This window comes from Acinonyx jubatus, chromosome D1 (assembly GCF_027475565.1).
Source record: "Acinonyx jubatus isolate Ajub_Pintada_27869175 chromosome D1, VMU_Ajub_asm_v1.0, whole genome shotgun sequence".
Lineage (NCBI taxonomy): Eukaryota > Metazoa > Chordata > Mammalia > Carnivora > Felidae > Acinonyx > Acinonyx jubatus.
The window spans coordinates 18247448-18808879 of NC_069390.1; the positions used below are offsets into that span (position 1 = coordinate 18247448).

At 49.3% G+C, this 561432-nt stretch overlaps 5 protein-coding genes and 2 long non-coding RNA genes across 10 annotated transcripts; 2 read left to right on the top strand and 5 right to left on the bottom strand.

Annotated features, from left to right (window-relative positions):
• Nucleotides 1-86912: 86912 nt before the first annotated feature.
• On the top strand, nt 86913-95797 carry LOC128311788 (uncharacterized). 2 transcript variants are annotated; one of them, XR_008290378.1, is made up of 5 exons: nt 86913-87271; nt 90788-90921; nt 91757-91843; nt 92227-92459; nt 95262-95797. It is a non-coding gene; the product is annotated as an uncharacterized LOC128311788 (long non-coding RNA). The 2 variants fall into 2 exon arrangements; XR_008290377.1 differs by lacking the exon at nt 95262-95797 and having other exon boundaries at nt 92227-93292.
• A 102163-nt stretch (nt 95798-197960) lies between these two features.
• ALX4 (ALX homeobox 4) lies at nt 197961-245172 on the top strand. Its single transcript, XM_027072844.2, has 4 exons — nt 197961-198572; nt 231471-231781; nt 237578-237706; nt 240052-245172. Exons 1-4 carry the CDS (start codon nt 198122-198124, stop codon nt 240379-240381), a joined length of 1221 nt encoding a protein of 406 aa, XP_026928645.2. The 5' UTR covers nt 197961-198121; the 3' UTR covers nt 240382-245172.
• A 16309-nt stretch (nt 245173-261481) lies between these two features.
• EXT2 (exostosin glycosyltransferase 2) lies at nt 261482-406290 on the bottom strand. Of its 2 annotated transcripts, none has more exons than XM_027072848.2 (14): nt 406103-406290; nt 395194-395759; nt 393684-393773; nt 387539-387655; nt 378714-378909; nt 376761-376900; nt 373964-374057; nt 335582-335713; nt 307327-307516; nt 297988-298154; nt 272815-272958; nt 270379-270507; nt 268557-268639; nt 261482-262250 (listed from the first exon to the last, which is right to left on the bottom strand). In XM_027072848.2, the coding sequence occupies exons 2-14, from the start codon at nt 395727-395729 to the stop codon at nt 262112-262114; spliced, it is 2157 nt and encodes a 718-aa protein (XP_026928649.1). In that variant the 5' UTR covers nt 395730-395759; nt 406103-406290; the 3' UTR covers nt 261482-262111. The 2 variants fall into 2 exon arrangements, with proteins under 2 accessions (XP_026928649.1, XP_026928647.1); XM_027072846.2 differs by lacking the exon at nt 406103-406290 and adding an exon at nt 396966-397117.
• On the bottom strand, nt 316344-327771 carry LOC128311790 (uncharacterized). Its single transcript, XR_008290379.1, has 2 exons — nt 326770-327771; nt 316344-319495 (listed from the first exon to the last, which is right to left on the bottom strand). It is a non-coding gene; the product is annotated as an uncharacterized LOC128311790 (long non-coding RNA).
• A 7308-nt stretch (nt 406291-413598) lies between the features above and the next one.
• Nucleotides 413599-428950, bottom strand: ACCS (1-aminocyclopropane-1-carboxylate synthase homolog (inactive)). 2 transcript variants are annotated; one of them, XM_027072849.2, is made up of 16 exons: nt 428584-428950; nt 427251-427541; nt 426093-426152; nt 424000-424070; nt 422768-422837; nt 422205-422271; nt 420119-420216; nt 419512-419589; nt 418709-418809; nt 417997-418086; nt 416407-416452; nt 416156-416297; nt 414536-414678; nt 414254-414407; nt 414025-414118; nt 413599-413869 (listed from the first exon to the last, which is right to left on the bottom strand). In XM_027072849.2, exons 2-16 carry the CDS (start codon nt 427539-427541, stop codon nt 413839-413841), a joined length of 1536 nt encoding a protein of 511 aa, XP_026928650.1. In that variant the 5' UTR covers nt 428584-428950; the 3' UTR covers nt 413599-413838. The 2 variants fall into 2 exon arrangements, with proteins under 2 accessions (XP_026928650.1, XP_053059253.1); XM_053203278.1 differs by lacking the exon at nt 419512-419589.
• Nucleotides 428951-432943: 3993 nt separating this feature from the next.
• ACCSL (1-aminocyclopropane-1-carboxylate synthase homolog (inactive) like) lies at nt 432944-445082 on the bottom strand. The gene is made up of 14 exons (XM_015075700.3): nt 444134-445082; nt 442839-442898; nt 442336-442406; nt 441889-441958; nt 441578-441644; nt 440427-440524; nt 440098-440175; nt 439654-439754; nt 438473-438562; nt 437258-437303; nt 437023-437164; nt 435558-435700; nt 435319-435472; nt 432944-434293 (listed from the first exon to the last, which is right to left on the bottom strand). Exons 1-14 carry the CDS (start codon nt 444647-444649, stop codon nt 434211-434213), a joined length of 1719 nt encoding a protein of 572 aa, XP_014931186.3. The 5' UTR covers nt 444650-445082; the 3' UTR covers nt 432944-434210.
• Nucleotides 445083-546737: 101655 nt separating this feature from the next.
• Nucleotides 546738-547941, bottom strand: CD1H11orf96 (chromosome D1 C11orf96 homolog). Its single transcript, XM_027072852.2, has one exon. It carries the CDS (start codon nt 547694-547696, stop codon nt 547325-547327), a length of 372 nt encoding a protein of 123 aa, XP_026928653.1. The 5' UTR covers nt 547697-547941; the 3' UTR covers nt 546738-547324.
• Between the last annotated feature and the right edge of the window lie 13491 nt (nt 547942-561432).

A 561432-nucleotide genomic window follows, 5' to 3' on the forward strand; every position in this document is an offset into this window, starting at 1 on the left:
GAAACAAAAGGGTGGGACCATTCCTGTGGCCCCTCACGTGCCTCCACCCTACTGCACGTACTTTTTTCTCATGTCTGAGAAAGTAACGGACGATTATAAGAGTGTAGCTGGCTCTGGAATGCATTACCACATCTCCCGAGCATGACATGATGTTTCTGAAAAACCTAGAAAAACGGTTGGGTGGTGGACAGACGACCGTCGTCCACCAAGGAGCCCCTGAGCGTCAGGTCGGCACCGGGCATGCCCAGTGGGACAAGCAGACAGACTAATGAATCCATTAGGGGTGGAATGATTAGGCAATTGGTGTTTTCGCTGTTTTATGTTATACAGAAATCCTTCGTAGACTGTTTTGTATGTTTACGTGACATTTGGGGAGTTGGTAGGGAATTCTGGGTGGGTTAGGAATGCATTATTTTTCCTTCTTAGAGAAAAAAGAATGTAGTCGCTCGCTACGCAACATGGACGACCTACCCCTTTGGGCATGGATTAGATTTTTACACTGAAGCGTACCTCTCTCTATAAAATTATAGACCTGGATATAGTGATATTTAATATTATGAGCACTTCCCATGTCCTCGGCACCATGCCAAACCTTTAACATGTACTTTGACACTTGGAACAGGAGAATAGGTAAGATCTGTTTATTGTGATTGATGGTAGGTTACACATGAGGAAAGTGAAGAGAGAGGCTGAGTCATTATCCCAGGGTCACAATTCCTGGCTTGGGTAGAACAGAGACTTGTTTTTAGCATTGTCCTTATAATGAACATACCCATTTTCGTGGTCATTGGTGCGTGTCCTAAATTTCGCCATAAATACAAGTAAAAGAAAATAAAAACAGAGGGACTTCTTCCTAACTCATTCTACGAAGCCAGCATTACCCTAATACCAAAACCAGACAAAGACATTACAAGAGAAGAAAACTACAGAACACATAGACCTATGGAAGAGAATAGAGAGCCCAGAATTAAACCCATGTGTATATGGTCAATTAATTCACAACAAAGGAGCCAAGAATATAAAGTGGGGGGAAGGACAGTCTCTTCAACAAACAGTGCTGGGAAAATTGGACAGCCACATGCAAAAGAAAGAAACCATCTTACATCATACACAAAAATTAACTCAAAATGGATTGAAGCCTTGAAGGTAATCGCTTCTCGGCCTTTTGGCTAAGATCAAGTGAAGACTTGGATGTAAGACCTGAAACCATAAAACTCCTAGAAGAAAACATAGGTGGAGTGCTCCTTGACATCGGTCTTAGCGATGATCTGATACCAAAAGTAAAAGCAACAAAAGCAAACATAAATAAGACCATGTCAAGTTAAAAAAAAAAAACAAAAAAACAAAAAGGGGCGCCTGGGTGGCTCAGTCGGCTAAGCATCCGACTTCGGCTCAGGTTGTGATCTCGCGGTCCATGAGTTCGAGCCCCGTGTCGGGCTCTGTGCTGACAGCTCAGAGCCTGGAGCCTGCTTCTGATTCTGTGTCTCCCTCTCTCTCTGACTCTCCCCCCGTTGATGCTCTGTCTCTCTCTGTCTCAAAAATAAATAAACGTTAAAAAAAAGAATAAGATTAAAAAAAAACCAAAAAAATGAAAAAAACAAAACAAAAAAAGAACCCCCAAAAACAAAAACTGCACAGAGAAGGAAACAGTCAACAAAATGAAAAGACAACCTACCGAATGAGAGAATGTACGTGCAAATCATATAACTTATAAGGGGCTAGTATCCGAAATATATAGAGCTCACAATTTAATAGCAAAAAAAAAAAAAAAAAATTAACTATCTGATTTAAAAATGAGCAGATCTGAATAGACATTTTCCCCAAAAAGACACACAGATGGCCAATAGGTAAATGAAAAGATGCTTACATCATTAATCATCAGGGAAACTCAAAGCAAAACCACAATGAGCTAGCACCCCACACCTGTCAGAATGTCTACAATAAAAAAAAAAAAAACCACAAGGTAACAGAGTGCTGATGAGGATGCGGAGAAAAGGGAGCCCTTGTGCACAGTTGGTGGGGATGCAAACTGGTGCGGCCACCATGGAAAGCAGTATGGGGGTTCCACAAAAATTAAAAACAGAACTACCCTCTAATTCAGTAATTCAACTTCTGGGTATTTATCAGAAGAAAATGAAAACACGAATGCAAAAACATACGTGTACCCCACGTCCAATGCAGCGTGATTTACAATAGTCATGCTGTGGAAACAACCTAAGTGTCCATCGATGGAAGAATGGATAAAGAAACTGTGGTATAGATATACGATGGTATAGTATTCAGTCATAAAAATGAATTAGAATTTGCCATTTCATTTGTGAAAATATAGATGGACCTTGAGGGCATTATGCTGAATAAAATAAGTCAGAGAAAGACAAATACTGTATGATCTCTGTTGTACGTTGGAATCTAAAAACAAACAAAACAAAACAATTTTTTTAAGTTGATTTATTTATTTTGAGAGAGACAGAGAGAGAGCACAAGCGGGGAGGGGCAGAGACAGAGGGGGACAGAGGATCGCAAGTGGGCTCTGGGCTGACAGCAGAGAGCTGATGTGGGGTTCGAACTCACAAACCGTGAGATAATGACCTGAGCCAAAGTGGGACACTTAACTCACAGAGCCACCCAGGTGCCCCCAAACAAACTTTAAATCTGGATCTGAGATTTAAAACTTTAAATATTTTTTTCTGGATCTGAGAGGAATTCGCCTACAGGTCTTTATGGATAGGAACATCGCCATATAATGAACTTTATCCACAATTGCTGTATTTAAAAGAATGTTGTCTGAGTTCTATTTCAAAAATTTCCAGGTGGTACCCTTAAAAGGCCTGAAGAGTGCCTTTTCCTCTGCCCCCTGCTCCTGCTCACTGCGTTCCCACTGGCTAGAATACAGATGTGATGGCTGGAGTTGCAGCAGCCATCTTAGACCTCAAGCTAGTGGCCAAATGTTGAGGGAGCTGAGCAACACAACAGAAGGCACCAGGGTTTCAACTGTGCACTCGGCTGGGCCCACCTACCTGAATATTCACACCAAAGAGAAATCAGCTTTAGCGACAGGATCACTAGGACCATCACGAACACCCACCATCACTGTCACCGGCCACCATCATAGTGTCACCACCGACATCATTGGCGTCACCATCAGCCTCGCCATTCTTACCCATACTGTGACAATCCACTCCACCACCTTCACAGCCACCACTGCCATCTCATCACCTTTATTTTTTTTTAGATTTCTTTTTTTTAAGTGTGTTTATTTATTTTGAGGGGGGAGGGGCAGAGAGAGGGAGAGAGAAAGAATCCCAAGCAGGGTCCACACTGTCAGTGCCTGATGCAGGACTCAGACTCAGGAACCATGAGACCGAGACCTGAGCTGAGATGTTTACCTGATTGAGCCACCCAGGGGCCCCTATTCAACTTTATCATCATCACCATTGTCATCAAATTAGTATTTGAATCCAGGCATTCTGACTCCAGGACCCTTTTAAACCTGATTCCAAGGGTGAGTGAATAGACAAGGCTGCTGATGTCTGACCACCAGCGTTAATATAATAATTCGTATTATTAGAATCCAAACTTTGGATGGACAGAGGCCCCTCTCTCTGGCTACTGGGTGTGCAGAGAAGTGATGTGCACAACTTCTGAGTCATGTCCCCACAGGATATGAGCATGCCTTTCTCACCCCTACTTTCACTGCCCGGAGGGGGGACACAGCTGTGAGAACCGGGACAGCTTTCTTGGGCTGTGAATGGGAAGCTGCATGTTGAGGGTGACGAAGGAATGTGAGGGAAAGTCTGGGTCTCCCTCAACCTTGGACATGCCAGCCTGGCCCGAGACAGAGATAAGTTTCCATCTTACTGATGCCACTGGATTTTGGAGTCTTGCTAGCAGCAGATTATCTGTATCTTTGAAGCTTGTCTTAGAAAGATTCATTCAGTGTCTATGGATTCTGAGAGTGACCTTTTCTCCAAACTCATCTGTAAATTCCAGGACCCCTGACTCAAATCCCCATTGCCAGACCCAAAACCTCTTATTCCATGGCTCGTCCTGAACAAGGTACTTCCCCTGCTCGAGTCTCCCGTCAACCCCATTTGTAAAGTAAAGAGTGTGAGCTCAACATCACCGAGGAATACTACAGATGAGTGAGATCACAGGCGAAAGGCTTTTGGCTTTGCTGGAAGGATGAAATTCAGGAGCTAATCATGATGAGGACAACAGTGATGGTAGTGGCTACAATGGTGGTGATGGGGGGATGATGGTGGTGATGGTGGTGATGATAGGATGGAGGTGATGACTGTAGGGTTACAGTGAGGCTGGCAATGGCATTGGTGGTGTTCATGGTGACACTGGCGGTGATGGGGGGATGATCGTGGTGATGATGGTGATGATAAGGATGGAGGAGATGTCTGTAGGGTTACAGTGAGGCTGGCAATGGCATTGGTGGTGTTCATGATGACACCGGTGGTGATGGGGGGATGATGGTGGTGATGGTGGTGATGATAAGGATGGGGGTGATGACTGTAGGGTTACAGTGAGGCTGGCAATGGCATTGGTGGTGTTCATGGTGACACTGGTGGTGATGATAAGGATGGAGGTGATGACTGTAGGGTTACAGTGAGGCTGGCAATGGCATTGGTGGTGTTCATGATGACACCGGTGGTGATGGGGGGATGATGGTGGTGATGATGGTGATGATAAGGATGGGGGTGATGACTGTAGGGTTACAATGAGGCTGGCAATGGCATTGGTGGTGTTCATGGTGACAGTGGTGGTGATGGGGGGATGATGGTGGTGATGATAAGGATGGAGGTGATGTCTGTAGGGCTACAGTGAGGATGGCAACGGCATTGGTGGTGTTCATGGTGACACTGGTGGTGATGGGGGGATGATGGTGGTGATGATAAGGATGGAGGTGTTGACTGTAGGGTTATAGTGAGGATGGCAATGGCATTGGTGGTGTTCATGGTGACACCGGTGGTGATGGGGGAATGATGGTGGTGATGGTGGTGATGATAAGGATGGAGGTGATGACTGTAGGGTTATAGTGAGGCTGGCAATGGCATTGGTGGTGTTCATGGTGACACTGGGGTGATGGGGGATGATGGTGGTGATGATAAGGATGGAGGTGATGACTGTAGGGTTACATTGAGGATGACTGTAGGTTACATTGGTGGTGTTCATGGTGACACTGGTGGTGATGGGGGGATGATGGTGGTGATGGTGGTGATGATAGAATGGAGGTGATGACTGTAGGGTTACAGTGAGGCTGGCAATGGCATTGGTGGTGTTCATGGTGACACTGGCAGTGATGGGGGGATGATCGTGGTGATGATGGTGATAATAAGGATGGAGGAGATGTCTGTAGGGTTACAATGAGGTTGGCAATGACATTGGTGGTGTTCATGATGACACCGGTGGTGATGGGGGGATGATGGTGGTGATGGTGGTGATGATAAGGATGGAGGTGATGACTGTAGGGTTTCAGTGAGGCTGGCAATGGCATTGGTGGTGTTCATGGTGACACTGGTGGTGATGGGGGGTGATGGTGTAATGGTGATGAAAGCAATTGCACCAGCTATAGTGATTGGGAGGTTGGTGGTATGCTATGAGGTAATGAGGATCATGGTGGTGATGCTGGTGAGGGTGGTAAGAGTGATACATTGCTGTCACTGCTGGTGATAAGAGTGTGATAGAGACAGTCATGGTGATTGACGGCACAGGTGGGGGCAATGGTGACAGAGCTGATTACAGTGATGGTTATAGTAATGCTGATGGGGATGGTTAGGACGGTGGTGTTGCTGGTGGTGTTGATAGTGAAACCGAGAGTGGTGGTGGCCGTGGTGATGATTTTGATGACAGCGGCCGTGGCGGTTATAATTATCATGGTGATGGTGACGAGGAGGATGATGCGATGATGCTGACGGTGGTGGTGATGTTGATGATTGTGGTGGTGATGATGGTGGTAATAGAGATTGTAACTGTTGATGACCTTGATGGCTGTGATACTCACATTACTGCTGATAATGGTCCGGCATTGACATTGGTGGTATTGATAGTGATCTTGATGAGAGTTCGTTTTGCATCCAGACATAGAATTGTGAGCATCTTCTCCCAGCCCATGGCTTGCCCGTTCTCAATGAGATGACACCCAAGTTTATAATTCCAGATCGGATCTGCTCCATCACTCCCCGATTCACGTATCCATGTGTTTATGTCTCTTCTCTTCCTGCACAACCACACGTAGAGCTCTTGTTCTCCTCAGCCTCTTGCTGCACACCCATTCCTCCTGCTTCCTGGTCTCCGCAAATCTCAGCACCGACTGTCCACGGTCCCACCTCTGAAACGCACTCTTGATTCCTCCCTTTCCTGTGTGCCCCTCATTAACAACCCATCAGGAAGCCCAGCCAATTCAACCTCCAAATATATCTGAATCCTTCCATTTCTCTTGATCTCTGCCACGTCCACTCTCCTCCAAGTCACCATTCGTCTCCCCCACCCCCATGAAAATAATCACCTCTTAACTGCTCCTGCTCCTACTACCCTGTAATCTTTTTCTGCTGGGCAGCCGGCGTGCTTGTTTACAAATGCAAATCAAAGCCTGTCCTGCTCCTGCCCCAAACTTTCCTATGGTATCTTGTTGCCCTGGATACAACTCTAAGCTTATTCCCATGTGTGTGATCTGACCCTTGCCGTGCATCTCGGGCCCCCTCCCCTCCCCTGCTTCAGTCACGCTTTTGTTTCTCTAATACCCCAAGCACCTTCTCACCTCGGGGCCTTTGCACTTGCTGCTGCCTCCGCTAGAAACATTCTATTCCCAGATCTGCATAGTCACGTGGCAATATAAGAATTCAGCTGGTCTGGATGTGAAGTCTTTACTTTGAATCACTACAAATATTGCCTCTCTGAGCACAGCCCCATGCTTTATCTGACCCATAACATTTATCACCATCTTCATTTATCTTACTTTTTAGCTTATTGTTGGACTCCCCCCACTATCGTGTAAGCTCTAGGAGAGCAAGACCTTGTATCCTTGTGTCCCCACTCTATCCCCAGCATCTAGAACAATGGCTGACACATAGCGGGTGTTCTATAAATAGTTGTGAATGAATTGATGGCTCAGGAAGCAAACTACAAACATACTCTCTCTCCTCCCAACTAGATGAAAAGCTAAGCTTGTGTCCGCTGGCGAAGATTCCGTGGCGAAGACAGATCACCTTTTCGCCTCTGCCCTCCTGCCCTCTACTCCTGTGGCGACTGCCCCAGTCCAGCCCAGTAACTGATCAGGGCTTCTGGTCCCGAGCCCCGTGCTCCACTCCGGAGGGACACAGAAATTACAACACAAAAATTGAATTGTTCCTCCTCCCTGCTTAAAACCTGTCAATGTCTCCGCATGAGGTACGCGCTGCTTTCCACACTGAGGTTAACAGCTGTCGATGGCTCTTCAGGTGTCCAGAGGAGGTGGGGGATGAGCTGAACAAGCATGGCTCTCTCTGCTCCTCCACTCTGCATCTCTCTCACTCTCAAAATAAATAGATAAAACTTAAAAAAAGAAGAAGAAGAAGAAAGAAATGAGGCTTCTCTGGCTGAAAGGGAGGGGGATATTTCAGCCAAAGAAGCCTCATTTCTTTCTTCTTTTTCTTCTTCTTTTAAGTTTTATCTATTTATTTTGAGAGTGAGAGAGATGCAGAGTGGAGGAGCAGAGAGAGAGGGAGAGAGAGAGAATCCCAAGCAGGCTCTGCACGGTCAGCCTAGAGCCCGATGTGGGGCTTGAACCCACGGACCGTGAGATCATGACCGGAGCCGAAACCAAGAGTCGGATACTTAACGGACTGAGCCACCCAGGCGCCCTAAAGCCTCATTTCTATCAGCTGCACACAGAGGTGGTCTAACACTGAGACGAAGGGCAAGGATCCTAGAGCCAGTCGGCCTGAGTTCAAACCCTGACTCTGCGTCTCTTGAGCTGCGTGACCCTGGCCACGTAACCCGCCGTCTCTGATCACTCGTCTGCAAATGGAGCTAATGATATTATCATGCACGTGACATTATGGGCAGCTAGAAACACATTTACTCTTGCAAAGTGAAGCTGATGATTGTGCCCGCCTCCTAAGGGTTGTCGGGAGAATTGGTTGTTGAATTCAAGCAAAGCACTGAGGACAATGCTTGGCATGTAGCAAATGCTCCCTAAGTGTTGGCTACTATTGCACGTTGCATTTCCATGCAGGATTTCATTTGCTCCGAGGAAAAGGCGAATGCTTGGTTTTCATACTTCGTGTGGTCATTGTGGTTACAGAACAATATTACATGCTGGAAGTTTCTTGAAGGAAACTTCTCTCTAACTTTGGAACACATCACATCTAGACACTTAATGCTATGTTCCCAACACCTCAGGCTGAGCCTGGCAGAGTAAGTCTTCAATAAATATGCACCGAGGGAGGAAGGAAGTGGGAGGGAGGGGCGCGGGCATCTTCCTGGCTTATCTTGGGAACTGGTAGCGGCATGTCAGGCTCACATGTCCCCACCAGGTGTCGCCCTTGTCTCTGAAATGGGGCACCTGGGGGCCCTGAGCTTGTGGTCCAGGCTCACCAAGGGGCAGGTGACCCTGAAGATGACGCTGGCCCAGCAGATGGAGGACCAGGGTGAAGTTTTCCTGCAGTCGGGAGGGCAGAAAAGGCCTTGCCATGGCACGCGCTGTGGAGTCTCAAGGCCTGGGCTCTGCTCCCAGCCGGGAACACCAGGCTGCTGTTTACCTCTTGAAGCCTCAGTTTCCTCATCTGCCACACGGGAGCGGTAATACTACGACAGGACTAGGTAGGTTACCAGGCCCTGCCTGATGGTTGGCAAGTGTTTGATTTGCTTTCTTGTTGCTTGTTCTTCAGCTGGTCTTTCCCCCATATGTGCTGGGCAAGGCTGGGGACAGGGGCAGACCCCCCGCCTTACCAATTCTGGCTCTCTGAGTGGAAATGAAATGAAAAAGTCACCAGCCCGGATTTCTGAGGCAGGAAGGACAAAGAATGAAGAATGAATGAGACAGTCTCCTGGCCCAAAGACGTCAGGAGAGCCAATGGCCCACGTGGGCCATACCTCTGGCTGACTTCTGTGCCTGCGTGAGCCTACCTGGAGAGACTAAAAAACTTACTTGAGGGGAAAACATGCTAGAGTTACAGGCATAAGGGAGGTGGGATTGGTGCTCCTTCCCGCCTCTGTCCCCTCCTTGGCTGTGTGACTCAAGCAAGTCCCCTTCCCCGCTCTGGGCCTCTGTCTCTGTGAAATGGGAGAGGCCTAGCTCAGGGATTCTCAGGCTGACCTTTAGCAGTAGAAGCCTGCTTTAAGCCAAAGCACAGGCCAATTCCTCAAAGTCCCTTCCAAGTGCAAGTCTGATGACTCTGTAAGTCCTCCCACAGCCCAGACGGCCCCCACCCCCAAGGGACTTCCTATCTCTCTAGCTTGTCCCCACGCTCACGGGCTTGGAAGGGGGCCCGTGGAAGGGAGTCCATGGCTGCATCTATTGTCTTTCATAGCTGCGTGGGAAACTGGCCAAGAGGTGAGCCGGGATTAATCCAAGGTCTCCGGGGCCTGAGGGCAGAGCCAGGAATGGAAGCCAGGCCCCCTGACTCCCAGGCTTGAGCTGGGCCCTCTCCACCAACCTGCACCCCACCTCTGCCCCTCACCCTGGGGCCTCTCTTGAGCCTGCTTAAGAGTGGGCCGGATGCCGTGGGTGCTGGCCCGGTGTCGGGCCAGCAGGACGCCAGCCGGCCTCTGAAGGTCACGGACTGCACACGCCCCTTCCAGGGGCTAATTAACTCCAGGCCGCAGCTCCCTGGACGCTCCCGAGTTGGGACCTCGCCCCGACGGGACCATCACTCCCCAGAGCAGAGGGGAGCCCAGCCTCTGGCGCCTGCCCGGGTCACGGCCCAGCGCCACCAGCGCCTGCTTCTCCTCCAGGCCATCTCTCAACACTCCAGACCGCCTCGCCTTCAGCATCCCCTTCATTTGCCGCAGAAAGAGCAGGACACTCTGAGTCAGGGTCACACAGCAAGGCAGAGGCCACTGGATCCCTGCCCCCAGTTCTCAGCCCGGAACGCCACCCTTCCTACCTTCGGAAGGGCAGCCCAGAGGGTGAGTCAAGGCTCTGTTCCTGCTTCTACCACCGCCAGCTGTGTGACCTTGAGAAAATCACTTGCCTTCTCTGATCCTCAGTGTCTGTATCCCTAACAGAGATAATAACCGTTGTTGATGACATGAGGGTTGTTCAGAATGCGAAATGATACGGTGTCTAAGCACCTGACACGTTATATGCTATTCGTAGATTGCTTTACTATTTTTTCCAGGGTCTCCTAGGGAGAGAAATCGAAATTTCACTTCTCAGCATTTCATGCTCTTTGGCCTGGCCCGGGCCGTCTGTCTAAACTTCCCTCCTTTCTTACCACCGTCACTGACCCCACCCCACCCCCGCCTCCCTCTCAGGCCCTGGCCCCTTTGCTCTTCCAGAAAATACCTATGCTGCCTCTGCTGTTCTGCTTGCCCCCACTGTCTCCTGCACATCAAGAGCCTCCTCCTTTCCTCCCCCTTCCTGTCTGCTTGTCTGGTCCCTCCTCGCCCATGCCAGTCTGCTCTGAGGGCCCTCCAAGGTCATTCTGGGGCCTCCCCGATTCCCCATTGGCTGCCCTCTCTGCCAGCACTCACCCTGCTGGGTCGGAACATTCTCTCTGGCTGAGTGATCCCCCCTGTCCCCAGCTCATTTCAGCCATGAAGCTTTTCAAGTAGGGCCTGTCTGTACCTCCGTATCAGGGCCAGGCACAAAGGCGGTGCCTATGTGGCCCACCCCGCCCCTGCCCTCCCTGAGGACAGTCATGCCTTTCTTCATCACACCTTGTCCCGTCTGAACCAAACTCCCTCCCTATTCAATTGCCGAAGAAAGGAATATCAATGGCAACAACATTTATCGCAAATGCTCACGTGTATCGAGGACTGACACGATCCAGGCCCTCTCTCAGGGGCTTTTTGTGGGTCAGCTCATTTAATCTGCCCAGCACCCCTTGAGGTGGATGCTATCATCTGCCCCATTCTACAGATGAGGAAACTGAGGCATGGAGAGACTCAGCGGCTCCGCCAGGGTCGCACGTTTGGTAGACGGCAGAGTCAGGCCACAGCGCCAGCCAGGCCAGCTCAAGCCTGGGCTTTTAGGAGGTGCGGGCTGCTGGGGGCCGGGATCCACGGTAGGCCTGGCCCAGCCCCCACTGAGTGGTTAGCATCACCAGGCGAACCAGAACCTGGACTCCAAGACAGGTTGCCCATTGGACCACCCCAGGGGGCACCATTCACACCGAATGCAGCATGAGGGGTGCTCCTTGGTATTGTAACTGCCGTTGGTCCAGCCCTAGAGTCGCCCTGCCCTGAAGGGGCAGATGTCCCCGTCCCTTGCCTCCCCCACCTTGTTGGCTGGAATTCTGCCATCTTGTGGACACATTAGGAATTCCTGTGCTGTGGGGGGGGGGGGGGGCTCGTCGTCTATTTCCTTACCTTACTCACCCAGCGGGCCTGGCCTCTGAAGGGGGCACAAGGCCCAGCAAGACCCAGCCCCGCCCTTGAGTCACTCAGAACGCCCCCCCAGTACATCTATCTATGGGAGCACAGGTAGGTCCATTCAAAACTTCTATCAACCCTCCCTCGAAACAGATGCCTGATCACCTCCAGCCCATCTGTCCCACCTCCAGCCCAGCCACCAGACCATCTCGCCCTGGAGACTGCCTTCCAGCTTCCCCTGGTGTACCTTCCAGGCCATTCTCAGCCAGCAGCCGGAGCCACCTGTCGAAGGAGATCCCATCTACAACTTGCCGAACGCCTCACCCAGGCTCGCTCTGCTTGCCCTGGGCCCAACTCTCCTCACCCACTGTGACCTAGGCCTCCCACACCCTCACCATGTTCCCTCAGCACTGGCTCTCCATGGCTCTCATGCACCAGGTTGGCACTTGCCCCAGGACTCTTGCACTGACCGTCCTCACAGCCTGCAGCAACCCTCCTCCAGAGTGTCACATCATCCGGGTATCAGCTCAAATGTCTCCTCCAAGAGGCATCTTTAAGGATGTTAACAGGGCCCCGCCCCTCCTAGCCTCACACCACAGGGTCTCTCCCTCACAGCTCTTATCATCTAAAACCATCTCACCCTGTTTCTTGTCTCTCCCCTCATGATCGGGTGTGCACTCTGTGACAGCAGGACTGTGGCCGCCTCCTTCTGCTGGCTGTGAACCCAGAACAGCGCTAGCTACTCAAGAAGTGTGTGTTGCCTTATTGGATGAACGCATGCTTGCACACACAGCTGGCATTTTTTCTAGAGCTGGGAAGTTCTAAGTAGCTCAGGGACCGGACGCTTCGTCAGACTTAAAAATACTAATTTCTGGGCCCCTCCTCACTGAGATTCTGGTCTAGTAGGTTATGAGTGGGGGCCCTGAAATCTGTAGCCTCCCCCACCTTTGTATGGGTTGTAAGTGATCCTGATGCTCAGGTGGCTGAATCTAGTTCAATTTCCCCCTCTTACTGCTGGGGAAACTGAGGCCCAGAGAGGGGGGAGGGGCTGACCTAAATCGTACAGAATAAGAGGCAGAACTGGATTCAGGAGCAGGTGTCACCTCCCCATGCCTACGGCTCTAAAGCATGGAGCCGTGGGAAAGGTGGGGGGCAGTAGTTTCTCTGCCCTGCCTGCAGCTGGGGGACAGGGCCCTAGTTCAAGGGCAGGACTGGGCTGGAGCAAGCCAGACACAGGGAGTGAAATGGGGACCCACCTTGCAAGGAGTACCTCCTTCAACTCTGTGCCCTGCCTCGCCTCACCCTGCTCCCAACCCTGGACCCCTCGCCTCCCCTCCCCCAGTACGGATCCTTCTGGAAAGAGGGCTTTGGGGGTCATCTCCCTACTCTGATGGCCAGCCGAGGGGGGAGCTCAGAACTTTCCTTTCTTTGCCCTCTCCAGCCCTGGAGCCCCTCTGAGCAAGGGTCCGGTGCCCAGCCATATGGGAAGTTACCACCTGGCCTCAGAAACCCCTCACCCCACAAGCCTCTGCAGAGTCTCACCAGGGCAAGCAAGGCCTGCAGGATGGAGGAAAGGGACAAGATTTGGGGGTCCCACCAGTCCAGCTTGGGTGGCCAACTTTCTCATGATTTGCTGGCAGTGGTCTCGTCTTAACACCCGTAAGCTTCAGTTTCCTCTTCTGTAAAATGGGGGAGTAACGGTCTGCCCTTCCGGTGCTACTGTAAGGCTGAACTGAGGAAGAGCACAGACGGGCCTTGCTGGTCAAGGGCTGTCAACCTTACCTGTGCTCACAGGGTCTCTGGAACAGAGAGGGTCTCAGGTGATGTGCTTGGAACTGGACAGTCTGGAAGCTGGCCGTACGGGAAGGTGGGAGATACAACGTCCAGACAGAAACGGGAGGGGAAGACTCCTGGGCATTTGTAGACGTCAAATCATTCCCTGAGCGGCCTTGTGTCCAGCCTAGAAACACGAGGAATCATGAACCTCGAGAGTGGAAAAGAACCCATATTGTCCAGAGGTGAGCTCAATGGAAAGTTGGGATGTGCTCCATGGTGGGCCATCCCTGGAGTTTCACAGGATGACGTTAGAGGGCTGGAAAGACCCAGCACTCGACAGCATGGAGTCACAGACCCAGAGAGTTGTTCCTTTATTCCTTTCTCACCTTCTCATTAAGCCAGTGAGAAGGTCTCAGTCTGCTGTCACCCCCACCCTCAGCCCCCCTTGGATACTCCCCTCCTTCCCTGCTGATAGCAGCCTCCCTGTTACTTCCCTGATCTCAGCTCCTCCTCTTTCCCACAACTCACTCCACACTGGGTTTCTCATGATTATCCAGACACACCAGCACATTCCTGCCACAGGGCCTTTGCACTTGCTGTTTTCGCTCACCTGAATGCTCTTTTCTTAGAGACCTGCACGGCTCAAGCCCTTGCTTCCTTCAGAGCGTTGCTCAGATTCACATCAAGACCTTCCCTGACCCTCCCGGGTAGGGTGGCCACTGGTCCTCAGTTTGCTTTTCTTCAATAGCACGTGTTTGCTACCCCCCCCCCCCCCCCGCCCGGCACTGAAGCTCCAAGCAAGCAGGGACCTTGTCTATTCCTTGTAATTGCTGTATCTCCAGCATCGGAACAGTACCTGGCACGTGGAAGGAGCTCAAGGCACATTTGTTAAGTGAATGAGTAAAACAGAGAAGAGAGCCTTGGGACCGCAGCTTCTGGTGAGGAACAATTTCCAACGACGCTAATAACATTATTTTGTCCTCATTGTATTTATTTTTCTGGTTAGCTGTTATTTCCTATGGCAAACGACACGGAGGTGTTTCATGTGTGGAAGTGATTTAAAATTTCCTTTTAAAATAAGTTCATTTAATTGGAAAAAGTACACTTATTTAAAGCATGATATTCTGTTGATAGAGTTACAGGTGGTAGGTGGGCATGGCAAAAATGGAGGAAGTGGAACAGGGAACAACTCATTCAAGGGGCTGCTGGAGTCCCGGTCTCCCATTTGACAGATAGGGAAGCTGAGGCCCCAGAGGCCGAGACTTCGGTTCAAGGGCACACACACATAGTAAGTTCACGGCAAAGGGAGGGCGTACACCCTGGTCTTTGGATTTCAGGCACGGCTGTTCTATTTCTCTTGTAAGTTCTCTGTTTCATCCATGAGTGGACGCTTACGGGAGGCCCAGGGACAGCCTGAGCTGAAGGTAACAAGAGAGAGGACATTTCCTTCAAGGGTTTTATTTCCATCGCCGGAACGGTGCCAGGCACGAAGGAGGAGCTCAACAAACCCTTGTTAGAAGCGTGAATGGAGCAGACAACAAAGACCTGGAACCCCAAGTCCTGCCCTGACAAGCCCCCAGTGCTGCTGGGGAGAGAGGCCAGGCCCCCGGCAGCAGGGCCAGGCTGTGGGTCACCTGTTGGCGTAAATCCCTGTGACTGGATGTCCCAGGCCAGAGGGACGGCGGAGATGGAAGGTGGGTGCAGGTGGCGGTGCTGAAAATAGGGAGGTCGGCGTGCCCTTGGGGATCTGGAGAGGTGGGGGCCCGCGGGGCTGCAGGGAACAACAAAGGGCAGAAGGCGGAAGTTCGTTCTTCCCTGGGACGCCCATGGCCGCTGGTTCCACGACCAGGGAGTAAAGCCTCAGACCCCTTAACTGACAGCTCTTCTCGGTGCCTCTGCTCATCACCGACACCATGTTCTCCATCATCTTCCTCCCTGTCCAAGGGGATGTTGTCAGGACTACGTGAGAAAGTCTCCAGAGAATGTGTGTTTACCATCTGGGCCACAGACAGAGCTCAGAAATTGCTCATAGCTGGCCCTTTAGGACAGGGGTCAGGTTCAAGGCTAGGCTGAGGGCACTAGAATGTCGGGTGTGCACATTTTTTTGGAAACAACTTTCTAAGGGTGCTGTTTCCATTTGTTTGAGAATCGGTGACACTGAAAGGTCCCGTCCCTTTGGGTCTGGGTTTGGGGCTGGGGAGGCGGGAGGCTGGGAGGCTAAATAAGGAGTCTGGGGAGAGCCCAGAAGTAAAAGGGTGGTGGAAACAGTCTCAGAGGGGTCAGACCCATCTGCTGTGGCTACGTGACCGGCTGGGGGTAGAGCTGGAATTGGAGACCAAGTGTGTGGGGCCCCTACTCTATGGGACCACAGTTCCTGGCTGCTTCCAGACTCAAGAATTAGGAATTCAGTTGCGTTGGCCAGGCCTCTGAGACATTACAGGTCATCCTGGCCTTGTAGTTGAGTTGGCCCCGAGTGACTCAAGTGAACCTGCGCCTCAGTTTACCCCTGTCTGCAGAAAGACGGAAAGGTTTGTCCCGGACTGTCTCACTCAGTGCCTGAAGGCAGAATGAAATTGTTCCTGTTTCCTTTCTAGTCCTCCTCCAACTATTTGGATCATCTGGTGTCTTAGCTGCCCAGGCTCAGCAGCTGGAGGCGGAGGGACCCCGAGGACTCAGCTGACATCCCGCCCACCCGGGAGACTCAGGGAGCAGGGTCTCAGAAGCCAGGCCTCAGGGCCCTGCGGAAGCTCGGGGTGCCCTTTCCCAGGGCCACGCCTGAAAAGGATTTATGGTTTGGCCCACAGTGTGATGAACTGCTAAATATGCAGATTACGGGTACAAATCCGGGGGTGGCAGGGAAGGCAGCCAGGCAGGGTGGGGGGCGTGCTGGAGACCCGGCCGCCGGACCCTGTGTGCGGGTGGGGCCCCGCTGTTCCAGATGGGCCTGCACATGTGCCTGTGCTGAGCGATGGGAGGGGCCGCAGCCCCGGGCCTCCTTCCCACCTCTGCGGCCTCCCCTGGGCCTCCGGGCCAGGCCTCGGAGTTTTTCCCTGGGGCAGTGGCCGCGGGTGCCTCTGAGTCTGGCACAATGGGAGAGGTGGGTGGGACGGACGAGGGACACTTTCGCTGCTCAGATGGGGGAAATCAAGGCACGATAATGCGCAGTTACGTGCCCCACGTCAGTCACAGCAACTCAGTGACCAGATCCGAAACCAAAGGCTGGTCTCCGGGCTCTTGGTCAGGTGGGTCAAGAGGGTGATTCAGACCGTGGGAGCTCATACTCCAAACGACCCAGCGAGCAAGGGGTGGTCATCATTGTCATCCACACACACACAGGGACCGTGAGACACCCTGCCTGAGGGCGCCGGCTTGGGTACCGTAGAGTCGGGCTGTGACCACGGGGCTGGCCGTCGCCATGAGACCGGCGCGACCTTCTCCACAGAACGGGGGCAGGAGGCCTCAGGGAGGACGGCTGAGCACAGGGATGCAGGATGCCTTCCTCAGATTGGCTAGGAATTTCATGGAAAACAAAGCTGCATTGCCAGAGGGAAGAGAAATCAGGACGTCATCTTATTTCAAGGGAAGGGTTAGGGTGATGAAGGTAGAGAAGGTCCTATAGTCCCAAAGTGGGGACTGTGTGAGGAAGTAGTCCTCCCTCCTATTTTTTTCACCCGGGGGACGCAAGGCACAGAGGACGCAAGGCGGTCATTTCACTCACGGAATACAGCAGCTGGGTGGACTAAGAGCAAAGGCATTGGTGTCTTGGTTCCTTCCCGGGTGCCTCGGGGGAAGGAAAGTGGGTCTGAGTGCTGAGGCTTGAAGGCTCCCTTGTCCTTTGCTAAGGTACGACTCTGGCCAAAGTGTCCCCTCTCAGCCTGACCCTGTGGCTCCCTGAGGATGGTGCAGATCAGGGGTGACTGGGGATCACCCTATCTAGCCAACCCACCTCCTTCTTGCCAGGAGTCCCCAGCCGTGGGAGCCCCACCCCATGCAGAAGGAGATGGGCCATGGAACGTGGCTCTCCCCAGCTCCCTGTTTCTGGGTCCGAGACCCCCATGTACGTGGCCTAATGGGGACCAAGGTGGTGGCAGGGGAGCCAGACTATAGACACTCAGAGTGATTGAGGTCAGGACGTCCCGGCGGATCCATCACTACGACGTGAGAATTGGAACTGGAGACCCCGAGGCCCTGGGAAACAGACCCCACTCGGGCGTCTGAGTCAACAAGCTGTTCCCGGAACGCTTGGGTCTTCCCTCAGGGAAAAATGGCAGTGCTCAGCACCTGCCTGGTACAGGCAGGAGCAGAATCTGTCATCATGTACAACAAGGGCTGCCGAGGAAAGGCGACTGCTGGGGGGCTCAGCCCTGACCCTGCTCTCCCTCCCCATCCTCCCTCACGGCAGGATTCTGACCCAAGGGGCTTCCTCTGCTATCCACTCATGGACCCCCACAGTCAGCCTTTCAAGACTCCTTCCCATGCATGGCTTCTGCGGAGACATCCTCAAGGGTGGACTACATTTAGCACGAGCTGAGGGTCTGACAGACCAAGTTTGAATCCGAGTCTCTTTTAGGTGTGTGACCTTAGGCAAGTAACTTAACCGCTCTGAGTCTGTAAGAATAAGGTTGCTGTATGCCTGATGCATAGTAGGTGTTCATTAAAATGACCATCCCTTCCTTTCTTTCTCCTTGAGAGGAAATTCCTGCTGCCTGACTCTTTGCATTACCAATATCCCATAGGCTCCTTCTCCCCCAACTTGCTTCTTCCCTAGTGACAACAGGACTTTAGGGACGTGACTAAGTAGCGTCCGTAGCTATCAGATCCCGTGCTGGCTGTCTGCGTCACTGCCGCAGAAACTGAAACAGAGAGAGGTGAGGATACTTGCTCAAGGCCACACGTCAACAAAGAGGCCAAGGAGACTCAGGTCCAGATCTGTGAGAGCCCAAGGCTTTGTCCTTTAAGCCCACCTTGCTGTTTGCCTCTTCTAGTGAATCATAGACAGACTTCAGACTGAAAAGGTCAATAAGGTGGGGGCGTGGGCACTGGGGCCACGGACATGAGGGCACAGGTGGGTGGGGCCTGAAGAAGGAAGGGGGACTCGGCAGGGCGGGGACGCTGAGGGCAGGCTTTGTCTCTTCACAGTTTTGCAGAAGGGAGGGTCTACACCATGTTCTCGGGTGACTCATAGGCTGGGGGAGTGTAGGGGAGGCTCACCTGGGATGAGTGGGTGGCTGCATAGGCCAGGAAAGGGCCAGAGGTGAGCCCACATCTTGGGCACCCATTGACACGGTTCTTTGCTCCTAGGAGGGCAAGGATCTCTCGGTGGCCTTTGGGGGAAGCTGGGCACCAAACGTCCAACCTGTTCCTGAGTTATCAGAGGAACCTTCCGGCAAAGCTCTGAACTTCAGAAAGTTTCACCGCCCAGCCCCTCAGGCTAGCCACAAGAAGAGGGCTTTTATTCTTGGGGGGGGGGGGGGGGGGCTGCGCAGAGGGGAAAGCATTTTTTCCCCTGTCATTTTATTGAATTCAGTAGTCTTTTATTTCTAATTCAGGAAGTGTCCTGACAATAAAGACATCATCAATTTATTCACTCACTTCTTAAAATTTTCGAGCACATTCTGGAGAGAGACTTTCCAAATGGAAAACAACCCTGCAATAAAGTGAACAGTGTCGTTCCGGCTGTCACTGCTTTTATGGTTGGGCTCTGAGCAGGGAGGGAGTGCTGGGGAGAAGATGACTCAGAACCGATCCAAGCAGCCTGGAAGGGCGAACTCCCACCATGGAGGTGCTCATTCGAGAACTCCTCTGTGACTGGGCATTGCTTTATTTGCATCTCCAAAGACACTATAAGAAGCCATGGCCGTTTGCTAGAGCCCTTGGCCATGATTTAACACTATTTACAACCCCACGGGAAGACATTCTGGCTCATTCTCTAATGTCAGAAGGTCACCAATATCTGTAAACCTTCTATTGCACACAGGGGGGCTGTGTTAGGACTTATTTGCGAGACCTCATTCAATTCGGGCCTCACCGGATGCTCTGGGAGAGGAAGGTCTCTCCCCATTTTACAGGTGAGGAAAGCTGAGGCTTTCAGAAGCAATTGGCTTGTCCAATGTCACAAAGCGAGAAGGCAACAGAGTCAAGATGGTGCCCCAAGTGCTCTGACCCAAAACTCCCTGCCGAGACGAAGGCTCTGGTTCTTGGTGGGTAGTCGAGGGGGGGCCCTCCAGCCTGGTACCCCCGTTTACCTTCAGTGTTAATGGTAGGCTAACTTCTCCTTTGTCGGAAGAAGTAAATTCCTTGGAGTATATACTCATTCATTCATTTATGCAACAGAAATGTATGGAGAATCTTCTAGAAGCCAAGTCTTATGCTGGTGCAGGGACAGAGCAATGAAAACACCACGGCCCTCATCCTTGTAGATGTTCAGGGGTCAGGCCCCTCTCTCCTGCCACCCCTGGGGTCCCTCCTCACTAAAGAAGGGGCTGCTGTAGCCTTGATCTGCCCCAGGTTTCTTCCCCACCCACCACGAACGGCCCGCAGCCAGGCATGGGACCAAGGCCGGTCCCCCCTCACTCCCTCCCCACAGCCCACCCTGGGCCTCTGCCCCAGATGCGTATGGTTTGGGCTCTGCCTGGGACAGGCCAGGGGCAACGGAGCCCCCGGGGAGCCGGGATCAGCAGCCATGAGGGGCAGGGGGAAGCCGGGGGGGAAGCAGAGGTGTGTTTTGAAATCTGCTTCCTTTTGGCCACGCTTGAACTTCCAAGAGGCTGGGTTTGACTGACAGGCGCAGAAAGGGAGCGCTGACTCCCCGTGGAGCCCAGGGCAGAGATGGAGGGGCTCCGTGGGGGCCGGGGCCCCAGGGCCTGCGTCCTCTGCCCTCCCTCCCCTGCTCTCCGTGGGGGGAGCCTGGGGCTTGGGTGGCAGCGAAGGCCAGGGCAGGGGTGGAGGTCTTGGGGTCAGGAAAATCGCAGAATCACAGCACGACTGAGCCCTTCAGAGCCAGCCTGACAACAGCAGCAGTACCAACAAGGATAGTCAGGCTCCCTTGCCATTGGCTTCCTGTTAGCCTTGGCCAGTGGGCAGAACAGGTTGGGGACCCGGGGGTGGGAGCCAGGGTACTTCCACCCCCAACCCCCTGCTTTCACTGCATCTTGGGCAGTAATTGGGTCACTTCCATGGTCCCAGGTCCTGGGGACAGGCCCTTCCTCCAAGTCCCGGCTCCCGTGGGCAGGCCCCCGCACAACTGTGTTTCCAGTGTCCCCCACCGATCCTGGCTCCCGGGCTCTGCTGTCATCACTTCTCCCCTGGTCCTCTGGGGCCCCAGGATGTGGCAGCCTCCTGCCACTGCTTGTCGCTGGGGTACCTGACTGCCGGGCTCAGGCCTTACAGCTCCTCCACATCTTCAGAACGAGTTCCCTGTGTTAGATTCCCTCTGTTGAAATACCTGTTCTGGTTTCCTGACTGCATCTAATAGCACCTCCTACTATTTGCCACGCTCAGGTCTCTGCCTTCATGGAGCTTATAATCTAGCGAGGAAGGAGGGCGTTCATCCGATCATCCCACAAATACATCTATAATTACAGACAGCAGTCACTGCCATGAAGGACAGAGTGTGTGAAGAAATTCTCAATAGAGGGGCTTGAGCTCACCCTGGGGTCAGGCAGGCAACCCCGAGGAAAGGGTGTGTTTTCTAGGCCCCCACTAGATGCTTCCCGCATACGAGTTCCTGTCCTTGCCCCAGTTCTGCAAGGTAAGGGACAGCCTTTTACTGCCAGCAGCATAGCCCTCAGGGGCCTGGGCCAGGACTGGGATCTGAGGCTGCCTGCTCTTTGCCTGGCCACACGCTGCCTGACGTCTGGAACTGACATTCTGCAGAGGCCAGAATAGGCCCAGGGAAGGACAGTGACATCCCCTGGGGTCTCCAAGCTAGGAGAAGTCAGGTCACCTGGCCCCGGCGTCCGCCCTGTGAAATGTCCCACATCACTGCTCAACTGCAGACTCAGCGCTTCCTCTCTGCCCCTCCTCCCCCTTCCCCAGCTCCCCTGCAAGCCCCAGGCAGAGGCAGCATCAGAAACCACGGTTCTGGGCCCAAGGCCAGAGCCTTCCCCTCTGCCACCCCTTCCCACTGTCCCGAGCTTCAGAAATAAGCTCTCTATCTCAGGGGAAAGCTTTTGTAGCCCTCCTGAGGCTGTGTGTGTGTGTGTGTGTGTGTGTGTGCACTTTCCTGGGCCATGTCTCCCCAGGGGAAGAGGTAGAGGGCAAATAGGGCCCTTTCTGAGATTAAGGAACCCCCAGCCCACACTGTGAGTCAAGTCCCTAAAATTAATGACTGCAAGTATAGAAATGACGTCCTCTGCAGGAGGTGGGTGGGAGTTAGGGAATGTGGGGTGCAGGGCGTCCTGGGGGCCCTGGGGCAGAGCAGCCCCTGCAACAGGCACTGGGGGGAGGGGGAAGGGGAGGAGTCAGGGGCTTTCTGGCTAAGAGCCAGCAGGGACAGAGAGCAGGCCCAGAGAGAGCCAAGGAGGCAAGACTCCAGGACATCTGGGCTGGGGGAAGGTGCAAAATATTCATGCAGGAGGTGAAGGCCTGGTTGTGCATGGCCCTGAGGTCTCTGACGGGAAGTTAAGGCCTCAGGGAACAGAGAGCTTGGCTGGGAATGGGCTGGGGGGAGGAGCCTCAGGCTTGGAGAGAAGCGGGCTGACACCTCCAGGCCTCCTCAAGCAGATGGGGACACTGAGGCTGAGGGGCAGATGATGTGCTCCGGGGAGAGACCGGGAAGGGCCTAGCACTCAGTACTTTAGACTTTTCACCCCATCAGTCCTACACTGAAGCCAACCAGGACCCACTTCTTTCAAATCCTGAACACCTTGGTCTAATTTTCCGCGGGACAGGAGAGGCAGCCCTGGGCTACAACCGCCAGCGTGTGCTAAACGCTCACCACGGGTCAGCTCTCGTCTAAACGGTCCGCAGCTGTCACGCCAGGGGTCCTCACCATAACGCCAGAAGGCGGAGGCTGGGTTCGTCCCCATTTTGCAGATGAAGAAACGGAGGATCAGAGAGGATAAACACTAGCTCAAGATCACTCCTACAGCAGGCGGCAGAGCTAGGATTTGATCCAAAGATCTACAGCGCCTTGAACGCTACCCGCCCTCAAGTGCCCTTCTGGCAACTCGTAGCGACTCCCCCATAAGGGAACCTCGAAAGAGGCCTTGTCAGTTCTCTTGAGCATCCTGGGCTCTGCACAGGCTGCTGCTCCTCTGCCTCCATTCATTCATCCATTCGTTGTTCCCTCATCCTCTACCTGCCAGGTGGTGAAGAAGACAGCACAAAACGGCCGTATCTCCACTCGCATGGTGGGAAAGGTAGGAAAGGAAGAAATATGTATCACCACATACACACGCTGCTATTAAGTAATCAAGAAACGGGATGGTGATGGACAGGGTGGGATTTTAAGCCATGGGGGTCAGGGAGAGTCTCTCTGAGGAGGTGACATTTGAGCAGAGCTGTGAGGGAAGTGATTTATCACAGCAGGAGTCAATTATTCTGTCATGGTCTGTCTAATGTCTGTCTTTCCTGCCGGACTGTTGCTCTGTGAAAATCGTCTCGTTCATGACGGTATCCCGATGCTTAGAACAGTGCCTCACGCCTAGTAGGTGCTCAGCACACAGTGCCTTGCACACAGCAGGGGAATGGGTGAACGGGCGAATGGAGGCAGGCCCAATTCTAACCACGCTCCTGTCCCAAAGAGGTCGCAGACCAGTCAATTTCCTCCTCAGAGCCTCCTCTCCCTCCTAAACAGTGAGCGGACGGGATCTTGACGAATCCTTTGGGACAGGTGCTGAGAGGAGTTATACACGGGAGCCAGCGAGAGGCGAGGCCGTGGGGCCGTGGAGGGCGAGGAGGGAAGAAGACTGGAGACGCAACCAGCCTCCATGGCTTCACCCCTCCCAGGCGGCCTCGCTGGGGCATCATCCACCCCCCCACCGGGAAGGCTGGGGTGGTGGGAGAAGGCTGCTTCCTCACCGCTGTGTTGACTCTGGAGCTGCAGGCCTGGACCAGAAGGGGGGTACAGCAGCACCTCCACCCCAGCACGGAGGGGCTGACGGCGGGCAGGAAGTCAGGGCCACTTGGGATCCTCCCGGGCTCAGGAGAGAACAGGGCTGGCTGCCAGCCAGGGGTTTTATCCCACTAAAGGGAACCATCCCTTCCAGAGTGGGGGTGTGTTAGTAAGGGCCCGGGCTTTGGAAGGTTCCTCTCTGTTCCCCAAGTGGAAGGACCAAGAGCCCACACGCAGAGTCCCTGCACTACCTCTCCCCCGTGCCCCCCCCCCCCCCCCGCCCCAGGTTGGCCTTCCTGAGCTTGGGGAGAAAGAGAAACGTCCAACAGCCCTGGTTCAGCCACCTGCTGGCTGTGACCTTGGCAACACGTGCCCCTTCCCTGAGTCTGATTTTTCAGTCTGTGAAATGGGTGATCATAATAATGCCGACCTCACAGGACTGCTCTGAGGACGAACGGGAGACTACACGGGAAGTCAGATTGTCTCGCAAATGCCAACAGTGGGCGTGGGGTGATGCAGTCAGAGAAGAGAAACTTCCGTCCGTGTTGGCTGATATCAGCCCCCCACCGCCGCCCGCCCAGGGCTGGTGCTTCGCTGAGTCGTCTCAAGCACTTGTGTTTTTGGACTCCGACAGATTCAGTCGGAATCACGGCTAAAGATTCTCTGAGCCTCGGTTTCCATGCCTATGAAGCAGATGAGCGCAGTAAACGGCAAAATAGCACTCCCCTCAGCACAGCCACTGGCACGTAGTGAGACCTCAGTGCATGGTGGTTTGGTTCACGTCCCCGAGTAAATGCTGGAGGCGTCAAGACGAAGACAGATGGACTCCCTGCCCTCAAGCTCATGGCCATTCAGGGGTAAATACCCAATGCCCGCGGAAGAGGTTGGCGAGGACCACGAGGGGCAGAACCCTGAGGAGGAAGCCCCACGCCGCCTGCAGGCAGCAGGGGCGTCCCAGGAAGGCTGCCAAGGCTGGACGGGGCTCGTCCAGAACACCCGCCCTCCGGGCAGAGGCCCGAGTGGACGCCTGGAGGCTGGAACCGTAAGGGGTACTGGGGAAGCACAGAGGCAGACTGGCTGGGGACCGGGGGCCATGCGGGGAGTCACCTGGAGGCTGAAGGCCTCAGGGGCCCGCGGACAGAAGGAAGGGGGCCAGGCCTCACGCCCCTCCCTACGTGACCCGTGACCCGAGTCACCGTGGTCCCCGCGGGGCCCGGCCTGCTTTCCCCTCTGCTGCGCGGGGCGGAAATCCAGCAGGGGCAGTCAGGCTGACATCAAACCCTCCCACCGCAGGCCTGGCCTCGGCCCCTCTCCCGGCCTTAACGAAGCCATAAATCCCGGCCGGCGGCGGGCGGAGCGGCGGGAGGGCGCCCCCCTCCCCGTCCTCCCCCCCCCCCCCAAGTCCCGGCGGCCGGACAGAGGCCGGCATCTCGGGCTGGCGGGGACTGAGCGCGCCGACACCCCATCACTCATCCGCCCCCGCCCCGGCCGCAGCCCATCCATCTCCCCCGGCGGCTTTCAAGTCCAGCCTCGGGCCCTCTGCTTAGTGTTAAGATGAGCCCCGGCTCACGCGGACTGTTCTTATTTATCTTCGGGTCCGTCCCCTTGCGGCCATCACTCTGCGGGGCGGCCCCGGTTCTCAGGACAGGCCCCCAGAAGGCGCTCCTCCCCCGGCTTCCTTTCCTGCCCCCACCTGGCGAAGCACAGAGAGGGCCTGCTTCTGGTCCCCCGCAGGCCCCGCTGGCCCCGCATTTTGGCCTCTCTCTCTCGACAGCCTCACCAGGGCCCTTTGAAGCATGAGTGTCTGTGCTGCACCATGGGGGAAACTGAGGCACAGAGCAGGAAGGCGCTCGGCTCAGGGCTCCCCTGGCTTTGCTGCAGGTACCAGGGGCCAGCCTTTGGCCAAATCATGCAAGGACATGTGGGGCCTTCGTATGGCTGCCCTGCGGGTTGGGGCAAATCAATGAGTGTCTGGTGACCCTCGTTAGACAGGGTGGTCCTCCAGGCAAGGCTCAGGGTGCCACGGGACCCCCACCCTCACCCCAATCACGGAATCTTAGCTTCAGGCATGGGAAGGCGGTCAGAGGGGTGGTTCTGGAATCAGGCTCGAGCCCCGCCTCTCCACATCCCAGCTCGTGGCCTTGGAGGGCCACCGATATCTCTTGAATCTTGGTTCCTCCCGTGTAGTATGAAGATAGGTATAGAACCCTTGGGGTAACCTCCTGGAACCACGTGGGGCACAGAGGCTGAGCTCCATGGTGACCCGAGACTCATTTAGCATCACCGTCACCTCTCAGGGGCTTTCAGCCTGGGGTCCCCGGAGGTAGCACTGGGTCCCGACAGTTCCGAGGCCCTTGCAGGCCCCGCTTGGGGATGCCTGGCTGGACAGACAAAGTCCCGTCTTGGGGGTGGCTGGAATTCTGACGGCCCAGTATGGACTTGGCAGTCATCTCAGAGAGCGACCGCAGGCACGTTTGAGGGATAAGAAGGGGGAAATAAATTAATCATTACTTTAAAACCGAGTTTGTTCAAGAGATAAGATCTCTCAAAACACAGGATAGTAAGAGCAGCCTTCCTTGGGGAAAAAGCCAGGAAGCTCTAATTTGGTCCAGCCCAAGCCCCATGCCACTGCCCCGGCTCTGTGCCTGATGCTGTTCTGATTACCTCTCCGGTTGTCCTCTGAGGGTGGGCCCATTCTGCAGGTGAGGACAGCGCATCGTGGAGGTAGCCTGATGTGCTCATGGTCACGCTGGCCGAGGAGCAGCCACTCTCTACTCTGCAGAGGTAGAGGCCTCGGGGAGGAGGAGGTCAGTGCCGCCTCCGAGTCAGGCGGGCCTGGATCCCACGCCTGCTGCTGTGACCGTCTGAGCAAACCGCATCTCCTCATCTGGTACAAGGGTGCGAAACCGTTGGAGTGAGTTACGGAGCGGCTGTGTAGGTCATCTGTGGCTCTTGGGCACATTTCCAGAGATGGGGCCTGGCACTTCCTACTCAAGGTCCCCAGTCCCCTACCCACCCTGTCAACAGCCTCCAACAACGTCCGCTCCCAGAGCCTGGGTAACAGGGTGAGGTGGAGCTTTCCAGAACAGGAGGCTTTGTCCTCTGCTGCGGCCCAGATGTGGCATTCTCCTCGGTCACAGAAGATGGACTAAAGATGCTTGGGTCTTTGATTCTCTGGTTATAATCCCCTTTGACCTCGAGGCACGGGGAAGGTAGGAGAGGGGAGTGGTCGGGGGGGGGGGGGAGAAAACTGACAAGTTCGTTGTCAGGCAGCACGGACACCCAGGCCTCTGATCCTGTAAAATGGGTGAGAAGGCAGGTGATCAGGTGATCGGGTCTCTGCCCAGCTAAGGGCTGGGGGTGCTCCCTCCTGAGGCTGGGGCAGGTGGCAGGCGATTCTGCCCCTCCCACTCATGAGGTCGGAGCCAGGAGAGACTTGAGTGACCACCTCCTTATACAAATGAGACAAAGAGAAGGAAAGGGACTCGCCCAAGGCCATACGGGACGTGCATGGTGAACCCCAGGGAGAACCCAGGTGTCCCGACCCCTTCGGAGGGCTCCTGCGCTATACCTCGCCATGTGCAATACGGAGCCCGGCTGCTGAATGAATGAATGAAAGCTGAGAAACTCCATCCTCCTCCTCCCCTCCCTCCTTCCTTCCTTCATCCTTTCCTTCCTCCTCTCCTTTGTCCTTCCTTCCCTCCCTCCACACATACGAATACCCAACGTCTGCCCTGGACCTGGCCCTGTCCCAGATACTGGGGCCACAAAGCTGACCAGATCCCCGTCCTCTGGTGGCTCTCAGAGAAGTGGGTAAGATCCCCTTTGGAGCCCCTAGAGCGGGACTGCCCCCCCCCCCCCCCAGGAGTCCTTCTTTCCCTGCACACCACGCCCAGGATGGGAAGGGGTTAAAAACCTCAGTGCAGAACAGGCCCCCTCCCGGCCACTCCCCTGCCCAGCCAGCCAGGCTGCTTCTGAGGCTTGCTGTGTTTCTTTTTCTCTTCCTCCTGGCTCCTTTTTTTTTTTTTTTCTTTTTAAGAAACATATGTCACTCGCCATAACTCATGTGCTTATTATAATCATGACCATATGCTTAATGGGATGTAATAAAACCACTGCTAACCTGGCCCCTGCTCGCAAATCTCTCTCCCCACCCCACCCCTACTCTGCTGGCCAGCCCGCCTGCCCCTGAGCTACTCCAACATGTTTCCATGGCAAGACTGACCTGAGGAACCGGGAGAAAAAAGGGAGAGTGAGTGAACTCAGTCCTTCACTTTTTGTTCCTTCGTTCATCCATCCGCTGTTTATTGAATGTTCTCCATATGCCAAGCACGGAAAAGGCACCGGCGAGTGACTGAGGACGGTCATGGCCTCTGTCCTCTGGTAGGAAAGGTAGATGTCTTGGAAACAGGTAATTCAACACTGAATTAATTAGAGCCAATTACAGAGAAGACTGCGTTAGAGGAAGGCCTACCAACACATTGCCTTCAAGAGCAGAACCCTCTGTGTTTGAAGCACCCACTTACTCTGTACTTACTCTGCTCCTGGTAGGTCCTCCATGAATATTTATTCAGTGAGCGAGCCCATGAACGAATGGATGAATGAATGAGTTGCAGATCAGAAAAGGCTTTCCTCGAGAACAAGGGTTGAGCTCTCAACTAACATCTCCAGAGGGAAGTGGACGAGAGGACCCGATGGGGGACATGAAGGAGAGAGCAAAATGTTTTGCTTTTATTTCTCCATCTTAAAAACGAGAAACCGACATTTTCCGTCTGTTTGATATATAGTCTGATGGTACAAGATGTGGTCTATGTATGACATTTATAAATAGCTATACATACGGGGGTGGAGGTATGCTCAGTGGGGGGAGGCCGGTGATCAAGAATGAGGGAGAGCCCTTGTCTCAGTCTGCTCTGGCTGCTGTAACAAAACGCCGTAGACTGGGGGCTTCAACAGCAGACATTTCTTCCCGTTCCGGAGGCTGGGGAGCCCAAGATCCAGGTGCCGGACCATGCGGTTCCTGGTGAGAGCTCTTCCTGGCTTGCAGGGCCTCCTCCCCGCGTCCTCACATGGCCTGGTGTGCACGCGGTGGGCGGGGGAGCAGGGAGGAGAGAGTTTCTCTCTCTTCCTCTTCTTACAAGGCCACCCATCTTATTGGATCAGGGCCCCATCCTCATGACCTCATTTAACCCCAATTACCTCCTCAAAGCCCTGACTCTGAACACAATCACGTTGGCAGTTAGGGCTTCATGGTATGAATCTGGGAAGGGGACACACCCCTGCTCTACAAGATGGAAGGGGGACGCTGTGGGCGAAGGTGCTCATTCTGGAAACAGTGGCCCCGCCACGGGAAGGAGCCTGGGGGAGATGAGGAACAAAATTCCTACCTTTCCCTTCTCCATCCTTTGAAAGGCATTTCTCCCATCTAGTCCAACTTCACGCTGGGGCGAGTCTAACACCTTTTCAGATGCGAGCGAATGTGGGACGTAGAGTCAGAGTGTGAATGGTCTGAGAGTCCAGGCCTCGGTTCCAGGACAGCAGGGTGGCTGAGTGCAGGTACGGATAACACAGAGATGTTGTGTAGGCAGACGGGCCCGGGGCGTGCCCCAGGCAAACACCCAAGGCGTAAGGCTCCATTCTCCATTCTTCTGATGCCAAGACTGCCTCCCCACCCCACTCCTCCTCTTCCTCCCCTCCCTAGTTCAGGCCCCACCTGGGCTGTCCCCTGCATCCCCTCAGCCCTCCCGTTGTTTATCCCATCAGAAGATAGTACACAGAGTAGTCCTTTTAAAATGAGAACATGAGAGTCACTCCCCAGCTGAAACCTCCAGAGGTCTTAGGACACTCAGAATACACCCAAAGTCCCTACTGTGGCTCATGGCTCCTGCATGAATTAGCTTCTGGCCACCTGTCCTGACCTCACTCCTGCCACAAGGGCCTTCTTGTACTTACTAGAACAACTCGCATGTTCCTACCGCAGGGCCTTTGCACTTGCCTCCATGTCATCCTTCCTTCTGTCCTGGGGGTTCACGTCCTCACTTCCCTCTGATCTCTGCCCAAAGAGACCTCCTTGGATCGCCCCATCTGAAATAGCTCCCCTTTCACGCGTTATCCCTTATTCTGCTGTCTTTTTAATAGCACTTACCACCATCCAACATATTATATGTGCTCATTTGTAACAGGGTTATACACGACGATGAGATGGGACGAGGGGGAGGCCCAGACCGCAGAGGTCCTGGGTGACCCTGGCAGGGAGTTTGGATTTTGTACCAATGGCGGTAAACAGCTACTCAAGAACTTAGCATGATTTGGGCTTTTGTTTATTTGTTTGTATTCTGGAGACCACCCCCTCTTAGGCGTGCTGGAGCAGAATAAAAGGGGAGATTTTCTGACCATGGAATTGGAAGAAATTGGAGGCACTCTGGTAGGATTGTGGGAAAGCAACATTTCCAATCTCAGTCTCCTCACCCATCCTCCCAGCTTTGTCCCCCCGAGGATCTCTCTAAGATCTCTTTTTGGTTTAAACACACACACACACACACACACACACACACACACACACACACGCATGCACGCACACGCACAAAAGGATAAATATCAGGGTTGTAAAATCACCGTCTGCCACGTCCAGCCCTCCGGGCATTTCCTATCTGCTCCCTGCGTGTCTTCTCCATTCCTGAGTGTGTGAGAAGAGGGTCCAGCCCTGATTTATGCTGCTGACAGAAACATCTAATGAATTGAAGACATAAAAGCATACGGGGCTCCCTCCCACCCCTCGGGATAAATCCATTCTGGATTCAGGCCTTTGAGAGGGGCACGTGGCCGTGCTGACAGCCCCGGGGTCAGTGATGGATGTGGCCCTGGACGCCCGGCTCGGGGGCACCGAGGATCTCGCTGGGGTTGGTAATGGGAGGAGCTGGTGTAGACTTAGGAGGGCTCTAAAACATCCCAAACTTGTAGCAAAAGGAGCTTAAGGCAAATCCAGAACGGAGATTCCAAGCACGTGTGGGGTGTGTGCAGGGCCAATGCCGCCGCGGGGGGGAGCGGTGCACGGGGAACGAGAGGCGGGGACCGTGGTCTTAGCCCCAGCAGGCACCAATGTCCACGTGTAAAACAAGGCTTCGAACGGGGCAAGGACCGAAAATGTCAGTGCCTGCAGAAGTCCAGGACACGTTCTGCCTAAATGACAGAAGTGACATGGGTAGGAGCTGTAGAAAAACGGAGAACACTTGCCCTGTTTGTGAGAAACAGCCACCGCTCAGCTTCGACCAATGGGACCATTGTCGGAGTCGGTCCCGGGAAGGGGAAGAGGGTGGGGACGGTTCTTCTCCTCATTGAAGGGAAGTCAGGAAGTGGGCTTCGTTCCTCCGTGGAGTCTTCCCCTTTTAAAATACTGACACTGCTTAAAACTGAAAATTTTTAATTATTTTTTAAAGCCTATTTATTTATTTTGAGACAGAGAGAGAGACAGAGCAGGAGCAAGGGAGGGGCAGAGAGGGGGAAGACAGAGAGAATCCCAAGCAGGCTCTGGGGCTCAAACTCACAAACTGTGAGACCGTGACCTGAGCCAAAATCCCGAGTCGGATGCTTAACCGACTGAATCACCCAGATGCACCTTAAAATTGAACTAAAAAAACATTTTAATGTTTGTTTTTGAGACAGAGAGAGAGAGAGAGCACGGGGGTGGGGGGTGGGCAGAGAGAGAGGGAGACACAGAATCTGAAGCAGGCTCCAGCCTCTGAGCTGTCAGCACAGAGCTTGACGTGGGGCTCGAACCCACAACCCGTGAGATCATGAACTGAGCCAAAGTCAGACACTTAACCGACTGAGCCACCCGGGCGCCCCTTAAAATTGAGCTTTAAACGATGCTGGCTGAACCCAACCCGTGCACCGCCTGTCTGAAACCTCGCGATGGGATGACCACTCGGGGTCCCATCTCATTTTAGTTCAATCAATCCAGCGACTGTTTAGCAGGAAGTTCGTATGAGCCAGGTACTGTGCAGACGCTGTGGGGGCCAACAGGACCGACACGGGGCTCAACATTCAACAAGGATTTACTGGGTAAATAGTAGGTACATAGGGTAGGGCAGGGCGAATAACGGCTCAGAGATCTGAGGGCCAGCGGCACAGCTGGAAAACAGTCCAGAGGTGTCAAGAGAAGGGAGGGCCTGGAGCTGAGGCCACAGGCAGGCAGTGGCAGACGTGAAGGGCCCAAGAGGCCTGGCGGTGGCGGGCGACTTTGTCCTATGGGTCGCCGCCCTTGGAAGCCAGGGTGGGAGGATGGGGGTTCCAGGTTAGAGAGCGCCCTCTGCTGGCAACGTGCAGGATGGCTAGAGGAGCAACCAAGGAGGCCCCCCATAGGCGGCGGTCTTAATAACCCAGAGACGGTTGACGTGGCCTTGGGCCCCCCGCAGCGGCAGAGAGGAAGGAAAAGGTGGCACCTCTGAGGGACCAGTGGATTTCTCCCCATATTCGCTGGAGCCTTTCCCCACGGGCTGATGCCAACCACACAGAGCTCCTGGGGGCAAGCGACAGAAGCCAGATGTGGCTACTTTACACGGAGTAGGGCTGGGGAACCAGTCTCGGAGGCCATGCCACGAGAGCCATGCCCTCAACGATGCTGTGCAACCCGGTCCACGGAGACACCGCCACGGTCCCTGAGAAGATCTTGCGCGGCAAACTTCACCGTCACAAGATGCCATGGCGGCCTTTGGACCCCAATTACTGAGAAAGTGGGGATCATAGTTCTTGCTCTGCTGGGACTACTTTGAGGCTCGAAGGCAACCCTTTCTGTAAGGCACTCAGCACAGTACCCCGGGGCCTGGCACACCAGCACTCAGGAAATGGCAGCTGTCACCGTGGTCATCGTCGTGGTTACTTTCGGATGACTCGGCTCGCGAGGCAGTGTGACTTGCTCTTGAGGGCACGTCCCTTAGACCGACCGTCCTCTTGTGTCCTCAGCAACACTGTGCACGTTTTAGAGGCTCTGCACCCCAACGTGTCGTCCGGTGGCTGGTATGAAGTGACTCCTGAGTGGCTCAGTGGATTGAGCGTCCGACTTCCGCTCAGGTCACGATCTCAGGGTTCGTGAGTTCGAGCCCCGCATCGGGCTCTGTGCGGACGGCTCGGAGCCTGGAGCCCGCTTCGGATTCTGTGTCTCCCTCTGTCTCTCTGCCCCTCCCCTGCTTGTGCTCTCTCACTCTCTCTGTCAAAAAGGAAATAAATAAACATTAAAAAAATTGAATAACTGAATGGAAGGGCGCGTGGATGCCGCGGCAGGAGAGCGGACGGCAGACGGAGCAAGTTAAATATGTCAAATGGGTTCTCTTCGGTTGAACGACCACTCTCCTTTTTCATTCACTTTGACCATGCTCCAGACAAAGGGAAAACAGATGTCCCCTTAGTCATACCAAGGATGCCCCGGGATCGGCGAGACACCATCTGTGGCCAGCTCTGTGTCTCCCACTGGGAAACAGGGCTCCCAGATGTTTCTGAGGAGCTGGATGCTCCGCGGAGGGGGAGGGGTGGGCACAGAGGAGAGGTGGGGTCTCTGAATGTCAACTGAGACGCAGATTAAGCCACAGGCAGTGTTTGGGGGCGGGCGCTGGGAAGGTGCTCGCAGCTCGCTGCTCGCGTGGTGCCCCGGCATCCCATCAAGGAGTGTGTCGGAGACAGTTGGAACCCGCCAAATATTCTAGGAGCTCCTCCCTCGCCCAGACTCCCTTGCCGCTGGGATGGGGCCACGGGACTCCTTCGGCCAGGGGACCGCGAATGGAAGACGTGCTGTGCCTTCCAGGCAAAGGCACTAAGAGCCAGCGTGCCCTCCGGGTCTTTCTCTTCCCTGCTCTGGACCTTGGCGGCCACATGTTCCACGTGATGCAGCTAACACGCAGCAGACACCATGTGAGTGAGAAATACATTGTTAATGTGCTAAGCCGTCGAGATGTCAGGGTTTATCAGCCACCAGCATAGCGGAGCCTCTCCTGACTCACAGAGTCACGTTTAAATAAGTCTCCCACATTTTTCACAGATACTCAAGAGCTCCCACTTTTATCAACAGGAGAGCTAATTGCAAAGCCTCTCAGGATCTTCAAGGGCAGCCACCTCCTCTCTCCACGGATGGAGAAACTGAGGCAGGCCCGGAGAGTAGAAGCCACGCGCTTGGTGTTGCAAAAGCATGGTGCATGGGTGAGTCCAAAGCTGGGGTCTCCTCCTCTGCAGCCCCTCGTGCCCACTCTGATCAAATAAAACTTCCCTTTTAAAAAAAATTTTTTTAATGTTTTTATTTATTTTTGCGACAGAGAGAGAGCATGACCAGGGGAGGGGCAGAGAGAGAGGGAGACACAGAATCGGAAGCAGGCTCCAGGCTCTGAGCTGTCAGCACAGAGCCTGATGCGGGGCTCGAACCCACAGACCGTGAGATCATGACCTGAGCCGAAGTCGGACGTTTAACCGACTGAGCCACCCAGGCGCCCCAAAACTTCCCTTTTTTAAAAAAAAAAAATTTTATTATTATGACGTTTAACATTTATTTATTTTTGAGAGACAGAGAGCACGAGCAGGGGAGGGGCAGAGAGCGAGGGAGACACAGAATCCGAAGCAGGCTCCAGGCCCCGAGCTGTCGGCACAGAGCCCGAGGCGGGGCTCGAACCGACGAACTGTGAGATCACGACCTGAGCCAAAGTCGGACACTTGACTGACTGAGCCACCCAGGCGCCCCTCACATAAAACTTTCAGTGGAGAATCAAACGTCCCCTCTTCAGAGAGGGTGCCCCTGACCGCCTTCCTAGTGAGGGTCTTTCCGGCAAAGTTTCCTCTGTCACACCATCTCATTTCCTTTCTTCCCTGCATGTCTCTTGGTCTGGGTAATTTGCTTCTTTGTACGTTTATTTGAGACTCAGTTGTGCTAGAATAGGTGCTTTATAAGATCAGAGAGACCTCGTGGTTCTCCCGCGTCTCCCGAGACTAGAGAGAAACCAACATGCACTACAGGCTTAGTATATGATTATTGACTAACACAAGGAACTAGGGCTAGTTTCTAATTATACCAAGACCGTTGAGGCCCGAGGAGGAAATTGACTTGCCCAAGGCCACATTCAGGCGAAGGACCTGATCCTCCAAGAACCCGGTTGAGACTGTGCCCCCACATTGCAGCAGGGACAGACGCACCTTGGGGGAGACACCACCGGCTCCCTGGCTGCCTCGCTGCCTCCAGGGGCATCTCCGTGACCTCCCGCCAGCCTGGCTCCTGTGACCCCAGAGCACAGTCCCGAAAGGCCTTTGTCCCTCTCCATCCGGCCCAGCACTGCCCTGCCCGGTCTTCCTGGGAAGAGGAGGGGAAAGGCGCCCTTCGGAGGATGGGCCTTGGGCCACATCTGGAATTCAGAGTCGAAAATCCGGCTCAGTGCTGATAAGGCTTTATGGACAGGAGATGAAAGTCCGAGGCCAGTTTGCACTGTTTTACGAGGTGTCATACACTCTGGAACCTTCGAGAGCCCTCCTTCTCCCCTCCTGTCCCCCCGCCTCCACTCACCTCCAGCGGCTCCTCCGGCCCCCTTTCCTGCTCCCGGCCCACACGAGCCACTCCAGGCACCCTTGTCCCGGCTGGGGGCGACTGGTCCTGCCTCAGGAGAGACTGAGCCGGTCCAGGAAGGCCCAGACCCCCGCACCAGATGTCTTACTCTCATCTTGCCCCGTGGGAGCTGGAATCTGGGAGCTGTCAGGGGCCAGGAACATGTCCTGCTCCGGGCTGGGTTAGACATCCAGGAATGGAGGGCAGCCGTCTTGGGGGCCAGGAAATCAAGGGAGGTGGTCCGATGGGGTGAGGGAACAGCAGCAGAGAGGAGGGGAGCAGAGGGAAAGAGCTGTCCCGAGGAAGCCCGTGTGTTAGTTGGCTTTTGCTGCTGTTACAAACTTAGTTACTGAAACAACACAGATTTATTATTTTGCGATTCCGGAGGTCAAGGTGTTGGACAGGGCTGCATTCCCTTGCCCTCTCCAGCCCCTGGAGGCCCCACACTCCTTGGCCCCAGGGCCCCCCTCCATCTTCAAAGGCTGCCGACCTCTCTGTGACTCTGACCATGACTCTCCCCCTCCCTCTTTCACTTACCAGGCTCCCGGTGATTCCTGTGGGTCTACCCGGGTAATCCAGGGTAATCTCCCCTTCAAGGTTATGGACTCACAAACACGAGAATTCCTTCTGCAACCTTGCTATCGACTGAATGTCTGTGTCCCCCAGAACTCATATGTTGAAAGCCTAATGTGATGGCATCTGGAGGTGGGGTCTTTGGGACACCACTAGGTCAAGAGGATGGAGAGTAGTGTTCCTATAAGAAGGGGGAGAGAGCTAGCCCTGTCCCTCACCCCCAGGTGAGATACAGCCAGAAGGTAACTGTCTCCAAGCCGGAAGTGGGAAGCTCTCAGCACAGTGCCAGGCACATGGGAAGTTCTGGTAAGTCGTTGTTATTATTACTGGTATCAGTTTTATTTGGGAGCAATCATTTTATGTTAAAATTTTATTTCAAAGTGTCCACACTAACAATCCAACAGAGACCTGACCCTTCCATGCCCGATCTGCCCGGGGCTCTGATGTCGCACGTCCCAGCCCCCAGAACCCTGAGAAGGAAATCCTCGTTGTCTAAGCTCCCCAGTCTAGGGTACTTTTGTTACAGCCTGAACTAAGACAGGCCTCACTTCTTCCATCATGGAACGTAGCACGGCACAGGTTCTGGGAATTAGGACGTGGACATATGTGGGGGTGGCCATTTTCTGCCATCACAGGGTCAGAGAGAGACCCTCCTGAGTGTGTGTGTGTGTGTGTGTGTGTGTGTAGGGTGGGTCGGTGTGCAGAGAGCTGGACATTCTAGCAGGGACCACCTCACAGCATGAGATGGCCCAATCAGGCAGGTGTAAGTTTTACAGGCCATAAACCCCAGTGTGCAAATACATGAAACCATATTTTCCTGTGATAAACTTTAATTTATCAGGAGCCCTTACTCTACAGATGCGGTAAAGTTTAGTCACACGCACCCATTGACAGCCATGAGTCCCTCAGGCTTTTACTGGCCAGAGGAGCCTGAGGTGGGGATCTGTGCCCCCATTCCCCCCCCCCCACTTCCATCCTGTGACAGCTCTCAGCTTTCAGCTCCTCTCTCCCTGGTACCCTGGAGGCAGCTGCGCCTCCTTCTGGCCTCCCCCTGCCAGCTCCTCCTAGCTCGGGGCTCTCCCAACCTCCCCCTCCTTTCTGTGGCTTAGCCAACATGAGTCCCATGGAGGCAGGGGGGAGGTGTCCCTGGACACCGAACCGGAGGCCCTCGCATCATACTCTGGGCCCAGAGAGATCCCACACACCTAGCTCTGTGCCCCTGCTCCAGGCCCTGATTGCTGGGGGTGGGGGAAGGGGGGGAATGTTGACATGGGCCCCCTCCTGCGGCCATTGTCACATTTGCTGGGACAAAGGGCTGTGCTCCAGGCCTGTGGGCTTACCCTGGGCACCGAGGCACCCCTTCCTTCTGCTTGCCCAGCTCCCAGTGTCAAGGGGACGGTATTCCCACCTTCTGGGGACTCTGCCCCAGGGCTGGCAGCACCCCCGTTCTGAGACAAAGCGTCCTGTGACGTCCCTAAGTTCTGCTGTTCCGGAAACAAACCCTCTTTCCAAATTGCCCAGCTTTTCACCTGAATGACATCAAATTATAGTTGAATTTGGGAATCTTTGCTCTTTTTCATTTGCCTGGGACACCCTCCTGGGGACGGACAATAGCTAAGGGCTACTTAAAGCTAAAGGCGCAATATCCTGGGGTGAGAGGTGGAGAGTGTCAAAGAGTTAAGAAAGTTACAGAGAAACTTATTAAGATGTCACTTCTTCACCTGCCACGATCCCAGCATGATGAGAGCGTGGGCTCCCCTGTCCACCATCGCTGAAGGTCAGTTTCCTTTTCCTTGCCACCTACCTCAGAAGCTTGTGTGAGCGCCGAAGGGGGGGGCCTGTGTGTAAGGGTCTCAGCCCACGGCCTGGCCCCCTACATAGGCTGGGTGCTGGTCCGTGGCTGCTACTCAGGTGACAGGTAAGCTGTATATGGGGACTTCCCATTAATAATATGCGATCTGTATCAGGGATGTTCAAAAGCAGTCTGTTCACGTAGATTCAAACTTTGTTCCAGTCATAGAGCTTTTGTGACATTGCTTATACTCTTTTTTTTTTTTCTAACTTAGAGCTGGCGTAAGGTTGAAGACATGGGGCCCATGTCCCAGTGGGAACATCCCCATCTTGACAAGAATCTCAGGGGTTACCCCAGCTGTTTCCCCCTCTTTCTAAGAGCAGTGACTGTTGCCTTTGGGGGAGAGCCCACAGAGCGTGACCTGTGTCTTTGGGATTCCTCTCCTATTTAAGCCACAGAGCAGACAGCACCCAGGGGGTTCGTGTGCATGTCATCTCATGTGCATGTACTTGTGGGGTGCTTTTTCACGTTACACTCTACCTGCGTGGACTTCACCTTTCAGAGCGTCTCTGTAGAATTACACTGGAGATGCACCCCAATGCCTCATAGCCCCACCTCCATGGACACCGGCCTATTTTGCGGATGTGGACAGTCACAGGTCCAGCTTCTTGAAGGCACTATGCAAGGTGGCCAAGGATGCGGACTCTGGAGCTAGGGACATTCGGGTTTAAATCCCAGTTGTGCCTTTCTTCGTGCTGGGCAAGTGACTTTATCAATACCCGCCTCAGTTTTTCTCAAAGAAATGAATATAGCAATAGCATCTATTGTTGAGGGAGGCACCCCCTACCTTACACTGTTTGAGGGAGGATTAAATGAGGTTATGCACAGATCCATTTTGCAGATGGGTAAAGTGAGGCTCTATCACTAGACCAGAGACTCATCTAAGGTCACACAAGTCCCTAGAGAAGAATGGAGGTAAGAGTCTGGAACTTCATATCATATCAAAACTTGAAAATCTCTGGCAAATAAAACTCTCCTTTTGGAGGCTATGAGCTGGGCAGAGGCCCCCCTCAGCCTTCCATCAGGGCCCTTCCTTGCCCCTTCCCTTTCTTTCTTTTTTTTTTTTTTTAACTTTTTATTTTATTTTTTAAGAGACAGAGAGGGACAGAGCACGAGCAGCGGAGGGGCAGAGAGAGAGAGGGAGACACAGAAACCGAAGCAGGCTCCAGGCTCCGAGCTGTCAGCACAGAGCCCGACGCGGGGCTTGAACTCGTGAACTGTGAGATCATGATGACCTGAGCCAAAGTCACATGCTCAACCGACTGAGCCACCCAGGCGCCCCGCGCCCCTTCCCTTTCTAACGCCGTCCTCCTCCTCGTCATGATGATGGCATCTGATGTCCATGCCTCCCTGGTTCTTCAGCCAAGGTGACCACGCAAAGACTTGAAACAGGGGTGAGGGCTCAGCATGTGCAAAGACCCTTAGCTGGAAGGACTTGGCGTGCTCAGGGAGCACACGGAGCCCGGTGTGAGTGGCGTCCATATCTTCTGAGGCCTCGCAGGCCACGGTAGACTGTGGCAAAATTCTAAGCAGGGGTTACGTGGCCCAGATCGGAATTCTAAAGTTTCCATTTTCTGTGGAGTGTAATATGCCTGTGGGGGAGGGGAGCAGTGCAGGAGAGAAAGCAGGGAACCCGGTTCAGGGGTGCATTGGTTCGCTTGTGGCAACAAGGAAACACAGACCGGGAGGCCCGGACAGCAGAAATGATTGTCTCACTCTTCCCGAGGCTGGAAGTCTGAGATCAAGGTGTCCCCAAGGCTGGTTCCTTCGGAAAACGGGAGGGAGAATGTGTTCCATGCCTGTCCCCCCAACTTCCGGCGGTTTGCGGGCAACCTTTGGCCACCCTGATCTCTGCCTCTTCTTCATGTGGCGCTCTCCCTGTGTCCTTGTCCGTGTCCAGATTTTCCCCTTTATATAAGGACACCAGGCATATTGGATTAGGAGCGCTCCTCCTCCAGGGTGACCTCATCGTAACTAATTACCTCTGCCATGCCCCTCTTCCCAAATAAGGCCACATTCCCAGGTACGGGGGAGCTAGGACTTGCACATAGGAATGGAACACGTTTGAATTTTCAACCCGTAACGGGAGGCTACCGCAACCGTCAGGAGGGACAGAACGTGGCCTGGCTCGGGCCACGTCAGCGGAGGTGGAGGTGGGGGTGGCGAGAGAGGTTAGGCAGGGACATATTTTGAAAGCAGAGCGGGCGGGATGTGCTGACGGGTCGGACGTGTGGGGGAAAGTGGTGGGAGCAGGGAGGGGGGGCCCCATTCCGATTTCAGATTCTGGCTGGGAGAACCGGGGGACGTCGGGTGAGGGGCGGGGGGCGAGAAGTCAAGAGCAAGGTTCTGCAGCCAGCTGTGGCCGACACATCTGGTGTTTGCCCCGGCTTACCACGCGGGTCCACCTTGTCCTGGGCCGGAGGAAGCAGGCCCTAATGAGAGGCAGCTGCGGCCGGGCGGCCGGCTCACATTTGTTCTGCTTTCAGCATCAAAGGCTTGAGAAGAGGTTGTCCAGCCCCAAAGGCCATGGCCATCCATCTTGGAGGCTGCACTGCCAGGAAGCCGGGTCCCCATGGCCAGCGCCTGTTCACTTTGCGCAGAGGTCCCCCACCCTCGGCACAGTTTCCTGGCTGCAGCTCGGGAACCTTCCCCTCCACCCACCCCCACCCCGGGTTTGGCTCATCCCTGCCCGAGAATCGATCACCTGAGATAAAGAGGAGGGCTGTGAAGGCAAAGGGTTCGTGGGGACCCGGCTGACCGTCCCCAAGGCGGCCCCAAACACAGCACGCTCTACTGAACAAAGGAAGGGAGCCGTTTAGCAAGATGGTCAGCAGCCTGCGCTCTGGAGTCGTCCTGCCTGTGTTACAGCCCAGATGTGCCCCTTACCAGCATCCGTCAAGTGAAGGAGAGACGATGCCACGCTCCAAGGTCATTGCAAGCCCTTAACGAAGCGTAATGCATGTGAGGTTCCTAGTGCTCGTCCCATGGTAAGTTCTCATTAAGTTCTTGTTATTTGGGAGTAATCATTTCATATGAAAATTTTACATCCAAACTGTTGACACTAACAAACCAACAAAGGCCCAGACCCTCGACATCGATCTTCTGCTTAAGTTAGAAGTCTGAACAATTACGGTGCGACACATCCTCAAAATTAATAATAAAAATACTTCTATCCACGCCACGCGCTGATATGGACAGTCACCCCCTGTAGTCAGCAGGCTTGAAATTCCAATCTCGGCCCTGCTCTTTGCCAGCTGTGTGACCCTGGGCGAGTCACTCCACCTCTCTGAGGCTCTAAATCAGGGACAGAATGATCAAACTCCTGAGCACTGAAGGTCCTATGTGCAAAGGACGTGACTCAGGACCTGGCTCGCAGTAAATACACAGTGGGTGATCAGTTTTGTGGTAGATCGAAGGCATTAAGGCCTCCTCCCCTCCCCCTACTGCCAAGTTCTTTACCCCTCCCTATACCCTCTGTTCTATACCTGTTTGGTGTCCTTCCTCTCTGACTGTGGCTTGGGCATGTGACTTGCTTTGACCAACCGGATGTTAGCAAATGTGACACAGGCATACACTTTGAGAAGCATCTGCGTGTTTCCACTTCCTCCTCTTGCTCCTCTGCACCTGCCCTTGAGAATAGGTCCGGGCTATCCCGCTGGAGGATGGGACTGGTGTAGCAGAGCTGAGTCAGTCCAGCATCTCAGAAAAGGCCATCCCAGATCAGTTGAGAGCCAGCCAACTCCAGATATGTGTGCAAACCCAGCCAAGATCAGCAGAGCTGCCCAGACAACCCACAGCTGGCCGCGGGGGCACGGGTGAATGCCGCTGACACCAGCCAAGCCCAGCCAAGCCCGCCCCCAATCAGCAGAACCCTACAGACGCTTGAGCCAAATACACGTTTATTGGTGTATGCCTCTGAGTCTCTGTGGCCGTAACTCAGCATTATTGTGGCAACAGATAATGAATAATATTAACATGCCATATTACTAATGCGTGCTTATGAAATACAGACTCTTTTAGATGGCTCTTCGGGGATCTGGGACCCAAAGATATTGACATTTGTAATGAGAGTTCACCCTGGTCCTAATCCCCATAAGATTATTTAACTGTGAACCCATAAATCTCAAAATCTAAAATATAATAAATAAGCTTCATTGTTTTGTTTTGTTTCGTTTGAGGTAAAGAGCCAAGAATAAAAATGCCAGAAACATTAATGATGTCGGCCAGACGGAGGAAGTGAGAGGAGAAAACAGGCCAGGTCATCTTCTCTTTCTAGATCTTCTAACCCAAATTTTTTAGACTTCTTGGCCCCGGAATCATAAACTAAAGACCTCTCCAGAGGACTTTTCTGTTGATTATGTGGATCCGATTCTAAGCATCTTAATACGATGGATGTGGCCTTGTCTTGGATATCGTTGAAACTAACAATCTCCTTGTGGGTCTGGCAGCCAGCTCCCAGCAGCCGACCAGGGAGGGGGTCTGGCATGGGGAGCACGTACCTGGACTTGAATCCCAGCTCCCCTGCTCTCCAATGGTGCAACCTCAAGAAAACCACAGAACATCTGAGAAGCAGCACGTTGGAAGTGCTTAATGATTCGGATCTGTCGTGATGAGCAGGCCCATCACCCCGTCGGAAGAGCAGGTCCGACATGTAGCCTGTATGCCCCAAACGGTCCGGCAGGGGCAGTCCTGGTACCTGAGGGTTGTAATTGATGTATTGCCCCATCCCTCAACTTTCAGATTTATTGAGGCTTCTCTCTCAGTCTCATGCCGAGTTTATTTCTTGGGTTGGATTTTTTCAGGATGATCAGCTGGCCAAGTAAGCACTGACAACTGTCACCAGTTAAGGTACGGTTAGTTGATGATACACAAAGAGTAAATCCCACGATCTCAGTGGCTCGACATACAGAAGTGTATTTCTCATTCACATGAAGTCTGAATGGCAGCGAGATGCCAGCAAGATGCTAGCCCTGTGTATTCAGGGACTCAGGTGGATGGAGGTTCTGCCATCTTCACTCTCTGGGTTCAGATGTCATGCTGGACATCAACATTCGGCCACCGGATGCAAGGGCTGGTATGGAGGAGGGATGGGCATGGGTTGAGCCTGGGAGAGATTCCTCCCTTCTACTCAGATCCCACTGACCAGAACAAGTGCGGGCAGACGCAAGAGGGCTGGCAAATGTGGTCCCTGGCTGGACGCCTGTTTGCCAGCAATGACCCTGCACTCTGGAAGGGCAGCATGGATCTTGGTGGACACAGGGCTGCCTCCGTCTCAACGGCTAATACTCCCTGAGCCCCACGACGTGCCTGGCACCACATGATTGATGCCCTTTACATCTACCCTTTACGGATGCTTGTGACAGCACCATGAGGGAGGATCCTTTTTATCACCCCACCTTCCAGCTGCAGAACAAGGCCCTGAGGATGACCCCTTGCTGCAACTCTGGCTCTCAGAAGCAATAGTTTCTCCTGTGTTCTAATTGCGATGGCAAGGAGGCGGGGGTCTATTCACGGACTCTGGCTCGAAGGCTGTCTTACCAAGGCAACAGTGTCATCCCGTCAGCTTCTGCGTGTCACATTCTCCATCGCCACCCTGTGCAGAGACCCCGGGCTAATCTCTCTGCCCAGGGTCCCTGCCATCGCCACCCCTCAGCTCTCACCGAACCATTAGCCTTTGGACTGGTCAAAATCAACATGGCCTTGCTCTGTTCTCGGTCCCGGCCGAGACCAGACACTAGATTTCAGATCATTAGATTTCAAACCGTAGTGTGTCAAAGAACTATAGGTAGGCTTTCATGCTTGGCTGTCATGAATATGTTGCCTTACATGGCAAAGGGGAATTTGAAGGTGTGGTTAACTTAAGGATTCTGAGACGGGGAGAGAATCCTGGATGAGTGAGGTGGGCTCAATTTGATCATGAGAGTCCTTATAAGAGAAAGACAGGAGGGCCGGAGTCAGAAAAATGTGATGGAAACAGCTTGGAATGATGTGCTTGGAAGATGGCGGAAGGAGGCTGTACTTCCTTTGCTCTAAAGGGGGTCCCTTGGTCCTATGCACTGTTCCGTAGGATCCCGTTGTGTGTGTGAACACACAGCTAGAACCTGCATAACTAGTAGGTATTGGCTAAAGCCCTGTAGGCAGAAAAGACAAGCTCGTTCTCTGAGTTTGTGCCCATCTCAGTTAAGATAGATCTGCTCATTCCTGGATAGAGGGATCCAGCGCCCCGAGTGTCTTTGGTCTCCTCGAGGGAAGGTGCCACATCAGGGGCTCAACATCGGTCTCGTCGCTGGCACGTTGGCTGTTCAGCAGTGGCAATAGCTAGGCCAGCCTTGAGAAGCGGGTCCCTCCCAAGCACAGCCCCCACCCCTGCCACCGTGATTCCTCTGTTCGAGTGCCGGCTGCAGCCGATACCACGTTGGCCGACATCGTCTGGCTGAGTCATTCTCTCTGCTTGGTCATTTAGTGCCTCTTCTGAGGCGGGTGCTCTCTGGCGGGTATTAGCATGTGATGGAAAGATCGTCAACTTTATGCCCTTAAGTCCATCTACATGTTTCTTCCACAGACTTCCTTGTTCCCAGTCTTCCAAATGTGCTCCTTCTGGATAGGCAGTCAAGCCATCCGCCACGGCCCGGGGGTCCGTGTCGATTCCAACCTTGGGCACTTCTCTTTCTGCGCTAAGTGGATTGCCAGGTCACTGCCCAGAACTGCCCAGGGAAGAATTTCCCTCCGCACCGTTTTTCAGTGCTAACCCTGAGTGAGGCCGAATGCAGTGGGGATCTATCTGTCACTTGAACCCAACATCAAGCTATCCCAGCTGTGATTTTTTTTTTTTTTTTCCTCCTCCGTCAGGTGTTTGTAAGGGATCCTACATATGGACACAGGGTGAGAGCTGCGGGTGCCGGTGGAACAAAGGCAGATGATGCTGGTTTATCAGCTTGGACGGTTTACTTGCATCGCCTGGCCCTGTGGGGCCTACGCCAGCTCACGGCTTTGCAATATCGTCTGAACTCCGCTAGTGATGGGCAGCTGTGGCTGCAGGCAGACCTGACGTCCCATGGTCAGGTGCTCTATCGGCACACAGTATCGTTTCCGGGGCTGTTTTTGAAAAGTGTGTAATTCTCCGCTGCGGGTAGCATGACCTTGCCCCAGAACCCTCAAAGGTCTACACTGAGATTCTCCTATTGGGGCTGGCCGTAAAATTTACACAGCACTTTTTCCCCACCATGGAGAGCTCCAACACCACATAGTCTGATGTGCCGTATGGCCCATGCAGCTGGGCTGCTTGCTCTAGAGAGTCTGGATCTGTTACAGACCCATCCTGCTCTGGTCTCTGCTCAAAGCCGGCCGCTTTCCGTATCATCCGGATCACCATCCGTATCATCCGTGTGAAATATGCTGTCTCTAGAACCCGAAGAGGCCTACGGGACGCTGCACTTCTGTTTCAGTGGTGACAGGCATGCGATGCAATAATCTGACCTTTACTTCAGAGGAAACGTCCTGGGATGCTCTAGACCAGGGCCCGACTGGACCCCCAAGCTTCACTAATGTGGCTCGCGAACCTTCGAAAACCACCTCCCACTTGCTGGAGCACATGTTGTACCAAGGTTTCCAGGGTATTTGCCACTTACTGTTGGATCTTGTCTGGTTAACGTTGATGCCGTCCCAGGGAAGGTGGACCGTGGCTTCTACTGAGTGAATGCAAACTGTCCCTGACCCTCCTATTTGATAGAAAATAATACGTTCACCATGTCAAGGGTCATATATCATTTCCTAGAGCCCCCTTTGGTCGGTTCTAGCAAAGAAGCCACATCTGACACGGCTGTGACAGGGGCTTGTCACCCAGTGCGATGTGCAGTAGCACATTGTCATCCTTCTCATCAGGATCTCCCTGGATTTTGTAGGGGACCAGGACTTCAAAAGCAGCACTCATTGCTGTCATCCCTCATCCATCCCTCTCAACCCTGGGAGTCAATATTGTTTATTATTGATCATCTTAATCAGGGTGAGGAGGTCAGTTTCCAAAGTTTACACTTGGGTCTTACTCCATATGCCAAGGACCCAAAGTGTTCTGCCAACTTCCAAGTATGGACATTCCTGTGAGAAATGTGGGGACCAGGAAAATGGTCTGAGTAACACGATGGACCCATGGGCCCACCGTAAGCTGGGCCTGGCTCTCATATGCCTCTCACCACTCTAACATGAAGCCCGTGATGATGCTGAGTCCTTGAGTATCAATGTCAATGCCATGCTCTTGTGCTTCATAGTCCTCAAAATGTTTAGTCTTCAAATCTTTCCTCCAATGTTCAATTACCCAAGCTCATGGTTGTAGGTCCCTTTGGTGGAAGGGCTGGGGAAATCCTTTCTATATCCACCTGCCCTGGGATTACAGTCTCCTTCCTTCTGGAGACCCAGCCTCTTCTTCAGCCAATGGGTTCTAGATGTGAAAACTGACTCAGGATCAGAAATTGGTCAAGGGATCATGGCTTTTTATTTAGGTGGCTTTTCTCAGACTCCTGATTATTTATTCCTTAATTTAATTGTATAGATTAAGAAATACCGTGGTGGTGGCCTATCCAACCCTAGCGATACCATTTTCTCTTAACCAACTCCGGCCGGCTATTTCCTTCAGAGTACGGTGACTTCCTCCTCTCGCAGGTCCCGCACACCTCTGCCTGCCTGAGTTATCTTGTGAATCAGTCCTAGTTATTGGTCTGAAGGTCAGGAGGGAAAGTAAGGGGACATCCTAAGGAAGGCATATATTGCTTTGTAAGTCAGACACCTCTTCACTGCCTGCAAACAATGGTCAGAAGATTCAAGGTCCTCTGGGGACAGAAGATTTTCATGTGTATCAATCCAGATATCCCCACCTCATGTCTCAGGGTTTTACTCCTGCACAAAGCTCTGGCTTTTCATAGCAATTCCTGCCCTGGAGCTCTTCTATTCTTAAGCATAGAAGTCCTGGACCAGATCCTCAGCTTTTCTTGCCTTCTGGCCCTCAGCTGCCAAAGAGGCCCTCTGGCTTTCACAATTAGTTTTTCATTGCTGATTCACCACCCTCAGCCTGGCCTTGTCTATCTCCAGGGTATCTGTTGCCCTAGCAACAGTCATTCAATTCCATTGTCCTTAGAATTCCTTCCCCCATATTTGTCAAACTCCCATGACATTGACTGAGTCATCTTAGTTCACCACTAGTCAAAGACTAGTGATGCCAACGCTCCACAACCCAACAGTGATGGGTCCCCACTGCCGTCAGGCGTCAAATAATCCAGCCCCGAGACCCCACTTTAAAGTCTGCCTTCTTGGGGCACCTGGGTGGCTCAGTCGGTTGAGCATCCGACTTCGGCTCAGGTTATGATCTTGTGGTCCGTGAGTTCAAGCCCCACGTCATGCTCTGTGCTGGCAGCTCAGAGCCTAGAGCCTGCTTCTGATTCTGTGTCTCCCTGTCTCTCTGCTCCTCCCCCACTCATGCTCTGTCTCTCTCAGTCTCAGAAATAAATAAACATTAAACAAAATTAAAAAAGAATAAAGTCTGCCTTCTTGGATCACTCATGGCACCCAACGTCACAGGTCAGGGGCCCTGGGAATCAGGCTCTGAGACAGAGATTTGCTTGGGGGAGGTTTATTGGGAGACGTTCTCCACATCAACGTCGGAAAGGGGTGCAGGAAGCACGTTCGGGCCCAGGAAGAAATGGGCTGCAATGCAGACACAACAGAAGCCTCGGCCCATCCCGCAGGGAGTTCCGGAGCCAGAGCAACCCTGAAGAGTCACCCCAGATTGGGGCTACAAGGTTAGGTCTTCAAGTACCTCCCTTAACCAGTCACTGGACCGCAGGCTGCCCCAGGAGGCCAGCATGACCTTGGGCAAGATGTTCCGTTCCCGCCAAGAGCAATCCCTGGGTGGTTGGGTGGGGCTGGTCACAGCTGTGAGCCCTCAGCCGTCAATCTTCTCAGTAGCTGGAGGGAGCTCTGGGTGACTCACCACAGTGCCCACCACACCACAGCTGTCCCAGCGAAAGATCTGTATTAAGAGCCTAAAAGAGGACGGAGACGTATTCTACACATTTGGCACATTTAAAATGTTTGTTGATCTTGCCAAACTTCTCTCTGAAAAGCTTGAACCAATTTATACGTCCACCAGCAGCGAATGAAAATGCCTGTTTCCCAACCTCTTAGCCAACTCTGAGTATTTGATCTTTGCAAACTGTCAGTGTCATGTGGGGAGGATACATTTCATTGTTCCAATTTTCATTTCCTTTATTATTAGAGAGATTGATCATTTTTTTGAATGCTGTTCAGGCTCCTTGCTTTTTTCTCTGCTCATTGATTTGTAGCAGCTCTTTCTATCTTACGGAGAAGAAATCTACCTCCATATTTTCTCCCAAGTGAAGCTGGTCTTTCAACTTTACTCACAACGTATTTGACTATAAAATCTGTAAAACCTCAAACTGCCTATCTTTTCCATTAAGGCTTCTGGGTCTCATTTGCCACTTTATAAAGGCTTTATCCTCATAAAATATTCTTCCATAGTTTTTTTTTTTTTCTAATACTTTTATGGTGTGGGTTTTTCCATTTCAATTTTATTCCATCTGGAATTTATTCTGGTGAGAGAAGTATGAATCCGTCTTTTTTTTTCCCCCAAATGGTCAGCCAGTTGCCCACATCATCTATGAAATAATACATCTTTCGCCTCTGACTAGAAGTCTCTTCCGGTGTCCTAGGTTTCCATATGAAATGGCACTTTCCGCTCCATTCTACTGACCTGCCTGTTTTCGATCCCGCATCCAAGCATCTGTACTGTTCCATCCTTACAATGTGTTTCAATATCTGCCGGTGCAACTTCTCCCTCTTTTCTCATTTGGCCCCAGACATCTCTTCTCTTCCACCTATTCTTCTGGGTAAAACTCAGGACCGTGCTGTCAGGCTCCAGAAGTAAAAAAAAAAAAAAAAAAAAAACAAAAAAAAAACCATGCTGGAATTTTGGTTAAGATTGGGTTGAGTTTTTTGATACCTTTTAGGAAAATTTGCATGTGTATAATTTTGGGTCCTTCCGGACAGGAACAAGCTACAGTGTGTTTTTATTTTTTCAAGTCCTCATTTCTATGCTTTTGGGGATTTTACATGTATATGTCACAGGTGTTAACATTGTCTTAAGATACCGAAAGAATGGCCAAAAAGAAATAAAAAGAAATAAAATGAATAATGAGTCTATGTGGATGTCAAAATCCCCCCCATGAGCGATGGACATTAGACATGCTGGGCATTAAGCGAGTTGCTTAATGGACCCAGGTGAAGACCCTGGATGCCCCTCAGTGGCCAAGACCCAGATCGTTAACCCGCGTATAATAAATATATAAGCATACATTTCATATAAGCCTACACGTTTTTATGGAATTTATTCCCAACACTTCATTTATTATTGTTATTATTCTTGCCTCTGTGGACAGATTTTTAATTTCCATTATACTGGTTACTGTTGCTCTATAAGAAAGCTACCGAGCTTCGTACACCTATTTTGTAACTAAACATTGTACCAAGCTGTCCTATTGTCTATAACAGATTTTCCATGAATGATCTCGCTCTTTGCAGATGGACAAAAAGAATCTTCTTGCCTCTTGGATCTATGCTTCAGAAAGATTATTCTCTATGCTAGATTGTAGGAGAGGAGGGAGACACAGGGTGGGTCTTAGTCCTAAACGGCCTATCGGGTCGAGTATGTTTTCTTTCTGATGATCTAAGTTAGGACTCTAAACTTTCAGGTCGGCTGACGAGACTCCCGAAGCAGCACCTGCCTGTCGAAAGGGCAATGCGGTAACAGGCATCTTCAGTTGCTTGAGATCTAATTTTATCATGACTTGCTTTAAGATTGTGTTGTGGGAAGCCGATCGGGGCGGATCAAGGATAATATTAAAAGCAAACACTGAAACTGTGGGTAGACACCTTCGCGCTTTGTATGCATTCGCTCATTTCATCTTCAAGGCATCTCTTAGAGGTGGGCACTATTGCTATAGCCCCATTTTACAGGCGGAGAAACAGACACAGAAAGGCTGGGTGAATTACCCACGGTCATTTAGCTTATAGTTGGGGAACCAAGATCTGAATTCAGTGACGCCAGAGGCCATTACCCACAGCCACCATAGTAGTGTGGAAATCTGTTCCTTATTCAAAACCCCAGAATAACCTCCAAATCCCAAGCCCAGATCAACCAGAGTTTGCTGTCTCTTTTTTCTCCATCTCAAAAAGTCAGGGGCTCCCAGCTTTCCAGGCAGCCCCAGGATACCAGACCGGCCAGGCAGAGGCATCCAGGGAGGCTCCACATACGGGGTGAGGAGTTGAGTTATGGATCAGCAACCAGACGCGGAGTTGGTAAAACCAAGCCCTGGAAGATCGCAGTTTTTAAAATGCAAATTTTCTCTGGGTGGCTCTCTCATTTCATTACGTTCCGTCGGTGGTTGGAGTTTTCTCCCTCTTTTGAAAATTGTTGCTAGTTTTGGGCCCTGAGCTCAGCCGCAAGGTGGGGATGGGGCTCCTTGCTTGTGCTAGCCTGTTTCTGGGCCATGTTTCCAGGCCTCTGAGGCAACGGGGTTCAGAGCTTCTCGTAGAGAAACCCTGCAGCTCCTACCAGCAGCTCTGGACCCACTGGTCTGGTTCCAGTTCAACCATAGGGCAGCTAGCCAGGAGACACAGGCACAAAATGCCCTGGGAAATCAGAGCCGGCTTCAGAGAGGAGGTGACATTGGAGGCATTTCCAAATTAATTCAGTATGACCAGTATTGATGTTAGTCCCTCCTTCGGCAAATATTTACTAAGCCCTTATCATGTGTTGGGGATATAGTAATAAGCCAGAGGGGCCCTTGCCCTCAAGGAACTCACCTTCCAGGCAACAGCAAGGAAGCAAATAAATGAATAAGATCGTTTCAAATAGTCAGAAGGGCTACAGGTAAGGCAAAAGGAAAGAACGTGAGGAGTAGGGGGAGTGACTTAAGACAAGTGGTCAGGAGACACTTACCTGAGGAGCTGAAACTTAAGTTATGCTCGATTGTTAGGAAGGATCCAGAGCCGTGAGGATATGAGGGTCACGGTGGCCATGCAGTGGAGAGTGGGTGGTTGGGGAGGTGGGGGGCAAGCCCGAGACCGCTTAGGGGACCATGCAGGGAGCTGAGGGGGTGATGACGGAGAAATGGAAGGAGAGGGATGGGGAAAATGCAGACATGGCGGCAGATTTAGAAAGTGGTGCCATTTGCATGTGGATCAGCCCTGGAGAGTAAAGAAAATGAGCTCTCAAAAAAAAAAAAAAAAAAAAAGAAAAAAGAAAAGAAAAAGACAAAGAAAGAGAAAAAGAAAGCAAAAAGAAAAAGAAAAAGAAAAAAGAAAAGTGAGCTCTCCATGGTGACTCCTAGAAGTTTGGCTTGAAAAATACTAGTTACGTCGGGAGGTTATTTTCCAGATGAGAAATACAGGGGCTGGAACAGGTTGTTGATTCCAGGAAATGAGAGTTCATGGGTGATAATGAGAACAATGGTAACTATAGTTAACTGAACACAATGTGCTTGCTCTTTGCTTATGCTAGTTCCATTAACGTATCAATAATCCTGTGAAATAGATACATTCCCATCCCCCCTTCCCCCGCCCCCCCCATGAGAACAGAATCTGAGAAAGCGGAAGCTGACGCTCAGCTTATGAAGGACAGACCTGGGGTTCAAACCCGAGTCTGTCTGCTCTGAACGGTTACACTCAATAGTGCTTTCATAATTCAACTTTCACAAATAATAAGATTTTTTACAACTGTTGTGTTTAAAAACATTTTTCTATTTTTCAACAACTTTTCAGCACTTGGCTAAATTATTTAACATTTTCTTAAAAAAAAAAAAAACAATACGAAAGAATGGCCAAAAAGAAATAAAATAAATAATGAACCTATGTGGATGTCAAATTCCTCCCATGAGAGATGGACATTAGACACGCTGGGCATTAGGCAAGTTGCCCACTAGGCACATGGACCCCGGTGAAGACCCTGGATGCCCCTCTGTGACCTTTAATATATCTTTCAAAGCCTGGTCTGCCTCTCCCTTCCCTCCTCCATGGTTTTCTAGCCCATCTGCTATGACCTTCCCCCTCATCTCTGTCCTCTCACTAACCAGGACTTCTTTCACTGCCTCCAAATCTCCCTGCCCATCCAAACTGCGATTCTCACTCTTCTGTCTCCTCCCTTGGTTAGTTCCTACTCATGTGACCAAACACAGGCCATGCATCACCTCCTCCAGGAAGCCTTCCCAGACTCCCATCTGGTTCTTTGTTTCAAGGGTCGTAGAATCAAGCTCCTCCTGTCCTCAGCGCTTCCTTGGTTTTAATTCCCACCTATCAGTGTGATTTCTCACCACCTCTTAGCTCAGAGCTGGCCCTGAATAGGAACTCGGTAATTGACTAGTGAATGAATCGTGTTTCTTGGCAGCTTTGAACGGCTCTGCCTCTTGCCTGTGAGTCCTCAGAGGAGATGCGTGGCTCAGACGCAGCTCTGTCCTGGCAAGACCTGGCACCCCCCTCTGGAAGAACTAGCCGGGTCACCACCACGAAGCTAGACCCTTACTCCCAGGTCACCTGCTCTCCACACCGCAGGGCTCCAGGGAGGGGCCACAGTGGTGACTGGCAGAACCAGGAGGGTGGGAGAGGAACAGGGAGGGAGTTATGAGGAAAGGGAAAAGCCTTTTGTTGTCATGGGGAGGGGCCTGGGGTCTTGATGGGGGCGTACCCCACCAGCTCAGCCCTGCTATCTGGAAATCCTGCCCCCTTGGGGCTCCAGACCACCAGCAGCCCTGCTGAGTTGGGGTGGGGAGGGGCATGGGGCTGTGCAGTTACCATTAGGGAAAACGATGATTTCAACAGAGACCTCCCCTTTCTCCGCCTGTAGCCTTGTCCTGGGTCCCTTTCGGAAGGCTTCATTTTGAGGCCCAAGCTGAGGCTGAGTGGGACGAAATGCTCCGCGGTCCAAATATTCGTAAATGGAGCTGTTTTCCCAAGCTTGAGGCTGGGAAGCTGTGACCTGGAGGCTGGCCAGGGATCGCAACGTGGGGTCCCGGCCAGCCGCTTGCTTGTTAGATAAGATAGTTCTATGCTGCCCGGCCAGACCACGAGCAGAGGAGGGCAGGGCCTGCCTCTCACACATACCTAGGTTCCTGGCGCACGCTGAGGCCAGGCACGCGGCAGGGCCTCAGTTGATGTCTCCTAAAAGTCCGCCCGGCCAGTTCCTGGACCAGCTCCCGCTGTCACGTCGGGCAGACCTGGACTGGGCCACGCTCAGTAGCTACACAGCCTTGGCCAATTCCCCTGATGGCTCCGTGCCTTACTTGCCTCCTCTGTGAAACGGGGACGATGAAGTGCCCACCTCGCGGGGTTGTCAGAGGGCTCAAACCGAGCCCTGTGCTTGGCCCCCTGTTGGCTTCTGGAAAATTCTCACTCCTAATGACCCCCAACAATCTGGGGGAGCTGGCAAACACCCGGGGAAATCCTCAGATTGAGAGACACAGCGCCACAGGGGTGACAGCGCGCCGATTCTGTGGATACGAGGAAATGGGCAGGTGACAGTACGAGAGGCAGGGCCCCTAAACGCTGGTGGCCGCAGTGACAACAAGGGGCATTTGTTTTAGAGGCTCAGGCTCGGGGTGTTGGGGGATGCAGAGAGCTGGAGCCTGACGCTTTTCAGACTCTTCTTTTCCATAGAATGTCTTTAAAATTTAAAGTATGTGTGGGGCGCCCGGCGGCTCAGTCGGTTAAGCTCTTGGCTTCCGCTCAGGTCGCTAGCGCACGGTTCACGAGCTCGAGCCCTGCACCGGGCTCTGCACTCTCAGCACGGAGTCTGCTTGGGATCCTTGCTCTCCCTCTCTCTGTCTCTCTGTCTCTGTCCGTCTCTCTCTGCCCCTCGCCAACTCACACCGTTTCTCTCTCCAAATAAATAAAGTATTTTTTTAAAAATAACGAGATAAACGTATGTCTGGGGAGGGGAGGACAGAGGGACACCGGAGGGAGGCTGGACAGGGCCGTGGCCCAGCCGCGGGCTCTGCTGGGCTGCCAGGATTGCACACCCTGGGCCGGGCTCTTCCCATTTGTTACACGGGGGCTTAGAGGGACTGGCGTCCGAGGGATTCCGTGAGTGGGTGCCCATCAATGCCCAGAACGGTGCCGTGCGTGTTGTGGAGGCTTCTGCGTTCGCCTGAAGAGAGCCAGCACGGTGTAACCAAAAGCGCATGGCTTTGGCCTCCGTGTCTGAGCTCAAGTCCAGACTTCTCTCCTGTCAGCCACAGAAGGATGTCGCTGAGTCACTCTGAACGTTGGGCGCATGCTGGGTAAAATGGGAACGATAAGTGATAATAACGGTGGAGATGCTGATGCGAGGAGTCCGCCGTGGCACCCAGCAGGTGGCATGCTCCAGGTGGCTGGGATTACCACGGTCCCAGACTTTCCTGGAGTACGAGGTCGTAGGTGTCAAGAAAAACCGATCTTCAGGCTGGGCTTTCAAGGATCCTGCGGTGGTTAATTGCATGTGCCAACTTGACTGGGCCACGGTGCCCGGATCGTTGGTTAAACCTTATTCCGGAGGTTTCTGTGAGGGTGTTTATGGATGAAATAGGAGTCAATTTGGTGGCGTTTGGGTCAAGCAGACCGCTCTCTATAATGTGGGTGGGCCTCATCTAATCAGTTGAAGGCCTGAATACAAGAAAAGATGGTGGCGTTTGGGTCAAGCAGACCGCTCTCTATAATGTGGGTGGGCCTCATCTAATCAGTTGAAGGCTTGAATACAAGAAAAGATGAATCTTCCCTGAGCAAGAGGAAATTTTGCCACAAGACGGCCTTGGTACTTGAACTGCAAGAATGGCTAGTCCCTGGGTCTCTACCCTGCTGATCGACGCTGCAGATTTTGGATTGCTGCCTCCATAAATGCCTGAACCAGTTCTTTAAAATAAATCTGTCTGTCTCTGTCTCTGTCTCTCATACACACACACATACACACACACACACACACACACACACACACACACACACATACGTCTGATTGATTATGTTTCTCTGGAGAACCCTAATACAGATCCTGTGTTGAGTGATAATAAAAAGTATGCCCAGCACCAGCCACCTCAGAGATGAAAAATGAGAAAGGGGGAGTCCTCAGCAGGATTCTCTCTTTTTTTTCCTTAAGTTTATTTATTTTAAGAAAGATAGCACAGGTCAGGGAGAGGCAGAGAGAGAGAGAGAGAGAGAGAATCCCAAGCAGGCTCCGCCCTGTTGGCATGGCGCCTGATGCGGGGCTCGAAACTACGAACCCAAGAGATCATGACCTGAGCCAAAGTCAGACCAGCTGAGCCACCCAGACACCCCTCAGCAGGGTTCTTTAACATTGAACTGGAAGTATATCCTCAGGAAGTAGACCCTTGGGGCCCCAGACCCTGGGGAGGCCTGGAGTGATGAGCTGGGAGGGCAGACCTGTGTCTTGTTACCCTGTGAAACCACAGCAGATTGAGCAGAAGGCCAGAAAGTTCCTTCCTGGGGAAAACGTCCGGGTAGTGAGTTTGGGGTGATGTCTGAAAGGAGCCTAGACTGTTGTTTTACACCCAAGGACCTACCTTGCAGAGAAACACTGTGGATGGAGGGAAGCCTGGGGTCCTAGCCTAAGTTCCCTTCTACATCCCGGGCCTCAGTCTCCCCATATATAAGGTATAATAAGGGCTCGGGCTCTAAAGTTTCTAAGGCACCCGCCAGGGTGGATGCCCAGGAGGTGCTGGGCGGGACAGTGACCCAGGCAGAGGGTCAGAGAGGACTGGGTAGGAGCAGAGGCAGCTCACAAGCAACAGGCTGGGGTAGGAGCTTAAGGAGAAAAGCTACTTTAAGTCCTGCTGAGTGGATCACTGAGAGAGGGGAAGAGCCCCTCAGGGTCTAGCGATGCCAGAAAGACAAAGCTTTTTTTCCTGGGCTATCAAACGTTTCTATTAAATTCTTCTTCAAAAACATTTTAAAATTATTCAGGCGCCCTCCACTCTAACCATCTAATTTAATGTTTTGTATGCTGTCATTAAAAAATAACTTTGGTGTTTGTTTTTGCTTCTTACGAAAAGAATGCTCATTTGTTATAGAATCTTAAGAAAATTCACACAAGGGGAAGAAAAGAAGATTGCCCGCGCATTAATGAGGGCAGGCCACCTGCTGTTAATAAACAACTCCAAATTTCAGTGGCTTAACATAATAGGTTATTTTTGCTCAAGCAAAAATCCAATGACGGTGTCTCGTACGTGGCCATTTTCTGGATGATTCCAGGACCCAGAATCCTCCTCTCTGTGGCTCCATCATACTCTAGGGCCCTGGGTGCTTTGTCTCTAGCCAGCGGGTGGGAAAAAAGGTTAAAGACTGTGCCGCAGGTTTTATGGGTTCGGCTTGGAAAAGGCAAGCACGATTTCTGCTCACGTTTCATTGGACAGAGTTCAGTCACATGGCCACGTCCGACTGCAATGGAGGGTGGGAAATGGAGTCCTACTATGTGTCGGGAAGAAGAGGGATGGATCCCACGGGGTCCACCACATCCTGAACTTCAGCACTCTGGGAAGCACCATTCGTGCTTTGGGGAATCCCCTTCCATTCTGTTTTCTATGCCATGTACATTTTGTGTAATAAAGCATTTGGCTAACAGGAGTGCCTTTGCTATTCTTGGTGTGCCCATCGGACCAGACCTGATAGTTTAGGCCGACGGGATGACTCAGGGTGGGGGCTGGCCATACCTGAAAGACCAATCGTGTGAGTAGAGGCTCGGGGCTTTGAGCCGCGTGATGTCAGCTCAACTTCCGGGGAGGGGAGAGGGTTAGAGATTGAGCTCAGTCCCTTACGCCAATGTAATGAAGCCTCATTAAGAACCCTGGACGCTGAGGCTCCGGTGGGGCTCCTTGTTGGCAGTATTGTGTCATACACGGATGCCAGGAGGGAAGCATGGTGCTTGGAACCCTCCCAGACTGAGCCCCATGTGTCTCTTCTAATGCGTATCCTTCCGCTATCATACAATGCTAATTGTAACTACAGTGCCTTTCTGAGTTCTATGAGCCTTTCTAGAGACTTAATGAACCCAAAGGGAGTCCATGGGGACCTCCAGTTTGTAGCCAGCTGGTCCGAAGTGAAGGTAGCCCTGGGGACCAGCCAACTGCTGGTTGGAGTGTGAAGAGAGGGCAGTCAGGTGGAGGACTGTGCACTCTTCCTGTGAGGCTTGGCTCCACTCCAGGTCCGTACGGATATAGATACGGATTCGCACGCACAAACACTCATTGAAAGGCGTGTGTTCCCAAAGACGGGATTGCTCTATAAATTCTACTTTGTAAGATGCTCTTTTCCCCCCACGTGACTGTTGTTGCTGATGTCTTTCCAAGGACTTGACCTGAATCCCAGGTCACTCCGGTAACCCAGCCAGAATTCTAGGACTCTTACTTGTTTTCCCAAGTTGGAGACAGATGGAATGGCCCAGCCCAGCCCAGCCTTTCGCCCTTATCTGGCTCAAACCTCGTCCTCGGCATCACCTGGCAGCACCCCTGGAGGACAGCTGGGTGAGCTTAGCACAGCTAAGTGTGGGCAGAGACATCTAGGCCAGCGGCCAGCTCTCCAGAGCCCGCGATGTCCGGTGCCCGGGCCAGAGCTGTGGCATAGGGAAGGGTCTGGAACAGACCAGGACAGTGTGGGCTGAAGCAGGGGCCCCACCCAGGCTCCAATACTTCACTCACTGCCGTCCTGCTGTGGCTGCTGGGATAGCCCTGGCTCCCTGCGTGCCTGGCCTTCCGCCGCTGCCTCTCATCAGGCACAGGGAACTTGGGTGGGGCTGGGGGTGGAGAGGCAGACAGAGAGACAGGTAATGCTCGCTACCTTACCGTCACATGCAGAGCCCGAAATTGACCTCAGACATCCTCCAGGTCAGGACTGTCAAATTCTGCTGCTGTTAGAATCACCCGAGGAATCTGTCACAAGGCAGATTCCCAGGCACCCCCCCCTCCCCCAGACAGGCTTATCCATTGGCGCTGGCGTGAAGATATAAGAACCTACAATTATCACATCACTTACAGGTGACTCTGACCTAAGTGAGCCCTAAGTCACTTTCTGGTACATCCTCCTCGATTACCTGAGGCTCAGAGGGGGTAGGTAATCCTTGAATCTGTGCCCTGATGACCATGATGTGCCTGACGTTGGGGAGGCGCAGAGAGACGGACAGTCACCCGAGGTCGCTTGCCCTCCCTCTTGGGGCCAGAATGAGTGGCGGCTCCAGGCAGACGGCTTTGTTCGCCAAGGTCCCTTGGCCCCCGGGCATCCACAGGGCCCGGGTTCCACAGAAGAAGAGGCTTTGTCAGCCCCCGGGGGTTTTTACATTCTTCTCCATTTGGTGCATGTGGAAACTCATCTCTGGCTTTTCTTTTTAGGAGACAACAAAGCTGGGACTCCTGTCCTGGGGGGTAGTACAGCCTTCACCCCACAGGAATGGTGGTGGGGAGAGCCTTTCTGTACCACCCCCCCCCCCCGCCTTGCTAACCACAACTGTACAGCCCCTGACCTCCCTCCCTCCTTCTCCGGCTGGCGGCCAGCAGGATGGAGGTCCCTGGGAAAACTCCCGTGGCTGAGGAGCCAGCAGACGGTGCCCGGGGCCTTGGCAGGGTCCTGGACTCAGGATGCCTCCTCTGCGGCTCAGCCTCTGGTCTGGATGCGCCGACGGGATGTCTGGTGGCCTGGCGTTGGCACGCAGGGCTGTGCTGTGCAGGTGACGTACGTGCTGCTCCGGGTTTCCAGAAAATTCCGTGCCCACGGATGGGGACGGAGTGGCAGAGACCGCAGAGATGGGGGCCAGGGATGATGCTCCAGACTCAGAAGAGAACCGGACGGAGGCTTTGGCCTCTGCTGCTGTGCCCGCAAGAAGCCGCTGAGTCACGATGTAGCCTCCAAAGGCAGCCACGGGTCTGGTCTGTGGCCACCGGCTCTGTGGCCATCGGCTCCTGGCTTCTCACCCTGTGCCAGACCACCTTCTCTCCTACTCCATCAAACGATGCATATTCATCCCAGCAAAGCTAAACTACAGATAAGAAGAGGAATTCTCACCCCCAACTCACTAGTTAGAGAAAATCACTTTTGACCTTGTATTGCATTTCCTCCCCGTCTTTTATCTAAGATGGGAAGCAGGGCAATTCTAAGTGTGGTCGGCAAACCGTTTCACGAAGAGAAAGTATGAAAAACACGAGTGAGCATGTAGAAACTTCTATCGCAATTTGACGTGGCCAAATCACCGTGTTTGCCAAAAGTATTGGGTTGTAACCAAAGAGAAATCACACAGTGGTCCTTCAAGCATAGGTAGACTGAGAAGCACGAATATCGATATTATTTTAAGAAACATCTGTGGTTTTTTTTTTTTAATGTTTATTTACTTTCGAGAGAGAGAGAGAGACAGAGCGTGAGCAGGGGAGGGGCAGAGAGGGAGGGAGACACAGAATCCGAAGCAGGCTCCAGGCTCCGAGCGGTTCAGCACAGAGCCCGACGCGGGACTCGAACCCACGAACCGTGAGATCGTGAGCTGAGCCGAAGTGGGACGCTCAACCGACTGAGCTACCCAGGCGCCCCAAGAAACATCCGGTTTCGCTCCCTGCTCCGTCTTCATTCTGTGACTCTTGCCTGGCTGTCACGGCATCCTATTCTCCTGGTCTCAGGGGCCTGTTTGGGATGACACGTGACGCAAACTTGGCCAATCAGAACCATTCCCTAGGAGTGTAGGTTGATGCTCTTTTGTGGCGGGGCGGGGGGGGGGGGGGGGACACTGCATTGGGATGGCGGGAGCCCCTCCTCTTTCTGCCCCCACTTCCCAGAGGGACTCCACCTATAGCAGGAAAGAGTGAGGGCAGCCCCCACAGAGAAAAGGGTTGAGTGATGAAAGGTGAGAGAGTCCTGACGTCTTCATTTCCAGGACCTGTTCTAAGCCTGGACTTTGCAGATACACGAGCCAATTAATTCCCCATAGGGATTTACACCAACATGAACTGCATTTCTGTTGTTTGTTCTCAAAGGTGTCATTGACTAATGCAAGGGACAAAAGACGTCAAGGAGGGACAGGTCTCTTCCGCCTGGAACAGTCAGAAGAGGTATCTCGAGGATGTTGACCTTGAACTTGATTTGGGAGGATGTAAATCCTCTAGATAGGAGGGGGTGGAGCATTGCAGGTGGAGGGGATGGTGTGAACAGAGACGGGGAGAGAGGTGTGGAAAAAGTGTAACAGTTAACCAGGGGACGGGGAGTACCTGGAAAGACAGGCTTGGACCATTCTATAGGATGGCCGTGAAAACCAGGGTGAAAGGTTTGGTTGGCAATGGGGAGCCACTGAGGGTGTCTGACCATGGATGACGCAGACAGAGAAGGAATGGTATGGTCTGACTGGTGTTTTAGGAAGATCCCTCTGACAGCAGGTGACAGGTGGGACATGGGGATGAGGGAGAGGGAGGAGCCACCACTGAAGGACTGGGAGCACTGAGCTGCTACCAGTACAACAGAGAAGTGAAAGGGATGTGTTGATTTGGGGACAAGGGGACAGATTGGATCAAGCTGCACTGAGGTTGAGACCCACTATGGATTGAACCGTGACCCCGCAAAATCCATATGTTGAAGCTGTAAGCCCAGCGTGGCTGTATTTGGAGTAGGGAAGTAATTAAGGTTAAATGAGGTCATTAGGGCAGAGCCCTGAACCTATAGGATTAGCGTCATTATAAGAAGATACCAGAGTGCATGCTCCCTCCCTCCCTCTCTCTCTGTGCCACGTGAGGACACCGAGAAGTTCTGCAAGCCAGAGACAGAGTTCTCCCCAGGAATCAAATTGACCAGCACCTTGATCTTGGACTTCTCAGCCTCCAGAACTGTGAGAACACTCCGTGTTCTTTAAGCCCCCAGCCTACCGTATTCGGTTGTGGCCCCCCGCCCAGCTCAGGCAAGGCCACAGGGGGCATGGCCCTCAGGTAGAGACAGAAGTGCACCTGCGTGCACGTCCACCTGGGGGCACTCTTCTTGGTGGCACAGATCTACAAATCTGCCCGGACCTGGGGCCACGTGCCCTGAGGATCAGATGTAACCATCACCTTTTTCATCATCCCAAACAAAACACCCCAGGCCCGTTAAATACAAATTCCCCCTTATATTCCCCGCCCACCGCCCCCCAGCCCCTGGTAACGCCTATTCTATTTTCTGTCTCTCTGAATTTGCTCATTTTAGGCACCTCACGTTAATGGAAGCAAGCGTGCAATAGTTGTCCTTCTGCGTCTGGTTTATTTCACCTAGTGTAACATTTCTCAGGCCCACCCATTTTGTAGCATCTATCAAGATTTCATTTCTTCGGGTGGCCGAATAGTATTTTGCTGTACGAACACACCACATGCTGTTTTACCATTCCTCTGTTGACGGGCACTTGGGTTGTTTCCACCTTTCGGCCGCTGGGAATAAAATCGGTATGAACACAGTGTCAACAGCGATCGCCTCGACCATCAGGCTGAACGGTCGCTTTTTTCTCCCCTGAATCACTGAAGACCATTTTTATCTCCAAAATAGCTGAAAAGAGAAGTCGTGTTTGAGTCGAGGTTTGATTCTCCGACAGTCTCCCCACACCCTGTGGCAGCTCTGCAAACCTGAAACCCTCCCCGATGCTCTGAAAACCCGGGTATGGCCCTGATGTGCAGCTTCCGGTTGAAGGTGGCACTCCCTCGACCCCCACCCCCAACCCCCACCGCAACAAACGGACGTCGTCATCCGGCCACCTGCTCAAGCCCCGAATCTGAATCCTCTGCCTTCTATCTTCTGACATCTTACCTGCCATGGCAGCGCCTGTCGGCTCAACCTTCCAGAATATAGCCTGACTCTGCCCAGCGCTCTCCCTCCCTGGTCCGTGCCATCATCCTCCCCGGCTGGAACTGAAACGGACCCGCGAAGTCTTCCTGATTCCTCCCACTGCTCCTCTATAACCCACTTTCCTCCAGCTGCTAGAGGACTTTGGAAAGCAAAGGCAGATCACACCATGCCTCTCTTCATGGCTCTCTAGTGGCTTCCCATGCCGCTTGGCATTCCCCCCCCTCCCGCCCGCCGAGTTATCTGGCTCCATGTCTACACAGCCACTGCCACCCCGCCAACCCCATCTGGTGCCCCTTCCCCCGTTCACACCAGCCACTCTCCCCTTCCTTGCTTGCTCCTTCCTCGGGGACTTTGCAATTTGATGGGGTGTGTGCTCCAAAGTACCCTTCACCCGATCTTTGCATGGCTGGCTGTTTCTCACCTCTGAGAGATCCGTTCTAATGTCACCTCCTCCAGGAAGCCTCCCTGACCACCCAACTGGAGCAGCTACCCCACACCCAGGCCTGGACATCTCTATCCCATGACCACACTTAAGATCTCTATGCCACTGATTGCTGTATGAAAGTATCTGCTGTCTGTCTTTATCTGCTTCTTCACTGTCTCTTGTCCCCCTCCTAGATGTAAGCTCCAGGAGAGCAGAGGTCCTTCCCAGTTGCCATTCCACCCCACCCCGCCTCCCTGTGCCCAGAACAGGGCCTGATACCAAGGCACTCAAGTGTTAGTAACAAGCAAACCATCAAACGCACAAGTATGTAAGTAAGCCCTGGGGTCTATCTGAAGTTTCCCTGTGCTTTCTGAAGTTTGCGGTGGGATCCAGGCTCTGCCAACACTTCCTTACGGCCCGGGGTCTCGCGTGCATGGTAAAAGCATGCGCTGCCTTCTAACGGCGCTTGCACAAGTCTCGCTTTCTTGTCGCCAACATCAGCTGTGGGAGGAGGGTGCCTTCACCAGAACATGCACCAGCACAGCCGTGGGCCCCCCTCCACGAGGACGCTGGCCCCACGCGCAGGGCTTTGGGGCTCCACCAGGGAAACTGGTCCCCCTGGGGTACAGCCTCTTCTCCCGGCGGTTGCAGGAAACCTCGGGGTCTCCAAACATGCGGTCTTTTCTGCTCCAGGGAGGAGGGCGAAGCTTCAGAGACAGCACCTCCCTGTCTTGCGGTCGGGCTATTCTTGGGCCTCAGAATGCTCTTCTCCTCGGTGCTGACAGCTGCCCGGCCTCTGGAGCCCCACTCGCTGGGTGGCAAGGGCTTCCTCGGGCCCCACGCCCACCTGGGCTCTGGCAGGCATGGTAGGAGGAACTCGGAACATGTGGCACTGGGGGCTCCTCTCGGTGCGGCCCGGCTCTTCCTCCTCCTGCCAAACAAAAGCTTCCTGCTCCGGCAGGGACAAGAGCCCGCTTCTAATTGTGGAACAAACAGACCAAGCCCTTTCACCAACTCCAGGGCCCCTGCCTGATTTGCTTGCTTTTTCCTTCCCCCCACTCCCCCTCCGCTGGCCACGTTCCCTTGTGCCTGGGCTCCTACCCCACTCTCTCCTCTCTGGTCTCCAGACGGACGGTCACTGACCTGTGGCTGCCATTTCCTCTTCCTCCAACACCCAGTTTATCATGTCTGGAGTCTTCTAGAAACTGATAATAGCCCCCTTTTCCTCCTGCATTGTTCACTCGGTCAGCAAGCATTAAATCATCATCACCATCATCACCACATTCAGCCATCACCATGGTTACCGTTTGCTACCTTTAGCCTTATCCCCACGGTTACCACCTACCACCATCACTAGGGTTTGCTACGTGCCCAGCGCCGCGCTGAGAACTTGGTGCGTCTCATTTACTCCTTGTGAAGTAGGCTTTATTCTTCTCTTCATTTCACAGAGGAGGGAACTGAGCTCAGAGACGTTGTGTAGTTTGTCCGGGGTCACACGGCTGGCACCTGAGAGAGCTGGGATGCTAACATGATGCCACTGGTCGGCTCAGCCCTCAGGCTCCACGGCTTCCGGTGGCAGAGGGGTTAGAAACTGAATTCTGAAGCAAGGCAGCCCGGGCTGGTCAAAGCCTGGTGCTAGCCCTGCCCCTTCCTGGCTTTGTGGCTTTTGTCACTATTTGACCTATGCCTCAGCTTGCTTGTCTGTGACATGGGGATGACAGTGATACCTACCCCCCAGGTCGCCATGGGCATTAAAGGAGTTCATAGATGGAGAGCGCGTACATTGTCTTAGCAGGTGACTGGGACAACATAAATGCTCTGGGACACGTGCAGAAGGCGCAGTAAGACACAGCCTCTTCCCTCAGGAGCTTCTGGTCTAATGGGAAAGACCGTCGCATCGTGGGAGGAATTAAGCCACAGAAAGGAACATGGCACGTAGATGGGCAGGGCAGGGCCATATCACAGGGGCCTCCACTCAGGGCCATGCCGAGGCCAGCTTAATCATTTTGTCTGTTTTTTTTAAGAATTCTTTTATTTTGGGGGCGCCTGGGTGGCTTGGTCGGTTAAGCGTCCGACTTCAGCTCAGGTAATGATCTTCATGAGTTCGAGCCCCGCGTCGGGCTCTGTGCTGACCGCTCAGAGCTTGGAGCCTGCTTCCGATTCTGTGTCTCCCTCTCTCTCTGCCCCTCTCCTGCTCATGCTCTGTCTCTGTCTCAAAAATAAATAAACGTTTAAAAAAAATAAAAAAAAAAGAATTCTTTTATTTTGAAATAACTTCAGATGTACAGAAAAGTTGCAAGGGTGTTACAGAGACTTCTCATACACTCTTCCCCCACCTTCCCCTAATATGAACCTCCTACGTAAGCATGCTACCTTTATCAAAACTAAGGAGTTAGCATCGGTGCAATCCTATTCACTAAACTACAGTCTTTGTTTCGATTTCACCCATCTTCCCGATCCAGCACGTACTCCGGGATAACGTGTTGCATTTGGCCAGCTTAGTTTTGAAGGAGGAATAGGAGTTTGCCAGGGCACAGCTCTAGCCATCGGAGCCGCTGGGCACGACAGGCCAGATGGGAGTACAGCTGGGCTTTTAAACACATGCCTGAAGAACGTGCTGTTTCCCCAGAAAGAAGACAAAGGAAACGGGACCACAAAAGAGGTTCGTGATGGTGGCTGTTCCCAGCCACACTCCCTCCAGCTCTAACCCCATGGGAAGGTTATCGGAAGAGGTCAATATGGTGCAGTCAGGCAAAGACCACCTCTGTGGGCCCTTGTCCTACAAGGAGGGCCTGATTTTACAAGGAACCTCAAGAAGCAAATGGAACGGCTCTCCAAACTGGGATCGAGTCCTGGCCCTTTGGGCTCTGCATCTTTGGGCCAAGGTGAGCATGGAACTGATGGCCCCAGGAAGACTCGTGGGGTTGATTTCTTGGCCTTGGGATGCGATTAGCGGTGTTCAGGAGGAAGGTGATGGGATCTACAGAGGGGCAGTGGCAAAGCACGGTCCCCCAGGTTCAGGGAAGCGTCTTCTACGAAACAAACTCCTGCTCTTCTCTTTGACTCACTTTTTCCATCTTGGCCTTTGCTCACCGTGGGAGCGCTAAGCCACAGAGGGCCTGGGTGAGGGGGCAAAAGCGTAGACGGCGGCGGGGGGGGTTGGGGGGGGACGGGTATCCTCGTCTGCTTTGCATCTAGGTCAGCCCCAATCTCTACATGTGTAATTCACTTGGCTTCCAGGGCCTCGTCCTCGGTCTTGGGGCCAAAGCCTTAGCTAGAATAATGTATTACTGGCCTCATCTTCCCTGGCTGGAAACCAGGCCAGGGGATCAGGAAATCTGCATGCATTTGTCTTTTTATGCAACACGGATATATTGAACAGCAGCCCGTAGCCAGGCGCTGTGCTAGGCTTCCCGTGGAGCGCTGTTCTCTCCATAGCCCACCTTCAACAAGGACATAAAATAAAGGGTATAAAACTTTTTGTAGCCCCTAGAGTTTCCTACTGCTACCGTAACAACATAACGACAAACTTAGTGTCTTAACACACCGTAAATCTATTGTCATACAGGTTTGGAGGTCCGAAGTCCAAAACCAATCTCACTGGGCTAAAGTCAAGGTTTCAGGAGGGCTGGTTTCTTTTGGAGGCTCCAGGGGAGAACCTGTCCCCTTGCCTTTGCTGGCTTCCAGAGGCTGCCTGCATTCCGTAGCTCCTGGCCCCTTCCTCCATCCGCAGAGCCAGTGAGGTAGCATCTTCTCTCCTCCCTGACTGTGCCCTTACATCTTTCGCTGTCATAAGAACCCCTAGAATTACATTAGACCCACCTGAATTTTCCAGGAGAATCTCTCCTTCCCTTCTCAAGATCCTTAATCGTATCTGTGAATTCCCCCTTGCGTTGGAAAGTAACGTGTTCCCAGGTTCCAGGGATGAGGACATAGACATCTTTGGAGGGGAGGGGCGTCATTCAGCCCACCACAAGCTCGTTTTTGAAGTGGTTGACAGCCCAGGTTCTAACGTCCACAGACCTGGATTTGCATCCCCACCCTGCCCACACCCTTACTGTGTGACCTTGAGCTACTTAATCGCTCCGTGCCGTAGTTTCTTCCTCTGTAAAATGAGACTAACAAGGGACCTCAAGGGTTGTCGTGAGAAACATATAAGAAATATACAAGCTAGCGTATGAATTCTAGCCGGAGAACCTTAGCTAGAAACAACAGAAGCTGCCTTTCTGCTGCTTCGAGCAGAAAAGCAGCCGCTCGTAAAGTCATCAGGAAGGCTGGAAATCTAGGGCCAGAAAACGTCAGAACAAGGTAGAACTGTGCCAACGAGGCTTCCTGTGTACCTCCCACTGTCCTGTGCACCCAGTGCGTGCTGTTGCCATCTGTGGACCTGCCACAGGACGCTGGTAGCTCTGGGGACAGACCCTCTGCTGCTCCTGGGCTGAAGCAAGTGCTGGGCAGGAGCATGGGATTGGCTGGCCCCGGTCACATGTCCTCTTCTGGGTTGCAAGGGCTTCTTGGAAAGCTAGGATTGGCTTTCTCAGCTTCTGGGCAGAAGGCTGGCTCTCCTCCCCTTCTTGATGCATAGGATGGGGAACTCTTCAAACCCAAAAAGGTGTTCAGCTCTCAAGTCAAGCACTCACGCCCTGCCACTCGTGATGATCGCTGGTCCGGGCTTTCTACCGATGGATGAGGTACAGTTGTACCCGCTCCCCAGAGCCTACTGGTCCCTGTTGAAAGGTGCCCAGATGTGGCCCGAGATCCCAGGCGCTCTCACCCAGATGCCAGCCAAACGCCGAGGGTGACAGCCACTCCCAGGTAGCCATCTGGCCAGAGAGACCCTGCTTGGGCTGGAGAGCTCGCAGCGCTGTCTAACTTCATCCGCTTTTGTTGGAAGGAGAAAAAGAGAAACCGAGAGAGTGAGAATGAGCACGCAGCAAGGCAAAGGCGTCTGAAAGATGTTTTTAATGTGCATCCGATTATGCAGCCAAGCCAGGGGCCTCTGCCCAGCTTCCCGGCACGTTCCTGCCTGAAGACAGCTTGATGATTTGAAGGCAGCCGCGGTCAGATTGTATACCTGTCAACTGCCTCTCGGCGCTCGCTGGGGCACAGGCTCTAATGAGGCCTGACACCTCAGGAATCCAGCAGGATGCAAAACAGCCGCAGAGGGCAGGAGGGGAGGCAGGCGGGGCCTGCTCCGGCCACTCGGCCCGCCTGGAATGCGGCAGAGGAGTACGGGAGGGAGGGAGCCTGATGGGCCCGGCTCCAAGTTGTGCCATGGCCATTGCTGATAGGATAATGGCAAAGCCACATCACCTCTCTGAACCTCAGTTTCCTCATCTATAAAATGGGGTTTAGTATTCTTTCAAAGGTTTACTGGGGAGATCCAGGATAGAGTATACAAAGTGCCTAGCTTACAGCAACACCTAATAAACGATAATAATAAATCTTATCAACCTTGTCAACACCCCCATCAACCTGCACATTCTTGTCTGCTTCACTTACTTGCCTGTTGAGGTGCTGAGAATTCGACCTCTCGGATGTTTATCCTCCATGATATATTTTTCCAGCTTTCTGGAGATGTAATTGACATGTAACGTTGTGTAAGTTTAAGGTGGACAAAATGTTGATTTGATACGCTCGTGTATTGCAAAGCGATTACCACCATAGGGTTAGCTAACGCCCCCAACCCGTCGCGTGAATAACTTTTTTAGAGAGAGAGAGAGAGAGAGAGAGAGCGAGTGCGTGCACGTTCACATGCAAGTTTGGGGGGAAGGGCAGAGAGAGAGACTCTCAAGCAGGCGCCACGCTCAGCACGGAGCGTGACTCGGGGCTCCATCCCACAACCTTGGGATCATGACCTGAGCCGAGTTCAAGGGTCAGACACTTAGCCAACGGAACCACCCACGCGCCCCTTAACTTCTCTTCTTGGAGGTGACAACATGTAAGATGTCTCTTAGCAACTTCCAAATATATAATCCAGTATATTAACTATATATTCACCATGACTCGTTGTTTTACCTCCTTGAGAGCCTGTTGGGAGAACTTTAAGCCTGAGGTGAAATGTTAGAGATGATGTTGGCCAGCTTGTCCATGTCTCTGTTGAGGACATCCGGGCTCAGGGTGGGGAGGTAACTTACCCCAGGAGGGCAGACAGAGCATGAGGCCCCTTCTTCTTGGAGCTCCTGCCATGACTCCAACCGCAGGCATGTTAGGAAGACGCGGAGAAGGGGAACAGCCAGCATTCTGGGGCCACCAACCATCATTCTGGAAAACGCAGGTGGAGCACGTCAGAGCCCTCAGGGAAGGCACAGAGAGGTATAGGCAAGGGCCGAGAGCGCCAGTCCCTGTGCTCTGGTAGAAGGAACAGACACTTGAGCAAGTCGTCCTAGGAACCTGCTGAGAAGAGCAGATTGCAGGCCCAGAGCGGGGGAGACCGACCCTTCCTGGGGTCTGGGTGTTGTCATAGGAGCTGGTGGTGAAGCCGGGCTTCAAGGACTTCCCGAGACGGGATTCAGCAGAAAGGGGGAGCAAAGAATCACATCTGGTTAAGGAATAAAGAGGGGCTTCACGAAGGAGATGAGATTCGCCCTACACTGTGAAGGAGGGATCAGATTTCCAGACAGAGAAAGGTGAAAGAGCAGACCTGGCCGTGGGCACAGCCTGAGCAAAGGCGGAGAGATGAGAAAGCACAGGGAGTGCTTGGAAGTGAGTAGTTCGATCGGACCGGAGAATGAGGGGCGGGAAGCAGAATGGTGGGAGCTAAGGCTGGTACAGCACTTGGGATCAGGCGGGGGTAGCAGGAAACGCCAGGGAAAGGGAAGTTGTGTTTAATTCCAAGGGAAGAGGGAGCCATTGAAGGTTGCAGAGCCCCGCTGCGGCGTGCCTGGGGCTGAGGTGTGATGAGAGGAACTGGCACAGGGAGAAGCAGGGCAAGGTGGACAAGGAGTATAGGTTCTCGCCATCACCAAGATTCACCAACGTACAGCCTCCTGATGATGTTGAATAGCCTCAAACCCAGCAAGTCCACAAGTCCGCTCCTCTTTGCTCAGGGGGTCAAGTCTCATGCCCTTTTGGTGAGCCCGGCTTTCCCAAGGCTTCTGCCTTGAGTGCTGGTTGGGAGGGGGTGGGGAGCCCCTTGCTCGGGCAGCTCCAGCTGAGTACTGACGAGCGATGCTCGGTACCTCGCCTTAATGACAACTAACGTGGTTCTTATTACTTCAGGGCTTTGCTAAGATCACAGCACACAAGGGGCAAGGAGGGGGCTTAGGGGGTGCCTGCCACGTGCTGGGCAAACGTACGCACCTTCGCTTCACTGCATCTGCACCACATCTGTGATTTCACCCAATCCCACAGCAACCTCGTGGGGGAGATGTTAGTACCCCATTTCATAGACGAGAAAACTGAGGCTCAGAGGGACTAAGGAAACTGCTCAAGTTCTCTGGGCTAGACAGTGGCAGAGCCACGGAGCACCCGGGTGGCTCAGTGGGTTAAAGCGTCCGACTTCAGCTCAGATCATGATCTCACAGTTCGTGAGTTTGAGCCCCGCATCGGACTCTCTGCTGTCAGCCCAGAGCCTGCTTCGAATCCTCTGGCTCTCTCTCTCTCTCTCTCTGTCTCTCTCAAAAATAAACTTTAAGGAAAGAAAAAAGAAAGTGGCAGAGCCAGGACTCGAACCCAGATCTGTGTGTCTCCAAACTGATGTTTCCCCCACATCACGCTCCCTCCAGAGAACAGAACCTGGCCTACGAAATGCCACAAAGGACACTCAACCGCCTCCTTGAGGGTAAGGAAGTGCACGGCCAAGGTGAGCCCCAATCCCTCCTCACGAGGGGTCTGGGAACCATTAGCCAGGATAGCCAGAAACCAGTGCGGTCCCAGTCAGGTCCTGGGTGGGTGGCGATGAAGTTGGTGCCACTCGGTCTTCTCTGGAGTGTTCTTGGCTCTTCCCTTCCCTGTAAAGAAACGTCCTCTGCAGCTACCTCAGGAGCACCCTGGGACCGCCCCAGCCGGGCAGTAAAGGCACGCCTCCCAGCTCTCCAGTACTGCCTGGAAGGCCAGCCTTCCCCCGATGCCCTTTCCTCCTGGGGAAGCGCTTCTCTCTCTCCCAGACAAGCACGCCCTCAGTGGCTGCAGCTGGACATGAACGCTGCCCCTTTCCTTCCATGTTGGGACTTCCTGTTTAATACCTCTGTGCCTACTTACTCCCTAGCAAATTTCTATCATGCCCTACCATCCACACTAAGCCCTCCCCAGCCAGGACGTGACCACCCTCTTCTCTGGCACTGGTCCCACCTCGATGCTGCCAATAATGGGTAATGCTTACCCATTAGCACCTCCCGGGACACCCAAGCTCCAGCTCTGTGGCTGCTGCATTAATCAGGTCTCCTGATTGCAAGTGACAGAAACACAGGCTGAATGCATTGTAAGCCAAATGGAATGGGATGGGATGGGATGGGATGGGATGGGATGGGATGGGATGGGATGGAGTGGAATAGAATAGAATAGAATAGAATAGAATAGAATAGAATAGAATAGAATAGATTAGACTAGACTAGAACAGAATAAATAGAATAGAATAGAATAGAATAGAATAGAATAGAATAGAATAGACTAGATTAGACTAGACTAGAACAGAATAAATAGAATAGAATAGAATAGAATAGAATAGAATAGAATAGACTAGAACAGAATAAATAGAATAGAATAGAATAGAATAGAATAGAATAGAATAGAATAGAATAGATTAGACTAGATTAGACTAGACTAGAACAGAATAAATAGAATAGAATAGAATAGAATAGAATAGATTAGACTAGACTAGAACAGAATAAATAGAATAGAATAGAATAGAATAGAATAGAATAGAATAGAAATTGGCCAGTACAACAGGTAGCTGTGGGGATGGGGATAAGACTGAATCTAGAGTTGAAAAATGCTAATAATTGATTTTCTCCCTCCTCTGTCCCCCAACTGTCAGTGTGTGCCTCATTCTTGCCTCTCGCAAGTGGGCTCCTCTACAAGATAAAGAAAGGGCCTCGGATTCCCAAGTCTCCAGCTTCCCAGTGGACCAAGTCCAGTGGGAAGGAAGGCACCTTCTTGCTCTGGTTCCCTTAACAGGGAAGAGCTTTAGTGGACCCCAGGGCCGGAGGGGGGTGGTGGCGTCACTCCGGACCCAATCGCTGGGGCCAGAAGGATGGTGGGATGATTGGCCCAGCCTGGGTCTACTTGTGCTCAGGTCTGAGGCTTGGGGCAGGGAGACTTGTTACCAGAGGGATGGAAATGGGGAGCACACTCAACGGAAAGAATAGTTTCCATATACCAGGGAGCAGTGGTCAGGAGTTTGCCCAGGATGGTTCGAACAAGAAGGGTTTCCCAGTCCTTGGGGCCATCCCAGGAGCTGGGTCCTAACAGGGTGACAGAGCAGTGGTCTTCACAGCAAGCTGGGAGGCGGAGGCCCCCCTCCAGGGAGCTTCCCAGCTGCCCCTGCAGGGAGATGCCAAGAGGCAGAATCCAGAGCGTGAAAAAGACGCAGAGGAATCGGGAACGCGGGGGCTGCTGGGTGGCTCTGCCTGAGAGGCTGGGTGGCGGGCAGGGGTACCCGGCTGCTCACCAGGACAACCCCTTGCCCCCCCACCTGCTCCAGGCGGTGTGGGAAGAGAGCCCTGGCTGGTCAGGACGGGGAGGGTGGCATCCTGCCTGCACCATTAACTGACTGTGTGACCTGGGCCTCAGTTTCCCCACCAGTGAAATGAGAAGGTCGGATGGGAGTGGCCTCCGCCTCCCCCGGAGTCGGCCCCAGCTCCTCCCATCTCCCCAGGAGCGAGCGTGGCCCCCCGAAGGCCCTCCGAACCCAGGAATGTGCCCCGGGCCTCAGCCTCCTCTCAGCTCCTGCCCGAGGAAGCTGGGGGAGCAGTTGGCAGGGCAGCCAAAGGTCCCCTCACCTCCCCCTCTTCTCCCCGAACCATTGCTGCTTCCCCCTTTCTTTCCTCTTTTGGCTGCAAAGCACATACAGATGTGCGGCTGTCGGCCACAATCAGGGGGCTCAGGTGAGGAATGGGGCCTGGCAGCCTTCGGCTTGTACTCGTTTGCCTGAGTGCAATTTCCCCATAATTACACTTCCTAACTTTTCAGCATCTGTGAAAGATCATCTTCTGACACAGCGGAGTCAGGCTCGCGCCGGCCAGGAGGCGAGGCCCTTCGTTCGGAATCATTTTCAACAGGCAGAGAAAACACATTTGCTCTCGCCTTTCCGGCACGAACGACGTCCCCAGGAGACAAACCCAGGGCCTCCTGGTGGCTCCGACCAGCCCGCGTCCCGGCGCCTGCCAACCCGTCACCCGCTCCCGTGCCGACTCTCCACCGCCCGCCTCAGTTCTCGGTGGCTCCTCGTCGGCCACCGCGGGGTTGCCCGCTCACAGGCTCACCCTCCCGCAGCCCCACTGGACGGCTCCGTCAGTCATTCACGGTGACATCTGGAGGGTCGCCTACGCTGTCACCCCCTGCTGACTCGCCACCACTATAGTTCGACCTCCTCAGGCCTTCACCCACCCGTGTTCTCTGCCGTCACCTCGTCGCCCACAGCCACGCGCCACCACACGGTCACCTACAGCGGCACGCCTGCACAGACACCCCTTTCACTGCCCTTTGCCGGCATCCCGGAGCGGCACGGAGTCCGGCCCGAACCCCCCCAACAGGCACCCCACGCGGCACCCAAGCCCGCCACCGCACGGCCTGCAAACCCATTTCCTCTCCCACTCGGGCCAGTGGGGGTCCTGTTCCGGGCAGCACCAAACTGGAGATCGCACGCCGCCTCTCCCGGGACCTCAGATGAAGGTTTGCGTTGACAGGGAGGGGACCGGAAGGAGAGGCAGACAGAACTGAGGGCCGCGGACGCTCTGGGGAGGAAGGAACCGCAAGGGGCCTTGTAAACGCGCTGGGGATGCGGCCAGGCCTCCAGCAACGAGCGACAGCTCAACGGACAGTCACGGATGCAACGTGTGCCAAGGACTGTGTGGGGAAGGGGCCCCAGGTGCTCAGATCTCCCCACCTGGGGCCTGCTGGCCCAGGGCTGGGGACCCAATCCCACCACCTCAGGGTAAACAGACTGTGAGCCACGGAAGGCACTCCCACTTCTGATGGAAACCAAATACCCCGGGGGTGAATCATGCCCAGATCCTCAGACAGGGCCACTCTGTTCTCACTGCTCTGTAGGAAGGATTGCTGCTCCCAAGACCACGAATCTAGCCTGGGGGTGGGGTGTGGTTTCAAGCAAGCTTTTCCTTTTGTGCGTGAGACAGACACGAGGCACATGCCTCCTAGCCGGAGCTCACCGCAGACATCACTAATCAATCATGACACAGAGAGGTTAAGTAATTTGGCAAAGCTCACCCCTCTGATAAGTGAGAAGAGCCAACTTTTGAGCTTGGGCAGTGCGAATTCAGTCCTTGATCTTAACCATTGTGCTTTACTGTCCCATACCAGCTCTGGCCGCTGGCCTCGGAGGCAGCCTGTGCCTCCTGTACAGCTCCCCAGCAGAACAAGAGATGAAAACAAACCCTTCAGAGACGGGGGTAACTGAAAGCAGGGCCAAAGGTGGGGGTCGGTGCAGACATGAATTCAAAGTCAGGCTCTGCTAGGGCGCCTGGGTGGCTCAGTCAGTGGAGCGTCCAACTCTTGATCTCAACTCAGGTCGTGATCCCAGGGTCAGGGGATCGAGCCCCGCCTCGGGCTCTGCCCTGAACACGGAGCCTGCTTAAGATTCTCTCTCTCCCTCCGCCCCTCTTCGCTACTCATGCACACACACACACACACACACACACACACTTTCTCTCAAAATAAAAATATCTATGTTTATGAAAATTATAAATAAAAATACAAAACGAAGTCAGGCTCCCCTGCCTCCTGCCTGTGGGATTCGGGGTGGGTGACATACCCTCTGGGTAACATTTCCTCCACTGTAAAATGGAGACAAGAATAGCCTTTGTAGAAAAGTTCCGAAAGCACCCGGTCGTAAATGAAAACGTGGCACAGTCTTGTGTATCTGAAAAGCAAAGTCCCAGCAGTGTTATTCACAATAGTCAAAGGTGGAAGTGACCCACGTGTCGACAGGTGAACAAAATGCGGAATATCCATACAATGGGATATGATTCAGCTTTAAAAGAAAGGAAATTCTGGGACGCCTGCGTGGCTCGGTCAGTTAAGCATCCGACTCTTGATTTCGGCTCAGGTCGTGATCTCACGGTTCATGAGATCGAGCCCCACCTTGGGCTCTGTGCTGACAAAACGGAGCCTGCTTGGGATTCTCTTCCTCCCTCTGCCTCTGCCCCTCCCCCACTCGTACTTTTTGTTTTCTCTCTCCCTCTCAAAAATAAATAAACTTTAAAAAATCCTTTAAAAAAAAAAGGAAGGAAATTCTTGCACCTGCTACCATGGATTAAACCCTGAGAACATCACGCTTAGTGAAATAAGTCGGTCACAAAAGACAAATACTGTGTGATCCCGCTCATGTGGGGTACCTACAGTAGTTAAAGGGACAGAAGCCGGAATGGTGGGGTGCCAGGGGCTGGGGGGAGGGGAAATGGGGAACTGTTTGATGGGTATAGAGTTCCAGATTTGCAAGAGGAGAAAGTCCTGGAGATCTGTTTTACCACAATGTGAATATATTTTGCAGTAGGGAAGTATACGCTTAAAAATAGTCCATTTTAGGGGCGTCTGGGTGGCTCAGTGGGTTAAGTGTCCAACTCTTGATTTTGGGTCAGGCCATGATCTCACGATTTGTGGGTTCGAGCCCCTTCTTGGGCTCTCTGCTCTGATAGCACAGCCTACCTGAGATTCTTCCTCTCTCTCTCTGCCCCTCCCCTGCTCGCTCGCTCTCTGTTTCTCTCAAAGTAATATTTTTAAAAATGGTCAGTTTTATGGTATGCATATTTTACCACAGTTTAAAGTAAATCCAAGTCCTGCAACGGCCTAATAACTTGTGAGTTGGGGGATGTGAGTGGGGTGGCCTCTGCTGGGGAGGGTTTGAGGACACCTGAAAGGAGCTGGCATCTGAGGTGAGGTTCTGACAAGGCTGCGTGGGATGGGGAAGGTCTGACACAAGGACAATCATCCTCAACTGCCCGAGAAACAGTCCCTCGGTCCCTACCTGCCCCCTGCCCCCGCCCCACGGGGCTCAAAGGAGAGAATGGGCTGCGAGGACATCTTGAGGGGGCAAACAGGGGGGCCATGCTGGAGCGAGGAGGGGCAGCACTGAGGTCTGGCACTCCTTCCCTGGGAGAGCCTGTTCCCAGGGCTCTACTGTGAGCATCTACTCCCAGTTCGTATTCTGTGAGCACCTACTGGGTGTCAAGCCAGGCAGAACATTACAGGGAGGGGGATAGGGGCCAGAGACAGAAGACCTGTCCCAGCCCCCAACACAGCAAGGCTTAAGGGCACGGCGGGTTCCGGAGAACCCCAGGAACACTCGGGGGCGCCGTGCCCAGCACAGAGAGGCTCAGCGTGAGTCTGGGAACGCGCAGCATGCTCGCTCCTGCTCTGCTGTGTTCCGTCCCGGGCCATCCTGCCAGTCCGAAGGAATCTTATCTTTCCTCAGGTCCAGGACAAGGCCTGCACTATCCCATTCATTAGCAAATTAGCGAATTTCCTGCTGGCCTCTGCGTGCCCCACCGCAGGGAGGGGAGTCCCTGACCTCACTGCACCTGCTCACACGGCTGGTCCTGGATCCAAGTCTGGGCTCTGCCACCTGTTAGTTCTGTGGCCTTTTTGTGCCTCAGTTTCCTCGTCTGTAAAAGGGGCGTTATTTAATAGTACCTGATTCATGGGACCGGGAAGCACTTACGGCCATGCCTGGCACATAGTAAGTGCTGTGTAACTCGGAGCTGTTTTTATCTTTGTCATTAGTTCATGCTCTCCTGCCCTCCTTCTCTTGTTCACACCATTCGTCTGATATTCGTCTAAATATTTTACGTTTACTTTGTTCTGTGCGTTAAGGAGGTCCGCTCAGAGCAGGGGCTGAGTTAGATGCTTTCCTCCAGCACGGTCACAGCTAAGTCACATAAGCAGACACGCGGGGCTGAGCTCTCAGGACACCTTCGCCGTCACGATCGTATCTCCCTTTGACATCCTCCTCGGGAGAGGACCCTAGAAACGTGAGCGACTTGCCTAGAGCGGAGCCGGGGCCGGAACCCAGGTCTCCTGACCCCAGACTGCATGCTTTCCCGGCCAGGTGCAGTGACAGCTGTAGGATCTCGGCCGAAGGACAGATAAATGAAGGGGGCTACTCCCTCACTGTCCTGCACTGTGTCCTCCAGGAGCAGAGGCAGCAGCCGGGAGAGAGGGGATGACGGGTGGGGACGTGGCCCCCAAGTGGGTGAGCAGGCAACGAGAGAGGTGTCATCACGTCCATTCACTGCCTGCCCTGCTGCTCAGCCAGAGCTTGTGCAAAGGCGAATAGCTCGCCCTGGGGCTTTGGTGACAGGCCTAACGGCATCATTTTCTCCCACGAAAGAGGGATCGAGGGTCGGGGCAACATCTGGAAAGCACTCTGAAGGGACTCCCTGTCACCGAGGGCTGTGGAGCCTAGGGTTGCCCTGACACGCCCCCGCCATCCCCGGGACACTGGGCACCCCCGCCTCGTTGTGGTGTTTGCTGGGAACAAAGACATCTTGGCAACCCGGCAGGTATCCTGCACGGGACAAATGGGGCTGGGCATCTGTATTTTTACCACATTTCCCACTTGGAAGCTGCCTGATTGGAGGAATTCCAGTCACTTGTTGGGGTGGGGCTAGGGCCGCTCAGTCACCTGGCCAAAAAGTCACTGTCCCAACTTCAGGAGTCGGCATCCGAATCTGGGACGTGCCCCCTCCTGTCACGTACCAACTGGGTTAACTTCAGGCAGGTCTCTCCCTTCTGGGCCTCAGTATACACATCTGTAAAAGGGCAGTTTGGGATTAAGACCCTCCAAGGCTCCTTCCCACTGGGACATTCTCACAGACGAACACCCCACCCCTCGCCAAGGAGACGGAGGGACCCCAAGTGAGAGGCAGCCAGCCACGCAACCCAAGGCCCCGGCTCCAGCTGGATGTGTATCCCAGTTGGCAAGAGGGACAGAAAACCAGGGGCGACAAATGCCAGACAGCAGAAACCACTAGGAGTAAATTAAAGAATGATGTGATACGGGGTCGCCTGGGTGGCTCAGTCAGTTAAGCGTCTGACTCCGGCTCAGGTCGTGATCTCACGGTGCGTGAGTTCGAGCCCCACATCGGGCTCTGTGCTATCAGTGTGGAGCCCGCTTCGAATCTTCTGTTCCTCCCTCTCTCTGCCTCTCCCCCACTCATGTGCTGTCTCTCTCAAAAATAAATAAACATTTAGGGGAAAATGATGTAAAATTTTTTGAAAAAAATTAAAACGTGATGTGATAGAAAGCCAGGAACATCCTGGGGATTCGTGAGACCCAGCAGAAGTATAAATGGAGGTCGCAGCCATTGTTCTCCAGGAAGGCACGTCACCTTGGCCCACGGACTTCACACCTCATGAGCAGGATAGTAGCCAGAGCGGGCCCTCCGCGTCAGGCTCTAAGGCTGGTCCTATAGGTAGCCACGGGGCAGGGTTGCCGATTGGGTTGAGGTGATGAGGGAAGGCCGGGAGAAGGGAGGCTCTGAGCCGAGACCCGATTAAGAAGCGGGCAGCCTGCCAGCTCTGGGAAAAAAAACATTCTGGGCAGTGGGAGCTGCTCCTCCCGCCCTCCCGGCCCTCGGCCCATGCCTCCGGGCCCACCCTCGGCCCCCGCCAGGCGGGGAGGGGCCCCGAGAGGCCACCTGGAAGCAATCTTCCCCAGCCCGCTCCCTGAAAGTGAAAGCCACTGCTTTGATAGTCTCCAAACTGCCTTTCTTTCTCCCTTCCCTCCAGGGAGGGAGGCTGCAGGAGCCCAGGAGGGGAACGAGGGAGGAGATTAGCCGGAAGCACCCGGCCGGCCCCTGGTTCTCTGGCGTTGGCTGAGCAGCCCTCGAAGCCTGTGCGGTTGGCACTGTCCCTCCCTCCCACTTCTCTCTACCCCGAAGCACAGAATCTTGAGACCCAGGCAAGGGTTCTGCCCCTCCAGCCTGGAGCCCTTTCTGACCTTTGAGCGGTCACTTTCTGTCTCTGAGCCTCTGTCCTTCTGCTCCTGAGGAGGAGAGATTAGAGAGATCCGACTTCTAACTTCCTAACCACAGGGCAAGCTTTCATCCTGTTCCTGTCCCCTCCAAGCACGTTTCAGGGACTTCTTTGGTGACCACCCAAATAATATTCAACCGGAACTCATGTGGCCCCGCATTCTCTCGCCTTCGAAAACGTGTCTTCAAATGCTTCCGCATTCTTCCCTTCGAGAGGTGGGGACTGCGGCCCCTCCCCTGGATTCTGGGCCGAGCTTAGTGACTGATTGACCACCAGACTATGGCGGAGGTGGCACTAGGTGACCAAGGGTGGGTCAGAGGGGGCCACGCTGCTACTCCTGGGTTCACCAAACACTTGTGCCGAAGCCCTGGGTCCCGTGCCAGGCGTCCTGCCACAGTGAGGTTGCCCTGAACGTGCAGAGAGCGCTCGGCGAGGCCAGAGATTTCTAGAAGAAACAGATGTCTGGCCAGCTCCCACCTAACTGCTCCAGCCCCTTACCGCTTCAGCTCCAGCCACCATCTGTCCGCAACTAGGCGAGGCCCCAAGCCAGAACCGCCCTGCAAAGCCCTTCCTGGGCTCCAGACCCACAGAAACTGTGAAAGATACTGAACGGAGTGTGTTTGTTTCTGGCCGCGGAGTTTCAGGCAGGTTTGTTTTGCGGTAATGATAACTGAAACAGCCATGGTCCCCTGCACCGCCTGGGCTGGACATCCTCTCTTTGTCCCCCCAGATCCCTGTCCACCCTCCTCCTGTCTTTCTGGCTCCAAGAGGCCACCTCCCCTCCTCCTGTCTTCTGTGTGAACAGCATCACTGGGCTCCCCAGGCTTCTGGCTTCTGGGGGACACTGTACGGGGAGCAGGTTGAGCGAGGCATGTGTTTCCTGACTTCCTCCTTGCCAGGTCCCAGCGGTCACAGAGCCACTCTACCAAAAGGCGACAGCTCCTGTCAGGCTACCCTCACCGGACGACTTGCTTTCTGGGTTCCAGTAACTGCCCCCTCCCTTAGCTCTGCAGGCCTGGGGGGTAACGCCCTCCTCTTCCCCATCCCTGTACCGTTCCCTTAACACTGCTGGGCCTTTATAAGGAGCCCTTTGTTAAGCTCCCCTCTATTAACCTGCCCAAGTATGTCCTCTGATTCCCACCAGGGCCTCACCCGATGGCTGATGCCAGCCGTAATCGTAGCTCTGCTCCATCACCCACCCCACCACACAGTTCGACACCATCCTGATTGGAGGCCGCATATCCGTGTCTGCACATTCATTTATTCGACAAACATTTCTTCACCACCTGCCAGGCAATCAAGGGGTCAAGGATACGGCAGTAAACAGGGCAGGCTATATGCTAATGTGGGGGGGGGTGGTAGGGGCAGGGGGCACGGGTGGTAAACAAGTGAATAAATGTGAGATAATTTCGACAGTGATGAGTGTGTGAAGAAGATAAAGCCAGGTAACGGATGGGGAAAGACACACAGCCTCAGACACCCTGCATCAGAGACCCATATCTGGGGTGCGGTTCATGCGGAATATCTTCCAGCACTGGAAGAGCTAGGCTCGCAAACTGTATGGCATGATTTTTGGCTACACAACAGCCTTCCACAACCACCTGCGAATTGCTCAGTTGAAAGAACAAAGGAAGAAACAACGCTCACTGTCGTGGACTTCCTGACAGGTTTTCAGAGGTTAAAACCAAGCTGGTGTAACAGGGCCTGTGGCTGGATGGAGCTCCAATATGGATGAAACCAAAATGGCGGAAGTCATCTTGAACACTCCTCCAGAATGCACATCGGACGCCCTCCTGCACCCCTTGCACATCGGCTCTGACTTGGGTTCTGCTTGTCTTGGGAAGATGATGGTGAAGGCCAGAGAGGGGCTCTAGGGAAGTGGCCAAATCTCTGTCAGCAAAGAACAAAGGCGCCAGGCAAGGCCTCTGAGGCCAGAGCTCCCTTCTCTCCTCAGAAGCAGAGGGACAATTCCCATGACACCCGCCCTGGCCTGCACCCCAGCTGGGCACACACAATATAGCCACTTGTTTGAGACCCCGGCGAGGCCATAGGCCTTGCGTGCCCTGAGATGGGCTGGAATGAGCAAAAGATCTGGGCCACTCTCCCCAGCTCTGGGGAGCTTGTTTCCAGCATCTCTGGCCGTGGTTCCTCTACCCACTGACAGTTTCTTGGTCCTATCAGAACTGTTCCAATGCTTCTTCCCACCTGGAATTCTCACCTGCTTCTCTCTGGTGCTTCAAATCCTAGGACGCTATGGTCAGTAAGGATGCCAAGGCAGTCACCACTCTCGCTTTACGGATGGGGAAGATGAGGCCCAGGGAGGAGATTGTGTTGGCCAACCTCACCAAGTTGGTATAAGAACCCTAGTAGAACGCAGGCCACTGTACTCCTCTTTCCGTGATCCCCACCCTCATTTCATGAGGCCGGCCCAAGCCCACCTCCAGGATGTCTGCCCTGACACCCACTCCTCTGCCCTCTCCCCATTCTCCCGAGAGCCTTGGCTGTGCTCTGCTCCGTCTGGCCATCAGCTATGTCCGTCTTATTCTCTTATGCGTGAGTTCAACCCCCAGTGAGAGTGGGACTCCTATTTTCTTTCTCGTCTCCATCAAATTCCCGGCAGAGGCCCGGGTATACACCAGCTCTTGGGTAAATACTTCTGGTTTGGTTAATTCATTAATGGGCAGCGTCTTTGGTTTTCCCCAACTGAACTGTCTCCCCCGACCCAGGAGGAAGGAGAGGATTTTCAACTGTGGAAGTGAAGCAAACACAGAAAAATCTCTGATGTTCCACACTGTGTCCAGCTCATTTCGGTTCCCAGCATTCTGAGTGAGTGAGTGGGTAGGTGGGCGACACAATGTCCTATGTGGCCGGAGGGCTGCTCCAGGGGTCCAAGCTCTTGAAGAAGTGCCTCTGTGGGGGAGCCCCGGGGGGTTGGCTCCAGGGCTGGACTTGGGTAGAGCCCAAGGCCTGAGAGAACCCAGTGCCCATGGCTATAGGATATGAGGCAGCCATATCTAACCCTCCTCCTTTGGCTGGGAGCATGACCCTAGCCCCAGCCTCTCTCTTTCCTAGATGCTGCCACTGACCAGAAGAGAAAGGTGACAAGGGACCACGATTCTTGTCCACAATGAGCTGCCTGAGCCCTCCTGTTTTTCACAGGGCTTTTCTCCTGGGATTTTCAGAGTTTTTTCATTTTTTAGCTTCTTTCTTCGGTTTCTTTCTGGTTGGTTTACAAATGGTAAACACGGTGATGTCAGTCCAGCTTGTCCCAGAAGAGCACCCTCCTTGGTCTTGGCTCCCTTGCCCACTCCCCTGGGTGACCCATTGGCCAGCTGGCCGCTGCCCGGGGAGGGTGGGGGGCAGGGAGGGAGACAAAGGCCCCCTCTTTAGATCAGGCCATGACCTGTGCTCCCTGGAGCTTTCACGCATCTCTGCCATTCCTGCCTTTATCAGATTAGCTTTCATTAGACAAATGAAAATCACATGGGGCAGAGGGACAGGAAGCCCTGTGCTCTCGGGAGTGCCTTTCAGCCAAAGGATGGGGGCTGGGCAGCCACTGGGGAAGGAGATGGACATTTGGCGGGAGGCACCCATCTGTGCGCACGAGAGCACATAAGCGTCTTCCCCAAGCAGGATCCAGGCAGCTACCTGAAAAAGCACGAAGTTCCATCACTAACTTGGAGAAGCTGGAGCATTTTGTGAGTCACAGACGAGACCCCTTTGGAAATCTGCCGAAGGCTCTCAGAGCTGCTATCCGATAGATACTTAATGGGAGCCACGCGTATGAGCCACATATATAATTTACAATTTTTAAGTGGCCACATTAAAAAAATTTTTTTAAGTTATTTTAATAATCATTTTAAATATTTTTAATGTTTATTTATTTAGGAGAGAAAGAGTGTGCATTGGGGAGGGACAGTGAGAGAGAGAGAGAGAGAGAGAGAGAGAGAGAGAGGGAGAGAGAGAATCCCAAGCAGGCACCACGTTGTCAGCACGGAACGCAACACGGGGTTCAAACTCACAAACCTCGGCATCATGACCTGAGCTGAAATCAAGAGCCAGACGCTTAACCGACTGAGCCACCCAGGAGCCCCTGGTTCCTCTTTAAATGGAGAGACTCAGCCTCAGGCTAAGAGAAAGCACCCATTTGCCGAAGATTTTTTTTTTTAACTTTTTGTTTTAAAATTAGAGATTCACAGTAGGTCGCAAAGATAGTCGAGAGAGGTCTCACGTACTTGTCACCCAGTGCATACGTCCTACGTAACTGAAGTACAGAATCAGACCCAGGAGATGGACATTGGTTTTGTGGACAACGTGTGTGTATGGTTTCACACCATTGTATCAGGTTCTGGTAGATTCTGGTAACTACCACCACAATCTAGATCTGCCTAGGTTTTAATGACATGGCTTTGTTTCCTTTGTGTTACTTTTTACCGCTGTAGTCTCTCTATGCAATTGATACTATTTTTCCACTTACAGTAATGGCATAACATTTCCTTTTTAATTAAATTTCCTTCGGTAAAAAAAAAAAAAAAAAAAAAGAAAAGAAAAAAGAAAAAGAGGGGCACCCGGGTGGCTCAGTCAGGTGAGCCTCCAACTCCTGCTTTCGGCTCAGGTCACGATCTCACAGTTTGTGAGTTTGAGCCCCGCATCGGGCTCTGCGCTGACAATGTGGAGCCTGCTTGGGATTCTCTGTCTCCCTCTCTCTGCCTCTCTTTCTCTCTCACAAATAAATAAATAAACATTAAAGAAAGAAAAGAAAAAGAAATGGATTTGAGGAAGTATATCAAGCAAACAAGGACACGGGTTGTGCTCAGGAGTGACAAAGTGGCAAAGTGTTGCCTAAATAGCAACTTATATGGACTGTTTACAACGTCCCAGGTACTGTTTTAAATGTTTTATATGTATCATGCCATTTAAGCTACCCAACAGGCCTTTGAGGTCAGCTCTACTATTATCCCATTTTACAGATGAGGAAAGTTAAGACACATTTTAAAAGTTCAGAAGCATTGATCTAGACTTTTTTACACAAATACAGCATCACTCATGGTTTAAAAACATGTAGATATACTGCACATAACTTTTAAAACCCAAATGAGACTAAACAAAACAAACGAGAACCCAATAAGCAATGTTACTGTTTAGGGGGCCTCAAGATCACGGTTAGGTCAAGGCATCCAGGCGAGGCCCTTACAGAACTGCATTGCTGGACCTCGCAAGCTCTGCTTTGGCTGAGGGAGGGACCATCATGCTCTGGCTGTCCTGGTTCAGAGGGCACAAGCTCCCATCCTTGGGAAGAATGGGCAGATGTAAAGAAGAGAAAGTTCTTTGGCCTGGAGCCGTGGGTCCAAGGTCTCCCCAGGGTCTACTCTCAGTCCCCTAATAGCCCAAGAAGCTAAAGGATTACAAGGTGATCCTGGTTCATCGGCTACACCCTGCTTGAATCGTAAGGTGTTTGAGCTGGAAGGGACTGCAGACTCTCCTCTCCTTTGATGGAGGGCAGCAGAGTGGCCAAGGTCATTGTACAGGTGAGGGTGGAGGCAGACGCTACCTACCCACGTGGAAGCAAAGGGTGGCTTCCCCTGTCCACGGTCAAGGCCGGATTTCAGCAAGGGTTTGTTGAGTGAGGAAATGGACAATCTAGGTGTCTGACCTAGCTCTCACTTCCCCACCATTACCCTCTGCCTCTTCCTAAAGCAGAGGATGCAAAATGTTAGCTGCATCAAGGGCTAATAACCGCGCAGTCCTGGGGCCACCTTCGGAGATTCTGAATCAAGAGGTTAGAGAGGAGCCTGGGAATTTGAATTTGAGACAATGCTTCCACTCTTCCCAGCTCACTCGTTTCTGGGTAGATACAAAGGTGATGCCCACGCAGGCGTTTTGACGGGTGATTTTCCTCTGTATCTCCTTCCCCTGCCCTGGCTGCACAGCACCCCCTGGCTGAGAGTCCTGGCATTGTTCAGAAACATGTGGACTCTGCCCCTCCTTTGGGACCCTTTACCCAGCTAGAGGGTTGCACAGACGGGCGGGCCTGGCTCCCCTTCGCCTCTCGCCCCCAGGGCCCACCAGGCTTAGTCTGGGAGAGCTGATGAATGTCCATTACCACAGCAGGCCCCATAAAAAGGATTATGGGGTGTTGCTGAGTTTACAAGCCTGTTCTTGTAAAGCTGCCAGACTTGGGGTGGCCATAGCCCTTATGGAAGAAGGACGAGAAGAAATTTTCCCTCCGTCTAGTGCCACATACCCAGTCACTTTCATGGGAACCGCGGTGGCCTCATTGCAAGAACAGCAGGCCGTGAATTGGAAGACCCTGATCAAGGGGAGGGACTGCAGCTCACAGCTGACCCACTGGACCTTTCTGGGCTTCCACTTACCCATCTGTGAAGTGGGCCTTTCCCCCACCTCCCAGAGGTGGTTGTGAGGATGATGCAGCTAAGCCTGTGGCGTTACAGAGCTGTCAAAGGGTCCCCATCAGAGAATCTGAGCGGTGAGGGTGTCTCTCTGGGGCGAAGTTGGGGAAGAGAGGTGTGCTGATGCCCTCTGTTCCCATCACTGCTCCGGCCCCTGTGGGTGAAGAGTGTGGCCTCAGAGGCAGGGGCCAGCGTGGCTGCTGTAGAGGAGGGAGGTCCAGGGACAGTCCCGGAGATCCCCAGCCTCTGTGGCACCGGGCAGGCTGGCTTCCTGGCTGCCCTCACCCGTTCCCAGGCCTGGTTTGTGTCTGGTGAGAAGCGCCAGGCTGGTGCGGGCTGCTGGCCCTGCTCTGGGCCGGGCCAGGGTCCCAGGAGTGCTCTGTCGATGCTTGATCTTCGGCACGCTTTCCCCTGTTGGCCTCCAGACCTGGATGGTCTGTGTCAAGGCCTTTCAACATGATCAAACACAGCATCCAGCACTGGGGACAGCTTGGCAAGCGTGAGGTGCAAGGGGTGTTTCACATGAGCACTTAAGCCGCCAATAACCAGGCGGCCCCAGAGCAGGGGAACCCAGCCGCCACTCCCGGAGAGCTCCATTAACATTTCCGACCCATGCACGCAGCCGGGGGTTTGAATCTTGTTGGCAAAAGACCAGAGAGGCAGGCGGCTAGTGGTGCCAGCGAGGGGGTGGCGACAGGGGCCAGAGCCTCGAAAAGGGTACCATCAGGGCCATGGTGACTGCGGCCTAGGTCACCGGGACCCTAAGACGAATGGTAGCAATAAAGAGCCAACACGGTGCTGAGTGAGCGCTCTGCCCCGTTCTCTACAACAGACCACAACTGTGCGGACCCTTCCACGGATGAGGCTCAGGCTGACCGACCTACCCAACGGCACAGAGCTGGCAAGTGGGGAAGCCAGGAGTCAAACCTGGCATTGAGGTATTTTAGGAACAAGCCCCCAATGAGGGAGCAGATCCCGAGTGAGGAGCAGACCAAAGGAGAAAACCAGAATGCCTTCCGTGTGTTTTTGCCCCCATGCCAACTTCTGTTCCTGGCATGTGTGGGCCATTCTGCCCATCCCCAAGCTTCTCTCCGTCCCTCCACCTCCACCCGGGACGTCCGTGGGCACATCTGGGCAAGATCAGTTGTGCACCAACTTACACACACACACACACACACACACCCCAAAACTGTTTTTAGTAAATATAAAATAAAATAATTGCTTTCAAAACAGGCTTTGGCTCGAAACATATGCTTTGCACGCTCTTGGGCAAATGGCTTCACCACTCTGAGTGCCTTGGCTTGTCCCTCTGCAAAAATGGGTTAACGGTGGCTCCTACCACATGGGCTCACACTGTGGAAGCCCTGAGCCTGGCACTTAGGCAGCAGGCCATAAATGTGTGAGCTTTCATTGTAGTCCTAGGCAGGCAAGGTGCAGTGTGGGCAGACCGGGGTACCAGAAGCATCTTGGAGCCCAGCAATGATGAAGCCACGGGGTTTCCCAGTGATAAAGCCACAGAACCTTGCCTCTGTGAGAACTACCCATCGCTCGGTGGCCAGGATAATGGGGGACTCTGGTCAGATACCCTGCTGGGGGAGCAGAGGTTTGCCAGAGGAGGCTGGGGTCAGGCAGGGTCCCACCTTAGGAGGAGCCTGAGTGAGGAGCACGGTGCCCAGGCAGAAGTACCACGGGCTAGAGCCCCACTTACGGCAACGCTGGCATCTTCTCTCCTCCCTCACCTCAAGTGGTGTCAGGGGCCTCACTTGTCCCCAGGCCCCTCAAGCTGAGGGGGCCAAAGCCCCTAGAAGGCCTCATGCTGCTCACAGTCATCCAGAGGCTGCAGAGGAGGTGGCGATGGGCCTAGCCCAGGTCCCCTGTGCTCGGCGGTGTGCTGGACCCACACCAACTCATACAAACCTGTTCCAACTTGTGAACCTCCCCAACATGTTTTCAGGAATTTCACCCTTAAAAATTCAATGATATGAACACACTGTTAAATACATTATATTAAAACAAAGGTAACAAATAATCAAAACTCATCGCTTCCTGGGGACTCGGTTGAGCGTCCAACTTCTGCTCAGGTCGTGATCTCATGGCTCGAGGGCTGGAGCCTGGCATTGGGCTTTGCACTGACAGCACAGAGCCTGCTTCAGGTTCTCTGTCTCCCTCTCTCTCTGCCCCTCCCCTGCTGGCGCTCTCCAGTACATATATTTACTATCACGAATGCCACGAGATCACTTGTATCTATGGCATGTGCAGGAAGTACCCCACCATGGTGCACCGATGCAGACCTCTTCCCAGCTCTGCCTTCTGGGATATTGCCTTGGGAGCCTGAAATTGGCCTCGGGGAGTTTTCCATTTGGGCGATCAGCAAACCCTCCAGGCCAGGGTCAGGCAAACCCTCCAGGCCAGGGCTGACCCTCTCCGGAGCAGGTTAAACATTTAGAAGCACACCAACACCCGCGGGCCGCTGGGGCGCTGCGATGGGTACTCGGGGCCAGAGCCCAACCTCCCTAACGGAGGGAGGCGAGGCTGTTCTTCTCTACTGGGATTTACTTCCACCCCAGACCTCCAAGACTTATTTTAGAACAAGTGAGGAGGCTCCGGAATTGATTGGACCCATTGTTCCCCATCCCGCCGGTGGACCCCGCCCCCCATTGTCCACGGCCCCTCCCAGCGGCTCAGAGGCTCCTCCAAGACCGGAGCTGGGAGGGGCCTCGCGGTCGGAGCCTTGGACCGCAGCCCCGCGCCTATTGTGAGCTCCCCATCTGAGGATCTCGGGGTTTCCTTGTCCCTGGGCCTCAGAACCCACTGGGGAGCGGCCTGTTTATGGCAAATGATGCCTGTTTGCTTTGATTTCTAGTTCAGACCCTGGGGCCACTACTGTGTCCCCATAAATTAAAGGCTGCGTGTATTTGAGGGAATTAAGCAAGACTGTGAAGGCCTGGGAACGTCGGGGCCTTCGGAGAGGGCAGGCATGGCGTGTATCATGTCCACATCAAGGCCGGTGTCTCTGGACTTGGGGTGACACCATGTCTGCTCTAGACCCACATCCTGGGTAGGAAGAGAAACAACAAGGCTCCGTGACCTCTTGTTCTTCCCTTTTCCAGTCTTTGCTCAAACTTTGCTCCTGTCCAGGAGGTGCTCCCCCCCCACCCCGGCCCCCATCACACACCCCAAACTGAGGGAGGGTCTCAATCTTTCTTTCAGGGTCCCGCCCAGGATAAGCATAAGAATGTCCAGGATGTGCCTAGTCTCACTCTTCCATGCTTAATTTTTTTTTTTTTAATTTTTAATGTTTATTTTTGAGAGACAGAGCGTGAGCAGGGAAGCCGCAACGACAGAGGACCCGAAACGGGCTGTATGCGGACAGGCTGACAGCAGTGAGCCCCATGCGGGGCTCGAACTCACGAACCCACGAGATCATGGCCTGCACCGAGGCTGAGCCTCAACCGACTGAGCCACCCAGGCGCCCTGATATTTTTTCTTTTTTTTCATTGTGTTAAAATGCATGCAACATAAAGTTTACCACCTAACCGTTTATTAGTGTGCGGTTCAGTGGCATTAACTACATTCACGGTGCTGTGTGGTTATGCCCACCATCCGTCCCCCTAACGCGTTCCATCTCGTCAGTCTGAGACTCTATTTACCCAAACTCCCCGTTCTCCCTTCTTCCCAGTGCCTGACAACCATCATTCCACTTTTGGGCTTTTTGATTTTGACCCCTCTAAGCACCGCATGTAGGTGGAATTATACAATATTTTTGAGACTGGTTTATTTCACTGAACATATTGTCCTCCAGGATCATCCGTGTTGTAGCATATTGCAGAATTTCCTTCCTTTTTAAGGCTGAATAATATTCCATTGTACGTGTGTACGCTCATTAGTAATCCCATTCATCAGTCGGTAGACACTTGGGTTGCGTCCACGTTTTAGCTGCTGTGAATAATGCTGCTATGAACATGGGTGGGCAAATACTTCTTTGAGACCCTTCTTTCGGTTCTTTCGGGTATACACTCAAAAGTAGAATTGCTGGCCCATATGGTAATTCGATTTTTAATTTTTTGAGGAACCTGCAGACTGTTTTCTACAGCAGCCATACCCTTTAACATTCCCACCAACAATGCACGAGGGTTCCGATTTCTCCACATCTTCGCCAGCACTTGAGTTCTGTTTTTGGGCGTTTTTGTTTTTGTTGGTGACCGCAGCCATTGTGATGGGTGCGAGGTGGTTTTGATTTGCATTTCCCTGACGATGAGTGACACTGAGCATCTTTTCATGTGTTTATTGGCCATTGGTATATCCTCTTTGAAGAACTGTCTCTTCAAGTCCTTTGCCCATTTTTGAATGTTTATTCCTTTGCTGCGTTTAGGAGTTTCCTCTATATTCTGCATATGAAGCCTTTATCAGATGGATGATTTGCAGGTGTTTTCTCCCATTCTGTGGGGGTGCCTTATCGCGCTACGGATGGTGTCTTACGAGGCACAAAATTTCCAGTTTTCATGAAATCTAGTTTGTCTGGTTTTGCTCTTGCTGCCTGTGCCTTTGGCGTCACATCCGAGACATCATCGCCAAATCCAGTGCCATGAAGCTTTGTCCTCTGATTTCTTTCAAGAGTTGAACCATTTCAGGTCTTATGTGTAGGTTCTCAGTCCATTTTGAGTTACCGTTTATATACGGTGTGAGGTAAGGGTCCGGTTCTGTCCTTTCACATGAGGATATCCGGTTTTCCCAGCACCATTCCTTGGAAAAACTGTCCTCTCCCCATGAAATGGTCTCAGCACCTTTGTCAAAAATCATTTGACTGTATGTGCAAGGGTTCATTTCTGGGCCCTCTATTCTATTCCATTGGTCTATATGTCTGTCTTTATGCCAACACCACAGTGTTTTAATTGCTGTAACTTAATAGCAGGTTTTGAAACCAGGAAGTGTGAGCCCTCCACTTTCATTCTTTTTCAAGATTGTTTCCACCATCCAGGGTCCGGTCCTGTGCTTGATTTTATTACACATGTTATTCAACAAATACCTGGTAAGTCCTCACTCTTCACTGTGTTCTAGGCCGTGGGGATTGGACGTGTCTAGCCCTAAGCTCTGGTGTGGTGGAGTTATGCCGTGGGGCAATGTCTGAGATAGGGCCCACAGCACGGCATTCCCATTTCACAGATCAGCACACGGAGGTTCAGCAAAGTAAAGCAACTTAGCCGCGAAGTCACAATGCTGGGGCGAATGGAGTCTGAAATTTCCAGCTTTCTGTCTCCCTCCCCCACCCCAACCAGCTTCTCTGGTCCTCTGTCCCCAGATAGCGGTGAAAGGAGGAGGGAGAGAACTAGGTAGGGCTGCCACTCCCTGGGACTCCGAGAGGGCCGTCTGAATGTCTAGAGGGGGTCTTCAGGCAGTTTGCTGTCCATGAGTGATAGAAGTTCCCTTCCAGCTCAAGGGACCTTTGACAAAGACTAAGTAACATCATTGTGTAAGATTTGGTGGCCGCAGCTCAGAATTCCCTTGCCACTTTCACTCTATCCCTTCCTCACAACCTCTATCACTTATTTTCTTGGATTATGGAGATTTGTGGGCAAGACTTGACATCCTGGTTGCTCTTGTGCTCCCTGGAGGCGGCATCCCTGACATACTGTCTGTACCTTGCATGAGCCCAGCGCAGGGCCCAGCACACGTAGGAACTCCAAAAAGTTCGTGTACAAAAGAAATGAGCACCATCCTCCTGTGTCCAAAAGTGGCCTGGGCTGCCTCCATCAGACGGAGGCAACTTCTCCCCAGTGACCTGGTAGGGTTAGAAGATCTCAGGGCTGGCTGTGAATTTGAAGAGTACGGGCATATAACCTTTCAGGCTCCAGTTGAAAGGGGAGCACAGAGACCTTCTTCAAAAGAAAACTGCCCACGTCCATCCCTGATGCCCGGGCACTCCCGAGAGCTGCAGGTCAAGGGGCTTCAGGTCTCGGGGGCACCCATCAGTGGGGACAATCCATGCAGAGGGGACTGACACATACACCCCCCAGCATAGGGGGAAACCAAGGCCCAGAGAAGGGGAGTCACTTGGCTGAAGTTTAACCTTCATTTATCGCCTCTCTGAGGCAAGCACTTTACATTCTTTTTTTTTTTTTTTAATATTTATTCACTTTTGAGAGAGAGAGAGAGAGAGAGAGAGAGAAACAGAGTACGAGCAGGGGAGGGCAGAGACACAGAATCTATTTGAAGCAGGCTCCAAGCTCTGAGCTGTCAGCACAGAGCCCGACACGGGGCTCGAACCCATGGACTGCGAGATCATGACCCAAGCTGAAGCCCAACGCTCAACCCACCGAGCCACCCAGGCGCCCCTACATTCTTGATAGTGTTTATCATGTACACATGGATGTACGACTCTCTCTTGGAAGCCCTGTTGTCAACTCTGTTGGGTATATACCCAAAGGAGAATCATTGGATCATACAGTAATTCTATTTTTTATTTTATGGGTAACCACCGTATGGTTTCCATAGGGTTTATACCACTTGACATTCCCTCCAGCAGTGGCTCATTGTGTCCCTCTGAGGTCAGCTCTGTCATCATTCTCTGTCACAGGTGTGCAGACTGAGACCTACCTGCCCAAGCTTGGAGGCTGGCTGCAGACCTGGTCTCCCACCCCTCCCGCCATGCTGCCTGCTCTGCACTGGGGATGGCGAGTCCTGCTTCATGGGCTTACCAGCGGAGTTAAGGTGAGAGAGCCTGTGGAGCCCTGTCACACCATGCCAGGCCCAGGGTGATGCCCAATCAAGAGCCCTTTCTCCACAGGGAAGTAGCATCACAGAGTGCTTTCCAGGTTTTATTTTTGTATTTGTTTTATATCAAATTTAATTTAATGTCACATTGGCTTCCATACAACACCCAGGGCTCATCCCAACAGGTGCCGTCCTCCGTGCCCATCACCCACTTTCCCCTCCCCCGCCACTCCCCATCAACCCTCAGTTGGTTCTCAGTGTTTCAGAGCCTCTTATGGTCAACACTCAGATCCCAATGATGGCCGAATCCTTTTGCTGTTCCAAAGTTTCGGTGACCCATAGCGTACATGAAGCAAAGTCTTAAGTGCGCAGCTCAGTGAATATTTGTTTGTATGCATTGGGATATCCATCCTTCAGATCAAGAAATAGACTTTTTCCAGCACCCCAGAGAGTTCTCTCTGCCCCCTCCCCATTAACGCTCTCACAAAATGCTCTCAGTCATCAGCTGACAAGTATATACATACATCCACTCAGTAGGTGCCGGTTGCTATCGGTGGTGTTGTTATCGTCCTTAGCCCAATTGCCAGGACCTTCTGCCAGCTCAAGGCCACACACCGAGAGGCGGTGCCTAGGGCTGGTTCCATAAGTCAGTGAGGCACGTAATCCTACGTGGGGGACCTTGAAAGGCTACCATCAGCACCTTCAGCTCTTATTTTGGGACTTGAAGGATTTCCGGTCTTTGGAGTGTTCCCCGGGGAGACGCCTGCACCTGGGAAGGGACAGACTGTCCACTTTTGTGAGTGAAGCTCTTTCATTCATTCCCATTTTTCAGATTAAGAAACTGAGGCTATCTTGGAGTCCGTGAAGGCACCAGTTGCTGTGGCCCTTGGAGCCTGGTCTGAAACCAAAGTCCCCGAAGGTACCAGCTGCTTGACGGTCCCTGGGAGCTGTTGCCAGTAGGTCTATCTGTCTCATTTGGGTCAGAACAGTGCCCTGTGTGGACAGAGCACCACCCCTGGCCCCCTCCCGAGATCACCATTCCAGGGAGTAGCGGGAGGCAAGGCCATTCTGCCAGGACACCCTTAGCTCCACACGGCTTGCCCTCTCTGCCACTCCAAAGGGCCTCACCCTCCCTGTTTCCCATCAACGCTTCAGCACGCATGAAATATTAGGAAAATAGGGTTGAGTATTAGGTAATGACTGTCCAATTTATTCTGACAGCAAGAACCAGAGGGAGGAAATTGACATTGGTGATTTTACTTAGGCCCTGACAACCTTAATTAATCTTTACTCCTTTCCCAGAAAGCAAGGGCCTGCTATGGCGGTGTGAGCACAGGCGGAGTCCTCGAATGTGCTGACCACCCTTGGCGCGGACAAGGCCGCCAACTTGCGGAGCCCAGAAGGACCCAGCGTGGCTCCCAAACAGACCAGGAGCTCCTCCTGGGTCCCTCTAGCCGAGGCCAGCCTCTGCGTCCTCCTTAGCTCCTCCAAGGGAGGCAGAAAAAGCCAGAGAGCCTCTACCCACTGCTCAGAAGGTAAAACTGAGGCGTGGAGAGGGGCCTCGTCTTGCCAGAAGCCCACTGTGAACCAGCCCCACAGTCCTCTAGCAACCCAGAGGGCACCACGCCTCAGCAGCAAGGTTGGCCATGTCCTGTCAGTGGCCTTCAGCGGACGCATCGAGGAGAGGGCAACCCAGGATCATTTGAAACCCTGGGCTTCTGGTGCCATCCCAGAGACCCCTGCATGAGAGTGTGGGAGTGCAGGCCAGTTCTGCCAGGCCATGAAGGCAGGGCTGAGGCTCCCCCGCCAGCATCCCCATCCCGACTGCCCCACTGGGGAGCCCCCCACTCCATCCCTCGATCATGCAACAAAAGCTTCACTTTCAGGGCCCCCCAAATGGGGTTACGAGATTCTCTCACTTCTCAAACCAGCCCTGGGCACCACCCTTCAGTGTGTGTCTTTGAGCCGGCAGAAGGTTCTGGACATTGGCCCAAGGATGGTAACAGCAATGACAATAACAGCCAGTCCATATTGAGCGTATCCGTGTGCTAAACCCCTTATTACCGTGTAAGCCAGACAGTATTTGGGGTCCTTCATCACCTCTGTGAAGAGTGTACCGTTATTAACCCTTTCCTCAGAAGTGGCCGCTGAGATTCGGTGAGGGTCGGTCAGTCCGCCAAGGTCCCCCAGCTGGTGTGGCAGAACTGGATCTCAAGCCCACTTCTGTCTGTTTTCCCAAGCTGACCGTCCTCCCACGCGGTCCCAGGGCAGGTGACACAAAGATGGCGACCCTCCCTGACCTCATCCGAGCCTCTCCAGTCACTTTGCTTCCCAGCTCCCTGCACTTGGGCCTGGACTCTGTCAAGCACTGAGGAGGCTGAGCCCGCAGGGCCCTGCATACCTGTGGGCAATTGGGGAAGTCCCCTAGGGGTGGGTGACTCATCCCCCAGCTACGTGGGGGCGCTTCAGGGAGGCCAAGGGGGGGTGCCTCCTGCCTGTCCTCTCTAGTGGTACTCTCCAAAGCCCCACGGTTCCCAGGCTTGGCATGGTTCCAGGACAGGAACCACGGAGAGGAGAGAATTGGACATTGCACCGGCCCATGCTACCCACGCTCTTTCCCTGTTGGGTCCCTTTACTGGTCTTATGAGCCACAGTGTCACCCCATCCCCCATAAAATGGGGACATTTGCGCCGTCCCCATGGGAAATGTCTGGAGGCTCCAACCACGGGACCATGCGGTGTGCTATGTGCCCCAGGTACTCACGATAGCTTCGCTAACAAAAGTAGGTCATGTTTCCATCAATAGCCTTAACTAGAGAGGTTTCTGGATGTAACAAGAACAAAAACAAACAAACAAACAAAAAACTTTGGACGCAAAAGGCGCGCGTTTGCATTGGGCCGTGCCCCTCACGGTCTCGGTGTTTCTTAGGCTCCAGACTCAGTTTCTTCATCTGTAAAATGGGCTTAATGATCTCTGCCTTGCCAGATTGTTCTGATCCCATGAAATCATAATATATGCAATCTGTTTCAATACAACAACATTCTTTAATGAAACAGTAGCAAGAAAGTCAAGTGGCTTGTCCCGGGTCACACAGCCGGCGAACTGGCTGAGTCAGAATTTGACCCCAGAGCCCAGGCTGTTCCAGCCTCTGGCGGGGAAGATGCCAGGGTGCCGGAGGTAGAAAGAAGTGGGAGCCCCCCGGGCCCCCTCCCGTCCCCCCCTCTGCCTTCCCCGCCCGGGGCCGCCCGGGGCCCCAGCATCCAGTGAAGGGCGCCAGCACCAGCCCTGGCGCCACATGAAAGGTCCCAAGCTGCTCTGGGAGCCGGCTTCACACTCAGAGCCGCCTTCCCACAGAAACGTGTCAAAAAGTCAGTTTGATCCCCGTCTGCTCTGTGTGTTCCCACAGCCCTTCCCGCACCCCGCCCCCCACCCCGCCCCTGAGGTCTGCGGCCTCCCAGTGGCTCCAGAGGCGGGGACATCATTCCAGCATTTTCCATGGATTCATTTCCAGCAAACGGAGAGGCCTCACCTCCCCACCTCAGCCGGCTGCCGCGGTTGCAAGGGGCGGCCTGTCACAGGCCTCCCCTCTCCTTACCTTTCAGAGAGGTGACGGTCCAGTTTGGGAGGAGTTACAGCTTCGCTCCTGGTCCCACAGCATCGTCTCCTGGGGCTACGGCTAGCTGACCCCTGGTGGAAGTCCGCTGCCTAAATTCACCCCGGTAGCCGGGACCCAAGGGCGACTCTCCCCCCTGTCCAGTCGGAAGAATTGAGGGAAGAGAGTCTCTGGGAGCCACCGTGGGTATTTTCCACTGGGCAGATTTGCCCGGAGGGTGTGTTTACTTATGAAGATCCCGAGAACAGTGCTTCCCGGTGGGGGAAATTGTTCTGGGCGGACCAGTGAGGCCTCAGGGCTTTCCACAGTGAACACAGCAAGGGTACCCAGAGGGAAAGAGGCAGAAAAAACAACCCCAGTTGCCACTTCTCGGGCATTTGCTACGCTCACCTCCCTCCTTGCCTGCGTGGTCTTGTTCAGTCACCCTGCACCCATTTTACAGATGAAGAAGCTGAGGTTTGCCGCACCAACACAGGGGCTGTAGCTGCTAAACTTCCCGGGTTCCATGGAATCCAGTGTGACTGCAGCCCCCTGGGCTTGAACAATACACTGTGGTGTAAGGATCTGAACCCCATGCCCGGCTCAAACTCAGAGAATTTAACCAGTGCCCTCCACTAGCAGCAGCCAGCAGGGCCAGGGTGATGCATAGACCAGTTCTCGCATGAGCAAGTAGCTACTTGCCAGTCCTTATTATGTGTTTCCCGCCCTTCCTACCTGTGCTCAGGGCCTGGAGAGAGACGGACAGCCCGGAGGAAACCAGCTTCACTCAGGAGATGGGGAGGCCCTCCCAGTTCTGAGGGGTGTTGGCCATTAGCAACCTGGCCGGGGTCATCTTCCCCAGAACGTTCCGTTTCTTCCAAGACGGCAAGGCTCTAGCAGCTGAGCACGGAGAGAGGCAGCGGGGCCAGAACCCCTCACGGACTCCTTCTCCAGGGGCCAAATGGGAGCCTCTGGGGGAGAAACGTTACTGAGGACCTGTTGGGTGTCGTCAACCCTTCCAGCAACTGGGAATTTGTTCGTACCTCCTTTTTGAAGAGACTGGGCCTTGTTTCTTGCTCCAAATCACATAGTCATTAAATGGCAGCGTTGGGACCCGTACTCTGCAACATCTGAGTAAAGTTCATGCTCTTGCCAACTCTCCAGGGCTTCCTAAGGGCAGGGCATGACATGGGGCCTCCCACCACCATGGGGGTGCTCGAGGACACCGCCCGTAAGTGTCCCGGCACCCCGTGAGACAGTAAATCCCCAGTTACAAAGTGCATCGACAACTAGTTGCAATTCTATTAAAACAACAATATTGGTGCCTGTCACGGATTGGGTGCTTCCTATGTGCTAGGCAGTGTTTTAAGCAAGTTATATCGTAAACTAATCTACTATTATCCCCACGTGAGAGATCAAGTGATTGAGGTTCGGAGAGTTCAAGCAACTTGCCCAAGGTCACACAAGTGGAATTTGAGGAAGGACTAGGCAACGTGAGTGTTTGCTTTCTCGATCAGGGTGGCTGGGGCTCTCTCTGGACCTCGCTGTCTCATTCATTTCCCCAACGTTCATGGGAGTCTACTCTGTGTCCCCCAAGGGGAGCAAGAGGCACCTCAGCCCTCAAGGGCAGCTCTGGGTACTGGTGGCAGTCTGGGAATTGTCCCCTTACCTGCTCTTCCCTTTCTCGTGGTAATATAATTGTAACTAGACCCATGGCTTCACGTCCCAGACTCCTGTGCAACTCAGTCTGACCGTGTGGCTGTGTTCTGGCCAATAAGATGCAACCAAAGTACCAAGTGTGTTTCCAAGTCTTGCCCTTAAAATGCTGGGTCCGTGGATCCTGCCCTCTTCCCTCCCTCTGCCTGTTGGGTGGGGACGTGGCTGGAATTAGAGCAGTCACGTGAGAGCCACCTATTAAAGATGATGACGCTGCCCCATCAGCCTTGACTGCTATGTGAGAAAAGAATGCAATGGCAGGTTCTTTAGGCCACTGTATTTGGGGGGCTCTTTGTTACAGCTGTTGACCATACCCTCACCAGTCCACTGCTGCGAGGGTCTCATTGTCTGCTCCTGCCCCCTCGTTGGTCATTCCTTCAGTCCACAAACATTTGTTAAGCAACTGCCATGGGCCAGGCATCTTTGCAGCCCCTGGAGATACAGGAGTAGACAAGACTTACCAGAGAGAGCCCTGTGCTCATGGATCTGCATTCCAGTGGGGGGAGGCGGGCAATAAACAAAACAAAACAACGACCAAATGGAGAGGATCCTTTCCACTGGTAATAACGATGGAAACAAAACAGGCTAGGTTGGGGGGGCGTGTCTGTCAATGGATGGGTCAGTGAGAGCCTCTCTGGAACACGGGCATCGAGCTGACACCTGGAAGTTCCAGAAGGAGCCAAGGAGGTGAAGGGGGAAGAAGGTTCCGGCAAATGAGCCTGTGGGTTTGAGGGGCAGAGAGAAGGGGAGTGCCTGGATGGGGATGAGGGTCAGGGAGAGGGGATGCGGTCCAGGGGAAGGCAGCGACCAGCTTTTATTACCCAGTGCCACGGCGAGGTGTTTGGGTTGTACCCAAGTGTGACGACAAGCGATGGAAGGTCTGGCCGAGAGGAGACGTGATCTGAGTTACATCTTACAGTGACTGTTTTGGCTGCTTCGTGGAGACTTGGTTTGAGGATGGGAGGGTGGGGACAGTGGAAAGAGGGAGACCAGCAGTGAGCGCAGCTGGAAAGGAGGGAGACCTGTGGACCCAGGAGGGAGCACTAGAGGAGAGAGACGCACAGATACAGGACACGTTTGCAGATGGCACCTTGTGTTGTCCCCTCCCCCCCCCGCCCCAACCCCCCAAGGGTATTTGGAAAGGCAATCCTCAAGAAACATATGAGAGGCAGAATTCAAATCCAAGGCTGTAGACCTTGAAGTTCAAGGCTCATGTTTCCCAAATGCCAAGAATGTCCCCGTTAGAGATTCCTTTCCCTTAGGCTCACTCACTCTCTGCAGAGATGTGCAAAGGGCCAAACCCCTCAGTGTGCACCGAGACCATCAGAAATGTTCCCTGTAAAACTCCTTACTTCCACATCCACTTGTTTATCCAGAATGGTGCTCCCCATGAACACTCCCAGTGGACACCAGGTGCCTTCACTGGTCAGAACAGCAGGACCAGCGGGAGCCCTGGCTAACAAAATGTGCAGGAAAGAAGGAAGGCGCACAGGCAAACTCAGGACCACGGGCCTGGCCTCTAGATAATTTACTCCAGGAGTAAATCAGCAGTCAACAGAAGGAAGAAGAAACTGAAAAGAACAGAGCCACACACTGAGCCCTTGTTCTGTGCAAAACATCACACATGTTGTTTCTTACTTAATCTCATCAACCACATGATTGGATGCTACAATTATCCCCACCTAATAGATGAGCAGGAGCTGGTCCTCGTCTGGGCTTTGCACTTTCTCCTCAAGAGATGTCATTCCCCTGTGCTTAGACGCCCATGTGCTTGGGCGGGACCCCTGTGGCGTCTCTTAAAGAACTTGTAGGGTTTTTTTTGCCACCAATGGCTTAAACAAAAGGAAACCAATGCCTTGTCTGTACTCATTCATTCACTCATTCATTCATGTGCCGATCGTTCCCAAGTACCTCCTGTGTTTCAGCTACTGTACTAGGCACTGGGGATCCAATGGTGAAAGCAAACAGATATGGACCCCGCCTTCTGGATCACGTTGTCCGGTGGGAGAGAGAGAAGTCCATGAAATTGTCACACACAGAAATGTAGAATGAGTCCTGGGTCAGTGCTTCTGAGGGGAGGGTGAGTAAAGGGAAGGGTTGACTCAGCGCGGGATGGCTTCCCTGAGGAAGCAAAGACTGAGCTGACCACGGAGGGCACAGTGATGAAAAGCATCCAGGCCAGAGAAACAGCACATGCAACGAGGCTGGAGAGGCACAGGGGGCATGCAGGAATGGAGAGACGGATGGCTAGCGGGGAGCAGGTGTGCTTCAGGAAGCAGTGGCAGAGGTGGGCAGAGGCCAGGCCATGCAGGGACTCCAGGTCACAAGGAGGGTTGCAGAGTTTATCCTCTGAGCGACAGGGAGTCGCTGAGGGGTTTAAACACAGTGGGGTGGCGCCATCCAGTTTTGGTTTCCAGATCATTCCGGCAGCCAGGCAGAGAACAGATCTGCGGTACAAGACTGCGTAGGAGGAGGCCCGTGGGGAAAGGGCCTTGTCAGTAGCTGCCACTCTCCTGTGAGTAAACCCCTCACGCGTCCCTTGACTTCACGGAGTTAAGGACGTTTGAAAGATCCGGGAAGGTAACTAGTGAGGAACGGGATTGGACCCCAGGTGTCCTGCGTCCAGTCCAGGGCTCTCTGCCCTCTCTCTCGGGTGAACGGTGGCCCGCACGACGGGACCCTTGCAACAGAAAAGAGTTTTGCCGCCGCCCCCACTTTACTTGTGCTCATTCCTTATGCAAAGGGGTGACAGGACTTGGTAAAATGTCATGAGCCCTCGCTGGGCTGAAACCAAGTTGTTTTTTTCCCCTTGTTTTCCAAATTAATTCAACATTCCAAATGAATCCAGAGAGACTTCGTGGGAGCCCTTTCATGTGGATTGAAACTCATAAATTGCAATTTGCTGAGTTGCAGGAAGGCAGAGAATTGCGCCCCACCTCCTCCCACATGGCACCACCCTGTAGGGTCTGGAAGAGAGAAAAAGTTGGGGACCGCTCTCAAGTAGCTGTGGGCTTCATGCCTCAGACTTGGTGAAGGACAGTAGGGAGGGAAAACAGAATCTGGAAGCAGGGAGGATGGCCAGAGGTAGCTGTGGCTGATCCCGTGGGGGACAAAGCTAAGTGAACCCCAAGACAGCAGGACTGAGTTGCTGGGGAGCCCTTTAGGCTCAAGAAACTAAGAATATGGGGAGGACCTTTCCCAACGTGCTTCACCAAGGAGCTCTTTGAGAATGTGCCTTGGAGGAAAGGAGCCTTTCCAGCAAAGAAAAAACACTTCATGTCTGGATCAGAGGAGTTGCTCCTTATAGATGAACTCATTGTCACCAAGAAGGTGTAGAGAAAGTACACAGAGAGCCAAGGACTCCATTTAAAGAGGAAACATGCTGAGGTCTGAGGGTTGGCTCCTATAGGTTTAGTATTGCAGTTATGGGTTAGCCCTCCGGCACACTCCCCGTGCAAGCTGGCTTGGGGGCAATGCGTGGCATGGACCCCAGATTAATCCAGAGCTAGTGTTCTATCCTTCGTGTCTATTCCTGAATCCGGAATGATTTGGAAGACCCTTCAGGCAAGCAACGTTATGGAGACAGAGGTGTTTGTACACTATGGGGTTGCCAGAGCATGGGCCGTGATCTGAAGGAAGGAGCATGAAGGCCCGCCCTCACGGGGGCTCTTCACTCATGGTGGCTATGAACAGCCCCATGAGTGCGTGGGGACAGGAACTCACACGCCTCTAGATCACTCTTTAGCCATCCTGATTATTTCCCCTATCCAGCTGTTATGGACCACGTGTGTCCCCCATAGCTTATATGTTGAGGCTCTAACAGCCCCCATGTGACTGTATTCAGTGACAGAGCCTTACAGAGGCAATTAAGACAAAATGAGGCCCAAGTGTGGGGCCTTAATCCAATATGAACCGTGCCCTTCTAAGAAGAAGAGACTCCTGAGGTGTGTGCCCACAGAGAAGAGGCCATGGCGGGAAGATGGTCATCTGCAAGCTGAGGAGAGAGACCTCAGAGAAAACCAACCCTACCAGCACCTAGATCTTGGACCTCCAGCCTCCAGAACTTAGAAAATAAATTTCTGTTGTTTAAGCCACCCAGTCTCTGGTATTTTGTTATGACAGCAAAATACCGCCATAGATACACCGGGTCTGGCTCTCATGATGTGAACCTCTCTTTCCTTCTGTCACCTATTCCTACAAAGAGTAGCAACCTTTGCTTACCCCCAAATACTTGGAGTGACTCCAAGTTTTCTAGCCTTCTCCCCTCCTGGGGACAAGCAGTCAAGGAATATCAAGAGCCCTCAGTCAGTCCAGTGAGTTGAAAATAGCCTTTCTGAGCAGAGGTGATATCCCAGATGTTCACGGTGATTCTGTATGAGAAATTGTCTTGGGAAGAATTTGTTTGAAGCTTTCGTGAAACCGCTGCTAAGAAATTTGCACTGAGAATCATCAGGAAATGCTAAAACTCGCATGTGCAAATCTGCAGTTTAATAGGATATATACATCATCCCAACGTATCTTACCTCAATCACTTACTAATTACAAGCAGAGAAGCAGTAACTTTATACTGGAGAAAACTGGCCAACACCCTCTTACTCAAGAGGATAAAGTCAACCTCCACAACAAGGAGATGCACAAGACATCATGTGCCTCCAGATATGATACACTGAGGAGGACACAACAGCATCGCTTTGGTGATATTCCTGTCAAACATGCACAGCCCACACCTACACGCAAAGAAGCACCAGGCAAACCGAAATTGGAGAACATTCTACAAATAACTTATCTGCTCTGGAAAAATGTCAATGACTGAGGCACTGTTCCAGATTCAATGAGACCAAAGAAACGTTACAACTAAATGTAATGTGTGAGTCTGCGTTGGAATCTGGATGAGGAATGATTTCTGCAATGCATTCTCGAAGGGTTTGGAAAACTAATAAGTGTACATTATAAAGAGAGGCCGATAGGGGTACCCAGATGGCTCAGTCGGTTGAGCCTCTGACTTCGGCTCAGGTCATGATCTCGCAGTCTGAGTTTGAGCCCCGCGTTGGGCTCTGTGCTGACAGCTCGGAGCCTGGAGCCTGCTTCGTAGTCTGTGTCTCCCTCTCTCTCTGCCCCTCCCCCACTCATGCTCTGTCTCTCTCTCTCTGTCAAAAATAAACAAAACATTAAAAAAATTAAAGAGAGGCTGAGAAAGCAAATGAGACAGATATTAACAAGGGTAGATGTGCATGAAGGGCATACAGGGGTTCTTTGTTCTATTTTTGCAACTTTTCTATAACTTTCTGATTATTTCAAAATAAAAAGTGTTACAAAAACTCACTCACTCTACAGTACTCTTCATAAAATGAGCCATGGGACAACTTTAATTTCCTTGGGATGTCAGACTTTTTCCTTAGCACAAAATGTCAGCACAATTCCTTCCAACAGATGATGAAAAGTGCATACCCCATCTCTTTCCATTTTCGCCTTGACTGCTAGGGAGCTCTCTTAGGATACATGTAGGCATCAACTTGGTCACAGACTGTGGGAATAGAAAGAACAGCAATAGCTTTAGAGCCAGACTTCCTGAAATTCACATTCTAGCCCTGCCAACTCGGTCGCTTTGTACGTGTTTGATCCAGAAAGGACTCGGTTGTGTTGCAGTAACAAATATCCCCGAGACTCAGGGGTTTGCGACAAGGTCCATCTCTCACTCAAGCTACATGTCCCCTGCAAGCTGGTGGGAGGCAGGCGCGGCTCCCACGATATCCTCCCTCCAGAACTAAGACTGTCAAGGGTCTCCAGCATCTGAAATGCCCCCACTTGCCTGGGCAGTGGAAGGGGACACGGCACTCCCATTCACTGGCTAAAGCAAATACCTGGCCACAGGTTAATTCCAAAGGAAGAACAATCCTACCGTGTGCCACGGAGGTCAACCAAACACATTTGGTGAGCCACACGCATGACGAGGCACGATCCCCTCGGACGAGACTATATCCTGAGAGTCAGCTTCCTGCCTGCAGAAGGAGGGAGAATAATCGGACCCTACATCTCAGACAGGTGTGACGACTGAATGAAAAAAAGCCAGAAAAAGCGCGCGGAGTAACCTGGGTCAGAAACATAACAGCTGCACATGATAGGAAACCATAGTCTTGCCCTCCTCCCCCCCCCCGGTGTCCCGAAGGAGAAACACTATCCTCCTTGCAGATCTAGATGGATGGACGGACAGACAGACAGACAGCCAGGTAGATAGATATCCCGCGATTACTTTTTAGGAAGAGTGAAAGCCAAGAAGACCACAGGGAGAGAGACAATTTGTCTCGTAGGTAACGAGTATAGACTCCAAGGATGTTTCCCTCTGGGCCCCACCGAGTTTCAAGATCAGTCTCCGAACAGGATTGCACTGACGAAAGTTTTTATTTATTCGTCCCCACAAAGTGCCAACGCCTGCGTGAAAGGCCTGCAGGGCTCCGACCCCATGAGAGCTACAGAGGCTTGGAGGAGGATGCTAAATGTGTGAATAAACTCACCCACCAGAGGTGGCAAAGAGACAGAGCAGCAGCACTAGGTGGGAGGGGAGAGAGTTTGCACGAGCCCCTGGGGCTTACACGGAACGCCTGGGGCAGGGACGGGGAAACGGGATGATGCCCCACCTTGTCTGCCACTGACGTTGGACTTGGGCAGCCTGGAGCCACGGAGCCAAAGGCATCCGCGTCCAGGCCAGGTTCTGAATGTGTTTTCCAGGTCCCCGAGGAAGCGCCATCCTTGGGCCCGGGCTCGGCTCCCCCCGGAAGGCTATCCCAGCCGGTGGCACAAGCCCCTCCCCGTGGGGTGGGGGAGAACTTCAGCTTTTCTTTTCTGGCTTACCTCAATTGCCCAGTTTTTCTCCGGTTAATACGCAGCACTATTCCTCATCATTTAAAAAAGACAATTGGGGGCGGTGGAGGTGGGGGAGGGCTGGGTGGCTCGTGGGTTGAGCATCCAACTCTTGAGCTCAGGGTCATGAGTTCGGACCGTGCATCAGACACCCAGTGGGGGACCTACTTAAAAAAAAAATTTTTTTAACACTTCTGGAAGTTTTGGATTCCCTTTCACCAGTGTTTCACAAACTCCAGTCATGTAACCACATTGACAATTTCACCATGCATACTCTCTAATTAGAATTTAATTTGAATTCGTCCCCCATGAAGCTTCTGATTTTTTTTTTTTCAACTCATGTACCTCCTTTGGCCTCATTTTATGCAGTAACATTTCTGAAATAATAGGCTCACTGTGTGGATTACATTTTTCGACTAAACGTTGAAGTAAATAAGGATTAAAAATTTTTAAATCATCCCCAGTGGAGTGGGAACCAAGCATTAAAAACAACAACAACAACAACAACAAACCACTGCTTGGGGGCGCCTGGTTGGCTCAGTGGGTTGAGCGTCCGACTTCGGCTCAGGTCATGATCTCACAGCTCATGGGTTCAAGCCCCGTGTCGAGCCCTGTGCTGACAGCTCAGACAGAGCCTGGAGCCTGCTTTGAATTCTGGGTCTCCCTCTCTCTCTCTCTGCCCCTCCCCTCCTTGCGCTGTCTTTCTCTCAAAAATAAATGAACGTTAAAAAAAATTTAAAAATAATAAACACCGCTTGGGCCACATGTGAAGAGCAGACTGCTCTGGGGGAAAAGAACAGAAGAAGCCCTGTAATAAATGAGTTTTGCAGCCTTGGAAAAACTGGAAAATCTCCCCAGGCTTTGGTTTCCTCATCTGCAAAGTGACTGAACAGCAATCTGCAGCTTTTAAGGTGTGTAGGATGCCCATAGAGCATCTATCAGGGGGCTGGCTGTTGTTTCTCTCTCTGGTTCACCCCACAAGCATCAGTGAAGCCCTTGCGTTCAGTGCTGTGGAGACTTTGGAAATGAGTAAGACACAATCCAAACCATCCCGGGACTTTACGACCCGGTGTTCCTGTAGAAGCACACCTAGAACACGGAGCAGGAGAGTCTTAAATGTCTAGAGCGATGCAGGGAAAATGCAATCAGAGTTTGAAGGAGGGACAAAGCACCTCCACCCCCACCCCCACTGGGAGATCTGGGAAGGCTTCCTGGAGGAGGTGCCATTCAAGCTGGGCACTGACCAATGGGCCAGGGGCGAGCATACACATCTTCAGAGCAGGCCTTCTAAGGGGAAAGGGAGGACTGAAGTGGGAACAGAGGTGGGAAAACGGAGAGCACCCTTAGCCTCCGGACCCCCCTCCCACCTGTAAACAGAAGCCTCCCTTCCTTCCCTGCCGTCTCTCCATATTGGCTAAGGGCTTCTGTTGACATGGGCCGCCAACGTTCTCTTGGATCTTTAAATTATCTCACGGATCCATCCCTGCTCACCGATGTCACTCTACCCTGTCTTGCCTGTCATTTTCCCCTTCTGGTTATTCTCGGCCCCCTGGGAACCCCTGAATGCAGGAATCAGCACTGGGGACGGGTTCAGGAAGAAAGGCCTAGAAAAGGAGGGCTTGTGGAAACGTGATCACCCCCTTCCTGTACCTGCCTGGGGGAGCAGAGATTAGGCTCTCCCTGTGAGGCCCCGGGGGCAGAAGTAGGATGCCTGAAGGGGCTTCGGAGGCCCTGCTCTCTCACTGCGCTCTGTGCTGCCCTCTGGGGGTGGCTGTCTCCCCTCCCCTAAGGTAAGGAGGGCATTCAGGAGGGTTTTTGAGGGACTTCGCGCACTGGAGAGGAATCGGGGCGGCCAGTTTTGCCTTTAAGATTCTGGAAGAATCACTAAAAAAAGGCAACAGAAAATCGATGCCTGCCACCTGGTTTCCTGTTGGCCCCTGTGGTCTTTTTTTTTTTTTTTTAAGTCAACCTGTGGTCTTTTTTCAGCTTATCTCAGCTGCTTTTAGCATGGCAGCGACAGAAAGGGCTCCCGAGACTGTCTCCTCCAAAATCCTGGGGGTCTGGGACACGGGTTTTTCATTCCCGTCCACAGACCCTGATGTGGAGCTGGGACCCTGGCGGACGCTGAGCACAGATCTGCTGATCTGCGGAGAGAACCGTGTTCTACGGGCAAGTGAGACCCAGCAGGGGCCAGTGGCCGGCCTCCGTCATGCAGCTCAGGAGAGCCAGAAGTAGGACAGGCCCTGGGCTCAGCCCCCGGACCACTGCTCTGTCACCATCTCTCCGGCCTACTTTACCCCAGGCAGGGACCCCGTCTACACGTTTCTCACGTGTGAGGTCTGCAAAGAATAAATGTCAAGCTCAGAAGTGGAGCAAGGCCTGACTGGAGACAGCCTCTCTTCCTGGGTCCAGCAGAAGGTCGCCCAGGGCTAGGCTGGGCGGATGAAGGGACAGCCGTTGTGCCCCTGGTAGGAAACTTACCCGGGTCCCCAGCCTCAGACGGGAGGCACAATAAAAAAGCCCCAAACAAAGAACACACATCAAATGCTGTGCACACGTGTTCCGAGGGGAGAAAATTCTTGGTATTTCATTAGTAGGGGCTGCAGCCAAGAAGCGAATTTTCAGTCACAGCGTCTTCTGAGGGTCACAACGTCTGTCTTTTCGTTTTTGATCTAAAGAAGAAAAAATAAAAAGAAAGAAAGGAAGAAAAGAAGGGAGAGGAAGAGGGGGGAAGAAAGGAGAAAGCCTCCCCGCTGTAATTGAATTACTGAGCTGGCCTCTGGGGCTGGGGCTGGAATTCAAGAGGCCTTTGTGCAATGAGGGGGACCCCGGACAGCAGCAGGGATTTCAAAGGGGAAGAGGAAGAGCTGGGGCATCCGGGAAGCTAACAGGGGTGGGATGGGCCGGGGGAGGGATGGGGGAGTCGCAGAAATGGAAAGCTCCAGGCCCTGCCCTGACCTAAGGCCGTTGCCCCTCACCAGAAACCCAGGCAGAGGGGGGGTGGCGGGAAGCAGTCCGCTCACCCAGAGGGCCGAGGCTTCCCCAGGGACCGTGCCCACCCCGGGACGAGGGGGGGAGGAATGAACACCCCCAGAGCACTTCCCGCCGGCCAGACGGGCAACATTGCCCCCGCTTGAGAACCACTGGCCTATGGGACAAGCCCAGACACTGGTGCCGCTCACGCTGCTGCCTTGTGTCCCATCTATCCACTCAACATACCCACGCTCCAATCAAACCACATAGTCATGCACCCGCACGCCCCTTGCTCTGGGGTGCCTCAGTGCCTTTGCCTATGCTGTCCCCATGCCTGGAATGCCCTTCGGGCTCCCATGCAATTGTGGTTTGCCTGCAGCCTTCCCAGCCTTCGCTTCATTCCCCGCCCCTCCTCCCAAACCCATACCGTGTGATAGAACCCCTTCCCTTCTGATCCCGTAACACCCAGAGCATTCCTCCAGTGCACGGCTTCGCCGGTTGTCTCTCTTTGTGTCAGTCTGGATTCGTGGACTCTCAGCCCCCTGAGGGCGAGGAACGAGAATGTCACATGCCTGATACACAGTAGGTGCTTAACAAAGTATTTGCTGAACGAATACACGTAACGTGTTCTTTTCAAACTGCCTCGCCTAGTAACAAAAGCAGTTGATCGTAACTTGGGCAGCCCCTGTATGTATTCAGTGAATACTTCTCAGACACTTACTAGGTGAACAAGACAAACCCAGTCCCTGCTTGTACGGAGCTCGGACACTAGTGGAGGTGGCCGTTACACAACTGATGAACTCCCTGATCCATTAACGCACACTATCGATCGACTGACTGGGACGGAGGGTATTCATGACAGAGGCTTTGACAATGTCATAGAGGGCAGGGTGGCCATGTCCAGCATAGAGGCCCTAACGTACCTGGGAGTAGCCAAGGATGTCCTCCCTGAGGAAGTGACATTTAAGAGGGGACCTGAAGGGTGAGCAGACATTGACCGTATCGACAGAAGGAAGGGTGTTCCAGGCAGAGGGAACTGTGTGTGCCAAGGTCACGAAGCAGGAAGGAGCACGATCAAAAGACACACCTGAAAAGCCAGTGTGGCAAAAGCATGGTGAGCATGGGGAGGAGGGCGTCCTCACCGGTAAAGCTTTGGCCATGACCGTAGGTGCAAGAAAGAGACCCGCGAAAGCTTTCTGCCCCAGCTGCTGAATGTGCTGTGGGTGGGCTCTCTCCTCCCCATATCTGCAGGCAGCGACCTCCCTGAACTTCTCCTGCCCCCCCCCCTCCCCCAACACGAAGCCACACAGAGTCTGATCCGCCAAGACCCAGCTGGCCTTGGGGAGAAGGAGCACGTGATAGAGAATGGGAACGCTGGGCAGGTGACAAGCAAGGACGGGCGTTTTGGTGGCCAAAGGCTTTGCTCCTTGTTTAGACTTGGCCTGAAATGACCATGACTGAGGTGGTGAAGGGGAGGGTCCAGGAGGCGAGCCAGGTCGCCTTCTCCACTCAGAGGTAGGGAACTGGTCAACATGACGGTCACAGACTGGGCACCAGGCACCGAGACTTTACCTGTGTTGTGTAAGGAGTGACAGGGACGTTCTTTCCCCATTATATGGATGAGAAAACAGGGGTGAGAGAAGAAGGGTGTTTGCCCACGTTCACACGGCCGACAGTGGCAGCTGTGGGAAATGAACTCAGGCCCACGGGACTCCGTGGCCTGAGCTCTCAACCACCGCAGCACGCGACTCTGGGGTGAGGCAGAGGCCCAGAGAAGAAAAGTAATGGCAACAGCTACCCTTTACCGGGTGCTCACTATGTACTCCCGCCCATCCTCTGTGCTTCACAGCCCCCCAGGGAGATAAAGCCTATTGACGGGCCCCTTCTTAACACGAGAACACCCAGTTCAGAAAACTAGCAAGGAGCAGAGCTAGGATATAAACTCCGGCAGCCTGACTCCAAAACCTGTTTTCTTAATCCTTACATACCAAGCTCCCTCAGAGAGAGCTGGGACTAAACCCTCCTAATTTCCCTCTCATGCCCAGGATGAATTTACAGAAGCAGTGAAGCCTATTCACCCCCGGTGACAATGGAGACTTCCACAAATAACCCAGAGAGGTGACGTACTTCCTGAAATTCATACTATAGTGTCGATGACTGCCCTGGAATCCTTCCCCCAGAGGAAGTTTTATCAGGTGTTATGAGGGGGGAAAAGGGAAGCATGAGGGTGCCTGGGATGGGGGAGGGCAGAATTTAGTACAAACACATTGGTTGGAAGCAGGTCTCAGGCCTCTCTGAGAGCTGGTTCTGGGGGGCAGGCTTCTGGGTGGGAGTGATATGACTCCTCCCAAGATTCTGGTGACACCTTTAGAAGACAGTTTCCCGTGTCACCCATCCCTCCATCCTGCTCCTGCCCCATGCCAGCCCTGTTCAGGGTGCCAGGACCACAGCATCGAACAGAACACTGATATTCTAAGGGGGGGAGGGGTGCGGACCTAAGAAACAAACAAACAGGAAAGAGGTGTTAGGGACAGAGTAGCGAACCGAGGATCAGAGTCAAGCCGACAGGCCCCCTCCGTCAGTCAGTGGCAGCTACTGTGGCTGGTGGGGCCTCTGGGGTCCCAGGCGCTGTGCCAGATGTGGGGGCACCCGACCAGCCGGACCTGTCTCTGCCCTCAAGGAGCTCAGGGTAGCCCGTGGTCCAGTGAGGCGGGCGACGTGTGTCCCTCATGGGCCCAGCGCTGCTCCCTAGAGAAACAACCCCAAAGCGCCTCACACGGGTCCCCCGAAAGGCTCACTGTTGTGGCTATTTTAAGCCATCATCATCACTCGAAGTGACTAACACTGATTAAGGTTTTACGAGAAATGAGAAAATTCCTCCCCGGCCCCTCCACGGTGGTTCCAAACCACCTCAGAGCCACTTGATTAACTCACCCAGCCTGGAACCAGGCTTGTCTGGCACGACGTGGATTTATTTTTCCATTGGGTCGCGGCTCTGTGCTGGCTTCTGTCTAATAACCCGCCCGCCGGCCCGGCCACCACAGACAGGCCCGTCCCTGGGAGCCGGCTCCTTTCCCCACGCTGGGACGGCTGGGCCTTTGCAACCGCAGGAATGAGGGCCACCTGGCTGTGACGTGGGCACAGCTGGCCAGAGGTCTTCGCTCGTCAGGGACACGCAGTAGCAGTAGTCGGCATGCGCCCCACCCCCTTCCGGCCACCTTGTCCCCGTGGCACACGCTTCCTTCCAATTCCCCGCCCCCCGCCGCCCCCTCCGGCACACACGCACCTGCTTCGTGCACACGTTCACCGAGCCTCCTTGCACAGGGATCCGAGCACCTGCTGGATGCCAGCCCTGCAGGACGCTGGGGACCCGGCGAGGAATCGGACACAGGCCATCCAGTGGGGCTAAAGATCCAGTAACTGGGTTCCAGGGTAAAAGGACTTCGGTGGTAAAGCGAGATGTGAGCAATGTGCTTTGGCGTACATATGAGCGGTCGCTTCGTTCAGTGACAAGATCACGGAAGTCTCCGTGGAGGAGGCGGCTTTGAAACCAGGAGCCCTGCACTCTTAGCTGAGACCCCCGTGCTGCCTCAGATGCAGGAAAGGGGACCGGCGGGAACTCATCCGGTGCGTTTCTCCCCAACTCTGCTTCCAACCATGTCACGTGGGTAGCTTCAAGTCGGCCACGGTGACTATATTTGCCCCACAGGAATTGTCAGTGTTACAAATCAGGGCTTTTTTTTTTTTTTAATTTTATTTATTCCAGAGAGCCGGCTGGGCAACAGGCCGCTTGCAGAGGAGAAGGCCCGCGGGGGCGCCTGGCTGGCTGAGTCGGGGGAGCGTGCGACTCTTGATCTCAGGGTCATGAGTTTGAGCCCCACGTCGGGCCTGGAGCTTACTTAGGAAAAAAAGAAGCCATAGCCAAGGCATGAGTACCTGTGGTAATAAGCTGGAGCACAGAGCACTGGAGACAGAATACAACGGAGGAGGAGGCTGAAAAGACCATCGAGAGGCAAAGCAAAGAAGCTTGAACTTGACCCCAAAGGCACAGGGGAACCACAGAAAGTGGTTGAGCAGGGACGGGTCTTGGTCAGACCACTCTGAGGATGGATGAGGTGGGGGCAGGGGGGCGAGACTGTTGAGACAGAAGGCTGTTGGAAGGCATAACTGTTTCCCGGGGCATTAGGACTTCCGGAACTCGTCTCCCGGAGAGGGAAGGTAGCCAGCCCAGGGAGAAGCCCGTGGCATCACAGCAGATCCAGAAGGCCCTCAGACATCTCCTCTCGACCATGTGAAGCAAGCTCCTAAATTCCGGTGCCTTCTGGGGGAGACGGAGCCCAAAGTGCAGTGTCCCAAGCGTCACATCATGGTTCTCACCGCCTCCCCCCGCCCGTCCCCCCTCCGTGCTGCCTGACCTAGGATAACAACCAGGGCCACCCTTTTCCATCCTTATAACCCCCCAGAACACAGTAATGACTTTGGTGATGGATGGACGGGAGGACAGACGGATGGACGGACGGATGGCTACAAGAAGGCAAAAAGAAATGAGAGAGCGGAGGCGTTCCCTGTCCCCGTGGAGCTCCTGGGAGGGGGGGCAGGAGGTCCCAGGGGGCTTGAGAGCCTTGGCAAAGCCAGCAGATTAATGGCCGAGAGGTGAGGGGGGTGTGGGGGGGATGCAGAAGAGTGACCTCGAGAGAACACAGTCTTCCAGGGGCCCAGGAGGAGCGGGTTTATGAGCCTGTGTCTCCTGTCGCGTCAGCTCGTAAACCTACTTGGTTTCCTCTTTGTCTTGAGGCCGGCGAAACCCAGGGAGGAGAATGTCCTTGTCATAACGTGGGGGCGTGTGGCTGCCGTTGTGGCGGGCAAGTGGGCTGGCACGGGGACGAGCCTGACGTGTCTTGGTTAACCACGAGGGTGTCTCCCCTTCGGGTCAGTCTCCCTCGTCCATGCCTCCTCCCCCCACACACACTGGGAAGGGTTCGAGGCTCCTCAGGCTCTTTGGCGGCGAGGGCAAACCCTCCTGACGTGTGAGCACTTAGCAAACCGCTTGACTTCTCTGGGACTCAGTTTCTCAGCTATGAAACGGAGAGAGTACATGACTCCCCTCCCTTCCCTTAGAAAGGAGTTTCTGATCAGGTGGGACAAAAGAGGCCAGGGGACCCTACAAACTGTAAAGTGCGGCTTCCATGGGGGGGTGGGAAGCGTATCAAGATAACCACCATTATTCTATCTCCTCCTGGACTCCCAAGGCTTCAGGGAGTGATGGAGAGGACTGAGGGAGAATGAGAGGGACAGAAAGGTGATCGGGGACCATCGGACCATGGCCACCAAAATCCCTGCTCTCCTCCCTGGGGCTCCCAGCCCTCTTTCAACAGCAGCGCAGGCAAAGATTCAGTCACCGAAATCATCACAGACTTCGACTGCTGTCCAGCTAAAGCTCCATTTTCTTAACTCGAGCTCTTAAGGCCTGTGGTGATCAGCCACCATTGGCCTTGAGCCTTCCTACTCACCACCTCCCTGACCTCAAAGCCAATAAAACCACAGCCACCGTTGACTTTTTATGTGCCAGGCAAGATGTTTTCCAAACCTATCTCATTTAAACTCTCCTCCTTCCTCACCCTTGAGTAACTGCTTTTCTTTTCGTTTTTCTTTTTTTTAAAGTGTATTTATTTAGTTTGAGTCGGGGGCAGAGAGAGAGGGAGAGAGAGAATCCCAAGCAGGCTCTGCGCTGTCAGCTCAGAGCCTGACTCAGGGTTCGCTTTCACGAACCGTGAGATCACGACCTGAGCCGAAATCAAGAGTCGGACGCTTAACTCACTGAGCCACCCAGGCACCCCTTGACTGCTTTTCTTTTTGAGCCTTGGCTTAACTGTCCCCTTCCCAGAGATGCTACCTAACCGAGCCGAACTAAGTTCTGCGTGTCAGCCCTCCAGCAGCACCCTGTTCGTTTCTCACTTGGTCTGTGTCACAACCTGCTGTGCTGTTATGAGTTTCCTTGTGCCCTTGTGACCTTTCCCCAATTGGAACATAAGCTCCAGTGAGCTGTCTTGCTCGTGGCCCCGGGCCTGGCTCCCGGAGGAGCTCAACACTTGCTTGTTGATTGTGTGAGCGTCATCTCTTTGATATAAATGCTATTACCATCATTCCCACTTCTCAGATTATAAAAAGAACTGAGGCTCAAAGAACTCAGGCCCCTTGCCCAAGGTCACATGGCTAATAAGTAGCAGATCTACTAGATGACATCCTCTGCTGGTGGTTCGTTCTCCGGAGAGAACGGGGTGGCATTTCAAGTAGGGTGAGCTGGACTCTACCAGCACCAAGAACACAGTCTGAAGTCCTTCCAGTGGCCTGGAAGGCTCTGGCAGCCTCTCCCCTCTCTTTGCTCACCACTCTCTCCTTCTCACTCTGCTCCAGCCACACTGCCTCCTTGCTCTTCCTCAAATGCACCAAGCACACTTCTGTCTCAGGGCCTTTGCACCTGCTGTTCTTTCTCCCAGGAACGCTCGCCCAGACACCCACAGGGGTATAATCAGCTGCTATGTTTATCAAAGGCCTCCCCAGACCATGTGTATAAAGCAGCAGCCTTTCTCTTGACACCCTTAAATCCTGCTTTATCTTCTTCATAGCACTTCTCAGCACCTGACAATTTATTATATATTTATTTGCTCATATTTATCCATAGGCCTATACTCCAAGAAGGCAGGGACTTTGTTTTTCCATTTTGTGCACTGCCAAATATTCGCTGTCTTGTGAGTGTTTAGCAAATATGCAACGAATGAATCAGTGAGTGAATGAGCAGACTCAGAAGCAGGTGGTCAAACAAGACCGAGTTCATGGAGGATGCAGGGAGAGGCTAGGAGACAGTGTGTGGGACAGACAAGAGTGGGGACAGTGTGTGGGACAAGAGGGCAGAGCTGTAGAAGCCAGCAGAATTGCAGCCAACAGAACATGGGGGGCAGAATCTATCCAATGCCTCTGGGCAATGCCTTCCTCTCCTCAGCCTGGCAGGTGCCTGGTGGGCAGGTGGTGGTAGGAGATTAAAAGGCTGGAGATGCAAGAAAACCACCGGGGCACCCCCTTCTGGGGAGTGCCCAGGCCCAGACACTTGTGGCCACACTGTCAGTCTGCGCCAAACTCTAGAACGGCAGAGAACATCTTCCAGGGAGAGAGCAGAGGATGCCAGCCAATCAGAGGTCTGCAAACCAGACTCCGTATCTAGGAATCCGTGTGGGGTGTTAAAGTGCCTTATTCAAATAGCTGTTAAAACTCAGCTCTGTGAGGCCCTGAGTGGTATTCAGGTTGGACTGTTGACATGCATGGATACATTGAAGGTCATCAGAGCTGTACCTCTGCCTATGTGCAAAACTCCACTAAGAAGCACTTAAGGAATAATTCTTGTGGTAGACACACCCTAAGATGACTACTCCTACCTCGCCCACACCAAGTTCTGTCTTTTGTAATCCCCTCCCCTTGAGCGTAGGATAGAACCTGTGACTCGCTTCTAACCAACACAATGTGGCAATGGTGACGGGATGCCATTTTCATGGTTATGTTTCATTATAAAAGACCCCAGATGAGAAAGACACTCCCTTGCAAGCTGTGAAGATGTAAACTGCCATGTTGTTGTTGAGCAAAGACCATGAGGAGGGAACTATGGGTGGCCTCTAGAAGCTGCCAGCAGCTGCCAGCCTCCAGCCAACCAGAATATGGGGACTTCAGTCCTAAAGCCACAAGAAGGTGAATTCTGCCAACATCCCGAGTGCACCTGCAAGTGGATCTTTCCCTGGTCGAGCTTCTGATAAGACTGCAGCCCCCACCAACACCTGGATTGAAGCCTGAGTAGAGGATTTGGCTACGTTGTGCTCAGACTCCTGACTCACAGAAACTGAGGTGATAAATGCGTGTGTTGTTTTAAGTGTGTGGTCATTTGTTATGCAGCAATAGAAAACCAATAGAGTTCTTCTTTAAAAGGTGTCTAAGGAAGGCAACCCCACACATTGCCCTTCCGTTCCCACACCTCCCCAGTATTGTAGCCTATACACAATTCCACAAGTACTCATTCCACTATGAGGCAAAAATCCCACTGGATTTTTACCTATAAATGTCCATGTCAAAAATTAAAAATTCAGATTTTACATCTAGGCAACTTTGATTTAATTTAAATAGATAGAGGATAGATACATAAATTGGTGATAGGTAGATAGATAATAGAAGATGGATGGATAGATAGATAGATAGATAGATAGATAGATAAAAGGAAGTATGCTGGTATCTTTGGGGAAAGTTTTTCTTCCTCTGATAAGAGCCAGGTTTGCAAGAAGAAAGATTCTTGCATCCTTGGTTTTGAATGCATTCATGATGCAGATGAAGGAGAATCTGAGATTTTAAGTGGAGACCTTGGTTCATTGGCCACCCCAGGCTCCCTTGTATAACAAGGCTCCCTACAACAGAAGGGCTCCCTCCGCCATTTTGGATTAGGAGCCCAGCTCATGCCAAGGGGTGATGCCTCCGCCCACAGATTTATTTTTTCCAGCTGCAAGAGTTGTTCTGCTTAATAGCTTCCCATCCAGCTTCCCACCGTGATTGAACTTGAGAGAGCGTGTTTGTTTAACACCCATAGTGTTCCAGCTCCCATAAAACATGGAAAGAACCCAAGCCCTACTCTGGGGGATCTTGCTCGCTCCTGAAATTGAGCTGGACAATCATAATTTTGGCTTAGCCAAAAGAACCACAGATTTCTCTCTCCCCATCAAACACCATCCAAGGCCTCACATCTCTGGATCACCTTCCAGGCCCTCACCCTGGGCAGCTCTCCGGGGTGTGCTGGGTTTCGCTTCTCAGCTCCCATCTTCGGGCCTGCAGTTACAGGAGGGTAAAGCCCAGTGCCAGGCAGGGCCTCCTTGAGTGGCCCTACTCCTAATCCCTTTATGTTCTCCCCATTCCTGTAGCTTTTCCTCTCCTCCAACTTCCTTTCTCTTCCTCTCTTATCCTGTTTCTGGCTTTCTCTGATCTCTCTCTCTCTCTCTTTCTCCCTGACTCTGTTTCTCATCACTTATTACCTCACCATCTCTCTGTGTGACCATCTTTCTCCATCTTTCTTTTTACATCTCTCTCTCTCTCTCTCTCTCTTTCTCTCTCTCTCATGTTCTCTCCTATGTCTCTGTCTCCCAAGGCTGTGTCCCCAGTCTCTGGCTGTCGCGTGAGACCCCACCTTCCCACAAGAGGTGGTCGTCTTCAATATCCACATTCCACTGATGATAAGTGAGGACTAGAACTCCTCCTCGAGTCACGGCTTTACCGGCATGCGATCTCACCTGCTGTTGGAGAGGCACCTTCTGGAGAATTCTCTGCCATTATTTCCCCAAGGACCTGAGAGCTGTGCTCCTGATACAAGAGTACTGGGTACATCTGTGTGGGCTGAGGAAACAGAACTCCAGCTGTGTGGCTGTGGAGACATGCCAGGCTGTGGGGGCGTCTGTTTCATCATCTGTAAAATGGGAGTAGCTGTCGTGGAGATGAAATGGATCCACACCTCTGCCCAGCCCAGACTTGCTACATAGTGAACACGAGTCAGTAAGCATGAGCTACATTAACCATTGTGATCACTACTGCATCTGTTAGGGATTGAGGAGCAGAGAGGTTCTGGCTCTTTCTCAGGCAGGTTTTTTGCACTCCAGAGCCTCTTGCTTTCTTCACCTGATCTGACAGAAAACTTTCCACTGAGTCCTCACTGCCACCCTGCTCTTCAAGTCACACACCCGGACAACTCTCAGAGGTCCCCTCAGCCCGCCCCACCATGCCCGCTGCCTCTCCCCGACCAGAGGCCAGTTCAAAGGGTTTCCCCACCCTCCCACCGTGGACACAATAGCCCATTCCCCCCGGACCCCGAGCCAGGAGAAGAAAGCACAGGCAGGAGATCAAACGTGGGCTGAATGGAAGACAGAGGAGACAGAATGAGGGGCGAGATGGGGCAGCAAGAATAATGACTTCCATCCAAGTCTCTTCCCATAAACCCACAGCTCTTTGAAGCCTGCTTTCCTTTAATAAAATGCACTATTATTAATGACCCAAGTGGAAGCTTTCTGGGCAGGACAATGCCCGACTCCCTGGGGCCTCCGTGGGGCCTCGTGCATGGGAGAGCGTTCAGTGGCCCCGTGGATGCCAAATGGCAGCCGCCTATCACGGGGGCTCGGGAGCTGACTGCTGGCTGCCCAGATGTCCCCGGGTACCGCCAGTGCTCGGGGCACCGCCATCCCGCTGTTTAACGAGGCCGGGGGCTTGATTTGTTAATTCGACACATATTTACTGAGCACCTACTATGTCCCAGGCTGCATGCAGGGCCAAAAGGGCAAGTCAGGTTCAGCTCCTGCCCCCACAGAGCTTGTAGTTGGGACAGAAGAGATCATTTATAAGAAGACAGGAGTTAAGGCGTCGAAGGGTACGAAGGCCTGATGTTCTAGACTTTTAATTCTCCCTTAGGAAGCTCCACCACTTTCCCTGGTCACTCCTTTATCACAGCGGGGCTTCCCCTCACTGAAGTCTCTGGTGCCACGGTTCAGACCCATCACATTTGGCTCAAAGGCGGGCTCTCCATTCTCACCTCATGTGGGGACCTTGAGAAAAACACTTGTCTTCCTGGAGGCCGCAACCTCCTTTGGTGCAGGGGGGGAGGCGCCTGACCCAGCAAGCAGGGTCAGCTTCTGCTGTTCGGCGGGGGACTCAACAGTCACGCCTGCTCTTCACGAACACAGACCCGGGCGCGTGAGTCCAGTTTGTCCCCAGGTACGGAGGAAGCTGGGGTCCAGAGAGCTCAGGTATCTTGACAGGATCCCGCGGCCGGTGAATGGCCCTTCCGGATCACAGCATGTGATGGGGTGAAGTGGAGAATGAGAGACCTTGGCCACCCCTTGCTGGGGACTCAGGCGGGTTCCTGGACCGCTATGAGCATCCGTTTTACGGTCTGTAAAATGGGAGGGCTGGACAGAGAGCCTGTGGAAAGATGCCAGGGGGTTGGGGTTCCTCCAAACCATGCTGAAAGCTTTGAGCATGTCGTGGGGGGCGGGGGGAGGACTAAGCTTCTGAGAAATGGACCGTAATCTTTATCAGATTCTCCTAGAAGTGCCCAGTGCATGGGGCGCCTGGGTGGCTCCGTCGGTTGAGCGTCCGACTTCAGCTCAGGTCACGATCTCGCGGTCCGTGAGTTCGAGCCCCACGTCGGGCTCTGGGCTGACGGCTCAGAGCCTGGAGCCTGCTTCCGAGTCTGTGTCTCCCTCGCTCTCTGCCCCTCCCCCGTTCATGCTCTGTCTCTCTCTGTCCCCAAAATAAGTAAACATTAAAAAAAAAAATTATAAAAAAGAAGTGCCCGGTGCAAGAGAAGTTAAGGACAATGGAACGGACGGATCTCTAAGGGTCTTTGTCCTTCTGTGATTCCGAGTCCAAGGGCAGTTCCGCCCCTTCCTTCACGCAAACTTTCATCAAACAGTTCGTGTCAGGCCCACAGGGCCCCTCTGGTTCCCACATTCCCAAGATGGCCCTCCAAGTGGGACAACGACATGAACGGGGTGCCCCTGCCTTCCTTCTGGTGAGGGGCCCTCGCACCGGCCTGCCCCCCCCAGGTTCCACGTCAGTCCTTTCTTCTGGGACTCCCCACTGAAGACCTGTCCCTCCAGGGAAACCCTCCCCTCACGCCCCGCCCCTGGCCCTGGCCCCGCCCCCGCCCCCGCGATGGGCTCTCTGCAGGAGGAGCACTGGTATCTATCCTGACCCGCCTGCTCGCAAGTGGCCAGAGACCCCTCCCCAGTGCCTCCGTCCCATGGGAGCTAGGACTTGGGGGGGGGGGGGAAGTGGGGGCCTCGGGGACAGAACAAAGAGATGAGATGAGGAAGCGGAAGGTGGAGTAATGAGGCCCCAGAAGGCTCTGCCGGGCCCCTGATGTCCCGGTGGAGGGTCTGGGTTCCAAGCGGCGGTCAAGGGGTGGACGCCTGCCCGGTACAGCCAGCTCCGGTGAGAGCCAGCAGCCGCCGGCCAACTTTCCATGACATCAGGGTCCGGCCTGGCCCGAGTCCGTTGGGGCAGGGAGGGAGGTCCCTCCACACCCTGCTTCCCTCTGGTCTACTGGGGGCCCCTGTGCCTCACGACGGGATGGCCCTGGGGGTGTGTCCCATGGCAAGCCACCAGGAGCGTTAAGAAGAGCCACCGACTTCCCCCACCATGGAAAGAGCCCAAACCTCCAACAATGGGGGGGGGAGAACGTGCCTAAATAAATTGTTACACATTCATCCACACAATGGAGTATGACACAGGAATTTAAAATGATGTTTTAGAGGGGCGCCTGGGTGGCTCAGTCGGTTAAGCGTCCGCCTTCGCTCAGGTCACGATCTCACGGTTCGTGAGATCGAGCCCTGCGTCGGGCTCTGGGCTGACAGCTCGGAGCCTGGAGCCCGCTTCCGAGTCTGTGTCTCCCTCTCTCTCTGCCCCTCCCCTGCAAACGCTCAAAAATAAATAAAATTGTTAAAAACATAGAAATAAAATGATGTTTTACAGAAGTCAGGCTCCATGTCAAGTGAGAGACAGCAGGGCAGGCAACGGTGGACGCATAAGATCTCTTTTCAGACACGTTTGCCTACAGTTTACGTCCCGTTTGCATGTGAATTGCGTTAAACATCTTCAAGGACACCGCCAAGGCCCTATATAACCTGACCGGGCTGCCCGTCCAGCTCTGCTCACATGGCTCCTCTGTCCCCTGGCTCAGCCGCATCAGCCACAAAGGCCGGTGGTCAGCCACTCAACACACCCAGACCCCTTTCTAGCAGAGTCCTCTCATTTTCTGCCGAAAGCCCTGCCCCATACCGCACCCAAACGTCCTGCAGCCCTGTGCTGGCACCGAACTTTCTCAGAGCGCCCTGTTCTTTATGCTTGTGACGCTCGTCACGACACATCAGTATGACTTCATCGGCATATTATGTGCATCGAGTCTGCCCCCCTCCTTCACCCCCAGAGACCCTGTAACCAGCTCCCAGGCCAGGAAACATGCTTCTTTCGCTCTGTATACCCGCCTCCTCGAATAGTGCTTGGCACACAGTAAGTGCTCAATAAATGTTGAATGATCGAATGAGTTTGGCACTGCAGGGCTAACATTTATTTACTCGGTGTTAACCATGCACCACGTGCTTTGTGTGCCTTATGTCAGGACATCCTTGCAACATTCTCAGAGGCAGGCACTGTGGGTAGGCTACTGCCCCATTTTACGGACTGGAAAACAGAGGAATCAAGGACTTTGCATTAAGTCATGCAGCAGGCAAGAGGCAGAGGCAGGATTTTAATTATGGCTGTCAGTCTGCAAAATCCACAGTCTTAGCCAGTCTCTTCCCCAGCCTCTCCTAAGTGAACAGGGAAGAGGTGGGGGAAAGACCGGAAGGAAATACAGCAGCATGGTACCCGTGACAGCTTCAGGTGATGGGTGGGGGCTTAATGATCGTATCGTTTTCTTTTCTACAATGTGCATGTATTTTATTTACAGTCAGAGAAAACCAACGGTTTGATAGTGACTACTTTTTATAAAATAGTAGTAAGCAGCCCTGATGGAACCCCACAGATTCTCCGAGAACCCCCAACAGCCCCCTAGGCACGAGAATTCGGTGTCCAAGCCCACCCCACCAGTGGGGCTGCCCAAGAGATCCCCATCATCACTGGAAAGGGGGAGCCCTAAGACCGTCTGCATGGCCTGAACCCCCTCACTGTCTACCCCGCCCCACATTTCTTTTTTTTAATGTGTATCTATAAATAAATAAAGAGAGAGAGAGAGAGAGCAAGCAGGGAAGGGGCAGAGAGAGGAGAAAGAGAATTCCAAGCAGGCTCCATGCCGTCAGCCCTCAGGGCTCAATGTCAGGAACCACGAGATCATGACTTGAGCTGAAATCAAGAGTCAGATGCTCAACTGACTGAGCCGCCCAGGAGCCCCAACCCCCCGCCCCCGCCCCACATTTCTTAAATGGAGAGAAAGGAGACAAGCAAGGAGACGAATGTTCTCCCTTACCTCCTCTCTCTCACCAACCCAGCTCCTCCTCCGGCCTCGCCTCATGCCCCCAAGGCCCCCCCGGACACGGGATGAGCAGCACAGCCCATCCCAAAGATCTCACACGTGATTCCATTTTGCTTTATGCATCCCAAATGGTCTGCCCTTTGCTGGCAGGGTTTGCAGCAAATTATTGCTGGTGAAAACAGGAGGCTGGGGTTTGGAAACCAGATGAAGCTTTTACTTTTACTGGCTGTGGGGCCAGGGTGATTCCCAATAGGAAGCATCCTGTACGGCGAGCCCCATCCACTCACTGACATAACGCGTGGTGGTCCCACCCAGTCGCTGTGCCTGCTGGGGAACAGGACAGGGAAGAGTGATACGATCACAGTCCTTGTAGAGCTGCCGCCATGGGCAGAGTAAAAACAAGGTGCTAGATGGAATGGGGGGGCACGGAGAGGGTGGGGGGGGAAGGCCCCCCTCGGAGCAGGAGGTAGCAGCCGGGTGGGAAAGAGGGCACGCCCACTGGGAGATAGCTTTGCCCCCAGTGGCGGAAACACAGCATGTGTTCGACGATCCGAGAGCAGAGTGCGTGGGGGACTCAGTCAGTTAAGCATCCAACTCTTGGTTTCAGCTCAGGTCATGATCTCATGGTTCGTGGGATCGAGCTCCAGGTCAGGCTCTGCACTGACAGTGTGGAACCTGCTTAGGATTCTCTCTCTCCCTCTCTCTCAAAATAAATAAATGAACATTCAAAGAACTGAGAACAACCAAGCCCACAGCCACTTACTCCACTGGCAAACGTTAGTAAGTATGACCCTACCACATAGGGAGAAGGTCACGGACTACTCACGATGAGAGTAGACTTGTATGGGAGCAAGCACTCTGAAAAAGTCTGGCATTACCTCTGAAAGCAGACCATTGAAGCCCGTGAGCCCAAAGGTTCAACTCCTGGTTCCCACCCAAGAGAAAATCCTGTGGCTTGTACGACAGGGCACACAGATGAATGGTTTCAAAGCAGCACTGGTCACAAGAGCAAAACCCTATAAACAACCCAGCGCTCACCGATGGATGGACCAACGTGGCGACTCACAGAATGGAATATTACACAGTTTTCAAAAGGAGGGAGCCAGAGAGAAGGTGCCATAGATTGGAGGAGGCTAAGACGATTTGACAGGCAAATGCAGTGTGGGGTCCTTAGATTAGCTTCTAGAACACACAAACAAAGGATGTTCGGGGAAAATCTGGAGAAATCCAAATCAATGTTGTAGTTTAGTTACTATTTTGTACCAATGTTAATTTCTTGGTTTTGATCATTTCCTATGGTTATGTAAGATGTTATCATCCCGGGAAGCTGGTGGGAACTCTGTACATTTTTGCAACATTTCTGGAAGTCTAAAATTCTTTCAGGGGCACCTGCGTGGCTCAGCTGGTTAAGAGTCTGACTTTGGCTCAGGTCATGGTCTCACTCTTCCGGAGTTCGAGCCCTGCAGCGGGCTCTGTGCTGATAGCTCAGAGCCTGGAGACCCTGGTTCGGAATATGTGTCTCCCTCTCTCTCTGGCCCTCCCTCCCTCCCTCTCTCTCTCTCTCCCTCTCTCTCTCTCAAAAATAAATAAACCTAAAAAAACATAAAAATAAAAAAAGATAAAAGCTGCTCAAATAAAAATGGATGCAGGGCTAGTTCTGTGATGACGACGACTAACCTGCGTGAACTTTGGGCAAGTATCACAGTGTCTCAGCCGGAAAGTGGAGGCGAGGCCCCAGGTCTGCCTTGCTGGGGAGTGATTAACACGGCAGCTTCCCTTTAACAGACTTCCACTCTTCCGGTTCCCGGGATGAGCCAGGGTTCTCTCTGCTCTTGCAAAACATCTGGGTGACAAGGGGGGGCACGTTGGAGGGGAACAGCTGTGGCTAACTTGCCCGTGAACTTCTGCCCCACCACTGAGTCTCAGCTTTTCCAGGAGGCACTTCCGTGGCTGCCACACCTGTTTATGTACCCCCTACATGGGAGCCCCTTTATGGTTTTAGGACTCCCCCCTTTGACCAGCACCTCCGATTTCCTAAGAGGCTGAGGACAGATGGTGCTGGGTGAGGCTTTTCTTCTAGCAAGACTTCTCTATATTAAGCACCCACTATGTGCCAGGCATTAGGTGTTTTACATGTGGTATTTACAGTCCTTCCACTTGGTTATTATTATTCACTCCATTTTAAAGATGAAGAAACTGAGGCGGAGAACGCATGGTGACGATCCTGGTGTGGATGAGAAGCACGGAGTGGGGTTGCTTCCACATCTTTCCCCACGTGTGATGGAGAGTGCACAGCACCAGCAGACAAGAGGCTGTGTTAGAGCCCCTGGTCTGCCAATCGACCACTGGCCATAGGACCTTGGGCAGTTTTTTTCTCTCTCTGGCCTTGGGGGTGTCCGGGGAAAGTAGAGGGTCTGTACTTGTAGCTGTCTACTGCTGCATAACAAATTACCCCTTAAGACATAGCGGCTTAAAACAATCCCCAAAGGATGATGGTGTGTGGAGAATGCCGGCAACAGGCTCGATTTGGGGCAAAGAGGAAAGAAAAGAATGTGGTGCCCGGGTGGTTCGGTCGGTTAGGCATCCAACTTCGGCTGGGATCATGATCTCAAGGTTCGTGGGTTCGGGCCCCACGTTGGGCTCTGTGCTGACAGCTCAGAGTCTGGAGCCTGCTTCGGATTCTGAGTCTCCGGCTCTCTCTGCCCCTTCCCCGCTCGTGCTCTGTCTCTCTCCATCTCAGAAATAAATAAACATTAAAAAACTTGTTTTAAAAATGAAAATGACACATCATTGCATTTAGCCCTCGTGACAGCCCTGAGAATTGGGTACTGAGATTATCCCCATTTTACAGATAAGGAAACTGAGGTTAAGAGAGATGAAGTCACTCGCCCAAGATTGTGAACCTAACAAGGAGCATAAAAAAGATGTGCAGGGTGTGTGTGTGTGTGTGTGTGTGTGTGTGTGTGTGTGTGAGACGCGTGCTACAGGGGTGGTTAATCAACAAAGAGAAACTTAGGTGTGGAGGCTGCATCTCGGGATTCTGTAGCTTCTGAAACCCAGAGATCTTTCTGGACTGTGCCAGCAGCTACTCCGGGAGGGGGAGAGGCACCTTGAGAGACGCTGGGTCCAAACCAGAGGTCTGGCTTCAGGAAGCCTCGGTCAGGTGCCTCAGCACCCCTGCCGTGGCTTGTGACTCAGGGCACCAAACAGAACTGGCAGAACGGGGAAGGAGAACCTGTGCCTCTTTCTCGCCAACGAGCCCCTCCTCTACGTGGCCCGGGGGCGGGAGCCCAGGAAGATGGGAAGGATCTGGAACTCCTGGGGCATCTGCTCTGGGGCACGTGGCCATTGGGGGAGCTGGTGGCCGAGGAGAAGCAGGAGAGGGGCGACGAACAATGTGCCAGCAGACAGCCCTGGGCTGGAGTCCGGCTCTGTCCTTACTGTCAGCGTGACCTTAAAAATATCCCTTAGCTTCTCTATGCTTCAGCGTCCTCAACTGTAAGAACGGGACAAGAGTATTACCTATTGCACAGAGTTCTTGAAAAGTTAAATATATCTTGGCTGCAATGTGTTTTATGCATATTGAATGTATTTTCATTTCCCCGCCCTGAATCACATGAGAATATTCAGAGCATCTTTCAGAAGGTTTAGAAGCTTCCATGGCCCTTGGCCAGGAAAACTACTTGGGGACAGGTTCCTTCGCTGGTCCCTCGGCTGAAAGGCCTCTTGCTGTGAATCAGACATGAGTTCCCCGAGGGTCTGCAAAGCGACCCCTTGTCACGGGTCTCAGTTTCCCTCCTATACTCAACATCAGGGTCACCAGGCCTCCTCAACCCCACCTGGGTTGGTTTGCGTCCCTGTGCTGCTCCAGGTTCCCAGGCAGTGAGAGGGCAGCTGGCCTGGGGCACAGGGTCAGGGCACAACCCGTGTGAGTGCTGAGAGGCTCTGTATAGACGCGTCCCCTTCCTCCTTCCCAGCTCGGAGGTGGGGCGTTGGCACAGGGCCCCGCTTTCCTCCAGCTCATAATGCCCAGCAGCCCAGCAGCTCTAAGGCAAGGCTGGTGGGCCGGGTGGGGTGCGGGAAGGGGTCCCTGAGGTGTCGCCCTGGCCTCCCGCCAGGCCCGGGTGCCACAGAATGACAGCGGCTCCTGCCCCTGCTCCTCTGGGGAGCAGGAAGCCCGGTGTCCCTGCTGCTCCCGGCCTGCCTGCGTGTGGTAAACGCTTGTGCAACTTGGCAAGGCGGCCCCAGCCAGCGAGGTTCCCAGGGTGGGATCTGACTCTTGGAAAGGACGAACCCCCCTGCCAAGAAAGTGAGCTTTGCAGTGCAGCCTGGGCAAAAGCAGGAGGTCGGGGAGGCGCCGTGCTCCATCCAGGGAGTGCTCCCCACCCATGGTTGGTCCTGGAACACCAGCACCGTGGAGAGGGGGCTTTCAGCCAGTCGGGGCCACGGCACCACCCGCCCCTCCCCGCCCGCCCGGATGGGATTTCAAAGCCAAGACCCAAGAGAGGGGTCCAGGGCGGGGGACTCGCGCCTTCCATCAGGATTGCCTCATTCGTGGTTTTGCATTGTTAGAAGTCGCTTCACTGGAGGCCCGGATTGCAACAACATGAAGCTTTAATCTGGGCTGGGCATGGGGACTTGTGGCCAGGAACCCCAAAAGGAGAACAATTAACATCACCAAAGCCGGTCCTTCGCTCAGGCCCCGTTTCCCCTGGAGCCCCCATCAGCTCATGTTCTGGAAGGCTCAGAAAGAGACATTTCTCTCCATTCCTGCCCGTCTCTCTCCTGGCCTCTCCCACATGCAGAATCAGGAGATTTCCATCATGTGCTAAGAACGGGCAGAACCCAAATTTTCTCGCTTGACTGGACCTGGAAACCGTGGCACTAAAATGTGGCCTTTAGCCTGTCAACCCCAGACGGTCCTGTTCCCCACAGAAATCACTGCTCTGGGGCTCGGTTTCCTCAGCTACAAATGAAGGGGTTGGAGTCGTGTGGTTGCTTTTCAGGGATTTTGAGCCATGGATATCTTTACCAGGAGACAACTTACAAGGAGGTTGGACCTAGAGTGGTCAGACCCGTGGGCCAGACCTGTGCCCTCCTGGAAATGCTTCCTCTCCTTAGAAATCACACTACCACCCGGCCCCCGGTTCCCTCCCAAGCCTCACTGGCTACCCCTCCTCAATCTGTGCTTCCCACTTCCTTTCATCCAAATTCATCCCTATCCTGTAGTCTGATGCCTCTAAACCTCTTAAAGCAGTCCAGCTTGTCTTCCAAAAACTGTGCGTCTGATAGTGAACCTGACCTACTTCTGTGGGCTGAATTGTGTTCCCCTAAACTTCACGCGTGAAGCCCTACCCCCCAAGTGATGGTTTGGGAGGTGGGGTCTTTGGGAGGTAATTAGGTTTTGATGAGGTCATGAGTTGGGTCCTTCATGGTGGGATTGGTCCCTTTATGAGATACCAAGAGCTTGCTGCCTTTCCTTCTTTGTCTCCACCACATGAGGTCACAGAGAGAAGGTGGCCATCTGCCAACCAGGAAGAGGCTCCTCACCAGGGAACTGAATCTGCCAACACCTTGATCTTGGACTCCACAGCCTCCAGAACTGTGAGAAATGGCTGTCTATTGTCTAAGCCCCCAGTCAACGGCGTTCTGTTATGATAGCCTGAGCTCAAACTACCTGCTAAGAAAGTTTCAGTGCCACTTTATGGCTCTCTAGACCCCCACCCACCACTTTCCCCTGCACATTCTTGGTCCCAGCTCTGTGGGTATGTGTGCCCCAGCCAAACACCCCAGGCTCTCATCCCAGTTACGGAACGTCCCTCTAAAGCGGCTTCCAGTGATCAGAGGTCACCACCTCCTGGGACTCATGCTCTGTGGAGTCCACACCCCTTGACGATGGGTTGGACCCAGGACCCCTTCTGACCCTCTGGCCAGCAAAAGTGGTGGGTGCCACTTCCAAAATCAGGTAATGAAGACAGTAGCTTTTGTCTTCTGCCCTTACCTGTGCACTCTGATGAAGCCCCCTGCCATGTTGTGAGCTGTCCTGTGAAGATGTCTATGTGGCAAGGAGCCAATAGGGCCAACCACTTGGGAAGAACTGAGACCCTTGGTCCAACATCCCAGGAGGAGGCGAATCCTACAAAAATCCAATTGAGTGAGCTTGGAAACAGATCCGTGCCCAGATGAGCCCTCAGATAACCTCAGCCCCAGCTGATAGCCTGATAGGAGACTAGGAGAGGCCCTGAGCAGAGGACCAGCCTCACCATGATCAGATTCCTGACCCTCAGACAACAGATGTTGTTTTAAACCACTAACTGAAAGGGAGTATTTGTTATGCAGCAATAGCTAACTAATACACCAGACTTTGCACATGATTTCTCCTCTGCCCAAGACACTCCACTCTCCAGCCAGGCTTATCCTCAGTAAGATAGTTTAATCTCCACTGGCCATCAGATGGCACTGTAATCACTACTCTTTCAGTCCCCCAGAGAGTAGTGTCTGTTTTTCTCTCTAAATGTTTACCCTACCTGACTGTAACAGCTCACCCTTTAGATGTAGCTCCTTGAAGACAGGGGCTCTATCTGCCTTGTCTGTCACTGTCTTTCCAGGGTCTTCCACAATGCCAAGCTCATAGTAGATGCTCCATAAACACAAGGGGTATAAATGAGTGAAACATGTTGAAAGAGATGCGCAGAAAGACCCAGAGATACTGATTTGAGGAATTCCCAATAAACACTTGGGTCCCTCTGCAATAACACCACACAAACAGTTATATTATTTCACACAGCTTATCCATGAGCAATCCTTACATCATTATGATCATAAAGGGTTGAATAATGAACATTACCAACAATTGTGATAAATTACCCAAGGAGGAAGGAGGGAAAGGATGCTTTGTGTGTGCATGCACATTTATATGTGTGCATAAAAGTTAAACCATCAGTAGAGGGACTATGGATTATGAATAAAACACAAAAATCAAGAACTTTTAATACAAGCAAATTATGTACAAATATACAAGTAGATTAGCTGCCAAAAGAAGTAAAAATGTTTGCTTCTGAGAAGCAGAAAGGGGGGCAGCAGGAGATTGCTGGGTTTTGATACAAACTTTGACTTTTAAAGCCACATACGTCTTTAATAAAATAGACATTACAACTCAAAAAAGTAAGAAAGAAGGAAGACAATTTCACATTGTCAAATACCATAAAGCAAATACAGTGGCTGAGGGGAGAGACTGGTGTAGGTGGGGATGTTTCCTGAGATGGGGTGGCCATCAACCGACTCTTTGAGTGGGTGATCTTTGAACCTAGCCCTACTTGAAAAGGAGTAGCCACATGAGGTGTGGGGAGAGCATTTCAGGCAGAGGGAACAGCATGTGCAAAGGCTCACTAACAGCCCCTAAGGAGGTTTCATAAATCACTTTCAATTGCAAGTTCATTTTCCTTTTTAAAAGCAATATCCCATATACTATCATTTCACTTACTAGATGAGCAAGTTGAGACCAGAAATACAATTAGAAACACAATTCATTTGCTAATTGTCCAACCTGGCCAAGGGCCTCATCAGCTCTGCTCCCCAGGCCTCAGTCTTCCATGGATCCTGCTCCACTTGTCCACCTCTTGACCTTCTGTGGTTTTGTTAATCTGTACTCTAGAACTCTCCGTCCACCTTCTCAGTGCCCCAGGCACTTAGACGCCTGTTCCCTCTTGCTCCAACGGCAGACTTCCACCTCCTGAGGCTCAAATCCTGGGTTCTCGGGATTTCATGCCCCTCCCACCTAAACCCTAGGCCCAGCATCTGAGTTCTCAGCCATGTCTGAGCTCTGGACACTGCTTCCCAGGCCAGATCAGCCATTTTGATAGAAAGAAGTGGGTTGAGAACATAAGCTGAGAGCCGGGTGTAGCTCCTGCTCCATCACTCTCTGGTTTGGGGAGCTGTGCCTCCTTCCTCTTCACATTTGATCTTGAAGAGCCTATTCCCTGGGACAAGCTGGTATCAGTACCTCGCCTGGGGTTGCCACACAGTAATGGCTCAAAATGTCATCGTAAATGAACGAATAAGAGAGCTTTGTTTTCGTCCTACAGTTAGAAATGGGACACCAAATGGATTTTACACTATGGTGTGAATGACTGATTTGTCAGACACTTTTCTTGTGTTTAGTTTATTCTTTAAGGCCCTGGGTCCACCTCCTCTAGAAAGCCTCTCTTAACCACATCATCCCATGAGGTTTTCTTTTTTCCTCTGAATGCAGGTCTCTTGAGTGAGACAGTGTCTCCAATATTCATAGAATGATTTATTCACACACATCCAAAAAACAGACAACAATAAATAGTATGAAACCAGCCTCATTTTCTCAGCAGTACAGAAATTTCTCAATGGTGGGGATCATATCTTCTGCTCTATAATAATGCCCAGTTTAAAAGTAGGAGACTTAAGTTCAAGTCCCGGCTATGTCTCACACCACTTTGTGACCTTGGGCAAGCTATTTATCCTCCTCTGTGTCTGTTTCCTCATTGATGGAGTGGAGAAGCACCATCAATTTCACGGGCTTTTCTTAGGAATGACCATATAACTGCTTTGTAAACTGTCAAATGCTGAACAGATGTTAATTTACTAATTGTGATGAATACGGCATTCAGGTTGTTCATCATTTTGAACATTTAAATGAAGAACGTCCAACCACCTTAAGGCTGGGATTTCACCATGGGGCCTGCCTTACCCTCCAACTCATTCACACCACCCAAGGAGGGTGGCCCAGAAGGAGGAAAGAGTTGAAGAAACCAAGGCCCCTAGAGAATATGCTGTTCTTGACCATGGGGCGGAGCTCGGAGCTGTACCCAGACAACCAGACTGTGCAGGCGGGGGGCCAGCAGGGAAACTGCTCCTCTGATGTGGCTTGGGGTATTGTTCAGTTCAGGGTTTTTGTTGTTTGGTGTTTTGTATTTTTATTGCTGTTGTTCTCTTTCTAATCCTAATAACAGAGGCAAGAGGAAGCCTGGGCAGAGGGAAGGCATTTTTTGGAAACTCGTTGGGAGCTCTAAAAACCCCACCCCACGACTGGCAGGTCACTCTGACTTCTCTCTGCTGGAGACAGGGATGGAGTCGGGGCCAGATCTTGGCCGGAAGCCCCTGCGGCATAACCAACCCTCTCGCCCACCCAGGAGAGGCTGGCCCGGGAGGTAGCTGTCTCCAGGGGCTTCTCGATCACCAGCGCCTACATTGCCAAGAAGGAAGACACCTTCACCAGCTTCCAGTCCAGCGTTTCCCAAAATGGGGTCTTTGAGAATGAATTATGCTGGATATGAACGTGTGCTGCACAGAAGTAGCATACCAGAGTCAGATGCACTTGAGAAATGCTCATAGTCAAGTGTATTCTTTTGAAGAGCAGGACTTCTCTGAATCTCACATTTGCACGTGTAAGGGGACTATCCAAGAAAGGGCCATAGGAAGTTATTGACCGAAAATGTATTTAATTTGGTTAACATTATCTTTGTGTGTGAGGATCACCCAGTAGCTCTACTCCTCTGGGTGGGGCAAGGATGCCAAGCGTGTGTAGTTTATTTCTCTAAAATTACTCTAAACTCCCTTATGAGCCTGCACCCAGCGGGTAGAAGGGAAGCAGGGAGGAAAGGAAGGAGGGGGTGAGAAAGGGGGAGAGGGAGAGAAGGAAGCTGACTTTCGTTCAGTCTGGTTTAAAACGTCCCAATCCAACTGTCTTAACCGTTCATTGGATCGACGCCTTCTCTTTACTCACTCTTTCTGATTCCTCCCCAGCTCTCCCTACTGCCCCGAAGATGTGGCTGGATGTTTGGGGAAGAGGCTTATAACCTCACGGTAGGTAGGGGTGGACACAGAGCCAGGTCCTCTGGGGGTGGGCCAGCTGATGCCTCCCAAGGTCCTGTCCCACTAAGGGCTTCTCTGGACCTTTTCCGTGGTCAGAGCACCATTTAACAGTCCCTTTGAGTCACCTCACAGTGTATTAACATATGTGCCTCTTTCGACCGTGTCCTAAGCAATAAAATCCTCAAATTGGCAGGTGTGACACATGGGTTATTTTCTCCCGTGACCCGTTTAAATGAATAAACAGCAATTTTCTCAAGATCGCGGGGGTGCCACCCAAAATCATCTCACGAATCACTAGTGGTTCAACCCCCACACTCAGGGCAGCCCTGGTCTGGACCATTCTTGGTAGTCTAGAAATACCAGGCAGATAACAATGGGTCTTCCCGTTCTTTCCACGAGGATTGCCTCTGCAGAAGCACTCGCCCAGACGAACGGCTACTCTGACCTTAACACTCTGTGATGGTTGGTCTGCATTAACTGAAGTTTTTCTGCAGGGGGCCCAGTGGAGGGGAATTACATTGCACAGGGCTGCAGCGAAAGTTACCTAAAATCCTTTCTCTACCTGTCCTTCCCCTGGGCCCTCTTCCTGGCAGGTGTCAAATCACTGGCCCGATTCCACCTCCCCCCCCCCCCACTCCAAAAAAACAAAACTTTTTTTTTTTTTTTTTAATTTTAGAGAGAGACCGTGAGCTGGAGAGGGGCCAGAGGGAGAGAGATAGAGAATCTTAAGCAGGCCCCACGCTCAGCGAGGAGCCTGACGTGGGGTTCTATCCCATGAACCATGAGATCATGACCTAAGCCAAAATCAGGAGTCAAACACTCAACCAACTGAGCCATCTAGGCATCCCCCCAAGCCTTTTTTTTTTTTTTTTTTTTTAATTAAAGCTTTTGAAGACTCTCAGCCACACAGCTGCCCCCAGAGAGCAACCCATCTTCCCCGGACAAAGCATTTTGACCTGTTCTCCTTTTATCCACCTGCCCTTGTGGGGAGCCCAGAGGAAGGGGACCCCTTCCTGGAGCATCAGAAAAGAAAGGAGGATGGTAAAACTCTGCTTTCATTTCAAATCCTCGTCACTCAGAAGACCAAGCTCCAGAGGGCAACTCCAAGGTCGGCCGTGAATCGAAGGCGAAAGGAAGACTAGAGCCCTCCTTGCCTGACTCCAAGTTCGAGACCCTTCCTGCCCCTTCCCTTTTCCCCAGCGGAGACAGCGAGCCGGGTCCCAGGCACGGCAGCGGGGAAAACCGGGGCTTTTCCTCTCCAGGAAATGAAATGACCTTCCTTTCTTTCCCCACCCCGGTCCTTGCCTGAGCCCTGCTCTAAGCCCCCCACCTAAGAAACAGGATTTACAAGCCAGCTGCTATAATCCCTTTAAAATGAGGTTTGGGGACTGTAGGGACTCTTTGGGCGTTTCATTTTTTCAAAACAATATTCCTGGCTCAAAAGCTAAGATTTCACCATTCCCGGGGGAGTCAAGACAAAGGCTGGCCAGGGCAGCTCAGGGCCCCCGGGGCTCCCTTGGGGGGTGAGAGGACACCCCCTGACTTTCTCCCAGGGTTCCCGGGGGCGGGGGCTTTGTAAGAATAGGTGTTACTGCTCCGTGTGAATCCAGACATCTCCTTCCAGCTCCCGCCACCTAATTGCATAAATGTCTCCCCACCAAAATCAAATCACCCCTTTCATTCTTAACCACGAAGCTTCAAGCTTCAAGCTTCAAGCTCCTCGGAAAGGTGGCTACTTGCTGGAATTCTAACTGACTGCTCATCCCTTCTGGAGAGTCAGTCTCCGTGGGCGCGTGGGAGGCCTGAGACCCCAAAATGGTGGGAAAACGCTTAACAAGGAGATGAGGAGAGCGGGGCAGGGAGGAGGGGGGGCGCCGTAAATGTTGTGATGCTGTTCCCTCTGCATCCGAAGAGCTGACCCTGGTGGTTGTGGGACCTGGGGCAAGCCTCTTGGATTGAGCAGGGCTGGGGGTGGGGGGGGGCCCAAGCCCCTGCCCGCCAGGCCACCTCACTGGATAGCGAGTATCATGAGCCACTTCCAGCGACCAGACCACCTCATCCAGGTTTGCGTGGGACTTTCCTGGTTAGTCCCAAGCAAACAGGATGAGTTGTTTGCCCTAAGCAACACCCGCCTCCACGCTGGCCCTGCCCCCTTTTGGCTGTGTTACCCAGGGAGCCCACCAGCTCTGCAGAGCTGGCTCAGCAGGCTTGCGGGGAGGCTCAGGACTGCATTTTTATCAAGTTCCCCTGCCAGGGCGCCTGCGGAAATCCTGACTTGCAAGAGCCTCCGGCAAGACGCTGAACACACACTGCCATTTACCGAGAAACACCACCTGCCCACCTATGTGCCCGGCACCGGGCCGAGTGCTACAATCCCCTGCACAACCCTATGAGGTTATGTGTGGGGAAACTGAGGCTCAGAGAAGTTAAGTGACCTACCCAAGGTCACAGAGCTAGCAAGTGGGGGGGTTCCATCCCAGGGCTTTCTCATTCTGGAACCCAGGTTGTTCTTCTCAGGGATCGGCAAACTTTTTCTACAAAGGACCGAATAGCTCATAGTTCTCAGCCTTGTAGGCCATTGGGGCTTTGTCCCAACTACTCTCTTCGGTTATAGTGTGAAAGTAGGTAACACGTATAGAGTGGACATGACTGTGTCCCAGTAAAACTTTATTGACAAAAACAGGCGGCAGGTGCGATTTGGCCTCTGGGCCATACTTTGCTGATCCCTGAGGAAAGTCTGCCCACACACCATCACCCACCCCCCACCACCAAGGACAAGAACAGGAACACAAAGGTAATTCCAGGTCATCTCGCGGACTTGCCCACCGGAGATAGTCACAGCTGCTCACCACCCCCCTCCTTGCTCCCCGTGGACCCGAAGGTTTCCTTCTTGGGGTGTGTAGATCGGTCCCTGGGTGCAGACATGCAAATCTGAGTCCCTCCGCTGAGGCCTGGGTCCTCAGGTCACAGGCGACTCTCTCCGCCTCTGGAGCACCTCAAGCTCTGCCCCCAGCACATCTCAAACCCAGAGGGACTGCACCCCAAGGAGGCAGAAGCCCAGAAAACACAAAACCCTTCAAAAGCCATCGTCACGACCCAGCGAGGTCTGCGGCTGCTTGCCGGGCATCTCAGAGGTGGAAGACTGAGCCTCAGAAGCCTGCCGCCTTCCCCAGTTCTACCCTGGGCCGCAGCAGCTCGGGGCCTGCGGCCAAGAAGCTGCAATACGGTCTAAGTGACGTAAAAAGTGGTGGAGGCTCTCACCACGACTGTCACCTCAAACTGCCTGCTGACGAGCACGGGTCTAGGGAGCTGCAATCAGCACCCCCTGTTGGGGAGCTGCTGAAGGGAGCATTTGGCCCTCAGGGCCTGGGCCCCGAGCAGGCGAGAGCCCCCTGTCCCGCTGGGACTCCTCCTCCCCCCCCCACCCCCGCCTTACATCTTTAAGGCACCCTGTGACCTGCCCCATGGGCACGAATGCCAACCTGGGTCTGCTGTTCCTCAGGCCCTGGCAGGCACTGGGGCCAGACAAGAACATTGATCGTGCCTGCCACCCACCCCCCTGCCCTCTCCTCCTCTCGCCCCTTCCAAGAGGTCCTGTCAAAAGTCCAGAGGGCATACAGCTGTGTGGAGGTTAGAAGCTGAGGCAAGGGCAGCTGGGCCCGGTGGGACACACTTGTATCTGCACCCGCGTGCAAGTGAGGTGTGTCTGTGCTCCATGGACACGTGTGCCTGTGGATGTAAGTGTGTACGAGCAGCTCGTCCGTGCGTGTCTGCATACGAACGTGTCAAGTGTGTGCGTGCGTGCACGTGTGTGTGTGTGTGTAAGAGAGAGAGAGATGTATCCCTGGGCTCACCCTCTTAGGGGAAGGTTTGAGTCAGCAAAAGCTGTGGCTTTGAAATAAGTGGGTTCTGGCTCCTGACCCAAGGGCATCCGGTCTTATCTTGAGGATTCCCGGTTCGTTCGCGAAGACGGCAGGGAGCACCCTTTCAGCCATCGCCCTTCCGGGCACCCGCATTTCATCCCCCAAACACCGTCTGAGTGCAGCGATCGCATTTGTGGTCCCCGGCTGATGGCCTCCCCAAATCTCTTCCCTTTGCGATGGCTTTGCAGCAACCCCATGCAGAGGTGGGGTCAATCCTATCTCCCCTCGAATCCGGGCTGGCCTGGGGACTCTCACTTTGGCCAACAGAATGTGATAGAAGCGACTCAGTGCCAGTTCAGGCCTAGGCCTCGGGAGGCCCGGCGGTTTCCCCTTGCTCCCAAGGAACTCGGTCACCGCTGGGCACAGAAGCCCGGGCCGGCCCGCTGGAGGGTGGGACGCACCTCTCTGCGCGTGTGGGGTGCCTGTAGTGAGGCGTGTGATGACGGCTGTGACCCAACCACCGGCTCACAGTCAGCTGACCACCGGGGACGGGAGGACCCAGCCAGGATCCGCAGAGTCGCCCCCTCGGCCGCCGCTGACAGTGACACCTGCCGCCGAGACGAGAGTCGTGGCGGGACAGCTTACCAGTGAAGCGGGTGTCGTTATTCTCCCATTTTACAGAGAAGGAAACTGAGGAAAGTAAAAAACTTCCCAAGGTCCTACAGCTTCACGTGTACACGGCGGTAGGATGCGCATCCCCGCCGACTGCTTGCCAGGTCCAGGAGTGTCTTAGCTCAGGCCGCCGTCATAGAAGGTGACAGGCTGGCTGGCGGGCTTAAACAACAGAAATTCATTTTCTCACGGTTACGGGGGCTGGAAAGTCTGAGATCAAGGTGCTGTCGAGGTGGGTTTCGGGGAGGCCTCTTGCCTTGGCTTGCCCACCTTCTCACTCTGTCAGCACACGGCCTTTCCTCTGTGTGGGGGGAGAGAGGGAAGAGAGAGACAGAGACAGAGATACAGAAAGACAGGGAGAGACAGAGACCTCTAATGTCTTCTCCTTTTCTCCTAAGGGCACCGATCCTGCTGCTTGAGTGCCCAACCCTTATAACCTCATTTAACCTTAAGGCCCTGTCTCCAAATTCAGTCACATCAGGGGTCAGGGCTTCAACTTATGAATTTGGGGAGGGGGGGAGAAACACTTCAGTCCATACAAGGAGCTCACCACAATGCCAGACCACCATTACGGCCACGGCACGGGCCACAGGTAGGAATGATGAGATCCACTTTACAAATCGAGGAGGCTAAAGGTTCGAGGGCTGAGCTCCGGGCTCAGGAACACAGTGAGGGGACCTCCAGCCCTCTGCGCTCACAGGGGCCATCTCCTACCACGTGCCCTCCACCCTCCATCCCTGTATCTTTGTGCCTGGAATAGAGAGGGAGGGCATTCTTTGACTCCAGAAACTGCATCCTTCCCTGGGGCATATGTTCTACACAGTTTCCGTAATTAAGCCCCAGTCGCCACAGTGGTGATCATCAGCTGGCTAATGTGCCCTTTACTGAAGCCCTTCCTTTTCTTCTCTTGATTCCCACTCCTCTGCTGGTGCTTCCTGGGATCAGCTTCCACCGACTACTGGCACTGGGTTCTTGTCTGAGGGTCAGCTTCCGGGGAACCTATACTAAGACTCGGAGACCTTCCTCCCTCTCTGGAAAGGAGACTTTTTCTCTCCTGATAGGCTGGCAGGAGCTGGTCCAGACCCTGATGGGTTGGCCGAGTCCCGAGGTGAAGTGGGGGGTGACGAGCACAAACACATCATCTGGGAAGACTGACCTCTGCCTACTGCCTTGACCGAGGTCCAACACTGCCAAGTTGGGGACAGCCTCGTCTTCAACTTGGGTCATTTCTCACAGGGGGATGTCCCCCCGAGGGGTCACGCTCGTGGCCAGAGCATGGCTGGGAACAAGCCGGACCCAGCTGATCGCACCGGCGACCTCACGTCTTAAGACTTTCCTTTGCGTGCACAGCCGCCCCTTTACAGGACCATAAACAGCACCACATCCGGCGAGCCCCTCTCTTGACCCACCAGGTCCTGGTGGGGCCTGGAGTTTCTCTTCTCAAGGGAAAAGGGAGATTTGCAAGTTCCACTTGCTCTTCCGTCCCTTCCAGGACCTTCCTAACCATCACCCAATAAATGAGGACCTTTCTACCTCAGAAAACACTTCCGAATCTGCAAAATGCTCAGAATGTGCTGACCCTGCGCCCACCCGGCTGGGCCCAGCCCTCAGCGGCGTCCGCTCCTGGGAACATCGCCTTTTCTGTGGTGGCCGGATTGTCCCAGCCCTGCCAGGGACAGCCAGTAGGTTTCTTGTAACTTGGTTTCTCAGCCCATGTCCCTTTTTAACATTATAAATTTTTTTAGAAGGTGGGGGGTGGAATAAGAGGCGGGGGGGGGGGCGGGGAACGAGCAACTATAAACAAAACATAAAAGTTGTTTAATGGACGGCATAATGAGGCCCGCCAGGAAACGGCCTGGCATTGATTTTCTCTGACATTTCACCTATTAAATTATGAGCTTCTTAAGGAAGAGCTCAGATTTTTTTTTCTTCTTCAGTCAATTAAGATTCTTTAATGAAGAACAAAGCTGCTATTGTCTGAGCTCTACATGGACCCAAGTTCCTTGACAGGCAAATGGCGGTGCTTGGGGTGGGGGTGCTGGAGGTAAAGACGCCTCCTGAGTTGGGGGACCCCGTGGTGAAGTCCAGGCCAGGACCCGACCCCAGAAGCCTGTCCTCAAGAGTCTGATGGGCCACCTGGTTCTGTCTCTGAAGTCCGGTCTGGGGCTCAGGGATGGTGGGGGAATCCCTCGGGTGGGGTTGCATGAGAACATGGAAATATCTAGAACAATGCAACTGCTCTTTGGAAAGTCTAAGCTGATAGGCCAAAGGGTCTTGAAATATAATTCACGAATTCTCATACTAACCCTATCGAGGAGGCAGAGAATCCCCATTTAATGGATGAAGAAACTGAGGTTCTGAGAGGTTAAGTCACTTGCCGAGGCCAAACACTGTGTTTAAGGGACAAAGTCAGGATTCTCACCTTGTTCTGAATGTTTCCAAAGCTGCCCACATTGACCCAACCCTAGGAAACAGGGAACAGCAGGGCCGTGTGAGTGGCTGGCCCCTTGGGCCAGTGCTGGATGGAGGAGGCAGGCACAGCCTCTCCTTGCTAATGATTCTTCCCACCGGTAGGGCCTGAACCCACCTCCTTTCCTACCCAGTACCCCCTTCTCTCTCTCTCTTTCACTTCCCTTATAAATCTTGTTCTCGGCTCCCTCAGTCGCAAAGAGGTGTCAACAGTTATTAACTGCATAAAGTTGAACCCCTCCCACAAATACTTTTATCTTGAAAAGGATGAAAGTCTAAAACTTAAGGCACATAGGCATGGTAAGGCATTTCAAGCATGTGTAGACTGCAGACAGATAACCTCAGGGCTTATTTGGCTGCTTAAAAACCCAGCACGGGTCCCCTTTGTAGGTCCCCTCCTGCGCCATTCTGGTCCATGTGCCTCTCGGCATGACTTTGACGTGTGACTTGCCACTGGGGCTGGGGTACACATGTTCAAGCCCTCTGGGCGACCTGCTCACCCCACCCCTGCTAAATTGCCTCAATGGTAGGTACAGCAGGTGGGCTAGAGCCATTCAAACATTTTACCCACCCAAATACGGAAAGGGGGTGCTCTCTGACAATCCAGAGGCCAAAGCTTTGCCATTTCTCCCTTAAAAGGCTCTCACCTGGGGCAAGAACCCCCAGAAAGGTAAGACCTGTCATGTATTGAGTGCTGGCCACCTGCCGGCCCCAGTGCTAGGCACGCTGCTTGCTTGAGGACACGATTAGCTTGTAGCTGTTTCTTCTTGACTTATAAATGAGGAAACTGAGTCACAGAGCCGTAAAAGAACTGCCCCAAGGTCACCCAGAGCTAGGATTCATCCCAGTCCTGTGTTGTCTGTAATCCCCAGACCTCTCCGTAAGCAGCAAGAAGGCTGGCTGCATGGGCTCCGCCGACTCTGCCCCTTGAGGCAGGGCTTCAGTCAGGAGAATGTGGATGCCCCGTTGAGGGCACCTGCTGTTTTCAGCAGCCCATCCTATTTCCTCTTGTGGGGATGGCACCCCAGTTCTCCTTAAGGGAACTTCTCAACTTTCAATCCATGTGGAGTAAGCAGAACAGCGTGGGCACATGACCCAGGCCTGGCCAATCAGGAGACTTCATCTTCCCAGGCCACAGTGATTGGTTCAGGGAAGGGCATGTGACTCAATTTGGACCAATGAGAGTCAGGCCTGAAACTTCTGCTGGACATATGGGAAGGCGGCAGGCTTTTCCCATTGGGTTTGCTAAACTGTGGGAAAGAGAGCTTGGAGATCTGGTGGCCACCTTCCCACCACTTGGGAATGAAGCAAAACAGAAGAAAGCAGAGCCAGGAGACAGAGAAAAGACGAATCCTTTCTGGTATAATTAGAGCTCTGGGTAAGCTGCACCCCTGGGATCAGGTTCATCAGCCTGAACCAATGGGATCCTCAGACATAAACCTGCCCCTGACCTACTGTTGCCAGATAAAATATAGGAAACTTGAATTTCAGACAAATAAATAACTTTAGTATAAGAATATCCCAGATATTGTATGAGACATATACTAAAAAAAAGTATTTGTTGGGCCGCCTGGATGGCTGAGTTGGTTGAGTGTCTGACTCTTGATTTCAGTTCAGGCCATGATCTCAGGATCATGGGATTCAGCCCTACATGGGACACTGCACTGAGCATGGATCCTGTTTTAGATTCTCTCTCTTCCTCTGCCCCGCTCCTCTTTCTCTCACTCTCTCTCTCTCTCTCTCTCTCTCTAAAAGGATTATTAATGGTATGAAATGCAAATTTAACTGGGCAGCCTATATTTTTATTTGCTGAATCTCACAAACCCTCCCTGACCCCACAGGTATGGTCTGCGATGGGGGCCCCACACTGTCTATCTCCTGCTAGGTCCATTCCAAGGGCCAGGGCGTGTCTGTGACTTCCGTCCCTCAGCCCCTGTGCCAAACCAGGCTTTGCTGAGCAATGTATCCCCCTTTACAGATGAGGAAACAGGGTCAGAGAGGTTAACTACACTTCACAATGACAGAGTAAGTGGCAACGTCCAAATACAGAGTAAATGCAGAATTCCATCACTGATGCTGAGTGCAGTGGTCTGCCCATTACATCATGGCTACCAGAGATCTTGGTCGAGACCTTGACCACTTTCACCCTAACCCCATTATATTCATCATCCATAGACACCTGAGCTGCAAGAAGAGGCTCCCAACGTCCCCTACGGGCCAGTGACACGATGAGAAGAGCACTGGACCGTGGGTTGACCCTAGGTTGAATTACACTTTGCTTTTTAACACTAGAGGGACACCAGGCCAGTTGCTTCCTGGGTGGGCAGCCTTTATTAATCTGCAGGAGCCCTCTCTTAGGGTGTCCTCACCCCATTCCACAGCTCATGAGAGATCATCTCAGTGTCCTACTTGCTCCCAGATGACAGTGATGGGCACAGGATCTACACCTAGAGACCATGGAATCCCACCTTCTAGCCCACAGTGACTGGTCTGAGAATTGGGGCTAGGCAAGGCAAATCAGGGTCCCTTTGTAAGATTTGGTGTATGGACGTTGGAAGGGATTCACATAGGGACCTCCTTAGGATCCCAAGCTGTCAGCACCATGCGTGCCTCAGGCTTCCAGAAGGTATCTTTACACAGGGAGAAAGCCTGCCTGAGAGGAAAGCAGGGTCATGAGGTGAAGAGAAATAGACACAGAGCCCCTGGATCCAGACACGCCTGAATCCAGTGACCCCTGGAGTTCCCGATTACAGGTAAGCAGGGCAGTGGCTATGTGAGCTTCTGAAACCTAGACCTTAGGAAATCTAAGCCAAAGGCAAGGAGTATCAGGACCTGGCTGTTTTAGGGGAAATGTTCCTTTATTATTATTATTTTGTACAAAACTGTATCTTCTTTATTTTACATATTTTAATTTCAGAGTAGAATTTTTTTTTTAAACCCACAGTACACATCCAAACCCCTGTCAAATATGGGCAAGGATACAGCTTGAGGCCCTTATATGCTGCCTCAGACAAAGGAGATAAAAAAACCACTAGACATCAGCAGAGGAAACCGGGTAAACTGGGGTCACTGAAGGTTGCTGGGGAGCCATGGGGACACCATACAGAGGGCACAAGGTCTACAGGTAGAAACTAATTTACTTCTATGCAAGAGGCATGTTCATCACCCTCAAGGAAGCAGATCTTGTCAGGAACAGCAGCACTGGGTTCCTTTGCTGTCACTTCATCATCTTCTGTCCCTGTCCCCAGGCCTGGCTTGATCGTGCAGTAAATGCGGTTGGAGTGGGTCCGGGGATCCTCAGGTGAGAAGCCAGAAGAAGGCAACACCGTTTCAAACAGCAGCACCTTGACAGCCTGGTCCTTCTTCTCTGCCTCCACCTTCTGCCGTAGCGTCTCCGCAATGGGGTGGTCAGGATTGATCTCCAAGTCTTTTTGGCCATCATATTGCCCGTTGTAGACTTGTCCGCAGGTGCCTGGGTTTTCCCAGCCTGCTGCATCTTGGCTGTCCAGCGTGGGTGCTAGTCACGAGGCAGCGGGGTGAAGCCACTAGCCTGTGGGAAATTGTCGTCTCCTCAACCTTTTTATCCAAGAGGGGAAACACTGAGCATAACAGCTCTGAGCTGTTAGCACAGAGCCCAATGTGGGGCTCGAACTCACAGACTGGGAGATCGTGACCTGAGCCAAAGTCGGACGCTTAACCAACTGAGCCACCCAGGTGCCTGTAGGGAAATGCTCTTTTATTTTCATTTTTTTTTTAATTTATTCATTTTTTGAGAGAGAGAGAGAGAGACAGAGCACAAGTGGGGGAGGGGCAGAAAGAGAGGAAAACAGAGTCCGAAGCAGGCTCCAGGCTCCGAACTGTCAGCACAGAGCCCGACGCGAGGCTCGAACCCACGAACTGTGAGATCGTGCCCGGAGCCGAAGTCGGATGCTTAACCGACGGAGCCATCCAGGCACCCCAGAAAATGCTCTATTAAACAGAACTATGAAGTCTTAACTTTCAAGATGCCAAAATATTTCTTTTTTTGCTTCTCCAAGTAGGAATTTTGTCAAAAGATGGGGTTTTTGTTGACTGTTTCGTGCAGCTGCACTACAGAGAGCACGGAGCTCTTTTGAAAGTCCGACACGGAGGTAGATAGGGGCATGAGGTCTGGAGAGGAAGAAGAGAGCTACCCCAGGAAGAAAGGGGTGCAGTCCCCCGGGGCCTGAAGCAGGCAGGCCAGTGGGGAGCGGGACGCATGAAACACATCCCCCTGGCAGAAGCTGTGCCCTTTACTCGTGACTCCTGGGTGACCAGTGCCCCCTGACGCTCCCTTCAAAACCTTCTCTCAGAAAAGAGTGGATCCCAATTATTTTCACAGTTTGAGTTCAAACAGATCAACTCCGACCCCCTCCTCCCCCAGGTAGCAAATCTGATCTTCAGCTGCAGGAAAAGGGTCCACACAGGCAGGGGAAAGCGATGCCAAGCCTCAGATTTGGACGTGGGATTGTGTTTTTCAGATAAAGAGAACTTTCCTCTGGAATCCTTTGGGCCAGTGTTTCTCAGGGGGTGGCCTGGGGACAACTTAAAGCATAACTACCCAGGGAGGCTTTAACTTTGAAGCAGATTCCTGGGCCCCGCTTCAAACCTAGTGAATCAGAATCTTTCAGGACAGGACCCAGGAATCTGCGTTATAATCAGTGCCCCCCCCCAACCCCCCCCCCCCAATTCTTAGAATATTTTGAGACCTGCTAACAAAAGCCTGGATCAGCCATCTCCCTGCCTGGGTCTACACCCCGGCTGGAAGATGGAGATAAAACCCGGAGTGAGCACATGAGAATATAATGCCTAGGAACCATGAGCCTGTCTTCCCTTCAGGTGTGGAATCGACCCAGTTCTCTCTATAGCCCGGTTTCAAGATCCCAATAGGGAGGGTGCCTGATTGGAAAGATCTAGGAATTCGGAACCCACTCCTGTCAGGCAGGACCTGAGTTTAGTCCCGGCTCTGACACCTGCTGGCTGTGTGGTCCTGGGCAAGTCACTTCCCCTTGCTGGATCTCCGTTTCCGGTTTGTCAAGTGAGGAGCTTGAACAACACCAGGCAAAGTTTCTCAAGCAGCGAAGCCTTCCTTTGCTGTGGTGAAGCCTCACGTGAGCCCCGATGGGTAAAGAAGACTCAGTCGTTGAAGCAGGGCTGGGGGCGGCATCGGACTTCCTGTCCCCGCCTATTTCATCTAACTGCAAGCATCCGGGGCTGATCTGATGGCTCCCGGTCTCCTGTCTCGTTGCTCTACTATCCCAAGCCGGGGGCCCTTGTCTTCATGGTCAAGACGGATTCCCTACCAGCCAGCCCACCAGTGAGGACGAGGGCATGCCCTGCTTTTTCAAGTCATGGCTCATCGTTGTCCACATCCTTTCTACTTACGTCCCCCTTCCTTCTTCCCGGCAGGACCTCATTTTATTAGAAGGACCTCCTGTCTCCTTCCCACAACTCAGAGAGGCACGCCTCATCTCCGGTTCCGAGGGCGTACTCTCACTGCTCTAAGCCAGCCGCTGGAGTTTCAGTCCCCTGTCTGGGATGGGGTTAGACACGGGCCTGTGGCTCTGGCCAACAAGATTGAGGAAAAACCCACGGGGGACGTCCCGTCCAGGAAGGATTTCTTCAAAGATTGACAAAACAGTGACAAACGGGGCAGAGACATCTCTCTTCTTCATTGACCGGTGTCATGTCCACCTCTGGTGCCTGAAATTGCTACAGCCACTTTGACCACCACGAGGAGACTCACCTGCAGGACGCGTAACAGGGAGGTTTCACTCACTCCACTCCAAGCACTATATGACCCCAGGGCATTTGCACACACCGTTCCCTCTACCAAGACCACTTCCCCCAGATCTCATTGCTGTCATTCCTCCAACTCGCTCGGGGGTCTGCTCAAATGCCAGCTCCTTAGAAGGACGCCCCTGACATGGGGCACCTGGGTGGCTCTGTTGGTTAAGTGTCCGACTCTTGATTTCAGCGCATGTCATGATCTCACAGTTCTTGAGATTGAGCCCCGAGTCAGGCTCTGTGCTGACAGCATGGAGCCTGCTTGGGATTCTTCCTCTCCCTCTCTCTCTCTCTCTCTCTCTCTCTCTGTCTCTCTGCCTCTCCCTCTCAAAATAAATAAATGAGCTTTTAAAAATAAAAAAAGGACTTCCCTGACTAGTCTCCCCACTATTACTCTATTTTCTTGTTTGTTTTTTTAATAGCTCTTACTTGGTATCATGTTATTTGTATATGTGCATGTGTACATATAATATACACACTGTGTTAGGTGTATAATACATATACACTATGTATTATTATATAGGTAGTTATAGCTAATATGTGTATGTATTTTATATAAACACATTATATACAGAAAATAATACGTACATTGTGTGGTGGGGGGGCTGGTGTTTACCCTCAGTCTTTCACACAGGACCATAAGTTCCAAGAAAGCAAGGACTTTGCTTTTTCCCCACCGTCACCCCAGGGCTCAGGACGGTGCCTGGCATACAGACAGTGTCCAGTACTGAAGGATGGAGGGAGGAAGGGAGAAGGGAAAGAAGGTGGCCAGTGTTCTTGACCGTGCTGTGGAGCCTCGAAATTAACCAGTCCTCACTACTTGCTGCTGGTGATAGTAAATATTTCTTATTAAGTGGGTTTAAGCCGCTTGATGCGGGGGTTTCTGACACTGGAGGCTGAAACCTCCCTATTTCACGTATCTGTTCAGTTCCCTCGGTCTTGGATGCCCTTCCCTAATGAGTCTCCCTGGTGGCCTCCTCCCCTTCTGCCATTCCATGCCCTTTCCAGAACGCTACAGTGAAGGGACTCAAGGCAGGGGGGGTTGCAGGCAACAACATCAGGGTCAGAGCCCAGCTCAGCCACTCACCAGCTCATCATCCTGTGCCAGTTACTAGGTTCTCTGAGCTTCTGTCCCCTCAGCTGCAAGACGGAGGGACAGTAACAGCAGCTCGCACCTTGTGGACTTACTGTAAGCATTCGGAGAGGTCACGGGGGACCCGAGAGTCACGCGAATTTGGGGCAAAGCCCCTCCCGACCGCTTTCCAGCAGTGTGGCTCGGATCTCCCTCTGTGCCTCACACTTCGCATCAGTCAAATGGGAACAAGAGCGGTGCAGAAGTAACTGAATGAAATGAGGCGATGTGTATCAACTGCTTAGCGCGTGATAAGTGCTAAGTAAAATATCATGAGGTGTGCATAGGTGCACCCATAAGCATTCCCTTTGGAGGATACAGGGACCACAAGACCCAGCCCCTGCCCTCAAGAGGCCACGGGATTTGTGGCTGAAGAGGTAGACAGGGCCAGCTCTTGGGCAGTGTGTCCAGAGTGTCCCCAGGAGACCTGAAGGGGTTCAGTTTGAACTCTTCCCGGGAGAGGTCTGCCTCATCCACTCCAGAGAAGGAGTTTGCTCTGGGAGAGCATCTTACCCAGGCGGGGGCCCAGGTGCCCCACTTGGCACTGACCTTATGAAATTTCAGTCCCAGCTCGGTCCCCTCACCACCCACAGGAAGTAGCAGAGGCCCTTGGCTCATCCCTCCCCCGACTGGTTTTAAACTGAAGGCATTAGGTTCGCTAATCGCCTGTAATCACCTTGTTTGAATTAGCATGGCAAGTGCTTCCGACTAAACGACTAAACGGGTCTGTTATTCCAAATAACCCTTCGTGGTTTTAATTACAGCCCCTGGAATGCGCAGCCTCCCGGCCCTCAGCTTTATTAGGGAAAGGTCCTGTAAACCCAGGATGGGGCGTGATTCCTGACCTCCCCTGCACAGACCCATAATAAAGAGAAGCAGGAGAAGGTATTTTACCCATCCAGATGCGTAATGCTCCCTTAGCGCTATTTTTAAACCCGACACAGGATGGCAGATGACCCCAACGCCTGTCCCCTGCCCTACTCTCGGGTTCCATCTGCTTCCAGCGACCAGCCGAGCCGTGGCCCGGAGACAAGTAGACCATTCCATTCATTTCAACGTGGCTCTGGAACATGCCATCCCATCCTTTTTATCCATACTGGATGTCCGTGCTCCGTTTGGTTTATGCCAAGTCTGGACAGTTGTTATTAATATCGCCTCCACTTACAGTTGAAGAAGGCACAGAGGAGGTATGACTAACTCAAGGCTATGCCATAGGGCAGCGCTCTCAGACTTGGGTGGGCGCACGAACGCGCGGGGATCTTGTTAAAATGCAGCTTTGGGGGCGCCTGGGTGGCTCAGTCAGTTAAGGGTCCGACTTGGGCTCAGGTTATGATCTCGCGGTTCGTGGGTTCGAGCCCCGCGTCGGGCTCTGTGCTGACGGCTCAGAGCCTGGAGCCTGCTTCGGAGTCTGTGTCTCCCTCTCTCTCTGCCCCTCCACCCCCTCTCAAAAATATAAGTAAACGTTTAAAAAATAATAATTAATAAAATAATTAATAAATAAATAAATAAAAATAAAATGCAGCTTTGGCTTCAGCGGGTCTGGGGTGGCAGCCGGGGAGCTTTCATCCCGACCGGGGCAGAAGGACATTTATTCCCACTCCCTCTCCTGAGGGAGCTGAACATCCAGACTTCATCCAGCCACAGGGCTGGGTTGGGAGCCCCTGGAGTTGGGAGTAACGGGCATGGGTGGGGCGGGGCCAGGGAAGGAAGAAGGAAGCCCCATTTCCTAGGAGAGGCGGGCTGCCAGATCACAGTGCTCCGTCTCTTTCCTGGGGTCCTGACCCCACGTCCCATTCTCCATCCAGTGTCTTACTTGCTCGGCCCTGCAGCCGGGGTGGGAGAAGGAAGAAAACGTTCATTCGTTCATTCATTCATTCAACAGCTGCTTCCTGGGCTCGGGGCCTGGCACATGGGAGGCCTTCAAGAAATACTTGCTGACTAAAGAAAGACCTGAGGACTCTCCCGTTCTGGCCACAACCTCCGTAAGATGCTGGAGACCCAGCGGTGGGCGGGGCAGACACGGTGCCTGCCCGCGTGGGGCTTACCGTCTGGGAAACCTGGGCAGAGTGCAAGGGCCAGAACCAAAGGTCAGGCCTGAGCCCTGTGCCCCTGGCCTCAATGGGGCCTCACCCCACTGTCCTCACAACCACCAGGTGAAGTGAGGGTTAGTGTCCTCATCGGTGAAGAAACGGAGGGTCAGAGAGGGTGAGCCACTGGCTCAGAATCACACAGCTGCTCATCGAATGGCAGAGACAGAGTTTGAAGCTAGGGCTCTGGACCCATAGCCTCTCCCCTCATCAGAACCAGGCTGGGGAGGGAAGGATTCCAAAGTCTTCAGGGTGGAGCCGGCCACAAAGGGATGGTTTTATTTAGTGGCATGGGAGTGGGGGACATTTTCCCTGTCCCCACCCTGACACCACAGTGAACCTTGAACTGCTAAATTGAGTGAGATGGGGCAGGGCAAAAGGTGAAGGGAGCTTGCTCGCAGCCCACGGGGCTGGGGAAATGAGCTAATTAGGACCTTTCAGCGGTGGGCGGCCCCAGCTGGTTCTGGGTGGACACAATCCCCTCTGCCCTGAGTTCAGAGGGTCAGCCCTGCCTGAGGAGCAGGACGGTCCCGGCCCTGCCCATCTGCTCCCCTGAGCCCTCAGGTGTTGCAGCCAAGGGAGGAAGCTGGAGCCATGCGCCTCGGTGGACGGAGGCCCATTCATCCCTCGCTTCGCAGATGTGAGGTCACTTTGGGGCGGGTGATTTTCCCTCCAACTCCCTGGTCTTATTTTGGCCTTGCCCATGAATCCACTGGCCCAGACAGGAAGCTCCGAGGTGGCCAGGAACCACCTGCCCGATTTACCGCTGCCTCCCTGGCACCCAGCGTGGGACCTGGCACCCCACTGGGTGCTCCACAAATGTTTTTCTGAGCGAGTTAAGAAAGAAATCAGCTGTTTAAATCACAAGCGTGTGTCCTAACCTTTTCTGGACGGTGTGGGAGTGACTGGGTCTGGTTTTGCTTTGACAGGATTCGGTCAATCAGCACTTACGGGTCACGGTGTCTGTACTGGGCACTGGGCAGTCACAATGGCAGTGAGCCCCCTGAGGGGCCACGGCCCAGAGAATAAGACGTTGCCTGTGCCATTTGCAAGTCTCCAGGTCTGGAATAGAGTTAAAAAAGGCTTCTCAGACGAGGTGGCTTTGGAACGCATCCCTAAGGGAGGGACTAGGACCGATCAGATGGAGATATGGGGTGGCCATCAAATGCCATCTCCTCAGCAGGAGCAAGGATGCAAGGATCTTGCAGGTTTGCACCAGGAGAGAACATCCCTGCATGGCTCAAAGCATACAATGGACATAAGCCCCCAGTCAGTGGCCTCTGTTAATAGTCCGTGATACGGGGCTTTCAGAAAAACAAGGGAAGCTCCGGTCTCACTCAGAAAAGGGACCCAAGGGAGATGGAAACTAATGTTTATTAAGTACTTAGGTACCCCCTGGTCAGTAGTGGGAGCGAAAACAGACAAGGCCTTGGCTCTCCGGAAGCTTCTAGTAGGGAAAAGTGATGTCGACCATGCACCCGACACGTGGGAGATACAACTGGGGCGATGGCTGCAAAGGGGAAACACCGAGTGCATCGCAGTGGGAACCCCAAGGGGGAGGTAGAGCCGATGGAACAACCATAGAACAGGCGGACTAGCTGATGTTTGAGCGTCTCATATTTACTTCCGGGCCAAGCGCTCTGCACAGCGCCTGGCCCAGCCAGGTTCAACAAATGGTAGCAAGGGCAATGTTACCTTGGCCTCGCTTCATCTAGACCCAAACCATGCAAGGAAGGCACCATAATGATCCCCATTATACAGATGAGGAAACTGAGGATCAGAGGGTCCCTTGCGGGTATGGGAGGCGAGCCCAGGCAGGTCTGCCCAGCTCTCTTCCTCAACACATTGCATCCTGTTTCCCCAAACCTAATTTAGGAACAGAGGTGTGGGGAAACCACGGTGCCTCAGTCTCGTTCGGGGAGACCTGAAGAGATTGGTCAACAAAGCCACAAAGTCTCCAAGCAAGGCAACGCGTGACAAAGTTTCCAGCACAGGCCAAGTGCACGGTGGCCGCCCGGCAGATGGATCAGAGCATCACCACACTTAGGACCAGAAGGGGCCTTAAAGAGAAAGTGACTTAATACTTATTCTTTTCGTCTCTTGGAAACATTTTTATTTTTCTAAAGGAGTTGCCATTAAGGGGACAGATAAGAACATAGGCTAATGTAAAAAAAAAAAAAAAGGTTTCATAGTCATTTTAATGATCACTGCTATTATTTGCAAACTCTGTGCTAAAGAGCTGGGGCTACATCGTGGAAAAGGCACGGTCCTCAAGAAAGTCACACCCCCTAACTAAGGGGGCAAGAGAGAAATGTCTAAATGTCTAGAAAGTTAAATAATATAAGCAAGAAGGGACAGTTTGATAACACAAGAAAAAGTCACCCCATTGATTATCGAGGGAGTGATTCAGGCTCAGCCCTGAGGCTGGGGTTCTCACCCAGGAGCAGCGGGGAGAGAAAGGTTTCCCATGGAAGGAAGGACATTGCTAGGTTTTGAAGGAGCGGGGAAATTTGATGAGGGGGCTGTGTGCAGGGAACCATCCTGTTGGTTTCTATCATCCTTGAAACAAATCCCTTGGCTGTGGATAGCAAGCCACATTTGTTCTCCTCAGAATAAAATGGATTTTTATTAAAGAAAAAAGCCCAACTTGGGGTCAGTGGACAGAAGAACAGAGAAGGGCAGGAAGAGAATGCCCTTTGCCTTCCTCATCCGCCCAGAAACGGACATGTCTGGAGAAAGTGGCCTCCACCAACAGGAAGGGTGAGCAGCGCCTTGGCGGGCCATGGAAAGATTGTTTTCCTAATGTCCTCCAGAAGGCCCAGTCTCAGAGAGAAGAAATGTCAAAACTGGCCCCAGAAAGTAAGAAGTGGGAGTTTTCCACTTAGAACAACTTGAAAAACCTAGAACTTGGAGAGCAGTGTGGCTCCTCTGGGGACTAGTGGATCATGCCCAATCCCGTAACCGTTACTCAGCTCGTGGCCAGAACCCTCTGCCCTCTGTAAGCGCCCGGCGTCCAGGCCACCAGGCCCGGGGGCTTGCTGTCCCTCCCTCAAGGCCTCGAGGTCTCACCCCTCCTCAGGTGAGGAGCACACCAGGTTGAAAGACCCCCTGCTTAGCAGGCTCCACAGACCCCCCGACAGCCAGCCCCTGTGGCCCCGGGACCATGGGCTGGGGAGCAGACAGCTGGCCGCTGGCCCTGCCTGTCCCATCCCTGCAGCAATCAGTCCCAGCAAGGCAGCGAGCAAGGGACAGAGCTGCATTTGAGTCAAACCCTCGCGTATCAGTTTTGATTTTGACTAGCATCGCCTCCCTGGGCTGGATTTCAAAAGACAGCGTTACTAATGAGAAACACACAAGTTCTTGAAATGAAGTTAACTTCTTTAAAAAAAAAAAAAAAAGCCTTTTCTTTGGCTCTGTTGATATATATTAGAACCATATTGTCTAAGACAAAAAAAAAAAAAAAAAGCCGTTCTGCTTCTGAACAGAAATACGGGAGTCCTGTACTTTGGAAAATGCCGAGAGGCTGGTGTCCCAGCCCATCATATCTCTCTGGACTGGGAGGCTTGTTTTGGGTTTTGCTTCTATTTTTTTAGGGTGCTAGGGATTTACAACTTCAATTTAAAACAGAAAAAAGGAAGGGATGATACAGAGTGTCTGAAGTGGGCAAAAATGAATGCAAATGGGCAGTTAGGACTTTTTTTTTAAGGGCCACTTGGATAAGTAGTTTCAAGAGAAGCAGGAGGTGTAGGGACAAGGACAGACTTGAGTTTCCAGCCTGGCCTGTCCCTTTCCATTTCCCGGCCCTGTGACCTGGGCAAGTCATGTCACCATCGATAATCTGAATATTCCAGGGGAGGCTGGTTCCTTTCAGAACCTGCCAGCAGGCCCCTGCCTATCTGCTTCCTGCTCCATCCACATTGGCCCTTCTCCAGAAAATCAGTGGGCTCCTGGGAGGTCCTCCAGCCAGGGTCAGGGAGCAAGCCCACTCCAGTCCTCCCTTGGGCAGTGCCTTTCCCACCCTGGGCCTCAGTCACCCACCTGTGACATAAAGGAGTTGAATGAGGTGATCCCAGGGGTCTCTTGCAGAGACGATGGCTCACCAGTCTGGCCTGTAAAGACTTTCAGGTGCCCAAGAGGGTGACTTCCAGAGGCCGGGCATCTCCACTGGAGCCAGATCACAGCCCTCAGCATCTTCTACAACTTTCTGAAGCAGCTGGGCTCCAAGAAACCTGGACATAGTCCGGAAAGTGGTGGCTGGGTCCCCACCCTAGTGGGGCTTGCAGGGGTGAAAGACACATTGGTCTACACAGCCTCGCTCCCAAAGAAGACCATTTTTCAAGGGAACGAAGTGTGCCCCGTGTGATCCTAAAACACAGTTGCAGGGGCCCCTTTGCCCTCGGGAGGGATGAAGGCCAGTCATGATGAAATCAGGCTTGGAAGAGACAAGGGAAGTCCCAGCATGATTCGGGGCCTATTCTTGGTTCCATGTGGCTTTGATCTGTTCCTTTGCTCTCCCCTGGGACTTAGTTCTAAGAAATAGGACCTTTGCCTTTTGTCAAAGTGGCCTGAGGACAAATCACACGCGCCTCTCACCCCTTTGCTCTGTCCCTCCAGGCAGGCTGGGGCTCTCTCTCTCTCTCGAGGTCTCTGGGCCTTCAGAAGTTTTTCCGGCATCTGGAAGAAAGAGGGGAGGGATGGCACAACTTGCGAAGGGCTCCTTACCCTGGGATCAGAAATCTGGTCTCGGCTCTGCTCCTGGCCCAGCTGGGTAGTTTAAGGCCGTCACCTTCCTGAACTTCCAGCTGTGCAACCACAATGCCTACCGGTGGGTCATTTTCAAGGTTGAGCTCTGTCTTTGAAAGCTGGCTTTCTCCAAGGGGAGGGGGCCCTTACTCGGACCCTTGTCAGATATTGTACACTATGTGCCAAGTATGAATTGATCTAGTGGCAAAGGGAGGAGCTGAGTCAGGAGTTGCCCCCAAGCGACCCGCGTCGGCCTTCCTGGCTTGGTAGGTTCTTCCCTGTCTCAGGCTGGGCCCAGCATGTGTCGTCTTCTGGGCCAGGCTGGAATCTTCCAGCAGCCCCCCACCTCCCCGCGCCCACATGTCGTCTAGAGACAGGCGGTAAGGAAGGGTGGGAAGAGCAGGACGGATGACCCCAGTCCATCCGGATGTTCTGGTCCCAGGACCTCACAGCTGCCCCGTCTCAGGTGTCTCTCCAGAGTCAGGGGTCTTTGGGGGTCGGCGGCCCCTAAGAGGGTCAGTCAGCTGGGCTCACGCTCGGCTCCCCTCGGCAGCTGTCCCACGCCTGCCTCCTTCACATCTGGGGGGCTTGTTTTTTAGCCATAGCCAGACCCTGACCCAACCAGCCTCCAAACCTTTCAGTCACCTTGAACGAGGAATGTTTTTTTCATTAACGTCCTCCTTCTCTGCTCCCCTCCCTAGCCCCCCAAAGAGGCCCCCAAGCTTGAGCTTCCTCTGCCTGCCTCTGCGACTTCATAATATCCCCAGGCAGCTGGAAGAGAGGAGGCAGTGATCTCAGCTGACAGCCATGCGCCACAGCCCCCCGCCGCCCACCCCGACCCCTCAGCTAACAAGCTGTTTTCCTTCCCTTCGCCCACAGCGGGGCCGGCTCTGTGCTTCTCCCCTGCGAGTTCTCCCAGGAGCTTCTTCTCCAGAGACTCGCTCTGAGGCAGGAGGTGCAAAGCACTGTTCTCTCTGCCAGGCGTGTTCTCAGATACTATCCTGTCTAATCACCGTTGTCCCCATTTGACAGATGAGGAAACTAAGGCGTCCTGTTCCGACTCTACTTTCGGAGTGCAGACCTCTCTCGGTGGTGGCGCTGGCCCCAGGTTCCCTGGGCACCACCCTGGTTGTCTGGCCGTCTCTTGAGCCCTGCAAAGCCCTCCCCCCTGAGGCATGTTCTCCTCGCCAGCTGTCCTGAGCCTGTGCTGACCCAGCACTTGGCCCGCCTCTGCTCACCACCTCTGTCTTCCTCTCTCCTTCCTTCAGAAATGCTGACATTAAGTCGATAACAAAAACTCTACTTTGGAGGATACTGATAGGCATGTGGCCTATGGAGTCAGAAGGGGAGCACATTTTACTTTTTAAAAAAGGGGGGGAAAGAGAGAGGGAAAGAAAGAAAAAGACAGTGAGAAGAAAGGCAGGAAGGGGGAGGGAGGGAAAGAGAGAAAGAGAAGGGAAGGAAGGAAGGAAGAAAGAAAGGGAGACAGAAAAGGAGAAAGAAAGAAAGACAAGAAGAAAGGAGGGAGGTGGGAAGGAAGAAGGAAAGGGAAGGAAAGAAGGAAGGAAGGAAGGAAGAAAGAAGCAAAAGAACCAGAGAAACATAACTTGGCTTTAGAGTTATTTTAGACTTTGGTTCAAATTCTGGCTCGGCCACTTACGGGCTGCACGATTCTGCACAAGGCATTTACCTTCTTTGAGTGCTGGTTATCTTTCCCGCTAAATAAGTATACTAGAAAAAGTACATCCAAGGATTTGAGAGAGAATTAAGTGAGAACAAGTGTCCGGAAAATGTTAGCTACGGTGACGAGGAAGAAGGAAGAGGAAGGGGAGGAACTTTTTAAGGCTCTTGATTCTTATGGCAAATTATAATCAGCTACACTGTGTTGCCCCAGATTGCTTTCCCACCAAGATCAGGAATGAGAGAGGGGCAGCGAAGTGCGGTACTCGAGAGCGGCACCGTCTGATGCAATAGTCAACAGCCGGTTTTAGCCTTAACATTAAATCACATTTAAAATCCACTTCCTCAGCCATTCGAGGCACATGCCAAGTGCTCAGTAGCTTCCGGTGGCTGGTGGCTCCACCCTCAGCACAGAAAAGGCCCAAAGCACCGATCTACAGCCTGGGCTCTGGATTCAGATCTTGGCTCGCCCTGTAACAGCCAGGTGCCTCTGGGCCAGTTCCTTCATTTCCATCCGCCTCAGCTTCTCCGTCTGCGAAGAAGCACGACCCTAGTACGTACCTCCCGGAGTCGTTACGAAGATTAAACGAATCGGTATTTGTAAAGCACCTCAACCGCACTCGGTACGTAGTAAGGGCTGTTGAATAACATCGGATGACGAGTCATGGAGGCTGGCATTCTGTGTCCCTGCGTGGAAATGTCAGAAGTATCGCTGCCTTCAGACACGAACGCACCTCAGTACTTACTATAAGCCGGATTCCACACCAAGTGAGTCATACGTGCATCATGTCTCCCTTGATCTTGATGCCCGTACACAATTCAAGTGACAAATATTAAGTAAGAGAAAGGGAGAGGGGAGTGTGTCAGAAACCAGAGATCCCCAAGGCGCAGCAACTGAACCCTAGATCTCACCCGCAGCTTCCCGGTGGCCAAGGTACGAAGGGAAACATGACAGACGGCCCTGTTCTTACTGTTGGATGATCGGATGAGCACGTGGGCTTTCTCATATACAAGACCTCGTCAGAAAGGAAAACTTGATGTGGCTGTGCCTCCGTGTAGATTCAAAGTCCATGATGAAACCTCTGTCTGGGTAAAGGCCTTAGTTTCTCAGCTCCTACACCCAACCGAGAGGTGCGAATCGCACAGGTAGGTAGCTTTGTCTCCCCTATCTTCTGTGGCCAAGAGTATTTGGCAGTCCTCGTGTTCCAGAGTATTCCAATAATCTCCGAAGTGTTTCCACCTGGCCCTGACCCTTGCCCCCAGGTCCCCGTCTCATGAAACAGGCCGAATCATAACCTGGCACGCATGTGTTCCTAGCACAGAAATCACCGTAGAACCCGGCAGACCGTTTCGGGCATGGGATCCTGTAGCATCGCCCGCTTCACATCCAGAGGAAATGGTTTCACAGAGATTCAGATTTCTTGCCCTCCGCACGGAGTGAGTCAGCTGCAGGACCCGTCTTAGACGGCAAGAATGCCTGCAGCGGCGTCTCTGAGGGCCAGAGATCTGTGCCAACCCGGGGCCTTGCCCATGCTTAGTCTGCCTTCTGCCCGGGAGTGGGCACTGCGCTGTGGGCCACGGGGGCGGAGAAGAGCCTCAGGAGATTCAGGATGTGGCTGCTAATGAGATTAGCTTCAAACTCCTGCCATCCCCCCTGCTCCATGGGGACGTCTGCCAGTCTGCCCATCTCACTAAAACAGTCTGCCCGTCTTCTTCCCGATGCCCCACACCCAGGCCTGGCAGCCTAGCGAGTGGAGAATGGAGCGGCATCTACGAGGCTGCAGTGTGGCAAAGGCGGGCTTGCGGAGACCCTGCAGGAAACGACTGGGCCCGGGATCATCCCGGGACCTGCCCGGGTGCTATTACCACCCCGGGAACACGTGCGGCACTCTGCCATGGCCAGCCATCTGCCCCAGCCGGGGAGCTTCCTTCCTGGGTCTCTGTCCTCCCTGGTGCCCATCCCAGGGGCTTGGCTGACCTCTGCTCTTATGAGCTTAGCCAGTGCGAGGACGCTCCGCCCTAGGGACAAGCCGGTTTGGAGAGGGAAATTGTTCTTTCAACGTGGAAAGCTCCATGAGTTGTGTGTCATCCTCGTGCTGAGCCCCCCTAGTCTTCCCCGGGTCCTTCCAAGTTTAGCGTGCGTGCTGCCGAAGTGAGCCCGAGAGAGGGAACTCTTGAAGCTCACACACACCCTCAAGGCCTAAAGCAAGGAAACTGCGATGATGAGCGATGGGCAGGGGAGTTGTTGCGGTTCAAGGCCTCTGTAATGGGCAGAACCGTGTCTCTGCAACATTCAGCTGCTGACGTCCCAGCCCCTGTGCCTCCGAATGCAACTGTATTTGGAGACAGGGCCTGTCTTTAAAGAGGCAGTCAAGGTAACAGGAGGCCATGTTGGATAGGCCTTAAAAGAGGCAGGCAGGACGTGGGCCTACGCAGAGGAAGACCACGGGAAGACACGGCCGTCAGCAAACCAGGGAGAGGGAGGGAGAAACCAATCCTGCCAACGCCCTCTAGCTTCCAGAATTGTGAGAAAACGGACTTCTGGTGTTTATTTATTTATTTTCTTTTAATTTTTTTTTTAATGTTTATTTATTTTTGAGACAGAGAGAGACAGAGCATGAACGGGGGAGGGGCAGAGAGAGAGGGAGACACAGAACCTGAAACAGGCTCCAGGCTCCGAGCTGTCAGCACAGAGCCCGACACGGGGCTCGAACTCACGGACCGTGAGATCATGACCTGAGCCGAAGTTGGATGCTCAACCTACTGAGCCACCCAGGCGCCCCATGATTTCTGGCGTTTAAGCGGCACCTTGTTTGACCGTCCAAGCAAACTGATACAGCCCCCGTTCGGTCTCCCACTAAGTTGGACCACACACCCCAAACAAGGCTGCCACGTAAATCCCCTCACTCAGGCAGAAAAGGAAGAGCTCAAGCACGTGGAAGGTGAAGGCCTACTGTGTGCCAGCCACAGATATACGACCTCGTTTCATGTCCCCAGCCCGGCCAGGCGCAGCATGGGCCACGCCGTGCGACTAAGGAAACCAAGCCCCTCGGGAGGGAAGCACCTTCCAGCCATGTTTGAACTCACATCTCTCTGATTTCAAAGCCTGAGTCCTTTCCACCAATTATGCTAAGAGGCGAAGGGCGTCCTGAGTCAGAGGAACACAAACGGAGGTTGGGGAGCTGGCGGACGACAGGGTGGCAGAGGGGACTCTTGGGACATCTATCCTCAGGTATCCGTGAGCTCAGGGCATCATGGTAGGGCAGCCCGCTGCAGCCTCCCAGAGAACAGCCCAGAGCGGGTCCCTTCCTTGCAAAGAAAAGCTGCCCTGGGAAGAATAAAAGGAGAGGAAACCAGACAAAGGGGATTAAAGAAGAGGACAGAGGCAGGCCAGAACCAGGAGAGAGAGGAACCCTCTGTCCCCAGATGGGAACACCCCTTTCCTCTTCTCCTGCGCTCCCAAAGCCTGCCAGCAGAGCCACTCGGTAGCAACCAACACGTTTAAAGCTCCTACTGTGTGCTGGGCATTCTAATCCTCTTTCCTGCTATGACTCCTCCCCTATGTGGAGGAAGTAAGGCACAGAGAGGTCCTAAAATGTGCAAGGACCACAGGTGGCCAACAGTGAGATGAGACTTCAGTCTCGTATCTGGAGCCAGAGCCCCATTCTCAACCATTCCCTCGCATCTGGGGAGAGACTCTTAGAAGTACCATTGTTTGGAGCTGTAAAGAAAAAATAAAGTGTCTTGCTGGAGGAAGAGGCACTCTGGAAGCTACCAGTCATTACCCCCCAGTGGGAATGTAGTCCCTTTGGGAGGACACATTTGAGAGAGGGAAATAAGAGAGAGCTGACAGTCCAAAGGGAGAGACAAGCACTGGCAGAGGAAAGGGACCCAGTGGGGGGGGGGGGGGTGGCGGCAACTGCATAGCTAGGCCGGAGGTCCTTGACCACACAAGTGCCAACCCTCTGCAGGCAATGGGTCGTTTCAGGGGGGCTAGTCCCCCAGCATGATTCTAGAGTGCCTCTTCTTCCAAGCAGTGCTGGGGGAGACAACCTCATTTGCCTAATTAGGTTCTTCTGAAATTAAATCTATGGCATAAAGCAGTGGTCATTGTGGGAAAAGGTCCAAGATTTATCAAGCAAAAACAAAAAAATACGCCACAGGAGGGTACACTGTGATGTCCACACGATGCACTATGCTAAAAATCATCTATGTGTTATATGTACATACATATATATTGATATATTATGGGGGGCACTCATTCACCCTTCTTTTGGTAACAGGATCCTGAGTTTTCTCTGGGAACACCCTCTTCGGCATACTCTAGTCAAGTACTTTATTTTTAATGTTTATTTTTGAGCAAGAGAGCACGAACAAGGGAGGTTCAGAGAGAGAGGGAGAGAGAATCCCAAGCAGGCTCTGAGCTGACAGCAGACAGCCCGATGGAGGGCTCGAACTCACAAACGGGGAGATCATGACCTGAGCCGAAGTCCCACCGCACAACCAACTGAGCCACCCAGGCACCCCCAGCCAGGTACTTTTAAAATCTTGGTATAGCATACATACAGTGAAGCGTGTACGTCTTGTGTCAACTCAACACATTTTTGTGTGCCTATATACTCGTGTGGCTACCCCCAAATCGGGATATCGAACATTTCCAACTCTCACAGAAGACGCCCTGTGCCTTCTTGGTCAATCCCACCCCCCAGTTGCAGAGGTAACCACTCTTCTGACTTTCATCACGTGCACTTGGCTCTTTCGTGCTCCACAGCCGAGTTGATTTCACGCCCCGCTGTAGGGCATGCGGTTCGGACCTGACCAATCAGAGCACCGCATTCCTCTAAGCACAGTGATTGGTTCAGGGGTTGGTACTGGCTCACGCTGGGCTGAAACTGACTAGCCAGCCGCTGGCTGGCACTCTTTTTCACTGTGGTGCAGGTAGACAGAGAGTGTGTGGGGACCTGTTGCTGTAGGAGTCAGGCAATGGTCAGCAGGACAGAAGACAGACTGAGAGATGGAGAGAAACTGGGGACATTGTTTGAGACCCTAGATCAAACTGTAGCCACGGAAGCCATTCTTCTGTGAAATCCATCCTGCTAAAGCATTAATTGATGCACATGTGCACCAAGAAAAATCAGAAAGAATAGCTATCAAGGGCAAATTTAATCACATTCAATTGTGTTTAAAAGTTTATGGCTCCCTTTGGTTTAGGACAAAGTCTTACCATGATCTTCACAGACACCGCTCCTCCCCCAGCATGCCTCTGCTGCGTCACCATGAACGAGTCACTCCTACCAGCACTGATTTTTCTCCCTCCCACCACCGGGCCTTTGCATAGACGTTTCTTCTTCCTTGACCACTCTTTCCTCTCATCTTCACATACTTAACAGATCCCAACTCCATCTTGACTCCCTCAACAAAGCTTTCCCAGGCCTTCTCATCAGTGTCCCTTTCCTCAGGTTTGTGCCTTCATATCTCTCCTTTCTAATGCAAAACACAACTGGATTTTTACAATCGTGTGATGATTTCATATCTCTGCCCCACTCAACTATGAGTTTTGTGAGGTCACAAATGACATCTGTGTTTGTTCACAGTGGTCCTCCTGGTGCCTGACACTCACTTAGTAGGTCTGAAAACAAATCAGTATTTTTTTTTAAGTTTATTTATTTATTTTGAGACAGAGAGCACGTGAGACGGGCGGCGGGGGCAGAGAGAGAGGGACCAAGAGAGAATGCCGAGTAGACCCCGCACTATCAGAACAGAGCCCAACACAGGGCTCAAACCCACGAACTATGAGGTCATGACCTGAGCCTAACACTTAACCGACTGAACCACCCAGATGCCTCTGAAAACAAATCAGTATTAACTGTGGTTCTGGTTGGAAGAAGAACAATATTGAAACACTTTCACTATCCAAGTTGCATATTTCTGTAATGTTCTACTTCTTCAGATGGACCTATGATTTTTGTAATCGGAGAACAAATTAAAGATTGAGTTTTAGGGGCACCTGGGTGGCTCAGTCGGTTAAGTGTCCAACTTCCACTCAGGTCATGATCTCATGGTTCATGAGTTTGGACCCTGCATCAGGCTCTGTGCTGACAGCTCAGAGCTTGGAGCCTGCTTCGGAGTCTGTGTTTCCCTCACCCTCCGCCCCTCCCCCACTTGCACTCTGTCTCTCTCTCTCTCAAAAATAAGTAAAAACATTAAAAAAAGTTTAAGATTTATTTCTAAATAAATGAATGAAAATAATGAAACGAATAAAATGAAAATTAATGGTTCTTCTTCCCCAACAGAGATCTCGTGGCCAGAGGTATTTATTCCAGCATCAAAGCATATGAGAAATAATCTTTTTAACTTTTCTCATATTCCCACACATAAACAGACACCATGAAACTAATGGACGGAATTATTTCCCTTTTAAGTTTTGCTCCCACAAATTTTTCTAAACCTTCGATGCCTATTGTGATATGTTTGCTAGAAGCCCCTCCAGACCATAATATAAATGAGCAAATAGCTAATGAATGTTAACTGAAAAATTCAAAGGAAAGTTCGTTTTCTGTGTCAGGATTTTTACTTATACTCAGCATTGTGATTTTTACTACGTGCATCTGGGGAGTCATGTCTTCTGCAAATAAAATGATTCCTGCTTTGCATGATGGGATTAAAGTTTGATGTTACCTGGGGATTTTCCGTGAGCTCCAGGCCACCCAGGTGCTCGGCCACCTGGTCACAGAGGAAATGACGCCACGGTCTGCCCAAACCAAGAAGACTGGGCTGAGCATCAGGGAATAGTCCCCGTCTTGTTGTTCCTTCATTCTGTGATCTTGGGCAACTGCTTCTACTTTTCTGGGCCTCAGTTTACCTATCTGTAAAATGGGAAGGAGGGGTTTAATCAGACTAGCACTTTCCAAATTTGATTTTGGCTGGAAACCTCCTTTCTTTCATTTTTTAAAAATTATTTATTTTTTAGTTGTGTAATCAATTTTTTTTTTTTTTTTTTTTTTTTTTTTTTTTTTTAGTAAGCTCTACGTGGGGCTTGAACTCACCACTCCGAGATCAAGAGCTGCATGCTCTACTGGCTGAGCCAGCCAGGCACCCCAGAAAGCTGATCATTTTTCAAACAAAATCAGAAGCCCAAGTTCAATATATAAACAGCTAAAAGCGGAACTAGTCTGTGATGTGGGAATGGGGGTCTGACATCAGTCTAGTTGTCAGTCTTTCAACCGTCCTGTCCCCCCACCCCTCCCACTTGCACGCACACACACACACATACCTGTGCATACACTTGCACACAGGTGCACATGCACACCTGCAAATACACGTGCACATACACACACGCTCACACATGTACACACACCTCTACAGAACCCCCCAGGGCGCTGGGGCACATAGTCTATAAGCTATGGACTGGGTCATCTCTTTCACCTCTGAAATGCCATGGTTTCTGGGATTTTGTGTATTTTGATCTTAACAAATATCCTGATTCCTGTCTTTCCCCACCTGGTTTTGGTTTTGCTCAATCTCTCAGTGGCTCTTTACTGAGTCGGTGAAAAGGACCATATGCTAGACATGATGCTGGGGAGACGGCAGCCCCCAAGACAAGCGTGGGCCTGCCCTCATGGAGCTTACGGTCCTCAAAGGGAAATAAATCCTAAGCCAGCAATGGCACCGATGGTGCGTAACCATGGCAACAGTACTATCGAGAGAAACTCTAGGGTGCTAGAGAGCACGTGACTCCTGAGCCGAGCTGGGCAGGTGGGGGTAGGGCACAGAAAAGGCAGTCAAGGAGAGACCCGAAGGATGAACAGGAGGCCAAGAGGAGAAGGAGAACATCAAGAAGAGGAAGCGGTGTGTGCAAAGGCCCTGAGTCTGAATCTTAGCGCATCCAGGAGCAGCCAGAGGGCAGAGCTTTGACAGTCTGTTAGGAGGCTGGTCTTTATCCTAAAAGAAACGTGCAGCCCTGAAAGAAGTACGAACCCGGGGCTCACACACACACACACACACACACACACCACGGTTTATGGAGCTCCTATAAACCGTGTATGTGACACACACACTCCTCCTGTGTGCAGCCACTGTTCTGGATCCTGGAGACAAAACAGTTAAAAATTTTTTAAAAACCAAAACTTCTGCCCTCATGAAGTTTATGTTTTAATAGCAGAGGGAGAGACATAATAAAAAAAAATATTAAAAGAGGTAAGAAGCTGGCAGATCCAGGCTTTTGTGGGGCCCAAATCTTGTAGAATTTGGAGAGAAGGGTGGACGACTTAAGAAAAAAGAATGAAGAATTATAAATAGCAGAGCGCCTGGGTGGCTCAGTCGGTTAAGCATCCGACTTTGGCTCAGGTCATGATCTTGAGGTTCGTGGGTTCGAGCCCCGCGTCGGGCTCTGTGCTGACAGCTCAGAGCCTGGAGCCTGCTTGGGATTCTGTGTCTCCATCTCTTTCTGCCCCTCCCTCGCTCATGCTCTGCTTCTCTTGGTCTCTCAAAAGTAAATAAACATTAAAAAATATTTTAAGAATCATAAACACCAATTTGGGTGCGGGGCTTTAGAAACTGCTAGTGCAGGGCCCTAAAGTATAAGCATCATCAGCTTTATGGAAAATCCACCTCTGGTCAGATCGATATGGTGTAGAACAATCAAGGCCTGGGGGCAGAGGGAGCTGGGAAAGTTGGGGGAATGGCAGCGGCGGGGGGCGGGGGGGGGGTGTTGCTATTTGAAATGAGGTAGACAGACCAGGTCTCGTTGAGAAGGTGATCTCTGGAAACCCAGAGGAGATGAGGGATCCTCATGGGTATTTGAGGGAAGAATATTCCAGGCAGAAGGAACAGTGCTTGCAAAGGCGCTGAGCCAGAAACCTGCCTGGAGGAGGCCAGCATGGCCGGGGCAGAAAATCGAAGGGCGGAGGGGGAGACAGTCTGTGAGGTAACCCAGGCCAGTGGGATCAGATTGGTGTTGTTCAAGGTCATCCTGTGAGGTTCCAAGGTGGGCAGGAGCAGAAGCCCAGAGACCGGGCGCCAGGCTCATTCATGAGAAATGCCAACGGGGAGCCGGGAACAGAGAGACACAGGCCCATTTCAAGAGCTGCCTGACGGCAGACGCGGGGACACATCTCACCGCTGCTAAGTGGGTGGCTGGCCAGGAGAAAGGAAGCTGGAGAAGAAACCCTAGGAGAGTTTGGAGAAGGGGGACAGAGATCTCCCTGCAACACTTACTCCCACCCAACTCGGTGAAAGGAAACCACAATGTTTTTTGACAAGTTAAATCGTGTCCTTCCGTAGGCCAACGTGACTCTCTCGGCAAACGTTGTTTATCATCTTCGACGATGGCAGGGCCTTTGCAAATCAGCCACAAAAGGCCTTCTGTGCCTGTACCCCAGCGAACCCCGAGGCCTGTAAAGCCCCCGTGGGGGTAGCAGCAGATCCTATTTGAAGTCCAAGTAACCCTGACGTGGGTGACCCCGGTGGAACACTGGGGCATTGACCGCGGCCTGGGTTTCTCCCCTGCCAGGGAAGGAGGAGGAAGGTGAGGGGTGGCTGGGAGGAGGGCGTGTGGCTGTCGTCCTGAGGCTCGTGGTTTTCGGTGGCAAAACAGAGTGGCGGATTGAGCAGGGGGCCACGGTGAGTTAATCAGTGAAGAGGGTCGGGAAGGCAGCCTCGAACACAGCCCCGGGCGGTTCCGCCCGAAACAGTTCACCTTTCATGACGGGTCGCACCTTCTAAACAGGCTGTGACAATCCGGCCTGGTGAAGGAGCCAGCCATTTATGTCTTCCAAGGCTGGAGACGGGGTGCTGGCTTGGAGGCTGCGGTCCTCACCCCACCCCCCTTCCAGATGGGCAGGGCTCCCCAGAGGTTTGGGTTCACAGACCAAGTCAGAGGTTGAGGGGTCTCTGGACCCCAGCTTTCCTTCATTCCAATCTGTGCACTATGTTCGGGGCAGAAAAGCTGGTTTACCGTGGGGCCAGAGACCTGGCTTTGTGTCCCAGCTCTGCCACAACCAGCTGTGTGAACTTGGGCATGTTACTTGGCCTCTCTGAGCCTCCGTTTCGTCATCTATCAGCTGGGGACAGTGCCATAATGCCACCTCCCGGGGCAGCGGTGAGGAGTAAGTGCCCAGAACAGAAGGTCAGTAAGTTGAAGCCAGTAGTATCGTTTAAAGACCAAACGTCAAGGCTATTAGGCTGACACTCGCAGGGACAATGACCCTGAAGGTTTTAAACCATAGCAGGAAACCCAGGACATATGGGCGCTCTACCAAGGGGCCCTCAACCTTCGGCACACTGATCCCAAACTGGAAAACCCAAACACTGTGGGACCCCCTTGTGACTAGTAAAGAAAGACTCTTCCAGCCGATGGAAGATGGAAACGGACTGAGTCAGTTCAGAGGCAGGAGGTGACAGGCCTTGGCGGGAATGGGGAAACCCCTTGGGAGGTGACCAAAGCCTAGGGTCCACTGCAGGAAGACCACTGTGCCCAGAGAGAAGGGGTCCTTCCAGAGCAAGTCAGGGCAGTTCGGGACTCTAGCTCAGACCTCCAGTCAGGGAAACAGACTTGCTGTTGAAACTGACGGTAACAACCAAGAGGCCAATTCTCATGTGGCTTCGAGAAGGGCTCACTGAACGAGCATGAGGGCCAAGCACTCTGCTAACTTGGGAAGAGCTGGATTAATGAGGCATAGCCCTGTCTGGGTAGAGCTCACGAGGACTGATACGCTCTGACCTCCTCTGTGAGCTTCTACAAAACACTATCCTCTTCAATCTCAGAACCGCCTTCGGAAGAGGCACAAGGAAACTCGAGTTCAGAGAAGCGGGAGACCTGCCCCAAGTCACCCAGCGGGTATGTGTAGACACAGGCCTCCGAGCAGCCACCCGGCTGCTCACTCACACCACAGCATCTGGGGCCGTCTGGCTCTCTCTTCATGCTTTCCCCCCCAAATCACCTCTCATGTGTCCACGAAAATCACATCCAGGCCTGTGCTCTGTGATAAGTTTGAAGGGAAAGCAAATTCTCTGTCTCCACTTCTCCAGAACCCTCCCTTCAGCCCCGGCCACCAGCCCTGTCGGCTTGGCCCAGGACCAGCCCCTCCCAGAGGACACACCGAGTGTCTCTCACTCAGACCCCACAGGGACTCTGCACGGGCCTAGTTCAGAGCCCCCCCCCCGGCCACCGCCACCATCAAGCACGCAAATCAAGCCCAACCGTGACCTAAAACCACAGCGATTTTCTGAACCTTGAAATGAACACAAACCTTCCTGGTTTCCAGAAACTCAAACCCGGTCAGAGGTTCACACCTCCCGAAGGCAAAGCCAGCCGACAAACAGAAAGCATCCAGACAGGGGCGCCTGGGTGGCTCAGTCGGTTAAGCGTCCGACTTCGGCTCAGGTCACGATCTCGCGGTCCGTGAGTTCGAGCCCCGCGTCGGGCTCTGGGCTGATGGCTCAGAGCCTGGAGCCTGTTTCCGATTCTGTGTCTCCCTCTCTCTCTGCCCCTCCCCCGTTCATGCTCTGTCTCTCTCTGTCCCAAAAATAAATAAACGTTGAAAAAAAAAAATTAAAAAAAAAAAAAAAAAAAAAAGAAAGCATCCAGACAGATCCAAGCCCAAACATGATCTCCCAGAACGGTGTCAGGCCAGACCCAACGCCCCCAAACTTCTGGTCACGGTTTCGAGCCTTTGAATGTGAGAAGGAGGGTGCTGAGGGGTCAGCACCCTCTGCCATCCCAGGCAGCAAAGGAGGGGGAGGTGGAGTTGTGGGTACACGGAGCCTTCGTCCCAGGTGGCATCGAGGCCCCACCCGTGAGGACTCTCGCCATATCTGGGCTAACGTTGATACCCCGGGGGAATAGCCCTCAGGGAGGCAGGCGAGGGCATAGACTTAAGAAATGGCGGTGGCTGGCCAGTCAGCACTATGGGCCCACGGGAGGCTCCCGATGGTGAGCCTTCCCGGCCGTGTCCAGCTGGGCAGGGACAGGCACAGAGAGTGGCAGGAGACTGTGACCAAAGCCGCGGCAGACGGGTCTTGGAGCTGCAGAAGCTGGGAGGCGGGGGTTCCCAGGTGCAGAAATCACCCAGCCTTTCCACCGAATGCTCGCCTACATCTGGTCAGCAGCCTGAGTTCATGGCTGAAAGCTGGGCGCCCCTGTGGCCTGAGTAGGGGGCTTTCCCAGGGCTGTCCCCTTGCATGGGGAACCAGGCTGCTTCCCCGCTGGGCCTGAGTGGGGAGGCTGGAGCTGGGCGGGAGGGGAGGCACGGGAGCTCAGAGGCCACCGAAGGATGAGCTCCAGTGCAGCGAGGGCAGGGGGAACACACGTCCACGATGACCGGAGGATAAGGAGGGGCTTAAATCCACAGGGGTCCACGAATGGGATGGGACTAGCAGTCCTGACAACCACTCTGCCAACTTAGGTCACCTCGGTCCAGGCTCAGCCCTTTCCCCAAGATAAAGAGCCACTCTACCGGTGAGATAACCTTGCGGAAAGTTCCTGGCAGAAAGTAGGTGGTCTAAGGCAAGCCGCAGGGGCGTCCCAAGAGGCTGGGCTCAAACCTTCCCTTGGCTCCTGTGTGGTTTGGGCAAGTTCCTGAGGCCCTCAGTTCCTCAGAACCCCAGTCTGTAAAATGGGAATAATCACTAACCCTTTGCAGCAGTGGAGGGAGGACTCAGTGAGGTCGCGTGTATGAGGTGCCAGCGCGCAGTGGGTGCTCTAACTCTTTTAGGTCACTCCTGGAGTGGCTGCTTGTCCCCGCTGCCACAGGGCCTTTGCATCCCGAAATGCCTGCCCCTCCCTCGAAAGAGCACAGGTCGTCTCCTGGGGCACGGGCTCAGAGCTCCGACGCTTCCTGCCTCCGCGCCCGGCATGGGTTTGAAGAGGGCATTCGCCCAGTCACCGGTTTATGCTTGTGGAGCCCCTCCACGGGACAACTTGGATGGGCTGGAAAATCCCAACTCCAGTTACATTTTCAAACCTTCTCACAATCCAAATGTCAACACCAATCGAAACAATATGTTTATTTGCCGACCTCCTGCCAGACCGGATTAATTTCCACAGGCTCAAAGCCCATTTTGGAACTGTAATGTCTCAATTTTACAGATGAGAGGAGGGAGGAAAATAAAGCCAAACCCGTCTTTGCCTTCTTGATTTGGGAAGTGTTGGGGGAAGGAGAGCATCGGGGCAGGGTTTGCGGTTGGCCCTGTCACCCGGAAGGTCCCGTCGCAGCATCTGGGGTCCGAGCCTTCTGCTGGCCTCTACCTTGCAGCTTCCTTCTCCCGCTGCTCTGTCAGGTCCCCGGGTTCCTCTGCTCGTTGGGGGTCTGGCAGGGTGGCAGGTGGGCGGGGACATTCAGCCAGGGTCAGGAAGACGAAAGCCAAATAGAGGGATGAAATATCTCAGAGCCCCAGGGTTCACGTGGGCCCCAGATGAGCTAGCTCCTGGTGTGTGGCTTTGTAATAAGGAGAAGAATGTCTTGAGTCCAGACACTGGGCCCCACTGGCAGAAGACCCAGCCCTGCCTCAGACATCCTGGCATGTGCTAGGCATTCTGTGGGTGCGTTGCACCATCTGGAATGCTCACAGCAGCTTGGCAAAGTGGGCATTGCCATCATGCCCATTTTTCCGATGAGGAAACTGAGGCTTGCCCAAGATCTCCAGCATGCACGTGGCAGAGTCAGGGCAGGAGACTGGTCTGTGCAAAGATCTTGTCCTTTCCGGCCCCGTGGACAGCAGCAGTGGAAGAAGGGAAGGGAGGTCTCCTGGGGAAAGCTGTTTCTGGGTGGCTTTCAAGCTCTCCCTGCCTCGCAGCTAAACGGGCAACCCGCTCCCCCAGGACGAGAGCCCGGCGGGCAGGAAAGATCGGACTCTGAGAGTTGTTCCCTCTTGTCCAGCACATTCCTCTCTACTTCCGATCCAATTCAACCTGGCTGAAAAAAGTTTCATCTAACGTCTCCTTAGCAAAGCTCAGATGCTGAGACTTTTGTCCTAGAGAAACATGTGAAGCCCTGTCTGTGGAAGGGCTGTGAACACTCCTAAGCTAAGCTTTCCTTCCCAACTGCCAGCCCCATCGTGTCACAGCTCCCATCCACCCTTTGAGAAGCCTCCCCTGATTTCCCCATGCTCTTACCTCTGGGAGGCATGTCTTTTGTTCTACCTGATGTCCTAGGTAGAGGACCTTCACTGGGTCCAGTAAAGAACTTGGCACCCAGGGGGACCTCGGAAAAATCTGTATGAAAGGTGTGAGTTCAGAGTGAAGATATGCTATCACTGTAAGGAAGGCACCATCATTGCCCCCAAGTTAGAGATGAGGAAACTGAGGTTCAGGAAGACACCCCGGCCTGCCCCAGGTCCCACGGCAGGTAAGCAACAGTACCTGGTTCACGGCCTAGGTCTAGTTGACTCCAGAACTGTATTCAGAGTCAGAAACAGTCAGCTGTGTCCACTCAGGACCCTCCCCCAGGACACCTGCTTCACTGGCCACTAAGGGAATCGGAGGGGGCTTTGGGTAGGGTCAGACCAGAAACCTGGAGAGCTGGGCTTGACTGACGCCCTACGTCTCACAGGCACCCTCAGAGGGTGCCAAAGACAGGTCCTAAGCCCAGGCCACGGGACCTGGGCTCTCAGAATGGGCACGTAAGCACATTCACCTCAAATGGGGCTTACCCTCATTCCCTGCTGGGGAGGCCAGCCCCCCCCCCCCCACCGCCGCCCCAGGCCCAGGCCAGCAGAAGGAAGAGGTTTTCTTCCCCACGACAGTGGAGGGCTATGGAGGGAGCAAAAGAGACAATAGCGAAAGCTGGTAAGTGTGTGTAGGACAGCCCTGGAAACTTTATCCTGGTTGGATCTCCCGTCCAGGGGGCCCGCAGGGATTCCTGGAGCCGTCTGGCATAGCCAAATGCAGATCAGCAACAGAGTGGCAGGTCCCGGGGAGCCAACGGGAGGTGGTCTGTGCAAACCCCATGATGGGAGTCCCAGGCCCCCAGCCAGGACATCAGCCCTCTTAGAACACATTCATACGAGAGGACCAGGGTCCACGTACTCATTCACTCACTTAACTCATGCACGCTCCTCTTTCATTTGTTTTTAGAATTATACGCAGCATGAGCCAAAAGAGACCAAAAGAAAAAAATAAAACCCACCCATGATCCTGCCTTTTACAGACAACCACTGTCACCACTTTGATATACATGATTCCAGATTATTGTCTTTGCACGTTTGTTTGTTTGTTTGTTTGTTTCAAAAATCGGATCGTACTGTTTGAAGCTGCCTTGTAACCTATTCTTTTCACTTCGCAGTGTAACATGATCGTGTGTGCCCACACACTTACCCAGGCACACAACGTTTGTGAGAGAATACGCAAGAAGCCATTTGCTTGGTTGCTTCCAGAGAGGGAGACCGCAGATGGAGAATGGAAGAAAAGGCTCCTCTGAATTTCACATATTTTTATTTAATAAGCACTTCCAAAGTATTTATTTTGTGGCAGGCACTGTTCTTCTAAGTACTGTGCAAATATTAATTAATCCACTTCAAGTACTTTAAAAATACTTCTATAGGGGCACCTGGGTGTCTCAGTCGGCTGAGCGTCTGACTTTGGCTCAGGTCATGATCTCCAACAGTTCGTGGGTTCGAGCCCCGCGTCGGGCTCTGTGCCGACAGCTCGGAGCCTGGAGCCCGCCTCGGATTCTGTGTCTCCCTCTCTCTGTCTGCCCCTCCCCTGCGCACGCTCTGTCTCTCTCAAAAATAAAATAAACGTTAAAAAAAATTTTTTAAAAACTTCTATAGAGTTTCAGTTTCTTATCAGGTGTATGTGTTACTTTATAATTAAAACCGAGTTTAAATTCTTGCACTTAGTGAATTAATGAGCCGTCTCTCCACATCAAAGAATATCCATCAGATAATATCTATTTCTGTGTCACCTCTACTTGCTGGCTGCATTTTTCTGGGCAGTCTCCTGGGCCAGTGCTATTTTAATGACCAGCCTGGAATGGAGAAGACCGGACTTACCAGCTTCCTTGAAAAGGAACAGAAGCAGAGAGAAATGATACCACCACCAGCAGGCAGGCACGGCTGCACATGTTTTGTGAACAGAAACGCTTCTCTGTCCTTGAACCAAACCAGGTATTAGACAAAAAGCCAGACAAGCCACGGTGACTTACTGAGCCTCAAACCAAAGTGACCAAAATGCTAATTTTTTTTTAAACCAGATGTCAGTAGAACCAGATCTATTTCCCTGAAAGCACAGGAGAGAAATGCTCAAAATGGGGCCAGACCTCTGCATTTTCGTAAATAGTTCAATTAGACTGTTCCTTACATCTTGGAGAAGATCTATGTCAGAACCTCAAGACCTTGCATTTGCATTTGCGACTCTTAATGACATTGTGGAACGTCATTCGCACAGGTCAGGCTTCAGGTTGAGACTTGGGAAGGGTTCTGAGTGACCTTAAATGGGTTATAAACCATTCTGAGCACCAGAGTCCTGCTTCCTAGGGCTGTCGTGGGATTGAACAGTCCTAAGAGGAGGGTCCCCAAGAAGTGGTGGCCACGGAGTGGACCCTGCCCCTTGGTGACATCCCAGATCATGCTGAGACTAAGCCATAGACCCGGCTAGAAGAACTGAAGGCACCCCCAAAGCCCTGTCCCACAGGCCTCTTCTAAGCCCTTTGGAAGCCCGGGCCCAGAGCCCGGACGCCGCTGTCTCTTCTAGGCCCTAAAGGTCATGGGAATGGGAGAGAGAACAGCACCTGCCACCTCCAGCTGTCCTTCCCTCCGAGGTCACACCTGCCAGCCTCCAGCTGCCCATTCCCGATTGCCGGCTTGGCCTAGCTGACGTCAGCACTGGGGGCGCTTCCCCACTGGGAAAGAAGGCCCAGCGTGACAAAAGTGGAGCCTGGGGCTTGGCCTGGGGACCATGGGTTGCCCGCTACCCCCATACACACACGCCCCCGTGCATGTTCAGAGGGACCAGCTCCTACCACTGGACCCTCCACTGTCAGCTGCCATCCAGCTCAGCTTGTGCTCATCGATCGCTGCTTCCGCCCCAGCGATTTGCACCACCGCTGCCATCCCCGACCAGAAGAAGGAAGGAAGACGGGTTGACAGTCTGTGCTCTCGTGCCTCTGAACTCCCCCACGGGGAAGTGGCCCCAACCTTCCAGGTAGGAACAGAGACTTCTGAGGTCGGACAGTTCCAGAAACACACCCAGGAGGCCCCATGAGAGAGCCCAGTACCCTGGCGTGGAGCCCACTGATCAGTTCATGACTACTCTCAGCCTCCCCTGGAGCCTCCCCAGCCAGGGGCTAAGGCAGACCACGAGCGGCATGTTCTGAAAGGTGTTTGTTTTTAATAGGCTTCACTAATACCATGAGCACCAGCACAGCCCGGGAAGGCCTCACAACAGAGACCTTTCCCTGGAAGGCAAGAGTGTCCCTACGTCCCTGGGAGGGGCAACTGAGTCAAAGTCCAGACCCAGCTGTCTGCTTGGAAGAAAAAAAAAAACAGTGCCATAAACTAAACCAGCACCACAGCCCCCTGCACCCCACCTCGCCCGCTCCCGGAGACCAACCTGTCTGTATGTTCCTGATCTGTGCTGGGGATTCCTGGCAATTAGACATCAAAATGTGAGCTGACCTCGAGTCAGATCAGGCTCCCCAGCCTAGCAGGGAGAGAGGGGTCAAGGCTGGGGTCTGCTCTCAGGCACCAAGTCCCCATCTCCTGGAAGTATTACGACAGCTCAGGAAGGGATTTTTACCTAAAACATGGTCCCCACCCTCAGGAAAGACTTTGATCACTGGGAACTCCCAGTGAACACCCTTTATTCACCCAGGAGTCTCCTCGTCCCCATCAACGCATAGGTGACAGGGCTTCCAAGGAAAGTTCCAGAAAAGTCAGAATGCTCCCACAGAGCCCTAACTGGTGAATGAGCCCAGGGAAGCACAGTCCATGCTTCCTGAAGGCGCGGTCCCGAGCCCCCACCCCCACCCATCTGAGCTCAGCCTGCAAATACTTCGAATTCCTCCAAATTAGAATGGCCAGTCCCCATTTTGACTAAAGTGCAATTTAAGACTAAATCCCCCCACCCCCAGTCTCAAGGCAGCACCCACCCCCACCCCAGGCCCCTTGGAAGCCAAAACTGTGCTCTCTGACAGCTTTGTCTGGCCTCTCTCTTACCAGCTTCAGTTTGCTGGGGGTGATTATGGTGGCCCATAAGCAATAACCATGATTATCTGGAAAAACTAACGCTACCTGGACAGAGCTTACCGACCTGTAATTTAGGGCTGTTGATTTCTGGGCTAAGCAAACACAAAGAATGTCGCTTTGGCCTCGCCATTAATCTTCACAGCAGATGTGAGTTTTGTTGCTGAACACGAATGAAGAAAAAACACACTTTCGTATCGAGCCGGGGTTTGGGTCTGCTCTAAAATGCATACACAATTCATAATGATGCATTTGATTAATGGTAAATGAGCATGGAATTCTGAGGGCCAACCCATGTGACGGCCACATTAACACCAGATGAAACTGTCATGTGGGGTGATGTGACAAAAAAACAAGAGGGGAGCCACTTCGATCGAGAGACCGCGTGGTGGACAGAGACGAAATTTTCTGCAATTTCTTTGCTTTTCTTTGTGGGGGGAGGGCAGGGGGGGGAGGCAGAGGAATCGTCTACAAATGAACGAAGGAAAAGGGAAAAAAACGGATCCAATTTGCGCTCAGAAGTTGCCGTTTAAAATGAAAGGGTGGGATTCAAATGTCAAAGTTTGGATTTCTTTTTCTCTGCTATCAACAGGGGTGAGCTCAGAAAGCCAAAAGGGATCAGAGTGGGAAAGTGGTCTCTTGTGATTCTCTGGGATAAGCTCAGTTATTACTGACGGTCAGGAGGGCCATTTAAAATAGGACAGAGCTCTTAAAGCCAGCCGGGTGTTCAAAACTGTGCTCAGAACCGGAGTCCCGGTGGCCGCCAGGAAGCGGGCGGCTGGCTGGCCTGTGGCCGGCAGGCCCAGCGCAGCGCCCGCGGTCGGCATTTCAAACGCCCGTGCTTCGCCGGGTGTGGAATGTCTCGAACTTCAGCCCCGGCAAGTCTTATTGAAAACATTATCTTTTCCATCAATAATACCTCGAAGTTCTTTATTAGCAAACTCCCCGGCAAAAGCTGACATATTTACAGCACGCAGTAAACTTTACGTATCTACGACAATATTACAGGAGAGAGACAGAAAGCCCCCACTCAGTGACCGCAACAAATCATTCAGCCTTAAAATGATCAAGTAGGAGGCTAATTGTCCCAAAGAGAAGGACTCCTGAGGACTCCCAGCCCATCCAGCGGCCAGAGGAGCGTTAACAAAGATGAAAAAAGTATGTTTGAGGATTGGAAACATAAGAATACATATTTAAAAAAAAAAAAGAAAGAAAGAAAGAAAGAAAAGAAAAGAAAATCCAACTGATAGCACCGTCTAGGCTGAAGGAGAAACCTGATCTTGAATGGAATGGTTAACATTTGGGGCTGTTTGGAGAGAATTGCTCCAAGCTGTTTTTGCTCAAAATGTATAGATTTAAGGTAAGAAGTTCTGTGTAGGTCATAACCACTCTGGAAACAAGCCCCCCATTACCTTGCATCTGACAAAGGTAGGGACGAATTTTGTTTTCCCTTTCTTTGAGCTGGGGAGCTTCGCTGGTTTTAACTTGGAAGGGTGCTAGAAAAATATTTACTTGTCTTGTTCTTTTTATCACTCTGCTAACGTTTTCTCCTGTAAGGATCGTGTTTTTTCTCTCGGCTCTCTTCACCCTTTTCCCTCTTGCATTCAGGCCAATGAAGTGTAGACCCAGGGCCCCGACTGCATCTCCCAGCCCATGTTCCCCTAGAGAAAGTACGCCAACTTTCTGGAAATTCAAGGGAAGTAAAATTTATATATATATATATATATATATATATATATATATATATGAATGAAATGAAATCTCAAGGTTCCCAATGGAGAGGAGTGGAGAAGTGGGGGGCCCCAGTCTCCAAAACTCCTAGCCATAGAGAAAAGTATTTGTTCTGACGAAAATAGGAATAGATGCATATTTATTTGGGAGGAATCCCATCAATGGTCTTCTGGGAAGTATTTGATTTTTAGTTGTTATTTGGCAAATCCAAAGAGGGAATTGGGTATTCATTTGAAGCTTCTGTTTTCCATCCCATTTGTTAAATGAGTCTCCCTTCCCCTTGAACTTTACATTAAACCGTTTTCCTCAAGGAAGAAAGCAAAAGAAAAAAAGAAGAGAAAACTTCCAACTCTAAAAAAGCATAAATATTTCCTTGGAAGAAAATATCAAAGGTATCTCAGGGAGGAAATGAAAATAATTGTGTTCTAGAAGGGCAATTCTTAAAAGGTTTTCGGACTCTGCATTTGAGCAGAGAGACTTTGGAAGCTTGCTTTAATAACTGGCTTCCCTGGGGCTGTTCGTTTGCAGGAATCTGCTCCTCCAGCAGCGTTTTTGAAACCCCTCTTCGAAATATATGCACAATTTTCCAACTTTCCAAATAGATTGCCACACACCTTCACCATTCACAAAAAAAAAAAAAAAAAAAAAAAAGTAGAAGAATGGGGTATATTTAAACCAGAAAATTTACCTTCAGGTGAAAACCTTCGATAGAGAAATCTGTATTAGGAACTCTGGTTTTAAAGGCAGTGGTTGGTGCAGATCAGATTAAAATGCAAATTGGTGACAATAAAATGTCATCGGATTCTTATACTTTCGCGGTACAGAACATCATCAAAGTCGCCCCATATGTTAACACGGTTTTTATATATCTTTTGTGTGCAGCAGCAATCCAATTTTTATCAACAATGACAGTCCCAATCTCCAAATATTTGTGTTAGGGGCAGGAAAGGGATACGCACCCAGAAATATCCTCAAAATTATATACTGATGTCAACACCACTCTTTAGAGCTGTTATGTTTTTGTGGTTTTTCTTTTGCAAAAATATCTCTTCCGCGGGCTTTTGGTCCATACCATATCTATATAGGAGATTTTTTTTTTCCTTGCAGTAACGGGGCCCACAGCCTCTGGCTCTTTAGCAACAATATCTTTTAATTTGTTCTTTCAACCTCGGGGAAGCCATGCCATTTCTTTTTCGCTTGGTCTGTGCTGGAAATGAATTCCATAATTTGTAGAGTCCTCGGTATCCCTTATCCCGTAACAATACAAGACGTGGAAAATGCGCTTAAGATTGAAAATCGCATTTTGAAAATCTGAGCGTTTCTCTTTCTCGACTTTTGCTAAGCAGCTTATGGTACAAATCCAGGGTATTGCTTAAATATCTCTAGGGGTTAAAAAAAAAAAAAGGAGCATGATGTACTATTTATTATATTTCATTAGATAAACCTCAAAAAAGTAAACATTTTCTCCCCTCGATTCACCCACTGACTGTTTCAGATTTTAATGCAGCGATCTGTTTTTTCAGGATCTCGAATATTTATATTTCAGAACTTAAATATCTTTATTTAAGCCGTACAGTCTCAATCTCCAAAACCCCAGATTTTTTAATATTTTGGCGACTGAAATCTGGCATGTTTGAAGGTTTGCCTCTCTGCAGAAGTCTCTTGTTATCCAAAGTAGAAAAACAAACTAGGGGCAAATTATAAACTGCCCAACGCTGGCTGCTTACACAGCAAAAACACCATAGCCGACCCCCTTTATGTTCTGCCCTAGGGACAATGACTTTCTTAATAATAAATAGGGAAAATGTAAAATGTTTTCTTTAAATTAAAAATCGAAACGAATTGTTTTAATGAATATCTCTGGTTATGAGGGAAAAGCATGCCTTCGTGTGTACGCTTTCTGAAGAAAAATTTCCTGTGTGGTTTTCCCTGTGAGATCAAAAGGAACTAATTAACTTTTCTATAAGGTAAACAAAACTTTAACTTGAAATATCCCCATGAAGTATGTGGGAAGTGAGCTTTTGTGTGAGTGAAAGCAAGAGGGAGGGAGGGAGGGAGGGAGAGAGGAGGGAGTTGGATTTAATTTTATATTTGAGATCGTCTCATGCTCAGAAGGTATTGGAAACTCAGTGCCGTCCAAGAGTTAGCCTTCTTTTTATTCCCCCATTACCAAAATGATATTTCAATCAAAGGCTGAAATGTTGCCAAGTTCAAATCCCCCGGACGATTAATAGGGCATTGTTCTGTTCATAGAAAATTGGTTCTTCTTAGAGCCCCTTTAAGAACTGGGTGTGTGAAGGAGCATGAGGAAAGGGTGTGGGAAAAGAAGAAATCTGGAAAACCGGCCACGGCCTGAGTGGGAGGGTGGCCTGAGGAGAGGATCTTCAAGAGCACAGACAACCACTGGCCCCATCCCCAAGCAGAAGTCACCCGGGGGCGAGGGGACCGGGCCCCCAGCCGGAGCCCCCTTTCCCCAGGACCGGGCTCATTTCCCCAGGTTTCGGGGACAGACAAGAGCAGGAAGCAGCTCTGAGGGGACCGGGAGGGTCTTGAGGGCTGTGCCCCCTCTGGGTGCTGACCCCTGGGCTGAGAGACGAGAGGAGCCCCTCCCGCCCCTCCCAAGAGGAGCAGCTGCAACCGGGGACAGGTCCCCTCCCGGGACAAAGAGTCCTTGGCCGGCTTTGGGTGAGCCGCCCAGGGCCAGGGCCCCCTGGCTGGGCCTCCTCTTTGCCCTTGCCAGGGTAGGGACAGGCGGCCAGCCCAAAGGACAGAGGCAGCCTGCAGGAGACAGCCTGTGCGGGAAGAAAGGGCTCCTTACTGGAGGGCTGAGCGAGGCAGAAGGCTGTGTCCGCACCTCCATTGTCTGCCCTCTGCCTCGGAATCCCCAGAGGCCAGGTGTAGACAACATGCACCCCTCACACCCTCACACACACACACACACACACACACCTCGGTTCACCAGCCCCTGTTGCTTTGTTGGTGAGGCTAATTGTTGTCCTAACGGCTAACATGTCTTCAGAGCTTCCCAGGTGCTCTACTGGGAAGTTTACAGCAGATATAGGAGGTGGGTAATATTATCCCCATTTAACAGGTGAGGAAACTGAGGAAGAGAGAGCTGAAGTCACTTGCCCAGGGGCACCCAGCAACCTACACACAAGGTCACTAAGCTACAAAGCTTAGCCAGATTTGGTTGTGACAAAGGTCCCCCCACCCCACAACCCCAGCTTAGTGGCCAGAATCTAGGCAAAGAGCTTGGTTCTGTCATTACAGGAAGTGTCCTTGACCAGGCTGTTTGCCTAGACTCTTGGCCACAGAGCTGGAATTGGAAGAAGTGGGAGGCACACCAGAGTGAATCCCAGGGACCATGCCCCCCCACCCCGCGCCCCCCCCCCCAACCCGGGCACATTCGCACCCCAACGAATGGCGCCTGACTCAGTCCCTAAGTCTAGGCTGACTGTGTCACTAGTGATGAGGGAGCCACTTTAAGTTCCTTTATTCATTTATCCAGCACCTAAATTTGCAAACAATGTCCTTTTGTGCCAGCTGGCAGGGACTGGAGCCCACCCTACAAACCATCCCTCTCATTCACATCCAGGGAGCTCTCTTGAGAGGACAAGGAAAGGTGGGCTTACTGGGGAGGGGGCACATTGCCAGAAGTCTTGATGCAGCCCTTGGAAGAGACCAGAACCAGCATTCTTCCCGATGGCATCCCAGAGGGCCAAAAAAAATCCCAAAAGTTTGAATGCCCCAAGCGTATCCTTTTTTCCTCTGAAAAATACTAAATCCTCCCAGAAGAAGGAAAAAAAAGAGGAGGCCAAGCAGGCAGCAGCCACAGCCTGGAATCAGTAGCAAGAACAGCAGCGATCTTCCCTAAGGCCCAGCATGGGAGTTGAGTCACACCACGATTGCCACATCCTGGCTGGGTGACCTTGAGTAAGTTGCTTTACCTCTCTGAACCTCATCTGTTAAATAGAAATCATTCCAGCTACCTATAATGATATAAAGTGTGTTCTGTCCCTAGTGGTCAGTCTTCACCGGGCCTTAAAGAAAGAATTTCGTCTCCTTTCCCCAACGCCGCTGGGAAATAATCTCCATCCCGAACCGCCCTCCTGTATCTAAAATCAATGACTGTTTCAGCTCTAGGCCCTTTAGAAATGTTAGTTATTATAGGAAGGGTCCTTGACTGGAGCCCCTTTGGCGCAAGCAAATCCCACTCATTTTCAGTGAACCCCACTGCCGACTTCTGCCCTTTGACCAACATTCACCCCCCTCCCTCTCTCCCAAGATACTGCAGTGGCTTTGCTGCCCTGGCTGGAGAGTCCTCTGTTCACCGGGGCGAAAACACCATTCCTCCTGTGCCCTCTGTGCCCAGGCCCCTGAGCCGTTCACTTGCTCAGCAAACACCTGCTGAGCACCTACCATGCTCCGGTTGGTGCGCTGGTTACTGGGAGTTCTGGTGGGATCAAGCCAGAGTGGGGTCTGCCCACGCTGGGGTGGGCAGGGCCAGACGAGGCCAGCAGCGGCCCAGTGGGGTGGGAGGGATCCAGGCAGGCAGCGAGCGCTGCCTCTCTTTTTTCTTTTTATTCTTTTTGAGAGAGAGGGAGGGAGGGAGAGAGTGCAAGCAGGGGGAGGAGTAGACAGGGAGTCTGAGGATCCCAAGCGGGCTCTGTGCTGCCAGCGTAAAGCCCATCGCTGCGCTCGAACTCACAAACCGTGAGATCATGACCTTGCCGAAGACAGACACCGGAAGCGACTGAGCCACCCAGGTGCCCCCCCGTGCAGCTGCATTTCTAGAGCAGGGGGTCTCTGAGCCCGGTGTGTGCCTGCAGACCCGACTGTGCGGCCCGGACAAGCCCCTTTACCTCTCTAAGCCTTTGTGCTCCCAGCATTTCACTAAGGGCCTCCTCCCCTGGGAAGGGCCTCCCCTGGGAGGGGCCCTGTGCTGGGCTCTGGGGGCAGAGCACCCACGGGACCCAACAGCCCCCTTTGGAGTCCATCAGGGAAGGCAGGGGGTGGATGAATCACTTCATTTATGAGAGGAAGGAGAGAGCACAGCCCTTCCTGCTGCCTCTCCCTACTCCCCATCCCCAGTGAGCTCTGACTCAGCCTTACCTGGCCTGGCCCTGTCGCAGAGAAAGATGTCCTGGAAAAGGAGGCTTGTGGACACGTGAGAGGCCTCCGAAGGGGAGGCTGGTGCTGGGGAGTGCCTGTATCCAGGAGCAGACCCTCAGTGTGAGAGGCAGAAACAGGTGGCCGTTCACCGCCCCCCCCCACCCATGCTTCTCAAAGAGTGTTTCTTTCCATGTCCCCAACTAGACAGAGAGAGTGACAGCCTGGGGATGACCGACCTGAAGGGGCCGGTGGCTCCAAGCTTGATTCCGCTCCTCTCAGAGGGGACCAGAGACCTTCCTCCCTCACCGGCTGTCTGCCCAGGGCCACCTCCCCTCTCACTAGGGTGCTGAGGTTCACCTCCAAGTTCAGCACGTCCCTCGGCCAGAGAGTTTGGAATATACTGTTTTCCACCGGCCAGGCTCCCACTTCCTGCATTGAGAATTTGCTTGGCTTCTGGTATAATCAGCTATGTGTATGTATTATTTATGTGCAAACACATATTCCTCTGTATCTGCACACACACATAAACACGCACACACCCTGCATTGAGCGAACACTGAATAAATATTTGCTGTATGGAACTGTTGAGGACATATATATGTAACCATCTGTTATGAGTATATATACGCATCCACTATGTATGAAGAGATAGGCACATATGGTTTTATATACAAGGTTAGAGATCAGTTTATATGAGTGTATACACATCCATAACTTTATTTCCTGTTGGCATCGGGCACTTGGCTGGCATCTGGTATAAACTAGCTGTTCGTTCATTTGGGGCAAGCGTGTAATCTGTGTGTGCAGAGAGTGAAAAATACGACGGGGCGTGTTTTGTTTTTCTTTTTTCTTTTTTCTTCCAAATGTTGAATATACAACTTGTGATATTTTCAACAGAGCTTACAGAAATATCAAGTTTTAACCTAATTGTTAAGTTGGAATTTCCAAAATTAACCATGAAAACATAACATGGGGCTGTCAGGCCCTCCCGAAGCGACTGGGGAGCCGGGGTCTGAAGGATTACTGTATTTAAACACATTGGAGTCGAATTCCACCGCTGTTTACTGAACCGCTTCAGGCTTGTATACATTACTCCATTTAATCCTCGTAACACCCTATGAACTGGGCATTATCCTCGCTGGAAGGGCGCTCATCAAGGCTTGGAGAGGCTAGTGACCTACGCGAGGTCACCCCACTCGTGGGTGATGGAGCTGGTCCATTAGTCCCCGAAGGTACCACAACCTGGGTGGCTGGAAACCACAGAAATTTCTTCTCCTGTGGCTCTCGAGGCCAGGAGTCCAGCACCAAGGTGTCAGGAGAGCCATTCTCTCTCCAAAGACTCTAAGGAAAGAAGCCTCCTTTGCTTGTCCCAGCTTCTGGCGGTTGCCAGTGATCCCTGCTCTTCCTTGGCTTGTGCACACATCACTCCAGTCTCTGCCTCCCACTTCACGGAGCCTTCTCCCCCGCCTGTCTGTGTCCAAACTTCCCTCCTCTTATAAGGATGCCAGTTGGTGGGGTGAGAGCCCACCCTAATCCCGCCCGACCTCATCTTCACTAATTGCATCTGCAAAGACCCTCTTTCCAAATAAGTTTGCATTCGCAAGTTCTGAGTGGACATGAATTTGAAGGAGACACCGTTTAACCCGGCTTGCCTGGGATTCGAACCAAGGCTGTAGGACTGGCACCCGTGCCCTTTCTAGTATAACTGGGCCGAAGTCTTCCGTTTGCCAGGGGGAGGGTAGCAGCGGCACCCTCCGGCCGACCCTCCCTTTTCCCTCTAAGTCGGGGCTCTACACAAGCAAAAGGAGCACAAGGAATTGGGCTTCCTGGAAAGTGCGGTCCAGTTGCACAGGGGGGGCATTTGCACGTGTCCAAGCTCCGCGGGGGAGAGGGGAGGCCGGGGAGGAGTGAGCGTATGGCCCTTGGTGGCAGCGGCCTCCGAGACTTCTGCCGCCCTGTGTGGCCTCAGTCTGCCATCCCTGTGGGTCCCATGAAAATGGCCTCCTCTCCACCCACCCCTCCTGTCCCCTTCCAGCTGCTCCCCACCATCCCAGACACCCACTCCTGTCTCCTGAGCACCACATTCAGCGAGCTGCAGCGAGGGCCCCTTGGTTGCAGGAGTCAGGGGGTCAGACCAGGAGCAACAGCCAAGGACGGGCACCCGTGGACCTGGGCTCATCTAGGGGAAGCTTGTAGCTCTGGCTGCCGTGGCCACCTAGGACAGAGAGCAGGGCGGAAACCAGGCAGGCCTCATTTCCTGGGTAGCGCGGAGGATTTCCCTGCCTCTACCGTGGGGACCAGCAGGCTGACAGCCAGGGGCCACTGGAGGTGCCCACTCAGCCACTGCTCTGATGATCTGTGGTGTCATCACATTTGTGGCTAGTGTGGACACCAGCCATGGGGAGTGGGTGCTCTGGGGGCCGACTCCTGGGCCTGGCACTTACCAGCTGGGTGACTTTCCACAAGTTAGTTGACCTCGCTTTGCCTCAGTTTCTTCTTCTGAGAAGAACGGGCCGAACAATAGTATCTACCCCATACGGTGGTGAAAATGAAGCTCCTTCCTGCATATGTAACACCCCTTATGGCAGCCACCATCATCATGATGGCCATTACTGTCACACAATGGCCGTTATTACCGTAAACCTGCTGGGGCCGTGACAGGCAAACGAGACAGATATTCTGGTTCACGGTCACCATGGTCTGCCCAAGCGGAATTGCTTTTGCAGAATCGGGTTTTTTATGTGATTCACTTACTCTCAACACCGCTGCTCCCCGCCCTGCCCCTATGAGCTGCGGGACTTGGGCAAGTCAGCTGACCTCTGCGGGCCTCGGTTTTCTCACCTGTATAGTGGCCTCCTCCCTTCGCAGACTGCGGTGTGGAAGGAAGGCGAATGCAGCCGCTGCTGCTGTCTGTCACGGTCGGCCGGGGAGCCTCCTCACTTCATGTCACTTGCCTGCGTGTCCATTTCCTCATGTGTGAAACGGGGTAATAATTCATCCCCCACGGGCTGGTCGGAGGAATCAGAGACAGTGAGCACGTGAGTGCCTGGCACACAGGAGAAACAATGACTGAGGGCGGGTATTATTATTTAGGATCAGTTCACCTTCCGAGGTAGGTGAAGCTACCGAGGTGGGGAAGCTCCGGGTCATGGCCTCCGGGGAGGGGAGTTCTGGCTATGAGCGTTAAGGGGTCATTGCCACACACACCCACCTTGCCTTCAGCCCCTTGTGCCCTCCAGTCTGCTCTGCCTATAGTAAGGGGTCAGGGGCAGAGCACCAAATGGGGAGTTTCGGGCCGGGACCAGGCATTGCCGGCAAGCCTGGGGCTTGATCCCTGCAAGGCCCTGAGGGAAAGTGGGGGGAGGACGAGGAAGCAGGCCTGTAAGGGGTGAGCGCTCATAAATTCATTGGCGAGTAATTTACGGCAGCCAAGTGTAACACCTAATGCCCGCCAGTGTGAGAGGTTAATGGGGAAGGTTAAGGGGCACAGGCCGGCTGATTTATGGGCCTGGCCAATGGCTTTCATCCAGACCAAGGCTTCGGCTCCAGGGGCCCAGCCTGCAGGGGGAAGGGGGCAGGCTGGCTTGAAAGGGTAAGGTGGGGAGGGCGCTGGGGGAGAAGGAGGGTCCGAGGCGCCCTGTAATAAAAGAGGGGGGCAGGAAGGGTACAGAAAAAAAGGCAGGAAGGGGTCAAGAGCAAGGTACCGTCACACACACCCCTGCAAGGCAGTGGTGATGGAAGCTGCCGGCTCAGAGGCTCCGGAGGCTTGTTTTGTACGTGACCTTCACGTGGCGGGATTCAGAGCAGTGTGCATCCATCAGCACGGCCGGAGAAACAAAGTTTAACAAGTGCATTCGGTGACATAAACTGGGGAGTGACTTATGTTTGCAGAGAATAAGGCAGTTGACAACTAACTTCATCGACGTAGTATTAGAGTCTGGGGCCAAGATGGGACCTGCTCGCTCCGTGGCTCACTGAGACTTAGGACTCTCGGTTCCCCGCCCCCACCCCCACCCCCACCCCCACCCCCCGGAAGTGGCCGCCGTGACGCCCACTGCCAAGGGCGCTTCTGTGCGTTCAGCGGATAACCTAGCACCTGACCTGGACAAGTGGGACGCAAGTGTTGGGTCTCAGGGGACACCAAGGGCAGTTTTTTAGCGATAATGGCAGAAAGAGTGACGAGGAGCTGGCTTAGCCATCCGTCAGTCCCTGGCGCTGAAGGGCCATCACAGGGGAGCCGCACAAGCTCCCAGCCTGGACCCTTGAGCCGGCGCCCGGACTGGCCTTCTAAAGGAGTCAGACTGACATTGTCAAATTCAAGAAGATGAAATACGATGAAATTGGAGACTGGGAGGGTTTTTGCCACCCCACCGCCGTGAGCAGCAGAGCCAGAATTCCCTGGGAGCCAAGGCAGGGTGACAGCTGGTGGTTATAGTAAGAAACCCAGACCCCCCCCACATGCCCCGCCCCTCGGCGCTCACAGAGCACTTTCCACACACCAGCCAGTGCAGTCTTCCCAGCTCCCCTGCTTTTCACTGTGCAAAAGCTGGGCTCAGAGAGGCCAAGTGACTTGCCCAAGGTTGCACAGCCTGTCAGTATGCACGGAGGCATGATGAGAACTGCATTTCTTGGCTCCAAGTTCAAGACTTTCTCCTTGTGCCCAGCACTTTAGTTGCAGAGACCCCCACGGTTGCTGTTGTTTGAGGAGGACCCCGGGACTACTCTCTTGGGCTGGGACCGGGAGGCGGGGGGTGGGGGGACTGAGCGTGGGGAGGCAGGGGAAAGGCAAGGACAGCCTCACTGGGTGCACCTCACCAACCTCTAGAACCTCCCACTCTCCCCCGTCCTGTCACCTGGTTCCTTCCTTCTCTGCTCTCTGTTCCTCTCTCAGCTAAGTCCCCCTAGAGGTCATTTTGCGTTTTCTGAGCTGGTCTCCCCCACGTCCTGCTCCATATCCCATAGCAAATGCCGATTCTCCAAAAGGGGAGGTGGGGGGCTTCTCCTGATTCAAACCTTCCAGATGCTCCCAGCTTCTGACTCCACTCCTGAGTACAGGATGTGTTCGCAGTTTGGGGCTGAGCAGTGCACCCCCAGCACACACACGCGCACGCATACACCTCCAGTTACGTCCTACATGCATGTGAATACACGCATGTGCAAACATGTGCACACATGTAGAGAACACAGCCACACAGACACCTTAGCTCTCGAAAGCCAGGCTCATGGCTCGTCTAGACACAGAACCTCAATCAGAGAAGCATCGGCCAGCATCCAAAACCAACTTGAAATTCCGTTAAAATGTTTACTGCAGACTCACAAGAACGGGCAAATTATATTCATAATACATAACACCAAAACCATCTGAACGTCTCTTGCTCCCCCCTCAGCTCCCAGGGCTCCTGGACCTGGCGGCTTCCCTCCTCGTCTCCCCTCTCTCCTGACCGCAGATCCTCAACCCCACTCTTCCAACCCTAGCCCGTCTGTACTGTTCCTACTTCCCACGTCCCTGCAGCCTTTCCCGTGTAAATGCAGCCATTTTTTCTGGCTTCTCTGTCCCTCTTCCTTGCTCCACAATTCCTCTGATCCACGGTGGGGATCAAGAGACTATGAATATTCAGGCATTAGTATTTTACACACACACACACACACACACACACACACACACGCAGTCTTGTGAGTCTCCTTGATGGAGAGCCCATCACCCTTTGCCAATTCCTGACCCTCCAGGCATCCACACCATGCACTCAGGGCCCTGGTGCCTTCCTTCTGCCCACCCGGCTTCTAGGCTGCAATACTGATTTGGGGCAGGGGGACCGAATGTGCCATCCCAAACCCTGGCGTGATTTCTGCTTTGCCCTTTGCTGGCTGTGTGAGCCTGGAATCACTCAGATTCCCCGGGGGGGCCTTGTGCCTAAAAGGCAAGATGTGCACAGCCTTTCCGGCCAGATCCAGACTTGAATGCCAGTTCCGCCACTTCCTCACTGTGTGTCTTTTAGCAAGCGGCCAACCTCTCTGAGCTTTGATTTCTTCATTATAAAATGGTGCGTAATGGTAACAACCTGAATGGTTTCTGTGAAAACTGAAGAAAACAAGGTATCGTAGGATCGTGAATACAAATATTTGGGAGATGTTTCTTCGAACGCAAGGGAATCAAGTTTCCATTTTTGACAAGGCCTTCTGTTCCTCACCTTAAGGGAAGCCGGGTGGGCAAGTTAAGGTGGTGTAGGGTAGAAGGACAGTACAGATTTCCGTCACACATTCCAGGGTTGCGATCTCAGCTCTGCCCTTCCTGACTGTATGTCCTTTGTCAAGGCTCCAGACCAATTCCCTGCCTCATTTGTCTTATCTGTAAAATGGAGACAATCATCATACCTTCCTCTGATTGCTCTGAGGATCATCCAGTCATTGAGACAAAAAATAAAATAATAAAATATTTACTGAGCACCTGCTCTGTGCCAAGGACTTCTCCAGGACCTGGGGTATGGACAAATATATAAGGTTCCTGCCGTCATAATGGGGGAGACAGACTGTAGACAGGTAAACAGAGAAATAAGCCAGATAATGACAGCTGTGAAGAATTAAAGAAGGTGAGGGACAGTGAGTCCCTGGGGAGAGTTAACCTGCACCAGGTGCCCCAGCAGACACAAATCTATGGAACAAGCTGAGATTAGGGTCTGACTCATAATAGGTGCTCAAGAAATTGATTATTAGCACCATCGGTCAGATTCACCGGCCTGATCAGGAAGTGCTTCTGGGAGTTGACAGAAATTCACCCAAAAAAGCAGGTCTTGCTGCCCCATTTGGCAAGGGAGAGATGTCCGAGGAGCGGCCCAACTGGGCAAAGGCCTGACTTGTTCCAGCTGCTATGCTGTTTCTGGAAGCTTCTGTGCCATCTCCTCCCCCAGCCGCCATCAGGCTTTCATTTCCTCAGGCGGAGGCTGAGCGCCAGGGCCTTGCTGCCAGCCTGGATGGCACATCAGAGGCCAGGACCATTTGCCGCTGGTTTCACAGGGTGTAAAGTGCTCAGCACCCATTAAAGCTAGAGGGCTTGCAGGCTGGGGGCCTAAAAGGCTCAGAAACACTTTGGAAAGAGCCAAAGGTTTCCAGCACTTTGGAAAAAGCCCTGATCCCTGGCTTTGCCCTGGAACTGTTTATCTCAGCTTTTAAATGCTGCAGGCCAGGCTGAGGGTTCGTCAAAAGGAAAAACGAAGCCAGGATGAGCGAGGTGTCCCCCTGAGAGCTCCCCAGGATGGGCGATGCAGCTCTCACTAGTCCATCCATCCCCGGCAGCTAAGAGGCACCATCTGTGTGCGGGCCCTGGGAGAGCAGGCGGTCCAGTCCAGAGCAGCGGGCATGCTGTCTGCTTGCCATCTACTTGGGGAAAGGGAGGAAAGAAAAAACATTTATCAAGTGCCCATTACATATCACACCTTCTGTCATCACCTTCGGTCCTCACAGCAAGGCATCAAGGCCAGCATTACCATCCTCATGTTATCAGATAGGAAAACAGAGGCCCAGAGAGGTTAAGTAACTCACCTGAGGTTGACCAGTGAATAAGTGGCAGAGGCAGGATTCAAACCCTTGGTGAAAAACTGGTTCTTTTCCTCCACAGAGAAGGAGAAGTAAGGCAGCCTGCAAGAAGCCGATTCTCCCTTCTGGGGAGGGGTGTGAGGTAGAGGTAGGGGAGGAGGAACAGGACCCCTGCCCGACCAGCTGACCATGCTCAGAGATCCGGGAGCGGCAGGCATACAGCCGGGTCCCTTCCCATCCCACACAATGAGGGTAGAGAGCTTACCTATGCCAATCGCTGCCCAGGAACTTTCTCGGATAATCTTCTCTCCCCCTCCCCAGGGCCCAGTTACTAAAATTATTGCCATTTTACAGATGAGAAAACTGAGGTCTCATGTCAGTGAGTGACACGGCCCCAACCCCTCTGACTCCAGTGTCTGACCCACTCACTACCCACGTGCCTCTCCACCGCTGCAACACTCACTGTGTTAAGTGCCACCCTCTGGGCCTGCGGTCCTCTGCAGCTCACAAGCATGTTTTCCGTTCATTACCTCCACTGGCCATTTGAACAAGCTTCAGGGATGCGGCACCCCTCCCCCCAAACCCAGGCTCTGACCAGTGGCCCCAAGGAAGACAGGCAGGTGGGGCTGGGAGGTTCCGAGAAGGAGAGGCTGGTGGCAGGAGAGTCCCGGGGAGGCCCCACAGCCAAGGCGCTAGGAGGCTGAGCCTTAATCGGACCCCTAGCCTTAACCTCCAGGAAGCGGCCGCCACGTCCTTGAGAGTCTGGAGTAGCACCTCACCTTTCGTTTCTACCTGGAGGCAAAGGAAGGAACCAGGAGGCCTAACTGACCTCTCTTCTGACCTGTGTCCTGAGTGTAAGATGTTTGGAATACAGCAACTCCGAATGAAAAGGGGGCCATGAACTGGCTTCCATATGAGGTCGACCTATTCAGATCCCCTTTTAAAGCGGAAACGCATTAACCGCTCCCAAAACAGCTGCTTTCAGGGAGGTAGCTCAGATGTAGTGAACCGGAATTCTCCAACCAGTCTTAACTTCACTTGCTCATCCGTTCATTCAGCATTTTTGCCTGAGTCCATTCCAGCCGGAGATTATGTTACAGGTGATAAGTGGATTGAATGAATACTCTTCAGGGGAGAGGCCCGTAACTCCAGGAGAGAAAGGGTGTGGGAGAAAATTCCAGAAGAAGAGGCTTCTGTGCTAGGGAGAGGAGAGAAGAGCATTTCAGACAGAACACATGGCATGGGCGAAGGAGACATTCCAGAAAACCCTCTGGGGACCCAGATGGGCAAGACCCAGCCAAGGCGTCCCCTGCCCACCCCCCCCCACCTCCCACCCCTGCTCTTCCTAGAGCTGAGGCCACCGGTACCTCCAGATAAGGTGTCATGATTTCCCTCCTTCCTTTCCAAGTGTCAGCTCCCCAATTTGTGGGGATTTCATTAAAAACACGTAGTTAGCGGCTAGAAAAGAGGAGGCCTTCCTGCCTTCTCTCTCCCCACCCTGAGCCCCTACTCTGGCTGGAATGTTGCCATCAAAATAAACATTAAATACGAAATGCTAGAGCTGAGTTATAGCTTTTGAGGGTGCTGGGAGAAAATTTATAGCAACATTACAGTGTTTTGTTAGAAATCTCTTAATGCACCGAAATGGGAAGGTGTGTGTGTTTTTTATTAAAATGTTACACTCTATAAATCCGATCTGCAGGAAGGACACAGGTGGCGACCTGGGGACTCAGCTGAGGGAGCTGTCACTTCTATCTTTGAGGCCGTCCTGTTCCCTAGCTCTGGGAACAGCCTCTCCCCAGCCCTGATTCCTCTCCACACTGCTCCCCTTCCCTGGGAGGGGGGTGGGGGGGGGGAAGAAAAAGCTTGTTTCTTCCGTCACCACCCCAGGAGACGGAGTGTGAGGATCTTTGTGAGACTTCCCTCAGGGTCTGACTAAAAACTGCAATTTTCTTAAAGGGCCTCTCTGAGCAGGAGAGCCCCTACAGGGTCTTTATGAAGTTTGTCTGACAGGGCAAAATTTCCTGTTGGTCCATTTTCACAAATTGAGATTCTGGCTGATGCTGCATTTTTCAAGGGCTTCTTTGTAAAAAGGCAACCGATTTCTGTCTCTAGCCTTCTGTTCTGGAATGTCGTCCCTCAAAAGGGTAGATGATATCACGGGGACAGAATGGTGGGTCTGTTTCTTCCTTTTAACCATATGTGGGTGCTCCCTTCCTTAAGGAAAACTGTGGACACGGCGTGGTGTCTTTGCTCTTTACCTTTCTAACAGTGACATCAGAGGATTCCTTTGTCACATTAAATCAGAGACTCCTAACTGAACCGTTTATGCTGAACATCCCTGAAGTTGGGTGTAAAATTGGATGTAGGCACCTGTGCTGGGCTAAATGACAGCCCCACAGAAGATCTCTCCAAGTCCTAACCCCTGGCACCTGAGAGTGTGACCATATTGGGGGGGGGGAGGACATTTGAGACAATCCTGGATTCTCCAGGTGGACCCTAATCCAACGACAAATGTCCTTAGAAGACACAGAAGAGGAGAAGACGCAGAGAAGAAGGTCATGTGAAGACAGAGGTAGAGATGGGAGTAAGGAAGCCACAGGGAGCCTGGAGTCACCAGGAGCTGGAAAAGGCAAGGAAGGAGCCTCTCCCGGAACACGGCCCTCATGACTCTCTGACTTCAGACTTCTGGTGTCCAGAGCTGTGAGAGAATACATTTCTCTTCTTATAAGGCACCGAGTATGTGGTCACTTGTTACGGCAGCCCTGGAAAAACTAATGTAACATCTACCTGCATCTCTCTAGAAAGAGGGTCCTTTGCTTTCATCCGATTACCAAAGACACGGCTCCCCCAAGATGGTGAAAAGTCACTGATGTGAAATGTCTGTGTGAAACTATATATGCAGCATCCTCCTCCTGCAGAATGAGAATTGTACTTATACTTTGGATGAGCGGGACCATCAAACACCTTCTACTGAGTGCCCTGGCTCCAGTGCCCTGTCCCATAATCCCTCCCCTACACACACACACACACACACACACACACACACACACACACACACACATTGGTTCCCCAGGTTCTGAAAAAGCACCTAGTCCCGCCACCGTCGCCCCCTAGTCCTCTGAGATCAACCATGCAAATCATTTGAGAAACTGAGCTCCTTTTAAAGGCATTGAAAAGGGCAGTTGTAAACGCACGGAGTCCTGGCATCTGGCTTGTCTGCCTACACACAACTCCATCCTGGGGACAGAGCTGAAAAAGGAAAATCGGTCCTCTTGAGGTGATGAAAATGTTTTGGAACAAGACAGAGGTGGTGGTTGTAAGACATTTCGAATGTACTAAATGCTGCTGAATGGTTCCCTTTATAACGGCTAATTTTATGTTATGTGAATTTCACCTTAAAAAAAAAAAAGGAAAATAGGCATCAATTCTACTGTGGGTGCAATAATTAGCAAATTTTTATTTTATTTTATTTTATTTTATTTATTTATTTATATTATTTATTTATTTATTTATTTTAATTTTTTAATTTTATTTTATTTTTATTTTATTTTTATTTTATTTTATTTTATTTTATCCCCCAGAAACTGAAACCATGTCAGTTAGCTCAGAAAGGGAAAGGGTGAGCCCGGCGAATTATTTTAAAGAAGACAAATGTTGAAAGGATTTGACTGGCCACACTTAGGGACCAGAAGAGCCATTGAAGGGCGAGTCCTGTGGCCCCAGGAGCAGGGCAGAATGAAGAACTCCAGGAACCCAGCGACCAGGTAACCTGAATGTGATGGCACACTAGGTCATGACGAGTGCGAGAGCTGTGTGTTCCTCCAAGCCCCGCAAATCCTGCCACCGTCCGGATGCAAATGAGAACTGGGGTCAAGGAATCGCCTGCCCACGTGATCTCTTCCCTAGGAAACAGCAGTAACCACCGCCATTTCACAGATGAGGACACTGAGGCACAGAGAGAACTGACTTGCCCACGACTGCACATCCGCACCCAGATCGGGGATTAGCAACCAGTTCCGCCCGGCTCCAGAGAGCGCGCGCGTTTTCAACTACCCCCTCGGACAAACTCGACTCCGACCTGGAAACGAATTCAATTTAGACAAAGTAGCTAGAAGCGGGAGCGCTCCTGAGGACGGCAGAGCAGCTGGGGAAACAGGCTGAGAGGAAGCTTGCGTCCGAGGCCCCACAGCGCGTCGCTCACTGCGCAGCCGCTTCGAGGACCGAGGGGCCAAAGCCTGTCCCAGGGCCCACTCTGCGGGGGTTTATTTCCCGTGTATTTCGGGCGGGCGGCTCCTCACCCTGGCCTCGCTCTGCCTCGTTCAGTCTCCAGCCCTCGGGCGAGGACCGGGGGAGAGTGCCTTGCTCGGATGCACAGAGGAGTGCGGGACCTGAACAGGCACCCAAGAAACTGAGGGAAAGTGCCGCCACCTCGGGGCCTCGCCTGTGTCCCCTGGTGGCGGCCCAAACCCGGCGGGAGACTCTAGATGTGTTGTGTCTTTTATCTCAACTGCCTTGTAGTTTTCCAAGTCGACACACTCCAGGCCCGGGGCAACCGGGAGCCCGCGCTGCCATAGGCTCCCCCTAGGGCTGGGTGTTCGGGAACCACCTAGCTGGAGCAATTTCGCCCTTACCTCGGCAGTCAAGGCCCCTGCTTCCCTTCCCCCCGCCACCCACCCTTCAGCTCTGGGAGGAGAGGTCGACTGGACGAGGTGTAATCCCAGTTTGCCCACAGATGTGCGCTCTGGGCCGGCTCCGGCCCCTGCCAGGGGAGTGCGGGGAGGCCAGCTGTGCTGTGCGCCTACAGGTCCCAGGGAGGGAAGAACAGCAGGCAGCATAGGAGAGAGAGAGAAGGTCCAGGTCAGACTGCGGTCCTCAGATACAACCCTGCGGGATGGAGAGGGTAAGGAGGTTGGGAGGCAGCTGGTGAGAGCAGGAGGCAAGAGAAACAGAACCACCACCACCACTTACTAAGCACCTACTATGTGCCAGGCACTGCGCCAAGCTCTGTAGCTGTCTCTGCTTCTGCCTCCGGTTTCTAGGGTTGCTCAAATTTTTCTCTCCGGCATTCACCCTCCCACCCTCCTTCCCCTCCTCCGCCTCCTCCCTGCCAATCACAAGCCTCCGGATTATGGGATCAGAATGTGCGCTCTGGCTGCCGCCTATGACAGGTGCTAGGGCCAGGATCCCTCCCTCCGGAGGCAGGCCTGAGACTGTCAGGGTGGGGGGTGGGGTGCAGGCCAGGGATGTAAATGCCAGACCCCCTCCCCCACCCCCACGGTGAGGCCCCAGCCTGCTATGGCTGCCGAGCCAAAAATACCAGGCCTGGGAGGGAGCCCAAAGCTCCCAGTATGAGAGTCAACTTGACCTCTGCGGGCAATGTGACTCCAGGCAAGGGGGGTCACCTCTCTGGGCTTCCATTTCCCAGGCTATAGACGGGGATTCACACCCCACCTCACAGCACAGCGAGCTCACAGAGAGAATGGAGGGAGGTGAAGTGCCAGGTGGGGTGGAGCTGGGACGTGGAGGGCAGCGCTCCCCTCCTCCCCTCAAGACTCCCCCCACACTCCTCCCTCCCCCCACCCCCACACACAGCACACACCCTTCACCAACCACTGGCACCCACTGCAGGAAGGGCAGGACCCTGGGAGCTACGAATTCCTTCGGCCTTTTCACTCCTGGTGCTTTGACAGGAACCTGACTGATCCACGGAGGAGCTATGGTCAGAGAGGAGGATGAATATGACCCATCTCCCCAAAGGTGGAAGGACAGAAACCCCAAATGGTCATTTCCGGTTCTCTAAGGCTGGGCTATGATGTTTAAAATCACAGGGTCTCCAAAAGGGAAAGGAGGTGATCACTGTTGTTACCGGAAAATGCTTAAGCCTGTGTGAGTATGATCTCACTTCATCCTTACAGCTATTCTATGAAGCAGGTACTATTGTTATCCCCATTTTGCAGAAGAGCAAACTGAAGCTTATGAAAGCTGTCACTTAGCCCACACTACACAGCCCCAAAGTGGCAGAGCTGGGATTCAAACTTGCATCTAAAGCTGGTCTCCGGACCACTAACGGAATTGCTGTCAGGGCACCTTGCGCCTCCTCCTTCCCCACCCACCCCACCTTTTCCAGCCCCCTCCCCATTGCCAAGGACAGGCAGACACGATGTGAGAAGCTGTCAACACTACTCCACCGTTGCCTATTCCTCTGTCTTCTGATCAGAGTAATGGGCACAAAGTTCCTAGTGCTTCCCTGGGTTGGCTGAGCAAGGGCAGATCCTCTCCTCCCAGCAAGCATCTCAAGAAACTGAGACCTCATTTCTGCCCTTGAGATGCCTGGGGACCCCTGTGTATATGAGGCGGTGTGCTTGGGCCTCCGTCTCCCCATGGCCAGTCTTTCCCAGCCACTTTTTGAAACCTTAAGGACTGCCTTTCAGGAGAGAAAGGACGGGGAGAAACAATGCACAGGGAGCTTCAGTCCAAACACCTGGCTGGGGGTTCGGCGTTTGAGATTATCTGTAGATTTAAATTAAACGTGTCCTCCTGGGCTGTAACCAATATTCAGGGGGTGCCCTGGATCAGAATTCGGCTGAAGACTTCCGGTTCTAACAAGGTCCTCTCCGGCTTGGGGGGGGGGGGGGCGAAGGCAGTCGCCCCCGGCAGAGTGCAGAGCTTTTTCCCACGGGGCTCCCCAGATGCCACCTGCGCTGGCCCTCAGAGCTCTCTCCCCGCCTGGCGCTCGCGAGGGGAGGGCAGGGAACCCGGCTGCGTGGCGGGGCCTGCGCCTTCGGACGGACCCGCAGCCCCGGGCGGGGAAGTGGAGACGCCCGGCGCCCCGAACGCACGGGGGACAGACCCTGGAAGCGCGTCTGGATGGGCAAAGGCGTGCGGCCCCGCGGGCGCAGGCGGCGGGGTTGGTCCTTTGTAAAAAACCTCCGTCCCTCCCGCTTTGTACTTCTTCGACGCCCCAGACCGAATTGTGTGTGACAAGAACTCTAGAACGACTGGCTTCTCCGTCCGCGCGCCACTCGCAGATTAATGCAGAAAGCTATGCCCCTGGACGCAGGCTTCCTTTCGACCCCCTGGCTCCCAGGCCTTATTAAAAATAGTGCAGGAGGTGACAGGGAGGTGGTTGCCCTCGAAGGCCCCTCCCCGCGCCGAATTCCGAATTTCCGAGCGTGCGCAGCCTGGGACCGATGGGGGTCCGGGACATCGGGAAAGGCTAAGCACTGAAACGGGGTAACAAGTCCTGCCAAGCAGGAAGGGCAGGCGGGGACCTGGTCTCGTGCCCTCTGGCTGGATCCTCCCGCGGGTTCAACGCTCCTAAGAGACCCCACGCCTTCCGCAGGGCAGCTGGGCGCACTTTGGCCCCCGCCTGCCGAGTCCTGCGCCCCCCTTCGCCGCGGCCACCGTCCTTGCCTCCGCCCGATAGGGGGCGCGGCTGGCCCGAGGGCAGCGCCGCCTCGGGAGCGGAACGCGCAGGTGCCTCGGTGTCCGCATTCGGGGAGACTGGGGCGGGGTCTGGGAGGCTGGATGTCGGTGGGTCCGCGCGTGTGGCTGGGGCTGGCGATCGCGCCGAGACCCGGCCCGGCTCACTTCTGTCACGCCCGGCACCTTCGGCACCTTCGGAGAAGTGAGAGCCGCTCGGTGCACCCTGCAGGCCACGGGCTCGGGAACCAGTGGACCCGCCCGTCCCCAGAGATCTCTGAGAACCAGACTGGGTTACAGAGATCTCTGACAATGCAAAGCGAAGCGATCTGAAGCACGGGTTCTGAGGTAAGACCCCTGAGTTAGAATCCCAAGTCCTCTGCCTTGCTGATGATGGGAACCAATTACTTCACTTCTCTGTGCTTCGGTGTTGTAATGACTGTAAAATAAGAATAATAGTACCACCATGGGGCTATTGAGAGGACTGCAAAGATCTCAATGTGCAAGAACTTACTTGTAACAGTTGTGCACCACATTGTTGCTAATATTGGTATTTCCAGAGCGTGAGGTTTGTGCACAGGGGTCTGCAGGGCAGGGAGGGCTCCTGTGCAAGATTTATAAGAGTCCTGTCCTCCCCAGTTTATAGCTTGACTCTTCCTGCCCATTCCGCAGGTGTCCAAAACGTCCTTTCGTCCTCCCCAAACTTCCAGTGTTTGTTGCCTCCTGCCACTTACGGAGGAGGGGCAACTTCCAGCCAAGTAGAGTACACACTCGCTGAGGTGGGTATGGTCCCCATTTTGCTCACACTGGACGTTGAGGCTTGGGGCAGTCAGAAGTCACATAGAAGATAAGCCAGTCTGCCAACCAGGGCTAAAGTGCCCAGGCCCTGAGCTCCACTGGACGAGAGTGCAAGGGTGAGGGCGGGAGGGGGCGGTGTGGGGGAGAGCTCTGACCAAAGGAATGGCTCCAAATCCACCCTTCCCTCCGAAAGAAAGGCGTGTCTGCTGTGCCTTCTTCCCCCCAGTCCGGGACCTTCTAACCAACTCATTCCTACATGCCTGATCTCAAGAGTTCCAACCTTGAACCAGCGGGACTGGGCAGCTACCCTCCAGTCCCGAAGCACACTCTCCTGCTATTCATTCCTTCATCCATCCATCCATTGGTTTATTCACTCCTTCAGCCATTCATTCAAAAGATATGACTGAGCCGTGCTATGTGCGAGGCACAGTACTCCCAACTGTCGGAGACAGTAGCCATGAACTCACGTTCCAGTAGGAAGACAAACAATAAACCAAGTAGATCAACGAAAGTGGGGATAATATCAGCCCGGGATAGATACTATGGAAGAAGTAAACAGGCAAATGTGACCGAGCAGTAGCTGGGGTGGTGAAGGAAGTTCTCCCAGAGGAGGGGGCACTGGACACTCAGCCTTGACAAAGAAAGGCTTTTCTTCAGCATTTCCCTTCCCCCAGTTGTGTGCAGAGCCCTCAAAAGAGGGGAACTGCTTCCGGGAGGGCTGAGCAGGAGTTGCAAAAGGGAGGGAAAGGGGACGGCGGCGGGGGGATGTGCCTGCTAGGGGTGGGGGTGCAGGACTTAAAGCAGAGGGCCCTGCTGACCCCCATCATTCCCGGTATGCGGTGAGGTAACGGGAAGTACAGAGATATGGCCAAGCCAGGGTGTCAAGGGCAGCTGGGGCAACTTCAAGACAAACAGCAAGCCAGGGGGAGTGTTGGCTGCAGGAGAAAAAACTCACCGGGAGAGCAGAGGCTGGGCCAAAACCTGGCTTCAGATGGCTGGCAAGCCTAGTGGGGGAACTGAGTGGCTTGGCTTTTAGCAAGGGAAGGATGGATGGATGGATGGATGGACGGACGATGGGCAGATGGGCGGGCTGGTGGACGCACAAATGATTGAATGCCCACAGACAGAAACAACCAGCTACTCTTATTAGTGTTCTCTCCTGAAAGGTGTGTTTGTAGGGACTTGAGAGAGGGGGTCGGTGATGGTTTTCATGAGGGAAACCATGCCCCGCCTATTGTCTCCAGATCCCAGGCAAACCCACACACAGGCACTCGCTTCCTCGCTCCCAGCCAAGTGCTCACTCTTTCTGAGTCCATCCATAAGATACAATGTAGAAAGGTAGAAGGCAGTGGTGCTGGTTCCAAGGAGCTCCGTGCCTAGAAGGGGCTCCAGCTGAGGGCACCAAATGCTGTGAGTGCTCAGGGTTTGGAATTTCCCAGGTAGCCGAGGAAAGGGCTGAATAATGAGGCAGTAATTCAACAGGTAACAAAAGCGCAGGTGGGTAGGTGGTGAGAGGCAGCACCCACAGAAAGCTTCCTGGGACTCGGGTTTTCTGGCACTGAGAGCACGCCGTGGGGCAGAGGTTACCGGAGAACGTCGCGGTTACACCTGTGCCTGCCTTGCACCCATGCATTTCGATGCTCGTGCTCTTCTCTTCATGCCTGGGCCTGGAATCTTGGGGGAGAAGTGGAAGAGGTTGCTGCCACCCTGTAGGTGTTCAGGTGGCTCCTGGGTACATGGACAAGGGCAGCCTGCTCCTTGGGCACTCCTTGGTAAAGATTCGCCAGGACGCTGCTGGACCGCATGCCGTTTTCGATGGTCCATTCAACACGCATTTTATGAGGACCCACGATGTGTCAAGACCCGTAGCAAACAAAACAGGACGGGCCCCTGTTCTAAGTGAGCTCACTATTTTCGTGCAGCCTCAGAGAGGCAGGCTCTTAATTCTGTCGCTTCATTCCTGAGGAGGGGGAGGGAGAGCAACTGATTGCTTTTGGCTAAAGGAAACCAAAGACCCTTGAACTAGTAGGAGCTAGTATGGCAAAAACGGGCAGTGGATGGAACCCTGGGTCCACAGCTCGGGCTTTAGTATTTTATTTCACAAATATCTGTGCGGCACCAGGCGTGGCCGAGGCTGTCCTCTAGGAGCCTCTGACCAGTGAGGTCAAGATTCACACTGACCCAGGGCGCCTGTGTGGTTCAGTCTGTGGAGCATCCGACTTCGGCTCAGGTCATGATCTCACGGCTTTGGGTTCGTGGGTTCGAGCCTCACATCGGACTCGTGCTGACAGCTCAGAGCCTGGAGCCTGCTTTGGATTCTGTGTCTCCCTCTTTCTCTGTCCCTCCCCCACTCACATTCCGTGGGTGCGTGCATGCGTGTGTGTGTGTGTGTGTGTCTCAAAAATAAACAAACATGTTTAAAAATTTTTTTAAAAAGATTCACACTGACCTGATCAAACTAGACAACAAGGTCCAAGAAAGAGACTCAGCACGTGGGAGAACCAAATCCCATTGGGTGGCGTGGGAAGGCTTTCTGGAGGAAGGGACTCTAGCTGGACCCCAGATCATTAACGAGACAAAAGCACACGCTCCAGATTGGGGAGTTCTAGGCAGAGGAAACCCCTAAACTGCTGTGCGCAGGCAGAACTTGGCAGTTTCTAAGAACTGAAAGAAATTGGACAGGAACATTTGGGACAATGGGAAGCTCATCCACTTTTTACTATCTGAGGCTGGAAAATCAGATGGTTTCTCTGAATTTCAGTCTACTCATCTGCAAAATGGGTAGGACAAGGTGAGCATTGCCACACACTGTTTGGGGGTGGGGGTGGGGATTGGGGCATGACCTGTGGATGGCTTCTGGCACAATAGGTGCTTAATAAATATAAGATGACATATCTGCATGGCTTACGTCTGCGGGCCAGAGCCGCTCAGGTCCCCATGGGCAGGGGGAGGGGTTCGGACCCGCGCACCCCTGGCCTAGGTTTTCGGAATATCTTTATTAACGAGCACTTCAAGGTAAGCCGCGATGGAAACCAGATGTGGGATTGAGCAGTCGGCGGCCGGAGGCAGAGCAAGGAGCAGAGATACCAAGGGAGTGGGGTGGGGGTGAGGATTAGCCCGGATGAGGTTGGGAGTAGAGGCACAACCCACCCCCCCCAGGTCTTTTTTTCTTTGGGATATGGTAGGTTCAGAAAATGGATTTCCGACCCACGTGCCTGGGTTCACGATGCTCAGGCCCTCTCTCGTTTTACTTTGCCCCTTTACTGCTCACCCCATCCCCAGCCTCCCTTGAGGGAAGTCCTCAATCCGCGGATTTTCCCTGCAGTTTGTCATAAACTGCTCTGAGCGGTCTCCTTCAAACTGACTCATTCCCCAGTGGGAGACCCGTCTCCTCTGCGCTTGGCGTTTTCGCTGTCCCCGATGCCATCCCTGGACCATGGAGGGACTAGCCACGGCATGGTGTCCAAGGCAGGCGGGCCTCAGCCAAGTGACCACACCTGTCTGAGCCTCAGTTTGTTCATCGAAAATTGGGGGCCCCAACTTCCCACCACTCACAGTTGTTGTGAGATACAATCGATGACTAACCCTGGGGAAAGGGCTGGACGCACCTTAAAAGTTCTTTTCCCTTGCTGTGACTGGTCCCAGTGTGCCCCGCGTCGTCGCCTAGGGAAACCACAACCCATCAAATCCAAGCCATCGGTCTCAGGTCGGAGACAGTGAGTGTAGAGAGAGAAGCTGCCTCACCCTTACCCCAAGCCCCGAGCAGGTGACTGTGTGAAGACCAGGCGCAGCCAGCAGGTCTCCCAACCCCTTGCTCTCAACCCCAGACCAAGACCGGAGAAAATCCCCTGGGTTGGGTGCAGTGCTGGGGAGAGAAGGGCTCTGTCCCAGGAGGGGAGGGAGGGGACCGAGCTGTAAGGCTTCCCCAACTTGGCCCATCGAGGGTCTCTCCGGTGCTTGAGTGAACACAGGCCCCTCTGCACCCAGACCCAGCGCCCTTCCAGGGGAGGGAAATAGTTAATAAGACGGGAAAGTGGCCCCGCAGGGGACTAGTGCTTGGTGTGCGTGTTAATTTCATGGAGGGACTGCAAATGGGGAAGAGGGGTTGTAAACAGAGGAAAGGGCACCAGTGGGAAGGCCCAGAGCTGCACCCACAAATTTGGAGGCAAGTGTCCAAAGGACTCACCCATATCGGGAGGCTAGAGACCCTTCAGACTCCACGTGAAAACCTGTTGGGTGTTTTTGTTTCATTTCTTTCTTTCTTTTAATCTGTCACTAAAGTTTTGCCTGCTCCCCTCCCCTAGGCCAAATCGTGGACCCACCAATTCTCTGCCTAGCCTCAGGAGTCCTGGGGGTCCCGTCACCTCTCCGGGCCTAGAATCCCTAGAATCCGAAAGGCCCTCCGGTGCCTCCAGGTTTAATCCCTAGCGAACCAGTTAGTAGCATCTCCTTAAGAGAGAGGAAGGGAGGAGCAGGGAGTGGAAGGAGAGTAGGGGTGGAGGGAGGAGAGAAGGAAGGAGAGAGTCTTGGGGGGTGGAATTCACTCTCCCCCCCCCCTTCAAAACCTTAAGAGAGTTTGGGAGATCTGGTCAACTTTCCCAAACATCTGAATCTTTTTACAGCCCTCCGTTCTTTCCCTGGGCCAGCTGTGGGGAGGGAGAAGGAAGAGAGAGGAGGAGGAGGGGGGGAGAGAGAGAGGGAGAGAGAGGGAGACATAGAGAGAGGAAGAGAGAGAGAGGAGACATAGAGAGAGGAAGAGAGAGAGAGAGAAAGAAAGAGAGAGAGAGAGAGAGAGAGAGAGAAGCGTAGGGGAGGAGGGAGAGCGAGCAGGCCGGCGCGGAGCGCAAGGCCACCGCCTCCTCGCCTCTCCAAACTCCCGGCCAAGGCGCGCGGTGGCGTCCTCGCGCTCTCGCTCGCGCCCCCGCCCGTCGCCCGCGCAGGCCAGGCATGAATGCTGAGACTTGTGTGTCTTACTGCGAGTCGCCGGCTGCTGCCATGGACGCCTACTACAGCCCGGTGTCGCAGAGCCGGGAGGGCTCCTCGCCTTTTAGGGCATACCCGGGCGGCGAGAAGTTCGGCACAACTTTCCTATCGGCCGCCGCCAAAGCACAGGGATTCGGAGACGCCAAGAGCCGGGCCCGCTACGGCGCGGGGCAGCAGGACCTGGCGGCACCCCTGGAGAGCGGCGCCGGGACGCGGGGCTCCTTTAACAAGTTCCAGCCCCAGCCTCAACCGCCGGCCCCGCAGCAGCCGCAGGCGCAGCCGCAGCCACAGCCGCCCGCGCAGCAACCGCATCTCTACTTGCAGCGCGGCGCTTGCAAGACGCCCCCGGACGGCAGCCTCAAAATCCAGGAAGGCAGCGGCGGCCACAACGCGGCCTTGCAGGTCCCCTGCTACGGTGAGTGCACGTGCGGGGCGCTCAGGGCTGGGGACCCCGGGACCGAGGCTTCGGAGCCCTTGAAGCCCACTTGGCTTTCGCGAGGCCGGACTCGGCGGGCTGGGGAGGCGCGGGGCCAAGCAGTGGGGTGGCTCTGGGTCGGCAAATAGGAACCGACTGCTCCGAGGGGACCATGGGATCCGTCCTGCCACCTTCGTATCCTCCAGCCGAGGGCTCGGAGCGTTTGGGCTGTTAAAGACGACCTGGTGTTTGTTTCTCCCCGTCTTCGCCGAACCACTCGCTTTGCGCTGCTTTCCGGGCCGCCTCTGAAGCGGACGCTTCGCAGGGGCTCCGGGCGCGCCGAGGCCAACAGTCCCGGTGCAGCGCTCGCGCGCGGGGCTCCGGGGCTGCGGAGGCCTCGCTCCCCGCAGGCCTGGAGGGAGGCTCCTCGGGCGGCGCTGCAGGTGGGAGCGTCGCAGGTGCCGAGCCCTCTGGGAGCCCGGGGCGCAGTCGGCGAAGCCCGGGATGCCCTGGCACAGGGGGCCACACGGGTGTTGGGCTCCCGACGCCCGGAGTCATCGAAGACCCCAGTTCGCCACCCCACAAACCCACACGCCCGGCAAGCGCGGCTCGCCGCGGAGAGACAGGCCGGCTCACGCTCCAAGCTTTTCTCCTGTGGCCAACCTGGGGGGGGCGACTGGCCTGGAAACAACGGTTTAGGACCGACCCGCAAGAAGTCAGGGAACTGCAGAGCCCGAGGCGGGGCAGTGCTGGGGGAAGAGGGAAGGTTCTGGGTCCTGATTTGGGCCCCCAGGGAACCCGAGGCCTAAATGACCTCCAAGCCCCCTTGAGCTCATAGGCAGGACGTCGTAGGCCTGGGCCCCCAGAGGGTGGAAGATCGGGCTGCCTGAGACCAGAGCAGCTCAGGAGCCTATAGGCCTTCCCTCCCACTGAATCCGGATTGATGAGCCCCAAGCCAGCAGAGAAAACAACCCAGAAGGGAGGGAAAAATTTTCCCTGGGCTAGGAACCCTGGGTACACACTCTCCCTGAGACCTTGGCCTTCAGGCAGGGCCCTGGAGATCAGCTGGTCCTGACAGAGCAATGACTTTGGTTGCACGGGCCCAGGCAGAATGGAGGGACCAAGGTTGGATGGAGAGACATAGGACATGGTGGAGGCTTCGGTGACTAGAACAGCCTCAGGAAAACAGCCCGTGGCACACACTTTCCTACGTTCAAACTAGCTTTCCCAGAGGCTCTGAACCAGTTCTTTAGGTGGTTATTGACACGAACATTTTTACACAATCATACACTTGAGTCTGCGCACACACACAACCTCTTCCTCGTGAGCCAACATGGTCACACACAAATAGACTCACTCGTGTGGCCTCACACATAGTCACACACTCCCAAACCCAAAGGACAGGACTGAGAGCAGATTTAGAAAGTTCCGGTGGCCTTTCCCCACTTCCTCCACCTTTCCTCTCCACCTTCCTGTTGGAATGAGATCAGGCACTCAGATCACAGACACTCACAGCTCCACACAGGTGCTCCTTCCACACTCAGGCAGGCAGGAGCTGTCAGCCCTTGTCAGCAGGCACCCGCCTGCCAGCGCCTCGGCTCAGGCTCCCTCCTCCTGGCCTTGCCCAGGCCCCTCCTGGTCCCTGTCGCAGAGGACTGTTAGGCGAGAGCAAATCACGGCCCGGGAGACCCGTGGAGGCTCACTGTGCAAAGCCAGGAGCCTGATGTGTTTTCTCTCCCACTGCACTGGATTTGCATGTTTTCAAAAATTCACCAGTGGGGCTTCTGAGGAGGAAGAAGCGTTACATAAGAAGAGGTCCCAAGCTGTCTCCAGCCTCTTCTTTGGAAGATGCCTTCAGGTCCAGGGGGGAGGGGGGGGAGGGCTGGCCCCCTCTGGACACCCTCTTCGAGCCCTGCTGGGCCCCCACACACCAGCCTGGCCCTTCCTCTACTCGCCGCCGTCGCCAGTAGAGCAAGTAATTCCTCTGAAGCCCTTTTCCTCATCTGCATCACAGGGAGAGAATGTTGATAACTTACATCACTGGGCGGTAAGTGCCCCCCAACCCCGCAAGGGAGCAAGGGAGAGAGCAAGAGTGTAGTGTACCCTCCTCCAGGTTTCCATCCTCAGCTTCTGTGCTGTTGGGAACCTGTGAACACCCAAGTCTTTGCCCCTGCTGTGGGCAAAGCCATAGGCTGCAGGTTGGGATGAAAGGCAGCCCAGCATCAGCTACAGGACCCCCATGCCCCTGCTGCCTGAGATGGAGGGCAGAGCCACAAACAACACACAGCTCTGTGTATTCTTCCCTGGCCAGGAGGTTTCTGGCCCCTATAAAAAGGAGATTAGGCACATTAAGTCCGAGATGGGAAACCTAGACACCCAGAGGTGAGGCTCTGTCTGCCCTTCACAGAGGCTGCTAGGAGGAGGGCCTCTGGAGATGGCTCTGTGGGAGACTGAGGCACACCTTGGGGACAGTTCTCTCCCACGCTTGGAGGGTGTGGACTCAAAAGGGGGTAAATGAGGTTCAAAGAAAAAAGCCTGGGGATATTCCCAGGAGCTCGGGAAAGGCCTCCTGCACTAGGCTCTACCGCGGCTGCTGTCGGGCTGACTGCGGGTAGCTTGGACTTGGAAACCTCCCTCCCCGCTCTGTTGGTCCCGCGGCTGGAAGCCGGGTTCTCGATCTGCATAACTGCAACTAGCCGGAGGCGAGGCTCGGGAGGCCTCCTCCCGGACCTCAGCCCCGGGAACCACTCCTCGCGTCCGAGCGCCCCTGGGCGAGTGAGGTGCGGGCCTTGGGGGCTGCGCTGGGGCCATGCGGAGAGAGCGCGCGGCGGCGGGGAAGCCGCCTCCAGTCTCCGCCCGCCCGGTCTTCTCGGAGTTGCAGAAAGTGGAGGTGAGAATCCTCTCAAGCTGCAGGCCTGAGATGAACAAGATGACTCCGCAGTGCCTCCGGGTGCAGGGCACAATTTCGATTTTACGAACGCGCCTGCTGCAATTACGACCTCGCCGGGTGCGCACTTCGGCCTTCGAAGTCCTTGCTGGTCCCTGGCCCGTCCTTGGGCTCGTGGGCCCCAGCAGACACGCCAGGTTGGAGACCCTACGTTTCTCAGCGGCGCAAAGCACTTCCTCGTCGTGGGAGTGAGGTCCCCGGCGCCTCGCCCCCAAACCCCGGGCTGCCTCCCCGAGCCGCGAGCCGCGGCCGGCGCGCCAGGCCTCGGCCACGCGCCCCGGGACGCTTCGGGGGAGCAGCCCTGCTCCCTCCTTCTCTTTCGCTTTCGATTCGGTGCACGAAGGTTTTCGTTGCTAGCCGCTACCTTGCCATCCACTCGGCCCTGGCCCCGGCCCCCGAGAGAAGCGCACGGAGCTCAGAGGTCGGGAGACGCGGGCCAGGCCCGAGACCCCTGGGGCGCGGCCGAACCGCTGCTCCGGATTGTCGAATTAGACGCAGCGTTTGAATACTAAGGGCATTTCTTTCCCCGCGCCGACACAGTCCACACACCACCAAATGTGTAAACTCCGCCCGGATCGTATTCGAAGTTAGTCAAAGGACCGGCGTGCGGTTTTGTATAAGAGAAGCCCAAAATCAGACAGCGAGAAATGGAAGAAGCAGTTAAGAGCCCTGGGTGATTGTAGGGGGATCGAGAAAAAACAGCAGCCTGGGAGCTGTGTCGTTGCCGACCCCCGCGCCCTCGTCAATTTTGGAGGAGGAGGTTGAGAAGGAAAATGCTTTTAATGTTTTACATTGTTAATTTCTATAGCCACCAGCGTGCCTCAACAGTCGGCCTAAACACACATGAATTTAAAGAGAAAAACAGAAGACCTAGATTAAAGGGTTAGTAGTTTAAATCAATTGATGTGCACAGTTTTCTTTGTGATAATTTATGTGCAGTGCAGAGGAAAGTTCGAAGAATTGTTCTGTCTGTCTACGCTGGTGTAACTACCATCTGAATCAAGATACAGACATGCATATGGACACGAAAATTTGGGGGGGAAACTTTTGTGTGTGAGTTGTTTTAAGAAAATTTCAGAAGAGACTTCGGAGAGCTGGGCAGCTCCCTTCCCCATCCCCCCCGTTCACGACGGTTGTGTTTCTTGAGTAGGGTGACCTTGTACACCCGGGCATTTGCACCACCCGGACTGGAAAACTTACCGGCTGCACCAGAAACCTTAATGCAGCAGCGGGGCTATCCCGGGGTCACCTAAGCCCGGCCCCCGGTGGGCTGCGAAACAGAGCCGAGGTAGGGAAACAAGTTAAAATACCATTGATAAAATTTCGCCCAAGTCTCTAAGGACTTTCGTTTTGGAGAGCAGCTGGGCACACTTTTCCTGGGACCTACCTTTAGCTCGGCCTCGGCCGCGTTTTTCCTGCGGCTCTGTGCGTGGCTTCGTTTTGATGGCAAATGGAAATATGAAATGGCAAATGGAAATAGGGAGACCTTTGCAGTTATGGGGGTGAGGGCGCCGCTCCTCTGGGTTCGGGCTTCTCCGCTGGCCCTTGGACCAGGGTGCCTGAAGCAGCATGCGGGGAAACCTGGCCAAGCGCCGAGGGAGGGTCCAGGGGCTTGGGTGGCAGAATGGGGAAGCCGTGCTTGGTGGTGAGTGTTTTGCTGCACAGAAACGGGAGAAGGGAAGACGGGCTGTGACCGAGTGCTTGGCTAGAGAGAGGTCCCGGTACCCGAAGCCCTCTGCCACGACCCTTCCCTCCCCCACCCCCTTCTAGACCCAGGCACTGTTTTGGGTGGGGCAGTAAGAGCTCGGTTCTGCGTCTGGGACGCGCCTGCCAGGCGCCATCTGGCCACGTGCTCCTGAAGCTACGGGGTTCCCCAGGCTTCGCTAAAGTGACAAAGCGGGTCACCAGATTAGGAAGACAGCTATGTGCTTACTGCTCCGTGAATTCATAGTTTAAGTCACCGGGTTCCCCTTGCTCGGGGGCTCCGGGCACCACGCGCCTTCCGCCGGGCTGGATTAGACAGAAGGGACCCTTCTTCCAAACAGTTCCCTTTAGCGGAAGAAAGAGGCACCCCTCTCCAGCCAGCAATCCCTCCCAGACCCCGGCTGGTGCTTCTCCGGGATCAGAGCTATTTGTGGCCACCAGGCACCTCCCCTCCCGAGGTGCAGCTCCCCCCCCTCCTTCTTCTGTGGTCTACAAATGTGCAAATGGGCCACACCCCCACCTCCTTGCAAAAGATTCTCCTTAGGGTACAGGGGGTCAAGGTAACCTGGGTCAGCAACTCCTCCGTTACCTGAGAGCTGGTTTCCCTATAAAGGCTGACTCAAGGGTTTCCTAGGAGCTTCCAGTGTGTCCAAGAGGTGTTCTGGGGGCCCCAGACACCAGACCTGCCCACCCACCTCCCATGCCCAGCACATTATGTCACCTTAGCAGAGACTCTCTTCTCTACCCCCATCCCACCCGGAAGCCACCACCAGCACCAAGGAGGAGAGGGAGGGGTGGAAAGGGAGTTGAGGCTTGATTGAGGGGAGGTCTGGAGGAGCAAAAGGCTGGGGATCTGGGTGGCGATTCAGGGCAGTGGATAGTTTCAGGTTTTGGCTCCAGAGGCAGATAAGAGGGTCACCGCGGAGCTCCATTGCACCCAGAGTGCCTTTTTGGAGAGGAGGGTTTCTGGGAAATACTAGGGTGTGTGTGTGTGTGTGTGTGTGTGTGTGTGTGTGTGTGTGTGTCTGAGACAGAGAGTGTGCACGAGAGAGGCACCACCACCTGCCAAGTACCTGTCTTTCCCTGCCACTGCCGGGTGCCTCTGCTTGAGAACGCAGGCTCAGCTCAAAGATGCTGGGCGCGGGCGTGGCTGCATGTTCCAGAAAGAGGGAGAGCCAGTGCGCAATTCATTGGACTCTTAAAGCAGATTGCCTTAAAGCGGATTCTCCTTCCAAACTGGGGGCTGCAGAGCATGGGCATCAGCCCCAAGGCCCTTGCAGATGGACTGCTGGTGACTGGGGTCAGGGCAAAACAGCTGGTTCTCTGCGCCCCCCGAGGGCCCTGGTGAAGATTGAGGGTTTGTGGAGGTTTGGGTGGGGACACTAAGGCCCAGAAGGGTACACATGCTGGGCAGGGTGATAGGGTATACCGGGGCGGGTCTCCACTGCTGTGTGCTCTACAACCTGCATGACTTTGGGAAAACCCTTACCCATCCCCTCCTGGGTCTGAATTTTTGAAATGCAGGAGTTTGGAAAATTTCCAAAAGCCCTCCAGAGGTTTCTGTGATGGTCCCAGTCTGGACCCGCCTTCGCCCCGTTTCCCTGCCCTCCCCTCCCTTGCTTATGTTTTCGTGCAGGAGAAATTGGATACAGTGGACAGAAAGGACTTCACTGGAAGCACAAACGGGTCTTGAGGGTTCCCTGAAGTGAGCTAAGAGGTAGGGGACAAAGTGAGCAGCAGTTCCCAGGATAAGTGGGCTGGTGGTCCTGGAGGGCTCGGTCAGATGCAGGTTCTAGCCTCCAGGTTGTGTTTAAATGCGGAGAGGAACTAACTGCAGAGGGTCTTTGTATCCACAAGTGGCCAGGCTGAAACTGAGGCTCAGGGGTTCCTAGCCCCTCCAGTCCGCTCATGTCCTCTGTCTCCACTTACCTTCCTTCTCTCCACATTTACTGAGCACCTACTAAGTGCCAGCCTTTCTCCTAGGAGAGAACAGAGCGCTTGCCTGCTGTCTTATAGCTTAGATCCTTCCAGATGTAGATCTGTGGGCATAATAAATGTTTACCGGCTTGGAGAATGAACAGAGAACTGAGGTCTCATTACGAGTGTTTCTCAAGCAAGGATAAGCCACCTGTGAGCATATCCCAGTATCTTTGCCTGTGTGAGTGGAGGCCTGGGGGCTTTATGAGCACGCGCACAGGGTGAACTCGGGCTGGCGTGTTCCCCTGTATCGACTGGGTCTGAGTCCTGCTGTCCAAATGCGTTTCAGGAAGTGGCCTTGTGGACTGATTGTGTGCACTCCTGTGTGAGGGACGTGCATATACTTCCTCCCACACTCGCACCTGTTGTACCCCGTGTAGGGGACTGCATGCGTGGTAGGGGGAGCCCGTGTGCCGGTCAGGGGCACCCCTTAGGGCCTCTTGTGTCGGGCATAGCCTCTGCCGCCAGGGTCACTTGCTGGGAGACAGTTTCTAAGCGCCTGTGCATCAGCCACTGTTCTCAGCTTCCCAGGAAGGCCGACTCACCGGGTGGCAGGAGAGTCCCCATGTGGCCAGGAGACACAGAGCCCTAGAGTCTTCCTGGGGCCCTGGCAGGGTCCACCAGGAAGAGACCTCCTCCAACCCTTGAGTATACTCTGTGTTCCGGGTGGCTCGCCGTGGAGGAGAAACCATCACGGGTGCCATTTTTATGCACGTTCCCATCCCATTTAGCAGATGAGCAAACAGAGACCCGGGGAGAAACGAAGCCCTGTAACCAGGTTGGTGGGAAGGCAGAATGCACCGCTGGGTTTTCTCCCTTCTCCTGCGGCTGTGCTACTAGGGGCCGGGGAGGCAGGGGCTGTGCTGCTAGGGGCCGGGGAGGCAGGGGTTGAGGGAATGCCTGCTGGGCTCACCCACTCTCTTCCTCTGCTGTGACTCCTCCAGAAGTCACACACACTCTCTGTGTGCAGCAAATAGGGCAGATGCTACAGCCCCACTCTCCTGAGAAATGAGGTGGCCTCCACCCTGAGAGCCTGGGGAGTCAAGGCAACAGGAGAGCACTGGTGGAGGTCCCTTTGGGACTGCAGGGACTCATCTCATACCGCCTGTGTCCTGGCTGAAACTCCTGATCTCTGCAAGTTTCGCAAAGCCAAGCTTTCTTCCCTAAGCGGGGGAAACCGTGTGGATTAGAGGGTTAGCTGAGGCCACATGGCCAACTTCCTCCTCTCTCGGATAGTCACCTGCCTGGCCCGGGGCATTGGTCATGTCCAGGAGCTTTGGTACTCCCCTGCCGGGCACAGTGGGTCGTGGTGCTGGGGTGGGTATCCCACTCGGTGTTGGAAGAGACACCCAATGTCTGCTGGCCCAAATGTCCTCTTTCACAGACAAGGGGACGGAGATGCTGATTCCAGTTACTGGTTGCTCACCAAACTTTGCCTGTCACTGTGCTGGGCCTTGGCGGGATTCTGAGAAGTGCTGGACACAGCCCCACCTTCAGGTCTGGGGTGGGAGAAAGATCTATAACTTGGCAATTCTCATTCACTGGGGCTGGGGCTGGGGCTGGGGTGGGGGTGCCCCGACTCAGGCTATGGTGTGTGCATGGCAGGAAGGGCTGTCCACAGGGTTTGCAGCTCATTAGAAGTCCCCAACCCCACTCCCAGGTGGGCCTAACCTCGCCTGGTAAGGGAGGGCTCAGAGAAGCGTGGCGAAGTCGGAAGTTGCCACAGACTCCCTGGATCTTCTCTGGAAGCTGAAAAGCCCGAGGCTCCTTCTTCCCTCCCTTCTTCTCTCCCTCCAGCTCTTCTCCAGAGAACCTGGGTTCTAGTCTTGGCTTTGCCATGGAAATGTGCCTTTGGAACAGTACCCTTATCTCCAGGGTGCTACTCAACCTTCTCACTTGTAAATTGGGGCTCTTCCGGCCTATTCTGCCTGTGAGGGAGGAGAGTGTGGGGGCTGTGAGGGTGCAGAGCGATAGAGTGGCTGTAGGTACATCCCGTATGGCCAAGTTCTCTGCCTAGGACGAAGAGCCCCGCCCCCTCATGTTACCCAAGAGCCCCACCCCCTCATGTTATCCACCCTTGAGGGCACTAGGGTGTTGCCGATGGTGGTGGGGAGGTGGGGGGGGGGGTTCTGATCAGGTTTCAAAGCAGGGATGGAGACTTTGGGGTTCCTCCAGATGTACAACCCCCCCTCCCCCACCCCAGTATCCAGGGATCTCCCTGGCCAGGTCTGTAGCCCAACCATCCGTCTGCATGGCTTTGCATCTGCCCCAGCTCAGTGCTGGGACAACTCCACGCCCCCACTGCCAAGAAGGAGCAGAGAAGACAAGCATGCACACAGGTCCCCTGCACAGGTCCCCCATTCTGGGCCTTGGTCTCCTGTCTGTAACCCCCCTGCATGGCACCAGGTGATTTCTGCAGCCCTGGGGTTCTGTGCTATTCCAGACCCGGGATCGAGGTGCTGGGAGAGAGGCGGATGGCTCCTCCGGGATCCTCAGGAGGCCTCCGGGCCCCGCCACGCCGCCAGATCCATTGTACTGAGAGAGGCCCCTCTGGGAGCAGAAAGCTAGTCCAACCCACTGAAGGGGAAGGTCGGACATGCCTGGCCTCGCTCTCTGCCTTAGTTTTCCCATCTGCAGGACAGGGACAGTAATGAGGTGAGTCTGATGGAGGGTGAGGCAACAGGGGGTTTGAGTTGGCAGGGCAGAGCCTCTGTGCTGCTGATACCAGGGGACAGCCCGCTTTTCCTGAGCACTCCTGCCCATGCAGCGGGCAATGTGCCGAATCTTGTGTGCGATTTCATTGAATCCCGGTTGCAGCCCTATGAGCCAGATTCTACTGCCGTCCCTACTTCACCAATGAAGACAGACTCACAGAGGTTGACTAGCTGGCCAAAGGTGGGATTGCTAGGAAGACAGAGGGTAAGTTCTTGATGAGCAAAGGCCCTGAGAACCTGAAAGGTGTTCTTTTGTAGGATGATCCTAATTAGACTTGAGGCCACACTAATGCTGTGAGATTGGAAGACTGGGCTTTGCAAACATGGCTTCCAAAGAGCTCTTCCCTTCTCCACATCTGGGGATCCAGTGGGTGGGGGGGGGGTTCAGGGTGGCCTTGGTGTCCGGCAGGTCAGAGTTCGAGACCTGACTCTGTGACCTTGGGCATGGCTCCTTCACCTATTCAGGCATCCTGCTGAGAAGCGGGGGGGGGGGGGGGGGCGGCGTGCATGACACAGGTGCCTCAAAATGGTATGCGGGATTTCTCCTTGAGTTTCCAGAGGCCCGGGGAACATGCCCCAGAACATCTGGTCAGGGCGGGGTGGAGCTGAGGACCATGTGTGGGACCAGCGATGGGGAAATACTTTCATCGTTTGTCCACATTGTTGCACGCTGTTTTCCCGAGACCCTGAATCAGGGCTTGGTGTATGTTGTAGGTGCTCCATAAATGTTGACAGACAAGTGAATGAATGAATGAGTGAATGAACGAATGAATGAATCATTGAATGAAACAGGATGTGAACATGCTAGGATCTCTAAAAGTCTTTCTATTCTCTTTTCTTTCCTCCTTCCTTTGAATCCAGGCCTGGGATGAGAACCCCACGTCTAGTTCTCTTGCACCCTGGTGGAAAATAGTTTATTCCCCACAGAGATCCCTGTGGAGTATGGGGTGTGGGAGCAGAGAGGTCTTGGGTAGCCCTATTTTGTAGGAGCCTCGTGCCCTCTCAGACTCCATAGTTGGAAGAACACCCTTTTGCCCCCACTGTCCCCCCCCCCCGGCTCTCATCTCAGGGCCACAATCCGGGGTCCAGCTGCTACACCCGGGCTGGCTCTATCGAAATGGGTAACCTCCCTCCCTACCCTGCTCTTCTCCCCAGGTCTCCCCATTTCCTGCAGTGAGTGCTAGGTCCTTCCTGTCTGCAGCCCCACCCCTGCCCGCTCCACTCTGGACCCCTTGTTCCTTCCTGCTGCCTGCCTGGCAGGGCCACCTGAGAGCTACTAATGTTCCTGCCTGGGTACCGCATCTACTCTGCCTTAGCCTCTTGGGGTTCTGACACCACACACACACACACACACACACACACACACACACACACACACGGGATGCAGCCCTCTGTTCTGGCAAGGATGCCATCCTGAGATCACAGCCCAGACAGGATGAAGCATTTAGACCTGAGCCTGGGATGTAGTTAGCACTGGGGCAGCAGCATGTGCCGGGCCCTGTGGGGGACGATGTGGACAGAGAGGCAGAGGGGACTCTGACGGAAAGGCTCCCTCCTCCCTCTTGAGAGAGGGAATACTGTGTAACCACCGCGGTGAGGAGTGCCCTGCCAGAGGCTTCTCGGCCCCACAAATCCTGCAGGTTTGTGCCCTGTGGCAGGGAGGTGTAGGGCATTTGGCAGTGAGCGAGTTGATCCGCAACCTCAGGGAGCTGGATGTGCAGAAGTGAGAGTCCCCAGGGAAAGTGCAAATGGACTGGGGCTTTGTGGGTATGGACTTTCGAGGTTGGACTTTGGAGGCGGAAGAGGAGCTCACGCGGAAGGAGCCAGAAACGGCCCCCTTGACTCAGGAAACAGCGTTGCACAAAGGTTTGGGTCAGGAAGATACTGGCAACGTTCGGAAAAGAGCAAGCGTGCGGCGTGCAAGGGCACACTGGATACAGGCGAGATGGGGCCTGAGGAAGGGCAGAGGCAAAGCCAAAAACGATGTCCAAGCTCCGCTGAGGGGTCTGGACCCTGAGCAACGCGGTGAGAGGCCATGGTCCCAAGCTGAGTGTTCTTTGTGCCTAATCAGGTGTCCTTTTTAAAAATTCAAACTCTCTGGGGCGCCTGGGTGGCTCAGTCGGTTGGGCGACCGACTTCGGCTCAGGTCGTGATCTCACGGTCCGTGAGTTCGAGCCCCACGTCGGGCTCTGTGCTGACAGCTCAGAGCCTGGAGCCTGATTCAGATTCTGTGTCTCCCTCTCTCTCTGACCCTCCCCCATTCATGCTCTCTCTCTGTGTCTCAAAAATCAATAAAGGTTAAAAAAAATTTTTTAAATAAAAATTCAAACTCTCTTTTTTAAATAGGGGTGATTTTTTATTGTGGTAAAATAGAACATAAAATTTGCCATTTTAACTAAGTGAACCATTCAGTGACAATTAGTACCTTCTTCATGGCGTGTCACCATCACCACCGTTTATTTCCAGAACTCTTCATCCCAAACAGCTCCATTAAACACTAAATGACTCCCCTTCTCCCTCTCCACCGCATTGCTGGAAACCTCCATTTTAGTTTCTGTCTCTGTGCATTTTCTTACTCTGGGTACCTCGTGGAAGTGAGGTCATACAGTATCTGTCCTTCTGTGTCTGGCCAGTTGAACACCTTCTTTGGAGAATCGTGTATTCACGTCTGTTGCCCATCTTTTGGATTGGGTTGCTTGTTTGTATGTTGTTGATTTGCAGGAGCTCTTTATATATTCTGGCTAATAATCCCTCATCCGATATATGATTTGTAGATATTTTTTCTCATTCTGTGGGCTGTCTCTCACTCTCTGGATAGTGTCCTTTTGACGCACAGCAGATGTTAATTTGGATGAAATCCAATTTATCCATTTTTTTCCTTTTGTTGCCTGTGCTTCCGATGTCACATCCAAAGAAGTCATCGCTAACTCACGTGTCATGAAGAATTTCCCCCTGTGTTTTCTTCTAAGAGCTTTATCGCTTTTGCTCTTAAGTTGAGGTGCATTTGGAGGAAGGATCCAGCTCTATTCTCTCGCACTTAGATATCCAGTTTTCCCAGCACCATTTGTTGAAAAGACCGCCCTTTCTCTGCTGAATGGTCTTGTCGCCTTTGTTGAAAATCAATTGGCCGTATATTTAAGAGTTAATTTCTTGATTCTCTATTCTGTCCTATTGGTTTGTCTACCTGTCCCCGGCGTGGCTTTCTGAGGTGAAGTTCAGAATCCCAGAATACAGGGAACTTCAAAAGTCATCCTTCCATCCCTTTTCCTCCAAGCTGATGACTAACCAGCCAAAGAGATCCAGCTCAGGGACACGTTTGTTTTCCAGGAACCAGAGCTGGTAAGAAGGGGCGGGGGGGCAGAGCCGTTGGCAAGGGTACCAGAACTGTGCCCTTGGTCTCTGGCTAGGCCCCTGGCTATTTAGGAGCTCCAAGTATGTGATCTGACCCTCCTGTGGGACACGGCCTTTGAGAAAATTCCCATGTGTGCTTAGGGTCCACACACCATTGGGGCCACTCCTGAGAGGCCCAAATCTGGGACCTCTTCATTCAGGAAGATGATCCCAGAGCCCCCTCCCCGTGGACCAGGTGGAAGCTCCAGGGGGGAAGCCCCCATCCACCCTAAACCAGCTTCACGCTGTTGGCCCTGTGTCTTGAATATTTTCTGCTTGATTCCCATGAGAGGGACTTGCCGCCCCCTGTCTTCCTACCCCAGCCATCCTAAGTACTGTCTGGTGAACACCATAGCCCCGGGGTTGAGGCTCCAGGGCTAGAAGCGATTCTGCGCCCCCTACAGGTGACCAGAGAGGAGGGAGATGCAAAGCAATGGCGGTCACTGCTGGTGGAGGGGCTCCCTGGTGAGCCCAGTGCCTCTTACCTTAAAGTCCCCCAGCCCCAGTGATTAAACAGAGACCTGCTTGAGCCTGGTCTCCTCACCGGGTGCCTGAAGACGAGGGACAGGCACACTCTCTAGTATTCTGGGATCTTGTGCAAACTGTGTTCAGCCCACAACTGGGTTCACAGGCAGCCTGAAGCTTAAATGCCTTTGGTTTGGGGAGGCTGGTATATCAAGACCTGGAAACAGATGTCACCCTGTACAGCTGAGGGACCTGGGACAAATTGATCGGCCTCTTTGCCCCAACGTTCCTTCTCTGTAAAGTGAGGATAAGAATACTATCAACCTTTTGGGAATTCTGTGAGAATTAAATAAGATAATATGGGTAAAGAACAAGTTCTTAAAGCAGAATAAGTACTCAATCAATATTAGCTGTTATTACTGGGAGGATTTTTCTGGAACCCTGACTATGTCAGGCTGGTCAGAAGCTTTGATGGGCAATTGTAGTTGACTTGGATACATCAAATTGGAAAGTGAATAAATTCCTACTGAATCTACACTGGGTGGTTGACACAGTCTTTTACAATATGGATGAGTGATAAAGGGGTGGAGGCTGCCCATCTGCCTTAGCAGTGGGACAGGGAGGGTCAAGGAGGGACAAGGAGGGCACCCCCAGGTCGCTCAGAACCTCCAGCCCGTGTCTCCCCAGGCTGCTGCATCGTGTACCCAGGCGTCATGAACTGGGACATAACTTTCTCTTTTCCCCTTCCAAAAGTCTGTTCTCTGAGTTCATGGGTCCTGAGGTCCCCAAGGGCGTTGTGCTCACTTCCGCATGAGCACAGGGCTGGGCGCGGAGAGTGTCGGGCTCGGGGCATGTCAGCGAGGCTCTGCACCCACTCTGGGCCCCAGCACACTTGTCTACGATCAAGGGAGTAATTAATGGTGGGTGTCACTCACGGGCCAGACCCACGCTGGGATCTTTCACTGAAGCCTCTCAGGAAGTATTAATCCTCCTAATTTACAGATGAAGCAGGTGAGACCCAGAGAGGGCAGGTGCCTAAGCGGCCCGCTTGAATGAAGCCAAAGGGCCTTGTTCTTCTCCATTCCTCTGCCCTTAAAGCTAATATTTGTCGCTTGGTGACCTCATGCCTGTGTATCTGTGAGACACCATCAAGCATGTGGGAGAGCTCAGTACATTGTGGAGTGGGGTGCACCTGGGGGGTTCAAGATATAGCACACCGTCTTCCCCTCTCCCCTGCGGTGATGACCACACTCCCTGACTGCCCGGGCCTCATTTCTCTCCTGACAACCAGGCCAGCCCAGCCCGGGGTCCCCTGTGTGTTGGGTGCAGCTCCATGGGCGAGGAGGGAGGAGCCAACCAACCCCGCCCCCTGCAAACTCATGATAACTGACCACACGTGCACCGGCCTCCTCATTTGCTTAGCATCAGCATCTGGACCAGGGTTGAGGAGAAAAGTTTCCTGGGGCGCCTGGGTGGTTAGTCGGTTAAGCATCTGACTCTTGGTCTTGGCTCAGGTCATGATCTCAGGGTTCGTGGGTTCAAGCCCCGCACTGGGCTCCACACCGATAGCACAGAGATTCTCCGCTTGGGATTCTCTCTCTCTCTCCTCCTCCCCTCTGCTCCCTCCCCGCCATCCCTGCTTGCACTCGTGCATGTTGCCTCTCTCTCTCTCAAAAATAAATAAGTAAACTTTAGGGGGGAAAGTCTCCTGAGCCAAGGCAGGTGAATGGTCAGTGAGGGCCGGGCTTCCTTCCCGAAGGCGTTTTCCTGACCCTTGTTTACCTAATGAGCCTTACAGGACTCAGCCTCTTGGAGAAGATCCGCAGAAGTCAGCTTTCTGCTACACAAAGTACATTCTCACTGTTTTACGGGATGCCTCCTTCTCCTGAGAAGTAGTAGCAGGTGGAAAAGAGATGAGCTTCTCACACATCCTCTGCAGATGAAGGTTTTCTAGGTAGAAGGCACACACTATACATTTTAAAGCAGAGACTGATTTGAATTTTTTTTTTTTTTTACTCCAGATGAGCAAACGTCAACAATGCACCATTTTCCCCCAACACATAAATACTGGAATGTTGAGGATTATTTATACTTACATACCCATGGGGTGGGCAAAACACTTGGAACCCATCTGCTCTAAATCTCAGCCATTTAGATGGAAACTCTAACGAAGAGCTTAGATACAAGTATGGTCTAGAAATTTTGGAAATGTAGCCATTTGATAGTTACAAAGGTGGAATTTTTTTAAGGCTAAAATTGAATAGTCTTCTTCATCTTTATCAATCTGGAAAAATTGTAACTGGTAGCCTTCCAATTAACCCAGCCATTAGGGGAGCCTGGGTGGCTCAGTCGGTTAAGCGTCTGACTTTGGCTCCGGTCATGATCTTGCTGTGAGTTCGAGCCCTGCGTCAGGCTCTGTGCTGACAGCCTGGAGCCTGCTTCAGATTCTGTGTTTCTCTCTCTCTCTTTTTAATACTGATGCCTGTGTCCCACCGGGTCACAGTGGGTTGGGTCAGAGGGCAGCCTGGACGATGGAATTAAAAAGCCAGGTTGATTGCAATGTGGGGCCACACTTGAGGCTTGCTCCCACAGCCTCTTCTTGAACGACTAGAGAATGATCGGTACTAACAGAACTCCTCTCTCTCTCTCTCTCTTAAAAATAAATAAACCTTAAACAATTTTTTTTTTTTAAATTCAGCTACTAGTTTTCTCTTCTCATCCCAGGGGAGAAAAATCTTGCTTTTTTCAGCTTAGAAAAGATTCGTTAGGTTTGAATAAACACATTTGGAGAAAGAAAACGCTTGATTTGGGTGAAAGAAAGCAAATTTTCTCCAGGCCCACGTGGTCCTTCTGCAGGCTCAGACATTCAGTTATTTAACAAGATTAATTCAGTGCATCAGGTACTCAGTTGGGCTGCAGCTTGGGTAACGGAGCTCGGCAGGACACCCCCCCTGCCTGTCGTAAGGGGATTGTCCAATGGCCCGGGGCTACTGATCTACTCTCGCAAGGCTTTGTGATGAGCGATTTAATCACTAGGGGCCCTTAAGGGAGCTCCGAGGAGGGTGTGGCAGGGAATCCACAGGCAGGAGCTGAGTGAGACCAGCCCGGGAAGGTGACCTGGGGTTCACGAGGCGGAAAGGGCCCCACCTGGCCCTGAATCAGCAGGGTTAGTTTCTCTATGACAGCAGCAGCGGCGCATTTCTGGAATGGCCTCTCTCGTCACTGCCCACCCCAGATGCCTTTCAGATGGTATGGTATGATGGGTGGAAGGCACTGGATGTTCCCACTGCGAAATTCTTGAGCAGTTAAACTATTTAATGGAAGGGTCTTTTCTTTAAAACACACTAAAGTTTTAAGCAAGAATGTATCAAAATAAGTGTAACGTCTCATTCTTACAGTGGTTTCAAGTGTTACGTATGTGGGAAACGGGGGACTAGATTGGAAGGGGGCGTTTGCAGGTTGAGTGACTTTGCTTTGCTCTTGCAGCTGCCTTGGCCTAGCTTGACCCCAAATAATAACCATATTAGTTTATCCAGGGGGACTCCCACTGACGGAGGCACAAAGAACACTCAGCTTGGGATCGTGGGATATATGCATCCTTGCACGCTGCGTCCTTCAAAACTCACAGACATTCTGGGATGTGCATGTTCTCAGCCTCACTTTACAGATGAGGAAACCACAGCACATAGAAGCTAAGTCATACCCTTCAGTGACAGAGCCACTGGTGGCTTGGGAACCTCCTCAGTAACCTTCCTTAGACTCTCCATTTCTTTGATAGGGAAAACTGACATTTCCTCATCTTAGGTAAAGTGCTAGCTAAGCACAGCTTCAACACACCCCGCCAATCAGACTGTTGCCTCAGAGCCCCTCCTACAGAGAGATCTGGATTTGCTCCCTAAAACTACCACCCTCCACTTCGCCTGGCCTAGATGGCCATGCTCTGTCCAGCAATCTGCACCACAACCACTGCCTCCCTCATGAAGGTGGGCCTTTTGAAGAAAGGGGCCTTTGTTGGGCTTTGTATTTCCACCACCTGAAACTTTGCCTGCACATAGCTGGTGTTCCAGAAATGTTGCTGAATGAATGAATGAATGAATGAATGAACGAATCAAATAAGTGGTAGAATTGGAAATCAAGTCTGTCCCACTCCAACGATTTCTCATTCATTTCATTTCACCTAGTGCAGGATTTAAGCTTCTCTGTCTTAACTGCCTTGGGTCTGAAAGTACTATTATAGTGCCTCCTTGGGGGAGACTGCGGATTCGGGCTTTCTCCCTGTTACAGAGGAGGAGTAGAGGCTCAGAGGACTCTGTGGGAGGTGTTTAGGGACAAGCCCAAGGCCGCATGCTTTGGTGGAGGCAGAATGGGGCAATGGGCAGAAAAACCACTTGAAATCAGGAGACAGGGGTCTCCCACTGACAGGCTGTGTGATCGCTCAGGACCTCCGTATCCTTCCTGTAGGGGAGAGGGTGGCCTAGTGTGGTCTCTGAGTTCTGAGGCTTCTTGCCAGGGTGAGGGGTGGGTTTGGGAGGCTCCTTCTGCTTCTCCGGCAGCAGACCCAGCCCCGGCCGGCACCCCTTCCCCTGTAAGGTGTCAGAATCTCCTCCAGCCATGGGAGGCAGAGCTTGGAGATGAGACCTGGGCTGGGCCTGGAAGGTAGGAGCTGGGGAGCTTCCAGTCTCCTTGAGGAGCAGCTAACAGGGGGGTGTGAGTTCTGATAGAAGTCAAGACCCCCACCCACCCTAGTAAATATCAGGAGGTGATGTCCAAGTGTTCCATCATAAGTGGGGCTTTTTAGGGTGATCCTAAAACTCAGTTTAGATTAGTCCTCTGAGGTGTGAATTACTCCTATGGCTCAGTCGTGTCTTTTGGTGACAAGATGAAGCCTGCCTTCACTCCCTCCAAAAGCCTGTGTGTGTAAGAAAGACGACCCATCACTGCCTTCAGAGGCACCAGGCAGGACACTGGGCTTGGAGCTGGGCCATCGGGGTTCCAATCCCAGCTCTACCCGCCACCCCCCTCCCCGCCCCCAGCTGTGTGATCTTGAGCAAGTTGTTAAACATCTCAAGACCTCAGTTTCTTTATCTGTAAAATGGGAGTGACAACACCAAGCTCCTGGGAATCGGGAGAATCAAATGAGATCGTGGATGGGTCAGCACTGCTCAAAGGGATTCTGTGCCTGTTTTCCCTACTGTCACCAGCCCTGGTGGGAGGCCCCTGTCTAAGGCTCCTCCTTGGTAATTAGGACCTGCATAGTTGGGAGAGTTGGAGGCATCCTGTTTTACCATGAAGTCTTGCCAAGACTTCTTTGGTTTTCAGTAACTCTGTTCAAGCCCATGCCATCGCTGAAGACTCCCCTGACTTTTTCAAGCAGAACTGACCACTCCTCGTTGTGGACCCCGCTGTGCCCGGGACACAGTGCTCTTGCCCTTCAGGCCCTGGGACAGTTGACCGCTATTACTTGCCTGTCCCCTCCATGAGGCTGTGACCAAAGGGAAGTGCTTGATGAACAGACACCCGAGTGAACCAAGGAGCGAGGGTGTGAGCGGATGCAAACCCAGACACAGCATCAGGAGAGGACGCGGAAAAGAATTTGGGGGTGTAGGCTGGGAGGTGGAAGGGACCTAGCCCTGGAGAGAGCAGGCTGAAGCCAGGACAAGGGCCCCAAGGGACACTGGCTTATGCACTTTCTTTCCTTTTTCCAATTCGTTTCATTGCGATAAAGCACACATCACATGACATTTACCATCTTCACTTTTTTTAATTGAAGTACAGTGAACATCTGTTTTTCAGTGCATAGTCCAGTGGTATTAAATACAGTAAAAGGTTGTACAACCATCACCACATCCATCTCTAGAGTTCTTCTCATCTTGGAAAACCGAAATTCTATACCCGTTAACCGCTAACTTCCCATCCCCCTGCCAGCCCCCCGGCAACCACCAACGACTTTCTGTCTCTGTGAACTTGACCGCTCTAGGTACCTCATCTGAGTGGGGCCTTTTTGTGACTGGCTTTGTCAGCATGTCCTCAAGCCGTGCCCATATTGTAGCATAGGTCAGAATTTCCTTCCTTTTTAAGGCTGAGTAATACTCCGTTGTACAGATAGATCACGGTTTGCTCATCCATTCATCTGCCGTGGACAATGACTTGCTCCCATGTCTGGGCTATTGTCAGTGGCTTTCTTATAATTCCTTTTTTTTTTTTTTTTTTTTTTGATATAGGAAACTTCACTCACTCAAACTAATTGTAAGAAAGCTGACATTATAATGGCCTCAAAAAATAAAGTACCTCTTAAAAATGCTGCTGGAAGCATCATGTGCTCCGATTGGGTCATCAGTCACTTCTGATGAGGGTTTTCAAAAGGCTGGGAAAGCAAGGTTCGTTCCCAGAGCTGGCATCCGCCTTGTGATTTTTTAAATTATTATTAGAGAGAGAGCACACACAAGCAGAAGAGAGAGAGAGAATCTTTTTTTTTTTTAATTTTTTTTTTAATGTTTATTTATTTTTGGGACAGAGAGAGACAGAGCATGAACGGGGGAGGGGCAGAGAGAGAGGGAGACACAGAATCGGAATCAGGCTCCAGGCTCCGAGCCATCAGCCCAGAGCCCGATGCGGGGCTCGAACTCACGAACCGTGAGATCGTGACCTGAGCCGAAGTCAGACGCTCAACCGACTGAGCCACCCAGGCGCCCCAAGAGAGAGAGAATCTTAAGCAGGAGCCACACTCAGCCCGGAGCCCCATGCAGGGCTAGATCCCCTGACCCTGGGGAACTAGGCTCGAACTCACGAGCTGCGGGATCATGACCTGAGCCAAAATCAAGAGTTGGAGACTCAACCGACTGAGCCACCCAGGCGCCCCCGCCTTGTGATTTTGATATCGGCACGCAGGTGCATTTGTGAAGGCTGTGGATGGCAGTGGCTGTTAACTACACTCCAGTACAGGCCCCTGTTTGAATTACTACTAACACCGGCTTCAGAGCAGGGATTCCTGCATAAAGCGGCTTCTTCCCATTCACACCCACATGCTTCTTTTTTTGAAACCCTAATCTTTTTTTTTTTATTTATTTAAAAAAATTTTAATTGAGGGGTGCCTGGGTGGCTCAGCCGGTTAAATCCCTGACTTCAGCTCAGGTCATGATCTCGCAGTTCGTGAGTTCGAGCCCCACGTCGGGCCCCATGCTGACAGCTCGGAGCCTGGAGCCTGCTTCGGATCCTGTGTCTCCCTCTCTCTCTGCCCCTCCCCCGCTTGCACTCTGTCTCTGTCTCTCTCAAAAATAAATAAACATTACAAAAATTAAAAAGATTTTTTTAGTTGAGGTCTAATTAACATATAACATATTAGTTTCAGGCATACAATGTAATGATTTGATGTTTGGATATGTTGCAAAATGACCACTGCAATAAATCTAGTTAACATCCGTCACCTTCCATAGTTACAAAATCTTTTTCTTGGGGTGAGAACTTTTGAGATCTACTCTCGGGTGACTTGCAAATATACAGTACAGCACTATTCACATACTTCTTTTTAAAACCTTTTTATTTGGACACAGTTTCAGACTTAGAGGCAAGTTACGAGCAGAGTACGAAGAATGCCCAGATTCCATTACCCGAGTCCCCGGTTCACCTTTTGCCGTATTTGCGCTCTTCTCAAGGTCTCTTGCAGGCTCTCGTGTGTACATGCACGTACTGGTTTATATGCAGGTACACGTGTACGTGTTGTTTCCTTCTGCGCTGCGGATGTTCGATGGAGTTCTGTCAGGGCCGGCACCGAAGGCAGGACACCCAGGGGCCCGCTGCAGAGGCGTCTGAGAGGGGCCACTTCCTGAGACTCCCAGCCTTGTTCCTTGTTCTTGACCCTGTCTCCCGGCTGCCCCATCCCAGCCCCTCACAGGACCTCTGCCTTAGGACGGTGCACGGAAAATGCCCTAGGCTGGGGTTCGAACCTTAGGCCTCCCACCTCTTGTACGTTCTCAGACAAGTCATTGGCTCCCGCCGCCTCGCTTTCTGGGGGTATTTCACACAGTTATTGCACAGCCGTGGAGGCGTGACGGACGTCCTGGTCCTGAGCAAAGCACAAAGCCCACAGTTGCTGGATTTCAGTGAGCGTGCTGCTAGTTTCTTTTCCTTCCTTGGCTCTGGGAAACGCCCTCCGTCCTCTGGCCCCGAAAAGGACCACCCCCACCCCATGTGGGAAGGACAGAGAGAGCTTCTGTCTAAGGGGGGGGGCGATAGTGGAGGGGCTGCAGCCCCTGCCTCTGCTGATGCCCCCTCCCCCCACGAAGAACCCACAGAGGGGTTGGCAACATAGCCAACTGGGAGAAAATACCGGAGGTCGTGGGGGGCGTTGGTCCGGCTCATTTGCAAGCAGCTGGAGGACCAGGGATTCCCCAGGGACTCCCCACAACTTTGGGGAATAAAAATATCTCAGGTAGGGCCTGCCACTCAGTTGCTGGTGACATTCAGTGCGTTCTTTCTCTCTGAGCCTCAGTTTGCCCATCTGTAGAGTGAGGATGTTCAGGAGAGCCACCCTGTGGGAGTTTTGAGGGGGTTGAAATCAATCAAGAATGTGGAAACCCCTAGAACTGGGGGAGGAATGAGCTCTGTGGGGAAGGGCAGAGACCCACCTCCCTCATCTCGGTGTCCCTTGCAGTTCTAGGACAGTGGCAGACACATAGTAGGACTGAATAACTGCTTGTTTGCAAACCCTCCCAGGTTGGACCTCGGCCTTCAAACAAACTTCTAGAAACCTCGTCAGGGCCTGGGGCCCTGGGGACCACCATCTGCCCTGAGGAACTTAATTGTGACTGCAGTGCCTCCTGGTGGCAAGATGGGCAACTGCAGCCTTGATCCTGGTCAGCTGGGAGTGGGGCTCTAGAAGAACCTTTGGGCAGGCAGGGGCCAGGGAACCCGCCCTGTGGTTGAGCATCGTGTCCGGGGCTCTGTTGAGTCCTCAGTTGTGGTTTCCCATGGTAACCCCTTCCCCAGTCCCTGGCAGGGATCCGGGCTGTACTTGTTGAACCGAGGAAACAGAAGCCAGAAGGTTTGTGCAGGGTCATAGCAGCAACAGGGCCACCTTTGGTCCTTCACACCCTGCCCTGCGGCTACGTGGGCTTTTGGGCCCCCTCTCCCACTCCTCTGCCACAGCCACCCCATCCATACAGCAGTGTTTGCTGCTGGTGCCCTTGGCCACCCTCAGGAGGACAGACAGAGCCACCCAAGGCAGAAGGAGCCCATGCCCGGCTCAGACCCCAGCAGGGCATCAGGGAGGCCCCGCTCTGAACTACTCACACTCAACTGGGGGGGGACACTCCCACACACAAGCACGTGAAAGCAGAGAATTCAGTGTTCAAGGGGTAAGACCAGCCTGGGGTTGCGGGGTAAGAAGGGGTCCCCCTTGCACCGAACCTTGGAAGTCCAATAGACGCAATTCACAAAAGAAGGGATCTAACTAATACAAGATTTAACTTCACTAGTAATAGAAAATGTCAGTTCAAAACAGATCTCACTTTCATTTATCACACTGGCAAAGATTTTTTTTTTTTGAGTTTATTTTTTTGAGAGAGAGAGAGAGAGAGAGAGAGAGAGAGCGCGTGCATGCCCGCACAAGCAGGGGAGGGGCAGAGAGAAGGAGAGACAGAATCCCAAGCAGGCTCCGTGCTCAGAGACTGATGCCAGACTCGAACTCACTGAGCTACCCAGGCGCCCCCAAAACTGGCAAAGATTTTTAAAACACTATGACTGGCACTGGCCCTGAAGCAAGAGGCGTTCTAGCTGCTGAGGAACCTGGCGTGTCTTTGGAAAGATGTTTGGCCATGTTTATCAGAGACCTTCAAATGTGAATGTGATCTAATTCAGTTTTTCTAGTTCTTAGAGCTTCTAACATAATCACCATAATGTAGGGAGGATTGAACAGCAAGGATGTTCATCACAGGCCTGTTGTAGTTTCAAACCATCAGAAGCCCGGGTGCCCAGCAGTAGGAGATTGACTAAATAGAATTTGTCCCTGTGATGGGATAATATGTAGTCATTAAAAATGATGGTAGGGCGCCTGAGTGGCTCAGTTAACCATCCGGCTTCAGCTCAGATCATGATCCCACAGTTTGTGAGTTCAAGCCCCACATCAGGCTCTGTGCTGACAGCTTAGAACTTGGAGCCTGCTTTGGATTCTGTGTCTCCCTCTCTCTCTGCCCCTCTCCCACTCGCACTCTGTCTCTCTCAAAAAAAAAATTGTTTTTTTAAATTTTTTAAAATGATGTGGTAGGCGGGGCCTGGGTGGCTCAGTCAGTTAAGCATCTGACTCTTGATCTCGGCTTAGTTCATGATCTCACAGTTTCATGAGTTTGAGCCCCACATCAGGCTCTGTGCTGAGCGCGCAGAGCCTGCTTGGGATTCTCCCTCTCTCTCTCTCTGCCCCTCCCCTGCTCGTGCTCCCTCTGTCTCTCTCAAAATAAATAAATAAACTTCAAAAAAATTATGTGGTAAAAGAATATGGGATAGCATGGAAAGATGTACAGAATATGGTGTTAGGTTAAAAAAAGTTCATGAAAAATTGTGTCCGTGTGTGTGTGTGTGTGGTTTTCTTCTCTTGGCTTATCTTCACTTAGCTTATTGATTCTTAACATTTTTCCATCTGGGACACAGATTATTCTGTGTGGTGAGAAAAAAGGCCACAGAAGTTATGGAGAAAGATATGCAGGTGCTAGCATGAGGGCTGATGTAGGGGGGCCAGGACATACCAGGGAGCAGGAAGGGAGCAGACAGAAATGCGGAGACCCGAAGCCGCTCGTGTGTGTGTGTGTGTGTGTGTGTGTGTGTGTGCGCCCTGCGGGGGTGAAAGCGGGTCTGTGGGGCTGGAGGTGAGGTGGAGGGGGTGGGCGGGAAGATGTAAGTTTGTGAAGCAGGCAGGGGTCAGTTCCGCCTGGGAATCCTGAAGGCCACAGTAAGCCTGATTTGTAGGGCTGGCAGATTTAGCAAAAAAAGAAAAAGAAAAAAAAAAGCTAACCATAAAACCAGGACGCTCAGTTAAATTTGAATTTCGAATAAACAATGAATCAATTTTACTACAAGTATTTCCCATGCAATATTTCGGACATACTTATACTAAAAATTGTTTGTTGTTTCTGTGAAATTCAATTTAACTGAGCACCCTGTATTATTTTCCTTGGCAGTCCCAGTGTGAGCTCTGGGGACCGGTGAAAGCCTTTCGAGAGGGTCAACGTACAATCAGACGTGTGTGTGTTTTACACAGCCTGTCTGGTTGTATTTGAGGGTTGTGGGCCTGAAGGCAGAGAAAGCCATTAAGAGGTGAACTTAAGCCTGTGGCCTGAAAGCTTCCAGTATGTCAGAGTCATAGGGGCCCCCGTTTGTGAGGACAGGAGCCAATCCCCACCACAAAGGGGGCTGTTCTCTGAAGCATCCCTACCCTTCCTCCACCCCGCCCCACCCCTACACCCAGTGCTCTTATCTCCCCAAATCTCACTGTAGAGTCCTGCACCCTAGCAAAGCAGGCATCATTCAAGATCTAATCGCCGCTTTCAAATAACATTTTAAAATGATAAGAGCAATTCTTGTTTATGGTAGAACAAACAGAAAATCAATTCAGGGGCACCTGGGTGGCTCAGTCGGTTAAGCCTCCAACTCTTGATTTCGGCTCAGGTCATGTCCTCAGTTGGTGGGACTGAACCCCGAGTTGGGCTCTGCGCTGACAGCGTGGAGACTGCTTGGGACTCTGTCTCCCTCGCTCTCTGCCCTTCCCCCGCTCTCACGCACGTGCTTGCACGCGTGCTCTCTCAAAATAAATAAGCTTAAAAAATTTTATTCAAACCAAAAATAAATAAATGAATAAATGATGAACAAAATCAACCCATATACCTGCATTCCCAGCTCTGGAAACTTCCAGAATTTTCTAAAGACAGGTACTCCCCCCCTCCTCCACTTTTTTTAAAGATGAGATTTACTTACCACAACTCAAACATCTTTCTGGATACTAAAATGCTATTCTTTTATAATATCTGTTTCATTCATTTGCTCATCAAATGTTTATTGAATACCTACTATATTCAGGCCACAGTAGTAGGCATTAGACAAGGGTAAACAAAGGAAACCTATTCAGATATACTCCCTGTTTTACCGGAAGGCAGAGAGAGACAATAAACAAAGAGAAAAATCCCAAATAGATACATAACAATGTGTGCTAAATGCCAAAAAAGAAACCGTTTGCCGAATAAAGACTATCAGAGAGGATCTTCTATTTATGGAAATATCATCCTTTATTTAACCAATCTCCTATTACTGTCCAGTAATTGGTCATTTTGGTTTTTCTGTGTAATGATGCCATGATGAACTTTCTCCCTAGCTAATTCTTTGTGCCCATCCATAATCGTTTCTTTAGGATAAATTCCTGGGGAGTGAGATTTCTGGGGAAAGACATACAGACTTTTTATTAGTTTTTCTTTAGTATATGTAAATACAGTTTTGTATTTTCTCTATAGTTTACATATCTTTCATTTAAAAAATAATATGCTGCAAAATTCAAATTTGGGGCTGTATAGCTTTATGAATTTTAACACATTCCTGTGCGTGATCCACGTACTCACCACGACGACTCGGGTGAGGGATAAGTCCACACACCAGCCCTTTATGGTCAAGCCCTCCCCCTCCCCAGCCCCTAGCAACCAGTGATCTGTTCTCCATCCTGATCCCGTCGTCTTTCCCAGAGTGTCATATGATAAATAAGTGGAGTCATAATTATGTAAATTTTGAGTCTGGCTTCTTTTACCGACCCTTAACGCTGCTTTTGAGAGTCTTGCCTGCAATTGCCTGTGTAATAGTTCATTCCCTTTATCTCTGAGTCGCATCCTGTTGCGTGACTGTTCCAGTTTGCTTATCCAGTCACCTGTTGAAGGACACGTGGGTTGTTTCCAGTTTGGGGTGATTAGGACCCAAGCTGCTATAAACATTTGCCTGCAGGTTTGGTGTTTTTCCCCCAGAAAATAAGTCCTCATGTCTTGCGGGTCAGTGCCTCGCAGTGGAGTTGCTGGGTCACGTGGGGAGTGTGTGTTTGATTACGTGGCTGCTGCCCTGTTTTCCCGCCGGCGGGTCACGTGGGACACTTGCCGTTGCTCCCCGTCCTCGTCATCACCCGGTGTCGCCAGGTTTTTCGCTCATATTGCAATAGGTGTGTAGCGATATCCCATTGTGGCTGCATTTTCATTTCCGTGGCGGGTAACACATCAAGGGCGTTTTCTCCTGCTTTTTTGCTGCCTGTCTTCTTGGGTGAAGCGTCTACTTAGGTGTTTTGTCCACTTTTTTTTTTTCTTTTTGCATCTCTGTCAACTAAACCCCGTGCTTTATTCAGGTTTCACAAGTTTTTTTCCTAACGTCCTTTTACGGTTCCAGTACCCTATCCGGGACACCACGTTTAGTCCTCAGGTCTCCTTAGCCTCCCGGGGTCTGTGTTAGTTTCTTGAACTTTCTTTGTTTCAAGAAGCATTTGGAGGGCTTGTGTTGGTGGACAGGGGTGCCCTGCGGGTGGACACCCCTGCGGGTGGCTGGCCCAGACACCTGAACTTCCATCCCCCCCACCCCCGTCCTCTGCAGATGGGCAGCTCCTGGACACGTCTGCCTGTCCCGGGTGAGCACAGGTATCGGCTCTCTGCGCGTTCCCTGAAATGTCACCCCAGTTACTGCGGCCCCTTCGGCGTTGTTTATTGAGCCTGGAACTAGACAAGGGACATCCAGGCTGAGCTCAAGACAGAGCCCAGTGGCAGATGAGGTGGACCGGGGATGTGATCAATGGCTAACCTTTAACCTTCGCCCCTACCCCCACACGACTGTTTGGACAGCGGTAGGTTTAGTCAGTGCCCTTTAAATAGCATGAAAGGGCCTCACGCTGGCCTGTTTTGTTTAAGGAGATTACATCGGCGCTGTGCACTCTGCCACAGGGTGTGCGAGGCCAGCTCACCCGAGAACAGAGAGAGCGGCGTGTCCCCCACGAAGCAGATGTTTGGAGGAAAAATAGATGTAATCAAAACCATGGAGGATAAAATTACTCAGGCCCCTTAGACATACGCTCCATATGCACAGGCCTGTGCACAGCTACACAAACCCCTCCCGTGTCCATACCCACCCACGTGTATCTGCCGAGTGACGGTCACTCACCCAAATCCCCGTGCACCACAGCACGCATCCTACTTGGGGGCCTGCACGCGACCCCACAAGCCTGCCCATCCATAGACCCGTCCGCAGGCAATGGCACATATGTTCCCCACACCCATTCCCAGTGGCAGGCTTGTGCCACAGGCCTGAGGGGGCACGTCCCTGCACGCAGAAAGAATGCACGCAGAGAGGCCTCTGCACCCTCCCGCAAGTGGCTTCAGAAGTGCATTGTCTTGTGATCCTAGCCATGAAAGAAAAAAGCACAGTCACCTTTGGAAATCTCCCAAGGACTTTCATATCAAAAAAAGGTTAGACTAGGCTAGAGTGACGCCACTGGGTTGAACGGGGACAATGAGCAGAGGGTGAGGGAGTGAAGAGAGAATTTCTATTTCTTGCATTTCTTGGAGTTCAGGCAGAGGTTGGAGGGCCTTCTGTGGCTCCTGATTAAGACCCCCTTTGGGGGCGCCCGGGTGGCTCAGTTGGTTAAGCCATTGACTTCAGCTCAGGTCATGATCTCGCGGTTTGTGGGTTCAAGCCCTGCATCGGGCTCTGGTGGGGCGGAGCTTGCTTGGGGTTCTCTCTCGCTCTCTCCCTCTCTCTCCCTCTGCCCCTCTCCCACTTGTGCACACTTTCTCCCTCTCTCTCTCTCTCTCTCAAAATAAATAAATAAACTTAAAAAAAGAATATATCCTTGAACCATATGCTTCTACTTCATGAGAAGTGGTTGCTGGAAATATTTACCTGGGATTGTTTGAAGGGATGCCGTGCCATCATGGCCGCCATCGCCATTGCATGCATACCCCCTGGTGGGGCAGGTGCTGACTGCTGTTGATGTTTTATGTGTGCACATTACTTGATTCCGTTGGGTGGCCGGGGGTTTATATCCAGATCAAGACATTCCACTGGGAAGCTGCAGCTTGGGATTGTACTGTCTTGGGCCCCAGAGACTGGGACAAAACCGTCTTTGAGGACCCCTCCGCACTATGGGAGGGGCGTCTACATGGCACCTGTCCCGAGTCCGTGTGGAAGGAAGGGCAGGGGCGAAGCCAGACCTGCAGGAGGGTGGCTTAGGCCAAGGGGCGGGGGGTTCTGTTGCTTCTCAGCCCCATGCAGTGCCAGTGCTGCGGCCTGAAGAAAGCTGGCCCAGAAGCAGGGCAAGCCGAGAGTCTCCCAGTGGCCTTCCCCCAGTGTGGCAACATGGTGGGTATGAAGCCGACTCCCAGATCTTGGACTGGGTTTCCTGGACGTTTAAATCCTAGAGCCCCTTCCATGAATCCCAACTCTTTGCTTCTCCTCCTGCTTCTCTGGCACCCCCTGTTTCCCTCTTGCCCCCACACGGAGACACCCTTCAATGTCTGCGTTGGTCTTCTCCCCTCTCCCCTTCCTCGACTCGTCTCTCCCCATTGTTGCAGCTGTCAGCTGTTCATGGAGACATTAGTGATTGCAAGCCTCTTCTTCACGTATCCTATCCACCTTTCTCCCCTTTGTCTAGCAGGAGGAATTGATCCATTTATTTGTTCAACAAATGCTTTCTGCATGTACCTATAGGGCACGTAGCTGCACACAGTAGGCACACGGAGGTAGCTGGACAGAGTGAGAGCTCAGTAGTATTTGGTTATTGGAATTTGTTCTTTATCCTTCAGCAACTTCTCACTGCATGTCTGCCATCTGCCCCACCCTGGGTTAAGCCCAAGGTCAATGACATGAGGTTCCAACCCTTGGGGAACTGATGTTCCACCAGAGGAAATGGATACTCGGGGCCTGATTGTATACTAGTCAGAAACACAAGCAGTAACTGGAGAGGCTGAGCAGAGGACAAAGGGGTCTGTATGGTTGTTGCAGTCTGGGAGGACTTCCTGGAGGAGCTGGTGCTTAACTGGATCTTGGAGGTCAGCTGGAAGGAAGGGCATTCCAGGCAGGTGGCTGGAGGTACGATGGAGAGGAACAAGGAGGTAACCTTTAGTCAAGACTCATTCAGCATGAGCAGCGGGGTCCTCTGTTTTCAGGGACTGTCTTGTCGAGGGCACTGCAGGGCAAGCTTGTCTTGGGCCACCCAGCTGACTCGCCACCTAGCTCCTCAGGATCATCTAGTTGGAGAGCAATCTGCTGGCTTTGCCCCAGGGTCCAGCACCATCACCCAGCCCCTCCCTGGGGCCCCCCTGTCTCAAACAGCCTTGTTCAACTTGGGCCACCTGAGGAATAGTGGTGGAAACCACAGTTGTTTAGCCAGGAGGGCAGAAGACTCTGGGAGGTGTGGCCGCTGTCTCTGGGAAGGGCCCTGGGTAGTTGGAGCCAGGACCAATAAGCCCTATGTCTAAGAGACCGACATTGGCCGGACCTCGGGATGAACGGCCCAGCTGTCCTGATGGCAGTGAGCTCCCTGCCACCACAGCCCATCTGGGATCTGTGGACTGAGTGCCTGAAAGAGCCTTGGCTTGTCATTCTGACCAGCTGGATGGGCCACCAGACCTTGGCGAATTATTCTTTGTTATCTGAATTAGAGACCCAGCCTCCAACGTAAAGCAAAATGATCAACGGTGAAGACTGAGGTTAGACAGCTTGCTTCCCTCTTCTCTGAGAAGCCAGAACATCCGTTTGCCAGAATCCCGTCCATCTCTAGGCCTTTCCAGTTGGCCACAGTTTGCCTGGACACAGACAGGTTCCTCTTCCTTCTCCCCTCTTCTCAGATCCTGAGAGGGTCCCGATGGTGACTGAGGCAGGGGGGATACTCCACCGGGCTGAGGCAGTGACACACCCCTGCCTCCTCCCCCACTCCAGACGGGGCACGGCTGCTCCCTTTTGCAGATGAGACTCTGAGACTCTGAGAGATGTCATCTGTGGTCTGGGGCAGATGGTGATAGAGCTGGAAATGAGACCTGATCTCCCAACTCTTGGCCCCGTGGTCTTTGTGCACACCGTGCTGTCTCATTTCACCCCGACTCGCTCGGGCTCAGTGGCTGGCTGGAGGTACCAGAAACTAGATCCTTACTTCTCGCCATAGAAGACTGGCTGTTCTCTGCTGCCTCCCCACTGGCTAAGCCTAGAACTAGGTCGACGCGGAGGGCCTTCTCTCAGAGGCCACGTCTTTCCCTCCTCATCCTCAGAGGCTGGTCCTTCTGCCCCCCAGGATGAGCCAGCAGGACTCCTTGATGATGACAGCTCCCTGATCCCTCTGGCCCTCCCCCTCTCTCCCTGGGAAGAGGCCCTGAGCCCACAGGGTAGAAGCGTAGGAGTAGAGGACTGACCCAAGAGCTAGGGGCTCACTAATTAACACACATTCCCTGCCCTCTCTCTCCCTCCCTTTCTCTCTCCCTGCACTAGCCTCCTCCCCCAGTTAAAACTAGGAGTTTGGGCTGGTCCCTACAGCCCTCGGTTTCTGTGACATGTGCAGCGCGGCCCCTCTTGCTGTGCGGGGTGGTCCCAGTCCCAGGCTGGATGCCAGAGGGCACTCTTAGGGTCCGTGGGGTCATGGGATGGAGCCTGGAGATCGGTGCTGGGGCGGGAGGGGCAGGGTCTGCCCCTCCCCCCGCCCCCAGTCTGGCCTCCAGGAAATTGCATAACAGAGATGTTTATTTTTGGTGAGGCTGGGTGGGATTTCTTCTCTAAAAAAAAAAAAACAAACAAAAAAAAAAAACCCAAAACATAAAACTTGTTTGTCTGCCAGAAAGATAAATATCTTTGCTGAAAGCTCTTGGCCCGGCTGCCCGTTGCAGTTTGCATAACATTGTCACCGAAGCCGTGGCAGTCTGCGTGTGCCCAGGCTCACATGGGTGTCATGCGTGATGCCCGTGGGCCGTCCCCCCACGGCGCTGTCAGTGGCCTCAGGAATGGCCTCCCGACACTGCTTCAGGTCCATTGTGGGCACTCACCTCCACCCCCTTCATCGGAGCTGTGGAGAGAGAGGTGGGGACGACAGGCAAATGTCCCTCTCACCTTCCCAGCGGTGGGAGTCCTCAGGGCACACAGAAAGCCAGGGAGGAGAGCCACCCTGACGCCTCAGCCCCCAGGATGTGGATGGAGTCAGGAGACCTGAGCTAGACGCAGTGTCCCGACACGTCACGCCCACGGCTTGGACCTGTTCCCGAAAGAGGTGCCCACACCCACCAGGCGTGCTTGTGCCGGTCAGCTGGTACGTGGGAGGCCCTCTCACGTGCTCCCCCTTATTAATCTGTACTTGCGTCTGGTGCCTCATCTCACCCGCCAGAGTCCCAGGCAGGGGAGTGTGGCTCAGAGGAGGGCTCACACGGGTCTCCAGACACCAGGCCAGCGCCTGCACACGCTCCTGCACTCAGACGCGCGGGGCGGGGGGCCTGCCTGCCGCGAGGGCTTCTCCGGGCTAAGAGTCCTCTGCCGCCCGGAAGACCATAGCGGAACCAGGAATAACAGCCCCGGCAGAAACCCCCAGAAGCTGGGACTGTGCCGAGGGCTCTGCATGTCGGCCTCCTTAACCCCACACTACCCCGTGAGGAGGATCCTACAGATATGTTCATTCCCGTTTCATAGAGGGGGAAACCGAGGCACAAAGACGTTAAGTGAACTGTCGAAAGCACACAGCTGGAGAGAGGTACATGTGGGATACACTCCTTCCCCTGGCTCCGGGGCCCCTGCTCTAAACTTGACTCTGAGTATGTCCGCCCAGGGTGCTAACTGGGCCATCTGGACGTGGACAAGTTACTCCCCGCCCCACTGTCCCCTCTGGCCTCCGCCTCCTTATCCTTGACTTACATAGGTCGACTGGTCCTTTTCAGCTCTGGGCGTCTAGGAATCCACCAGCAGAGCCCCATTCCGTCAGATGGCGATGGCTGTGGGCCCAGGCGGAGAGCTTCGTCTAAATCTACTGGGGCGCACACGGCAGCATCCTGGGGATGCAGGTGTCCTCCCAGTGTCCCCAGTACATGCAGCACTTGCCTGGAGCAGGCAGGACCCTGTGAGGACAATAGGTGAAACCTGCAGAGGGCAAGAGTATGACCCCCCCCCCCACCCAGGCTGGATTCTTGGTGGGAGGGGAGGGGTCTCCACAGCTCCTGCTGAGCCCAAACAGGACCAGGCCAGGAGAGGAGGGCCATACCTGTCTGCCTCGACACTGCCCTCCTCTCTGCCCCTGCCCCGTTGGGCCAGACACGGCTGCTGCATGAGATTTCCCTGCCCTGGGAGTCTGAGGCACTGGCTCAGCATCCTCGATGCCCAAAGCAGAGTTGTGGCAAAGGGGAGCCTTCTAGAAGGGAGAGCCCAGGGCCAGTGGGGGACGGGGATTAAAGATCTGAGAGATCAGATCGGCTGACCAGAGTCATGTTACATCGGTGCCGAAAAGGGTCCATTCTGAGATGACGGCACAGAGGCTCACTCAGAGAGGGAAAAGGACTTGCCCGAGGTCACACAGCACTTTGATGGCAAGCCAGGATTAGAACCCAGGCCTCCTGACCTCACCTCCAGTGTGACTCTGAGACGGGGCAGGTGGCAGGGGATGGCTCTTCCCGTCCCTCCCTCTCCTCTTGCTCGGCTCAGCCATTGGTTTCTGACTTTGTTCCCCTCCCCGCCCCCCAGCCAAAGAGAGCTCGCTGGGTGAGCCAGAGTTACCGCCTGACTCTGACACCGTGGGGATGGACAGCAGCTACCTCAGTGTGAAGGAGGCTGGGGTGAAGGGGACCCAGGACCGGGCCAGTGCCGACCTCCCCAGCCCGCTGGATAAGGCCGACTCAGAGAGCAACAAGGGTAAGAAGAGGCGGAACCGAACCACCTTCACCAGCTACCAGCTGGAGGAGCTGGAAAAGGTCTTCCAGAAGACCCACTACCCCGACGTGTACGCACGGGAGCAGCTGGCCATGAGGACAGACCTCACTGAGGCCCGCGTGCAGGTCAGTGAGGGCGCCCGGGGAGAGGGTGGGAGAGCAGGGCCTGCCCTTGGGCTGGTGGCCCAAGCTGGGGCCGCCTGACTGTCCCTCAACCACACCAGGGTTTTCTTTATCTCAGTCCAAGGAGAACCTGCCCCTCACACCCCTGCTTCGACCGGAGCAAGGCTGCTTTTGTCCACCTGAATACCGGGCCTCTTGCCCTGGTGGGAGCAGGGGCAGAAGGAGAGTCCCCAGTGGAGGCCAGGAAGCCTGTTGGCTGTGTTTCTGGGCCCCGTGTGGTGTGAGCATCCTGGCCTTTTCACAAAGGAGGTGACCCGTGTCTGCTCTCGAAGGCCTGTCTCTTAGGATGGGAACAGGGTAGACCTGAAGACAGCTACGGCATTCCAATGGGCAGACGCAGACAACAGCCTGGCTCTTCCTTCTGCCGGGGATGGCTGCCTCCTCATCCATCTTTCAGCTCCCAACTCAGTAACCTTCTCTGTGAAGTCTTCCTGATGGCCGTGGCTAAAGCGGTAGCCCTCTACCACCATCCAGCTGCCAAAACACCCAACCCAAGCCAACCCAGCCCCACCCAGCAGAACCCAAACAGCCCAGCCAACCCAGCCCAGCCCAGCAGAACCCGACACGACTCAACACTACCCAACAGAACGCAACCTAACACAACATAACCCAAACCAACACTCGATGCAACACAACCCAACTCATCCCAAACCCACACAACACAAGCCGGGTCACCTTCTACCACATCATCCTGTTTTGTGAGAATTTACGAGCGACTTAAACTATCTGTTTGTCTCCTCCCACTACACTGTGGGTTCCTGGGGGCAGGTACTGTCTGGTTGCTCATCCCTGCACCCCTACCAATTAGAGGAGGCTGAACTCACAGCAACAAGGGCAAAAAAGAAATATTTGTGGATCGGTGGACCTCCTTTGTCCAGAGAGGTGTGTCCTCCCTCCTTGCATGAAGTTACAGCAAGAAAAGACCGGAGAGGAAGCAAAAACCTCTGAGTACCCAAAACATGGCTGACAAAATCCCTGCACTGAAGCTCAGGCTTCAGCTTCACACAAATAAATGTCATGCTCGGTCAGCTTTTCCACCCCAGAGCCTGTTAGAAATGGCAAATAAGGTATTGTCAGACAGTTTTTCTCCCTCCAGTGGGCTGGGGAAGTCAACGGCCTGACAGCGAAGAGCAGTCTGGCTTCTTTTTTTTTTTAAGGCCGGACGGCTCAGCTGGGCTGGGCTCAGCTCAGAAGTGGGTTCGGTGCCAGGACACAGAGCCTTCCCTCATCAGCAGGCCCCAAGGGCGCCCCCTGCTGCGTCAGTTCACCAAAGAACCTTCCCCAGAGTGTTTCCAAGGCATCAGTTAAAGGTTCATCGGTCTCAATCATGTTCTGTTTAATCAGGCAGAGGCATCCTTAACACAGTCCAGAAACGTTTTCATTGGAAATGGATATTATGAAAAAGGACCGGCAGTCACCATAAATATGTAGCCATCCCAGAAACCGCATATACCCAAAGGGACTGAAAAGTCAGGTTTTGAGCCACAAGTTCCCCGGGTCCGGCTGCCCCTTTTAGTCCTGCCCAGTGCCTGGTGAATGGTTGGGGAAGGAATACGGGGCAGTGGAAGCTTTACTGTGATTCTAGAAACCTTCACACCCCAACTATCTTATTGGAATCAAGAGAAGCCACCATGTGACCTCACATGCCTCAGAGTCTGGACGGGAACCCCAGAATCTGGCCTCAGCTCTGCCAGTGGATTGCAAGGAACTGAAGGAGCCAGTGGAGAAGGGAGAGGCCAGTGGTGGGACATTCCTGTAGGCACCGTGTCAGTGAGGGACAGACCAGTTCGTCTTCCGTGTAGTATGTGTGTGTTCCTGACAAATGGCTGGGAGTGCCCAGGCGTAGAATCCACTCAGTATCGGAGGAAGGATGGCTCCTATAGTACAAAACATGGAAATGACACTGGGGCACATAGGACATTTTTCAGGTACCATGATACAGCTAAAACAGAGCGTCCCCTCTGTACATGTGTGTGCGAGTGCACACACATACACACACACACACACAATTTATGCCTACTTCTAAAAAGGAGTTGAGGCAGCTTACAATTCATGATTTATCATTTTCATCTTAGAATAAGAACAACGTCCATGAAATAGGAAGATAATTATGTCAAACACCTAGGCTAAGAATCCTAGTTGCCACCGAGCACAAATTTCAACCCTGAGCTTCCCGGCAGCCAAGGCAGAAAGGGAAACCCTGATGTGTTGCATATCTTACCATCTAAGAGGATGATCATAGGAATATAGAATGTTAGTGCCCGGAAGGATCATCTGGTCCTCTCATTTGATAATAAGGAAGAGGAGGACCACCGGTGATCAGATGACTCAGGAACAGTGAGTCAGTGGCAGAATCCAGGACTCCTGAGCTCCGGCCCACTATTTCTTTTAGTTTAGCTTGCCGTGCCAGGACATGGGCCATATTGTTCTGAGACTTTTCTTTGTATAAAGGCAGCAGGGTGGGTGGGATCGTTATGTGCGTCAGACCTCTGGATCGAGCCTGGCAGTGCCCTGAGGTTTGGGGGGAGTGGTGAGGGAGCCCCCTGCCTGCCTCTGCTCAGTTTGTTCTGGGGCCCATCCTCAGCTGGTGGGAAGCCAGGTGCCTGGCGTGGAGTGGCGGTGGGGACAGGGAGGAGGTGGGGGGCTCCGAGATGGACCTTTCCCGGGAAGAAGCTCAGGGTTTGGCCTTGCTCCAGGGGGCTGCAGGGGCCTCTCTCTGCTGTCTGGGATTCCGATCTCCGCAGCTGGTGTCTGAAGACAATAAGACAGAGGCCTCCCCGCCCTGGGCCGCCCCGCCCTGGCCCCAGATGGGCTGCGGTTAGTGAGGCCCCCGCCAAGACGGTTGGTTCCTTGGGGAGAGGCCTGTGCTGAGCAGGCTCAGGCCGGGGTGGGCCGGGAGCGGGGTGGTCCTGGGGTGCGACACGCAGACTGGAAGGCTGGACCTCGTGGTCCCCTCTCCCCCTTAGGGTTGTCCTGTGGAGACAGGCTGGGGCCACCGAGCCCTGAGGCACAGAGCATCTGTGGGGAGTTCTCAGAGCGCCAGGCTCCAGGGCTCAGAAATGGAAGGACAGACGAACCTAATCTCCAGGCCCTCCAACGTGAGCTCCGAAGGGGCGCGAGGACGCCCTGCCACCACCCAGCTGATGCGCGGAGGAGCCGGCAGACCCGAGAGGCTGACTCAAGCCGGGCCTGGGCAGAAGAGCTCCAGCCTTGCTCAGGAGCAGGGCCCAGGGCTGCGGGCCGGGGAGGAGGGGTGGGGCCGTGCCGCTGCCCCACAGCCTGGCCTCCCCTCTCAGTCTTTAACCCTCCGGTAAATCCCTGGGCCTGGCCCTCTCCGCTGACTCCGTGGTGCTCCCCGCTCTCCCCCACCGCTCAGCTGTCCTTCCAGATAACCCCGGCACCCCCACCGTGCTCTCCACGCCCAGCTCCAGCCTCCACATTCCATCGCCCCCGACTCTGCTCCTCCTCCCACTTCTTGGACGCAGCCACCCCTTTCCCAGTGCAGCACCCCCGCCCCCACAGCCCATCCAGAGCCTGCATGACACCTTCACCTGCCGCTCCCACCCCGGGGCTCCAGGGAAACCCCCCTCACCCGCCCCGCAGCGTCGGCCACAGACAGTTTCCCTCCCCTTCTCCCCTGCCCCCCCCCAGAAAGAATGGAGCCATATATCTTGATGCCTGCAGTGGGCTTCTCCCCTCCCCCTGGCTTCCCCCACAGAAAACCCTGGGAGGCTGAGGAAGGAGCGGAAAGACTGAGCTAAGCCTGCAGGAAATTAAACATGAAATGAAAACAACTTCTCTGATTCATTCTCTCATCCTGCCCCCCAGTCCCCCATTCCAGGCCGCTGATAAAGGGGGATCCCGTTTCAGCGGCACAGAGTGGAGACCCGATCCGCCCTTGGCTCTCGGCGGGCGGCCTGGGCCCGGACCCCAGGAGCCCCTGGAGGAAAAGGGGCCCAGGAGGCTGTGGGGCAGGGGCTGAGTGCTTCTCTTATACCAGAGTCAAGACAGGGAAGAAGGACTCTGAAAGCAATGCCGGCAAGTGTGTGTGTGTGTGTGTGAGAGAGAGAGAGAGAGAGAGAGAGACAGTTGTGCACGCACAAGCATCCTTGGGTCTAGGGAGGGACACTGAGGTGCAGCCCCGCACTCCCTCCCTGCCCCCACTGTCCTCACACTAACGTGAGACACACACACACACACACACACCCCAACTTTTTTGTCCTCTTTCCTTTAGCAAAAGACAGCAAGAAAGGTCAGGAGCTGTCAATAAACAAGTGTGAAGTATCTTAAAAGCTAGGACATTTCTCATCTGTCTCACCTGTTGCTCTGTGAGGCCCAACCCCTGTGAGGACGTCAGTTCAGATATTGGCCCCATTTTCCAGAAACTGCGGCCAGTGGCAACGCCCAAATGGGCACCGTGTTGCCCAGCTACACCAGGAGCCAGAGCAGGCTGAGCAGACCCCGTGCTACCCTGGGAGCCCTCGGGCCCAGCTCCTCCCTCTTCCAGGGTGCCGGCTGCCAGTGACCTGCTGTTGATGTGTGCCCACCTGCACCTGTATCGAGCGGCAGGTGAACTTCCAGCTGACAGGAACCTCTCCCTGGGGATCTCTGAGGTCTGCCTTTGACAACTCGGCCCAAAGCCTCCTCACATCCTCTTCCCGCCGGTCTCTGCCCCAGATCCCAAGTCACAGGCAGCAGCAGCAGGCCTCAAGTCCAGCTCTCGTCCGTGAACCTTGGGAAGGGTCTCAGCCTGCCGGGGACGTTCCCGCAAAGGAAAAGGACCCGACAGCCCCCACCCGCCCATCAAAGACCACAGCTCACACGCCTGGCTCAGAGACCACCCTCCCCACCAGGTCCCCGCTCAAGCCAACGTCCCACCCGCCCCTGCCCAGTGACGGGTGGGCCCTCACTCCTCCCCAGAGTCGGGCCACCCTCTGCATGAGACCTTGCAGTGGCCACTTTTACTGACCACACCAAGAGCAAACCCCTCTACTAAGCAACGAGGTCCCCCACAATGTGACCTCTGCGTCCACGAATCTCTCTCCCACCGCCCCCCAGCTGGGCAGCATGGCCTCCTGGGGTTGAGGATGCCCTGCTGTTTCTACACTCAGGCCCTCCCCTCAGCCCTCCCCTCCATGAAGCCGCCCCTGACTGCCTCTGCTACCCAGCAGAACCCCTGTGCTCCATAGAAGCTTTAGCACAGAGGTCCTGAGTGGGGAGGTTTTCCAACAAGAAGGCTTCAGAGGGTATTCAGACAGGTAGGAATTCTGATGCTGGGCCAATAGACCCCAGGGGACCATGGACGTTTTGGAAAATCATGGCAAGACTGTGTGCGTGAGTGGCTAGGGGACGAGTTTCTAGAGGAGCGGTCACAGCTTTTGTCGGGTTGCCCACAGGAGTCTGTGGCCTGCAGCAGGTTCGGCCACACGGCGCTGGGGTTGGTTAGATGACCTGGTAAGGTGGCCGGTGATATGCCGTGTGTGTGTGACACTTGCCTGCTCTGGATTCTGAAGCTTGGAAAAATGAAGTCTGGCCCAAGATCACATTGTGGTTAGTTGGGGGTACGCTGCCTTCCTGACTCTCAGCACTGATCATTCTAGATTATAAGCCTTGAGGCCAAAGACTGAGGCAGACACTTCCCCGCAGCCCCGTGGCCCTGACCATGCACTGTGATGGGTGGGGGCTCGAGGGACCAGCTTGCACTGCGTGACCCCTTGTGGCAATTGCTTTGCCTTGTAGGTCTGGTTCCAGAACCGAAGGGCCAAGTGGAGGAAGAGAGAGCGTTTTGGACAGATGCAGCAGGTCCGAACCCACTTCTCCACCGCCTACGAGCTGCCCCTCCTCACCCGAGCTGAGAATTACGCCCAGGTAAGCCCCGGCCCCGAGCCGCCGGCTCCAGCCCCCCAGGCTCCTGGGGCTCTGGGAATGGGCACCTCAGAGGAGGGCTTGGGTCCCCTGAGATGGGACACATGAGGCCCGGTCCAGGTGTGTTCATACCTGAATGTGGGAGGCCCAAGGCCTTTTCTGCCCAACGTTAAGTGCTGGCCCAGGCTTGGCTGGACATGAGGGAGGGGCAGGGTGGGACAGAGAGGACGGCTTTCCCCTCTGCCACTTTTGCTGTTTTTGCTGTGGATGTCAGATCCAGGGCAGGCTGCTGACCAGGGCCTCCGGGCCATCAGGAGCCACTTGGAGTGTTTCCTAGGGAAGCAAGCTCCTGAAACCTGGCGGGCGTGACGCAAGGCTGTAGCGCGCATGGGAATCTGAGTCCCGAGATGGGCTGTTTTCCGGCCCCAGACCTTTCTCACTTCAGACAAGCCACGAGCTCTCTGAGCCTTGGTTCCTTCACCCAAAAACCGACATGATAAAAGGACCCTCCCCAACTCTTTCGTGAGGTTGTTGAAAGGCAGAGATTAGACAACGCAGAAGTACTTGGGGGAATGAACAGCCCGATAAAGGTCACGCTACAGCCCTCAGCTCTCCCAGGCGACTGTGTCCCATCCTCCCCTCCGTCCCGTCCCGTCAGCCAGTCCCCATTCTAGTGACACTGGAGTCTTCAGTGGGAGGCAAAGGGACGAGAAGAGTGTGAGTAGTGGCCGGCACCCGGAGCTGAGATGTCCCTCTGGCTGAGTCCACTCCTCACATCCCTCAGTCTGTCTGGTGGAGGTGACCGTTCCCTCCCCTCGGGCCTCTTGATGCTGGTGGCAGCATGGCCTCTGCCTTCAGCTCCAGGCCTGGCCCCACGCGGCAGTAAGCCAGGCCTTCCTGTCTCCTTTAAGACTCTCCGTCAGGGCCCTGCTGTCCCACAGCCCCTGGGCACCCCTCCTGGACCAGCTCTGCCCCTCGGCCTCCCAGGATTCAAGTGAGGGGGCAGGGGGCAGGGCTGGGTGAGGCTGAGGAATGTGGGGTCTCTCTCTCTCTCTCTCCTTCTCACACACACACCTCGTCCTCAGTTCCTGCTGCCTACTTTGATCTTTCCCCTCCCTCTGTCCCGGGAGGCTGGGCCTCCAGCCTGACTCCTGGGCCAGCATCTCTGCTGCCCGAGCTCTCTCCTGGAGGGGGGGGGATGGGGGGCGGACAGCCCAGGGCGGCCTCATCCCTCCCACCTGCAGCACCGCATATCACACATCAGCCTTTTGACCGAGGGGAGGGGCGAGGCCCCTGATTCCTCGTCACCCCAACCAGGAGGAAGGCGGTCAGGCCCATCTGCCAACAGTTCTTGTTGCCATGGCAATGCCTCGTGGAGATTCGGGGCAGCCATTTCCTCACTTGGCTTTGGAATCCCTGCCCCGTGTGGACTGCAAACACTGGGTGGGGAGGGGAGCCGGCCAGCAGAAGCTGCCTGGGGGCCACCAGGAATCCCCTGCACATGGCTGGGAGGTCACCATCTCCTCTGGTCCTGCTCACCCTGCCCCTCCACACCACAGGCCTGCCTCCAGTCTACCCCCACCTGCTGCCTGAGCACCCCCGCCTCTCTCTCTCTCTCACACACACACACACACACACACACCCTGGCACATGGGCAACCAGCCTGGCTCCATCCATCCCCTCATGTGCACTCCCAGCCTTCTGAGGTGGCCCCGTCCATCCTAAATTCTGAAGCCTCAAGGACACAGCCCTTGGACCCTTAACCACGGGTCATGGGGGAGATTTGGCCCCCCTGCCTGGCCCTGCCCCCTGCACACCACAGCCTGCACGCCCAGAGCCCATGTTCCCAACGCCAGAGCTCTCTGGGTTTGGGTCAGCTCCCATTTCTCAGGTACCTGGGATGCCCCAGGCCTGATGAGGAACCACAGGCAAGTAAGATGCTATTACTGACCTTAAGGGGCTCATGGAGGGAGAGACAAAGTCTGCAACTGCATCTAAAATTTGCACGTCAGCTGGCTGAGGCGGGGGCTGCCCTCAGCTGGTTAGCTGTGCCGGGAAGGTCCCTGTTACTGGACCTTTGATGAAGTTTGAAGTTCAGTCCCTAAAACAGAATTTCTCTCTGCCGGGAACAGAGGAACCAAAGCATAAAACCCAAACCCTCCTAGGTCTGGATGGCCATAAAGGTTTTGAGAGACTCCCAGGTGAACACTCAAGAATGATCTCCTCGTAAGGATGGGCCCCTAGGCGGGGACAGGTCATCTGGGGGTAGAAGCAAGCCCCTTGCATACCCGCCACCCCCACCCCTGTCCCAGCCAAGCCTGTGACACCTCTCCCTTCCCTCCCCCCAGATTCAGAACCCATCCTGGATCGGCAACAATGGGGCCGCCTCACCGGTGCCAGCCTGCGTGGTCCCCTGTGACCCGGTGCCTGCCTGCATGTCCCCTCACACCCACCCGCCTGGCTCGGGGGCCAGTGGCGTCACCGACTTCCTGAGTGTCTCTGGGGCCGGCGGTCATGTGGGCCAGACACACATGGGTGGCCTGTTTGGAGCAGCAGGGCTCAGCCCGGGCCTCAATGGCTATGAGCTCAACGGGGAGCCGGACCGCAAGACCTCGAGCATCGCGGCCCTCCGCATGAAGGCCAAGGAGCACAGCGCAGCCATCTCCTGGGCCACATGACAGGGCCCCTCGCAGCCCATCCCCACGCCCTCCCCCACCTCGGGGCACTGGCCACGCCCATGCTTTCCAGGCCCCCAGCCTCCCATTCGACTTTCCTCTTAGGAACCTGGCCGGGGCCAGGGGCCTGGCCCTCAGCACTTTCAGCCGCCCCAAGTGTGAGGCCCCACGGACCGCTGGGAGGGAGGGGGCAGCAGGCCCCGCCCTCTCTGGCACTGAGGCCGAGACCCCTGCTCCTGGCCAGAGGCAGCGGAGGAAGCCAGGTGGCCGAGTTTTGCAGCTTTGCATCCATTATAAGCTGAAGACCCTTTCTCCCCACCCCTGCTCTTCTGCCCTGCCCGGTTTGAGGGTTGAGTCAAGGATAGATTCCCATCCAGACCGAGCAGCGGCCACGTGCAGTCATGTCCGTCCTTCCCTCTGCTGTGTGGTCCCCTGGTCACCAGGCCAGTGAACTGTGTCTGAAGAACAGGCCGCCCTACAGAGTTGGCTTCCTGCCCTCCCATCTCCTCTCCTCCCAAAGCCCACAGCATCCGACCTCCTGGGCCCAAGGCACCACCTCGCCTTCACCCACCCTGGCTGTCCCCTGTGCCGGACCCACCTGGGGGGATGGACAGAACAGGAAAGGAGCTGGAGCTGAAGAATCCTGCTGTCATCCAGCAATGCTGGCATCTAGGACAGTCCCTGAGGGGGCCTCATCCGGCTCCCTTGCTCCCGGAGACCCCGGATCTGGGTGAACACCGCAGGGGAGCGGACACAGACCACCCACGACACCCACAGTGCTAGAAGAAGAAAAGCTTCTAGAGAGAGGAAGAGTTGCGGGCAGCGGTCCGGGAGGGGACAGGGGCTCGGGCACACACTTGCGCTCTCCTTGACGGTCCAACACCCTGCAGCCAGCAGGGTGCCTGTTACAGTGGGCAGGTCTGGGCAGCTCTGTTCTCCAGCTAGCCAGGCCCCTCCAGGAGGACCTGGGGATGCTTGTCCCCTCCCCCACCCATTCTGGTCTCTCGCCAGGGCTGCTGAGGAGTGCCCTGAGGCGTGGAAGGACTTATACCTCGGAACACACAAGCTAGGGCCTGGAGCCGTGTTGGCGAGGGGGTCAAGAGCAGCCTGCGGAGTTTGCTAATGGATGTGTGCTCGCAATCGGCCTCTCGGCCCTTACGCTGCCTCAGGCTGCCTGTCCCTCACCAGCCGTCCCTGGAGCAGCACCAGACCTGCCCAGAGCCTTCCGCAGGGGCAGGGGGCGGGGGGGGGGGGGGGGGGTCCCAGTTCTTCCAGACAAAGGGAAGACAGAGCCCTCTCTTGCGCTTCTTCCCTAGGGCGTCAGAAATCTCAGCCCCTCTCTCCAGCCTCTAGAGGGGCTCATGGGCCAAGCCTCTCTGGGTCACTTGCTCTGCCCCAGATGTGGGAGACAGGATGCCCCCCGGAAGTGGGTTTCCCTGCCTGCGGAAGGGGCCTCCTTCTGTGGGGGATCTCTATCCACGTCTGCCTGACTGGAGACTTGCAGCTCGAGTTTCAGCACCAGGTCCCAGCCATCACCTAAGCCCGTGGTGCACAGCACCTGTCCTCTGAGGCCCCTCCAGCGGGGCGGCCCCTGGGGAGAAGGCTCCCACCTTCTCTGTCAGGGAGGAGGGCCAAGCCCAGCAGGCTCGAGGACCTGCCCACAGGACAGCCTCTTGGCTTCGGTGGAGGGTGACAGCCTCTGGAGGTTTAGAAGGAATCACAGTCCCCACCTCTGCCTTGTGTTCCCATCTGCCCTGGAAACAGGACTGGGGAAGGATCTGGCTTTGGCTCCCTTCGTTAAGAGTCAGACCTCTTTGCAAACTGTGGCTCTAACATTTGCTCTTCTACAAGTGAAGGTACAGGTGATGTTCTCATTGGCTCAGCTTTAAAGCTTTCTTATATCTGAGGATCTGGGAATGCCTCTTCCAGTTCTGAGGTTCACTGAAATAACTCAGGCTCCCCAAATCTAGGAAGGGAAAGAGGGAAGCACATAAGGCTGGGAATAGTTCCCTGTCTTCCTTAACGGCTCTGGTGGCTGGGAAGGACATGGGAGGACCCCTTGCCGTAGGTATGTTCTCACCCAGGAGGGAATCAACAGAGAGAGGAGGAAAACCGGGAGAGTGCCAGAGGAGGAGGGGAGGGAGAGAGGGGGCTCTAGGTGGATCCTTCTGGAAGGGACCCCTGGTGCTCAGTTCCTCTATCTGACTGCTTTCCGGCTGGGTGACACCTCAGTCGGACAAATTTCAACCAAAAAGCTTGAGAAGAAAAAGCCTCTGGTAGAGGAAGAGGCTCCGTGGCTCTGGTTGTCCTTCCCACCAACACGGCCAAGTATTTATGTGTCAAACGTCCGTGTGAAATGTGCCTGTTCATCTTCCCACAGGGAGGTCGCCCCACCTGCCCCAGGCCTATCTTCACCCTGTCCCAGCTCCCCAGGGCCGGCCCAACACCCTGAGAATCATACAACCCTTGAGCTGGAAGGACTGAAAGGCCCTCTACTTAGTACAGTCCCTTCACAATGGAGAACGAGAAGGTCCCAGCCCCGGGGGTCGGGGCAGGGGCGGTGAAGTGACTGCCCTAAGCAGCGGCCTTAGCCCACATGTTGTGGAGGGGTGCCTCACACGGCATCTCCGCTCTCTGCTGGAGGTCCTCCCTCTCTCCTGAGCCTACCCTCTGGTTCCTTCCCAGTGGGTGGCTGGGCCCAGGCCTCCAACGGCTGGAGGCGTCCCCGCAGCAGCTCCTGCGAGGGCTCAGCAAGCTTGGGTGACGCGCCGGGGCTGGCTGGCTTCCCCGGGAGCAAGGTCTCAGGAAGGCGGGCAGAGAGGAGAGCCAGCCTGCTCTGAGGGTCACCGCTAAGCGAATAAGCTGCAAGGGGTGAGGATTCCCTTTGGCTACTTGCCTAAGATCTCAGCAGACGTGGCAAATGCAGACCACTGGGCAGCCTCTTCAACACCGAGAGCCTCCAATCCCTGCTGGGGACACGGCCAGGTGGCCAGGGCTTGACACGAAGGTGCCGCCACCACCCTCAGATGCCCTCACACTCCCGGGGCCCGGGAGGAGAGGGCACTGGCTTGTCCCCAGGTCTTCAACGGCTCTTGGAGGACACGGGCTTTGTAACTTTTCTTGAATCCTTTCGACTATACTTGATTCTCAGCTCTCACTACCGAGCCTCCAGCTCTGGGAAGCATGGTGGCCAGGTGAGTTCAAAGACACTGCTAGGGGACGGGGGCAGCAGTCGTGAGGTGGGTCCCAGCAACACACCGCAGTGGCCACACGGGGCCCAGCTCCAGAGCCCCGCCTGCCCTCTCTTTGGCTGGGTAGACAAGAGGAGTTTTTCCACGAAAGCGACCAGGTTATCTTGCTTACGCAGCCGTTGTCTCTCTGGGCCAGGTCGTGGGGAGATCATCTCGCGGGACACCCCGGGGCTTCTGGTCGGCTTCATGGCCCTGTCAGGTGCAAAGGCAAGTAAGACAAGCTGGGGGAGGACGGTTGGCAAAGCGGCCCCCCCAGGATAATAATCCATGGCCATAAAAGAGAAAGAGGAGAAGACAAGAACCCTTCTGCCAGAGTTCCCAAACTCCACTTCACCTTCACCAAGGATGCTTCAGGGAGAAGAGGCATTCTGGTGAACCAGACGTTACCTAAGCTTGCCCTCCCCCCTCCCCCTTCACGTACATACATAGAGCTAGGCCTTTATACTACTGATTTTGAAGGACAGTTTTCAATGCCTAATAGTCTGTTTGGATGTGCAGTGGTTGAAAAGCGCTGAGTGCTAGAAGGAGCGTGAACCTCAGCCGACACTGTTCTCATTGTAAGATATTTTTAACCCTGTATAAATGCAACTTTTCCCTTTAGCTTAATGGCCTGGGGTGGAATATTAAAAATATATATTAAAAATACATTAAAAACTCAGAAAAAAATGTATTAAAAAAAATGAGGTCAGTTCCATAAAGTTTTACTGCCTAATACCACCATGTAACGACATTATAGCAAACTATTAAAAGAATCATTCTTGCCTTTTAAAGTAAGTTATTGCACTTACATCTTCTTTGGGAGGGGAGGAATATGTGATGAGAAGGGGACTTAGGGCCCAGGCACGGGGCCAAGTGGAGGGCGGAAGCAAATGGATGCTCCGGGGCACCCTACGCCGGGCACAGCCCAAACTGTCTGTTTGCTTGGTGTTTGCAATAAACTCCTTCTCCTTCCTCCTCTCAACTGGAACCTGTCTGTTTTGTTCCCGGCTTGTGACAGATGAAATGTGATCAGAGGGGCCTCTGAAATCTCACATTAATTGAAGTCGGCAAAAAATACTAACAGTGCCCTTTTGAACTGCTGACACAGTACAGAATGGATTACCAGGGCTAGATTAACAACAGGTGGCCGGCCAGGGCTCCTGCAACAGAGAGGGGGTGCGTGGCCTGCGAGGGTCTGGGACGGCCCCCTTTCATCCCAGAGGACCTGCCCGCACAGCAGGCAAAAGAAGGCGGGTTGGGGGACCAGAGTCTGCCTCTCAGGCAGCAGAAAGGGTCCCAGTGCATCTTGGGTACGCCCAGCATTGCCCATGCGCGGAGGTCTTCAGAGAGGCACAGCCAGCCCATTGGTCACAGAGTGCCAGTCTGCGTTTGCAGGGGCTGTCCTGAAAGCAGAGAGAGTCGGGACACGGAGGGCTGGGGCAGGGCCGCGGGGCACAGAGCGTGAGACAGGCCTCCAGGAGAGGCAGGCCCCAGGCCTGGCTCTGCTCCTTGGTGGCTGAGGGAACTTGCAGGAGGCGTGACCAGATGGTCTTTAAAGCAAAGCTCTAAGAGCAACTTAGGAAGCAGGGAGGGCCCAGGTTCTGCTACGGAATAGGCATGTCCCTGCTTTCCGACGTGAAGGTGATTTGAGGACGGGCTGCTGTGTGGAGAGGGGACTCTGCTCCCACATCATTGTGGCTCATAAGCCTGTGCCTAGGGCGACTGGGTGACTCAGTTGGTCGAGCATCTGACTCTTGATTTCAGCTCAGGTCATGATCCCAGGGTGGTGGGATCGAGTCCCACGTTGGGCTCTGCATGGAGCCTACTTAAGATTCTCTCTCCCTCTGCCCCTCTCCCCGGCTCTCCTCTCTAAAAAATAAAAATAAAAAATAAGTCTGTCCCGGACTAGTTAACCAACTTGGGGGAGGATGATACGGATAGTACCCATAGTATCCATGCACGGGCCTTTGTGAGCTGGTGTGGCAATAGTGATCTAAAGGGCAATGCTTATCCCCCAAAGAAACACCTCTCCCTCTGGTTGCCAGCTGTGAGTCTCACAGGAATGTCCTTTTCAGCCTCTCTTTCCAACTATTTAAATGTTACTTTCTTGGAGCCACATCTCTGACTCGGTACCTGTGGTAAGTTCTTATTCAGTATAGACCCAGCCGGGTCTTAGGTTGGCCTGGGCTGGGAACTTGTTTTTTTTAAAAAGACACCTGTCAGCTCTTGGGACTCAGGGTCATGGTAGCACTTGGAATGTCCATCCCAAATCACTGCCAAGTCCCAGGGCAGGAACCGAAGCAGAGAGAGGGAAAGGCCTCGTGCCCGCGATGCTGCCTGCCTCGTGCCCCTGCTCTGGTCTGTGGGAGCTGAGCAGCCCCAGCGTCCCGGAGTCCAGGTGAGTGGGACTGCCCGAGTGTGGGGCTGCTTCACGGGGTCGTTCAGGCCTCCCTGGTGACCCCGGTCACCCGTCCCTGGGACCTGTGCCTCTGAGCAGCACTCTGGGAGACAAGGCCAGCAAGGCTTCCTCCGATATCCGCTGTAGCTCAGCCCTTCCCTATCTGGCCGCCAGGACGGCTCACTGCTCCCCACACCATCTGGGGCCTTTCACTTGGCCGCAGTAATGGACGTGCAATCCACTTAGGACGCCTGTCTGCCCCCTGCCAGCTGCCTGCACCAGGAGAACTCCTGTCCGCTTCGTTCTCTAAGGCTTCCTCCAAATGGCAAGACCCTCTGTGAAGCTCTTCCTTAAGTCCAGGCCCCCACCCCTACCTCCACCCGCAGTCAGCTGTTGGCCCCTGTGTGCACCCACAGAGCTGTTTGTAATACAATTTCAGCACATAATCCGCGTACGTTATTTATCTGCCTGACTGCCCCACAGGCCTAAAAGGCTCCAAGGAGAGACAGGCCAGTTCTGTTCACCGGATGTTTCAGGAAATACTTGGGTAGCTGAGGGAACAGATGGGAAGATGGGAAGGAGGCAATGCTCTACTTGGTTCACGATGGGACTGGGAAGGTCAGAGAAGGGATTCAGGTAGAGAGAGCTGGAAGTGGGTTCAGGCCACTAGGGATCAGCCAGGAGTGAGCTCAGAGCCGCCACCTGGCCGCGGGCCTTGCCCACCCTGTTCCTCCAGGGCTCGTGTGCACTGAGCCAAAGCCAGGACGCGAAGCCTGGCTTCTCTGTCTGGTGCTCCTGGGGTTGAGCCAGCATGAGGCCGGCACCCCAAGACAGCCCGAGAGGTCTCATACCCCAGAGTGCTCATCTCAGGCCTTTTCTGCGAAGTCTTGGGCTCAAACCTGGAGTCATCCCCGAGTCCCAATGCCCCTAAGCCCTCTGCACCTCCACCTGCCTCGGGGCGGGCTCCACGGCCAACCCGGCAGAGGCTGCTCTCACCTCCGGTTCCTCACCAATCCCACTGCCCCAGGTCTTGCTACAGAAAACAGTGGTGCCCAGGCACCGAGCTGGCATTTATCAGCAGAAACCCCGGTAGCTGCTGGGGGGCGGGGTGGCACCTCGGTGGTGGTCTTCTCCCCACACAGGCCCAGACTTGCACACTCAGCTGCTGAGGAACAATAGGCCCTCCACAAACAGCCCGTTCCCTCAAATAGGGCCATCGCACACTGTGCGCGCAGAAGGGAGGAGATGCGTGCCAGCTCCAGAGACAGTGGGGTGTGAGAGTTGACATTTTCCCAGGAATTCTGTGATTCCAAACAGACTTTTTTTTTTTTTTTTTTTTTAGCTGCACACAGACCAACAGGCTTGAGGAAGGCAAACTTCCGAAAGAAACTCCAGTGTATGGCCATGTGTGTACCATGTGTTAAGTAAGGTGTTGCCTTAAGTAGTTGGGAGCAAACCCACTGTGGGCCCTGGGTGACATCTCCCCGGAGCCCCGGTCGGAGCGCACTTCAGAGGCACAGAGGCGATGCTGTTCATGGCACACCCCCTGGGGGCTCTCCTTTGGTGGCGTCACAGGCCCCCCACCCCCGCTGTCTCTTCTCTGTCCTCTACCCACAGTGGATCTCTGTGATGCCCAGGCTCTGTGAGAAAGGACATTAAGGCCAAGCTGTACCGCAGAGACAGATGAAAAGAAATGAATGTGTATGTGTGTGTGTGTGTGTGTGTGTGTGTGTGTGTGGTCGGGCGTGGGGGGGGGGGAGAACAAGGGAAGAGAAGAGTCTGACGAAGGGTGAAGTCTCCTCTCAGAGGTAGCTTTGGACAGACAGTTCTGTTCAGACAAGAGCGTGGAAAAGGACGGGCCGGGAAGCCACGTGGTGAAGTGGAGGACAGGAGACCTGGGTTTAACAACTGATTTTATGACCTATCAGCTTCGTTATCTCAAGCAATCTCTGACTTTCAGTTTCTTCATCCGTAAAATGGGCACAACCAGCTTATCTCACAAGGCAGTTATGAAGTCCGAGAGAATGAAAGCATTTGAAGCTAGTGAAGAGCTGTACAGGCAGGAGAGATCTCGCATGCTGGGGTCTGGGGAGGGCCACTGGGCTGGCCAAATGGCCAAGGGACAGACGCCAAAGCCTGGGGTACTGCTTCACAAAGTGGGCCACCAGCCTGGGAAGCACTGAGCACCCCTGATCTTATGCTTACGGGATTGAGGAGGGGGTGGTGAGCAGTGTAGAAGCCAGAGCAAGACGCCATCCACTGAGTGGCTTAAATAATGGTTATTGTCTCACAGCTCCGGAGGCTGTACGTCCATGATCAAGGTTCTGGCCGACTCAGTTTCTAGTGAGGCTTAGCGTCTGGCTTGTAGACGGTCACTTTCTCACTGTGTCCTCACACTGCCTTGGTCTCTGTGCTCGTGCTGAAAAGAGTTCTGGTGTCTCTTCCTTTTCTAAAAGGACACCAGTCCTATTGCATTAAGACCCCACCCTTAGGACCTCACTGAAACTTTATTACCTCTTTCTAGGCCAAAGCAGTCGCATTGAGGGGTCAGGGCTTCAGTGGGGTTTTGCAGGGGACACAATTCAGTGTGTAACAAGCAGCTGGTGTGTGATATACGAGTGAGGGGAAGGCACAGAAATAGACCAGCACTGCTCTTCCCCATCCTCCTTTCCCAGAGGGCCTCAGCAGGTGCCAGCAGTTCCCACACGTGCCCAGCAACCACCTGCTTTGGTGCCTTGTCGCTTTCCACCTAGGCCACCGCTGAGTGGTCACGTGCCATCCCTAGTCCCCGCCCACTCCGCCCATCACCAACACCAACGCCAGATTGCCAAGACCAGCTCTGATCACATCCTTCACTAGAACAAACATCTGAAAAGTCTCTGAAGTATCTACTCACTGACATTTCAGCCCTTTTAATTAGGCCTAAACTCCTATCCAGTCTCATCTTTTCTTTTCTTTGTGAGACAGGTCGGGGGAGGGGTCGAGAGAGACTCCCAAGCATGCTCCCTGCTGTCAGCACAGAGCCCAACGCGGGGCTCGATCTCATTAATCGTGATCTCATGACCTGAGCCGAAATCAAGTTGTATGCTTAACCGACTGAGTCATCCAGGCGCCCCTAGCCTCAAATTTTCTAACACCCCAAACTGGATGCACTGTTCCTGCAAACCTAAGTCATCCATTACACTTTCCCATATTTTTAAAATCACTTTATTTTATTTCATCGTAAGTGTACTCTAATCCCCATCGCCTATCTCCCCCACCCTTCCACCCACCTCCCCTCCAGTAACCATCAGTGTGTTCTCTACGGTTAAGGGTCTGTTTCTTGGTTTGCCTCTTTATTTTCCCCTTTGCTCATTTGTTTGGTCTCTTAAATTCCACATATGACTGAAATCATATGATATTTGTCTTTCTCTGACTTATTTTACTCAGCATTATACTCTCTAGCTCCATCCATGTCTTTGCAAATAGCAAGATTTCACTATTTTTATGGCTGAATAACATTCCATTATTTATGTAGACCACATCTTCTTTACCCATTCATCAGTCGATGGACACTTGGGCAGCTTCCATAGTTGGCTATTGTAGATAATGCTGCAATCAACATGGAGGTGCATGTATCCCTTTGAATTACTGCTTGTATTTTTTGGGTAAATACCCAGTGGTGCAATTCCTTGATCACAAGGCAGTTTTATTTTTAATTTTTTGAGGAAACCCTCAGATTGTTTTCCACAGTGGAAATCCACCAGTTTGCATTCCCACCAACAGTGCAGGAGCGTTTCTCTTTCTCCACATCCTCGCCAACACATCTTTCTTGTGGTTTTGATTTTAGCCATCCTGGCAGGTGTGAGGTGATGTCTCATTATGGGTTTGATTTGCATTTCCCTGACGATGACTGATGTTGAGCATCTTTTCACATGGTCTATTGGCCATCTGGATGTCTTCTTTGGAGAACTGTATGTTCATGTCTTCTGTCCATTTTTAAATTGGATTATTTTGCTTTTTTTGGTATCGGGTTCTGTAAGTTCTTCATATATTTTGGGTACTAACCCTTGATCAGTTATTTGCAAATATCTCCCATTCCATAGCTTGCCTTTTAGTTCTGTTGTTTCTTTGCTGTGCAGAAGCTTTTTATTTTGATGTAGTCCCAATTGTTTATTTTTGCTTTTATTTCCCTTGCCTCAGGTGACATATCTAGAAAACTATTGCTCCGGGAGATGTCACAGAAATTACTGCCTGTGCTTTCTTCAAGGATTTTTATGGTTTCAGGTCTCGCATTTAGGTCTTCAATCCATTTTGAGTTTATTTTTTGTAGATGGTGAAAGTGGTCCAGTTTCATTCTTTAGCATGTGGCTATCCAGTTTTCTCAACATCATTTGTTAAAGAGACAGTCTTTTTCCCATTGGATATTCTTTCCTGCTTTGTCAAATATTAATTGACCATATAATTGTGGATTTATTTCTGGGTGTTCCATTTTGTTTCATTGATCTATGTGACTATGTTTGTGCCAGGGCCATACTATTTCAAGTACTACATCTTTGTAATATAACTTGAAATCTGGAATTGTGATGCCTCTGTTTTTTTCACGATTGCTTTGGCTACAAAAGGTCTTTTGTAGTTCCATTCAAATTTTAGGATCATTTGTTTTAGTTCTGTGAATAGTGATGTTGGTATTTTGATAGGGGTTGCATTAAATCTGTTGATTTCTTTGGGTAGTATGGACATGTTAACAATACTAATTCTTCCAATCTATGAGAACAGAGTATCTTTCCATTGTTTGTACTTTCTTCAATTTCTTTCATTAATGTCTTGTAGTTTTCAGTATGGGGGTCTTTTACCTTCTTGGAAAAATGTATCCCTAGGCATTATTTTATGGTTTTTGGTGCAAGTGTAAATGACATTGTTTTAATTTTACTTTCTGTGGCTTCATTATTACTGTATAGGAGTGCAGCCAATTTCTGTACATTGATTTTGTATCCCGCAGCTTTACTGAATTCATTGATCAGTTCTAGTAGTTTTGGGGAGGAATCTTTAGGGTTTTCTATATATACTATCATGTCATCTGCAAATAGTGAAATTTTTACTTCTTCCTTACCAGTTTGGAGGCCTTTTATTTCTTTGTTGTCTGATTGCTGTAGCTAGGACTTCTAGTACTATGTTGAAAAAAAGTGGTGAGAGTGGACATCCTTGTCTTGTTCCTGACCTTCAGGGGAAAGCTCTTAGTTTTTTATCGAGTATGATGTTTTGGCTGTGGGTTTTTCATACAAGGTCTTTCTTATGCTGAGATATGTTCCCTCTAGACCTATTTTGCAGAGGGGTTTTTGTCATGAGTGGTTGTTGTACTGTGTCAAATGCTTTTTCTGCACCTATTGAAATGATCATATGGTTTTTATCCATTCTTCTATTGATGTGGCATATCACATTGATTGTTTTGCGAATATTGAACCACCCTTGCATCCTGGGAATAAATCCTACTTGATGGTGGTGTATGATTTTTTAAAGATATTGTTGTACTTGGTTCACTAGTATTTTGTTGAGGATTTTTGCATCACATTTTCCCATCTTCTTGTTTCCTTTCACTGCCCTCAGGTCAAAGTGCCTGCCCCAACTTCTCAACACATCCCTATCCACCTAATGCCCATCTCTACCTATTAATTCTCTAAAGACCACCTCAAGTGCCACCTCTTTTCCCAAGTCAAACATGATCACACTCTCCTTCCATGACAGGGAATGTGTGCAATTCACCCTTAATCATGCACTGTCTTATATAGTAGATAGGATTATAAAGTGACTTATCTCCTCTATTCATTAATTCCATTAAAAGCTCCTTGAAGGTGGAAATGGTATCTTCCTCACCTACTTATCTGTAGCATCTGGCAAAGTATCATAGTAAGCATTTACTGTTAGCTGGATGGCTGGCAAGTCTGCATTCCACATCAAGAACATACCAGAAAACACTAAATTGAAGCAATGGAACTGGAGGCAGCCTAGATCCTGAATCCTTAAGCAAACATCCAAGTTAAGAAGGGAAAGGAATACCAGTCCGAAACAAAATTGAGGAGCTGTGAAAGATGACAGTGTTTAACCACCACTTAAAAAACAATCTTTATTGTGGTATAATTTACATCATCAATTTTAAGTATAATTAGAGGAGTTTGGGAAAATATGTACATATACACACAGCTAACCATCACCATATTCCCCAGATCCCAAAAAGTTCCCTGTGCCTCATCCCAGTCAATCCCCAGCCTCAGGCATTGATCTACCCTATCACTCCAGATGAGTTTTACCTGTTGTAAAACTTCATAAAAGTGGAACGTATTTATATATATGAGAATATATATTGTGTGTATGTACAGTGTGCACTCATTTGTGTCTGGCTTCTGTTCACTTGTTTTGGAAAATCATCCATGTTGTGTGTCTCCATAGTTTGTTATTTTTACTGCTTAGTTGTATTCCATTGTATGGATATACCACAATTCATCTATCTAATCATCTGTTGAACATTTAAGTTGTTTCTAGTTTTTGGCTGCTGTGAATAAAGCTGCTATGAACATTTGCGTGGAAATATGTTTTCTATATGTATTTTTTAAAACATTATGTAAATTATACTTATTTATTCCTCTTCTATTTTTTGAGAAAAGTTTTTGTATAAGGTTGGTATTATTTCCTCCTTAATTATTTGATAGAACTTGCCAGTAAAAACTATGGGTTTTTCTCTGTGGGAAGTTTTAAATTATGGATTTGATTGCTTTAACAGATACAGGACTATTCAGATTTTCTATTTCTTCGTGGGGCAATTTTATCTCTTTGTGCCTTTCAAGGATTGTTTCCATTTCACCTACGTTGCAGAATATATTGGTATGAAGTTGCTCATATGAATCCCCTTTTAATATTTTTAGAATCTGTCCTCATTTTGGCTCCTGATACTGTTAATTTATTTATCTTCATTTTTTTCCTTGAACAGTATAGGGCAGTTATTGATTTTCTTCAAAGAGCCAGTTTTTGTTTCACTGATTTTTCTCCATTGTTTGTCCATTTTCCATTTATTTCCACCCCTTTCTTCTTCTACTTTGGACTTTATTCTTCTTTTTCAAGTTTCTTAAGGTAGTTTCTTAAGCTTAATTGATTTTAGTTCCTTTCTAACATAAGCACTTCAAGCTATAGATCTCCATCCCACACATTTAGATCTATTGTTTCATTTTCATTTAGCTCCAAATATTCTCTAATTTCCTTTGTGTCTTTGTGAACTCATATATCAATTAGAAATATGTTAATTTTCACCTAATGGGGACTTCCACAGATATCTTTTATTAATTTAATTCCACTGTGAACAGAGAACATAGTTTTTATGTTTTCATTTCCTCAAAAATTACTGAGACTTATGCTGCAACCCATTTGTGGTGTATGTTGCATGTATGCTTGAGAAGAATGTGTATTCAGTTATTAGTGAATGAAGTGTTTTATAACTATGAATTAAGCCAAGACAGTTGATAGTATTATTCAAGTCATCTATATCTTTCTTACTTTTCTATCGACTTGTTCTATCAATTACTAACAGAGGAATGTTGAAATATCCAAATATAACTGTACATGTTCTTGTTCACGTTCAGCTATTAGTTTTTGCTTTATATATTTTGAAACATTGATATTTAGTGCCTAATTTAGTATTACCTGTTCTGTCTTCTTGATTGATTCCTTTATCATTATGAACTATTGCTCTTCCTTCCTAGCAATATTCTGTTTTTCTTTTTAAAGTTTATTTGAGAGAGAGAGTGTACATGCGAGCGGGGGAGGGGCAGAGAGAGAGAATCCCAAGCAGGCTCCATGCTGTCAGTACAGAGCCCAATGCAGGACTTGAACTCACGAACTGTGAGATCATGACCCAAGCCAAAACCAAGAGTCGGACACTTAACTGACTGAGCCACCTAGGCACCCTTCAATATTCTTGAAGCTAATTTTGTCCTTCGTTGATATAATCATTCCCACTTTTCTTATGACGCATGTTTATCTAGTATATCTCTTTCTACTCTAACTGTATTTTATAGTGTTTTCCTTGTAGATAGCATTTAATTGTTCTTGCTGTTTAACTCAGAATAATCTCTACCCTTTAATTAGAATGTTTAGGCCATTTACATTTAATGTAATTATTGAGATATATTTGGGTTTAAGTCTACTCTTTTTTTTTTTTTTTTTTTTTTTTTTTTGGTCCCATCTCTTGTTTACTTTCTTCTTTTTCTGCCATCTTTTTGATTAAATATTTTTCTGGTGTTCCATCTCCAATATTGGCCTATTAGCTATACCTCTTTTAAAAATGTTTTTGGTGGTTGCTCTAGGGTTTACAATGCACATCTTTAATTTATCACAGTCTATCTTTCAGATATCTTTCAAGCTTTCTTCCTAACTCACCAGCAACTCTTCTGTCTCCTTTTCTGGGTTTTCCTTTTTTTCTCTATTTATAAAGGTTAGAGTGGGCCCAATAATCAGGTCCCAGTCCTTTTCTCTTCTCTACCTATGCTGACTCTCTGGGCAATCTTATCCAGTCTCATGGTTTTAAACCCCATCTATATATTCAGTCTTCACTTTTCCCCTGAGCTCTAGATACCTAACTGCTTAAATGACACTACTACTTAGGTTTCCAAAAGGTAACTCAAAGAGCATGTCTGAAGTAAGGCCTTTGATTTTCACTCTCAGCACTTCCCTCCCCTCACCCCTGCATAGTCAGCATATTTCAGTTAATGGTATCATTCCATTACTCAGGACAAAAACCTAGGAGTTGGCTGTGAATCCTCTATTGTTTTCCTCTCCTATATTCATCAGTAAGTCCAATAAGACTCTATTCCCAGCATAACTTCTTACTACCCCTGCTACTACCATCCAAGTCTAATGAAGCCACCATCTCTCACTTGGGCTCCCTAAAATAGCCTTCTAATTGATTTCCTTTCCTTCATTCTTGCTGCGTGTAGCCTGAGCTCCACACATTAGTTGAAATTATCTTAAAAAAAAAATACCATTCAGGTATTACCACTTTGCTTAAAACCTTCCAGTGTTTTCCTGTCACACACAATAAAAATCTAGAATCCTTTTGGCCTACATGGTCCTAACACAATTTGGCTCTGACCTACTTTTCTGGCATCATCTCTCCCATGCTCTCCACATTAAATACACAGGCGTTCTTGCTGTTCTTAAAACAAACTGAGCTTGGTCCTGCCTGAGGGCCTTTGTGCTAGCTCTTCCCATTGCCTGGTACCCTCATGGTTCACTCCTTCTCAACATGTATATCTGTGCTTAAACGTCACTTCTGACCAACCCATCTAAAATACTTCCTCACACCCAAGCCACTATCTCCCCTTACTCTGCTTTGTTTTCTTCACAGCATTTACTGTCATTTGAAATTATATTCATTCACTTGTTTTGGTGGTCTTCCTTCTTAGAATGTAAACCTTTAGATAAAAGTGGGGGCATTTTGTTGTTCTGTTCAATGCAGCAGACTCACATGAAGAATAGTATCTGGTATAAAGCTCAACAAATATTTGTTGATTGAATGAATCCACCACATCTGGTTTATTTTCTCAAGGAAAATTATCTTTAGGAGTCAGTAGACTAAAAACACCAGAATGAAAATTTACTTTCTCCTGGTCCCTTCTCTGAAAGTGAATTAAATCTGGTTGTTAGGTGCAATTGTCTTCATTAACATATTTCAGGGTCAGGTTGTATCTACAAAAAGATTTCTCTACTGACTTACCAGGCCAATCCATCCAGAGTGAATGATGCTCTTCAGTCCAAGTTCTGACAGACAAAGTTTTGTCCTGCCCATAGTCTCACTGTGTACTTCTGATGTGTTGCTGAAGCCTGAAGAAGGTAGAAATCACTCCTTAGGAGGCCCTAACTCAGAACATTTCCTAGTTCAGATGTTTCCTTTCTATTCGAACACTGTCCTAGGTCATCCTTCCCAGTAAGATGGTGTAGCCAGGGGACTAAAAGGAGCATCAATCTGATTTTAATGGATACTCATCCTTATTACTTCTGAAGAAAGGCTAAGATACAACTGGCAACTGGAAGATGCTATGAGAAGAGACAAAAAAAAAAAAAAAAAAAAAAAAAAAAAAAAAAATCCCTGCATCTCCCAAGAATTGAAGAAGATGGACTTAATGGAATCCTCATTTGGCCAAGTTGTCAATACATTGACCCAAACTGGTGACAAGAACAAGGCTGTTTGGAGAGAAATTATTGGGACTACATCCAGAAAACAAGGAACAGAGACTGGGCACAGGGTAGGCAGAAGGGAGGGGATGAAGGTAAGCCTCTCAGGATCTACTAAAGAAAGACTATTGGAAATCCTATAGGAGCTGTGCCACCAATGCACAATTTTCGTTAATTACCTCAATTGTGGCTGTTATTCCCTTAATGAGAAACACAACTTCACTTCTAAGCAGACAGTGGGGCTGGCAGAAAGCTGAAACCTGAAAATCAGCAGATACAGGGCTACATACGGCCCTTACTATTGAAATTAAGCCACATCCAGAACACAGGGGATAGGACTCCAAATAGCTTCAGACAGCAGCCAGCCACACAGGGCCCTCACCAGGCACCGGATGGACGCTCTCTGGACCCGTCAAGAGGCCCAGATCCCAAGTGCTCATTTCAATAACATAAGAAAATAAACATGGGGCTTATTTATAGCTCAGGAAAGGGACTGGGGCAAAAGAACCACTCATTTGGTAATCCACCCTGACGGGGCCAGATAGGATCCAGACCCCCAAGCTCTCTGGTAACAGGGTGAACAGAAATAGGGGCCGGAAGAGGGCCGGCTGCCAGCATCACCAGGTACAATCTTGTAAAGGCCCTGAGAGAAGGGGAAAAGATCTAATACATCATCCCATCTCACCATCCTGGGTCTAAGTGATCTTGCTGCCTCCAGTTCCTAGTTGAGGAAACTGAGGCATGGGAGTGGACTCTCAAGACCAAGGAAGGCTAGGGTTCAACTCAAGGGGAAGGTGCTAAGAGAAGAGGGAAAAAACAAAACAAAACAAAACAAAACAAAACCCTTGCATCCTCCAGACACTGGAGAAGATGGTGTTAACGGAGTCTTCATTTACAGTTGGGACTAAAATGTAGGTATACAGAGTCCTTGGCCACTGATGGGCTCATGCCATCTTACACAGCTCAAGAGCTCCCAGTAGAGTTGGAGCGCCTTGAGCTCAGGACAGAGTCTTATTCGACTCTATTTCCTGGACCCAGCACAGAATCCAGCAAAAAGTGTATTTTGATGAATGATGAATGATTAGAAAAACTCAACGACCCAATGAATGTCCTCTTACCTCACCTGGATCAGTAACTAGTTGGTTGTGCTTCAGCTGTGATTACCAGAAAACCAGGCATTCCTTGAGTTTATTCTTGGGCATAGTTGCTAATGATGTAAGTTGGTGGCTATAAATAAAAGCCCAAATAGACATATTCTGAAGGGAAGGCTCTTATGGAGGCTTCCATAGGAAAGCACTCTAGATGGAGTGGCTGGTGGTTTGGGTCTATCTAAGACATATGGACTCCAGTCCCTGCTCTACTGGAACCTCTCAGCCCATGTGCCGCTCCTGAGAGGTTGCAGACAAGAGGGAGCTTTGCTGAGAAGCCTCCGGCAGACACAGCTGGCCTGGTACCTCTCGAGCGCCACACAGGCATCCTTCCCTTTCTTTGTCTTCTGCCTGACAGCTCTGTACCCTTCAGGGGACTGGGAAGAAATGCCACCAAGGGCCCAACCACTTGGGAACAGAAGAAAAGAAAAAGCTCTACCCTGAAAAGGTTGTACGATTGTGGAAATGAAATGCCAGACACAGATGCTGGTGACTCAACTGTTGTTTCTGGAAAATGAAAGAGGCCTGGAAGGCTGAGAGAAGGGGCCAAACTCTGCCCAGTCATGTTCCCTGTGATGCCAGCAACAGTGAGTCTGGAATTAAAAAGCCATGGCACAAAGTTGCCTCCTCCCTGAGAACCTGGAAGTCACAAAGCCTGAAGCTGAAACCTGACAGTCCATTTGACATTGACAAAGGCGGATGAGAGGGTGTGGGTTGAGCTTGGAATGCTCCCACCCTAAAGAGAGGGGAAACCTTAAAATTGAGAGTACGGTGCTGTCTCACTTTCCTCCGCCAGGAGAAGGTCAATGAAGACGGTTCGCAGATTGCCAGACCATGCTTGGTTGGCACAATGGGGCCACAAGCTATTCCTGATTTTAACTCAGAAACAGAAAACGGTGTCACTGAATATTCTGAAGGGAAGGCTCTTAGGGGGGCGTGGAACAGAGCAGGGCTGAGGTGAGCAGACAGGCCCCCCAGTTTCACCTGCTGCAGGCCCTGCAGTGGGAAGCTCAAGCTGCTTCCAGAGTCTTCCTGGATGGCAGCTGCCTGCCAATATGGTGAGCACTCCTGCCAGAACGGCTCCTAGGAAGTGGCTGAAGAGGCCGGGGGCCACTGAGCACTCTGTCCCCGCCTCGCTGTGCCACGGCTCCCTGAGGAGCAGCTGCTGCGGCTTCTGCTGCTGCAGCAGAAGGCAACCTGGGCCCCAAGAGATGGAGAAGGGAGCCTGCCCCAAGAGAAGCCACCGTCCCCAAAGCGAAGGAGACCCACCAGGCTCAGGATGCGTGGCCGGTGAGAGACCTGCAAGTGCCCAAACCTCTCCCTCCCAGCCGGGCTCCCACGGGACCCTCTCTGACTGCCCCTCTCAGTGCCCAGCCACGAAGTCTCGCCAGAACTGAGCCACTTCCCAAGCGGCCGGCCTCTTACTTCAGCTACTTAAGAATTCTACCGTCAAAGGGTCTTGAATTTTACCCCAGCAATCATATCTTTTGAGCCTGTGGCTAGAAACCTGCATCTTTTCAAACACTCCTGCCAGAGACGACCATTCCAGGCAGCCACTGGGGTCACAGGGTTATTAGCAACTCCTTCAACAGAGGACAGCAAAAAAGTGGCTTGCCCCTTCTGGCTCCCAGTCCTGGTCGCACACCCCAGCATGATGCTCATGGCCTCCCAAAGGCAGCAGAAAAACTGGCCCTAAAAGCCACAAGCTGGAAGCACAGTTGGAAGTACATCAGACTTTGGCAGAGCACCGGGAGTGTCGGTTTTGAACTTCATGACACTGAGTAAGAAGAAGAGACAGTAGATCATCATTTGCAGGAAAGAACCAGAGATTCTGAGAACAGAAGTTGTTGCTTTCCTCTTTAATTTTCCTAGAGAAGGAGGTTTTTGCCTAAACACGTGTGAGGGCTGGTAAAACACACGAGATAAGAATATTAAGAACTATCTAATGCTAACCAGCAAAAAGTGTTTCCAATCTTGGCATTCCAAACTGGCTCATCCCAGTTGGGCCCCTGGGGGAAAAGGCGAGTGACTCAGTGCACACGTTTGGGCCAGGGCCAGGGCCAGCTCAGGTTCATCTTCTGTACAGGCCAGCAGGATGCAATTTCTTAAAAAAGATTTCTTAATCTAAAACCAGCTGTTGTCTGCTGTAGGCCAGAACATGACATTTTAATTAGCATTATTGTTCCGCTTCTGAAACACGGCTCTATGGCATCCCAAGGGCAGATGATCCCAACCCAGGCTTATGGGTGAGGGTTGCTGGTGAGCAGCAAATAAATACACAGAGAAAGGGGTGGAGTCCCCAGGCCCCTCGGAACCCATGAATCATGATCCCCTGCTACATTCTTGCCCCGAATTTCTCCCTGTGACCTGCACCACCTGTCTGTTCGTAGGATAGAACCTCCGAGGTTTGTTTCAAGTACCTAGGATATAATACTCATTCTGCGATAGATACTGCTTTATGCTGTGTTGCCAGATCTAACCCACAATATTTCTGGGGGTAGTAAGGTGCCTTAAATGGAATTTTAATGCCCTGAGAAGTCCAGTGACCCCTAACAAGGTGATAAAGTTACACTAGCAGAGCCCTCTGGGGCTCCCAATCATCTCCTCCGATGGAAGAGGTCCTCTTCCAGAAGCAAAGGGCTGACAAAGTTTTTAAAAAGAAAAGAAAGAAAATATTTACCCTCAGAGAGGGAGACCTGGATTACAAGCCAGCCACTAAGACAGAGGATTCAGTGATGGGAAAAAGAGCAGAAAATCTGAGGTGACGATGCTGAGGGGAAAATACCGGGGGTGAAATACATGCACGTATGCAACGTTCACCCGGTTCTTAGCTTCTGGCAGGGATTTAAATGTGAGGCCCAACCCTTCCACCCACCCTGAACCTTGGAAAAATGGCTAAGGAACCCCAGAAAGGCTAGCAGCACTCATCATCCGTGACAACAGAATTCCCCTTCTCTTGGTTTCTATCCTACCATCCCCAGGATTGTGAATATGAGACTAAGCGCCTTCCCATATCCCCTACCGACAGGAATAGAATTATTCAAATCAGAAGTATTTATTAGGCACCAGTGTTTGAATGCAACACGAGGAATAATCACAGGTTCCGTGTGCGCACCTGCAACGTGAACAGACGGCCGGGAGCGGGGAGGCATCTTGTCCCTTCTTGCCCATTCCACCAGCACCAGTCCCGGGCTCTTGCTCCTCAGTGTGAGAGGGTAAAACTCATGATTCCCGCTTTCAATTTTGTTACTTCCTGAAGTTTTCTCTGACCTCTCGAAGTCTATAGGAATACATTGGAGGTGACTCTTGTTAAAACTACACGCTTAAAATCGATAGCACAGTAACTATTCACCTTCGTGTCACTCAAGAGAACAATGGGTGGCATATTAGTGACTTCAACTGGCACACAACTAGGTTTCAGTAATTATAACCATATTCCAAGCAAATTGTTCTGTATTTTGTGTTCTGGGGACATATGTTATGGCTAAAGCCCAAACTGTGGCTAATCTTAATATTAGAGCCAGATAAATCTGTTTCGAATCCATAACATCTAACATTTGCCAGAGTAGATTTGTTCATCAACAGGGCTTAAAGAGGTATAATTCACACATGTGCAGTATTACTAAATGCTGAAATTTAATGATTTAAATATACCGGCAACTATGGCAAAGCAGTTGTTATAGCAGTATTTAACATTAGCCAGAACCTCCCTGGCTAACGTTAAGTTTACACCGAAAGAAGGAGGGAAATTTTGGAATCCCCTTGGGGTGGGGATCACAACTGCCTCGACTTTTACAACACGGTACCAGCTACAGCAACTCAGTGTATGGTTATTACAGGCCCTCTGTTTTTCCCTAAGAATACCTATGAAAAACTGACTGGATCTGATCAAGAAGCAAACAGAGTCCTTTGGAGGTTTGGGGAGACATCTTGTCTTAGCATGTTTACAGCTTGGAGATCTTCTTCTGCGTGAGGCACATGGCACCAGATATTCCTCTTGGCTGTGTGTCCTCCTGAACGTGGTAGGAGGTTCGGAAATAGACTGGAGTTAAGGCCAGAAGATGGAGGTAAAATACACACAAAAAAGAAAGTTCCTTGGGTTACCAATAATCAGCATTTAAGACATATTGTAAAAAGGAATAAAAAATTATTTTAATCATATTAAAAAGCCAAACCAACGAGGAATGGTTCATGGAATTTACAGGATCCCAATTCAGCACCGGGTGCTCCACCTACGCCTGGGTCCAGTGCCTCAGGTCCTAGGGCATGCGTCAAATCCCTCTAAGCTGCTGGGATTTTGTGCCAAATTCTTGGTTTGGCTTTTCCTCCTAAAAAGTCACTGATCTGAAATAGCTAAAGGTGAGATATGGGCACGATTTACATGATTCCCCAGATCAAACATGGTTGACAGTTCCGTCTGCTCTACAGTCTGAGGGTCAGTGAAGTTTCCTTTCAGACTGTTCCCTGCAAACAAAGGGAGCCTGGGCTGCATTTAAACCCAGAGCATGCCACAAAGGCTCCCATTTGGCATTTCCAGCAAGAACCCATCGGGGTCATAAGAAACACTAGAATAGCGCACGCACCGCTCAAGGTGCTTAGACGCTCTCTTCAGGTTCCAGTTCTCGAGGAAGCAGGTTAGGTGTCACAGTCCAGTGTGTCAACTGAAGGTCCCCCACACCCTGATATCAGGGTGCCGGGAGGCTGTGCTCCCCTACTTTGTCCACGCATCACATTCAGACCTCCGTCACTGATGGGTTTCACAAGCTGCCGATGTTGGGGAAGCTCTTCAGTTTCTCGGGAAAGTCATCTTTGTACAGGACAGGGTCAGCTCGGTGCTCCACCACCTTGAGCGGCATCGTCCCGAAGACTGAAGCAAACTTGTTGATGCACTCGGACCTGAAGGGTTTTGGGTGGGCGCGGGGGAGGCAGGTGAAGAGGGAAAGGGGTAAGGAGAAGAGAGAAAATGTTCAAGGGGCCGACACATGAGAGCAACAGACATACACTACTCAATATCAACAAAAGAAATCCAAGTATCGCAAGCCTGCTCCCAGGTTCTTAGAAAAGGTTGGGAGGGTGTGGACACAAGAAGTGATCTGGGGGTGCTGTGACTACTAGTTCAGGGGGACAGAGTGAACAGAGGATGCTGGCGGGAGGTCACTGGCCTGTGCAGAGGTCAGTCTCTTTTCCCCTCCCCCTCAAATTCCAGTCATTCTTCCCCGTCACTACAAGCAGGCCTCAAACCAAGGTGGATCGGCTGCGAACAATTCTTAACCCCGTCTCTGCCAGCTAAAGAGAGGCCAAAGGGTGGAGAGGGAAGGGGCGCCTGGGTCCGAGCTTCAGCTCACTGGAGTTTAAAAAGCAGAAGAGAGGACCTTACACCAGCAGCAACGGAAGGCAGAAGGTAACGGCAGTGAGGCTCCCTTCCAAACAGTAAGCCCTTCACTCACTCAACCAGCGTTTCTCGAGGGCGATGCCGGAAAATGCTGGCCACCTTCCACGAGCTCCTCCCCGAGAGCGGGCCAGCCGCTCCCGTGTCAGAACCAGCAGCGACACAGGGCTTAGGGACAGGGCGGCCCAGCAGCGCTGCAGGAGGGGAGACGCCGGTGTCCTTGACTCCATACCGCCCCCTGAAGCCCATGAGCCATCTCCTCAGAGGTGAGCGGGTCAGGCACGCTGGCGGGAAACGGCTCTGGTCAATCAGGCCAACTGAGTGTGACAGCCGGGTAATGAGGACGCTCCCGCATCCGGACCAGAGGGAAAAACAAGCCCATAAACACCGCTTTTGAAGTCAGGGGGACCTCAAGGATGCATTGCAGAAAGGTCAGCGCTCTCTCCCCTCAAGTCGGGCCCACGGCACCCGACAGCTAGGGTAAGAACACACCAATCGGAGGCAGAACCATTTCCCCAAGAGGGGTGGAAGTCCAAGACCCCAACCAGAAGCCTCTCCTGTCCCGAGACACTGCGAGCTTTGTTTCAAATTATTTCAATCAGTAAGTTTTTATTTGAGTCTTCTGAGCTTGGGGAAGAAACCAATTAATAAGGAAGCCAGTTATCCTCAATTCCTTTCTCTTCTTACGTTTCTAAGAGAACGTGTTACCACTTCATTCGGAGCTCTTGGAGCTAACAACATGCCTGTGTCCACCACCACGAACCAACAACTAACACTTATTATGGATTCCAGGCTGCCTTACAAGTGCCCTACATGTATTAGGAACCCACTCCAACCTCCCGACAACCCTAGGGGGTGGGTCCTATGATTATTCCAATTTTCTACTGGGAAGACTGAGAGAGAGAGAGGGGCTGAGTAATATGTCCAAAGGCCAAATAACAGTAAGAGGCAGCACCAAACCCAGGCAGTCTGGCTCCTGAGGCTAAAAAATCTTAATTATGAGATGATACAAATTTATTTATGAACACAATTCTAGAGTCCAAGTGGAGCGGTTGGAAATTAACGACTTTTGCGCTCCTATGATGTGCCAGATAATTTACAAACACGATTTCATCGATTCCTTAAAGTATCCCCTTGACATGCCCAACGGCTGGTTTACAGCAGCTTCCTGTTATGGGCCGACAAGTTAAAGCTGAGGCCTGAGCCCCAGAGCCGGAAAGTGCCGGAGCTGGGTGTGCAGCCCAGGCCTGCACTGGCAAGAGAGCCTCTGTACTTTCCCTCACCCTACCGAAACGCAGAGGCAATGACTTTCCCTCCTGCCACCACTCCTGTGAGACTCGGGAGGTGGCGGCTGAGGTTCCAAACTGAGAGGGGACCCGGGAAAAAACCGAGGCGTGTCCACAAAGTGCTGCCGAGGAAGCACAACAGCCGCCCTCTCCTCGAGGTACAGGGTCAGGGCAGTGACCTGGGCAGACAAAGTTAGTCTCTCCGAGGTCTTACTTTTGGCAGCTGTTCTGCCTACAAACATGTACAAATTCTTCCAGTTTCCAGTCATTATGCCCGTAGACTCTGGCCAGCAAAGCCCAGCAGGGCCCAACACACAACACAGGTACCGGTGGGTACGTATTAAAGAAGAGCCATGGTTCTTGGCAGAGGATAGCGGCTCCCTGGCCCGCTGGAGAAGACTGAGCACAATGTCTCCTCTGTAAACAGATCTGCCAACAGGGCCGGGCCACAGGCAGGAGGCCACTGGGGCTCGGGCCAGCTGACTTGTTGACGGCTGCCCCTGGCTGACCCAGGCCTAGTGAGTGCTTCTTTCTCCCCATGCAGCCTGCACCGGAGAAGCCGCCGGCTACTCTGAGTGGTGAAGGTCCTTAACTCTCCGGCCAGGTACTGTCAGTGTTGTCTACCTCCTTTTCACACAGGGCATCTGGGTTGGGGAACAGGTTGGGGTAGACGGTGAGTCTGGTGGTGGCTGGTAGGTGACTTGTGTTGTTCTGTCAGAGGTCCAGCCACCTTGTCAGTAAATGCTCCCCTGGGTTGGTTTTATAATCCAGTACAGACAGGCTGAGAACCACCAATGTCTACCTCGGAAGTGCTGAAGTGTCTGTGGGAGAAAGGACTAATGGTTTTCTGTTTTCCTTGTAAACACATGCAATTACCTGAAGTAACCCGGAGCCTTTAGGACTAATGCTGGGGAAACTGGGAAGGAAATAATGTTGCCAGGCATCATGCTACAGGCTTTCATATGTTATTACTTCATGCATCCCCAGCATATAACACGGTATTTGGTACAAAGAGGCTCAATAGATATTTGTTGAACCCATGAATGGACACTGTAATGAGATAGTTACTAATACACCTATTTTAGGAGATAAGGAGATTGGAGTTTAGCATAAAGTCAATCAATGGTCTTAAGTCAGATAGCTACTAAGTGACAAATCCATAATTTGAACAAAGACTGGCCTGAATCAGAATACAGTGTTCTTTTTCTTAAGATCAGCCCCGTCTGCCATATTCCCTTACCTTGTTGAAGCTATTGGTCAAAATGAACAGTTACATAGTCTTCTGGTTTTCTGGCTCTTAAAGAATTAACAGACCATCCTGGAAATGGATGCTGGCAGTAAAAGCTACTTTCCTACACAACTGTGATTTCTGCTCCAAGACCCCAAATATAAGAATAAATAAGCTTATTAAACCACAAAACCCAACACAAGGTCATAACTTGCAAAGTGGTTAACTTGCTTCACTGTTTTGTGCAAAATGTGAATTTTGCAAAGGGAACTATTAAGAAAAAACAACAAATGAACCATTCTACAACTGTAACTCCACTTCTGGATCTACCCATGATGGCTTAAATCATGCCTTCCTCCCTCCCTACCTAAGTGCCTTATATAATAATTTAGTGATTCAATCTTTAATCCAAATAGTTTTGCTCCCAGTTTCTGATTTCCAGATTGATTTCCTCTGTTCCCTATCAAATTTCTCAAAAGGGTATTCTACATACACTAACTCTACTTCCTCACCACAGACTCACACTCCATAACCCTTAAGCCCCACTGCTCCATGGCATTATTTTTTTTCAAAGCCACCAAGGACCATTTAATTCAAAGATCTTTTCCCACTCTGCATGTTTCCTGCTCCTCCCTTGCTTCTGTGCACTATAGACCCTGGGTCTCTCCTGGCTTCTCCGGTGGCTGCTTCTCTGTTTTCGTTACTCTTTCTGTCTCCTAAATGTCAGAATTTCTCAAGATTCTGCCCTTGGCTTTTCTTCAGTCAGTGGCCATCTCTGGGAAGATGTCTTTCAGATATCTACCTTTGTTTTCATCTTCTTCCTGAAGGTTCCACATTTCCAACTGCTTGCTCCATATCTATATCTGCACATACAGAGGGAAAGACCCCCAAATCTTCACCAACCTGACTGTTCTCCAACTTTGCCCAGGGTTAAAGTCTCCTCCCGTCCTTGTTAATTACACTGTTAAAGGTGCAACCATCTGTGTTCCCTCCTCCCTTAGCTGGCCGTCTCCCCCTGACTTATTATTATTATTATTCACACTGTTGATGGTACTACCACTCTTCCTGACTCGACATCTAAGCTCCCTCTGTCAATTCCTTCTCCATAACTTCAAGTTCTAGCATATCTTCCTTTGGGTGAAAAAGCATCTCTGAATATTTAATCCATCCCTTCCTTTCCACACTCAACTTAGCTCAAGCTTCCCATTTCCATATGTACTTTCGTCAATTTCTTCGCCTTCATTCTACTCTGCACCACTTCCAAATTAATCTCAAAACAATACTTTGATCAAGCTCCGTTGTTCAAAAACTTTCGACGGCATGTCAGAGCCTGAAGAAGTTCGTTCAAGCTCCTTCACTGGGCACTCCTTCAGGGTCTAGCACCAACAGGACAGAATTCTACTACTCTAGCCACACCGGACCCTTAACTGCCTGCCAGATACACCTTCAACCTGATGACTGGAACCTTCAACCACCTGGTTTCCCCTGCCTGGGATCTCCTCTTCTTGTCCAGTGATCCTAGTGATCTTTGAAGGCTTATTTCAAGTGCCATCTTTTGCAAAATTATTCTAGTAATCAACCTAGTGAGAAGCCACGTCTCTTTCCTCTGACCAATTATAACATTCTGAGCCTCCCTTATGGTATTTATCACATATAGCTTTGGATTGTTACACACACAGGTGTGTGTGTGTGTGTGTGTGTGTGTGTGTGTGTGTGTGTGTTGCTGTTAATTATAAATTCTGACAGAATCTGATTTAAGCCTAACAACATCTGGGTAGTCACCTATTCTATTTTCAAAAGTCTGTTCCCAACAGGAAGCCCCCGCATCTCCCTTAGTTACTGTAGTCAGTGTTTAATAATAATCATATCTAACTTAAATCTCTCTCACCGTATTTTAAGTCTCTTTACATTGGTCATCTCAGTGGTGCTGGAGAAGAGTTGCTTAGCCTTAGCATGAACTTCAAGGCCATTATCAGGCCAACGCTGGTCCCTAAAATTCCTATCTTACACCATACAACCCCATCATTTTAACTCAGCCTACTCAACAACCAATTGCTTAATGCTATGAATTCTCCCAACACAAAGAATGGAGGTGGGTTTAATAATAATTTCGTGTACTCCAATATAACTATAATTGGGGTCTCTTCCAAATGAGCTATGACAGTCATTGTGACCGCCCTTGACTGTGTAGTAACTATGATACCCGTGACAGATATTTCCAAAATCACAATAATATGTTATTTCACACTGACAATTAATAAAAGTCATGTCATCTGGGTAAAATATTTATATATGAAAGAGATAAAAGGATTATTTACAGGGTAGGAAAGAAATAGGAATACGAAGGAGTAAAGCATTATAGAATCCAGGCCAAGTGAAACAACTTTCTGCACAAAAAGATCTTCCAGGCTTTAAGGATTTTAACACGGTGGATAGATTTCAGAAAGACTGCAAGCAGACCCACATGGGACCCGTGGACACCTGCGCTAGATATCTCATTCTCTAAGGGCCACTACAACCTTCCCTGAGTGCACTTTGGTCCCCTGACAGCACTGCTATGGGATGTCCGGGCTTGTTGTCTTATGTAAGGAGCTGCCTTTTGGAAGAATTAGGTTTGATTCAGGAGATGCCAAGCTTGGGGACCTTCAGGATACAAGTGAGAATGGTGAGGTCTAGGGAAAGATTATAACTTTCCGAAGGGAAGATGTAGGTTTCCCACTCCTTTTACATCCGCTCCCCTACGAGGCTTAGTATTATGTCTCACACAAAAGTATGCTTGTTGAGTGACTGACTGAATTGAAATAAAAGGAGGATTTCAGAGCTGACTTGATCCTCTCACTCTGTAATGTAAAGAGCTGTGCTTTCCATTCTGTTCTTGAGGTGTTTGGTCAGAAAAGGTAATTTGCCTCTAGGTTTGGTTTCATTCCTTCTAATCAAACTTTTATTGTCACGTGGAGATACCCTGCAAAACAATGCCGTATTCTCTTGGAATTAACTAGCCTCCACCCAAATGACTGTGGATGGCTGGCTGTTAGTCCACATGGAGAATCTGACTTCAGGAGCTTAAGGCCAGCTATATTTTTAAGACCCTTCCAGCCATTACAAATTGAGTGAGTAGCATTCCAAATTAATTCTTTGGGTGACCTGGGCTTGAACTAACCCAATTCCCACAGTGCAAAAGGAGGTGACTATGGCTACCAGCTGCTGTCCTTATATCTCCAACAAGTCCCATAAACAGGCCCAAGGCAGGAAATGGGGATCAGAGGCTAGGGCAGACTTTTGGTTAGAGGCTCGCTCACCTCTCCACCATGTGCGTCTGGTCTAGTGAAAGCCCGTCAATGGCTGTGCACTCAGGACACTTGAATTTCTTTCGCGGTGTTACCTGCCAGAGAAGTACAAAAATACACCTGGCCGTCAGTGCCAAGGACGATAAAATCACGCTTGTGGCAACACTCTGCATGCTTCTGTTCTGTAAGCTGAGCTTCCTGCTCTCTCCACATGCACACACGCGCGCGTGCGCGCACACACACACCCCTCGCCATTCCTCCATTCAGTTCTGTCTGGCTTGGCCAACGGCACAACTCACAAGGGCCCAATAAAAAAGGCTTGGAGGGCTTTTGCCTTCTGTAACTGGAAAGAAGTGGTGATGACAAGCTCCTTAATTCCTGTTTAATGACTGTTTTCTCACTGCCAAGGTCCTTGTATAAACACCATTTGTTCTTGCAGCCATAAGGGCGATGAAATACAGCTTCCCATAACTTTCACCGTAACCTCGGTTCCAACAGGCACTCTTTTTCCTTCTTCCAGCTAATGGCAAATGCTTTGAGCAGCACCATGCTCCTGAAGGTGCCAGCTTCTTTTGCAATTCCCTTCAATCAGGAAAAAAATCCCATGGTCTCTCGCCCTCTGAATTCTTTTCCCTGACTCTCCCTCCCGCTCTCCCGAACCTTAAACTCCTAATGATTTTCTTAGCAAACCCAGGGAGACTGTTATCCAAACCCAGTGAAGCTAAAGAAAGATCAGAGAGAGGTTGGGCAGGGGGAGAATGCTAGATAACTAAGGCCAGGCTAAGAAGCACACAGATGCCAGAACGACTGTCCAGAGTGAGCCGGCACAGCTAAAATCTCTTGAAGCACATCAAAAAGCAACTCTGGAGATAAGAGGGGTTCCTTTAAAACTAAGTTTGTGATTTACATATTGGACTTTTTCTTGCAGTGAGCTGTTGACTAAGTTAGAGGGCAGAGGGAGGACTGGGTCAAGTTTGCAGATTACAGATAGGGACTCTTCCTCTTTTTTAGTCACTTTGGTTTAATCTGACTTCTCCCCTCAATTAACAGCATGAACAATCAGTGGGGGCCATACCACGCTTCCAATGTACTTCCAGTACGGCAAGACTCCATTATAGGAATCTGTCCTTGAAGCACAGCCCATTTTTATATGGAATCCGAATTCGGAAGGAAAGAAGGTCAGGATGATTCCACTCATAAAAATAAGGAAACTCTCTCTTCGTATCTGGGGATCTGGGTTTGAGCAAAATCTACATTTCAGAAACAGACACCCATTACAGATACAGAGATCCCCATGTGATCCTTGTGTACTCTCAGCTTTTATTTATTTTTTTACTCTTAGCTTTTAATATGTTATGGGAAAGATACTTTTAAAAACTGGTAACTGATATTTTAAAATGTTTAGAAAAACTACAGTTATCATTGTACAAAGTGTACTATCTTCTCTATGTCTATAAAAAATAAAAATCAGCTACTTTAAGAAAGATGTAAGTTGCATTCTTTAACTAACAGATCTAGATTCCCTATCAGCTTTGAGAATAAAGTTTTTTAAAAACGTGATTTGTAGACTGACCATTACAGCCTTTATCTCTTATACTGGAGATTAAAAACTGTAACTAAAGAAACTGTATTTAAAAAAAAAGAAAATATGTTTAAATTATCAAAGCCTAGCTTCAGCGTTACAATGTGAATGCATCTTAAAGCTAAAAGAGAGCTTAAAGTCATCCAATCCAACACTTCATTTATACTTATGAGAACTTCTCAGGCTCAGAGAAACAAAGACTTGCCCAAGATCACAAAGTTAGCAGCAGAGCTGGACCAGCATGCCTCCTACCTTGATGACAGCTTTTCCCGTGACGTTAGCTACCAGGAAGTTCATGGCAATGTCTTCACAGTTCATATGAGCATCCACCCAGTTCTTGATATCCCCAGGCATTTTGTAGGTATACAGGTAATTAAAATACTGTCAGGTAAGACAAAAAGAAGAAAGACGCAAATGGCAGTGGGCCACGGTTGATGGGGCCACTTAATGGTTGATGGTTAAGACAAAGAGTCACTTAATCATATTGCGGAGACAAGCTTTCTCTCATAGGATTAATCACAGGGCTGTAAAAAGTATTAGAATGCTTTTGGTCAGGTGATCAAGTATCTTTAATACTGTCATTCTTTTAAAATTCACCTATTGTTGGGGCACCTAGATGACTCAGCCGGGGAAGCATCCGATTCTTGATTTCGGCTCAGGTCATGATCCCAGGGTCCTGGGATGAAGCATCATGTCAGGCTCCAAGCTGAGGGTGGAGCCTGCTTAAGTTTCTCTCTCTTCTGGGTCGCCTGGGTGGCTCAGTCGGTTAAGTGTCCGACTTCAGCTCAGGTCATGATCTCACAGTTGGTGAGTTCGAGCCCCACGTCGAGCTCTGTGCTGACAGCTCAGAGCCTGGAGCCTGCTTCGGATTCTGTGTCTCCCTCTTTCTCTCTCAAAAATAAATAAACATTAAAAACAATTTATTATTTTTTTTTGAGAGAGAGAGCATGAGCAGGGGAGGGGCAGAGAGAGGGAATCCCAAGCAGGCTCTGAGCTAACAGTGATGCAGAGCTCGAACCCACAAACCATGAGATCATGGCCTGAGCCGACACCAAGAGTCTGACGCTTAACCGACTGAGCCACCTGGCACCCCAGTATGTGTTTTTTAAAGTAAAATACATATGAGGCAATTCTGCTACTTCCATCACTTACATGTATGAAATAGTGTGGAAGTTCATGGAGAAAAAAGTACACACACTGTACTACCATAAACTCCAAGAATTATAAACATTTATTTATTTATTGCTAAGAACAAAAACCCATTTCTAAATTCAGAGCCCTGAAAAATACACAGCAGTGCCGAGATACCAACAAGCAATCACTACAATACAGCTCGTTAACTTAACTACACTGGGGTGGACAGACACACAGATGTCCTCCTGACATCAGTACCTTGTGCTACTGCTGACACCAGACAAGTTGTTAGAGTTCAATTAAACTATACACTCCCAGGGGCACTCAATCATCAAACCGAATATTCTAAAGTCCAATACGCACTCTTCAACCTCTCCCTAGTAAAAAAAGTCAAACACATGAGGTGACAATTCTCAGAAGAGAGGAAACACAAAAGACACAAAAGGAATTTCAACCACAATAATCAAATCAGAGTGAAAATAGTAAGATCCGTCTTCACTTATCAAAACAGCTCAGTTTGATTTTTCTCTTTTTACATATTTCATGCAAGGAGGGGTAATAGTAAGATAGTTTTATATTTTGCTGGGTGTGCAATTGGTGCAAACGATGCTGAAAACAACAGACAAATATGTACATCAAAACCTCCCCAAAATGTTCATTCCCTTTGATGTAATTCTACTTCTAGAAATCTATCACAAGCACAATTATGAAAATGGATACTGATCACTATTTAAGCATTAGATATTAAGCTTATCTAAAATAGCAAAACAAACCAAAACAAAAAAACCAAAAGCAAAAAACACAAAGGGTGCCTGGATAGCTCAATCAGTTGAGCGCTCAACTCTTGATTTCGGCTCAGGTCGTGATGCTGGGGGTCGTGGGACCGACACTGAGCGTGGATCCTGCTTAAGATTCTCTCTCTGCCTCTGCTCCTCTCTCCCACTCATATCCTCTCTCTCTCTCTCAACAAAAAAAGTAACATAAATAAATACATAAAATAGCAAATAAAAAATTAGAGACAATCTAAACATCTAGCGATAGAAAAATAGTTACACATGATTTACGGAATATTAATACAATAGCATATTAGCAGTTATGTTACGAAGAAATGTTAATGTTAAAAAAACTCATAATACATGCAAAAATCAGGCTAATGAGAATATTTACAACAGTCTGCGTACGTGAATAAGTAAATAAATAAAAGGCAAACCGCAAAAAACATCTATACGGTAACAATGATTGTCTCTAAGTGATGGGACTACAAGTGACTTTTCTTCTATGATAACATTTGTTCTGAATTTTCCATATTTGCTAATAGCAGTATATGCGTTATCTGTATAATAAGAAATATAACTAAAAAAATCACACAACATGGCCTTTCTTCCTTAACTAGTGTAGTTGACACACGACACGACAATGGCCTTCCTAAGCCCTCTGACTAGAACATTTTTCCTAAACTCAGCAGAAATTCAACTGGGCCAAACAGAACAAACAGCATGCGCTCAGTTGGGTCACCTCAGACCCACCTGCCCCCGCCTGCTGCCCCCCTCTTACCTTGTGATAAAACGCTGCCCCCGTGAGCACCATGGATACCTCATTGGTCCACTCCGACTCATACTTCCACTTATTCATCTCATGGTCCCAGAGATGCAGACGACCTGGGTAACCCACCAACCGGTCAGGAAATTCCCGCCACACCTAAGGCAAGAAATCCATCAACAATCAATTCCCAGTTCAGACGACGACCGAGCACAGTGCTAAGTTATACACATGGTATGCAGACTCGCCAGGTTGAACCCTTCACCAGCTCAGATCAGAATGCGTCCCTGAAGATGTTCAATTAAACAGGTGCTAGTTATTCCGTCAATACTCAAAGACAGATGCGGATTCTAATTTCCTCCAAATCTTCCTGCGGTTGCTTGAAAATACTGAGGGGCGCCTGGGTGGCTCAGTCGGTTGAGCGTCCGACTTCAGCTCAGGTCATGATCTCACAGTCTGTGAGTTCGAGCCCCGCCATCAGGCTCTGTGCTGACAGCTCAGAGCCTGGAGCTTGCTTCAGATTCTGTGTCTCCCTCTCTCTACCCCTCCCCTGCTCATGTTCTGTCTCTCTCTGTCTCAAAAATAAGTAAAAAAAAGTTAAAAAAAAAAAAAAAAAGAAAATAGCTTACTGAATTGGGCAAGGTAGGTAATCCCTTAACAAATGATTATGGAAACAGGTTCCATTTTTAATGAATGCACACATGAAGAATAAATGGAACCGTGCAACTCAACTGTCCTAGTTTATATTAAATTTGACAATTGTGAAACCTTAGAAAGTCTCTGTTTCTTAAAAAACAAAACAAAACAAAACAATTTCTCTGGAGCACACAGCCATTCCTATGGCCTTTTAGAAGCCTCATGTGTAGAGAATGTGCCTGATTCTATAATGTAACACACTGAAAACAAAAACTTGAATTCCACATTTGGAAAGGTTCTTAGATACGGTTTTGTGAAACACAATTTGCTATACTGGGGGTGGGGTACCTCCAATGATCTTTCCCCGTGTATTTCTGTGTAAGTTAGTTTAACCTTTAAAAAAGAGGAAGTGCGTACCGTTAAGGAGTATTGACAATTTACCAGCTGTTCATGCTGCCACGTCTCAGCACCATGATTCCTCATCCTTTACCAGGCCTCTAAGGCTCCTGAGGGTCCAGTCCTGTGCCCTATTCTTTAAACTCTCTAATTTCAACTAGTTTTCATCCCTTTAAATAAATACCTTCTATAATCTACTGACCTCTAAATTTGTTTGGCCCAGAATGTTCCAGAGATAACCAACTACTTACTTAATATCTTCCACTGGATAAACAGGCATCTCAAACTTAACATGGCCAACACATAACTCTTGATTCCATATCCCCAGATAAGCCGTTCTCTCAATCTTCTCATCTCAATAAATCGGCTACCTGACTGCCCCAGCCCAAAAGCTACGAGACAGCCTTTATTCCTCCCTTTTCTGCTTCCCCACACCCCATCCATCTGCAAGTCCTGCTGGCTCTACTTCTGACCACCTCTTGCCAATTCTCCCACCCCTCTCTCCAGCCCAAACCACCATCCTCTCTCACCTAGACTGTTGTTAACAGGGCTCTAACTCATCTCCTTGCTTCCACTCTCACCCTTCCAGACCATTATTTATAGAGTATCTCTAAGAGGACTATTCCTAAAAGAATATTAGAGTACAGATGGTCCCTAACTTAGGATAGTTCAACTTACGGTTTTTTGACATTTACAATGGTGCAAAAGCAATACGCATCCAGTAGAAACCGTATTTCGAATTTTTTGCATTTGGATCTTGTCCTGGGCTAGCAATCTGCAGTACGGTCCTTTCTCATGAGGCTGGGCAGTGGCAGCAAGCTGCAGCTTCCAGTCACCATGCGACCACGGGGTCCACAATCTATACATCTAGAGCCATCCTGTACCCAGGCAACTATTCTGTTTTTCGCTTTCAGTACGGTATTCAATAAATTACACAAGGTGCTCAACTTTATAGGCTCTGTGTTAGATGATTGTGCCCAACTGTAGGCTAATGTAAGTGTTCTGAGCACCTTTTAGGGTAGAATAGGCTAAGCTGGGATGTTTGGTAAATCAGGTTTATTAAATGCATTTTCAACTTACAATGGGCTTATCAGGTAACCCTATGGCAAGTTGAGAAAAATCTGTATTCTATACAGGGTAACTCAGCCAACAGGCTGTATCCCATTGTGTGTGTGTGTGTGTGTGTGTGTGTGTGTGTACATATATATGTGTATGTATATATACATACACATATATACATATGTATATATATACATATATACATATATACATACACATATATATATACACATATATACATCTTAATATTATCTTCATCATATATGTCCCCGCATATATATGTCATATGGTCACATGCTGCAGCAAGCAGAGGCTTCCTCAATGCCTAGGTGTCACTGAGTCCAGGGAGGATGTGTCATTGCTTGCCCAGAGGCACAGCCAGTGGGCCAGCGCCCCCCGCCCCTTCTGTAGTTTGCTAGGGCTAGTGGAACAGACTCACCACACCGGGCGGCTTAAAGCAACACAAATCTAGAAGTCTGAAGTCAAGGTGCTGGCAGGGCCATGCTCCCTTCTGACACCTATAGGGGAAGGATGCTTCCTTGCTGTTCAGCTTCATTTGGCTGTCCATCTTGGGTCTTTCTAGGCTTGTAGGTGCATCACTCCTAACCTCTGTCTTCGTATGGCCTTCCTCCCTCTGTGTGTGTGTCTCTGGGCCCAAAATTTTCCTTTTTATAGGGATACCAGTCCAACTGGATTAGAGCCCACCCCAATGACCTCATTTTAACTTTATTACCCGAGAAGATCCTATTTCCAAATAAGGTTACGAAGGGTTAAGATTTCAACATATCTTTCTTAGAGGGACACACTTCAACCCAACACCCCCAAAATCTTTAAGAAATGCCATAGCTCTGAAACAAAACAAAGAATGGGTTCCCATGACCAGAATGACAGCCAAATTCCTTAGCATATTCTGAAGGGTGCACCCCACTCTCCAACCTCTTCTACCATGTTCTTCCACATTTCAGTGGCCTTTCTGGTCTTTAATCCTAACCTCTGTGTCTTTTTCTTCTGACCGGGATATTGTCCCAGCTCTTCAAAAAGCTGGTTCTTGCTCATCAGTGAGGTCTCTGCTTAAATGTCGCCTACTTTTAAGAGGCCCTTTCACACTTTCCTAGCCAAGGTGAACACCTCTCCCACCCGGCCATTCTTCATCACATCCCCTCACCCCATCTTTTTCTTCACCAAACTTTCATTTTCTGAAATTGCTTTGGTTATTTATTGTTTCCTTACTGTTTATCTCCATGAGGACAGAAGTTTAGTCTTCTTCCCTGTGGTTTCTCAAGCACAAAGAACGGCACCCGCGCGTGGCAGCGTTCCACGCGCACTTTCTGAACGTACGGACACGGAGGCTCTCGCAGGCGAAAAAGCTGAGAATACAAGAAGGCACTGCAGATCACAGCCAGTGTCCTCCTTTATTCAGAAAGTCTGCAACGGTACCGCTCGACAGCTACCACGAGTAATACTGGGATATCCCTTGCGTGTGAGGATCACAGTAATAATTCACCATCACCAAAGCACATGTTTTAAACGGCTTCTCCAGAAGCGGATAAGGGATATTCGCTGAGTCATTACACTGTCTCACCCAGTCCTCCTGTGATCATCCACGTGCTTTTATGGGCTCTCTGACCTGGGTCTTGAGTGTGGCCTGGGGTTTCCTTTGTGTGAAACCTCTCAAACCCACAACCTTGGCCTCATTAACACCATGTTGTAACCAACAGAGTTAATCAGCCACAGCCATCGTCATAATAGCTGCAGACAAACGAAGTCGTGTCAAACATTTCCTCGGATGTGTAAGGCTGCTGCTGTGTTCCTACTCTGGGGCTTGTGTTTCAGCAGATTAAAATAATATGATACTCTTACAGTTTTATAGAGCGCAGAGCAACGACATAGTATGTGAGCCATAACTGCTGTTTGGTCTGTGGGCCCGAGCACCCTCCATGAAACGCACCGCCAGTTTCCTTCTGCCAACACCGGACACCTGCCTGTTCAAGTCACGCCGCTGCCGCAGTCACCTCAGCGGATTGAAAGAGCTTCTGAAAGGGCTCCAGGCACACGTAAGTAAACTAAACCCCAGGGGTGGGGAACACCCCTGCCGGATGCAAGCTGCGTCTTCCCCGCATCTACTTTGAGTCAACAAAGCTTTGCAATCCCTGCGCTTTCCCACGGGTCCTTCTCTGCAAGCCCCCATTGGCAGCAACCATAACAACACTGGCTCAGTTTTAGGGGCAAACGCCGTCAGGATTTCAGTCTTCTTCCTGTTGGCTGAAGCCACTTATCAGACTTCCCTCCACAGGGACTTAATTCGGTGACACTGGGTCACAGAAGGCTGAACTACGCTGTTCTAAAAGCATCAGAGGTGTCCTGAACTTCAGATTCCTTTGGAGCCGTTGGTGAGCGCTGTTCCTCAGGCGGGGCCTCTCTGCCCTTGACGTACTCCAGGCAGCTGGATACAATCAAGAGACCATCCTTGTCACTTCATCTATAACTCTGCAGCTGACTACGGGATCAAAACGGAGTGGGGCCGAGCAGGATGGGCCCTCTCTGATCGAGCCCCAGTGTAGTACGAAGTCGATCATGTAGACAGTAAAGCATCTTCCCAGCCAGAAGAGCGGGAACTCTAATTCCACCCCCTCTCCTCATGGCTACCCACCTCCCACTCTAATTCAGCTTTTTTCTTTTTAGCTCAGGGAAATGCTCCGGGGTCAGCCTTTTGTCACTACTAACAGATGCCTTTATATATTGGCAGTGCGGGCATCTGAAACTCCACACGATATCCCTGGAGCTCTAGTAACAGTGCTTCCACAGCTCTGCTCAGGTCACTAAGCCATTACTCGATGGTTTGCCTGCACCGCTGAAGTCCTCTGTATAGACTGTCCTCATCTATTGTTTTTAATGTTTATTTCTGAGAGAGAGTGAGAGAGTTAAGAGAGAGGTGGGGGGAGAGAGAGGGAGACACAGAATCCCAACATTTAGGGGCCAATTCCACATCACTGTTTAAACAAGGTAATACCATGCTGTTTGCTTCCACTCAAAGGTTTACAAACTTGGTCCTGACCACCCCTTACCTGGATTATGGAAATTTGTTCTTCTCTGAACTCCCAGCTATGCTCACTGAGCTGTTTGCAGAGTTACCTATCTCCCCCCACCCCTCTCTCTTCCTCTCTCCCTTCCTCCCTCCCTCCAACTTCCTGAGGTCTTCTGTGGCTTCCCAATGCTAGCTGACCAAACTAAGACCGTCTATCTTTGTTTCAAAGGCACAGGAGGCAGCCTAGATCACCTGCTACAGAAAGTGCACCAAGAGGATCTGGCTAAAGCAGATCCAGGCCTCGCCTGGCCACTGAGGAGTTGTGTAAGCAAACTCTTCAGGTTGTCCTGCTTTCGTTTTGCCATCTGCAAAAGAGGGGCTGGATTAAATGACCTCTAATGTCCTTTCAGGGCTAAAATCTTCTATCTTCTTCCTCACTGACATACTCCCAAAGAAACTAACCCAGCTGTGATCAGTTGTGAGTTGTAAGTCTCTAAAGTACACGGCCCGCATTATTTAACTTTGGTTTAAAGTACCGTTCACATATGGGTACCCAACAAATGTTCCTGAAAAGAGGCTAGCTAATGCACTATATTCCAAGCTAACTTGGAGAGTGCATTTTAAACCCAGGGTGTGTGCTCACCACAGATTCAGGAAACAGACCGGGGGGAGCAGGGGGAAGGTGTAACAACAGGTGGTACCCATCTGGGCTATGCAATTATGAAATCACGGGTCAGCTTTAGGAGAAAAGCAACTCTCTGAAGGGGCTGCTATAGTCATCACAGTTCAAAGACACAGTTCCACAGGGATATTGCTACTGGGTGAGAGGGATACCACATGTATCAGGAGTCAGGAGCCCAGACAGACGAAGAAGCAGTGAGGGAAATGCGGGAAATATGGATCCAAGGCACATCAAACCGGGCTGGGGTTTCACTTCTGTCCTTGTACACGGCCCCTGGGTTGTGTCCATCCCTAACCATCAGAGTGGAACAGAACCCCAGGAACCAGCCCAAACCCCGTGGTCACACGCCTGGGTCAGCGGAGGCAGAGCTGCCGGGATCCTGACTTTCGAACATCTTTGGATTAGTGGCCCTTCTTCCCTCGGGCTTGTCCTGCATGCTGCCCAGATGGGAGAGCGCTAGCTGGCTGCATGCCAATTCCTGGCCAGTTTCCACAGAAGGGCCAGTTATCGGATTCACTCTCAGCCCTCCAGGAACAAAGCTCACCTTTTATATTTGGAATTTCCTGAAAAGAAGTAGACTGGGGCTTGAGTTGATTGGCTTCATTTTCAGCTCATGCTTTTTTTTATTTTTTTTAAATGTTTATTTATGTTTGAAAGAAAAAGAGCGTGGGCAGGGGAGGGGCAGAGAGAGAGGGAGACACAGACTCCGAAGCAGGCTCCAGGCTCCGAGCTGTGTGCACAGAGCCCGACACGGGGCTCAAAGTCGCAAACTGTGAGATCATGACCTGAGCCGAAGTCGGACGCTTAACCGACTGACCACCAGGCGCCCCTCAGCTCATGCGTTTTAGTCACACCGGTGGTTGGTAGTTTTCGTTGGTAGTTTTCTCTTTTTGCCAAAAAGCCAAAGAGCCTCCATCCACACCCGGGATGCAGTTAAATGCCAACGCTAGACATCTAGAGTGAGGGAGCCCTGAGCTGTCACCTGGAGTTCCCTGATGCTGGTTGGTTTTGACAAATACATGTACATGCTGTGTTAAGTATTAAGATTTACCTGTTGGATCACTCCAGTCTGCCTGAGAGACCTTTCCAATCCAAGGCCAGGGTTTGCTTAAAATAAGCCAAGCAGCAAAGCCAGGATCATGGGGAGGCTTCTGGGATTTGGGCAGCCATTCTACTTGCCCCAGTCTGGCTGAAGGTCAGTGCCTTGGTGCTGACCCATTCCTTTCGAGTTCTCTCTTCGGACTCGGGGCAGTGATGAAGGCAAAGAGACAGGCTGGGGTTGGCCAGAGTTGAGAGAGTGTACCATTAAATCCCGCAATGGTAACCACAATTAAGAAGACCCTGCTGGAGGAGCTGGCTTTGAAACATTCTCCTCATCCTGATCTGTACCATCTCACCCGATGGCACAACCAGGGGTCTTCCGTGGATGGCAAGGAGAAGACTCACGCTTTGGCAGTCTGAGCTGCTGGCCCCTGCCCAGGCCACTTCAGAGATCCGCAGCTGGAGACCATGTGGAAGGCAGAGCTCATTCTGTGCGGCTCCCTCGCCGTACAGATGAGAAAACAGCTGGAGAAGAAGAGGCCCTCCCAACGTTACATTGTCAGTTCGAGCCGAAGCTGGAGCCTAACTCCCAGCCTGGGCATCTGTTCATGAAGTCGCAGGATTTCCCACTCTTCCGAGGCTGAAAAGCGCCTCATGTCCCCACACTCAGCGCCCCACTTGGGAAACAAAGAAGTCAGGTGGTGCTGTCTGGAATGGCATTCGGGACCGGTGTTCTACACGAGTGCTAGTGCAGACACGGGAAGAGTCACGCACGCGTACTGACCAAGCTGAGGGTAGAACGGGTAGGGAGAGGAGGTGGGGAAACCCACAAAACCCTGTGCTCCTCCCTGGCATTCGTCTTCTAAAAGCTGAAGGCTCTTCATGAATGTGGTTCCCATTTACCAAAGAAAGCCACATGCTCACACCATTAAAAGAAGGAAGTCCTGTCAGCTGTGCAGCAAACTAGTGAGACCCCACAGATGACATCCGTGGGTCTGCTGGATCCTGGTAATCGGTGAGGCTCGGGACAGAGAAGGAAATACAAGCAAAAAGCAGCTGAATGAAAGATTAAACTCCACTACTATCTTTCACGAGGCAATGAATCTCCTGAGAGAGAATAACAAAGAGAAGGAAAGACGTGAGTGTGAGGGGACGGGAGGGGTAAGGGATGGGTCAGGACTGGGTCGTGGGTTTTCCAATCTCACACTCCTCAGGACACACTAAACATGAAATCATTTTTATTTCCATAACCTCAGCTCGGGGTGGGGGGGGGACGGGGGATACTATTTCTGAGTCTGGTCCCATGGGATTGTTTAACAAAGTTAAAAGAAGAAAAGTGATAAGTCAAATGGCTACTCTCTTTAAATCCTTTAAATCGAGTGGAAAACGGAAACTTTAGTTTTTATGAAGAACTATTATTGAGGCTTCAGAATTTCCAGTTGATTTTGGTGAGGCTCAATTTAAAAGACGGGGGACCAAAGATACGAGCTCTGTCCAGTAAGGGGGAACTCTCCTTACTTCAGGTCACTGCCCTGGTGACTTCCATCGCCTAGCAATCGGGGACACTACTCCAAAACTGGCCAATACTTGGTTCTCGTCTCACCGTGCAAAGGGAAGAAGTGGCACTGACCATAAACTCTGTAATCCTGGCTGAAGCATCAGTGTGGTTCCAAACTGATTATGCGTGAATTAATTCAGCATAATGCCCTCCTTATATGTCTGCTTAAACCCCATAATGTCCCGGTGGGGAATCAAGCAGCTGAGGGATTCTTTCAAAGTATTCATTTATTTATATCCCATGCATTTCCAAAAAATGCATTTCCTTACAATAAAAGGCAAAAACTAAAATAAAGTCCAAACTGTCAGGGTGCCTGGGTGGCTCCGGTTAAGCATCCGACTTTGGCTCAGGTCATGATCGCATGGTCTGTGGGTTCGAGCCCTACACCGGGCTCTTTGCTGACAACACAGAGCCTGGAGCCTACTTCAAATTCTGTGTCTCCCTCTCTCTCTGTCCCTCCCCCGCTTGCGCTCTTTGTCTCTCAATAATAAATAAAACATTAAAAAAAAAATTCTTTTTAAAGTCCAAACTGTCAAAACAAAGGATGTCCTCAACAGCATTTTTTTAAAAATTCAGACTCATTCCATCTACTGTTAAGAATATTAATCCTAATATCAAGTTCTAGAAAGGCAATCAAGCAGCAAGCTAAAATCATAAAGTTTGGGGATAGAGAGATATGAGTATTCCTGTTTGTCAATTAATTTATACATTCAATTCACAGATACTTACTGAGTCTCTACTATTTTTTTAATCAAATATTTTGATAATTGCAAATTTGAAAGCAGTTGTAAGAAATAATGAAGAGCCTGTGTACTGTTTACCCAGTTTCCCCCAATGGCAACATCTCAAAACTATAGTGTGATATCACATGACGCTGACACTGACACAGTTAAGATACAGAGCTTTCTCCGCCTGATCTTTTATAGACACCCTCCCCCTCAATCACTGGCAACCACTAATGGGTTCTCCATTTCTATGATTTTATAATTTCAAGAAGGTTATATAAATGGAATCACGTAGTATACAACCTTTTGGGATTGGCTTTTTTCACTCAGCATAATTTTTAGGGACTGTCTTACAATCCAAAGAATGTATACAGGGGCGCCTGGGTGGCTCAGTCGGTTAAGCGTCCGACTTCAGCTCAGGTCACGATCTCGCGGTCCGTGAGTTCGAGCCTCGCGTCGGGCTCTGGGCTGATGGCTCAGAGCCTGGAGCCTGCTTCTGATTCTGTGTCTCCCTCTCTCTCTGCCCCTCCCCCGTTCATGCTCTGTCTCTCTCTGTCTCAAAAATAAATAAACGTTAAAACTGAAGAGGTCCGTGACTTAAGAGGGAAAAAAATGCAGTATTAAAAAACAACAACAACAACAACAACAAAAAAACGAAGAATGTATACAAAAATAAAGCATGTATCTTATTATTAAGGGCCTAATCGTTTAGAAAAGCTAGTGACATATGCACAAAAAGCTAGACATGAAAGAAAGCAAGGACACAGGAGAAAGCACAAAAGTGAGTTAAGAGGACGGTAAGATTACTTCTGGGTTGGGGGTGGGAGACCAGGGAATAAGGAAAAGGCTTCATGGATTTCATTTTAAGAGAGCTACAAAGTGAGGGTTGAGATTCCCACTGCCCCCAACCAGGTAAGTAATTAGTACAAAATTACTCTTTGCTATGTGTTTATTAGCAGGCCAGCAAGTAGACAACCTCTACGTGGATTCTCTCACTGAATACAGAAGAGGGGATCATTTAACTTTGAACAACAAGTAATTTTACTCTCAGAAACTGTATGTTACAGAAAATTCAATGTCTGAACACATTAGGTTCACTCATTCAGTCAATAAATGTTTACTGAGCATCCACTATGTGTTAAGCACTAGGCACGGAGTAGTAAACAGGGCAGACACAATCCTGCCTGAATGGGCTACTCTGAATTAGGGGAGTTTTTCAATCTAGCCCCAGAGATCTAGGCCGTGGGTGTAATTAGGGGCCTAGCTGTAAGAAGCGAGCAGAGGGTCGACAGGACCTCTGCCCCAACCCTCACATCTTCAGTCCAACTCAAAGGCTGGTTGGGAAACTAGAAACTAAGGTTGCCAATGCCTGATCTAAACCCGTCAACAGAGAGTAGCAAACATACAGCAATCACGATTAATGCGAACCCTAGGCACCAACTTGCGAGCACCAAGAAATAAATCTGATCTAAGAGGGGAGCCGTAAACATTACACTGACTAGTTCACCTTGCTTTCTAAAGACTCGCTGTTCCTAGTCATGACCATTCTGAAGTCAGGGGACTACTCTGATCCTTTAAGCTTGCTTTCTTTTTATTCTTCCAAAATGTGGAATTGCTAGGTTTAATGCAGCAGCAATCAACAACCACGGTCTCCAATTCATGATTTTGCAAGCAGGTTTATAACCGGCAGTGAAGGACGCAGGTTCACACTGGGGAACAACACAGAATTTTCTTTGGAAAGCTACAGACGCTGCCCCCACCCCCCACCCCCACCCCCCCCCCCCCCCCCCCCGCCCAGCCCCCCAGATGCTGGGGACGCTCATGGCCTGGATGCTGCTATGGCTTTCGTTTCCCCTGGCCCTATGCCAAGGCCTGCCCACACACCTCCCTGAAGCAACTCTATCAAAATCAAGGCAGATAAGCAGCCCATGCAAGATGAATTCCCCATATCCCCAAATCATAAGCCAAATTCTGAAGCTCTGAATTCCTGGAGCAGCCAAAGCCTGTAATCAATCCCAACGAGACAACAGGCAGCTTTTGGAACAATAACCCTCAAACATATGGATCCCTTCAGGTTGGAATATCATTGCAGATATCTCCTTTTGAATGGGGGGGAGGGGAAGTATGCATTCTTTAAACCATCAAGTGTACCAACACCTCTTTAAAATAACTATCCCACATTATAAGCATTAGCTCTTTGAGGCACGGAGCCACAGAGCCAGGTGGGCCCGCTGGAGCCGCAGACGGGAGAGACGCGGAGGCTCGGTGGGGAGCACACAGGCCCGGGGGTGGAGAGGGCAGAAGAGCACCAGCACGGCCCCGCAAGAAATAAGCGCTTATGGAAAACATATTGAAACCGACTCACCTGCCTTATCTGGGGGGGAAGTCAGTGAGGAGGAGACACCTCGGTGGGAAGATGTGCCAGCAGGAAGCACACTCCCCCTCTTTGGGACAGGGAAGATAGGATGTTTCATTAATGGCTAGGTAAATAAATTCTGAGCTTGTCATTTTAATTTGCTCAGTGGGGAAGAAAAAAGTGTCACTCTATTGTAATTCCCAACTGGGCACTCTTTTAAAATGCTCAGATCTTACTCCAGTGTTCAGCATAGATATTCGATTTCCTTCCCTTAATATTTGTTTGACTTATTCTCCAGTGGGGACTAGGCGCTTTAGAAGAGCTCTGAGAGGTCAAACTTCACCGCAGCTCCTCTCAGCACCTCGGTGGGCTCCTGGCCTCGGCTTCGGGTCCTCTTTCAGCAGCCCCGGCGGCAGCAGCGGCCCACATGCACGGCTTCCCCGGCTCCCGGGAGCCCCGGGTGTAAATCAGTGCAAGCTGGAGATAGGACAGACCTAACAGATTCCTCGGGACTCTCCTCCAGGCTGAAAACGGAGCCCGCAGCAATAAGGGACACCCCAGGGACAGAACTCTCTATGAAAGAGCCACAGTCTTCCACATGTCTCCTCTGAGGGAGGCTCTGACTACACCTTCTGGGCAGAGACAGTGACCGAAATGAGCCATTTGGCCTAGTCCTCTTCTGAAGACAACAGTCTCTATAATGCCCACTCTTTGGGTACATAAGAAAGTGAACAACGTAAGGAAAGACGGACAGATGTGTTTTTCAACATTCACCACTGTCCTGATATTACGGCCGGGCTCAGGAAATGTACTATCACTCACTCAGACATAATGCACAAGGTCCAAAGAGCTTACAGCCATCTACTTCTCCAGATAATTGATGAGGAGGGCACACCACGAGTCCTAAGAAACGTATAATTCTAAAAAGCTCCACTTAGGCTCTAGCTACACTGTAAAGCTTTAGTGTCAGACCCAGCACAAATGCTAATCCAGAACAGCTTTTGCCAGGTTTGACTTTGTGCGTGCCAGAAATGGGCCCAGCTTACAGTGGATCCTAGTGCCGGTGGCCATGAGGAGAGCCCATCCTTCAGAGAAGAGAAGGAAATACTGGAACCTCTCAGTCACCCACCAGGTCAGACGCTGTGAAAGCTCAAGGATCTGAGTCAGCCAAGAGGTCAAAGAATGGAAATCTACAGCACTGGTTCTTTCCGAAGGCTGAGACAGTTCCAGCAATTAGATTATCTGCCCACTGCAAGGATATCCCTTGCATTTTGGGCCCTCCTTTAGGGACGTTCCCTTTTTTATGTGTCTTGGCTGTGTAAGAACTGAGCTTCTTGGTGCCCTAGATGAACCCTAAGGGTAAGCTTGCCCTAGAGCCCACGGCAGGATGAGTTCCATGTGCCATCAAGGAAAACTCTTCTGAAGTCAGCCTCCTGTATTCCCAACAAACCAGAGCACGTCATAAGATTTAGGGCTCTGGCTTACATCTAGGGAGGAAAGCAGTTAACCTATCAGAAGGATCATAACCACAAGTCTGTGAGAAACAATCTTTAGACCCAGCCCAACACTTGTTTTACATTTATTTGTTCCCCCGGCTCAGTATCTGTGGCACTTTCACTGGCAGAAAGCTTGGAGAGAAATGAAGGGGACAGAGATAGTCTCTCTCTCTCTCTTTAAATTATCTGCTAGAGGTTACCGTGAAGGCTACTCTATGATAGGCTGTCTTCACCTCTCAGCTCCTCTAGCAAGGAGAGAAAAAGTGGGATAGTTTACTTAGGATCACAGATTACACCATCTGTCTGCTCTCCCTGGATGAATATAGAAGTATCTCCAAATTCTACAAATTCTGTTTCAAATGTAACTGTTATACAGAGCCTCAACTCTGGAATTCTTCAATTAGCCAAGCTCCCTCATCCCAAATTAAATGCGAGCTCTGGGGAAGCCTGTCTTCTTCTCTTTGGTTCTTTAATCCACTTGAACATTAAGTCTATAGACTTCCCACCTCTATCCACCTGGCCTTCGCTGTCTTTAGTGTCTGTTGTTTCGCATTCATCCTGTGATCTGACTGCTTTGGACCAGACACTCGTACACACCTACAATCCTTCTTTTTACCACTTCTTAAGCTTTTCAGCTGGCCCTACGTTGTGTAACCAAGCTAGCTTCCGTTGTTAACCGAGGCACAACTTCCTCCCTCCTCAGGTCAATCTGCTTCTCGCCGACCACACACACCGAGCTCACTCTCCCCTTGGTGCCTTTCCTCTCAGTTCTTCCTATACCAGGAGAGCCACTCAGAGATGGTTGTATGTCATCCAGAAAAAAAGCTCAGAGCATTCTGAGCTATCTTGCTGTCTTGCCACGATTCTTTGAAAGTACGTACTTGCCATTACCCCAGGGAGTGATGAACAAAATAATACAACTAAATTCTCAAAATTCATTAGCACCCAAGAGGTTCAACCAGCCTCTGCCACCTACGGATACCCAGCCAGTGAAAGGAAGGCATCAGCATTTTTGTGCGCCTAGCAACACACAGCCACTCTAAGCCAATTCCCATCCGCACATGAAGTACTGACTTTATAACCAGTATTATTAGCCAAGAGCGTTTCACATCTCTCAGGTGAAAAATGTTCAGCGCTTAAGTGCTACTAATAATTTTTATGGTTGGAAATGAGGATCAAAGTATGAAAGGAAAAATAAATTCACGGGTTCATACATTCGGCCAAGTCCGCCTGGCTCATTTTCTGCCACATGTTTGAAACTCTCTTAAAGGCGGGGGAGGGGAGGAGGAACAAGTTGCATTTTATTTCCCAGCTCTTTAGGTCTGGAATAAAAGCAGCCAGACTTAGGGGGGAAAAAAATCACACTCAAGTAACACTATACGCTGCTACTGCTCCCCCAGGGTTTCCTTGCAAATGAGTATCAAGGACTCAATAGATACTTTCCTGGTAAAATACATAAACAGATAAATAAATTATCCCAGGCTGAAAAGAATTCCCACATCTGGTAGCTCACTAGAGCTTGTCAAACAAGTCAGAAACACGCAGGGCCAGAGAAGAGCATTCTTCAGCTCCTGATTTCAGGGCTGGAGAGGGAATGTAACATTTCCCAAACCCTCTGCTCTCCAACAGGGAGTATGACCCATATAAACAGGCAAGTGACCCCTGTGTTTTCTTCCAATTAAACAAATAATGACCCGCAGTATTAGGTCTCGAATCCAAACGTCTGTGGGCTCAAATCACTGCCACTGGAAGGAAAGAGGGCTCTCGAACACGGCCTGGCCTTCCGTGCCCAGGGCCTGCTGTGTTGCACCTGCAGGGGGATAGTCCACGCCCATGGCACATCTTAAAGAGGTCACCGCCCTCTCTGCACCTCTGTCTGCTCGGCAACAAAGCATCAGGTGACAGGATGATCCCTAAGGTCCCTTCACGTTCTGGCACTGTGTTTCTCTAAAACAGCCTTCCAGCCGGGGTGCTGTGAACGGTCACCGGGTGCACAGTGAACCCCACCCTCTCGGCCAGTCTACGTGCCTCGGGAGACAGGGCTACCATGACCTAGCTGTGCTCTGGTGAGCCGCCTTCTGGAAAAGGGTTCTAGATCCACTCTCTCTCACCTCTTACACTAGCCCCACCTTTCCCTCTCTCGCTTTGGGATGCATGCAGCCTGTGAGCTGCCCTTTGGTCTCTGCCCTAGTTCCTCAGGCACGCCCTGGAGCCCGCCACTCCAAAACGGTCTCTGCACATCGATGGTTCCAACCCTCTGACAGGTGCGCTACCTTAAAATGCCCTCACGTCTGTGAAAACCGTGCTGGGACTCTCTGTGCCTGAGTAGGTGCTAGGCCTCAGAAGGGGCGTGGGCAGAACCGCGCCCACAGCAGGCCTGGGCTCCCCCTTCCCGTAACTGCCGTATTCTCCCCTCCGACTCCCGACACGTTGCTGTTGGCCACCGCCCCCCTGGATCCTCCCTCGTGCGAGCTTTCCACATTTCACAGGGAAGGGAAGGGGTTTGCCACTTTATATAAAGGCACAGAAGTTGGACGCTTTTCCACATGCAACCACACCGTACTGCTTTGCCTGTACTTTTTATCCCTCAGATTCGTTACACCCAAAGGGATTGCAGGAAGTCATCTGGTCTATTCTTCTGTCTCCTGGCAGCACTAGTAAAACCACTCTAGAGGCTGGAAAGACTGCTGGCTTCCTCTTTCTGAAAAATTCCCAAATGGGGAGATGCTTCTGTCTCTCCAGATTTCTCCAAAAATTCTTTGGAGCCACAGTAAGAAAGGTCTGTTGCTGGTTTCTCTTTGGTTCTCACATATTAAATACTGTATTTAAACTTTTTTTTTTTTTTTCAATTTAAACGAGGGTAGTGAATTTACTACAGAAATGAGAAAGGTTTTGGGAGAAAAATAACAGAAGAATTGGAGATGCCTATTATAGAGAAGAACAAGCACAGGGACGATTATATTACAATTAAAAAGTCTCACCGTGGAGAATAAACTGACGGTTACTGGGGGGAGGTGGGTGGCAGGATGGGCTGAACAGGTGACGGCGATTAAGGAGTGATACCTGAAAATAATATTACACTGTGTGCTAACTGGAATTTAAATAGAAACAAAAAAATAAATTAAAAGCACCGAGATAACCGATCTTACCTAATTGGCCCCATAAGATCATTACCTCCACAACTACAGAATATAAACTCATTTAAAATTTTAACGTTTTTTTAGAATTTATTTTTGAGAGAGAAAGAGAGACAGAATGAGAGCAGGAGAGGGGCAGAGAGAGAGGGAGACACAGAATCTGAGGCAGGCTCCAGGCTCTCAGCTGTCAGCACAGAGCCTGATGCAGGGCTCGAACCCACAAACCGTGAGATCAGACCTGAGCCGAAGGCGGATGCTCAACCAACTGAGCCACCCAGTGCCCCTACAGAATGTAAACTTATTTTAGGTGCACACAGAACATTTACCAAAATAGACCTTTCATTGGACCATCCAGTCGCAGTAAATTTCAAAAATAATGAAACCATATGTAGTATATGACCATAGTAGAATCAAATGAGAAATCAATTAAGAAAAAGATAACTTTAAAAACTGGCAAAAGTAAGCACTATACTTTTATATAACTATGGGTCAAAGAAGATTCTACAATAGAAATAAAATATTTTAAACTTAAGGATAATAGAAATATGAAATCAAGACTTGGGAATAAACCTAAAGTAGTAATTACCAAGAAATTTACAGCTTTAAATGCATACATTATAAAAATAAATACTGAGATCTAAGCTATCAAAAGACTAGAAAAATAACAGCAACTTAAATTCATGAAAGTAAACAAAGAAACGAATCAAGAAAAGTTAAAGATAAAACAAATACACAATAAAGAAAAATCAACAAAATCAAAAGCTGACCCTTTGCAAAGATTATGACCCTGCTCTACCTGTAACAACACTGATCAAGAAAAAGAAAACAAAAACCACCAACACCAGGAGTGAAAAAGAAAACATCATTCCAGATCTCTAGACTTTAAACAAGATAAGACCCATGACGGCTTTATAGCAATACATTTTACAATACAAATGAAATGAAGAGATTTCCTGAAAAACATAATTTATCAAAAATGAACACAACAAGAAATAGGAAGTCTGAACAGTGCTGGAGCCATTAAAGAAACTGGGTGTGCAATTCATATGCTAGAGAGCTGGCTGAGAACAGAGGGAACATCGAATGGGTGGTGTAAGGAGAAAGTTATAAATACCAACTATGCTCTCACGACCAAGCTATTATAGGTACAGAGACCACTGTAGCTATGCAGATTTTCTCCTTTCCTTGTGTGTGTGTGTGTGTGTGTGTACCAATTTCTTTGTCTCCTTCTCCAATTACTATTTGACATAAGAATTTCTGCTACAATTTATTCAGTTTGTACAATGTACGTAAATTTATACACCTCTTTGGATGTCTGTGGCTTCTTCAGCTCTTGAACCTGTGAGTTTAATGTCCTTTGCCAAATTTTGGAAGTTTTCAGTCATTATTTCTTCAAATATTTCCTCTGCCCCACATTCTTTCTTTTCTCTTCTCCTTCTGGGACTCTGATGACCCAAATGTATCTTTTTTGATTGTCCCATAAGTCCGTGAGGCTCTGTTCATTTCTTTTTTCCAGTCTACGTTCCCTCTGTTGTTCAGATTGGGTAATTCCTACTGATTTATCCTCAAGTTCACTAATTTTTTCCTGTTATCTTCATTCATCTACTGAGCCCATCGGTGAATTTTAAATTTTGGTTTCTGTAATTATCAGTTTTGAAATTCCCATATGGTTGTTCTTTATATCTGTTTCTTTGCTGCAACTTTCTATTTTTCCATTTGTTTCAAGAGTGCTCATAAGTGCTTATTAAATCATCTTTTATGATAGTGGTTTTAAAATCCTTGTCCAATAATTCCAATATTTGTATCATCTTGGTGTTGGCATCTGTTGACTGTCTTTTCTCATAAAAGTTGCAATTTCCCAATTCTGGTATGATGAGTAATTTTGAATTGTACCCTGAACATTTTGAATATTACTATGAGACTCTGTTCCTTTTAAGCTTCCATATTTTATCAGGGAGTTTAGGTTCAGAATGTATGCCCTGACCCACCTTTGTGGGCTGTGGATCGAGTAACAATTCAGTCTTCAAAGACTTGATAGTGCTCTTCTGGTCTGCCCAACTTGGGTGTCACCCAGGCACCAATTCTTGAAACCTGGTTGGTATTCTACACCACTGTTCATTTTTCAAAGCTTTTGCTGTGTTGATTCTAATTAGTTCCGTGCATGGGCTGCTTTGAAGGGAGAGGTGGGAGTGCCCCCAGGACTTTACACACAGATTTAGAGAATCCCTTTTCCAGCTTCCTCCTTTCCTTAATCATCCCTCCACTCTCTGGCTGGGAAGGGATGAGGTGCTACTTCTTTGCTCTCTGAACTACCAGCAAAAGTCAGCCAGTGGCCCTTTGCGGAGGTCTAAGGCCCAGCACTGGGGGAGGGGGAAGGCTCTCTTCCCAGCATGTAGGTTCTAATGACCCCAACCACTTCCTTCCTTTCCTTTGCTCCTCATGTCCTACAGTTATCATCTCTTTATACTTCCAGGGTTCCCTTTTGCTCTCTCAAGCTCTCTAATACCCTGTATCAGAAGTTTTCATATATTAAATCCATGCTATTGAAACAACTAGTATGGATTTGTTTTCCTGACTGATATGGATTCTTGCTTGTGAATATTAGAATAACAAAGAAAACGTTCAGGTGTTTTTATCTTCCCCATAGGGAGATTTCAACAAATTGGTTTGAATGGTACACAGCCAAAAATAAGAACAGCTATATATGTAATGATCATTATAATTCTATATACTGTAACTGGTTCTCTCTAAGCCCAGTTATATAATGAAATCTTTACAGGTGACATGGTATGGTGAAAATACCACTAAAATGAGTTTAAGCCCTATTAGTGCCAATTACTAACTGGGTGACACCGGGTAAGTCACTTAAGGGCTTCATATATAGCTTACAGATGGGCCTTACCCATAACGTGAGGAAGCTAGATTATCTCTAATTTTCTTTATTCTTCACTTTCTAATTTTCTTTCCAACACCTTACATTCTCAAGAAATCACCAGTGAAACCATCTGGGCCTAGAGTTTTCTTCGCAGGAAGATTTTGATAACAACTTCAGTTTTTTAATAGAGAATTATATATATGCATATATTCTATTTAATTTTACATACGCTGTAATTTCCAAAGAATTCCTACTTTCATAAAAATTTTAATAGTATTCTCTTAGTGTTCTTTTAATGTCTGTAGGATCTATAATGTCAATCCTTCTTGAATTCCTTTTCATTCCTGACAATGATAATTTGTGTTCTCTTTTTTTTTGAGTGTTCTGGCTAGGGGCTTACCAATTTTGTTCATTCTTTCAAATGGTCAATTTCTGTACCTGTAAATTTTCTCTGTTGGTTTGTTTTCTACTTCATCATTAGCACTTCTTTTACTCTTTCCTTCCACTTGCTTTGGGTTTAACTTACTCTTCCTTTTCAAAGTCGTTAAAGGCGGAACAAACTTTAGGTGTTGCTTTCAGACGCTTCTTCCTTCCTAATACAAGCACTTAATGCTATAAATTTCCCCTAAGAGCCACTTTAGTTGCATCCCACACATTTTTGTCAGCTTTGAAATGGAATTTACTTACAATAAAATCACCAAATTTAAGTGTGTTTTGACAAGCGTATATAGTCATAAAACCACCATCACAAAGTTTAGAACATTTCCATTGTCTGAAAAGTTCCTTTCTGTTCTTTTCTCGTCAGTCTCATCCACTACCCCTGGCAACATAGTTTTTTCTACTCTAGAACTTCATATACATGGGCAACACGTGTAGGAAGTACTCTTTGGTATCTGGCTTCGTTCACTTAGCATAATGATTCTGACACTTTTCCAGGTTGCTCCATATATCAGTAGTCCATTTCTTTTTCTTGCTGAGTAGCATTCCATTGCCTAGATATTCCACAATTTGCTCTTCCATTTGCCAGCTGATATCTACAGTTTGGGATCTTATGAATAAGGCTGTAAACATTGAGTACATGTCTTTGTGTAAAGACATATGTTTTTATTTCTTTTGGAAGCTGCATCATATGAAAAGTATACGTTTAACTTCATGAGAATCTGCAAAACTGTTTTCCAAATTAGTTGTACCAGTTCGCATATTTACCAGTAACATGTGAGAGTTCTAGTTGCTCCATGGCCTCATCAACACATGGCATTGTCATTCTTTTACATTTTTTTTAGTCATTCTAGTGAGTATGTAGTGGTAACTCACTGTGCTTGTATTTTAGAATTGCCCTAACGACTATGATGTGGAGGACTTTTTCGTATGTTAGTTTATACCTACATATCTTATCTTCCTTTGTGAAGTAACTGCTCCAATCTTTTGCCCCTTTTCTTTTTTACTGACTTCTTTGTCTTCTTCTTCCTGAGTTGTGAGGGCTCTTTATATATTTTAGATACAAGTTCCTTACCACATGTATGTTCTGAAAATATTTTTCCCAATATAGGACTTTCCTTTTTACTTTCTTAGAAGTGTCTTTTCAAGTGTTGTAATTTTGAGGAAGTCCAACCTATCCATTTTGGTTTCTTTTATAAGTCATGCTACTTGTCTCCTATTTAACAATAATTGCTTAGCTTCAATGTGCTATGATTTTCTCCTCTGCTTTCTTTAAGAAGTTTTGTAATTTTAGTTCTTACATTGAGGACTAGTTAAATTTTTACATACACTGTGAGGTGAGGGTCATGATTTATTTTTCTTTGACATAAGGATATCACATTGTTCTAACACCACTTAGTGAAAAGACTCTCCCATCTCTGTTGAATGGACTTGGGTCCTTTGTCAAAAATTAACGACATACATGTGTGCTCTACTTCTGGACTCTTTATTGTGTTTCGTTGATGTGTATGTCTAAGTTGACAACAATACCACAGTGTCTTGATTACTGTAGCTTTATAATAATTCTTAAAATGAGGTAGTCCTGAAACTTTGTTCTACTTCCCAAAATTGCTTTGGCTTTTTCAGGTCTACTCTGCTTCCATTTGAATTTTAGAACAAGTCTGTCAATTTCAATTAAAAAAAAGAAAAAAGAAAAAGCCGTCTGGGATTCTGACTGGGATTGCTTTGAATCTACAGAACAATTTGGGGAGAAATTACACTTTTGAATGTATACATAGGATACAGCTTTCCATTTATGCAGTTGTACTTCAATTTCTCTCAGCAACACTTTGTAGTTTTTACTGAACATATCTGGCACACATTACCTTCAATTTTTCAAGCATTTTTTACACATTTGCGTGAATATAATTTTTTACGGCTTTTTGGAAATAAGATTTGACATACGATAAACTAAATCTATTTGAAGTGTATAACTTGATATGCATAATTTGGTATGTGTACATCTATATACACAGTAAAATCATCATCCCAGTTAAGATAATGAACATATCCATAACCCCTAAAAGCTTTTTGCCTCTTTGTTATTCTCCCTCTTGCTCTTCACAGCTTGACCCTCCCCACTCCTAAGTGTGGCAACCACTGATCTTTCAATCACTGAAAATTAGTTTGTATTTTCTAAAATTTTACATAAAGGTAATCATAATATATGTTCTTTTTCATCTTGCTTCATTCACTCATCCTAATTATTATTAAATACATCCATGGTATGTCTCCATAGCTCATTCATATTTATTACTGAGTAGTATTCTATTGTATGGATATACCACGATTATTCATTCAGATTGGACATTCTGTGTTTTTCCTCTAGTTTCCAGCTTTTACAAATAAAAACTGCTATGAATATTGGTGTACAAGTATTTGTGTATATGTGTGCTCCTATTTCTCTAGGGTAAATCTCTATATGAAGAATGGTGGGTCACATGGTAGGTATATGCTTAGCATCTGAAATTCCAAATCGTTTTTCAAAATGGCTGGATCCAGACTGTGGATCACGGTGGATGGGCACGCACGCCGGAGTAACTTATTCCATAGCTTTCATGTGCATGCTGGTGATAAAGGTTTGTTTATTCATCAACTATTACTGAGTAACCACTGAATGGAATAAACCGGGTCAGGCATAGAGATAAAGCAATGAACAAGACAGCCGTGATTCCTGCCCTTGTGGGGCTTACATTCTAGAAGAAAAGCAGACATTAAACAATATACTTCACAATTAATTATTTGCTTACAAAGAGGTAGAATGCTCTGAACCTAACCTCCCTGAAAGCTTCTCTGAGATAGCAACAATTGAGCTGAGTGCTGACGGATGAGTAGCAATTAATAAGATAGATATAATCCAAATGCACTGTGCTCAGCACAAGAAAGTAGCTCTGGGTTCCAACGTAACTCCCCTTGGACATAAATTTTTGTTAACAGATTTATTAATTCACTTTATCAGTCAGGCTTGCTCCCAATTCCTGCATGAAATAATCCCAGGCTTTGGCCAAAAACAAACAAATAAACAAGCAAACAAACAAAAAACAGGATCAGGAGCCCCATCACCTTCTGTCTTTTGACTCAACACAAAAGCGGGTACCCTCTCTAGAACAGTAATGTCCCAAGAAGAATGGAAACAACAACCTTTCCCATGAACCACAGCGGAGTCATGAGTGGGATAATGGGAATAACCATAGTAGCCGCCATTATAGCAGCCAACATGGTGTCTTGTAAAGTGCAGAGGATACTGCCTACCACATAGAAGGAGCAGTCACTGAGCATTCTCTTTCCATGTGCTAGGCACTACGGAATTTTCTATGTACACAATAACCTAATGAAGTGGATATTGTTACTGCCATTTTATGCAAGAATAAAATAACATCCAGAGAGATTAAAAAACTTGCCCGTGGTCATTAACTAGTCAGTGAAAGGGCAGGAATTCAGGTCCAGAGCTATCCTAACTTTGTCCATTATATTAACTACTATGCAAGAAATAACTTTTACAAAGTTACCCTAAAGCACCAATGGTAGGGATGCCTGAGAAACCTGTTTGTTTTCCTTAGCATCAGGATAACTCTGTGAGAGACAACTGATACGCTCATGGCTCTTCGTACTACTTTTGCAAACCAGTAGTCTCTGACAGGGTAAAATCTTAGAGGACAGCATAGTGTAGACAAACTTGGACTGAAATTCCAACTCTTCCACTCATTAGCTGTGTGACTGTAGATAAGTTATCTAACCTTCTTAGTCTTAGTAAAGAATGAGAAAAGCAGTAACTGTCTTGCAGGTGTGAGAAAAGATCGTAAGTAATATAAGAACACCCAGAACATTCACTGGAATACAGAGAGTAGTTATGAAAGTTCGCCTTCCACGGCATCTAGAGAAGATTCAGATTAATGTAGAGGAGGCGTTTTCCTGCCTGCCACTCCTCCAATAGGCAGGTACTTCCTTCAAGGTGATGTGGAATCAAACACAGGTCATCAGAGGAAAGAGCGGAAGAGGCTTGAAACAAACTCAAGGTTGAAAGAAATCCCAGGGTTCAATATACATAACATCTTAAGATTTCAACTCAAGGTCAAAAGGAATACGTTTAGTCCACCTTTCTTTCTTTTTTTTTAGAGAGAGAGCATGAGCGGAGGCAGGGAAAGGGAGAGAGAGAGACTCTTAAGCAGGCTCCACTCCACGACAGTGAGATCATGACCTGAGCCAAAATCAAGAGCAGGACACTCAACCGAATGAGTCAGCCAGGTGCCTCAAGTCTGCCTTTCTTTCACTAGACTTCATTTAGCCCAACTGAAAATACTGAGGAGGGAGCACTCTATCCATCTTGGCTATATCATTCCAAATGTTCCCTTTTATCCACCTCCCTTTCACCACAAAAAAAAAAAAAACCCATGAATATATTCTGAAGCCACTATATGCAACGAAGAGAGGAAACACTGGCCAAAAAACAAAGGTCTTTTTGCCATGAGTTGGCTAGAGAAACAAGTAGGTAATTCGCTTTTTTTTAAAAATGGGAATGATAGTGTGCTACAAATCATCTAATATCCTAGATGTGATAATGTAAAAGACATCTCTGTGAATGAGAATAAACCCAAAAAGATGACACACATGTTTGATTAGCCACTCTCACGCCTTTCACCGGCCAGTAACTATACTGACTGTATCACACACCAGCCTAATTCACAACAATTTCTGTTACACTCAAACTTAAAAAAACAAACAAACAAAGAACTTGAGCTTTTAATTTTTGGTGGTGGTGACAGGGGGATTCCTATTTCTTCCCCTGAAAATCCACTTCTAGCTTAAGGGTTAGAAAATGAACTTCTATAATAAATATACAACATAGAATATATATTCATTTAATAAAATCTGAGTGCCAAATATGGCCTCATATAATAACATTTCGTGATTTCTTAGAACCTCAACTTCAGCAAACCCCGAGTCAACTACAAAGACGGCTGCCTCTCTCATGGGCAGGACGAGTGTAGGGGACAGACCGCACCACTTTCCCTGTGTCGGCCGTGGCTAATTGACGTATACTCTCTGTTTTGCTTAGGTCCGAGGCCGCCGTCACATCCCCGCACCGCAGGCCTCCTCCTGCCGCCGTCATGCCATGCATCTCACGCACATCCTCCCTGACAGAGCTCATCAATTCCTATTGCTTTTCACCAGGCCTCGGCTCTGGCACTTTCCCCTGGGGAGACCTTTACTGGTCTCCATACTTAACCCTTGAACCCAGCCTAATCCATCAGCCGCACTGAATGAACGGTGATAGAGCATGTTTCTCCCTAAAGACAGGCAGCCAACCTCTCCACTTAAACCTCAGAAAGAAAGCCATCAACAGGGTCTGCTTTCTGTTTGTCAGCGTCTCCAGCGTCTCTGCTCATTGGCGTTTTTATTGTTGCTGCTTGAGTCAGGGGAAGTGCCATTCGAGGAGACATCAATTAAGTGCTCGTTAAATGCTATAGACGCTCTTTTGAAAATATCCCCTGGGACTCTCCCTGGGAGTTCCCAAAAGTAGTGGAGGCCACAGCTGTCACTCTAGGATAGGGTTTCCCCAAAGTCTGGGAGAACAGCTTCATAACCCACGCTCTTATGCACTATCGACTAGGGAGTAGAAACTGTGGCTTTAGACGATGAAATCTAATCCTCTTCATTAGGAAAGACAAGCAACGCTAGGCAAGAAACAGTCAATATGTAAACAGACTGTCTGAAACCTCCTTACCTCATAACCAAACTGCAGCTCATCAGAGGTCAGCATGATGATATCATCGTCGATAGCCAGGACAGCCTCTGTCTCGATTTCATCGTAAGGGAAGAATCGGTTACTCAATTTGTTTTCAGCAGTCCTCACAACTTTTAATGGAACCCGGATTTTGGGCCAGAGAGAGTCTGGGGGGGGGAAAAAACGAGGCATGCATTACTCTTCTAACCTCTGTGAGGAGATAAAGCAGTGAATGCACCATGCCACAGATGTGATGGAACTTACTTCCACGGCTCCCACTCAACCCACACGTACAACTGTGCACGGGGGAGCTCTTACAGATGCCTGGTTATAAAATTCGGTAAGTACTTCTGTCCTCTCTAGGTCCTCGCAACACTACTCAACCTCAAGGCTGTCTTAGCCAGAGTGCACAGATGGCTTCCGCTCACAACTGAGACACAGAGAAGCAGAGAGACCCAAGATCACAACAAGAGGAGGGGTCAAGTCCACACTGTCTCATTCTCAGGCCCAGGGTTTGCTACCAGAATTCCACCGGCTCCCCTGAATACCTCCGGCCAGGCACACCCCAGCTCAAAGCATGCCTCCGCTCTGCCAGCAAAGACAAAGCACGCGCTCGAGGTGTCTGCCCCGATGTGCCGGCCTCCACAATGCAATCGCAAACAGAGATCAATGCCGCTAAAATCCAGCCCTCAAAATGGGTCTCACTGAACAATGTGGGTTTCTTAACTTAGCACTTTATCCCCTCAACCACCCCTTCACTCTGATTCACTAGGTTTGGTTTCTCATCATGACCAATTTACAGAATAAATATCAAATTTCTAGGTCCAATTATGCGGGATTTTCTAGTATACTGAAGAAACACCAACCCATGACCTGCCTTACATTTTTTGCCATTCTACTCTGAAATGATTGAAGCAATTCAACCACAGGTTCCTCATTTTAAAATGGTGCATTTAGCATAGCACCCCTGTCCATAGACCTCGGGGTTCTTTGCAGAGGGTAGTGTGTTCTTCACACAGCATTTGTCAAATGACAAGAGGAAAGCTAGGTATCATACTGGTTCCCAAAACTCCATTGTGTAATTGTGGAAAGATGCAGTCTGCATGGGTCTTGAAGTTCCAAATGCCTGTGGCCGCTCCCAGGTCCCCATACTAAAGAGAAGTGTGGTGAGGGAGAGTCAGAAGGGAAAAGGCTGTCTTTACTGCTTTCGGATGAAATATCTCACTAAGGTACATTTTATAGTGTATCCACGTAACACATTGTTGGGACACTTCCAGAGTCCTGGAAGAAGCTGGCACAATGGAGGCCCTGTAATTAAGGAAGGCATTCAGCCTTAAATAAGCACAGAGCCTGAAAAAGCAGTCAACTCCAAGAAGTATGTTTGGGAAAAGACTGAAATGAACACCAAAGAAATGATCCTATGGGTCACTGCCTTTTAATCAATAACAGTAGTTAATTATAGTTTCCTTCTTGGCACAGAAGCACATAATAAATAACTTTGGAATAAATGGACGGACACAGGACTTGAGAGACTGAAGACCTGAGTCCTGTATTACCTATGGGGTCTCAGGCAACTCCTTCTCGTTCTCCTCTAAGAATAAGCAGGGGTGGGGGGAGGGCACCTTTACTAAGCAACTAGTATATGCCACACGCTTTGTAGATGCAATGTCATCCAATCCTCCTGACAACCCCGTGGGGCAGAAATTACTTACAAAGTAGTAGCAGTAGTTACAAGGCTCACAGAGATTAAATAATTTGGCAGGAGTTACAGAGCTAATAAATGAGAAGGCCTGTGACTGAATCTGAGTCTGTTTAGCATCAAAAACCAAACAGAACATGTACGATCTATTGCAGCTTGAACACCTCATGCTTGTCTAGATCTGGGACGAAACAATGAAGTTCAATGTTTTCTCCAGCAGTCATCCTTATTCTCGTTTGCTCCCCACTCCCCCTTCCAGGTAAATAAAACCCCTGGCATAAATCTACTGTCTAAATCCTTATAAAACATGAATCATAACGTCTAAAATATAAGAGGTTATAGCCCCACCTACTAGACCACTGAGTCTCAAACTTTCTGGTGTCAGGATTCCTATAGGCTCTTAAAAATTGTTGAGAACCCTGGGGTGGGTGTGGGGGAGAGGGGGATGTGGGGGATGGGCATGGAGGAGGGCACATTGTTGGGATGAGCAGTGGGTGTTGTATGTAAGTGATGAATCATGGGAATCTGCTCCTGAAGCCCAGAGCACAGTGTATACAATGTATGTTAGCTCACTTGACAATAATTTATATTATAAATAAATATATATATCGTGGAGAACCCCAAAGAAGTTTTCCTTATATGGGATACACACACACACACACACACACACACACACACACACACACTATTTATTTGTATGAGAAATGAAAACTGAGGAAATTTTAAAACACAAGAATACACAAGCACACATTCCACTAGCCACTAGATTGATGTTATCCCATGTTACGTAGCCTCTGAAAAACTCCTCTGTCACCTTGTGAAAGAATAAAGAGTGGGAAATGAAGGTGACTTAGTATTATTATGAACATAATTTCAACCTCCCACACCCCCTGCAAGATTCTCATGGATGTCCAGGCCCCTGGACCACACTTCGAGAGCTTTTGTGTTCAGATTGGGGTGTCAAAATACGGAGAAAGTTCCAACAACCTGGAAAACAGTCTGGGAGGAGTGACACGGGCAGTGCAGGCACATGAATCCAGGATTTCTATGGAATGTTTAAAGAAACCAACTGTGCCAGCTGTCAGCGTACTGCCCCTCAGCTCCAATGCCACCCTTCATTGCCCTGTTTCTCATACTGGAACTAGATCCCGTATACATTTCCCTTTTGCCAACTAGCTCACTTCTAGGCTTTGTCTGTGGAGGGTGCTGGAGGGACCCTTGGGAGGGAAGGGGGCTTTTCTTCTAGGTTTCAGTGTGCCGCTTTAACTTCTTGCTCCTTCGGTCCTTGGCCAGAAGACAGACAGGCAGCCGCATGTCTCCCCACCAAGTGTAAGCGGCACCTCTAAGGGGCCCCTTCACAACAGGTTCTGCAGAGACCCCCAAGAGCAATGCAGCTGAGGGTCCCTCGCCATGGGTGGTTCCACGGGAGCTCACTGAAGCCCTCAACAGTTTCCTAGTAAGTTCAAGAACACGCTCTGGGTAGCTTCCCATTGAATCCCGTGGGTACTGAAGGGGAGCGGTAGGTTTCCCGGTCACCAGACTGAGCCTGCGACCCCCGCACACTTCACCATGCCGTGGGCTACGTATTGTCACACACTCTCCAACAAGGTCTGAATCTCACATCTAGCTGGGGAAGGGGCTCCTGTTGTCTTTACGGTTTTTACTTCTTAGTCACCAATCACCCGTTACTGGTTAATGATTCTTTATATTAAACTTTTCCTGTTCAGGTTACTGGTGGTTTCGGTCTTCTGTGTTGGCCTTGACCAATACATTAGGCTATCAGGAGGGTTATCAGATGAAAGGGGAATTGTTCTCCATGGCCTCTAAAGTTAGAACCATGACCGGTAGCTGGGTGAAAGTTGCAGGGAAACGGATTTAGATTCAAAATAGGTAGGAATCTTCTGATGGTAGAAACTGTTTTAGATACAGTGACATGCCTTCAGCAGTTCAATGCACCCTTTTACTTGAAATGTACTAATTTAGGTCAGGTTTCTACTCGACATCATATGAGAAACCAAACAAGATGTCTCTAAGGTCCGGGATCACATAAGACAGTAATATATCATAGAAAGAACAGTCTCTGGGGGTGCCTGGGTGACTCAGTCAGTTAAGCATCTAACTCTTGATTTCAGCCCCGGTCATGATGCCAGCCAGGGTCATGGGAACAAACCCTGCATTCACTTGGAGCCTGCCTGGGATTCTCTCTCTCTCTCTCTGTGGCTCCCCCACTCACACTCACTTTCTCTCTAAATAAGAGAGAAAGAGAGAGAGAGAGAGAGAGAGAGAGAGAGAGAGAGAGAGAGAGAGAAAGAAAGAAAGAAAGAAAGAAAGAAAGAAAGAAAGAAAGAAAGGAAGAAAGAAAGAAAAAGAACGAACGAACAGTCTTTGGGAAGAACTTCAAATCCCAGGTGTACTCCTTACTAGTCATGTGATCCTAAACAAATCAATCGTGTTTAACCTGTGTCTTCAACTACGAAGACAGAATAATAACACTATCTTCCCATCACTGACTGTGAGAATGAACACGAAAGCACTTAGCAGCACAGCGCCTGGCACATGGCAGATATCCAGTAAATGTTAGCTGTGCCTTCCTTTGAACATATGTGTCTATTTATAGAACCAAAGGACTTCTTTTGAACCTTAGGGGTGGCAAAGTGGTATATGTTAGATCTGATACATTATTCTGAAAATCCAGTGGCATCACCCAGCTTGTACCTTCCATATCCACTTTTATGTATGTATGTATGTATGTATGTATGTATATATGTATGTATGTATTTACTGAGAGAGAGAGAGAGAAAGACAGACAGAGACAGAGACAGCGTGAGCCAGGTAGGGGCAGAGAGAGAGGGAGAATTCCAAGCAGGCTCCACACGGTCAGCACAGAGCCCCATGTGAGGCTCGAACTCACAAACGGTGAGATCATGACCTGAGCTGAAATCAAGAGTTGGACACTTAACCAACTGGGCCACCCAGGTGCCCCCATATCCACTTTTAAATAAATAGGATCCCTGCCATTATTAATCCTCTAGAGCTGAGACAATGGAACACAGAAATGAAGCAAAAGAACACAAAGTAACAAACAGCTCCTCTTTCTGCAGTGTGTATAGACAACAGGCTAGCTGCTTGGGTTCTACCCTGCACGGGATTTGGACTTCCACTTGGTGAATGTGCACAGCATGTTCGAAGCACAGACAGCTTTCCACATATATCACCTACATAGCCAAAGAATTACTTGAGACAATATCCATAGGGAACTAACTTGTCCCTGCCCTTGTAAAGTCTTTGATGGGGAAGTTTTAGGGAACGATGCAGGGCCAAGGAGGATGATATGGGCCAAGGAGGTGAAGATGGACACGGGACTACCCTTCCCTGTTCCGAGTCACACCTCGGTAGCCAAAAGTCAGCCAGGGCAAGAGCAGTCTCCACCTCAACAGTCACTGTCTATGCACCATCATTACCACAGACAGGCCTCCCAACAGAACTCCCAGTTTCTCGCTTTCACATTTTCAAGTAAAATGGGCCTCCAAGAAAAGGAACTACCATTCACCCAGGCTTCAGCATTCCTTCTGTGGAGGGCAGCACCAAAAATAAACATTATAAATTACCCCCTGCCCTTAAAGTAGATAATTCTGACATGGGATTTTGATTGTTTAAAAAATTAGGACAGAAGCTCAAGGTAGGAGAGAAAAATATGGGTGAGAAAGAAGAACTTTTTCTCCCCTTTCCATTAGTATTTTCAAAAGAACAGACTTACTCTTGTCTCTCTTTTGAGTCCCTGACAAGGACCTAGTTCGTCTACATAATCCCAAATCAGAGAACAGACAAAGCGTGATGGTTTGCTTACTACTAAATGGTAATCCAAATAGATACAGTGGGGCTTTGTGCAAAGGGCATGAGCTTCGCATCCACAGAGACACGTGTTTATTTCTGGCTCTGCCATTTGCAGTTTTGTGATTCGGGCAAATCACACGTCTCATCGGGAGTTTCATTTTTGTAAAATGGGAATAAGAACAGCTTCCTTGCAGGTTTGTCCTAAGGACTAGAGATAATATGTGTAAAGCACCTGGCACAGTGCCTGCTCCTGGGATTTAAAAGGTACATAATACGTGGTTATAAAAACATTGTATCTTTTTCATCTTTGTAACTGGGTTCTTGTAAAGTCTCACAAACTTTCACTTCTCCCCTGACAATCTGAAGAGGTGTAGACACACGGCTGTCGGGAGGCCCCTTAGGATGCAGAAGGACACAGTAAAGCATAGTCAGAGACCTTCAGGCTCCAATTCCATTGCTGAGCCCAAATGGGGTCTCTTTTTCTGTACTCCTTCTAAATTCTAAATGAATTCAAAATAATGTACCTTATGTCTCATCCTGTGAATCTGCAGCTGGCAAAATAAAAATGTCACCTTCCATTTACACAAAGTAGTCTGAAAAACAAGGGTTTTCCAAGCACATTGCTGAATTTATGAAAAACAAACAGCTGAGCCAGGTGACCTGATAACTTCACAGTTAGGAGCTTTAGTCTAGCTCTAAGGAGAAAAAGAACTCCTTGTGTTGAGGGTTTTTTTTAAATGTGTACTGATTAATGGTTTTCTCCATGTTGGATGCCAAGAAAGATGTGAGCAAAGAGAATTTTCCCTCCATCTTGGCAAAGGTACTATAAAATGCTCAGGTTGACTGAAGATGACCCCAAGCCCATCCTGGCCAACACTGTCACAAACACAACCACAGACCCATAAAACAAATGGTCAGATTATCTCCATACAAACCTTGAGCTCACTTCTGGAGTGCTCAAGCTGCCGGTGTCCAGCTGGTCCCCATGATGTTAATTCCCCACAGTCCCAGAATTCAGCACAAATGCAAGGTGGCTGGCTGTGACTTCTACTTCTCTGTTGCCTCCTCTGGGTTGACCATCCCAACACACTCAGCCCAGCCCGCCTGCTAACAACTATCAAAGTCACAATCTGAAGCCAAGGAGCTCCTGAGGTCAATTCAAATTTAACACTGAAATCAGCTAAAACAGAAGGCTGAGTTAAACCTGTCTGAGATGTACAATGTAAGAGCTTCCTTCACACGGAGGCCAGGGGCCAAGCCAAACAACCTCTATATCCATCAAGTTTGGAAACTGAAGAGCTGGGGAGGACGAAGGCAGTGGCTTGCCTTTTTTTTCTGACAGAGCTCGAAACCGATGTGACGAAAGCTCACTGGAAATTTCTATTGCCTAGTCTAAGTATTTACTTAAACTTCAAACCAGCAATTTAGGCTTAAATGTAACCAAAAAGCAAAAAGTATTTGGTTGTGTTGGAGAGTGAAAAAAAAAAAAGTGGTGGGGGGAGCTGGGGGGGGGGTGGTGGATTTCTGCCTACATTAACCCTCCCAGCAGCAGACATGTTCACCGCAATATTTATTTTAGTAAACGTAGAGAAAGTGAAAAACATCATTTTCGCCTCTAATATTTCAAAGCCTTGGACTTGCTTTATAAAAGATATATATGTTACTAATGCCATACATGCAGACTCAGATGGCTTTGCTGGCATGAGGACCAGAGCTGACAGCCTCATTTACCAACTGAACAAACACCCCACAGAAGATTAAACATGGTTCACGCTCTCCCCAAACAACCACATCGCCAGAGCCTGAGTGGAGACCTAAAAACCACTGCGAGGGAAAAAAAAGCTGGTTCAGTCTCTAAACGTGTCAAATTTGGGGCCTCATCGGTTGAGGGCTCGCTCTCTTCCCTGGAGCCAAAACATTACAAAAATAAACTAAGCTCCTGGTCATAAAATTAACCACATGTTAGCAAGGTCTCCCCAAAATTAAGACTGAACACCCAGCTCCAAAACCTCTAGGTTTGTGTTACTGCTTTCCGTCAAACCAGGGCGAGGCGAGGGCTTCGACTAGGAGGGCAGAGAACGGTTCCTCCCTTCTCACGGTCTGCGAGGGACTCGCACTCACAAGAAACCATTCCCCTGGAGCGCAAAGTGCCTGACCAAGGTGTCTAAGGAAGGAGAAGCCTCCTTTGCATTTAGCTCCAGGATCTGCACCTGTGCCTATCCGGGCGGGCGGGGGCTCCCTCTGAAAGCCGGCGGCCTGCGTGCGCGGGGGCAGGCGCAGGAGGGTGAACGTGGCAGGATGCAGTGAGCTACCGCAGATCCGAGCAGGGACCCACAGCCTTCCTTCTCAAAACAGGACTCGTGCCAGACCAAGGAGCAGCACAACAGTGCCGGCCGGCTCACCTCCCCCCCCCCCCACCTCCAGGTGAGGCACCGGGCTGGGCCCTCTCCATGCCCCTCCCTGCACAGCTCCCGTTTCCCTCTGCCTTTCCCTTCCTCCTGCCCAGTTCTTCCTCCTCCCCTCTCCTCCCTTTTCCTTCTACCCCTTTCTTGAGAGTCAAATAAATGAAACAAACAAAAATCCAGGAAACTGGTTGTTGGGAGGAAAACGGACTTGGCATAAAAAGATGTACTTAATAAGAAAAGGCACTGTTCTTTGGAGCGTAAAATGGGAGCGTCATTTAAAGTAGACATTTTGTTTACTTAAACCACGGCTCCCTAAATCTAGAGAGAAAGTGTAGGATTCTCTCAGAGAACAAAAATCCCACTAAGGAACATTTCTTAAATGTCTCAGGAGGTACTAAAGAATTTTCTTGGGGGTAATTTCTGATTTGCCTCACAGACAGTAAATGTTCTTCTTCCAGCCTAAACTATAGATCTACCGGGGGCAGTTTCCAGGGTTGACTATCCTGACTTCAGTATTCCCAATTAAAAGAGAATAGCCATAAAAAGTGCAGATACTACTGTCAGGCAATAAACTAGACCTTATCAGTGATAGTGGTGCACATTACAAACTTCAAACTCATTCCTTGCTCTAATCCATCAGAAACTTCCTGGCTTTAATAGGCTATAAAGGGCAGGAGCTTTGAAGTGCCTGGGATTAGGATCAGTAATAGACAGACTGAATGAGAAACTAAATGCAGGTGGAACATACTCTGTGCCTCCTGAATGAAAAAGAAATCCAATTAATCAAACAGTCCTCAACCCTAGCTGCCAGCGCCAGCCAGCAGCTCACACGGTGGCCAAGGCAAGGGACAAAGCGATTAGCGATGAACCGCCTGGGGACCGTAGTGCGCACTCACTTTAAGGAACTGATTCGAAGCCTGGAGACGGCATGCTCTGCTGACTTGCCCAGTTGGAAGTGAGGCCATCTTTTTTTTTTTTTTTTTTTTTTTTTTTTAAGGAAAGCACAGTATCAGAGCCGAGATAAGGAAGGAGAAAACTAATGCCTTTTAAACTGAGCTTTCATGTAAACAAATCAGCTGAGATGGCCGAGGGAAGCTGAGGTCTGTTTTCCCAAGGCTGCTGGCCTTTGATCCCACTGATTCCTAAGCTCTCAGACCCTCGTGGCTGCAGCTCACACCCTGGGCGCACAGTGAGCTGGGCCACCCCAGAACAAGAATGAGATGGCTGACTAAACTGGGGTCATGCTGCCTCAGAAATGGCATTACTGTTGACAAAGCAGGAAACTTCATGCAAGCCTAAGGATGCAAATAATATGGCCAGTCCCAAACTGACCCGGCTGGGAGGCGCGCCAACACCCAAAGCAGGCCGTTCCTGAACACAGCACCTTCCCACCCTTTTTACCTTCCGGGGGATTTTTATTCTGATTATTCCAGACAACGAGCAGCTTGGACAGACTGGGCACCTTGGACACTTCAGTGATGACCCGGAAGAGGCTCTCCACTCGGTCGTAGGTGAGGACGATGGCGGTAAAACCTTGGGACTGTGGTGGAATCAGTGGGAGGAAGAGTGGGTTGCTCACACTGCCCCGCTTCTGCAAGAGAACAGATGAATAGGAGTCAGCGAAGGGTCTAGTAACCATGGGGCTGATCTCTTTGCCACTGCTGTCAGCAGGCTAGGACGTGGGAGATTGGGTGGCCGTCACCATGACCAGCCCAAGAGCTTTTGTACGGACTCTCTTTAATTAACTTTAGCTCTGATGCCACTAAAACAGGAGCAGAGAATGTCTGTAGCCCAGAAGAGACTGCTAGTTAAACCCAGCAGATGAAATACGTGCATTATCTCCATTCTCTCCTCAAGTCCACTAAAGTGACCGTAGATCGGAAATAGAAATGGACGACGACAGTGAAATGAGAGAGGCCACCACAGCTGATGAGCAGCAGGGACGGGTTTCTGAAAGACTGGAAGGGTGAAGTGGTAACGGGGCAGGAGAATGAGAGTGGAAGCGAAGTGCCTACACCGAGGCGGGCCCACGAAGGCAAACCAGTCCAAACTGCTCAGCCCCCGAAGGCTCAGAACGGAGTTCAGCAGGAACCTCGTGGGGTAAGAGGAGGGGCAGGGCTGAAAACAGGAAGACTGGTTAAAAATATGTGTAAGGAGCAAAAAAAGACCCAGATCCACAAAACTTCCCTTCACCCAGCCACTCAGCCAGAAGACTCCTCTTCTTGCCCACCCCTGCAGGGGGAGGGAGGTATATTCTCTGGGGAACTGAAGCTCTGGGTATGGAAATGTGGACACCTTTGGAAGGAAAATGCAGGTGCCAGTCTACGTTCTGAGTGATGAGCCCCAGAGCCTTCTTGCTCTCCAGCTCCCCAAACGCTGGCGGCCATGGAGCCCACTTGCCCCTCTACCACCTCACAGCCCTCCAGGAAGTAGGCTTGCCCTCACACACAGAGCTTCCTTCCGGTCAGGTTTTCAGTGATTCCCTGGTAATTATGAACAGATCCTAGGATCACAGCCGTTTCAACAATATCTTCCGCATAATGACAGAAACCAAATGAACGAATAGAAAAGCAGGAACTCAGGGGAAACAGAGACAATAGAAAAGCAGAAGGATATTAAAACAACATCAATAAATTATATCCTCAGGAAGAGAATTTTTCATCCATGAAATAAGAATAAATTGCTATTTTTATTTAAAAAGATCTATCAAAGAACAGGAAAGAATACTTGAACGTTAAAAATATAGCTTAATTTTTTTTAAAAGCAGGATTGAAAGAAAAAGGCAACATATTCCAATCTAGTGAACCAAAAAGGCAGAGATAAAAAACAGGACAAAAAAGATGAGAAAATCCAGGAGGTCCAACATCCATCTAACAGGTTCCTGAAAAAGAAAACACAGAATACAGAACAAACAAAATTACCAAAGAAATAAGTTCTCAGAACAGTAGAAGAGACATGAGTTTTCAAATTGAAAGGGCCCAAGAAGTAATTAGCACACTGAATTTGAAAAAAAAAAAAAAAAAAAAGCAAAACAAAATATATCAAAGCACATCACTTCTGACACTGGGAATAAAGAGTGTGAATACATAAAATGCATAAATCCTGGCAAGGAGTTCTAGGCATGGGTTCACTGTATAATTCTTTCAATTTCTCTGTAGTTTTGAAATTTTCTCAAAATAAGGTTTAAAAAGTACTGACGGAAATTCAAATTCTTTGCTACCATTAAAACATTAAGTAACTTTTGATACAGTAATATAAGCAAAAATATTTTTGTACTGATAATAAGATTGTTAAAACAACTTTGTATTTTTAAACAGCTTTTGTGAGATACAATTCGTATAATATACAATCCACTCATTTAAAGCATAAAATGGTTTTTGGTACATTAATTTTTTTAAACCATGGTCAAACATAACATGAAATCAGCATTTTAACCATTTTTAAGGGTACAGTTCAGTGGCATTAATTACATTCACATTCATATTATGTGAAAAGTCCAGGACCAGACTTCATCTCTGCCAGAAGGTGGCTGAACATGAAATGTCCTATCTGTTATTCTGGCCGTTTACACGTTTCCCTAGCGTCTCTCCTACTCTGGCATTCCCAAGGTTCCCCTTCAACCTCATCCTTATCACTGATGGACACCCATCACCACGTAGAGGACAACAGCTGTTTGCCAGATGTAACAGTGTGGGACAGGAAGTGTACACAAACACATGGAATACACATGGGATGGGAACTCACAGAGACTGAATGGGATTCCAGGAGTCCTAATGTAATCAGGATATTAAAGCCAGAACGTCCACAACAGGCCATAATTAGATTTCACAGCCACGAGACACAATAGGAAAGGCTATCTGCTCAATGTGGACTTTCTGTGTCTATGACCTCATGCTCTGACATTAAGCTGCAGTCTTAGGAAGGTGCCTGGACTTTAGCACTGGTACCCTAGCATCTCATCACATTTGTAGGAACCCCTTTTACTTTTTGACCCCAAATCTTATTCTTTTATCCTCCTGACTTTTATGGAAACTGGTCAGTAAGTAGCCTTATGCTTAAGTCACAACTAATCCTGAAGGTGCATGGCCTCTCTGCCATCACCATCCCAACCCACTCATTTACTCCTACCAACACAATACTCTCTTACGCCTGAAAAGCACCCCTTTAAATGGAAAAGGCAGAAAAACAGATTTTTTGAAGAAGGGTGTAAAATAATGTAATGTGTGATGAAAGATTTACCGAGTATTTACTAAGCGTTAGGCACTGGGCTTTACACGTGTTATCTCACTTGAGTTTCACTCACAACAACCCCCTGGTAGACACAGTTATTCTTATTTTGCACATGATGAAACTATAAGATTAAAAATAGTGAATGATGTCTAATCATTTGCTTTACCAGAAAGAAAGAAAGAAAGAAAGAAAGAAAGAAAGAAAGAAAGAAAGAAAGAAAGAAAGAAAGAGAGAGAGAGAGAGAGAGGAAGGAAGGAAGGAAGGAAGGAAGGAAGGAAGGAAGGAAGGAAGGAAGGAAGGAAGGAGGGAGGGAGGGAGGGGAAGGGAGGGGAGGGGAGGGGATGATGCTAGGTGCTCAAGGTTACACAATGTGTAAGCTGTCTAGCTCCAGAACACTGGATGGTGGAGGTTCATGGCCCTTCCCCATGCCCTCCTCCTCCGAGTCCAAGGCAGGCATCACCATTTTATAGACTCTAGAAAATGGAACTGTGGGGAGCACCAGAGTTTATTACTTCTAACTCTTCTCTGAGACAAAAATGCTGGAAGTTCTTTATCCTTGATAATCACATGTGGGCAAGAGCCCACCCCAAACTCTACGATTTCCAAAGGTACGTGGAATAAATACGTAACACTGACACAGAGGAAACACATAAATTAAAAAAGGTAAATACATCTCTAACACAGAAGGAAAAACTATTAAAACCCCAACAAAATGAGGTCTGTTCTTGGGAGAAGTGGGGAATGCTAGCACACTCGAACGCCTGTATGACATTAAAAGGAGAGGAAAGTTCCCTGAGAGATGCGAAGCTTGGTTTCGGAAAACGAATCCCTTGGAATTTAAACTGAGGCACCCCCGAAGGGCATCACAGCTCTGATTTCAAGGCACTGCCACGAGAAGGAACCAGAGTCTCTGGCAAGACGACAGATCGGGTCTCATCCCCTTGGCCAGCTCCATTTGGGAAGTGGAGGGCGGTGGAAGGGGAGGAGGAGAGGCGGGCAAGGGGGTGGGTAGGACCCGACCGTAACTTGTCTTGGTGTTCTACTTTTCCACACTACTCACTTGCACACCAGGTAAGGCTTGAGAAGGCGGAAGCAGAAGAGGCAGCCTAGGGGCGCCTGGGTGGCTCAGTCGGTTAAGCGTCCGACTTCAGCTCAGGTCATGATCTCACGGTCCGTGAGTTCGAGCCCCGCGTCGGGCTCTGTGCTGACCGCTCAGAGCCTGGAGCCTGCTTCAGATTCTGTGACTCCTTCTCTCTCTGCCCCTCCGCCTCTCACGCTCTGTCTCTCTCTCAAGAATAAATAAACATTAAAAAAAAAAAAAAAGAAAAGAAAAGAAGAGGCAGCCTAAAGGGGAGACAGCACACCAAGGAGCAGAATAGGGACTGAAATCTTACCAACACTTCCCCATGAAATACAGATCTCGAGATGAGCACAGACCTAACCCAGAAGCGGCCGAGCATGTATTTACTGGGATACGGGCTCGGTGCTTTACTGTAGGATATACCGCCAGGGTTATATGAGGCAGGTGACTTCAAAACCTGAGTTGACATGTTTGGGGTCAGTTTGGGAACTGTGTGTCCTTAATAGGAATCTAGATTCTTTCACTTAGCAGCAGTGTGACCAGGGCAAAGTACTTAACCTCTCTTGCACCTCAGTTTCCATAATTGTGATAATACTACTACTTCTCCAGCTATGAGAAATAATAAGAGTAATAATTTCTAACAATGTTAATTATTTACATTTCTTAATTAGCATTTCTTAACCAAGAGGCTGTTAATAAAAGTAAATATTTAATATATGTAAAGTACCTCACACATGCAAGCATGCGATGAATGGTAACCAATGGTTGACCCTGTGGGAGTAGTAATTTCTCTGGGCTTTACTTTACACATGTCTTGAAAGTGGGATGGCAATTGTCAAGTCTCTTCCAGCAAGAAGTCTAGATGAAATCCTTCTTCCTCTGTACCTTGACCTTATCATGCTCTAGGGTCCTAGTTTATCCAGATTCTCTACCTCTACTCCTTCTCCAAATATACTGTTTTTATTTTCACAGTTTCCTCTTTTCCTTCCTACTCTTTATATTTTACCTTGAAAGCTCCATGAAAGCAAGAACCATACCTGTTTTAACACCTAGCGCCTAGCATAGTGCCTAGCGTTACCCAATGAAAACCTGTTTAAAAATGAGTAAGTTGGGGTACCTGGGCCGCTCAGTCAGTTAAGCAGCCAACTCTTGATTTCAGCTCAGGTCATGATCTTATGGTTCATTAGATCAAGCCCTGCCTCAGGCTCTACACAGAAGGTGCAGAGCCTGCTTGGGATTCTTTCTCTCCCTCTCTCTCTGCCCCTCGCCTGCTCGTGTACATGCTCTCTTTCTGTCTCTCTCTCTCTCTCTGTCTCTCTCAAAAATAAACATTAAACATTTGTTTGTTACTGATTCTTTTTTTTTTTTAATGTTTATTTTTGAGAGAGAGAGAGATAGCATGGATCGGGGAGGGGCAGACAGAGAGAGGGACAGAGGATCCAACGTGGGCACTGTGCTGAGAGCACAGAGCTGGATATGGGGCTCAAACTCACAAACTGACCTGAACCAAAGTCAAATGCTTAACCATCTGAGCCACCCAGGTGCCCTTCCAAAAAAGTCCATTAATACAAAAAAATAAATAAATAAAAATGAGTAAGATTAAATTAAATTCCATTAAATCCACAGGGCCCAGGTGATGTTCTTTCTGTCCTCTTCATGTCTGGATGTGAAGAGTTGATATACACTCAAATGCATGACATCATGAGTTCTAAAGTAATTTCCAACCTAGTTCATTCATTTGAAAGCACTTACCAAGAATCTTATTGTACCAAATATTCCAAAGAAGTGTAGGATAAGGATATTTAGCAGAGAGTCTGAATCTAGGTCCTGCCATTTACTAGTTTTGTGATGCATGAAGCTACTCCTGTATGAATTTCCTCTTCTGTAAAATGGGGACCATGATGGTACCATCTCCTAGGGCAATGATGACTAAGAGAGATGATGCACAGAAGCTCTGAGCAGAGGGCTCAGCATAGAGCTCCATGAACTGTAGTTTAAAACAAACACAAAAACGTGTGGCTCTCCCTACCCGTATTCTTCCAACCTGCCCAAATACTGGGGATAGCAGTTCAGCGATTGTTCCTACCGATAGTATTTCTGATGCTCATTCATTCAGTCAACATTTCCTGAGCACATCCCGTATTCCTAGAAGAAGGTTACAGATGCCAAGAGAAACCAAGGCCTTCCCCTTGACATGCTCATAATCTGGTGGGGAAGACGGCTAGGTAAAATAACAAGTACCAACACAAGGTATTCAAGTCCGGGGCAGCAGGGAACGTGAAGGCCGATACAGTGGCCTCTGCCTCCCTGGAAGAGACGAGGAGGGGACTGCTGCGTCGTCGTCGTCGTCAAGGGTAAGCAGGTGCGTGCTGGCAAACTGAGTAGCAAACAAGACAGGGAGACAAGGGAGGAGAGCGGAAACGAGAGGGACCGGCCGGGCAGGCCAACGCCATGGCACCAGAAGCCTGGAATGATGGAAGGGTCTTTTAAGTCACATGATTAGCTTTCTGTTGATGTCTTTCAAAACTTTCTTTTCCTGAGTATTGTTTTCCTGAGAAGGAAACATGGCTCCCTTTATGTTCTTTTTCAAAAGGTCAGAAATAGGAAATGCTGCTCTACAACTAGGCTTCTGTGCCAATCGCTTTTTTCCTCCTCAAACATAATCCCATTTGCCTTTGGAGCACAAGGACAGCGTGGAGAAAGGCGGCTTTAATTGGGGTGTGTGCCTTCACATAGACCCTCCGCTCCACTGGGGTAAGGTCAACAAACTAACCCCCAGAGAAAAAAACTGGTGGAGAAGGACATTTCAAGAATGGCATTCAGTCTCCTCTGAAATACCCTTAAGAACTGACCCCCTGCTGGCTGACCAGAGAGAGTGTCTACAGTCTGGGACCTCTTGACCCCACTTTCTGCAGGAAATCAAGCAAATTTAAACCTCCATAATTTACTCAAGACTCTGACTTCTGCCAGGGAAAAGGCAAACAACGCTGGCAATTAACTCTGTTGCCTGATTAAATCTCCATCATGGCAGGACAGGGCATGGAACCAGGCACCCAGCAACAGTGACCTGAAGAAAAGGCAAAGCCCACCTACCGCAGCGGCACCGCCAGAATCTGGGCTATCGACACCGCCTTCAAATCTCCCCCATGAAACCGTTTACTCAGAGATGGGAGGAGAAGCCAAGAGGAGAGGTATGTATCACTGTGGCAGAGTACTGGCATGTGGCCAGAATACCTTGGCCATCTCCCGCCCCTCCTCCCAAACTTCACTTTCACTCCCACAACAGCCATTCATTCTAGAAGCTTCAATAAGAAATCCAGATTGTTAAACTGCAATCACATAAAAGTAATCCATAATAGCTACAAAAACTGCCAGGTCACAAGACCAGCTGAGGAAAAGTTCTTTCATACTGCTTATTCTGGAAAGCCCTGGTGAGTGAGCAGTGAGCAGACCAACCTGCAAGAGAGAGTCGTGGGCTCGGGTTTCAGGATGCCTGAAAGAGACGCATAGGGTCACCCTTCAGTGCAAAGGGGTTTTCCCCTTCAAGAAAGAAATTCAAACTCAAATTAGGTGTGCCTTTGGCAATCTCATACAAGGAAAGTTGTCTGGACCTCTCCTGCAATCTCGTTTTGCCTTTTTTTTTTTTTTTTTTTTTTAGTTGAAAGGTCACGGTAGCCCGACATGAGCCTAGCCAAAACCATTCTAGCCATGGTTACCTACCATACAGAAAGCAGAGGAAGGCAGGGAGCAAGTACATGGCCTCTGCTAACCATTCTGAAATGTTCTTGCTGCCACTACCGGAGGATTATAAAATCAAGAGCAAGGAAAACCACATGCCGTTACTAACTAAAGGACTCTTTCAACCTAAACCAACCAAATTCCAGACAGAAGAAATCAACCTTGAAGCAGGATGATTCAAAATTTAATTCCTATTACTCACCATATCAGAAATTTTTCTTAAATGTCACCACGTATAAATTCATGTGACAAGAAGAGAACTAAGCACATTGGAGTGAACCCAGATTTGATTTAACTGAAGGTATCTGGCTGAGCAGAAGAGTGAGAATTCAAAGAAAGGAAGGGAGGAGAGGACAGGCTTGTTATACAGAAGCTTTTGAGCCCTTGGTAATGAGGAGCCTTACCTATCCCTACCTTGACAGAAAGGGCAGTTTCCCTGCTTGTTTTGAAGTTATCAGCCCCTACCTCAATGTGGTTTCAATTATGAATTACCAGACTAAAAGGGGGGAAAAGCTTTGATTTATTCTTTTTTGCTCCAATTATGCATGATGTGTTTCCACTGAAGATTTTGAAAAGTATTTCATCATGCCTCTCATCCTGAAGTGGTCAAAGGGCAAAACCAAAAGGAGTTAACCCTTCCATTTCACCTCGAGGTTCACAGAGACCTCCTACTAAAGGATACAGAGCAAGGCCTCAGAAGCGAACAGAGCCAGGAAAGGGTTAAGCATTAGCATCACATTACTAACGTGCATAAGGGTGGTGTCCCCTGTCCCAAATGGTGAGATGATATTTATGTTAATGGTTACTGGGAGATTTGAAAGGGGCAATCAGTAATGTGGCCCATGTTACCTTAACCAGTAAACCTCTGCAGCCCCAACAACTGGCGGCACACACTCCACTGGGCATGCGCTGCCTCAGGAAACCAGACAAGCACAGAGACCTAGCGCGGTCTTCGGGCCGGCTCTCTTAGATCAAGGGAGAAAAAATTCGGCGACAGGTCTGAAGTCTACTTGCTGCGTCCTACCTTTAATTCATTCCACCCACAAAAAACAACTGATTGTGCACAAACACAAGGTAACACAGATGGCTACAATCTCACTGACTCCACGGTAAACAGACACACGAAAGATGAAGAAAATCAAAGGTCAGAAATCCCCTTAGTGCGGCAGACTTAAGTAAGGGAGGTAGTAAATTATCAACTTAGCATCCCTAGAACTTCCTTAGGGCAATTTGCTCCCGAATACGTTTTCTATGGTGGAGCTGGAATGAGTCTAACCGCATTTGAGTGTACCAGAAGAACAGGCTTGGGCGACTCTCTGAGAGACTAACCCAGGGTCACAGGAGCGTGGGGCAAGGAATTTCTACTGTCAGACGAGCTTAAGGTCTTCTCTTTTTCTTTGGTGTACTGTGGTTTCACCTGCTTCGTGATTTATATATAGGTCTTCCTGAATCTGAAGTCTGGAATTCAACAATAACGGAAAGTTCTCAGCCATTATCCTTTCAGAGGGCCTCTTTCCACCCTTCCTCTCTTCTCCTTCTAGAACTCTTGATTAGACATCCTCCACTCTCCACATCACTTCACTTTTCGGTCTCTTTGGGTTGTATCTCAACAATTTCTTTTTTTTTTTTTTTTTTAATTTTTTTAATATTTATTTTTGAGAGAAAGAGCATGAGTGGGGGAGGGGCAGAGAGAGAGACAGAGAGACAGAGAGACAGAATCCAAAGCAGGCTCCAGGCTCCGAGCTGTCAGCGTAGAGCCTGATGAGGGGCTCAAATTCATAAACCAAGAGATCACCACCTGAAGTCGGACGCTTAACCAACTCAGCCACTCAGGCGCCCCTCAACAATTTCTTTGAATCTAATAATCTAATCCCATAATCAGAGTCCTTGAAGGTGAATTTCTGCTGGTTCTCAGTCATGATATTGCCTTATTTCTTTATGGTCTTGTGGGTTGTAACTGTGATTTTCCTGAGATACTTTATTTGTAAGAATTGAGACCCAGATTGAAGATGAATTACTCAAGAGTGGGTTTGTCTACTTCTGCTGGTCCCTACCAATTCAGGGCCACTTCCAACGAAATTCTCTGAAAGTGTATTTGGATGACACCTATTGTATGAATTCGGACCACGAACCATGTGAAGGTGGCTTAAAACTGTAGTTCTCAACAGCAGGATCATTACAGACCTACTTCTTTTCCCCTTTAACTGAAAATATAGTCTTTTGATTTCCTGGATTCTCCAGGAAGTTCTTTCTAGATTCCCCAACTTACATAGGCCACAGGCTGTCCATCCTGCTTCCCTGCCCCATTCTTCATAGCAGAAGCCCCAGGTCATCAAATTACAAAAACGTCCACGCAAAGCTGGCTCTGGTTCCCAATCACCTACCAGGATACCCAGCCTCATTTTGTTTAGTGAGTCAACAAATACCTTACTTTCATGCCAGCTTAGCAATACGCTAAAACTGCTTTATGATATTTCATTCAGTATTTTACTTGTTCAGTTGGGAGGGTCATAGAGCATATCTAATCCATCATAACGCCAGTGACGGAAGTCTGTCTCTATTTACACTGTCAATCTAATTATTTGCTATTGTGTTTCCTATTTAATTTGGGGGCCAAGTTTGTGTGCAAGATAAAAACAGTTATGAAAATATAGTAGTATATTATAATAGATGGAATGATGGACTGAGAATCTTCTTTAGTCTCCATTTCCTCTTTTGTAAGACAGAATGATGGAGAGGTAGATCTTAAGTAAGTCTCACTTTCTTCGTCTGTAAGAACAGAGCTAACAGAATGTTAACTCTTGGAGTTGTAAGGATTAAACAACAGAAAAAACATAATAGAGCCTATATGGGTACAAAAAACAAAAAGAAAAAACAAAAAAACACCGTCCTGTGAATTTCAGTGTTTCCCCACCAGTGTCCTTCACAATTTTAAAATTTGTTCCATGTGATAAAGCATTATACTAGCAGCCTTATGTTAACAACACTTTACTTTTTATAGTCCCACACCACTTACAAAATGCTTCCACATATACTATTTAAGATTTCATAATAATCCTGTGAAATAAATAATATCCCCATTTTACAGATAAGGATAACAAATTTCAAAGCATAAGTTCGAGTTAATAAATGGTCTTGAACTCCAAGGTTTGATTCCTTGGAGTCCTTTTCAGTGGTCTTGATTTGTCGTCGGTAATCAGTCACCATGCTACACTATTCTGAAGCTGTTGGTACCCCTAAACCCAGTCCTACAGAGGAGCGCACACAGCCGGGAAGACAGATTTGGTAGGTAACCTCTGGTCACTCAGCTCATCGCTAGGAAAGAAGGGATTAAAATGCGCACTTCAGGAATTTCTGAGCTATGGTTAGCTTACTGAAGACTCACAGGTTAGACCCATCTGAATGCCTCCCTGCAAATTCCAGCTATTATCTGAGTTTTAGCTACTTTTTTCCTGATATAGCACTGAAATTCACATTTGGCTAAATGCCCACCCTCTTCTATAGAGCCAAACTACTGTCAAGAAGGCCAGGAAAGGTTGCCACTGATTGCTTTTCAGGTAGTGGAGGAAAAAGCTGACATTTCATCCTCCTTTTGCTTGGAAAGGAAGCCAATCATTTATAAGAATCCTCATCTGGCTGCAGCTTCCATCGGTGGGATGGATAGAAGCCAGTTAAATGGCTCAACATAAGCCATATTAAAAGAATTTGGAATGAGGGAAGAGTGGGTTCCATATGCTGATGCTTTTAATAATTCATGATTATATCAGTCTGCAAGTAATAAATTTCGCTAAATATATCTATGGTAAGATAGTTTAAGACACTGTCTAATCAATTAAATGGGGCAAAAATAACACATCATTGATTTTGTTGGTTCATACTTTGATATATTAAAAATAACAGTTCACCTACTTGACATAGTTCACAAGATCTGGATTATTTTTAGAACATAATTACCATCCGCAGATCGGTTACTTAAGAAGTGTACTGAAAACACTTAGAAGACATGTTTTAATGAAAACACTAGTGATTTATTTGATGCAAATAAACAAAGTTGATCTACAATCCAAAGTGTTTCAAGAATGTTAATGGCAGCCGAAACAGCTACTTCTCGCGAGAGGTAAAACAAATTCAGGATTTCGTCTGACTATCCTGCACTTGAAATATTCCGACAGTTGGAAAGAGAAGTTCATTCTCTGGCCCAGGCATAAAAAGGTTTGCTGAGCCCACTGGCTATAAGAGGCCAGCTATGGTACGGAGGAAGACTTCACTGGCGGAGTAAACAGAAACTCCTGAAAAAGAGTTACACCTTGTGGCATCTAAGCACAAAACACCAACACAGTTACGAGCAAGAAAACCAAAGCCTTGTGTGGTTCTGAGCTGACAGGAGTATAATGCCACCAGTAAAGTTGATACAATGTGGAAAGAGCAACCTCTAAAATGCAGTCATTTCTTAATTCTTCATTTCTCTGGAATTCCAATAAGGCATATGTTTTGTCTACTCTGTTTTATCTCCGCTTCCTCCTGGAAAAAGAAAAGGCATGAACCTACAAAGGCAGAAAGAACAGGCAAGGCGACAACAGTGGACAAGAATTCAACATGTTTTGGGAGGCGACACAGATGAAGTCTCTTGCTAAACGATACACGGAAATGCAGGATAAAATATAACAAAACTCCTTTTAAATGCCTAGCTGAGGTCACAGGAAGTGGAAGTCCCAGGCACCAAAAATGAAGAAAAAGCCGCACTTGGGGGTTGAGAGCACAGGGGGTGGTTGGCACTCCGGCACGCTGTGGAGGGCAGAGGTAGTTGCTGGGCTTAGTGACTTCGGATGTAATGTCCATGCTGGCAGAGGGACGATGTCTTTGGGCACAGGAAGTGAGGGAACTAGAAGCGGGACAGACACACAAAGGCAGAATCCCTCAAGGCCTGCACAATCAACAAAAAGGTGGCCCAGAAGGTCATTCCCTAGTAGATAGAGGAAATAAAAAACACTTCTTTTTGGGGGCATCTGGGTGGCTCAGTCTGACTTCAGCTCAGCTCATGATCTCAGGGTTTGTGGGCTCAAGCCCCACATAGGGGTCTGTACTGACAACTTGGAGCCTGGAGCCTTCCGATTCTGTGTCTCCCTCTCTCTCTCTGACCTATCCCCACTTGTTTCTCTCTCTCTCTCTCAAAAATAAATAAACATTAAAAAAAATTGCAGGGGGGCGGGCAGTGTGCCTGGGTGGCTCAGTCAGTTAAGTGTCTGACTTGGGCTCAGGTCATGATTTTGTGGTCTGTGGGTTCGAGCCCTGCATCAGACTCTGTGCTGACAGCTCAGAGCCTGGAGTCTGTTTGGGATTCTGTGTCTCCCTCTCTCTCTGCCCCTCCCCTGCTCATGCTCTGTCTCTCAAAAATAAACATTAAAACAAAAATTTTTTTAATTAAAAAAAAAACCTGAGTTTAGGTTGGGGTGCTTTAACAGAGGCCAGCCCTCATACAGGTTTGGAGTTTAAACGAAATCTGTACCTGTCGTATGGAAACCTCCTACTGAGAAATTAATGTAAAAAACTGATTTATCTCCAGGATACCTCTGGAATAGCCAGCAGAAACCAAAACAGACAAACAAACAAGAACAAACCAACCCTCTAGAGTGACATCCCCTTAGCCTAGGTGGCAAAGACTACCACAGAAAACCTTACTGAAGATGAACTCAGAGGGTGCCTGGGTGGCTCAGTTGGTCAAGCATCTGGCTCTTGATTTTAGCTCAGGTCATATCCTCACAGTTGTGAGATTGAGCCTCGCATTGGGTTCTGCTGTGCCGACAGCATGGAGTCTACTTGGGATTCCCTCTCCCTCTCCCTCTCTCTCTCTCTCTCTCTCTCTCTCTCTCTCTCTCTCTGTCCCTCCCTGGCTTGCATTCTCTCTCTCTCTCTCTCTCTCTCTCTCTCTGTCCCTCCCTGGCTTGCATTCTCTCTCTCTCTCTCTCTCTCTCTGTCTCTCTGTCCCTCCCTGGCTTGCATTCTCTCTCTCTCTCTCTCTCTCTGTCCCTCCCTGGCTTGCATTCTGTCTCTCTCTCTCTCTCTCTCTCTCTCTCTCTCCCTGGCTTGCATTCATTCTCTCTCTCTCTCTCTCTCTCTCTCTCTCTCTCTCCCTCCCTCCCTCCCTCCCTCCCTGGCTTGCATTCTGTCTCTCTCTCTCTCTCTCTCTCTCTCTCTCTGTCCCTCCCTGGCTTGCATTCTCTCTCTCTCTCTCTCTCTCTCTGTCCCTCCCTGGCTTGCATTCTCTCTCTCTCTCTCTCTCTCTCTCTCTCTCTCTCTCTCTGTCCCTCCCTGGCTTGCATTCTGTCTCTCTCTCTCTCTCTCTCTCTCTCTGTCCCTCCCTGGCTTGCATTCTCTCTCTCTCTCTCTCTCTCTCTCTCTCTCTCTCTCTCTCTGTCCCTCCCTGGCTTGCATTCTGTCTCTCTCTCTCTCTCTCTCTCTCTCTCTCTCTCTCTCTCTGTCCCTCCCTGGCTTGCATTCTCTCTCTCTCCCTCTCTCTCTCTCTCTCTCTCTGTCCCTCCCTGGCTTGCATTCTGTCTCTCTCTCTCTCTGTCCCTCCCTGGCTTGCATTCTGTCTCTCTCTCTCTCTCTCAAAATAAACATTAAAAAATAAGTGAACACACATTCCAAAATCATAACACATATAAGGAAACAATGCAACAAGAGCAAAAGGCAGCAGACCAACGATAGGAGCAGACCCTGTAAGAAATTGAAAAATTGGACAATTGGAAAATATAAAGTATCTCAAATAATTAAAGATATAAAAGAAGGAATTATAAACATATCTTGTAAAAAAGACACTGAAAAAAAGACCAGGCAGACTTGAAAAATAATTAGAGTTTCTAAAAATAACACTGAAATTTAAATCTCATATGGATGGGTGAAAAATTAGTCACAGCTGAAGGGAATAGCAAAATCAATGTGAAAAAATTATCCAGAGTGCAGTACAAAGAGATAAGAATGTGGAAACGTGAGGGAAAAAAAAAACCCCGAGAGACATAACAACAGGATGAAGGAGGTCTGACATACATTTAACAGGAAAAGGAAAGATTCATGAAAATGACAGATATGTAATATTCAGAGAGAAAACAATGGAGAATTTTCCAAAACTGATTAAAGACATGAACTCTCAGGTCAAAGGAAAACAAAAAACAAAAACAAAAACACTCTCAAAAGCTGATAGAGAATGGGAATTAGAGTCACCATTTAGCAACCATTTTAACAAGTGATGCAGGCAAGAAGTCACCAGTGGGAGCTACAACCAGCCTGCAACGCTTGAGAAGCAGCAGGATATTTACATGGTCTCAAAGCATTTCCCCACAAGACACAGTAAGAACAAAACAGTAATGTGACATTAGAGAAATCTAGCCAAAACCTGTGATTGAAGTTAGCGTCACTTGTCACGGGACAAACTGACATAACGTGTCCACCATCATGATGTACTGAGAACACATTACTTTTGTAGTATTCCTATAAAAAAAATGCATAATTTGAATTTCAACAATTTTAAATTGAATGCATAAGTTGATACAAAAATTATCAGACAAAGCCAAATCAAGAGACATCTTACAAAATAACTGACATGTTCTCTTAAATCACATCAATGTCATGCAAGGCAAAGACTGAGAAATTGTTCTAGAGTAAGGAGATGAAAGAGACATGACAACTAATATATGCATGTAATGCATGGTCTGGAATTCTCTTTTGCTATAAAATGGACATTTAGGAAAAATGGCAAAATCTAAATAAGGTCTATAGATTAAGTAAAAATATTATATCAATGTCTATTTCAGATGACTTCGATAACTGCACTGTGATTCTATACGAGAAGTATTCAGGAGTAAAGGTGGCTTGCATCTGCAACTTTCAAATGGCTCAGTTAAAATATATATAAATATATAAATGTATATACACAGGAAAAAAAGCATATAGTAAAATATTAACATTTGACAAGTATGGTGTAGCATGTACAGAGACTGTACTATTTCTGGAACTTTAAGTTTGAAATTATGTCAAAATAAAAAATTCAGTAAAAAATATAGAGAATTTTAGGGCTGTTTAAGCAAGCAAACAAAAAGCAGATAGAGCAACACAAACTACCAAGCAAAGCAAAAAAAAAGGGTAAACTTTCCACTGTCCAGGAAGAAGGGACTCTGAAAACAGACATAAGGAACATTGGTTCCAAGATCACTTAAACTAAGAGGCAAAGGCAGGCCAATACTCTCCCAGTCCTCCCTTCCCGAACCCTACGCCCACCCCCCCACCACCTTTGCAGGAGAAGGGAAGTTTATTCTCTGGAGAAAATGAATTTGAGAGAGTCCACAGAGACCCCAGGCATGGAAGGCAGGGCAAGGCACCACACTGAAAACTATGAATTAAGTGATTATCTATAAAATGAAGAATGAGAAACTCTCCTTCCCCCCATCCCCCATTCAGCTCCCCAAACATTTACAGCCCAAACATTATATATCCTTTCCCACCCCCAAAGGCAGAAGGATTATTCTCTGGATCAATGAATGAATTCAACAGAAATAACACATGAATACTGACATTTGGGCAACCAATTGCGTCCTCAAACTCTTAACCTAAGTAAAGCCCACCAGTTAATAAGCCTTATACATGTACACAAAGCTTCCGATCAGCTTTTGGAATCTCACCCTTAAAAGAAGACTGCTGAAAACATCAGGTATTTGAAGAAAGTTTCTAATATGAAAGATAAAAAACATTTGCAAATATCTTTTCCCATTCCGTTGGTTGCCTTTTAGTTTTGTTGGTTGTTTCCTTTGCTGTGCAGAAGCTTTTTATCTTCATGAGGTACCAACAGTTCATTTTTGCTTTTAATTCCCTTGCCTTTGGAGATGTGTCAAGTAAGAAATTGCTGCGGCTGAAGTCAGAGAGGTTTTTTCCTGCTTTCTCCTCTAGGGTTTTGATGGTTTCCTCTCTCACATTCAGGTCCTTTATCCCTTGTGAGTTTATTTTTGTGAATGGTGTAAAAAAGTGGTCTAGTTTCATTCTTCTGCATGCTGCTGTCCAGTTCTCCCAGCATCATTTGTTAAAAAGACTGTCTTTTTTCCATTGGATATTCTTTCCTGCTTTGTCAAAGATTAGTTGGCCATACTTTTGTGGGTCCAGTTCTGGAGTCTCTATCTATTCCATTGGTCTATGTGTCTGTTTTTGTGCCAATACCATGCTGTCTTGATGATTACAGCTTCGTAGTAGAGGCTAAAGTCTGGGATTGTGATGCCTCCCACTTTGGTTTTCTTCTTCAATATTACTTTGGCTATTTGGAGTCTTTTGTGGTTCCATACAAACTTTAGGATTGCTTGTTCTAGCTTCGAGAAGAATGCTGGTGCAATTTTGATTGGGATTGCATTGAATGTGTAGACTGCTTTGGGTAGTATTGACATTTTAACAATATTTATTCTTCCAATCCATGAGCACGGAATGCTTTTCCATTTCTTTATATCTTCTTCAATTTCCTTCATAAGCTTTCTATAGTTTTCAGCATACAGATCTTGTACATCTTTGGTTAGGTTTATTCCTAGGTATTTTATGATTCCTGGTGCAGTTGTGAATGGGATCAGTTTCTTTATTTGTCTTTCTGTTGTTTCATTATTAGTGTATAAGAATGCAACTGATTTCTGTACACTGATTTTGTATCCTGCGACTTTGCTGAATTCATGTATCAGTTCTAGTAGACTTTTGGTGAAGTCTATCGGGTTTTCCATGTATAATATCACGTCATCTGCAAAAAGTGAAAGCTTGACTTCATCTTTGCCAATTTTGATGCCTTTGATTTCCTTTTGTTGTCTCATTGCTGATGCTAGAACTTCCAACACTATGTTAAACAATAGCGGTAAGAGTGGACATCCCTGTCGTGTTCCTGATCTTAGGGGGAAAGTTCTGTTTTTCCCCATTGAGGATGATATTAGCTGTGGGCTTTTCATAAATGTCTTTTATGATGTTTAAGTATGTCCCTTCTATCCCGACTTTCTTGAGGGTTTTTATTGAGAAAGGATGCTGATTTTGTCAAATGCTTTTTCTGCATCGATTGACAGGATCATATGGTTCTTTTCTTTTTTATTAATGTGATGTATCACATTGATTAATTTGTGAATGTTGAACCAGCCTTGCAGCCCAGGAATGAATCCCACTTGATCATGGTGAATAATTCTTTTTATATGCTGTTGAATTTGATTTGCTAGTATTTTATTGAGAATTTTTGCATCCATATTCATCAGGGATATTGGCCTGTAGTTCTCTTTTTTGCTGGGTCTCTGTCTGGTTTAGGATCCAACGGAATGGAAAAAGATATTTGCAAGTGACCTATCGGACAAAGGGCTAGTATCCAAAATCTATAAAGAACTCACCAAACTCCACACCCAAAAAACAAATAATCCAGTAAAGAAATGGGCAGAAAAGATGAATAGACACTTCCCTAAAGAAGACATCCAGATGGCCAACAGGCACATGAAAAGATGCTCAACGTCACTCCTCATCAGGGAAATACAAATCAAAACCACACTGAGATACCACCTCACGCCAGTCAGAGCAGCTAAAATGAACAAATCAGGAGACTATAGATGCTGGAGAGGATGTGGAGAAATGGGAACCCTCTTGCACTGTTGGTGGGAATGCAAACTGGTGCAGCTGCTCTGGAAAACAGTGTGGAGGTTCCTCAAAAAGTTAAAAATAGATCTAGCCTATGACCCAGCAATAGCACTGCTAGGAATTTACCCAAGGGATAATGCATAGGGGCACTTGTACCCCAATGTTTACAGCAGCACTTTTAACAATAGCCAAATTATAAAGAGCCTAAATGTCCATCAACTGATGAATGGATAAAGAAATTGTGGCTTATATACACAATGGAATACTATATATGTTTTCACTCTTATGTGGATCCTGAGAAACTTAACAGGAGACCATGGTGGGGCGGGGGGTGGGAGGGAAAAAAAAAAGTTAGAGAGGGAGGGAGCCAAACCATAAGAGACTCTTAAAACCTGAGAACAATCTGAGGGTTGATGGGGGGGTGGGAGGGAGGGGAGGGTGGGTGATGGGTATCAAGTAGGGCACCTGTTGGGATGAGCACTGGGTGTTGTATGGAAACCAATTTGACAATAAATTTCATATTTAAAAAAAAAAACAAAGAACTGAAAGAGGAATTCAAAGGACACAAACAATACAAGGAGCTAAGAAACAAACAAAATCACAGTATCTTCAGAGAAGAAAGTACTGTATCCTTGTAACAATAGGAAGCTACAGAAAAAGATTAATTAGAAATCAAGAAAAACTTAGAAATTAAAAGCGAACAAAATTTTAAAAATCAAAAGAAAGGTTAGAAGATAAAATTGAGAAAATATCTAAGAAACTAAAACAAAAAGATCATTGAAATAAAAAGAGATGATAAACAGAACAGAAATGATGAGGAAAACAAGGCTCAATCTAACATATTCATCATTTAGGTAACAGAAGTTCCATAAAGAGAAAAAAGAGGAAAACATGGGAAGAAAAGAATTGGACATATAAAACACAAAACAAAAATTTCTCAGAATTGGACATGAATTTCCAATTAAAAGAGCCCAAATCAGTGTCCACTGAACAAAAAAACCACTCATACCAAGGCATATCATAAAATTGGAGAACACAGAATTTCCCAGGATAAAAATGTCACATAAAAGGATCAGGAATTAGAATGACATCTCACTTTCTGAAATTAAAATGGGAAACTTCGAGGACAATGGAACCATCCTTTCAAAATTCAGAAGAAAACCCACCTCAACCAGAAGTCCACAACAGTCCAATTATTAATCAAATGTGAAATAGAATAAATACACTTTCAGACATGCAAATTTATCTCCCAATGGTCTCTCCTCTTCCAGAAACTGTTGGAAAAAATAAACCAAAAAAAAAAAAAAAAAAAAAAAAGAGGAAGATGTTAGACCTTGGAAATAAAGAATCCAACAAAGGAGAGAAAAAAACAAATTCCCAGAATCATAGTGAACTTAAAATTTAGAATGACTGCTGCACAGGAAACTCCAGGAGCAATCAATCCAGACTGAAGCTTAAGATGAATCACTATAGGAGAAAAGGGAGGGGGTGGGAGGAAGGCAGAGAGAGAAAAAAAAAAGAAAATAAGAAAGAAGGAGACAAACGGAAAGGAAAAAAAAAGTAAGAAAAATTTTTTTATGCTTGACCATTTTCCTCTTTTGTTGGAGAACTGAGTAAAAAATCAATTAGTGATAGGAACATTTAAAACTAAGAGGAGGGGCACCTGGGTGGCTCAGTTGGTTAAGTGTCCAGCTTCAGCTCAGGTCATGATCTCGCGGTTTTTGAGTTCAAGCCCCACATTGGGCTCTGTGCTGACAGCCCTGAGCCTGGAGCCTGCTTGGGATTCTGTGTCTCCCTCTCTCTCTGCCCCTCCCCCACTTGTGCTCTGTCTCTTTTTGTCTCTCAAAAATGAATAAATGTAATAAAAAATAAAAAATAAAATAAAAAATAAAAATAATAAAACTAGGAGGAGAAAAAAAAGAGGCAGTTATTAACTTCCTGGAAAATAAAAAGTTGTACACGAAAAAAAGCATAATCATGGTTTACTCTTGGTTCAGTTAAAAACAGTATTTATGGGGTGCCTGGGTGGCTCAGTCGGTTAAGCGCCCGACTTCGGCTCAGGTCATGATCTCACGGTCCGTGAGTTCGAGCCCCGCGTCGGGCTCTGTGCTGACCGCTCAGAGCCCGGAGCCTGTTGTAGATTCTGTGTCTCCCTCTCTCTCTGACCCTCCCCCGTTCATACTCTGTCTCTGTCTTAAAAATAAATAAACGTTTAAAAAAAAATTAAAAACAGTATTTATATAGTCCTAATACTGCATACAATAAATACTACTTTAATGAAAAATGGTGATAAAGCCCTAGTGGTAAGATGGGAAAAGTTAAATGTGTGAAGAAAGAGGAGAGAACAAGAGACGAAGTCCTGACCCACAGGTAGTAAGAATATAATGTCTATGATTGAGAAATTAAAAAAAAACAGCACTGTAAGCATTTTGAGGGAGATAGAAAGATTAAATCCCAGAGGAAAGCTGAGAGTTGAGAGCAGTTGCCCCTTGGGACAAACTGAGTTGCCTCAATTTTAGTTATATGCTTTATTTTACTATTTTAATTTTTAAACCATACATGTTGGTGGCAGTGCAAACTGGTGCAGCCACTCTGGAAAACAGTATGGAGGCTCCTCAAAAAGTTAAAAATAGAACTACCCTATGTCTCAGCAATTGCACTACTAGGCATCTATCCAAAGGATACAAAAACGCTGATTCGGAGGGGCACGTGCACCCCAATATTTACAGCAGTGCCATCAAAAATAGCCAAATCATGGAAAGAGCCCAAATGTCCATCAACTGATGAATGGATAACGATATGGTATGTGTGTATAATGGAATATGTATAATGGAATATTCCTCAGTAATCAAAAAGAATGAAATCTTGCCATTTACAACAACGTGGATGGCACTACAGTGTATTATGCTAAGCGACATAAGTAAAAAAAGAAGACAAATATATGATTTCACTCGTATGTCGAATTTAAGAAACAGATGAACACAGGGCAAGGGAAGGAAAAATAAGATAAAAACAGGGAGGCAAACCATGAGAGGCACTTAAATACAGAGAACAAACTGAGGGTTGCTGGAGGGCAGGTGGGTGGGGGGATGGGCTAAATGCCTGATGGGCAATGGGGTTATATGTAAGTGATGAATCAGTAAATTCTACTCCTGAAACCAATAATACACTATATGTTAACTAACTTGAATTTAAAAGTAAGAAAAAAAAAAAGTAAAGAAATATAGTTGAGATAAAAAAAAAGAAAACCAAACATCAACAATCAACCTCTCATTCAAGCAATGGGGAAATTTTTCTACTCTGCAGCTGTAACAACCCACTTATTAAGAAATGACACTCAAATATTCATTAATTGGGAGGCATGTAACTACCAAAGGATAGTAGAAATGAAAACAAAACAAAACAAAATCATTATCCTGATGTTATAATACCCAGCAACTCTAGTTTCCTGGTAACTTCTGCTGCTGAATCATTTAAGCAGACATCAAGAGAGAACTAAAGTGGCCCCCCAAAAAGGGGAAAGGGAATCTGTGCTAATAACTGATCGCTAGGACATGTGCCAAGGATGACTGTGCCAAAACATTCAGTATGTTCTTAATCCGCTGTCAGATCAAGCTTCCACGCACTCTGAAAAACCATTCTAGTCACCGCCCTCCTACCAGCTGTGTGATGTAAAGAAGCAGTCAGGTTTGGATTCATGAAAGCAAGAGCCAGAAAAATGCACTCTACGAAGGCAATGGAGGTAGGACTGCATCCAGGGAAACGGTGTGAGTCGATTCACCCACCACCACCACTGCGGCTGCCACCCAGGTGCGTGCTCCACGGGTATACAAGCCTCTCTTAGGAAGGATCTAGGGTGTTCATGCAAAAGACCTAACTGACACAATCATCTTAGCCACATCCCCAGGCTCATCTCCTCAGATTGCTTACACATCCTCTCCGTCTGGATCCGGCTTGTGACCTCATCTTTCCCATCTTTACCTGACCATCAGTCAAGTTCTTTGCTTGGCGCCCCAGATTAAGCTCTCGGGGCCTTATGCATCTGTCCATCACAGACCTAACTCGGCTTTCTTTATTCCCTGGCTACTGATGATCTGAGACTTTCTAGCTTGTTTCCATGGAAGTCACTACAGATACGAAACAGCTCAGTGGCAAAGTCTACACACGGGAAGGTTTGAATTCCTAGCAGTGTACTGGACCCCTTGTGCAACTGTGATCCTACAAATGTGATACCTCTAAAAACAAGACTTCAAAAAACCTACGTGTACTTAAAAATTCAAGCTTAAATTTCTAAATTCCATACATACTTTAGTCCATATCTAGGCAGTGGGAGGAAGGAGGGGGAGAATAAGCCAAGGAGGCCTCCTGGGGGCAGGGTAGGCTTTCAAATTCCAGAGAAACATTCCACAACCTGGAAGTTCAAGGGCATTGAGCAGAGTTAAACAGACTGTTAACATCATATCTCTTCAACTCAGAGTTCTGTTTCATGCATGTGAGCTGGCGCTTCTTCAGCCTGCAGAGTGATTTACTGCTTGGTAGCGTTAATAGCGGAGAGATATTTTCAACTGCTCGTACAACCACAACATTGGTGAGTGGGGGCTGCAGCCTGGACATCTCAGTGCGGCCAGCCCGGACGACTTCATGTGGCTGAGATAGATGCAGTCTGAACTGTCTCTGGATGCTTCGGATCCAGGCCCAAGGAGTCCAGAGGAGGCACTGGATAGGACAGGGAGAGCCTTCCTCTCCAGTGGGTGAGTCAGGACACACACAGTGCGGCAACTCCACATTAAAGTGGGGTCCCTGGACTAGCAATATTGACACCATCTGGAAACTTGCTAGAGATGCCAAGTTCCAGGACCCCGCCCAGACCTACTCAATCTGTCACTTGGGCTAGAGTGGCAGCAGTCTGTGTTTTAGAAGAAGCTTTCTAGGAGAAAGACTGCACTCACCTCCTTAAGGCCTTACGGGGCGACGGCAGGCTCTGCCATCTTTTAGCCACAACTCTGATTCCTGCTCCTCAAGGGCGACAAGTACCAATCAAGGACTCTGATGCACAACCCCCCTCTGCCGGTCCCTTGCTGAGGCTCGGACACGAGGCTCGTCGAAGTCCAGCCAAGCACATGATCCTCATCTGAAGTCTTGCTCGCAGCTAAGTCGCCCCTCTGGCTAGATTTCACAGGAAAAAGCTCTTGTTTTTCAACCTCACTCTTACGCTGGATACAATAATCCACTTGAAGTCATTTTCGTATTTTTCTCATCAATTTTTGTCAAAGGCCATGGGACTGTAGCTAGCTCTCCTTTCTGCTCTAGGGCCAGTAGAGCCAGTGCGGAAGAGGGGATAACCTGCGGTCTCTCTATTAGCGGTTCCTAGGATGGCAAATTTGAAAAACACGAAGTGTCTGTCTAAAGGGACTGGGTAAGTAAGGTTATGACTTACTGATAAAGGTGAGGTACAGTCTTTCAAGTCACGTCGTAGAAACATGACCTAGGAAAATATTGCACTCTCGAACATGACTTGAGGGCCATAATATTTTGAATTTTTAAAAAACTGTCACCGAGAGGATATGGTTTTGGTCACACATGTCAGAAACCCAAAATTCACAGTTGTTGGCCGACTGCGTCCCCAGAGCACATGGAATGCTCACTTGCGGGTCTCTGTCTGCCAGACATGCTCACATTTGGCAAAAAACCAGACTTAAGGCAGGAGAGGGTGTCTGAGGAGCACCACCCCCCCACCCCGCCCCTCCACTCCACAGGCGAGGCCCAGATGTACGGATGAGGCCTGCCACAGGCAAGACCAGAAATGACACTAATGTTACAAGTGATGCAGGTGTGGAGCATTTGGGGAGATGATAAAGTTTTGCTGATATCTGCAAAAAAGGGAAGAAAGATTGAAAAAGCATATGGAAAGACCAAAAAGGCAGGGAAATACAGTCAGCCTTGCCATGAGGAGCTAGGAAAATTATTGGTAAAATAAAACTTGTTGTGCTCTCGTAAGAAAGCTTAACTTGGTGAGAAATTCCTTCCAAGGAGGAGAATGAAAACAAAGTGCCAGTCTCTCCAAACCAGATACATCTGCTGCTTTAAAGTTATGCTCAAGAATTATTTTGTCAAACTTGTTCAAGTTTCGAGAGTGTGGCACAACGTGGATAATATAACGTACCTCCTACCTAGCTAAAGATAAAAGTGGCAAATGTGTCATCTGGTGACAGAAACACTTGGTTTCTACAAGGCCACCCCTCGCTATCTTTATCTCTCACACACACACACACACACACACACAGGTGGTTGTGGTTGTTGTTGTTGTTTACATTAAACTAAGGCAGTAACATCTGGCAAAACAGGACTCTGCTCTCACTCTTTCCTCTCTGGCCTGAGCAAGTTCAGCGCATGGCTGGCTGGAGGCCCTGACAGCGTATCTTTGAAAACACCAGACCATCCCTTGATTTACTGACCAAGATGCACACCTCCTCCCACCTCGTGGTGTCTGATATTGTAAATTTGATGGAATCTAGACAGGAGACTCCCCTGCAGGTTGGGCTCATAGAAATCACATCTAGAGTAGGTTAAATATTTCCAAAGGGGAGGGGAAAAGTTAGCTATAAATAAATCAGTACTACTCAGACCTCCTGTCAGTTGCCTTTGCTGAAAATGCAGAAATGTACAACCCGCTGCTTTAAATCAGGGCTCTCATCACCTGAGCTCCTAGAAATGTGGTGAGCACTAAATTCCCCTAAAAAGAACTGTTTAAGAAGTAAAAAAAAAAAAAAAATTGATCATATTTTCCAGTTGCATATCCAGATTTAAGCTTTTTATACTTACATTCTTTCCCAAATTGATAGTCCAGCACTATGACCATTTTGTCCTCCATTAAAACACAAGTCTTTCAAAACTACAAATTTTCATGTACTACTTTCCCCTGGCCCAACAGTCTTATGAAAAACAGAGAATCAAAATTCCAACCATTTATTCTCATTGGACTTTTCTTAGAGTTTTAGATTAAAAGTACAGAAATAAAGTCCCACTCTTTCCACACCTTCTGGTTGGGTCATGACACCCCACCTGTATGATTCTCCTGTAGAGGAACAGGGTGGTATTCTTCGTCTCAAGCTGATGCCATTGAGTTGGAATAGTAGAAATGTTTCAGCCCAGAGGAGGCCTGGCACCTACAAAACTCCATAAGCAATTCAAGATCATCAGAAGACCTGGGTTCTCACTTGTTTATGCAACTTGCCAATTATACGACCCCAGCCAAGTCATTACGCGTTGTGACATTCATTATGTCCACTTAATAGAAGGGAAAGAATATATCACTTTTCCCATCTTCTCAACAGGGTTTAGGTCAAATGAAACAATGTATGTCACATCAGCATGTGAGTAAGTCCTAGATGGCTCATGTCTTGGGATCCCAATGTCCCTCCTTTCCTCCCTCCCTCCTTTATATACATCAAGGGCCTCCTGTCTGAATTAACTTGTCCTAGGTATTACAAGAAATACCAAGATAACTCAGAAATTCCGTTAAGAAGCTTAAAACTCTACGGGAAATTATGCTTCTATGCGTGTTAAGAGGCAGGAAAGAAATACGGAAATATGCTCTAAGAGTTACAAGGAGGAAAGATTACTTTCTATTTAAGGGGTCTAGGAAAACCTCATGGAGGGAGAGGTATATGAGCAGGTCACTGAAATTTGGATAAAATATGGACACTTGGAGGTAATGGTGGAGAAAGGCATCTCAAAGGCACAAAGAAGGAAAAGCACGGATCATACACAAGAAGGACAAGAAGGACACAACAAGGTTGCGATGGCAGAAACCCAGAACTCCCTAAAGGGGAACAGAAGGGAATAAAACCGGAAAGGCAGGCTGGAGCCAGGCTGGAAGGCCCTGCAGTCAGACTGAGTTTGGACTCGAGCAGCACGCTTGCCCGCAACCTCCGTGTGCCCACACTCCCTATCTGGATAAAATACCCCGTATGCCTCACTCTCCCTAACTGCTCTCACTCACCAGCCAGTTAGCATAGCCAGTTCTTCCTGTGGTCCCTCAAACTGCCCCCTACTAATTCTCACCTGGATGCCTTAAATAGGCCCCTGCCTCTGCTCTCGACCCGTCCCACTGCGAGGGATCCGTTCTCCACACTGATGTCTGGTTGACCCAAAATACAATCCCCCCCCCTCTACTTCCCAGCTTAAATAACCCACAGATAACAGGCCAACACCTCCATGACACTTGAGGTGTTCTGTGACTGGGGCCCTCTCCAGGCTTCGTCTTTGGCCTCTCCCCCGTGAGCCTCCGCCAGCCCTGCCACACTGACCTCCTTGCAGCTCCTTGAACCCACACGTTCTCCAGCGCCTCTGAACCTCTGGATCTGCTGTTCCTTCTGCATGGGACCAATATCCCCCCTTTCTCGGACTAGATAACACCTCCTTTCTCTTTTAACACTCAGATCATCAATTAGCATTGTGCTGAATGTACTAGCCAACGTATTTAGATAAAAAAAAAATAATAATAACCATAAAAGGTTTAAGTATTGGGAAAAAGAGGGAAAGTCAGCATTTGCACATATGATTGCAGATTTAGAAAACAAGAGAATCAACTAAATAAAAGTGAAAAAGTTGTAGAACTCAGTAAAAGAATACTTAACAAAATTTATATAAAAAAACAATAATGTGTCTTCATACAATGGTAACTAGTTAGAAACTATAATATCAGAAAGTATTCCTTTATAGAGAATAAGAAAGGTAAAATTAGAAAAAATTAATCAGGAATTGTGAAGAACTGATATAAAGAAAACTTTAAAATTCTGGGGCGCCTGGGTGGCTCAGTTGGTTAAGCACCCGACTTCAGCTCAGGTCACAATGTCATGGTTCACGAGTTCGAGCCCTGCGTCGGGCTCTGGGCTGACAGCTCAGAGCCTGGAGCCTGCTTTGGATTCTGTGTCTCCCTCTCTCTCTGCCCCTCCCCACTCATACTCTGTCTCTGTCTCTGTCTCTCTCTCTCTCTCTCTCTCTCAAAAATAAATAAAACACTTAAAAAAATTTTTTTAAAGAAAACTTTAAAATTCAACTAGAAAGATAAATCTTGCTTCCAGATAGCAAGACCCATTGCGGTGTAAGCTCCCCAAAGGCATGGATCTTCTCTGCTTTGTTCACTGATACACTTCAAGTACCAAGAACACTGTTTAGAAGGTAGAAGGTAGTGGCCACTCAGTAAATACCTACTGAATGAATAAATGCCTAAAACAATCTAAAAATTCCATGTGACCAACAAAATACAAACAGGATTTGTATTTATATTCTGGGAGAAACTAACAGAGATATCAACCTTCCACTTGAAAAATACACACATGTAAGATCATTTTTTACCTAGCAGATGAGCACAGATTCAAGCATTCAGGGTTACGGAAGGCAGGGAGAGCCCAAATAACCAAAATGTTGTCGGCAGAAGTATTAATTGGTACAGTCTTTTGAAAGGACAATCGTGAGCAAGTTTTGACTGTGGCAATCCATAATGGCTCTAGATCGCGTTTGCTGATTATTTTCCTCACACAGTGATGGCAGTGCTGATTGAAATCATCCATGCAAAGCACTTAGCACTGTCCCTGGCAGAGACTAAGCATTCAAAATATAAGCTATTATTATTATGCTGCCTATAGAATCTTTTCAAGAGTTCTACGCACTACAACTGCAAAAGTCATCGGGAAGCGTTTGATTTCCAACAAGAGCCAGGCCTCCCCATTTACCTCTGCAATAAATAAGCACACCGTCTTCCTAACCACATTGAAAACAAACTGGAAGCTGCTGCTTCTGTATTTTTGACTTTTGTTATCATTTCAGAATTAAGCTGACTTTGTCAGACCCCAAGCACAGCCTCATCTTAGATAGCTAGAATTTAAATAATCTTTACAAACTCAGGACGTCTTTCTTTGTCTCATCTTGACATCTGGACCATGGCTGACATGGTTAGCAGCGGAATTCACTCACCACAGTGGGGGGGTCATTCCATTCTTCATAGGAGAGGGCAGCATATGGATATATGCGGTCATTGATGATCTGCAGAGTGGCCAGGGCAATGGCTTTAATTGACTGGAAGTACGCTTCCCAGAACCACCGTGCCTGTAAAGAAAACAACACTGAATTAAGTAAGCAAGCGAGACAGAGTGAAGAACTAGATGCCCCATCACAGCCACCTCTGGGTCTGGGTAATTCCCTTATTCCCAAAGGGAAAGAGCCTACAGCAAACGTTCCCTGCTGTTCAAGCCAGCTGCAGCAGAATAGTGCTGGAATAGTTTATCAAATACAGTCAAAACAGTGTAAGCAAGTGAAGTGCACACTGGGTTCAATCTGAATATAAGACAAACTATGTCCGATGATAGCAACACATTATAGCAGAACAAGTTATAGTCCTTTTTTAGATAAAGTGTACAAACCTTAAAGTTTACAATGCAATGATTTTTTAGGTATGTACATACTCTTATAACTACTACCCATATAAAGGTATAGAACATTCCAGCAACCCCAGAAGATTCCCTCATGCTTCCCAGGCACTTTCTCAATCATCCGAGAGTAATCATTATTCTGATTTCTATTGTGCCTGCTACTGAACTTCATACAAATGGAATCAAAACAGTACTTATTCTCTTGTGCCTGATTTCTTTTGTCAACAGTTAGAACATTTAAGTCAGATTTTGCTGCCAAGGTTATGCTGGCCTCATAAAATGTTGAAAGTGTTCCTTCTTTTTCTATTCCCTGAGAAATTTAATGCAAGGTTGGCATTATTTCTTTCTTGAAAGGTTTAGAAGAATTCACCTAAAAGCCATCTGGGCTAGGTGTTTTTTGGTGTGTGAAGGTTTTAAATCATGATTAGTCCTCTTTCATCCACACAGGATTATGCGTATTTTAATGAGTGTCAGCTTCAAAAGTAGTATTTTTCAAGAAATGTGTTCATCTAAGTTGTTAAATTTATTGCACTAAATCTATTCAATGCATTGTAGAATTTGCAGTAATATACCACTTTTCATTCCTCGTGTTGATAATCTGTGTCTTCTCTTTGCATTTCCTCTTACCAGAGGTTTATCAACTTTATTAATCTCTTCAAAAAACAAATGTTTGGTTTTGCTGATTTTCTTTATCATACTTTTTTTTTCTTATCTTTCTATCTTGTCTGCTATTATTTTCATTCCCTTTCTTCTATTTGGGGGGACTTTAATTCATCTTGCATTTAGCTTCTTTTTTAAATTTTTTAAAATATTTATTTTTTTTTAAATTTTTTTTTTAAATGTTTATTTCTGAGAGACAGACAGAATGCAAGTGGGTTGGGGCAGACAGAGAGGGAGGCACAGAATCTGAAGCAGGCTCCAGGCTCCAAGCTGTCAGCACAGAGCCTGACGCGGGGCTTGAACTCACGAGCTGTGAGATCATGACCTGAGCTGAAGTCGGATGCTCAACCGACTGAGCCACCCAGGCGCCCCTAAAATATTTATTTTTGGGAGAGAGAGAAAGAGAGCACAAGCACGAGCAGGGGAGGGGCACAGAGAGAGAGGGAGACACAGAATCTGAAGCTGGCTCCAGGCTCCGAGCTGTCAGAGAAGAGCCCGATGCGGGGCTTGAACTCACGGACTGCGAGATCATGACCAGAGACGAAGTCAGATGCTTAACCGGCTGAGCCACCCAGGTGCCCTGCATTTAGCTTGAGATTGAAGTTTAGATTGCTGATTTTAATCTTTCTTTCTATGCATTTCTAATATATGCATTTAAAGCTATAAATGTACCTCTACGCATTATTTTAAATGCATCCTACAAAATTGTATGTCATTTTCATTATAGTTTAGGTAAAAAAAAATGAACTTTTTAGAAGTATACCGTTTAATCTCCAAACATTTTGGGATTTTCTACTTATCTTTCTGTTACTGACTTCTACTTTGATCGCACTATAGTCTGAGAGCATGTGTTATTTCAAAACTTTGCCCTCTGTCTTCAGCTTACAATAGTTCGCCTATGATGTACCTAGGTGTGGCTCATGGTATTAACCCCACTGAGGTTAGAGCTTCTTCACCCTGTGGTGTGATGTCTTTCACCAGTTTTAGAAAAACCTTAGCCAATATTTCTTTAAATATTGGTTCTATCACTCTCTTCTAGGACTCCAGATACATGGACAGAAATGTCTTCACCATGCCCCATAGGTTTCTTATTCTCTTTTCTGTGCTGCAATCTGGGTATTTTCTGCTAATTTTTCTCCTGGTCTAATAATCCTCTGTCCTGTGTGTGTGTGTGTGTGTGTGTGTGTGTGTCTATACTGCTATCATACCCATATATTCACTTCTCCATTTAGTTCATATGTTTTTCAGTTACAGAATTTCCATTCGACTTTTTAAAAAGTAGATTTCATATCTTTGTTGCAATTCTCTTATTTTATTGAGCATAGTTCCTGATTGGTAACCCCAACATCTGAATCACCTGTGGGTCTCTTTCTACTATCTGTATTTACTCTTCGTTTTGGTCATCTGGTTTCCATTTCCAATGTACCTCTTAATTTTTTATTGGACACCAAACATTCTGTATTAAAAACTGTAGCGGTTCTGGATGTACCAAATTATCTTCCTCCTAAGAGTGTAACATTTCTTCTGGAGGGCACAGCGAAGGCAGTCAGCCCACTTTAATCAGTGGGTGACTTTACCTTTTGTTGGGGCTAACTTTCCTTGGCTTTCCCTTTCTCTTGTAGTGGGGCCCTTTGGGGCCTTCAAGTAAAGCCTGGAGTGTCCACCAGGTCCCCTGTATCTTGGCAGCCTGGGATACCAAGCTCCATCTCACCAGTACTATATATGGCGGCTGGGATGTTTGCACAGCTTGTCAGGCTCCCAGATGCTTCTTTCTGCAGGGATTCTTACAGTCTTGCTCTGCTCACCTCAGGAGTTGGCAAACACTTCAAGGGAAGGCTACATGCCCAATTTTTGCTTACTTCCTGCGGTTCCCGTCTTCCAGGGATTTTGTCCTTCATGTCCCCGACACTTTGGGGTACCCCTAATTCCAACCTCTCGGCCCTAGGGGGCTGCTGCTTTCTGCTCAGACTCCAGATGTACAGACTGTGAATTAGAAAGTGCCCTCAGGGAAAAAGCTCAAGGGAACATGCCACCCAGCGTGAGTCCCTTCCTTCAGGAGCCACAGTCCCTCAAGAACTGACTGTGCTGATGGCTCTCCAATGCCTCTCAACTGTTGCTCTATCGATTTTAATAAGCTTTGATACTTCTTTTTCTTTTCCTAGGAGGAGGGTTACTCTAATACTAGCTACTCTGTCACAGCCCAATGTGGCTTTTTGAAAGAAGACAGTTTTCTCGTCCAAGCAGAGTTCAGATTCAGTCCCCAAGAAAGCAAGACGCCGGTCTACGTGACCCGTCCAGCTTCATTCAGACTTGTGATTCCACTCAGAATCAGAGGCCATGAGGAGTTCTGCAAGAGAGGGGACATTTGAAAATGGGACAAGAGGAATTCGAAATACAACTAAAACAGGTAGAAGAAAAAGATACTTTCTAGTCTACACCTGCTGACTTTTGTTCTGTTTCCCAGTAAGTGCTCCAATAATTAAGGAAAGCATATGATGACTACTCTCTCCGCTAAGTATAAGAATGAAGCAAAGCCTCACAAAGAGAATTTCTGTTACTCAAAGAAAAGCTGACACAGGTTTAGCTACCAAGGGCACCTGGCTTATGCTGTCCTGTAGTCTGCCATCTGGGTAAGCCTCGTGGCTGGCTGGCTGCCTGCCACTGCTTCTTAGATATACCCTACTCACTCCAATTTCATTCCTGCTTAGTCATGTTACTGCTGTCCTGCCCATCATCCAGTCAAAATATTTACATTTTATGAGACCTGAAAGAATCCATCTTCCCTGGGAAACCTTCACTGATCACCCCAAACACCAACAATCTCTCCTTACCATGAAATCCCACAGCACTTATAGCCGTTACCTTACAGGTTGTTTCTGCTATATTCTATTCTAGAATGGTCTTCCTGTTATTTCAGATGATAGCTTTTCTCTCCCCAGCTAGACTATGAGTTCTTTGTAGGTGTGAGGATGTCTGACCTGCTGCAAAGCACTTTGGTAGGCATGATCTCATTTGCTGTTTACAACCAGCATGTCACTTATCTGTGGCAGTTTCCTCTTCTATGTGAGGAAACCAAGATCCAAAGATGTTAAGTGGTAGAGTCACAGCTCAAGCCCAGGACTTTTCCCACCCTGTTCTAGAGTATAAGGAGTACCAGCCACACTAAGTTTTAGGAGACGATCCTTTCTCAAGAAACTGAAAGGTGTGAAAATTCACTAAGAAGCATGAGCCCACACAAAAACACACACATCTTAAATATTCACCTCCTTTTCTACCCCAACAAGTCCATTATGTATTCTTTCATTTTAAATCGCACTCAAATTAAACCACACTCAAACGTAAGCATTCCAAAGCTTTATGTTCCCATTCAATCACAGTGGAGGCGGTAGCCTTTGGGATTTATAGGAAACAATGATCGGTAACAAATCCATCTAGCACACCAGCCAAAGGCACAACCATAGGACAAAGCTTCTAATTTAAGATGTCTCAAATCATCTCGTCCTGTCCACCAAATTGTAGTTCACTCGGAAAGGAAGCAAGCTTTGCACATAATCATAGCTCAAGTGTCTCAGCCTGAGGATAAGTGAACTTCTCAGGCTTAATTATTTCTGCAGGACCTCGGTAACACCTTGTAGTATTTAGAAGGCATTATAATTTATGGCCCCTCCAGGACTCAGTATCAGCCACTTGTCAGCAGAGGGGAAGGAGTTTTCAGCTATGCTGGCAATGCTCCCATTCAGTAAGCAAATGCTTATTATGTTTTGGTTTCCTTTTTTCCCCCCAAACAGGGGCCACATTTATCACTACCCGAAAAGTTAAATGAGGGTCTCTTCAGCATCTATGCAAATTTCTCAGTCACTTAAGCCGTGGGAGCTGCACAGTTGGAAGAGTTAAGTCACAGAGGCATTGGTCATACCAACGTAAGCTCGGACAAACCATCTAACCTTTCTTCATTATACATATGCCTCCGTAATTTTATAAAACATGCAGATTTCAAAGCATAAGAACTACAAAGTTCTTACGACGCTTCCAATCCTGAGAATTACAAAGTTCCTACAGATCTGGAATTGGGCCCACTTAAAACTATCATAAGTATCAAATTAAAATTGCTACCTCGGTTTATACATCAGCTAAATGTGATTAATTGCTTTGATTTTCAGTAACATAAAGCCACCAGGATGAGCAATAACCAGTGTTTAAAGGAAGCCAGTGCAGCACTGTTGAAAAGCCATGGCTATGAGCACAATTCAAGTTACTTAACCTCCGGTCTTTCTGCATCCGTAAGACAGAAAGCATACCACCTAGGTCAGGAAGCCGTAAAGATTCGATGATGTTTACAAAGCTCCTCACTGGGTACTAGTGCAGAACAGACAATTGGAAACTGTTGGCTCTGTCCTCAACACTCCCACCCGTTCTGTTCCCTCAGGGTCTTTGTCACTTACATTAGAATACATTCCACACCGTTTTGGAGTGAGAACGCGGGGAAGGGGAAGAGGAGTGACAGAACGGGACCCCAGTGTCACACTCCACTCATCTCAATTCTTGAAGGCAGTGAAGAAATCCAACATATCAGAGAGTCAGAAATAATAAAAACACATCACATGGGAGTGACAGAACTTTATACTGAAAAGTACAGCCATTAACACGTCCCTTCTAGCTTAACCTCCAAGTTTCCAAGGAAGAAGACAGTCCTTCTCCAGAAACTGGGAGAGAGGGAACACATCCGGCTTTGCTCACGAAGTCCCCACCTTCGGCACGGTGCCTGTCAAAGAGGAGGCAGGCACACACTTGCCGGAAGACTGAACCCACCTGGTACCAACCCTCAGAGGCCCAAGGCAACATGGGGACTACAGGTACCTCATGGAAATCTCCAAACCTTGTAAGTGCCAAGCCATCGTTTAATAAGAATGATCACATCTTGTATACAGAATTTTAAAAGGTGAGACATGGGGGATGTGGATTTGAGGGAAAAGAAGGCAAATCCATTCCTAGCTGGGACATCAAGGCAGAAACAGGACTCACAGTGTCCCACACATTATGCTTAGTATAGACTATATAGACTAGGTATAGACCGTGAGGGAGATAAACAGTTTTAAAACTATGTCATGTAGGGGCGCCTGGGTAGCTCAGTCAGTTAAATGACCGACTTCAGCTCAGGTCATGATCTCACAGTTTGTGAGTTCGTGCCTCGCATCAGGCTCTGCGCTGACAGCTCTGTGCCTGGAGCCTGCTTCGGATTCTGTGTCTCCCTCTCTCTACCTCTCCCCCTCTCCGGCTCCTGCTCTGTCTCTCTCAAAAATAAATAAACCTTGAAAAAAAAATTTTTTTTTAAAAACTATGCCATGTAAGTTTGCTACCTAGGAGCGGTCGGGATATTAGCTAACTGTGCAAGGTTTATGTAGAAGAACCCCTCAATTACCCCAAAGTGGTCCAAGAGCATCTTCACCCCAAAAGTACAACAATGGCTCTCAGTGCCTTCTCAGTAACCAGCCAACTCTGAACGGTCCTTTTCATCAGAACCTCCAGAATGTGACCCATGTTGATGGCTTCGTTCTAGTATACTGGAGTTTTCTAATGAAAACCACACGCACACAAAACAAACAACAAATCAGCCGGTTATGCTTCTGTCCCAAATTCCAAGTGATAATGCTGTCCAAACACCCAACAACAGCAGGTACCTATGGATCAGAACTTGTCCGGATACTGCTCTATTCCCCTGCCCCCAATCCACTGGGTGGTCACAACATAAAGTATTTGCTTCCGTTTAAGAGGTAGAAAGCCACAAGAACACAGACTCCACCATAACAATGAGAAAACACAACCAATAACCCACCAACATCATAACTTGTTTTAGGCCCGTCAGAGGGCTGTGGTCATAAGGCAATCAGGGAATTCAGATTTCAAAGGGTGACAAGCTCCTCTAGGAAAGATGGGACAAATTATTCCAGCTTCGGAAGATCACAGAAGGTAGAGATGCTGCAGTAAAAGCCACCAAAGAAAACAGCTAAAGTATTAACGAATTCTTAAAAAGTGTCGGCTAGCAGGACTGCTGGGAAGCTCTAGGCACAAGGGGAGTCAGCAATCCCTTGCAAGCTCTTTCCTGCTGGATGTTCCTGAGAAGGACTGTGGCCGGGAAGGAAATCAAAGAGAGGCCGCCCCAGTGGCACACAGGCACACACTCTGCCCATTTCCTGGACTTCTTTTCATCCAAAGCAAAGCCTTAAAGGGCTGGGGGAGGAGCAGGAAGCCCTCCCATACTTAAGATACAATCAAAGACGTACTGGCTGTGGGGCAGGTGTGGAAAGGCAGCCGCCACCGGGGCTGGGTAGGAACCCTTTCAGCTCCCTCCAGACCACCACTGAGGGAGAGGGCAAAGCAGAAGCCTCGGGCCCCACGGGAGGGGTAGGAAACTCTCTCTAACCCGAGACCTCTCCCAGGTACGGAAGAAAATAGGGCTTCCAAAGGGAGGAGGAGCAGAACCTGAGAAGCCCCACCTCTAACACCCTGGCAAACGTGTCTGCTCAAGACTACCACTGGACCGGGAGAAGGGAGAATCCCACCGTCCCCACCGTTAGCCCAGCACCACATCCAAGCAACGGGAGTCCGTCGCTGAGGGCACAGGCAGGCAGGGCCTGCTCAAAGCAGAGGGTGAGGCTAACTCTGAGGAAAACCTCAGTACATTGGCCCACACTGAGAACAAGGCAGTGGCTGGCCACTGGCAACATCTGAAGTCCAGGTGTGTGAAGGCGAGCCAGGCAGCAGAAAACCCAAACGCGGCCTGTTACACACTAGGCCCGTCAGCCTCGTGCCCATTTCTGAATATGACATCTACTTTAGGGTGTTTTTACTACACAGTATCCATCATCCAATCAAAATTTACCAGAAAACAATCCACTGTCATGATATAAAGCTGCCAATAGAACCAGACCAAAGATGACCAAGCTGTTGTGGAATTATTACACAAGAACTTTAAGATAACTACAATTAATATGTTACAGAATCTGGGGAAGAAGGGAGACAACTTGCGTCAACAGACGGGAATATTCAATAGAGAGACGGAAACTATACAAAAATGACCAAATGAAAGGCCAGAAGTAAAAATGTAGTATAAATGAAGAATTCCTTCAACCAGCTTATCAGCCCACTGGAAACAGGAGGGGAAAAGAACAGCGAACTTGAAAATGGAGAATTATCCAAACTGAAATGCACAGAAGAAAAGGTGTGGAAGAAAACAGAGATCCAAGAACTGCAGGACGGTATCAAATGTTCTGTCATGCCAGTTATTGGAGCCCTAGGAGATGGGGTGGAAAACAAGGAAACAGATGTATTCATTTAAATGAGTTTCCAAAATGGATGAAAAACAACAACACATAGGCTCAAGAAGCTCAGAGAACCCAAACATTAAATAAAGCATTCACCTTCTCCCTCAAAAAGCTGAAGGAACAGCCGTACCATTAAAGGTGCGAAAGCACGTCTGCCTCTGAGCACGCAGGACATTCAAGAGATCTGAGCCACGGGAGATTCTCTCAGCGTGCTAAGGTCGACGGAACCGTTCCTTTCCGGTGAAGGGCTGCAAGGTGTTTTCACGCCCCACACATTAATTTCTCAAGGCTGTGTCTGAAGATGAATCTCAGAACTGCCAAAGGGATTCCAAGTCTTTCCAAACACACGGACCAAAGGCTCACTATCTCCTTTTCGTTTGTTTGCTGCGACAAAATGGACCCCACGCGCGTTCCTGCCTTTCCCAAGCCTCCTGGGCAGCACGCTCAGGGTTACACGGGTTCTTTCCCTCACTGCCTTACAGGAGAGGTGACAGCGCCGGAGCAGGGGGCCCTTCCTGGACAACGGTGCCACATCCTGGAGGCAGCAGAGACAGGCTCAGGTCGTCTCTACCTGACAGCTAAAAACTCAGCGGTGATGTCAAATGATAACCCAAGCATCCTGATTTCTAGTTGACAATTACTGTCGGCAGGACTACTTTTGTTTTTCCTTTTGCTTACTCTCTATGTTTATAAACATAAGAGTTACGTGAAAAGAATATCAACCGAGGCGCCTGGGTGGCTCAGTCGGTTAAGCATCTGACTTCGGCTCAGGTCATGATCTTGCGGTTTGTGAGTTCGAGCCCCACGTTGGGCTCTGTGCTGACAGCCTGGAGCCTGCTTCAGATTCTGCGTCTCCCTCTCTCTCTGCCCCTCCCCTGCTCATGGTCTGTCTCTGTCTCTCAATAATAAATAAATGTTAAAAAAAAAAAAAAAAAAAAAAATATATATATATATATATATATATATATATATATATATATATATCAGCCAAACCCCCCAGAGGCACTTCTCCTGGACTGAAGGTTTTTCTAGAGCAGAGAAAGTTCACAAACAGGTAATACACCTTCACTCAACGATTAAACAAACAATAATAAATCGAATTTACTTTCTTTAAAATAAAAAGAAATTTCTGGGGTGCCTAGTGGCTCAGTTAGTTAAGTGTCCAACTTTGGCTCAGGTCATGATCTCATGGTTCGTGGGTTTGAGCCCCGCATTGTGCCGACAGCTCAGAGCCTAGAGCCTGCTTTGGATTCTGTCTCCCTCTCTCTCTGCCCCTCCCCCACTCACACTCTGTCTTTCTCTCTCAAAAATAAACATTAAAAAATTTTTTTAATAAAAAAATAAAATAAAATTTCTGAAGAAAAGGATTAATATACCTAGGATTTATCAGCACTCCATTTTTTCCTTCACTTAAAATAGTTACTCTGTTAATTTCATTGCATTTAGGATACTTTACAACATAAAATACGAGAGTGTTTTTTTCACTCCCTTGTTCATGAGCTGCTGTATTTGCCCTCTCCAGATGCATCCTCCACCTGAAAGTCCAATACCTCTGGGACACTCTTCCACCATCCAGTGAAGTTTCCTAGTCCCCTCATCTCAATTACCTGAACACAGCACCATAGGAACCCACGTCTATCATGCTCACAAAAGCACAGACATCTGTTTACGTAACAGCATCAGAAGTCATTCTGCGGTTTTTTGGTAGGTGTAAATCCTTTTTTGTTTCTTTACCATGCAAAGTGGTAACTGCTTTCTTTTTAACTTTATTCTGAAATAATTTGAGACCTCAAGAAACAATGGTAGTACAGAGGGTTCCCAAACATCCCTGACTCAGGTTCCCCTTTCGCTAACATGTTACTTCACCATGGCACAATGATCAAAACTAAGAAGTGAACATGTAGTTAATTCCATTCACTAGACTTTTTCTTTATGGATTTCCCCAGTTTTCCCTTAAGGTCCTTTTCTGTTCCAGGATCTAGTCCAGGAGGCCTCACTGCATTTAGTTGTCATGTCTCCTTAGTTTCCTCCAATCTGAGAAAGTTTCTCAGTCTTTCCTGGTCTTTTATGACCTTGACAGTTTTGAATAGTACTCGTCAAGCATTTTGTAGAATGTCCCTCAGTTTGGGTCAGTCCGATGTTTTCTAATCATGAGACTGAGGTTATGGATTTTGGAGGATGCTCCAGAGGTGATATGCCCTTCTTCTCACATCATATCAAGGGACATACGCTATCAACATGACTTATCATGGGGAAATGAACCCTGATCACCTGGTTAAGGTGGGGTCTGCTGGCTTCTCCACTGTAAAGTTACTGTCCCTATTCCATATTCTATTTGTCAGAAGCAAGTCACTATGTTTGTCTGCATTCCCAGGGAGGATAATTAAGCTCCACCTCTCTTTCCTTCTCCCTCTGCCCCTCCTCCACTCCCATACACATACGCATGTTTTCTCTCTCTCTCTCTCTCTCTCTCTCTCAAAAAAAAAAAAGAAAAAGAAAAGAAAAAATCCTTAAACCCATGGGGATTTGTAGCTTGTGGAAATATTAAAACATTTTCTTTCCCCACTAATAATTTTACTAAATAAAAAACATGACACTTGCCTTAAATGTTAAGTAGAAGCCCAATCATATATCTCATCTATTTAAAAAACACATAGCTACTTTTTATTAAAAAGCTCAGACATGAAATCTACTGAGCCCTCAAACATTTCTAAATTTCAGCGGGTTCTAGTCTCATATTTAATTTTACCCTGCTTGTAAACACAGAATTACTGTTCAAAAATAAAGCAACCACCCAATTTGATCATCTGGAAAAGAATGAAACAAAGTTCAGAAAACAAGTAGTAATTAATAAGAAAAGAGAAAAAAGAAAGGAATTTGAAAAGAAATCCAAGAGCTTTCCATAGATTGGCTATTCATAAAACTTAGAGAATCAGCTAAAAACCTATCAGAACTGGTAAGGAAGATCACTAAAGTAACCAGCTACAAAATAATTTTTTTCATAAACAAATAAAACAAAACTCCCAACTGTTAAATCTCAGCAATACTCAGTGAGACTGTACACACACAAGTTAGTGGCAGGGCCCTTCCCATTACCCCAATTTTCACAGTCCAGATTACTTAGTCCTTGTGATCGACAGTAGTTGCCTTCCCAACATCCTTTACCTCCTCATCTTTACTAACAAAATAGTCCAGCCTTTTCTGCAGCAATGCAAACAAGGTGTGCTTTCCTAAATAAAAAAGTTAAAGTCTTGCTACAAGCCTTTTGGTCTTTTCCCTTGGCCCTCTCTCTCCTGCTTGCCTAGAATGCAAACATGGCTGGCTGGGATTGAAGCAGATGTACTGTAACTGAAAAGAAAAGGCCAGCCTGCTGATGTGGTGACAGAGCAGAATTACAGAAAGAAACCTGCTTCCCTCGTAGCATCACTGAATCACTACAGTTGTCCTGGATGAGCTACTTCCGCATTTCTTCTAGTGTGAGACCTGTATCGCTTCTCGGCCTTTTGGCTAAGATCAAGTGTAATGTGAGACTTGTAAACCCTAATTTCCTTAGGCAATTGTTAGTAGAGTTTTCTTTTATATTCTCCTAGATATCGTCCTGATACTGTCCTCTTCTGTGAAGACCATAATATGAACTTCATGACCTTAAATAAAGCAATCATTGTTTATAGATGATAGGACTTTATATCTAGAAGAATCAAGAGCATGAGCTAGAAATCTGCACAGTAAGGATAAAATCCAGGAAGGTGAACAATTATGAAATATATATATAATAAAATCAATAGTTTGATTCTACTTCTAGCTAGGTTACAGAAGATCACAAAAGACTACCATCTATACCACAAGAAAACATTGGACACAGTAAAAATCTGTCTATTTTTTAGAGCCAAATCATTTGTGTTCTATAATCTTGTTAAATTCACCTATTAGTTCAATAGTTTGTAGATTACTTTGGCTTTTCTGATTATACCACCATGTCATTTCCAAATGAAGACATGTTAACATTTTCTTTTCCAATTTTTATGTCTTTATTTTCCTTCTCCACTGCCTAGGACCTTCAGTACAATACTGAATACAAGTGGTAAGAGTGAGCATCCTTCACATGATCCCACTCTTAGGGGAAAGCATTCAATATTTAATCACTAAGTAGTATGTTAGATGTAGGTTTTTCATAAATATCCTTCATCAAATTGCAGAAGTTCCTTTCTATTTTTCATTTAGCTGAGAGTTTTTCTCAAGAATCGTTGAATTTTATCGAATGCTTTTTTTCTACATTTAGAAGATGATGAGATGGGTTTTCTCCCTCAGTTTGTTAATGTGGTAATTTACACTGATTAATTTTTTTCAATGTCAAACCAACTTTACATTCCTCATCTCACTTAGTCATGACACAGTATTCTTTTTTTATATGCTGCCAGATTCAATGTTATGATTTTGTTTAGGATTTGTGCATCTGTGTTAATGTGGGATAGCTGCCTGCCACCAAGAATTATAAGATGCACCGTTATGTCATATAACCCTAAGAAAAAGTTCTCAAGGTATGACACAACACTAAAACATTATCAATTGTAACACAAAGCTGACGCCAGAGACTTTATTTGATTTTAACATTTATTTATTTAGAGAGAGAGAATGGGTGTGTGTGCATGCACATGAGGGGGAGAGAGGGGGAGAGGGAGGGAGGGAGGGAGAGGGCGAGAGAGGGAGAGGGAGAGGGAGAGGGAGAGGGAGAGGGAGAGAGAGAGAGAGAGAGAGAGAGAGAGAGAGAGAGAATCCCAAGTAGACTCCACACTGACAGCACAGACCCTTATGCGGGGCTCAATCCCACAAACCATAAGATCATGATCTGAGCCAAAATCAAGAGTGGGATGCATAGCCAACTGAGTCACCCAGGCGTCCTGTGACATCAGAGATTTTAAAATGTGAAAAAATATAGGTCTGAGAAGAATCAGTTAAATATGGTTTATACTTTTCCACTTCATCCTCCCAACAATCCTATAATTAACATATCTCTACAGACAAGAAAACAAGGCTCAGAAAGATTAATAGTAACTTGTCTGTCATCACAAAGCTTTTAACCTGACAGATCCAGAATTCAAAACCACTTTGTCTAACTCCGAAGTCGGTGTTCTTTTCATCATAGTTCTGATGAAACCACAGACTGCCTTAAAGGATAAATCCAGAACTGTACCCAGGCTTTGAATCAGGTTGGGTTTCACCTGTTAAGGCTTTTCTCCAATACAGGTTTCTCTGAATGTCATTAACTAAACAGAACATGATTCTCAATCACCAAGGCAGTATCCACTAATAATACCACATGTTCAAATTAAGTGAAAGAGGCCTTGTATTAAATGATTCCAAAGTGCATGAAAGCAGTAAGTCTCCCAGGGAAACTAGGGATTGTGCTCATAAGTAATGACGTGAGTATCAGCTGGAGGACGGCCCACAACTTACAACGCTCGTCTGCAGCACCAACTGTAATACGGGTAGTAGAAAGAGTACGAGAGTCGAACAGATAGGATTCTCATTTGGGCTTCTGCCATTAAATAGTAAATAAATGTTGACAAGCCATTTAACTTTCCAGATCTCAATTTTCATACCTTACAATTGAGAGAGGACTCTTCTACACTCAAAATTCAGAGGGATGGAAATTCTAAAAAAGAATCACAACTGCTAGAGATCAAAAGCACTGTTAGAAATGAAGAAGGCCTATGGCAGGCTCATCAGTATGGGATGGACAGGGCTGAGGAAAGGATCTCTGGGCTTGAAGACAGGACAAAAACCAGAACAGAATATCCAAAGCCTGTGGGACAACCGTGAAAGGTGGAACATATACGCAATACAAACACCAGGAGAAAAACAAAAGGAAAAGAAGCAATATCTAAAGAATAATGACCAGTTTCCCCCAAACTAATGTCAGACACCAAACCACAGATCCAGGAAGCTCAGAGGGCACCAAGCAGGAGAGTGACCAAACGCACTGCACCTGTTTCCCGTCCGTATCACACTAAAACTTCAGAAAATCAAATATTTTTTAAAAATCCTGGAGGAAGAGGGGAAAAAAACACTTCACCTATAGAGAAGCACAGGTGACAATTATGTGCAACGTCTCCTCAGAAATATTGAAAGTGAAAAAAAAGCCCACCGAGCTAGAATTCTGTACTCTGGAAAACTCTCCTTCAAAAGTGAAGTTTTGAACAATAGAGAAATTCTCAGACAAACAAAAACTGAGAGGATTTGTTGCCAGTAGTCCTGCCTGGCAAGAAATGTTCAAAGAAGTTCTTCAGAGAGAAAGAAAACGACATGGGTCAGAAACTCAGATCTAGATGAAGAAAGGAAGAGAATCAGAGAAGAAATAAGTAAAGGTAAAATAAAAAAACCTCTATGTCTCTCTCTCTTTTTTTTTTTTCCGAGACCGAGAGAGAGAGAGAGAGAGAGAGAGAGAGAGCGCGCGCGCGCGCACGTGTGTGCATGCAGGCACATGAGTGGGGGAAGGGGAGGGAGAGAGAGAATGTTGCAACAGTGAGATCATGACCTGAGCCAAAATCAGGAGTCAGATGCTCAACTGACTGAGCCACCCAGGCGCCCCAAAACTTTTATGTTTCTTATTCTTAATTCATCTAACAAGTTGTTCAAAGTAATAATGGCAACAAATGTATTCCATTACCTATGCTTATGTATCAATTAAATGACAGCAGTGATACAAGGGATAAGAGGAAATAAAATTCTGTTGCTAATGTTAGGTATAGACAGTTTCCTAGACTTAAGGTGGTTTGACTTACATGTTTTTGACTCTACAATGATATGAAAGCAATACACATTCAGTAGAAGCCATACTTTGCCTTGTGAATTTGGATCTTCTCCCAGGTTAGCAATCTGTGATACGGTGACGCTGGGCAGAGGCAAGGAGCTCCCGGTCAGCCGCGTGACCGTGAGGGTCAACGACCGCTACACTTAACAACCATTCTGTTTTTTATTTTCACTACAGGATTCAACAAATTACAAGATACCCAACACTTGAATATAAAATATGCTTTGCATTACATGATTTTGCCCCACTGGAGGCCAATGTAAATTCTCTGAGCACATTTAAGATAGGCTAAGCTGAGCTATGATGTTCAATAGTTTATTTGTATTAAGTGCATTTTCAACTTGTAATACTTTCAACTCACTATGGGTTTACAGGATATATCCCCATCGTAAGTCAAGGAAGATCTGTACTTCCACAACCTATGAAGCAGTAAAGTGTCAATATGAAAGTGAACTTGGGGGGCCGCCTGGGTGGTTCAGTCAGTTGAGCGTCCAACTTCGGCTCAGGTCATGATCTCACTTCTCATGAGTTCGAGTCCCACGTCAGGCTCTGTGCTGACAGTTCGGAGCCTGGAGCCTGCTTCAGATTCTGTCTCCATCTCTCTGCCCCTCCCCTGCTCACACTTTCTCTCTCTCCCTCCCTCCCTCCATCTCTCTCTCTCTCCCAAATATAAAACATAAAAAAAAATTTTTTTAAAGAAAAAAAAAAAGAAAGTGAACTTGGATTTGATGGATATGTATAGCGCAAACCTGAGGGCAACCACTAAAAATGTTTTAAAAAACAAATGTAATTGACATGCTAAGAAAGTAGAGAAAATGCAATCATGTAAATACTCAATTATAACCACAAAAGACATAAAAAGTGTGGGAGTCAGAAAAAGGAATGAGGAACAAAGGAAAAACTAGAAAACAGTAATAAATATGGCCAATATGAATCCAACTATATTAATAATCACTTTAAATGTTAATGGTCTAAATATACCAATTAAAAGATCGTGAGAGCGGATCGAGACCAAAACCCAACTACACGTGCCTATAAGAAACCCACTTTATCTCTCTCAAAATAAATAAGTAAACTTTAAAAATAAATACAAGAAACCCACTTTAAATATAAAGACACATAAATTAAAGGTAGAAGGATGGAGAAAAATACACCATGCTACCACTAATCCAAAGCAGTGGGAATAGCTATATCAATTTCAGAGAGAGTAGAATCTGGAGCCAGGAAGTAATCAGGTATCACATAATGATCAAGGGGTCAATACCCCAAGAGGACAACAGTCATGAATGTGTATGCACCCTACACAAGACCATCAAAATATGTGGAGCAGAAACTGACACAAGCCTAAGGAGAAAAAGATGCTCCACTATGAAAGCTGGAGACTTTAACACCCTCGCTCAGAAATGGACAGATCCAAAAGCCAGAAAATCAGTCAGGACACAGTGGAACTTAACAGCACCATGTAAGTGACATCTGTAGACAACTTTCTCCAACAGCAGACTGCATAGTCTTCTCAAGCTCACATGGAACATTCACCAGGACAGACCACATTCTGGGCCATAAAACATACCTTAACAAATTTAAAAAAAAAAAAAAAAAGATCTTATAATGTCAGCTCTTATACCACAATGGAATTAAATTAAAAATAGTTACACGGTGGATACATGTCATTGTACATGTGTCAAAACCCAGAGAATACACAGCACCAAGAGCGAACCATAAACTATTGACTCTGGGTGATAATGAAGTATCAGTGTAGGTTCAGCCATAACAAATGGATCACTGTGGTGCAGAATGCCGATATGGGCGAGTCCGAGCATCTGTGGAGACAGGCGGTAACGGGAACTCTGTGTACGTTCCACTCGATTTTCCTATAAACCTAAAACTGCTCTGAAAAATAAAATTAGGGTCGGCTGGGTGGCTCAGTCACTTGAGTGTCTGACTCTTGATCTTGGCTCAGGTGACGATCCCAGGGTCATGGGATTGAGCCCCACGTCGGGCTCCGTGCAGAGCATGGAGCCTACTTAAGAGTCTCTCTCTCCCTTTCCCTTCATCCCTTCCTTGCTCGCACTCTCCCTCACTCTAAAATAATACATACATACATACATACATACATACACACATACATAAAATTTACTAATTTAAAAATCCTTCCAGGTTCACCTCCTCCTTGAAACTATAAAAGGCCCTTCTTTTCTAATTCATCTGACAATTTTTACACAAAAGTCAGCATTATCCTCTGTCCCACTGTTATTTTATAGAGGGAAAAAAACTTATCTTCCCAGTTAGACTAAAAACTCTCTGATGGTGGGCCCACAATACAAACCAGAATTTCCTAGCCCCCACCTTCAGGCAAGCATTCAAGAAATCAGCCCATAAATCCTACAGGCTTGGGGCAGTGGGTTTCTGTGAATTCTCAGAGCTTCTGTAGGCTGGTATCCTGCAGATGGGTCCAAGTGGCTTGGAAAATTGGAATGGATTAAGGAGACAGAATGCCATCCACCATGTCACAACTCCTTTTTCCCAAGAGCAGCAACAAAGCAGGATTAGGCTTGGCGTAACCAGTAGGGTTAACCAGGGGAACAGCTAAGAACCACTAAGAACCATTTTAAATACAGCCACTGCCCAGTGCAAGATTTCAGGTATCACACCCTAGTGAACAAATTTTTGCTCTTCTAGGATCCCACACAGAGCCCACTAATTCTTGCTAGGAATTAATCTCAACTTTATTTTCACCTTATCCCTCATTCTCAGCCTTCTAAAAAGAACATTAGGATTTAGAATCCACAGATTTGTTGTTATTTTGTCTTGTTTAAAACAGTCTCCATCCAGGGGCGCCTGGGTGGCTTCGTTGGTTGAGCATCTGACTTCGGCTCAGGTCATGATCTTGTGCGGTTCATGAGTCCAAGCCCTGTGTCAGGCTCTGCTGACATCTCAAGCCTGGAGCCTGCATCAGATTCTGTATCTCCCTCTCTCTCTGCCCCTCCCTTGCTCGCACATGCTCGCTCTCTCTCTCTCTCTCTCTCTCTCTGCGTCTTTCTCTGTCTCTCAAAAATGAATAAACATTAAAAAAAATTTTTAATGTCTCTATCCAGCACATAAATAGTGAAAAGGAAGAAAAAAATCACCTTAATATCAAGAAACACAGTTACGAAATTCTGCCATACTCAATGAACGCTTTTTCTCTTTCTCGCCCCTCTTAGGGCTTTGAAAACTTGCTCACGAGCTTTCCCCTTGGTGGCCTGCACAGGACTTACTCCTCCAAATCCAATTTTCTCCATGCCTAGCATTTTTGTTAACCATCTCTTAATTTAATCCCATTTTCCTGGCACTGAGATTTGTTGAAGAAGCTTTACACAGTCCCCCAAGCCATGTCTCCCTAGCACACTCCCAAGAATTTCTGAAGGACGGCAGCAGCAGCCACATCCCTGCGTGAATACTCAAATACACAGCTTCCCCTTCGTATAGCTTATTTATAAAAGTTCTGGATCGGGGGCGCCTGGGTGGCCCAGCCAGTTAAGCATCCCACATGAGTTTGAGACCTGTGCTGGGCTCCACACGGACAGTATGGAGGCTGCTTAGGATTCTCTGTCTCCCTCTCTCTCTGCCCCTCCCCTTCCCCACTTAGGCTGTCTGTCTCTCTCAAAATAAACAAGCTTAAAAAAAAAAAAAGTTCTAGATCTTATTCTCACATCCAAAACTATGAGTCACTCACTCAAAGGGTAGGAAATCAAGCAAGCACACGGACCAACACTCAGATCCCACTCTGCCACACAGCTGGCTGAAAACCCCCAAAGGCCCGTACACATGTGCATCTCGTCTAGTTCGAAGCAAAGACTTCCTTCTGTTCATCTCCAGTCTCAGTCGTTATATTTACGGGCAGTGATTAAAGAATTAATACAGTTAGTTCTCCGTATAGTTACCAAAGAAAATGGCCACGGCATAGATTCCCCAGTAATCACAAAAATGTAAGGAACAGGTCTGAAAGCTGAAGTCCAGGGCAATACTTTCTGAAGGGAAGACAGGGTGCTTGCCTAAGTTCAGAGAGTTTTTCATTAGACAGAGTGTTTTTTCCAAGGGCTAGTACACATTTACAAGCTCTTTAAAAGCTCGCATGGCATCGTGTTGCATGGTTGGTTCCTATAAAGAGCTTAAACCTGCGTTATCATCAAAGAAAGGATAGAGAGAAAAAACTAGAAAACATGGGATGAAGAGAAGAAAATGAAAGCCGGAGATGCCAAATTCCTTTCTTTCTCTAAGTCACGCCATAGGGTTTAGAACAGGAGAAGAAAATCTGCAATTAGGTGGAAACAGAAAACGGAGACAAGAGGAAGCAAACTGTAAACCATTAGCAATATAAGAATGTCTCAAAAGACGTACATGCTCTCAGTGTGAACGGCAAATGCCCCAGGAGAAAGGGTAAGTGAACTGAACGCTGTGTCCAATATTCCCAACCCGAGAGGAGGATCATCAGCTCACCGTCTAACGCGTGCTGCCCACAGAGCAACGTAGGCACCGCGCAGGCGAGGTTCGCACCTATTTTGTTAACTGCTGCGTCCCAGCCCTCCGGTCTACACCTCAGATAAAGCAGGAACTTGATAAATATTGTTGCTTAAGCCAGGCACTATTTTAAGTGCTTCCCCTGTATTAACTTAATCCTCACAACCCAAGGTCAGCATCCTTATTTTACAGATGAGAAAAAGGAGCCACTGAAAGGTTCACGGGGGTTTACTGGTCCCGCTTTTCTCTACACCCCCTGATTTAACTCCAGTAGCACTGGAGCATGAGCTGCACTGTGGTTTCCTGTAGCTCATGAAAGGAATCAATGCATGACCTCGAGATTCCCACCCCTCCATGATGCTCAGCTTTTCCAGAAGCCTCCCTTTCCCAGCCACATGCCTACATGCTTTTAGCCAATTTAAGAGAGGCATTTAAATATATGTGTGTGTATATATATATTCCTGGATAACCAGGAAGTTTCCTCAGCAACGTTTAGAGAGTTGTCTAGACAACCTAACACCCACCTTCCCCCTGGATCTCTTTCACTGGTTTTTGTAACACAGTTAAAGAGTTAGTCCTTACTAGAAATTATAAAAACAAACGTGATAAAATGGAGACATCTGAAGGCCAGTGACTTACCCTAAGTCACACACTAGGCATCGGTGGAAAGGACAGGATGAAAATAGTGCATACGACGACCGTCCCAGCACCTCTCCTGCCTAGTACTGGTACTCAGCTGTGCCTTTCTCCAGGCCTGATGCTCAGCTCACAATTCCCCTGAGAGTTCCTTTCTTAGGAGGAGAGGGGGTCCCACATCACCTGCAAAGTAGCCTCACTGCTCTGATGAAAAAAACTAGCCCGTTAAAGAGAAATGTCATCTCTCAGATCACAAGATAGAAGAGGTTAAGTGCACCAATAATGTCAACAAGTTTGCTACAGAAAACCAATGCAGAGAGAACAAGAAAAAAAAGCAAAAGAGTCGATAAAATACAGACATCTCCTCCCTCCCAGGACTGGCCCACTAGAAATAAATGCACATGGTGGGGCTGGCTTTAAGAGTGTGGTAGTAGCAAACTGGTTTACTTAGAGAAAACTTCTGGAGAGATTATTTACATGCTTCACGGAAGATAAACTTAGAAGCCCTGTGTGTCCTTACTTTTCTGAAAAACGTGTGCTCTGGCTATTAGCCAAGGAGAATCCAATGCTCTGAAAAACACACAAATGATGTAGTTAAAGACTATGAACTTATCTTGGCCAAGCACATAAGGTTTCTGTCATTGAAAACCACAGTGAAACCAAAGTCAGTCCGTTGGGTGTCTGACTTTGACTCAGGTCATGATCTTGCAGTCCGTGAGTTCCAGCCCCGCGTCGGGCTCTGTGCTGGCAGCCCGGAGCCTAGAGCCTGCTTCGGATTCTGTGTCTCCCTCTCTCTCTGCCCCTCCCTTGCTCGCACGTGCGCACTCTCTCTCTCTCTCAAAAAAAAAAAGAATAAACATTAAAAAAAAAAGTAAAAAAAAAAACAATTGCTCAACAAATGCCTTCTTTATTACAATTCACCACTAAACTAACAATCTACCTGATTCTGACGCCCAGGATGTAACATGGATGAGATGGGGTGGGGGTGGGGTTGATCCAGATGACGTATTTAAGTGAGGCAATCAGCAGTAGGCATGTATGGTTAGGAGGATAAATGAATAAGATCTCTTTAGGGGATGGGAATCCATTATTTTCATACACCTGTTTCCTCTTCCACACTCCATTCCTCCTGCCCCCACATCAACCATCTTGAAAGACACAGGTTTTATGAAAAATGAAATCACTTTTAGCACAAACAAGAGGTTTTCTGCATTATTAAATCTTTTTAAAATTCTCAAGTACTTTTAAAGTCGTAAAGTTCTCGGGGCGCCTGGGTGGCTCAGTCGGTTGGGCGTCCGACTTTGGCTCAGGTCATCATCTCACAGTCCATGAGTTCGAGCCCCGCGTCAGGCTCTGTGCTGACAGCTCAGAGCCTGGAGCCTGCTTCGGATTCTGTGTCTCCCTCTCTCTCTCTGCCCCTCCCTTGCTCATGCTCTGTCTCTCTTCTGTCTCAAAAATAAATAAAAAAACATTAAAAAAAAAATTTAAAGTCGTAAAGTTCTCAACCTAGCACACAATCCCATACTTGTAACCTTTCCATTCTATAGTTAAAACATGAATTGTGATATTCAAAATTTCAATGAGAAAAAAACCACCTCACCTCTATGAGTCTTTCCACTGATCCAGCAAAACAAGATGAAAACTGAGCTTTTATAGGGCTTAACAAACTCTTTTGAGACTATCCTTGTTACCCTGCTGTGCTTAAAGAGCACAACGGAAGTCCCCCCTCACTGACTGGTGTCCAGGGCAGAGGCAGTTTGCGAATTCTGAGTGGAGCCACATGGTCCACTCGTCAGTGTCCTGATGTGCAGCATCACGATGTGGATGCGCAGGTGGCACTGAAAGCAGGTTACTCTTCGCCCTCTCACACCCCCTTTCCACCCTCTTACGTAGTCAGGAGCTGAGAATGGGATTAGGAAAAAAATGCCTCAGACGTGGATTCCACAAAACCCAATTCAATGGAGCCAATTAAATGATAACTACTGGCTTTGGCTCCTGTACCTTATATGGACACTGAGGGACACAACTGTATCCCGTCAAAATTCATAGAGGGACAGCATATAAAGAAGCAGCAAGAGGACAGCCATCTGCAAGCCGGGAAGAGGGCTCAGGAGAAAACAACCTTGATGATACCCTGACCTTGGCTTCCAGCCTCTAGGACTGTGAGAAAATAAATTACTGTTGTTTAAGCCACACAGCCTGTCGTGGTTTGTTACGGCAGCCGTACCAAATTAACACAGACATCACATACCACCCCTTAAGACTGCTGGCTGGGTGGGGCGCCTGGGTGGCTCGGTCAGGCTCAGGTCATAATCTCACGGTTTGTGAGATCAAGGCCTCATTCGGGCTCTGCACTGATCCTGCGGAGCCTACTTGGGATTCTCTCTCTCCCTCTCTCTGCCCCTCCCCCAAGCACACACACGCACAGGCGCTCTCTCGCTCTCTCTCTCTCTCTTTCTCTAGCTCTTAAAAAATAAGTAAATAGGGGCACCTGGGTGGCTCAGTCAGTTGAGTGTCCAACTTTGGCTCAGGTCATGCATGATCTCTCAGTCCTTGAGTTTGGGCCCCACATTGGGGCTATGCTAACAGCTATGCTAACAGCTTAGAGCCTGGAGCCTGCTTCAGATTCTGTCTCTCTCTCTCTCTCTCTCTCTCTCTGTCTCTCCTCTACTCATGTTCTGTCTCTCTCTCAAAAATAAATAAACATAAAAAAAAAAGTAAATACACAATAAGAAAAAACAAAAGGCTGCTGGCTGCCCAGGAACAAGAGCAGCTCTGGATCATGGACAGCACCTCACCCAGCGCGGGCTTTTTATAAATATGTTAGGTTATTGTAACAGTTCAAAAGGTGCTCTAAACGAAGAAAATTAGAGCTTTATAAATAAACTTCATACCTTTCGATCACATTGCCACAAATTCCTTCTAATCCCAAATCTGCCACTTACCCCGTGTAAGCTCATGCCGTCCACTAGCCTCTAAGAGTTGCTTTCCTCGTTTATAAAAATAAGAACAGCAGCTACCTCATCAGGTTTTCCTAAGGAAGTTCCTAACACAGTGCCAAACACAGGAGTTAACGTAAATGTTCATTCTCCCCTTCCCGCTGCCAGCTGGGAAACGTAAGCTCGTGACCACAGAACTAGACAGCGGGGAAATGAGGCCCGGCTCCTCCAACGCCTAAGTCTCTGCTAAAAACTCAACCTTTGCTCTGACGTGGAAAAAGACTTTGCCAGACTGTCTTTTCTGCTAAAGATGATCAGTAATATTCTGTTTGAATTCTCGAAAAGCAGAGGACCTCAAGAGAGATCATTTGCTCCTTCTCCTAGGCTAAACTAGGCTAAAGGCATCTTGAGTAGAACAGACGCTTTCTACTCAGTATTCTCAGAGTGAGAACTTTGATTTCTTGCCAAAGAAGCTATGCTGAAATCATCTCATAGCCATGGGTCCCTGGGTCTGCCTCTCAGTAATAGAGCTTTTACTCCTGCTCCTCCGACTGGAGGCCAAGCAGATGTGGGAGGGTGATCTGCACTCTCTCTACGTCTCCCTGAAAGACCTAGTTTCCCCAGAAGGTGGGATGGACTCAAGACGGCAGTGAAGAGTGCGGCTGAGCCACATCTCCCGAGGAGGGCTCGTCAGATCGTGAGAGCCCTGTGACATTTGTACCATGCCAGCTTCAGCATAATTATGATCCCAGACACCAAAGATGGCTATGATTTGCACGTTTTAGAGCTCTTTAAAACTTCTTTCAAAATGGATGCTACTTGGGGCAAGTCGGAAGAAAAAGGAGTAAAAGAGCTTGAAGGAAGGGGAAGACTGTGAATACGGCTAGGGAATGCTCCAATGTTATGATCTCCTGTCCTATGGGAAACAAGATGGGATCCAGGAAGAAAAAAGGGGTAGTCTGACTTGTGTTTCTTGACATATGACAGACAGCTCCTGAAACAGAAAGCCATAGGTTTCGACTCTCAGGGGTATCACCTTCAAATATATCAATGTTCTAAGGGTGGATCAGTTTTCCCAACTGCTGACACCCTGCTGTGAGGAGAGATCCCAAGCAAAACACAAGCCTCTAACTGGGAGCCTTTGAGGTGGCAGGAGCCATGAGGAGTTCAAAGGCAAGGCCGGCCAGTGGCTTGTACCTCCAAGAGTCACAGAGGTGAAAGGTTACTAAAGCAGGAGCCACTGACCAATAAAACTGTGCGTGGTCAAACCTTCTCAGCAAAGAGACTAGAGATCAGAGATTCATTTTGGCTGTGCCCAGTTTTCTGAGCTATCCACGCCTCTGAATCCCACTACTCCCTAGGTCAGATCAAGGAGCTTCTTTAGTGATTAGCAGCTCGCCAACTCTCCCCCCGCAGCTGCTTCCATGAAATACCTGAAAAGTGGACTGGAAAACCTGAATCAAGATCTGTCATCAAAAAAATAAATAACAGCACAACACGGGCCAACTACTTGTACAGCAATCTGCCTGGGGTGAGACTGCCCGTGTTTGCTACACTAAAACCAGGAGAACAGGAGTGTAAGTTAGTGTGACTAGAGAAGCCCCACTCCACCCATGCCATGTCCCACACTGGAAGGGACTGCTCCACTCCCCCCTCTAATTAAAACACAACAAACACAATAGGCGAAGCGACCAAGAGGGCAGATGTGAAGGCTTGCTTCATCCCTGAGGCTGTTACCACGTGACACCATGGCAGCATGATATTCTCCCCTCTGCTCTGTTTCCCACACGGTGACAGTCCAACTAGAGAAAACTAAGGAGACATTCTTTGGCGGTTGCTTCTTTTTTCGCTGGGGACACTAACTCAGCAGACAGGTCACAGGTGAGCCCTCTCCACTGTCCCTGCATACTCCCAGAAAGAGAGAAACTGAGAACAGTGTGGGTCCAATGCTGTGTTTCACTTTCCCACCTGACCAGAGGCACGAGTCCTCTGTAAGCTGCCTGCTGCTTCTGACTAGAGATGACTAAGACAAGTTCCCCTGTTGACTCTGAGCGGAAACCCCAAAGTCCAGCCTCCGAGCTGCGACTCTGAACAGAGGCGAAGCTTGAAGTAGCTACACCTGCTATGTCAGTGGCTTTCAATTCTCCCCCCACCCTTCTCACCTGAAGGATGATGTATACCCGTGAGTAACAGCGGCGAGGTTCATCGTAGCAGGGACCCTCAACAGAAATTCATGTCCTCAGTCCCCCTTCCCCAACCCGGCACCAGAACGCAGTTAAGAACTGAGTGGGAGTGGGAGTGGGAGTGGGAGTGGGAGTGGGGCGCCTGGGTGGCTCAGTCGGTTGAGCGTCCGACTTTGGCTCGGGTCACGATCTCGCGGTCCGGGAGTTCAAGCCCCGCGTCAGGCCCTATGCTGACAGCTCAGAGCCTGGACCTGTTTCAGATTCTGTGTCTCCCTCTCTCTCTGCCCCTCCCCTACTCGTGCTCTGTCTCTCCCAGATTCAAAAATAAATAGACGTTAAAAAAAAAAATTTGTTTTTTAATTAAAAAAAAAAAAAAGAACTGAGTGGGAGTGAGAGAAGTATGCGAAGTTTGAAAATCCTCACGGGGAGTCCTGAGCCCTCCCTCGTCTCCACAGTTAAAAATCACTGCGGCAGCTGATGAGACCATTAAAACCTTTCTACTCTGTAGTTTCCCATCTGCGAGTTACTCCAGAAAGATTCTCAAAGGTCGTGCTTGCTGTCACGCCATATCCAGAGTTACCTACAACTCGCTAGGCAGAGACTTGGGGGAATACGGATTTGCGGTTATTCTGGGCTCCAGGGAATCCACTCGGGTCCTCCGTTCCTGCCCACACTGCACCACAATCCTTGGCTGTGTCACTCAGACCCTTCACTGCGTCGCCAACTTCTGGGTCTTTTCATTCTGGCCAAATGCCAAAGTTCAGCCTCACTGCTGAACTCAACCCTCGGTCTATAGTTAAAACAAAAACTCAAAGCTCTTTGACACATACAGAAGATCATCAAGACCTGCTCGAGTTAACCTGAAAGTTAAAAATACCTCAATACACATATGCACTGCACGTGGCTGAAGAGAAACCTTCTAAGGAAAAGTACTGGAATCTGAAAGATAACAAGCGAACTGCTGTCCTACTAAGGCCCTTATCAAAACGGGAAGTACACGTTTCAACATAACAAATTAGCCTTAAATTTACAGGACAGAGATAACCGTATTGCCAGAAGTGGTTTACGTGGAGCTGCTTCTGTACCAATCCTGGTCTGATTTGGTATTAAATGTCTTTAAGTAAAGAGAGATGAAATAAATATAGACGATTGTTGTCTCACATTCCCAAGAAGAGTAGCGTGGAATTATAACATGGTGCTATTATAGAGCCAAAAATTATGTCATGCTAAAAATAAGTATGCAACACCAAATCCTCTCAACCTCTGCAATGCTGAGAGAGACAGAATATATACATATATATGCATGTATGTATAACCTATATTGACATTTATAAATATTGACAGAGATCTTACGGATCACTTGAACCCTTACTGAAGACCTGAATACAGTGAATTCTTCACCAAACATAGCAACCCTTGATAACTCACAAGTCATTGTTTTGTAAACAAACCTAGATATTTTTGTAAGTAGGTATAAAACAAATCTACAAAAGCTGCACTGGGTTTCCTATAATGAGCAATCATTTCTCAGAAATGCTTCACAAAGAGTCCCACTCTGTGGGCAACCAGCCCCAAAGAGTCAGACAATTCTTACATAGGCTGCAAATTAATATTTAACACTTTTATTAGAGAGGCCATTTCCTGAAGCAATGTCTCATACTGGGGACTCATTACAAGGGATTAACCCACGTTAACTCTAGATACAGCTCTTCAACCAATGCCCAAAGAGGAAACGGACCATTCCATCTATCCTGACCCCTGGAAAAAGCCGTGCAACGATTGTTCATCATCACGTATTTATGGAAAATGCCCAATATACTTAAGTTATTTTTATATGGCTTATCTTTGGTAACTTCAATATTTTCAGTAAGCCTGTTATAATTATACTATAAGCAATAATATCCAGTTCATTAAACTTCTTAACTAACTACCGGGTATCAATTTAGTCCCCAGCAAATGTATAAAAAAGTAGTGCTATCGTTTTAGAGTTTGGGATATTTTGTTTTACTGCTCGTTTGGCCTTTATAACTAATTACTCTCCCCACAGGAGTTACATGAGCAATAAAAGAAACCAGTATTTTTTTATTGTTTGCTCAATGAAAATCATTAATCCTAGATCAACAGCCATATAATCTGACTAACTTGCTACAAGAATTTCTTGCTTTTGCCTCAACCTCAAGTTGAATGGCTATTTTAAATTGAATACACTTGCAAAACTGCTCATGTCGAAAACTATTTGAAAAGGAAAAATAATGTGTGTGTGCCAAAAGGGTGCAGAGCAATTACATACATACATATACACACACACACACACACACACACACACACACACATTGGATTTTGCTTCTTTCTACTAACCTCTTCCTAAATGCCTCAGTTAGAAGAGCAGGCAGATATAAAGTCCATCCTGAGGGCACATTCCACCCACCCCAGCTGCTCTGAAAATCAAGGCTGGAAAACTGAAAGGAGAAGGAGGGCAGGGATGCACTTTTTGAAATGCCTGGAAAAACATTCTGGTCGGGAGATGCCAGAGATTTTGAAGCTCCCCTCAAGCTGCTGGCCTTGCTCCAGGTAATGGTTTTTCCTTCCCCTCAGCTGTCTGCTGCGGGAGTTTCCCAGAAAAGAAAGAAAGGAAAAGTGGTAGGGAAGAGGGAGGAGCCACATCCAGTCCATTTCTCTGTAACGGAGAGGGTAAAAAGGGCCAAGCATTGTAGGCTGACATTTATAGAGGGCCTGGCGTTTCCATGAAGCACTCTGGGAGGATTACTGAGGGTTAGCAATGTGGTCTAAAAGGGGCAGCAAAGCAGACTGATGAAAGTCCCTTTAAATTTGATAACCGATGCCGTGGGCACAGAGACAGCAAGCTGGCGCTGGCGAAGACATGCGAGCAGAGGCCTAGCCAGTGAGACGGCCTTTAGAAAACAAGTACATCGTAAACCTGGCTCCCCCTAGCCCTTCAGGGCTGCCCAACTGACTTGCTGAAGCCTGAAAGCACAAACTGCCAGCGGAACGGCATTTTCTAATCAAGGGATAAAAATAAAAGCCCTTGGAAAATCCTCTCTTGCCTAGCCCTCACCGCCCCGGCCTCCCTCAACTGAGAAAGCGATTCGTCCGCCCAACGGCAGGGTTCTGGACCTGCAAAGGTTAATGATCTCACTAGTCTTTTACCTCCGAATAATGGCTGCACCACCCAATCCCTCCTGCCTGGCATTTTTCTTCAGTTTTAATATCAGAAGTTTCACACGCCTGCCTGAGCTCCTGGACTCGGCAGAAAGACCCATATAGCTGTCAGCAAACTGATAAGAACTTTAAAATGACTCCGCGGGGCCTCTTTATAAAGAAGAGCCAAAGAAGCCCATAAAGAAAGAGGGCAGGGGCCACGGAAACCAGCCGCTCACACTGTTTTAACGTGGCATTAAAATGAGCTGCAGATTTATGGCAGTGTTTTAGCCCCTGGCCCAAATCATCTGGGGGATGAAGCTCTCGTCCCCACTCTCCAGCGGGATTTTAAATCTGGGATGGAGCTGGCCAGAAAGGAATGGGGGAAGGGAGGCATGGGTAGCAGGAGGAGGAGAGGAAAAAGCAGAGAGTACCAGGAAACTCATACAAAAGAACTCAGCCTCTTTTCACTGAGATGTGCACAACAGCTATTTCAAAAAGAGATCTGACCGGTCCTCTTACGTTCTCATAAAAATGCCCTTTATTTTTAGTCCTTACTCAGCAACTCAAGTCCTTCAACTGTTCGTCCCCCACATGTCCATACTGACTCTTCTCTTTAAGTTCATTTCTTTTTTGATTTTTCAGTCCAAAAAATGAATAAAATCATCATTTGGCAGAAAACACATCTTAAGAGGGGAAAAAAGACTCGCTGTAAAATTTTCTCTCACTAGAAAGGGGAAAAAGTAATAGTTCTTTATCCAAATGTGCCAATGATTTTTTTTTTTTTTTAAGGCCAGCTAGAGAACCACTGATTTTAATCAGTCATTCTGATCCCAACAGAAAAACAAGAGAGGTGAACCACCTTCCATGCCAAGATGTAGAAAGTACACCAGACCCACAGGAATAAATTCCGTTTCAAGTTTCCAAGCCCAGAAGCAAATGCATAATACATCCATGGTGGTAACTCACTGTGGTTCCTTAAGACCAAACTCCATACCAGAAGGCTCCTTCCGATATTCAAACACAAACCCAGGCAGGGCAACCCCAAATGACTGTCAGAGTGGAGCAGGCAGACCAGAACCCAGATGCTTTAATGACTTCATGTGATCAACACAACTGCTCTACAGTGTTATTAGCCCTAGGTCTGAGATAAGAAAAGGGAAGCTTTGAAAGTTAAGTAACTGGACCACAGTCACAAATTAGGATTTGTGGCACAGTTTAGGATTTGAATTCGGGTCTCTCCAACTCAAAAACCCCTGTGCTTTCCACTACCAACATTTTTCAAACTTTTTGGACTCGGACCCACACTAAGAAACAAATACATCTTATACTGCAACTTACTACTCATCTACATTTATAAATGAAATAGAGGTTTCTGGAACTACTTATCTTTACTGCGGAATATGCTGATATTTTCCTTTCTATTCTATTTCATTTAAAAAAAATAAAATAAAATAAAATAAAATGCCAGTCATCACCCAATGAATTGACTGCATGATCTCCTAACAAATCAAGAGCCTCAGTCTGGAAAATACTGCAGTACCCAATGCCCGTAGCACCGCCCCCCACCCCAAATCATCAGACCAGGAGTCAGGAGACCTGGGCTCCAGTCAGGCTCAACCCCGGCCCTGACAATTCATTCTCAAGATCACCTGAACTCAAGAGCCTATCATTTATAAAATACAAGGAACAGGAACAGGGCACCTGAGTGGCTCAGTCGGTTGAGCATCCGACTTCGGCTCAGGTCATGATCTTGCAGTTGACGAGTTTGAGCCCCACGTGGGGCTCTGTGCTGACAGCTTGGAGCCTGGAGCCTGCTTCCGATTCTGTGTCTCCCTCTCTCTCTGCCCCTCCCCCACTCATGCTCTGTCTCTCTCTGTCTCAAAAATAAATAAGCATTAAGGAAAAAAAATACAAAGAACAGGTTGAGCCGTTTTGAAGGTCCCTTCCAGCTCTTTGATTCTATTTCTCAGTCTCCTTAGTGAACACTGCTTTCCCCCTCCATCACTGATCTTTTCATTACTCTCCGCTTGTCACTGACCTTCCCTGCCTTCTAATTCTCTGCAAAGTTCTTTGCCACTAGTATTCAAGGTCCCTGCTCGTTCTGCTCCATCTGCTGAGTCTTTCTCATAGAAGCCATCTCCAGACGGAGGTCAGTACCCTTCCGGAGCATCGGTCTTCCTATCTGAGACTACCTGGTTGTGAGGATTCCCTTCACCTCTGATCCATTCCGGACTCTCCATAGCACAACTGAGTGACAGCACTTCTGGCCTTTCAATGGGTATACTACCGAAAGTACTCTCCCCAGCAACCTCAGGGCCTTTCTTAAAGGCAGGATCTGTGCCGTGCCCTCTACTTAAAAAAAAAAAAAAGATCCCCCTCAATTTGCCTATGCAGTATGTTGAGAGCAGGTGCTTAACACATACTTATTTGATTGGCTTGCATTATGAGATTAAAGACTAACTCTCCTACATTTTGAGAACTTGTAGGTGGGCTGCTCTAGGAAAAGCCACCGAACGAATTAAAAGTGGCGCCATAATAAGATAAGCAGGCATTTACAGACGAGGTTCTGCACATTATTCGCTACCGTTTGCCCACGGACAAGGTTTGCCAGGGCTGCCAAGGAAAGCAGCTTTATGGTCTCTCCATCTGGACTGTGAGGATTTAAATCTCAGAAGCCATACAAAATAACTGCAAATCAGCGCAAACCTTAAAGACAGGAAAATTTATTTACAGGCCCTAGTGCACTATAAATTTGAGACAGTTCTATTAAAATGCTTTTCTTGGCTTCCCATCAGATACTTGGCAGAAGTCTTTTTCCAATAAGGTTCTTAATACTAAAGTGGGGGGGAAAGAAGTGAAACACATAAAAATGCTCTTCCTTAAGAGTTCCAATTAAACGAGTCCTTATTTTATCCTGCTTTAACCAACATACATTAACCCATCTCCTTCACAATGTGGATTTATACATTCAGGAAAACTCAGACACAGAGAGTCCAGTGCTATTGAAAAGAAATTGTGAAATTCAAAATATCCCACAAAGCGATCATGCTCGGTCCTCAAGGCTCTCCCATGGGCCAAAGAGCCCAGCTCTGGGTCAGAACCATGGTTGTCTGTTTCACAGGAAGAACTCCAGGGTCAGGTCAATGTGTTTTGTTTAAGGGCAAGCAATCCAGCAGCTTTTTTTAGGGCAAGTACGAAAGCAGAGATTGGGAAACACAGCTTGGAGTGACTTGTTGGGGCCTGGGAGTGGGGGAGGAAAGGAGGCAGGGAATATCTGGCATTTTTTAGAAAGCTGTGAGAGTTCAGTTCATGTACATAAAAAATTTTCAATTTCACAGGTGGAGGGATAAAAATGACAGACATTACAATATTGATTCTGGAAATCAGAAGTGAAATATTTTCCATATTCTTCATAATATATTTCCAGGGAGGCATCCAGTCCTAAATGTCTCAAGTGACGACTTTTCTGAGAAGATGATCCAGTAAGCAGTCATCTTGAATTATTGGCAAGTTCGTCTGGTTTTTTGCCTCAATCCAGGCCACACAGCTCTGCGATTTAAACAAAGTTGGGGGCAGCAAAAGAGTATGCTCCCTGTCTGTCCCTCACATGGTGTGCGGTCTTGGGAGGATTACTTTACCTCTCTTTATTCTCAGTTTCCTCACGTTAAAACATTCAGATCACTTGTCTGGCTGCCTATCTCACTACTCTGTTTAAACAGTTTGCTTTGTAAACGGTGGGGGAGTGAGGGGAAGTGGACTCGGACAGCTGTATAACTGTCAATGGACAGGACGGTCAAGCCACCCGCGCAGGGAACCTTCAGAGAACTGCCCTGCCGAGGTTTCTAGACGTTGGGGAGTTTACACCTTTAAGTAAGTCACAAAACACTGTTTAAGGATAAAACCATTTTCATTTTCTTCATTTTGATTAAGTTTTTTAATTTTTTTTAATGTTCATTTATTTTTTAGAGACAGACAGAGGGTGAATGACGAAGAGGCAGAGAGAGAGGGAGACACAGAATCCAAAGCAGGCTCCAGGCTCGGAGCTGTCAGCCAGAGCCCAATGCGGGGCTCAAACCCACAAGCTGCGAGATCATGATCTGAGCTGAAGTCAGACACTTAACTAACTACGCCACCCAAGCACCCCTGAATTTTTAATTTCAGTTCCAGTATAGTAAACATACAGTGTTATATTAGTTTCAGGTGTGCAATACAGTGATTCAACAATTCTACGTTACTCAGTGCTCATCATGGTAAGTGCGCTCTTTGATCCCCATCACCTATTTCACCCCATCCCCCACCCACCTCCCCTCTGGTAACCATCAGTTTGTTCTCTGTATTTAAGAGTATTTACGAGTCTGTAAAAACAAACATTCTAGACAGAAAGCTTTATAAAGTATATTACACTAAGAGCCACTATTTGAAAATATATATATATATATATATATATATATATATATACATACTTATATATATGCTAAACAAGATTTAAACCTTCACTTAAAGATTCGAGGGCATCACCAAGAATAGCAATTTCTGTATCTCCTCAATTTTAAGATACCGCATCAAGAACAGCTTTAGAGGAAAAAGCAAAAGTGATACTCAAACTGACGGTAGGTCTCATTTGGACGTCAGAAATCCAAAATATGAAAAGCAAACAAACACGTACTTCTATGAGTCAAGGAAGTCTGCCATCTTGCCCCGACGCACCCAGGACACGGCAAAGCCTGCGGAGCTGTCTGTCGTCTATCCGTCTATCCAACGTACTGAGAGTCCTATTGTTAAAACAGCTTTCCTGTCTTTGCTCTTCACACTAGACGGCAGATGCCCCATCTCACAGACCCTCCCTTGTAGCCTTCTGCCCTTCAAATTTGTGACTGCTAAGCTACTATGGCTATGGAAACCGGGTAAGTCACTGTGCTGAAATTACATGCAAGTAGGATAAAATACAAGCTTCGGTCTAGAGGCTGTCGTGTGGACAAAGTATGTGACCTCTGGTGTGCACACACATTTGGACTCTGTGTTCTTTTTTGCTTTTTCCTTAGTCATAGCCACACTGGCCACCTAACTATAGTCCTGGTCAGTGAGGGTGCCACAGGCCTGGGGTTTTATTTTCTTAAATGGAAGTGTTTTGTCTTTTTCCCAATCATCCAATTATATCTTCAAGTACTCTTTAGCGGCACGAATATTCGCTATGCTTGGTAGGAAAATATGAAGGCAAAGTGAGACGGGTCGGTGTAACAGACTGAAAAGAAACTGGTATTTTAACTCACCCAAGCTTAAAGGCCAGGGAGAAAAGAAGATGCTGACTGTTTCTGCCACCTCAAAGGCTCCCAGTCAATGGAGTACAAAGAAGAGTTCAAAGGCAAAGCAGGCTCCTGACTTCCACCTCCTAGTGTGGCTGAGGTTAGAGGTCAGTGCTGGTGGAGCCACTGACCAATAAAAGAATGTTTGGAAACTCCACTCAACAGATAAACCAGGGATCCATTTACGCCTTCCTCCCTATCCACACAAACATTTCCAACTATACGGTCCCGTGTCTACCCAGCCTTCCAAGATCCTAGATTGCTTTCTTTTCCACTGTCATTCAAGGGATACTGCGGATATGAACGTTCCTTCTGACTACAGAAAAATATTCAGTTGCATACTTCTTCCTGCCTTCCAGTGTAGGGAAGGTGCTTGATAGGCCTCTCCATCTTTAGGGCCTACCTCAAATGCCACCTCCCCGATAAATCTGTCCCTGACTCCAGCCCATAACTTCTCCCTTCCATTTCAGACCCCTAATGTACTTTGGAAAATGTGCACTGTCTTCTCAACTTTCTTTGTGCTTATGTCCCTATAGCCCCAAGAGAACAAGCCTTTGTGAGTGGGGATCACAGATTTATTATTATCTCCCACCATCTCCCGTTGAAAAAATAATAATTAGTGTTTCATTAAATTAACTAGTTAATTTAGCTCACAGGATGACAAAACGCCAACTGATATGTTGGCTTGATCCTGTTATAACTCTTACCCTCTACTAACTGAAGGAGCTGGTTTTTAACTACTCTCTCTCTCTCACACACACACACACACACACACACATAAACCTGTAAGCCCCTAGCTTGTACAATGCCACATATGCCAGCCCTCTTGTCATTTTTCAGGAGTACATAATGGAGGCAGAGGTGGTCCTTGTCTTCACAAACCTTAGCTTAACCCTTACTGCCTTTTGCTCTAGCATTGTACTTAACTTTATGGTTGCTTTGATATCATATCTACGGTCAGAAAGCAGATTCACTTTTCCTTGTCAGGCAAAATGTCTTTCCCTTGGTGCGTCCCAATGCCCAGGTCACGATGAGGACTTTCGCCGCTGTGCCCACCAGTTACGCTGTAGCCTCCCTCATCCTGAGCTCTAAGCTACAAAACATCACTGCGATATTTTCATCACCAAGATCCCATCCCCACAACGTTGGGGTCAATTCAGAAACTTTAGCTCTGCTCCATCTACAGACAGCAAAAACCCTACACTCGGCACTATTTTTCCTCATCTGAAAGAACAAATCTCTAGAGACTGACTATGAGGACAAGGCCAGTGAGAAGCACCTTAGGATTTCTTGGAAACATTTCAATGGTCCCAAGGAAAAGGAGTCACTTAGAAGTGGATGGAGACCTCTGCTGGCTGCAACTGTCCATGCAGCTCCTCGAGCTTGTTTTCAACTGCTGAGCAAGAAATCAGACTTGCTCAGCCTCAGCTCATTCTGACCTATCAACCAGAGGCTCTAAGGAATCAACGGCCGAGGCAACAGGTTTTCCCCTAAAAGTTTATGCAACTTATCTTACAGAAAGATCTGAATCTGAACCCCCTAAAGAGAACTCACTAGGTATAAAAACTTTCCAGAACCAAGTATGTGCTATTTTTTCGCTACTTCTGCCAAGGTCAGGTTAAATCGATGGACAGTAAACAGAGGGCAAAATGACAAACATATTCTGCAAAGCGTCCTATAGAGCAAAGGAACTCTCTCTAATCTGGGATGAGATCATCACCACCAAAAGAACAGGGGTTCCCAATCAAAGCAATGTTGCCCCACATGGGACATTTAGCAATGTCTAGAGACATTTTTGGTTGTCACAACTTGGGAAAAGGGTGTGCTATTGGCCTCTAGTAGTTGAACCTGGTCCTCCTTTCTATCTATCCGGGAATTACTTAACCAGATGATCTCACTTCTAGTTGACATCAGTCCATCTAGAAAGCTGGGACTGGGAGAAGAAAAGCGGTCACTTTTAGAACACAGAATACTTAGGGAAAGGGGAGCAGGACTACACAGGGGAACGGCAGCAGAGTGCTTCAGAAAGTCTGAAAGCAGCAGAGAAGAAGGGCATCAGAAAGCAGAAGGAAGACTTGGAAAGGGAGGCAGGAAAGTGCCAAGACTGCCTTTCTGTCCAATTACACAAGGTGGGGCACTCACCACCCCAGGAGGTGACTGGTCCTCAGGCCTAGAGGTGAACAGCAGAGAAGAGACAGCCACGTGGTCATGAATGCTGTCAAGGACAGTGACATTCTTGCTAAGGACAAGAGGTTCACAGAGTTTTTAAACAGATGAATGGGACATGAGAGAGGATCCAGCCACCCCATCATCTCGTAAAGGAGAAAATGAAAGCCCAGGGAGCTCTGGTGACTTACCACTGTCATACAATTCATAGGGACAGAGCCAGGGCTCATACCCAAGTCTTCTGACTCCAAGTATATCTCTCTGAACCCAAATAACCTCAAAGTACCCTATTTTAAATGACCTCTATTCATTCCATCTCCATGGTTCTAGGAGTCTGAGCCTGGACTCAGAAATAACCCGCCGCGCTGGTCTCAGACGTGCGGTTCCCCAGCCAGGCTCTGCAGAACAACGGTGTTCTAGAAGCTGGCCATAGGACCTCTGCTCCTAAAACCAAATGATTCTCTTTCCCAACATGACGGTGCAGGGTGCTTACTCGGCCTTCTCCGACTGGAATTTTAGATGGTATCTGATTTGGCAGATACTCAGTTGTGTTAATAAATCAAGATGCCACAAAAGAAACACAAGGAGCTCACACAAGAGGACTCTTCTGTGAAAAGGAATATTTTCTTCTACGCAAGTTATAGCAACCAGAGATTTAGATGAAGAATCTAGAGATCCCTAGATGGATTTTCTAACTGACTAAACTCAGATGAGGTCAGTAGTTAAATAACAACCGAGAGGCCCAGAAACTTAAAATGGACATGAGCGGGCTGTGAAACTACTACGGGGAGGCTAAAATCAAGTTGTGATTTGTTTTCAAAGCAGAATGCCAGCGTGTTTTACAGATGAGGTTACTGAGGTCCACAGACGGCAAATCCCTGGCCAAGGGCAGAGCCGTGCGCATGCAGTGCAGGCAGTCCAAGGTCAGCACCTACAGACTAATTACTGCATGATGCCACCATCCCTTGGTTTAATGAGGAGGGGAGACTCAACACATCCACTAATTTTCACTGCCTCCTAAAACCCAAAAACGACAATTAAGACAAATTTTTAAAAGCAAAGGCATAATCACTCCCAGATAAAGAAAACGAGAGACGAGATGACAGCAATAAAATGCGGAAGCTGAGGGGCAGAACGAGACAGGGTAGCTGACTCTGCAAACCCAAGGGAGCTGCTGAGAAAAATCAGCTGAGAAAAACCTGAGGTCAGCCACTGCGGAACCCCAAGTGGGGGCAAAGATGAGCCAAAAGCAGAAGGACAGACTGAACCTGTACTTAGGAAGTGGTCACAAGCCCAGACCCCACCCCCCCACTGGCAGGTGACCACCCTGCCGTCACCCAGACAGAGGCCTGACACCCATTCCCTGGACAAAGTCACGTGCAGGCTCTCTGCCCAGGGTGGGGGTGTCAAACCAAAAGCTGAGGGTACATGGAACAGGTGCATACTTAATGCTGAGTACCTCCAAACCTCTCTCCCACGCATCTCCTACAAAGACAATTTTGACAAAAATAAAAACCTTAAAAATCCATTAAAAAGAAAAGAAACAGAAACAACAAGCACAGTAACAACTTGGGATAGTCTTTTTTCTTTCTTTTTTTTTTTTTTTAACTCGCTTGACATTTCAGCCCAACTAAATTCCTTTCTGGAAAGAGAAAAGAAAGGGAAGCAGGGCCACCTGAGGCCCCCAGTGGCGTGCTTCAGACTGTCGAGAGCAGCCCAGGGGAAGGACTATCAGAAGGTGGAAGAGAAACTGGAAAGTGAGGCAGGGGCACGGCACCCGCTCCAGGAGGCAGGGAGGGCCTCTCGGTGAGGAAGCCTCTGGGACCAGGAAGCTGGAACTGTAGGCCAGCTGACACGACAACATTCTCCTGGTCAACAGCTGCTCAGAAGCATCACCTTGAAGCATCCCTGCTTCCAGGGCCGCCTTAGTCACTGTAAGTGGCACCTGCTGTGAACACAACCACCCAAAGGTTCAGCTTTGCGGGCTGAACACACTGCTATGCAACACCCTGAAAACATGGCAGGCTTACCTTGGGAGAGTTTTCACATCTCTGACAGTTACTATTTCAACCCTCATTTGGTGGAACTCACCGGAGTCTGCTCTCCTCGCTTCAGTGCGGTCAGCCGACACGGTGGAGGCCACAAGCCCCGCTCACGCGTCAGCTGGGACGTGTACCCCAACCGTGCGAGGCGCCCTTTCGTGCCACCCACGTCACGTCCCCAGCAGGGCTGCCTGGCCTCTTACCTGCCGCTGCATTTCTTCAATCTGTCTTTGGGGGATGCTCTGCAAAATACTGTACGCTTCTGACATCTTTTCTTCTGGCACAACCACAGATGCTCTGGAGACAACGGCAAAACAGTTTACATACACACAGGCCTTCACACAAAGCACTTCCACGTGCATGTCCTGCTGAGCCCCTCCGAGCAGAGACACGAACACCCGCACGCTCCTTCACCCGCATTCCCTCCTCCTCCCCCTCCTCCTCCCCCACCTCCTCCTCCTCCTCCTCCCCCCTTCCTCAGCACAGTTCCCACTTGCTGCCTGCTGCGTGTCCTCACCTCCCTCTGCCCCGCCCCCACCCGTGTGCTCCAGCCACACTGGCACCCTTTTGGTCATTTCAACAAACCATGCTCTACCCGCCACGGGGTCTGTGGCTGTGAACTCCCTCCTGCCTGGTATGCTCTCCCTTCTCATACTTGCCCACTCTGAACCAACGAGGACTTTTGGCCTTCAGCTACCTACTCAAATCCATTCGCTTAGTCCGCATGTATTTATGGAGTCCCCATTACGTGCCAGGTCCTGGGATCACGACGGTGACCACGTAAGACAGAGAAGGCCAGGGCTGAGCACCACAAGAACACCTGTGGGAGAGCATTCCAGGCAGAAGGGCTAACGAGCCAGAGGCCCTGAGGAAGCAGCATGCTGGGAATGCTCTGGCACCAGAAAGGAGGCGAGGGTGGCTAGAGTACAGTAAAGAACATGGAGGAGACCAGGAGACAAATGTTGGTGGGGGGCGGGGGGGGGAAGCTCAGCAAAGCCACGGGGCCTTGCAGGCCATTGTAAGGACTCGGCTTCTACTGAGAGAGAAAGCCATTAGAAGGAAGGGTTTAGGAGAGCTGGCATGATCTGATTAAGCTCCAACGGGGTCATTCTGCCTAAGGTGTCAAAGAAACAGCAGAGAGCAGGAGAACAGCTGGAGACCATCGCAAAATGCAGTAGAAGAGCCGGCAAAAGTGGCTCGGACAGAGCCGGCAGGACTCGCTGGCAGGCTAGACGCCTGGGTGAGAGAGGGACGGCTCCGCGATGACCCACCCGTCGTGGCATTTAGCAGGGTTTGCTGTTATATCTGTACAGATGAACTTATCAAAACCCGAAACCCCTTCCCCAACAAAACTAGTCCGTTAGGATGGAAACCACACCTGCTTTCGAACACACACCCTGAGCACGTGGTACCACGTCTGGCACACGGAGCTGGCACTTAGTCAGTATCTGCTAAGTCAGTCCATGATTTCCACTATACAGATGGGAAAACTGAGCTCAAAAAAAAATGATTTGACAAGATCACAAAGTTAGCCAGCGATGGTTATCTGAACCCAGGCCTTCTGGCTCCAAATTCAGAGCCCTGGCTCCACTTAACCGTAATTACAACTACCCAAGCCAGTCCGGATTCTCACGAGAGGATCTTTCCAGACTCAGCTCAGGGTCACTGCCTCCACGGAGCCCTCACCAACTCCACTGCCAGTGATGGCGTGTGCGGCCACCTCACCCTCCTCCCAGCATCCCACCCAGCCTGGGCCGCGTCCCCTCACGGTAGCTGGCCGTTGCCGGCCTACTTGTCTATCTCCCACCACTAGGCTAGGAGCGTCCAGGAGGCAAGGTCTGACCTTGCTCATCCTTGCATCCCCATACCTAACACGGCCCCTGGCAGACAAAGGGCCCTGAACGAATGTTTCCACGGATGCGTGGTCGACTGGTTGTGGCTCTCAGCACTTCTCTAAGATAAACAGAATCACACAGAGCCCTCTTTCAGGCCGAATGAGGCTCCCCCTCTGTTCTGGGCCTCCACTGCCCCCTGTGCAGACCTCTGCCACAGCACGTATCACATGCTATGAGAATTCTCGGTTTGTCCTCCCCACTAGATGCCAGCCTCCTTAGAAGCAGAGACCGCATTGCTGGCAGTAGACGTTCCAATAAGTACAAGACGAATGAATGTACACATGAATGAATGCTACTTAACATTGTTCAAATACCTATCTATGGTAGTCAGACGCGAATAGAAACATCCAAACAGTCGGGAGAGGAGAAAGCATATCTGAGGCAGTCCAGCCAGGGAGGTAAACACAAAGGCAGCTGATTTTCAATAATCTTCAACTTCCAAAGTCCTAGGGAACAACCTACAACCTAGCGGAACCTACGTTTGTCCATCTGTTCACTGGGACTGTTTCTAAGCTTTTACCCACGTGCAGACACTCCATCTCCAGCTGGTAACATTATGCAAATTCGTTGGTCTCTAAGAGCAGTGGTTCACAACTATGGCTACAAATCACACCCGCGGAGCTTCAAGTACAGCGTTCCTGAGGATGAGGCCCAGGCATCTTTTCAAGTCCTTCAGGTGAGTATGCACTACAGTTATAATGGAGAGCCACTGCTCTTGACCAAGGGTTGCCAAACATCTTAGATAAGAAGCCAGATAAGTAATATCTTATGCTTTGCGGGCCAGAGAATCTCTGCTGCAACTACTCAGCTCTGCCACCATAGCACAAAAACAACCAGCAGATAATATGCAAATGAATGGGTGTGGATGTGTTTCAATAAAACTTTATTTACAAGACCTGGCAGCTTCCCATATCTGACCCAAAGGCCTCAGTTTGCGAACCCCTGCTCTAGGCCAACAGACGGACTCTTCTGATGGAAAATACAGCACGATAATCTAAAGGAGTAGTTTTCAAACCTAGGTATGCATTACAGTTACCTAAGGGGCTCTCCGAATCCCATACACACAGAGCCACTGGTATAAAGTTTACCAGAAGGAAACACTCACCTCTTCCAGTCAAGAACTTCCGAGAAAGGCAAAACGTAAGAGTCTGCAATGACAACGGGGACACAGCCGGCGCGTAAAACGTCACTCAGTACCGCCTGGCCCAGCCGAGCACCTCGAAGGACCACACAGAAAGTGGCCTCCTGCAGGAACACAAGCAGAGGTAGGGGATTACACGCCAGTTTCGCCGATCCGCAAGGGCTGAGGCCAAGCAACACTGAGACATCCTGGCGGAAAATGCCGAAAGGTAACAGTTCACCCCAGTGGAACCTGAAAAGCTGCACCGGCTGCAATGCTTCCGTGCTATGTCACTGCCTCCACTGGCAGCATCTGAAATGTCCGAAACCAAAGCCCAAGTCTTCCTCTGGGCACTCAAGAGTGTGACCTCCCACAGCCCGGTCCCCTGCAGCCCTAGTGTGTGATGCAAACACACCGCGGCACGGTGGCTGAGCGTGGCTTACGGTGCCTACCTCAGCCTACCTCGTCACGGGATTACGTTGTCTGGGCATTCCGGGCTCCCTCGAGGACCCCCTAGAGGGAAGCCGCAAACTCTCCTTTCATCTTTCTACCCCTCGTGGCATCTAGCGGTGTGCTTTGCACACAGAAGATGTTCATTTCGTGAATGCAATGCCTTTGAAAACATACTACGACAAATAGGTTCCCGTAGAACAATAAATCAAACAGAAAGCAAAATCAAAAAATTTCTTCTCTCTTCACTCCCTCAAGCCTAGTCAAAGTGGAGAACATTTTGGAAAATGAAAGACATGCAGGAGAACAAGCAGTTGCAGCAGGTAAACCAAAGTAAGAAATGACCCTGTCTCCAACACTTAGTTTCTCCCAGTGCTTGCCCCTTCAGGAGGGGGAAAAAAAAAAAAGATAAAAAGCAAAAAAAAAAAAAACAAAACCCCACTGTTTAACCTTTACAGCTAGAGTAAAGGAAAGTCCAGAAAAAAAATACAAAGAAACTCCTCTGGGAATAAATGAGAAAGCAGCGAGGGCTGAAGAAGAGAATGCATCATGGCGCCCGGAGTGCAGGTGGACAGCTCAGCCTGCCCCGAAGAGTCGGCATCCAGATGTGGACACGCATGCCGATAACCATTTTTCCTGTCTAGACAAAGGTTACTAGAAATACTCCCACTCGCATCACCACTGCTATCAGTCAGACATTCCACAGGACATGCAGCACTTTTTGAGAGAAAGTATTTTAACAATCTCAGCATGGCCCAGTTCTCTGTGGAGATTTAAAAAAAAAAAAAAAGTCACACCAGCTCCTTGCTATTTCTCCTTGAGCTATTTTAAATATTTCAGTGAAAAAAACTCACTTTCTCCTTTCCTAGCCCCCCTCCCCCGCTCCCGGCCCTTGGAATGTCAAGCATCCTGCTTATGCTTAAAACATCCCCAAAGGACCACTCTGCCCATGGCTAAGGAAGTACTGCCAGGCCCGTGACCAAGCAAAGGACACACTAATAGCAGGACATGCCAAGGGTGGCAAAACACCAACGGACAAGACAGTAACAAAAAATGAAAAGCTCCCACTCCCAGCAAAAGCCGACTGCGGCCTTGTGGGCCAGCATGGCAGGGGATACAAGCAGCCTCCTGAAAGAAGGACATTCCCCTGGACGGGCTTGTGAAGACAAGGGTACGAGTAAAATACACGTGCCCGCTTTGTCCGTGTGGCTTCTTTGCAAATCCATCAGATTTGCGATTCCGAAGTATGATGAACACCGGAAAGGAGGAGGGACACGCACAGGCCAAGCGGCTGCGCACGAACAACGTGGCAGGCACGGACGCGCCCGCAGGCCTGCGTGTCCGGTAAGGAGCAGCACTACGTCCTCCTCTTGTCCCCTTGGGTAGTTCTCCCAGCCGCGTGTGGAAACCAGCCTCTGGCGCTGGGGTGCATGTGACTCTGTGGAAGTGACCTCTACCAAGCCTCAAGAGACGATGACGGACACTCACCTGCAGCACCTGGGGGTAATCGAAGACCTGGTGCTTGTGGCAGCGCCTACGGACGGAGAGGACGCCCTCTGAGAGGTTGGTGCACTTATCCAGGACTAACACCGCCTCCCCGTGTCCGGCTTGGAGGGCCTCCAGGTCTTCTCTGTACTCGGGGTGGATAGCCATCTGAGAGGACAGGAGGAAGTACCGCCGGGGACTACGAGAGAGGAAAGAGGGTGACCGCGACGCTGCCGCTGGCATGCCGGTCAAAGTGAGACAAACTCTGGCGTTAAACCTACGGCAGGAGGGGTGTCCTCACCAGGCTTCACACCCCTCGATTTTCTGGGAAATTATACTCTGTAGCATTGCTGAATATTTACAATATCATACCCTGTCAGAATGTAAGGTATGGCTCATTCATGTGCTGAAATCTTATGCAATCACTAAAGGTTTTATTTGGGATAAGTTCTTCACGTTTTGAGGAAAGGCTTATAATATGCCAAGCTTGGAGAGCATACCATAAATACGTGTATGCGTGTGTGTGGGAAAAGAGAGAAACTGACTGGATGGCTATTTGGAAGAAGCATCAACATATTATCATTAGCTATATCTGAGGTCTCTGATCTGAGAAAGAACCAACAGCTGCCTGCATCCTTCAAATAGGAGGGAAGACAAACAATGGGCAGTAGTGGCTATAAAACCGGAAGAGCTGGGGCACCTGGGTGGCTCAGTCAGTTGAGCGTCCGACCTCGGCTCAGGTCATGATCTCACTGGTTTGTGGGTTCTAGCCCCGCATCGGGCTCTGTGCTGACAGCTCAGAGCCTGCAGCCTGCTTCGGATTCTGTGTCTCCTTCTCTCTCTGCTCCTCCCCCACTTGTGCTCTGTCTCTCTCTGTCTCTCAAAAATAAATAAATGTAAAAAAAAAAAAAACCCAAAAAAACGGAAGAGGTGAAGGACTGCTTCCGGGTGCTGAATGGCTTCTTCATGCTACAGAGATGCTGCAGGAAGAGAGGCCCACGTCCAGAGCCACCTGGACACAGGAAGACGGAATTGGTAGTTGAGAGCAAGTGGAAAAAACTATCTTCACCAAAGTATGGAACCAGTCTTAACATCTGGATAGCAAGGACATCTAAAAGAAAATGGAGTGCAGAAAGGATTTCCATGGGTCTAGTACCATTTAGATCTCCACAAGAGTCAAAAACATGAATACAAAGTTCATAAGCCAGAAGTTATGGGGGAGATTTGAGGAAGACCAGATGGTAATTCTCTCCTGGAAGGCAAGACTCCTACAGAGCGGAGAGGTTCCAGAGCATAAACACTACATAGGTTGAGGGACCACTAGTGATCACCATCAAAGACATAAATAATACAAAGTAGGTTCCAGGAAGAAGTAAAGCACCCATTAAACCTAGAAGCAGCAGTCACATGAATCTACCGCCAATGGTCTACACCAGGGGAAGTCCCAGGGGTTGGTAGATCTCACAGGCAATGCCACCAGGCAAGCTGATATGAGTATGCACATAAGAAAGGACCAAAACCTATACTCTATGACCCCATTCTCTCTCTCTCTCTTCTTGCTTTGAGAGAATGGAAGAGTTATTGTTTTTTTTGTTTTTTTAGTTTCTCAGACTTACTTGGAGGTTCTAGCTAGAGAATACCTAACCCACTAAGAACAACCCATCCTGAAACTGAAAATCATGTTTTACACAGTGCTGAACTTCAGGTCCCAAGCACATAGAGCAATGAGTGGAGAAAGGGAACCCTCACCTCACCAGCCAGATCAGCTAAAGAAACTCCAGAGAACAGAGCAACGCATACCACAGCCAGATTGCTTTCAAATCCTCAGAACCATTTCTTTAAGCAGCTAAACTGAAAGCAAAAGGTACTTCCCATGCCACAGTTAGGAAAGAAAGGGATGCACGCATTCCTAAAACCTCACTGTCTAATAGCAATTAGCCACATGAGGCCATTTAAAAAAAATTTTTTTAATGTTTCTTTATGAGAGAGAGAGAGAGAGAGAGAGACAGATCGTGGGCAGGGGAGGGGCAGAGAGAGAGGGAGACAGAATCTGAAGCAGGCTCCAGGCTCTGAGCTGTCAACACAGAGCCCGATATGGTGTTGGAACTCATGAACCGTGAGATCATGTCCCGGGCCGAAGTCAGACGCTTAACCGACTGAGCCACCCAGACGTCCTGAGGCCATTTAAGTAAAACATAAAATTCAGTTCCTCAGTCACACTAGCCACATTTCAAATTGTCAATGGCCATACGTGGCTAGTGGGTACCTAACAGCTCAAATACAGATCGTCTCCCCACCGCAGAAAGGTCTATTTGATAGAGTGGCCCTCAATGGTTGTCCAGACCCAGAAACCAGGGGAAAAGTAAGTGGAGATAAGAAAGATGTGGAAGAGCAATCCATGGGGAAGTGAGTTTGGATCAGCTGCACAGATTGGTTCCTGTCATCCCGGGCAACTTCCCCCTAAGTTATAATTTATTGAACAATATGCTGAATATCTATAGTTAAAAGTATTCCTTCTAGACACTGAAATGGACTCTTGGATTCTATGTTCAGCCCCGAGCCTCAATAATTTTTCTTTTGTAAAAGCATTAATTTTCAGGGACGCCTGACTGGCTCAGTCAGTTAAGCATCCGACACTTGATTTCGGCTCAGGTCATGATCTCATAGTTGTGAGTTTGAGTCCCGCATCAGGCTCTGCATTGACAGTGCATAGCTTGTTTGGGATTCTCTCTCTCTCTCTCTCTCTCTCTCTCTCTCTCTCTCTCTCTCTCTTTCTCTCTCTGCCCCTCCCCTGCTCGCACCTCCCTCTCTTTCTCAAAATACATAAACTTTTTTTAAAATGTATTAACTTTCAGAGGGATGACGTTGTGATGAAAAGATCACATATAAGAGCACCTGCAGATCATTGTGAAGTGAATACCATCTACTTTGAAATTATTTCTGTAATCAAACTTGTCTATTTAAACAAGAGAAAGATTTATAGGCAAAAACCACAAGACAAGCAGGGTTTAAAAACATCTTAACACTTAAAGCTATTTGAAAATGAAATGGACTGGGTTTTTTTTTTTTTTATTTCAAATCAGAAAAATTTTCATTAACAAGTTATAGTGAAATCAGCCATGCATCAAGTTAGAGCTAAATGGCCTTTAAAGGTCTTTCCAGTTCCTAAGACACTGGTTCTATGATGGATCTCATCAGGCACTGATACTTGCCGGATGTTTCTAAGGACTTTCTATTTAAGTAGAGCTGCTGGCATAAAACTGGCAGGCTCTATGCCATCTAGAGTAAGAAGAGACACACTGGCATCCAGGAGGATGTCCATGCAGAAGGGCGCAGAGTGTTGGGAGTTCTAGAGAGAAAAGGGTGTTTCTATTTCCGCATGGCGTGTGTGGGGACAGAAATGGCCCACACGGAGTGTTGGAGCCTTTCCCCACAAAGGTTTTCACCCCAGTGAAGGCTTCTACTTAGGGAAGAGCTGGGAGGTGGCTCAATGCAGGGTATGAGAGTCCTGCAAGGGTACCCGATTCTGCACTGGGGGGCAGGGGTGAAGGTAGCCATGACAACCCAGTGGGATGCTGGAGAACAAGCGAGGTTAGCGGGCCATGTGGGAATCCCAGGACAGAGCGTTAGAGCCTGGTCAGGCTGAAAAGGGTGCCATGTTTGTGGGGAGGATGATAGCCAACAGTCCCATCATCCCAGTGTGGGGTGCTGGAACCCAAGAAGGCTGAGGAGGGTATCTGCTGGGGCAGGTGGGAAGGAGACAGCAGCAAGAGCCAACATGGGGGAGTCAGTGTCTGAGTAGGGCCGAAGAGGGCACCGTGCAGTGATGGAGGCAGTGGCAGCACAGAACTTTGGTTACATGGAGGAGGGTTGATCAAATAAGTGAAGATATTGAGGATAATGGGAGCCAGATTTCTCACTGTCTGAGAACGGAGTTACAAACACGCAGAAAGAGAAGACCGGAAGGCTCGTGTGGTGCTGGGTGGAACTGGAGACACTGATAGGAACGCACGTAGATCACATAGAGACCACCCACCCAGGTGGATACAGGAAAAAATACAGACGTTAGTGTGTGGTGCTCCAAGAAGCTCCTGAGGAGAGGACTCTGGTTGAGGTTTCACTGTAGAGAAACAAAGTTCTATTTTAGACGTTCGGTTGCCAGATCACTGGATCCCTACTCTACCATTACTGCATTTTCAACATAAATGTGCAGATGTGCACAGAGTCTAAAAATGTTCCCTCTGCTTGCCGGCTCTCCCTGACCTGACAGATGGTTGATGGGGTGTGTGCCCATTTTAGTTCTAAGCAAACAAAATGTTAAGGTGGACTTGTTTTTCTTTTAAGGACTAGAATTACTAGCTATGACTTTCATGTTTCCTCCCAGCAGCGCTGAAATCTAAGTTTAAGTAAAATCATGCTGAGAACTTGAAGTCTCCCTCAATAGTAACAGTTGTAAACTCCCAATTTAGTTCCTTTTAGAAAGAAAATGACAAGAATTCCAGCTGAGACCAGCACAGCTGTGAGAAGAAGCTATCAATAGCAACAATCCTCAGCTTCCCATTGAAAAAATATTGAGAGAGATTTAAAATAAAAATAAAAACAAAGCTCTCACTACTCTATGTAGCCCTCAAGAGATGTGGGAATCCCCTTGAAAAGCAACTCTCACCAAGAGCAACAAATCCGAAGCACGGCCACGAGGTCACCTCCCTGCCTCCTCCCTCCCAGGTCCCTGGACAGGCCGATGAGTCTGGAGCCTGCTTTTGCCCTTTGTTGTTTTTTCCTTCTTCTCCTCCCTCTCCTCCTCCCTCTTTGCTTCCTTTCAGAGACAAGGGAACTGCAAGCTGGAGGGAACACAAGTGTGGGTCGGGCTGAGCTCTAGAAATCCACCAACTGGCCAGCAGAGGGAGGGTCGTGCCCCAGGCAGCCTTTAGCTTTTTCCCTGCTCCTTGAAGATCTACTTTCTTCCAGCTAGCTACTGAGTGCAGAAGTTCACACTCTGACATCTAGGGATCTAGTTAAAGATCTTAATTTCAATCTTGATACACGTAAAAACTAGGGAGGCGTCGTTACTGAGAAAATAGCCACCAGCAGCAGTTTAAATCTCTGAAAAGTAATCACCTGAAAATAATTTTTACTCTTTAGAGGTGGTCTGTTCTCCTTTGTTTTCACTAAATCTTTTCTCGGTAGGTTTTTGCCCCTAGGTCAAATCTGAAGGGAAGGAAGAGTCCTAAGAGAGCTGGGTTACACACTAGAGAGATTAGAGAATAAAGAGAGTAGCGTTCAAGCAGTCTTAAGGAAACGCGGCCCAGAGTCAGCCGTGCCGACAGGACAGACCCGGGCCCCAGCCGCTCGTCTTGGCCTCAGCCAGGCTTTCTCTGCAGCAGACTGCTGCCATGTGGGCCCCGGAGTCTTTGTTGCAGTGTGTGCGCTACAGAGGTTTACTGGCACCCCCGGCCTCCACCCACTGGCCGCCAGGAGCACCCCGCGCAGAACAGAGTCAACCCAGCAGGCCTGACTGCTCTTCGAGGCTGGCTCTTGGCTGGTGTATGGGAACGCTGATTTTGGGAAAGTTCCCACCCTCCCCCGAACCGAGAGGAGTGGCTTACCGGGCCCGAACTGTACAAACAATATGGCTTATGCCGAACACCTGCTTTCCTTCTGGAAATCTGAAATGGGGGCACGTGTCAAGCAGAGACTGCATGTGATTCACTCCCAATGAAAACTGCGGGCACGGAGAGTCTCTAACGAGTCCCCGGTGAGTGACATTTCATGTCTGCTGTCACCACTTGCCCATCCTGTGTGACGGTGTGACACCAATGGGAGAGGACCTTTGATACCTGCACCTGGTTTCCTTGGGCTTCACCCCATGTACCTTTTCCCTTTGCTGACTATGCTCTGTCTCCTTCTGCTACAGTCATAGCCACGAGGAGGACTACATACCGAGTCCTGAGCTCTCCTGGCAAATCATCGAAATCGGAGGTGGTCTAGGGGACCCCTGACACACACACTCCTCAGTCACAACAGTCAAAAAGGCTCCACAGATTGCCAAATATCCCTGGGGAGATAAAATCAACCCCTCCGATGTTGAGAACCGCTCATCCGGCCATGCTTGGTCCAGATAGGCCTTCAATAAAGGTTTGATTAGAGCTGAAGTGAACGGAATTAAACAGTTTCCAAAACAACTTCAGGGGGAAAAAAAAGGCAAAGGGTTAAAAATCAACTTTCAAAAATCACACAGCTGATTTAAATTTAAATGTTCACAGAAGCAACAGAGAAGATAAATCTTTTTTCTAAGTTCAGTGGACTTTTCTCCACTATCATAGTTTCATATTATAGTATCTATCATAATATATTTATATTATGCTAATATCTGTTATATCTACTGCTACATAAAGATGCCAAATTAAGATCCGAGATACATGACAGAAATTTGTACACCCCAACAGGTACCAGCTAGGCCGGTACCTTCTCATCAGAGGAAAATCCAGTCTCAAAACACAGCACCAACTGCATACTTCTCTCCAGTCTACAAATCCTCTGTAAGATTTTGTATTTTCATCTTGATGATGATCCAGAAAAATTAGTAGAGGCATATTTTTGCTCACGTGTAGTGATAAATACTGCTAAGAGATAAATACTGCACCTGGGTGGCGCAGCTGGTTAAGCATCCAACTTTGGCTCAGATCACGATCTCACAGTTCATGAGTCCGAACCTCACGTCGGGCTCTGTGCTGACAGAGCAGAGCCTGGAGTATGCTTCAGATTCTGTGTCTCCCTCTCTGCCCCTCCGCTGCTCACACTCGGTCTCTCTCTCAAAAATAAATATTAAAAAAAAAACATTAAAAAAAACACAAAACTTGTATACACATATTGATAGCAGCATTATTAAGAATAGCTAAAAAGTGGAAATAACCCAAATGTCCATCAACTTAGAAAAGGATAAACAAAACAGTATTCAGCCAAAAAAGGAATAAAGCGCTGATTCCGTGCTACACAATGGATAAACCCTGAAAGTGTTATGCTGGGTGAAAAGACACACAAAAGGCCACACGTTATATGACTATATTTTTAGGAAATGTCCGGAATGGGCAAATCCACAGAGAAGGAAGGTAGCTGAGCAGTTGCTGTTGGGGGTAGAGGGTGTGAAGTTTGAGGGCAGGGACAGAAAAGTGGCTGCTAACAGGTATGGGGCTTATTTTGGGGGTGATGAAATGTTCTGTAATGAGACAGCAGTGATGACAGTTGTACAAGTTTGCAAATACACTAAAAACCACTGAACTGTATCAAATCAGCAGTTGTATACCTTAAATTTACCTACCGTTATATGTCCACTATATCTCATTTAAAAATAAACCCACTGAAGTATATTCTTTAAAAGAGTGAACTTTATGGTAACTGAATTACATTTCAATAAAAAAATAACAAAATAACAAAACAAAAAGTCAACTCTGGAAGTCACTAATAGAAAAATCCGGAAAGTTGAACTAGGCAAGAAGTCATGAACTATTTAGTCTTTCTTGGCGCTTGCCTAAAGATAGAAAAACATTTCAATCTTGTCTAAATAACAAAATTTGCTATGTCTAAAGAAAGTTCCAGAATTTGATCACCAGGCCACACAGTAGGACACACATACACAGGAGAATCCATAAAGGCTTCTAAGGGGAAGTCTGAGATGCTTTGCAAACTATTTCCTTGACACTCATTTCTGTGACCAAATGCTACGTGTGGGTTTTTAAATCTCCCCCTGTATGAGATTTCTAGTGTGGCAATACACAAATCCATTACTTTCATACCTGAGCACTTGGCACACAGAATACTATTCTGACCATATTTGTTTAAAGCTTACTGAGATTCTCGCTGTGAATTAGCACAATTTTAAATATACTACCTCAAAAAAGGCTACACAAGATGCCCTGCACGTCCATGCTGTCAGCTCTTTCCATTTACCCACTCACATGTCAACAATATGAGCCAATCATGCGCCAGGCACAGCGAACATGGCTGTTAAAAAACAGATCTGGCACCAGAATCCAAAATCCCCAGCGGAGAGGCTGCGAGCAAGCCGTTACGACGTGGCCTCGTGAGTGGCACACGACCGCTCTCGGCGCATAAGGCAGAAGAGCCATTCCAGGGCTAGCAAAGTGGTGAGAGGTACTCGAGTGAAAACCCAAAGGACAGGCAGGTGATCAGTCTGATGAAAATAAGGAAAAAGACCTCCAGACAGTGGAGAGTATCTGCAACCCAGAAAAACCAAGACAGCAAAGCTCATCCTGAGAAAAGAACTAAAAGGGGGAAAAAAAATCTAGAGACGGAGAGAGTGGTCACATGCCAGAGGGTCTTGACAGACATTTTAAGGGATCTGGGCTGTATCCAAAGGGAAATGGGAAGTCAACAATCAGGTTATAGGGGCAGCAAGACTAGAGGCAGGGAAACCCAACAGGGGTCCATTTCCACAATCCACAGGAGAGATGACAGTAACCCGGTGTGCGGGAAAGCAGAGCAGATGGAGAAATAGGGCAGAGCTAAGACATATTTAGGAGGGAGAATCAATAGGACTTACTCTTCTGGTACAGGAAGTAAGGGAAGGAAGGAGTCAAGGACATCACAGCGATTCCAGATTGGAAAGCTGGGTACACAGCACGGTACATTCACCGAGCCAGAGAAAAGTGGAGGACAAACAGGACTGGGGGCGGGGGGCGGGGGGCAGGGGGCAGATGACAGACTCCAAGATACTGGCTTGTAACCGAGGCTTCAGCTGCTGTGATACCCAGCACGCTGAACCTGGTCAGCATCTCACAGCACACCCGGCTGAGCTGAATGCACCTTACCCCGGTCTTTTCTCTGGAAGGTCCACCTCAGCTGACAGCGGACTGTAGACGGGAATGCTGACATCGTAGCCTTGCCGGTAAGTCCATGTAGAAAAGCCACCACCAGCCAATAGAGCCCTGAAAGGAAAGGATTTCGTCAAACAATGAGAAAGGAAGGCCTTCATTCTGATAAGCTCTGTGAGAAGGGATAGAAGAATTGAGTCTTAATATTATCGTATCAACAAAACCTTGTTTACTGGCCCACTTTTCTATATAGACACAGCGCTACGTGTTTTACACTCACATCTCCTGGACATCAGCTGCATTCTATCCCTGAGTCATCGGCCTTCTTCTGGGGTCCTAGGTAGTCTTTCCTTATTTTCCATTTTATAAAACACATCACAGCCCAGAGGACACCCTCTGAACAGCCCCTCTGCCTCCCTATTCAGATCCCATTCGCCTCTCCCCAAAGTCATTCACAACATTCACGACAGCAGGAATAAACAATAGGTCTGCATGGGAAGACCGTCCGGGGCAGTCACTTACCCACCGTCTGGCCCAAATCTCAGGAGACAGTGGGCACAGAAAGCAGCAGTGACAGCCAAGTATCTGGTCCCATGCAACTGCTGCCCCAGGCAGGTCCTTCAGTGTCGTCCAAGAGCTGCGTGTGGATCATGTAGCCTCCACCAGCTCTCGCCATCCATTCCAGCTACTCAGTCCCCATTCAGGAAGCAAGAATCCAGGACGACCTTTACTGCTTCTCTTGCAGTTTGCATGTACTAGCTTTTATTCTCCTTAATTAGAAAGCTGTGAACACACTGCTTTAATTGGATCCAGCAAGTAGTACGGTGACACTTCATCAGAGAGAGGAAGCAGGTGTATATCACACCAACTTTGACTGTTACTCTGTCCCTGGGGCCCCAAACCCATCAAAATCACCTACTGGGGCAGAGTTTTGCCAGTTCCACGCACTGCACCGTCTGAGCCAAAATGTCTGAGCTGAGAAACCACACTTTTTGCAATATTGATTGCTACCAATCCTTTCCCTGCCCTGATGACAGCCTACATTCCCTTCTAACATGACCAGTTTAAGTTCAAAGATTTTCCAACCACCCCTGGAAATCCCAATCTGTTTGTTTAAGCTTTATGAAACCAAGAATTGGTTAGTGAGGTAATGTGCAGGCTAAAAACCTCTCCAGCTGCCAGTCTACTCTGTAAAACTTAATGACTATCCTTAGTACCAACATACGGTCTTATTTTTCCTGATTAGCATTCAGTAATGAATCCATCCAACATGAATTTGGGCCGGTTCCACAACAGCACACGGACTGTATGGGGCCCCATGACCTATGCACAGAGAAACAAACATAGATCCAATATGGAGGCACCAGGCAGTCCAGGTAAGCCAGGGTGGTAGGTGGTTAGGTAATTACAGCCACAGCCCCAGAGGAGAGGGGAATGTGTATGTGGCAAGAGAGGAAGCAGGTGTGCATCCACCAACTTTTCCTATAATTCTGTCCCTGGGGTCCCAACTGTTACTCTGTTCCAGGAGAGTAGGGTGGGGTTATGCACTGGTAGGAGGAAAGCATGCCATCTGAAGCATGGCTTACGTCACACATCATACACTCAAGATCTCCACTTGTGACCTCGGCAAGAGCCAGGATTGCAATTAGTCAAACAGACCTCACACCAGCCCTGCTGCCGCTAAGACTGCAAGTCCCCATATCGTCTTCTGCCAAGCAGTCCATAATATTATAATGGAGACAATACAGTAAGCTTCCCTTGCTTTACAGAACATGTGTTTCACATTGAGGGAAAAGCACAGTTCTGAAAAGCACATTCTGTTTTCCCATTATGTATCCTTAAAATCAGAGATCAGTTCCAAAGCTGCAAGAGAGTGAAGAGAAAACTCGCAGCTACACAAGTATTAATCTGATGATCAGACTCATGGGCCAAGTGTTATGTCACTGAAAGTGTCCTCTAGCATTTTTAGCACGTGGCAGGCTTTTCTGAAGCTATAGGACAGCTCCTCTGTCACCAAGCCACCTGCTCGACTCATGCACTCCACCGTCCCCACTCTCATCTGTCCTCAGACGTTCCCCCAGCTTTCCTCCTATCTGAGTGTCGGCAGGGCCTAAACACAGTTCGTCTGCAAGGTCAACCTTTGCATGTAATCAGGCCTGCAAATTCCTCAAATATAAAGCTTCAAATTTCGTAAAGAAAAAAAACAAAAACAAAAACTGACCAATTCTATTAGTCATCCTTACTTGTTTACTGAATCAAACAAACTGTAAAAACACAAGAGAGACAAGTAGATCTGAACAATGGCTAGATATCTGGTGATATTAGATTCCTATTAACTTTTTAGGTGCAGAAATAGTACTATAGTTATATATATTTTTAAATCCCTTATGCAGAGATTCAAATGGAAATATTGATAGATAAAATGATACAATGTCTGGCATTTGCTTCTTGATAATCAGGTGGGGCAGGGGTAGGAGTACAGATGAATGGAGACCAGCCCTGAGATGATGATTACTAAAGCTGGACGGGGGCACACGGGTTCACTGTGCTAGTCTCTTTTATTTATTTTTTATTTTTATTTTTTTTTAGAGAGAGAGAGAAAGCACAAGCTGGAGGGAGGGACAGAGGGACAGAGAGAGAGAGAGAGAGAGAGAGAGAGAGAGGGAGGGAGAGGGAGAGAATCTTAAGCAGGCTCCACACTCAGTGTGGAGCCATACACAGGGCCCAATCCAATGACCTGGGATCCTGAGCGGAAATCAAGAGTCGGATGCTCAAGTGACTGAGCCACTCAGGTGCCTCATCATCTCTTCTTTTATATAGGTTTGAAACTTTCCATAACAAGTTAAATAAAGCCCACACAAAGTGGAAATCTGTGAGAGATACGTGCAAAGAAACGATAATAAAAATCCAGGGTAGTAATAATATTACAGAACATATATGAGAAAACAAAGATTAGTAAAGTAAGGCATTGAAGAGGTATAATTTGCTCCCACTTAAAATGGGTGTATACAGATGTGACTGGGTGGCTCAGTCGGTTAAACCACTGACTCTTGATTTTGGTTCAGGTCATGATCCCATGGCTCGTGAGTTTGAGCCCTCTGTCGGGCTCTGTGCTGACAGCATGGAGCCTGCTTGGGATTCTCTCTCCCTCTCTCTCTCTGCCCCTCCTCCATTCATGCACGTGCACGTACTCGCTCTCTATAAATAAACATACATACATACATGAAGTGGGCATATATACCGGGGCACCTGGGTGGCTCAGCCAGTTGCACGTCCAACTCTTGATTTCCGCTCAGGTCATGATCTCACAGTTCAGTTGGTGGGTCTGAGCCCCACATCAGGCTCCATGCTGATAGTGTGCAGCCTGCTTGTAATTTTCTCTCTCTCTCTCCCTCTAGCTCTCTCTCTCTCTCTCAAAAAATAAAGAAAACTTTAAAAAATGGGTGTCTCACACACACACACGTTTATGTATAAACCCATAGGAAAAAGGCTAGAAAAAATACATAGTACTTAATTATCTTTCGGTAAGGGAGTGAAAATAGAGGAGGGTTTGAAAGCATATTTTTATATTTCACTCTTTATACACTTGCATATTGTTACAATCTTGTACAAAGAAAGTATACGTTATCAGGTATATCATGTGTAGGATCTTTAAAAATTGAAAGAGAAATAAAGACAGATTTAAGCAGCACGAAAGATTATATGCTGAGAAGACATTTTCTTCTGTCCTGTTCCTTGCATTTCCCTGGGTCAAATCATTCTCAAATAATCACACCTATGACCTTAGACTTTAGGAGACCCTAAGAAACAGTCTAATCTAGGCTGCCTGCTTTCTAATTTCCAAATAACCTGATACGCAGCTCCTGCTAAAACCAGTGTATATTCATGGCTCTTGCTTCCTCTGAATCCAGGAGCAAGGACAAATGATAAGAAAAACTAACAAAAAATCTGCTCTTCCTTCCTTCCAGAAGACCACCCAGGTCTCAAAACGCAATTTCCCATGTGCAGAGATAAAGGAAGACTAAACAGTGATTCATTACTTGCTATAGGATTGCCATAATCGCTTACAAAAATACATGCACAGGGAAAAAGATTTAACCTTCCTGATCCTTAACACCTAAGCACTAGCAGGAATTCAAACTTCTTCCTGACCACTTGACACTTTCCTGCAGAGACATGAAACCCCATTTCACATGTGCACTTGATAAAAATAAAATCCTTCTCCCATGCAAATACATATACCAAAATGTCAGCAAAAAGTGCAACGTCCTATATAGAAATAAGGCCTTCTCTATCAAAAATAAACAATTAAAAAAAAAAAAAGGGGAGGGGGCGCCTGGATGGCTCAGTCAGTTAAGCATCCAACTTTGGCTCAGGTCATGATCTCGCAGTTAGTGGGTTCAAGTCCTGCATCAGGTTCTGTGCTGACGGCTCAGAGCCTTGGAGCCTGCTTCAGATTCTGTGTCTCCCTTTCTCTCTGCCTCTGCTCGTTCTCTCTCTCTCTCTCTCTCTCTCTAAAATAAATAAACATTAAAAATTTAAAAGAAAGAAAGAAAGAAGGCCTTCTCAAAATAAACCCAAAACAGCAGATAGAGACACTGCATTCCTAACAGCTTTTTCTCCCCTTCTCTGTTCCCTAAAGTATTTCTCTTTCCCCGAGCAACCAAATCCATAAAACAGTAGCCCACTCAGGTGTGGCTGGGGCTGAGGGCCAAACCAGGGCTCACCTTGTGTTCGGCTGGTTTCTACCAAATGTGTGTGGCCTGACTGCCCTCTATCGACCAAAATGGTTCCTACACCAAAGGTGAAGAGTGGTCCTGCAGTGTAGGTCTCTTGTAGCATTAACAGTATTTCCAGATAAAAACACAACACTGACCCTATATAATCACATAAAGCGAAAAGAGCTTGGGTTTAATTTTCCAGGGAAAAGTAGTGTTAAGTGCAAATTTTCACAAATGACAACAGTGTCAGCCTCCGGGAAGCTGAGAGCATGGCTGGCCTCGGGTTACTCTCTAACCTTTGCCAGTAACAATCACTTTAAGAATTAAATATCAACCATAATAAAATTACTTTTAAGTGAGTTTTACATAAGTTTACAACAATCCTGTACCTTGAACACTGCCCGGGAGCCCTACCCTGGGCCTAACATTTCTGCTCTCCTCAAAGCCGTGAATCAAGTACCAGGAGAGGAAGGCCAAGCGGACCTCATTCCCAAGACTTCCAGGAAGCCTCCAGCCCAGGGGGTTCAGCCACTGTATGAAAGGGCTGAGGAGTACAGTACGTGAACTGAGAATCATAATCATGCGATCTCGGCCACCCCGTAACATAAGTGCTGTCGGGAAGGCTTCATCAGGAAGAAAGGAAGGCAAGAAATGGGTGGGGGCGAGGAGGGGAGGGAGGAAGGAAGAGTCCCACTGACTTAGGCAATGGAAAGTAAATGACAACCAGACTGCCCCCACCCTGTCCTCCGACGTGACGGGCTGTGGGTGTCACTTTCACACCTCCGCACCCCCTTCCCACAGTGAGCTGTGGCTCCACTTTTGGCAAACGCTCCCAAATTCAGACAGAGCACACACAAGCCAATCATGAAGCCGGTCTTGGGGGTGGGGGTGCAGCATTAAGGACAGCATAAGTCAGACCGAGAAAAAAAGACAGTTGTTTAAAATGCGATGCTACAGGGGCGCCTGGGTGGTGCAGTCAGTTAAGCCTCCGACTCTTGATCTCAACTCAGGTCATGAGCTCACAGTTCATGGGTTCGGGCCCCACATCAGGCTCTGTGCTGATGGCGTGGAGCCTGCGTGGGACTCTGCTTCTCCTTCTCTCTGCCCCTCCCCCATTTGTGTGCACATTCTCTCTCAAAACAAATACACAAAAACTTTTTATAAATAAATAAATACACTAACTAAAATGCAATGCTACAATGGAAGTTCTGGTCGGTTCAACAGATTTAAGTAGGTCAGGTCTCACTACTTCTAGGTCCTGAGGAGGTAAATGCCAAGGGCATTTTTTTTAATTTAACAAACAATTCTGATGACACAGTCCGTCCCACTAGGCTTAGAAAATGACTTCACAGGAAGGAAAGGGTCTTGTATTTCCTTGATCCTCAGAAACCCCTCACAGGGACAACTCCAAATACAGTTACCTGTCTCTGGGGACATCCAGCGCTGTGTTATAATCAGGGGGACCTCCAGGCAACATGTTGAACAGCAGGTGGTTTGTACCTCGATCCCACCTATTAAAAAATTATACATGTAGGGAAATTCACATGTCAACTCCCAAGAAACAAATACAAGGGTCAGTTACTGAATGACAAGCAGCAAATATCCCCAACCCAAAATAGGCCCACTTCTCGGGTGTGCAAAGTGAATTCCTAGAAATCCCAAGAGGACATCCCAGGCCACCCTGGTTCCTCAAAAGAAAAACATGGGTGGATGTTTACTTGAAGTTTGTCCACTACAGAAGTGCCCATGATTAGGACAACCTGAAAACTATCTGAATGTGCACCATCTGGTTAAAGAAACAAAAAAATATATAAAATATATAAGGATGGCTTAAATACAGAATGGGACATGTAAAATGGAATGCTATACAACTCTTAAAATTATATAGTAAAAGAATATGAAATTATTTGGAAACAGATTCATAACATATCAGGGGAGAAAGACAGCGTAAGAATATATAATGTGTAATCCCTTGACAAAATGTATATGTACACTGAGGTATGCATATATTTCATACAAAAATGAATATTACACACATATGTATTTATTTTTTATACAACAGTGACTGGAAGGGGCGCCTGGGTGGCTCAGTCGGTTGAGCATCTGACTTCAGCTCAGGTCATGATCTTGTGGTTCGTGAGTCCGAGCCCCACTTCAGGCTCGCTGCTGTCAGCCTGTCAGCATAGAGCCCGCTTCAGATCCCCTGTCCCCCAATCTCTCTGCCCCTGCCCTACTCGCACTCTCTCTCTCAAAAAACAAATAAAACGGGGCGCCTGGGTGGCTCAGTCGGTTGAGCGTCCGACTTCGGCTCAGGTCATGATCTCGCAGTCTGTGAGTTCGAGCCCCGCGTCGGGCTCTGTGCTGACAGCTCAGAGCCTGGAGCCTGCTTCGGATTCTGTGTCTCCCTCTCTCTCTGCCCCTCCCCTGCTCATGCTCTGTCTCTCTCTGTCTCAAAAATAAATAAAAAAGTTAAAAAAAATTAAAAAAAAAAAAAAACCAAATAAAACATTTTTAAAAAAGTGACCAGAAACTAACATCACAGCAGCATCACGGAACAAACCTTACGTTCTTCTTTTTGCTTCCTTGTATTTTCAGACTTTTTACAGTGAACATGCATTGTGTAAGTAACAAAGAGGGAACATTTAAGCATAAAAGGAAAAGTGTGGGAAGATAAGCCATCCTTAGATTCTAAACTCTGAGATGCTGAGAGCCCACAGCAATAGCACTGCTGGCCAACTGCTTCTCACTGGAACACAGGCCAGGTGCTTATGGCGCTGGCCTCGTCCCCCAAGTCAGTCACTCACACGCATGCCCTCCCTCGAGCAAAGAGACAGCAGCTGGAGCCAGATCAAGAGAAGAACCACTCCCTCTCCCTGGCCTTCCCTTTAGTTCCCCAAGGACTGCGCTCCCGTCTGAGAAAGTACTAGCTACCTAGAGAGCTGGGCCAAGGCTTGTGCTGTCTCCTTAATGCGGAGCGTGTTCTGGTTAAGTACGTCGATGGACGGGACGAACAGGCAGGCGCGGCTGATGTCATCGGTGTAGTAGTCACTGTCCGAGATGGCCGTGAGCAGTTCGTTATACTCCCGGGAGATGGTGTTGCTGACTGGGACACCAAAGTCATCCACGTACTTCTTCAGAGAGTAGATGTACACCTTGATTTTGTTCTTTGGGTTGAAGCCACAGCGGTAGACGTCAAAGCACGTGTGCATCCTGCAGCTGAGATCGCCCCGCTCGGGGATGGGGCTGTCGGCGGGCAGCCTGGCCACCGGCACGTCCCGGACGCTACGCTTCTCCACGCTCCAGTCGCTGGAGGACTCGATGGAATGCGGCCAGAACTGGAACATGCCAGTGGCAATGAGGCCCAGGAGGACAATGGAGAAGAGGGTGATGTAGTAGATTCGGTGCTTGCTCTTCATTCTTGGGATGAGGGCAGGACCCCGGATATTGTACTTGACCGACGCACACATAATGACACAGGCAGCCTCTTCCTCACGCTCCTAGTTCCAGGGGGAGAAACGAGAAAAATGGAGTCTTTAGGGTGGCAAATGACTTAGTATACCTACTTCCTTCCTTTAAGTGATTTGATGAAATAACGAAAAGGGATTTTTGACCCTTCTTATAAACACAGACAAATATATATTTGTGCATTAAATGCTACATGACATATTTAATACTACACATACTAAACATAAATACTGGTAAATATAAAAAGAGAACAATAGCCTATAATTATACATACAAGGAAAGCAGTAAGTGGTAAATGTGTGGGGCCTAGGAAGAAGGGCTCTGACCAAGGAAGAAAAATCAAAAGCAGAAGAGCTAGAAAGATGTTTTGCTTTGTTTTCTCTAACACTTGCCCAATAGAAACTGATGCTTCATCTAGACAAGCTGACTCTTGGTTATTCTAAAATCTGCTTTCATTCACTTACCCAGGCACCCACCATGCACTGTGCAGGAAACAAGGAGGAAAGCAAAGGCCCCACCTCATGGGAACGGATATTCCACTGGGGGAGGTAAGACAAAACTCTAACAAAATGCCAAATGTAAAAATATCACTAGCAAAGTATCAATGAAGTGCCAAGGGTTGTTAGAGAAGAAAAGATTAATCTTTAAGTAAAATACACATTGGTGCTTCATAATGAAGGTGACAGAGGACACGCTCGGATAGAAGGAAGGAATGAAGAAGAGCACAGGGAGACCGGGAGGAGGGAAAGAAGGCTTGATGTGGTGGATTGATTTCCAAAGACTGGTGCCAGCAATCTACATCTTTGAGGGTGCGTGCTGCTTTTCCCATCAAAAGGCAGAATGTGAATCTGGGCTAGCCTCGTGACTTGCTCTGACCAAGAGAATGTGGCAGAAGTGACATTCGAGGGCTTCTGAGCTCAGGCCTTAAGAGACTCTGCAGCGGCTGCTTTTGTCCTCTGGGACTCCGGCTGCCACACCGCAAGGAAGCTGGGCTCCCAGCTGAGGACAACTGCAGGGAGACCCCAGTGGAAACTCTGTGGAACAGGTAAGAACCAACTCCAGAATCTGGAGCAAATCCATGGTTGTTACTGGCATTTAAGCCACAACACTTGGGGTTGGTTTGTCATACAGCAATACGTAAATGAAACAGCCAATAACCATCGCTGACTGATAGAAAATTCTTAGTCCTCAACTGAAAAGACAGACTTTCCTTGTAGATCACAACTTAGGATCCTTACCAGACAAACCTGCCCCATCCGATGCCTAGATACTGTAGGGAGGGCAGAGCCACGTGGGTGGCGCCACGCCTCACAGACCCACGAGGTTACTGCAGTAAGCTACTGTGGCATGCCAAGTGTCAAAGTCCCAGCCTATGAAATGGCCTCATTCCACTCACTGGTCTTGCAGAAAAGCTATTAATAAAAAAGGAAAATAACTGAGGAGTCCACAGACCATCGCAAAGGTTAACAGCCATTTTTACTTTGGCTAAATGGAGCTCTCCCCAACTGCTGCCCAGACCACAAAACTGCCCCCTGCCCAGCTAGCTGAATACCGCCAAGCTTTGAATGCTGTAACCCTTATCAGCTTTTTGGGCAAAATGTAAATAGTCATGAACGATTTCAACTCCCATCTCTTGAGACCATGAGTTAGAACCTAGAAAATTTGCTGGTCACAGACTGATGCACAAAAGCGCATACATTTTAAGCTCAAAAATTAGCATCGTTGGGGAATATACATCAGTCATCCAATATATACTCATTGGGTCCGGGAACATGGGAGTGATTTCACTTTTTCTGCCATTCTAACAACCAGTTTGCCCCTACTCCCTACCACTGCCAGCCCCGCCCCCCCACCCCCACCCCCCCTCCCCCTCCCCCTGTAGCTTTCTTGCCACACTCTTGGGTCTCTGCGCGACTTAGAAGACAGGAAGTTTCAGGACAAATGTGTGCCAGGAGCCAGCTGCACGCTCCACGGCCTTCACTGCCGCAAGTTAGAACGTCCCACAGGCTCTCCAGGTGTATTTACAGCCTGAATCAGTGGTTCTCGAACACCCAACGGGTGAGAATCACAGAGACCACTTGTTACAAAACAGTCCTTGGCCCCAGTGCGGGAGCTTTGTATTAGCAGGTCTAAAATAGGGTCATAGAATCTGTCAGTTTAGCAGGCTCCTCAGTGTTTATTTTGTGCAAACAGGTTTGAAGTCTTTACTGAAATTAAACAAACCAATTTAACACAGTGGCTTTCAAGCTTTTTTTTTTTTTTTTAACTAAAACCTGCCATAAGAAATGCATTTTACATTTTACATTTCATATTGACCCAGTACAGACACAGGTGTGTGCGTGTGTGTGTGTGTGTTTGTATTTGAAATAAAAGCTTGACAAAACATTTAATCTTAGTATACAGCACTAGCCATAGAATATGTAATGAATACTAAATTTTTTCCATTGTTATTCTACTGCTTTTGTTAAAATTCTGGCCTTACCTACTAGATCAGTTCAATCAGCCAATAATTTAGACACCCATAGTTTAGAAAAAAACTGATTTCATATGTAACAAAAGTGGGATTAATGGAACAAAAATAGAATCCACACATAAGCTTACAAATGTTCACAAGTTACAGACTATGAGAAAGGCACTATCACAACAAAGTAAACCTAAGTAGAAGGAAATAATAAAAACACAGTAATTAACTAATTAAGCAAAACAGAAAGGATCAACAAAGCTAAAGTTTGCTTTTTCAAAAAAAAATGAATAAAATCGACATTTGATATAATTCTGGTAGGATTAATCAAGATAAAGAGAAAAAAAGCACAAATAAATATCAGAATGAAAAGGGGAACATAACTCTAAATGCTGCCTGGATTTAAAAGATAAGATGATATCAATAAACTTATGCCAAGGTATTTGAAAACTTAGATGAACTAGAAAAATTCTTTAAAAATATAATTTCTTGGGGCACCTGAATGGCTCAGTCAGTTGGGTGTCCGACTTCGGCTCAGGTCATGATCTCATGGTTTGTGAGTTCAAGCCCCACATCGGGCTCTGTGCTGACAGCTCAGAGCCTGGAGCTTGCTTCAGATTCTGTGTCTCCCTCTCTCTGCCCCTTAGCCGCTTACACTCTGTCTCTTGCATTGTCTCAAAAATAAACAAACGTTTAAAAAAAATTTTTAATATAATTTCCCCGGGGGCATCTGGGTGGCTCAAGTCAGTTGAGTGTCTGACTTCGGCTCTAGCCATGATCTCGCAGTTCATGAGTTTCAGCACAGAGACTGCTTCTGATCCTCTGTCCCCTTCTCTCTCTGCATCTCCCCCATTTGTGCTCTCTTTCAAAAATAAATAAAACCTTAAAAAAATCACACACACACACACACACACACACATATATATATATATATATAAATTTAATTTATATACAAAATTTAATTTCCCAGGGCACCTGGGTAGCTCAGTTGGTTGGGGCATCTGACTCTTGATTTTGGCTCAGGTCATGATCTCATGGTTTGTGGGTTTGAGCACCACACTGGGCTCTGCACTGACAGTGTGGAGCCTGCTTGGGATTCTCTCTCTCCCTCTCTCTCTGTCCCTCCCCTGTTCATTCTCTCTCTCTCTCAAAATAAACATTTAAAAAAATGTATATATATATGTATATATATATGTGTGTGTATATATATATATATATACACACACATTTATATATATATAAAATTTTTCAAGGAGAAACAGCAAACCTGAATATTTGTATAACATTAAAGAAATCAAATCAAAGGTTTAAAAATCTTCCTAGAAAGCAAATCCTAGGCCCAGAAGATTTCCCAAGTTTTACTACACATTCAAGAAATAATTCCAATTTTACACAAATAAGTTTCAAGTTCAGAAAAAAGGGGAAACATTCCCCAGCTTATATTAGGAGACTAGTATAACCTTAATACCAAAATCTCACACAGGTGGATTTCAAAGTATGTCTGAGGGCTCCCCACAATCCTTTCAAAGGCTCTGAAGTGTTTTTATAATAATACTGGTAAGATTTTTTCACTTTCATTTTTGAGGCCATGTGATCCATGGTATTGCAAAGACTGCAGAAATAGATATGAGAATCCAGCTGTCTTCTGATAAGTTTTTCCTAATATAATGAAAGATACCAACTCACAGATTCAAGATCTCAAGTCCAAGGAGAATATATACAAAGAAAACCCCACCTACGTATGTCAAAGTAAAACTACTGAAAAGAAAGCCAAAGAAAAATGTTAAAAGCGGCCAGAGGGGAGAAAAATCTATCCAAGGTAGATTAAAAAGCTACACATTACAGGCAAAACTATAAAATATTTAGAACAGAGATCTCTATGGCTTCTGAGCAGAGAATGATTTCTAAAACAAAATACAAAAAAGTGCAAACCATAAAAAGATAAAATGACAAATTCTGTGTCACAATTAAGAATTTTTGTTCATCGGGTTGCCTGGGTGGCTCAGTGGGTTAAGCGACCAAGTCTTGGTTGCGGTTCGTGGGTACGAGCCCCATGTCGGGATCTGCACTAAAAGTGTGGAGCCTGCTTGGGATTCTCTCTCTCTCTGCCCTTCCCTTGCTCACTCTCTCTGTCTCCACTCTCTCAATAAATAGTTTTTTGTAAAAAAAAAAAGGACACCATAAGTTAAAAGACAATCAATAAACTAGTAGATACCTGCAATACATATAACCAATATAGACTAGCAATGAGAATAATGCCTACAAAACAAGAAAAACAAAACAAACAAAAAATAGAAAACCGGACAAAGACAAACAGGAATTTCACAGAAGAGGAAACAAAACCAGCACATCGACTTTTGAGAAACACGTTTAGTCTCATTGATCAGGGAAAGTACGGGGCGCCTGGGTGGCACAGTCGGTTAAGCGTCCGACTTCAGCCAGGTCACGATCTCGCGGTCCGTGGGTTCGAGCCCCGCGTCGGGCTCTGGGCTGATGGCTCAGAGCCTGGAGCCTGTTTCCGATTCTGTGTCTCCCTCTCTCTCTGCCCCTCCCCCGTTCATGCTGTGTCTCTCTCTGTCCCAAAAATAAATAAACGTTGATCAGGGAAAGTACAACCACAATGAGACACCATCTACCCACGAGCGCAAGAAGTATAAGAATCAAACACACCACCCAGTGCTGGCAGGGACCTGGCACATCCTGGTAGGAATGTGAACAGGCTCCAGAGTCCCAGGTGGTCAGCATAAGGGCTGGAGAGAAGAGGAGCTAATGCTCCTACGTTAGAGTCCTAGGCATCACATTTTGCTTCTACTCGTCAGTTTGGTCCCTCTGCCCCCCGCCCCCCAAAAAAAGAACCAGAGACAAGGATGGAGGTGCAGGTCGTTTACTTACTTGGAAGGTGACCCCAGAAAGCCAGAGCAGCTATCAAGCAGAGAGAGACAGGGAACCAGGGAAAGCCAATAAGAGGTGCGTGATTTAAGCCGGTCACTGCGGTGGGCAACAGGGACTCTAGGAGGGCTGGGAAGCCTTTAAGAATCATGTAGACTACACCTTCTGTCCCTCAGAAGGATGAGAGCCCAAGGCATTTATCTCCCAACTCCTGCACACTACTGCTTGAGGGTTGCCTGGTATTATTATCAGCTCATACTCTGTACTCAACAACCCCCAAAAGATCTGGATACTATCCTTTCTTTGATGTACGTCAGTCTGATACAGAGCTGCAGTTTCTTGAGGAAGGACTGTCTATATTTGCAGGGATGCTGCAAAGTCCTCTTCAAAGAGATCCAGCCTCCCTCTCAATACATAGGATATGGGTCTGAGCTCATGTCGGAAAACAGGATTTTTCCATTGCAACAGCTGACATCAGGCTTCTATTTGCCCACTCTTGGGTTGTTGTTTTTTTCGGGGTTTTTTTTCTGGTAAAACAAGTCAAGCGATACCCTAGTTGGCCGCCCATCTATACCGCCCTCAAGAATACCATACTCTAGGGGCGCCTGGGTGGCTCAGTCAGTTGAGCATCTGACTTCGGCTCAGGTCACAATCTCGTGGTTCACGAGTGGGCTCTGTGCTGACAGCTCAGAGCCTGGAGCCTACTTGACTTTCTGTGTCTCCCTGTCTCTCTGTCCCTCCCCACCTCGTACCCTGTCTCTCTCTCTCTCTCTCTCTCTCAAAAATAAATGAAACGTTAAAAAAAAAAATTAAAAAAAAAAAAGAAGACCATACTCTTTTAGCATCACAGAAGACACATAGGTTATGACTTGGGCCTTATATCCCACTATGAGTATTGGTCTAGCATGTCACTGATGGTTAGTGCCACCACCTCTGCTACTTCAGAATCCTATCATGCTCACAGATCCTCAGGAACCCAATTCCATGTCACACCTTCTGGAGTCAATTCTGGCCCGCAGGGGACAACCAACACCAAGCTTCTCAAAGATGCTGGCCTCCTCTGGGTGTCCACATTACCAGAGAGAAGGGAGTGAGCCCTCCTGGGAACGCCAGCCTCAAGCAATAAATCAATTTCAAATCTCCACTTCCCTATGCCCCTGATAACTTCCTCAACACCTGCCAAGACAGCTCTGACGTCTCCACCTCCTTTACCATAGGCCAGGCCCTGCCAGCACCACCGACATTTTGAGCCAGGTCATCCTTTCCTGCGGGGAGGCAGAAACAACCCCCAGTTGTGACGACCCACCACATATCCGGATTGCCAAACATCCCCCGGGGAGGCCGAGTCACCCCTAGCTGAGAACCAGTGGTGCCGATCACTGTCACGTTCAAGTTTCAAGGAATCTGTCCAGCAGATTGGCTCCAGTTGCTCTTGCAAGATCATTAAATCCTGAATCCTGAGGGAACACTCCCAAAGCAACACAGCCTGTCCCAAGCGGCTTTACAGGCCACCACTAGCCCGCTCTTCACCTAGCGACCTCCAGACTCACTCCCACGCGTGCGCCCCCAGCTCCTGCTCCTGCCTGTGAGCCAGGTCCTATAGCTCATTCGGTACAAAAGCTATTTCTCCAGTAGCAGGGACTGTCCTTGCCCACTCGGGCAATGCTGAGATCTGGTGAAGGGGGAGGCAGATCTTGAGGAGGATATATACCATCCTGCAAGGCAACGGCCTTAAGCGAGGTCTTTGCAGAGTGTCCGAAGAGCAGTGGATCCTTCCGCTGGCCCAGGGGATCCAAGGAAACCTGGGGCTTCAAAGTTCTCAGCGCTTCTACCAAACATCTCCACCCTGGTCTCACCCGGTCTCGCTTGAGCAGCGGCCGCCTGCCAAGGCTGTGCATTCGGCCTCCCCTGCAGTTCTGCCATGATGATGATTAAGCTCTGGGGCTGATTTTCAACAGCCTGCCCTCCAGCTACAGGAGATGCCGCTACAGAGCCTTCTGTCGCTCACGGTGTATCCTGAGTTGGTATCTGGCTGACGTGAGCCAGACCTTACCTCCCAGGAAGAAGGCAAGAGACAGCCAACTCCGTTGGCCTTATCATTACCGTTGTCCACACACTGCTCAAGTGTTAGAGCCACTGTAGTAGCCACTGCTTCCCCTTCTACCTGAATCGCATCCCTCCCACCGCCGGCAAGTCATGTAACTGTGATGCCAGAGAGTACCAATGGTTCCCAACACCAGCAGAGGGGTCCTCGCTGCTATCTGAGGGTGAAGGGTTCCAGTTTCACAATACTATTCTCATCAGGGCTGGCTTTCTAGAGCCACTTCTCGTACCATCTGTCTTCAGTTTATGTTCTGCCAAACTAAGAAAAAAAAAAACTCGAAAGCAGATAGCTGGCAGAAGGGGAGTCCACAGAGCCAGAGTGAGGGACAAAGGAGAGGAGTCAGGGAAGGACAGAAAGCCATCAGGGTTACCGCACTGAGCTGGGAAATGGGCTTCTGTCCTCTGCAGAAGGATCCATCTGCGGGACTATATAGAACACACCTCTGAACTGTCTCTTTAAAGGATCAGAAGCTATGGCATTTATCCACTGGAGCCCATCCCCCAGTGGCTGAGGGCTATTCCAAGATATAAACTCACATTTCCAAGGTATGCCCTGCACAGGCTAAGCGAGCTCCCACAAGTTTTTGCCAAATAGCTAACAGATACGGTGAGTGCTTGAGGTAGAATAAAAACTATTTTAAAGTGAGGGGGAAAGTCTTAAATGAAAAAGGAAAGGAAAGGATGAGAGATAGAGCGAAAAAGTCCCTTACTCAGTGGTGTTTCAGAAATAGAGAACCTTCTTGGTGAGCATCCATGCACCTTTTACTGACCTCATCACAGTATCTGCCACGTTATATAAAATATTTGCAAGTCTGGGGCACCTGGGTGGCTCAGTCGGTTAAGCATCCAACGTCGGCTCAGGTCACGATCTCACAGTCCGTGAGTTCGAGCCCCGCATCACACTCTGTGCTGACAGCTCAGAGCCTGGAGCCTGCTTCGGATTCTGTGTCCCCCTCTCTCTCTGCCCCTCCCCTTGCTCATGCTCTCTCTCTCAAAAATAAATAAACATTTAAAAAAATAAAAATAAATATTTGCCAGTCTCTTCTACTGGTTGTCATGTTCTTGTAGTCAGTTTCCACACACTGAAGCTCAGAAAGATGTATTCCCCAAAACCATCATCCAAGAGAACAAGTAATCATCTTTCCATCCAAAGAGGACACTCACTACCACCACCATGTCCAAAGCTCCTGATGCTGGGCTTCTCTGAAGACAACAGACTGAAAGGAGGCTTCTGCTAAGTAATGTTCCATGTAATACCAGAACCCAGATGAAACAAGAATTTCATAACAAAGCCCTACAAACTTCATCTTCCTTAAAACATATCAAACCTGTCCCTGCAAAACACTGGAATCATCTGGCTAGCTGTCAAGCACTGACTCACTGGAAAAATCTTTTAACTCCACTCTAATGTCAGGATGAGCTGCATTTTCTGTTCCTGGAATTATTTATTCCTAAAATTTGCCTGAAAAATCCTTTCCTTGGTGCTTCGGGCTATATCCAATCCACTTAGTCCAATGCTTTGAGTCACAATCTCTGGTCTTAACCTTTTTAGAAAAGCCCTCACAACTGAACTCCCAGGGCCACTGCTACACTGGAACTCAACCCAACAGTGCCTGAAAACAAAGGAACCAAATATTAGCAAAGGTAGGAAAATCTGCAATTCACTGCCTTACCTGATAGGGTCCTTTATAATTAAAGCTATATTATGGCTAGCCATCCCTAAAAATGGTGAAATTTTCAAGGGGGAATAAAAAGTGCTTCTTTGTGGGAATTATAATACAGTGCATACACTAACTAATAACTAAACTTTATTGAGGACTTACTACATGCTACAATCTGTTTTAAGCATTTTGTATTAATTTAATCTTTCTAACAGTGCCACCTGACAAGCTATTATTATCCTCATTTTACAGACAGGGAAAGTGCAACGGGAAGCATAAGTAACTTGCACAATGTCACAAAACTAGAAAATGCCAAGGCTAGGATTTGGAGGATGGTAGTCTGGCTCTGGAGCCTGAGCTCTCAAACCCCATGCCTCCCCTAATTACCTTTAACACCCTAGATTAGATCTACCTTTTTCACTCAATTAGCAAAGCCAGCATAACTTGACGGACCCAAACCTATCCATACCCAGCATATGCAGCCAAAAGGCTTAAGTCAGCGGAAGTGAGAAATGCTGGAAACTGACTCATATACTACCGCGAATAGCCTGTGAGCCCTGAAATTTACAAACCAAGTCCAATGTAAGTCCTTACTTAGAGCACTCAACTGACTTCAAGAATTAAAATTGGCATGTTTCTATTTCAAGGAATCTTCAGACAAGGAGCAAGTCAAGGACGCTTCCAGATTAGCAACTCCCAGTAAGTTACACCAAGCAATCATGTGAATCTCGAAACTGTACACATAGATCTGGTTCCCACCGCCAGTAGTAAACCTCCAAACGCCTCTGAGCTTCGAGCCGATGCCCAAACTCAGGGCATCTTTGGCCACCTTCCCCACCAGTCTTTCCGCGCACCAGAACCTGCCGGGATGCCACAGGCCACGGGAGAGCCCAGCGCTCCAGAAGGCGCCGCGTACGGAAGCAGATCTCCGCTGCTCGCGGGACGGAGGTGGCAGCGGGATGGCAGAGGTCACCGCGCAGGATGGGCCCTCTCTTTTCGGGGTCCGGAAAGAGAGGAAAGGGGCCGGCGGGGTAGGCGTGGGCAAGGGAGACAGGTGGGCACCCAAGCGCGGGGCGGGCCAGGGGAGCGACGAGAAGGCGGTGCGGAAATCAAAGCGCTCCCACAGCTGGAGAAGTAACGAGCGGCCCCGGCGGGGGTGGGGTCGCCTCTCACCGCCTTCAGGCCTCCGCGCGGCCCGCGGTTCCCGGCGGCCCGGCCCGACTCTGCCGCTGCCACCGAGGCCCTTCCGAGCCGCGCTTACCTCGGCCACGGTTGCCTCCCGCTCGGCCCCGCGCTCGGTCACCGGCGCATGCCGCGGGGCGCGGGCCACGGCCGCCCAGGAGGAATCGCGCCGAGTCGCCGGCCGCCACCGCCGGCGCCGGGTCTGCGCAAGCGAGCGGGGAGCGAGGCGCCAGCGACCGGGCTTGGTGACGCCTGACACCGAGCTCACTGCGCATGCGGGAGCGGCCGGGCCCGCGCCCCCTGCTGGACAGGAGGAGTCAGGGCACCGCTTAGGATGTCTCCCTGGCAGACACGCGCAGCTCAGGCTCCATCCTGAAACTCTCACGCAAAGACCCGCAGGCTCATAATCAAAGTAACTGCAGACCCAAGTAGCTACGCACCGTGCTTCACTTACAAAACTGACACAGACGTAAACGTTTTATTACAATCAGCACTGGCGAGCGTGCAGATTCCCGGAGGACAATTTGGCAGTATCCATCAAACGTGAAATGCCCGCAACCTTGCCCCTCCAATCCCTCTGTGTGGATTTTACCCCACAGGTATTCTCAACAACGTTTACCGGAATTACTCATTACAGCATTGTTCCTAAGAATACCTGAAAACCGGAAACCGGCAAAATAAACTATGAAAAAAGTTATGATTAGAATAGAATCATGTGAGAATGCGTATAGATGTCGGTATAGAAATAATCTCGAAGGTGTGTTAATATGAAAGCGTGCTCTAGAACGGTGAGCAAGTATGATCCCTTTTCTGTAAAATATATTTACATGCAAAAACAGGAGAAACTATACATGTAGATGTTTATATTCAAGCGTATGTATAACATTTTTTTTTTTTGGAAGGAATCCAAGAAGCGATGAAGACTTTTGGGGGGGGGGAGTAATTATGAAGGTAGAAATGGGGGAAAGAGATTGTTTTGTTTTCTGTATTATTTATATGATCTGGCCTTATACAGGCACAGTAAAACCCGTCATAAGGCATAAGTGGAGTCTAAAAAATTAAATCAAAATGCAGAGTGATGTTATTGAGAGGTTAATGAGGTGACCCCATTGAGTTTGTGTAGTTTACAGGTAACTGGCGACAGAAGCCAAATCCATTTTAGGCCCAGCTATCCCTTAGCGCCACCTGGTGGACGTTGTCCCTTACAGCTTCAATATTCATGGGAATGTTTCCGAGTCCAGAGACTGAGGCTTCCCGCAGCAACAGTGATTCCGTGGATATTGTGAGTTAATGTCTGCTTGTCACAGATCCAGGGAGACTGGGTGGAGAATGTTCTGGAGATGGGAAACCCACATTTTCTTCTCCACATCCGAGAGAGTATTGCTCTGCTATCCAAGTCCACATCTTCCCCAAACCATAGGAAATTTAGCACAGGTACATACACCCCATTTGATAAATGGAAAGATGGAAAATATTTTTTCTTCTTTGTCTTCCTCTGAATTAAATATATCTATAGTATATATGTTTTTCATTAATCATTATTCGTCCATTAAATGAGGACTTTCTGTGTTAAAGGCCTGTGTTAGGCTCAGCCTCTGAGGAACCTGCCTATCTTATTTACTTTTTATAACCCTACACATGTATAGTGCCTGGAACACAGTAAGTGCTCAGTGAATACGAATAAAGGGTGCCCAAGAACTAGGTGAGCCTCAATAGAATAAGACAAGTATACAAGCAAGATTAGCCAAAACTGAGGGTGAAAAGTGGTGTGGGAGAATATACACCAAGTGCTACAGGGCTCAAAAGAGAAAGCAACCCTTCCAGTTGCAAAGATTTGGGAAGCCTTCACCCAAGATGTAATATCTTTGCTGTGAATAGGGCGTTCCAGACAGAGAAAAAGTCATGAGCAAAAACCCAGATGAGAAGGAGGAGGTGTAAAAACGGGAGAAGCCATCAGAAAGACCAAGTGTTTTTTTAATCCAGTGTAACTGGAACGATGTGGCTGCATTTCTAGGGGTAGAAACCATGCCAGTGATTGGAGGTAGGAAAGCACAGAAGTTATGATATTAGAAGCCACGCTAAAGCAGCTGGGGATGATAGCAAAGAGTGGGGAATAAAACTATAAGCCAGACCTGACGCCTCTGAGAAGGTAGAAAAGTCTTAGTGGTCAGCAGTTAAAAGAGGAGAGGCTATAGAAAGACGCTGCATTACTCACTTTGAAGGTACAGAAAGAAAGAAAAACAGAGGCCGCACCGACCCCCACCTACCCAGAGAGTCAGGAAAAGCAAAGGTGGGCGTTAGAAAAGGCGTGGCTTTCAAGGAAAGTGGCATCATCAGGGGAAAGCAAGGTTACCAGCAGGAAGAATTGCCTGTGTGCAGTTGAGTCCCAGATTTACCACTTCCTTTAAATGACAGCAGTTTGCAAGAATGAAGAAAGGTGTCATCTCCGAGGAAAAAGACTCTGTGAAAGAATCGTTCTGTGGTATTTTATGTTGGCTCAGCTTAAACAACACCGGCAGGCAGGCTGGAGAACTAGAAAACACCTATTAAAACCACATCAGATATAATGAACACTCTGTCAGGTGGGTGGCTGGGCTCACAAAAATAGTAAAGAAAATATACAGGAGCCAGAAATGAAGCACAGTGAGAAAAATGAGTGTTAAAGCTACAAAGTTGGGTATATAAGGTGGGGAGCTGCTACCAAGAAGGCCATGTAAAGCTAGGACACTGAGATGGCGGCCTGGAAAACTGACTCAGCATCAGTAACAACAAACCAAAAAACTGTCTTGTCCGGAGAGCGGAAAAAGAAGAGTCTCTGCTGAGAACGTTTAACACCAGGCTTCACAACGATGTGGGGTTTGAATTTATATTACCAGCATGGTCCAGAAAGCTCCAAGCCTAGAGAATAACATGAAGTATCATCAACCCAGATTGGTAGCACCTGAAGAAGGAAATATAAATCCATGCCCACCCCCCCCTCCGACCCCCCGTCCAGAGGGTCATGCCTCCACACAGGCTGCCCAGGATGCTGACAGATAAAACCCAAACAAATGTTAAGTTCACAATCCAGAATGAGCACATGAACAATAAGCCCATCAGAGGAAAGGTGCCTGGGGCACCTGGGTGGCTCAGTTGCTTAAGTGTCCAACTCTTGATTTTGGTATCCAGGGAGAGAGCAGCTGAGAATTTTCCATTATTGGGTGGGGATGACTCTCTGTAACGGATGGACAGTAAGACTAACAGCAGACTTCTCAACAAAGACAAACAGAAGTCATAAGATAATGGAAAAAGGGCCAAGAGAAGCTAGCAGTCCATGTAAATTGTATACCTAGTAAAACCATCTCTGAAGAATACGAGACACAAATAGGAAGAGACAGACACAAATAGAAAGAATTTACCATCAGTGGACCCTTCCTAACAGAATTTCTGAAAGATGTATTTCGGGAAAAGGAATGTTAGAACCAGAAGAAAGTACTGAGATGAAGGACGGATGGCAAACAATGAAACTGATAAACTCATGGGTAAATCAAAACAAATACTGACTAAAGCAACAATAACAAATAGTAACTGTATAAAACTATAAAAATAAAAATGACTGATTTGAAGATTAAAAACTAGATGTTTACCCCCGTGTTCACTGCAGCATTATTTACAGTAGCCAAGATGTGGAAACAACCTACTTGTCCATCAATAGATGAGTACATAAAGAAAAGGGGATATATACACGTACAATGGAATATTATTCAGCCATAATAATGAATGAAATCTTGCCATGTGTGATACCATGGATGGACCTCAAGGGTATCGTGCTAAATAAGTCAGACAGAGAAAGACAAATACTGGGTGATCTCTCTTATTTGCAGAATCTAAAAACAAAAACAAGGGGCGCCTAGGTAGCTCAGGCCGTTAAGCATCTGACTCTTGATTTGGGCTCAGGTCATGATCTCACAGTTACCGAGTTCAAGCACTGAGTTGGGCTCTGTGCTGATAGTGTGGAGCCTGCTTGGGATTCTCTCTCTCTCCCTCTCTCTCTGACCCTCCCTCGTTCATGCTTATTCTCTCTCTCTCTCTCAAAATAAATAAATAACCATTTTAAAAACTTAAAAGTAGAAGTTCTATTTTGCCTGGTCTTTACCTAAACTGGGGTTGTCATGAGTCTCCAAAGCACGGTTTCTGGAGGAAGAAAGAACAAACAGACCACCTAGGCATTAACTAAAATACTAGTCAACAGTGTCACAGGAGATGAAAATAAAGGAGTAAGAGTTAATGTAAAAGGGCGTTTCCATGCTTAAGAGAAGGGTAAAGAAAATACTAAAAGTATGAACGTTGGGGCGCTTGGCTGGCTCAGTGGGTTAAGCATCTGACTCTTGATTTTGGCTCCCGTCATGATCTCAAGGTTCTTATGTTCCAGCCCTGCATCAGGCTCTGCACTGACAATGTGGACCCTGCTTGGGATTCTCTCTCTCTCCCCCCCTCTCTCTGCCCCTCCCCTGTGTGCATGCACTCTCGAAAATAAACTTTTAAAATAAATAAATAATGGAAGTATGAATGTGAATAATTTCAGAGAATCTGGCAAAGTGCTCACTTGGATAACAAACCCCTACACATTTGAAGCCTGACAAATATCTTTCTTATTTACTTATTTTAATTTTTTTAACATTTATTTATTTTTGAGAGACAGAGACAAAGCATGAGAGGTGGAAGGAGAACGACAGAAGGAGAGAGAATCTGAAGCAGGCTCCAGGCTCTGAGCTATCAACACAGAGCCTGATATGGGGTTCGAACCCATAAACTGTGAGATCATAACCTCAGCCGAAGTCGGATGCTCAACCGACTAAGCCACCCAGGCACCCCTTATTTATTTTTAATGTTTGTTTGTTTTTGAGAGAGAGCAAGCAGGGAAGGGGCAGAGAGAGAAGGGGCCAGAGGATCTGAAACAGGCTCCACACTGTCAGTGCAGAGCCCGACATGGGGCACGAATCCACAAACCAGGAGATCACGACCTGAGCTGAAGTTGAACACTCAACCGACTGAGCCACCCAGGCGCCCCACAAATGTCTTTTTAAATAAATGAGCAAATAAATGACTGAAACAAAGCAAAAAGGAGGCACCAGAAAACATACTCTCCTCTCTGTCTCTGGAAGCACTTGGTGAGGGGGTGACGTGTGGAGCTTCTGGGGCCATATTGAGACCGTGAGGAAGGAAGCCCGAATGGGAAACATCAATGTGTTAGGAGAGCAGGGTGGGCAGATGAACAGAACCTGGGCTCTGAGCACCACATTCCCCTGGAACACGGGTGACTGAGGTAAGGCCAGTTGGCCTCCTGGAACAGGAGAGACATGAATGCTGAGGAAGAAAGGGTATCTATCCTTCAAACACCCTGTAGGTATCTGCTACAAGGAGCACGGCGCTTGGAGCGGTCTGGAAGCCATCTTGCCACCACCTAAATGGAGCATGTCTGAAATGAGGCTACATAGAGGATACGAGAGCGAGCACGAAATCTGATGGCATCATTTGAACTCCTGGCTAGAGTCATGCCTGAAACATCTGCCCTTCCCCTTCCTAGTAAATTCAATAAACCCTCTACCCTTCTGTTTAAATATGAGCTGTGTTCACCATTTTTGTAAACAAGTCTTAAGTAAGAGAATAACTTAGAAATTCTCATCGATTGAGAAAGGGAAATATATTATTTCCCTATGAAAAACCTTTCGCCCTGTAACTGCCAACAGTAGAGGGTTCTCCCAAAGACTCACAGAAATCCAATCACTTGGTGCCCAAACCTGGGCCTGCCTCTCAGGGTTGTGGGGGAAAATGGCTTGAGCTCAGAAAATACATGGTGGATGTTGTTCACCTATCATGTGCCCTCTGTCTTGCCCTTCCCTGAGAGAGAGGCTTGATGCAGGTAACTATTTTGGGAAGTAATCTTAAGGGAATAGTGAAATCGGAATGAGTCCAGGAGAAAAGAGAAAGCCCATCCAGGGGTGTGTTACAGAGCAGGCTACTGTCGTGGGCACCCGGGGCTCACTCCCAGCAGGACTCTTGAAGAAGCCACGCAGAACGTCACAACTGTCTACTGCAGGGAGGGATATTTATCCACTGGTTCCTGCCCCAGCCCCCATCGCTCAAGGATCACCCCAGAAGTGTGAACTCCCTCAGCCCTCTTAGTGTACATGTGCCCCAAGTGGCTGTGCCAGAAAGTGACATTTGGAGCAGCTGAGGTGCCCTTGGGCTAAGCGCACACATGGCTGGCTGGCTGCAGTAAAGAGCAAAGCAGAAAGGTGACTAGGGAGGACATGAGATGGGTGTAGAATATGCCGGACCCACACTTCACAAAGAGATACACGTGGAACACAGCCCATCAGCACAGCACAGGCCAGCTGGGATTGTAGGCCCCTCTTCTGCCTACTGAAACATTCAGGCCAATTCCCGGTTCAGTCTGCCTCTGCTGGGAAGCCAGCTTAGATTCCCTCTGAAGAAGGAGGAGTCATTCTTCTGAGAATTCTAAACTGGAATGGATCACCTGGATCCTTCCCTGGGGGACCCTAAGCAATGGCAAGCATCACAATGGAGGCTTTTGAAGGGGATGCAAAGGGCTCTCAATGTGGCCATTCTCATTCTGATCCTCTGTAAACCTGAAGGCTTTCCAGTGACTCAGCAAATCCTAGTACCAATGTTTCCCGGAAGTGGGAATAGACAGGAGCAATACTTAGCCAAAGACACTGAAGAATAATTAAAGGGGGCGACAATGACAACACAAAGCCTGATTCTCAGGCCTGGAGAGAGTCAGAGCATCTTGCTGGAACCTGGTGTGACAGAGCAAAAACAGCACAGGACTTTCAACCAAACCAATCTGACTTTTTGAATCCCGGCTCTGATACTTTTTAGTTACGTGACATTGGGAACATCATTCCATATCTTTGAGACTCCATTTCCTCATCTCTAAAATGGGGGATAATAACATCAGCTTCCCAGGGTTGTCAAAGTAAGAAATAACGCACAGAAACTGCCAGCACAGTATCTGGCACATGGAACATATTCAAGAAAAGACATGGAGAAGAAATGAATAAATGAAAGGCAGAAAGACAGAGGAAAGCAAATCCTAAACTGAGCACCACGGTTTACAGAAATGAAACACTGATCGCACTGACATTCTCTTAAAACAGAAACAAGGAAAGAGACAGCTTTTCTTATCAGGAGTGTAGACACCAGAGAAGGGTCCTCAGCGCAAAGCTTTAAGATCAGTTCAGAAAGCTCATCTGGGCCCTGGACTAAAGCACCCCTGGAGATGGGGTGAGTGGCCCTTTGCACGCGTAGGGTGGAAAGCCTTGGTTCAAGGTCTAGCCCGTATGCCCCCCCAGTCATGGCTAGATCACTCAGGTTTGAGATCATCAGTGAGGGCAGCTCCCTGCCAGGAAGGAGGAGGGAGAGAAGTTCTTCCTGATCACCAGCACAGGGTCCTCTTCACCACGGCCCAAGCAGAGGCCCATCCCAGGTCCCAGGTGTACTGTGGGGCCACACATCCTAACGTGGGGAGAACGATCTGAACATACAGAATTAATTCCTTTCACCTAGCAGTTCGGGGATTATCATTCTTGTTTATTCCGGGGGCATATTCTCTCTCATATGTGTTTCTCCTCTAACTTGTTTCCCTGGCAACAAAGAAGAAGGAAGAAAGAAGGTACACGTCGTTTTCTTCTCTCATCCTGGGAGGGGTGGGTCCTGAGGGTTGTGGTTAGCAGCAGTCGCGACTCCTCCATTCAGCAAATTACAACCGAGTTTCTCCCAGTCTTGTTTAATAGAGGGGGTGGGGCCGAGTCAAAGCACCGCTGGAGGAGTCTCACCGCCACTGAGAGAGGCAAGCAATGGTTCTTCTTCAGGGCCAAGGCCAAGTCAGGTACCCTCCTGGCAAACGGCTCGCCCCCGCCAGTCTTCACAGCCCCAAATGGGTCAGACTGGTGGCCGCTGCCAGGTCCTGCGGTCACCAGGCAACAACCAGCTCACCTGCGCTGGTTCCCTGACTCCTGGCTCTGACAGGAAGCGGGGTCATCTGGCACCTGGGATTTGCCCTCCAGCACCTGCCGGACCCTCTGCATCCCTGGGAAGAAGGGACAGCTGCATTGGCACCGATAGCTGGGCGGCAGGATGCACCAGCTAAGGCTGCTGGAGCCACAGCGGGGACCGGAGGAGGGAAGGCAGACCGAAGGGTGTGTGAGGAGGTGGGATCGCTTACCCAGGCAAAGCCGGTGGGCCTTGTCCGAGAAGACCAAGCGGAACCAGCCAGGCTCTTTACACTGGAAGGCTTTGCCGCAGGACAGCAGTACCTTGTTGTCCAAAAAGCGGCGCCAAAGCAGCATTTCCTCCTTAAAGGTGGCCTCGGGCAGGTACTGGGGGGGAGGGGGGGGGCGGGGGGGAGGGGCTCAGGATGCAAATGAGACAGCCCTGCCCCTCACCTGCTGGAGGGAGGCCTAAACTCCCTCCCAGGCTGCAGCACCAGCCCCGCCACCTGCATTACCTTCCTCAGGTCAACCCAGATGAAGAAGCCTGCCCCACGGCCGAGGAAGGGGATCCCCAGGGCCCGGAGCTCTCCTGCGACATAGGTGTGGGCAGCCTTGAGCCGGGCATGGTTCTCAGGTAGGTACACCTGGTTGATCCAGTCTGGGTACAAAGAGAGGCCAAAACACAAAACTCATCAATCCTTCACTCTGTCCCAGGAGTGTAAACACTGACAACAAAAAGGCCAGGACCCTTCCTCCAGCTGGATGATGGGGGCGATGGAAATATTCAATAGCCAGTACAAAGCACCTGAAATCCAGATACCTGGCCTGACAGCTCCCTGTCCCGCAGACACAAAGTCCCTCAGGATGTGGATCCTACCTGAGGGGTGGCCCACTCACAGAGCAATGCTTCCGACTCACAGAGCTGAGGTTCAGGTCCCAGCCAGTCCGCTGACAACTTGTGGGGCCTTGGGCAACTTCACCCCACCCCCCATCCTCACCTTTTTTTTATTAACTTTCCGTGGTGTCCAGTTTGATGAGTTTTAACATGTGCAGATTTGTGTAAACCACCCCACCCCCCACCAAGCAGGACGCCCCACAGAACACCCTCATGCTGTTTGTAGTCCCGTCTCCCCCATGGCCCCACAACCACTGGCCTGTTCTCCGTCACTCTACTTTTGCCTTTTCCAGAACGTCACATAAGTAGAATTACACATCACGTCATCTTTTGAGACTGGCCTCTTTCCCTCAGCACAATGCCTTTGAGCTCAGCCCGCGTTGCCTTGGATTTTATGCCAGAGTTGTATTCCATTGTGCGGATGGGCCACAGTCTGTTCCCCTGTTCATGCCCACAAGGACGTTGCGGGGGGCGGGTTCCAGTGTGGGGTGATTGTGAACAAAGCAGCTATAAATATTCACGTAGTGGGTTTTGGGTGACCGTAAGGGTAAAGAGCTAGGGGAGGGATCGCTGGGCCTTTTGGTAAGCGTGTGTTTAACTTCGTAAGCAACGGCCAATTGCTTTGCAAAGTGGCCGCACCTTCCTGCATTCCCAGGGTGGCCCGTGAGAGTTCCAGCGGCTGCACACCCTCGCCGACACTTGATGGTGTCGCTATTTTTTTTTAATTATAGCTGCTACAGCAGGTGTATGGTATCTGGTCCTCCTGTCCTCATCTACAAAATACCAGGGAAAATACAGGAATATCTGCTCCTGGATTCAGGGGAGGGACAAATGAGCTGGTGCACTGAGAACATCTAGCAGGGCTCAATAAACGGTGGCAATTACAGACCACCTTTGCTGTCTACACTGAGATGCTCACAGAGAGAGACTTGCCTTATAACCATTTTCCCTCTGTAGCTTCTACTTTTTCTAAGTGCTCACAGCTAATAGTAATGGGTTCACGCTGACCAAGCGCCTCTTTACGCCAGGTGCTATCGCTAATTCACAAGTCACACTAACTGAGGTTTGGGGAGGCGAAGGAAGGTGCCACACAGCCAGGGAGTGCCCGAGTCAGGTCACTGGGACTTCCAAACGCCACCCTGAATTCTTTTCATGACAGAAGCACCCATGATGCCTGGCCAGTCCCCGACTGACTACAACCTTCCCCCCAGTTCTCAAGTGACCGGGCCCAGGCAGTCACCACGGTCCCGGAGCAGCTGTGCCATCTGGTACTGGACCAAGCCACTGAGGCCGTGATAGCGGCAGAGGGAAGCCACCGCAGTGGCCACGTCCCGGTTCTCTGTGTACAGCGTGCCGAAGCGGAGCCCAGACATCCCGAAGTCCTGCAGGAGAAAGGCACCCGGTGGCCATGCCGCCACACAGGAAGCTGGTTCCACCCACCTCTCTGCCCTCTCACCTCCCCGACACCCCCGAGGCCATACAGGAACCTACCTTGCTGGTCGCCCACATTACATGGGTCCTCTGGGGGTCAGGCAACCTGCAGAGAGCACAGTGTGGGAACATGGGAACACAGATCCACCACAAAGGCTCACACACATTCGGCTGAACAAATGAGATGGGTGGACGAATTTGGTTCCGGTTCTTGTGTGAAGCGCCGGTCTCATCTCTTTAATCAGCAATTCCTACACATCCTTTAGAGCAAGAGTCAGCAGACATAGCCTGCAGGCTAAACCCAGCCCACTGCCTGTTTCCGTAAATAAAGCTTTACTGGAACACAGCCATGCTTCTTCGTGTGCATACCGTCGATGATTGCATTCATGCTGTATGGCAGCTGAGGGAGAGACCGTATGGCCTATAAAGCCTTAAATATTTGCCATCTGATCCAAAAAACATTTGCCAATCCCTGATCTGGAGCATAGCTCGAGTTCTACTTCCTCAAACACACTTCTCTGACCACCTCCCCGTAGGCGGGGCCAATGGAGGACCCTACGTAGATCCCCTCACAGCTCCCCAGACTTCTCCTTCTTAGCACTTCTCACGGCCACAATCAAAGCACTGTGTATTTAGCTGCTAACGTTCTCCTGGCTAGAAATAGAAGTTCCACCCAAGGGGGGCCTATGCCTTTCCTGCTCACTGTTGTATCCCAGCGCCTGGCACAATGTCTGGCACAGAGTAGATGGCAAGTCACTGTTTCTCTGTGTCTCACTTTCCTAACCCATAAACAAACAGAAGCGACAACCGTCTACCTGGCCTCATGAGGACTAGCCGAGAGAACCAATGGAAAGGACTTCACAGGGTCAACAGGTCTGAACAAGTATCAGGAGCTGTTAGAATCTCTGAATGTCGGATTTGCAGACTTTACAGATGATCTGGTCTAAGAGTCTCCAAAGCTGTTTTAGCCACAAATGTTTGGCTTATACCAAATCCAGTGAAAGAGCCCAAACAGCTGGAAGTGCTTGGCACGTGCCTGGGGCTGCAGAAGGATTTGCTGAGTGACCAACTGAGGGAGTGAATGCGTGAGTGAGGGAGTAAGTGAATGAGTGAGTGAATGAGTGAGTCAGTGAACGAGTGAGGGAGTGAGGGAACAAACAACTGAGGGAGGGAGTGAGGGAGGGAGTGAGTGGAGTGAGGGAGGAAGTGAATAAGGGAGGGAGTGAATGAGTGAGGTAGTGAATGAGTGCGGGAGTGAACGACTGAGTAAATGAATGAATGAATGAAAGGGTAAATGAATGGGTAAGTGAGTGAATGAATGGATAAAGCTAGAGCTACTCTGGAAAACAACAAAGAAGGCCAGTTCCCACCCTCGCAGCACCACCCTCCCCCCTTCCCCCCCCCCTCCCCCCCGGAATCCTATGGCCAGGCCCCTCCTTGGGGCTCTACAGAAACCCCACAGAACAATGTGAAAACCCATGATGCAGCCTGGCTTCCCATGTTCTCCTTAGGGGATCTGAGGACGTTGGGATTAGCTGGACGTGAGAGGAAACGAACTTAGGCCACATCCTGAGGGCCGAGCCACAAGGGGCCAGGGCACCGTGGGGGCCTGGGGGCCTGGCAGAGTCAGATTTGGTGGGGCAGCCTCACCCTTCCAGGCTTAGGACGCTGTGGTACCCCGCCGACTTCTCAAACACGGACAGCATGTAGACCTCATCCACCATCACGTGCAGCTTGTGCCTGGAGGAGAGAGCTTGGTTTGCAGGCCAAATAGGTCCCCCGGGGTGGGGGAAGCAATGAATCAGAAATCCAAGGGGACCACAGTCTGGCCCAGGGTTACCAAACTTTCTTCCAGAGACACCCTTCTTGTGCCTGTTTCTTCAAACAGGAAGCCGCACACACAAAGCAGACAGCAGTGGGGCTTTCGAAGCACTGTCTGGGAGAGGCGGAGAGGCCGTGGGCACCTCCACAAAGGACACGAATAAGTGCAAAACAGTTACGTACGGACAGACCCAGATTCAAGTCTGGCTCCACTCCTTGCTCAGCAAACGGGGGATAATGACAGTGTGATAATAGGGTGACTGGGAGGATTACAGGAGACACAGCACATGAAGCGCTTAGCAGGGTACCTGGCCCCTAGAGCCTATACACTGAATGACAGCTGTTGTTATAACAAGAAAGAGAGAAGGAAAGAGAAGCGGCATCCCACGAATCCCTGCTTCCCCACCCCACTGGGGGGGGAAGGACCAAAGCGGGTGGGAGCCCACAGTGGAGGGAACAGGGTAGAAGGGCCTGTACCAAAGCCTGTGTCAGTTTCCTGATCTGCCGGCACGTTTTGTGGGCGGACTGCAAGGTGCCTCACCTCTTGGCAAATTCCAAGTAGTCCCGCAGCTCTCCTGGGGAGTAGATGTCACCCAGAGGGTTCTGGGGGTTGATGAGGATGAGGCCTTTGACCTTCACACCCTGAAACCATCAGTGGGGCAGGAAACCCTCAGCTCTTCCTGAAGGCCAGAGCCACACGGTCCCACTAGATGGGGCTGGTTGCTGGGCAGGCTTCCAGGGAAATGTGATGGGAATGTGTTCACCACCCAATGTGGAGTGAACAAGGGCAGAGAATTACATGTCTGTAGCATGGGGTCAACCAGGAAAGGAAACAAAGGCAGAGAACAAAGCCCAGAGGCAAATATGCCCAAAGGGTAAAGGTTGCCTTTGTTGGTAGAATAACGGGTGGGGGTTTTCACTTTTAGAATTCCTACATGTACAGTGTTAATGACCTCGGACTAGAAAGGAATCACAGGAGTAGTACTTGTCTCTGCCTTTCTTCAGGAGGTCCCCTCAAGGCAAGAGGAGAATCATGTCCTCAAATCATCAGGGAGACTGCTCAACTACAGACGGCTAGGTTCCACACCTGACCACAAAATCAAAATAGGGTGGTAGAGGCGGGGGTGTTAATCAAGTTCCCTGGTTGACTCTTTGTACACAGAGGTCTCAGAGTTTTTCTCCAGTGAGAAGACCCTCCTTGGGCAGGCTCCTACTTGACCCCCCGACACCCCATCCCCATCAGGGAGTGCCAACCCACTCCCAGGATGAGATTAGCCACAGGAAGTCTGTTGTCCTGCTTAGACCCACCCACTCCCAGCCTTGGGTTTGATATGACCTCCAGACCTCAAAATTAGCTCTTTGCAGGGCCATCTCCAGCTTCTCCACTGTGAGCTGGAAGGGGCGTGTGTCCAGCCTAGTGACCTAGACAAAGATGGAGAAAAGCCACCAGCCAAATTCAGGGATCCCCTAAACCTGAACTTCTGGGGCCTCTCCAGGGCCCTTGTCATCTCTAGCCTCCCCAATGCAGTTTCTGAAAAAAAACAGATAGGCTCACTCTCTTCATTGCCACCAACCCCCACCCCATCACAGCAGGGACACTTCATCACTCTTAGTTGGGAAGAGGCCCGAGAGATACTCTGATTGGGGTCCAAGAACTTTCATGTTGAGGTCTTCTCTGCCCCATCCTCACGCCACCATTTTGATGTAGTCTCCCTGGGACTGCCCTTGGCTTCTACATTGACCCCAGAGCTCTCAAAACCAGGACTTGGAGAACCCCTGGGGAACCCAGGTATGGACAGTCATGGGAAACAGAAGGCTCCACTTCCTTGCAGCCATAACCCCAAAGCCCTCAGCATGGACTTCTTCTCATGTCCACCCTCAAATTCATAGAGAGAAAAGTCTTCATCTATAGGAAGGCGTGGGTCCTGCCTGGGGTCCCAGGAGCTCTTACCTCACTGTCCAGATAGACACAGACCAGTCGGACGCCGCCATAGAGATAGACGTGCTGTGTGATGGCTCCATAGTAAGGGGCAGGGATCAGGAACGCCTCTGAGGGCAGGAGTGGGTCAGGGTCTGTCACTCTCTGGCCCGAATGCCCCAATCCCCCCATCCACGGGCTCCACACCTCTCCCAGACTTCCACGTCCTCAGGGGAACAGTGGAGGCACACTGTGTCTCTCAACTCTCAAGCTCTAATATTGGATCCACTGAGATCAGTCCCTTTGCTGATAATCAATAGCCAACATTTACTCAATACTTACTACATGCTGGGAACTGTGTTAAACATGCACTTGTGTGTTAGCTCATTTGGTCCTCGCTATCACTCTGTAACGTCAGTAACTTTACTGATGAGCAAACTGAACTTCAGAGGATCCCTCTAAAGCACTCAACGTGCTGGGTCACTCCAAGAAGACAGGGATCGACTGAGTTGAAGCTGCAGGGTGATCTGGGCTGGACAAATGGACACACTTGAGAGCAGACAGAACTGCCCAGAGATAGAGTGGGTTCGGGAGGAGTGGATTTTCCCCCTCTGGGCACATTGGAACCAAAGGCTGAGACGGCATGCTGGGGAGGGGATATCATCCAGAAGACCCCAGCTGTGGATGGGGGCGGGGGGTGGTTGGTGATGACCACCAAGGTCTATCGTAATGCAGAGGCAAAGGCATTCCTCCAGTTCTGGGGAGGACACATGGTCAGGCCACCTTCCCCTCCCCCTGCCTGCCCCACTCGCAGCTCTGGGAGGGACAGCCTTCGTCCTACATGTTCCCTACCCCAGCCACAGGGAGTGGACAGGAGGTAAACAAGGAACCCAAGCGAGCCCATCCACTGGCTGGCCAGAAGCCCATCACGTGCTCTCTCTCATGACTTTGCTCTAGGAAGCACAGAGGCTCATCAGATGAGAATGAGCACCTGGACAGAAAGGTCACGTGCAGTGGGAGCTGGGGCAGCTACACCGGGCCATGCGGGAGCTGAGAAAGGTCCGGAGAGAGGCTCACATATAAAAAGGGGAGGAAGAGGAACTATATACCCCAACGAGAGATGGAGAGTGTGACACCAATCCTGTTCTTGACTGTTCTAGAATGGGTAGGAAATTGCCTATTATATCCTTGCAATGAATCTTCTTTTTGTGGTTCGAAACCTGGTTACGAGCTCTGTGTGTGTGTGAATTTGACAGGTTACTTAACCCCCTGTGCCTTCATGTCCTCATCTGTGAAATGGGGCTGACACAGAACCTGCCTCCGAGGGAGGTACTAAGGATTAAATGACGGACTAGGTGTAAAGCCTTAGGCCAGTGCCTGCAACATGGCATGTGGTCAGTAATTGTTACCAGTATAATCACTACCAGTTAAGCTACGGTGAGTAGGTCTGGTCTCTCTGTTCTGGCAACGATAACCCCTGACCGTGACCCGTTCTCAATCTGACTTTGGCTCCTGTTTCAGACACTGCTGGTGGCCTACTCAACAGCCACTCCAACTTTCTTGCGAAGAGAGCATCAGATTTCCCAGATATGGCCAGCAATAAGTCCGAGGAAGGTGGGAGGGAAGGAAAGATGGCCTTTCCCCAGCCCCTGAGGATAAACCATGTTTGGCTTAAGCCAACCATGGTTCTTAATCCCGTTTTTCAGGGACTGCTTCAGGAACGGGTTTGAGAGTCAGTTCTGGCCAGTAAGACATAAGGGGAGCCCTGCTGGGACTCTTTTGGGAAAGTCCTGCACCCTCCCAATAAAAAAGACACAGGCAAGGCACCACCTCATCCCTTCCTTCCTGCCTTAGGACACACTGTCACGTAAGGAGGCCATAGCATCACACGACAGGAAAAACCAAGGTCATGGCAGAGAGAAGCCCAGAACCCTGGCATCAGTTGACCTCCCCTGAAACTGCCAACATCCGGTATCTTGTCAAAGTGCTAATTCGCCCCCTGCCGTCTAGCAGTCTACTATGGCCCAAAGCACTCCGGTGCAGCCTGCAAAGACAGGCGGCTGTGGACACGGCAGGCGGAGGGCAGCCCCCAGTGTTGAGCAGCCCACAGTTTACTTACCCCCCACCTCACACAGCACTGTGGCCAGAGCAGAGAAGAGAGAGGCACAGCCGTTCAGAACCACCACCTGAGGGTGACACATCCACACAAGAAAGATGAATAACCTGTGCAAGTGGAAGCAAGGACCTATGGCTGTATCCAGGCTGGCACAGAGGGACGGCCAGGCCCCACCTTGGGGCCCTCTGGGGCTCTGTCACAGCACAGTCACCAGAGGCAGCCACAGGCCCCTCCTGACTAACAGCCAGGCGCATTTGTGTGGCTTATTCTTTGGCCGATGCTCTGGATCAACAGAGCAAGGAAGAGGGAGCTGGTCGCTTAGAGGGTCTTGCCCAAAGGTGTCGAGGCAACAAGGAACCACAGAACCAAGTGGAGCAGAAATTACACCCCAGTTATATCCTAAATATCTAGGGTGAGGAGGAAAGGGGGAGGGGGTATTCCTAATTCCACCTGGAAATAAGTCAAAACTGAGTGAAAGGCAGATCCCAGCCCTACCTTACCCCTGGCCAGTCAAAAATTGGGGGAGGTGGGCAGAAGAGCAGAAGGCAGAGGAGGGGGCTACTCACATTCTCTGGTTTCAGGGGTGCAGGGCTCTTGCAGTAGAAAGAGAGGAATCTGGCCACTTCCTCCCTGAGGCTAAAGTTTGGACAGAGAGATGGACACTTGTCAGAGGGTCCCCAACCCACAGTCTATCCCAAAGGTCCCCTGGTGAATCTTCAGATAGCTGCCATTATCCTTCTCCACTTTCTCACGAGGGCAGTGAGGCCAGTGCTGTCTCCACATCTCGGGGCCCCCCGCCCCACCACCACCCACAGGCATAAAAACCTGCCTTCTCTGTAGTTCTAGGACCCCCGACCCACCTGATCAGCTGGACTGGGTAGGATCCAGGGGTAGGGGAGGGGAGGAATATCAAAAGTAACACTCTATCTGCATGTAAATCTAGCAGATAATAATGTTATAACAATAACTGTAATCATAGTTACTGTTGCTAACAGTTATTGAGCATTTACATGATGCAGGAGTTATTTGGGGGAATTTTACTCATTTAATCTTCATGACAACTCTATGATGCTATTATTATTATTCCCATTTTACAGACAAAGAAACGGAGGCCTGAAGGAAATCAGTCACTTGCTGGTAAGCGGCAGACTCCACTCACGCCAGTGGCCTGTCTCTAGGACCCACCATCCTAATTACTAGAAGAACATGCACTTTGGAATCCAGTCCTGCTTGGCCGCTAAGTCCTTAGAACAGCAGGTGGCCCCTAGCAAGTGCTCAACGAGGACAAACTCCGATTAGTATTAGGTACCACCTCCCATCTTTCCAGGAGGAAAATGCGTTAGCCAGCCCCCCTTCGCCCCCAGTGCTAGTTCTGGTTCCTCTAAGACTACCGAGAAAGCAGGGACAAAGACTCCATGCCTGAAGTCCCTCCCCACGCCTCAGACCCAGGGAAGCCAAGCTGGGAGCTCCTGAGCTGGGCTGGGACTGGCAGAGGTACGAGTTCCCTGCAGACGCTCCAGGAGACCCCGCGATCGCCAGGTCCCCGGGACCGGCCCTCAGCCTGAGGCAGGCCCCCTCCACCTGCCCCACTCACCTTTGGGCGGGCTAGTTGTTGTGGGGGCTACCCCGGGCATTGTACGAGGCTTGGCAGCATCTCTTGTCTCTACCCGATAAATGCCAGTGACAGCCCCCCCCCCCACCCAGTTATGACCACTAAAAATGTCTCCAGATGTCCTTTGTCCCCTGGGGAGCAAAACCAGCCCAGACTGAGAACCACTGGCTCGTGGCAACTACTTACAACAGATGTCCCCTCCAGTCAGGGTACTGCAGCAGAGATGGCTCCACCCGCAGCATGTCGCTCTGACTCAGCTGGGGACAGAGGGAAGAGCGGGACTGAGGGCCACGCATCCTCAGGGTGACCGCCAGCACTTGACCCGCATCCACCCAGCACCAGGGCCGTTAAAGCCTGGGCTCGGTCTGCTCATCAGAGAAACTGTGACACAGCACAGGCATAGCATTCTCCTGCCCGTTCTGCAGATGAGGAAACTGAGGCTCAAAAAAGTGAGGTGACTCAGCCAAGGTCACAGAGCTAGCAAGTGGCAGAGCTGAGACAAAACCCAGAACGTCTGCCTTCTAATCCAGTGCTCTTTATACAACACTGCCATCTAAAAAACCCAGAGGGGTGGATCTGTGGAGTCCATGATAGGAGATCGCGCTACTCAGCTTCTCCCTGGGGTGACAGAAGGGGTCCCGGAATCGGGTGCCATCACTTCGGTGTTGGCTCCAACTTCTGGAGGGACTCGGCCTGCAGGCTCTGCTCAACATTACACTCCGGAAAGTGTGGCTGTGTCTAGACCACCCCCACCATGACCAGGTGCTGGGTTAGGAACTCCCAGGGCATCACATACACAATGTCAAGGAAAGGTAGGGGTCTTGGGGGGAGGACCCGAAGAAAAAGGGCAATCAGCCCCTTGTATATAATTCCAGCCTCTTCCCTCTCCCTGATCCCATAGAGCTGGGTGTCCAGTATGGAGTCCGCCAGCCACCGCTGCCTACAGAGCACGCGGAATGCGGCTGGCCTCAATGGAGACACGCTGGATTTCAAAGGCTTGATATGAAAACAGTATGCAATGGGGCGCCTGGGTGGCTCAGTCGGTTAAGCGTCCGACTTCGGCTCAGGTCATGATCTCGCAGTCCGTGAGTTCGAGCCCTGTGTCGGGCTCTGTGCTGACAGCTCAGAGCCTGGAGCCTGTTTCAGATTCTGTGTCTCCCTCTCTCTCTGACCCTCCCCCGTGCATGCTCTGTCTCTATCTCAAAAATAAATAAACATTAAAAAAAAAATTAAAAAAAAACATTATGCAAAATATTCTCATTTTTTTCTATTGATTACATGTTGAAATGGTCCTGTTTTTTAATATAATGGGCTAAATATGTTATTAAGATGAATCTACCAGTTTCTTTTTACTTATCTAATAGAAAAGTTTCAATTATATATGTGGCTCACATTTTATTTGTTTCGGACAGTGCAGCGGGGACCTGGAGTCAGAGAGAACGCGCCTTTTGAACCCATTCCCTACATTCCTCTTCCCTTAGGTGTTGGATTTGTCACCTCTGGAAAGAAGTTCTTTTGGGTTAGACGTCACTCTCTCTACAATCCCCAACTCTGACTCCGTGGCTTTGGGAGACACATTTCCCAGGTATTTCCAGCGGTTTGCTAGAGAGGGCTCATACCAGCTCAAGAAATCTGCTTAATTAAGTTTCCAGGAATTTTACAAGCTGTGTTAAAAAAAAAAAAAAAAGTCATTTAAAAAAATTAAATTATATAAATGTATAAATAAGTAAAGTGCATTAAAAACCAAGGTAATAACTCAAACATCACCGTTTCTGGTTATGTTACTACATTTTTATGTGTGCCCTCGAGGTTACTTCCATCTATGTGTCTAGACAGTGGGGACACTACCTCATGGGTGCCTCTAACACCGCTTTTCCCAAGTTGTCTGCAGGGATGTCACATCCGTACCTTGAAACCAGCCACGGTGGGAGTATTTACACTATGGGAATTGGCAAAAGCCACAAATCAGAGCCCTCCTTACCCCAGAGCCAGGTGCTAAATACTGACCTCACCTTGCTGAGTGCTCCCCACTCAGAGTAGGGACCCAGCCAGCAGGAGGCACCAAGTATGGGGAGGAGGTCTTCAAGAAGCAGGGTCAGAACAGGGAAGTGACTTGCCCAAGATCACAGAGAAAGTTGCCCCCGAGGCAGATGTGGAACCCGGGTCTCCTGACCTCAGGTGAGCAGCAGGCTCTTGTCAGGGAAGCATTCAGGGGAAGTCCAAGAGAGGACAGTTCCCTGGGAACTGGTGATACCACCCAGAGGAGCACCGGGACTTACCCGCCTGGACAGCAGGTCAAAGCAGAGTTTGTTCTCGCTGGTGCCCATGTTAATGATGCCCTGGAGACAGAGATACGGAGGCAGGGTCAACAGAGCCGAGGGGTCCCAAAAGAAGGCCTGAGGAGCCCACGGAGGCAGCAAAGCAAAGCCGGAGTGAACCTGCCCTTCCAAACACCCTTCCTTGCCCTTGTTCGAGCCCTACCTTCACTCAGCTCCCTGGTCCCATCTTCCCATTTCTAAAGCTCCATTCAAATGCCATCTCCTCCAGGAAGCCCCCCGCCCAGAACCCCATCTAGAAAGGATCTTCTGTTGGGGGAAGGATCCACTTCCAGACTCATTCACACGGTTGTTGGCAGGCCTCAGTCCCTCGCCACCCAGGATTCCCCACAGCACTGCCTCATGAAAGGGCAGCTGGCTTCCCCCAGGGCAGGAGGTCCGAGAAAGAGGACGAGACACGGTGAGTACCCAAGAGGGAAGCCACAGACTTTATGACCGATTCTTGCAGGATGTGACACCCCCATATTCTGTTCATTAGAAGCCTTGAGTGTGCGCTGGACCCAGTGCCCTGCCCCTGATTAGATGCTTAACAAAGATTATTACAGGATTATTTGTGACAGCTCTCTGCCCTCTGAAGGTATTATCAGAAACAGGTTCACTGGGACAGAGAATAGTAATAATGGCAGCTACCATGTACTGGATGCTCTATTCAGTAGTGCTGTGCTAGTAACATACCTCATATTTAATTGTGACTCTGCTATAGAACAGACATCGCATCTCAACTTACAGGGGAACTGAGGTTCGAAGAAATTAAATAAATTAGTTCAAGAATACACAACCCCTAAGTGAGACGGCTGCAGCCTGACCTCTAGTCGTGTCCCAGCTCTCAAGTTGCATGGTCGATGGGCTGTGGTCAGAATCCACAGGGGAGCTCTCCATGATTCTTGAATTCCTCCCTCACAAATCAGGGTCCCCTCAATCATTAACGGGCCGTTTTCTGATCCAGACAACGAACCGGGGACTCTCTAAGCTACAGCAGAAGCCTTCTTGGAGGTCAGAGGACTGTAACTCCAACCTGACAAGAGCAAGCTGGGCGCCTGCCTAGTGGTCAAGGTAGAGTATCCCACCTTGGGTTCCAGCGGGAACAGGGATTTCACTCACACTGGGGTTCTTATCCTCATCATACTCGTCCATGTGGTAGGTCCGGTAGCCCTCCTCAGCTGAGTCCCAGAACCATTTAATGATGCTTCCTCTAGAGGACAGGTGGGAGCTGTCAGAGGACGCTGTGGCGGTAGGATCACCCACTCCACAGAACTCTGGCAGCTTCCAGTCTGGTTTTCTAGAGCATTCTCTTTCCAGACCATCCCCATGGTTACTGTCCAGGTCCTGTGTGGAGGCTGGGCCTGGACAGGTGGTAGGTGCCTTGGATTCCTTCTGAGGCAGAGTGAACATCTGCAAAAAAGACAAAAGCATTTGAAAGCATTGAGCACCTGTTCGAGGGCTTTTCGTAGCAGGGGAAATGAACTGGGAGTCGAGATCCTTCCCATTCTCCATCTGCCCCTTCCTTTACATTTATACATTCCCCGCTTCCCGTGTCCCTTACTGGTTGTAACCATGTGGGCAAAGCCTTCAACAAGTAAATTCTGTTAAGGATCTATTCAGTGTCAGGGGTTGTACTTGACAACAGCTTATGGGAGTGCATTCTGCAGCCTAAGGGTCACCAACGTTCTTTTTCTATCCTTGCTGACCTCGATTTCCAAAAATCAGGTTAAAATTTTCTGACTTAAAGCAGAAGGAGCCTGGGGGCACCTGAGTGGCTCAGTCTGTTAAGTGTCCGACTCTTGATTTGGCTCAGGTCATGATCTCAGGGTTGGTGGGTTCCGTGCTGACAGTGTGGAGCCTGCTTGGGAGTCTCTGTCTCCCTCGCTCTCTGCCCCCCCCCCCCAAGTAAATAATAAACTTAAACAACAACAACAAAAAAGGCAGAAAGAGTGGGGAGTCCCAGGGGTCTTGTGGTGGTTGACGACAGCTGGGGTAAAGGACAGATTATTTGGTGGTCTGGAGCGGATGATGGGTGGGGACTAAAGGAAGGACGCCTGGGGGTCTCCCGCGTGTAGGCAGGCACCCGGGCAGAGCTCCAGGGGCCGGTCTTCACACCAGAGGGAGGGAAGCGCAGGTGCCAGGGAGGGCAGTCACCTCCTGCCAGCGGGTGTGAGCTCCTCCACTTTGTAAGGCAGTTTCCTCAACTGCCGAGCAGGGCAGCAGCGAGGCTAGACGTAGATAAAGCGCTTAGAACAAAGCCCGGCTCATGGCTGCAGTTCAGTGAAGTGTTATTACAGCTCCTCGCACGCAGTCTCCCAGTCCTGAAGCCAGCCCGCACGCCAAGTGACGGGTGACGGCCAGCGGCCCTGAACCCCAGGGGGCTCCCGCGGTTAAACACTGCTCCACGCAGCGCCTCCCCTCCCCAAGTGGCCGGGCTCTGCCGGGCGCTCACCTCGCTCCCCCGGACAGCGCAGGCCGGCGGACGGGCGGCGCGGGCGGAGGCCGAGCGGGAGCGCAGGGCCGAGGCTCCGGCCGTCGGGCCACCGGGCCTCCGCGTTGCGCCAGGGGCGGAGGCCGCGGTGGGACGGCCGAGGCCTGGGCGGGCGGCGGAGCCTCGCGAGACGAGACGGCGGAGCTTCCGGGACGAGGACGCTTGAGCCGGCCCGGGGCTGCGAGACGGAGGCGTGGACGCCTGCGGACGATCCCCGAGCCCGCGTGGAGGGCTGCCCTGCAAGGCGGGACCGCAGCCCCGGAGCCGCGCTGGGGAGGCGGGCGCTGGCGCGGCGGAGCCGTGCGCCCCGGGGCCTCTTCTTCCGCCCGGACCCGCCCTCCGGCGCCCGGCTTCCGTGTAGCGGGCGCACCGGGACGCCTTCCCCGCCCCCGCCCCTCCCGGTGCCGACCCCCGCCGGGGCGCGGCCGAAGCAGAGACGCCCCTCCCTCTGCCTGCCGGCCTCAGTTTCCCGATTTTGAAGCACTTAGAGTCACGGAGGTTACTTGGCAAATGTCTGCCTGTTTGCACCCATGGAACAGCCTTTCCAGGTTAAGGCGAGGCCATCCACAAAACATCCTTCCCCTGTGAGAGTTATTTTGTTTGTTTTACGGGCGTTCCATGGAATATTTGTTGAACTCCGCCGTGGACCCTAGACGTTCCGGTGCTTGGGCAGTGAGTGAAGCTACCTAGGCCTCAGCCTGCGCAGAGCCTTGAGTAGGAAAAATCTTTCTCATGAAATCGGCAGGCTAACTCAACACAAGTATGGCTGGAAAGACTGAGCTGTCTTCTGCCCACTCCACTTCAGGTCTTCCCTTTGGCCTTGCCACTACCCTTGTGACCTTAAGCGGATCTCCTGACTTTGTTGGTCCTCTGTGTTGTGTTCTGTAAAACAAGCCAGTTCTCCCCATTTAAGTCATATTCTATTTAATTCTGATAAGAACTCTTATTGAATGCCTGTTTTGTGCCAGATCTCTGCAACGTACTGGAGTACAATGATGAGCAAAACTAACAGTGGGCCTGCGTGGTCGATTGGGAAGGCAGACATACAAATATGACGACTATTAAGAACGAGGTTACCCAGTGCCATGGAAGCATGCAGCAGGGAGATTCACCGCCAACCCCAGCACATGCGTTGGCCCCACATAGAAAGCCCTACACACGCATAAAATTGCTATGAACACTTAGGAAGTGATGGCTGAGTTCTGAAGGATAAGTCCTAGCTAGATAGTGAGAGGGTGGAATGGTGGAAGCAGATGGAAGTGTTCGATAGGGCCTTGAAGGTCAGGGTCAACGTGGAACATTAATAAACGGGAAGAAATCTAACATGGCTGGAGCTTGCGGGGTTTGGGTGAAACGTTGGAGATAGAGGTAGGGCTGAGGTCACGAGTCCTTGTAAACCAACCATGATAAGAACTGTGAACTTCTCACTGAGAGCATTGCTCTATACCAAACAATTTCTTTTAAATCAAAAGCTATAACCAAGAAGCCAAAAAAGGTAATAAAAAATAATCCTAAATAATGCTTGATTAATCTGAAAAAAGACAGGCAGGAAGGAAAAAAAATGAACAAAGAGCATATGGCACAATAGAAAACAGCAAGATAGCTGACTGAAATCCAACCATATCAATAATCACATTAAAATGTAATCACGAAGGACCAATTAAAAGATCATCAGACTGGACAAAGCAGCAAGGTTCAAGCATACGGTAATTGCAAGAGACATGTTAAATAAAAAGACAAAAGGTTAAAAGTAGAATCGGAAAAAGTATATACCATGCCAATAATAAGAGGATGGCAATTATCCAAAAACCAGAAAACAAATGTTGGCAAGGAGAAATTGGAACACTTGCGCACTTTGGGTGGGAGTGTAAAATGGTACAGCCACTGTGGACAATACGGAGATTCCTCAAAAAATTAAAAATGGAAGTAAATTTGGCCCAGTAATTCCGCTTCTGGGTATGTTTTGAAAAGAATTGAAAGCAGATTCTTGAAGAGATATTTGTACGCCCGTGTTTGCAGCAGCATTATTCACAATAGCCAAAATGTGGAAATTTTCCTTTCAGAAAAATAAGGAACACTTCCAAAAACATTTAAGAGGTCAGTATTACTCTGATACCAAGACCAACAATGCAATACTAAAAAGAAAATTATAGCACAATATTCCTCATGAAAATAGATGCAAAATTCTTATTATTGAACCAAATCCAACAATGTATAAATCTAGGATGCATTATGACTGTGCGGGCCTTATTGCAGGAATAGGACCTTGGCTTAATATTTAAAAAAAAATTTTTTTTAATTTTTTTCTTTAATGTTTTTATTTATTTTTGAGACAGAGAGAGACAGAGTATGAGCAGGGGAGGAGCAGAGAGAGAGGGAGACACAGAATCCAAAGCAGGCTCCAGGCTCTGAGCTGTCAGCACAGAGCCTGACACAGGGTTTGAACCCACGGACCGTGAGATCATGACCTGAGCCAAAGTCGGACGCTTAACCGACTGAGCCACCCAGGCTCCCCTCCAAATTTTTTTTTTAATTTTTTTTTTAATGTTTATTTATTTTTGAGACAGAGAGAGACAGAGCATGAATGGGGGAGGGTCAGAGAGAGGGAGACACAGAATCTGAAATGGGCTCCAGGCTCTGAGCTGTCAGCATAGAGCCCGACGTGGGGCTCGAACTCACGGACCGCGAGATGATGACCTGAGCCGAAGTCGGCTGCTTAACCGACTGAGCCACCCAGGCGCCCCAGCCAAAATTTTTTTAATGTTTATTTATTTTTGAGAAAGAGAGAGACAGAGCATGGGCAGGGGAGGGGCAGAGAGAGAGAGAGAGGGAGACACAGAATCCTGAGCAGGCTCCAGGCTCTGAGCCGTCAGCACAGAGCCTGACATGGGGCTCGAACTCACAAACCACAAGATCATGACCTGAGCCAAAGTTGGACACTTAACCGACTGAGCCACCCAGGCACCCCATCATTTAAAAAATTTAATGTAGTTTGCCACATTAATAATTAAAAGAATTGTATCTTCTCTAGAGGTATAAAACATGACAAAAATTGAACCCTCATTCATGGAAAAACTCTCAGCAAACTAGGAATCAAAGGAACTCTTATCTGGGAAAGGGCAGTATAAAATACTTACAGTGACATTGTACTTAAGACTAAGAGTGGGGCGCCTGGGCGGCTCAGTCAGTTGGGCGTCCGACTTCGGCTCAGGTCATGATCTCCTGGTTCGTGAGTTTGAGCCCTGTATTGGGCTCTGTGCTGACAGCTCAGAGCCTGGAGCCAGCTTCATATTCTGTCTGTCTGTCTCTCTCTCTCTCTCACTCTCAAAAATGGATGAACGTTAAAAAAAGAAAGTAAAAAGAGAGAGAGAGAGTGACGTAGGTCCTCCTAAGATTGAGAACAAGAATGTCCTCCTTCACTGCTTTTAGTTAACATTGCACTGGAGGTTCCAGGCAATGCAATTAGAACAGAAAAATTAGAAATATTGGAAAAGAAGAAGGAAAATCATCTTTATTCACAGTCAACATGATTGTATACACCGAAAATTCAAAGAAATCCCTCACCCGACACTGCTAGGGCTAATAAATGAATTTAGCAATGTCACAAGAGGATTCTTTCTAGGTCTCTCATGTTTCTGCCTGTCTTATAAAAAGGAGCACTGACTGTCTTTGTTCTAGGCTATCTTCAAGGAGATACACACACACACGTGTAGAGTGAACAGCCCTGAATGATAGCAATAGTATTTCCCTCTGGAGCAAAGGGTGGGTTTATTACTCAATATAATAGGGATAATGTCTCCCTTGGGGCCAAAGTTCAGGCAGGCTTACTGCTAACCATAAAAGAATCATGTTCCTTAAGCTTGGGTTTCCTCTTCTGCAATATACCGCACTGCACGTGCAAGCATCAGTTGATACTCTTCAATTTGCCCTATAGGAATCAGGACTTGGGAGCCAAAACCAGCTACTCTGATTCCTGCTGCTTCTTTGAGTAATAAGCTGTCCTTTATCTCTGACCCTGGATTCTCATGCCTTCTGCCAGCATCCATAGCACCTGTTCATTTATAACTAGGGTAAAACTTCAGAGCCTTCAAAGCTCCTGATACAAGATACAAACATCTGTTTCGTACTAGCAACGATTAGAAAATAAAGTTAACAATACATTTAACAGAACATGAAAAGCATAGGATAGTGATAAACTTAAAACGTGTGTAAAACAAAATGCATACACTGAAAGCCACAAAGACCTTGCTGAGAGAAATTAGAGACCTAAATAAATGGAAGGAGACTCCATGCTCATAGATAGGGAGATATTAAATTCTCTCCCTTCAGCCATTCAAATCTTGAGTGGAAATGAAGACAGAAATAGTCTACCCCTTCCATGGAAGTCACCACCCCTTTTGCCCCAGCACAGTGTGCTCATGAGACTCGCTATTAGGTCCCATAGAGAGATCCCGAGAGCACTTGTGGTTCTGATCTTCATCTTCTCTCTGGTCCTGTGAGCTCCCTCATTCATACAGTGAACTCCCTTGCCCTTGTCCATTACCTTATTAGTCAATTTCTCTTAAAAAAAAAAAAGTTTCCGGGGTTAAAAAAAAAAACAAACTGAAGAATCAGGATTTGTTGGCATGCTACTTTTTGATGATTAGAAAAAAAAAAAGAAGAAGAAGAAGAAAGATTGTCATTGAAGAACAAGAACCACCAACTCTGGACCCAAGAGAGGGAGGATGATCACAAACCCAAGTGACCGACCAAAGCTATCAATTGGTGCTAAAAGCTCTTCTGTCCTCTACAAAATGTGGTAGTCCCTGCTGTGCCAGTTTCACAGCATCAATCCCCCAACTAGAGTGCAGATATCCAAGAGCTTTACAGAGCAACTCCCAGGTGATGTGATTCCAACAGCTGAAAACACTCGATATGAAACTGGGAGATCCCAGGCTCATCACCAGAGATTCATTTTAAAAGCCTCTTGAACGGGGCGCAAATGGAAAGAACTCCTATTTGGAAGAAGGGACGTCTGGTATTATGCCCCCACCCTGCACTTACCCACTCAGATGTAAGGTGGGCCTGATCTCATGGGATGCAGTGTCTCATAGGATCCTGACAGCTAGAACACGCTCTGTCAATTAGAGATCGCTTTTTTTCCTCCTTTCTGACCTTCCCCATGCAGTATTCTTCACATATAACCTGCCTTAGAATTTAAAAAGGACCAAAAAAAAAAAAAAATCCCCCAAAGATGATACAAAAGAATGTAAAGAAATAAAATAGGCCTAGAGTTTAAGAGAAGATTAAATTTATTAGATACTAAATACAAAAGTAAAACCATCAAAATAGGGACCCCGAAAGCTCCCACCCCAAACTCTATAAAAGCATTCCACATAGGCACACAATGGCTAGCAAAGACTAAAAAGGTGCAACGCTTCCAAAACGACAGATGCTCAGCTTGAGAAAATTGATGATTGGGTCAGATGAGCCCATTCCTGGAAGAGCCCCTTGTTGGCTCTGTCACAGCATCAGGCCAAAACCCTCAGCCTTCTGGACCAGACGCTGATGTCAGGGATGCCCTGAGCATGTGACTGGCGGCAGCCCACTTACTCTCTCTGTGCATTCTCCAGTTGCTTCATGATCAGATCCTGCTTCTGCTCCGAGAGCACCTGATAGAACCGGTGCATGGCTAGAGGGTCCAAATGGGGACAGAGAAATGAAGACTTAATGGGCTTGCAGGTGGGTTCCAGACATCCCTAGATCATGGCAGACCACCACAGAGCCCCTCGTTCAGGGATGCTGAAGTTCAATCCTCCCTTCTTTGGGACAGATTTCCCAGTCTACCTGCCACCTCCCCAGGGTCTCTTCCTAAGCTTCGTTATCACAGCATCCACCTGCCAGACACCTTCATATCTCCGATCCTGTAACCTGGCTTATAGCTTTGTCCTCATCAGGGTTTCTATCTGCCTCTAGTGTCCTTTGGCTCAGTCCATGCTCTAAAAGATGTTTCTGTAACATAAACGTTCTCTCGTTAACACTCCTATTCCCAGCAGGTAGAAGAGTGTCTGGTATGTGGAGAGATGCAATAAAAAAGTTGGTGAAATAAAGGTCATGTTCTCTATAACCTTCAGAGGAGAATCTGAAACACCACAGTATAATGTACAGGGACCTCCATGGTCCTCCGTCTGTCTCACCTACCAAACCACGGCTGCACAAGGGCAGTGCACCGCTTCTGATTAGCTGATAGTCCCAATGCCTTGCTCAATGCATGCACAGAACAGATACCCAAAGGGCGCAGTGTCCTTCAAGTGCCTATCTGTTCCTGTTTGCAAAGGAGCTTGGGAAATAGGAGATAGGAAAGTGGGGTGCACCTGGGTGTCTCAGATGGTTAAGCATCCAACTCTTGGTTTCGGCTCAGGTCATGATCTCAAGGTTTCATGAGTTCGAGCCCCAAGTCAGGCTCTGCTGTGCTGACAGTGCAGAGCCTGCTTGGGATTCTCGCTCTTTCCCTCTCTGCCTCTCCCCCACTCGTGCTGTCTCTCTCAAAATAGACTTAAAAAAAAAAAAAAAACGGAAAATGGAACAGATGGTATAGGAGGGCTAGCGCTATCGGCTGCTAAAGGCCAAAAACAGGAAGATTCAGGAATCAGGTGACAGAGGCGTTGGTGAGGCATCTTTGAAGGATGCCAGGATTTGGAGGTCAGGACCATTCACCTTGTTTTAGCAGGAGGGGCTTATCCGCAAAGGTGATACGGAACCAGCCGGGCTCCTTGCACATGTAGGTCCTGCCACGGGACAAGATCAGCTTGTTGTCCAGGAAGCGGCGATGCAGGAGCAGCTCTTCCTCAAAGGTGCACGGATCCAGGTACTAGGGCAGGCAGAAGGACGGAGCTGAGCCCAGGACCCATCCGGTAGGTCTGCCCAACGGCACTGGGCCTCATCCCAGAGCTCACCATTTTCAAGTTCATCCAGATGTAGAGGCCAGAGCCACGGTTGAGAAAAGGGATCCCTAATGCCTCCAACTTCTTGGTCATGTATCCGTGAGCTATCTGCAGCCGGGAGCGGTAGGTGGGCAGGTATACTTTGTCAATCCACTCTGGATGGGTGGGGAAAGACCACTGTCACAGGGCTTGTGGCAGAGATCTGCCAGAGGGATCCTTACCCAAGGCTCCCTACCTGGGCTTTGTGCCAGCTGTTCCTATTCAAGACTGACTCTGTATTATATTTGATGACCTTTATCCCCAACACACCCACCACTTACCTAGAGCCGGGGTAGAGATATCAGGCTTCTCAATAGTCTGGTAGGGATGTTCTATTTGGATTTACACCCCTGATACAAAGAGTCAGGGTACCCCCTAAGTGAGGTTGATGTTGCTATTGTCAACTGGGCAAGTAGCAGATAATCAGAGCCCTCCTTACCTCCTGCCTCAGAGCCTCACGCAGCAGACTTTGAGAAACCTAGATATGCTTGGGGAGCTTTTAAAAGTCCTGATGCCCAGGTTATAGCTCTAGATCATCTAAATCAGAATCTTGGGGGAGAACACCCATTTTTCAGCATTTAAGCTCCCCAGACAGTTCCCATGTGTCGAAGGCTGAGAACTAGTGTTCGAGGGGCTAGGAACCTGGTTTCTGCCAAATATCAAAAGGGCCTGGCACCATCCACCAGAGATATCTGCTTGGATTTCTCCTGTCTGCCCCTTTCCCCCTGCCAAAGCTGAAAGACAGTGTCTCTAAACCAGATTATTGAATTACATTCATTTGTAACATTATATACCAGCTTTTAATTTAAATCCTCCAGCCTGGCATCTGCTCTGTTATAGGGAATTAAAGAGAGAGGGCCTCATCTAAGTTTGGGCCATGGCATTAGACAGAGGGGGTGGGGGGGGGGGTGTTTCCTCTGAAGCCAGTATTCACTTGTGATCCACGGAGGAAGTTGAATCCAGGTGCCATAGATCCAGCCACACCAACGTGCCCGAATGGCAGCCCTCCTTTGGCCACCTTAGATGATGAAGTCAAGTCATATTCAAGGAGTCATGGCATTTCTTTGTAAGCTTTGCCTAAAGCAAACAGGGCACTGGGGCGGGAAAACTGACCTCCACATAAAGGCGAATTTTGGGCTTTCAAGCCTTAGAGTACAATTTGACTATCCCTGTCCAGGCAGAGCATGAGCTCCCAGACAGTTAGACACAAGGCCCATCTACGTTTCAGACCAGCAGCTCTGTCTTCCATCTCTGCCCTACTACACTATCAGAGCCACATCCTGCCCTTCTTCAAAACCTCCTGTCCTGCCACCACTGAGCCCAAGACAGCAAACAGAGTCTCAGTGTTTTAGACATATATCGGAGGCTCAAGCAGACCCAGGAATCCCCATGGCCATGGAGTCTAGCCAAGATCCCAGCCCGGGATGGGACTCAGTACCTCTGTCCTGGAGCAGCCGGCACAACTTATGCTGGGCAATGCCAGAAATGCCATGGAGGTAGCCAAAAGAGCTCACAGCAGAGGCCACCTCCCTGTTGTGGGTGTAGAGAACACCAAAGCGGAAGCCAGAGATGCCGAAATCCTAGAGGAAAAGAAGTAGGGGAAGGAATACCTGGTCTGCCCACCTCCTGGCTCCCTTTCCTTTCCTACCCAAAGACAGGAAGCTGGGGCTCACCTTACTGGTGCCCCAGATCACATGGGTCCTGTTGGGGTCAGGCAAACTGGAGAGGAGACAGTACAATCATGGTTATGAAGAAGTATGTGAAGAATGAAAACTTGGGGTCAATGCGGGTAAGAAGGGGAAAATGGACTTGAGGTCCTTCCTACACAAAAAGACCTACAGGGCCCAAAGTTCAAGAAACAGTTGCCCCAGTTAAGCCAGGAAATCAACAACAGGTATCGCTGGCGAACTAGATGGGACAGCTCCCAAGCACCCACTGAACGAAGTCCAGGACCCTCAGCCTGTCTGGTGGCCTTCCTGTAGCTGATCCAAAGCCACCTTTTTAGCAGTTAGCTCTTCACACATATGGGCCACCCATTGTTTCTAAAATGTGCTCACCTATTTCTTATTGTCCCATTTTTGGTGAAGCTGCTCCTTCTGCTGGGCATGCCCTCGCCTTGCTTTGGCTGCTGGGATCCTATCTTAGGGCCATATACTATCCTTAAGAAAGTTTTGCCTTAGGGGTGCCTGGGTGGCTCAGTCAGTTAAGCATCCAACTCTTGATTTCAGCTCAAGTCATGGTCTCATGGTTCATGAGATCAAGCCCTGCATTTGGCTCTGTGCTATCAGCACCAAACCTGCTTGGGATTCTCTCTCTCTCCCTCTCTCTCTGCCCCTCCCCTGCTCGTGCTCACTCAATCTCTCTCAAAATAAAAATTTTTTAAAAAGTTTCCCCCTATTTCTATTCTCTCCCTGTGTACTGCTTATCAAGAAGTTCCTCCCTGACCTTCTGTAGGGCTTTATGTTGACAGTAACCTTTATACCATGCTGTCAAGTTATCTCATGTACAAAATGGCATTTAAAAAAGACACCTGGGGGGCACCTGAGGGGCTCAGTCGATTAAGCATCCAACTCTGGATTTCAGGTCTGGTTATGATCTCACCGTTCATGAGTTCAAGCTCCACATCAGGCTCTGTGCTGACAGCGTGGAGCCTGCTTGGGATTCTTGCTCTCCCTCTCTCTTCCCCTCCCCCACTTACATCCTCTCTCTCAAAATAAATAAACTTAAAGACACTTGAGAGGAAAGATGATGCTTTGCTCATTTTCACACTCCCAGTGGCACTTAGCCCTTTTCCTAGCACATAGCTGGTAAAGTTTATGGCACATGAACTCACCCTGCAAAAGCAGGAACCTCCTGGCTCTCATTCCCAACAGCTGAGGCCAACTCACCTTTCCATGCTCAAAACACTGTGGAATGTGATGAATTCATCAAACACAGACAGCATGTAAATCTCATCTATAATTACATGAAGGTGGTACCTGCAGGTTGGGTAAAAGAAGGAGAATGTCTAGGCGCTCTCCAATCTCAACTCATTTTCTTTTATGGTCTTCTCTGGACACAGATCAGATCAGCTACTCCTACTGCTCCAGCAGCCCATCCAACCCTTCCAAGCGGCATGGCAAGGTAGAAGGGGGGTGGCCACCAGAAGGGGTCTTTAGACCTGGCTCGGGGGTAGGAAGGAAGAGGACCCAAAGACACTCAGGAGAACATCTAACCCTTCAACTGTAAAGCAGAGACCAACGAGGAGGGCTGGGTGTCCCAAAGAGTTTTATATCTGGTGTAGTCAGGGAGCTCCCACCCAGGGTCCGAACTGAGTAGTGGCATTCAGTGGGCTCAGTGCTAATGCACATCATCTTGTTTATTTTCCCAACAACCCTCTGAAGCAGTGGTGGTATCTCCATCTCACAGATGAAGAAACAGTTTCTGAGACATAGTTCATTTCCTCAATCAGCAGATGCTAGAGCTGGGATTTGAACCTAGTTCTGTCAAATCCCAGCCCACGGACTTCCAGTGTTCATCCTCTTGTCCTCCTGTTCTGCCATGAATTGGTCTGGATTAGAGTTATGAAATTTGAATAAGTGTTTCTTCTGGAAAATGGGAGATTAGGTACCCTAAACAATAGGGCTATTTCAGAACTCCAGAGATGGTGAATGTCAACATGTTTGTAGGAATGGGACATGAGGGTTCTCTGGGGACACATCTTCAACCCACAAGGTCTGAAAGTCTGTCTTTCTCAGCACCTCAGGCCAAGTAGTTTGGGAAATGGATGCTGGGAGAGAGTGGTTACACAAGAATTGGAAAAGCAACAAAACCAGATCATAATTGTTATGTAGGTGTCTGTACCTGGGCAAGAAAAAAAAAGAAAAAAGGCAAAATGGCCCAAAAATGTAGGGTTGAAGCATGTGGGCACCTTTTCCTTCAATTTCAGTGTGAGTTCTACATAGCTTTGCAAAGTATACTGTGCAGTAAAAATATCGGAGTAAGTTTTGTCTGGTTCTGACTTCTTGACCGTGAGTGATCAGAACATTGTTAAGGGACTTTGTGTAGTCTTGAGGGGTGGAACTCTTACTTCTTGGCAAACTCCAGGTATCCTTGTAGTGAGTCTCGAGAGTAGACATCTCCCAAAGGATTCTGAGGGTTGATTAGAATGAGGCCTCTGACCTTTTTCCCCTAAAAAAAAATATAAAAAACCATAACTGAGTGAACACAAGTCCTACACATCTACCTGAAGTTCAGCTAAAGGTCACACCAGGACACCCCATTATGGACACCCAACCAAGGCCTCATTGGGATCTCAGCTCCTTTAGGTGGGATCTTGAACATGCAGCCCCAGAAGGAGCTCTGGGGGCTGCCATAGACAAGGCTCAGGGCTCCCAGGGGGACATGGCCCCTGGGACACTGCTTCTTCCAAAGGAGCCCACACCACCGTGGTGAGAAGGTTGTACTGGGTCTCAGTCCTCAACCCTTCTCAGGGACAGCAGTGCCCACCCTGAAGACAGAGGTCCCTCCTTACTGTAAGCCTAGCCTCAAGTAGAGCTTGCTCCAGCTTGTCCACAGTGAGCTGGAAAGGATGGGGATTTGCATCTGTGACCTGGAAGACAAACGCTGTCTGAGAACTGCCTACCGGAAAGCTTCTAAGCCTTAGTTCCTCATCCCACAGACACTGAACAATGCTTCATGCCCAGGGCTGCAGCCCCACATGCCTTCTTTGCTCTAATTTCTCCATCTCCCCCCACTGTCACTTATATAGGAGGAAAGGGAGTTCCCCTACACCTTCCAAATGCCCTAGAGACCTTCCATTGCCTAGGTGGGCTAAGCAGGGGGAAGGGTCCCCATTCTGACCTCACTGTCCAGGTGGACAAGAATCAGCTCAACTTTCGAATACAGGCAGGCACTAAAGGCGAAGCCACCATAAAAGGGGGCAGGAATCAGAAAGGCCTCTGGAAGCACAGGGAGACAAAGTCGTCAGTCCGTGGTCTCCCCGTCAGAACACGCCAGGCCCCCCAGACCAGCAGCAACACTATAGACAGAGAAGGTTAGTTTGGCAATCCATCCTGCTTGGGGCTTAATGCTTTTGGGCTCAGGCTCTATAAAAGTTGCATTCTTATAAATGTTATTTGGGGAACACTAGAGAAGTTTCTTCTTTGGGGGTATGCTAGAGAAGGAGAAGGGGAAGAATATTGCTATGAATGGCTCAGAATCCAGGTTACAAACCAAAATAGGCTTGCTAACAGGTGAAATGCTAGTCATCCACTGAGTCTTACCAGCTCCAGTAGGAACACAAGAGGCTGAGGTCTGTGCCCAGAGAGGGCGCTCATCTCTCTGCATGGCTCAGGTTACCTAGACTTGGTGAACCCATGGGTTCTTTTCTTCCCGTTCCTTTGGCCTCATTGATGAGCAAACCAAGGACTCACTCCTTTGAATGAAACCGCCATCTTGGTAACTTCCTTCTATGCAGCCAGAGCTCATCAAGATCTGAGACTCTTGTTTGGGTGTTGTTAGGAGGGAGACCAAGAACAGATCCCTCAGCCTTGTTTGATCTAGAACTAATTAGTTTTTTGTTTGTTTGTTCAGGTCGGGGGGAGGGGTTGTGTGTGTGTGTGTGTGTGTGTGTGTGTGTGTGTGTATTTTGTTTGTTTGTTTGTTTGTTTGTTTGGTGGACGAGGATAGGAAATCTATCTTGTGAGCCAGTTTGCCAGGGCTCTCTGCATTGGAGTTGAGTCCAGAAGCCCAGCTAAGAATATACTGAATTGGCTCCCATTGTCACTATTTCTAAAGCATAACTCACTGAGGACCATCACACGTTTTCCTCCCATATTAAATGGGGACCCAAATCTCTCGCTACTACAGAAATAGTAGGAAGATGTTCTGATCAACGTAGAAGTCCCAGTACTTTAGGGGAAAGGCCTTGGGTCAAGATATTCTTCTTCCCTAAGGTCCAGTGCCCATTGTGCTGCTATTTCCCAGAGGGAAAGCAAAGCCCATTAACTTACCCCCTGGATCACAAAGAACCATGGCCAGTGTGGAGAATACAGAGGAGCAGCCATTTAGAACAACTACCTGAAGATGCACAGAAGACAGAAATCAAAACCCATCCCCCATATAAGAAGGTCTAGCCCTTTTCTCTCCCTCCCCCTAGGACAGGTATCAGGAACCTCTTTATCTGGTTATCCACTGGCCTTATCCATTGGCCTTTCCTCTGCCCTGGCCCTGAGGGTCTCTACTCGTTCTAGAAAATACAAAAGAGTCCCCCAAGAATAAAGCCCTCTACCAAGGGGGCAGTGAGGGTGGGAAACCAACTCACATTTTCTGGATCAAGCTGGTCAGGTACCTTGCAGTAGTAGGTCAGGAACCGGGCCACCTCTTCTCGCAGGCTGTGGACAAACCCAGAGAGACTTTGTGGTGCCCAGGCCCAGGGGCCCTTCCTCATTCGGGATCTAGACTACAGTCTTTTCCAAAGAGCAAGGTATCCAACCTCATGTTACAGTTACTGACTGAGGTGATCAACTCCCCAGGCAACACAGACAAGAAGTATGAGAGTTGAGACAAGAAATCAAGCCTTTTGAATTATAGGGCAGTGTTATTTCTATGACACCAGGCTCCTGATGAGGTTTCGCTCTAGATATTTTGTAGAAGTTGTTACCCAAAGAAATAGGGAGGTAGCCAACCAAGAATCTGGTGCTTTGGGTCCTTCCCTGGATGAGAGCAGGTGTCTAGGGGCCAAGAGACTTTAGATCTGGAAGTTACTTACAATGGTTGCCCTCTCCAATCAGGATATTGCAGCAAGTCATCCTCAATGTAGTTCATATCACTCTGACTCAACTGTGGACAAACAGAGCATGAGGACAGCCAGCCCAAGGAAGCCCAACAGGCCTCATCCCACGGCTCAGACACATCTGGGTGTTTGCCCTACAACACAGGGCCTGACAGAAGACGAACAGGGAAACATGCCCCTTAATGAATGGAAGCCCAATCTTGTCATAGACTATACAAATAGAGAATCACTGGGGAGTGTCTGATGGCCCTACAGGGCCAGAGGCTCCCTTGGCAGCCTACCCACCATATACCCGTCCACAGCACACCTCCAAACACAGTCAATAAGCCAGAAGGTTAGATGTGCTATTCTAGAAGCTCTTTTCTCCCTTCTTTCCCCAAACTCCTAAGTCCAACTCCTGTATCTGCCACTTGCTAAGAAACATTCTAGTGGGACTAGGCCCGATGGCGGGTCCCAGCATAGCACAGGGCTTGACTTACCCGTTCAGTCATCAGATCGAGGCAGAGCTTATTCTCACTGAGTCCAAGGTTAATGAAGCCCTGGAGATGGAAGGAATCTGAGATCAGTCCATTTGCCCTGCCCTATATGGGCCTCCTTAAACATTCTAGTAAATACTCATCCTAGGTTATTTCAAATGGAAATCTCACTGCCCCATGAGGCAGTTCAATCCATGTTTAACAACTTCAAGTGCTAGAAAACTTTCACAGACCCAAAAATCTTACAGCTTGCAAGTTTTCCCCTTCAGAGCCACATAGTACTTATATACCAGATACCAGTCGCTGAGTTCTTATCATGTGCCAGACCCTAGCACATGATTAAAAGAGAGTGAATCTCAGAAAGACTGAATAACCTACTAGCCACGTGACCACAGCGATGCGCAGAACCCACCTGCCTGACCCAGTACCTGCCTCATACCCATCTCTGCTTCCATGAGAGGGCCCTTCAACTTATTGGAGGAGATATGGTCCCTCAGAGTCCAGTGGAGATACTGGGCTCAGTTGGGACCCAGAGAAGCAGATGGCCATTGACCACACATCACTTAGCTAAAAACAGAAAAGAAGGTTTGACTAGCACTGTCCTCCATCCTTTGGCTGGAGAGCTGTAGTGAACCTCCCTTGCTGGAAGTCTCTCGTTGGCTCCCTAACACTTAGGATACCATCCCAACACCTCACGATGGCCTGCCCCCATCCACACCTCGTCACAGCACTCATTTCCCCCAACCTAGCCTTTCCCTTATCACTCCCATCCCTTCCCACCACGAAGCTTTCACACATGTAGTTCCTCCTACCTAGAGGTCCCCCCTCCCACCACCTCCACCATATGGCTGGCTGATTCAGTCTTTAAGACACCTTAGACCACCCGAAGCAGGCAACCCCTTGTACACTCGGAATTATTATTCATGTTCCTTTCCCCAATGGCTGACTACATTCATCACTAGACTGAGTTCCATGAGGACATGTCTGCTTACCACTTTGACCACAGTGACTCCTAGTGGGGAAGAGCATGGACTCAGGGAAAGCAGGCTGGGGGGGGGGGGGGGGTGGCGGGTGGCGGGAGTCTGGGGGAACTGGAAGGCAGGGGACTCAGACACAGCTCTTAATTTTATTAGGCATGTCACCTTGTTTCTGTGCCCATTCCCTTATCTATAAGACGACAATAGCGTCTACTTTACGGAGCTAAGAAGAGTAAGAGAGCCCAGTACTTGGCACAGGACTCAGTCAACCCTAGTGATTGGGGCCCTTGAATAGGTGTCTCCCCCTGCCCTCATCCTCACCATGGTGTTCTTGTCCTCGTGGTATTTGTCTCTTTGGTAGATCTTGTAGTCCTGGAAGCTGGAGTGATATAAGGCAGAGATGTCAATCCCACGGCTGGACAGGTGCTGACTGACAAATGTAGCTTCAAGATCACTCAGTTGGTGAACTGGCCAGTCAGGCTGCCTGGGGGACTGGGCCCACTGCCCACCTCTGACATCATGCCTAACATCCAGGGAAGGGCAAGACGGTTGGAGCCCTAGGCCACCCATGGCCCCAGACTGTAGGAGGTTGACCAACTGGTACATTAAGCGGCCCAGGAGGGCTTCCTGCTCACTGGCGGCCTGACTGTGCCTCTGCTCCTCCAGCACCAGGTCCTGCTGCAGGTGCCTGGTTGTTAGGTGCATGAGGTTCTTCTCTATGGTCTGCTTCAAGTGCAGCATCATCTCCATCAGGTGGGTGTGGATTCTCTGGTTTCTGAGGCCCTGACCCCTCATCTGGGCAGAGGGCATACGGAACATGCCTAATCGATGACTCATGCTCTGGGTCTTTGTCTTGGCCTCAGCAGGCTGGCTGGAACCTGCAGAGAAAGCGAGAGACCACGCAGTGCATTAAAGGAAACCCTCCTTGACCCTGAGGAGATCCAGGCCCGATCTCAGGCTCCTCACTGCCTCCTCCTACTTCCATGCCTTGGGTATAGGTACATGTTGGCTAAGGGAGAATTACCGACTCATTTGAGGGCAATGCCTAAGAGGCCCCAAGCCCAGACCCTGGAACACTGTAGTTAAATGGCATTAAAATGTGTTCTGAAGAAGAGCATTAGGGCCCACTTTGAGAAAAAGGGGAAAGTGAACAGGTATGCTTCTGGGGTCTCCTCCCTCTCCCTCCATCAGAGCAATTCCTGCTTTACAGTGTTCTAAGAAAAGGGGATTCTGTAGAAATAAAGAGACAGAGAGAGAAAAAGAAAGAAAGAGAGGGAAAGACGGGGGGGGGGGGGGGGGGGGGGAAGGGGGGAGGGAGAGGGAGAGGGAGAGAGAGAGAGAGAGAGATAAAGAATAAAAAGCCTGAGTAAATTATTCTGTTAGCATAGAGGTGAGTACTGCCCAAGGGCCAAATCCAACTACCTCTTTTTGTAAATAAAGTTTTACTGGAATACAGTCACATTTGTTTGTTGATATATCATCTATGGCTGTTTTCACACTATAATGGCAGAGCTGAATAGCTGTGACACAGACCATAGGATATGACTCACAAGGCATAAAATGTTCATTATCTGGCCCTGTTTGGAAAAAGTTTGCCATCCCTTGTTCTAGAACATCAGCCCCTCTTTTTGTCTATTTTTCTTCAGTCCTTCTATCCTTCTTTGTGTCATTTCCTTATAAATACCTTCAACCTGCTCACTGTGACAGCTGCCTCAGACTTCCATCACTAGTAACCAGGGGCTAGATACATGGTTCTTGAACTTCAAACTTCACCAGAATCACTTGGAAGACTTGTTAGCACAGAGATGGCGAGGCCTCACTGCCAGACTTTGATTCGGTAAATCTGGGGTGGGGCCTGAGAATTTTCAGTTCAAACAAGTTCCTGAGGCTCTACTTTGAGAGCCTCTAACTATTCAGACCAGCCTTTCATCTGAAGAGAAGTCAACATGATGGGAAAGACCTAAGAAACACCTTTTTAAAAGCCTTGAAGAATCAACCAAACAAATCGGAGAGCAAGAAGCCACACAGTAAGAAAACCTGAGGCCAACAGCTGCCTCTAATTCTTTGTATGACAATCTTCATATTCCCAGACACAGAGACCTCTTTTCATAAAAATTCTAGATTTACAGCCCTTCCACTAGATGCCATATTCTGAGTTCTTATTCTAAGTTCCATCCCCGCCATATGCAAAGCCTCGTTACCTCCTTCACAGGTTTGTTGCACCAGCACTTCAAAGTACTGGACACTCTGCCCAACTTCTCCAAAACATGTTCAGGCTGCCTGGGATATGCCCATAGCAATCTATACTTCCCCCTCATGACACTTAATACTGTTACATGTTCAGTATCTCCCCAGGTCAGCCTTCATCATTCTATCGTTAGCACAGTGCCTGGCACATAGGTAGCTAGGAGGAGAGGCACAACCACAGGATGTTGCCAAGTCAGTGAAGAGAAGAGCAAAGCCATGAGGACTTTGCTACAGAAGATGGAGCGGTGACCAGATACAGCCACAGTACTGAGTCTTGATTTAGGGTGCCAACTTCTCATCAGCAGTGATACAAAGAACTTCACGCGCCAGAATTAGGAACACACATACTGTTTAGAAAGAGATTGAACGGATATAAATTCTCATGTCTAGACTAACCCTTTGTTCCACAAGCAAAATACTTTGTTCTGGCTCAGACTCCCTCCCCTGCAAGTTAAAGGGTCATTTCAATGGGGCTTTCAACCCTGCAGATAAGGAGCTCATACGGTCCTTCCAGATACAGACATCCCCCAACTTAGAATGGTTCAGTTCTTGACTTTATGACTTGACGATGGTGCAAAAGTGACACGCATTCAGTAGAAACTGTACTTGGAATTTCGAATTTGAACCTTTTCCTGGGCCAGTGATGTGCCGTAGGATCCCGTCTCATGATGCTGGGCACTGGCAGCAAGATGCAGCTCCCAGTCAGCCCCACAATCACGAGGGTAAAAACCATTTACAACTATCCTGTACCCATACAACCCTTCTGCTTTTCACTTTCAGTATTCAATAAACTAAATGAGATACTCAACACTTTATTATAAAATGGACAGTGTTCGAGGATTTTGCCCAGCTGTAGGCCAGTGTGAATGTTCTAAACATAATTAAGGTAGGCAAGACTAAACTATGATGCTCAGTAGTTCAGGTGTATTAAATGCATTTTCAACTTATAACGGGTTTATCAGGACAGAAGTCCATCATAAGTCAAGGAAAATCTATACTCGGATAGCATAGAGGGGTAGTTACGTGTCAAAAGAGATTCCTGTGGTTTTGCCTTCCAAAAGGTGGTGCCTATCATCCCTGCTGGTTCTGAGGAGTTTGGCGGGAAGGGCCACACTGCTGGACAAGACTTCTCTTCAATGGGCAAGAAGTAGGGGGTTTCTGCTTTCTTCCAGGGCTAGTCTCTCACATATTGAGGGTCTTTGTCCTGTATCACCTTAATAACAAGACCAAAGATATCACAGCTCTGTAATATCCACTAGACCAGCACATGGTCCCAGACTTTAAGCAGTAATCCCAGTTCAGGCTGGATTAGGGGCTCTCTTGAACTTCTTGCCCTGGAAGTCCTTGATGTTACCAAAACTCCACGACTCTGTGTCCCATCCACCCAGCCCTCAGCCAGGGACTCCAGGTACAAAGAAAACAGTGATCAGTATCAGGTAGGGAAATTGGAGGCCAGTGTGGCCCAACAAGCTGTTCGAGGAGAAAGGCTGCTCGAAGCAGTTAGGATGAGAACCTCTCCAGGCAGGCTTATGGAACAGCAAATAGTGCTAAGGCAAGTACCTAAAAGAAGTGTGTTTTCTTGGCAAAATGTTTTTTTTTTCTTTTTTAAATGTTTATTTTTGAGACAGAGACAGAGTGTGAACAGGGAAGGGGCAGAGAGAGAGAGAGAGAGAGAGAGAGAGACAGAATTCTCAGCAGGCTCTAGGCTCTGAGCTGTCAGCACAGAGCCCGACACCAGGCTCGAACCCACAAATCATGAGATCATGACCTGAATCAAAGTTGGGTGGTTAACCAACTGAGCCACCCGGATGCCCCCAAATTCTTTTTAAGTTTATTTATTTATTTTGAGAGAGGGAGACAGCAAGTGGGGAAAGGGCAGTGAGAGAGGGAGAGGCAGAATCCCAAGCAGGCTCCACACTGTCACCATAGGGCCTGATGCAGAGCTCAAACTCACGAACTGCAAGATCATGACCAGAGCCAAAGTCTGACGCTTAACCTGAGTCACCCAGGCACCCCAAAATGTATTTGAAATGAGTATGTGGTAAGGCCAGGAGGAAACCTGGCAGTTAGATTTCTGCCAAGACTTATATCTTCTATAAGAAAAGTCTATTGTGAAAAATGTTGGCCCACAAAGGCAATAATGCCCCTAAATTGTCTGGTATTGAGGTATACCAACCCTTTCCTCAAGTTGTCTTGTACATACCCTTGGTTTCAACATTCCTCAGCTTCCAACCATCTGCCTATTAGGTCACACTCAGGGGTCTTCTATAACAGCTAGAAGCCATGGCTCAGAACCAGCCCAACTGATACCAACAACCTTCTGAAAAGAGCCAAAGGGCTGACAAACAGTAGAAGCTGGGAATAGGGAATGAACATGGGAAATGAGCTAGAACCAGCTCATTTGTTTGCAATGCCAGCACCTGACTCCAAGCAGGACAATTTTTATGTCACTTTCCCTAGGACCCTACAAGCTCTCTAGCTCGGTCTTGCCCTCCGACCTTCCTTTCCTTTGCCATGTACCAGCTTCTCCTGGTGTCCCAGTCCTTGGGCCTCAGTCAGATACTTCCTCCTTGTTATGGGAAGTATAATAAGGATTGCGGAGCCTCCTTTATGTGCGTGAGAAGCAAGGTGTGGGGGAAATAGACCCCTAAACACAAGTTGCAAAATTGAAGTCTCAGGTAAAAGCAGCCCTGTAGAGCCTAGATTCTATTTTATAGTTCCTACTCACCAATTGTAGCATGTTGTGAGAATGATCTCCCCTGTCTGGGCATCAGTTTCTCATATGTAAGATAAGAAGATACCTCAATTCAAGGGGATAAAACTGAAGCTTCATGAAGATGAGTCACTTCTAGGCCACAGTAGAGCCAGGATTTAAACCTCAGACCTCCCACGTTAGCCCAGAACTCCTGGGAACAAGAGAAAGCTAGAAGAAAACCAGCCCTTACATGGACAGCAGCTTGGCCTCATGTCACAATGTCCAGGAAGTCTCAATTGCTGAAGGCGGATTAACTTCACCCAACAATCTTGTCCTCCTGTATTGACTCCAAGCCCCCAGGCAGAAGCTGACATATACTCTGGAAGTGGTTACCGTAGACTTACTTGCATTTTTCAGAGGATGACTTTTCAAATACAGTGTCCAGAACACAAAATACAGACACCTGAATAAGCAGCATGAGGTAAGACCAGTACAGACAACAGAAAGACTAAAATGGGCTCCAGCTACTAAGAGTAGACTATAAAATGATTGCTTTTCTTCTCAAGGAGATAGAAACTCAAGTCTGAAAACTGACAGAATAAACGGAAATTATTAAGAGGACAAATTTGAAAGAAATCAATCAATTCTAGAGGTTAAAATCCACTGACCAAAAGTGAAAAGCCTCAATGGCAGAGTTTAACATCAAATTAGATACAGCTAAAGAAAAAATTAATGACCCAGAAGAAGAGGCTGAAGAAACTTTCTAAAACGTGACATGAAGACACAAAAGTAAAAGAAGATAGCAGAGGATCTAAAATGTACATATACATATTCATTTCGAGTCCCAAAGGAAGAGAAAAATAGAGCAGAAGCAATCTGAATAAGATGTTTTATCGGTGCCAAATAACCAGACACCGCAGCATGGATTCAGCAAGCCCAACAAATGCAAATTAAAATAAAGCAATCTACATATACATACATATATGTATATACGTATATATTTAGGAGATTGTATATCTACAAAAAGACAAACATCTCAAAAATCAGCCAAGAAAAAAAGTTACCCTCAGAGGAATAACAGACCAAAAGCTGACTTCAGCCAACAGTGGAAACCTGAAAACAATGAAATGTTCTTTTATTTTTTAGATTTTTTTTAACGTTTATTTATTTTTGAGAGAAATAGAGACAGAGTGTGAGCAGGGTAGAGGCAGAGAGAGAGAAAGACACACACAGGATCTGAAGCAGGCTCCAGGCTCTGAGCTGTCAGCACAGAGCCCGACACAAGGCTCGAACTCACGAGCCGTGAGATCATGACCTGAGCTGAAGTCAGATGCTTAACCGACTGAGTCACCCAGGTACCCCTGAAATGTTATTTTCAACATATAGAGAGAAAGTAACTCCCAACCTAGAATCCTGTAGCCATCAAAGGATCAATATTTCAATAGGTGTTACCAATTCCTCCCTGCTAGAGGGACTAGATTTGTGCAGAGGATACTACTAATCTGAGCAAGTAAGTTTGCCTTTAAAAGCTAAGGCCAACCGGGTGAAAGAAACCAGACACAGTACACATTGTACAGTTCTACTTATGGAACAAGCAAAAGTAACCCATAGTGATAAAAATCAGAACAGAGGTTGCCTGGGGAGGAGGTTGGGAAAATGACAGCAATGTGGTACAGGGAACATTCTGGGGAGATGACGTGATCTATAACTTGAGGTTGTGGTTACATGGCTATACCGTTTGTCATAGTTCAAATTGTACACTTAGGAATTTTAATATATTTAGGAAGCAGGTTTTTCAAATGCAGCTGTAGCTAATTTAAAATTCTGTTAGGATATAAATAGCCAAGTAAGTTTGCTTCCAGTGCTAGCCCATTAAGTGGCAAGACCCATATGGGGGCAGGTGCCAAGGACACAGGAGCACATTTACATAATTATTTATAGTAGGAAAGAAATGAAGAGCCAATTCTCAAAAAAAAAAAAAAAGCACATATAGAGAATGTTTAAGTCTGGATGAAATTACTAATTTAGCTTAAAAATGTAGTTTATTAATCCTAATCCCAGGTGAGAAATAAAATCAAAAGAAATCAATTTACATAGAAGTTATCAAAGGACTAATTCCCTAAAAAAGTAACTGGGCCAGACAGTCTCACCAGGAACTCTACCATATATTTAAAGAAGTATATTATTCCAGTTCTATTTAAACTGTCCAGAGAAGAGGAAACACACCCACATTTTACAACTAAACAATAACAGATCTGATGAAGTTTATAGGAAGAACTATGGACAAGTCTTACCTATCATCAGATTATCAATACTTAAAAGCTGAATAGCACTTTGCACACAGACTCCAAACGCATCGTAACATAACCTTATGACCAAATGGGATCATACAGAATGGAAGGATGGTTCAACCCTATGATTTGAATGAACTTCTCCTTAACAGATCCTAGGGGAATAAAAATCATTTGATCTATAGACACTAAAAAGACATCTGACAAAATTAGACACCCATTCTTGACTTAGACAATAGGATGAATGGATACCTCTTTAACATTAGACATCTCTCAGCCAAAAAGCCAGACTCTTACTCATTTGGGAAATTCTGAAAGGTTTGAACTCCTGAACAAAAGGAAAGGCCACCCATTGTCACTGTCAAATAGCTGACATTGTACCAGAGGTCTTGGCCGAGATTAGGCAAGGAAAGAAATTAGAGTTAGAACAAGGCAATCTGGAGTTCTGCTATCTACAGATTACTAGTGTCTGCCTGGAAGACACTAGAGAATTCGCAGATGATCTACAAGAGACTTTAGTGTAGTGATAGAATAGAGGCCCGACTCATGTTTCTGTAGATACAGTTTTATCGGAACACAGCCTCACCTGTGTGGCACACATATGCCAACCAGACTTTGGTAATAAACACTAGACCAGCATTTTCAACCCGGGTCACTTACCTAATGAGTGAGCCTAGCGGCTGCCCAGCAGCCCCAGCCACACGCAGCATTTAATCCTAACCTCTAGGTGATAAGAATTATTCCCAGCTTTCGGGTGGAGCAACTAATGACATAATTTATTACAGTCCATTGAATTCAACAAGGCCCCCCAATATATCCAGGATGAGCATGAGTGATGTAAACTTTTGGAGGGGGGGAGGACACAAAACTCTCCCAAATCACAATATTATCAGTGACAGCTAACACTGATTGAGCACTGTCGGAACCAAGCTCTGGCCTGGGTGACTTAATCCTCAAAAGGACTCTGTTAGGAGAGCACTGCCATTAGCGTCACTTTACAGATGAAAAACCAGAGGCCCAAAAGAAGGAGGTGACCCACACAAGTAGGATGGGAAAGGGGAGCTTTAACCCCAAGTCTGCTAACCCCAGGCCCCATCCTCCCTCAAGGCCTCTTCCTGGAAGGGTGCACATACCTTCAAAACTTGGTACTCACTTTTGGGAATCCAAAACCTAAGTCAGATGGTGGGTCCTACCTACCCCACTGGGGGTCCAGGAGCCCCGGCTGAAGCCACAGCAATGTCTCATCCAAAGCCCCTCTCAGACTCCATCTCCCACGGCTCCCCCTCCTGACCATTCCACATTTACCTTTATCTCTGTTTCCACTCATCTCTTCTCCAGCCTGAAATCCTTACTATGCCTGGTGAAACTGTCCTTGAATGTCAGGGCTCAGAGACCTCTCCACCACCCTCCTCCTGTCACTAAGCTTGCTTTGTGCCCGCATGCTCTGCTTTTAAGTACAAAGTAGTTTCAAGGGCAATAATAAGATCCACCCTTTCCCTTCCACAGGGATCTCCCCAGGAGCTCCCCATTACCTAAAATGGCCTTTCTTCGCGTCTTTACAGGAAAGGCTCAGCAATATCCACACATGGAAGAACCACACATTGAGCCACAGTTCTCAAACTGTGGGGGCATTGGCACCACCTGGAGAGGTAACAAAGAGCCAGGGGCTCTTAGAAGTAGGCTAGGGCCGGGGCCGTGTGGTAGCTCAAGACGGCCAGGTGATTCAAATACTACCAGCATTTGAGAACCACTGGAGCGAGCAAATCTCAATTAAAGCACAGATGAGCTACTAATTTTCCCCATTTCTGGAGAGGCCATGATTGAGAACAGGTTAAAGTGGGTTAACCTAGGGCAGGAAGGACAACTCGACAAGGAAGCACTGGGGTGGCTGGCTGCCAGAAAGCCCGGCCCCAATCTCCCCAGCCTTACCTGTCAGCATATCCTTGCGGGTCTTTCCGGTCTTCGGTTACTCCTTGTCAAAGGGGCAGATCAAGAAACCTTCCTCACCGAGGGTGATGTGGAGGCTGAGTCAGAGGATATATGCCAAAATGAGAGAACTACTGTATTCTAAAACAAACATGGCAGGTGGTTATGGACTACTCTTGGAGACACATTGCCCAGGCAGACTCCGCAGTGAGAGGAAGCATGAGCTGTGGGCTGGCACTGTACTGCAGAGGGTTAAGACCTCACATGTCCCCCAGCCTGGCCCGCCCTGACGGCCCATTCCTTGTGCCATTTATTTGTTCACACCCCCCCCCACTCATTAAAGCTAAAAACAATTCACTGGGTACCTATTATGTACCCATGAGACATGTGTTAGATCCTGTGTTAGGCTGTGTTAGACCTTGAGACTAGCAGAATGCAGGAAAAGGTCCCTGGCTTCAAGAAGCCCCAGAATACCTTCCAATGGAAAAATCTGATCACATCTTTCCTGTGCCTAAGATCCTCCAACGGCTCCCCTTTTTTGAGGGGTTATAAACTCAACTACCTCGGGGACACAATGGTAACAAATGTGCAAAGAGAGCAAAATGGTTTGACCAGTTTATGTCAGCCCCTCAGCCATCAGTTTGCAACCTCTGAATCCAAACTCATTCTTGTGGCATATCAGGTTCTAGAATAATCGATGATAGCCTACCTCCCTAACCCCATTCTTTGCACATCTCTTCCATTCCGCCTCCAGGCGACAACACCAAACACTGACCCTCCCGTAACTCTCCCAGCATGCCACGATCTCTCATTCATCCTTTGTACATGCTGCTCCCTCCACTCAGAAAGCCCACTCACAGATTCACCTCCTCGGCAGACTAAGTCTATGCTCCTCCAAGGAATCTTCCTCCCTGACTCCCCAGGTAGGTGTAGGGGCCCATGCCAAGGGTATAAAGCACACAAGCCAGGGAGTGTGCCCAGGGCCTTTGCTCCAGCTGAGCTCTGATGCCTGCGCTGCCCTGCCCCCAGTACCTGGTTGGCTCACTCCCTCACTTCCTTGTCTTTGCTCAAATGTCACCTTCCCCCAGAGGTCTACTATGATCACCTACTTTGTTCCACAACCTGCTCCCACCCTCACCACACCGTGGTACCTCCTCCCTATTCTATCTGTCATTTTTTACAGCACTTTTCTCCTCCAAGTGCACCACATATTTTCTTATTTGTTATCTGCATTGTTTGTTATCAGTCCCCCTTCTCAGACATAAACTCCACGAGGGCCAAGGCTCTTCAGTTGTTTTGTTTACTGATGTTCCTCAAAGGCAAAGAACCGTGCTTGGCCCTTAGGGAAGCTCAATATTTGTGGAAGGATGGGTGGACAGATGGGTGGGTGGGTGGATGGACGGATGGGTGGACAGACGGGTGGGTGGACGGATGGACGGATGCCATATGCAATTTAAGGTCTGCGTCCCCCTCTGGTTCTGCCATAGTTTCAAGGCACAGAGGGGCTTCTTGGTTATAAAGTGTTTGTTCAGTGTTGTTGGCAACTTATCAGCGGTTGAGACGGAATTGAGGGAATTAGTTGTCAGCAGCAGGTGAACGCTGACGGCGGAGTGAAGACTTGTCCAGACGAAAACCCCCATTTCCCACGACCTCCTACGTTGCCCACAACCTGCGGCAGCCAGAGCCTCTCCCGTGGCCCCACTTCCGACCACAACAGCCGTAACATGGATTCGCCAAGAGGGGGCGCGAAACCCCTATTTTCCTTTCTGGCTCGGAGAACAGGGCCGCCACCTCCCCAGACGCGGCGAAGCCCGGGCGGGAGGACGAGGAAAGGTGGGCGAAGGGCCGCGCCCTCCCGGAGCAGCCGGCCCGGTGCGCGCAGTGCGCACCCGCAGAAGCCTGGGCACCGAGCGGCTCGCGCGCTGCGCGAGGGACCGGCGACACAACCCGTTCTAATCCACCGCCCGCCCTGTGCTCTGAGGCTCTCCTGGGGGTCTCGGGCTTATAGAGAGGACCCCAGGCTCCCAGAGGTGGGGTGCCCTGGCCATTGTCAGACGACTAGAAAACATCAGTGGTAGGATTCGAATCCAGATTGGAGGAGCACTGTTGCTCCTCCCTCCGTCCTCCTCCCCAGCTGCTTTTGGCATCTCTCTGTTCCAAAAGCAAAGCAAGAAAGATTCCAAGTCCTGTGCCTGGCGTGGCCTAACTTGGAAGGCCCTTGGGTTCTCTTTCCAGGTCTGGAAAGCGAGCAGGGAGGTAGTGGGGGGGGGGGGGGTGGGGGCGGTGGGCAGAGCTCCTCCCTCAAGAACGGGACCCAGGCGCCCTCCACCCCCACCATCTCCCTGTCTCTATCACTCTTACCCCCTTGATTTCAGTCCCCTGATCTTTTAAGTAGCCACTCGGCCACAGGAAGATCCACTTCAGAGAGGAGCCTGAGGCACAGAGAAAGGCAGAAGGGGGAGGAGGCTGCAAACAAACGGTCTTTTGTGCCTTCTCAAACCAAGACAGACATGACACTAAGTTGGGGGGGGGGTGCTACCCCAGAAGACTGTGCCCCGTACACACCTGTGACCAGAACCTGGGAGTCTGTAATGAGAGGCTCTCTCTGCTGACATGGGTCCAGGGGTCCACATCCACATTTCTGGGTCCACATCTCTGGCCTTCCCCACGATCCAGTGAGGAGAGTGCCCTTGGCCTCACCTTACAAGTGGGGCAACTGAGACCCAGCGAGTTTTCCTCAACGTTATCCGAGTTTACGCCACCTGCACTGATGCCTGACTCCAGGCATGTCTGAATCCAGGCCTTCTTCCCAGTGTTCTCTGGGTACTTGGCCAAAGCACCAGTCCCCTAATGGTCCTGTTGGGTTTGGCCGGGTCTCCGGGTTGTATGAGGCAACCCCAAGTAGGGAGGTGGAGGAGAGACGCCAGGATGTCAGGGGCCCGTGGCTCTGGCTCACGCAACTCATCTTGCTCTGGCAGGGCCTCAGAGCCAGGCACCTCACTGGTTCCCGCGTGGTTGCCCTCTGGGTCCTGCTCCTCAAAGGGCACACCTCCGCTAAGCCCCTCTGACCCCGCCAGCCCCTCAGAGCAGCGACCACTGTCTTTCAAGGTCCTGAGCAGCTGCCCACCTGGGTATTCTGACCTTAGCACTCATACCTGACAGGACCCTAAGGACCTTGAAGAGAAAGACTCTTTGCTTGTACCTCCCTTTAGCCTGTGGGGGCTGAGCATATAGCAGGTGTCAGGTAACTAACTGCTCTTCGTTTACCTGTTTACAGTTTACACGGGAATCCGTATGGGAAACAGATCCAAAAAGCAGCTCACTGTTTACATGGCAGTTTTAACCAAATTTGAAAATGACACTCGTATCCTGTTGGACAACCGGGAGAAGCACATTAGCATTATTCAGCCATTCAAGAGATATTTATTGAGCAACTGCCATGTGGTAGACCCTATTCTAGGCCCTGGTGACAAGGATGGCCACAAAACAGATACAGCCCTCCTGCAATTTACCTTCTCAAGCAGGTGATAGAAAATGAACGACATATATGAATAGATATGGTTGGATAAATGCTGTGAGGAATACTCCAGTTGGGTAAGGGATCAACAGCGGGAAGGAATGCTATTCAGATAAGGTCATTAGGCAAAGACCCACAGAAAGTGAGGGAGTAACCCATGGGGCTCTCTGAGGAAACAGTGTCCAGACAGGGGGAGCAGCAAGCGCAAAGGCCCTGAGGTAGGAGCATGTATTTGCTGTATTTGAGGAAAGGATCTCGTGAGATTTTGTGAACCTCGATAAAGACTTTGGCTTTGAATCTAAGCATGACGGGAAGACAGCACAGATCTTCCAGAGCTGGTATGTGAATCACTAACTGCCCTGTAGAGCTGGCTGGGGGTCCCAAACCAGTAAGGACACCTCCAGCTATATGAGGTACATTCCTGGCTTGGATTCACTTGTTCTCACTGCTAGCCTAAAAAAACCTTTGCTCCCGAAAAGAACTTCACCTGGAGTTCCCGGAGCCCCTGGACAGCATTCTCAACCAGGACGCTATGTCAGAATCACCTGGGAAGCTTTTCCCCAAAACCAGTGTCTCTGGGGCGGGCAGGAAGGTGAATGCCACTCGTTAAGAACCACTGTCTCAGAGGGGCTGTGTGGCAGGGACGCAGGGGGTCTCTCCTCCCACCCCACATTTTATCTGCGCGTATGTTTGGCAAAGGGATGATATAGGCCACAGCATTCATCAGACTCCCCAAGATAGAGAACCACGTTCCCAGGCAAACAAAGTGGGTCTGCTAGGGAAACCGCCACCCTAACCCACTGCCTGGAATGCTGGCCGGCCCCTTCGCCTCCCCGAGCCTTCCCTCCCCACCACCCCACCTCTCCTGCCAATCAATGCTCTCCCTTCCGGCTTCTCCATCTCATTACTGTGCCTAGATTTATTTGGATGGCAGTGTCTCCCTGCCTTCAGCACTTAATATGCTGCCAGCATTCGATAGCTCTTCAAACGTGAATAAGCTGTTCTCCTTGCCAGAGCTGTGGCTCAGTTAGGTCAGACTTTTCTTTCTGTTTGCTTTTCCCCCAAGGTCTTCCTACTTCGGCCATCAAAGAGGAGTTTGTTCCAAACGCTTTTTTGTCCCCCTGCCCAGGACTTGGTATACTGCCGAGGGCACAAAGAAAAGAGTTTTGTTTCATTTTCCAGTGACACTATCTACGTATGTCACCCACCCTTCAAAGTGGAGCCCCCCCCCCCCCTCAAGAGCCCAGGTCCTGGGAGGGAGACGGAGTGACCTCGGCCCTGGGTATACTAGGGAAAGCAGGCAGGAGATGGCAGCAGTGGGGTGACTGGGTGGCCCGGCTCCCTAGGGGGTGGGGGCGGGGCTGACTGGCCTTGGCAGGTGCCAGACTCATCTACTTGTTCTCTGGCCCTGTTTGCTGTGGTCCCCTAAGATGTCCCTTTCTCTGTACGGGATATGGTGTGATGGGATCTATACTGAGCTGTTATCAGGGTTCCGGGGTTCAAGTCCCAGCTCAGCCACCTACACACTGTGTGGCTCTAAGTTGTTAAGCATCTCTGGGCATCAGCTGCTCATCTGTGAAGACATAAGGGAAGGCGGTTGCGAAGATTATGTGAGATAACAGATACATTTGGAGCCTCCCCTCTTCCAGATTCTGTCCGGCCATCCATCCACCAAAGCATTCCTCCACCCCGTCATTTAAACCTTCATTCTTTCCATCCATCACTACTGGGCTGTATTACACACTCACCAGTTTCCCAAGACTGAAGCAGTTACAAGGAATATTCTGGAGGGAGCTGACTCCTGTGACTCTCACCCGGCAGACCCAGGAAATGATGAGCGGAGCTTCCACAGGACTTTTCCTTCTAGTCACACCACATGTGCCCATATCCTTCCCACCAGGAAACTTCTTGGCGGGAAGTCTTCTTGCCCCTGAGAGAGAGGCCTGCCCCGACTTATGGAGCTTCTGTTGACCTGAGTTAACCACCACCCCCCCCCCCCCCGCCCCACACACACACCATCCCCAGACTCCATGTAGCTGGTCCCTACCACCTCCCTTCTTCCTAGGAATTCTTGGGCATCCTTCTGGCCACACAGCTTCCAGCATCTTTCCTCCCCCCAGCCCAGTCTTCTAATTTCCCTCAGGGCCAGAGAGGGCTCCCCCTCACCCTCCCCTCCCCACCCCACCCCAGCCTCACCCCCCAGCCCTTCTGAGAGCAATTTCATGACGCTCCAGCCACTCTTCATTGGGTGCGTGTTTAAAGCACTTAACAACATTATCACTTCCCTCCCCTCCCACAGCCCTGTGAATGTCCTGGGTGGTCCCCTGGACTGGCCATGCCATGTGCTTAGGCTAATGGGACATTAGCAAGCCTGGTACCAGCCAGAGGTGTGACGAGTGCTCAGGCCCTGGGGCTTGTCCTCTTGGAATGCTTGTCCTTCAAAGCCAGCCACCATGCTGTAAGGAAGCCCAGGCTAGACCACGTTGTGGGGAGAGGCCATGTGGAGAGACAGCCTGGAGGCTGGGAGGCACCTCGCACAATCCGGTCCCAGCCAGGAGGGCCTATCTGATTTTAGCCCCTGCGAGTAACCTTAGCAATAATGTGCAAAGCTGCAGAACTACCTAACTATCCCCGTTAACCCACAGAATCATGAGTAATAATACATCACTCTTTTAAGCCAAAACTGTCGGGGATGATTTGTTACACAGCAGTGGAACACGGAGACAGGTCCTTGGACCTGGATATACTATCATCATCCCCTTTTCACAGATGCCGACTCTGAGGGTCAGGGAGCTTCAGCACATTTCCCACGGTTGCCCAGTGAGTAAGCAAGCCGGTGGCTGTGAGAATGACCACTGGGATCTCTTGTCGGGTGGGGCTTAATGGACTGACGGCCCCAGCTACTGTCCGCCTGGATCCACCATTGCAGTCTCCCTGCGGTCCGCTTCTGCTTCCCCCAGGCTGCTCCCAGCCCATGGAGGACCAGGGTGCCAGCGGCACAGGCTCTTCCCGGGAGACGTGGGGTTCCTCCATCGGCCTACTTTGGCTCAAGGACTCCTCATCGGCCTGGCTGAGCCTTTTTTGCAATTGTCTTGCAATGCAAGAGTCTTCTATCCCTCATTCCCCTTCCTTCTCTCTTCTCTCCCAGGAAAGCACGGTCTGAAGGCTCTTCCCCGCCTCCTCCTGCCCCCTCCAGTCATGCTTCACAGGTGTTGCCTCCAATAAACATGCTATATTTTGAATTGCACTGTGGTGCCCGCTTCTCAGAGTACATGAACGAACGCAGCGACAGCACTGAGACTCAACCCTTGGAATCTCCGCTGACACTTCCTTTTCTTTCTCTCCCTACTCTTTTCCTCTCCGCAAAAACAGCCATCTTCAAAGGGTGCTACTGTCCAGACCTTAGACTCTCTGAGGCCGCGGAAAAGGAAAACTCCCAGGACAAGAAAAACAAGGTGCAGGAACCTCCACAGACATGCCTGGGGAGCCCGACAGGCAGCTGGCTCTTTGGAACGATTGTGACCCAGAAGGAAAGGCGGGGGGGTGGGGGTGCAGATGCCAACATATATTTTCTTCTCTGCCCCAAGCCCTTTACACAGCATCTCGCTGGATCCTCCCAAATGCCCATAAGGCCAGTATTACGATCCCTACTTTACAGGTGAGGACACAAGGCTCAGAGAGGTGAAGCTGCTTGCCTCAGGTCACACAGCTACCATGTGGCAGGGCCGAGACTTAAACCCAGGAAGCTGAGCCATCAGTTGCTTCCCAAATCCTGGGGGTAAATCTCTGCTCTTTCATGTGTTCCTGGAAGACCTTGGGCAAGTTATTTGATCTCTTTGAGTCTCTGTTTTCCCACATATAAAACCTGGACACTAACTGTCCCTTCTTCCTAGGGGCCTTGTAAGCACAGAAAACAGAATCTGATGCTAGTGGGTGTTCAGGACATGTTAGCTCTGCTCTGCACTGCCACTCCTGACTCATTATACCTCTTCGTTCCACTCCACTATTGACAGAAATAAGGTAAGAAGTTTTTTTTAAAAACCCCAAACGCAGGCTGATCACAACAACACAAGAGACGACATCCAAGCCTGACTCATAATCTGGTGTTGCCTTCGTCCCTGTAAAAACACAACATTTCAACAACTGAAACCTTGATAAATCAGCAAGGAACACACAAAAATTGAAGGCTTGAAGCCAGGACCCAAAAAAAAAATCCCAAAACCCCAGATTCTTTCCCCATGAGGGGAGGTTTTCCGCAGGGACACAGCCCCATGCTTTGGCTCGGGGACCATGCTGCTCTCTCCTTGAGAAAGCTTCTGGGATAAAAATAGCCCAAGCAGCAGACAGCCCCTTGTGCAGCTGGAGAAGAAAAGGGAGGAACAGAGGGGACGGGCCTGGCTCCTGGACACACGCCCATGTCCATGAGAAACGGGGCGGGGAGAGTGGGGCTCTGCAGTTTGGGGTCTGAGGGGATGGTGGGGAGATGAGACCTCCCAGGAGAGGAGAAAGAAATGCCAGAAAATCCTAAGGAAATACTGCTCAGGAAGTGGGGAGAGGAAGTGCCGGGGGCTAGACTTGATAAACCAGAAGGGGAGCGGCAGGCCACCGTGCCTCTAAGCAAGAAAGATGAGAGGAGCCCCTGAGGACCTTAAAGACAAAACAAAACGAAACAAAACAAAACAGGCCCAGGGGACCCGGACTGAAGTATCTAAAAGGATCCGAGGCCAACGGAGCAGCTTCCAAGAGGCCCATGTTCTGCAGAAGTTGTCTTTTGGCCCTGTGGACCACCCCAGGGACCCAACTTAGATCTCATCCTTCTCCTTCCTAAGTGATGCCTCAGCCAGCCCGAGGTCCAACACCCCTCTGGAGGGCCACCTCACCAACATCAGGCAAACGCGAGAGCAGAATCGGGGGCCCTAAGGACTCTTTCAAACTGTGAGCAATCTTCAAGACTGTGCCGTCCCTTATTTAGGCCTCATTGTGCAGATGGGGCATTTGAAGTCCAAAGAGGGCAGTTTGTCTAAACCACATAGCAAGTTTCCTGAGCTGCCAGTGATCCCATCTGCCCAGAACATCATTCATCCAGCAAGAATGACACTGCCAAGTACGTCCCGGGCACTGTCCTCGGGAAGTTGGCATGCAAGGGCCAGAGACAGAGATGATCATTTTGTCAGGTGTACACAGAAATCCCGTCTGATAAGGTGACATTTGAGCAGAGACCTGGAGGCACTAGCGGTGAGCCAACAGGGTATCTGGCAGGAGGGCATTCCAAGCAGGGGGACAGTAAGTGCAAAGGCCCTGAGGCTTAATGTGTTCAAGGACCAGCAAGAAGCTGGATGGCTGGAGTGGAGTATTTGGAGAGGAGGTCAGAGGGAACAGGTAGGTAGGCTCTGTGGGCCACCAGAAGGATGCAGGCTTCCCCCGTGGAGCAGGAAGCCTTTACAGGGTTTTAAGGCAGACTTGATCTGATTTAGCATTGGAAAAGATCTCCCTGATTATAGTGGAAAAGATGCTGTTGTAGCGGGTCAAGGGTGGGACCAGATAGGAGGATATTATGATCGCTCCGGGGTGAGCTGGTGATAATGTGAGAATGGTAAGAAGTGGCTGATTCTGGATAGAAGTCAAGTCCTCAGGGGTGGGATGGGAGGGAAAGAAAGGCCTCAAGGACGACTGCTGGAAAGCTCGAGTTGCCATTTACTGAGGTAGGGGAAACCACAGGAAAATGGTGTGGATCCAGCCTGAGGTCAGTACGGGTTCCCCGAGGGCCTCTCATCATATCATCTGATGCATTTACTCTGGAACAGCCCACAGGCGAGTTCAGACCCAGGCTGTGTGGTCTAGAGGACAAGCCAAGGTCCAGGCTGTAATGTAGGTCAGATTCCATGACCCCAAATTCACTCACACTGCCTCCCCACACCCAGCCCAGCCTGACCACACTTGTTCCAAGAAACTCATCTATTCTGAAAATATTTTTAGACGGTTTTTTTTCATTTCTCCACTACTTAATGGTTCATAAAACTTTCTTTCCTAAATTAGTCCCATGACCCTCATCATAAGCCTATGGGATATATGGAGCAGTAATTATTAGTCCTGTTTTACATATAAGGAAACTGAGGCATGAAAAGACTCAGTCCTTTGGGCAAGACCGAATAGCCACACAATCCAGAGTTAGAGACAGAAGCCTTGTCTGCTGCTCTCCTGGGTACGAGCTTCTGGGACGACAACTCCCAGCTCAGTGAAGCCGGCAGACCTGTGGAGCAGGTGAGCTGAAATTGGCCGTGGCTGACCTCTCCAATATAGCAGCCACTAATCACACGTGGCTGTATGAATTCGAATTTAAAAGAATTACAATTAAATACAATTTCAAGTACTTGATGTGGTCTGTGGCTACCATATTGGGCAGTACAGATAGCAGAATGCTTCCGTTATCACAGAAAATCCTACCGGATGGTGCCGTATAGACACGCCTTCTGCCCTCCCCCACCCTAACTCCCAATGTCAGAGTGGAGGGCGTGTGGGCAGAATGTGGTGTCATGCCAACTTCCATCATGCTCAACTTTTGTCCTGACAGATATCACCCGTAACCATATATTATTTAATAATTGTTTTTAATTTTTTGATATTTATGTATTTATTTTGAGAGAGAGAGAGAGAGAGAGCAGGGGAGGGGCAGAGAGAGAGGGAGAAAGAGAATCTCAAGCAGGCTCCATGCGGTCAGCTCAGAGCCCGACATGAAGCTTGATCCCATGAACCTTGAGGTCATGACCTGAACCAAAATCAAGAGTCAGATGCTTCAATGACTGAGCCACCCAGGTGCCCTTAAAATTGTTTTTAGATTGACTAACTCTTCAAAGTTAATCACGGATTTATGCCTTGTCCTAAACGTAAAGTCATGGATTGGGTATACAAATTACACACACGCACACACACACACACACACGCGCGCGTGCGCGCAATTAAAACTGTTAAGTGATTATATGTTACCTCAAATCATCTTGTGATGTCGAAACACTGGCATAGTAGAGGCATGGGAAATAGGGAAGAACTTCACCATTCAACCAGCTATGCGCCCCTGGGCACATTTCTTCACCTTTCTGAGCCCCAGTCTTTTAATCCATAAAGTAAATGCTCCAATAAAAAATCAACTGAATTCTTATAAGAGTCAGGGAAAGAGGTTCATGAGACCTAGCCCTGGGCCTAGCACACAGTAAATGCTCACCAAACTTAAACTTAAAAGTAGACACAAGAATGGGATGTCCATAGAGGGCTGTGAAAAGTGCCCTTATATTCTGGGAATCTAGAATTCCACATACATGCACAGGGCTGTGAGCATACCCACAGAATGTCCTGGGACATTCTCCAGGACAGACCAAACTTTAGGCCATAAATCTAAAAGGACTGAAGTTCTCTGGACACAATGGAATAAGATTAGAAATCAATTAACAGAAGAAAATATGTGGAAATTAAACAACACACTCTTAAATAGCCAATAGATTAAAGCAGAAAACACAAGAAAATAAGAATGCTTTGAAATGAGTACACATGAAAACACAACATACCAAGTTTATGAGATGCAGATAAAGCAGTGCTTAGAGGGAAATTGACAGCTGTAAACATCTATATTTAAAAAGAAGAAAGGTGGGGTGCCTGGCTGGTTCGGTTGGAGGAAAAAGCAACTCTTGATCTTGGGGTCATGAGTACAAGCCCCAGGTTGGGTGTAGAGATTACTTAAAAATAAAATATTTAAGGGATGGCTTGGTGGCTCAGTCGGTTAAGCATCTGACTTCGGCTCACGTCGTGAGCTCACAGCGCGTAAGTTCAAGTCCCGCCTCGGGCTCTGTGCTGACAGCTCAGAGCCTGGAGCCTGCTTCAGATTCTGTGTCTCCCTGTCTCTCTGCCCTTCCCCCGCTCATGCCCTGTCTGTCTGTCTGTCTCTCTCTCTCTCTCTCCTTTAAAAATAAACATTTAAAAATTTAAAAATAAAATATTTAAAAAATAAATAATAAAAACTAAAAAGAAGAAAGATCTCAAATAAGTAAACTAATATTCCACCTTAAGTAGTTAAGAAATGTGTGAGATGGGTGTGAAGGGGGTCAAAGGTAAAAAGTTCTAGTTATAAAATAAATAAGTCCTAGGATGTCTGGTACTATATTATTATATATTTGAATATATGACTATATTATTATATATTTGAAAGTTGCTAGGAGAGTAGATTATAAAAGCTCCCATCACAAGAAAAAAATTTGTGACTAAGTGTGATGACAGGTATTAACTAGACTTATTCGGATAATCATTTCACAATATGTACAAACACCAAATCACTTTGTTGTGCATCTGAAACCAATATAATGTTACATGTCAGTTATATCTTAATAAAAATATAAATAAGAAAAAACCCGAACAAAACCTAAAGGAAGCAGGAGGAAAGAAATAAAAACTGAAACAAAATAAGTGAAATAAAGAATAGAAAAATACTAAAGAAAATCAACAAAATCAAAAGTTGATGCTTTGAAAAGATAAAGATAACACAATTGACAAACCTTTTAATATAATGCTGCATGTTAACTATATTGGAATTAAATTTTTAAGGAAAAAAATGTAAAACAACAACAACAACAAAAAAACAGAACAATGCCTGGCACAGAGTAGGTCTCAATAAATATTTCCTGAATTAAAAGAAAAAAATCTGACACAGCTTTAGCTAGATTGACCGAGGGAAAAAAAAAAAAAAGAAAATATTAAAGTTACTAAAATAAAAAATGAGAGAGAGGACATAGTACCAAGAATACCAACCTTACAGAAATGAAAATGTTTATAAGGGAATGCTATGAACCACTATATGCCAACAAATAAGATAGTTTAAATTAAAGGGACAAATTCCTAGAAAGACACAAACTATTAAAATGGACTCAAGAAGAAACAGAAAATCTGAACAAAACTATGATAAGTACAGAGACAGAAGTAATAATCAAAATCCTCCCACAAAGAAACATCCAGACCCAGATGGCTTCACTGGTGAATTATATTAAATATATAAAGACGAACCAATCTAAGCTCTTTTAAAAAACAGAAAAGGAGGGAATACTTCTTAACTCATTCTGCAAGGACAGTATTACCCTTCATACAAAATTAGCACAAGGAAAAAAAAAAACCTACAAAGATATCCCTTATAAATGTAGACATAAAAATTTTAAACAAAAACTAGCAAACAGAATCCAGCAACACATAAAAAGGATTATGCACCATGACCAGGTAGGATTTATCCCAGAAATACAAGGTTGCGTTACCATCCCAAAATCAATCAGTATAATTATATACCATATTAATAGAATTAGGACAGGGGCACCTGAGTGGCTCAGTTGGTTAAGCCTCCAACTCTTGATTTCAGCTCAGACCACGATCTCATTGTTCATGGGTTCAAGCCCTGCATCGGGCTCCGCGCTGACAGTGCAGAGCCTGCTTGAGATTCTCTCTCTCTCCCTCTCTCTACCCCTCCCTTGCTATCTCTCTCTCAAAATAAATAAATATATTTGAAAAAACAGAATTAGGACAAAAACCATATAATCATCTTAATAGAATCAGAAAAAGAATTTAAAGGACTCCAACACTCTTTCATGATAAAAATACTCAATAGTAATAGAAGGGAACTTTCTCAGCCTGATAAAGGACATCTATGAAAACTCCACAGTTAACATCATTCTTTTTGTTTGTCTGTTTGTTTGTTTGTTTGTTTGTTTTTAGTAATCTCACAACCCGAAGATCAAGAGTCACATGCTTTTCTGACTGAGCCAGCCAGGCACCTCAACAGTTAACATCATTTTTTTTTTTTTTTGCTGTTCTTTTTTTTTTTTCAATATATGAAGTTTTCTGTCACATTGGTTTCCATACAACACCCAGTGCTCATCCCAAAAGGTGCCCTCCTCAAAACCCATCACCCCCCTCCCCTCCCTCCCACCCTCCATCAACCCTCAGTTTGTTCTCAGTTTTAACATCATTTTTAATGGTGACAGACTAAAAGCTTTTCCCCTAAGATCAGGAACAAGAAAAGAATGTCTGTTTTCACTATTCCTATTCAATATTGTACTGGAGGTTCTAACCAGGACAATTAAGCAAGAAAAAAATAAAATAAAAGGCATCCAGATTGCAAAGGAGGAGAAGAAGGATGAGAAGAAAGAGGAAGAGGAGGAGGAGGAGGAGGAGAAGGAAACTATTTGCAGATGACATGATCTTATATATAAAAAATCCTAAGGAAACACATGTGCACAGGTACGTGCAAACACACACACAATTAGACGTAAGGAATGAATTTAGCAAGGTTGCAGGATTCAAGATCAAAATATAAAAATCAGTTGCATTTCTATCCTTGAGCAACGAACAACTCAAAAATGAAATTGGGAAAACAATTTCATACTTGTTTTAAAGACATAAGAATAAAGAAGTGTAAGATTTGTACATTTGAAGCTGCAAAACATCACTGAAAGAAACTAAAGAAGATCTAAATAAATGAAATGACATGTCTATGGATGAAAGACAAATTGTTAAGATGGTAATAAACCCCAAATTGAACTACAGATTCAATAAAAATCCTTATCAAAACGCCAGCTGCGTTTTTTTGCAGACATTGACAAGCTGATACTATAAAATTCATTTGGGACCTACATAGCCAAAAAAATTTTCTTTTAATTTTTTAAAATATTTATTTAATTTTGAGAGGGAGACGGACAGCGTGTGAGGAGGGGAGGGGCAGAGAGAGAGGGAGACACAGAATCCAAAGCAGGCTCCAGGCTCTGCCCTGTCAGCACAGAGCCCCACGCGGGGCTCAAACTCACTAACTGTGAGATCGTGACCTGAGTCGAAGTCGGATGCTTAACCAACTGAGCCACCCAGGCACCCCACAGCCCCCACAAAACTTTGGAAAAGAAAATTTCTTGAAAAAGAAAGCAAAGATGAAGGACTGACACTTCCCAATTTCAAAATTTACTACAAAGTTGCAGTAATCAAGACAGTGTGGTACTGAAAGAAAGGCAAACGTATATTATAGATCGACGGAATAGAATTGAAAGCCTAGCGATAAACCCCTGCATTTATGGTCAATTTGTTTTCAGTGAGACTGCCACGACATTTGAATGGGGGCGAGAAGAGCCTCAACAAATGACATGAACAACTGGACATCCACATGCGAAGGCTGATATTGGCCCCCTGCCATATTAAAAACTTAGCTATTCCTAACAGTATTATTCATAATATTCCAAAAGCTGGAAACAGCTTGGTTCATCAACTGGTAAATGGATAGACAAAACGTGGCCTATCCCTGCAGTGGAATATCATTCACCCATAAAAAAGGAACAAAGTGCTGATATATGCCACACTGAAAACAGTATGCTAAGTGAAACACACCGGTCATAAAAGACTTTATGTGATTCCATTTATGTGAAATGCTCAGAATCATTAAATTCATGAAGACAGAAAGGAGACCAGAGGTTGCCAGGGGCTGAGGGGGAAGAGGGAACGGAGACTGACTGCTAATTGGGTCTGGGTTTCTTTGTTGAAAACGTCTGGGATTAGATAATAGGGATTGATAATTGCACAACTTTGTGAATAAAATAAAACCACCAAATTGTATGCTTTTGAAGGGTGAATTTTAAGATCTGAGAATTATAATAAAGCTGTTTTATTTAAAAATGAACACATTATTATTATTATTATTATTATTATTATTATTATTATTATTATTTTATTATTATGCTGGCCCCGAGCCTGGCCACGCTTCTAGAATGGGATCTGAAGGACCGAGGGGCTGGTGCCCCCACCAAGTGAAGACCCCTTCACTTTCTGTCTGCACCTGCCATTGGAAGAGGAAGTTGAGCCCAGGCTGAGTCCAAGCCTTTGGAAGAAGCTTCCGTCCTATCAGTAGATTCCTGGGTCCAGAAGGCAAACCTGGGTGTAAATGGGGGTGAGCTGGAGCCTCCTGCTGCTCAGCCTTGTGTCTGCAGAGCGGTGTAAGCAGAGTGAAACTAAGACTGACTGCATAGACTCCACTGCTGTGAGTTCAGGTTCCAATCTGGCTGCCTGGAGTCATGATGTTCCCTGGAAAGCTCAACTTCCCCCGGGTATACCTGCATTTTCCGGCTCCTTAACAGGGCCTGGGGTGGGCAGTGCCCAGGGTGGCCAAGGAGTCTAGCCACTGTGAGGTCCTTCCCCTAATGGGGTGAGGGACACACAGAAACTCAGATTCAGGGAGTGGCCCAGCATCCCTGCTGGGCGAAGCAAAGAACTCCAATCCCCTGAGGCCCCGGCTCCAATGTTCTTCACAAAATATTTTTTCCTAAAACAGTGCTCCCACAAGACCCTGCCAGTGCCCTGGGAGCCATTTAAAAGTTCATGGCAAAATCATTGCTATTTGGCAACAGCTCTTGCCCAGCCCAATTGCAAGCCGCTTGCCCCCACTCAACCGTCCCCAGAACCCAGTAGTTTCCGGGAACCAACCTCTCTGTCTCCGTCCTCTCTTTCTGTCCCCAAGTCAGTCATCATCGCACGGATCATTTCTCAAGCCCAGGGCTGGCACTTTAAATACGTGATCTGCTTTCACTTCCTCCACACCCAGTAGAGTGGAATTCTTATGATGCCCACTTTCAGGAGGGAGCCGAGGACTGGAGAGGTTGTGCCACTTGCTGAGGATCCCACAAAGCAATGGAAGGAACACCGGAATCTGATCTCTTTGAGCTCTTTTCATGAACGCTTGGAGCCTTGTTCAAGAAGGAGCACAGCTTACGGCCCAAGGCCGAGAGAATCGTATCACCTCAGGCCAGGGGTGGGCAAATGGGCCCCACCCCACCAGCCCTGGAAGACACCTATCCCAGCATTTTTCCAGGGTTTTCACACAAGGCCATGGAGGTTATACACAGGGAGGGAGTGCTAGTCACATGAACTACAATGCAGAGTGCCTCTGAACTTGTGCAGTGCACATCCCACACAGCTGTATGTGTGAGCCCTGACTTTTCACCAGGCCTTGCACAGATACCCTAGTCCCTTCCCCTAAACTAGTGAATTCTTCCCATCTTGCAAAGCCTGCCTCAAATTCTGCCTCCTCCAGAAAGTCTTTGTGGACCACGCTGGGTGGTCCTGTAACAGGCACCATCCACTGGGTATCAGGTAGCCGCTTCTGTGTGTGTGCCTGCCTACATCTGAGTGTCCTTGATGAGCTCCAGGAGGACAGAGGCTGACTCTGAAATTACTTGTTTCTCCTACCTCACCTGACAAGGTGCCAAATGTTCCATAAATATTTGTGTACTGGCAGGTCTCCAGATTACCAGGGACGAGGCCAAAACTCCAGAAATGAAGCAGGGATTTTCAGAGCTGCAAGTGTCTGTAAAGGAGCATGTCCTCCCTATTTTATAAGCGGGGACACCGAGGCTCAGCAAGGAAAGCGGTTTGCCTGGGGTCACAAGGTCAGTCAGAGGTCTGACTTGTCTGGTACTTTTTCCGCCCTGGGTCTTGGCTCTTGGCCCTGCTTCTCCCCTAGGGATGCTGTGGTGGGTTTGTCTATGAGCCCTCATTCTTATCTACTTGATCTAGAGCAATGTCCCAAATCATGGAGCCCTGCATTTTGAGGACTGGAAATGACCTTCAAGGCCTCGTCTGACCACCTTTCAGTTCCCTGAGAGCCACCCAACCTTTGCCAAGGAGCCAGCCTCCCTACCTGAAAGGATACTATCTTTTCCTTTCCTTTTCTTTCTTTCTTTCTTTCTTTCTTTCTTTCTTTCTTTCTTTCTTTCTTTCCTTTCTTTCTTTCTTTCAATGTTTATTTATTTTTGAGAGAAAGAGACACAGAACGTGAGTGGGGGAGGGCCAGAGAGAGAAGGAGACACAGAGTCCGAAGCAGGCTCCAGGCTCTGAGCTGTCGGCACAGAGTCTGGTGAGGGCTCGAACTCACGAACCACAAGATCATGACCTGAGCGGAAGCTGACGCTTAACAGACTGAGCCACCCAGGCGCCCCTATACTATCTTTTTCTGTTTCTATTAAATAAACCATTTGTGAGTAAGCAAGCCACAGGGGCCTGGTTTTCACCCTAAAACTTCAGGCCAGAGTAGCTAGGAGAGAATTTAGCCTCATTTCCAATCCCACTGTGGACTAGATGAGAGTCTCTAGAATGTCTGCTCTCCCATGCCCCCTCCCCCAGCTCCCTAGGACAGAAGCAGCTGCTCCCCATGGGACCTCAGCTGCTGGAATCCAACCACTTCCTAGGCCTGCCGCCAGTGACTAAGCTGGCCAAATGTAGTGCAGCAGCCACCACCTGGAGACCTGGGGTTTTTCCACTCCAGAAGTACTGCAGGAACTTCCCCCAACCTGGCCCACTAGAGGAGCAGTTGGTGAAATTAGGTCGGCTATATCAAGGCTCCCTTTTCTTGAGGGCTTCAGGTCCGGCTCTAACAAGGTGCAGAAGAGAAAGCCCCCATCAACACTGTGGAGGTCTTCACTGGTTGGAAGAAGTGTTTGGAGATGTTAAGGTCACACAGGGAAAAAACCCTAGCAGGCAAGACTGAGGGCCCCCCTTTTTTTAAATTTTTTTTTTAATGTTTATTTTTGAGAGAGAAAGAGTGTGTAAGCCAAGAGGGGCAGAGAGAGAGGGAGGCAGACGATCCAAAGCAGGCTCCGTGCTGTCAATACAAAGCCCGACGTGAGGCTTGAACCCGTGAACCGTGAGATCGTGACCTGAGCCAAAGTCTGACACTCAACTGACTGAGCCACCCAAGTGCCCCTGAGGGCCCCGTTTTAATGCAAAGAAGAACATTTTTATTGGAGGGAGACTCGGAGCTTCTGCAATATGATCTAAAAGGACTAAAGACAACCAAGAAACAAATGTGATTTGGTACTTACCACATACCAGGTATTTTCACTTCTTGTGTTTCACTTAATCCTCACAACTAACTTAGAAATTAGTGCGATTGTCCCCATTTTGCAGATATGGAAGCTGAGGTTCAGAAAGGTTAGCTGCTTGCCCAAGGACTTAACACAGATCTGCCTCTTGCCACAGCCCAGGCTCTTTCTAGCAGGCTGCCTACTAGGAATTAGCTCCGGCCTTGAAAATGAACCAGCCTCCTGCTTATTGCAGAAGTATTTTTGCAGGAGGTGGTATGAGGACTGGGCTTCCAGACGGAAGTGAAAGACCACCAGTCTGGCTCTTGGGAGGCTTTGGGTCTGGGATCTGGCTCCAACTCAAGGAGGGAAGAGGAGGCTTCTTGTCTTGGGACTGCACCTTCTCCACCCCTTCGGTGGGGAATAGAGGACCCAGAAGCCTCTCAGGCCGCAGACTCATGCCCTCCCGCTAAAGAGCCCTGACTCCCACTGCAGGGAAGCGAATGGGAGGCAGTGCCGCATCAGCAGGGAGAACAGAGATCTTAGAGCCATGCTGATTGGGGCCCAAGTCCGGTGTGGTTTGGGGCAACGCGCTGAACTTCCCTGCCTCCGTTTCCCATCTGTAAAATGGGGCCTAATATAACTACCAACCTTATAGTGTGCTGGGGGTGAACACCGATGTAATGTGTGAACTGGAGGCCTAGCCAAGGACCTGGCATGCAGTAAACAATGAGTACATGTGTTTACAAAGGGAGCCATTGACCTGTCACCGAGCGCTTGTCTAGCACTCGCCACGTGGCCAGCTCGGCGAGGTCATTTGTCCAGAGCGGGTCACTCAGGCCTGTGATTATGGCGCTGACAGGGCTCACTGGCTCCCGGGCACTGCCCACAGTTGGGCCACCACGTTCCCGAGCGGAGGGAAGGCTAAGGTGTCAAGTCGCCATTGGCCCTGGACTGGGGGTGCTGAGACCCAGAGAGCACAACGATTTGCCTGTGATTTCTCAGGGTTGGGGCAGAAGCCCACACTGAGGATGTGCTCCGGAGGTCCGTACCCCTTCGTCCCTCCGGGTGTCTCTCCGTGGTGCCCCCTGCTGCACCACAGCACCGGTCCAGGGGGGTCCTCCTATTCTCCCGCCCCAGGAGCCACCCAAAGATAGAGTCTGGGCTTTCAGAGCAAGACTTCCAGAAGCTGCTCTGTGGTCACCAGCCTCCAAGACGTCCTCCAATTATCCCACTTGCTGGAACCCACAGCCTTGTGTGGTCTCCTCCCATGCTGTACTGTGTGGCCAACAGAACAGGGCAGGAGTGGCTGCATGTCCCTTCTGAGATTAGGTCCTAAAACTCCGCGCTTCTGCCTTGGGTTCTCTCTTTCACTCCCTCAATCTTTCAGCTCATTGCCCTAGTGGAAGCCGGCTGACCCACCACACAGACATTCAGACAGCCCGGGGCCGACATGGTGAGGAAGCGACTCTCTAAGAGCCACTGAGGAATCCAGGCCCGCCAAGGCCCACAGGGTGAGAGGAAGCGGATCCTCCCCCTTCAGAGGACGGCAGTCCCAGCCTTCAGCTTGACAGCAACCTTAGGAGAAACCACGAACCAGAGCCTCTGACCTTCAGCAACTGTGAGACAATAAAGGTTTCTTGTCTTGAGATGCTGTTTTGGGATCTTTTGTTTCGCAGCATTAGATAACTAATACACGCCCCCTCCCCACCAATACCCGTGGGGTCAAAGCACAAAAGGACACTCTTCTGCTGTCACCCCCTCAGCAAGGCACTATAATTTCTTCCGGCCTCAGCTTCCTCAACAGTAAAAATGATGACAGGCCTTCTCAGGGCTGATACGAAGACCAACCGAGATAAGCTGAGAGTCGGAGGTGGCTTACTGGCACGCTGTAGGCTGCGAAAACCACACCCAGCTCCCCCCACCCAGAGGTTCAGTCCACCAGGCCCCACGTGCCACTTTTTACACCGAGTGTTGTTGCCGCTGAGGTAGACCAGGCCGTCCTATTGTTTTGGTCTGGGTTTTTTAATTAAGCTGGGTTCGGTGGTGGTGGTGGGTGTTCTAGAATCACTGTATGCTCATGATATAAAATTAAAATGGCTCAGGGGCACAAGGGCAGCTGACTCGGTTAAGCATCCGGTTCTTAACCTCGGCTCAGGGGCTCAGGTCACGATCTCACAGTTTGTGGGTTCGAGCCCCACATTGGACTCTACGCTGGCAGTGTGGAGCCTGCTGAGGATTCTCTGTTTCTCTCTCTCTCTCTCTCTCTCTCTCTCTCTCTCTCTCTCCTTGCCTCCCCCTCCCCTGCTCAGGTGCTCTGTCTCTCTCTCAAAATAAATAAATAAAAAAAATTAAAAGAGTTCAAATATCCTATGAAATGAAAAGCCAATGTTTTCCCCTGTTCCCCACTCCAAACTCTGTCCCACTTAACAGAGATAACCAGTAAGACTTACTTACGTTCTCTTACATAAATTTCCTATGCATAGACAAGCATATTCATTTGTTTATATCATTTTTAACCAAAAAGTAATAGTAATATACACAGTTTTGCACTTTGCTTTTTTTTTTTTTAACACCATATCTGAGACTTCTTTCCCTATTGAAATGTGTGGATCTACCTCATTCTCTTTCCTCCAATCATTTACTGATTACTTACGGAGCACCTAACACATGCCAGACTCTATTCATTTATGACATATTTAATGAGCACTTTCTGCGTTCTAGGCTCGGGTTTAGCCCAGGATTTCTCATCTTCGGCACTATTGACATTTGGGGCCAGATAATTCTTTGTCGTCGAGAGAAAGTGAACTCAAAAGGACACTGAGAAGGAACACTCTGGAGTCTGGAAGAACCATTCGAGAAAGCCATCCCGCAGCTTTATAATATTGCACAGTACAGATGGACACAATTTATTAGGCCATTTCCTACATTTCACATTTAATTGCTCTAATTTTTGTTTGCTGGCATAAATGATACTGCAATGGACATCTTCACACATCCGTCTCCGCAAACAAGTCCAAGTATATCTGTGGAAATAGAGTTCTCGAAGAGAATTGGCCGTGATCAAGGTGGATATGTCTTTAAATGTTTGATAGGTACTGCTAAATTACCCTGCAAAACGTGGGTCAAATTTACAGCCCCCAAAACAGTAGAGAAGAGAGCCTGTTTCTCTACACTTAGACAGCACAGGTCTTGTTGGATGGCTGAGCACAAAGTGGGTGTAAAGGCGGGGACGGGGGAGCGGAGGGAGGGGCAAGGACTATGTCGAGAGCCAAACAGTAGCCCCACTGACCACAGCAGATACTTCTGGGGCTGTCACCTCCTCCCAGGAACCCGCAGCAGCATCCAGGAAAAGATTTGACAGGATGGAGAAAGTCTGCGAAGAAGATACCTATCTTTTCTCCTACACCCGTTCATAGCATCGCACCAGGCTAATGCTTCCTTCATGTCAGCATTCAGTGTGCAAATACTTAGCAGGATTTTATTTTTACTTCTTGGAAGTCCCCGGGACTCTCAGTTGGATGTGTTTGTCTTAATAGATAATTAGATAATCAGATAATAGATGATCAGATCATAGATAATCCTCACTGTCTTCCTCTTTGTGCACTCCCCAGGGAATAATCTCTCAAACACACACACACACACACACACACACACACACACACACACACTGTTTGTAAGGGGCTCCACCACCCACATTTTGGCCTCCGAACAGGCCAAAATGTCCTTCCAAATGGACAGTCTTGAAATATGTCTTCAGCATTTGTTTAGTGGGGGAGAAAAAAAAAAGCTGATTTCATACATGTAAAAATTATGTCTCTCTCTTTTATGTTTAAAACAGCTTTAGTCATTAATCTATTCATTCAACAAATATTTATTGAGCACCCGCCATGGCTAAGGATAAGCAAAGATAGAGGGGAAGTGTAAGGATAGAGCTAACTTATATGGATATGTTTACAAAGTCTCGGTCAAAATATGTTTCCAACTCCTTCCTAGCTTCGTGCTAAGTGCAGGGGACAGAATGATGAGCAAAAACAGATGTAGTCCCTGCACTCAAGGAGGTTATAATGAAGTGGGGGAGGCAGCCATTACTTAAACAAGCTCACTAATAAATCCACGGTTAGGACCACGATGAGCACCGTGAAACACTGCTGGTGCCAGAGCTAGTGATGGGGGCAATTTGGCCTGACTCATGGGGGTTGAGAGGCTGGAGGTACCAGCTGAGAAGATGTCCAGGCAGGAGGCGACAGCAGCACGAATCCAATAGGTAGCAGGGGAGATGGAGAGACGTGAACAGACCTGAGATCCTTAGGAAGGAAAATCACAGTAGGACAAGGAGAAGGAGGAATAGGGGACTCCTGGGTTTCTGGCTCACGGTGGAGTCTTTTCCAGAGGATGGAAACATTGGGAAAGTCCCAGATTCCAGGCCCTGAGTGCAACACAATATTTTAACTTATTTGGACTTTTAATTCCCAGATTTTCCATCATGCCATTTGCCTAACTTGAGTCACCCTCACCGACTAGGGACAGAGGTAACTTACATGGATATGTTTACAGCTTCTTGCTAAAAATTGGGTGCAAGCTCCTTAATCCTGGTTTTCACGGGAGTGAAACCTCACTCAGCTATCCGTACTTCTTGTTCCCTCTTCTATTTTTCAACTTCTCGTTGCCATTTTCCGGCCCAGACAACTTCTCAGGAGACCCAGGAAAGGGCTTTGACTTTAGATGAGCAAGTTCATTGCTTGCTTCTAGCTACCTGCACCATACTACACCATATCTGCCCGTGTGGTTCTGTCTCAGTTTCGGCTACCCAGGATCTGCGACATAAGGGCATTGTCAATGCATTGCTCGGCGACCGGCAGAGCCACTCAGCAGGGAGAGCTCAAGAGAGAAGGGAGACTTTGCCTCCTATGTTGTTATCTACCTGGACATGAGAGGGCTTGATTTCAATGTGGCCAGTCATGTAGCCAGTACGCTATGAAGACCCAAGTCAACTTGGACCATTTTTCCATTTCATCTCCATCTCCCAGACTACTGTCTGCACATATGAAGTGTTCAGTATTTGTTGAATGAATGAATGAATGAATGAATGAATGGGAGGATGCTTTGTTATTGCTCATGTATGTGTCAGTCCCCTTAGTCTTCCATCACCAAAGAGTCAGGAGCAGGCAGCTCTGGCCTCACATTTAGCATCACTTAATAAGAGAGAAGATGTGTATGACCAGGAAGGACAGAGGGAAGAGAGAACCGAGGGCTGGTGAGGGTGACCTGTCTTCTCAGAGTGAGGACACTTTTTCCATGAGCAGCAGAGTCCCTGATTCTGAGATACACAATTTGTTCACATTTGTATAGTAGGGGTACCTGAATGGGCCTCCCAATTGATAAATACGTTTAAAAGACATCTATTTTTCCTGTCCCCCCAAAGAACTAGGATAAAGTCAATGGTTTATCTTATAATGGATGGAAATATGTAGTATATTCATTTTTAAAACACTATCCTGAGGGTGCCTGGATGGCTCAGTCAGTTGAGCGACCAACCCTTCATTTCAGCTCAGGTCATGATCTCACGGTTCGTGCTGTGCTGAAAGCATGGAGCCTGCTCAGGATTCTCTCTCTCTCTCTCTCTCTCTCTCTCTCTCTTTCTCTGCCCCTCCCCTGCTCATGCATCCTCTCTCTCTCTCTCTCTCTCTCTCTCTCTCTCTCAAAATAAACAAACATTAAATAAACAAATAAATAAATAAAACACTATCCTGGCCCCCAGCGCATTTCATCACATCAGCCCTACAAGACATCTGGGCGCTCCACTGGGGACGCAGGCCCTAGCGGTCAGCCTCGTTGTCTGCTCCCCTAGCCACACATTGACTCTGCACTTGCCCAGTGGCCCTCATCCTTCACAGTCCTGTTAGGCTGCACCAGGAATGTTAAGAACAAGGCTCTTTGGGCCTTTCACCCAGACATTGATGGGTCCCCACTGCAGTCCCGGCCTCCAGTCCTCACTGCCCAGAGGGGGCTTCCCAGAGAGGGGCTTTGCTTCAGGACTCACTGGGATGCAGCTGAGACCCCTCATCAGGGGTCACCAGGAGAGGCCTGAGCCCCCCTAGACCTCAGAAGGCCAGAGGACAAGGGAAGGTGGAGGATTTCACCTCACCAAGAGGGAAGGCACACGTAATAGGGTCAAGACTCACCTGCCGTTCTGAGGCACCAGAAGTCAGCCTGCTCCCTGCATCTCCCCCAGGCATCCAGGGCCTCCCTGAGGCCCGGGCATAACCCCAAATGTAACCCTGCTGATGGCTAAGCCTGTAGGTGGTGTTGGATTCAGACAGCACAAATGACAGTTCACAATTAAATAGGTTCTTTCTTAACTCACATTTCTTTAAAAAAATGTTTTTTAATGTTTATTCATTTTTAAGAGAGCATTATTTTTGAGGGAGAGAGAGTATGAGCAGGGGAGGGACAGAGAGAGAGAGGGAGACACAGAATCCAAAGCAGGCTCTAGGCTCTGAGCTGTCAGCACAGAGCTCGACGTGGGGCTTGAACTCTTGAACTGTGAGATCATGACCTGAGCCGAAGTCTGACGTTCAACCAACTGAGCCACCCAGGGACCCCTAACTCCCATTTCTTAAAGGGTTCTTAAGAGACCAGTTCATAGCTCTGGGCGACTTTTTTTTACATTCAGCTTTCTTCTTCTCCCAATTTTGTTTCCTGCCTCTGTTCTCTGGTGCTCCCTTCCAGCTCTCCTGGTCCCTCTTCTCTGAGTCCTGGCTATGGCTATGGACTGCCCTGCACTAGGCAGCCCTCGTCCCCCAGGCGGGCAAGAGAAACAACAGAATCCTCTTTAGCAGCTGGGGGAAGCACAGGCCTGGGGACACTGACACCACCTCACCCTTGTCCTATTCAACAGCAAAGGCAGGTCACATTTATGGGACACTGGAATTGTGTTTAATTTTAATTACAACAATAACACTAGAAGGTAACATTATTTATTAAGAATGTGGGCGGGGCGCCTGGGTGGCTCAGTCGGTTAAGCGTCCGACTTCAGCTCAGGTCACGATCTCGCGGTCCGTGGGTTCGACCCCCGCGTCGGGCTCTGGGTTGATGGCTCAGAGCCTGGAGCCTGCTTCCAATTCTGTGTCTCCCTCTCTCTCTGCCCCTCCCCCGTTCATGCTCTGTCTCTCTCTGTCTCAAAAATAAATAAACGTTAAAAAAAAAATTAAAAAAAAAAAAAGAATGTGGGCTCATGGAGACAGACGCTTTGGCTCTGACAGTCACTAGCTATGTGACCTTGGACCTCAGTTTCCTTATCTGTAAACAGGACTAGCATTGGCACCTTCTTCCGAGAGTTGTCCGGAAGATGGCACCTGTCGATGCAGGTGGCCCACATCTGGCAGGCATTCAGCCTGTGTTACCAGGTGCCTTCGACCATTTACAGCAGCAAACTTAGGAGACAGGTTCTGTCACCATTGGCATTCTACAAATGGGGAAACAGTGGCCCCGAAAGACTCAATAGCCCACCCAGGCAGGCACAGGTCACACGTAGGAGGCCTACTCTTCAAATTCAGGCAGCTGGCTCCAAGCTCACCCTCTAAACCACTGAGCTCAGGGTCTCAGCAAATCCTCCTTTTACGGACGAGGAAAATAAGGTGCAGACGAGTCCTGCTCACCGCAGCAACAGAATAGGATGGTCCCTAGGGTGCCGATCAGTTCCCCCAGCACTGCTCTCTGCCCTGACAGCTCCAGGACATGCCCAAGAGGTGACCAGAGCACAAACAGATCCCTGCAGGCCAGGTACCTGGCCCTGGGCCAGTGGGTCACCTCTCTTAGCTTTCTATAATCTGATCGCATCCCGAGGAGGACGCATCTAAACTCACAGTGGTCGGGGTCCCCACCACCACCCCCAAAAGCAGTCACTGAGTACCTGCTTATGGCCTGGAGTGAGTGGCAGCCATACAGGACGACCTCCTGGGGTGTGAGAGGCTTTTGGGAGGTGTCCCTTGGGTACTGAAGTATCGGCACATCCAGGTTGATGGGAACGATGGGACAGAAGCCCAGAAACTGGCTGGAGGGTCAGCAGCTACGCCTTGCTCCAGGCCAGACCAGTGCCCCACGTACGCAAGTCCTGGGTGGACGCCGTCTGGTGCCTTCTTCCTACCCTCAAGTGCCTGATGCAACCTTGAGAGAGAGAGAGAGAGAGCTGAACCCCGTGTGCTGTTTCCAGGAGTTGAAACAGGTGTCACTGCACCACCCAAACCATCACCCACACTGTCTTATGAGCAGAGGAGTAAGGGGAGCGTGTACAGAACGCCCCCAGTGCGCCAGCCCTGGGCTTGCTCGTTCCATCCTTCGTTGTTTCGTTCAACCCCCACCACAAACCCACAAGGCGTGCATTATTATCCCTATTTACCAGAGGAGAAGCCGAGGCGCAGAGGGGTTAAGCGTCTAGCCTAAGGTCACACAGCTCCTGGGTGTCAGAGGCCAGGTTCAGGAATTGCCTTTCCCCTTATACTTGGGTGTCTTTTCTTGGACCGATTCCAAGGCCTTCCCCCCGTGAGGCAACGGGGTCGTGGTTTGAGGGACCAGCTTCCTTGTAGGACAAAGAGGACCTAAGTGACGCATGACTGAACAGCCACCTAGAGGTCTATTTCGCGGGGGAGTGCGGGGTAGATCTTGAAGCCCCTCGCTTTCGCCCAGACACTCCCCAGAAGCAGCGGCTCCAAATTCCACATCCAAGAGGGGCATCTGGGAAACCTCGGGCTGTGGGGCTTCTTTCCCGGGCCGGCTCTGGCTTGTCTGGCCGGGAGGGGGGGCCTGGAGCCGGGGGCCTCTTCTCTTAAACTGATTTTAAATAAAAGTCAGCCCCCAGAGAGTCATTCATCAGAGGGAGAAAGAGCCTGTGACACCGTTGGGGCAGACCCGAGGCAGTCGGCCCCGCGGCTCCCTGCCCCAAGGGGCTGCAAGGTGGCACGCCTCTGGCCTTGTACGGGCAAAATCCTCCTGCAAAGCTTGCTTTGCAGTCAGCTTTATCTCTATTTTAGGCCCGGAGGGTAGTGTCAGTCTCTCCCCTCAGCTCTCCTTGGCTCAAACGTCAGCCAGGCCTGCCAGGACCCTGACACAGCCAGGAAATGGGGGGAATTAGCTTGAGTCCCCAATCTCAGGGAGAAGGAGATCACTAAAAATAATAAGAAAAATAATAACAATAGCCACAACTAGCTGTTATTTCCACCAGGCATCATACTAAGAGCTTTTCATCCATTGTTTCTTTAAGACCTTAAAGAGGTGGGCAGCATCATTATCCTTCCTTCCCAAGCGCCTTCTAGAAGTTAGGTAATTTGCCCAAGGTCACATGGTCATCTAGGGGCTGCAGAGCCAGGCACACTGGCTCTCAGCCACTCGAACGAGCTGGATCCAGCTGGCACACGGAGCTGGAAGGGGCCTCAGCCTGCATCCAAGCCAATGCCTCCACCCCACAGGGGAGCCTGGGTCTCCAGGCTGCTCGTCGGTGGCAGATCCAGGCACCCTGCCCTGGGCACCCTGCCCCTAAGCCTCTAGCCACGTCCTGGCTATACACAGCCCAGCCCTCCTGAGCCAGGTCCAGTGCTGGGATCCAAGAGAAAACAGTCTGTGCAGAGAAAGGCTGGAACCCCTGTGGGCAGCTGGGGAAGGGGTGGGAGGGGGCTTTGGGCCTTAGCCACGGTTCGGAGAAAAGATGGGGCTAGAGGGACACCACAGACCAGCCTTCCACTGCACTTTGGCATTTGGGCAGGTTCCTTGCACCACACATCTCTGGGATCAGACAGACCTGGGTCCAAATCTAGCTTCTGCCACTCAGCAGCTGTTCGGCCCTAGGCAAAATCCTCAACGCCTTGGAGTATTGCTTTCTCCATCTGTAAAATGGGGTTAATGGGTCTCCGGGATCTTCCAGTTGTTGAGAGCATTAGATGTAGCATGACAACCTGTCCACGTTTGCCTGGAACTGGTGCAGGGAGTGGTGGTGCGGGTGTGGTCTCTGCGGGAAGCGTTAAAACTGGGAATGCCCCAGGGAAACCAAGATGAGTTGTCACCCGGTAAGATCCAGTATGCAAAGCACGGAGCAGAGAGCCTGGCCCAGAACACACTCAAGGCACACAAACCGTTTTGCATTAACAAGCCCACTCCTCAGCTGGGGCTCCCTACATCAGCCCTGCCTCACTGCAGGGGATTTGCCACTGGAGTCCCAGAGCAGAACAAAGCCCAGTACTGCCCTGGCGGGGAGGGAGGCCCTCCTCGCAGAGGAACCCCTTTGTCCTCAGAACCCTTCCCTCCCCATCCTGGCAGGCTGGGTGCCAGCCATAATTACAGAATCACTTATTCACAGAAGCCTGCACGTGCAGCCCCCGATCAGCGGTAATTAGGCATCTAAGGGGGTTTGAAAGCCCATCAGCCGATGCCACGGCGAGGGGGTGCTGAATGGGACAATCAGCCTCACCAGGCAGGGGTGCTGGGGGCAGGGAAAGATTGGGAGTCGTGGGGAGGCAGCCACTGAAACAGCTCCCCCCCCACCACCCCTCTACAGCTGTCGTGTAGATGAAGGGGTAAGGGTGCACTTGCTGAAATCCGAAAGCGCCAGGCAGACTGACATGGGGGAGAAGTGGTGGGTGGGGAGGGGAGGGTCTCTGAAGACAGGGCCACCCTCATCACTGCAGCATGCCCCACAAAAGAGATCTTCCACAAGTGTCTCAACATCCTTCATTAGGGGCCCACCCTTTTGAAGTAGGTATCGCCTCCCTGTTGGGAAGTCTCATCTAAACAGGAAAGAACTTCTCTAAAGAGCTGCTCCTCCAACCGGAAAGTGCTTGCAAATTACCAGGGTTCTTGCTGAAATGTAGATTCTGGTTTGGGGATCCAGGGAGGGTCCTGAAATTCTGCATTTCTTTTCTTTTTTTCTGAGAGAGAGAGAGGGTGCAGGTGAGTGAGGGGCAGAGAGAGAGAGAATCCCATGAGGGGGAGAGAGAGAGAAGGGAGAGAGAGAGAGAGAGGCGGGGCTCGCCGGGGTTCATGTCTTACCCCAAGCAGGGCTCAAGCTCACCCAAGGCGGGGTTCGAACTCACACACTGTGAGATCGTGACCGGAGCCACAGTCAGATGCTAAACAACTGAGCCACCGGGGCACCCAATGAAATTCTGCATTTCTAACCGGCTCCCAGATGTTGCCAATGTCCTCATATTGGACCACAGTCTGAGGAGCGAGGTTCCAATGCATCTCTGGGGATGGCGTGGGCAGAAGGGAGAGGAAGACCCTGGGGTCATTTTCCTGCTCTGTGACACTGAGCAAGCCCCCTAAACTCCCAGAGCCTCGTTATCCTAACACAGAAAAGAGGGGACATTGTGTCTGTATCATTGGGCTGTGTTACGAACAAAATGGAAAAGCAGCTGAACATACGCCTTCGTGAGCTGCAGAATGGCATGTCAGGGAGCAGCGGGACCTCAGCTTGGCACAGCTCACCCAGAAAGCCGTGGGTGGGGGTAGGGATCAGCCTGAGCTCAGATGTCAGAACTGTTTCTCTCACCTCTTGATCTTGGGGTCTGTGGGTGGTTTGGGGGTCCCCAAGGGGGGCACATGGGTGGGCAGACACCAAGAAAAGCTTGGCCCAGGACAACCTGATCCGTGCCCTTCCCCTGACTTGCACTCCTGACTGTCCTGCTCCAGGTTCTTCCAGCTCCAAGCTTCTGTGCAGTGGCTCTAGCTGCCTGGGATACTCTCCTCCCCTTCACCTGACTCATTCCCGAGAGCTCCTTGGCCTCAGTTTCCCTTGGTTGCAGGTAGTGAGGCAGTGTTTGCTCAAGGGCCAGGGGGCCTGGTTCTGGTGATCCTGTCCCCAGCGCCTGCCACCCACCCCCACGCCCTCCCCCCGCACCAGATGCCCGGCCTTGCTCAGCCGGCTGCAGCCCCTCTCACGCACCGTCACCTTCCTGTCTCCAGCCCACAACTCCAGGAGGAGTGCCTCCCTGCCTGCCAGCTGAGGACCTGGGCGAGGCTCTTCCCCGTGAGGCACCTACCGTCTCCTGGGTAACAGGTGCCCCCCCCCCCCCCCACCCCCGCCGGCAGGACACAGACCCACAGCCCACAGGCAGCATCTGGTAGTGAGCTTCTGGAAACCTCCCGGCCTGCCTCCCCATGCCGGCAACCAGAAGGGCAGGTGAAAAGACAGGGTAGAGTCTGAAGGACTGAATGGGCCCTGAGAAGCGCCTTCCACAGCCCTTGGCCACTGAAACCTGGGCTTTGTTATAATTTTTCTCTCTCTCACTCTTTTTAAAAACAGGTTTCTTGGGGTGCCTGGCTGGCTTAGTCAGTAGAATGTGTGGGTCTTTATCTCAGGGTCATGAGTTCAAGCCCCATGTTAGGTGTAGAGATTACTTAAAAAATTTTTTTTTAGGTGGGGTGCCTGGGTGGCTTAGTCGGTTAAGCGGCCGACTTCAGCTCGGGTCATGATCTCACAGTCAGTGTGAGACTTCAGCCCCTGGAGTTTGCTTCGGATTCTCATCTCCCTCTCTCTCTGACTCTCCCCCACTCACACTCTGTCTCTGTCTCTCAAAAATGAATAAATGTTAAAAAAAAAAAAAAAGGTTTTTTTTTTTAATTTTTAGGTGCGCCTGACTGGCTCAGCCAGTTGAGTGTCCGACTTTGGTTCAGGTCATGACCTCATGGTTCATGAGTTCAAGTCCCGCATCGGGCTGTCTGCTGTCAGCGTAGAGGCTGCTTTGGATCCTGTCTCTTTCTCTGCCCCTCCCCAGCTCGTGCTTTCCCTCTGCCTCAAAAATAAATACAAAACATTTAAAAAATTAAAAAAAAAATTTTAACCACAGGTTTTTAGTAATTGAGTTACTTTTCTGCAAAATGCCATAACCTTTTATATTTAGGAATGTTTATTATGAAATAATTCAGATGAACCAAAAAGTCTTACCCATGAACGCCCACCCAGTTTAAGCAATAAAACACCGCCTGCATAGCTGTGGCCCCTCTGCACGTCGGCGGGGTCACATTTTCTCCCTCCTCATTCCCAGAAGGGCCACCCTCACAGTGCCCCATCCAGACCCTGTAGCCCTGAACAAGGCCATAGCAGTCACTCTCTCTTGTAGACTAGCTTCTCCACAGGCACTGGATTTTGCATCTTATCTCACCGAACCTCCACAACAAAAATCACTGCCAGGTAAGTTGACTATCCCCATTTTGCCAGTGAGGATTCTGAGGCCCAGAGAGGTTAAAACGTCACACAGCATTCAGACCCATAGAAGGCAGATTCCCAAATCCCCCTTTTCCAGATGCCAATTTAGGCTTGGGAGGGCCCCGAGTAAGGGAGGGGTGGCCCCTGGGGAATGATGGCCTGATGGCAGTTCCCAAGGCCCAGTCTCTTGGGGAAGTGAGCTGTAAAACCATGAGTTGGCTGCAGGGACTAATTTGGCCTTCCTGTGTCAGGCCAGAGAAGCCATAAACAGAAACCAGAGGAGACATGTTTACTAACCGCCAGAGACCCCCATGTCACAAGCTTGCTCTGAAAACCATCTGGGGTGCATCTTCTTCCAAAGAGTGGGTTTTTCCTGGGGGTCCTTTGTACCCCACCTAGGTGCCACCAGGCCAGCTCAGAGGCAAGAAGGTCTGGAAGGAGTCTGAGGAGATAGTCCTTCAAGGTCAGGCTCCAACAAAGCCCAGAGCAGCATGGGGAGGCTCGGTGCCACTAGAATGCACGCCCACACGGTCTTGGGTCACAGAGCACAAGAGGAGGGAGGGCCTGTGTCACCTGGCCCAGAAGCAGGGACAAAGGAGCAGGGACAAAGGCTTTCCCTACCTCCTTGCTTGCAGATGGAAAAAACAGAGAGAGAGAGAGAGATAAAGACTGTAATTGCAAAACCATTTCCTTCTCCCTGATCGCCTGTCACTGAGGCCCCCTCCCTGAGCCATTAATATTGGGAACAAGCCGTTCTGCCTCTGAGAGGACCTGTTACTCAGGGTGCAGGGGGGTGAGGGGTACCAGGGAAAAAGGGACTCTGATCTCCGCAGCCCTTTCAACACCCAGGTGGGAGAAGGAGCCTGTGGGGAAGCTGGGCTCAGCTTCCTTCTTACACTCTGACTAAACCCCTTCATCCCAGCCCTTCCCACCCTGCAACCCCTGCGTTCTAAGGCAGAAGCCGAGCCTCCTTTTCTAGAATTCCTCCTGTCCACTTAAAGTTTGTGTTTATAATTAGCTCCGAACAGGGTGGGTGGGATCTGTCTCACAGTTTCCTGAATGGATGCGGGAGCGCGTGAATGAGTCTCCATTTAACAGATGGGCAAAGTGAGGCCACTCGCAGGTCACCAGCGCAAGAGACACCGACTTCCATTCCTTTCCCCTAAATCTTATAGCATTTCCCAATTTTAATAATTTTGAAATTTCTCCTCCTTTTTTTTTTTTTTTTAAACCTGGATGCCTGTTGCTGCTGCCAGCAAAAGTCTGAACAGAAAGAGCCAGAAAAGACCCGTGGGCAAAGCTGGAAGCAAGCCACCACCCAAAGCTGGGAAGCTTGTTTCGCTCCTGATTGCAAGCACAATTCACCGTTGGGATTTCATTTTGCATACAAATAATGAGTACCACTCACCAATTTTTCTGCTGGTAGATGGGTCCCGGTGTCCACACTGCCTATTATTATGTGTCTGTTTATGGTTCTGTCTCCCCTACAAGACTCCTTGCTCCTTGTGGGTAGAGACTCTATCTTAGTACATCTCTGTGACCCCTATGCCCAGAACAGAACCTGGCACAAAACAGGAGCTTACTTAATGTTACTATTATTAATGAATAGTTATTATTAATGAATGATAACAATACTGGCTACCATATGTCAAGAAGGCAGCTCGGTGTAAAAGTTATAAGCTCCAGGGGTGCCTGGGTGGCTCAGTCGGTAGAGCGTCTGACGTCAGCCCAGGTCAGGATCTCACAGTTAGTGAGTTCGAGCCCCACGTCGGGCTCACTGCTGTCAGTGCAGAGCCCGCTTCAGATCCTCTGTGCCCCTCTCTCTCTCTGCCCCTCCCCCACCTCAAAAATAAATACACATTTAAGAAAATAGTCACGAGGATGAGTTCCAGAATCACACTGCCTGGGTTTGAATCCAGCCTCAATTTTCTTAACCTCAGCCTCCTATTCTGTGAAATGTGCCGACAGTATTTATTTCATTGGGTCAAATACAGGATTAAACGGCTCTGGCCAGCCTAACCTGGCTAACATTTATACCTGGTGGTGACAATGATGTGGAGCACCTCCATGTACTCAATTCCTCCAAAAGGACACCCCACCCCTCCACTCCCACCCCGGCTCAACCATTTACATACCTCCTCTCGTTTCATTTTCACGATCCCTTGTTTAGGGAGGTGCTGCTACCATTCTCTTTTCACAGATGGGGAATTCGAGGCTCAAAACAGTTAAGAAACTGTAGAGCTCGCATTTACACCAAGGTTTGCCTGATTCCCGACGCCGCACTTTTAACTACCATGCCATGCTGACGGCGATTTGGTGACCGCGAGAGAGACTGTTGGGTGGCTAACCCAGCACCCACTCCCCTTCTCCCTTGCCTGTCTCCCCCACAGATGAAGAAGGAAGGCATTCTCTTCCCATGAGGCGAGGCCAAGAGGATTGCAGAGAGCAGCCACCAGCACCGCGGAGCCCTCGAACCAAAGTCTTCAGCTGCTTGAATCTAGCCTCTTGTGGAGGATAAACAAAGCCACCATTGTTTTAGCCACTGTTCATTGGGGTTTCTATCACACACGGCCCAAAGCCTTCCTGATGCTACATTGGCAATAAGTAACCCGTATCTCCGGGTGTTCACACCCGCTCCTTGGCTGGGTGAACCCTAAACATATACATCTACTTTCAATTTTCCCCAAACCTCACTGAAACAATAGCCGAAGGATGATTTCTAAGGCACGCAGCTCCAAGGATCACGAGGTCAGGAAAGGAAAAAGCTGCTTGAAAAAGTTTGCTACTGGTGAACAGCCACGCAGGTTGCCTCTGATTTCGCAGACCCCGGCAAGCTGAATCCTGAGCCTGCGCGTGGGGAAACATGGGGAGTTCACCTCATTTGCACGGTAGAATCCCCCAGAGGATCAGGATGCCTGGAAGTGGGTGTTGGGGGGAGTGAGATCAGGTGTGGGCAGGGTTGGAGGACTGTGATGGAGAACCTGCTCCATGCCTCTCCTCCGGCTTCTGGGAGCCTCGGGCACTCCTGGGCTTGTAGACAGCTCTCCCTGTGTCTTCACATGGCCTTTCCTGCCTCTGGGTCCACGTTTCCCCTTTTTATAAGGCTGTTGGTCATATTGCGTTAGGGTCCACTCTAATGATCTCATCCTAACTTGACTGTCTACAAAGACCCTATTTCCAAATAAGGTCACATCCGCAGGTACTGGGGAGTAGGACTTCAACATCTTTTAGGGGGCATGTGTGAGGACGGACACATTTGACCATAACACCCGGCTTCCTATTGCTTTTAGGATAAAAATCAAACACTTCCCCTGTCCTCTGTCCCAACTGGTCCGGTGGGGGCTGATCTGGCTACCTTTCCTGCTTTGTTCTCTCTCTTGCTCTCCAGGCTGCAAACACACCAGCCTCCTTCCTCTTAAATGCACTGGGTTCCTCACAACTGGACACAAGTCATATCGGACAGTTCCTACCACTGTCTTCTTGGGTACAGAGCCCTCTCCTTCCTGCCTCCTTACCGACTGCACTGCCCCCCCTTCCCCACCCCAGCCTTCCCACCCTCACTCCCCGGTCAGGTCACGTTTCCTAGCACACGCTCTCATTGTCCTCTCCACCTTGTTAGAACATCCACCTTGCAATGAGCTATTTATGCTCAGGCTTCTCCACCAGAACATAAGCTCCCTGAAGAGAGACACTAAATCAATTCTGTTGACAGCTGAGGCACATAGGGTCTCGTGCATGTCCTCAACACGTGTGGATTATCAGCTGCGTGGTGAGAACAGCAGTCATTGAAAATATCCTCTTTCCGCATAGCGGTGAGCAGGCTTCTTAGTGGCTGTGGGACCAGAGTCTTGGGCTGGAATCCCAGTGCTACAATTTCACAGCTGTGTGTCTGTTGGGCAGGTCACCCAACCTTTCTGAGCTGGAAAATGGGTCTAACGACACCCTCTCCCATCTCCTGTAATACCCACTAGGGTGCCCAGCACCCAGTAGGCTTTCATGGAGGTTCGTTCTCTTCTGCTAAGAGTATGGACCCCAGAGTCAGGGTGGAGGGTGGAAGGAGTCCCTGTGCCTCCCCCAAGTCACTCCCCCATCTGGGGTGTGTTTTACCCTGTCCAGTGTGGGAACTGGACTAAACCATTGGTCTCAATTCTAACAGATGCAATACCCCGTTTTTAAAATAAATATTTAGAAACACCCCCTTGACATCCCCAAATGAAATTCTCAGAAACAAAAAATTATCCAGTCGCTAATCTGAAATACAAACACACACACACACACACACACACACACACACACACACACACACACAGTGTTCTAACTCTGATACAAGGGAGAAACAAAAGGAAAGCATTTTGCAATAAAGTCATGGGCGTTTTAAAACTATTTGTATAATGCTAAGTACACCGAAGGCCTGAAGAAACAGTCAGAGACTGGCACATACAGAGAGAGATGGACACAAACTTCAAATGTCACGTGGCAGCTGTGAACGCAGATCGCTACAGCGACAAACCCACAACCTGGACACCCCCAGGGGCATCGCCGGGGAGGCCATTTTCTGAGGTGAAAAACTCCTGGTAAAGTTCGCAAAAGAACAAAAGAGATTAATTGACGCAGCAGTTGCAATCCAGGAAAATTACGCGAATATAAAAACGCAAGGGATACTTTGTGTTCAGATGTAAAACAGAATTATACCGAGGCTCAGATGCTTAAAAACAGATTTCCCCCTACGACAGTTCTCAGAGCATGGTCCCCGGTATCACCTGGGAACCGTTAGAAACACACACCCTTTGGCCCGCTGCAGACCCACTGGATCAGGAACTGTAAGATGAAGCCCAGCGGTCTGTTTTCAGGCCTTGCATGTTCGAGTTTGAGAAGCACTGTCCTACAGGAATGTATGGCTGCACGGGCAGAGGTGGCGCAGGACGCAGGATGGTTCTTACAGGGCCCAGATTCTGCGGCTTCCTCGGCCAGTGTATGCCCCAGTCCCCGCAGCAATATGAAATGCCCCCCCTAAGTTCTAAACATTCCCCAGTGAGGACCCCTGGGCTAGGGTTTCCTGAGATTCTTGGCCTTGGAGTGAGGCTGGCTGAGCAGGGGGCAGGCGTTGCAGTTGGGCAGGAGGTGGGGCAGGAAGCCGAGGGGCGGGGCTGGCCAGGCTGCCCCGTGCTCTAGGTGACACTGCTCTGCCCCCGACAGCGACAGCGAGGGGTGGGGGTGAGGGGTGGGGGTGAGTGGTGGGGGAGGCCTGTTTTCTGCTTCCCATGGCTGGAAGTTTTGAGGGGCAAAGAGGCTTGGCTCTCAAAGAGCCTTTCAAACTGCAACCGAGTGCACTTGGCCATAGAAATAAGCCTGGTCTCCACTACTGGATGGTGCTGTGGCTTCGGAGAAGCAGTTGTGACCATCTGGAAGATTAGGACGTTATGCAGGACACAGCCCAGACTACTCCTGACGAAGGAGGAAGAGCAGCAGTCAGCAGGGGTCTGGACTCCGGCAGCTCGAAAGCCCTGTCCCCGAACCCTGACAGAGCCCTCAGTCCACCAAGAAGAGCACTTGACCTCGAGCCACCCTCCAGCCCCACGTGGGCTTCCCTGAGCCCCACCCCCATCCTGATGCCTGGCGGGGGGCGGGGGGGTGGGGGGGAGTCAGCCTCACTCTCTGCCCAGCAGAAGAGGAGGGGCTGTAACCTGTGAATTAAGCTGTGTCAGTCCCACATGGTGAGGCGCGTGGGGGCAGCCAGGCCGGCAGCCCAGCCCCCTTCACGGTGGCCTGGGGGGTCTGCCCAACGGTCTCCACACACACACAGAGGGGCGACTAGAAAACCGGCGTCAGCCTGGCGGCTGTACTGGCAGGGATGGTCAGTGATCACCGAAACCCGTGCTCCCTGCTCTTTCCAGGGCACATGGCTAGACTCCGTTTCCCACGTCCCCTGCTCCCAGGCCAGGCCGTGTGGACGGAGCTCTGGGCAATGGGACATGAGCTGAAGCAACGAGTACCACTGCTGAGCCAAGGCTTTGAAGAGCAACTGTACCTCCTCCACATTCTTTCTCTGCCAGTCGGATGCAGATGACACCTAAATAGTGGCAGAGCCACCAGCTCGAGGGAGGGAGCCGGCCTCGGCCTCCCCAGATCAGAGCGTGGAGGAAACCCACAGGCAGCCTGGCCAGCGTTGGCCTGAGGCTCAAGTGAGAAATGAGCACCTATTATGTTTGCCCCATTATCCACGTTGGGCTCTACTTGTTGCTGCTTGTTGCTGGCTAGTGGATGCTAGCTGACGCATTCCATCCCACCAGCCTGTGGGGACCCTCTCCCCTCCAGTGGAGCGTGAATCTCTAACACTGATCCCCCCACACGCATGCGCCCTCACACACGCATCCACCAAAATCCACGGTATGCCAGTACACCACGCCAGGGATAGGCCCTGGGGGCACAAGGTACATGTGACATGTTCCTGCCGAGCGGCTGAGGGGGGGAGCCTGGGGGGACACCTGGGGTGGCCGGAGTTGCACAGAGACAGGAATGGTGGGGGTGGGGAGGCATTTCCTGGGACCAGATCACACGCGCCTTGAATGCCATGCCTGAGGCCAGCATGAAACTTGGAAGGTTATGAGGGGTGGAATGACACCATCCTCCCAGGCCTTACTCTGGAGCTACCACTGGGACAACATTTCATACACTCCGTGTGCAGAGCCATGCGCTCACTTAATCCTCACTTAATCCTCACAGCCAGCCCAGGGCAGGTTCTCCATGATCCCATTGTGTAGCTGACAGAATTGAGAGTCCCAGAGGTAAGGAACTTGCCCATGGCTACTGGGTAGTAGGGGCTGGAACTGGAACCCACTAGGAAATTCACTTCATACTTTGTTTAGGGCACTCGGGGGCTCCAGCTCTCAGAATAGGGCTGAGGGCACAGTAGGTGCTCAAGCATTTGTTGAGCAAATTAGTGAATCTATCTGATTCCAAAACCCTGCAACACAAATCAGACTTTTTATTTAGAAAGATGCCCAGTTTTAGCAGGGTGAAGAACAGAGGAGGTGAAACCAGTGGAAGGATTTGGCCGCACTCCAGGAGAGGGTGAACAAGGACAGCAACAGAAGGGATGAAACCACGTAAGAGAATTGGAGGAGGCAGACTTTGTTGACCAGCTAGAGAATAGGAGCTACACTTTACTGAGCAATTACTATGTGCCAGGCACTTTCCTAAGCACTTTACCAGCATCGACTCAATATCACTTCCCCACAGGCCCATGAAGCAGGTACCCTTCTTTTCTCAGATGAGCAAACTGAGGCACCGAGAGGTGAGAGGTCACAGGTTTAATAAGTGAGGGAGGGGGGACTGAAAGCCAGGCAGAGGGCATCAGAGCTCTGTGCAGAGAGAAGGAAGGGAGAGAGAGGAGGCAGGGAGGACTCCCAGGTTTCCAGCATGGTGACTGAGGGATGTGGGACCTCTGCTTCCCCTGATCCCCTGGAATTTAAACCAGCCAGGGCCCAGGCCAGGGAACATTCTCACTTTCCGCCTGGGCCAGGATTCTCTGTAGGATCCCGAGGTGGCTGTGAAGGAAACAGTGTGTGGAATACAGATGACTCCACCCAACCGGCAATCTAGCAGTGACAACAGGGTGCTGGCGGCCTCTGAGGACAAGGCTCTGCAGAAGTGGGGCCGGCTCTAGCTGCCCACCTTCTCGATATTGTAGGTCATCGACCAGCCCCCACCTCAAAGCCCCTTTGGGCACCTGACCTTTGCCCCTCTGGTCACCGGCTGCAGTGTCTGAGCTGGGAGCCAGGATGTGGGGGCTCACAGGGCCCAGGCCAGGAGGAAGGGAAGGGCTAGAAGTGAGGGGCAGGGGAAGGATAAGGTCCAGCTCTGAGCCCATCCTGTGAGCAGAGACCCGCAGCCACCACATGGCCCCAGGCAGGAAAGGAAACAGGAGGATTCTCAAAATAGACCAGGAGCGTGCAGCTCGTCTGCGTTTCCCAGGTCCCACCATCTGGCCGAGCCTGGGCCGGAAGTGGGGCGGGGGAGGGGCGAGCCGGAGTGTGGATGGGCTGGCAGCCCTGAGCCAAGCAGGCGCCCACCGTTCACCCAGCACCTCTCCCTGCCAGGTTTTCTGTTCATCTTCCGTGGACTCTTATGGCACGGTTGCAAGGCCAGGGTTGTTGTCATTTGAAATATCAGGAGGCTGAGACTCGGAGAGATAAAGTGACTTGTCCAAGGCCACACAGCTGGCAAGGGGCAGAGCCGGGTAGGCGCGCGTACGGTGTTGAGCTGTCCTCACAGCCATGAGGCTGGACGGCAAGGCCTGCGGTCTGCTATTAATCCCCTACCTTTTGGCTAAACCTAACGTGAGACCAGCTCCCCTTGAAAGCCAAGTTTGTGACTCACCAAGGGTAGCCCAGGAAGGACCAGTCTTGTGGCATGCCTGCCCCGAGGCTGCCTGGGAGAGCCCCAGCAATACGAGGCTTGGTAGTGAGGGTGGTTTCAGCACTCAGGGTTCTGCCTGGGAGGAAGGCAGGGACGACACAAACCTTGCAGAGGCCATAGGCCCATCTTCTACCCCAAAGCTGGGGCCTGGCTCCGTCCTCTCCCATCTGCTCCCGCCACCATCCACACACCTGTTGGAAGGGACTCTCCAATTTGAGGCTCCAACCCACCCGCTCTGGTGAGATTCTAGGCACCTTATTTACCTTCTTTGAGCCTTGGTTCCTCCTCTGTAAAGTGCGGTAAGAATAGTACCTACCATAAGGGGTAGTGAGATAAGGTAATATACATAAAGCCTTTAAGAGATTACATCGCATTTAGAAAACATTCCGTAATTGCTGGCTGCTACGATTTGTTATCTACTATTACTTATTATAGTCATCGTCTTTATTATTATCCAAACACTAATTACAGCCTCCCCCATCACCCCCTGCTGCAGGAGTTCATAGTCAAATGCACACAGCAGGTTGAAAGCCGTCAGGGAGTTGTTCACACCTTGATATGAATTAGTTTAACAAACTACTGTCCTTGAAAGGGGGAAGGGGACTTTCTAGTGAGATGACCAAGTCTGTAGAAGAAAAGGCTTCACACCATGGAAAATTCTTGCTTGAGCCCAGAGAGACAGAGAGATGAGAGAGAGAGAGAGTGCCAAGAGAGAGCCGAGAGAGCCGCAGGGGAATTCATCCATCCTGTTTTGCTTGGGATTGGAATGGGGATGCAGATCTGACCCCTGGGACAGAAACCAGGGAAACCAGTTTCCATGAGGACTCTTCCAGGGTCTGCTAGTCCTTGGCCCAAGGAAATTCCCTGCAGGAGGTGCAGGAAGAAGCATCCGCCTGAAGTGCCTGAAAGGAAAAATCTTCTCTGCCTGCCAAATGCACATTATTGTTCCTGCCATATCCCCAGCCTCAAACCCACTTCTGCTGGGACCTCTGCCCTGCCTTGGCCTTGAACTTCAGAAGGCTGGATTATCTTGATTCTGTTCACTTGGGAAGAGATGTGAGCCTATTTTGGGAAGTTGGCTAGTCTGCCTGTTCTGTGCTCCCCGCCCAGCCCCTCCCCCCACCCTGCTCTTCCCATAGATTGGGACAGTTACTGCATGAGACCTGGGCCACTTCCACAGCCTGTGAGGAAGCTCAGTTCAGAGGGAGGCAGAGAGAGTCTGGGAACGTGGCGGGGCGGGTGTGCTTGGTGGGCTGGTGACCCAGATTTCACGTCCTGTCCCACTTCCCTTCATTCCCAGATACCAGCTAGGAGGGCTGGACACGTGGAGCACAGGCCAGCAGGAAACCGACTGTCTCCCTGCCGTGAGTGAGGCTAGACTCAGTCGCTCCAGCTAGACTCAGACATCCCACAGCCCCCATGGTCCCCCTGGACCATGTCCCCAGCCCTTTTTAATGGAGATGACAATGTTGGGGTTCAGAACAAATGGCCAAGAAGGAATTCTTGAGATGTCTTCCGTGCAGAAAGGTGGTTTTATTAAAGTACAGGGATGGGACCCATGGGCAGGAAAAGCTGCACTGGGGTTGTGATGGGATGACTGATTGTATACTTTCAAGTTGGGAGGGGATTAGGGATAGTGTAAGTCTCTAAGGAATTTTGGAAGCAAGTTTTCCAGCATCTTGAGGAGCTAGCTGTTGTTAGGAAAAGGTCGTTTATTACTAATAAAACCTTGGTCATGAGGGGCACCTGGGTGGCTCAGTTAGGTAAGCGTCTGACTCAATTCCAGCTCAGGTCATGATCTCATGGTTCGTGGGTTCAAGCCTCATATCAGGGCTCCACAATGTGGGGCCTGCCTGCGATTCTCTAGCCCTCTCTCTCTGCCCCTCCCCTGCGCTCACTTGCTCTCACTCTCAAAATAAATGAATAAACTTAAAAATGAACAAACAGGGGCACTTGGGTGGCTCAGTCAGTTGACCATCTAACTTCTGCTGCTCAGGTCATGATCTCCCTTCTGCAAGCCCCACAGAACCCTGCATCAGGGTCTCTGCTGTCAGCACAGAACTCGCTTTGGATCCTCTGTCCCCCACTCTCTCTGCCCCTCCTAAGCCCATGCTCTCTCTCGAGACCTCTCTCTCTAAAATTAATAAACATTTAAACAAACAAAAACCTTATAAAATAAAATAAAATAAAATAAAATAAAATAAAATAAAATAAAACAAAAAAAATAAAATAAAATAAAACCTTAGTCACAAGACCCTTCAGACGTTTATCAGTGGACCATATGCTTGGAGGATGATTGCTAACATATATCTCAGGGGCTGGAGATAAAGGAAGTTTACAAAGGAATTTTTATATGTTAAAGTAGGACTCACAGCATCCCGGGGGCGGGGAGGGCTATAAGATTGCCCTTTGCTCTTATTAAAGTGTCATCTTCGAGGCAGAGAAAGGTCACTGCCTGTCTCAAGGACTTGTCACTGGGCTGTAGTAGTAAGTAGTAAGGAAATTTAATTTTTCTTTTGCCTTTGTTTCCCCCGTCATTCCCCCCTGAACAATTTTGACCCTTAAATCTTTAAGGTTGCTGAGGGAGGAAAGTCTCATCTTCTGAATGAGGGGCATAGAGATGTCTCCACCTATGGGTCAACATCGGTCAGTTGGGGAATTTACGGGAGTTATGAAAGGCAGAGGCAGCTGAATCTAAGGGAGACCGCACGTACGGATCTTCCCGAGTGGAAAGCGCTATCTGTTGCCTTGAAGTTATGTCAGTGAAGGAGTCTCAGCACCAGGTGGAGAGACATGGGAGAAAAAAACGGTAAAACATCATTAGAATAACAAAAAGAAGAAGGAGCCCAAATAAGGGTCCTTCGATAGTTGACAAAATATTCTTCCAGTCCAGGAGTTTAACCAATCATTAAAGGAAAGAGAGGGATCGTTTAAAGCACCAAACTGAGCATTCTTGTCTGTCAGAAACCCAGAAATATTTTTGTGGTAATCTGGAATGTATACACAGCATTCTGTTTCTATGAGAGCACAAGTTCTGCCTTGCGCAGCCGTTAAAACATCTAATGCCGTTCTATTTTGTAAAACTGCTTTACCCGTTTGTGTTACTTAAGTGTTTAATAGGGAAATGCTATTTTGGGTGTCATTTAGGGCTTTGACTATGTACTGATTAAGAGTTTCCGTGTGCCAGACAACATTCTTCAGCCCCAAAGAGGAAACATGGGTGGATGTTAGGTGGTCACACCAATGAAACACAGAATGTGTTCACCGTTGTTTTAAACTTGGAAGGTTGGCTGGGTTGGTAGTGGTTTTAATAATGCATCTGTGCGTCGAGGCAAAACCCAGAATACAGCAGCCTCACCAGCCTGCGGAAGCCATGGACACAAGTTACAGCAGCATAGTCGTTGGGGCCCTGTTAGAGGCCAGCAATCTAATCTTCAGCCCCCTTGAACTGCAGTCAGAATATCAAGGGCAATTCAGTTTTGGAGGGCCACCTTTCCAGAGGACTGTGGATGCCAGGCCGAATGCGAATAGTAATTAATTTTTCAGGCCCAAGCTACTTGCTGAGTTATTTGTGCAGTAAAAGAGAGTGTTGTCACTTTGTAAGGACCAAGAGAGGCCAAATCTAGGGACAATTTCTCTTAGCAAAGTTTTTGTCACCTCAGTGGACTTTTTTATTTTACAAGGAAAGGCCTCTCTACCCATCCAGTAAAGGTGTCTATATAAACCAGTAAGTACTTAGATCCTTTACAAGGTGACATTTGTGTAAAATCTAATTGCCAGTCCTCCCAGGATATGTCCCCCTTGCCTTTGGGCCAGCCTTAAAAGAGGGTGTCAAAGGGTGCCTGGGTGGCTCAGTTGGTTAAGCATCCAACTTTGGCTCAGGTCATGATCTCTTGATTTGTGTGTTTGAGCTCCGCATGGGGCTCTGTGCTGACAGCTCGGAGCCTGGAGCCTGCTTCAGATTCTGTGTCTCCCTCTCTCTCTGCCCCTCCCCTGCACATGCTCTGTCTCTCTCTGTCTCTCAAAAATAAATAAATGTTAAAAAAAAAAAAAAAAAAGAGGGTGTCGAGTTGCACTCTCTGGATTTGCTTGTGCACAAATAGCACATGATCGACAGACCTGTTTTCTAGTAGTGGTGTAGTTAATTCCAGCAAAGGTGTTTTTAACCAATCGCCCCAGGGCCTCTTTACCCAAATGAGTTACTTGGTGTAAACCCTGTATCACTTTCCATTGGTTATTGTTGGGTATAAAGATTTTTCCTTCATTATTAACAAGCCAGTCCTGTACATGTTTTGAACATCCTTGTTCCTGGGCTCTGTGACTTTCTGGGTCTGAATAGACTGGAGTCATGGACTTTCTTGGAGGTAAGGCTGGTATAAGACTTAGTATTTGTTTATTTTGTGCTGCTGGTTTGGCCGCACCGTCTGCCACATTGTTTCCTTTAGATTCTCAAGTCATATCCCTTTGATCTCCTCTGAGGGGAATTACAGCTGCCTCCTTAGATAGGTGTGCAGCCTCAAGAAGAGTAATAATTTCGGGCCCATATTTGATTGTGGAGCTGATAATAATCCCCTTTCCTTCCAAATTTCCCCATGGGAATGTGGGACTCGGAGGCATATTTAGAGTCAGTATAGATGTTACTTTTGAGGCCCTTTGCCAATTGCAAAGCACCAGTGAGTGCTACTAACTCCGCTTTTGGGGTGGATGTATTTGCTGGGAGGGCTTTGGCTTCTATAGCATACCCAGCTTTTCTAATCCCCTCTTCCATGAAACTTCTGCCATCGCTAAACCAACTGTCGTCTGCATTTCTAATAGGAGAATCCCCTTTTAAGTCGGATTGGCCAGAATAAACAAGATCGATAGCCTCTGAACAGTTATGCTCTATTGGAGCATTTTCCAGACTTTTCCATTTCATATGCCCACGGGGTCCTGTTATTATCCCCACAGAATAACAAGAAAGAAGATTGTCTATACATGAGCTATTGTAGCAATTTCTCTGACGTTTACCCCAAGTTGTCTAGCTTAGGCAAACAACAAACACTCAAAGACAATCAGAACTAGAATTTAACATCAACAAAGGTGGGTTATTAAAACAGAATTTTTCTCTCTAAAATCACCCTTATTTCCAGAGATAGCCAAATCAAGATTAATTTGTTTGTAAAGCAAGTCCGAATTTAACAAACTTGGCCTGATTACTTAGAAAAGCGCAGAAAGAATGATGATTTATCGTACAGATCTTTTAAAATCTGCTTTGCTGGAACTTTTATAAGGAATCTTGATTGAACTTATAGTAGCCTCTCCAGACCAGAAGTCAAGCCTAATAATACTCGCCATCAGACATGCCTGCAATACCTGTAGATTTGGGCGAATTCCTCGTCACAAGGACCCAAAATACCCTGAGATTGTTACATCTGCCAGGAAGTGACATTTCTTTACTCATCTGGTAAGGTATCGGGCCAACATTTCAAAGGGGCTTTATTGGTTCCAGGCTTCATGAAGTCAACCTGAGTCCCTTAAAGTTGTCTGGTCATATCTGATTCTATGGATGTCTCTCTCAAATATGACATTCCAGTCAAAGCCTTGCAAAATGACCAATTACATTGGTGTCCTGTTACAAATGACCAATTACATTGGTGTCCTGTTACAAAGAGGACAGACTCTTCTTGAACTAGTAATGCAAATAAGGATGATTGCTATGGAAGAAAGAATACTCACAGAGACTTTGCATTTCAGAGGGCTCAGGTAGACAGTAAAGTTAAATGCTTCAATTTGTTTACAAATGAATATTCTATCACATTTCTGTAGTCATAGATATCTTAAAAGAAAGTTTCCTTAATCTGGAAGAGCAAACATTAGAGAACCCGCAATGTTTCAAACAACAGTCACAAAAACTAGAATCATCTTTCTTAATTCATTTAATCCCATTTTACTAATTCTTTTTTTGGGTGTTATTAAAAATTTTTTTTAACTTTATTTATTTATTTTGAGAGACAGCATGTGTGCAAGTTGGGTAGGGACAGAGAGAGAGGGGAGAGAGAGAATCCCAAGCAGGCTCTCCACTGTCAGTGTGGAGCCTAATGCGGGGCTCGAACTCATGAACAGCAAGATTGTGACCTGAATCTGATGCTTAACCGACTGAGCCACCCAGGAGACACTCCCTGCCCCATGTTACTAATTCTTGTTCAGGTTGAATGCAGCTTTTCTGTTAGTTCTGGAAATTCTCACCCATTTTAGTTTTATGATCTTAAAGATATCAACTACCTATATTTGTCAAAAGCCCTTTATATGAATCTCCTTGACGACGAAACACATTTTGCAAGAGCATCAGAACAATAACTATAAATTATAAAAAAAAACCTCAGAAATGGACACTGTTAAATATCTAATATGAGAGTTCATTATGATGCAATTGACAAGGAAATTTGGTTATTTCTGTGACACATAACACTTTAATAATCAGAATATTGAGTGATGACCTTATACCAGAATGTAACATACCAAATAAATAATTAGTCAAAGAGATTGTATTTGTGATTTAAATCTCAGGGAAGTTTGTTAAAAACCTTAGAAAGTTTTAAAGCAGGTGTCTAAACAGGATTACAAATCATCAAAGACCTGATAAAGACAAAACATAGAAACTGTTTTTTCTGGACTGACAAAGGAAAAACAACTTTGTTTACATTTTCTTATCAAGAGCAGACCAACTATCCAGCAAAACGTTTTTTTTAACAGAGAGAAAGAGGACTTCAATCTTATGCCAGTGTACTTTTAAAATCCATTCATTTCAACCTTAGTCTGTCCTTGCCACACGTAAAATTCCTTTCCAAAGATTTCCCTTCACAAACCATCTACAACTTTCCTTTGCATTCAGATTTTGTCCCAAGCCATTTCTCTCCAAACAACCAGTCTCATTTTGGACAAAATTACCTTCTTTTACCTTCAACAAAAATGTATTCCCATTCTTTACATCTTTCTTGCACATACAAGTTTACTTCCCTTACTCCCTTCAGTCTTAATTACATGCAGCAGAATCTTAACCCTTAGAAACCTTAGTCTCCAGTGAAAGCTAAGTAGTAACTAGTTGTAAACTGTTACACCAGAATTCCTTAGATGGCAAATTTATGGATACATTTACACACAAAGCATGGTTTCCAACAGACTCAAATATCCTTTGTTTCTTTGCAATAAGAAGTCAAAAGCAGGGGCATCTGGGTGGCTCAGTTGGTTGAGGGTCCGACTTTGGCTCAGATCATGATCTCATGGTTGGTGAGTTTGGGCCCCAAGTCAGGTTCTGTGCTGACAGCTCTGAGCCTGGAACCTACTTCAGATTCTGGGTCTCCCTCTCTCTCTGCCCCTCCCCAGCTCGTGTTCTGTCTCTGTCTCTGCCTCTCTCTCAAAATACATAAACATTAAATTAAAAAAGAAAAAAGAAGTCAAAAGCAAATAAATGTTATTGTTTAGTAATCAATGCTTTAGCATTTTATCTTAGTTGGAAAAGACCTAGATGTCCAACAAATTCAATCGCATTTATCATTCAAGCAAAACTGTAAAGTTTCAGGTTACCAAAGACTTTGAAAGTTATCTTAACAATTACCCATGAAAACTTTGAGACAAAATGAACCATCATTTTAAGTCATCTTTGTGCTAACATATTGCAAAAGGCTTATTTGACTTTCAGTAAACCTTGGTAGAATAAATGTTTTATATTTAGTACTGATAATTCTAAAGGCATATCTGTTTTAATGAAACCAACAAACTTAAATTCATTTAAATAATGAATTATGTTCCACCTGGGTCCACTTAAAGTCAATCAATTTGTTCCCATTGTCAGTTTTTATCTGGGGCACTGGTGGGGAAATCTGAAGTGGGCGGTGTAAGTCCAAGGGAGTGTTCCTCACTCCTTGACAGCAAGGGTAGGAGGAGGAGCCCACGGTGCAGGAGGCACCCTAGATGTCATTGGAACCAGTTATACAGGCCACACCCAAAGTGGTGCAGAAACAGGAGGAGGGAGAAAGGGGAAAGAAAAAAAGTAAGTTACCACCAGAAGGCAGAGAAAGAGGGTTCCTGGTTCTAAACATTGTCACCTAAAACAGATGAGCAGATGCCATGTTTTTTCCACCAAAGTGTAAATATTCAGCCCATGTCAGGCTGGAAAAGACAGGGAACTTCCTAGAAACAAAGGGAGTTTTGGCAGCTATATGGAAATATTCCTTAAAGTCCCTGTCCCAAGGTAGACTAACCACAGTCAACTCCAATTATAGCCACTAACCTGGGAAATGAATGAGGGAGCAGCCTCCACATGTATTAGGAGGAGGAACAGTGAGAGAGTCAGCATTCCCTTCATTAGGGATGCCTGTGTTTCCTCTAGCAACCTGGGTTTAGATTTAGATAATTATCATCCAATATATCAGGAGGGAGTTTACTGGCCTGGTTATTGACCCAACATGTCTTCTAAGAGGCCCTCAGATCCGGATCCTGATTTAGGGCCCTGAAGGCCTGGAACAAGGGTACCTCCGTCCATTTGCCCTGTTGCCAATAGATCTAACTGACAGATTATACTGAGGCCATGCAGTGTTACAGAAGATCAATCCTTCCTCAAATTTTGCAATCCAAATTGTTTTCAGTGGGGTAAAAGGCATCCCAAGGGAGAGTCCTTGGAGACCAAAGAAGAGAGAAGGTCCAGTAGCAGGAAACTCCCCACCCCTGACTCCCAGGTGGCATCCCATATACCCTGTGTCAAAGTGACTGGAGGAATCCCTCAAACGAAATCTCTATGATCACTGCCCTACCATTAAAGGCCCTGTAAGAGTGATGTCAGCATCCTCCCGCTTCCCCCATCATATTCTAGACTGCAAAATGTGTGCTGATGTACGGTCTGAGATATCATGCCTTGCCTTGCCACGAAGCCCAGGCTGTTCCATGCCTTACCTTGAAGGCTATACCACGAAGACCATGCCTTACCTTGCCATGAAGAACCTGCTATTTTCAACCCATGGAAAACAGCAGAAAAGTTTTACAAGAGAAAATTACCCAATTTTGTAATTTAAATAGTTAGTAGATGACATGAACAGAAAAAGTATAGATAGAAAGCTATCATGATCAGAGTACCTGGTGGCTCAGTCGGTTGGGCGTCTGACTTTGGCTCAGGTCATGATCTCATGGTTCATGTGTTTGAGCCCCACATCAGGCTCTGTGCTGACAGCTCAGAACCTGGAGCCTGCTTCAGATTCTGTGTCTCCCTCTCTCTCTCTGCCCCTCCCCCACCTGCTCGCGCACGCGTGCGCTCTCTCTCTCTCTGTCTCAAAAATAAATAACCATGAAAAAAAAGAAATCTGTCATGATCTAAGTGACATTCCATCATTTGTAGTCTTCTACAGTGAACTTCCCTAAGAAATAGTCCCCAGTGGGCTTTAATTAAATCGGCACTGGTTTTGGCTGGCTCCAGGTGGAGGTCTTGCAGCCAGAAGAGGCTAGACCAGATATATGGAGGGGATCACATTAGACCAATGAGGACAAAACCTTACACGAGAGTCTTAAGATCAGCAACCTTCCTGGTGACTTAGCTGGCTGTCCTGTGCCCAACACAGCTTTGTATAAGGACAGGAACAAAGAGAGGGCATCAAGTTTCTGGGTCTTATTACCATTCTGGCCAGAAGTTAGTACTAACTTCCAGCCAAAAGGCAGGTTTTCTCCTCCCTATAGAGTAGCCACAGGCTAGAGGATTCAGCCTAAGCAATTGATATGAAAGTGTTCCAATAAGGCCATACTCCTGGAAAAGCCCCTAAAATGAAAGTAAACAGAGATGAGAGGAATTACTCACCAAGTTTGCACCAAAGCTCAGAATCCAGATGAGAAGACTTGAGCCACATGTTCAGGCACCGAAATGATGTGGAAATGTTGGAGTTCAGAGCCGATGAGAAAGAAAGAATTCTTGAGACATCTTTGGTGCAAAAAGATTTTTTTATTAAACCATGGGACAGGACTCATGGGCAGAAAGAGCTGCACTGGGGTTGTGATGAGTGACTGATTATAAACTTTCAAGTTGGGAGGGGGTTAGGAATAGGGTAAGTCTCTAAAGAATTTTGGAAGCAAGATTTCCAGGTACTTGAGGGGGCTAGCTATTGTTAGGAAAAGGTCATTTATTACTGTCTAATAAAACCTCAGTCATGAGGCCTTTCAGATATGTATCAGTGGACCATAAGCTTGGAGGATGATTGCTAACATATATCTTGGGTGGTAGAGATAAAGGGAGTTTCCAAAGGAATTTTCAGATGTTAAAATAGACTCACAGGATCCTGGAGGGGAGGGAAGGGATAATGTCAAGCTAAGATTGCCTTTTGCCCTTAGTAAAGTGTCATCATCGAGGCAGCTGAGCTCCCTTGTCTCAAGGGCTTGTCAATGGGCTGTAAGTAGTCAGTAAATTTAATTTTTCTTTTGCCTTTGTTCCCCACATCATCAGGGACTTAGCTCATGAGGTCCACCCCTTACCTCCCCTTTGACACAGGAACAAACTAAGCCCCAGAATGAGGCAGAGACACGACCAAAGCTCCACAATGGGTTGGTGGTAGAGGTCACACCTCAGCCCAGGACTTCTGAATCCAGGTTCTCAGGATGTTCGAAATAAATGCACAAATGAAAATCCTGATGCATGTGCCCCTATAGTAGTGATAGAGGGTGGGACGGGGAATAAAGGGTCAATTAAAAAGTTCTTCTTAAGCACAGATTTAGGGGACCAGAACACCAGAGAGAGGGAGTAGGACCCAGGGTGCTGCAGTACCCACACCATTCTGATAGTTGGAGTGGGAGTGTTGCTAGAACTTTTTGAGCCCCGGATCCATACTTTCTCTGGCTCTAAGAAGCTGCTGCTTTCACCCCTTCTGGGATGGGGGGCAGTGAGGGCGTTATTGGGTGCTCACTATTGGGGGCGTATTATATGCTAACCATGGAATTTGTACTGTGAACCATCCAGACAAGGCCCCTGCACGTGTAGGTGAGACAACTAGCCAACAGGCACACAAATGAATGAGAGATGACCAACTGCAACATCAACGACACTAACACCAATGACCAACGTGTCAGAAGTGAGTGGTGCTGGGATGTGCTTGGTAGAGAAAAGGTCTGGCGGGGGGAGGGGGGGTGTCTCTATCGCTTCTCCAAAGAGGTGACATGTAGGTTGAGCCCACAGAATGAGAAGGAGCCAGCCTGGTAAAGGTCTAGGAAAGGGCTTTTTCAGCCAAAGGAAGTAGCAGGTTAAAGTGATGTGGAGAACAAAAAGAAAAGAAATGTAGATAAAATTAAATTTCCTTATTACCTGCAGCCCATTGACAAATTCTTGAGGCAGGCAGAATAGGACGTTCTTCTAGGAATTCCCAACTGTTTTAATGTTAATGCTTTGCTAGAGGAAAAAACCACCTTAGCTTGACAATAGTTATGCCTCCAGGATCCCATGAGTCTTCCTTAACATATGAAATTCCTTTTGGAAACTTCTTTTGTCTTTACCTACCTCAACTCTGAAGTATATAATCAGCCACTCCTCATAACCCCAGTATAGCTCTTTCTGCCTGCAGGTCCTGTCCCTGTGCTTCAATAAAAACCCCTTTTTGCACCAAAGACATCTCAAGAATTCTCTCTTGACTAGTGGCTCCAAACCCCAACATTTCCACATCATTTTGGCGCCCAGTGTGGGGCCTGAGGGTCTGAGTCTTCTCATCTGGACTCCCAGCCTCAGTGCAAATTTGGTGAAGAATTCCTCTTCTCTTCTTTTATTTTCATTGAAGGGGCTTTTTAAGGAATATGGTGTTACTGGAACACTTTCAAGTCAATTGCTCAGGCTGAATCCTCTAGCCCTTGGCTACTCTACAGGGACTAGAAAGCTTGCCTTTTGAGTGGAAGTTAGTACCCTGGCCAGAATGGTAATATGATCCAAGAACTTGATGCTCTCTCTTTATTCCTGTCCTTATACAAAGCTGTCTTGGGCACAGGACAGCCACCTAGGTCACCAGGAATGCTGCCAATCTTAAGACTACAGTGTAAGGTTTCCTCTTCATTGGTCTAGTGTGATCCCTCCCACATCCCTGGTCTAGCCTCTTCTGGCCACAAGATCTCCACTTGGAGCCAGCTGAAACCAGTACCTGAATGAATTGAATTAAAGCCCAACTGGGGACCATTTCCTAGGGAAGTTGGCTTTAGAGGACTACATATGATGGAATGTCACTTACATCATGATGGATTTTTATCTTTACTGTTTTCTGTCACTGTCTACTGACTACTTAAATTATAAAATTGGGGGGCACCTGGGTGGCTCAGTCGGTTAAGCGTCCGACTTCGGCTCAGGTCATGATCTCGTGGTCTGTGGGTTCGAGCCCCACATCAGGCTCTGTGCTGACAGCTCAGAGCCTGGAGCCTGTTTCAGATTCTATGTCTCCCTCTTTCTCTGACCCTCCCCTGGGTCATGCTCTCTCTCTCTCTGTCTCAAAAATAAATAAATGTTAAAAAAATAATAAAAATAAAATAAAATTGGGTAACTTCCTCTTGTAATACTTTTCTAGTGTTTCCCATGGGTTAAAAACAGCTGATTATTCACAGTATGGTATGGCCTTCAAGGCATAGCCTTCACGTCAAGGCAAGGCATGGCACAGTATTTTGGTCCATTCATGAGGCACCCATCTGTAGCCTAGGATGCAATGTGAAAATAGGGAAATGCTGGCATCCCTCCTATGGGGCCTTTTTGGTAGGATGGTGATCATAGTGATTTCCTTCAAGGGACACCACTGGTTGCTTTGACACCAGGAACCTCTGACATATCCTGTGTTGGATGCCACCAGGGTGTCAGGGGGGATTTTCTTGGTAATGGATCTTCTCTCTTCTGTCCCCAGGGACTCTGCCTCAGGATACCTTTTAACCCAATGGAAATAGTTCAGATTGCGAGATTGAAGGGAAAACCCCCTGATCTTCTTTTGTTACACTGTAAGGACTTAGTACTCCTTAGTAGACAAGAAAAATGGCCCATTAATGGGACATTAAGTTTCAATATGATCTATCAGTTAGATCTCTTCTGCAGGAAACAGGGAAAATGAACAGAGGTACCCCGTGTCCAGCCCTGCATGGCCCATAAATCAGGACCCCAACCTAAGGACGTCTTGCAGAATGTGTTTGCCCAAATGTGTTTGGCTAGTAAACCCTCTTCTGATATATTGCATGATGACTGTCTAAACACGCCTCCTCTGAATAAACCCAGGTTGCGTGAGGAAACACAGTCCATCCCTGATGGAAGCAACATTGACCCTCTCTCTCACTGTTCCTCCTAATACACCCAGGTTACTCTAGCCTTATGTGGGGGCTTCTCCCTCATTCATTTCCTGGGCTAACGGCTATGATAATCAGAGCCCATTGTCTTTGGTGAGTCTACCTCAGGATGGGGACTTTAAGGAATATTCCCAAGCCGCTGCCTGAATTCCTTTTGTTTCAGGGAAGTTCCCTGTTTTCTCTGGCCTGACATGGGCTGCCTATTACCACTCTCGTGGAAAGAAAACCTGTCTTTTCATCTGTCTAAGCGGATGAGTTTTAGGACTGGGAGACCTCTTTCTCTCTGGACTTTTATCCTCCTCCAGCCTTCCAGGTAGCACCTCACCTCTCCTCCCTCCACCCCACCCCCTCTGGGCACCACCTTGGATGTGGTCCACATAACAGCTCCCATCATCCAGGTGCCTCTCAGCACCATAGGCTCCTCCTTCTCCTCTTGCTGTCAAGTAAGGAGGAGCACCCCACCGGACTCAAACCACCCATCAGTGCCTCAGGTAAAAACTGACAATGGGGAACAAATTGATTGACTTTTAAGTGGATGCAGATGGAACATAATTCTATATTTAAACTAATTTAAGTTTGTTGGTTTAATTAAGATAGACATGTCCATAGAGCTATCAGCATTATGTAAGAAACTTTTATGCTATCAAAGTTTACTAAAGGTCAAATAAATTCGTGTTATCTCTTTTGAAATTTGTCAGCAAAAAGATGACTTAAAATGATGGCTAATTTTGTCTAAAAGTTTTCATGGGTAATTGTTAAGATAGCTTTCAAAGTCTTTGGTGACCTGGAACTTTAAGTTTTGCTTGGATGATAAATTGGATTGAATTGGTTGGACATGTAAGTCTTTTCCAAATAGAATGGAATGCTAAAGCATGGATTACTGAATGTAGGTTTGTGTTTTTCGCTTCTTATTGCAAAGACACTAAGGATATTTGAGTCTGTTGGAAAACATAATTTGTGCTTCATAGATTCATAAACTTGCCATCTAAAGAATTTTTGTATAACAGTTCACAATTGGTTACTACTTAGTTTTCACTGGAGACCAAGATTTCCAAGAGTTAAAATTCTCTGCTAAATGTAGTTAAGACTGATGGAAATAAGGGAAGCAACTCTGAATTAAAAAGTTGTAGGTTCATGAAGGGAAATCTTTGGAAAGGAATTTTATGTGTGTTCAGGACTAAAGCTGAAATGAATGGATTTTAAAAGTCCACTGGTATAGGATTGAAATTCTGTTTTTCTGTCTGTTCAAAAGACAAAGTTTTCTTGGATTGTTGGTCTGCTCTTGATAAGAAAATGTAAACAAAGGTTCTTTTTGGGTTTTTTTTGTTTGTTTATTTGTTTTAGTTCCTCTTTTGTCTGCCAGGAAAACCAGTTTCTATGTTTTGTCTTTATCAGGTCTTTGATTACTTAGTTAAAACTTCTCAATATTAAAACACTAAGCTTTTCTCATAACTACATAACCCTACATACTTGCCTTTAGAATCTCTTATTGCCACTTTGGTTAAAGAAATAATTAAGTTTTGTAATGATCTGTAATCCTATTTAGGCAATGTGTTTTAAAAACTTTCTAGGGTGGCTCGGTGGTTCAGTCGGTTAAGTTTCTGACTCTTGATTTCGGCTCAGGTCCTAATCTCACAGTTCATGAGATCGAGCCTCACACAGGGCTCTGCACTGGCAGCATGGAGACTGCTTGGGATTCTTTCTCTCCCTCCTTCTCTCTCTGCCTCTCTCCTACTTGTGCTCTCTCTCTCAAAACAAATAAATAAACATTAAAAAAAAAAAAGCTAGGTTTTTAAACAAACTTCCCAGGATTTAAACTGTAAATGAAGTCTTTCTGACTAATTAGACCTTTTTCTTTGGTATATTAAGTGACTATGGAAACACCATCCAACAAATAATAAGCCTTAGGTTATGTTTGGGTCAATGCTACAGCTGTGCACGTGTGTGTGTGTGTGTGTGTGTGTGTGTGTGTGTGTGTGTGGTGTGTGGTTGTGTGTGTAAAAGTTTTAATATTTTGGTAATAAGATCATCACTTAACATTCTAATTATTGAAGCGTTGTTATGTGTTACAGAAACAACCAGATTTCCTTGTCAGCTACATTATAATGAACTCACATCAGATCTTTAACCAAGTCCATTTAAAAAAAATTTTTTTAAATGTTTTTAATTATATTTGAGAGAGACAGAGACAGAACGTGAGTGGGGGAGGAGCAGAGAGAGGGAGACACAAAATCTGAAGCAGGCTCCAGGTTCTGAGCTGTCAGCACAGAGCCCGATACGGGGCTCAAACCCACGAACCACAAGATCATGACTTGAGCCGAAGTAAGACGCTTAACCAACTGAGCTGCCCAGGTGCCCCTAACCATGTCCATTTTTTAGCCTTTTTTCATTTATAGTTCTTGTTATTATTCTCTTGTGTAACATGTTTCATCTTCAAGGAGATTTAAAAAAAAGGGGGGGGGGGCTTTTGACAAACCTCTGACAAGGTTTTTGATATCTTGAAAATTGGTTAGAATTTCCAGAACTAACTGCAAGCTATACTCAAACTGAACAAGCATTAGTTAACATGGGGTTAAATAAGTCAAGGAAGATGATTATAATTTTTGTGACTTGTGTTTGAAACATTGCTGGTTATGTAATATTTGCTCCTCCATATTAAGGAAATTTGCTCTTAAGATATCTATGACTTACAGAAATGTGATAAAATATTCCTCTGTGAACAAACTGAAGCATTTATTTAACTTTTCTACCTACCAAACCCACTGAAGTTCAAAAACTCTTATCGTTATTTGCATAAGTTCATTAAGAATCTGTTTTCCTTGTAAGAGGACACCACTGGAAACAATGGTCATTTTACCAAGGCTTTTGGTTGAATTGTCATATTTGAGAGAAATCTACATAGAATCAGATATGACCAGACAGCTTTAGAAAACTAAGGTTGACTTTATGAAGCCTGGAACCAATAAAGCCTCTTGGAAATGTTGGCCTGATACCTTGCTTACAGAGTTCCCAGGAGCCACATCAGGTGAATAAAGAATGTTACTTCTTGGCAGGTGCAGGAAACTCAGGATATTTTGGGGACCTCAAGAAGAGGAATTTGCCCAAATCTACAGATATTGCAGGCATGTCTGACGGCAAGTATTTGGCTTGGCATCTGGCCTAGAGAGGCTACTAAAAGTTCAATTGAGATTCCTTATGGAAAGTTCCAGCAAAGCAAAATTTCAAAGATCTGTATGATCAATCACTGTTCTTGCTGAGCTTATGTAAATAATTAGGCCAAGTTTGCTAAACTGGACTTGCTCTACAAACAAATTAGTCTTGATTTGGCTATCTCTGGAAATAAGAGTAAATATAGAGGAAAATTATGCTTCAACAACACATCTTTGTAGATATTAAATTTTAATACTATTATAAACTAGACTAGATCTTGAATTCTTCAGATTTCCTCAAATATCTGGCTATGACTCTCCAACTAAGGTTTCCTATCCTCTTCTACCCTCTTGACTTAACATCATTAAAACTGAAAACTGCCTTTTTCCTAAAAGTCCTAAAAACTGATGCTGGACAACTTGAGGTCAACTTCATTGAAATAGTTCATGTATAGACAATCTTCCTGCTTATTATTCTGTGGGGATAATAACAAGCCCCCATGAGCATATGATTCTTGGAACAACTGGAAAATGGGATGGATTTCCCCAACAATTAATTGTATATGAAAAGCCTTTTCTCACTATAGTCCTATCAGTAGATATAGACTATTTATCTATTCATTTAATTTAACTTAATAATGCTTTATTAAATTATTCACTTGAGGCCCAATTAATTCTTAAATCTCTATAAATGTGTAAACAATATCCCCCCTATGAGAAGTAAGGGAGATGGTTCGTTTTCAGAAATGTCAAATGAAAGCTGTGCTGTCTAGTTAACAGTAGGTTTACAACCTATTGGAAATATGTATGAACCCCAGCCCCCCACAGTGGAGCCCCAAACGCTTAGACACTTCACTTCCTGGTACTTCTTCCCCTCTCCGTTTCTCGGGCTTATTTTCACGGGCTTTGCAATGAGCGTGTGCCAAAGAACAAAGGGAGACTGGACTGAAAGTCTCTGCGTCATCTCAGAGAATGTACATTTGTTCCAATAAGACTACTTTTTGCCTTACATGGGCACAGATGACATCCAGGTGAGGCTGTAATCTCTGTAGTACTCAGCCAATGAGGAACCAGGGGCAGGACTTCATGCTAGGAGATAAATTGTCTGCTGTAACTGCCCCAAGTGTACCTGTCCATCAGGTACCCACTCTTGCAAGAATATTGATTAAAGCCTTGATTCACTGTGCCTTCACTATACTCTGAGTCTCTGCCTCCCTCCTTTGATTGGGTCAATGGGCTTATTTCTAACACTCCCTAAACCTGATTAACAGTTACTAGCAACCCACCCCATTTTAAACCCAGGAGACATGGTTTATTTAAAGAATTGAAAGTCTAATACAGCAGGAGGTTTAACTCCAAAATAAAAAGGCCCCTACCAGGTCATATTATGTACTCCCCACCCATAAAATTAGAAGGACATTCCTCATGAACTCATATATCAACAATTAAACTTGTACCTTCCTCTCCAGATAGCCAACCAACACATGAAAAAATGCTCAACATCACTCATCATCAGGGAAATACAAATCAAAACCACAATAAGATACCACCTCACACATGTCAGAATGGCTAAAATTAACAACTCATGCAACAACAGATGTTGGCCAGGATGCAGAGTAAGGGGAACCCTTTTGCACTGCTGGTGGGAATGCAAACTGGTGCAGCCACTCTGGAAAACAGTCTGGAGGTTCCTCAAAAAATGAAAAATAGAACTACCCTACAACCCAGCAATTGCACTAGTAGGTACTTATCCAAGGGACACAGGTGTGCTGTTTCGAAGGGGCACATGCACCCCAATGTTTATAACAGCACTACCAACAATAGCCAAAGTATGGAAGGAGCCCAAATATCTGTCCATCGATGGATGAATGGATAAAGAAGATGTGGTATATAGGTATATATATATATGCATATATGTATACATATATATACACACACACACACACACACACACACAATGGAGTACTACTTGGCAATCAAAAAGAATGAAATCTTGCCATTTGCAACTATGTGGATGGAACTAGAAGGTATGCTAAGCGAAATTAGGCAGAGAAAGGCAAATATGTGACTTCACTCATATGAGGACTTTAAGAGACAAAACAGATGAATACAGGGAAAGCAAGCAAAAATAATATAAAAACACATAAGAGACAAAACATAAGAGACTCTTAAATATGGAGAACAAACAGAGGATTACTGGAGGGGTTGTGAGAAGGGGGATAGGCTAAATGAGTAAGGGGCATTAAGGAATCCACTCCTGAAATCATTGTTGCACTATATGCTAACTAACTTGGATGTAAATTAAATGTTTAAAAAAAGTAAGTACAAAAAAAAAAAAACAACAAACCTTTACCTTCCTCACAAGAAACCAGTGTGCCAGCTAATACACCTTCTTATTCCTGTGAACCTGTTTAGAAGCCCTCAAACTTCTCTTCAAATGAAAATGAAGGTTGTAACTTTCTTTTTCATTCTCCTTTCTCCAATTTATACTGATAATTCCTTCTTACAATGGGCCATTCAAACGGATCACCAGAGACATTTAAATTACAAAGGAGAAAAACCCATCTGATTCCAGCTGCCTGTTCCCACTCTATACTTCAAGCCTGGCATCTAAAAATCTTCTCACTGACAGCACTCAAGACTCGGACACTGGGTTTGTAATTTTCTCTAGCCATTAACCCGTATTTTTTTCCTTTGTTTCTATAAATTGCCTCTTATTAACTACCTGATCGCTTACTAAACAAAACAGAGTATATGATGGCTTACACCACCTGCCACACAATTAAATGACCCTCAAAATGGCATTAGATGTTTTAACTGCTGCACAAGGATATCCCAGAGATCACAAAAATGTAACCGTATTGCTAAAACATAGAGATACTCAAATTGGTGCTTTACATCTCTCTCTCTTTCTTGTAGTGATTGGTTAAACTCCTGGACCGGAGGAAGATTTTGGTCAACTATGAAAGGTCAATAAGATTAACCTTATTTTGTTATCTTTTCTGGTGTCTCTCAGCCTGTTGCCAAGACCCCTTCGCCGCCATAACTTCCAGCTGACAGATGATTCTTTCTACTCAAGGAGGTTCATATGTATTGTCTACCTTGGATTGGCTGCCTTTGCCTTCAGTAACTCCCATGTATAAATTCCCCAACTGACCAATGGGGTAGGGACCTCTCTACGCCCCTATTCAGCAGGAAGAAGTTACAGAGGACATTCCACCCTCAATAACCTTAAAGATTTAAGGGTCAAAATTGTAGGGAGGGGGCATGAAGTGGAGAACGAAGGCAAAAAGAAATGCAGATAAAATTAAATTTCCTCATAACCTGCAGCCCATTGATAAATACTTGAGGCTGGCAGAGTACGTACGACGGGACTCCAGGAACTCCCAGCTGTTTAATGCTAATGCTTTCTTAGAGGGAAGAACTACCTTAGCTTGGCAATAGCTAGCCCTCCAGGATCCCGTGAGTCTTCTTTAGCATATGAAAGTCCTCTCGGAAACTTCCTTTGTCTTTACCTCCCTCCTCAACTCAGCATAGAATCAGTCACTCCTCACAACGCCAGTGCGGCTTTCTGCCCACTGGGTCCTGTTCCCGTGCGTTAATAGCAAAAACCTTTTTGCACCAAAAAGTCTCAAAAATTCTTTCTTGGCCTTGGCTCTGAACACCAACATTTCCACATCAAAAGGACCTCGGGTGTGCAAGATCTCAGCATCCTCTGCAACGAAAGGCCACAATGGGTGTGTTGCTGGAGCTCCGTGAGGTGCAGAGGGTGGCCCCCCACAAGGTCTGTAAGGCTGGTCGGGCCCTGGTCACACAGGGTCTTGTGAACAGGGTGTGGAGCTCAGGTCTTATTCTGAAAGCACCAGGAAGCTGGGGAAGAGCTATAAGCAAGAGGGTTGATGGGATCCGGTTTATGTTTAAAGACCATATGTTGCTCTGAATAAAGGGGGATGGGACAGGATGGGAGAGAGAGAGGCAGCAGGGTGACTGGTTAGGGGGCTGTAGGGGCCCGTGGTCAGGATGGGAGGTGATGCCATTTGCCTAGGGGCATGCACCTCGTGGAAGAGAGCTTTGGGTGGTAGAAATGACAGGGCTTGCTGGGGGGGCGGAGGACTGTGGGGACAGGGAGGCACAAGGATGGCTCCCAGGGGAAACGTAGTAAGACTGGGGAGGGGCAGATGAAATGCTCAGCTTCAGCTGAGTTAAGCAAGCGAAGCCGTTAAACATCCAAGGGGAGATGTTGAGGAAGCAGCTGGATGTTCACAGCAAGGACAATAATCGTGGGGATCCTATTTGGTTCGTGCTCCTAATTTCCTGTGTGCCTGGTGTGCTCCGAGAGGCAGGGGCTGAGCCTGGTTTTTCTTCTAAACCTGCTCTCAGCCTTGAATCCAGTGCTGCCGGAGGTGGGAGCTCAATACCATTTGTCAAATAAACAACTGAATGGACAGAGGGCGCTGGGTATGCAGATGAGGCTGGAAACTGGGGCCCCGGGGACAGACCGTGCCTAAGCCACCATCCGGGCTGGCCCCCTGGGAAACTCAGTCCTGGGCTCCTGCTTTCCCAGCTCTCCCTCAGCTCCCCTCCTCTCCCTCCCCACCCCCGTTTCCGGGCAGGAAGCACAGCCCCCAGGCATAAATCATTAACTACAATCACCTCTTACATTGGAGCCGCACTTAGTTCTCAAAACACTTTGCCTTCCATTATCTTGAATGATCCTTGAAGCTAGACTTGGAGGGGGGCAGACACAGCCCCTGCCCACCCTCCGCTGCCCCCGACAGGAAATGAGGGAAGAAGCTTTCAGCATGGGGCTGGCAAAATCAGAAAGGGAGCATAGACCTCTGTCTCGCTGCTTTCACAAGAATCCTCCAGGAGTCTTGCACTTAGGATAGCAGAGAAGCCCTTCAAAGGAGGGAGTGTTAATGGTGGCCTTGTAGGTCTTGTGACATCCGGCCAGGGAGAGGGCAAGGCAGGGGAAAGTCTTGGGCACCAGCGGGCCAAGCCCAGGGACCTCTCCACACACAGCCCCTACATGCTTTTGAATAGGATTCCGTGGGAAAGCCAGCCTCCCTCACATTGTTTTCTGTTCCACAGCGTTCCATGATCCAGGTTCACCCTCCACCCGACAACAACTCCCACTAGCTCTGGCAGAGGGGGTTCTGTGGAGGATTGGAAAGAACTTGCTGTGCTGCCTTGGCCAACTCCCTTTCTCTCCCTGGGCCTCAGTTTCCCCATCTGACAAATAGGGAGTTGCAAGTAATTGGACAGGTCCCCCTTCCCTCTGTGCAGTTCTCTGAGTCTCTCTAATTTGAAGGCCCCTGGACCCCAGCTCTAAGCCTCTCCCAGGAGGTTCTAAAGGCTGTGGATCTGAATGCCCACACCCAGCCCTCTCTCTGGTGGCTACAGGGGCCCTTGGTCATTTCCCAGCAGTCATTGCTCAGTCTAGCAGACGCTCACCACCTGCTCTTCACATCTGAGTCCTGTGGGCCCAGGCTTGGAGAAATCACCCTCTGTTGGGCAAGGCTGTGACAGGAAAGGGACAGGACCTGACCTCTGCTTGGAAAACCAATTGTGCAACCCAGCCCTGTGAAGGAGAGGCACGTGGCCGACGGGAAAGGCCGCCCGAAGGAGCCAGGGCCTTCTTTGAAATGAATATCTTGGCAAGATACACAGAGAAATGTCCTTTTGGACACCACTAACTCTGGGTCACTGCTAATTTATTCAGAGCCTGGCTGCAGTGTCGTGTCCCGGCAGCATCCCTAAATACAGAGGCTTGCTGGGTCATTGTCAAGGACGGGTGGCATTTCAGTGGCCTCACTTCTGGCTTCTGTGCTCCCAAACCTCTTGCTTGTACTTAGAGGAGGTCTAAGCCTACATACAGTACACTCATCTGGGCATCCTCTCCCGAGGCAAGCAAGTGACGTAGTTTCAGTCACAAGTAAAAAGTCATTTTCTATCAAGTCTAATAAATAAAGCAGATAATGTTTTTTTGGGGGGGGGGCGGTAGGGGCAGAGGTAGAGGAGAGATTTTAATGGCAAGGCTCTACAGAGCATTTTTTTTCTTGGACTGTTATGTGGTTCTGAAGATGACGAAATATTTTCATTGTTGTTTAGAATAGTGCGTAATAATAGTCATGTGTGTTAGATACCTGCCATGTGCCAGAAACAGGGCTGGGAATTTTATACACGTTCTGTCTCTTTCCCTCAACTTCTCAGCAAGGCAGATTTTTTAAAGAAATCTCTTTAATTGCTTTAAGAGCAATTAGAATAAAGTGTTCTATCTCTTCTTGAATCTTCTTGAGAAACAATTTATGTCTCCCACAGAATTTTTTGTATCCAAAATTCCAGTTGTACTGGCATTACATTCCCTCTCTCATCAATGTCTGTAGGGTCTCTAGTTATGTCCACTCCTTCAGTCCTGATATTGGTGATTTGCGTTCTCCCTTCCCCTCAGTGCCACGGAAGAGACGATGGAGGTTCTGCATGATTATAGAAACCGCGAAGCCACGGTTAGTGGTGCAGGGGCTGCCATCCGCCCAGGTCTGTCTGACGCTCCCTGCCCCCACCAGCGCCCCCGTGATTATTTTTAAGATCAACAACATTTCAGGCGTGACTCACCGAAGTGACCCTGGCATAGTACCTCCATCTCTCAGTGTGTTCTTTCAAAAGTTACTCGTGTTCCTTCATGACCTCAGTCAACAGCATTCTCCGTGTATTCCCTCCCACCTGGCCGCCCTCAGCACCTGCCCGGCCCCTGCACATGGGCCCCTCCCACCTCTCCCAAGCCTGGCTCCTCTCTCCCTGCACTTGGGTCTCCTCAGAGAGACCTCCCTGCCCCCATCTGACAGAACTCCCCAGCCCCTGTCACACTCCCTTCCCTTCTTCACAGTGGTGATCAACACCTAAAGGGATCCTCCGTGTGTGTTTGGTGGTCATCTGTCTTCCCACTAGAAGGTACACGAATGAAGGCAAGGACTAAGTCCCGCAGACCGGGCACATAGTAGGTGCTCAATGGGTATTTATAGAAGCATTGATAAATAAAAGCAATGAACTTCTTTTTTTCTTAAGAATGTTCTTAACTCAAACTTGGCCTTCTGCTTCTCTTTAATTAATTCCAAGTAATTGGAATTAATTTTGTTTTGCCAGGAGCACCTTTATTTACAACTCCTTAACCAAAGCTCTTCTATCTGCCTTCTCAAGTCCCTTGAGAGCCTGGAGGACATAAGATCACTTCCATGGAGGGATGAAGGGATGGCGAGCAAGAGGCTGTGGGTGGAGGCCGCACTGCCAGCTCAGACCCCCTTAAGGCAGAGGGCCTGCCCCCCCACCCTCCTCGGCCAGCCTCCTGTGGCAGAGAATGCCTCAGAAGAGAACCTCCTCCCAGCATCCAGTCCCCTCCTGGGTCCCCTCCTGGGCTGACAAAGAAAAGGCCTGCCCTGGGCCCCACTTGGAACAGCACTGCAAGGCCATCCCATCCTCAGAGTGACCTGGGCTCTGGGCGAGAGGTCAGCTGTGCTGCAACCCACTGCTCCCTCTCTTCTCTTTCTCCCATGGCATGGGTCCCCAAAGCCCCCTTTAATTATGGCCCTGCATACATATCTCCTTGTGAGAGCTGACTCCCGGGCACCTGGCCCACAACAGGAGGAAGGACTTCCAGGACCCCTGGCTCCCAGGTCCCCATGAGAGCGTTGGGCTACGGGGTGAATGCTGGGGACTCTCTGCTCAGAGGATGCATCTTTACTTCCTCCCCCACGTGAGAGTCACACACACACACACACACACACACACACACACACACACACACACCAATAAAGAAAGTGGATAAAGTGGCGATAAGTTGTATGAAGAAAAGTTTAGCAATGGGCAGAAGTGGTCAGGAGGGTCTGGGGGTCTGGGGTGGGGAGGTAGGTTAGACTGGGGGCCCTGGGAAGGCATCCGGGAGGGAGATGAAGGGCAAGGACAAGGTGAGCTGAAGGTCCGGCGCAGTGCACAGCCCTCCACAGCTCAGGCTCTGTCACCCTGCAAACTAGGAAGGGGGCATGTTGGCATGCCCTGCAGGCCCCCCAACCCTCCCCACAATGCTCTAGTGAGCTGACTATGTCACCAAAGCCTTGTCAGCAAATGGGTTCTGCCTACTCCACACCCTTAAAGTCACAAATAGACCAAACCCCAACGCCTGCCTCTCCCCTTGCAGGTCCTTCCAGGGGATGTTTGGAATGGAATTGGAAAAAGAAAAGCAGACTGTGAAGATCCCCCCACCCCCACCACAGGGAGAGGGTGCAGCAGAAGGGGATGGGCAGAAGGAAGCCAGCCTGGCCTCAGAATCCCACCCCAGACTGCTAGCGAGCACAGGCACCAGCCACCCTTCCCCATCCAGGCATTCTGCCAAGATGTCCCGGGAGGAGGCTCGTGAGCAGAGGGTCTCTAGGGTTTAGCTTTCTGGGCTGGCCTCCTGGAGCTCAGAAGCCAAACTACCCAGCATAAGAGCCAGACAGATGAATGGCTTCCTACGAAACACCCAGGGATGCTGGGGTGGTAGGAAGGAGTTGTTGACTAAAATTGGGAGGGGCATATATAACGTTGTGCTGGGAGAAAGTGGTTTTCCTTTAATGTATAAGCATTGATCAAAAATGCCCCTATAAACAGGATTATTTTAAGTGATGAAAGCTCACAAAAATAGTACATGCACCATAAGGTGAGGGTATGAAACTGTAACTATCAAGGAAGAACAGAAAGTACAAAGATTAACAGGGGTGGTACACAGGTGACTTTCTCTTTTTGTTCTTTTCTACTTTTTTCGGTATTTTGTATTTCTCATATTTTTTATGATGAGCAAATATTTCTCTTTTTTTTAATGTTTTACTTATTTTTGAGAGAGAGAGAGAGAGAGAGAGAGCGAGCAGGAGAGAGGCCAGAGAGAGAGACACAGAATCCGAAGCAGGTCTAGACTCTGATCTGTCAGCACAGAGCCCAACGCAGGGCTCAAACTCATGAACTGTGAGATCATGACCTAAGGCAAAGTCAGACACCTAACCCACTGAGCCACCCAGGAGCTCTGCAGATACTTCTTTTATTATTAGACACAAAGCATGTGGATTTTAAAAGAGATGGCAGTAAGTGGGGTGGTCTCAACTGGTTGTGCCAAAAGCTTCCTTTTTAGGGAGTTAGGGTTAGTCACGTGAGAACATTCTGAGAAACAGCCTCTTTGTACCAACCAGCATATAGAACATAGATCAAATACTGGACACACTAGGTGAGTCTAAAGCTTCTCTGAGTAACTGCAGCTTTTTTCCCTGGGATAAAAGGCCAGGATTGCCACATCCAGGACCCCTGCCCCAGCCCCCCCAGGAGATGTGTTAGGCTTGAATGTGATAGAAACCCTGAGCGATTTTACTTTGGCCAGCTATAAACCACCCAGAACCTGTGCGTGAGGGTCCTCCTTGGTCCTTTATCCAGATTTAAGGGAAAGCAATTGGAAAGATTCCTTACCTGGAAACCATAACAACAACAATAATTAGTACCAAAAGGCTTTCCTAATGAAACCCCAGATCACAGTGTCCCCCACTGAGGGTTAAAGTGGGGCCAGATAGTTAAAAGAATGAAAACTTCTTACCAGACCAGCTGACCTTGGAGAACAGGAGAGGCTCAGAGCTGGCAGAAGAGCAGTCCTTCCTTTTATTGGTGAAAACCCCACCTTCTCCACCAGGAAGTTATATTCATTCTAGGTTTCAGGATTTTTTTTGTTGTTTTTTTTAGGCATTAAGTAGACAGTGTTTCATCAACCCCAGTGAGCACTGTCTCAAGCAGAAAGAAAAAAACAAGTTTCCCCACCTTAAAAGGATGGGGTGGTGAGAGATAAGGTGACTCCCTGTCCAGGTGGGAACAAAATACATCTGTAGGTACGGGCAAAGGTACCTTGGCAGTGGGGAGGCTGAGGAGGGAGCTTCTGGGCCCCTTGCCCCCACCACCCTGCCAGGACCTCAGAAGAGCCTCTATTACACAGCGATCTGTGTGAGCTTATAGTATTAATTCAAGATTTTTCTTCTAACCATATTTCATGAGTGCCTTACAAAAACACTTGACAAAATGGCAGGCCAAGGACAGATCTCGATCGTCTTGGGCTGGACCTTCCTAGAGGCAAGTAAAGGAGAGATTCTTCCATCCAGTGACACGTGCATCGTTATTATTGCCATCAGGATGGGGCATATGCTACATGTTGTATGAAAATGATGTCATTTGTTACCCAGAACAACCCTAAGAACATTATCCTCCCCATCTACAACGGAGGAAAATGAAGCTCAGAGACATGAAGCAACTTGCCTAAGGTCACACAGCTGGTGAGCGGTGAGGTCAAGATTCAAACCCAGTCAATTTGGCTACACAACTGCGGACTGCTGTTATATTGAGAGAGACAGAGATGTCTCCAGACAATCCTGGTAAGTTCCTTAGGCAGGATACCCAGTATATTCCTTCCCAATTGTTGCTGCAAAAAATCACACCAACTTGGTGGCTTGAAACAACACAAATGCATCATCTTAGAATTTGGAAGGAGTCAGAAGTCTACAATAGGTCTCACTGGGCTAAAGTCAAGGTGCTGGCACAGCTGCCTTCAGGAGGCTTAAGGGAAAATCCACTTCCTAATCTTTTCTGCCTTCCAGAGCTGCCCTGTCCTTGGCTGGTGGCCTCCACCAGCATCTACAAAGCGAGCAAAGGCCAATGGTGTCTTTACACGATGCCTGTTCCTTGGTTCTCATTCTTCTGCTCCCCTTTTCCCATGTCAAGACCCTGCCGTTACATTGGGCTATTTAGGTAATCCAGGATAATCTCTTTATTTTGAAGTCATCTGATTAGCATCCTTACTCCCACCTGCAGCCTTAATTCCCCTTTGTCATGGAACAGAACATATTCTTCACAGGCTCTGGGGATAAGGTCCTAGACATTTGGTTGAAGGGGGTACATTACTCTGCCTACCACGCTTAGGGAGGCAGTGACTTCAAGGAGCCACCAAACTCGGGGTCTGGTCTTCACCCACCCAGTGGAGAAACTGACTCATCCTGACGAAAATGCCCAAGAGACTGATTCCTAGTCTAGGAACATCAATGATCTGTCACAGTTGGAAGCATGCCTGTCCTGGTTCTGATAGGTCAGAAAGACCCAGCATGAAGATTATTTACCCAAAGCTATTTATGGTTACTTTACAAAAGTAGTATCTGCTCACGCAAAATAAACATTATAGAAGCATGTGACTGCAATGCACCGTAATGCATTCATTGGAACAAGCCTCACAGTCTCAGCAGGCACACAGCTGCTGTGTGCCTCTTTTCCCAATCTTCCCTGTAGTCCTGTGTGGCCATGTGACATGTTCTGGCCAATGAGGACACACAGGGGTGAAGGCCACTGCTTGCAAGCCTGGCCCCGGGAAGCCTCCTCCTGGGACACCCTATACGGAAAATGGCAGCACTCGGGATGCATCTGGAATTCTGCATCACTGCTTGGAGGAGAGAAGTGCATGGGTCAGGACACCTGCTTTTGACTTGGAGCCAGAGATGAACTTCTACTGTGTAGACTTTGCCAGACCTGCCAGTTTTTCATACTAGCTACTGTTAACAAATACTTAGACATTTAAGTTTTGTTAAATCTTTCAGAATGACTTATACTGGGCAAATATAAAGCATATACCTTTGGGACAAATACTGAAATCGTACCTTGATATAAATGCTATTTTGTAACCTGTTCTTTTCACTTAGCAGTACACCAAGGGCATCTTTCAGTACATGTAGATCTACTTAGTTGTGTGTGTGTGTGTTTTTAACAGCTTTATTACAGTAAAATTGATATACAAAGAACTGCACATATTTAAAGTGTACAATTTGAGGAGTTTGGAAACATGCAAACACCTGTGTAACAATCAAAGTAATAGACATACCCAGCACCTCCCAGAGTTCCCTTTGTCGCGCGCGCGCGCGTGTGTGTGTGTGTGTGTGTGTACCTGACATGAGATCTACCCTGTTAACAAATTGTGAAGTGGACAAAGCTGTGCTGTTAATTCTAGACACTATTGCTTCTCAGACGTTTGGTTAAGAGTAAGTGTATCTACTTAGTTTTTTTTAATGGCATCAAATTTCTTGGTGTAGGGCTGCCCTGGAATGTACTTTGCCAATCCCCCACCCATCGATGTTTCAAATGATTATAGCTATTTGATATTATGAATAACACACTGCAGACTTTGCTGCACATACATCTTTGCACAGCCTCCTGCGGCTTTCCGGAGGCGATGTTCCTACAAGGAGAGCTGCCAGGATCAAAGACCGGCTCATATACCCATTGTGAAGGGTTATCATCAAATTGCCTTCCCCCAAGTTTGTACCAGCGTCAACTCTAATGAATAGTGAATGGAGGTGCCTGTTTTCTCAAACCCTTGCCAATACTATGTACCACCAAGCAGTGTCACCTCTGCCAACTTGTCAGATAAGAAATGGCAGCTTATTTCTCCTGGCATGCCTTACAGTGCCTCGTTTGAAACAAGATGTATTGGTGGTTTGTATTTCTGCTTTCCTCATGAGGCATTTTGGTGAGCACAGTATCAATGTGGGGAATGGGGTGGTCCTGAGGGACATCCATGCCATGAAACACTCAAAGGACTATCCCTAACACAGCATGGAGCCCATATCTGGTGGCAACATGTTCATGGATGCTTACAGAAGGGTAAAGAATGCCACATCCTCCCTTTGGGCTTGTGACACCAATTAACGAATAATTATTAAATGCCTATCATATACTAAGCACTGGTTATGCGCTGGGGATACAGAGGAGACTAAGAAATAGCCATTTCTTCACTCCTTCCTGTCTTAAACATGATGATTTTGTTCATCCTTCATGCAGCACTGTGCTGGGTCCTTCCCCATCCCGCAGGGGGTGGGTCCCTGACTGTTCTGTGTATTCAGCATAATCTCATTCCCCAGGCCATGTGACTAGCTGGGGTATGAACATGTGATGTAATTCCAGCCAATGGAACGTCTGGGGATATCTGATAGGGGGCTTTTGAGGAGGTTTTCTTTGTGCCTAAAAAGACACCTAAGGCTCCATCCTGCCTGGAGCTGCTGCAAGCATCTTGGCACCACGAGGGGAGCGAGGCCAAAAGGATGAGCTGATTGCCCGAATATAGCGGAGGGGAAAGAGGAAGGTTTTTTGGGACTTAGATGCCATTCCTGAGTCACTGAATTAACCAGTCCTCAACATCTGTGATGAGACAATAAACAGTCCCTCCTAATCAATCACTGTGTATTGATTCTTCTGTTACTTGCAACTGAAAACAAACTTTGTAGCAGTTAAACCCTCATGCAGTGAGGCAAGGATTCAAAGGGCAGACTTGGACTCCGAAGGATGAGTTGGAATCCGCCCCAAGAAGAGGGTTCCAGGCACACAGAGTTGTAGGCACCTGTGCATGATGTGTTTCACGACTCAGAAGAGGCTGAATCCAGCTGGCAAGAGGATTGCTAAGAGATGGGAGTGGAGGTAGGATGGGGTTGGCATGAAGGGTTGTGTGAACCGTCGTAAAAAGCTTGAACTTTATTAGGGGCGCCTGGGTGGCTCAGTCGGTTGAGTGTCCGACTTCAGCTCAGGTCATGATCGCACAGTTCGTGGGTTCAAGCCCCGCATCAGGCTCTGTGCTGACCGCTTGCTCAGAGCCTGGAGCCTGCTTCAGATTCTGTGCTCCCTCTCTCTGCCCCTCCCCTGCTCATGCTTTGTCTCACTCTGTTTCTCAAAAATAAATAAATGTAAAAAAAAATTTTTTTTAAAGCTTGAACTTTATCCTGAGGATACTGGGGAGCTGTTGAAGGTTCTGATGTGGCCATCTTTGCATTCGCTACAGCTGGAAGGAGGGATGGGAGGACTAAGGGTAGAAGCCGTGGGGGCCAGTCAAAAAGCTGCTTTCACCCACTTTGCCTTGGATTTCCCTGGCTTCCTTCTCGGCGTGGTGGTGGCTTCTCTTGCCTTCTGCGCTCATGTTGCTGGAGAAAAGCTCTCCAACTCAGAAGGACTGACATTGCCTCCTGGGTGCCAGGCTCTGCCAGGAGACCCAATCTTGCTCCTCCAGACATTCAAAGACCAGTAGATGCAACCCAAGTGTCTGTCCACCAACAGACGAATGGATAAACAAAACGTGGTGAACACATACAGTGAGCAAGGGCATTCTGACACCGGCTCCAGCCTGGATAAATCCTGAAGGCATTACGCTAACTGAAGCCAGTCACAAAAGGACAAATACTATACAAATCCTCTAATATAAAGTTCCTAGAGTTGTCAAATTTATGAAAATAGAATAGTGGCTGCCAGAGGCTGAAGGGAGAGGAGGGAATGGAGAGTTAGTGTTTAATAGGTACAGACTTTCAATTTGGGGACATGAACAAATTCTAGAGATGGCTGGTGGTGATGAATGCACAATGTGAATACACTTAATGCCATTGAGTGGTATACTTAAAATAGTTAAAGGGTAACTTTCATGTTATGTATATTTTACCACAATAAAAAGTGATTTTTAAAGCCAATAGAGTAGGCTAAACCTAGCAGCAATGGCTACCACATAAATGATGACAGAGAAGAAAGGAAAGTTTCCAGTGAGAAAAATACCAACAAGGAAAAGGAAACGATGGTCAATAAGTGTAGATTTTGAAAGGAGAAATGGTTCAGCAGATGTGGGGAAGGTGAACTCATGTTGACTGAACAACTGCACACCAGGCTCTGGGCTGTTCCCACACCCTAGATGTTCTCTCATTGGTAACATGGATTCCTCACCAAGAAGTTTCAGTTCTATTTTATTCCCATTTTGCAGATGAGGACACAGAGGTTCAGAGACTTGAAGTGGCTTTCCCAAGATCCTCCTGTGAACAGACAGTGGCCTTGGCATTGGAATTCAGGAGGCAGAAGGCATGCCTCTACGCCAGCCTCTAGAGAGCCAGTGGTCTGGCTTGGTGAGAGCACAGAGCTGTGGTAGAAAGTAGCGAAGAGGCTGGAAAGGCAGATTAGGCGTCTTGAATGCCAGGGTAGGTGTCTGTACTGAATTCGGTAGACAATTTGGGAATGGTTGAAGGTTTGGATCCAGAAAGCTGCACTGAATTAATTAGGACTTACATCATTTTTATTTTTAATTTTTTAATTTTTTTTAGGACTTGCATCTTTAGGTTAAGTGCTGATCTTCCCTATTAAATACAGGTGCTGGCTGAAAAGGTAAGCTTTTTAAGAACTGGCACTCTACCGACCTATTGCTAAAGATGCACGTATTTAAACTATTATTTATTATTTGAGAGAGTGGGGGGGGGAGGGGAGAGGGGCAGAAGGAGAGAGAGTACTAAGCAGGCTCCATGCTCAGCACAACCCTGGGATCATGACCTGAGCCAAAATCACGAGTTGGACCCTCAACCGACTATGCCACCCAGGCGCTCCTAGAGATGCACGCACTTAGAAGACCCTTTGAGGGGCTCAGCCAGTGGCTGCTTTACGTTTTGTCTGCAGCACTTGGCCCCCTTCCTCTCCAATACCGCTTTTGTGCCTCCTCCCCGCACTCCTTGTTTCTCTTGGCAGGCAAAGCAAGCCCAATGAAGCAGAGCTGGCCCAGGCAAGCCTTGGCCTTAGAGGCCCTTAAACCGTAGGCTGATGCTGAAAGGGAGGAGGAAGCTGAGAGAAGGTATGGGGCCCAGCTCTGCTTAACGCACTAAGGCCTGGCTTGGGTTGGAACAGGTCAAAACAGCCTTTTGGGATGACAGCCCATGCCCTCTGCCAAAGCCTGCCGAAACAAGTTAGGTGTGAACAAGGGACTTCGAAATACCACCCATCATCTATAGCTAAGGCAGGATTGACACACACAAAAGGCATCTCCCTGCTGTCCGTGCAATTCATGCTGCCTTCCCACCCAGACACACGCCCGCCTTACTTAAAAGCAGCCACCAGCTTGAGAATGACTCACTGGAGTATAACAACCTTCCCTTTGGAGGTGACTCAAGGAGATCCACAAGATTAGTAACCTGAGCCAGAGTTGATACCAAATACTGCCTGTGAACTGGAAGCACATCTGGGCATTGCAGTATCTACCAGATCATTTTGTTCCTTTAAAAAAAAAAAAATGACTTCTGACTCTTAATTCTGCATCATTTCAAAGATACAGAAAATAGGAAAAACAGCAACCTCCACACCCCACCACCTGGATGAAACAGATTTAACATTTTTATTATAGGATGAAAGCAGTATAAATACAGTTAAAAGCTCACCCCTACTTTGACCTCTCGCACCTCCATCTGGTGCCAAGACACATACCCACACATAAATTAGTCTTTCACTTCCAGTGTGCAGACACATACTAATAAATAGCATCCTCTGCGATTCTGTGGATCTAAGTGTGCTGGAGGCATCCATTTGTGTCTCAATCACTCCATGTAATGTATTTGCAGTGTATCCATGTGGAAATGTACATCCAGCTCGAACTCATTCATTTTTGACTACTGATTAGCTCTTTGTTCTGTGATTGTGATGATAGTCATGTTACATGATGCAACCTTTGACAAAGGTTTGAGCCACTGAAGAGTGACAGGGTTGTCTTCATCTTGTTTTGTTTTGTTTTGTTCCCTTACTTCTATAGCATGCAATCAACATCTTGTACGTGTTTCTTTACGTACTGGTGAGCAAGTTTCTCCACGGACACCGAAGAATAGAATTGTTAGGTCATAGTGCAACAACCATTTTCAATTTTAGCAGGTATTACAAAATTCTCTCTGAAATGAGTGCACCCATTTATACACTCACCTGCAACTGTTATTAGAGTATTTTGGCCACCCTGATGGATGTGAAATTTCATTGTTGTTGTAATTTGCCTGTTTTGATTTCTAGTGAGGTCAAGCATCTTTTCAGTAAAGTTGCCAGATAAAACACAGGAAGCCCAGGACATATGCGGTGCATCTTTTAACTTGATATATGAGATATCTTTTGGGTTTTTAAAAATTTCAATATAGTCATAAAGACATAAAGACATTTCTTCTATGTTTTCTGCTAAAAAAAGGTCTTAAATCTGTCTGAAATTTATAACTACATGTGGTGTGAGGTAGTAACTTAGTTTTATGTTTTTCCATATGGATAGCCATTTTCTCCAACAGAATATATTAAATTGCCCATACTTTCCTCACTGATTTGTAATGTCTCCCTACTGATTCTCTCCTCCCATACTTATGTGGGTCTGTTTCTAGGTCCTCAATTCCATTCCCCTAAAAGACAGTGCTTAGCAATTTTTGCTTTAATAAATACTAGTATAGGATTATTTCTCCATTTTTCTCCAAAATTATCTTTGCTCTTCTAAGCCAATTACTCTTCAATATGAATTTTTCTCCGATCTGATAGCAAAGATTCATTTACAGATATAAAAATATTATCAGTGCACCCGAAAGCCTCTTTCTTTTGTTTCCAGAGTGTGGTAAGGACCATGAAGTGCTCTTCTGGCACAGAGGCTCAGAAACGAGACTGTATGTTTCAGTTCTCACCTCTGTCCCTTTCTAGTCTCTGACTTTGAACTTAATGTGTTTGCCCTGTTTCCACATCTTAAAATGGGGATGAAAAATAGAATCTATCTCATAGGGTCATTATGAGGGTTAAATAAGTTAACACATCTACAGAGCTTTACTTATCATTAGGTAATTAGTAAGCACAGAATTAATGTAACTAAAGGCTTAAGCTTTGATGGCAGGCTGCCTGGGATGGAATCACTCTCATCATTCATTCATCAACAAAACAAAAACTAACTCTTGGGTGAAATACAACACAGAGAGGAATTAAAGCAAAGGTACATTGTGTCCTATGTACAACAGTTATAAAGCAAACACCCATAAGATCACTATCCAGCAGAGAGATTGACCACTGTTGGCAACCATTAAGTCCCCCGACCAGTCCTTATGGCAGCCCCTCTTTTCATCTATCCCAGAAATGAGCACCTGCAGCCTGCTACTGTAATCAAGATGGTGATCCTTCTTTTTTAAAAAAAAAAAATCTTATTTTAGTTTTGAGAGAGAGCGAGAGGGAGAGCGTGCGTGGGGGAGGGGCAGAGAGAGAGGGAAATACAGGAGGATCTGAAGTGCACTCGGCATGCTGAGAGGAGCCCCATGTGGAGCTCCAACCCACCAACCGGGAGATCATGATCTGAGCCCAGGAGCCGAAGTGGTTGCTCAATAGACTGAGCCACCCAGGTGCCCCAAGATGGTGATCCTTCTTTTAACTGTCATCTGGATTTCTATTAGTTAGTCTCTGCTTTTTGTTTTAAAACCTACTTTATCTGATAGTCATATAACCATGCCCACTATTCTTTATCTTTTAGTTCTTTACATGGGATTGTTTTTTTATTCTTTTAGTTTCAAAGGATACATTAAATATTTGGTATTAGAGGTTTCTCATGCCAGGGCATATTATGTAGTCTTTTCTCTATGACACTGGGCTTCAACGACTAGTGTGAGTCAGTGTTCCTTTGGGTGGATGGACACTTGTGAAAGAGAAAAACTCATTTTAGAGGTTGTGACTTAGCATTATTGAGGTAGAGCCCACGAGTCTGCATTAACCAGCTCCCTCAGTGATTCTGCTCCAGAGAAACCCCACTCATGGGTATTCTCCTCCTGGTCCTGACTCATTGCTTGGGTTTTAAGTGACTTTTTTCTTTGAATTGATATTCACCCTTTATTTGGCCCTGTTGGTAAACCTGATACAGAAACTCCTTTCTTGTGCCCGTCAGTGACAGCACATCACCTGTGCCCTAGGGTATGTCTCCTCCTCTGCTGGGTTTAGTCTCAATCTTCTATTACCAGCTGGGTCTGGACTTCATGGGAGGCATAAGACAGTCTTCCCAGAAAGGTCTCTTGTGGTCACCTGCAGAATTGCGCAGCCAAGGATAGCTGTCAATTTTAGATGGCTTCTAAGGCCCCTCCTGGTATCGCCATGACTCACCAGAAACACCTCAATTATGTAAATTTCAAAACCAAGTATTAGAAATATAAATAGCTCCATTTTTCTGAGAACTAAATACTACCCAGAGTCCTTCTGTGTGGGTTTCCAGAAGCCCAGAGCTACTTCCTTGGGGCTGGGAATCTGAACACTGAGGTAAAGGGCAGTGGGGGACACAAGTCACAAAGGTGGAATGGGCTTGGGTCCTGGCTCTGTTCCTTGCCTGGTGTGGGCTTCTGGAAACAGGTCCTTTCTTTCTCTGAACCATCAAAAGTGCCTTCATCCTTTCTTTATTTTATTTTTTATTTGAGAGAGAGAGAGAGAAGAGAGAGGGTGCAAGTTGGGGAGGGGCAGAGGGCGAGAGAGAGCCGATCTTAAGCAGGCTCCCCGCCCAGCCCAGAACCCAACTCGGGGCTCAATCCTATGCCTGGGATCATGACCTGAGCTGAAATCAAGAGTCAGCTGCTCAACAGACTAAGCTTCCCAGGCGCACCCCCACTTTTTTTTAATGTTAGAAGAGTACCTTCATTCTCTATAGCTGAGGACATTCTCTATTGCAGGACTCTGGGGAAGAGTCAGGAGAAGATTAGATGAGAGAGGAAAAGGCTGTAGTCACTCATACCTTTGACATGTATTTACTGAGCATCTACTATCTGTCAGATTGGCCCAGCAGACACAATGACAACCCCTGTTTTCAGGGGGCTTACAGTTTATCAGGGTAGACAGACATGAACTGACTAATCAAATAACTGAGGCTGTGACAGTGATCGGTGCTAAGAAGCAGAAGGTCCAGCGGTCAAAGTCATGGACGCATGTAGGCACAGGGAGCTCACTGTCCAGGAGCACTGGTGAGGGCTAGGACCCAGAGCTGCTGCCTGTGAGGCGCTGCCTGGTTGGGGGAAGGCAGCGGTAGCAGGACTGGAGGAAGGCAGCACAGAGGCCGGAAGGGTGAGGATAGAAAAGGACCGCTCGGGTCCACAAGGTGACGCCCAGGGAGCCAGGTGGGAAGGACTCCTCAGGGTCTGGACCTTCACACCTTGCACGATGCCATCAGTGTGACATCCCTTTTCATCCTCGATCTGTTGCAACCCTTTCCGTTATGACTTCATCAGTGTACCTGCCTCACTCTCATGACAGGTGTAAGGGGGTAACACGTCACAGTGGTCGGAGCTCAGGCTCTGGAGCAAATTGACTCAATTTCAGTCTTGCATCTACTGCGTATCACCTGTGTGACCCTGGGCAAGATGCTCCGTCTCTCTCAGCCTTGGTTTCCTCTTTTGTGGAATAAGGAAAGAGTACTCCTTACCTCACAGGATCAGTATAATGAATTAACGCGAGTCAAAGTTTGTAGAACAGGGTAAGTGGGGGAACAAATATCAGCTATTAATGTTAATGGTGCTCTAAGCACTTTGTGCACAATAGCTCAACTTACTTCTTGCAAAAACCCTACAATAGTTACTATTATTACTGACACTTTATACATAAGCGTTCTATCATTCGTTAAAAAAATATGTTAACTTTAGAGAACAGATGGTTCCAGGGGAGATGGGTGAAATATGTGAAGGGGCTTAAGAGTCCACTTACCACAGCGAGCACTGAGCAGTGTAGACACTTGTTGAATCACTATGTTGTACACCTGAAGCTAATATAACACTGCCTGTTAACTATACTAGAATCAAAATAAGAGAACAAAAATATGTTAGGTGCTGTGCTAGGAGCTAGGATTGGCAATGAGCAAAACAAACAGAGGCCCTGCTCTTTGATGCCAGAACAGTTAATACGCTAGTGGGCTCCCGCGGACCAGGCCTGGGACAGTTTGAGCCCCCACATAAATGACAGTAACAATTATAAGAAGTTGAATAAAACAGAGATTCATGAGTGCATACTGATACAAATGCATGCGTGCACAAATAAAGGTGTGTGTGGGGGGGGACTCTTTGTTATGTTAGAATAGCAACTAATGAATGCAGAGGAAATGGCGGAGTTTTTGCTTTTTGTCTTTGTTTTTGTCTTTTTTTTTTTGGCAAATATAGTAGAAATTGATTCAGGTAAGAATTGTTAATGAATGCTAAAACCACAGGGTGAAGTTTTATGAGGAATGAGATATTTACCTGCTCTCAAAATAGTTATTAATTACAATGAAGAAAATTCTTTTCTTTCTAAGTAAACTGAAGCTTTGTTTTATTTTTTTAGTTTTTATGTAAATTCCAGTTAGCAGGACGTCTGGCTGGCTCCCTCGGTCGGTAGAGCATGTGACTCTTAATCTTGGGGTTGTGGGTTCCAGACCCCCCATGTTGGGTGTACAGATTACTTAAAAATAAAATCTCGGGGTGCCTGGGTGGCTCAGTTGGTTAAGCATCCGGTTCTTGATTTCGGCTCAGGTCATGATCTCACAGTTTGTGAGATCGAGACCTGCTTGGGATTCTCTCCCTCCCTCTCTCTATCTGCCCCACCCCCACTCGCACTTTCACATGCTCTCATGTGCTCTCTCTCGCAAAATAAATAAACTCTAAAAAAAAAATAAAATCTTTGAAAACATTTAATTCCAGTTACTTCACATACAATGTAATATTAGTTTCAGGTGTACAATGTAGTGATTCAACACTCTGTCTCTCTCTTTTTTCCCCCCATGCTCATTTGTCTTAAAATCTTGTCTTTATAGTAGAAAATCCCGGCTGACGCCACCTTAACCAAGTGATTAAAGTTAACATCACCAGTGAGGGACAAACTGCCACCGCGTGCCTCCTGGTGTGATGTGCTGAGAAGGACACAGTATCTCCTTTGTGGTATTCCCGCCACATATGCATAACTGTGAATTTAATCATGAAGGAACCGCAGACAAACTCAGATTTAGGGACATTCTACAACATAACCAGTTTATACTCTTCAAAGATGTTAAGATCATGAAAGACAAAGGCAGACTGAAGAACTTATTCCAGGTAAGAAACCTGACAACTAAGTGCTACGTGCAATTCTGGATCTGGGACCAAAAAAAAAAAAAAAAGTTTCTCTTCTTTGCTATAAAGGACATTATTGGGACAATTGGAAAAAATATGAATGTCTATCAATTACATCATAGTATCACATTTATATTAATTTCCTGAATTTGAGAACTGCATGGGAGTCATGAAAGACAATGTCCTTGTTTTTAGGTACACACACAAAAAGGCACTATAGGGTGAAGGAACTCCATATTTGCATCTCTCATATGGTCCAGAAAATAATAATAGTAATGTGTGTGTGTGTGTGTACAGATAGATAAATCAACTGATAAAGTGATAAAGGAAATGTAAAATGTGGACACTTGGGGAATCTGGGTTAAGGACAAACAGAAGTTCTTTGTACTATTTTTATACCTTTTTTCCCCCAAATATGAAATTATTCAAAAATTAAAAGCTATCAAAAAATCAAGGAAAACTTCACCCCTGCCCCATGTCTGTTCTGGGGAGGGGTGAGGGGGTGGAGGGGAGGGGAGGGGAGATGAGACCCAGTGGGCAGAACAGGCTAATCTGTCCAGGTGGCTGTGCCCCTCTGTAGACAGAGCTGTTTCCAGCTGGCTGGGGAAGGTGCTGACAGCCAGAAACATTATTCCTGGCCCTTGTCCAGTGCGGGGAGGAAAAAGTGAGAGGAAACAGTGAAAGCTCCGGAGGGCTGAGGGGCTGGCGCCAGGAGCAGAGGCGTGGGGCAGGAGGTGGGGTCCTGGCGGGATCTGTGAGCCAGCAGGGCTTGCTGGGGACCAGGGATTTGCTGCCCCAGGGCTCTCTCCCACCGCAGGGGAAGGGTAAGGAGGGACTGGAAAGAAGAGAAACAACTAACCTTCTCGAGGCAACCAACCTACTATCTGTTCTGGGTGGTTTACGTTTATTACCTCACTAATCCTCACGGAAAGTTTTAACATAACCTTTGTTATTATTCCCATGTTAGAGATGAGGAAATAGAGGCTCAGAGAGGTAAGGACAGAGATTCTGTTTAGGGTAGGACGGTGGCATAGAGATGGTTTCTGATTTTTGTGCTGAGCAACAACAACAAGAACAACAACAAAGCTGGTTAAAATAAGACTTTAAAAAATTAAATGGGTGCCTGGGTAGCTCAGTTGGTTAAGTGCCAACTTTGGCTCAGGTCATGATCTCGTGGTCGGTGAGTTTAGAGAGCCCCACACTGGGCTCTCTGCTGTCAGCACAAGAGCCTGCTTTGGATCTTTTGTCTCCCTTTCTCTTTGCTCCTTCCCTGCTGGTTCTCTCTCTCTCTCTCTCTCTCTCTCTCTCTCTCTCTCTCTCTCTCTCTCTTCTAAATAATGAAATAAACTTAAAAAGTTGTTAAAAAAATTAATCAATGATCTGGCAAGAAAGTATAGAACACTCAGAAGCCAAAATACAGGTGAAATCAGGCACCCAGAGAGGTGGGCAGGGAAGGAGGTCGCCTTTCACCTTGAGAGCATTTGTCTGATCATGTGAACCTTGGCTTTGTTTCTTACGGGCTGATAAAGATGAGAAACAGGGGCCAGCCCAAGGTGGAAGACTAATGGAAGACCCAGCCCCACACAAAGCTGACCTCCATCCAGAGAAGGGGAACCAGGAGCAACCTGCACCCTTCCCCCATCATCGCCACCAAAACTTACAAAGGGATCTTAGCACTGAGTTAAGGAGAAAAGCATTTTCCTTAAGAATTCATAACCCCTTGGGGCACCTGGGTGGCTCAATTGGTTAAGCGACTGACTTCGACTCAGGTCACGATCACTGTTCATGAATTCGAGCCCGTGTTGGGCTCTATGCTGACAGCTCCGAGCCTGGAGCCTGTTTCAGATTCTGTGTCTCCTTCTCTCTCTCTGCCCCTCCCTTGTTCACACACACACACACACACTCTCTCTCTCTCTCTCTCTGTCTCAAAACATACATTAAAAAATTAAAAAAAAAAAAAAAAAGAATTCAATACCCCAAATGGGCTATCAGTGGTTTTGAAGCCTGAATTCACATTCCCTGGTTAAACTAAAACATCTCAAGCTCAAATTCTAGATATAAGTATCCCCCCCTCCAGGGATTTTGGGATGGACTTAATAGCAGGAAGCATCAAATTTCCTCTTCTTTCCCGGATGTTCAACAAGCGAAAAGGTAAACAGAAAAAAATAATGCCATCTCCATTATATAAACCGCATATTCAAAAATACACAAAGACTGGCGAAAATAAAGATTTCACACCAAAGCCATGAGAGTGAAGTACAACAGGAATTGGTTGGTGGGGACTGGGGGGGAGGTGAATAAATAGCAGGTTAGCCCAGGAGTGGTCAATTTCAAAGAACTCTGGCCAAAATATTTTACCTTTAGCCAAAGGCTCAGTCTAAAGATGAGTCACTCAACCTCAGCACTGCTGGCACTTGGGGTCCATAATTCTTTGTTGTAGGGTGTTCAGCAGCATCCCTGGGTTCTACCCACTAGAGGCCAGTACCATCAAGACCCACTCTAGACTGTGGTACCAAAAATGTCTTCAGACATTGCTAAATATCCCTTAAGGGGGGAAATTGCCCTTAGTTGAGGACCAGCGACCTAAAATAATGAACCCAGGTCCCCTGTATACAGCATGGGCTACAGATCTGAGAAGCAAGGGTAGAGATGGAAAAGCCTCACTGTAGGTGGTGGGAGGTGGGGTGAGGCAACTAGTGTGCAGAGCAAATAGTACAATAGCCCAATGGCGGCAGATGTCAGAAAGAGCCAGCAAAATTACACTCCCTGGAAGAACCTTCCACAAATATCTGGGGCATGAAAATCCAACTCATTTCATGGCACATAATTTTTTAAATGGAGTTAGCCCAAAATCAATGCAAAGGTGCTAAGAAAAAGGGTGGGAAAGGTCAGCAAAGCTTAGCAGATGGAGTTACCACAGACCAGATGAAAGTCTGAGGGCCCCTGGGGGGGCTCAGTTGGTTGCGTGTTTGACTTCAGTGCAGGTCACGATCTCACGGTTCATGAGCTCAAGCCCTGCTCTGTGCTGACAGCCTGGTTCGAATTCTGTATCTTCCTCTCTCTCTGCCCCTCCCCCACTTGTGCTCTGTCTCTGTCTCTCTCTCAAAAATAAAAAAATATTTAAAAAATAATAAAAAAAAGAATAGATGAAAAGTCTGACCAAAGTCTTCTATGAATGAACAAATTTTACTAAAACGATTACCTCTGAGGGAAGATCACGAAGCAGAAATAGAACGACTCAAGGAAGAGACAGCTATGCAATGGGAGGAGACGAAATGAGAACTGGAAGAAGGGAGAGATGAGAGAAAACAAAATAATTTCAGAAATGAGGATGCAGATGGGAGGAGGGCTTAGACACAACACAGACCTAGGAACGTGAATAAAATGAGACAAAATGGAAAAAAGTGTGTGTTTTAAATTAGAGAGAAAATGATAGATATTATAAAAAGACAAAAGAGAGCCAATATATGCATAATTGGAGCCTCTGAACATGAAAAACAAAGCAATGAAATACAATGAATACTTAATAGAAATGAGGGAAACGTTCTTGAAATAAAATATTTGAATCTAGGTGAAGGATACTATGTGTGTCAGAGAAACTGGACTGAGGACAGTCAATTCCAAGACTCTCCTGATAAAATTATCAGACTTTAGAGATAAAGAAAATAGCCTTTGAGCAGCCAGGCCAAACAAACAAATAAAAATAAAAAACCAAATCTGGTCACTCACACAGAGATAAAATTGAGCCAGTCCCACCAATACTCAAGGGCAAACACTCATGGGATATAAGGAAAAAAAGTGTCAGCCAAAGGATTTGCTATGCCATTAAGCTGTCCCTCAAGTATAAAAGCTACAAACAAACATTGTTAGACATTCAAGAACTCAGGGAGTAATGTGTGCACGGACCCTTCTTGAGAAAACTACCAGAGAACCAATTTAGATCACCAAGAGGTGACTGGGGAACCCACAGCAAAAGGAGGGCCAGGAGAAAGTGCTGAAGATACTAAAATGTAGAGCAAAGACAAAAGGAGATGTGGACATCTGAGTGTAAATTTGTACAGGCTGGGATCATGTAAACACATCTAATACAAAGTGAGAGGGGAAAGTAGAAAGAAGACGACACAAGAGAACGTCCCTAGACAGCCTTGTCTGTCTGTGGTAGTTAGGAGTTAAAGAACACCATCGAAAGCTGAGAAATAAAACAATAGAAGTATATTTAATATAGCATATTTAATAATACAAAGTTAAACATGTGTAGAGCTCATTTTGCATCGTGTTGAAGAAAGGGATGGGGGGGATGGGAAAACATGTGCCAATTTTTCATTGCTCGTTCCTGGACGTTATTAGAGACTGCCTAGTCAAGTAGGGAACTGAGGTCGCTATACAATGTTATAATTATAACGGTAAACACGAGAAAAATAGAAAGAAGCCTTCCTACATAAGAATCTTCATTGCTCTGGCTAGGACTTTCAGCGCAATGTTGAATGGAAGTGGCGGGAGGAGGCACTCCTGTCTTGTTCCTGATCTCAGGGTAAACTTCCATTCTAGACCGTTAGGTATGGTGTTAGCTGTGGGTTTTCCATAAATGTCTCATATCGTGTTGAGGAAGTTCCTTTTATTCCTAGTTGCTAAGTGTTCTTAGCATGAAAATACGTAGGATTGGTTGAACCACCCTTGCATTCCTGAGATATATTTCATTTGGTCATGGTGTATAATTCTTTCAATATGCCGCTGGATTCTGTTTGCTAGCATTTTGTTGAGGATTTTTGCATCTATATTCATAAGGGATACTGGTATGTAGTCTTCTTTTCTCATGGTTTCTTTGTCTGGCTTTGGTAGCAAAGTAATACAGGCCTCATCAAATGAGTTAGGAAGTGTTCTTTTGTCTTCTAATTTTTGGAAGATTTTGAGCAGTATTGGTGTTAACTCTTTAAATGTTTGGTAGAATTCACCAGTGAAGCCATCTGGCCCGAGACTTTTCTTTGTTGGACAGTTTCTGATTAGTGATTCAATCTCTTTATTTGTTATAGGTCTGTATTTAACGAATTTTAAATATATATATATATATATATATATATATATATACACACACACACATATACATATATATATATATATATATATATATATATTTCTTCAGATTAAATCTCAAAATAAAATCCAACTCTCCATGGTGTGCAAGAGACATACCTAATACAAACTCAAGAGGCTAAAACTGAAAGACAAGCAAAGGCAAACCAGACACATAAAAAATAATAATAATGATTAGCAGAAGTCATGATTTAAGTAGCCAGCAGGTGCAATTCAGTCTAAAGAGAATTAAGCACAGTGAAAAGCAGCTGTTATGTGCCACTCAAATGCAGCTATAACTATGAATATCTGTGCAGCAGACAACCCAGTAGCTACATTCACCAGAATTAATCACAGCGCGGCAAGGAAAATCAGAGCACATGAGTAGCAGGAGATTTGAACTCATCTCTCACGGCGGATCAATGGACCAAAGAGCAAGGGTAGTGTGATAAGTAAGAGAGCTCTGCTGTAATACAAAAGACCTACAGCACGGTACCTGAGAGAAGAAGGAACTTGATTTTCTCTCCTGGAACAGTCCAGGATGGTAAATAGCTCTGCTCATGCAGTGGTTCAGGGACCCAAGTTCCTTCCCAGGTGTGGCTCCATCATCCCCGAAGATGATGCCACCTTTTGCTTGCTGGACGCTAACCACCACTATGGACCCAGTTTGATCCTAGCAGGTGGAAGGCGAGATTATAGAGCTAGTACACCCATAATCTCAGGCCTGGGTTCTGAAGCGGCAAATATTACTCGCACTCACGTTTTATTGGCGAAAATTTGTCACTGGACAAAACTAAATCCAAGGAATGAGGTGGGCTGGGAGTGACCTAGCCTCATGCCTGGGACAGAGGATGGAACGGCCCTTAGGGCATCACTACCAATGTATGGCCACTAAACACCTGAGTGTGCTCATTCCCTCACGGGTGGGACACACTCAACCTGTCTCCATGAGGGACACTCAAAGTTCCTGTACCTTTGAGTGATGCACAGACCTCTCTGCCGGGTTCAGATGTGGTTCCTTGTGGTCTAATGACCTGTAGGCTAAAAGACAATTCATTTGTTCCACCGACCTGACCAATAGACAAGAGTGAAGCAGAGAAGAATAAGACTGCAATGCATACTGGCTACAGAAGACAGAGCACGGGCAATACACAGTGGTCCTGGGCAGGAACTGTGGTGACCCTGCCCTCGGAGTGGAAGTGCAAGCCGCTCTGGTTTTGTCCTCTGGAAGATTCTCCCTTGTCTTCCATCCTCGTCGGAAGTGGGTGTCAGAAAATACGTCTTCCGTGGGGTTGTTTTGGGGCCTAAACAAGTGTGGACTTTTAAAAAAATATTTATTTATTTTTGGAGGTGGGGGAAGGGCAGAGAGACAGGGCGTGAGAGAGAATCTCAGGCAGGCTCCACACCATCCGCACAGAGCCCAACATGGGGCTCAAACCCACAAACTGTGAGATCATGACTTGAGCCGAAACCAAGAGTCCAACGCTTAAGTGACTGAGCTACACAGGCGCCTCAACAATTATGGACTTTTGTGATTTCTTTGGAAAAACAATTCCCTGGATGATTTATTAGGGATCAAAGTTTATTTGCTTCCTGTCCCGTTCCTGAGCCACTCCCATCCTCCCCCACCCCCACTGCTGGAACACATTTGGGGTGGGAAGCTGATGTCCCCACCCCAGTCAGGAGAATGGGACATTTTTCTGGGTCCGATTAGTGGAGAACACCCTCTCACTCTGCTGCGGGTTGAGAGTGAGGCCTCGCTGATACGAAGAGACCCAGCAGGAATGCAACGGTTTAAGGAAGACAGGAGTTCCTTTCTCTCTCAGCTAACGGTCCTTCTTGAGTCTACATTTCACCTCCACAGGCAGCTCAGTGTCATGAGGTTCCCAGGCCTTATGCTCATGCTTGGTCAACGGCGGCCTGCAGGCATGCCTACATTCTTCTGGGAAGAACAAGAAGCCATACCCACGGTCCAAAAGCCTAGGCCTAGCATGGTATGCATTGCTTGTTTGCTTATTCCAGAAAACTTGGGCACATGGCCACACTCATTGCAAAGGAGGACAAGAGATTTGGTGTAGCCCTATGCAGAGGAAGATGCAGAAAATGGATTTCAGTGGACCATTAGCAGCTTCAACTGTGGTCTGTCTGACTGGCTACCGGATTATCCGTGAGATCTGTGTTCCCACAATAGAACATACTGCCCCCTTTCCAAGGAGGTCAATTCCAAACTCCATCTGGCTACACTCCAGGTCAAAGTGCGGTTTATCTTGGAGAAGGGAAGTCCTCTCCAGAGCCACATATGGTTCCTCGTGGCCCAGGGAGATGTAAACTGCAAGATAGCTCCCCTGTCCCCCCAACTACCACCCCAGCTGCCCCCTCCCCACACACCCAAATACAGTGGTGGACAGGAATGGGGAAACCACAATAAAAACTCCCACGTGGAGGCACCTGGGTGGCTCAGTCAGTTAAGCGTCCGACTTTGGCTCAGGTCATGATCTCAGGGTTTGTGGGTTTGAGCCCCACGTTAGGCTCTGTCCTGACAGCTCAGAGCAAGGAGGCTGCTTCAGATTCTGTGTCTCCCCCTCTCTCTGTTCCTCCCCTGTTCACACTCTCTTTCTCTCTCTCTCGCAAAAATAAATAAACATTAAAAAAAAAAACCTTCCATGTAGACAAAGGAAGAGAAACACTCAAAAGTCATTAGTCCATACATGAAGATGCTCAATATCACTCATCATCAGGGGAATGCAAATTAAAAATTAAAAATCAAAAATCAAAATCACATCTGTCAGAATGGCTAAAATCAAAACACAAGAAACAGTAAGTATTGGCGAGGATATGGAGTAAAAGGAACCCTCTCGCACTGCTGGAACCCTCTCAAACTGCTGCAGCCAATGTGGAAAACAGTATGGAGGTTCCCTAAAAAAATAAAAATAGAACTACCCTAGGATCCAGTAATTGCACTACTGAACATTTACTTAAAAAATGCAAAAACACTAATTCAAAGGGATACACATATCCCTACCTTTATAGCAGCATTATTTACAATAGCCAAGATAAGGAAGCAGTCCTAGTGTCCATCAACTGATGAACGGATAAAGGAGAGGTGGTACATGTAGACAATGGAATATTACTCAGTCGTAAAAAAAAAGAATGAAATCTGGCCATTTGCAAGAAAATGGAGAGAGCTAGAAAGTATAATGCTAAGTGAAATAAGTCAGTCAGAGAAAGACAAATACCATATGATTTCACTCATATGTGCAATTTAAGAAACAAAACAAGCAAAGGAAAAAGAGAGAGAGAGAAACCAAGAAACAGACTCTTTTTTTTTTTTAATGTTTATTCTTTTTTCGAGAAACAGAGTGTGAGAGGGGAAGGGGCAGAGAGAGGGAGACACCGAATTCAAAGCAGGCTCCAGGCTCTGAGCTGTCAGCACAGATCCTGACGCGGGGCTCGAACCCACAAACCGTGAGATCGTGACCTGAGCCGAAGTCCGACGCTTAACTGACTGAGCCACCCAGGCGCCCCAAGAAACAGACTCTTAACTATAGAGGAACACACTGGTGGTTACAGAGGGGAGGTGGGGGGATGAGTGAAATAGGTGATGGGGTTAAGGAGTGCACTTGTGATGATCCCCGGGTGATGTATGGAATTGCTGAATCACTACATTGTATGCTTGAATCCAACATAACACTGTATGTTAACTATACTGGAATTAAAATTTAAAAAAAGAAGTCACTGGTTCACTGCAAATTGTTTTGACAACTGGTGAGGACTTGCTCTGACAGATGAAGCTAATCTGGTCAACCCAGTTCTGGAAAATTCTCCTTTTCCCATCATCCTCTGTGGCCACTTCTGAAGTGAGGGTTAAAAGGTCTGACATCCTTGGGGCTCAAACAATCCTAATCACCAGTCAAATCCTACTTTCCTTGGCAATTTCCTCAAAAGATTTCTGGTCTAGGTGCTTCTAGCTAGTTCCAGGTGCCAATAACCACACCCCAAGATGTTTTCTCAGCAGTGTTCTGAAGGCTGCTTTATTACTTTGTTTCCTGCTCTGCCCCAGCTCACTTTCATTTGGGCTACACAGGGGGATTCTAAAACAATACGTCTGAGTGGGAAGACAATACCCTTAACCTAACCTCGCTTCAGGGCTGGATCCTGTTCTGGGGCTCCTGGGTAGTGTTCCAGAAAGACTCTGAGCTACAACAACTTATCTCCTTTTATGAAGGTTACAGAGGGTGGTGGATTTCACCTCTCAGGCACCACGTTTTTAGATACTCTCTATTCCTTTCCATTTCTCCTGTGTCTTTCTTTTCTTTCTTTCTTTCTTTCTTTCTTTCTTTCTTTCTTTCTTTCTTTCTTTCTTTCTTTCTTTCTATGTTTATTTTTGAAGGAGAGAGAGACAAAGTGTGAGGGGGGAAGTGACAGAGAGAGAGGGAGACACAGAATCCTAAGCAGGCTCCAAGCTCTGAGCTGTCAGCACAGAGCCAAATGTGGGGCTTGAACTCACGGGCTATAAGATCATGATCTGAGCTGAAGTCAGACGCTTAACCGACTGAGCCACCCAGGTGCCCCTCTCACGTCTTTCTTTAATAATTTGCTGAAAGCCACAAAGAACAACAACCAACATCTACTAATATTCCACTTCTTTCCAACCACCTTCTCTAGAGCTGTGGGCTCAGCCAATATATGTCCAAAGCATCATAAAAACTATTTTATCAGATGCTTTCCCAAGGTATAACAAGAGTCTCCAACTTTCCAGCGTGCAATACCTGTACCCTTCCCACCTGCAGCAAAACCATGAGGTCAATGACTCATATTTTAGGGTTTCTGTTAAAACAGTAATAATAAACTGCCAGTAATGTTTTTTTTTTTTTTTTTTTTTTTTTTTATTCAGGGTAAGGGAAGGCTGCTATAATAATGAGATCCAATAATCATTTACTGGCTCAAAGAAGAGAGAAATGTGTTTCTTTCACACGTAATAGTCTATGATGACCATTCCAGATTGGCAGGCTGTTGGTTTCCACAAGGTCATCCAGGAGCCTGGGGTGTTTCTCTGCCATCCTGTAGGCCATTGGCCTTGGCAGCTTGATCACCACTGGGTTACAGACACATCCATGTCCCTACTTGTGGGAAGGGGAAGGGAAGGCACGGGGGTGGTGGGAGAATACGTCTTAAGGCCAAGGCCTGGGAGAAACACACTTCTGCTCCCAATATATGCCATTGGCAAAAACGGAATCACATGGAGAGACCTATGTGCACGAGCGTCTGGGACAAGGAGTTTGGCCGTCTGTCCTGGAGGAAGGGGAAAATCAGTATTGGTGGACACTTAGCAGTCTCTGCCAGGGGCCTGGGAGTTGAATGGGCAGGTGGTCATTATGAGTCACGTGGCCTTAAGTATAAGCTGAGAGGACATTTGTCTCTGTGGGAGGCCCTGGCCCTCCTGCCCTGGGCACAGGCCACAACATGCCCATTGCCAATCCAGAACACTGGGCCAGCAGACCACCATGACACACGTTTGCTTGGGAAATTTGGCCATATCTAAAATGTACTCTACACTACTCTCTAAAATGACGCCCACCATCCTGTGCCAGTAGGTGCCTGAAAGACGCATGGCAGCCTCAGGAACCTGCTGGGGGATGGAAGGGTGTGCTAGCCTGGGGGTCTCCAAGAAGCAGACATCAAGGTGTGAGATTGAGTGTGCAATGATGTCATTAGGAGACACGCATGTGTGAAATGGACTGGAGAGGGAGACAGAGAAGGCCTGGGGGAGTCAGCAGGGCAGGCAGAGGACGTATGGAAAGGTAACTGTGGCCATCTAAGAAAGCCTCAGTAGAGCCACTGGGAAATCATTGAGCCAAAGTCGGCCAACAAAGAGATCGTGTCTGCTGGGAACCATTCTGCCCCAGTGCCCAGGTGCACACGGTCATTGGTGGGGAGCCGCTCGTGGGGGGCATGGGATGGATTTCAAAGCCAGGGCTGCCCTGCACAGGTCATTTACACCCCCCTGTCAAAGGATGTCTGACAAGGCCCATTCTCATGGCTGCCACATGGGAGTGGGGGCTACAGAAAGAACTAGGATTCACATTCTAGTCAGAGCACAACATTTAAAAATTCTGGAATGAAAAAATATATATATGAACATACACACATACATATATCTATCTATCTATCTATCTATCTATCTATCTATCTATCTATCTATCTATCCTGGATTGAAACCATGCTCACCACTGATAAGCTGTGTGGCATTGGGCAAGAAACTTAATTCCTCTGATCCTTATTAGTTTCCTCATCTGTAACATGCCTGGGAAATGTTATCAGCATGAGAGTAGAGAACCCACAGGAGATGCTCACTAAATGGTGGCCTTTATCCCCTCCCCATTTGCCCAGAGCTCAGCGGATCTAGGGGCTATTCCACATGCACTCCCTGAGGGAGGAATCCCAAGTCCCGATGGTGACCTTGATTCCCTGGGACAGAAGACAGCCCTTCCCTCCAAACCCCATACCGAGTGGGCCCAGAGTTAGCACGGAGTGGGCTGCAGAGGCCAAGCTGGCTTATAAACCAATCCAAGAAGCACTCTGATAGATATCTCCCCCAAGGCCAAAGAGAAATATCTAGAAGAGACTGAGGGCCAGGGCTGGGATGGCCACTTGTTACCTCCTCGGGGCTCTGGCTTGTTTGAAAACTCATCCCTCAGGCTAGGACTGTGGGCTGAGGCCCAGGTGGGGAAGGGAAGGAAGGAGGCGGCTCCTTGGAGAGGCCTGTAAATCCCAGTGGCAGACGGCAGGCACATGCCTGCTCTACAAGTCCGGAAAGGCTCCCGCTCTCTGGTTTCTCTCCTTCAGTGCCCGCTCTCCAGAGCACTTTCTCTCTTGCTTTCCCTCCCTCCTACTCTCTGTGGCGCCCCTCTCCTGCTTTCTTCTCTCTCTCCAGTGGTGGCTCTGATTCTTCTCCATCTCTTGACACCTTCGGGGTCCTGAGTTTGTACCTCTCTGTACATCCCCCTCTCTCTGGGTCTCTGAGTTTCCCTGTCTCCCCCAGGGGCCTCATTCCTCTCTGTTTCTCATGCTCTCTTGTTCCCTCAGCCCTGGTTCTCTCCCTCTCTTTCCTCCTCTTCCACCCTTTGGCCTCCCAGCCCAGCCACTTCCTTGGAGCTGTGTGCTGCCTTGGAATGCCTTCAAGGCACAAGGAGCAGCTGAGCTCCCGAAGTACTATAGGGACCTTGGAATCAGACCCCTATCTCCCGTCTGCCCTCTTTCTTCCTCTGTGCAGGGTAGACATGTTCAGAACGAGACAGTGCCCCCAGTGTAGCCCAGGGGCCACGGCACCCCAGACCCAGCCTGCTCCCTCTAATAACACAGCATCCCAACCTCCCCCTCCCTCACCCACCCCTCTCTGTATCACTGCCTCTTCCAAACTTCTCTCTATATTCAACCCTTAGAACTCACTGCTAGTTACAGGCAATACTAAGAAACTGGGACAAACAGGACATCATTTTTATAGCAGTGTGAGAAATTGGCTTAATTAAATGTGGAGTATCTATTCAACAGAACTTTATAAAAACTATGATGTAAACCCATATATACTTATATTATTATTATTATTATTATTATTATTATTATTATTATTTTAATTTAGGGTTTAAAGCATTTTTAAAATTTGTTTTTATTTTTTAGAGAGGGAGAGAGAGTGTGAGCCAGTGGGGGAGAGGGACAGAGGGAGGGAGAGAGAGAGAAAGAGAGAGAGAAAGAGAGAGAGAGAGAGGAGAGAGAGAGAGAGAGAGAGAGAGAGAGAGAGAGAGAGAATCTCAAGCAGGCTCCACGCTCAGCATGGAGCCCCACACCAGGGGCTAGATCTCAAGACTGTGGGATCATGACCTGAGCCAAAATCAAGAGTCAGTGGCTCAACCAAGCCACCGAGGCACCACATACATACATACTGATATTAAATACAAATCCAGGTAAGCCAAAAGCAGATTTAAAATAGTATTTAGGGGGCACCTGGGTGACTCAGTTGGGTAAGCGTCCAACTTGGACTCAGGTCATGATCTCATGGTTGGTGGGTTTGAGCCCCCTGCCGGGCTCTGTGCTGACAGCTCAGAGCCTGAAGCCTGCTTGGGACTCTGCGTCTCCCTTTCTCTCTGCCCCTCCCCGGCTCATGCTGGCTCTTTCTCTCTCTCTCTCTCAAAAACAAATAAACATTAACAAAAATAGTATTTAGGACATAAACTCATTTTGTAGAAGAAAATACATATGCATAATGTCCAAAATAACATATTTATTTCAGGGTGGTGGCAGTGGCTTGTTTTGTATTGTAATGAACAAATAAAACGAACCAGGATTTAGGCAAGATGGGTGCCAATCTTCCTCACCGCCTCTTTATTGATTTTAACCCAACAAATATTTCTGAAGAGCAGAGACTAGGGCGGTCCGATATGCAACAGATCCTACAACGACCCCACACATTGACCAGGGTGACCCAAGGAGACCCTTCAGGTAGGTCTTCAGCTCAGGCAGGGGTTGAAGGCGAACGGAAGAGGCTCCCTGTGGCAAAGTTACTGGAGCTGCCTAGCTAGGATCTCAAGCCTGAAGGGTATGAACCGCACCCAGGAAGGCTTGGGGCACTCACCACTGGAAGAGCAAAACAGGACCTACTGCTAAACACCTAAGATAAGATGGGGGAGGAGGATGAGGACACAGAATAGGGTCCCGTGTGGGTGTGGGTCTAAGCTTCAGCCACCCTCCCCCCACCCCAAGGAGCTCAAACCAGCTTAGCCATGACAGCTGCAGCGACTGGAATAAAAGCCTGGCTACCTCCCCAGGTTGAGGCCTTTGAAGTTAAGGAACCCCACCACAGTGAAACTGTGGCTGAGGACTGCAATAGGCCATGTGTTCCCATGGGTCAGGCACCTCCAAAGACCCCAGCCCCCAACGTCTTGAGCAGGCTTCCTCCCTCTGAGCCAGATGGGAGGGCATTCTTCCGGGCCCTTTGGGTTCTATTTTTGTTTGTTTCATTTCCTCTTTTCTTTTCTTTTCTTCTGTTTTCTTCTCTTTTCTTTTCTTTTCCTCCCTCCCTCTCCCCCCCCCTCCCCCCCTCCCCCCCTTCCTCCCTTCCTCTCTCATTTTCTGCAGAGTCCAATGCTAGGGAGAGGTACGCACTTCAAATGCCCTGCGGGGCCGAGCTGAGCATCAGCCCCCACCACCAGAGGGCCCCCGAGCACAGAAACTGGCAATCTCCAGAGAGAGGGGTAGGAACCGCACTCAAACTCTCTGCGTGTCTCTGAACTACTCTGCCTAGGGTTTGGCCATGGTGGGTCAGCTCTGAAGTAATCCTGGAGGGGTTGACTGGGTGGGGGCCCCAAGCGTGGGGGCCTGCCCTTCTCAACTCAATGTTGTTTATTACACAGTTCGCCACCTACTGCCAGGTCATAGTGTTATATGCTGCTAACCCAGAGGGTTTAGGGTGTACACAGAAGCGCGGGGCAGCTGCTGGAGAGCACTGGAAAGGGACTCAGTGTGATAGAAAGAGCACCGGACGCGGAGTCCAGACAGAGGACTGCGACGCCACTACCTTCCATGTGACCTCTCCCTCTCCGCTGTTTGTTTTCTCATCTGTACACAGAGAGGGTGCGGTGGTACCCAAGCGCCCTTCAGACTCGGACCAGAGCCATGCCCCACCCTCCTTGAGGAACGCTGAAGAGGGCATAGGAGGCTGGAGAAAGGGACCAAGGAACCGAAACGGCCGCGGTTGGCTGGGACAGTGCTGGGGTGCCCGGCACTGCGCTGAATCAGCGCGGGGGACGCGGGGCCTCCCCTGGGCGCTCTCGCCCAGCCCCGGCGTTACGCGCAGCACTCTGTCGGTCCCACCACGCAAATATCCCAGCCTAGGTCTCCCACTGATGGCTCGGGCATGTCCCCACCCGTCGCCCGGAAGGGGAACCGAGTGAGTGGGGTCTCCTTCGGTGAATGCGGGCCGATGACCCTGCCCCCGGCCTCGCTGAGTGGTCAACTGCACCAAGGAAGGTTCTCTCTGTCCTCACAGCGCTGACCTTCGCCGAGCCAGCGGCTACACTCCATCCCGGACGCCGGCGACCGAGAACAGACCAGGGAGGCAGCAGCGCTCTGGGCCAGGTGTGGATCGACTTGGGGAGGCGGGTAACGGCCCGAGGCACCGTGGGCGAGACCTCGTTCCGGCGACTGAAGCTTGTGGGGCTACCTCCACCGGGGATCCCTGCCCCCCCCCCCATTCCAGCCACATCCTTCTCCCACCTCCCCCAGTCTTGGGAGCCTGGTCCCCGAAGGTTCAAGAAGTCAAGAGCCTGGAGAAATGCACTGTGCAAATATATTGACTTTATTTGTCTCCGTTCGGGAGCCTCACAGACATATCCAAGTAAAAAGATCGTTAAATAAACGCCGTCAGCCATCGCAATGCAAAAATAAATATCCATCCTCCGGCCGCAGCAGCAGCTGCGCTGCGCCCCAAGTCCCATCGGCCGCGCCTAACAATTATAAAAGTGTTCAGCGAGAGTGTGTTGGCGTGAGTGTGAACGGGTGTGCGCTGGGGGGCACGGTGGAGCGGCGTGCAAAATCGGAGTTGCAAACCATCGGACAAGGGCGTGGAGCGGCCCTCCAGGAAGCCCTGGCGACCCGGGGTCGACTCAGCGCGGGCGCGCCTCCCGCACACACTCACAGCAGAGTCCGTACTGGGAAGAGTTAAAAAATAAACATTTACAAGGGCAAAGAAAGCAGCCCCCCTCCCCGGCACCCCCGCGTGCTCGGGCCCCGGACGAGCGCAGCGCGGGGCGCACCGAGCAGTTCGCGGCCGCGCGAGAGGTCCCGGTCCTCGCGGGTCCCCGGAGTGCGGGGCGCCGGTCCTCTGGGGCTTCGTTCTCGGTCCCCGGGCGGGCGGCGCCCCTCACAGGGCCGAGTCGGAGTCGCTGGAGTCCAGGCTGTTCCTCAGTTTGCAGCTGCTGAGCTGCTCCCTCTGCAGCGACAGGCTCTGCGTGCTGCGGCGCAGGCACTCCAGGCTCTGCAGGAACGACTTCTTGGCCTTTTCCTCCTCCATGGGGGACACCCCTTCCTCCTCCACCTCCTGGATCTCGTCGAAGGTCACCGGCTGCGTCTTGAAGCGGGACTGGCGCGGCCGCCGCAGCCGGCCCTTGCCCTTGGACAGCTTGGCGGGCCGCACGGGCTGCGGGAACTCGTCCGCCAGGCACACGAAGTGCGGCATCACCGCCTGGTAGCTGGAGCAGATGCCCATCAGCTCGCCGGGCTTGGCGGCCGCCATGGCGCCGCCCGCGTCTCCGGGGCCGGGCGGCGGGGCGCCGGGGCTCTCGGGGGGCGGCCGCTGCGCCGGGGCCCCCCGGGAGGCAGCAGCCTGGGGCTCGCCGGGCGGGGGATCCAAATCTGCTGCGGGGTGGCGGCGGCCCTCGCGGGCCCGGGTCAGCGTTCCTCGGGAGAGCGGGCGGGCGGGCCCGTCGGGGGGCGCGGGGCTCGGCGCGCGCTGCTGGGCTGCGCTCCCGGGCGCTCGCCGCCGCGGCTGTCACCGTCTGCCCCGCGGCGGCCCGGCCCGCCGCTTATATAGCCCGCTCCTGCCCACACGGCCGCGAGCTCGGATGACAGCGAATGCCATTTAAAGCGTGCGCGCCCCGCGCCCTTCCGCCTGACGTCGCCCCGCCGCTCTGGGAAAGTAACGGCCCTTTCCCCGGAGCCGCCCGCCCCCAGCCAACCCGGCTCCGGAAGGCAGGCCCCGCCCGCGGGGTTCCGGGAGCTTCCGAGGCCCCGGGAGCACGCGGCTGGGCCGGGTGGCCGGAGAGCAGGCAGGGGCCCTCGGATCGGCCCCGCTGGGCTGCCACTGGCCGTCCCGGGATCCCCAAGTTCGTGCCGACAGTGGTGGCCGCGGCGCCGCAGGTGCCCATCCCCCTCTGTGATCCCAAACGCACACACTCAGAGACGCTAATGATTCCGCCGCGGGTTCTGTGTTGGGCGCATGGTGGAGGCAGTTCCCAGCCCTTCTCGCATCTGGGAGAGAGCCGGGTGCGGGGAGCGCCCGGGGGGCCTGGTTCTCCAGAACTGAGTTCGGAGAACGGGTTGGGTTTCTTCTCTGGATCCTTGCCACCCCCTCCCCAGACAGACACAAATGCATACACACACAAACACGCAGGGAGGCATTCACGTAGAAAAGTACACCCTGATGATCCCATTCCAGTTCTTCCCTTCCCTAGCTGTCTTCTGTCTCCTCACAACCCCACCCCCAAGTCCCTTGGGCACCAGCCCCCTATTCATGCTCAGAAGAATGACACTTGCATAGGCACTAATAACAGCGATAATAACGACAATCTGGAGAGCTTCACTCCAAGCCAGCCAGTGAGCTTCGTTTTACATATATTATCCTATTTAATCTTCATAATAGCCCTGTGCGGTAATTGGTATTCTCCCAACTTTACATATGAGATAGTGGAGGCACAGAGAGGGTAAGTAACTGGTCCTCTAGTAACTGATGGAACCAGGCAGCACGGACTGCACAGTCCATACTAATATAGACCCTTGCTAAAGGAGAGTACCCACCTGTGCCCCCTAGGGCTTCTGAGAGCAAGTCCCCTAGTTTTCCTGACTCCCAAGAAGAAACTGAGCACTGCCCCAGACTACATGGGCCTCAAGTATGGCAGGCACAGAGCAGAGCTCCCCATCACCATCTTCCCCACAGGCGCCCAGCAAGGCTCACAGGGCCGCTGGGAAAGGAGGGAATCCATGGCTTTGGTCTCCATTCCCTCTACAGCCATTCAACAAAGATTCACTAAGGACCTCCTGTGTACCAGCTCAGGATAGTCCGTGTCCTCACGAAAGTTACATTCCAGTGGGAGGGACAGACAATAAACACCTCAACCGGAACATGTACTTGGGTGGTGTGATAGGGACGCAGATGGAGAAATGTGCAGAAGGGGTGGCCAGGAAAGGCTTCTCAGAGTGGGTGATATTTAAGGTGACCCTAAGGGACAATAATAACACTGCTAATATGCTTAATATGTGCCGTGCTCTGAGTACTTTTTACGCATTAACACATTTAATGTGTTTAAGTATTGTATTTAATCCTCTCAACAACCTTGGATAACAAGCACTTTTCTTATTGCCATTTACAGATAGAAAAACTTACCCAAGGTCACGCAGCTAGTAAGCAGCAGATTTGAGATTCAAACTCAGGTTACTTAGCTCCTAAGCCCTCACTCCTATCTTACACGGAAGCCCTTTGCCCTGTGGCATACGAAGAAGGAACCAGAGTGTGACCAAGTGAGAGGAGAGCGTTTCAGGCAAAGGGAACCCTAGTGCAAAGGCACTAACTAGGGCAGGAAAGAGCTTGGCTTATTCAGGGAACAGTGAGAAAGCCCCGTGTGGCTAAAGCAGAGTGGGTGAGGGCAATGAGAAGGGATGGTCACAGAAGGCCTGGACAGCCATGTTAAGGTTAAGGAGACAACATTTTATTCTTTTTTTTTTTTTTTTTTTTTTTTTTTTAAACAGCATTTTATTCTAAGGGTAATGGTAAGGCACTGAAGAGTTTGGGGCAGGCAAGCTACATACTCCATGTTTTTTTTTAATTTCATGTTTATTTGTTTTTAAGGGAGAGAGAGACAGAGTGTGAGTGGGGGAAGGACAGAGAGTCAGGGAGACACAGAATCCCAAGCAGGCTCCAGGGTCTGAGCTGCCAGCACAGAGCCCGACACGGGGCTCGAACCCACAAACCGCAGGATCATGACCTGAGCCAAAGTCGGACGCTCAACCGACTGAGCCACCCAGGCGCCCCTCCAATTCATGTTATTAAAAGCTCATTCTGGCTGCCATGTAAAGTGTGGACTGGAGAGGGGTGGGGAGGAAGCAGGGAGCCCACTTACAAGATTGTTACATCACCCCCAGATACAGACACCGAAGACATGGATTGGGTGAAGACAGTGGACATGTAGGGAACCGGTCAGATTGGGGATTTGTCTGAGGAGAGGATGAGAGTACTTGCTGATGGATTAGATGGGACAGTGGGAGGGATCAAGGTTGACTTTAATGGATTTGGCCTGAGCAATGCTCATATCAGAACTGTATTATGTGAGAGAAAAGTCAATTTATATAATCTTAAGGCCACTATATCTGGGATTTGCTTTTAACAGCAACTTAGCAGTATTCTCTAATACAGAAACTAATAACAGGAATGCAAAGCTGCCGTTTGTGAAAACCCTAAAATATGTGGCACTGGCTCAGCCAACAGGTGGTAAGCAATACGGAAACAATTAGTGAGGATGGAACGTTGGTGACCCTTTTTACACTACGACAAAACATTTATTGAAAACATTACCTGTGCTAATTTGGAAGACGGACCACATGCCTGCTGAGCCTGTATTTCTAGAAAAATAGTTGGAAAGAGCTAAAAACATTGGCACATGTTGGCTGCCCAGTGATGCTTTGAGCAAGATGCTACAGGAAAGAGATGGGCTCATTTGTGAGAAGAGATGAACAGAGGAGGAAATAATACAGAAAACTGCTGTTGTCAGGGTTGGAAAAACCAGCTGTTGTTGTCCAAGGAGCAGGAGATCAGACTGTTGTGGCTTGCAGCCTCTCTTAAAGCCTGTCTGTTAGGCCGAACGCTAGGCCCGGCAAAGGGATCAGCCCTGTAGCGAAGTATTACGTTAGCACTGTTGCCTTGTCATTCAAGTCTATTACTTCAGATGCCCTTAGGATAACTTTCATTTAAATTGAGAAAGAGATGAGTTGGGCAAGGCAGACAGACTTAATAACTCTGACAAGAAAGGAGCTCTAAGGTGTGGTTGCTGGCCCATGGAACTGACTAGAAGCAGACAGACGTCCTAAGTTTTTGAAGGAATTATTATTACCAACAAAGTTGCAAGGCTGGACTTCAAAAGCCCTTGATTGTTACAGCACAGATATGTGCTCAAAGAAAACAGACTTTCAATACTGTCGGGTGGTAGTGAAGAGTAATAAACAAGAAGGAACTTGCTAGGGGCAAAGCCAAGGATCAGGGAGACACTGGACATGGGTATTGCCCCAGAGAACCTCCTCCACCACCAAGACAGGGAAGTGCTCACATTTCTAGAAGGGACTGTGGCAGAAACTGCTAGCTGTCCACCCGGCTGGGTCACATTTCCCAGCTTCCCTTCCAGCTGAGGCGGGGCCAAGTGTCTAAACTCTCAAGTGTGGAATGTGAGCAGAAGTCAACTTCTGCCCCAATTTGCGTAAGAGGAGAATCCTGCCCCATGCTTCCATGTTTTTCCGCACACAGACTGGAAGACTAATCACCAGACAGACCCTGGATGCTTCATGTTGGTCTAGATCCCTAATGACCCTGTCAGGCACAGCTATCTACCAACCTGAAACACTTCCCTTGGAGCTATTATATGAGAAAGCAGTCAACTGAATATTTTTAAACTTCTCTAATTTCAGGTCTCTATTATATCGACTCAGCATTGTCTTAACCAAGACAGCCATTAGACATCCAAGTGGAGAGGTCAAGCGGGACACTGGGAGAACTCAGGGGAGAGGTGAGGGATGGAGGGGACAGTTTGGGAGTCTTCAGGGGACAGATGGGAAAGTGTGGGAAAGCCCACTTTCCAGAGAAAGAAGGGTTGGGACCAGTCAAGGGCTCGGAGAAGCAATGTCCAGCAGTGTAGAAGGGAAACCAGGAGAACATGTCAAAATGCAAGAGAAGGATGTTTCTAGAAGGAGGGAGAAGATTACAATGGGAGTCCAGAGACAGGTCCTAGCCTGGCTCTACCTGAACTTCCTGTGTGGCCTTGGGCAAGCCACTGTGTGCTCTGCACTGCAGAGGCCTCAGCTCAAAGCTGCCTCGTCAGAGCAGCCTTCCCTGGCCACCCTATTTAAGGTTGTCCCTCAGTCACTCTACACCACTAACTAAAAGGCCTTCTCACTTGTTTGTCCCCCTCATCAGCATGGTCTGCCTTCCTCGCTGGACTAGACTGCCAGTCTCTGTCTTTCCCCAGCAGCCAGGCCAGTGCTCCAGGTTCCTCCTGAGTGGACCACCACCCTGTTCCTCTTCTCCTCATGACCTCTGCTCCCACGGCTCCTGGCAATCAGCAAGGGGGCAATGTCATCTCCACCAGGGCTTCTTCCCAATACACACACAGTTCCTCCAGACCCCAAATTCCCATGCCAGGGACTGGGGTACCCTAGGTCACTCCTCTCAGCTTCCCTGGATAGAAGACTCCCCTAGCCCCAGCCCCAGGGAGGTTAAAGTAGGAAAGGAGGCCTGTGCTTCACAGCAATGGTCCCAGGTTAACAACGACATCAGCCCTCTTTGCTTCCACTCTGTCTGGAAGTCTGGCTTTGGGCCCTGCTCACAGGGGGCTTCCAGGAAGAGAAAGGAGGGTGGAGAGATGGTCCTCCCCCCAAGGATGGAATCTGGGCTCCCACATGACCTAGATTCCTCTGTTCTACCACTGAACCCCTGCCTCCCCCATCCACCGCTCTCTACCTCTCAGGATGTCTTGAGGACCAACCCCAGGCCTCGGTGGCCTTTTCAGATGTTCTGTGTCCTTCTAGATCCATAGGAGTCAGCCAAGGGCCACTGTCAGGTCAGGAGAACACAAAACTAGATACTAACCCCACTCCGCCCTGAGCTCATTCTGTGACCTTGAGCAGGTCACACTCTCTGAGACGCCTTTATCTGCACCTTGACGCATAAGCAACGCTGCTGGGAGTCCACAATTAGTGTATGGAAAGCACCTAGCACAGTGCCCACCCATCCTGTCTTAAGCATGAAATACAAGTTGCTTTTGTTTTCATTATCTCATACTCAAACCTCCCCAGCCCCCAACATGATTGAGAAGAGGAGGGAAAGGCACCAAGGAGCTCCTGCTCCAGAGGGCATGTGAGGGTTTGAGTGACTTATGCTCTCTGCCTGACTCACAATGTCAAGGGGAAAGCCAGACAGAGCAATGGCAAGCTCTATGTAACTAAGCAATGTCTCCACTGTCAGGTGTTACTGCCAGTGCCCAAAGGTGGCCCTAGGGTGTTATCTGGGGATATCGGCCTCTTTCAACAGAACCTCCACCCCCTATCTACCTTCCTCCAAGGGTGCATGGGGTGCACGGGGTGAGAGAACCAGTGAGAACTGCATGTGTGAAGGAGGGGTGTGCAGATCTGGGGGTCCTGGAGGCCTGCCCAGGAAATCAGGGCCTGGGGTCTGTTGCCCTCTGGGCCTTGCTGAGTTTGCTGGGTCAGTGTTGGCTTTCCAGGACAATCTAAATTGCCTCCCCCTGGCTCAGTGGGGCAGAGGGTAGTCATTAAAGGGGATGAAGGATGGTTCCTCTTCTTGGTAGACCTGTAATTACAGAGGGACATAGAAATGTCACCTGTTGAACATTTACAGATGTGTAATTTACAGAACGTGTCTGGCATTCTGCCAATGGTGCTTTGCAAGAGCTTTACCTAAATCATGCCCATGGCGTCCTTTAAGGGGGAGCCTAGTTATCATCCCCATTTTACAGATGAGGACTCAGGGTGCTTTGTAGCTTGCCAGGGTCCCACTCAGTGCTAAGTCGGGTCGACTCAAAGTCGGGTCTGCCTGACCTAGAAATCAGTGCTCATCATTTGGACCACCGCATCTCACTGTCCCCCTGATGTGATGTGAGCAGCACTGGACCAGTCAGACACGTGGGATGTGGTATCAGCTCCATCACCCATGTACTGTGGCCTTGAACCAGTTGCTTCCCACCTCCCACCTTAATTTCCCTATCTGTGAAGTGAGGAAGCAGACTCATTGACGGGGGGCCCGTCCAGTTGTGACATTTTAGAATCCTCCAGGGGATCAGGGATGAGGTGACCCATTCAGAAGAAGGAGATGCTTCCTCTTGAGCCAGAGAGTGGCAAACGGCCCAGGCTAAGGCTGCGGGGGAAGGCTCTCTTCCATGGTGGGGGTTGCTGGGGGAGCAGATGGGGCAGGAAGATGGTAGCAGACAGGGGAGGGGCTTCTGCCACCACCTCCTCCACCATCCCCGCCCACACTTTGGCTTTTGGGCAGAGCCCGGGTTTAAAAAAAGCAACCACCAGTTCTTCAGCTATTAACAGGGCTTTGTTTCCAAGGGAGCCTGCAGTACCCCAGCCCGGGTCAGATGGGAGCAGGGATGCCAAGTCTGGCTGGGGATGCAGAGAAGCAGAGCAAAGCGGAAAGAACCAGCTTGGGGCAGTTCTGTTCACAGATGCTCCTCTGCTTCCTGGGGTTCAGGGGACAAGAGGGTCAGGCCCCTTCCTGTGACTGGTTTGCCACCCTGGCACAGACCGATTGCCAGCTAGAAGCCTCGGTCAGGTGGCTCTGCCCCTACACTCACACAGAAGTCTGCCCAGAGTTGATCTCAGTCCTCCAAGGGCTGAATGAGGTGATATTATTCCAGATGTTGCTGTTTGGGTCAATCTGCACTATGGGTGTATTCGGCCCAGCCACTGTGTGTGTGTGTGTGTGTGTGTGTGTACAAACGTGTGTGCGTGCATCCAGGTGTGGGTAGGTGGCGGAAGGGTCAACAAAAACACAACCTCTGTGGCAGGGCCTTTCTTGCCTCCTGACCCCACCCCTCACCTCTAGCTAGTGCCCATTCTGCCCCCCAGCAAGCCTTCCATACAAAGCCTGTGACTTCAGCATCCTACCAACTGCTTCTGCCTCACTCAGAATTAGCACTTCGTCTGGTACGAGTGTGAGCATAAAAGTGTTTTGATAATTTTGCTGGAGGGTTGCCATGACAATCCCCAGCGAGCTCCAAGAGGGGGTGTCAGTGTGCACGGGAGGGAGGGAGAGAGAGAGGGAGAGAAAGAGAGCCCGAGAGACACAGAGAGGGAGAGACGGAGAGAGCAGGGAGAGGATCCAGGGAGACCCCTCAGTGAGATCCCCAAGTCAGACCTTCAGCCTTCAGCACCCACACCCCAGTGGCCCCATTCATGCCACAATGAGCTCACGATCTAAATCTGGGCCTCACTGTAGACAGTGCAATGGGATACCAGCTGCCGGCAGGCAGGCTGCCAGAGCTGGCATGGCAGGGCTGGTCCCACTGGTCCCACCGCGGGAGGCACCCCGGCACCCTCCACTCCCAGGATGAGCCCCCGGGAATAGCAGGCTGGAGTGGAGGCAGGGAGACACTGCCTCAGGGACTCAGAGCCCAGGGAAGTCTCCCAAGAATCATGGCCAGCCTGTGGGCCTGGCTCTGCTGATATGGGTAATGGGAGCACACTTCCCTGCCAGGGCCTGCTTCCTGGCACAGCTTAGACGGTCCAGAGTCTGTGGCTCTTTCTCGTGTGCTTTCTCGAAGGCCTGAGTGTCCCTCTCCAAGGACCACTGGTCTGAGAACCACTACATGGGTAAGGATGAAATCCCACACAATCTGTGGCCCTTTAGCTTTGCAGAGCAGTTTTTTCCTCCCTGTGGCTAAGGCAGGGATATTTCTGCTATCTCTTGAGATGAGGTCATAGAGACCCAGAAAGGGGCGGGAACTAGACCAAGTGCACATAGCAAGTAGCAACGTGGAGGCAGAGTCAGGACGGAACCCAGTCCTGGACTTTACCTAGCCTCACTGTCCTCAGGGAAGACAGGTTTTCTGGAATGGGTCTCTTTGGCATTATCCCTTCACATATGGACTGGGAAACTGAGGCCCAGAGACATCCCCAGCTAGTAAGCATAAAGCCAGAGCTTGCAGCCTCAGATCCTAGGAAGTTTCACTGCCTCTAGTGAACCACGAGCCAGCCCCATGCACTGTCTAAAATAAGCCTCAGGGACTCACTTATGTTCCAAGGTTAAAGTGCCAGCCTCTGCCTTGGAAGGAGAGTCTTCTGGTTATTGCCAAAACAGAGCAGAGGGCAGCGGGAGCTGGCCAGGAACACAGAGGCAAGGAGGTCAGAGGTTCTCCCAGGCACCATCAAGTCCCAGCTGCATAAGGAAGTCTTGCGAAGGGCCTCCCATCCTCTGCTATTGGAGCTGTGCAGCCTTGGGCAAGTCAGTTTGGCTGTCGGAGCCCCAGTTTCTGTAGCTATCGAGAGCCAAGGTGCACAGGAGCCCTCAAAGGAACTGCTTTCCAAGCTCTGGGAACTGCAGTCTCAGATGACAGAGGTATCCTGATGCCTGTCTCCAGCCTGGCTTAAAGCTACTTTTCAATTATTTACCAGCATGGAGGGAGGGGGTGGGCACCAAGAAGGAAGTGCTGTGGGCTCTGAAGACACCCTGCAAAGATGACTTTCCTGCAGCCTTGGTAATAGGCGACAGCATGCAAATAAGCTAACAGCTTCTCAAGACTTCTCAAAACTACCCTCGTTCTGGTATTTGCTAGCAAGTTCTTCTCACTACTCTGTGATAGTGGAAGCCTCGTGCCTGCCCCATCCTTCTCCCTGACAAAACTAGATGATTTATTAAAACATACTGAGGTTAAACTAGCCCTGTAGGAGGGTGAATTTTTAAACAGATTCCAAGAAATCAGTGTTGAAAAGATGCCCTTCCGTGTAATGTGTTTTGAGCCTGGCCTTGAGACAGGGCACACCATCAGCCTTGTAAACAGCTGCTGGCCCATTCTGGGGGCCCAGAGAGTCTGTTGTCCTCAAGCCCTGCCTATCTTCTTCTTCAGACACTGCCTCAGGCTTCCCAGTGGACACGAGATGCCTGCGGGGCGCCAGTCTCTTTGCATACTTTGGACATGTCACAAACACAAAGCACATTGAACCTATCACTGCAGCCTCATGCTTATCCTCTGAGATAGGTGTTATTATCTCCAAGCTTCAGATGAGGCAACAGGCTCAGAGATGTTCAGGAACTTTCCCAAGGCCACACAGCCAGGCAGAGATAGAGCTGGGATTTGCTCCCAGGTCTATCAGTTGCTAAAGCTCTTCTCATCTATCAGTCATTCCCATGACAGTGGCTCCTGAACGTGACCAGGGAGGGGCTCAGTGGGAGGAGGGCCAGGGTGAAGAGGGTTGGGCCCAGAGAAGAGCCTGGTACTCTAACTGGGACAGGCTCTACTCCCCAACATTTGGTGTCCTGTGGGCCAAGCAGTAGAGCTGGGTGGGGGAAGGAGGGGAGGGTGGGTGACATCCAAACCCCCTCCTTTCCTGTGGAGATGCAGAAGGCCTGGGAGCCCCTCCCCACTCACGATGCCCCAGCATGTGAGACAGAGCCGCGGTGCACAGGCAGACAGCGGATGAGCCAGGACCTCACGTGGTGAACTCAGGTGGGAGGCGCCCAGAGCAGTACACTCGAGCACCACAGCCTCACGACGACGCCTGCAAAGATGACTTTCCTGCATCTCTTGATGACGCCAGTCAAGAGTCTCTGGCACCCGAGACTTGAAACCACTGTTCGCAGATACAGAGAAGAAAACCACAAAGGCTCGGCTGATGAGGGTCGTGAGGCCAGAGGAAATGGAACAGAACTGCAGGCTGCCAGAGGAGAAAGGAATCTTCCAGATGAACTGGGGCAGTGTTTTGAGACCAAGAGGCGTGACTCATTGGTGGGCCATGCCAACAGCTAGAGGGCCGTGACCAGTATTTAAAAAAAAATTTTTTTAATGTTTTTACTTACTTACTTACTTATTTATTTATTTATTTATTTATTTATTTTTCAAAGTTTATTTTTGACACAGAGAGCAAGCGAGCGTGAGCTAGGGAGGGGCAGAGAGAGAGGGAGACACAGAATCTGAAGCAGGCTCCAAACTCCGAGCTGTCAGCACAGAGCCTGATGCGGGGCTTGCACTCACGAGACGTGAGATCATGACCTGGGCTGAAGTTGGATGCTTAACCAACCAACTGAGCCACACAGGCACCCCTGTTTTTATTTATTTTTGAGAGACAGAGAGAGAAAGAGGCAGACATAGAATCCAAAGCAGGCTCCCAGGCTCCAAGCTGTCAGCACAGAGCCCAATGCAGGGCTCAAACCCATAAACCATCAGATCACGACCTGAGCCAAAGTTGGACGCTTACCCGACTGAGCCACCAAGGTGCCCCCAAGACCAGCATTTTTTAATGATATACAACAGAACAAAAAACATCAGAGTAAACACATGTAATAAAGTACTGTTTCATGAAGCTTTAGTTTTTAAACAGGGAGTATGTGCGTGTGTGTGTATGTGTGTGCACTTTTTTTTTTTTTACCATGGGCTTTGGTCAAAAAGCTATAAAAAACATTGTTGGTTCAATCCCTGTATTCTGCAGATGGGAAAGTGGGGCCAAGGGTAGGAAAAGGCTTGGCCCAGGGGCCAGAGACAGGACGGGAACCCAGTCTCCTGACAGTTGGACACTACTTGCCCAGTACCCACAGGCTGTCTGTCCAAGGCCTGATTCCTTGCTCGTCTTTCAACCTTAGACACCCTCTGCCTTGGCCACTCTTACTCTATGTTGTTCCCAGGCTAGAGTAGGAAGAATCCGTGGCTTCATGTGGGAGTGCTGTGACAGGACATCCTCAGGCTCTTCTTCCTCTAGGTTGGTCCTACTCTGGCTCTTTCCCTGCCTCCTTTCATCCCCCAACTATCCCTCTGTGGGAACACTCCAGAACCAGGGCCCTTTCTACACTCTCTCTCACCTGCCTCCACAGAGACCCCTAAGCAGCCGTCACCCCAGTCTCTCTTGGCCATGCTGGGCCTGTCGCCCCCGAGGCCTTGTCCTAGACCCGTCTACACATAAGTAATTCTACCTCCACTGGCAGTGAGATCTGCCCCAAGCCCACTGCGAGCCCCTGCCCACCCCGCCCCCGGGGTGAAGGACTTTCCTTCACATCTATACACTATTTGGTAATAGTCGCCCTAGAGACACACATCACACTCAGTTCTTACAACAATCCTGTTTTATAGGTGGAAAAACTCAGGCCAAGAGACTTGCTGAAGATCACACAGCTGTCTGTGGAGGAGCCTGCTCTAGAAGCAGGTCTGTATGGCACCAAAATGTACACCTTTGGCACTACCCTGCCTGGCTGATTCCTGGCGGACTGTCCCCCAGAGCATCTGGGTTGAGGGGAAGACGGCAGCAAGGGGATAGGGGAAGCATCTCTCACCTCACACTGCAGTGAGGAAAGGCAGCATCCACACTTCTCCTGCAGGGACTTCTCTGATAGGGAAGCTTAGAGGAAGGAAATGGGGAATCTCCTTCCTTGCAGGCTTGGGGAGGTGGCAGCTAGCAGGGACAGCCTGCTGTACTGTTTCCCGAACAGGGTGCCCCAAGTGCCCAGGGTGCCCCTAGACTTGGTGAAGGAGTAGCAAGAAGTCTGCCCATCAAGGTCTCCCATCTAGCTTTCTCAGGTAAGAACGCTGCTATTTTGACCTCACAGCTGAGTCCTCTGTTTCTCTTTTGCTTCAGCACTCATGGCGAGAAAGGGTGTTATCAGCACCAGAAAACCCAACGTCTTTTCTCCTCACCACTCCCAGGGGTACCCACCAGGCCACACACGTCAATCTCTCTGCTTGGGCTCCTGCCCCACAGGTCTTCCCACCTCCGGCCCCATGCTCTCACTCCCTCCTGGTAAATGCAATTTTTCCCAGCCCTCCATGGCTCCCAGGCCTCTCTCACTGTCTCTCCTCCAGCTCACACTCCAGCTAGACAAGCCCTGGACACAAGCTACCTAGGAACCCTAGGGCACCCCCACCCCTGCTCAAGAGCCTTCAGGCTGTCATTTCACAGTCCTCCTTCCCATCCTGCAAGTGCTCCCTCCACTGGGCAGCCCTTCCTGACCACCACCCCAAATTACATCTCGTGCTCCTCCAAGCCCTGCAGTACTCATTGTCAGGGCCCCTTGTTTTGCACTGTCACTGAGGTTTTCCAGGTGTGTGTCTTGTTTTCTCAACAAACGACACAAAATATAACCTTGATGCTAATGCTGGCTACGATGTACTGAGTGCTCGCTTGCTCTGTGCAGGGCACAGACGGCTTCTCTTTCCAGGAGAGAAGCTCTATAGGATGCTGAGTGCAGGGCCTGGCACATTACTGGTGCTCAAAGCACAGCATGAGCTCAGGTATGCTCCAACACCAATGGTAGGAGGAGCAGTTGGTGTAACCTTTGTGGAAAGCCATTTACATTATAGATTCAAGGCCTTAAAAATATGCACAGCCTTCCAAATCCCAGCCAGGACGCCACTTTTAGGAATGTATTCTAATAAACAATAATAGATGTGCACAAAGGTTTAGCCACAGGACAGAAGCGTAAGTGGAGGGGTGGTGCTTCTGTTTCCTGAATTGTTAAATGGGGATAAAAATAGTTAGTTCCTAGTCCATGGGCTGCTGTGAGGGTTAATAAATCATGAGTTAATATACATAAAGCATTTAATACAGTGCCTGGCACCATACTTAGGCTCTATAAAAATGTTACCTGTTCTTTTTATTTGAATTGAGGTCTGAATGAGGCCAAATCCTGGGCTCTTGGCTACACCACCACCCTGCCTCCCACCATCCACTCTCCTGATTTCCAAAACCAACAGAACAGTTACTAATACTAGCAAAAACCACCCCAACACCAACAACAATCTAAATATCCAACACAGTGGGTCTGGTTACATAATACCACAAGCACATACAATACTATGCAGTCATTCAAAACCATGTTATGGAACAGTAATTAATGTCATGCACTAATGTTCATCTTAGATATGGGAAGGCTAATGGTGAGTTCGGTATGAAGCTTTTTTTCTTAAAGTATACAAATACGTGGAAAAATTCACTGCAAAACGTGAAGAGCTGTTCTCTCTGGTCGTAAAGTTAATAATGATTTTCCTTTTTCTTTTTATCTTTTCTTTTCAATTTCTTGCAAACAACACATATTCCTTTAGGAATAAAAACTAATTCTGAGGGAGAAATTCAAAGCCCTGCCGGCTTACTTCTATCTGTAATGGAAGGGATTGTGTCCTCCTTTTATATACTCCCCACTGCATCTAATACATAATCTGTGGACATAAAAGCCCTAGTCTTGAACAGAATTCCAAACTGGCAATCTTGTTTAATCTTCCAGGCCGAGGCGTTCTGTACGGAATTTAGAAACTGCCAGCGAGGACAAGATAA

Bases quoted from the DNA above. Each gene is read 5' to 3' on its own strand.
- ALX4 (XM_027072844.2), top strand. From the start codon at position 198,122: ATGAATGCTGAGACTTGTGTGTCTTACTGCGAGTCGCCGGCTGCTGCC. The intron at 198,573-231,470 runs GTGAGTGCACGT...CCCGCCCCCCAG, and splicing joins CTTGCAGGTCCCCTGCTACG to CCAAAGAGAGCTCGCTGGGT. The intron at 237,707-240,051 runs GTAAGCCCCGGC...CCCTCCCCCCAG, and splicing joins GAGCTGAGAATTACGCCCAG to ATTCAGAACCCATCCTGGAT.
- ACCS (XM_027072849.2), bottom strand. From the start codon at position 427,541: ATGTTCACTCTGCCTCAGAAGGAATCCAAGGCACCTACCACCTGTCCA. The intron at 419,590-420,118 runs GTAAGAGCTCCT...ATCTTTGTCTAG, and splicing joins GTGTCTATCTGGACAGTGAG to GTCACTAGGCTGGACACACG. The intron at 414,408-414,535 runs GTAATGCAGGTG...CCTCCCCCCCAG, and splicing joins TCTGGGTTGACCTGAGGAAG to TACCTGCCCGAGGCCACCTT.
- ACCSL (XM_015075700.3), bottom strand. From the start codon at position 444,649: ATGAGTCATCGATTAGGCATGTTCCGTATGCCCTCTGCCCAGATGAGG. The intron at 437,304-438,472 runs GTGAGTTGGCCT...TCTCCTCTCCAG, and splicing joins AGTGTTTTGAGCATGGAAAG to TTTGCCTGACCCCAACAGGA. The intron at 435,701-437,022 runs GTACTGAGTCCC...CCACCCATCCAG, and splicing joins CCGGCTGCTCCAGGACAGAG to AGTGGATTGACAAAGTATAC.
- CD1H11orf96 (XM_027072852.2), bottom strand. From the start codon at position 547,696: ATGGCGGCCGCCAAGCCCGGCGAGCTGATGGGCATCTGCTCCAGCTAC.
- EXT2 (XM_027072846.2), bottom strand. The intron at 374,058-376,760 runs GTGAGTGTTTCC...CGTTGTCTCCAG, and splicing joins GAAGTTCTTGACTGGAAGAG to AGCATCTGTGGTTGTGCCAG. The intron at 272,959-297,987 runs GTAAGGAGGTTT...TTCTTGCCTTAG, and splicing joins AGCTGCAGTTTGGTTATGAG to GTGTGGCGGGAATTTCCTGA.